The sequence below is a fragment of the Epinephelus lanceolatus genome, chromosome 1, assembly GCF_041903045.1.
Source record: "Epinephelus lanceolatus isolate andai-2023 chromosome 1, ASM4190304v1, whole genome shotgun sequence".
Lineage (NCBI taxonomy): Eukaryota > Metazoa > Chordata > Actinopteri > Perciformes > Serranidae > Epinephelus > Epinephelus lanceolatus.
The window spans coordinates 29,729,722-30,195,634 of record NC_135734.1 but is presented as its reverse complement, the minus strand read 5'-3'; the positions used below and the strand labels follow the sequence as shown (position 1 = coordinate 30,195,634).

At 40.6% G+C, this 465,913-nt stretch overlaps 20 protein-coding genes across 33 annotated transcripts; 12 read left to right on the top strand and 8 right to left on the bottom strand.

Moving 5' to 3' along the window:
- Positions 1–24,842: 24,842 nt before the first annotated feature.
- On the top strand, positions 24,843–229,858 carry cacna2d2a (calcium channel, voltage-dependent, alpha 2/delta subunit 2a). Of its 3 annotated transcripts, XM_033627000.2 has the most exons (39): positions 24,843–25,243; positions 30,760–30,841; positions 79,480–79,596; positions 128,900–128,959; positions 150,236–150,280; positions 157,766–157,904; positions 174,259–174,390; positions 174,619–174,676; positions 188,155–188,205; positions 188,530–188,629; positions 190,536–190,697; positions 195,306–195,416; positions 196,313–196,391; positions 205,208–205,257; positions 207,586–207,675; positions 210,079–210,147; positions 210,772–210,846; positions 210,930–211,004; positions 211,129–211,200; positions 211,349–211,420; positions 211,595–211,656; positions 214,608–214,684; positions 215,819–215,833; positions 217,785–217,845; positions 219,030–219,127; positions 219,628–219,718; positions 219,816–219,878; positions 220,025–220,128; positions 220,250–220,348; positions 221,903–221,994; positions 222,088–222,135; positions 222,251–222,322; positions 222,413–222,565; positions 222,714–222,766; positions 222,944–222,999; positions 224,609–224,732; positions 225,058–225,167; positions 225,439–225,521; positions 227,758–229,858. In XM_033627000.2, exons 1-39 carry the CDS (start codon positions 25,128–25,130, stop codon positions 227,878–227,880), a joined length of 3,339 nt encoding a protein of 1,112 aa, XP_033482891.1. In that variant the 5' UTR covers positions 24,843–25,127; the 3' UTR covers positions 227,881–229,858. The 3 variants fall into 3 exon arrangements, with proteins under 3 accessions (XP_033482891.1, XP_033482892.1, XP_033482893.1); XM_033627001.2 differs by lacking the exon at positions 215,819–215,833; XM_033627002.2 differs by lacking the exon at positions 150,236–150,280 and having other exon boundaries at positions 24,863–25,243.
- Positions 229,859–233,378: 3,520 nt separating this feature from the next.
- abhd14b (abhydrolase domain containing 14B) lies at positions 233,379–243,157 on the bottom strand. 2 transcript variants are annotated; one of them, XM_033626967.2, is made up of 4 exons: positions 243,020–243,157; positions 237,320–237,534; positions 236,655–236,896; positions 233,379–234,060 (listed from the first exon to the last, which is right to left on the bottom strand). In XM_033626967.2, exons 2-4 carry the CDS (start codon positions 237,531–237,533, stop codon positions 233,881–233,883), a joined length of 636 nt encoding a protein of 211 aa, XP_033482858.2. In that variant the 5' UTR covers position 237,534; positions 243,020–243,157; the 3' UTR covers positions 233,379–233,880. The 2 variants fall into 2 exon arrangements, with proteins under 2 accessions (XP_033482858.2, XP_078025335.1); XM_078169209.1 differs by lacking the exon at positions 243,020–243,157 and adding an exon at positions 242,294–242,403.
- A 221-nt stretch (positions 243,158–243,378) lies between these two features.
- Positions 243,379–266,563, top strand: mst1 (macrophage stimulating 1). 2 transcript variants are annotated; one of them, XM_078169203.1, is made up of 19 exons: positions 243,458–243,647; positions 245,499–245,643; positions 247,783–247,898; positions 247,985–248,099; positions 250,094–250,230; positions 250,923–251,043; positions 251,164–251,282; positions 251,718–251,783; positions 255,647–255,821; positions 257,244–257,374; positions 257,816–257,918; positions 258,493–258,629; positions 258,761–258,793; positions 258,899–259,013; positions 259,092–259,169; positions 261,202–261,348; positions 261,452–261,558; positions 261,863–262,002; positions 264,057–266,563. In XM_078169203.1, the coding sequence occupies exons 1-19, from the start codon at positions 243,599–243,601 to the stop codon at positions 264,216–264,218; spliced, it is 2,196 nt and encodes a 731-aa protein (XP_078025329.1). In that variant the 5' UTR covers positions 243,458–243,598; the 3' UTR covers positions 264,219–266,563. The 2 variants fall into 2 exon arrangements, with proteins under 2 accessions (XP_033482856.1, XP_078025329.1); XM_033626965.2 differs by lacking the exon at positions 251,718–251,783 and having other exon boundaries at positions 243,379–243,647.
- Positions 266,564–267,784: 1,221 nt separating this feature from the next.
- On the top strand, positions 267,785–282,475 carry LOC117257085 (uncharacterized). Its single transcript, XM_033626970.2, has 6 exons — positions 267,785–267,924; positions 272,673–272,841; positions 272,966–273,049; positions 279,376–279,426; positions 279,538–279,576; positions 282,275–282,475. Exons 2-6 carry the CDS (start codon positions 272,737–272,739, stop codon positions 282,356–282,358), a joined length of 363 nt encoding a protein of 120 aa, XP_033482861.1. The 5' UTR covers positions 267,785–267,924; positions 272,673–272,736; the 3' UTR covers positions 282,359–282,475.
- Positions 282,476–289,257: 6,782 nt separating this feature from the next.
- c1h3orf18 (chromosome 1 C3orf18 homolog) lies at positions 289,258–298,278 on the bottom strand. Of its 2 annotated transcripts, none has more exons than XM_033626968.2 (5): positions 297,900–298,278; positions 296,571–297,009; positions 296,317–296,342; positions 294,122–294,251; positions 289,258–290,929 (listed from the first exon to the last, which is right to left on the bottom strand). In XM_033626968.2, exons 2-5 carry the CDS (start codon positions 296,829–296,831, stop codon positions 290,849–290,851), a joined length of 498 nt encoding a protein of 165 aa, XP_033482859.1. In that variant the 5' UTR covers positions 296,832–297,009; positions 297,900–298,278; the 3' UTR covers positions 289,258–290,848. The 2 variants fall into 2 exon arrangements, with proteins under 2 accessions (XP_033482859.1, XP_078025341.1); XM_078169215.1 differs by lacking the exon at positions 289,258–290,929 and adding an exon at positions 292,707–292,803.
- Positions 298,279–298,520: 242 nt separating this feature from the next.
- On the bottom strand, positions 298,521–304,268 carry LOC117256979 (calglandulin-like). Its single transcript, XM_033626730.2, has 5 exons — positions 304,137–304,268; positions 303,809–303,983; positions 301,098–301,242; positions 300,729–300,829; positions 298,521–298,730 (listed from the first exon to the last, which is right to left on the bottom strand). The coding sequence occupies exons 1-5, from the start codon at positions 304,137–304,139 to the stop codon at positions 298,687–298,689; spliced, it is 468 nt and encodes a 155-aa protein (XP_033482621.1). The 5' UTR covers positions 304,140–304,268; the 3' UTR covers positions 298,521–298,686.
- A 4,689-nt stretch (positions 304,269–308,957) lies between these two features.
- On the top strand, positions 308,958–323,555 carry gnb1b (guanine nucleotide binding protein (G protein), beta polypeptide 1b). Of its 4 annotated transcripts, none has more exons than XM_033626729.2 (11): positions 308,958–309,109; positions 315,065–315,173; positions 315,315–315,353; positions 315,435–315,541; positions 315,845–315,908; positions 318,044–318,206; positions 318,306–318,372; positions 318,487–318,688; positions 318,825–319,041; positions 319,158–319,273; positions 321,820–323,555. In XM_033626729.2, the coding sequence occupies exons 2-10, from the start codon at positions 315,117–315,119 to the stop codon at positions 319,262–319,264; spliced, it is 1,023 nt and encodes a 340-aa protein (XP_033482620.1). In that variant the 5' UTR covers positions 308,958–309,109; positions 315,065–315,116; the 3' UTR covers positions 319,265–319,273; positions 321,820–323,555. The 4 variants fall into 4 exon arrangements, with proteins under 4 accessions (XP_033482620.1, XP_078025320.1, XP_033482618.1 ...); XM_078169194.1 differs by having other exon boundaries at positions 319,158–319,293; XM_033626727.2 differs by having other exon boundaries at positions 309,001–309,411.
- A 1,745-nt stretch (positions 323,556–325,300) lies between these two features.
- On the top strand, positions 325,301–333,584 carry tardbpb (TAR DNA binding protein b). 3 transcript variants are annotated; one of them, XR_004501670.2, is made up of 6 exons: positions 325,307–326,089; positions 327,491–327,654; positions 327,745–327,894; positions 328,002–328,172; positions 328,256–329,319; positions 329,993–333,584. XR_004501670.2 is itself a non-coding variant. In XM_033626527.2 (5 exons), exons 1-5 carry the CDS (start codon positions 325,849–325,851, stop codon positions 328,745–328,747), a joined length of 1,209 nt encoding a protein of 402 aa, XP_033482418.1. In that variant the 5' UTR covers positions 325,301–325,848; the 3' UTR covers positions 328,748–329,923. The 3 variants fall into 3 exon arrangements, 2 of the variants coding, with proteins under 2 accessions (XP_033482418.1, XP_033482417.1); XM_033626527.2 differs by lacking the exon at positions 329,993–333,584 and having other exon boundaries at positions 325,301–326,089; positions 327,745–327,885; positions 328,256–329,923; XM_033626526.2 differs by lacking the exon at positions 329,993–333,584 and having other exon boundaries at positions 328,256–329,923.
- cenps (centromere protein S) lies at positions 331,344–337,495 on the bottom strand. Its single transcript, XM_033626529.2, has 5 exons — positions 337,354–337,495; positions 334,939–335,062; positions 332,444–332,477; positions 332,196–332,262; positions 331,344–331,996 (listed from the first exon to the last, which is right to left on the bottom strand). The coding sequence occupies exons 1-5, from the start codon at positions 337,381–337,383 to the stop codon at positions 331,883–331,885; spliced, it is 369 nt and encodes a 122-aa protein (XP_033482420.1). The 5' UTR covers positions 337,384–337,495; the 3' UTR covers positions 331,344–331,882.
- Positions 337,496–337,543: 48 nt separating this feature from the next.
- On the bottom strand, positions 337,544–339,336 carry rbp7b (retinol binding protein 7b, cellular). The gene is made up of 4 exons (XM_033626528.2): positions 339,070–339,336; positions 338,483–338,661; positions 338,078–338,179; positions 337,544–337,809 (listed from the first exon to the last, which is right to left on the bottom strand). The coding sequence occupies exons 1-4, from the start codon at positions 339,140–339,142 to the stop codon at positions 337,756–337,758; spliced, it is 408 nt and encodes a 135-aa protein (XP_033482419.1). The 5' UTR covers positions 339,143–339,336; the 3' UTR covers positions 337,544–337,755.
- A 258-nt stretch (positions 339,337–339,594) lies between these two features.
- On the top strand, positions 339,595–342,766 carry LOC117256937 (uncharacterized). Its single transcript, XM_033626681.2, has 6 exons — positions 339,595–339,718; positions 339,821–339,883; positions 340,004–340,083; positions 340,403–340,533; positions 340,621–340,687; positions 341,444–342,766. The coding sequence occupies exons 1-6, from the start codon at positions 339,645–339,647 to the stop codon at positions 341,521–341,523; spliced, it is 495 nt and encodes a 164-aa protein (XP_033482572.1). The 5' UTR covers positions 339,595–339,644; the 3' UTR covers positions 341,524–342,766.
- Positions 342,172–363,537, bottom strand: h6pd (hexose-6-phosphate dehydrogenase (glucose 1-dehydrogenase)). 2 transcript variants are annotated; one of them, XM_033627508.2, is made up of 6 exons: positions 363,440–363,537; positions 354,006–354,188; positions 348,876–349,542; positions 348,651–348,768; positions 346,956–347,225; positions 342,172–346,843 (listed from the first exon to the last, which is right to left on the bottom strand). In XM_033627508.2, the coding sequence occupies exons 3-6, from the start codon at positions 349,515–349,517 to the stop codon at positions 345,498–345,500; spliced, it is 2,376 nt and encodes a 791-aa protein (XP_033483399.1). In that variant the 5' UTR covers positions 349,518–349,542; positions 354,006–354,188; positions 363,440–363,537; the 3' UTR covers positions 342,172–345,497. The 2 variants fall into 2 exon arrangements, with proteins under 2 accessions (XP_033483399.1, XP_033483400.1); XM_033627509.2 differs by lacking the exon at positions 354,006–354,188 and having other exon boundaries at positions 363,440–363,517.
- A 10,769-nt stretch (positions 363,538–374,306) lies between these two features.
- On the top strand, positions 374,307–391,297 carry epha2a (eph receptor A2 a). The gene is made up of 17 exons (XM_033627255.2): positions 374,307–374,483; positions 375,327–375,394; positions 377,284–377,920; positions 383,977–384,132; positions 384,239–384,571; positions 385,542–385,669; positions 385,780–385,957; positions 386,675–386,777; positions 387,050–387,102; positions 387,192–387,317; positions 387,412–387,597; positions 387,706–387,767; positions 387,904–388,113; positions 388,308–388,457; positions 388,718–388,911; positions 389,858–390,013; positions 390,460–391,297. Exons 1-17 carry the CDS (start codon positions 374,408–374,410, stop codon positions 390,566–390,568), a joined length of 2,925 nt encoding a protein of 974 aa, XP_033483146.2. The 5' UTR covers positions 374,307–374,407; the 3' UTR covers positions 390,569–391,297.
- A 2,136-nt stretch (positions 391,298–393,433) lies between these two features.
- On the top strand, positions 393,434–394,861 carry LOC117256231 (heat shock protein beta-7-like). The gene is made up of 3 exons (XM_033625522.2): positions 393,434–393,626; positions 393,791–393,924; positions 394,355–394,861. The coding sequence occupies exons 1-3, from the start codon at positions 393,548–393,550 to the stop codon at positions 394,487–394,489; spliced, it is 348 nt and encodes a 115-aa protein (XP_033481413.1). The 5' UTR covers positions 393,434–393,547; the 3' UTR covers positions 394,490–394,861.
- Positions 394,862–396,397: 1,536 nt separating this feature from the next.
- Positions 396,398–399,090, top strand: cplane2 (ciliogenesis and planar polarity effector 2). The gene is made up of 5 exons (XM_033625909.2): positions 396,398–396,776; positions 397,578–397,730; positions 397,822–397,946; positions 398,073–398,212; positions 398,293–399,090. The coding sequence occupies exons 1-5, from the start codon at positions 396,665–396,667 to the stop codon at positions 398,513–398,515; spliced, it is 753 nt and encodes a 250-aa protein (XP_033481800.1). The 5' UTR covers positions 396,398–396,664; the 3' UTR covers positions 398,516–399,090.
- On the bottom strand, positions 398,931–404,833 carry LOC117256476 (rho guanine nucleotide exchange factor 19). Of its 2 annotated transcripts, XM_078169169.1 has the most exons (13): positions 404,539–404,833; positions 404,390–404,465; positions 404,136–404,303; positions 403,997–404,058; positions 403,611–403,909; positions 401,931–402,091; positions 401,693–401,845; positions 401,489–401,618; positions 401,306–401,380; positions 400,978–401,070; positions 400,718–400,866; positions 400,421–400,585; positions 398,931–399,370 (listed from the first exon to the last, which is right to left on the bottom strand). In XM_078169169.1, exons 3-13 carry the CDS (start codon positions 404,258–404,260, stop codon positions 399,325–399,327), a joined length of 1,458 nt encoding a protein of 485 aa, XP_078025295.1. In that variant the 5' UTR covers positions 404,261–404,303; positions 404,390–404,465; positions 404,539–404,833; the 3' UTR covers positions 398,931–399,324. The 2 variants fall into 2 exon arrangements, with proteins under 2 accessions (XP_078025295.1, XP_033481799.1); XM_033625908.2 differs by having other exon boundaries at positions 404,390–404,833.
- Positions 404,834–406,620: 1,787 nt separating this feature from the next.
- ddi2 (DNA-damage inducible protein 2) lies at positions 406,621–423,073 on the bottom strand. 2 transcript variants are annotated; one of them, XM_033626712.2, is made up of 11 exons: positions 422,940–423,073; positions 422,614–422,785; positions 419,557–419,686; positions 418,703–419,011; positions 418,478–418,604; positions 416,218–416,345; positions 415,621–415,749; positions 413,730–413,833; positions 413,403–413,595; positions 410,770–410,818; positions 409,163–409,252 (listed from the first exon to the last, which is right to left on the bottom strand). In XM_033626712.2, exons 2-10 carry the CDS (start codon positions 422,749–422,751, stop codon positions 410,808–410,810), a joined length of 1,269 nt encoding a protein of 422 aa, XP_033482603.1. In that variant the 5' UTR covers positions 422,752–422,785; positions 422,940–423,073; the 3' UTR covers positions 409,163–409,252; positions 410,770–410,807. The 2 variants fall into 2 exon arrangements, with proteins under 2 accessions (XP_033482602.2, XP_033482603.1); XM_033626711.2 differs by lacking the exon at positions 410,770–410,818 and having other exon boundaries at positions 406,621–409,252.
- Positions 423,074–430,435: 7,362 nt separating this feature from the next.
- On the top strand, positions 430,436–436,473 carry LOC117256939 (uncharacterized). Its single transcript, XM_033626683.2, has 7 exons — positions 430,436–431,253; positions 431,384–431,500; positions 431,708–431,842; positions 431,923–431,989; positions 432,101–432,387; positions 432,472–432,564; positions 434,351–436,473. Exons 1-7 carry the CDS (start codon positions 431,172–431,174, stop codon positions 434,431–434,433), a joined length of 864 nt encoding a protein of 287 aa, XP_033482574.1. The 5' UTR covers positions 430,436–431,171; the 3' UTR covers positions 434,434–436,473.
- An 8,610-nt stretch (positions 436,474–445,083) lies between these two features.
- LOC117256940 (tumor necrosis factor receptor superfamily member 5-like) lies at positions 445,084–449,278 on the top strand. The gene is made up of 6 exons (XM_078169161.1): positions 445,084–445,213; positions 445,371–445,496; positions 445,638–445,769; positions 448,090–448,185; positions 448,275–448,400; positions 448,907–449,278. The coding sequence occupies exons 1-6, from the start codon at positions 445,087–445,089 to the stop codon at positions 449,050–449,052; spliced, it is 753 nt and encodes a 250-aa protein (XP_078025287.1). The 5' UTR covers positions 445,084–445,086; the 3' UTR covers positions 449,053–449,278.
- Positions 449,279–453,327: 4,049 nt separating this feature from the next.
- Positions 453,328–461,904, top strand: arl8ba (ADP-ribosylation factor-like 8Ba). The gene is made up of 7 exons (XM_078169154.1): positions 453,328–453,543; positions 457,511–457,591; positions 457,731–457,804; positions 457,948–458,041; positions 458,182–458,249; positions 458,714–458,784; positions 460,934–461,904. Exons 1-7 carry the CDS (start codon positions 453,421–453,423, stop codon positions 460,981–460,983), a joined length of 561 nt encoding a protein of 186 aa, XP_078025280.1. The 5' UTR covers positions 453,328–453,420; the 3' UTR covers positions 460,984–461,904.
- Positions 461,905–465,913: the final 4,009 nt, after the last annotated feature.

Here is a 465,913-nt window from a genome sequence, read left to right as displayed (position 1 = left end):
TGAAGGGACAACAGCAAGATAAATTGTCTCTGTTTGGTTTGCACATGTAAATGTGTGTGTAGCGTTCACATGCACATAGAAAAGGTGTCAGAATAGCAATATGTTTACTCAAGTACAGAAGATAAGTTTCCTACAATACATGTACTTGAGTATTTCAATGCAATGCTCCTTTATACTAATACAATAATATCCTGTTGACTCCACTACATTCATGTGACACGTATTAAGTGTACTTTTCAGATTAATATTTTTCTGAAAGAAACACTTCATGATCCTATAACACAAAGCTTAAGATGTCAGAGTTATACTCTAAAGGAGTAGAGTGCCCCAGGAATGAGTCCTAAAACCTGGAAATGAGTTAGTATTTTACCACTCACGGTTCCCTTGTCTCAAAGTCAATGGGTTTTTTGAATGGGTTTTGTTTAGATACCTGAATTAAGGTCTGCGGTCAACACAAGCTTAAGAGACTTTCACGTTTTGTTCTACTACATAAAATTTGTCGGTAAAAACCCCACTCGAGAACTTTGAAGCTTCTATGTGTCTTAACAAAGGCAGTTGTAACAAGTGGCTAAATGAGACAGTACGTCATCATGCTAAACCGCACCAAACATGGATTTACAGTCTCATTATGGTGGTGATGTTAGGTCATGCAGCCTAGTTGTAGTTTGTTTATAGCTTAACGTTAGCTTTTTACTTCTGGCGATTGCATTTAGGCTTCAGTAATCATGTAAGTGGTGTTGATTTGTAAAGATTATTTTGCTGAAAAAAAGGTAGCTTAATCCATAGGGACTTGGGTTAGGAACGGGAGGGTTGGCAGTTCAGCTCCAAGTATGAGTGTGGACTGGTAGCTGGAGAGGTGCCAGTCTCTTGGGCACTGTCGGTTGCCCTTGAGCAAGGCACGGAACCCCCCAATGTGGGTGTATTTCAGGCCTGTGTGTTTATGAAAACAGAGTGGGAAAAAAATTGAATTTCCCCTCTGGGATTAAAAAAGTATGTCTTCTTCTTAAACATTTCTTTTCCACAGAGCTTATTTTCGGCAGTAATTCAAAATTCAATGGAAAAATACCAATGGCTTTTTGTCAAGGGAACCACTGCGATGCTAACTTCTGCGTAGGCACACTTAAAAATTTCATCCCTGGAGAACTCTATTGTCAGTTGCTGTTTGTAAGCAGTTTGGCCAGCCAACCCCAGGTTCACTCTTGTCTGCTACTTTTGATTTTTCTGTGCTGTGTCCTTGATTTTTGTAGCTTCCTCTTAAATATGTGCTGCTTAGGGTCTGGCACCTGGTTGCTACCTTTTTATAAAGTTCTGACTCCTGCGTGCTGTGACCATGAACCTCCTGAACACGAGTGGGCAGTCTCTCTGCCGCTTAACACACCACCACAAGCATCTAATGGTCATAAGTGACGACTGAGGGAATTACATTTGTGTGAGTCTGCTGTTTTGTTTGTTTTTTAAAAGGAAAATCACTCACGGTATATCTTTAAAGATTTAACCAGTTGTCCCTAATATTTTGGAGTGTGACCCTTCACAAAAACACATTATCCTCACTAAACTTTTTAGAAAGTTTTATTCAAATAGCCTATGTTCACATTATTTCACAATAAAGCAAAAAATAGTGAAACGTCCCCAAAAATTGGTTGTGTAGCAAAACATTTTTCTCCTTTTTTCCTCTTTCCTGCCCAATTAATCATCTCACAACTGACTAGGTTTATTTTGCGACCATTGGAGGGACCTGACCATAGGCTGGGAACCACTGGACCAAACCAATGTATCCACTGAGTCCATAGTTAAAAGAAGCTCCACCTTGACCAGCTGTAACACAAATATTCTGCCTAAATGCTGACGCGTCAGTATTACCTATCTAATAATGTCATATCAGTCACAGGAGTAGAAAATACTTCTGTACTTTGACTTAAAAGTACAATATGTTGTTTCTGCCAGGACTTTCTCAGTCAAAACACTGACCACATCGTGAAGTAGTGTGCAATCATGTGAGTTGTTGTCTTTAACATTACACATCCATCATTGCTGGTGAAAATCTCTCTGACGTGACTCAGACAGAAATTATGTTGATGGACAAATTAATTTGTATTCATATTAAATTTAATTCCATTTATTCACCCAATGTCACTTAATTCTCATTAAATAGCCACAAGTATCGTTAGCTAGTATAGCGGTAACTTGCTAACGTAATAGATGAGACCACTACTGATAAAGCTACTGTAGCTAACGTTACGTGGCGAATTCAAATGTGGGGTAGCCCCGTACTGCTACCTGTGGTCTGTCACACTAATAATAGCTTTATAAGCTTAAAGATGAATTGACTGATAGCATTTTTGTATTATTATTATTATTTTAAAATTTCTAAAGATATCGCAATAATATCATTATAGTGAACTCAGCCATGATAATTCTTTAGTGAAAATCTGATATCGTGCCAGCCCTAGTAAGTACAACAATATATAGGTTTAGCTTAGGTTTTAATACTTTTAACAGATTGCTTTTACATTGTTTTACTGGTATTTTTAATAAAGTAAAGGATCTGGTTACTTCTCCCCCACTGTAGATCAGATAATGAAAACAGTTTTATATTATTTTAATACAGTATTTTCAAGTACAGTGATTTTGCTCCATTTCAACAATGTGTGTGTGGTTGTGTGTGTGTGTGGCTGTATTTAAGATGGCTGTTATGTCCCCTCCTGGTGTTCTTTGGCCCAGTCATTAACCTGGGATTAGCCTGGCAGAGATGGAAGTCAAGGGTCAGGGAGTAAGTGAGTTGCCCTGCTGCACAGTCTGGTTTCCAAGCCCTGAATTGAAACTTAATGCTTCCCTCTTAAAAAAAATCTCTCCTCACCTCAGGGGTATTTGTGTAAGCGTGTGTTTGTGTGCATCAGATTTGCTTGAGTAGGTATTTCCTGCAGTTGTTGGCTTCCCTTTAATCTTCAACATTTATTCTTGTGATGCTCACATGCGTTTAAAAAGTGCTGAAGAGTTGCACAACTGGCTCAAAGTTTAAACAGAGTTATGGCCATTTGGCCGCCGTGGAGATATGAGAGAGTGGAGGGGCGGTGGTGGGGGGGAGGCACGTTTGGCTGAGGCTTCTGAAGGGGGCAGAATTTGTTTTATGAGGGTAATTGATGCTTTGCTGCAGGAGAAGAGGGCAAAGCAGGCATGAAATTGTGCAGGGGATCAGATCCGTATCGGAGCATACGGGAGAGCTGAGGGAGAACAACGGAGCCTGGCAGCCCGGGGTGGCTGGATTAGGGTGCCGCTCAGCACTGAGGTACAGTTAAGAGCCAATTTTATTCTCTAGCAACCCAATCAGTGGAAAAGCCCTGTATCCTATTAGAGTCAAGTTTAGGGAGGAGAAGCAGAGCTGCTGGGGAACAGCCATTAAGACATTCATATAGCCATCAGAACAGAGAGAGGGGAAGGCACTGGGAGCAGAGAGGAAGGTGGAATGAATTGAGGAAATTCAAAATATTTTTGTGACGAAGCAAAAGGTTCAGTGTGTAAGATTTAAGGGGATAAATTGGCAGAAATGGAATATAAGTATTTTTGCTTTGGTCTATAATCTGAGAGAAAGAATCGTTGTGTGTTTGTTTCCTTAGAATGAGACATTTATATCTACATAGTGAACGAGTCCTCGTCTACAGAGATCGCCATGTTGCACCACCATGTTTCAGTAGCCCAGAACGACCAAACTAAACACTGGCTCTAGATCGGACCATTCACCTTTTTGCGTCAGCTACTGTAGTCCTGCGAAACGAACCAAACAGCATCGAAAAAACTATTTAAAAATAATAATACATTTCATTTAAAAGGCCTTTCAAAACACCCAAGGTCACCTCACAGTGCATAAAATAACATACAGAAGAAGAGACAGGAATTAGGCAGACACATATTGTTGCTGGGATAAAAACAGTACTGTTTAAAGGGGGCGGAGGGTACAGTCAGTGTTAGAGTGCATAATCAGTTTGAATAGGTGGGTTTTGAGATGGGATTTGAATGATGTTATGCTGTCGGACTGTCGAAAGTGTGGGGGGAGGGCGTTTCAGAGCCTGGGAGCAGTGCAACTGAACTCACTGAAAAAAATAACCCCTGATATTTTAATGTGAAACTGCTTTATTCAATGTTTTTACTGGTTTTAATCATAATCACCTGGAATCTCATTTATAGAACCATAATAAAAGGATCCATACTAAAAATAAACATATGAACAAAAGCTAAAAATGGCGTGCGCCAAAAAATGTTCAACAATTTCTACAGTTTCCTGCTTCCAAAATGTTCGTAAACATGGGTCAAAGTTTCTCTCATCAAGTCTGTTTTTATACATCACGACCCACAACCCATGGGAAGTCTCTTTCAGGCTTTGTTTTGTGTGCACCCAATGTTAATAAATGAGACCCCTGGTCCATTTATTTTGACGAGGAGGAGACTTCTGTGGATATTTGGCTCCCAGTATAAACCTCCTGAACCTCCTGGATCTTAAGTTATCGGAGAAAAAGGTGAGCACACGTAGCAGGTGTTGGGCTAGTGGCCCATCTGTACAGAGCCAGACACCGTCAGAGAAGCACTGAGTCGTAACGTGAAACTGCTTTATTCAGTGTTTTTATTGGTTTTAATCACTTAGTCCGTTTGTTTTGAAGAGTACGGGCGACCTCTGTGATTATATCAGCTCCCGGTAAAAACCTCCTGAGCAATGAACACTGAAGGATTCCTATCTGGGACTTCATGCTTGGCATATGAGAGAAGTTTCAGCTGGTTGTAATCTGCAGTCTTCAACCCCTAGATGCCACTCAATCCCACACACTTCTCCTTTAAGCAACTAGTCTTCAAGTACATTCACAATCTTTCTATCTTGAACTAAAAGTGATAACTTCATGCCAACATTCAGGAGGTCATCCAGCACTAAAGGCGAAGAGAATGAAGATCTGAGCAGGGGGTTGGTTGGTCATTTTACACCTGAATAGCCAGCTGATCTCTCATTGTGCTCAGGTTTACACCGTATGAGCGCTGAGCAGGGTCATTGGCCCAATTCCCTCTGTGTATTCTTGTAGCGGTGCGGTGTTATTGTGTTTGCAGGCGGCGTGGAGCTCGGCGTTGACAAATGCATAGAGGGCACAGCTCATCAGGATTCCCGAGCTGTCCGTCTGTGAATAAGAAGAGGGAATTGGCTGTCAATCCCTAATTAATAAACTCTGCTCCTCTCCCCCCACTCTGCTCAGAGTTGTCTGATCAATAACCATTGTGCACGGCCTCAGATGGAAGCCATTCAGATTTATCTGCTAATATCCTGGGTGATAGCCAGAGCTAGACTGGAGATGACAGTAGGCTCAAAGCCCATTACCTCCTTATTTACTGTTTTAAATTCTGCTATAGTCACAGCCAGTTGCTGTCTCTAGAGTAACAAATAGGGGAAAATCTCTTCTCTGTTCCTGGGACGAGTCAAGGACAAAGCAGATGGAAAACATATGAGTGTCTCTTCATTTTAGCTCGTTTCCCTGAGCAGGGATAGATTTGTAAACACACGTGCGCATGCAGATGTAGACATTTCTGTTTCAATTTATTTAACATAGCATTTGCAAGTTTAAACTGCTGACCTTCTTTCCGTATATGGCGAAAGATTTTTATCGCGATCAATTCACTCCCTGTCTCCTGTTTTCCAACCTGAAATCAATACCCCCATCTCCTGTAAAAATGACACAGCATTTCAAAACAAGCTGGTTAATTTCTAAATCCTCATCCTGTTATAAATCCTGCTGTTTTCTTCCCTTTATCTTCAGCACAGTCAGCACCAGTCTCTGTCCACATCCTGCTCATCTGTCTGCCAGATTTGACAGCAGGACAGATATTCCCCGTTATTCACAGTGATCTACAGTCGATGAATAAAATCGGGCGTACTTACTGTAGCAAAAACAGGAGCTCAGAAACACAGATGGAAAGCCTCACATTTAGGACCCTGCCTGACAACAGTGTCTACTCTGGTGTCATGTAGAGAGCTCGAGAGTGGATTAATGAGTCCTCACCTTAGCTCTCAGGTCCGGTGTTTATTTGAACTGAGAGAAGAATTACTTTCCGGCTGCCTGCTGAGCACTGGCCTTACTATTCTCTCTTTATGTTATTTGCCACAGTGAAGGATGTTTAAACCGTAGATTTTAACTATCTGACTACAACTGTGTCATTTTGTTCTGTGGGGGCAAAACTGTAACCAGGGTTCAAATATTTATTCTATTTCTGTTCCACTCAGTTAAAGGAGCACTCCACCAATTTTACACTTGAAGTTTACTTGTCAAGATGAATACTACTCAGCCTGTGAGGACAGTCGTAAAATGCCCTCTGTTGCTCTGGGGAGAGCTTTAAAAAAAAAAATATATATATATCCTGATGACAATATATCATGAAAGATGCTATCAAGATGAATTATGAGAAATGTTGGATACAACCATTTTGGAGCTTGATTTATGTTAGACTCTAAAAGTCAGGATATCTCGGCCTTCATTTTTGACCATTCTTTTTCTTTTTTTTTAAAGATTATTTTTTCGAGCTTTTTGCCTTTAATGTACAGGATAGAGTGAAATGGGGGGGAGAGAGAGAGAGAGTGGGGGGTGACATGCAGTAAATGCTTGCAAGCCGGAGTCGAGCCTGCGACCGCTGTGGCGAGGCATCGCCATTGTACATGGGGCGCCGGCACTATCCACTGTGCTACCGACGCCCCAACCATTCTTTTTCTTATTCTGTCTCTCTTGAGTCACCTGACTTTGTGGAATCATGATACTAAATCACTGGAGGGAAAGGGACATTTCACTTTCTAGTGTTGCATAGCCAGATGTATCTCCACCGCACTGTGTCAGCACTAGGGAAAGGTCTAGAAGCACATACTCATTCTGCTATTGGGAAAAAAAACCCAACTTTGGCTTGTTTGTCTTTCCTTAAACCAATCACAGTCGTCTTGAGCGGTGCTAAACCCAGGATGCTGTGACTCTGGCCTTGCAAAATAATGTGAGCTTGTTTTGGTGGGGCATTTGCACGCAGGCAGATCTGTCATTAAAATGGCTGATTCTCTCATTAACAGTCATATGTCGACGGTGTGATTTAACTTTTACTGATAAAAAGACAAAAATAATTTGATAATCAACCCTAGAAGTGAAGACAGACTATACTTTAGCTTTGGAGGAGCTCACTGGACCCGTTAAAACCACAGATGATTTGCTAACTTTATGTGACTCTTGCAGATCATTATTATGAGTGAAATGGATCGGTACATTCTGCTGCCAGGGTCAAAAGATGTGGCAAATCAATTCCAACTGACTGTGTCAGAAAACATCAATCAGCATCAGGCAGGAGAGTCCTGCGAGACAGAGTCTGGGCTTTTCCGAGGTGTAGGGCTGCCCCAGACTAAGAATTTTCCTAGTCAACCAATAGTTTCGGGCAGGGCAACGCAATGGTTTGAGTTGAAGGTGTGAGAAAGAATAGGATCAGTAACTAACAGTTAACACTGTGCTACATTACAGAGAAATACAAAACCGTACTAATGAAGCTTCATTGATATAGGCCTATATTTTATCTACAAGTGCACGTCACACACTGAGCGAGCCGCCTGTTAATGACGCTGTCGGCAAAGCAGTAATGATTGTGCTAAGTGGCTAATGGGCATATAGCTACTTACATGTTTCAGATGATACGTCATGTTTGTAGTCGACCAATGAAGATAAGTTTACATATCACCTTGGGTTCGTCCTTCACCTTCTCAAAATGATCCCACACTTTGGATTTCCTGCCCGACATGTTATTAACTAGCCTGTGTGATAACCACAGGTATCGGCCCTGTGACTTGACATGACTCCTGTCTGGCTGCTGAGCTTGGCCTCTTATCGAGCCCTCCCGAGGTGCGTTCACGGATTGTTTTATTTTTTGTAGGTTTACAACAATTCACCAAGAGTACAAAATATGCACGCCTACACACGATCCAAATCTTTGTCAAAACTTTTGTCATTGTCAGTTTTCACAGGTTACCCAAAGCTAATTCAGAAGCAATGACAAACAGTGAAATCACTCAAACAGTAATTTATACGTCCACAGACTGACTTCCTGGATCAACTTTAAGCTATATGTGGTAGTTATGTATCTACATAATTTTCTATTGCAATACAGGATTATTACTGCAATTTGGGGTGCACTCACTTCTGCTTTAACCTCCAAATAAAGTGGCATAGATAATCAAGCTTAACTGAGATCTCAGCATTGACTTCAGTAAGTATATTGCCATTATCATTACAATAAACTACATAGAAACTACTTAGAAATAAAAGCTACGGTAAAAAGCACCCTCTTAAAGGACTGACTTAAAAGACAGTCTTATAACACTTCATTTACATGCACAGTCATTTGCAGGGCAGAGGACTCTTGTGAGGCTTGAGTTTCTGCGTTCATTGTAGCCCAGGACATGCTTCAGGTGGCCCAGACACAGGAGTTTTTGATAAGCACTCTTCCACAATCATTATTCATGTTCAATGGACTTGAACTGAATTATCACAACATCCGAGGAGGGATTTGAATTCAAGGTGTGCCTTTGTTTATGCTCTATCACCCAATTTCAGTGGCAAACTTGTTGTTAGCGCCGTCCTGCAGAGCCAGCTTCCCTTGATGTTATCTTTGCTGATCACTTGGGGATGATTACAGAGGCCGGTCTGCGATATGACGGTGACGGCACACAAATTCTGAGTACGCAGGGAGGATCGAGGCACCCAGGAGACATACTACGCCGAAGGATGACATGTCGGTGCCCTCGACAATCACCTTTCACATCACTGTTGCAATGTTTGAAACTATCTGCAGGATCACAGCCTGCCAGGACCTGAGGATTATTCTGCATCTGCTTACAAAGCTTTAAAGTGACATTATGGGAGATTGTGTCATGTGTGTGTGAAGTGGTCGCTTGGAAGTGTATTTAATCACTTACTGAGCTAGCAAAGTGCATGTTATTCAAATAAACATATTTGTTCAATTAGATGGTCTGTGGGGGTTTAGAGCACATGCACATGCACATACAAAAACACATACACCCACCTATCCACCCACCCCTCCACCTACACACACACACACACACACACACACATACAAACAAACACATAGGCCCATTAATCTGCTTTTTGATTCAGGTCTTAATCTCCTGTCTGCTACTCCACTGGCAGGTCCCGCCTCCCAGCTTAGTAGTAACAAAGAGGCTGGAGATTCATGAAGAGGCTCAAACAGGCAGAGCATGCATCATAAAACCTGTTTATCTCTGTTGTAACCTTGGAGCCCATGCATGTGTGCACAGGGACAGGTGCTGAAAACATGTTGGGCTTCAGCTCTGGTGCTAATATAAAAGTAATTAATGGCAGTTTCCACTGATTTAGCATAGCCTTGTAAAATTGTCACACTCATGATGGACAGTTTGAAAAAAAAAGTAGCAAGATTAATGCGGCAGAATTAGAGATATCATCTTTATTTTGATCAGTTTACTCTACATTCTTCTTCCTTGTCAAAACCTGAAGCCTACATTACCCATAATGTAATTCAGCCGCTGACAGTTCGGAGATGGGTATGCTATGACAGCCTGATCTTATTCCCAGAGCGTCAAATACCGTCGCTTTGCCACACCGCTCGGCCATGGGTGGATTGCTGAGTGGGCTCACAGGGCATAGGCCCAGGGGCTCAGAGTGTTAGGGGCCCCTTGTCCTTAACTTGCAAAATTTTACTCAAATTAACACATACTTACCAGGGAGAGATTGCAAAATGACCACAAAGAGATGCAAAAAAAGACCACAAAGAAGTGCAAAGGAACCACAAGAGACACAAAATGACTAGAAAGACAAAAATTACCTCAAGGAGAAACAAAATGACTATGGAGAGATGTGAAACAACTATGAGGAGACACAAAATTACCACAGAGACACAGAAAGATGCACATGGACTACAAAGACACTCAAAACAACTTAAAAAGAGGTTTAACAATTACAAAGTCTGTGTTTTGCTCCCGTGTAGGAGAGGTGGTGGGGCCTTTTGCATATCTGTCTTATAATCCATCCACATCCTCAGCGTGTGATATCGACCCCAAAGGCACATTTTAAAGTTTATGAGACACACCGGGCTTTTAAGTGACTCCAATATAAACCCATCCATGACAATACTTGACAGTGAGAGCAACTGACATATTAAAAAGAGTGAGAAAGTCCACATAGGACGGGAAGGAGGGGAGGTGGATGGGACCAAAAAAAAAAAAAAACCTTTCATCCAGGAGACCACAGTTTGTATTCTGTGTAAAACCAAAAGTCAGTTGTTTTAACCCACAACATTATCTTTTTTTACATTAACCAAATGTTACAATGTGTTTCAGCTGTATGTATGTCGCAATTAGACGCCTAGAAACGTGACAAAGCATCAGTATTTGACGACCTGGGAATGAGAACAGGTTGGTTCCACTTCTCGCCAGTGTTGGGCAAGTTACTCTAATAATGTAACTGATTCCATATTACTAGTTAACTTCATTTGGAAAATATGTTACAATATGACGCTCTGAGTAGAGTAATACGTTACCTATTCCACTACTTTTGCATTACTTTCACTAAAATGACCTCAGAAGAACTAATGTTCATTTGAAATGGATGAGGGTCATGTTGTTTCACAGCAGGTAATCAAAGCACAAAAGCTCCAATTTATTACAGTTCATTTCAAATCCAGTGCTGAGCAGGTCTGACTCATACATACAGTGGTTACCACTTTGTATTGAAAGCCTCTGCTTATATTATTAATAGCGTGATGATATAGAACCATTAAATAGCCTGGACCGTTTAAAATAAATGAATAGCCTTGGACGCATGGAGGGTCAGGCAGAGGATCGAAGTCTGATGATTATGAGATATGGGTCAATATTTGTGAGCCTATGATATGAAACACAATAAACAAAAATATTGAGGTTAACACAACAAACACAATGGCGTGCAAGTCAGTCGCTATGATGAGTGCAAAGTACACAGGAGCTGGAAGACCACCCTCCTGGTTCCCAGTGTCAGCTACAACAGCTCTAGAGAGAGAGTTAATAATAATAATAATAATAATAATACATTTTATTTAAGGGCGCCTTTCATGGCACTCAAGGTCACCTAACAAAAGTACAGAAGTGCATAAAAACAGGGATAAAAACAAACAATAAAATACAATGGACAGTGCAAAGATCAGACGGAGTATGAGAGTTTGAACAGATGGGTTTTCAGTCTGGTTTTAAAGAGGGGTAAGGAGTCCGTGTTGCGGAGGTCAGGGGGGAGGGAGTTCCAAAACTGGGGAGCCGAGCGGCTGAATGCTCGGCCCCCCATGGTGACGAGGCGAGCAGAGGGGACAGAGAGATGGATGGAGGAAGAGGATCGGAGGGTACGGGTAGGTACAGAGATATATAAGTTATGCATAAGTGCGGGACAGTGTGTTGGTGTTGCTCTGCAGCTGTAGGGGATGTGGATGGGAACATATACTAACATCACCCAGATGTGTCGATCACTGGGATGAGGAAAAAACAAACCGGAGGCCCCGCAGCTTTCAGGCAGCCTTAGGATGCAAAAGCAGAATGGGATATGGTGTAGGTATATGAATGGAAACACAGTGGACATAATAACGCACACGATCACCAGCACCCTTCTGTAAGGTAGCGTTTATGAATGACATACAAACACACAGAAACCTTCAGGGGATGTTTTTGTGGTGGCGCACTGGTGGAAGAGGAGCAATGTGGATGAATGAAAAATGAAAACAATAAACAGTTTATTTTGGATGGGAATGCATTATGTGACATTTTAGATGCAATATTATTACCTGAAACCCTGTTGGAAATGTGTTACATTACTTTGTTACTCCTAAAACGTAACATATTACTGTAACCCCCAACACTGCTTCCTGCAATGTAGCCTTTAGCTTCAAGCAGAGATGACGAGTGGGCCACAGAGGTCTCCTAAACTCACTTCTTTCTGTCTCCACGCCAGATTTTTTTTCTTAAGATTCAACAAAGGTTGACTCAAGTGACATCACTGAGGGCAATTTATCAGATTTTGCGCAGCTCTCCCTGGAGTCACAAAAGGCTTTATCCAACTTTTTTTTTTCATATGTGCAGTAATGCTCCTCAAGACCTATAAACACACTTTGTTGTGCAAAATCGGTGAAGTTCCCCTTTTAAAGCAACTATAAAATCTCTCCAGTTGGCTTGATTTCACTTTTCAGTTTACAGGAAATATATTAATAAATGCTTTTTCTCCCCACCCGATATGAAACAACTGATAACTTGTGACTTTTTCCTACTTATGGTGTATAAAAAAAACCCTGCGATTAGTGTTGGCTTACTGCGTGTTGGACTTTGCAGTGCTGAGCAAATGAACCAGACTTTGACGTTGATCCAAACTGTAAAAGCCTGATGATTTGCTACTAATAACCATGGAGGGATTGCCGAGGCCTGTTTACTTGTGTGCAGATGTCTTGATTACTGAGCCATTAGATTAATTGAGATAAGCTTTACCATGCTGCTCATAGACCCTGAATATCCCCTGTACAAATAATCAGCGCTTAGTGGTGCAAGGTTAATACAACATCCCGTGGAGGCCGGCGAAAGCAGACAGCCCAGCAGTCCAGGGGCAACTCCAGAGGTGAAAGCAGACACCCGCCATAAAAACTGCGGTGAATCATGTCTGCAGCCTCATGGGACCAGCGGACCACGTCCTGGCACTGATAGTTTGACGGATGATACATCACCATCAACTACGAGATCTATTGTGATGACAGCAGGAAAGATGGTATCATGCTGCAGCAATATCCACAATCTGACAAACACACAGATATACACACACACAAGCATACTGTAACTGCAAATACACACAAGCTAGTAGAACAAATGATAAATTCACCCCCCCCCCCATAAAAATTATATCTGGCAGATCACTGATTAAATAAACTTTTGTTTTCATTGTTCAAAAATACAATAAGTCACAGTTTCCATTGCTGATTTCTATCATTGTTATTGAAGTGCTGTGTGCTCGCCACTAGATGTCTCACTCCGTGCTTGTTTTTAGGCCACACTCCCGCGCGCACACACACAGTCACATGCAGGGTGCACATGGTGTGTTTAATATGACCAGCCTAGCCACTCTCCACATGTGTTGCCGTCTCCTCTGGGAGGACAGGAAAGCATCTGCCTCCCTCTGTCTGTCTAACACATTTCTGGGAAAATAGCCCAAACCTGCGGCTCAGGAGGAGAGGGAGAAAACACACACACACACACACACACACACAAACAGATATACACTCATATGTCTGAGCAAAAACAGCAATTATTTGTGCAAATATGTGTCTGCACTCTAATTTTCATTGTATATTATGTAGAATTTGATTGAGCAGCATGGATATAATACTGCTTATCTCTACATGCTGGAAGTGATGTAATAATAACACTGATAACAATAACGATTTATGTACGTCTCTAAGGCCAGGATAAAATAACTATGTAAACAAAGCATTAGCTGTAATAAGGGAAGACACTGCTGGCTTCATTAGGTGCTCAGAAGGAGGATCCCCAATAAGAGCCCAGCTCTCCGTCTTACCTGGTTGGTTAGATTTTCTGTGTGTAGTGTTTTGTATTTTCATTGTGCTGTGCTTTGGGGAATAGGTGCCCTTTGGACCATGGAGAGCCGTGAATAAAGGAAATACAACGAGCAAGCAGTACAGTGAAAGTCACACAAGCATGAGCCAGCTCCACGGTGACACTCTTTTCCTTCCAGGAAGCTGACTGGTGATTAATGGGTGCATGAATAAAATATTGTTTGTGGAGTCTCTAAGATGTGGGACTGTACTCCAACAGATGGTGTCAACAATCAGTCGATGAACTGATCGACAGAAAAGTAATCAACAGCAACCTCGATGATGGATAAATCCTCATTTATCAGCCCAAATTAATGAACATTCTCTGGTTGCAGCTTCTGAAATGTGAGACTCTGCTGCTGTCCTCTGTTTTATCTTAGTGTAAAGTTTAATTTTTGAGTGTTGGCCAGATTTATCAAGAAATGTAAAGATGTCACCTTGGACTCATAGACATTTTCTTTCTGAATTTTCAGGCGTTTTATTGACGACACGATACATATTAATGGCAAATTACTGAATCCATAATCAATATACAAGTGGTAGATATTTGCTGATATTTTTTTCCCTTGCACTGTACAATTTGCCGTCCTACTGATCATTATTTTGCACATGGTGACAGTGTAGGCTTTCGTAAATACCCACTGTAACATGATACTGTAAACTGTTATTGATTTGTGACGTTAAATGTACGTCCTCATCTATCTCTACAATTGTATATGATGGTAATTTTAATTCTGGCAGTGTGTGCACTTATAATTAGAAGCCCTAAAGTTCCTGTACCAGATAAACTTCACCTATACTCATAATTTTTTACTGTAAATGTTGGGCACACCTCTGTCTGTGGCTGATCTTTTGAACTTGTATGCCAACGCCATCTGTAAAGCATAAGGTAAAATGGGGGAAGCTGCCTCCCTTTAGAACAAAGTCAATTGACTGTAAAATATTATATATATATATATATTTTTTAAAAAAAAAGTATATATATGTTTGGATATGATTTTAGCATTTGCAGGATGATGGTGCATAAGCCAACGTGCTGTTGGGAAATAAAAAAAGATATTTTTGGCAAATATATAGATGAGGAAAGATTGTGTTAGGGGAATGCATATTTACTTTGTAACACTGGGTGGTACTTGGGCTGTAAATAAACTGGGCTTATTGTTGGGGCTAGTTGTATATTAGTTGTAAATACATTTGGGAATTTGTTGAAGTAATATATGAGTTAAAAGGAGAACTGTAAGAAAAGGCTAGGGACATATAAGTTTTACTTCGACCTACTCCTTTTTGGACACTGTTATCTTTGTCTTGTCTGTTTTTATTATGTTTTTTTTTAAGTTTGAAATACAGCAATTCATTAATTCATAAATTGAAAGAGTAGTCAGTTTTGTTGTTACAGCACAAAAATGAAAATTTTGTAAATGGCAGCTTGCCCCACTATTGGGGCAAGCTGGGCAATGATTGAAACTACAATACTAAAATACTACTATACATATGTAGATATGAACTATATAAAGTCACATATGACTATATACTAGATAATTAAACAAAATAACATTTTGAGGCAGTTTGTCCCTGGGGTTTTTGCCCTCTTTCTAAAAGGGAAGTCTTGCTCAAAGGGTATAACTTTACATTTTTACTTAAAAGCAGAAAAATCTTTATTTTCATTCAAAATAATTGAAACACTTTCCGCACAAGTCCTCCCATCATCATAAATATATATCAAAGCTTTGTATGTACAATATAGGCTAAATACATAAATCACTATTTTCCAGTGACAAAACATTAGATCAGTTTACCCTAAACGGTTCTGGTGGAATAAATCTCCAGAATGCAATAATTCAGATGAAATGTCACGCTTCACTATAGCTTAGGTATTCAATACATGTATTGTGAGTAGATTTAGTGCCATATAGGCTATTGGTAAAGGGAGGAATTAAGGGGGTTGGGGGACATCTTCCCCCATCTGTGTATGCTTGTATGTGTGTTTATGGGTATGTGTGCATGTATGTACATATGTGAAGCCTTTGTGTATGTATGTGTATAGACGTATATGTATGGATGTATGTATGTAAGAGTATGTGCTTGTTTGGATAGGCTAAATGAATTGCGTTTTTCTATGGATGATGTTCTTTTACTTCTTTGTTTTCATATTGTATGGTACTGTAAAGCACTCTGTAACTCTGGTTTAGAAAAGCGTCATTAAAATAATGACTATTATTATTATCTTACCTCATGCTTTACTGGTAACACTTATTTTTCAAATGGGGATTTTATCTAAAGCTAAACGTCTAAAAGCACCTTACTAATAAATAGATAAGCACATCATTAATCAAAATGATTTATGCTATTGTAAGCTGTGGGCCTGTGACCAGCGTCACACAATGCTGTGACCCATCTGACCCGAACTGGAATTTCAGGTAGTTTGCCTTTTATCATTGGCTACTTTATTATGATAGGTGTTACCAAAACTAGAGTTTAATGGACCAAAAAGTTGGTCGACGCTTGTAAGCTAGTGGCAGAATCTGACGGTTAACAGTATTTTTTGTAACACCTACCTGAACGGCGCGTCATCAACGTCCCGCCGACGTGCATCCTGATTGGACAAGCCCTGACAGCCGTTAACCAGTCTCCTCAACGTCGCACCGTAGGTTAACAGAGGTTAGAAGCAGCACTGAGTAATGTTACATCCGTATTTTTTTATGTAAACACTGAACCAAGCGACTTGGTAGTAGTGAAATAACCGAGAATTATTACTCAGCTCAGCAGTGTTAATGGAGACCAAAGTCACATTCCTCAGGCGGCCGGAAACACGGCTGTAACGAGACTGTAGCAGGTGTCTGCTGAATGTGTAAGTAGCTAGCTAATTGTTTGCTAACACATTAGCCGAAACTGTTTTTGTAAGACAGTAATATGTCACGGTTTGATGTCTGTTAGCTTGTTTTAGGCTCTTCTGTCCCTCCATTTGACAAAAATAATTTCAGTCTTCTTCAGGTTAATATACTATTAAATAGAACAGTGGCCAAAAAGGTAAAATAAATGCTAAACACAGACAAAATGCAGTGGTGAAGAACATAAGTCATCACAAGTTAAACCAAATGGACCACTAGAGATAACGTTAACTTTAAACAAGTTTGGGAAACAATGGATTGTTGTCATTGTTGATTTAAAACACTTAGTATTTGATTTGAACATTGATTACTTAAATTAAGAAAATAGTAAAAGATGCCCACCACAGTTTACTCTGCCATAAGACAGAAAAACAGCCTCACAGCTGAAAAGCTGGAACAGGTAATTCTTGAGAAATTACTCAGTAGATTTATTGATTGTCAGAACAGTTGCTGATTATTTTTTTCCATTCAAAGTAATAGATTATTTCTTTAATCATTATACCTCTCTTATTGTGTTGTTGTTTGTGTCATGAATTGTTTCCAATATGTTTTGCTGTTGAGTTGCTTGTATTTGTCCCATCTAGGAGCCTGTGTTGCAGAATAGTTTAGACTGTAATTGCTGTGGTATGTGGCATTGATCCATTTTATGTATAAATTAATTAATTAATTAATTAATGAACCAATAGTAATATGAGTGGTATGCAGTAAATGCTCTACACACAAAAGTTAACCTTCTTTGCCTCATGCAGTGTTTACCTTATTGATAATCATAATAAACTTGATCTATATAGCACTTTTCTTTACAAGGTAACAAAGTGCTTTTCAGAAAAACAGTAGCAGCAAGGTAAAAAAAAAGGGTAAAATCACTAGATAATTGCTATCAGATTAAAACCCCAGCAGCTCAGAGTAATGGCAGTGTATACCATCCCATACAAGTTAAATGCTCCGGCTGCACAGCCTGAGAAGGTTAGCTGTTGTCATGCAGGGCGATGTGATGTATTAGAGGCTTTCACTCTTGGTCCTGCCTCTCGCTGCAGGCCACCTATTTCCCCATGAATTCTTACTCACTCTGTCTGTGGTTGTAAAATCTGCCAGTTTGAGTACAGCTGTGTGTGTTTATGTGTCTGTCAGAGTGTGACTGTGGAGAATAAGCTCCAGAATGTGTGTTATCTATTAATTCCTTCATTAAGCCCTTATCACCAGTTTTAATGCCAATTAAGATGCGCTTTAATGTGATGGCAGGGCGGGCAAGCGACTATGCACTTCTCACTCCACAGTGACAAGAGAAGAGGAGTAGACCACGTTCAGACAGGACCACCCGCTCGCCTTATCAAGCCACTGAAGGCGCCACAGGCCTGTTAGTTTTGCCTCTTTAACACTGGCACTGTTTAATATGCTCTATATGCCGACACCTAATACTTCACTGGCTGCGAACGTATTGAAGGCCAGTTTGATGTCGGCATGCCACTGTGGAGCAGCTTGAAGTTCCTCCTGCTCCTGTTTTTTTTTTTTAACACAAATTCAATCCATTTCAGATCACTTTATTCCATCTCATGTTTGAAGCATTGTGATTGCCACTGTAGAAAAGCATCTGAAAAAGAGGCTCACTGGGTCTTGCTCGGTCTACAAGATGAGTTGAAAATCATTGCGAGGGGCAGAATTCACCCGCTCCGCTGCATGGTGTAGGACATGTAGAGGTCACAGCTTTCTCTGAATGTGTCTGAGCAACGCTCTGCTGTATTTACTCACAGGAGAGAGACCACATATAGATAGATAAATGCACACATGCACACATGCATGCGTATGGACAGGTGCCTGCTGTGTACCTAGCATATGGAGCAAGGCAAAACTTTTGCAAACACAGTCAGGGTCACAATGAACACTTTTGTGTGTGAATTATAATTAGATAGCATTGACAGATCTGCAATGTGCAGACTAAGCAGATGGCTCATGGACAGTGTGGAGAGGCGGGGGTTGTTGTGGGGCGGTAAACTACAGGTCTCCTGTTATAGCAGCTGGCTGACAACTCTGGTATGCTGTATGTCAGCAACGTGAGAGAAAAAAGAAATGAAGAAGAGAGATGAACACAAAGTGAAAGAAAAGAGATAGGCAGAGGAATTGAGAATGGAGATATCTAACTTTATATCATAGGAGAGACGAGAGCTGCAACAAATAATGGAGGAACTGTCACTTAATTAATTGCCAACTTATTTGATAATTGATTAATTGGGTTGAGTTGTTTTCCAGCTTGTTAAATGTGAACATTTTCTGGTTTCTTTATTTGTTCATAACAGCAAGCTAAATATGTTTGGGTCGTGGACAAAACAAGACACTTGAGAACGTCATCTTGGGCTTTGGAAAACACTGATTGACATTTTGACATTTTATAGATCAAACAACTAACCGATTAACTGAGAAAATAATCGACATATTGATTGACATGGAAAAAAAATCTTTAGTTGTATCCCTAGGAAAGACGGCAACTACTTTCTCTTTTTTAAAAAAATATTCTTTTGTCATTTAAATGTCAGAATAATGTAAAACGCCACATTTAAAATACTTGTTTTGTTTGACCAGTCATCCAAAATGCAAGGATATGAAGTCTACTGTCATATGAAAAAGAACTGTAGAAAATCTTCACATTTCAGATGCTAGAAGCAGATTCTGTTGGGAATTTTTCTTGACAACTCATACATAAATAATCAAAGTTATCAAAATTTCACATGGATTTCTTTTTGATTGACTAAATGGTTAATTAACAAAATTAAAGCTTTGATACTGCGGGGATAGACTTGATGAATCGTATTAACACAAACAGGATACTAATAAAAATATACACCATTTTTTTTCTATGTTTCTTTTATTTATTTTAGTAAATATTTCTAATTAAATAATAAATAAACAATGCTACAAATCTGACAAGGCTATGGACACATTCAGTCAGTGTTAAAAATATACTGAGGTTTGATACCCAGCCCCATTTCAACAGTGCAAGTACAGCATTGGCGTGCCATGTTGATGCAAACCTTAAATCTAAAACACGCAGGATTGACCTTGCCGCAAAAATGATAAACAAAAACGCACTACCATAAGAGCTTCCTTTAGTATGTTAGCTTCACCTCCTCTCTCCTCTCCCTGTGTGGCACTGATGTCTCTTTCCTCCCCTCTATTTTCCACTCTCTATCCTTCTCAATCCCAGCTTTGATGTATGCATGAGGGAGGATTTCCTGAAGACCAAAGAGGCCATTACCCAGGGGCCATTAGGCCTCTAGTAGAGCATGTCAATGAGTGCTGAGTCTTGCTCTGTTTTCACATGCAGCCACTTTACTATGTGGTAAGGATGGAGGGGGGTGATAAAATGTAGCCTTAAACATATATATATTTCATCATAAATATCTGTATTTTCTTATCAGAATAGCGCTGTTTGTGTGGCGTGTTGTAACATTTGATACAGCGGTTGTTTTCTTACAGTTGCACGTGAGGAGGTTGGGTCATTAATTGGTGCTGTTGTTCTTTCATGCAGACTAAGAGCGGAGGGGAGTGAGTCATCATCAATCAGGATGAAACACTCTGACATTTGAGCATGAAAGTCCCAGAGTGCCTTGCGGCCCCACATCGCTGGATATGTTTGTATTTTACAGTAACGGAGGTATGTACAGCAATGTGGTCTGAATGGGATATTTCTCTTTGTTGATACTCGCCAAGTGTTGAGGTCATGTAGGTAATAACCACATTACAGGGCAAAGCAAATAATGAGGGATGTGGGATATACAAATATTTATGTAAACAAGGAGGTGTGTGTGTTATTTAGATTGGATCTTTCTGTTCTGGGGAGTGGATGAAACTAAATGGGATGATAAGCTGTGAGGTGAGCAGGGAGTAAGCTGAAAGGGACACAGAGGGAAGATAACCTTGATTGCTGGAATCACTCTGCCGATCTCTTCAATATATCCCCGTAGAGGACAAGAGCACGCCGACTCTTCTCTGCCATGGTAAAAAAGAAAAAAGAAAAAAAAAAAAAGCCCTCAAAGAATGTGCGTGGTAAATGAGTGACAGTATATCATGCTCCTGTTTTTACAGAGAGCACTTGAGAGGATCATTGAAGTTTGCTGAGAGCGTCGGGACTCTTTCTCAAGGGCAGCTGGCTCTATCATCTGCGGTGAATGCGACGCGTAGTCCTTCTCTAATCAGAAATATAAAATCTTAGCATTCAGCATGCTGACTAGACTAGGTTTTACAGAGTGTGAAGCCTCACTTTTCTGTCCAGCGCAGCAAAACATCAGCATACAGGCCACAGAAAGAGACACAGGAGGAGGTTAGGGAGGGAGAGAAAGATGGATAAGGTAGAGGAAAAGGAAGATAAGCGGCCAGTGTGTGTGTGTGTGTGTCTGGATGTGTGGGGTGCGCCTTTACTAGTGACTTCCTCGGGGCCTGGAGACAGGGGAAACAAGGAGTGATTAATTTTACTCCAACCTACTTGGCCTCTGTCTGGGGGAGCAGTCCCCAGAAAGTCCAATACAGAACAGTGAAGCCCGTCTTCTTCCTCTCAACTCCCTGGATCAATACCAGATTGGCAGGTCAATCTCTCCAGGAGAGAGTGCGCGGCCAATGAGAGAGACCCTGAGCGGCTGAGACCCGCCTCTTGTCTGCCTTTTCTCACTGTTTGGAGGATGTGCGGAGCTTGAGGTCATTGATCTGTGTGTTTTCACTGAGCAGATCCCTATTGATCAGCTCTAATAAAGAGTGGATTCTCTATAAGCATCGCAGTGTGTTCAATGAGATCCGAGGCCCCAGGGTGGCAATCACCTCTTTTATCTGCCACTATCGGCCCACAACCATCACCATATACATTCAGGCAGATGAAAATAAATTTGCATTTAAAGGTCCGGTGTGTAGGATTTAGGGGGATATATTGGCAGAAATAAATTATAAAATAACAAGTATGTTTTCCTTAGTGTATTATCACCTGAAAATAAGATCAGCTGTGTTTTCGTTACCTTAGAATGAGCCATTTATATCTACATAGGGAGCAGGTCCTCTTATACAGAGATTGCCTTGTTGCATTGCCATGTTTCCACAGCAGTGCAGAGCAGACAAACCAAACACTGGCTCTAGAAAGGGCCATTCCCATTTTTTTGCATTAGTCACCTCAGTGGAGAGCATTGGAAAAACACTGATTTTTTTTTTAATGTGAAACTGCTTTATTCAGTATTTTTACTGGTTTAAATCACCAGGTTCATTTATTTTGGAGAGGAAGACACCTCTATCTACCTCTGCAGATAATTCGGCCTCTGGTAAAAAACCTCCTGAGTGTCTGGATCTTAAGTTATCAGAGAAAAAAGGTGAGCACACATTAGCAAGTGCTGGGCTTAGCAGCCTGTCTGTGGCATCCCGAACAGTGTTGGCAAAACACTGACTTGTAATGGGACACTGCTTTATTCAGTGTTTTTACTGGTGTATATCACCTGGTTGGTTTGTTTTGGAGAGATAGAGACCTCTGCGGATAATTTGGGTCTTGGTAAAAAACTTCCTGAATGTCTGGATCAGGTTAGCACACATTAAGTTGTCAGTGAAAAAGATGAGCACACATTAGCAGTTGCTGGGTAAGTGGCCTGTAAGCAACATGCCACTGCTTTATTGAGTGTTTTTACCAGTTTAATACTGTTGTTTTTTTTTTTAAATCACTGTTTGTTTTTGAGAGGCAGAGACCATTGCAGATAAACTGGCTCGCAGTAAAAACCTCCTGAACAATGTACACTGAAGGAAATCTAACCGAGAGAAGTTTCAGCTGGTTGAAATGAGTTCTCACTGCTAAATCCACCTAAATCTTCCACAGTTCTTTCAAACATTCTGTATGTGACTCTGGAGAAAGATGATTGTTGAGTCTTACTCCCAGGTCATCAGATACTGATGCTTTAGGTTGGCGGCCAGACTGAACGACCATCCTCGTGTTATATCCACCACCTTTTAAGATATTAGTGTGACAAAGTCAAGTGTGACAAGGCTGTACGTCAGAAATTATTGCTTAACTTAGTTGCCGATCGTCTCTTGGTCCCAGCAATTGCAGAGCACCTTGAGGCATCCTATCCATCCAGAGAAACATCTCCACCCCCTGATGTTTTGTTTGCACAGATAAAACCTCCTCTCTGCTCTCTCCATTCGAGAAAAGTACATATTTGTGCATTAACTCAAAATTAAATTTACATCTATTTTTCTTTCTGCGGGCCCCGTGAGCCAGGTAAAGTGAGACAAGTTTGCCTAATGTATGTTTGAAAGGAAGGAGAAAAAAAGGGGTGGCTGTGAGTCAGCAGAAATGTTTAGTGTGAATCAGCCAGGCTACATCACTCTACCAGGATCTGTTTGTTGTTATCATTTGTGTCATGATGGGAAGTATGGTACAGTAAATTAATGGGCAAGAGTAGCCATCAATTAAGGTTATTTTTCTCCGCATAGGGAATAATAATAAATCAAAGCACGACCGTCTCCTGCTTCTCTGCCACAGATTTGTTTAGAGGGGGTGGATGAGGGGGAGTCACTTGCTCAATATGTCTCAAAAACTAGTAGCTCTGGGGAATAAAGGCAAAGTTTTTTTTCCTCCGCTTCCCTAGGAACAAGCCTAGATATTTGTTCTGACTGAATGATCCGTGACATCTATGTACATAAGCAGGGGACCGCTGCTGTGGCTCTTCATCCTCGCCATCAGGTGGTTTTTCCTCTTCTGCTGAGGTCTGTGCCCCGCAGTGTGTCCTTTCTACCAAAACAGCCCCGTCTTCCCTGTCAGCGAAGAGACAGAAATGCTGCGCAGCAACCCTGCCGACTGCTGTGTGGCTCTCTGTAGCAGAGCACCTGCGTGTCCCCTGCTGACCGACAGAGCCAAGGACAACACAGCCACAAGACCGGCTGTCTCTACCCGTGTCCAGCAAATGAGCTAAGAGACATAAGACTCCCCCTAGGAGTGTCCTTAAACTGGGCTTTAACTGGGATACAAGTGGAAAAAACCCAAAGCCTTGAACACCTTCACCCCATTTGGTGCCAAGAAACGGAAACACACCTGGAACACATCACATATAAAGCTATGAATCTTTATTGTGTGTTCTCTGTGGCAAGGACACACCTCAAAAAATGTTTTGTTTAGGTGCAAATGTGTCACACCTACTGTGCCCTCCAGTTGAAATGGTAAGATCAGAGAACAAACAGCAGTGCGGGAAAGGTAAAAATACAGGTACAGGTGCACACGCGTGCACACACACACACCGAGCTGATAGAGGGAGATATTGACTTCTCCGGGGGGTAACTTCATGCTGAATTAGATTTACTCTGAGGTTTCAGTGCATCTCTCCTCCTTGTTTACCATTACAATGAGCAGTATCTGACTCACGTCCAGAGGAAAAAACTTGCTCCACTAAAATATACCATATTAACAAGCTTATGATTATTCAGAGGCTTCTGGTTACGACAAAACAAGGAGACGTGCCCTGCCCCGAAACAATAGCTAGGTGTCTCCAAAATGAGTTTATTAATTCTCCTTGCATTCATTTAAATGTTCATCCACTGGACCAGATGCGCTAATAAGTAGAACAAATGTAGTTGGAGAGGAGCCCCAAGGTGATCTGCTGAATGTTTACACTCCACTTAATACAATCCGCCCCTCTAGAGTCATGCCTCTAATTATCAAAATAAAGGCTTGATTCCTGCCCATGATGCCGAGTTTTGAGGAGGACACAGCGCGCCGAGAGTGGACATGAGGAGGAAGAGGAGGTGGCCTGATGCGCGCCCCCGTCTGTCGCACAAAAATAGGCTGTTTGAACGGAGGAAGGACCGCTTGTGCCAACAGCTGAGTCAAGTGTCACAGATAGGCTGGATGGATGCAGGAAGCGGGGCGATTGGACCTTCAAAATAAAATCTCACCTGGAGAAAAGTCCTTGAAGTGTTGTGCCAAGCCTGTGCGTCAAAATGGACAGTTCACAACTGGCAGCTGTTTCCCCAAATTGTCCTGGTGTTATGTGTTTGTAAAGCAAGTGTAGTACCCCTGGGTAGTTTAAGGTCATTTCCATGTAGTAGCTATGTGCTCTCATTGAGGCCTTTTGCTGAGAATACAGTCATCAAAGAAGATTTCAAACCCATTTTTGTTTGCGCTCTTCTGTCACTTTAAAGCCAAATATCACCCTGAAAATGAGAAATGGTTTTATTTTGAAAACCGACATGGGAACACTGTAATAGTGTGGTGTCTGGCTTTACTGTGTATGGTTGTTACATTGGAGAGAGTGGGAGAGAAAAGGAGCAAATGTGCGGCGGCGGAGAGGGAGGGAGGACAGCGAGTGCGCAAATAGGCAGGCAGGCACATCAGCAGCAGCGGCAGACCATCTTCCTGATCCTGATCTCCCGTGTCTTCAGCTGCCAATCCTCTGCGCGTCCCTGATTGAGATTTCACTGCCGGCTGAAGTGTCCAGAAGCCTCCGCCAACCATCACCTCCCACAACACACTTTCTCCGGAGCTCGGTTATTCTTAGCTCAGCTGCGAGAGACTGTCCTTCCGGTCCTTCTCTTATTTATCCCAGTTTCTTGAATATTTAATGGAAAATGGCGATCTGCGCGCAGTCGTACGGTATTTTCTGCCTCTTCACAATCCAAACTGTACTTATCATATGCGTCTCCACGCCGACAGACGGGACCCACCTCTTCCCCCAGCACTACACGTAAGTACCTTGCACCGTTTGGGGGATAAACCGGGGGGTGCGGAGCGCGGAACTAGGACAGGTGGCCCCGCCAAGCCTGACACATGCGGCGCCGTGTACCTTGGTGCGAGAGCAGCTGATGTCCCTGATGTTGAAACACAAGAAGACGCAGTTTCCGTCTCTGGTGATGATGATGATGCCGCGTTATGAATCTCGCCCTCATAATGTTGTTGTTTTCGTTGTTGTGGGCAGTGACATTTAATACCCAAAGCCTTATTCAATTTGTCACAGTCAACATGGAAACAGGCTACAGGGAGCGTGCACAGGTGCCACTGGCGAACAAACCAAGCGAGCAGGAATTTATTAGAACATCCACAGGGATAAAAATAAAAATGATAGTGATAATAGTCGATGTGTTGTTTTGCTGTCACCGCATGTGGGGGGAGACTATCCCATTTACGCATGATGGATAGGCTGAGGCTACAACAAGGCTAGTCTGAAAAAGTCCTCCACTGGATAGTAGTGCACACGCACCGTGGAAATAATCACCTCTATCCCACAGCAGGATACGCTGGTGTTTTTAACAGGATGATTTTGATTCAGAGACTAAACCAATTAGTTAATGGCGCAGGAGCGTCAGGTCTTTCTCATCCACACTCCAAACTACTTGCTTTGGCTCTTGTTTTAAGACAAATGGAGCAATATGTCTTTAAGATTGATATCTGGTCATGTTTTTGCAGTGAAGTTTCTTGTAGAAATATTTATAATTGAAATTTAAACGCATTTTAAAGCCAGTATAAGAGTGTTGCTTTATGCAAGCAGTTGGAAAGTAGCAAGTGACCGCAGGCTCAGAAAGTAGCTGAGCACCCAGCTGTGTGTAAACTATAGTTGGACTTTCTCAGCGTGCACCTGTTGGGAGATGCAGTGACAAGTCTGTAGTAATATTTGAACTTAAAGCGCATTTTCATCCAAAATGCGCACAGTGTCACACTTTCACCTTGAATGACACACGGATCCAGACTGAAACATCACGTCTGCACACGCAGCGGTTCTTCTACTTCTGCGTCGTCGGACTATCCAAGCAATGATTAATTAGGTTTTTTTAAGTGATCGGTGCTTCGTTTGAAATGCAGATCAAATGCAAATGGTCCAGTAATAAACCCGGTGAAGCCAAGGGTGCAACAGTTCCTCACTTGGAGTCTACGTGATGACGTGATGCTCTGATGTGAACATGATGTGTAGCCTGTAGTGATGATTAATCAGTCAGGTTCACACAAATGAAGAATCGCATAATGATTCCTCTGGGATGCGTCCAGCGGGTGATCTCTTTGTTGTTCCTGATGGCCAAGGTGACTTTCAAAGGAGAATCACTTGTATCACAGCTGACTGATTTAAAGGACAATTAGCTGCATCATTGATCACTTGAGCACCATGAAGAAAAGTGATGTGCATGGTTTTGCAAAGGAATTCACGTGGATTTTAAAATTATATTTACCCTATTTTAATATATTTTATAATCTAAACCTGTCCTTAATGATCTCAGTTAATTTTTTATATTGCTGCCGCCTCTTCTTTCCCCTCCAAATACACCTCATGTTATCCAGAAGTGCTACTATTTGTTGTAACTATACTGGATTACAGTTACTACTGTAATTAACCATGTTAATCTAATTAGATAAGATAAATAGACTAGCCCTGGAAATACTATAGTCAGGCATCTCTTGGGTTTTAAAAACTGGGTTTTGTGTCACCCACATTGCTGTGCTATTTGCCAGAATTTGACAGTTAGCTAATTGAAGTCTATGGGGAGCTGCTGTGGCCGTCCGTCGGGTGTATAGGCCTGACACACACCGGTTGGAGCGTGTGTGTGTGTGTGTTGGAGGTCTAGCTGGGAAAATGTGTCCATAAGAAAGGTCAGAATGTCCTCTAGTTCATTTTTATAGCAGTGCCAAGCCTATATTTTTTACACCTTCCTACCTAAAAGCCGGGTCTAATTTTTATGTAGTTATTGGATTGCAGTGTGTGTGTGTGTGTGTGTGTGTGTGTAGAGGAAGAAGGTGTTTGCTTGGGGGAAATTATTTCTACATTTCTAAATTACATGTAGGAAACCTGTTTCGATAACTCATATCTAAATGTACAATCTTTTCCAGGAATGTAAAATATCACTTAACTGAGAGCCGAGAAACTCAGAGCAATTTCCCCCAAATTTTGTTATTTTCACACACACGAAAATAGTCCACCTTTTGCCCTTACAGATATTCCAGCGTCGCACTTTGTAATGATGAGATCCATTGCAGCAGAGCGAACGTGGCGACAGCGTGGGACTGACACACGGGTCGTCCATCCAGACTCATTTCATCACATTTACCCATAATGTCTCGCTTACATAAATGATAATACATCAAAAACGCAGGTGCCAAATAGCAAAGTTTTAATACTGCACCAGACTACAAAGAGCCAGAGAGCATAATTCGGCTTTCATGTAGAGCGCAATGACAACTTCTGTGCTTCTTAAGAGAGATCACAGCTTTCACAACACAGAAGGTCTCCAAGAATTCATTGATCATCAGGCCTCAGCAGTGCATCTAATTTACCAAACAAGCATCTCCTCATATCTCTGTGGCTGTTAGTGAATGGAGAGTTCTGCTCATTTGGGATTGTGGAGTAGTTTTCTCCTTTGATTCACAATTAGTCCAATGTAAATCTTGAGTCATCATACAACATTGTACAGCAGAGCCTCTAAATTTTGGGCTAACTGTATGTGATCTCCCCTGATGCAGGTCAGTTGTTTTAAAGGAACAGTACCCTCCAAAATCTAATCTGTGGTGCTGTTTGATGTGAGTTGCAGAGTGTTGGAGATATCGACCATAGAGATGTCTGCCTTCTCTCAAATATAATGGAACAGACTTGTTGTGAGCAGTTTCATGTAGGAGCTATTTTCTTTTACAAAACTAAACCTGTCAGCCGTATCACTGCACAGACAGAAGCGTGCAGCTACTGCTAGCTCACCTAGCACCACTGAGCTAGCTAACATTACAACTCATGCCACTAATGTTTACATCTTGTGATGTCATGAGCACGAGCCTCTCGTCCATGAGTAGATGCACACTTCCTTCTGCACTCTACAAGCTCTGTGGATTATCTTGAGTAGCCTGGTCATGATTTCTGGAAAGAGACATTGCTGTTGAGTTTGTCAAATATATTTTTTGGCACTTTGAGCACCACAAGCTGAGTGCCATCTAGTTCCATTATATTTGAGAGAGAGAGGGCAGACATCTGTATGGTCGATATCTCCAACACTCTGCAGCTCAGACCAAAACAATCTGTACTGTTAAATAGCACTACAGGTAAGAGGAAAAATATGAAGTTTTGATTTTGGGGTGAATTGTCCCTTTAAGGCTCCATATTCGAATCCTTGCTACTTGTCACTGGGTCATGGATATCAGTCTGTCTGCATAATTAAGTATGTCATTGATTAGATTTGACGTATTCAATGTAATGAAACAGATTTAGAAAATGGAAACACCAGGAAGGAGGAGTGACAAGGCTAATGTGTGCAGGTGTATCTGTACAGATCATACATGTCTGGATTTACTACCTCTATCGCGATACAAAACAGAGTATCTGTTTTTGTTTTTGTAAGTATTTTGCTTTTGCGATACAGTTGAAAGGAAGATGTTACTGGACTCAGCTGTCCGTCTTTTCCCTTCCAAGGTATTTCAGGGTTGCACTCGGATCCATTGCGGCAGGATGAACAGTGTGAGGCTGACACACAGGTTGTCCACCCAGACTCATTTAATTTTCTTAATTGTATTTGACCGGGGAGGGCAAGATGGGCAAAATGAATATAGCAGTAACTATCACTTTTTTTATTATCTTTAACTGTATCTTTTGATTTATTTTTTTTTTTTACGCAAGTATTTAATATGACATGATGAAATGTTTAATTTATATTCATCTTATTAAGACAAATACATTTTATAAGTTAATAAAGAAAATCATTTATTACTAATTTACACATCTGTGAAAAAAAAGATCTATCCATATGAGAATTATGTCACTATTTTTGAATTATTGCCTGGCTTTAGTTATAGCTGAGGGAACTGAACAGGGATTACCTTTGATACCTGCTCGGCCTTCAAGTCATGATTATGGACAATACAATACAGTTAATATCAAATCTAAAATAATAACAACATTGTGCTGCTTGACTTCACTAAAATTCCACAGCTCTAAGATATATGTGTATTTACATATATGTACAATACAAGTCATTATGTTGGACCCTCTTATTGCATGTCACTCTGTCAAAGCTGTATATATATATATATATACATATGTGTGTGTGTGTGTGTAGACTAAATTAAGTTGCGTAAGAAGTCTGCCTGGCTTGGGGCAGAGGTATTGTCCCTCACTGTTAGTATCACTGCGTCCTGCTCGGCTCTGCTCTCACTGTAAGCTTGTTTTCATTTCATATCGAGGTGACCTTTTCATAGTCGGCGGCCTCTCCCCAGCGGTCCCGCTCTGCACCGTCCTTTCGGAGGACCTCTTGCTTGCTCTTAATCTCGTCCCTTATAAACACAGCCAGTGCGCACACTTGCTTGGCGTGTTTGCTCTGCTGTTCCTCTCCTGATGAGGCCCACTCCGGCTTTGTGATTATGGCGAGCGCTGTCACTACTTGGCAGATTTGTGCAATTTAATAAATCTGTCTTCCCTCTTGTCTTCTGAGCAAATCTGACATTTAAAGATGACATTTGTTTCAGTCATCATATTAAAAGACAAACGACTTTGTTGTGTTGTTGATGCTAGTGATTAGCTATCTGCAGGCTGCTGAAAGGAAAAGGTTGGCACGGAGTCAGTGGTTGGCTCGCAAACACATGACAGAATTTATTCATCTGATTGCTGAAAGATGGGCTTTCATAATGTTTTTTCCTTTTTTTCTGTCTGAGAGAAAATTTCTTGTTGGCCACGCACATAGATTGTTCATCGTGTATCCAGGTTGGCAGGTTCGCCCCTGCTACTGCTTTAAAATGATCTAGTGAAAATCTTGATCCATTAAGTCATTTGTTGCTTGCTGGGAGATATACAGTGATGAGCTTGAGCCGTTTGATCTCTTAATTCCAAACTTGGCTCCGTCTAACGGAGATCAGCTCCTGCTTAGGGTGCATTTCTGTCAGACCTGAGCAGTTTTATTGCAGAGCCGCTGATCCCAGCCGAGCCAAGACAGGCACGTTCACCGCCAGTCCTGCCAGGGCCGACCAGATATATGCAAGATGTGATGGGGTGGGAAGCTGCTGATGACTAACCCAGACATTAGGAGAGGTAGGACAGAGACGCGTCCAGATAGGAATCCGGGAAAGGAGGGAGAGTATGGCAGCATGACAACAGAAAGAGAGATACACAAAGATGGGCTGAGAGTCTTTCTGACAGTCTCACAAACACACTCTCATCCAGTGACAGAGAAATGAATGATGATGACATGTTCAGGTGATAATGTTGAGTGATGCACATTGAAAGTGTCTAATTTTATTTTCCAGAATGATTCATTGGGCTGGACGCATCGAGAAGGAGCTGGAAAAGGTTCTGCAGCACGTCACCGGTACCCAGCAGATGAGATCGGTAAGTTGACGTCACGCTCACATGTGACGCAGCGCTTTTTTCTGCATTATTAATAAGTAAAATTTCACGGGGCAAGGTTTTACAACGTAAGCTCCCAAGTGTGCGTCTGTGAGGCAATGTGTTTGTATGAGCACTGCAAAAAATGTTGATCTTTTAAAGATAATTAGGTTTAGTTTTTACTGTATTTTTTGGGATAATTATGCTCTTAGATTTTTTTTTTTCATGTGTAAATGTTTTTTTTTTTTCAAGAATTTCCTTGAGTCAAATCTCCTGTGAAATCAATCTTATGAAGAAATACACTGCGCATAGAAAGGGAAATGATTTTAACACATTAACAAAATGTTTTGACTTGCTGTAAAGAGCACAAGATTTTAAAGTCCTAACACTAAATTTAGCAGAGCATGGTGTTGGTTGTTTGTGTCTGCATCATCATCATCACATGAGGCTGTGTGTAACACGTGTCTGTCTTGTGGTAGAGCAGATGGTTGAGCAGAGTGTGATTGACACTGTTTCATCATATTTCTGCCATGTGCGCATGTTCGCCGTGCTTCCAGGGTTTGTAATGCACCCTGAGATAAATGCTTCATTATTGCTGTATGGGTGAGTGTGATTCATCCAGCCGGTGCGGTGCCTGTGGCAGCTTCAATGCTAGCAGTAACAGTGGTTAGTGTGATGGCTGTTAGTGTGGTGGCGACATTGATGGATCCCAGAGAGGAGGAAGTGAGTTGACAGTGATCGCGCGGGTGGAAAGGTTAGTGACCAGTAGTGGATCATATCAGACAAACTGCATGATAGAGGGAGGTTGATTTTTTTAGCACTCATCCAGTGTAAACAACATATAACAGAGTGTTTACCCATCAAAATGTTTGTCTTTCGCAGTTTGTGCCAGTAACGTTCCAGTATTCCCATTGAGCAGTGTGGGCAGTAGGCTTCTGTAATGCATTGTTTCAATGTGAAAACATATTGTTGCTGTCATCATATCACAAACAATGAAAAACAATCTTGATCTTTGCTTGGTGACAGTTCCTTTTTTAGGGTTTCTGAATAGGTTTTAAGAGCAGAAGAGGAAGTGGAATTTACTCTACTCATAAGGGAGCATGTCACGGAGGGCCTTTTCACATCTGACAGTCTCAACTATGTTTTGTCTCTCTCGTCATTTCGCAAAATAATTGAAGTGTTATAATTTTTCTTTTTTTTTCAGCTATTTTTTGACAACACCTGTCTTCTCTGAGAGCATCCGCTGTTACGCACTCTTGCTCACTCAACCACACACCTACACACACACTACGCTTGCGTTATCCTCAAAGAAACTACGATAGCCCTGCCAGAACTTCCTCTTGTTAGTCTGAAACTCTGAACCATCCAAAAATATTTTCACACTAGAAACAAACCAGATGATGATCAAATTTGATCCAGACTAAAGATGTGTGTAATTAGTCGGCTAGTCGATTAACATCGCAAGTCGCCACCAGAAATATTCATCGTTAAACTTATTAATAAAAGTATTATTTTATGTGGTTGCGTTCGCCCAGTGAAAAAGCGATTGTACTGTAATAATCCAGCATGTTTCCTAAAGATTGATTTTTCCTAGAAATGTTTGAGTTGTGAGTGAGTGAGTGAGCTGTTGTGTGTTGCAGGGTAATGCATGGTGTAAAGTGCCACATATTTCAGTGGCATTTAAAACATGACTTGGTTATAAAAAATGTGATGAATGATTTCAAATGGTTCTTATAATATTCGTATTAATTTTTTGGCATGGTGTTTACCCTCATAGATTAATTTGTGCTCAATTTTGACAGTTTTCTGAGTGTTTTCTGACTTTTAGATTAATTACCTAGTCTAACTTTAAACTTCAGTTAAACAGTGCTCCCTCTACTTTTTTTTTTTTTACTTAATACATGATACAACTCATCGCACATGCAGACTGTAGTAGTGATAATGTTGATACTCACAGACTGCAACTTATTTTTATTTCCTTTTTTCCTCCTGCTGATTTTTTTCCTGATAAACGGATTCATTATCTTGTCTATAAAATGTTAGAAAATAGTGAAAAATGTCCATCCCAATTTCCTAAAGCCCAGAGTGCTGCCAACAAATTGCTTGTTTTGTCTGACCAACCGTCCAAATCCAAAAGATATTGACTTTACTATGACGTGAGACAAAGAAAAGTCGAAAATCCTCACAAATGAGAAGCTGGAGCTGGGGAATGTTTGGTATTTCTGCTTGGAAAAAAACACTGATTGCTGATTCATTCCTGTCAGTCGCCTAATCGATTAGTTGAGTAATTGTTTCACGCTGTAGTTTTCAGAGGGATGCACTGTATGCATGGATTAAATATGTTATGATGTCTCTTGATTGCTTGTTGCAAAACTTAGTTGTATGTAGTTGAATAACTCTGAGCTTAATGAGACCTTGAGTTGAGATGTGACACTGACATGATGTTAACTGCTCAGTGGGCTTTCAGTTCTGTGAATCTAAACTAATTGAGGCTACATGTTGCTGAGGTTTTCTCTGTGGGCCAAACCCAGCGAAGCCAGTCGCTCTGAAAATATTACGTCCATCGCAGTTATGTCTTGTGTAGGATGCCCATATGGTTGTGTGTGCATGTGTGTGCTGGCCTGACAGTGTGTGCAGGGCGGGTGCGAAAGAACATTTATCATGGCCCCAAACAGGAGTCGTCACAGGGTGTGCTAAATGGCCCAGCATGCCTAGAAAAGCCATTTTCTAAATGGATGCCTCTCTCTATACGTGTGTCTGATAGAAATCTTCCCAGGGCTATGCCGGCTGGTAACAAGATTGCCTCCCTCTGCGCCCCCTTCCTCTTCATGCGCAGTTTATTCTCACAGACAAAAAAAAATGTAAAGTGTGTGCAAATTATTTTTGAGTTTGTCTTACATGAAAAGAGACAAGGAAGTAAGTTGAATATAATGTGGTCTCTCCAGTTTCTCTCGGTTGAGATTTTATTTTTTCTGACAAGCGAGGTAGCGGGTGAAAGAGACAGAAAGGGCCGAGACAGGGCGGCACAGAAATAGCTGAATATGTTTAGATTTGGTCAACTTAAGGAACAACACAGAGACATACATTGTTTTGATTTGTTTTGTGCATACTGCGAGTTTCAGGCATCTCCGAAAATACATAAAACTCAGGTTATTTAAATGTTTAAATCACATTCTAATATATTCTGCCCAGGTCTGGTCAAGTTGTTTTTCTTCCTCGGGGGAGTGAAAGGGAGATAGAGGGTGAGTGATGTATCGGAGGAGTTGGAAGTTTTTCGAATGGAAGAGTGTGGAGCGCGGATAGACAAGTAGAGTGGGCGGCCTTTGGAGCGGAGGAGGGGGGCTTCTTTAGAGAGAGAAAGGATGAAGAATGGCTTGACAATTGAGATGGATGTTCAGGCGGTTTTGTGTGTATATTTAGAGGCAAACTACTTAAGATGGATGAAATGATAGAGGGGAAGGACGAGAATTGGTAAATTTAAATGTGAGCAGACGGATGCTGTTTATAGTCCTTATCCTCCTCATTATCCTGTGTGCTGCTGTGTTTGATGTGTTACAGTATGTGGCGATGAGAGGCGGCGGTGGACACTGGCATTGTTTCCATATCCCCGGGCTTATTCAGAACAGTTTTAATAGGCACACATGAGCAGTGCGCCTTACACCCACGTACTGTCATTACAGCGATTTGATGGTTTATCAGAGATACTGGCAGATAATATTATTATGTGCATATTTAGACACCAGGTGGACAGACATGTTCACTCAACTCACTGTAGCTGTAGGATAACTGTACTCAGAGAGCTGCTCATACACTCATGGTGGAGGATGTATTCAGATAATCAAAGTAGCAGATCTTAAATGTTTTACCATGCAGGATTGTGGGTTTCTGTTTGTTAACACACTCCCCAGGGAGAGTGGAAGTAAAAGCCAACCCCAGATTCACTTGTCTGGTGCTTCGCCTCACTATGTGTGTGGTTTTTCAGTGCTGTGTCTCTTGGATATCTGTTGTTTACAGTTTGGCGCCTGGTCGCTACCCTTTCATAAAGCTCCGACCTCACCTGAGCTATGTGGGGGTGCACGCCCATAAATGTCTCAAACACAGAAAATAAGTAGAAAATAAGAAAATACAGGCAGAGGACAGAGTCTCTGCAGACAAATACACCGCCACACACTTCTAGTGGGTAGTACGTGATGATTGAGACAGTTATCTTCTGTGCGAGTCTATACATAGTTTTTAAGGAAGAAACAGTGTAGTTTATCTTTACTTAAGTTAAGTATTATCATCTAAGTGTACTTACAGTATCAAAAGTAAAACTTCTCATGCTAAAGCAGACCAGCCCCTATAACTGATAAAGAATTTTAATGACATTATTAGTTACTGTTTTAAATGGTCTAGATGGAGCTAGTTCTAACTATAGTTGCGTATAGATTCCCGACCTGAGGGTCAGGCCCCCTGCTGTGAGTCACTAGATAAATCTGTGTTCGTGTGATGATTAATAGGTTAGAGAAGAAGATTAAAAAAGGCTATCCTGCAGAAATTGTGTATTCACTTTCTGGACTTTTTCTAATCTTTGCTCTCTGGACGATATCGGATGAGTTGACCTCTTTGGGCCATGAACAGTTATTTAAATGAAACCATCCGAGACAGTTTAAATGGGAAATCTCTTTTTTGGTGGAACCATGACGAACTGTAAGACATCTGAAACATGAAAAGGATCCCCAATTAGATGCTGCTTTTTTCTGTAAGGACTCATAAGCCAAAAAGGTTGGGATCCACTGAATATTTAACACTACATTGTATTTTAGGGTGCAGTATTTCCCTCTGAAAAATTGTGGAGTAGTGGTATACAGTATCAGTTAATGGACCTATTCAGTGAACTTAAAATTACCCCTCACCCATCTGTTGGCGGGCTCCTGTGTTAAAGCCTCAAGTTTGGCATTTTGGCTGTCGCCATCTTAGATTTTTGGAGCCAGAAATGACAATATTTGGACAAGAGGGTGGAGCTGTGAAGGAGCAGATCTGACTCATTGACTGTGGTGATGCCTGGTCACTCAAAGTAGCCACACTATTAATCATGCATAATTTTAAGCCTTAATAACATGTAAATGGGTGAGTTATATAAAGATTTGTCCCTGTACAGTTTTCATGAATTTTGAAATTAGCTATAGAGACCAAAACTGTTTTATGTACCAGGCTTTAAACATGTTTATGGCAGCTGTGAAGTTGGGCATTTTAACATGGTGGTTTCACTTTTGGAGCCAGCCTCAAGTGGCCATTAGAGGAACTGCGGTTTTTGGCACTTCCACGTGGGCTTTATTTTTCAGCCACAGAGGTTGCTGCTTGTCTTGTTTACTTTCCGCCACCACACTTACATATTTGCAAAAAGCACACACACACACACACACACACACACACACACACATAGTCACAGTGTCGATTTAGCAAGCCTGTTAAGTAGCCATGCCATGCAACATATGTTGAACTCTCTCAAATTCATTTCAGTAAGAAGATTCTAATCAGCATGAATAATTTAGCCTGGTGCACATGACTGCTCCTGAACCCCTCAGTTCAGCCTGGCACTTTACAACTCTGCACTCCGAGGATCTGTCTGCCGCGCCTCCACGCCCTCTCCTCCTGCTGTTAGCTTCTCTTGATTACTGGAAACCTGAGAACGACGCACATCCAGATCAATATACCCACACGTGGAGGAGGGGGAAAAAAACAGAGCACCAATTAATGGGTGTGAGATTCATCCGGTTTTCATATGAGCTGGAATTTTTTACTTGACCAAGTATGCTCTTTGCTCTCTTTCCCTCACTTCTGCCCTTCACTGCCTTCACTCTGTGTGTCTCCTTGTGTTGTGTGGCCAACACTACATCAGTCGGCCTGCTGACCTCATGCTGGCTGCAGGTTTATCTCAGTTCAGCACAGGCCTTCTTGCCTCTGGTGCTCTCAGTGTGTGTGTGCATGCTCATGACTGTGTGTGTGTGCACAGAAAGTCTTCTTTTTCTGACATTACTGAAGCCTCTGGTTCAATTTGATCTACACAGGTATGTTTTTATGACTTGAGGGAGATATTGTATGCAGGTTGAACACAAGTCCAAATGTCTCTCGTGCTTCTGCAAACCTGCCTCCCGCTTCCTAGAAAAAGAAGGTTACTCACGGCCGAGACAGCCGGCCCCAACAAACAGATATCTCTATAAAGTGCACTAGTGGATTTACTCACTATCGCTGACTACAGAAATTTCCAATAATCTGTCTCAAATGCCCAGCACTATACCAGACATCACCCCTGCTCTCACTCCACAACCCCCCTCCTCACTTTCTAAAGCTGATGTCAGCTCCACCCCCCCTCCTCTCTCACAGTGTGCTGATCCATCAGTGGATGATGATGTGAGGACTGATCACTGCCATTTGTTTCTTGATTTAATAGCTCCTTCCGCCTGTAGACAGTTTACAGGAAGAGTTGAAGGTCCCTCCTCCCACCAATGAGAAGTTACCTTTAAAGGAGAGAGCGAGAGAGCGCCTCTCTCCGCTCCCCCCAGTTCCCCTCCCCTCCATTTCCTGGCCTGGACCTTACACAACAGCAGCTTGTTATCTGGCTGTGTGAAACATCACAGGCTATTTCTGTAGGATAGATAGTTTTCTCTCCCACCGACTCGTCTTAAGTATCCCTCAGTCATTGTGTGGCACGCATCAATACACAACTCGGTTTACTCTTGGTAAGGTCTTTATGTTAACATTAATGAATAAATCATTACTGCTATTTTAGCACATCTACAACAGCAGCAAACCCTACACAGTCTAGTCAACTGGTGTTAAAACTAAAGTTTCTCCAGAGCAGACACAGTGCCTTTTAGGAACTCTAACATTTTCATGTTCTGACTCCAGGGGGATATTCTGCCCCAACATTTGAGCTGTTCATTTCCCACTTTACTTACAGCTATAGTTGTTCCGTCTCTTTTTTCATCAAGATCCATTGGTTGTCATTGATCATGTGCACTGGAAGCAATCCTGAAGCTGAATTTAAACTAAAAATACTCCAGTTATTACAGATTAAATTTGTCAAATTGTGTGATTTTTGACCCTGGAAATATAAAATCATTGTTAGGGCTTGGTATCCTTTGTGAGAGTTTTGATACCAATCCAAAAATATAGTATTTTATCATTCCCCACTTTCAAAAAAGCTCTTTGTCATTTAACAAAAGAAGTCATAGTTCTAAAATGTTTTTATTGTTTAAGCACAAACAGCCATACAAAAACTTTGCTTAAATAAAAATCATGCAAAACTAGCATAATTCTGTCAATTCTTCTTGTCAGTGAATAAACAAACAAGATCATGAATCTGACCAGACATTCGCTGCCAGCTTTCAGTTCTCGACAGTCTTCAATACTCAGTGCTGAGTGGGCGGCCTGACCGAAAACAGTCCTGTGTTAAAACGCTAGGAGCTGCGTTAGTGGGGGCGTGTTGCTTCAGGTGCAGCAGTGGTGAGACGATGAAATACCATCCAGGAAGTTCAGTTTGAGCAATAGCTGAATGCATCTGAAAGCTTCATGGATGCTAAAACACCGACTAACTGAATAATATTAGAAAGGATTTTACAGTCATGTCTACTAGACAGTAGAAACATATCATTCATGTTACAAAGTAATCTACCAGGAAAGCGGTTGCATGTATTGGATTGGCCCAAAAATCTCCTTCCCGAATTACCTTGCTTTTTGTTCTGGCAAAAGTTGAGCCAGGTTCAATTTATTTGACCAACCAAATTGCCAGAAGAAATGTTCATTTGCAAACCACAAATGTGTTACATTTGTACATTTTTAGTAGTGGATACTTTGAAACTGTGCGGCACAATGGCAGTGGTTAGCATTGTCACCTCACAGCAAGAGGTTTCCTGGTTTGAACCCAGGGTGGGGGGTTCGAACTTGGGCTTGGGGAGCCCCTTTGTGCGTTTTTTTCATGTTCCCCCCAGTGTCCATGTGGGTTTTCTCTGGTTACTCCAGCTTCCTCCCACAGTCCAAAGACATGCAGGTTAGGTTAAATGGTGACTCTAAATTGCCCGTAGGTGTGTATGTGAGTGTGAATGGCTGTCTGTCTCTATGTGTCAGCCCTGTGATAGTCCAGCAACCTATCCAGGGTGTACACCACCTTTCACCCAATGTCAGATGGGATAGGCGCTTACGTAAAATGAATGAATGAATGAATACTTTGAGACTTTATGTTGGTGTTGAAAGTGTGGTTAGGTTTGGCAAGGAAATCACTTAGATCATGTTTTGGCTTAACACACCCATGTTTGGTGGCAGAAAAGATTCTGGAAAAGCAGGGACGGGTCAGTGAAAAACACCCAGGTTCGGTGACTTCAATGCTGCTGGGAAACACTGCAACATGCCACTAAAAACACCCAGGATTGATGCCTTAGACAGAGGTGGAAACATAACAGAAGGTCACCAAAAAACAGCAGGTGTTGGCTTTGAACAGTAGTCTGCAGTGGTCTGCACCTTAGCAGGCATCTCGCCCAAGGTGACACGCGATCAGCCATCTCCTCCACCTCCCAGTGTCGAAAGTCAGCATTACATACTACGCCACTGTAGAAACATTGATATGATATGATGCTGATATGATTTGCCAAATTACCCTGTGTAGTTTGCCGTCTGTGTGGGCACCGTACCGTGTGGCCCCCCGTTCAAATGAACGAGGGGGCTACGTTTTGTAACACAGTGCTGAAGTTGGTCTGAACACACCCAAAAGGGCACGCTTTGGTAGCCACCAAAAAACATTGTGAAGTTCAGTAACTAGCTCTAATTGTGACACATTATAATCAGAAATAAATTATGCATCCTTGTTTATCTAGTTTTCCATCCATTTATGTGTCCCGTGAGTGCGCTGTCAAATTTCAAAACTTGGCTACACTCCCATTCAGACATCCAATGTGCCATTCCTAGGAAAGGGGGTCATCAGGGTTACACGTCAGGCTCATGAAAGCTTATCCATGGTCGGCTAGCGAGCTGCTTTTTATTTGGTTTGAAACCCTTGTGTAACGCACATTTCCCTGTTTGTGTGCCAACTCTAGCATTTACTGTGTATTTACCCCAAACAAAAACAAACATAAAACACACAACAAAATAACTGTGGACATTAGAGGCACATAAAACCAGTGGCAAGCCGAACGTTAAGCAGTGTGAGGGCTGGTCAGCACCATTACTCCCAGGCTCAGACTCCCATGGGCTGACAGGAGAACAGAAGGGCACACAAGCGCACGGCATTTATTTTTCTGCCTTTTTATTGGTTTTCTGACACCAGGGAAGGTTACAAGGATTCCTCAGCTCCCCGGCTTGATGGCCTGGCACTGGTTGGTGGTGTTTATATAAATGAAAATACATATATCTGCAGAGTGCAGCCCTGCATGCAGATATCCCCGGGTTGGTGTTAGAAGGAATTACTTGAAATAGCTTTGCAGTGGAAATGTGACAGTTTAGAATAACTAGAACCAGATTATATAGTGTCAGTGCCCTGTCTCCAGTCTCATATTGTTTATTTTTTTATATTTATTATTTATTTTAGTCCCTTCTATTTTACCCAACATGTAGAGAAAAATGTTAGAGGTGCTAAACCATCACAAAACCTTTAGAAATTTAACATATTTAATTTGAATTTGAACTGAAAATGAGCTGCAAATCTTATAATGACAGGTGTATTTTAAATCAATCTTCCACAAATGATTTATGTTGGTATGACTCTGTAAATTAGGTTATATGTCATGTTTTATTTTGTCACTTTCTAGACATCTCTGCCGTTTGTTTCTGACCTCCTTAATGTTTTAAACGCTCAGAGTCTCAGAGTAAAGCCAGCTGACTAAAATCAATAACAAAGGCTTTGAAGACACAGCGCTACATGGCGCATGCTGTGTGTGCACAGTTTTACATCTTCCCTGGACACATTTTAAAACATCTTACAGTATATCGCTGTGCATGTGCTGGTTGATTCCAGTGCAGTGAATTACCAGGATGGAGCTGTAAAGGCCCACCGGGGGGAAACAACCCCTTTAGTGTCGGCACAGAATAAACAGAGAGGGTCGAAGTGCCTGAATCTCGCTGACATTCACTGAGGTACATTTGGGGACTGTATTTGTGTAACTAATTGTTGCTTGATGAATTCAAGGAAAACAAAAAAAACCCCGGATGCATTCATGCTGCTACTAGTGGCTTTTTGGGGGGAGAAAGGAAGGCCTTGCACTTGTTTAAAGGAAGACAATATAGCATTATGTGTCAAAATAGGATTAGAGGTCTGCTAAAGCTCCAGCCCTGTCAGAGGAAGATGCTTTATTTTGCCTACGCTGCAAATCTTTTCTCCTTGTCTCCGTCTCCCTACACTATTATTTGCAGAGTGTGTGTGCGCATGCTTGTGTAATTTTCTGTTTGATGTTTCAGAGAGCGCATGACATGTCTTTGGTACTATCTGTGCTTGACAGAGAGAAAAAACTGGGTACAGTTCCCTGAGTGGGTTGCAGTGGTAATGTAGAGTGGCGTGATGCCCTAGAAAATTCCAGGTGTGAAGTGCTTTATTCATTCCACTGCAGAGGGAGTGCTTCTCTATGTGTGAAGTGGTAGGTGCGATGTTTATTTTCCATTGTGAACAAAATGTATTTGTTTCTTTCTTTCTTTCTCTCTCTCTCTCTCTCTCTCCCTTTTTTTTTTTAAACGGCTGTTTGTGTGTGTGTGTTTATGTGAGAGTGTTTGGGTTGCGCTGAAGTCTCAGAGGTTTTGTCCTCCTCTTCTTCTCTACCTCCTCCACCTGCACTAGTCTGTGATTGATTGGTCACAGTTCTGAATAACTTTAATTGGCTTGCCTCAGCAGTGGGTGGTTCTCAAACGCCAAGGTACTGTGGAAGTCCTATAAAAGCTTTTTAATTTTTGATCATGTAGGCAGCGAGGACTCTCTGCTGCCATCTGAGAGGGGTCTTCAGAAGTGCTACTTACATCTCTTTAATTCTGCAGATCCCAGTGTTGTCTGCCTTGTTCTCCCCTCTCTCTTTCTCTGTAAAACCTGGAAGAGAAGCCACCCCTCCCTCCACAGTCTATCCACCCTCTTCTTTGGCTTCGAGCTGGACTCACTCTCATCTCTGCCTCTGGCCCTTTTCCCAGGGCTTCGTTGTTTGATGGGATTTGTGCTTTACCACTACAATTGCAGCGTTACACATATACTCGTGCATCTGCATTCATGCAAGCATGTATTTGCAGGCACATACAGTTCATCCATTCAGTAATATGATGCTCTAGAAGTGACATTTGTATGCCACTAAATTTCAACAGCAAATATGTTGTGGTAAAAAATGTATTGCCAACTGAATTATGATTTTATAAACATAATGAGGAAATTAAAGTATCAGCCCTGTTGTGAAAACCTCATATTTAAAGTATCTGTAAAACATATTGTTGCGACTAAAGTATGATTATTGTCAGTGTTGCTGTAGTGTTGTCATGGTTATGTTTCAGCATGCAAACCACTTGGTCAAAGGAGACCTTTTGTGCTCATTTTCAGGTTCATACTTGTATTTTGGGTTTCTACTAGAACATATTTACATGCTTTCATGTTCAAAAAAACACTTTGTTTATCTCATACTGTGCTGTCACAACTGTATGCAGACAGAGGGTAACTCTGTCTGAAACGCTCAGTTTGCCTTGATTGGTCAGCATATCCAGGTCTCCCTTATGAGTGCTCTTGGCATCTATATTGGCATTGCTTTCAGGGGAAGGACTATATGAAATAGTATAGCAGCACTTTCTACCAAGAAATCACTAATAAAAGCCTCTAAGCCAAAACCTTCACAACTGGACATGTTCCAGCAGAGATATGACCTGAAACCGGGGAGAAATGAACAACATCAGCTACAAAGCATACATGTTTCCCTGGTGTTAGCATTGTGGCTACATGTAGCTATATGTTTATGTAATATAAACACTTGCAGTAATGTGCCGGGCGCAGATGACCATGTAAAGATATCCGTCATGAACTTATGTCAGCTTGTCTCAAAAGTAGAAAAAATGATTGGAAACCGAATATTCAGAAAAGTCTAAAACCTGAGGTTTTTGCTCACAGGGCTTACTTTTACGTAAATTTACTTCATTATTTGAAACTTTGGCTGCGTACAATATAAACATCCCATGCTGTAATGTGGTCGTGAAAAGGCCCAGAAAGGCTTGACCCTTAAAGGTCAAGTATGAAGCAAACCTTGAGTGGTTTCACCTTGAGGAGAGGTCATGGAACAGGGTGACATGTCAAATATTGTGGTAAAAAATATGTTGATTGGAAAAAGGATGTCGTGGACCGAAAAACAGGATGGTAGAACTGCCAAAAGAGGCAAAAATAGGAGTGAGTTCTGGAAACAACAGGAAATCACACACACTTGCAACGCACATGAAAAGTTAGGTATGATGCTTATCTGAGGAAGGGTATAAGAGTGTTTGGTAAATTGTTTTCATGGGCTGTTTCATTGTGCGTTGTGAAGTTGTACGTTTTGTCTACCATAAAATTCAAGGTTGAGGAAGACCATGGTCTTGGTTAAACTTTATAAATGGCAAAAGTGAGTCGAAGCACAAGACAGGATGTGTTCACTTCACCTTATTAACATTCAACAGAAACCACGATCTTCGCCTCCCTTATCAGAGTGCTCTTGTTTCCTAAACCTAGCCGCAGGCAGCTCAGGATGTGAACTTTAACATCACCACCAACTATCCACCCCAACTACCTCCCTACAGCACAAACTGCGTGTGGTAAAACATGCTTACTTTACCGAAAAAAAAACATTGTGGCAAATAGATTGTCCAAAAATTGCTGTATTACTCAGACTGATACAATCCCAACTCTGCTCCGTCAGTCATCACCAGTTTTACAAAAGCAGACATGTTGGTCTACTGTTGCCATTTTTTGACCATCAAAACTTATAGACCTGAAAGACTCTCATAAACGCAGGTGAGTATAAAATATTGATGGAGCTCAAAGCAGGATGTTGTAAAAGGCCTGAAACTCACCATCACACGTTTGACTGATTAGAGACAGAAAGAATATCACGGCCTACCTGTGTGCGTTATTTCACAGTCAAATTGAAAGATAATGAAAAACATTTCCATTCCCCCCAAACCAATATTACAGTTTACTTTTTCAAGCTAAAACTGTTTATCACTTTCATACTTATCAAACTGTTGAGCAGCTTTCCCCCCAATCTGGCATATTGTTAATGCTGCTGCTGTTATTTTAATAATAGCTTCACTTTCAAACAGGTTTGAAAATATGCAACCACAAAAAAACAAATCAATGATTAATGCTTACATAAGCTCATTGTTGATATTCATGGAAACAGTGGTTGGCTCTGAGTAATTGGCCAGACTTCTAACTTAGCAGCTTGTCCAGTAAACTGAAATCCAAGTGCAGAGTTGGTTTATTAATAAATCTGGCACTCAGACTGACTTCCTGTCTACTTTTTGCAATCTCCAGTTTAGAAGTGGTGGTTCAGTGTTGAAGTTATATATAATATTGCTGTTTAAATTTGCATCAGCAGTGTAATAACTATCGCTGAGCATGTACTTGTAAATGATACAGAGAGATTAGAGTTGAATTCAAGCTACATGCATTTGTTTAATGTGATTTAAGTGATTAATAATCACATGAATCACTGCATATGTGTGATTTTTGAAGGCTGCAAAACATTGGCGGATGTGGAAGTCAATCATACAACAGAATTTTGCTGGCCACCGACTACTGACACCTAATAATCAGATATGTTCAAATTTCATTCTGACTTTTAATGCTGTAAAGCTGCAGTATCTGCTTTACATAGGTATTGTGTGTGTAAGCCAGCAGTCTGTTTTTGCCTACAGGCAGCTTAGCCTCCATTGTCATGTGGATGTGGATGGCATGTGAGTGAATGGTTGGGGATGCTCAGGAGTTAAATCCTGAAGAGTGCAATGGATTTAAGACTCACTGACACAGTAAAGTTGCGCTTTCACCGGTGTTTTGGTGCCATACAGTATGTGATATGAGCTGAGGTATTTCCTGCGCGTTCGGATTCATGTGGCTACACGAGTGGTCCCTCGAGTTTTTCGGCGCGGTGATTACAACACGTGTATCTGCGTGCACGGCCGTGTATGTGTGTGCCGGCGTGTGTTTGTGTGAACTCTGGACCACCAGCTCATTTCACACACAGACAGACATCAAAGGCGGTTTGAATTAACCCTGCGTGTCGGGGCCGCTCTGCATGCCATCCTCAATTTCACATCTCTGCCGCTCCAGCAGCACCAAACTTACATGCCCATTCATATTGAAATGAACAGATGGAGTTTTGCCATGCACCGAATCGCCATCCTTCACTGAGAAAAGATAAAACTTCAAAAGAGCAGAGATACATTCGGATCTGTTTTGCAGGTGGCGAAGCTGTGTGGCGTCGCAGGTAGAGTGGAGGTGTTCTGTGTCTCTGTGAAAGTGTGGGCAAAGTGCAGGTATCATGTTTTTCTTATTAAAGCAGGTCAATTGTGTTTCCATTACAGCCCTCTTGCAAAAGCCGGCTCCCTTTCTCCTTGATTAGACACTGCAGAAATGATGTCATGGTCTCTCTCACACACACACACACACACACACACACACACACACACACAGAGGTACACACATCAAAGCATATGCGACTCACCTCTTTTAACTCACTTTGAAATCCATAGCAGGAAAGTGGTGGCCTCACCATATTGTTTGCTTGTGTGTCCAAAATGTGTTTTTTGATTGTTTTGACTGGATGGCGTTACCTCATTTTCACATTTTCACCTCATCTTGGCAGCTAATTTAATTTTATATTGTATTTATTGATCTGGCCAACTTCAATTTCCTGCAGCGGCGTGATTCTGTTGCACGATGAAAGCGATAATGTAGATGAACAGGCGGCGATGGCGAGGATGGAAATGGTGATGAAGAGCGTGGTGATGATAATTTCTGCGGGTGATTGTGATTGCGATGAGTTTGTATGCTGATTAGAGCGGTGTCTGAAGATGGCTGGGGTCGCCGCAGTGTAGGTGAAGCCATCAGCTGCACTGTGTATTTTTAGTATCTGCCAGCCATCAGTAGGCTGCCATGACAGCTATTCAGTAAACACATTCATATTTCATTATACTGGCCTCTCCCCTCTCCTCCCCCTGACGGCCTCTTATTGTCTTCTCTAGAGGTTGTTCAGTAATCCACTGAGACCTTACCTCATCCTACTGTGTTACCTGCACCCACACACATACGCACTCTGCTGTAAGTACTATAGTAGGAAGTCTTTTCTCATGGTTACTTAGCATGCACTTACTGAGTCTATGGCAGTTAAATTTAACAGTGTATAGGACCACTGTCAATACAAATACACCCACGTACTGTACGCATGCACCCTTGCACTTGTATTTACCGTATTGTGTGTGAAGCACACTCACACAGCGTGCCCATACCACGGACAGACACATACACACACATAGCTGCTGCTGGATGCTCCTTAAACAAAATATTACCTCATTTTTGATAAGTACTTTTTTATTATAGGGTGCATGTGTGGAGATGTTATGTGTTTGTCATGTCTGGAACTCATGTGGGTGTATTTCTTCACATGCTCACCCACGTACTGTTTCACCAGTGCTTTTCAAGACAGAGCCTCGCAAAAGAAAACACAATGGATGAAATGGCATTACATAACTCGCGCTACAAGCGCAGACTGAATTAGGGAGGCTGAGAGTTCATTCTTGACCCTGGAAACAGCAGTTGACAAAGCAGTTCAACTCAAGGTCCACTTACTTGCTTGTTTCAGAGCTTTCAACTCCATCAGACACTTCTTCAAAGACTTTGCCTAAAGGGAAGCTTCGGTATATTTCAACGTGGACTCTATTTTACCATGTTTGTTGCAGAGTCCGAAATTAACACCTGCCAAGCGCCAGATGTGGGTTAATTTTCCGTTTGGTGAGTAATTATCCGAGGCCCACTTGCCACACTGGCGGGTAAATGTTTGTACTAAAATAGTCATGTAATATAAAACTATGCTGGGTCTCTACTGGTTTTGGTATCATTTCAGGGCACACTGCACTGCTGCTCCTCTGCTGTCAGTGTCAGAGTTTCACAGACACACACGCACTACAAATGTGCTAGTTTTGCGGCACTATTTACGGTACAGGGCATCAGCTGATCTGCTGAAATACCACTTGCTGTCAGTCTGCTGCTAGCTTCCGTTAGCCTAATGTGTAGCTGAGGGTTATGAGTTATGGAGGCTCGGTCGTCTAAAGCAAGACGGTAAACTTGTTATTGCCTCCACATTGTCAACGGCAGCGACACTCAAACTGCATCGCTGCTTACCAGAGGGAACTTATTCACACACACTGAGGCTGTAGTGATGAGTTGGTAAATGTATTAAAATCATTTTGCTTGAAATTTTGCTCTGGCCTCTACTGTAAGTTTGTATTCAACATAATACCTTATTATTACAATGAAATGTACTGAAACAAATGTACATGTGACACAAAAAGCCAATTCATTATTTTGCCCGGTGGATTTTCTTTTTGATCTACCAGTCCTCGTGGCCGGCGAGTCAAAATGTTTATTTTGGACACTGTTTTACTGTCTAAGGGCCGAATGGGAATTACATTTTTTAAAAAAAATTGGTCCAGTATTGAGGGAAAGTGCTGCAGCTGGCAGCCAAAAAACAGGCTGCAGTGTAACCACTCGGGACAGTAACGCACTGTCCATGTTTGTTCACTAAAAGTGCTTGTTTTTGCTGCTGAAAGGCTCAGATGGTTATGCGGACAACATAATGGAAAGGACCCTAAAGAGAAATAAAATTGTATATTCACCTTTTGCTCGATCAGGTGCTCTGACAAATAGAGCTTCCAGTCAGAATGACCTTTCAACACAAAGTGCTCATTCGCCGTGCGTTTAAGAGGCAAATAAAATGACAGAGAGCAGAGGACATGCCCATACCACATTTATAGAGGTAGTAGTACATTCCCATGGATATTTCCTACCTCACATAATGACCTGCTCTACTTTTAACTACAGTTATAGAGCAAGTTGTCCATTCTGATAGATTCTTTCTTTTATTCTGAGCAGGTAGCTGTATTTGTCAGAACACCTGTCTGTTTGTTCCTTCTTCCCTCAACAACTCAACTAGCAAGACTTCAGAACGAGACTCAGATTTGATCAGACACAATAACAAACAGACTGGATCATTTGAATAGGTTAGAAAATATGTGTAAGTTATTTTTCAGACACTTGATATTATTGTGAGACTGTCAGTGGGAAAAATTAGCATTTTTAGTAGATGTACATTGACGGTGCGCTGTTGCCCCAAGTGATTACTTTGTAGCCTGTTTTGCTGCTGCTGGCTTCAACTCTCTCTCAGTACTGGAAGGATTTCAAAGAACGTTGTCCTTATTAGTAACTTGGACACAAAAACATGGGAAAATAGTTTCAAAGTTGAAAAATACTAAAGTTTCTTTTTAAAATGGCAAAAGATCCATCCAGTACATGCTGATGGTTGCACTGACAAATGTATAGAGTGTGTCTGATTTCATATGTGTATGAAGTTTTGCTATCACTGGTCATATCCACAGAAAGCAATTCTGTACTTTGAAATTACCAATGTCAGTTGAAAAATAAATCTCAACTCAAGGTCCACTTACTTGCCTCAGATTTCAACCCTCATCAGCTTGACTTTTCTCAAGCGTAACTGAACTGCCCTTTTTCACAGCAGACATTTTACCTTGTCATGACAGGTAAGGCAAAGGTTTTACTCAACCATTAAGAATGGCTCAGTTTTATTAAAATTTTCCAGTAAGTCATGACAGTGTGCACAACACAGAGACCCTGAAACTTGCAACTAAATGGAATTCAGCCATCATGCATCTTATTGTTTACACCTATGCTTTTCCTTCTGTGACTGTCGAAATGTCTTTTCATGAAGAAGACCTGTAATGAAATCTTTCAACATCTACAGTTCTTCAGTCCTGTCAGTTATGCTGATGAAGACTGTTTATCTTCCTAGGAAAAGAAACAAGCTGATAAAACTGTGTGATGTGCTGGATAGCTCTGGAAAATGCTAGTATTGTAAGTGGGCCTTGAGGTGAGATTACTGTATCTGAATTAGTGAAATTTAAAGGACAACAATTCTAAAATCTGTACACAAATGAAACCAGACCTTCCTCATAAACTGTCAGAAGGACTGTCAGTTAATGTTAGATGGATCCTCAGCCATTTTCAGTCTATAAATGTATTTTATTCTATATGTCAGCCCATCCACACAACACTTATTTCACACAACTGAAGTGACAACATTTATAATTATATCTGTTACTACCCGCTAAAGAGTCTCACTGCCAATAACCAATAAGTGTAAGGAAGCAGCACAGCTTAATGGTCCATTACCAACCATCATTCATAATTTAAAGATCATTGTGATATCTGAAGGAATGAAGGAAGCATGACCTACCACATAGAGACTTTAAGTTTGGACCTTTACTGTATATGTCAAATGGCATTTATCAGTTCATCACGTGTTGTACCATTTCTAGAGTCCTGCAAAAAGCAATTATAGCCTCGCAGAGTTAATTTCAGACTGATTCCTTGTGTCATTTATTTCTGCATGTCAATAAAACGGTAATGGGTCATTGCTTATACGGTGGCATTTTAGTTAAGATCTGTCCCGTAGTTCCTGTACCCTACTGAAAAGAACATTTGTCTCTGCCTGTAATGAAGGCTTGTTGTAAATTTTCCTCATATGAATTATTCAGCTGCACTCAGCTGAACTGATCTTGGGTGCATTTTGTACATTGTAAGCGTATGTGTGTTTGTAACTGCTCCAGATAAAGATGACGTTACAGGTCTGCAGAGCACGAAAAAAGGGATAAAGCTGTTTGTATTGGATGGGATTTAGCATCAAATGAAGAGGATAAATAGTCCATCCAGGACTGATTGAGCCTCATAATGTAATACGGACTCAAGGATACAAGAGCGTAGCGAGGTGTGTGTGTGTGTGTGTGTGTGTGTGTGTGTGTGTGTGTGCGTGTGCGTGTGCGTGTGCGTGTGTGTGTGCGTGCGTGCGTGCGTGCGTGCGTGCGTGCCCATATGCGCCCGCGTGGAGCTCAGGTGTATGTTTGTGTACATGAGGAAAAAGATTCAGTTACAGCTAAATCATAAAGAAAGAGATACTGCATGTGTTGTGACAGTGAAATCCCTTTTTTGCCTGCCAGTGTGGTGTATTTGTGAAGATATTTTGGCATTAAATGTGGCTCAGGGGTTTGTTTGTGTGTATTTGGGGTTGAGAACAGTCTCATCTGCCAGTGATGTTAACCCTGCATGGCCTCCAGGGTCTGCAGTGTTAAATTCACTGTTAAATGTGTGGAGTTGTGAAGTGTTCTGCTGGGATTCTTCTCAGCACCTTAGCTCCACCGACAAGACCAGTCGACATGAGCTCATGGCAAACAGACTCTGACTCTGTGGGATAGACTCACTCCAAGGTTTATCCAGTCTCATTTCAGCTGACCTTTTTACCATAACCATGTCTACACATGTCTATTTTCAAACCGGCTGTGAGTCACTTGCTTTTCTATGGCTCTTATGCCATTAAGATACGGTCGACTATTGTCTCAAAAGGCATGTGTCTAATACAGCTTGAGTCTCTCTCTGTATCCAGTGGACTGCTGCACTCAAATTAGCAGCTTTTAGTCACAGCTCTCTGTGTGACTCAACTCTACAGACTCTGTGTGAGTTGATAGCCAAGGCTGAGGTCAACTGCGCACTTCTCTCCCCGTGTATACGACATACTTTAATAGAACTCTCACTAAAGAGGTGCCAAAAAATGCAGCATTATTTTCAGCAGTTTTTTACTTGTTTAAAATGATTAAGGGACCTGTGTTTTTCCCCAACCCATTAGGAAACCAATTTAGATCCAATTTGAATTACTTAGTTTTTTGCACGATTGTCACTCATAATGTCTCCGCTGTTCTTTTGCTTTTAACTGCAGGTTGAATCAAACTGTACAGTAAAACCAAGGCCAAATACTATACAATAAAGAAGCATATGGACTTGTTGATTTGAATTTCAGAATAATAACACATGTACCAAACATTCAAATCATAAAGCCTAGATATGTAAAGTCTCAGTGGTGTATCTGTTAACAGACCAGTAGACAGCCTTAAATGTATGATAAAAAAAATCTAGGAAAACAGGGCAGTTGGCAGTTGTGTCAGCTCCTGCCCTCCACATGACTGGGAGGGTAAAACACACCCATAAATGGCTGCTGTTACAGTGAATGAGCACTAATCTAAAAAAGAGTTCAGTTCTGCATGATTACGTTCTCTGAGATTTAGAGCAGTGAAACCACAAACTCCAACACTAAGAAATACCACACTTACCACAACTGTATTTAACATAATGATTTGCAGTAGAGCCAAACTACAGCAGAGAGAAATTAATAGTGACCACATACCATGAAGCCAGTAGAACATAAAGCATGAAAACTAATAATGGCTTTGGAAGAAGTAATTAAACTGTAGGTATGAAACACTGGGCTTCTTTGTCTTTGTATAGGCACTAGTTTTACTGTTTCAGACTAGTCATAGTTGTGGCCAGTGAATAGTGTCAGTTACTGATTTCTGTGTAACCCAGATACGTTCAGTTAAAGGTCCAGTCACTGAATATTAAATTCTGTGTATCTTCAGAGGCCATTGTATCAGTTCTTGAAGGTGTTAAACAAACAATATTATTGCAGTACGTTAAATTGGGAACAATGTATGGCCTTGTTTCCACCAAGCAGTACGATTCAGTTCAGTTCATATGATTTTAGAATGATTATTTTTGTGTTTCCATTTTCAAAAGTTGTGGATGGTACCAGTAGAACTGTTCCATAACGTCCTGTTGTTTTTCTTGTTACCCCTCAGTTGAGCACACTGAACTGATAGTAAAAGGTGCAGTCTGTCGATTGGTCAAGAGGGAATTGTCTAGGGCAGCCCCCGACTAAGAATTTTCCGAATCGACCAGTAGTCATTATTTAGGGCCATAAGTCGACTGGTTGCCTGCATGTTTACGATATTATTCATTTATTAAATTATATATTTTGGGCAGGGCAACACAATGGTTTGAGCTCAAAGTCAGAGTACGAATAGTGTAAGTAGTATAGTATCGTGTATAAGCTACATTACAGAGAAAGACAAAACTGTACCAATGAACCTTCATTAATATAGGCCTATATTTTATCTACAAGTGCACGTCACACACTGAGCGAGCTGCCTGTTAATGACGCTGTCGGCAAAGCAGTAATGATTGTGCTAAGTGGCTAATGGGCATGTAGCTACTTCCATGTTTTAGATGATACGTCATGTTTGTAGCCGACCAATGAAGATGAGTTTACATATCACCTTGGGTTTGTCCTTCACCTTCTCAAAATGATCCCTCACTTTGGATTTCCTGATTTCCTGTGTGATAACTGCAGGTACCAGCCCTGTAAATGAATGTGACTCCTGTCTGACTGTTGAGCGTGGCCACTTCCGGTGTCTGTCCTTTCAAATTAAATTCTCATATGGTCCAGTCATATAGGTTTTGATTTATTTCGAAAAGGTGCTGCTCCAAATAGAGTTTCACGTTTAATGACCTTTCTGATCAACTAACGTTTGGTTGACTATTAGGGGGCAGCCGTAGAATTGTCTCTCTTGCTTGACAAGGTCACAGTGCACAAACCTGTTATATTTGAATATCCTATCGGTTGCCACAGAGACTGTAAACACTTCAGTCTGTTCTTTTTTGTTCTGAAAATGTCAGCGCACAGTCCCATTCCAGTGCTGATCAAAGTGGTGTAGATTTTCCTCGAAATACTGCCAGTTCTGGATGTAGCAGTGACGTGGCTATTACCATGTGGTAACAAGCCTGCCTACATTTAAGAGTACACTCTGCGATGGAAATGCATAACAGGTTCAGGGTTTACAGGTAACACACAGGTTCTAAGGGTGCTATCCTGAAAGTGTTGGGTGGAAACACAGCTTATGTTATTTGTGCAGCGTTAATAATCCTTTTCAAAGTAAAAGAAAGGGTGAAGGGATTTCTGCACAGCTGCATTAACTGCATTAGAGTGAGTGCAGTGATAAATAACTCCAATTAAGATAAGTAACAATTAATCCACAGAGCAGATATGTGCAAACAAAAACATGCTAAAAGATATAAAGCTGCTTTTCAGTTATTTGTTTTAATTGTCTGAATGAACTAGCTGAGATGCAGTTACAATCTTTTTAAGTGCAAATTACCCTGGAACTGGAGACCAGTTCAAATCTATAACTGGTGATATTACCTCTGTCCTCATTGTGTCTAAATGACCACTTTCTGCTTCCCATTATCCTGCAGCATGGGAGAAATTATCTAATATACCAAGAGAAAATATGCAACTCAGGTAAAAAAAAAAAAAAAAAGCCACGGTCTTTTTTTTTCTCACAGACATAAAGGAACCAGTGACAGACTCAGTAAAGTGGAAATTGAAACTTACAGCTTGAAGAATAAGAATTTTATTAAACATTTTCCTTTGTACTGTCGCTTTGCAAATTTATGCACCAAAGCGTAAACTTTCTGGCTCTAAAGAGGATCATTCTTTTCAACCATCAGTCAGACTGGTTCACAGTCCCTCTGCCTCAAATATTTCTGACACACACAAACACTTGAGCATATATATGAGACATTAATGATGAAGCAGGGACATCTTTCATCAGTACGTCTCTGCAGCTCTGTAGCATGCTGCGGAGGTTACATCTAACATTTAGCACCCAATAAATTGGTTGCTTCTATCACAGTGGCCAATTCGTGCTTTTGAATCATGCTCAATATGTTTGTTGATGTTTTTCTTATATGGAATGCTTGTGTGATCCCAAACTGATTTAACAGGCCACAGTGTAGGTTTATGTAAGTTAATGTAGCACCGTTATTTCATGTAAATTACCTTGATTATCTTCCACTGGGGACTAGGGGGAGCTTTGGCAACCTGTGGATTAACATAACATTGAGATTTCTGTAGAACAATTTAGAGAACCTTTTCATCCTCCCTAGATGTCACCCTTGGTTTTGTAAAAAAAAATGTTTTGATAATGTGAATATTACAGCAGTGCTTTATTGTGAAATAAAAGGCTCTTAAGGCGTGCTATAGATACAGAACCGCATGCTCATTACTCAGGGTCTTAGCCTTGATTCTGAGAGGGTTTGTCAAATGTGTTTTTGCTCGGTTTTTACAAGTAGTAATCAGTCGTTAGGACCCAGTGTGTGTGTTGTATGATAACATAGTAGGCATGGCCCTGCATTGATCTCTATTTTAATGGTGTGTTTGTAGAGCTTTTCAAAGAGCAGGCAGCATGTTCAAGGCATTGATTGTTGCATAGTCGCACACTTTGTGCAAATGCTGATTGACAGCTCTTTCTTGAATGTTGTCTTCGTTTATGCCACACAACTTTGGGGGACTGCAGCCGTCTCTGTCGCTGAGAATTTGTTGTTCTAAACTGCCTCTCATCAAAAATTGAGTTGCTGTTGAAAAGAATATGGCAAGCAATATTGGCTCATAAGATGAGAGGTTTTTGGTGTAGCGTCAGAATTGTCAGGCTAACAAAGGAGACTAAAAGCATGTGATGTTACCTCTCATGTCTGTTCTCCGAGCAAGGACTTGAAGTGCCGTATTTGTCCTGCTTGCCCCACTTGAATTTCCTCGTGTTTTCTCAGAGTCACTGGAGAATACGCAGAATGTTAAAATATAAATAAATGATCAATTCTACACTCTTGTTTTTATAAGCAATGAAAATGTGGATGTACAACCTACAAGGTCCACTAAGTAAAGCTAAAGTTAGATCTCATTAAAGTTAAGAGTGGCACGAGTTTTGAGAAGGCAGCGAAGCAGGAAGACAGCTTTATGCTATTGGAAGAGACTGTGGGGTAGAGACTGCAAGGAGGAGACCGTCATTACCCATTTAACGTTAGGGCACGGAAAGCTCAATTACACACTTCATAAAACAGGTAAACACCCAACATTAGTACTTACACACTGTAATCAGTTACAATCAGTTGAACCTGTCGCACTGGAAAGTAGTGGAGGAACCGGTATCATCTCTAAAGAAGCAAAATCATGTTATTGTTGAAAATTTCTTGAAAAGGCTTAATTTGAAGTATACTGTCATTACATTAACTTCTTGAAAGAAACAGATTCAGGAGATAGGATTTTATGAAGAAAAATTTAAATGCCAAAAATGCAAAGATTCCAAAACAACAGATGGGAGTATGTTTTTAAGCCTGTATTATAATTGATGTTATATGATGTAAGACTTTAAATACTTAGTTTTATTAGGTTTGGAAACTGATGTGTATAAGCTAACAAGACTGCCACAGTATATTATTATATAAGCTCCCTATATTAGTTCATTATTATGGGCAAATATAATTTCTTTGGTTAACATGGTTCTGCCAGTTTGAGGCACTGGTCCACTGAAAATGTGTATTGAGTAAATAATGCCAAGGATGTTAAAACTAATCACATTAGAGCTGCATTTCAGGAACATTAACTACTATTGTGACGTCTAAATGCTGCTTTTTGTCCAAACAATTATAAATAAAAGAAAGATTTTGTAGGTTCTTATGAATGTTTGCACACCACTGTGGAACATTTGTGCGGGGGCAAAAATATTTGGAAAAATATTCCTTGATTTCTTTCAGCCAGTCTTCCTCTGCAGAAATATGTATTTGACCAATCTTATCCTTTGCTTTAACTGATGTCATATCTCCAGGTCATCGCTAACTTGCTGCCAAAATAGGGAAATGTCCTATCAACTTGGTTTCTGCTTTAGCTGGGATATGATAAAGATGATAATGCCACCGATATGCACTTGCTAACAGCGTATGTTAGTTCTGGAATGGGGCTAGCCACAATAGCTAGCGTTAACATTAAATCTGGGGTCCAGTTAGTTTATGTATTGTGTATAAGACATTCTATGTCTGGATAGGTTTTCATTTTGTGGCGTGGACAAGGACACTTTCGAGGAGGAAATTCTTTTTTTTTTTATCGGCAACGCAATCATGCGGAAAATTTGTTTTTGTATTTTATATGTTCCTGCATTGCATTTTCGCCTTCTACCTGTAGTTGAAAACCTGATAACTGCATGACTTCAAAAGACCTAAAACTCTAATTAGAGATTGTCAGTTTTCAGTTTGTTGAGTTTAAAACTGTTGGACAAATATTATATGTTAAAGTGTTAAAGTCTACGGTGTATTTAATAGTCTGTAAGGAAATCAAAAAATTGTCATGTAGCCTATTTTGTGTGTGTATTGATTAATTTCCATCTCTAGCTATTGCAGTGTTTTAATTGGAGGTAGGCCTATGTATTTTGAAGCTGTTGCAAACCTTTAGAGGTCACCTTATGTTTCTGGCCACCATTTTGTCTTCAGGTGTTGAGGACCCAAAATGTTGTTGGGTTTTAATTGGTTGTCAGTCAACCATAATTTTTGAATGTGTTTTGTCTCACAGAGGTTGTGGATGTTTTCACTAATGAACCTGATCCATGTGACATTTTGTTGATCGTGGTTTTTGTATTTGCAGGTTTAATGGATGTATAATTGCTTGCTTTATGAATAATCAGATCAGCATGCAAAGAGGAGTTAAATTGCGGGCTTTCAGCAGCCAAACAGCAGGCTGGTTCTGACGAGAGGGATCAGACCCAGTTATGTGGAAACCAGCGACTGAGCTCCACAGGGAGACATCAAAGCACACATTGGCCGTGTGTTTGCTCTCACCTGATTTGTGATCACACAGGTCCATTTTACCTCTGACCTGGAGTCTGTGGAGTGAGGGTTTGCATGTGTTGCACACAGCTGTCCTTTTGAGTCAAATATTGAAATGTTAAAGTCTCACTCAGAGGCACCCGGAGCCTGGGCTTTCAAGGCTAAAGCCATGACAAGCCAGCCTCAAATATTTTGTCCAACCAAAAAATGTAGTTGCTTTAAAGTCAAGAGACTTGAATATATTTTAATAGATAAAAATAGGGATCTGCAATTTAAGTAATTTACATATTAGAGTGCTCAGATTAAATTATTAATTTTTTCAGTGAACCTTCATAAAATGTTAACAGGTACACTGTACAGTTGTCATGAATGTTGAAATCAACTGCAGAGACCAAAGCTGTTTTTTGTACCAGGTTGTAAACATAATGTATTTATTTCTGCTGTAAAGTTAGGCATTTTATCATGAGGAGATTCTGTGGAGATTGACTGATGTCTAGAGCCAGCCTCAAGTGGCCATTCAAGGAACTGCAGTTTCTTGCACTTCCCCTGTTGGCTTCATTTGTCAGCCCCAGAGGTTGCTGCTTGATTAAAATGTATACAAAATAAGGCCTATGTGAAAAATGGTTTGCTTACCACACTGTTTTTTCCCCTCTGGTCATCAGTTTAGTGTGGGAGTCCTCATTTCTGTTGCCTGTATACTTAACATGTCCTCCTTGCTGGTTAAGATGGATTGGCATTATGGAAATGAAAGGGATGTATTCTTGAGCTGTTGAATTGAAACAACAGAAGATTTTAGAAATGGTCAACACAAAAATAAATTTGTAATCATTACATTCTGAAAAGATGTGAGATGTTCTGTTGTTCCTGAACAGGAAGCAAAATAAGTTATTTTTATATTAGACCTCCAGAAGCCTGCAGACAGATCAAACCTGATAAAGCATTGCACATATACACTGGATATTTTCTTTTAAATCATCTGTTATTTCCTGTGGTTGTAGTCGTGGTGCTGTTGTGTTGGGCTATTTTGTGTGGTCAATTGTATCCTGGCAATAGATGTCAAACCTGGGTGTAACTATTTAATGTATATTGCCAGATCAGTGCTAAAGTGTTGAAATAAATGACCACAGGTGGTTCATGAAGCCTGAAGGTACAGCGGATGAGATTTTTGACCAAACTGGATGCTCATTTTATTTTATTCTATTCATGTTTGACTTATTAGTTCTGTTACATAAGTTGAATTATAATATATATTGTACTGCTGAAAAAAAAACCCATTTTTTGCTATCTTTGTATGGGTGTTGGTGTGGTCCAAACTCTGTATTTTATTAAGGCCATGGTTGCAGTTGCGGGGGTGCCCAGTGAAGTGGTTAAGCCCTGGCTCTCTTGCTACAGTGCAGAATGGGTAGGCATTAATCTGGCCCAGCTGGACAGAAGGAAATTAATGATCATTTACACTGACGACATAATCAGGCTTCACGCTGTCCTCCGATACTAAATTGCTTCTTTTGTTCCACAAGATCTCCGTCTTTCTCTCACCATCTCTCTCTGTCAGAGTCTTTTTCTTTCTCTCTCGCTTTCAACTCTCTCTTTTTTTTTTTTTTCCCAGGTCGTTCTCTGTTATTGGTCATTAAGTGCTACGTTTCCATGGAAACAGCCAGTTTGGCAGGAATTGGCATGCTGTAAAAGCGTCCCTGTGATGTTCAATATGGAGAACTACCCCTCTTCCACTGAGAGCTTGTCCAGTTAAGTGTGTCAATGGAAACCCGTTAGGGCTGCAAGTCGTGCTACAGAGACCGGACATTTTTGGAGGAAAAAAAAAAAAACAAGGATGGAGCCGACACCGGCGTCTTTCAGCAGGGGGAAGATATGGGAGGTTGTTGAGGGCAAAGGCATACACATGGCACGCTGAAGACGTCCCTTCCGTCCCTTATCTCTCAACCAGGGTTTGTGTAGCTGTTCCCTTAATGCCGTCACTTCTAAGAGCAGTGACCCTGTTGGCAGGTGACATGGGGGGCTGTCTGTGTGTAATTAGGCTGTGGTCTGTGTGTAATGACTTAGCATGGAGCCCCTCTCTATCAGGCCCAGCAGACAGCCACTGTTAGTGTCAGAGAGTGGGGAAGAGGGAGGAAGGGGTTCGACCATCACCAAGGGCGAGCCTATAGGACGTTTCGGCAGCCTCATCTCTCAGAGGGGAGGTTAAATTGAGTTCCTGAGTCAGTGAAAATCCCCCTATCGCTTATCGAGAGGCAAGAGGGTTAAATATTCAGTCTGGGAGGTTTGAAATGTAATCTGCACTGTGAGTTTAAATTGTCTTTGGATTCCTCCCTCTCTGCTCTGTTCTGCCTGTGGTAAGACAGAGATAAGTGGGCCAGAACAAAATGGCTGTCATAGCGACTGTCACTCAGGTATGTGCTGGGCCTGCAGAGTCGGACATAAAACTCAACTCGCTGAGTGATATGTTACACTTGAATCCTGTGTTAAAAAATATTATCTGATATAAATTTGGGAGCTACTTCAAAGCCAACATCCAGAGACTGTGAGATTCTGCTTTATAAATGTGTCCGCTGGAAGAAACGTTCGTCTTTACAAGTTGTCAGATGTCAGATTTAACTATCCACGACTTTTTATTAATATATGAAATTGCTTCAACAGATGGGATAATTACATTTGTTCTGAGCAAAGTTGTCTTTGTTTCAGAAATGTCCAAAAAACAAATATTGATCTTTTGAAACAAGAGAAATGCTACATTTAGGCAGTTGTCATTAGGGTGGTCGAATGGGTCGACCGTTAGAAGGGAACTATACCCACTTTGAAAATTCATCCATCTTAGTCCAAAAATAATAGTCAGCACGATCAGCTCTCTCCGAAATCAAAAAACTAGAGTGCCAAAACTCAAATTTGTGATATCAAAGAGTATAAAGTCTGGAGCTGCTCCATAGACAGTGAATTGGGAAAGATGTTTTTGATGACAATGAGACCACCCAGGGGAATGATCTGAGTATATGGGTACATTTTCTGTTTCAGAACTGAGAACACTACAATAAAATAAAGCTCATGTGGGTATTAAAAAAACACAAAAAAACGTCATAACACTGTTTTCTTATTTTCCAGTGTTTTGTTTTTGTTAAACAATACACTGGAAAGTCTTGTATGTTTGGATAATGAGCACTGTATTCCACTGCTGTGCATCCCAGGCACGCTGTTTCCCCTCGTTTGAATTATATAATAACACGTCATTGACCTCTGCTGCTCTAATACCTCTATGAAGTTGTTTCTCCAAATTATAGCTGATCCACACTCGGCTGTCTCTGGCTCTGCACGTTACTTACTCTCAGCTCATTATCCATTTCATACTTAGTGATGTTTTACAAGGGGGAACTTATTGAGGGAAATTTAAGATGACTTGTCTTATTTACAGAGTTTACAGGAGCAGTACAGCTGCAAGAGAAGCAGTATTTTCTTAATATATAATACTCAACACAGTGAAAAGAGAAAGGCGTGAGTAGTTTAGGGTTTGAATGTGGCTGCTAAAGCTTGGCAGAGATGGTGAGATGCGTGGAGCAGCAGTATGCAGTGTGGGACAGATTTAGCATCTGTGTAAAAGATGATGAGAGGATATGAGCTGCAGAAGAGGACAGACAGATGGCGTGAAAGAGCAGTGGTGCCTTTACTTCCTGGCACGCTTGACCTAGGACCAACATTATGAGCGTGAGCAGCGAGCTGCAAACCAAAAATAATGCAATTGGACATTGATTATTTAAAAACATAATGAACTGAAAACACTGTCTTAGCGTTAATATTATCAAGAGGCTGCACTGTAAAAAATGCTTCTCAAAGAGTCGTCTAGTTCTTCTTAGAATATTTTTATTTGGCGTTAAATTTGAAAAATGAGAGGAGAGCACAGGGTGAGACGGTGTTTAGCTAGCCATTTGTATCAATAGACCGAAACAAGCCAAGCTCACAGTTAGGCTGATGGACAGGTGCCAAGCTTCATCAGTAGCGTGGAAGTGGCGCAGTAATTAGTCAAATGAGGAGGAAGTGGAGGAGACGCTACAGAGAGAGAAACCCCCTGGGGCTCTGTCTCCTCAGCAGGAGGACCTCCACGGCCCACTCAGATACACACACACAGACACAGAACAACACAACCATGCAAACACAAATTCACGCACATACCAAAACATAATGTGCACAGTTTCACACATTAGAAGTCTTTTAGATACAGCAACAAGGAGCACACATGCCCTGAGATATAATATACACGCCCACAAACACTCACACACACATAGGCGCGCGCTCATCACGTGTTATTTTGCTACTGCTGTGACTTAATGCGATGGGATGGGAGATGAAATTCGGATGATTGTATGTTTGATAAACAGCAGCCCCTGCCTGAGACATTACTGTGACAATATGCAGACAGTTTTAGAGCTACATAAAGTATTGAAAAGAGGGGTGGGAATGGGGATGGGGAAGGGGGGCTGGGGAAGTCAAGAAAATAAGAGAAATAGTGGAGGGAAGAATTATAGGGAGGATATTTTTGCGGCTGTCTATTTGAGAAAACCTAGTGGAAGGGAAAAACAATTCCCTACCATCAGCAAGTTAATAAAAAGGCTGCAGTTTATCTCTGTCTAAAAGACAAATACCCTGACTGAGGATGGAAGGGAGGAGAGGAGCAGGGGAGAGGCTGCCCCACATTTCCTGCCGTCCTTCCTCGCTCCAACAAGTCACTTACTATGAATCCTTCTGTCTGATAGTTGCCAACTGGCTGGCTGGTTTTCACTGAGCAAGTCCTGCCGAATCCTGCGATCACAGGCCACTTCTGCATGACCCTTTGGTTGTGCTGACAGGGCTAATTAATGAATATATACAAAACTGGGCAGTTAAAAGATCGCTGTGGGCTCCATCTGTCCAGCTGGTCTTGTTTGCCTATTGGTTTGCACCGTCTGTGGCTTGGCATAGAGAATATCCCCTTTCACACTGTCATATTGGCATGCATTATCTGTTTGGAGAGTCAGATTTTTTTATCTCCTCGTTTAGGAGCAGAAATGGATCAATTATAATGAAAGACACAGTGTTTAAGGTCAGTTTTTATTGAGGATCTTTATTGTCTCTTGGTCAGTTAAACTGGACTACGATGATGAATCAGTTATGGCTGTTCGATTCGAATCTCCCAAACTGTGGCAATCACTAAAACCTGAATTACAAGCACTTTCAATAGCCTCTAGATCTTGTAAAATGTGACACAAGGGAGCTCTGGATGAAGATGATAATCGCATCACTCAGGATGTTGGTAAGATGCAATGAAGCAGTGAAGACAGCAAGTTTAAATACACTGATTACATTTGAATGAGACTATACAGCACCTGCAGGTGAAAATGCTATTTCAGCGAGGAGATTAGACAAGGCTGAGTGTATGCAAAGTCCTGTCTCTGTGGGGTGTTTGTTCACGTGTGTGTGTGTGTGTGTGTGTGTGGTTGCAGTTGTGTGCGTGTCAATGATGTTTTTCTTTGTTCAGACCTGTTTGTATCACCAGTTGACAATCCCTCTGATAATGTTACAGAAGCCAACCCACTGTTACCCCCCTCCATGTCATCTTTCTGTTTCTTTCTCGCTCTAATCTCAAACTCTCCCCAAGGGGTGCATGTAAATATTTAGCCCAGCCTTTGTTTCCCATGATGAGTACCCGCATATGCAGCTAGCTCTGAGTTACTTGTGGTGGCACTGGCATGCTGTGTTGCCTCTTAGACTACGTTGAAGCAATTTCTGTTTCTTTTACATGTACTGTTACTGGCTTTCTATATGAGTAAGGCCTAGTCCCAACACACCCCTTGCCCTTACCACTTGCGCCTTACACCCTTACACCCTTACACCCTTACACCCTTACACTTTAACCCTCCCAGTGCAGACTGGCAGGGTAGAAGCATGGGTTGGTAATGTTAGCCCACGGAGCACTTTTGAGTGGCCTGGTAATGATGCAGTGTTCTTTTCTAATTGATGACTTGTTTGATTGATTTATGGTGTGAAACCTAAGTCGTGACCAAATCGCGAGTGTCCTAAGAAACTGCAAAAGGATGCCTGTAGCCCATGCAAGAGAAATCACCAGAGCAGAGAACAGAATATTCACAATGTTCAGCAACATTTGTGTCTGTATTATGTTCTGTTTAAGTATAGCATAGACATCTACTGATGCAGTATCAGGGTCTTGCAGGGCTCTTCCAAGGGACAAGATGGCAGTCAACAACAAGTACAAGGGGTAAATAAAAAGGAATAGGATGGGCCTTAGATTATTTACACATCTTTTATCAACTCTCAATAAATGCAAACTGAACCCGCAAGGCATTCAATATTTTTCAGCCTATAAACAGCCCATTTAACAGGATGTTCTAGCTGGTCTAGCTGGCATGGTTGCATGGGAGTTTCAATTAAGTGTTCATTAAGCTCCACACCCCATAGTTACTGCTTCTTGTCAAGCTTTCCTTTCTTGCCCTGCACACAGTCTACATAATACTGCAGTAAAAGACAGAGGCCAAAGCCACATGTACCACAGAAAAGCTAGCATCCTCACCAGTTATTGATCCACTTAGAAGACAAAAAATAGAAAACAACATTGTTCTTGTATTAAAGTGTAGACCTAGTTCAAAAGCAAAAAAAAGCTTTTAGGATGAGGGATGAGGTCATACTATCTCTGGTAACATTGGCTGTGGTTGCTGGAGTATAAATTTCCTCAAATCCAGTAAAGAGCAGGACAGAGCTGCTAACATTAGCCTAACTCTGATAGCATCCAAGATTCAGAGTTGTGCTACCACACAGTCAGGAAATACTACACAGTGGAGTCCAGTTGTGAACAGTACTTTTTAACTCACAAACTAATGTCACCTAATTTGTTTGTGATGTGCTTCTTAGCTTTGGAAATAATGCTAGGTTACTGCTGAAGGAAGTAAATGGGAACGTATCTGTGTTTCCCGGGCTCTATGTTCCCCACTTAACCCTGCAAAAAAGGTTCTGTGTTCCCCGCTTACACAAAAAAGGTTCTATGACCCCACTCAACCAAGCGGGAAACATAGAACCCGTTTTGGTTTAGCAGGGAACATAGAACCCGGGAAACATAGAACCTTTTTGGGTGGTAAGCAGGGAACATAGAACCCAGGAAACATAGGGATGACCCCAAGTAAACTAGTTTGCTGAAGAAGATAATGTTTGCAGCTCATGTTAGAGAACATAAACACACTGTTTAATCCATTCCTCGCACTTCAAAAGAAAAACAAAAGACACCATCCACCAAAAACATGTTTAATGCAGAGCCCCGCGCTTCAGGCGTGTGCAGAAATCCAAAGCTTGACAGACTTGCCTAGTTACGGTTGCTCGCTATGGTTGGACATCTGAGCGGCCGATGTGCTGTTGCATTCACTGAGTAGAAATCCAGTAATTCAAAGGAAATCTTGTAAAAGCAAAATGCAAATCAGGCTTTAAAATTCTTGTTTTTGGCTGCTATAGAATTACACATCACATAGATATCACATGGTGGACTTTTTTTTTTTTTTTCTGTTGGCATGATGTAGTGCCAAGCCCTGGTAGACAGTCAGAGGAAGTCTATGCCATCAAAGCAGGTGGCAGATTAGCTGTATACATGTTGTTCATTGCTGACACACTCGATCTGTCTTTTTTTTCTCCTCTGTCTCACTGGGACAGAAAACCTCTCTGAGACACTAGCTTCACAATAGCAGTCAGTGTTTCTGGATTTTCTGCGTCTGACTGGACTCCTCTGGAGGCTTCCAGTCCTATTGAACTATGAGAGGCTGCTGGTGTGTTGTTTCTTATCGAGCTCCTCTAAGGGGCTGCTGCTCCCTATGTGTTCTCTCTTATTGAACTCTTCCTGGGGCCCGCTGAAGCTGGGTCTGCTCGGCAGAGCCCACTAATATTCCTTAATGATGTGGCATCTGTCTCTGTCAACCTCCGCGCTGCAGCAGCCAGACGCGGCCTATTGTGGCTGACTTCACAGAGAGATAAGCAGTCCTCTCTTAGACACAGACGAAGGGACAATAACATCAACACTACCAAAGAACATCAGTACTACCAGCCAACATAGTGAAAAAGTCAACAAATAAGTCTTTATACAAAGTGGCAGGAGCAGACAGAAATCTTTTTCATTTGTTATCATTTTTACTGTTTTGACTTTCCTCTGCTGCGTTAATGACAAGAGGAACATTTGAAAAATTGAAGGTTTGGAAGATAACGTGAGTTGGGTTTGAAATTTTATGCAGCATCAACAAGTTTTTTTTTTTTTTTTTTTTTGCATTGCCACTGAAGTTGAGGAGTGTGGCGATTGACTTACAAAACAGTGGACTCATTTGATGAGTCTTGTGAGCCAGCTGAATCTGCATACCACTTTTTAACAGTAATTTTCTGGAGTCTCGCCACCCTCTGTCTCCCCATCTGTGTGTTTACAGTGACACTCAGAGCTTGGCACACTAGAAGCAGTCATCATGGCTAATGATGAGGATCTGAGTATGTGTGACATGTATGAGCTGCACAGAGGGCGTGAATGTGAGTTTGCGCATGTGTGCATTTGCATGTGTCACTTTGTGTGTGCGTGTGAATTTTCGGCGTGTGCTTGACGGTCCTGACTGCCAGATAAAGCATATTGGTGGCGATTGGCATAGTTACTTCTGTTGTATCCTGTGTGAGCGTTAGCAGCAGAAGGTTCGATTGGCCGTCAGTGGCATTCTGCGGAGCCACCTCTCCTCTTTTCCTGTGAGAATGACAGGCCTACACAGAAAGCTGTCCAGGCGTCACAGCCTCGAGCCAACAGCATAACTGATTAACACTGCTAATTTGCTCCGCAGCCTTTCCAATCCAGGAATTATCATTCCTCTTTACAAAAAGGATGGGCACCACAAAACAGTCACGTCCATTTATTCTTTGTTTTCCTGTTTTGAGAATGTTTTTTTTTTCATATCGTAAAATGCTGCTTAGAACTGACATGTCTGTATACTGTAAATAGGACTTAACCATGCCCATAATCTTTTAGTTGGAAAAAATCAATCATCAACATGCCTTCAAGTAAATAAATGAACACATTGGTGGGTATTTGTTCCTTTTAGAATAGCTATTGTTTGCTCTATTGTGGGGATGTACACTGTGAAGGCAGTGCTATATGTAGAGATGGAGAGCAACATTTACTTAAAGGGTGGGTCCATCTACATTCTTTTTTGTGTTTTTCAGCAACCCCGCCCCAACACATGCTATTTGCTGACGGTGTAAGCATGGAGAGTGAGCACCTGAATACACACTGAGATTCAATATAATAGTTTATAGTTAATATTTGTTATCTACATCACAATAGCATTAGAAATGAACATTTATGCACAAGAACCAGATTCCCTGTGTTTAGTGTGTGTAGCGAAACACTAATTTGCAACACCTGTCCATAGGAGGCAAAAAAAAGAAAATTAGAGTATTTAAAAGAAAAGAGAATGCATCCACAAGCACATACACAGAATTAAAAACATCAGTAAATCCGTTCTCAAAATACATCCACAGATACCACAAATACTTCAACAAAGATTTGTCCACAAGTCATGGTAGAATTCATCCCCATATTTGTACAAAGAAATACATCCACACAAAGTACAAAACAATGTTGTTTCTCCTTTAGCCAAGATTCTATACCTCTATTAAAAATATTGAAATTAATACTGCGTTCATGCCGTATAAACCTATCAACAGATACACAGTCAGTGTATCACCTACAGGTAGATGGCAATCGGTACACTCCCAATGTGGAGAAGCAGACAAGAGTACCGGGGCACAGAAGCTAAATAATGTAGCCCACTGCCGTTGATACCACATTAGTTCAAGGTGCACAATAGTCTTGCTCACCAGACCTTTCTCAAGAAAAGAAAGGTCTGGCTGGGCCGACTCTCACTTTGAGATTGGAGAAAAAAACGCCCCGGCTGCTTGTACTTCTTTCAACCAATCACAATCGTTCTGGGCGGTGCCACAGCAACGGTGCGCTTGCAAAAATATTGCCGGTTTTGGTGTAACACGCCCACAAAAATATCGCCTACAGGACGCAAACCATGGCAGAAAAATGGCTACATCCCCGCAAGATCAAACACCGCAAAAGTTAGTAAAGGACGTGTTGAAAACGGTTGAAAACTGCTACACAACCGGAGGTGGTAGGGCGGGACTTCAGTGGGTGGCTCGTTCCGCCCAATGAGAGGCTGATCTCTGCAGCGAACTTCCGCCCACTCAGACTAGGCGCACAATAACCCAACTAGCTAACAGATCAGCAGCAGTGGTAAGTAGCAACTTGTTGTGTTCTGTGAAGTGAAATTCTGTCATTTCTGTCAAAAGAGTTTGTTGCCTTGGGACGGGAGCAGCAGCAAAAGGTATTTTAACCATTTAAAAAAAACAACAACATTGGTTTGTGTGTGCTGTATAAGGACTATTTTATGGCTTTACCTTGACACCAGACCATCAGCCTTTTCCAGCAGGGAACTGAAGCAGTTATCTATGGTCTCTTTAAAGCCCCCAGACTCCATAAACTGAAACAGTAATTTTATCTCACATGCTACACTGGCAGTTACTGGTGTACCAACTCAATCATACAGTTCAGGGATCGTCAACGTTTTTCAGGCAGGGACCCCTTAGCTTTAACAGAGATCAACCTGATTTGGGCCAGCACCAAAATGTAATGTTGATTATTATTCTGTATTATATCATTAAAAAAAGCACGTCATTAAATGCCAAACAACAGATTTGATTTAACTGGACATTTGGAATATGATTATGATTAGTGTCCCAGAGAGCCAGATTTATGAGTAATAAAAAATGCAATGGTTGGAAATTTTACATTCAAATTTAAATTAGGTCTCGTTATTGATCACAAACAGCATCCAATCAGAAAGTAGTAATTTGATGTTAGTGCGAAATAGGAAGTTAAAAAGCAGAAAGATACATAGACTATCTGAAAGGGTCAGTGGGCTTCAAACACTTCATGTCCTACGTTTTAGTACACAGATCCCAGAGCCCAGAGCCCTGTTTGGGACTCTGGATGAGACAAAGTTTGGGGAAGCCTCTGTGCACTGCTCTTTGTTGGAGGTGGAAAATCAAAACTAGATCTTATCTTACTGGAGGCGCAGTGAAGTGCTCAGATTTTTTGTAGAGCGCTGCCCGCATCCTTTCAGCATCCATGTTGAGCAACAGGGCTGTCACACTGGACGCACTGCGACCCCATGTTCCACAGTCAGCTCACGATCTGCAGTAAGAGTTTCAGCGTCTGGACTTCTTTTTCCGCGAGCCACGAGTGAATCTGGCAGGAAGACACACTGATAATCTGTTATGAAGGATATTAAAGATATGTTAGATATGAGATTAATGATCTTTTTATGAGAAATGATAAAATATGCATTCCATGCTTCAACATATCTGTCAGCTGTGTCTAAACAGAAAGCAAGAGACACGAGCAAACACACACAGACACACACAAGCAGACAGAGCTCCACATGAGATTAGATAAGAGCAGAGGAGCAGATCGTTGGCTGATGGGCACAGAGGAGTGTGTTCCTGGTGTGAACAGGTGGCTGCATGACATATTAGGGTGTAAGCTTTTTAATGGTGATAAACAAAGGTCTAATAATGAAGTTGTGAAAATGCGCATGTAGGACTAAACTGCTATTAAAGAACAGACACCCACAAACATCTCAACGCCCCCGCTCAAAAATACTGCTTCCAGCGCCCCCCTGCCGTACCCTGAACACGGTACTGCCCACGTTGAGAAATGCTACCTTACTATGTAATTGTAAAAAACTGAGTTGCAAATGAAACTGGGTCTACAATAACGTGTAGGGCGGCCAAAGGCACTATGTGTTAACATAGCTTCTATTGGTGCATATAATACGAAGATATTAAAATAAGCATTATTGGCCGATTCATATAAACGTCATGTTTGTTTCTGAGGTGGACGGTATTTTTTGAATCTCTTGCTCAAAAAGTTACAAGATTATCCATTGTGACTCACAAGAATGTTGAAAACTTGAAATAATAATACAGCTAACTGGCCAACATGTTTCAACATTACGTAACATACGAACCGATCGCCTCGCTGTAATGGACAGGTGCGGCATTTTGATTAGCGTTAGCTAGCTAACATGATTGTGCAAGGATTCATGGGTAACAGCTTATCCTCAATGTTGTGAACTGTAAATTAAGAATTAACCAATTTGTCTTTTCTAATAATATTTTGGATTCATGTTAATGCATAGAATTTTCAGACATATTTTAAATCTTGGTTAAAAATAACTAACTCTGAGGGCCCCCTGTAGGTCCAGGACCCCGTCTTGAAAACCAAGGATTTAGTCTATTTGTTAATATGCAACTTTCCGAACTAAACTAACGTGGCGTCTACAGCAATGACATTGTGCAGAAGCCTTTGTCATGTCACATGGGAGTTTTCAGAAGGGCTTTGGAACTAGCATTATGAGGCTGAAACACACATACTCTGACCAACATTTGAATTTTTGGAATTAAATACTCAGGAACACAAAGCTGCAGAATTATATAAAAACCTCGAAACAAAAATAATGGAGCTGCCCCTGAAGTACTGACATAAGTACAGTTTTGATGTACAGTACTTACCTACAGTGTTACATAGATGCTATTGAGTAGTAGGTTTGCTGTAGGCTACTGTTGTAGTGCTGTACCAAACAACTTATATTGATTATATAAACAATCATACCAAATATGCTTCTACACAGATGAATATGTATTTATTTGTTTCTCTTGTTTTTTTTTTTACTGCTGCTTGTTTTTCATACAAGCACCTACAAGTGGTTTTCCTCAGCTCAAACACTGCATATGATTATAAACAAAGTTTCCTGCTACAGTGCTTGGTTTTTCTCCCGTGGCGGCCCCATTACCTGTGAGTGAGTCAAGCTCTAAAGCCCTCAAATATAATTTCAGGCAGGCTGATGTGCTTATGGCCCCTCAGCGATGATGGTCACTCATCTCCAACCTCTAGCTAAAGGGGATTTAAAGCTCCTCAGGCCTATCGTGGCCAGCATTACCATGTGCTGTTGGTCTGCACCCAGTGCTCCTCCAACCTTAATGCTCATTGGCCGCCTGCTACTTTCTGGACTGGAGCTCTGTCCGGTTGACAGCACAGCTCAATCTTCTCCCAGAATGGACAGGGACCTCATCTGCCCGTTACAGGAGCTTGTAATGGCCAACCTGTCAGAGAGATGAGCGCCCTACAGTGCTATCCATCTTTATTTGTCTCTCTTAGTATTTTTATTAGTCCATGTAGAGTGATAAAAAAAATCAAACAGGCTTCCCTTAGACAGAATACATAGTGCATCACACACAAAGTGGCAGAGAAACTGATACCAGGGCTGTTTATGTGGCAGTACAGGATATACAATAGACATAGGTCACTGGAGATGGGGACAGACTGTGTGGGTGGATACAGTACATTGCTGTCGTGCCCATTTACACTTAGGGAGCATGTGCCAGCTCAGGTACATGATACGGACCTGTCATCTGTTCGACCAATGTAAATTTAGTGGTGGGCGAAATTATCGCAATAACTATCAAAGCTTGAAATCTTAATCAGTGTGTCATAATATTTTGTAAACTATTTAAAAACATGTTTGAGTGAAGTTATTTGTTTGTGCAACAAAATCTGAACTTTTTCAAATATTCAAGATAATATGCTGTGACAGATTTTGAACTTGTCATTCATCATCATGACACACAGTTATACGGAGAGATAATACATGGTAATATTGAGTTATTATCCAGCCCTGTCTTGTTTTGTTTTATGTCCTCTGGCAAACAACAGTGAAGATTATGTGTAACAGAATCCATTAGGAACGGCACAATATCTGATGTTGTTGCAAATTGCGATTAAAAAAACACTCACAATAACTTAATCATGGTAAATTTCCATTATTGGGATAATTGTGAATATCATGTCCAGCAGCATTCACACTAACCTCTAAACATGCAAAACATACTCATCAAGAATTAGCTTTTTTTTTTTTTTTAAATTGAAAGCTATGATGCCATTTTAAATTGTAGAAAAGCCTGTTTTTTCTAAGATTGTTTGGATGTTTTTCACCAAGAAATACGGTCAGCACAAAAAGATGTGTGTCATATCTGTAATACAAGGAAAATATTTGTTTCTTTACAAATGTAAGGTACATTGATTCTGTTATATTTCAGTACCATTTTAAGAGTCTTAAGCATATTCTCATGACTTTACTGCAAATTTAAAACACATAAAGTCTTATTTCAGCCCCTTCCCCTACCCACTCTCTCTCTGTTTATCTTGAGGCTACTGCTGCGCCTGGGACAGAGTCACACACAGTGACAGGGCTAACTGTTAGCATCACACGGCTAAGATTACCAAATGTTTATTAACGGGTTCAATGAGTGAGTCGAGCCATTTCGGTGTCGGTGTGAGCAGCACCGTAACACAAACACGTGAGCCCCTTTTTTTGTAGCACAGAGCAGGTGAATTTTAACATCTTTCATAGTGAGAACACTTATCATTTCAAACACACAACAAAATTTCACAGACCTCCTTATAACAATGTACACATATTATTGTACTGAGTAACTGTTGGAGCTTTTTTACTTCACAAACTATAAAGTGTCACAACCATTGTCAAGCTGTTGGAGGCACACAGGGCTCCTCCTTACCTGACAGTGAAGCTGCAAGGCGCATGATGGTCTTTCTCTCATCTGATAATAACATTACTGAGATGTCTGTCTCATCTGTAATGTAGCCTGTTCTTTCTGTCAGTCACTGTCTTTACAATCAGGTAGGCCTGTTCCATCCTCATAGACTTCACTGTTGCCTTCTAAATCTTCCTGGCTGACTGTGACATATATAAAAAGGAAACATTTGGACCAGCAAAGATTAAAAGAATATATATGTATATTTGTATTATTTTAAGTCAGTATTAGCTCTGAAAATGCATCATATCATAATACGCCTTCTAAGTAGGCCAATTGTCATTGTTTTTAAAAAATAAAACCTTTTTTTTAATTCTTAATCATGATAGAAAAAAACCCTCCTAAAATATGCATCACTACTTTTTTAGAAAAGCTGCAGTGAAATCACACATTTCAAAGCGCAACAATCACAAAAACAGCCCGTAGTATCATGGAGGGACCGACTTTTTTAGGCAGGATCATCATGACATGAAATTTTCATGTCATCCCATGCCTGGAATCCATACATGTCAGTGGGGAATAAGCTTTAATGAAGAAGAATATAGATATACTTTATTAATGCCCTAGGGGAAATTCAGTTTTGTTTCACTCTGTTGTCAAATACACAAAGGCCTGGAATACACACACATGCACAAACAGGACCTATACATGCATTAAATGAAGAGATTTTCAGAGCGAGGGGGCTGCCCAGAGATAAGTGACCTGAGCAGTTGGGAGTTCAGTGCTTTGCTCAAGAGCACCTCAGCAGTGCAGAGGAGTTGAACTGGCATCCCTCTCGCTACCAGTCCATACTCCATATTTGCCTGGACGGGGACTTGAACCAATGACCCTCTGGTTTCAAGTCCCTATGGACTGAGCTACTGCCGTCCCTTCTGCTGTGTAGTATTTGTATTTCTGGACCCACTGTTAATATTGTATTAATCAGTTTAATAGTGGCTCTGCTTTTATTTGAGTTCTAGTGTGCATTTACCAAGCGAGTGTGTGTGTTGCAGCAGCTTATTTCCATGCATTTTGGACCACAGTGACAGTGGTTGACTTAATTTGTCAATGGTTTGCTGGCTCTGTGCTTTGAGGAGGTAATTAAGCAGTGCATTTTCCAATGAGGCTGTTTGATGATTGTAGTGGCAGAGGCTGCACAATTATACAGTACATTAGAATCATTCTAAATCCCTAAATATAGAGGGAGAATGCAGGACAAGTAATGGAAGTTGCATTAGAAAGTTTTTTCTCTTTAGAAAATTCCCTGAGCTCCATTTTTTTTTCTTGAAAAGGATTCACAGAAATAAAACACGGACCTTACTTTGTGTTATAACAAATGAAAAATATTTTGGAATCCCTGCATGAAGCAATATGAGTCTTATTGATCTCTGTCTTTGTGTTTTGTTTCTAAGCTCAGAGTAGTGAATGCTCTGCCTGTAATGTCCTGGAGACAGCCATGAATCTTCCGGAGAGAGGCAGACCCAGAGAGCACTACCACACATTAAGGGAATGAATATTGATTTAAAAACAAATTTGACATGGTTTTTTAAATCGACTTGAAAAATGCATTGCTTAAAAAAGTCAGGGGTTTGTAGTCTGTCAATGGAGCGGAGAAAACTTCGCTCTTGTTTTATGGTTTAATAAGATTCCATTAATGGCTTCTTCCAAAAGCCCTCTGAAATGGTGTGTGTATGTGTGTGTGCGTGTGCAAATGTGTGGGTATGTTCATGTGTGTAAATACTCTTGTGATTATTGGTCTCAGGTCTGAGGGCTGCCTCATTCAGAACAGAGGGGTAATAACTGATTCCTTTGTGTGTGTGTGTGTGTGTGTGTGTGTGTGTGTGTGTGCATGTGTGTGTGCTTCTGTGCGTGTTTGGACTGTTGAATTGCAGACTAATGACTTTTTCAGGATGAGTAACCGAAATAAACAAAACTAAAAGAATTGAACCACCTGTTTTACTCATCAAAACATATTTTTTTGCCGCATCATGATGGAGGATGCAGATTTCACCTTCACAATTCACTTTGAGAAGTAGTTTAAAGTGTTGTTTGAAACTAAGCAGGATCCCTTATCCCTCAGAGGGCGGCCAAAATAAGACACCAGGCAATCTTGTCAGAGTGCTTGGTTGGCATGGTCTGAGAGCTTCTGGGGCCAGGTTTGCCTGCTCAGTGGGCCAGTGGAGGGAAACTGCCTCTGGCTGCCTGCCCAGCCTTCAGCTCGACAGAGATAGATCATATGGACGCCAGTGTTTTCTTTTCCTAATTGCTGCACATCAACACATCAATCCCACAGACATAATATTTCATACCAGAAAGAGCAAGAGATCCTCACTTTGGCAGCTACGTTTGGTTTATAAACATTTAGCCATTTTAGTCGTGTTTGATCTAGTTGATGTAGTCGCTGAAGAGTGTGGGGATCGACTCCAGAACGTCTTGGATAGTCACTGACAAACCACAGTAGCCTTGTTTAATTGATTCATCACATGATAAATACAACAGGGTTTACACAGTCATGAGAAACCTGGAAAAAATCATGGAATTTCTTGTTTTCCAGGCCTGGAAAAATCACTGAATTAGTAAAAAGCTGTTAAAGTTTTTGAAAGGCAAGGAATTTGTTTGTGTCTAATGAAACCTTGTTGTTAGGGGTGTAAATCACCAGATTCATCATGCTACGATATTATATCGATTCTTTAGACAACATTACGATATTTGCTGATACTACAAAGTCTGCCACGATACGATTTCAGTTTGATGCGATTGAGGGGCTTGCAATCATTATGAAACTATATTATCTGCCTATTTAACCCAGTTGGTTTCAGAAGAAGCTGCCACAACTTTCTTTCATGCTTTTGGCCATAAAAGTCAAAAACAACACATAAATAGTGTAAATAATTGTAACCGCTTAGGTGCACTAAAATTCACTTTAAACTGACTGCTGTAGTTAGTTAGCAGAGTGAGATGGCCGTCCAGGCAAGTAATGTAACATGGTATTTTACCTCGTAACAGCATTGTTTAGGTACAGCATGTACTCTGTCTGTCGACCTGTATTTTCTCCGAAATCCAAAATATTTCCACACTGTTGGTTTATTGCTGAGTAAATAACGTTATCCTCATCGTCTTTCTCTTAGCTGCTTGCCATCTGCCTGCTGCTGTTTGATGGTGGCACAGACTTTCAAAACTGAAGTGTATCCTAAAATGATGATATGGATCTATGTTTTTTTACACTTTGCATCAATGATTTTGGATCGTTGATCATTTAATAGATATATCGATGGATCGTTACACCCCTACTTACTGTTACAGTTATCTTCACTGGATAGCCTTCCATGTAATGTAACGTATCAGTTAATTTATTTTTTCAAGGCTAGATGTTGACATAAAGTAGCTTTTATATCTGACTTAGTGTATGTTTTTAAACCATCATATGCACGTCTTTATTTTCTCCCCACGTTCCATCTCTCCCTCCATATATGCCAGCTGGCTGTAATTATGTTTAAATGTGACATTTGGAGCTTGAAACGTCACTTGCGGATGTGCTAATAAATTGCTTTTAAATGGAGCTACATGCTATGAACCTTTCTCCATATTACATTGTGAGAAGTGTTGAAATTTAGACCATGAAAATGTGTGGGAACCCTGATACAACCTGTGACTGATCAGTTGGGTCTGTTCAAAAATAACACAGGTCCTGCAGGCTGCAGGGCAGCAAATACTCACCTCCAGTTTGTTTTGCAAGATGCACAGGCCACACTCAGCCTTTTTTTCAGATATTTTTTTTTTTTTGTTTATTTTTACCTCTACCATTTTCTTTTTTCCAGTGCATAATAATTACTTGCACTTTGTTGTCAAAATGTGTAGCCTGTGTCTCATTCAGTGACTGAAAATCAAAGATAAGTATAGGGTGTCCCCAGCTTAACTGGTTGTTTAATGGCACATAAGAAATCATTGTGTCACAGATAGAATTTGTCTTTTCTGGTAATTACGCTCATGCAAGACCAATAAAAACAACAATTAATAGCTGAGCTTTGTTTAATCTCACTTCAAACTCTGTCCTCATATGCCAGTAGTGATCTTTTTAACTGGAATAAAAGTCACAGATGCGCTTCAGGAGAAATGGTTATCTAGTTGAGCAAATGAAAACAAACTAGCAACATTAGACAATTTGGCACAAACAAAATTATCATCTGCCTCTTAAGCAAAAACAGCATATTTCAGAAGTTTCCAATCTAGTTGACATGTCATGCACGCTGAAAAGATTAAAGGAACAGGTCACCCCCAAATTTTCATTTTACCTGTTTGTCAGTCTAGATTCTTTTGGTGTGAGTTGGAGATATAATTTGATAAACTCAACAGACATCATGACCCGGTTCTTAAGATAATCCACAAACCTTGTAGCGCACAGCTTCGTGTAGGAACTATTTTCTTTCTATCCAACAACACCTCAACCTTATTACTGCACACAAGGGAGTGTGCATGTACTCATGGATGAGAGGCTTGTGCATGTGACAATGTGAGTTGAAAACATTAATGGTGTCCTCAGTGGTGCTAGGTCAGCTAGCAATAAAGCTGGCAATGCACAATTCCTTCTGTGCAGTGATACAGTTGTACAGGTGTACTTTGCTATCAAGAAAATAGTTCCAACATGAAACTGCTCCCAACAAGGTCTGTGGATTATCTTGAGTAACCGGGTCATTTCTGGGAAGAGACATTGCTGTTGAGTTTTTCAAATGTATTTTTTGGTTCTTTGATCACCACAAGCTGAGTGCCATCTACTCTATCCATCCATCCATCCATCCATCCATCCATCCATTTTCAACTGCTTATCCAAAGCCGGGTCGCGGCAGACGTCCCTTTCCCCAGCAACGCTTTCCAGCTCCTCCTGGAGGACACCAAGGCGTTCCCAGGCCAGATGAGATATGTAATCCCGCGTGTTCTGGGTCTGCCTGGAACACCTCCAGTGGGAGGTTCCCAGGAGGCATCCTGATTTGATGCCCTTACCACCTCAACTGACCCCTTTCGATGCGAAGGAGCAGCAGCTCTACTCCGAGCTCCCTCCAGATGTATGAGCTCCTCACCCTATGGGGGAGATCACACAGAAATGAGACGCTAGAGACGGGGACGCTTCAAAGACGCTTGAAATGCTGGAAGCGCTTATTCAATGCGCGCTACACAAAAAAACCCAGCAAGGAGCACCTGTGGAGCGGGGGTGCGTGTTCAACACACACACACCTCCTGTCATCTCCCTATGTCTCCCCTTGAATATAGTGTTTCCCTCAAAGACAGTAGAGTCAGTACTAGCTTACATGAAACTATCACGAGCTATCAAATCAAATCCAACTTTGTTTATATAGTACTTTTCATACATAAAAATGCAGCACAAAAACTGTGAACTACGAAATAAGGTCAGCAGCCCTCTCACATATCCCACTGTCTGAAAGTTAACTAGCTGCTACGACGATATCGTTGTCGTAAATTACATTGTACTCACCAGACAAATTCGTTGCGCTGCTCGCACAGCTCCATGCGTGTCTCCTCCTGTGTTTGTTTGAGTACTGAGGTGTGCGTGTGTTGTATAATTCTTAAAAATCAAATATTGTCAGGATAAATTTCTCATCTTCGTATTGCGTTGTGTTGTCTGTCGCTCATAACTGCCGTAAAACTGCTGGAACTGACCAAACTGCCATAACTGCCACAACAAAACAGGAAGGAGGATTTAACTGGCTGCCTGGGCCAATGACGACAATGACAAATGGTGCTACTGGCGTCTGATGCTCAAAAAGTTGAAAATATTTTAACTTTTCAGTGTCTACACGCATCTAAAAAGAAGCGTCTAAAAATAAGCATCCACAAAAATGCGCATCTAAAAAGACGCTGGAAAAAATGCCCGTCTAAAAAGACAATCTCAGTCTTTCGGTCATAACCCATAGCTCATGACCATAGGTAAGGGTTGGGCCAGCTTTCGATTTACTGGTCATCTACTGTAGTTCCATTATATTAGAGAGAAGGCAGACATCTCTACGGCCAATATCTCCAACACTCAGCAACTCACACCAAAACAATCTAGAATGATTAAAAGCACTACAGGTGAACGGTAAAATATGTATTTTGATTTTGGTTGTTAAATTTTACATTTAAGAATAAAGAACTGTTTATACATTGCGTGGTTGACCATTTCACCTTTTCCCTGTGGATGTGTTACAGTCTTGCTCATGCATTGTGATTGTATCAGTTCTCTCTGTGTGATTTCTCATTACAAAGTTATTTTCTGTGTGGCGTGCTGTAAGGCTCAGTTAGCCTCATCAGTAAGCATAATATTAGTATTTATTGCCGTGCAGATGATACACAGCTTTACATCTGTGTTTTGCCAGATAATGTTTGACAGGACTGCTTCATTAACTAAGTCTCTGACTATAATCTACTGTATGTTTTGCATACAATATTACTCAGGCCTGAAAAGAGCTTTGGTGATTTAATTAAGGGTAAATAAATAGATTTTAATACAAGTTTTGAGCCTTACATAAGGAATGTAGCAAAAACCATTTGGCCACCTGAGAAGCATAATAAAGGTCATTATGTTTGATTGTCAGATATACACAAAAAAAAACAACATGCATATTAACAGACTGCTGTTGATGGAAGCGACAGTCTCAGGTCTTGCTGAGAAAACACCAATGTGAACCCTGAAGTTCGGAATGAGCTATATCAACTATATTAACTGTATAGTTTGCAGATTTACCACCAGCGCCTGTACCTGCAGCACCAGTGTCGGCTCACTCACTTTTTCTTGCAAAGCTCCTCCCCTCTCACTGTTTAAACATGAAAATACATTTTGCAGTATAGATAAGTAGAAAAATTCAATGATAACATCTTCGTCCAAGATCCACCCAAACCCTAGCTACACCCTTAACAAGTACTGTATAAGGTCTTTAGTTGCTTTCTTTAGCTGCTGACGTTTCACGTTCCCTTTTGCTCCTCAGACTTAAACTGAAGGTTAACATGCACCTTTTTATTCAATTGTAATTATTCTATGTGAAGTGCATTGCGTCATATCATCATGCACAAAGGGCCTAAAGTGTGTAATTACTTGAGTGAATGATTGAGGAAGTGAGTTTATAGTACCTCAAACTAAGGGCAATTAACCAGACACACACAACCTGAGTACATGCAGCATTTAAGCCTCATATTTAAGATTTAAAAAAGACCCTAATTGCTTTAAAAAATATTCAGCAATAACAGGCTTTTCCTGGGTTTTCCTCAGAAGAACTATACAAAATGGTTTTATGGTGTGAAAGTGGGTCTTGCGGTGTCTTAGGGCAGCAGGATAAGTGGTAATCCCTTGGGTGGTGCTCTGTTGTAGACTACAGATCCTATAGAGCTCGGGCCGCTGAGTCAGCCTTCACAATTCTTCCAGGGGGAGCAGACTAATCTCCCAAGTACCTTCCTCTGTCAGCGGTCCAAGCATCTGTCGTTCTGCCTCTGGATGCCCCTACTTTCCATTTCTAACATCCCAGTCCCTTGTGGCATCTGAGAACCATTTCTCGTACTTGTTTTTTGCAAAGTCTGTGTCTGTTTAATAGGTCTCACCTGATTTCATCCTGGTAACGCCCCAGTAAGAGCGCTTGATATATTGCTGTTTCTGAGTGAAAATGTTGTAATTCCCCCTTGCACTTTAACTAAAGGGATTATGGTCCTTCACAGGCTGCAAATATTCTCCGGCCTGTTTGGTGTAGGATAGCCCTCAGTAATCTGTTGGATTAAATCACAAATGTGTTGTCACCAAGCTGTAAATAAGGCTGCTTGTGTACGTTCCAAAGGAGTTAAGATTGTGGAGATACAAGGTGTTCACCCAGCAGTGAGGATCTGCTGGAGTTTGCGTTTATTTAATTTGATCCTGACTGCCAGACTGCAGCTGGCTAGCTAAGTGCTTTGCCATTAGGGCTCTGTTCTGTGTTTAATTCTGCTACAGTGCTGAGGCTTATGGGTATAACGCCAGGCTGCATACTGCCTGCTCTACAGTAAATGTTTACCATCTTGTGTGCTACCTTGAGAATAATCAAACAGCTCCTCGGTGGTCTTCTTAATTAAACTGATGGCTCCGGTTATCTGACCTTTAATTCCCTGTGTTCTCCATCTGCAGATTTATAATGAGAAGAAGAGCCAGTTTGAAATCAAGAGAAACAACCCCAAGGACTTGGTGGAGAGGGTGGCACGGGACATCTCCAAGCTGCTCAACAGTAAGAGGAAAGCCCTGGAGGTAAGAGGATGATGCACCTGTGTACAAACATGCACTATAAGATATAAGCACACAAAGCAATGTGTCATTAAAGCAGCTACAAGACGTGTTTAACTGGTTATGAAACAGTCTCAATTTAATACTGATGCCTCTGTATGACCTGCGTAAGCAAACAAGTCCATCAGATGACTGATTCTATAGTTATTAATGCCTGTCCCCGGGTGCGACTCCATGCAAAATCAGATGAAATGATTCACAGCATGCAGACTAGACGAGCCTTTGTTCACATTTTCCAAGGCAAAGTTTGGCAGTGACTAATATGACAGACAGTTGTAAGAAAGCAGGAGGAGAATTTTTTTTTAAATGTTTTATTTTATTATGTATATTTTGGGACCAAATTTAGACGAGTGGGTAGGGCTGTGGATAAGCAAGGGGTGGATCTGACTCATAGACTGTAGTGATGTTTCGCAGACAGCATGTCATTCAAGCGGCCCTGCCCTCACGCATAAGTTATATAAAAATGAACCCCCTGTACAGTTGTTGAAATTAGCTATAGAGACCAAAACCATTTTTGTACCAGGTTGTCAAAATGCTTATGTCTGCTGTGAAGTTGGGCTTTTTTAAACACTGGGGTCTACATGTATAAGGACTGCCTCTGGAGCCAGCCTCAAGTGGCCAATCAAGAAACTGCAGCTTTTAGCTCGTCCACGTTGGCTTCATTTTTCAGCCATGGAGGTTGCCTCTTGGTTTTACATCATTATATAAATTCACGTTGGTGGCTAAAACAAAGGCTGTGTCCAAAATCATACACCCATTCACTACTCACAGCCTTGAATAAATGCATTACCTCATCACTATGGATCCTGGCTAAAACAAAGGCTGTGTCCAAAATCATACACCCATTCACTACTCACAGCCTTGAATAAATGCATTACCTCATCACTATGGATCCTTCAGACAGCTTCTTTTTTAAGCAGCTGTCTGAAGGATCCATCACTATGGATCCTTCAGACAGCTGCTTAAAAAAGAAAAATAGTTTTAAAAATAAATTTCATCTTTCTTTGACTTGCTTACAAAACAAGTGTATGCGCCAGCCAGATCAATATCTTTACAGCAAGAGGCTGTGGTGCTCATGGAAACACTACTACTATGAAAATCACAAAATGAAAGTTACTTGTAGTTACTCTAAATTCTCTGAGCTCTGGTTTTATCAGTGCAATCTCAAAACTTGTTTGCTAGGACAGTTCTGCATTCAATAGACATTTGTCTGTTTTGGGTAAGACCATAAATCATCAAAATAGCACCAAAAAAACTGCAGAAACATTTTTTGTCAACAGTATCATCATCTATAATTGAGCTTGTCTGATTATCTGCACGCTCTGAATCGGCTATCATAGTTTTTATTTTTGAGTCCTCCAGTCTTCCTCTGCATTCTATCTTAGTTTACACTGGAACATAGTGAAATTCTTTTCCATGTGCACGCACATTTTGGGGATGGAAGGAAATCCTTTATATTTGAAACCAATTTCAGGCCGACTGTATTTTGTCACTGACAAAAGTGGAGATTAACATTTGCGCAGCACGAGATTTGAGCTTTTTTTTTCTCTTTGTTCAATATTGGAGGCATATATTCTGAAGGATAGTTGTGTGTGGCATAAGAAGAAGGGTTATTTCATAGGTTATCACTTCAATGTCCTGCATTTTGGGGTATAATTATTACTACCGTTCTGCTCAGACAGCCCTGTGATTAGTTAAAAATTTGTTTCGCTCTCACAGTGGGGAACCTCTAACCCCTCAGAGGAGAAGAGAGGGGGGATACAGAGGCAGGAAGGCTGAGTGACAAGGAGGGAAATGAGAAAAGTATACACAATCAATTTTTAATTTTTAATGGCGAGATAAAGAAACGGAGCATTTGTGCTCATCCTGAACATTCAGATTCTAAAATCAAAATGTTGTCCCCTGTTTAATAGTCTGTGCCACAGTTTTGTTCAAATTATCTTCACACTTAAAATAACAGGAAATGTTGACAGCATATAATTCTCAAATTACCTGATTAGAATTTGTATTTATTGCTATTTAAAGCTGAATTTGTTCGTTTTTTCCCCACAATGGCAGCAAGGCACTCCTTTTAATCAGTTTGGTGATTCTCATCATCTCCACCCACATATACACACGCAGCTGCACACAAATCCACACACACTGATTCCTTTTAATCACTGTGATCATCCTTATCATAGCCTGCATGAGCTACATGCACACACATACACTGAAATTGTTGAGGCTGTCGTGCTTTTAAGACCTATCATTCAAACGTTAACCTGCATTTAGGTATGCATATTTTCCCTTTCACAAACAGTACATAATCTTTGGCGTACACAACTGATCACTGCTTTGTAGAGTTCTGTTGATCAGGTTTTGCTGGTCTAGTCCGGTGTACGAGCTTAAACCAATTTGACTTCATGCAAACCGGCTGAAATGGCATTTGCTATTATGAATCCTTCTGGCAAATTACAAAGTCTACATCAGCAACCTGTGCCAACGGAACAGTGCCAACCTTTATTATATTAATAATAAGCAATATGACAAGGTGATTAACATAATATTATGTTTATAAATGGACAAAGGGAGCCAGTAGTGTCTGACAGGCTGTAAGCTGAGCACTGCCAACATGAAGGAGATAAAATTTCAGTAGAGGTGGAAGCGAGGGCAAGTGGCGCAAATTGTGTTTGTTTACTAGAAAGTTTAAGTGTTTTCTGGGGTGATGAAACAAGACATGGCAGAGTTAGTCTCTCAAGGGAGCTAACACTGCTCCAATATGGCACATTTTTGGATTTGAAGCTGTTGAAAGAGATGTCTTAACTGGCCATGAGCAATGTCAAGCTGCTGTTTTGAGCTGAACTTTTGACTGACGCCCTGATTCTATTTATTTCTGTGACTTGCTTTGAAAGTGCAGCAATGGACGAGAAACGGCGGAATCATGAGGTTGAAATGAGGAATTATCTACACCAGTGGTTCCCAACTGGTGGGTCATGGTCTGAAAGTGGGTTGCGGGTCCATTCTGAATGGACCGCAAGTGACTTGCAAGTGTGTCACAAAATATTGTAAAAAACACACTTCATTTTGAAGTACATGGAATTTCCAGCACAAAGCTTTTATTTTGAAGTTCCATTTCCTGCTGTAGAGTGAGTAATGGACAGCTACTTAACAGAGACGTAAACTAGCTCAACAACAACAACAACCTCTCCTAAAAAAGCCCACCCTGGATCCAGAGGTGTTAGCCAACTATAGACCAATATCTAATCTTCCCTTTATGTCAAAGATCCTTGAGAAAGTAGTCGCAGACCAGCTGTGTGATTTTCTCCAGGATAATAATTTATTTGAGGAATTTCAGTCAGGATTTAGAGTGCATCATAGCACTGAGACAGCTCTAGTTAAAATTACAAATGACCTTCTGATTGCTTCAGACAAAGGACTCGTCTCTGTTCTTGTTTTATTAGATCTTAGTGCGGCGTTTGACACAATTGACCATCAAATTCTACTGCAGAGACTGGATCACTTAATTGGCCTAAAAGGTTCAGCACTAAGCTGGTTTAAATCTTATTTATCTGATCGTTTTCAATTTGTTGACGTTCGTAATGAATCATCCTTACGTACCAAAGTTTGTTTTGGAGTTCCGCAAGGTTCTGTGCTCGGACCAATCCTATTTACTCTATATATGCTTCCTTTAGGTAACATCATTAGAAATCACTCTATAAATTTCCATTGTTATGCGGATGATACACAGTTGTATTTATCGATGAAGCCAGAAGAAAGTAATCAATTAACTAAACTCCATAACTGCCTTAAAGACATAAAAAATTGGATGAGCACCAATTTCCTGATGTTAAATTCAGACAAAACTGAAGTTATTGTTCTTGGCCCCAAACAACTCAGAGACTCTTTATCTGATGACATAGTTTCTCTAGATGGCATTGCTCTGGCCTCTAGCACTACCGTAAGAAACCTCAGAGTAATATTTGATCAAGATTTGTCTTTTAATTCTCATTTAAAGCAAACCTCACGGACTGCATTTTTTCATCTGCGTAATATTGCGAAAATTAGGCCTATCCTGACCCGAAAAGATGCAGAAAAATTGTTCCACGCTTTTGTTACCTCAAGGCTGGATTACTGTAACTCTCTATTATCAGGTAGCTCTAGTAAGTCCTTAAAAACTCTCCAGCTAATTCAGAATGCAGCAGCACGTGTACTAACAGGAACTAAGAAACGAGATCATATTTCTCCTGTTTTAGCTTCTCTGCACTGGCTCCCTGTAAAATCCAGAATTGAATTTAAAATCCTACTGTTAACTTATAAAGCTCTAAATGGTCAAGCTCCGTCATATCTTAGAGAGCTCATAGTGCCATATTATCCCACCAGAACACTGCGCTCTGAGAACGCAGGGTTACTCGTGGTCCCTAAAGTCTCCAAAAGCAGATCAGGAGCCAGAGCCTTCAGCTATCAGGCTCCTCTCCTGTGGAATCATCTTCCTGTTACGGTCCGGGAGGCAGACACCGTCTCCACATTTAAGACTAGACTTAAGACTTTCCTCTTTGATAAAGCTTATAGTTAGGGCTGGCTCAGGCTTGCCCTGTACCAGCCCCTAGTTAGGCTGACTTAGGCCTAGTCTGCCGGAGGACCCCCTATAATACACCGGGCTCCCTCTCTCTCCCTCTCTCTCTCTCTCTCTCTCTCTCTCTCTCTCTCTCTCTCTCATCCTATTACTGCATCTTGCTAACTCGGCCATTCTGGATGTCACTAACTCGGCTTCTTCTCCGGAGCCTTTGTGCTCCACTGTCTCTCAGAATAACTCATACCGCAGCGGTGCCTGGACAGTGTGACGTGTGTGGTTGTGCTGCTGCCGTGGTCCTGCCAGATGCCTCCTGCTGCTGCTGCCATCATTAGTCATTAGTCATACTTCTACTGTTATTATACACATATGACTATTGTCACACAAGTATACTGTCTGATACTAATACATACTTTCAACATATTGTACCACAGTAGCCAGAACTATAACTATAATATTATTACTTTCATTAATGTTGTTGTAAGCTACTGTCATTACCTGCATCTCTCTCTCTCTCTCTCTCTCTCTCTCTCTCTGTCTCATTGTGTCATATGGATTACTGTTAATTTATTATGCTGATCTGTTCTGTACGACATCTATTGCACGTCTGTCCGTCCTGGAAGAGGGATCCCTCCTCAGTTGCTCTTCCTGAGGTTTCTACCGTTTTTTTTTTCCCCGTTAAAGGGGTTTTTTTTGGGGAGTTTTTCCTTATCCGCTGTGAGGGTCTTAAGGACAGAGGGATGTCGTATGCTGTAAAGCCCTGTGAGGCAAATTGTGATTTGTGATATTGGGCTTTATAAATAAAATTGAATTGAATTGAATTGAATTGAACATGGCCAAACGCAGTTATGACACTTAATATATTAAACTGTGTGGACCTTGAACTAATGACTAAGGAAAAAATCGAGCAGCTAGCTGGAAAGATGTTACCAGGCGACTGAAAGTCTCTGCTAAGGTAATCGACCATCTCTAATAACAAGCTAGGCTACTTGCTACTGGCTAATTTGTATGTCATTTCTAGTAAATGTGATAATATAAATTGTGTGTTTTCTGTTTGAAAAGATGAAATGTTGGAATATAGCAAGTACTCACCCATCTTTTCGGTGGTAACGTCTCCATTATCATCTCAAGCGCACAGCTGATATTGACGTGGTTTGTTTACATGTTGTTACACAAGTGCAGACGTAATGGATTTGGTGTTTGCGAAGAGCCCTGATGTCATGCAATGCAACGAGATAGTTGGACGTTCAGGAGCAGCTGCTGAGTGAAGAGCGACACCTAGTGGTATAATTTGATAGACAGGTGTGGTGCAGTGTTTGGCTTAATATTAAACTGGTTTAAATTTTTTTACACCAGCCCACTCTACTGGTTTTATCAGTGTATGCTCAGTACGTGCAAGGTATGATTCAAATTTCATCCACATGGCACCTAATTTGTGGCCGAAAAACTGTCCACTTTCTCTCCCTCTGTTTCTGCCCAGATATGGTCACTCAAGGTGAAAACATTGACCATTTTTAACACAGTTGAAGCCTTATAAAGGGGCAGAAGTGTATATCTTTTAAGAGCATGAGGTCATGCGGGATGGGGCACATTCGTGCAAAGTAGTAGAAGCCTCTCAAAGGCACGGTTAATTCTACAGCTTGGATCCTAAAAGGAAAGAAGGCGTTATTGTACGTCTCCTGTGGTCATGTGTAGGATTGGATTTAGACAGGCTCTGACCCTCTACCCCTGTTTTTTGAAAGACGGAGAGGCAGTACATACCCCTGCCTTCACCCTCTCCACCTCCCTCAACACACACACACACCACCCTAACCTCCACGGGCCACACTGTCACCTCACATCCTGTCTGGGAGATTCACTCAGGAGGGAGGAAATGAGGTGAAAAAAGGGAAGGGCTGGAATGAGAATGTCTCCCTGGGGCGTGGAAAAATCAAGAAAATGATGTTCAGAAATTCATAGATTTAAAAATGAGCAGCAAGCGGGAGGGTAGGAGAGAGGGAGCGGATGGGTAGTTGGAGGGAGAGAAAGAGTTCGGGGGGAAAAAATCAAAAGAAGAAAGCAGAGAGGAGAGGAAAAGAGAGTCGGATGATAAAATTGCAAAAGGGAGCGAGCAATGCAACAGAATCTGGTGTCATTATGTCATTACAGAATACAAACCTTAAGAAAAAATAAGCAACAAGTTAATATGTTTCATTTAGGCAGGGTAGGATTAATTTTTCCCCCCACTAAAACTAAAAATTCAGGACTGTAGGTGAATAAATTCATGTGGACTTATTATTCATACTGGGAGAAAAGTGAAAGCCATGTCTTAATGCAGTCTGTAGATAAGAAGGTCTCAAACTCCGCTCAGCATAGTATTGACAGTGTTTTATATTCCAGCCTGTTTCTACCCCCTGTAATGGTTATTTAGTCCCAAATATTCCCCGCCACACATTATTTAAAAAAAGAGTGTGTGTGTGTGTGCACGCAGTTGTGTGTACGCATGCAAGAAGAAATTATTCTTCTGCAACCTATTTAAATACTGCTTGGGGTGATTTTGTTGTAATTCATGTTTATATTACTAATGAGAAAATACACATTGACTCTAAATACTCAGTTACTGATATAAAGTGGGGAGGGAAGCATTTCTTAGCGCCCTGGATTTAGTTGCTTTAGCCTTAATTCCTAAATTAGCAGCACATTTTAATCATTTAAATGCTCTGCTTCTTTGGAGAGAAGTGAGGAAAAAAATCCAGAAGGTTTATTTGTTTACCTGCCTGGGCTGACACTATGGCAGGGGTTATTACTGCAATGAACAAGATACAGTTTATGCCGTGCAAAAGTCAGCTTAATTAACACACAGTCTTTTTGTGTCCTACATTTCAGCTAGAATATCCACATTTGGCAGAACTAACACAGAGATGGATACTCACTTTCATCTAACCATTATCAAAATAGGTATCTAAATGTCTTTAAAGTATAATTCAAAGTGCGGTGTACTAAATGTTTTCCCCAAACAAAAAATAGAATCCGCATAAGCTGACTTACTTTTTTGTCAAAAGCCTCCATGTTTATTCGTTTCCTTCCCTTGTCTTAATCTCCTCCACTCCATGTCCCTGTCTGCTCTCTCTTTCTTGCCTCTGGCTCCAGCCGTCTTCTCAAACAATGATCTGATTCTCAGGTTGGTGCCAAAATTAAAATGTAACACAAACCCCGGTAGGCTGACAGGCTTCCATGTTGCTGCTGGACGCTTTATATAAATCTCTTTGTTTGCCGAGGCAGGTTGAAATATGATTCAGGGGAGTTTCCTCTGATGTTTAAAATTTTAGCTTATTTCAGTGGCCCTGTGAGTCGCAGCTGACACCTGGACCCATTTTGTTATTTGAGGATAGATGAGCTGACTTTGCAGCCAAGCAGTTTTTGAATTTAGTGAGTTACTGTACGTTCCCAAGTTTTCTGTGTTGATGTTTGCTATGCTGTGCAGGTTCCATTATACACAGCTTTTGTTTGAGACACGTTTGAGCAGGAAATTAAATGATTGTCAAGTCATATCCTTGAGAAACTTTTCTTTGAGAGGACTTTTTTTTACTGAGCCATCATTTTCAGATAATATCCTGATGGTATCCAAGAAGTTTCCTGAAGTTAGCCTACGCTGTGAATTACTTAAAACAGGGAAATTACATTCTATAAAAACTATTCCAATTTATAGCTAGCATAATCTACGTAGTCTTTTAGTCAGTCTGTAACAGGTCAGCTGAACATGTGAACTTGGCAAGGTGAAATTTATCTATAAGCAAGGATACAATTCAACATGTTTTAAAATTCTATATGGGCCCCATTCCTGTTGGAATCTTTTGCAGTGTATTGCTGTGTCAAAAATTCCACACCAACATGCTCTTTTTTTTAGGCTAAAACAGTATGTAGAGTTTTTAGTATGTCCGAAACCTTAGTATAGAGAAGAATAGTACGTGAATTGCATATTATTTCCGGTGAAATATTACAATATGCAAATACTGGATACTATACCAGCATGAAATGCAAGACTTCACTTTGCTAGGAATAACATAGTTTCAAAATTATTTTTAAATTATCAGTAGCGCTGGGGCGTTGGTGGCTTAGTGGATAGTGCCGGCGCCCCATGTAGAGGTGATGCCTCACTGCAGTGGTCGCGAGTTCGACTCTGGCTTGCAACCTTTTGCTGTATGTCGTCCCCCCACTCTCTCTCTCTCCCCACTTCACAATCTTCACTCTGTCCTGTCCATTAAAGGCAAAAAAGCCCAAAAAATAATCTTTGAAAAATAAAAAATTATCAGTAGCGTTGATGTTGGAACAGGTTACGATAGGTAAGTGTTTCCAACCAGGAAGTGACGTGGTTATTACAGCTCAGTGCGTTGGAAAAGGTACACACTACTATTAATTTACACAGTTGAAGTACAGTACAGGCCAAAAGTTTGGACACACCTTCTCATTCAATGCGTTTTCTTTATTTTCATGACTATTTACATTGTAGATTCTCACTGAAGGCATCAAAACTATGAATGAACACATGTGGAGTTATGTACTTAACAAAAAAAGGTGAAATAACTGAAAACATGTTTTATATTCTAGTTTCTTCAAAATAGCCACCCTTTGCTCTGATTACTGCTTTGCACACTCTTGGCATTCTCTCCATGAGCTTCAAGAGGTAGTCACCTGAAATGGTTTTCCAACAGTCTTGAAGGAGTTCCCAGAGGTGTTTAGCACTTGCTGGCCCCTTTGCCTTCACTCTGCGGTCCAGCTCACCCCAAACCATCTCGATTTGGTTCAGGTCCGGTGACTGTGGAGGCCAGGTCATCTGCCGCAGCACTCCATCACTCTCCTTCTTGGTCAAATAGCCCTTACACAGCCTGGAGGTGTGTTTGGGGTCACTGTCCTGTTGAAAAATAAATGATCGTCCAACTAAACGCAAACCGGATGGGATGGCATGTCGCTGCAGGATGCTGTGGTAGCCATGCTGGTTCAGTGTGCCTTCAATTTTGAATAAATCCCCAACAGTGTCACCAGCAAAACACCCCCACACCATCACACCTCCTCCTCCATGCTTCACAGTGGGAACCAGGCATGTGGAATCCATCCGTTCACCTTTTCTGCGTCTCACAAAGACACGGCGGTTGGAACCAAAGATCTCAAATTTGGACTCATCAGACCAAAGCACAGATTTCCACTGGTCTAATGTCCATTCCTTGTGTTTCTTGGCCTAAACAAATCTCTTCTGCTTGTTGCCTCTCCTTAGCAGTGGTTTCCTAGCAGCTATTTGACCATGAAGGCCTGATTGGCGCAGTCTCCTCTTAACAGTTGTTCTAGAGATGGGTCTGCTGCTAGAACTCTGTGTGGCATTCATATGGTCTCTGATCTGAGCTGCTGTTAACTTGCGATTTCTGAGGCTGGTGACTCGGATGAACTTATCCTCAGAAGCAGAGGTGACTCTTGGTCTTCCTTTCCTGGGTCGGTCCTCATGTGTGCCAGTTTCGTTGTAGCGCTTGATGGTTTTTGCGACTCCACTTGGGGACACATTTAAAGTTTTTGCAATTTTCCAGACTGACTGACCTTCATTTCTTAAAGTAATGATGGCCACTCGTTTTTCTTTAGTTAGCTGATTGGTTCTTGCCATAATATGAATTTTAACAGTTGTCCAATAGGGCTGTCGGCTGTGTATTAACCTGACTTCTGCACAACACAACTGATGGTCCCAACCCCATTGATAAAGCAAGAAATTCCACTAATTAACCCTGATAAGGCACACCTGTGAAGTGGAAACCATTTCAGGTGACTACCTCTTGAAGCTCATGGAGAGAATGCCAAGAGTGTGCAAAGCAGTAATCAGAGCAAAGGGTGGCTATTTTGAAGAAACTAGAATATAAAACATGTTTTCAGTTATTTCACCTTTTTTTGTTAAGTACATAACTCCACATGTGTTCATTCATAGTTTTGATGCCTTCAGTGAGAATCTACAATGTAAATAGTCATGAAAATAAAGAAAACGCATTGAATGAGAAGGTGTGTCCAAACTTTTGGCCTGTACTGTATGTTGAATGATAGTAGACATATTGCGTACAGTATGTAGTGCATAGTATGGGATTTCAGACGTAGAATATGTGATTGACATCAGCTGACAGGAAGTAAACATGGAGCTGTTGCCTAGCAATGCAATTCCAGTGAAACGATCTATATTGAGATTAAAGTTTAATTGATATTTACTAATTATGAAATGCAATTTTTTTCAAGTAAACTACTTAGGAAATTGCTCACCTGTAAAATAAAGCATTTTAAACTTAATACAGGGGTGGCACGGAGGTGCAGTGGTTAGCATTGTGGTTAGTATCGTCTCCTCACAGCAACAGGGCAACTGGTTTCGAACTCAGGTTGGGAGGCTCAAACTCTGGGGTTGGGGAAGTTTGCATGTGTCAGTGTGGGTTTTCTCTGGGTACTCCAGCTTCCTCCCACAGTCCAAAGACATGCAGGTTAACTGGTGACTAGATTGTCCGTAGGTGTGAATGTGAGTGTGAATGGTTGTCTGTCTCTATGTGTCAGCCCTGTGATAGTCTGGCAACCTGTCCAGGGTGTACCCCGCCTCTCGCCTAATGTCAGCTGGGATAGGCTCCAGCCCCCCCGCGTCCCCTAATAGGATAAGCAGCTATGGAAAATGAATGATACAATATCCATCTATGAATAACTGTCTACTGTACAAGACCCTGACTAATCCTTGCAAACATAGTCAGGTATCATACCGTCTAACCACTGTATGAAATAATGTAATGATTCACACACTGAGATATACTGTATATGTGTCCTAGCTTGATTATCTAAGATCATTAGTTGATAGGTTACATATACTGAACAGGTAGCATTAGTTCTGTACGTGTTTGTGTACGTGTGCACATCACATGCACCAGCCTGTATGTGCCTCTTTGTACTGTCACTGTGTCTTCCTTTGTGTATGTGTTATCAGAGGAACAGGCTCACACCTGAGCGATGATACAAGAGTGTCTGTCTGACAGGCCTTTTAACCCAGAGCAGCCAGAGAGAACACAGCCCTCCATGTAACCTGTCATGTGTATAAAGCCAAACAGGTGCGATAGACCTCCCAGACTGATCTGAGCCCTCATCCCTTCCTGTGCTCCTCTTTGTGATGCTCCATATGATCGCCACAGAGGCCTGAGATCAGTTGGGCACCGCAGAACCATCTGAGGCGGCACAGCATCCTGTACACTGTCAGTCAAAACCAGGCAGACTCGAGCTGTCAGTCAGGCCGCTGCTGGGATTTTCCCGACTCGGGGAGGGAAGATGAGGCCAGGAGCTGCAGACAGAGATCATGTTACATTCCCATCAGCAGCCGCACAGCAAAACTACCATTGTCAGAGCTCTTAAGTTATAATTTCACAGAGGGAACTGGTGGAATAGAGAGGGGACTAAGGTTGGTCTAATCCAATTACACAGATCTCAATACTGTTCCAATACCACTTAAAGGCTGAAGGATGGCTGCCTCTGGGCTGCTCGCTGCTTGATGGATACACACCCAGCGCACTCATGGGTTGCTTATTGAGATGGTTTCAGGGTCAAACCATGGAGATGAGGAAGGAAGGTGAAGGGATGAGGCCTGGTTAAATATTCTCACAGCATTACAGCCAAGGAAATGTACTGACAAGCACCACAAGTATGAGAGGAAAACCTTAGCAGCAGGTGTACAATACTGTTAGGACTGAGGCCTTTTAGTCAAACAAGTGTGCATGTTGAGATCTGTGGTTCACTCCAGCATTATGGAAATGAAAGATTGAGCCATATAAATAGATATGATTCACTCTGAGGTTTGTGTGCAGCTCAGCGACAGCACACGTGCAGCAAATACCTTTGGACTGGTGGTGAAACTGATGTGTTGTGTAGCTGCACCTGGGGTGTTCACACCTGAGGAGTATTTGTACCGAGTCCAGCAGCTTCCCTGATGTTTTAAGATAAGTCATAGCATCCAAACGCTTATGAAACAATATCGACAATATAGCAAATACATGTATATAACTTAATATCAGTCTATTTTTATTTATCTGCATGTATGTATGTCTGTCTGTCTGTCTGTCTGTCTGTCCCGTTGTCTGTTGGTCCATTGCTTTATTAACAATACAGCAAAGACATACAGTAAGCAGTGAGATCCTTTACATTATGTCTCCTTACTTCAACCTACGGCAGGGTGATATGGAGAAAAAAATTAAATATATCAATATTTTTGACCAAATACCTTGATATCACCACGATATTATAGGGTTGAGTATTGCTTTCACAAATTATTTTCACCAGCATGAGTCAAACTGTGTGGTGCGCCCACAGGGACATGACAGGTGGGCGCCCTGAGGGGAAATGTGATGTGAACTAATGTTTTGATGTTGGAATCTTTTTCATGGCAGAAAAGGAAATATATATTAGACAGATAGTCTGTAGGTACAGAAAGGACTGATGGAACTTTCACTTCAGGTATTTGCAAATACAGTAAAATGAACAAACGTTGCAGAACACACACAGAGAGACTCTCGTCATCTCTCAGTCAGAGCAGGGGAGAAATTATTGGTACAGTTGTAGTAGCAGCAGCATTGGTCAATGTACAATGTAATTGTCAGTTTGTCCACGAATACTTGCTGCAAGACCCAAGTAGTGAGCATTTTTATAGAAATAACTCAATCGTAAGTTAATACAATATCATCTTATAATCCTATAGACCAGAATTAGTTGAAAACAAAAACAGATGTGCAGCAAGTCCAGATACATTGCAATGGGAACATAACATTTTTTGATAAATAATCATAGTAATGTGGACAAAATGACAATCACAAAAGTGTGTAAAGATAAATAGAACAGCTAAAACAGTCTGGAACTTTCAGAAAATCATTTCACTTTACTTTAATGTAGCCTTTAAAACCAGGCGAAGACAACACTTACAATATTACAGTATCCAAAATCTAAGATGTCTACTAACACCTCTAAAGACAGAGCCAGGCTAGCTGTTTCCCCGTTTCCGGTCTTTATGCTAAGATAAGCTGCTGGCTGTAGCTTCATATTAAATATTAAATACAGATGAGAGTGTCATTGATCATCTCATCTTACTCTGGTAGAGAAAGTGAAAAAACACATTCCTCAAAATGCTGATCTATTCCTAATCTCAAGGTCAAGGTCAAGATCTCCATTGTTTTAGGAGCTTTCAACCACTTCTCACTTCCTTCCTCAGCAGCTGGAGTTTGCTTGGTTGTCATGGAGATGCCTAACTAACTTGACTAGTAAGTGGATCTTTAGTTAAGTTTGGTCAGATTTGTAAAATTAAAAAATATTTTTGGGATTTTCACTGATTCAGAACTTCAAGTAAAAATAGTATGTTATGTGAAAATAGTTCACTTTCCAAAGTAAAATGAGCTTTGTCTGTAGTTACAGTAAACCAACATGGGTTAAAGCAGTAAGAGATTTTGAAAACTCACAAGTAGGACATGAACTCACAGGCCAGTTTTATTGCAGAGGAACATAAAGCAAATCAGATAAAATGGTGGACAGTGGGCAGGTTCTCTTTCAGCAATGACGGAGATGTTCTGTGACTTTTGCAGTCACGCTGATAGTGATTGTGAGAGATTGCAGGAGAGCTCGGACCGGACACTGTGCAGGGACAGCAAAAGTATGCTTGACAGAATTAATCAATCAGACTGCGTGGGCCCTCCGTCTCCTCCTGACCGTGGAAACCAAGACGACGCAGCCGGGTCAGGGATGGGGAGGGACGGGCCACTCCGAGTCATCTGTCATCACATTACATCCATTAATAATTCACCGAGACACAGACTGTCGCGCGTGGCACGCACAGCCAACATACATGCTGAGTGGAGTGTGAGCATGCACATGTCGGCCAAGGTGTGAACATTTGGATCTACTCACTTGTGAATTTAGCAACTTGTTCACACTAAGCTCACCTGCGGCATAGTGACATTTGTGCAGTGCTCAGAGACGACATCTGAAATACCTGTCTTGTTTCTCCTAAAGAATCGGAGGGAATTAAAGGTGACATTGAACACTTATCAAACTGCAAAATGCTAGCAGCAGGCTGTCGGTCGTGCGCTTTCTTTGCTTCCTTATAACCTTGTTTTCAAGTCAGTTGTTTTTGAAACTCAGCAGCCATCAATTTATACTTCTTTTGATACTTTTGATTTCTGAAAGACAACTCCAGAGCTGAACCACATTTATGAGTTGTCAAAAACCTCCTCATAACTCACAAAAGTCACTGAATACTCAACCCTGGTGAACACTGGAAAATTGACTGTGTAGTGTGAAGCAACTTCCTTTTTGATTTCACTTATTGTTTCCACCAGGGAAAAGAGACTTTGAAGAAGTCGGGTGAAAACACACACTCAGTTGAAGAGGTGCTAGCTTGCAAATAATCTATCAAGACAAAAAGGAGGTGAAGCTGCCCACACTCTTCTTGCTCCGTTGCATACTTATTAGGATAAAGACTAATGTTTCGACAAAACTGTCTCCGTCACAGAACTGTAGTTTTGATCATTTAGCAGTTTGAGAATTAATGAAAAGGCAGCACCTGTGTTCGTTTTAATCACAAGTCATATTTTGTACAGTTGTTTGTTTGTTTTGGCAGGCCAAAAAAAACCCAACAAGAAATCAACCTTTTTAATTATAGTTACTGCAGTAACTGGCAGTGTAACCACCTCCTTGAAGTGTGTGGTTGATGACTTGAGTCGTCATCCCAGCGAGATCTTAGACGCCTCAGTGACTGGCTTTAATTGAACAGGCATCCGGCACAAATAACCAATTTATAACAGCTAAAATTAGCCCTCAGTCTTTTAAAGGGCCACCAGCCCTAAAAATGAGGCTCCCACTATCACGCCAGTGTGAAGCTGTTGTGAGTAGTGAGAGCTGTCACTCGGATCTGGATTGGTCCTCAGTGGTAGAGTGTACTACAGCTGGAGGATTAGTAAAGTGAAGCCCTCATTTGTCTAACGTGGGTCTGGTTACTGATTTTAATACGGCCACTAGTGATTCTTTTCAGACAGTTAGCCAGTGCTGTGCTGTGTTACATGTTGCCTGCTGTGCTGTGTAAATTGCTAAATACTGTATACAATCCCTTAAAGGAGATCTTTAAAAACACTGCCAGGCTTTCTAAATCACTTGAAACACTTGGATTCGAAGTTTCTGTCATTCCCAACAGCAGCAGCACGACAGCAGCTGGTGTGCCCACAATGAATTACACCACCGGCAGCAAGTGATTATATCCCTCCTGTTGGCGTGACGCGATGACAAATGGAGGAGTTGTCTCTCACTTTCAGAGGGAGCGAGATCTCCCTGCAGCCTCGCTCCCCTCACACCTCATTCTGAGGTGACGTTTAAGGCAGTTTTTTATTCGAGAATATATGGAAGTGTGTGTGCTATGATCATAATTACCATCACTGTAAAAAGTAGACTCCATAGAAGTTGATTTTATACAAGGTATGTGTGTATCCTTCCTGTCTGTATTATTTACTGCCATGATAATTAGCACTTAAAGGGGAACACCACCTAAATTAATAATTCCAGTATGTTATTTCAGTAGTCTAGGAAAGTATTTGTGAACATGAGTTACTCTCTCTCAAAGTAAGAAACCATAGAGGAAAGTCTCAAACTTGTGATGTCATCAAGTATAAAGTCTGGAGCAGCTCTTTAGACAATTAGCAGAGGCCTGGTTTTGGGGACCCACAGAATGTTTGTTTTCTTTTCTTTTTTTATATCCACATAAACTTTATTCCATTGTAGTGTTCTCAGTGTTAAAACAGAAAATGTACCCATTAGAGGTTGACCAGTATTGGACTTTTGAAGTGTAATGTAATAACGATAGTTTAGAACAGGAAAAAAAAAAAAAAGATGGCCGATTAGCCGCCACACCTACACCCCCATCCTCCTCTTGCAAAAAAAAAATTTAAAAAATTTGACAGTGTCGGAAATGACTTAAACATCTAAGTCAAAGTAATAATTAAATAAAAATATAAATAAAGGACAAGGACATTACCTTGACTTTGTGTATGGAGCCTCAATGCAAAATGATGTGAAATGGACAGTACTTGTGTTACTTGTATTTGAAATACACATACACATATTTCAATTATTTTTGAGTAATTATTATTGATCAAATATAATTTGAAACTACTTCAACATCAATTATGTGTTATCAAAATACTCAAAATACTTTGTCATTAAATCATAAAACATAAAAAAATGGCAAAGTCAAAACCGAGTATATAACTGGACTGTGTATGAAACACTAGAGGGCTTTTATTTTGAAATTAGGGCTTTTAGTTTGTATGTGTTTTGATGAATGTCCCCATGTGACAGGTGGGCTATTTGCGGCAAGTTCCACTGATAAGGATAGTTTATAAAATGTCCTATCGACACCAATAAATTGGCCAAACCAGTAAATCAGTCGACCTCTTATCTATAACATCTTTTCCGACTCATTGTCTAAGGAGCAGTACATAACTTTTTACTTACTGACGTCACAAATTTGAGTTTTAGCACTCTAACCTTTGGATTTTGGAGATAATTGCCCATGTTTATTAATGTTGTTTGACTGTGTTAGACCGTAGGAATAACATGTATGAATTTTGAAAATCGGCGTAATTCCCCTTTAATTTTCAGTGAAGTCTGCATTGACACAAACATATCTTTGTCTAATATCTTTACACCCTCACTATTTATTTTCCTCCTTTAGCCCACCATCCCTCTGATGTCAGTCAGTTAAAGTCCAACCCTGGCCTCATCATAGCATTAAAACTTGATCCACACACTTACTATTAACCTCCCTGAGGCACTGCAAGCCACTCAGTAACAGCGAGCACCCCTCGATATGGCTTGTGTTCATTTAGGGAGCTTAATGAATTACAAGGGCTTCATAATGAGTGTGTCTGAGCACTGTTGTGGGGAGGTCAGATGGTTTGAATAACTAATGAACCCAATCAGCAGTCAGAACTTTGACATGCGTGGAACATTTTGTATATGCTGTTGTAGAAGACATAGCTACATATTACAAGCCCAGCCCTCCCACCACTGCTGCCACCACCACCACCACCACCGTGAGACTCTAACAAAGTAATTTGGTTTTCCATTTCCTGTAGGCCTTTGGAGAGGCAGTTATAACTCTCAGGTCCCATCAGGGAAGTACAGGGGAAGTAGGCCGAGCTCTACTTGGGTAAAAATAGCAGAGAAAACTTTACAACTTGCAGCATGCACTGATTGGCAAAAGCATATCAAATTTCTGTCGGTATAGTTCAGAGAGATTCCATCAGGTTCCTGAGGACATACACCATTTGTGGTATCTTTTACATATGCCTTTGGGGTCCCGTTCTTTTCCTTCAAACTGATGTTTTGAGGGATGTTGTGGCATTTCTTCCACAACTGCAAAAACCATTTAAACATTCATTCAGATGCAATATTGTATTGGAGGAAAATGTTTGATGTGTGAAATGTCTCTGCTGTGTTTTCAGTACACCTCATGATCATTGAAATGTAACAAACGTGACGTAAGGATCGTATTTACAATCAGAATTTAATATTATCGGTCTTAATCTGATGTTTTATTGTCTCCTTGAACAATAAAGCAATGTCTAAATCAGACTTCACCCACAGTGAGCTGAGACTACGTGAAAATGTCAGCATGAATTACAGTTCCAGTTTGACTTCCCACTGCCATCCAGTTCAACGAGGTATACTCATATAAGACAGTAGACTTAGCATCACAAGAGTCCATAGCTACATTAGGTGTTCTGTTGGGCTGTATTAGGCACAGTAATGTTTTGAGCTAACATGCTCACATTGACAATGCTGCTGTTTTAGCAGGTCTAATGTTCATTATGTTTACCACCTTAGTTTAGCACCTTAGTTTAGTTGACAGGCTGCTAACATTTGCTATGTGGCACCTATGTTGCAATCCATTGTAGCTGTAACTCAGAAAAAAACTACCTTCAACGCGGTCATTCAAGTCAAAAATTTGGACAACATCCATCTAGCTCGAGTTTGTGAAGATAAACACACCTGTCACGGCAACATGGCAGCGCACACAGTGAACCGAGCACAATGACCTTTTCATAATTTATTTTCATTTATTTAGGGGTTAGGGATGTCAGTTTTGGTTAATCTTGCTTGTTATAACCTGACACCCATTAACGATAACTGACAGGTTAATTTTTAAGAAAAAAAATATGTGAAATACAAGAGGCCTTTCTTTGTAGTCCGGCACTCCATTGACTCTCTGAGCTTTTGCACTGCATTTTAAAGCACTATCCAATCAGAGTTGGGGAAATTTTAATGTTTGTCTTGTAAATGTCGTGCCTTTTATTTTTAATTTCTGTTGGCTTTGCTGACAGACAGTCGGCTGGCTTCGTTAAAATGCGAAAATATAGCATCCACACTCGTCTCTGCTGGTTTTCTAATGTTAACCTTGGCCACTTTGCGCTGCACATCACTCGGGTCAAATGGAAGTTAGCTAGCAGTGCCAACAATAGTTAACAAAGCTAAAGGGGGTTTGCTGCTCAAAGTTGAGTCGCTAACTCTCCAAGGTAACCTGGGAGGCCAAATGTTTCCACAGCAGCACTGTTGGGCCAGCATTACAAGCAGTAATCGCCAATGAGCGGTGTCGCTAGCTATTATTAGCTCCCACCAGACTCTGGCCATGCATAGTGCAGTAAACTGAAGAGTAGAGAAATTAACCTATGGACTGCATGCATTACCGCATATTCTCTGTGGTTAACCAATTAACGGTTCATTGTTAACGTCTCTAATAGGGGTTTATGTTTGTGTTGTGAAACATTCTGTAACAACATTGTAGCTGCTAGTTGACAAGTGCTTGATAGACATCTTTATGAGCATGCAGCTCTCCATGTCCATCCACACAAAAGAAATGCACACAACAGTTTTATGCTATTGACTGTGGTGGTTCACACTATTTAACTCAGTAACCATTCGCACCATTTGAGCTGTTGTACGCTGTTTGAATGAGTGAAGATAAGGTCATCTGTAGATGCGAATGAAGGCAATGCACTGAGACGCATTCAGAGCGGAAGTCGGGAATACCAACTCGGAGCTATCGACTTCCGAATTGCAATACATATCAGCATAAACGCAACTTACAGCTGAGGCTCATGGGAGGGTAATTAGTTATGGTCAGCATTTGGTCATAAAACCATGCATTGGACAAATCAGTGTTGACAGTTGACCTGATGATGGTGCTAGATCACACTTTTAAGAGATCACCAAAGTGATTACAATTCATCCTGAGAGGAACATTAATGTCTGTACAATATGTCATAGTTATCCATCCAATAGTTGTCAAGACACTTGACATATTTCACGGGATAAATGAGCGTTGACCTGCTGGGGTCGCCAAAGTCAGCACGTTTCATCTTCTGGAGACCATGAATGACTGAATGTACCATGAATGTACAAAATTTCATGACAGTGTATCCAATAGTTGTTGAGATATTTTCAGCTTGATCTCACAGAAATATGTGATACGGCCACAGCCTTTTAACACTGCATTACATCGTAGTAACATGGAAGGTTTGGGTACCAGGTTAGATATTTCAGTCTAGCGGAAAGTGTTGCACTGACCAACCAATGGGCCTTCAAATAAATATTATCCCGAGGCTACGCAAACTTCTGTTTAACATTTATCTTCCTTTACCCAAGGACTAGAAGCATTAGTTGGTCTACTTTCTTACTGATATACACACTAATTGTGCATATGTACGCAGAGGTAGACACACTCCAACACATGGCTCCGTACATGCACACACACACGCGCTGAATCACGCGTCCCCTCCCATAATCTCTTCCCCAGTCCCCTGGTCCCTGTCATTCAGATCTATGAACTTCCATTAGCAACCATCTGTTACAACCTGCAGCAAAGCTATTACACTTCACACACACACACACACACTTGAATGGACGCACTCACCTCACTCAACGTATGGCCGACTAACTTCTTCAAAGCCTTAAGAGAATTTGCTGAAGCATCGCCTGTTTAACCTTCAGAGGTGAAGCCACCTGTAAACTCACAAACACCTGCGGATAGCGTCACTATGCTGCTGCCCACTACAGATGCGTCAGAAGGTCAGCAACCTTCATGCTCGCTCTCTCACACACACACACACACACACACACAACACATACACACTGACACAGACCGAGTGGAGGTCATTACAGACACACGCAGGAATAGGTCGCAGCATTGCGTTGTAAAAACAGATTGTCTCTAGATTATTCTATCTATAGTATTGGGTCATTCTATCACTCCCACTGATAAAAGGTCACAACATCCCACCCACTGTTTCTTGGCAGCATTTCACATTAGACAAAATGTCAGAACCTGATCTGCTTCGTGGCAGTAAGCTGCCTCCAGCACTTTTCTTCACATCGTCAATGCACACATTTATTTTAGCTCCGAGTGTACCATTTTCAGCTCCATTTGAATGCTCTGCTTTCCCTTTTTTCCTTCTCCTAAACAAATGTCAGTGTACAGCAGAAGATTTATATATATATTTTTTGCCGTGTTCCTGCCTCACACAAAGTCATTCATTTGAGTGACAATATGGGTTCCAGGCAGGAAGTGTGGGGGGGGGTTGATTCAGCATCTAATTATCCAACTTCTTCTTGAAAGGAAAAAATGCTTTCTGTGTTTAAGCAACTTGTTCACGTAGCAATAGCATCTGCTTCACTCCTTCATTTCCCCGTCAGCGAGAGACAAATGAATAGAAATGACTGCTTTGTGCTTTTATGCAGCCGTCTCTCCAAGCTGCATAAAACATATATTTCTAGTCTCCCATGTGCGATTTTGTATCTGCAGAGAGGGAAGAGAAACAGAGAGATGGAGACACTTGAATCAGGAATCGCTGTGCTAAAACGCAGACGCTTTTTTCTTTTCTTTTCTTTTTTTTCAATTGCTAGGCAGTGCTCTTGTCTGTTCGTTGTTTTCTTTCCTAGAGGGCACAATTGAAAAAGATCATTTTGATGAAAGGGGCTTTTCAAAAAACGCCTCAACAATCAAACAGAAAATATATGTTATACCGCTGTGTGGTGACAAAAATGAAATAAGCACTGCGCAAAAATAGAGCCTTGTTCGGATAACAAAGCAGCACGCCGCGGTCATCTGCTTTTCCTGGTGAGATCCTTTTTGTAGAATGGCACAATCATTTTTAAAAATAAAATAAAATATGTCATTATGGTTCACTGTTCTAAGCAGGTCAAATCCAGCCCACCTCCAATCCCCTAGCTCTCCACCCTATTAGATCCCTCCTCCTCCGCTGCCTCCTTTTCATCCTGGCGATTATCCGCTAGCTCTCTCTTATCAGCTGAGAGGCCATATAGCAAAATGATTCCCATGGCAGGAAGTCGATGTGCAAACTTTAGTGGCTACAGACCACAGAGATAGAGAGACCTCCCATTTTTAATTAATCCAGTATTAAACACTGCTGAATTGCCTTAGTGGTTCTTTGCATATTTTTTTTTTTTGTGGCATTGAAATTGCACAGTACTCGTGCACATTTTTTAAAGTTAATTTGGGTTCAACAATGGAAGCATTTATGACGTTTGTAGATGATAACACATTTCTTTGTAACATGATTGCGACTGGGAGGCCAGATGTTGCTTGTGGGCGAAGTCGCTGTTGGTGGTGAAGTAAATAATCCTTATCTGAATGTTGGCCTGATATCCATAGCCTGCCTCTGACCCTGGGAGGCTGTGCCTTAATTCCAGTATGATGGAGAGTCGGGTTCTGCTTGAGTGAGCCCCTTCTTCTCTTCCTTGTGAAATGGACAAGAGTAGAGAGGCAAATAAGGGGCTTGTGTCATGGAAAGGAGCTGTTAGTTGCTGACAGACCATTGATCAGAACAACAGGGGCTGTTTTCACAGTATGGTGCTCTTACATAACCACAAACACACTTGCATACACACACATCAAGTGATAAAATACATGTTAATCAAAAAACGAATGTCTCCTGTGCAGTATTTTGTGTTTTGGGCACAGAGGTTACATTTGTCAGGGTATTCTGTCTTTCCTGCAGAGCAAACAGAGATACAGACAAATCAGTTTAAGTGAGACTCAAGGCTTTTGAACACAACAGAGTCTCCTGCATCCTGAATGAAAGAACTTCATGCATTACATTTACATGCACATTAGGGCTGCAAATAACTGTTGTTTTCCTTATCGATAACCTGCCTGTTATTTTCTTGATTAATCGTCTTCTCAATAAAATGTCAGAAAAGAGGATAAAACACCCCGTATAATTTCCCAGAGGCCAAGGTAACATCTTCAAATTATATATTCTATCCAACCAACAATCTAACAATCCATCCAAGCATCAAATTCTCACATTTAATTGTTTGCTATGTATGTTATTTTATGCTCTGTGTGGTGACCTTGGATGTTTTGAAAGGCGCCTTTTTAAATGAAATGTATTATTATTATTATTATTAAAAGGGTATTTCGCCAATTTTCAACCAGCTTTGTGTCATAACAATGTGGGTAGTATGTGTAAGTGAACTGTGGTAATCTTCCCTCCATCTAACCAGTGCCTTGATCTCCTTGCCCCCCTCAAACTCCGCTGGATGACACAAAACATGTCATCTGGTGAAGTTTTGTTGGCTCTCAGGCTGTTGCTCAACCTCCAGGCTGTACCTCTACATTTTCATATTGCCTGCCACCCGTGCTGCCACCATGGACAGAAAGCATGGCCTAAAATCAGTATCACGGTATTATTTTGGGGGGATGTGGTGACAGTATGATATCGCGGTATCGTCTTTTCTCTTTTTTTTTTTTACACCTTAAATAAAACAATTTAAAAAGCCATACAAGTCTAGGATGGAAACTACGTATTGTCAGAAGTAAAATGGTTGCTAATCCATCTATTACTGTGTATAAAGCGTTATATAGTATGTATAAACGTTAGACGGAAGAGGGAGGGCGGCTCCAGGACTCCCTTCTCCTGCGGGCCTGGGTTTGGTGCGGTTGGCCAGGCCACCTCCATCACGTAGCGAGGGAGGTGTGTGAGGCCGGCCGGCTGCCGGGCCCTGTTCTGCCGCCGTAGGTGGAGTACTGCGGTATGAAGGTAACGTTAATCACAAAAGCAGCGGCTCATGTTTACTGCGTTAAGTTACCGTCACCGCGAATACCGCCCAGCCCTAACTTGAGCCCATGCTTGGTCTTGAGATGATAAGATAAATTGCTCGTGTTATCTTTGTTTGCTGTCACTGTCACTCGACACATCTTGCAAATTATATTTTTCTGCTCACTATCTGACCGTTTAAAGCCGAACAAGTCCAAATCACGGACGTAGCACCGTTTTTTTTTCTAATTGATTAATGGACTAATCGGTGTAGCTCTAATTCACATAAGAAACCAGGTTACTGGGACGAATCAAGTTATGCCAAGAAATTAAGGAATGTATTAACAGTTACTACAGTAAATATAAAACCACCCTCTACTGGCAGCTGATAAGTTTATACATATTTTATATATATATGATACTTTTTTTTTTTTTTTGGTAAATGAAGCATTTAGATAGTGACACAGTGAGAAGGCAATCTCTGTTGTGAGAGAAGGCACTGGCCTTTCTTACAGTGCAAATGTGTGTGATGCAGTTCTTTTGGATATCAAAATGCACCGCCACACGCTGCTCTCTCACAGGATACATTCACTGTCTGAGGTCTCTGTCATCCACTAACACTCACCTAGACCCTTTGGAAACCCAGTTAAATATACGCACACACTACATGACCAAAACAGTCAGGTGTTATCAGTAGAAATCTAGATGTGTTGATCGAGATTCTCTGATCCCATACCCTAATTACAGAGAGAAGGATGTTTGAGAAGAATACTGCAGAAACATGTACAGGAGTAACTCTGTAACCTAAGTTTATGTAAAAACACTCATGCTTTTAGTTAGAGAAGATACTTTTCTATGTATTTCATCCTACAAAACACAAAAGGCATTACTTTGATGACTGCACAAATCTAGTTTATTAATTTAGTGATGTAGAGTGGAGATTGTCTTGTAACTATTGTATTTTGGGCCCTCTCTAAAAGATTGAAAGTAAAAAGCAGTCTTGTTCTGTATACAGCTGACAAATCTGCCACATAAAGGGAAAAAGAGCACTAAAAGCTTGAGTCCCCGATGTTGGTTTTGTTCTGATCACTGACTTTTCTGGAAAACTGAAGCAGTGATGAAAAAAGTGCCTGGGGTGAAAGAAAAGATCTATTCTTTGCAGAGCTAACAGAGCTTTAGCACTGAGCTCAACTGCAGTAGAAAGATCCAAGAAATCAGCTTCCCTGGGCCACTACAGCTCTCACAGAGCAGCTCCGTTTCACCAGGAAAGCTCTGTCTTATTATAACATCTGTGCTTCAGCAATTAGACGTGATCTTCAGAGAAGCTCTGCATGTGCGCCCACCAAGGCTATTGTGTAAGTCTGCAGTGGAGGACTGCGGGAAATCAAAAGTTTGTCTGTGTGTGAAAGACAAAAAGAGATGAGTTTGAAAGGATATGAGAGGTCATGCAGCTCATGTTGCTCACAGGAGGAATGACATTAGTTTATTTTCTTCCTGGGCTGCTGTTGACTCTGTTTAAACATTCTCATCGTGGTTAATGTACACAATCCCCACCACTTGTCCCCACGGAGTAAGGACGCTCACGCAGAGAGGCCAAGGGAAGCAGAGGTCGGCTCGCCTTTATTTTGCTCTTCCATCAGACCAAGCAGTTAATCTTTGCTTGGCCCCAGCTTATCTGGGCGCCTGCCACCCTAGCCCCCTGCCCAGGGAGAAAAGGCATCACACGCCTCAGCCCTCTCTCCTCCTCCGTCTCCTCCTCCCTCCCCTCGCATTCCCCTCAGCTCAGTTCTCCTTGGCTGACTGGAGGAGGTGGCTGCAGATTGAATTATTCTCCCTGTTCCATTTCTCCCAAGTTTGCATTCATTTGCAGAGCGCTGTCACTTCTCTTCTGTTGTGTTTGTGTCTTAAGTGGAAGCCGTTCAGAGTCTGTCTCAACTTGTTGCAGCATCTCATATCAGTTATGGCACTGGCCTGCAATAGTGGTTATGCAAAAATGAAACAGGGCTCTTATTGGCGTTAGAGCACATTTGCAGAGGCAAATGCCCAGAGCCACCCTAGTGGCACTCTTTCACACATGCAGTGTGTGCATGCACACGACAGAGTTCCCACAGGCCTCCCACACATTAGGTTTGAGACTTTGTGGTCACTTTCAAAGCCTTGCTTGTTGATATTTACCAGACTGAAAGTAAAAGCCAACCCCAGATTCACTCTCTGTGGCGTCTTGCTTTGCTATATTTGCGTTTTTTGGCGCTGTGTCTCTTGGATACTTGCTGCTTACAGTCTGGCACCTGTTTGCTACCGTTTTCAGGAAACTCCGACCTCACCTGAGCTGTGTGGCGATACACGCCCATAAATGTCCCAAGCACAAAATATGAGGAGAAAATAAGAAATTAGATTCAGATGGCAGAGTCTCTGCAGAGAAATAGATTACCACACATTTCTAGTGAGTTTTAAGTGATGCTTGAGAAGGATTAATTACCTCTGTATGAGTCTATGCATTGTTTTTTAGGAAAATTCTGCTCAGGATTTTTGCTCACAAACTTTCCAAAACTCCGAAAACCTGTTGGAACCTCACTGCATGTGTTCATTGTCATTTGTTTTTATGAAGTGAAAAACTCCTGTGCTAAAATTATCTCAGTTTCTTGTGTACGCTCAAGTCTTAGGGAGGAGTTGTGAGTTCACGCTGTCAAACTCTGCCTCTCCTTCGCAGCCCATTGCCTTCCTCCTCCTCTTCCTCCTCCTCATCGTTGTTTTCTGCCCCACTGTCTTGAACTTTGACAGCCTGTCATAACATAATGACCCAACACTTTTCATGATTGGCAGGTGTTTTTCCTCACAGGCCAATGAAGTATAGGGGCTCGGAGATGTGTTTTGATGCACGGCTACCTTGTTTTTTTTTTGTTTTTTTTTCTGTGACTGACAGGTGGCTCCCCAAACTACACACACAGGAGGCCCGTTTGTTTGTTTATCGCCCATTTAATTCTTCCTGTGTTTGAAAAGCTATACGGCAGCTGTCGGCTATAGCTTTGGCTCGTTTGAGGCAGTGACCAGGGGGATGGGACACTGCCTGCCAAATGAGTGACAGGGAAAGGCATTGCGGCGGGAGAAGAAGGGAAGGGAAGATAGGAGTTTGCCTGGAGGCAGCGGTGGAGAGAGGAGGTACTGAAGGGAGGGTTGGGGTGCGGGGGAGCCGGGGGGACGGTTGGGGGGAGGGGGGTATGCTTCAGAGAGACAGTCGAGGAGAATCTCAAATATTGACCTTGGAAAACCACCTCTATGATAATCATTATCTCAGTCTGTCCCCCTCTCCTTTTCACCCCCCTCTCTCCCCTCCTGCCTCCGTTACTGTCTCTCTCCCTCCCCTCATGTCTCCCTCTCTCTTTTTCATGTGTGTCCTTTGCTCCTGTAATCTTTGCGACCTCAGATAAAAGCAACCTGGCTCTTTTTCTTCTCTTTGATACTCATTAATCCCTATCATTGATTACAAATTTACACGCTCAGGTTCAGCTTATCACTATAAGCCTCTACCATTTGACCCCCCCCCTCTTCCCATACTGTATGGTTTATAACACTCAACACCGTACACTACACGTATACACACCCAGGGCGTACTGTAGGTTTTGGTTTCACAGCGAATCTGAAATACTGTGTTCATGGCTGTATTATTATTACTGTTGGTTTTCATCAATACTTAATGATACATTTTGTATTTTTCCAACAAAGAGCACTATCCTACACAGCCCTGTCTCTGAATGATGTGTAATTCTAGCATCCTTTCAGAATATTGACTGTAAACAAAAATAGAGCTTCAGTTACAGTGGAAACCGCTGATAACGATCACGTCCTTCTGGGTCAGATTGATCACTATGTGCAGATGATTATTAAAACCAATTTTATTTGATTTTCCTTCATTATTCATGCACATTATCAATCTGACATGTGTATTTTTATTATTTGAATATAAAGTAATGAAATGGACAGCTTCACTATTTGATAAAAACTGTCATTTCTGTCTCCATCATTAGCAGCCATAAGCTTCAAGGAAACTACATTTTTCATAGAGAAAAGATGACTTTTGTTTTCCTGTCATGATCTCAGTGTGCAAGTAGCACTAGCCTCAGGTAGCCAGCTGGAAGCACATGTATTGCTGTGAGGCAAAGTGTCATGGGAGTAAACTGAAATAAATGAATAAAAAAATGAAGAATAACCATACTTTTAATTTTCTTTTCCATATGTTCCCATTTTTGTAAAATATATATCCAAAATGAACACTGTAAGCGGACTGCTTGATTACTATAAGCAAATTATTTTTAGCATTTGTATAGGAATATTTCTGTCCGAAGCTTTTTAATCCATGTAAGTGGTTGATCACTGTAACTGTGACCACTATAAGCAGTTTCCACTGTATTCATTTATTTCTATTTAAAAAAAAAAAAAAAAAAGCAGAGGAGTCAAATGATTTATTTCCAGCCATGACTCTGGCCTTCAGTCCTGGTCTCAGGCATTGATGTATAAAGAGAGCTGGATACAGCGTTGGAGGCAGGGCCCTGTTCATTCCTATAAACATTGCTCAGTGGTGCATGAAACCAAGAGTTTGACTTCCTGGGTATAAAATTACTCGGCTCTTTCTCATCTTTGGGTCCATAAAGCAAGTGCAGCAGTCTCCTATCGGCTAAGCGGCTAACTTCAGGTTTAGACCTCTGCTAACTTAAATAAGGATGAATTTAAAAAATGTAATCTAGACTCGAAATGTTATTGGACTAAATAAGTCAAATTCAGAGTGTGAAATGAGTCATTTCACTGAGGTTTTGGTGCTCAAAAAAATGTATTCAGTGATTTATAGACGACACTCTCATAATGTCAGTCTATGGGAAAAGGTCGTTTTGGGCCTCGTGGCATTGCGTGGCGGACCCAGAAATTATTATCCCACAGTTTGGCCACTATATTAAATTCGCTTCAATGCCCGGCGCTGTTCCTGGGTTCTTGTTCTCAGGCTACAGCTATAAACATCCACCAATCAGAGGGTAAAATAGAAACATCTTTTTAACCTGAGAGGCGAAACACTGGGCATAGAAGTCCAAATAGTAAGAAAAAAAACACTCACTGCTCGTAAAATGTGCAGGAATTAAGTGAAAGCAACCTAGATGAGCATATCAACATTTGTACCATCTCCTCTCTTCTCTCAACTAAAAATAAACAGTAACAAGACTGTTTAGAAAGATTTTAAGGAGGGAATCAAGCCGCAATTGTAAAAGTGGTGTACACTCACCTAAGTGTAGTTCCCTGCATCTCCCTTACAATTCATGCTGTTACATTACATCAGGCGGAACATTGAAGGCTTAGGTTATACCTCACACACTCTGTAGGCAGGTGTTCCAGTTTAAAGGTCTAATCTGATACTGTAATCTTGCTTTATATGCATGATAATGACATTTCGGGGGCGTGCTTCGTTTTGTCCTCACTCTTGTTTTGAGACCTCGCTTGTTGCACTACCATTTCAGATGACACAGTGGAGCTGCTTCTTAAGGGCAGCCACGGCAAACTATGCTAAGTGAAGGCGGAGGAGTACATCTATTCATTTAAATTGGTGCTAATGGCAGACTATTTAAAAGTCAATTAATTGCTAGGGGCCAAATGCACAGTGGCAGTTAATGCTGTCACAACGCGGAGTAGTAATTGGATGTGTTGATAGGATGTGCCTGTGTGCGCTGGTGTGTATTCCTCGCATCTGAAACTGGATGGCCACCTACTACACCTCCAAAAACTCTCAACAAAAGGACAGTCTGTTGCCCGGTGAATGATATTTGCCATAAAGCAGAGCATCACGGGAAAGCAGCACAATAGCCTAGATTCAGTCTGTGGCGATGCATCCATTGCTTTGTTATAAAACGTTTGTTTTCAGTTTTCAATAGCTCTCATCGTTTGCTTTTTACTTTGCGCTATTATTCCTGAATTCTGCTTTTGAATCCCTCTTCTGTATCCCTTTTTGTTTTTCTCAGTTTGACATCACTACCCCCATCTCTAGTCTCACCTTTTCATCCTCTTCTTCACTTTATCATCCTACTCTGTACGGAGAGAGAAGGGGGAGAGGGAGGGCCCGAGATCGATGTTGGGCCTGCGCACACAGAGACCGGCAGCTGGCTGAATCGGAGTGATCGATCAGGCACAGAGCATTTGCTCTGCCAGACTGCTGGGCCTTTGTGGATGGAGATTATTTCTAAATTATTACAGGAGGCAGATGCTTGTCAGAAGATGCTCTCTGTCAAGGTTAGACTGCTTCAGAGCTGCCTAGCTCCCTCCTTCTCCCTCTCCCCCCGTCACACTTTAGCTTTCTTCATCTTCTTAAATTCCTCTACTTTCCCTCCTTTTATCTTTCACAATTTCTTTCTCCCCTCCAAGGTTTTTTTCTGTAATTTTACATATTCCACATTGCTCTTTTATATTATGTAGCTGTCTTTCTGTCAGCGTGTTGTTTCCCTAACAGCAGATATGTTTAGCACGTTATAGGTTAGATAAAAGGCACACAGTGTATACCACTCAGGTAATGAGAAACTGAAAATGCCATCTAGTAAATTGACTTCATACACGCAGACAGAATGGGCCGCAAAGTATAATCTTTGACCAATGTTGGTCTATAATGATACTGAATACAACAGCAGGCAGCTGTGCGTTTGAAGCTTCCTCGAAAATTAGTTTGTTCTTTGTGGAACGATTTAAATAAGGTATTTTCATTCCCTGCCCTTCAACAATGCTGAGTGCCTGAGTTCTTAAAAAATATATGCATGTGGATGGCTTTTGTGCATCTTAGTGCTGGGTGAGAGCCGTGTGTGTGCACTTCTGAGTCTGTACATGTGCGGCTAAGTTTTAAGTTGATAATGTGAGTTTAAGACGTCTCGAATGTGTGTTTTTTCACCCTTGTTAGGCTGATTGGACTTGAACGGCCTTGTATGCCCTGGGCTCTACCTCTTGTCGTCTTGTTCATTTGTGATGAGCACTGCTTTATTCTTATGGTCAGCATAAATTAGCCCAGTTCTTCTATCTCACATGACATATCACAGCCACTTTGGAGTGAATTTACCATCTTCAGCTCTCTGTACAAAGTCTTATTCCCAGGTTTCGAATACCAATGCTCTGGATTGCTGGTTTGGTCTGACTGCCAACTCAAAGTATCTGTACTAATGACTTTAGAATGAGATTCATCAATCAACTATATTTCTCCACAATAGCACCTTTACGTTTTCTAAAAGATCATTTCATGTAGTGTTGGCGAATTTATGTATGATGATGCAGTTACCCTTGACACTGGGGGTTTCTGGTGATTGCAACTGATCCCAGGGATTGTATGGTTACATTGTAACCTTGGTTCTTTGAGTCATGGGTGGATGAAGAACCTGAAAGCCATGCTTTAATAAAAGTAAAGATATCTTACCAGAAAGCTACTTTGGTAGAAGTTAAAGTCACCTAAAATTTTACTTGAGTAAAAGTCTTTAAATATCTGATATTTGCTATACTTAAGTATCAAAAGTGATTTTATTAAATTAAATGTAATTAAACATTGAAAGTAAAAGTACAAGTAAATGCTTATAATAACAAAGCAGACAGTCAGAATTCTGGTGATAATGAAGTTTATTTCTTCTTCACATGTACACCACCTTAAAAATGGAGTGTATATTACACTTGAAAAAATACGAGGTCTTCTTCACAACTTAAAGGATTTAAAGAAAACCTTTGACTTCCATGGCTGACACACTGCAGTAGAGCGGTCACAAATTTTTATCTCATGGAATCATTACTCGCCCTCTCTGCTGTGGGACGCCATTTTCTGCCTCCATCATGAAGTCAGTCTCATCGTAGAATGGAATGTAGTTGCTAGAGAGAGAGACTATCTCTCCAGGTTTTAGGCCGCTTGGAGACGGTTCCAATCAAACTATCAGCGAATACACGCCGGCACAGGTGCTTTATACATAAGGTGTGGCCGGGCAAGCCTTAAAGAAGTATCCATGTGCCCTGACTGCGTGGGGATCATTTCTCCATACTTAAGGACTATGTTGTGAAATGGAGAGAGAGTCTGTTTCCGGTAGAAACGAGGAGAGGAGCTTGCTTACAACCATCATTATCCATAATGTCTTAATTCTATAAAATAGACAAATAAACTGAGATAAAAGAAACTTTAGGGTAGTTCTCATCACAGGAGCAGCCTGACCCTAATTTGTGTTATCCACAGTCAGGTGAACACATGAATTGCATGTGTTCAATACAGGGATGTGTTTAGCCTTTAGTAGGTGAGCAGTAATTATGTGTCCACTGTCCATTGAAATGTTGCACATTCATTCATTCAATCATTATCCGTAACATCTTATCCTATTCAGGGTCGCAGAGGGGGTTGAGCCCATCCCAGCTGACACAGCTTCAAATATGTGATATGTGACTATTCTCAAGAGGAAGGAGGAAGATTACATAGGGTAGTTAAACAAGCGTGAAGTGGCATTTTATCTGTTTCTCACCTTAGCATGCATGAATGTCAATTTATTGAATGGATTTGTCTCCTCTGTCTTCACGCATCATTTATCGTTTTTCTAAGCTAACACTGGGAACAGAGAGGGGGAGGACATGTTAGAAAAGGTTCCTGGATTATTAAGACAAGGGTCATTGTGGTTACTCCATATGTATCTTAGACCCAATGGCTAGCTTGACACTTTACTGTTTTTGTCAATATTCAGTGCACTCGTGGATGAAGTCAAGATGCGATTTAGTGTATCTTTTCACTTTGGTTCGACGAATGTATACAAGCAAAACTTAGCAATTAATATCATAACCGAAACCATTTATGAAGCAATGGCTGAGCAAGTGCTGGAGAACGAAAGGGCTGATGTTAGGTTGTTTAGATCTCAGTTGCATCTCAGTGTGGACACATGTGATCAGGTTAAGTCATATCTATATACAACCAGCATGTGAGAAACATTTAAAGCCAGGTGTACTACATTTTGTATTTCAAGAAAAATCCAGCACCTTTTAAGGCAGTTTCTTTTTAGCAAGCAATTTTTGTACACATCTTAATGTGTGCATTGAAAGGTGGAATCATGCAGCACTTTATGCAACTGGAAGCAGAGGGAACGCTTCTCAATGTGAAAAAATACGCTCATGAACAGTCCACAGCCACTGTATATTAATTTTTCTTTGTGTTTTAACTGAATTGATTTTCACATTTGACTCTGGATGAGACAGAAACAGCACATTTTTCAAACTTTTCCTCAACATGTAGTCGGGCTGTACTGAATAGTTCAAAGCCTCAAAGGTTTGTCCATAAGGTTGACATTCACATTCTAAATTTACAATCGAATGATGCACAGGTTTTGTTTTTTTAGATTAAGCTACAATAGTATTCGTAGTCTTCTCCTATTAATAGAATTAGATTCCAGTGGTGACTGCGAAGACATCTTCATAAGTCATGTGATTCAAACATTTCCACTAATTCTACAGCAAAAGTCAAAATTTATTTGAAAAGAATCATTTCCAAAATTCACAGTATGTTTTTATCTAACAATATATTCTGCTTCAATCCGTATTTGTTGACGTTTCGCCTTTCAAAAACAACATTTTTACTGCAGACAAAAAACTGTTTGCTCTCACACACACACTGGGAGGCACACACCTGTATTAATGGGGCGGTCGAGCAGCAATCTAACAGCACCATGCATTACAACCATACATCTCATTTAATCCAATGAATTACTGTATTCAAATTGAGTTTTTTTTAAGGGTGATGTCATCATAAAATATGACAATCAAAAACGTCAATAGAAACTGAATGTAAAAAAAAAAAAAGACCTTTGGTACAGCCTTAATGTGGAGCATTCATGTTGAACAATCTGTAGTCGTAACAAACGTATAACAAAGTGCAGGTGGTTCGTGGATGGTGCTTTGAACTCCAGATGATATTTCACTGATGAAATACATCGCACACAGTAGTAATGTCACTCTGGAGAATTATCAGCTCAGAAAATAGAGCATGCTCAATCCACATCTGACAGACATGAAAGAAAGCTGTGGGATTATTTTCTTAGACAGGACTGAGTGAGCAAATCAGTATCAAGAGAGTTAAAAATGAAACAGAGGGATTGAGCAATGATAATTTATTAGTTATTGAACAAACCTTTACATTGTTTGTCGTATTTACATAACAATCCCTGTATGTATTCAGGTGTGGTTAGTTATATAAACTGGAGATCTTACATTGTGGTTCCACTGCTCACAGCACTTATGAATGCTGAGCATCATCCCCTTGTTGAATATTCAGAGAACGTCCTCATACAGTATAGACTGTACGAGGACGAGCCACAGCAGAGAGATCAAACATTTACATTGTTAGCCAGATGTTGTTTGCATTAACATATGAAACCTGATAGCGAGCTAGGTGTGCTGCACACAGTGAAAACAGGCCGTTTCATTTGTTAGTCAGAAGACATATTGACATAAAAGGTGGCAGATTATTAGATGAAATATCATCATCATACTCTTCCTGCAATTATAGATCCATCTAATATTGTTTTTGCTAATGGAAAACGTATATTCAGATTGGATTTACAAACACACAAGATCTAAACGTGAACACCTCTGGATGTGGAGGAGGAACATACACAGTCAATTTAAAAGCAGCTAAAGTGCGCGCACATACTGTAAGACCAGTGACTTGTGATTACAGAAACCCCATCACTGTGTGCTTTCATATAGCTCCACAGCACACTGTAGGTATTTAAATGCCAGGGCACTTAGCTCCATTTCTCTCTAGTAAAAAAGATCTCCTCTGGGAGAGATAGACTGTGGCAGGGGGGAGAGAAGAAGAAGACGAGAGGAATGGAGAAATAGAGGCGAGATGAAGCCTGGATGGGGAGAGAGAGAGAGAGAGAGAGAGAGCGAGAGGGTGATGAGAACAAGGGAAGTGAGAGGGATTAATTGTTCACCCAGGAGAGGGAGATAACATCAGATGTTTAAAAGCCGCCACAACTAATCCTGTCATTTCTTGGACTAGAATAATGAAAATGGAGAAATGATATCTCTTGGAGAACCGGAAACCGAGCTAATCTGTATGCCTGGAACGAGCACGTTTGTGATTGTTTAATGGTCGACAGCTTATGGTATATTTTGCCTCACGTGGTATCATTTTCCACTTTGATGGGAAAAAAAAAAAACACCTCAATTTTATTAGATGTAGTGTTGCTGTTTTTTTTTAGACTTTATTACTCCCTCCGTGATTAGTTATATTTGTGTAATTCTTCATGATATACTATATTTAACACAGTTTGCATAGATGAAGCATTAAATCATGCATCTGTGCACTCGCCAGTCATTGTAAACCTAGTCCTGTTTTCAGAAAGGAACATATCAGTGCATTTTTTGGTCCATTAGCCGCAAATCGCATTTTTTTTTTTTTACATTACTCACGACAATTTCCCAAAGCATACCATATGGTTTAAATTGCTTTTCAGCCATGGATTTGTATTCATTTTATTACAGTATGAAAACCGACTTAATTGTTCATATTGCACAATTTGTGCTTTAATTATTATTTTTCTTGCTTCCTTATCACTGCTGCAACAAAAAGCATGGCATTCAGGAGCCACAACACAAACAAACATGGATATCAAGGAGAGAGATAGTGTGAATTTGCTCATTTGTTGCATTTAAAAGGTTGCCGCTCTGCAGTCGCACATGTCAGAACATCATGATAAAGGTGACAAAACATTCACCGTGATGGATTACCTGTATCAAGCCAGTTTAAAGGCTCTCTGAGTTACCCTGGTGAAATAAATGTAAACCAGTGGCTGCCCTGAAGGCAGGAAATCAGTTGAAGAACATATGGCGCACTTTTGAAATCAGTCAGCAGTAACATATAGAGTACACGGTTTACAGTTAATGAGCTAAAACATGCAAAATCATCTGCATGGTCCTTGAAATCCAGGCAGAGACCCCTCCTGGTGTTCTCTGTGTGGGACCAGCTCTCTGCCCTACTTCTGTCTGCTCTTGCCCTCCCATCCAAGTATCTCTCTCTTCCTCCTCTGACCCACACCTGCCGTTCTCTCCAACATCCCCTCCACCCTTTGGGCCCGCAGCACTCCCCTTCCTCCCCTGTCATATCTGTCATAGACGTTCAGTCGCTGGTGTTGCTCTAGGCTTCAAATTTAATTTGGTTTCAATCTGCTGTAATTGCTTTGAGAGACGACCGTGTCTGCATGTTTTTCCTCTCTTATGTCTGCTGGAATACTTTATAAGTTGTGTGTGTGTGCAAATGTAAGTGTGTGTGTGTGTGTGCGTGTGTGCGTGCGTGTGTGCATGGATGAATATGACTGAAGGTGTGTACTCATGCGTGCACATGTGTGTAAATCCCGAACAATTGCCTGGCCACACACTGTCAATGATACACTTTGTCAAACACCAGCTGCTGTCACTGGACTCTCTGGCACTTTGACAAGGCTTTTGTCAGATACCATACACTTTCTCTTTGTAGCTGAAAAGCAAGGAGGGGAGGGAGCGACGTAAATCTGCAAGACTTCACAAAATGCCTTTTTGGTAACACCTCATGACCTTTTAGTTGAATAATAACCTCCCTATAAGCCCTGAATGTGTAACCGCTTTCATTATTCTATCAGCAATCTAAAGTAAGAGGGAGGATGATTGAAGTAAAGGGCAAAAAATGGACAGCAAAAATAAACTGTTTAAACTGTTTGCCCTTGAATTGCAGACGGTGCTGTGGTGAGGTGAGGTGAAAGGAAGGTTGCTAAGCTGATGGACTGAGATAATATTGGTTTGTGGGGAAAAAAAATCGCCAGCCTCCCTCCTTTGGTGGGATTTCTCTCTTTCTCCATTCACCTCTTTTGTGTCCTGTCCATCCAGCCTGCTCTCATCCCCAGGTCGGCAAATATTGATGCTTTATCATGTGTGTGATATCGACGCCGAAGGCACAGCATCTTAATGAGACACACAGGGCTTTCAACTTACTATAATACAAACTCATCTGGGGCTATACTTGAGGCTAAGAGCAACTACTGTATTATGAAGAGCGAGAAAGTTTGCATGGGTTGGGAAGGAGGGGTTGGATGGTTCAAACAAAACTTTACTCTCACCCTGGAGACCGCTGTTTGTGTTCTGTGTGAAACCAAAAATTAATGTTGTGTAAATGTAACGTCATATATGTATGGTCGTATCACATGTCATTTTAACATCGCGTGACGAGTTTTGTTGCCTAAAACTAACTATGACTAGCTGTTTCACAACATTAATCAAGTGTTACAATGCGTTTCAGCTGTGTGTCATACAGTATATAGCCGTTCAAGGGTGCCCTATGCGTTGCTGTTAGATGCCACGGGGCATGTCACAGCATCAGTATTTAATGACCGGGGAATAATATAGGGTTGTGTCATCTTGAAATTAGTCATTTCCAATTGCCATTGTAGATATATATACATATACATATACAACATATAACAAGACAACTAATCGCACATTATTTAAAGCACTGTTTTTGTATTTTGGATACAATAATACCCAGTGAAATTCCAAAAAGGGATTCCCAGACTCTGCCCCCCAAAATTCTTTCAGTTTCTCCTTTGTCTTAAAAACATGTCTGACCCTCACCAACTGTATTTGTATCCAAGCTCAGCAGCCAGTTTGAACCTGTCAAAGAAAAGGGCACAGAAAATACAAACCAGTGTGTAATTGATTGCACGTTGATTAGTGAGGGCTCTTTGAGCTGATTGCAAGAGTACAGTGTGTACAGTGGAGTTTGTGTGGGTGTAATACGTGACCAGGGATGATTGAGAGCGTCCTAATGTGTATATGTGTGTGCTTATGCATTTAAGGAGCTGTGTGCAACATTCAGAGCATGGCTGTGGAACAGAGTCTGAGCTGGAATTGCTTGCATACGGCTCTCAATGTGGAGGTTGCTGAGCTCGAGGCTAGGAGCTAACAGTGCTACTGACAATGGCAACAGTGATGTGGTTGGGGAGGTCTAGAGGGTGGGTGGCTCCAAACTGTAATGTTGGTTGGGAGACCTGTAGTTTCTTAACTTAATTAGTTTTAGCCTGATTGCTAGCTGGTTACTAGCTTTTACAGCCTTGCGACTGTGGTGAAGAATGGTCGGTAGATGATGTGCATTAAAACATAACATGAAACCTGAGATTATCTTGACACTTTCTGCTAACTACTGTAGCTTTGTCTGCAGTGCTGTCAAAGAACGACTCGAGGTCTTACAGCGCTCACTGACCCGGTTACAGTGCTATCCTACACACACATGTAGTCTCACCTCCCATGACAAACACTGCTAGGCTACATCACATTTATCTTCAAGGGGAAGGCTTGGCCAGTCACATTTGTCATGGAAAATGAGAACCATGAAGTTTGCCCTTTGGTATTAAGCTTCAAAAAAAAAAAAAAAAAAAAAAAATTAGCATGACATGTTTGAGTTGATTTGCCTCACTTGATTTGCACTTTATGGGATTGCGATTGTTGCGCATGCGCACATTGTATAGTTTATACTGACACAAATATGTCATGCAGCCCTACTGTTCAGTCACCGTGGGTCGGGATGGTGATAACACCAGGCATTGACCTTACACTATCCCGTGGGTGACCTACAGGGATGCCGTATGAGTCCAGTGTGGAGCTGTAGCAATTAGCTAGCCAGTGGGATACACAGGGATTCGCATGCATGTAAATGCACACTCAGCCAGACCGTCAGCCACAACAGACCACCGAGAAGCTCGCATTAAGACACACAGAGGTAGCATGATTTCATTCTTCTCAGGGCGCGATTACTCCAGCATATCTTTACAAATATTTGTTTGCTGTTATTCAGATAAATGACTTCTGCTCTGAATGTTTGATACCACTCCTTTAAATGCACTCACATATGCCATGACAATTATGCTTGGCTGCCAAACAAGATGCTGAGGAGTTTCAGCCGCTGCCATTGTTTTCCTGCTCATACCGTATGTTCGTGTGTGTGCTTTCATGTAATGTGTGTGCTTTGTCATAACTAGAGTTTTTGTCAAGATGTGACACAAATAACAGATTGTTGAAATATGGAGTGGCTGAGTGCATGCATCAGCTCTCGGTCTCATTCTGTTGTGTTTGTGTCGCAGAGTGTGCTTGTATATATCACTCTCACCTCTGATCAAGGAGACATTTGCCCTGCATCTTGATGCTGTTTCACTCTGCTCCTCCCTACTCAGCTCTGCTGAGGAGGCGGACGAAACAAGCAGGTCATCCAGGCAATCGCACACACCTGTTAACAGATGTACCAACTAAAAGAGCAGTCATGTGCTCTGTTTCTTTCTAGTGGAATGTCACTTGGCTTCTTTAGACTTATTTATTTTTAGCTATCGCTTGTTCCAGACAATGGGTATGCAATTTTCTCCTTCTCAGTCACCTGCAAGGTCAATGTCTTATGGGCTGCTAGAAAAACAAGACATCTAAATCTTGTTTTGGTCTTTTTTTTGTAAGTGGTGCCTTTAGGTTCCCTTCCTCTGTCTCTGTTGCCTGACTGAAGCCAGTAACAGCAGGAAACGCCAGGCAGCAGTTTGGGCATGTCTGTGACTATCTGTCAAACAATGGACGGTGAGCCCAACCAGCCAGACATCCACATGTCACTGAGCTGATCCTGGCCCCACCGACACACACTGCTCCGCCTGCACGCTCACCCTGAGCCCCCTGCTGGCCCCTCCATGTAGGACACGTGGCTACCTGCGAGCAGTCAGGGCTGCAGATCTGTGCGGTGTTGACTCACTGCGATGCTCCCGCAGTGACCTTGTTTGACCTTTACGTCTTTTAGATTTGTGCTGTATATGTGCATCGTGACCTGTGTGTGTACATGTGTGCCTGTGAGTAAATGAAGCTGTTTGTAGCATTCATCCCATAGGAGGTTTAATTAAATCTACAATGGTAGTTGCTCCAGTGAATGATAATGTGCAGTACAATGGTCTTTGGCCCCGTTCTGTGCTATGATGAGTCTGCCACTTAGCTTCAAAGGCTCTGTGGTTTAATGAGCGAAATGCATATTATTTTGAATGGAGTATCTCAAATGAAACAAAAAGTGCCCCAATTAGAAGAGAATTAATATTGTTTTTATGAAGCTACTTCAGCAGTCAGTGATATATTAGATTAGCTCATTTGCCCCGTGACATTGCTTCTAACATAATTGTATTTTGATTATATCCATTTTATAAAGTTAGAAGTAGACTGATTAGTACACAAGAGCTTATGATCAAGGTCGATTATTTTCAGTGTAGCTCTAAAGAACCATAATGAGGGAGTTTAGCTGCCGTGGAGAGCTACTGTATTGTTCCAAAGTAAAGACAGCTGCCTTTCTTGTCCCATTGAACTACACACAGAAGCTTCAGCACAATGCTGGCAATCTACTGTGGAAACATGGTGCTTCTGTGGGCCTGTGTGGAGTGTAGAAAGCTGGTGTTTGATTTTTGAAAAGCTGTGGAGTTGCTGCGGGTAGGTGACAGCTCGCGTCTTCCAGATCCGGTCTCCGTGGAAACAGCACAGTGGAGACGGGAATGCGCCGCGATGAGTGGGGAAAGGCAAAAAAGAAAGTGTTAACATTTCCGTTGTGGAGGGGGAAGATTATCGGGGGGGAAACAAAGGCAGGGATTATCTCAGCACATGCTACAATAGCACTACATGCACAGCCTCTGCAAACGGGCCTGCCACGGGGTGCTTTGGATCACAGAACAAAGACAGGGTCTCCCACCCATCCATGCAGATCCTCTGTCAGAGTTAGCTAATAAGGACTACAGTACCCAGCTGCCGGTCGCAAACCAACCAGGGACCTGGAATTAAGGGTCATTATTTCTCCTCATTATGGACTTTAACATTGTTTGGCCACTCTGAAAAGGAGCGCCTATTCTTATTATCACAGAAGTTTGTTTGCCGGAACTTGAAATGGGAAGTTCTGCCATTAACGCCACTGAGGAGAAAGTGTAATAATGCAAGCAATAAAAACATGTCATATGTTCTCAAGCTTCTTCCCATTTCATCCTGCGTCAAGTTCTGTGCTATGTGAAGCCAATTAAACAGTTTTGAAGTTGGTTTGTGACTGTGTTGTTGGAATTAATATGGCGTTAGAGGAGGGAGAAAGTTTGAGGGCAGTAAACTGAGACAGATGGAGAGAAATGGAGTACAGCATATGATGGCAGGATAAAACAGCCGAGCGAAGAGGAGAGATAAAGGGATGGTGAGAGAATGAAAGGTGGTGGGGGACGGCGGCTGCAGCGCCGGCGAGGGTGCGGGGCGAAGTGAAAGTGAGTTTGTCTGTGGTGTTTTAAAATTCTGGAGTGGAAAGTCCCTCCATCTGTTATTGTGGGACGGTTCTGACTCAGTGATTTCTATGATTGGCCTTAATCCCGGCCGAGTGGAGAAGACAGAATGAAGAGCTTAAAGCAGACTGCTCTCACTCTGACAGGCTCCACTGGCTGCCGCTGCTGCTGCTGCTGGGGCTCACTGGCATGCTCAGTCTGCTGCCCCCTAATGGACTAACTGCTGCATGACACTGCACCTCTCTGCACTACTACAGCACAAGACCATGACACAGAGGGGACATTTTGATGTAGCAAGAATTTGTCAGCAGCCATGAAACAGCAGTTTTCACTCAGTATTAAATGTTCATTGCAATGTCTGTGATTATGACCTCATGTGTCTTCACACACCGTGGACATACTGCCAATAGATCTATAATGTCCTTGTAGGCCTGGCACAGTATGGGTTTTTCACTGAATTATTATCGCAACCAAAAGGGTGAACAATGACAATATTTTAGAAATATGAATAGAAAATTTGATAATTGTGTGTTTTGTCTCTTTTTTGTCAAATAAATGACACTCCAACTAAGAGTATAGATGTAATGGTGAATTATACAGCAGTAATATGTGTAACAAATGTACATTTATAATATTAAGTATTATAATTACGCAAAATTTGTTTCAGTTATTACCTGACAGACTTAGGCTTCTATAGTCAATATGTGGAACGTTTGATACTCAGGGTCTGTACCCCTACGTCACCTTTGGGGGTACCTCGCCTATACAGTTGCGTCTCCCGCCTTACCTCTCCCCTTTTGCTGTTGTGCTCAATGGGAGAGGTAAGCGACATTGCTCTCATAGTAATTTCTGTGTTCTAGCACTGTTAAGACACGTTTGTAAGGGGGTTTTTTTCAGCCTAAACTTATTCTATAATATGTGAACATATTCCTATGTCACTTAATTTGTGAAGGGGCTTGAGTTACATGGTCGTAATTGACGGAGGATTTTGTTTTTACCTCTTGCTGTCAGAGTTGTCAGGAACGGCTTGCCTCCAGAAGATATCTATGGTCTTGGCCTCTTTATATTAGCACTACGCAGACAACACCAGAATCTGCCAGCTACATATGGGGGTGGAGAGAAAGTCTGTAACCATAACTGTACAAAATTGTAAATAAAGAGCAATTACACTTAATGGATAGTAAAAAAAGGCAACCAGATTGCATTGGGAGAGGGAGACCAAGCAAAAATGGCAAGAAACAGAAATCGATAAGAGGGGCTGGATTATTTACACAATATTATCATAAGTGTATTATTAAAATAACATCAATATTTCATTTTTAAATATCATGGTTTTCGTCAGTACACACAATACAGTATATCCCAACACCCCACCACACTGTCAGCTGTAATGACCAAAATAAATATACTGCTTGCCCTCAGCTATCACTGCCTGCCATTATGAATCTAAATGTAATCTATTCACGGTAGGGCTGCCTCCGACTAAGAATTTTTCTAGTCGACCAGTAGTCATCATTTAGGGCCATTAGTCGACTAGTTGCCCACATGTTAATAATATTAATTAAATTATTAAATAACATATTTGGGGCAGGGCAACACAATGGTTTGAGTTGAAGGTGTGAGAAAGAATAGTATCAGTAACATTGTTAACACTGTGCTACATTACAGAGAAATACAAAACCGTACTAATGAACCTTCATTAATATAGGTCTATATTTTATCTACAAGTGCACGTCACACACTGAGCGAGCCGCCTGTTAATGACGCTGTCGGCTAATGGGCATGTAGTTACTTCCATGTTTCAGATGATACGTCATGTTTGTAGTTGACATTTACATATGATCTTGGGTTCATCCTTCACCTTCTCAAAATGATCCCACATTTTGGTTTTCCTGCCCAACATGTTATTAACTAGCCTGTGTAATAACCGCAGGTACAGCCCTCTAAATTAATGTGACTCCTGTCTGACTGCTGAGTGTGGCCACTTCCTGTGACTGTCCTTTCAAATTAAATTCCCACATGGTCCAGTTATGTAGGTTTTGATTTATTTTGACAAGGGGACTAAGTGACCAATGAAATCTTGCCAACTAATGACCTCTCTGGTTGACTATTAGGGGGCAGCCCTAGTATTCAGGGTAGGGCTGGGGGCTATCAAAGAAATTAAATATCACAATATTTCTTAGTAAATACCACAATATCGATATTGCGAGGATATTGTAGAGTTGACTATTGGTGCTTTTGCAAAATATTTACACAATGATATTTTTGATAAACAGTCATCAGTAGTGTGGATATAATGACTAAGTAGGTCAAGATAAAACATAGAACAGCTACAACAGTCTGGGAAGTTATATCATTATTATATCATATCATATTATAAATTATATCACTTTACTGTAATGCAGCCTTTAAAAGCAGGAAAAGACAACAGTTAACCACATTACACCATCTAAACTGTAAGACGATATCTAGTCTCATATCATGATATCAGTATAATATCTATGCATTGCCCAGCCTTAACTCAGAGTCATATTTCCTCAACACAGTTTGGAGTTTGTACTGGCACGGAGTTGTCTTCCACATCACTTCTCCATTTTAAAATATACTCCATTTGTGTCACTGCATCTGTTGCAACGTTAGCTAGCTAACAGTAGCAAAACATGCTTGACTCTACCTGATGACGTTTAAACATAACTCGTCATTGAAATGATGTATTCTTATTTGATTTTTGATTTTTTTGTTTATATGATTTTGTGAGCACATTGAAAAAATGATAAGCTTAGTAAATTACCAAAAAATTACGTGTTTAATTTCATCTAACCAATTGGCAGTACCTCTGTAGCCCACTAGATTGCACTCTTCGGCTCATCAGTGCACCACAGCGTTCTGGTTGAGAATATCTGCTTTACACTGTCTTTAGGTAAACATATTGATTCTTCCCAGTCACTTGTGTTTCACTGGATGTAACAGAGATGTAATTTCTAGTGATGCTGTGTCTGGATATTTAATTCAGCAATGTGGGAAGGACCCTTAAGCAAGCTGTTCTATATTTAGACATTGTTTTCAAAGAGCTAAGTGGCTCATCATTTTGATTGTCACCATCCACAGCAGCCAATCATTGTAAAATTTACTAAGGGTCTTCCCTCGCTGTGTTAGTCTCTCTTAGAAGGTTAAGTGACCTCACCACAGTCATTTCACAGTCTTTTGGTCCCCAAAGTGACTTAAGCGTTCCCAGAAACCAAGCTGAGAGGTCATTTAGAACATGTTGAGTACCTCGATTCAAGGCTGCAATCACATGTACAGGCCGTGTCGTGTTTTCTCAAGTGCCCTCTCACTCAAACACACACATTGTAGGGCTGTTTTGGAGTGTCCCTCCAGATCACACAGACGACAGTGTGGTGTGTCGAGTGCCCTTTAAGTTAATGCTCAGTGGAAGGGCCTAACAGGCTGCAGCAATCATACAGGCGGCCCGGTGTCGAGTTGGCGCTCACCACAGCATGACGCTGTCCGTCCCTGGTGCGCTGTCATTCCCCTAGAAATAACATGACTTCGAGTGATTAAACTGCTCCCCTCTGGAACAGAGCAAACTGAACTGTTATGAATATTAAAGATCCTAATCGCCTCATGCTGAGCTTTTGGTTATATTTTTTTTATCCTCCTGCTGTCTTCTTGCTCCGCGAGTTCACAGTCAGGGAGCACGGCTTTTCACCGTCAAGGTTCTTGGACAGCGGAGACGTCACCAAGCTGCATATCCTGCTGTTGGGCCGTTTGTACAATTACATCATCATCTGCACCATTATGTACAGTGTTTGCATACACGACAGACTCCATTGTGTGTTGTTTAAGGCTGTAGACCTTGCCGAGGTACTTCACATGCCACTATCCATTACCGAGTTGTGTTTATGGTTCTCGACCTTGCCTGAAGGCTCTGTGACAAATGGCCCAACATGTGATGCATTTTGTGTCAAGGTTACAATGGCAATAACATTATAGGACCGCGCTCACGTTGTCAACTCTTCTGGTGTCTTTGTGCCTGCATGCTGTAGTGTTATTTGCTGTGTTGTGTGGGCCTGTACCGAGCTTATCTGTGCTGTACTGTGCTGATCTCACTATGCTCATCCAGTGCTCTAAGCTGCTTGGGCTCCAGCCACCAGCATAGATGATATATCCCTGCCCCCCTCCTTCCCACATCTCTCACTCTGATTCATTGGCTGTTTGTGTTGCCCATCCATCTGGGCCAACACAGAGGAAGGAAAGACACATGAAGACACATGGCTGTTTTGGAGCAGGGGGACTGCATTAAGCTGCTGGGGAAGAGATAGGGTCCCAGAGAAATGGTGGCCTACCAGGGGGAGAGGGAGGAAAAATACCAAGGGAGAGGCAGCTGGAGAAACAGAGGACTGAAAAAAAAAGATGTGTGGGCTACTCAGGGGGAGAGAAATGGATTTTCTAAAGGGACAAAGTAGAGATTCTTACTGACAGATTAAATGCTGAGAAAAAGACTGAGCCAAGGGGATGAAAGGCGAGCTAGATCAAAGATCATGACAGAGGGTTGAGGGGGGGAGAAAGTGTGGAAATAGTTCAAACAAATCAAATGTTTTTATGTCTTCAAAAAGAACATTGCATATTAATATATATATATATATGTATTTTTTTTTACATATTCCAGCTGTTGTGGCAGAGAGTGAAAGCATATGGCTTTTCATATTTTCAGGCTAATCTCAGGGCTGGAAATGCTCCTCAGTGTTGATCCCTAATTGAAAAATGTAGTGTTGATAGTTTCACCAAGAGATTACCACTGTGGCGCTGCCCTTTAGGAAGACTGACCCTCTCTTAAGGAAAAGCCACACAATTACTGTCTTTTCTAATGGACTCTTTGGTAATCATTTCAATGGGCTAATTAGATCCTCACTTCATTGTTTTAGTCGCCTATTGTCTCATTAGGAAATGAATGAAATCTTATCATTGTTATTTAAGGCTTGTTCAGGTGATTAAAAGCACAATGCAAAAGCATAGAGACACAGAGGACTCCGAATTATCCAGATTCTCTGCTATTATGTGTCACAAATTAGGTTAGTGATATCATATTATGTGCATACTTTAAACTATTATGCTCCATCAACGTCCCTATACGATATCCACAAGAGTGTGGGCTGGTATTCTGGGGCCTTGTGTGTGTGTGTGATGAGAGGAGGCGGAGCGGCATTGTGTCTTTGTGCCTGTGAGTGGGAGGAGCAGCTGAGATGAGGTGGGCGGAGCTCTTAATAGAAATAGGACAGCTTTTACTATAATGAGAGTTGATGTCTTGTGTGTTTTCAGTAGATAAAAATCCTCCCGTGGTAGCGGACTGGTTCCTTCAGTGTGGCTCCACAAATGAATGAGCTTGTACTGTAGCAGGGGTCTAAATAGGGTTAGTCATTTCAGGGCTCTGGGACTTAATGGCTGATCACGTTATTCTGGGACAGGAACAAGATCGCCCCCTAGAGGCCTGGGGAAACCTAGATACTGAGGCATGGGAGGGAAGGAAGGGAGTAGAGAGGGAGAGAGACTGAAAGGCTTCACCATATTTGCCACTTGGATGACTTCCTATATGAGAAGCCTACATACTTTAAGCTTCTTCAGAGATAAGCCTAAGCTACATCATGGTAAATCATGTTAGACTGTTAAAGCATATTTTTCAAGACAACATCAATGAGTAAGTGGTGGTTGACACTAGTCTGAGATGAAAATAATATTAAGGCAGGCTATATCTTGAAAGTTTTTAAAATCCAACTTTAAGAAAACTGTCAGTTTTAACAGTGTGCCCTTTATGCCTGTTTTATCTTCGGCTATGGCTGAAGAGAAATGATCCCGTCTGGGCCCCAAGGTGACCACAGAGGAGCCAACCTTCTGATACACACCCAGGCCTGATTAGCCTGTGGTGGGCCTGCCTTAGCGGAGGGTGTCTTGTGATAAAAGGCTGAAACCCCGGATGATGTTGAGGTGCACAACTGATGATGTGTCAGGGGATGGCTCTGCCGGGCGGTCACAGCCGAAACACCTATGCTCTGGCACGAAGCTGAAACTCCAGGGATTGTCACACCAAGTCCTAGCCGATTAGTCTGTAGGCCTGTTCTTTGTGTTTACCCTTGTGATATGTTGTTACATTGGAGTGAAGAGTCAAATGACTAAAGACAAACTACAACACTGAAGGATCTAGTGGTCAAAGGTTTAAACTTAACACAAAATAAACCACTGCCACATATCTTTGCATGTAAACTATAAATTAAAAATCTATACAGCATTTTGACAATCAATATACTGTCACATAAAATGATATAGACATACTCAAGTGTGTCGATGTCTTCCTACACTGGGGTATATCAGGGTATTTTGAAATCCTGAACGTATGAGTTTCAATACCATCAGTAATACAGATACTCCTCTTTCTATTAAACTGGTACGGAGATGTAGTACACAGCATGTGCCACCAGGGGTCAGTGTCTACTGGTGGATCAGGCAGCTGAGTTGAGAAAGATGGCAACTGAAAGTGGTGGGGATAACGTTATAGGAGTAGTGAAAAAAAAGAATACCTCTGCCCGGAGTATTATTAAATGTAACTTTATAAAGCAATTTATTAGATACATGATTTTATTAAACACGTCATTTCCGTTCAGCTCATTGATGTGTCGCTAGCCACCTCAGCAACAAGTGTCATCAGGTCCTCCAGCAAGAGGGGTGCCTATTTCCTATCTGGTCATTATTCCAGGGGCCATAAGAATATAAACCCAGCGAGACTTGTCTAAGTGGGTTAATTGCGTATCAGAAACACAGCATTGTGGGACAGACCAGTGGTTCCCAACCTTTTTCCTTATTGGACCCCTCTTCTACTACTGAGTAAACTGACAACTGAGTGGAATATTTCATAGGTATTTCATATTATCTCTAATGCATAAGAACAACAGCAGTGAACATCTGATGAACTGTATAATTAGCCCCAATTGTGAATGCAGTAACTTCAGAAAGTTGGAGGAACTGCAGGAAACAAACAATTTGGATGGATTTTGAGCATTATTTATTAGCATTTGCATTGAGCATTATTTCTATTTTGCATCAGTTAAGTTAATATCTTGAATCATAATCTAATCTAAATGATTCCATTTAGTTTTCTTCAGTGAAATGAATGAACTGGTGAGATATAGGCTTCCTGTATATATAATTTTTTTAAGCTTCCTTATACCCCCGAAAATAAAGATGCCCTTGCGACCCGCGTGAAGCTTTGACGACTCCTAATGGGGGTCTGGACACCCGGGTTTGGAACCAGTGGGTTAGACAGTGACATAAAAACTTAGCTTTTACATTTTTTTTTTCTTTTTAATACACAAATACCGTTATCTACTGTATAGCAGAGTGAAATGCCAGAAAAGTATCAAGTAATAGATACCACCCAAGCCTACCATGTACAAGTATCTTGAACTGTATTTGAATGCGTTCTATGACACTCGCTCAGAACTTGACAGCAGCCAAAGTCATGAATTTTGAGTCACAGCAGACATTACCTCCCTAGCTATTGTTTGCCACTTATCTAAAAGCATGGACAAATATCTTGCATGCTTGTTGACAAACAAACATCCCCTCGGGAAAAGTACACAACTAACCTGCAAATGTCAAGATCGGTCAGTACGGGTTTGGAGTGGTGTGGATCTACCTCAGATAATAGCAGCCCATGCCTTGACTTGTTACTGCCATATCCCTGCTGTTATTCAGACAGACACACACACATATTATCACCTCAGTTTGTAACCACACTTTCACTATATGGCACTCAAATTTCCCCAATTTAATTTTGTATTTCTGATGATAAAACTTATCTTCTTGTTGATTCTCAAGTGTGGGATTTTTTTTAGAGTTTATTCATCAATATGTTCAATGTTTTTTAAAAGATATAGACGTTGTGAAACAAAGACAGTTTTTTAGGTACAATCTACAGCTTATAGAGGGGTTTAAAATCTGTATTTAGCTGGCTCACCTAGTGTCTGTGAACAAGCAGTTTTTGATGAAGGCTTGTGGTGCCATACTGTAATTTGGACCAGCACTTTAAGGAGTGTTGTTGGGTTTGGCACTCCCTAATCCTGTGAATTATCCAGTTAATTTACAGCTGTACTTGCTTTTGTAGGGAACAAGGTCACCATCGCCATCGTCCCATCTGTTTGTCTGTTTCACACACACAAACACACACACGCACAAATCAATGTCCTATTGACTTCTGACACTCACACTGCTGTTTTTGTGTTCCCTTGTAGAAACTGGCCAGGGAGGCGGAACAGCTTCAGAACCTGCATGTATGGCAAGACGGTGTGACGGTAAAGTAGGACACCCGCTCCTCTCCCTCCTTCTCCGAGACCTCTTCCTTCTTTTTTTCTTTTCTTTTCCAGGCAAAACTGGTTTCTCTTCCCATCACCTGTTTTAACGTTTCCTCTCAATGTAGCAGTTCTCCCCTATTTTACTTGAAACTCTTTAATGACAATGTGATCAGCATCACAGAGACAATGTGGTAATAAAAAAAAACACACTAACAGTCTTAACATGTACGCACACACACTATAATTACTAACTTTTGGGGTTGTTATTTTTCTGGTCTTCAGTTTTATCTAAGAGTCTTCTGTCCGTTTTGTTTCACAGGCCACAGCAAGTTGAACATTACATTCTCTTACAGCTGACCTTTAAAACATAAGAGATCCGCTCTCGAAATATATATATAAAAAAAAAAATGGCATTACTGTGGTTTGTGTGTTTGACTGTGTGTGTTTGTGAGCCTCCGTGCTCCACTGACTCTCAAATTTGCAAACACATAAATGCCCCATGAACATGCTTGCATACTGATGCACGCACACACACATATAACCTTACCCGACAGATACACATGCACATTCCCTACTGTCATATCCTCTGTCTCCAGGGAGACGAGCTCGCTGTCATGGTACACTTCCCACAAATGGATTTTTAACCCAGCGCCTCCTGGGGGATATTTGAGAAAAGGCTTTAACTGATTTAAAACGAATAATTATGAGCCCTACTTCCCTGCAAAGTCCATTTTTATTCATGGTTGCTTACACTCTGAAGCTGTAGTCTTGGGGTGGCGGGGCTACACCGCTCCCACCCTCCCTGCTGGTCCGAGGGAGGGAGCTGCAGTGCAGCTGTCCCTTCATCTTAGGCCTGAGGGGGGTTGATGTCTGCCTCCCCCTGCCCGGCTCTGATGCACCTCGATCGGATGTGTAGCCATGCAGGAAGTGGAGCCCGGGTCACAGTGACCACACACAGCACACCTGTTCATAAGTAGCTGCATCCAATATGGCATCAATACCTCCTCAAGTGGAAAAGCCAGCATTCTCTTTAATCCAACCCACCCCCGCCAAAACCCCTCTCTCCCTCTGTTCCTCCTTTCTGTCTTTCTCTTCTCGTTTCCATCTCTCTTTCCATCCAGCACCCACCGTCACGTTCATATACCTTTTCTGTTATCTGTACGTGTCTTTAATCAGGCATGAAAACAGTTGGAATATATCATATTGTTGCAAATACTGCAAAAGAATCCTAATGGCACTCCGCTATTAATAATGTATTGGAGCTGATTTCATTTGCCTTTATAATTAGGCCAGGTAATGAATCTCAGCAGGGGCGACTGTGAAACCATTAAAAAAGAGGTGGAGTGGGGGAGGAGGAGAGGAGTGGGAGAGGTAGATATGCCACATCCTTGCAAGGAGATTTTTCCTGTTTATAGATTTTGTGCTTTCCTAATTTCTCTTTAGGTGAACACTCTGCTGACTGACACTCTAATTAGATTAGGGCTGCATGCTCTTTGGGCATATTAGGAGAAATGCGTCGCATCTTAAACTAGCGGGTGGAGCAGTCTGTCAGATGAAGAGAAAAGGGGTTTATGCATGAGTGACGGTGCGTTTTGATAGAATTTATGAGTACGTGTGTGTGTGAGTCTGTGTGTGTGTGTGTGTTGGAAAAGCGTAATGTGGTTGTTTGTGTTTGTCGGCAAGCAGGTATTTATTTGCATGTGTTTATTAACGGCAGGTTCTGTACCTGGCCCAGCCCATCTGCTCGCCTCGCCAAACCGGTGACATCATAGAAACTCAATGATACGCCTGTTCCTCATAGCGGCTGCCATCGCAGCTGTTACCGTAGCAATTGGAAGACCTCACTCTTCCCCTTCCCTCTCACGCACACACACATTCAAGCTTTTTCCCAGTCTAACCGCAGAGCGAGTTTTTGACCATCCCGACTGCTGGACATTATGGATGTCAAAATGTTGATCGTAACAACTGTTGTGATGGTCGTTCAGGGTTTTAAATCCATTGGAATGAAATGGTGTGTGAAATAGACATTAAAGTGTTGGATTGCCGCTGATTTCTCAAGGTCAGGTGCCCATCCCTCTGTGACACGCCACTATTGTGTTGGCAACAGAGTCATCCCAAGGCGACACAGTCATTTCAGGGCTGCTTTGCAATTCTCCCAAGGAGGGAGGAGAACCAGCAGCTCCAGGGCCAAATATCAAAACTTTGCTTTGTTTGGTAAACTGAGAGTTGGCAGCCATAAAGAAGAGCACTATTAAACCTCTCAGGGAAGCATCAGCATATCCCTAATTTCAAAAATGCTCTATTTCAGAATGAGGTTGTGAAACAGTCCTACAGCTCTGAGCCAGCAGCTAGATGTGGATAATGTATAGGTTGAATTGAAATGTTGCTTTTCTATAGTAAAAGCCATGATATGATTATCTGCGTGTTTGACAGTTCAAAAATGCTTTACTATTTTTTCTCCCGTAACGCAACCAAACACCAAAACCACACATTAAACATGCAGACATTTTAAAAACAATGATAAAATTGTGGGGCGTCGGTGGCTTAGTGGATAGAGCCCCATGTACAAGGCTGTTGCCGCAGCAGCCTGGGTTCGACTCCAGCCTGTGGTCCTTTCCTGCATGTCACTCCCTCTCTCAATGACAAAACTGCATTAACACAGTTGGCCAGCCAATGGAATTAACAACAAAAAACAAAAAAACAGCTGGAAAAAAAATCAATTAAATGCTTACGTTAGTGTCCATCTAAAGATTGAATGCACTCGTGCAGAATGATCTCTTAAAATCCAGGGCTTATTGGTGCCAGAAATGTAGCAGTCATTTTCAGGTAATAAATATTGACATACATGTTATTCTCTTTAAAGTGTAGGGATGCACCAATCTGACTGATAGTAATAGCGATACCTGGTGTAATACTGTATATAAGCTATATGCCTCACTGTGTGAAGGTGAATGGTGTCATCCTTACATGCATAAGGCAGCATCAGACTTGACTAAAACATTGCTTTTCTAACTTTGTAAAACAAAATGTAACGCATAAGTATGTAAATATAAATGTACTGAATTGTTATTTGTTATTAAAATAATAAATTGTGCCCAGCAACTTGGTAAAAAAAAATTTAAATGCAGCAACAAATTGGTCAATACTTAAACAGGAAATAAAATTCCAGTTTAAAACAACTGAACAAATATGCCAGCCCAATTGTTATTAATAATCCAGCTACCTGAGTCAGCGTCGACCCGATGTTTGGTACAGTATCAGTTGCAGATCAGCGCTTCATATTTGAAAAAAAAAGAGACTAAAAGTCAACAAAAAATATTATTCAGCCTTAGGGACTGATGACTTCTTAACTTGGAGTGTGGGCGGACATATTCATGGTGAGGCTTACTGAATATGCTGGGTTTGCTGGTAGAGACAATGTGGGACAAAATAGCACCAGATTAGGCTTCTGTGCACCATATCTGCCACCAGTAACATTCTGGCAGCTGTTCTAACATTTATTACGACAATTTCATATATTATGACATATTAGGATTTTTGACCAGCTAAAATATGATCTGATCAATCTGATTTAAATGTTTTCAGTAGTCATGTATGAATTATGGATATCCCCAGTCCAGTCAAGCTATTACATGATTAAATGGTGTCTTTACATCTGTAATGTCATTATAGATCCAGTATCTTAAAATGACTTCTGACCAGTAAAGATAATCTAGTCCTGACTGATCACGGTGTAATTATGACTCTGTAATACATGTGTAGATAAAGTATCTTATAGATTCTCTGTGTTACAGTGGGTTGCTGTGTGTTTTTTAAAGTGAGCTTGACCATTTTCAACTCTTCTTTTATGTCTCACCATGCGGTTTGAATGTATGATAAATGGTGAGCTTGGCCTAGTTTTGCTCAGGTCATGCATGTGTGTGTGGGTTCAGTGACAGTGACTAATGCTGAGGGTTTAATACTTGGTAATGGTTAGCCTGCGGTTAACAAATCTTTTCACAAGGACAGTACAAACAATATCCCAACGATTACATAATCATACTCCTGCCTCTGTGGGAGCATGCACAGCATTCAACAGTCCTATTACTCTTTTATTTTATTCAAAATACTTTGATTAGTGAGATTAGTGAGTTATTAAGTCTTGTTTAGTTTGAAGAAGCATCCATTTTTTAAAACTTTAAAGCACCTATTATCACCATTGTTTATAAAAACACTGAAGCACTTGACTACTTGTGTGTGAGAGGGGTCGCCGGTAGTGATGATCATACAGAGAACTATCTCTGCTGTCTCTCTCATGTCTGTTGCTTTAAAGCTTCTTTTGGCTAATTGTTTTCATCTTCCACCCTGCAACTTGACTGTTTTTGTTCACTCTCAGGCTCTCATGGTGTCGTTCTCAGCCACAGCATGCAGGCTTTATGAGTGAAAAAGCTCTTAAAACTGACTGTACACTACCTGCTCAGCACCAGATGGCACACGGAGTAAGTGACTAGCTGTTGAACATGGTGGAGCATTTAGCAGCTAAAGAGACATTTCTCAAAGGCAGTGTGCATTTTGGGCTTTAATTCATTAGGGGGCCGGAAATACAACTCTGAATGAATGGTGCTTTGCATCTGCTGGTTGTATAAGTAGATAACTGTTTGCCAGTGTTAGCCATATAAACTTGATAATGTGTCAATGTTGTCTTTACAACCTCTTCCCTCAAGTGGCCAAAAAAATCAATCAGTGCAGGTTTAAAGATGCATTTCTTTATCTTTACGCAGAGCTGCCATTGATCCTATAAACCTACAGTGATTAAGCTGAAGTTGGATAATCTCACCCTTTAACATACTTTTTCTAAGAACTGCACAGAGATATTGTGGCCAACACAGTGCAAATTCAAAAACACATGCAAAGATTTACAGCAGATACAACAAAAGAAATCAAATTGGAAAAAGGTGCTGCAGGAAGCCAAAATAAAATATCTAAACAGCAAATATGTTACAAATACAGAAATGATGTCAAAAATACACACAAACCCCAAAAATGAACAGGAAAACTCTTCACATCTAGGCAAAACATCAGAGATTCTTAAGGCCTCTACGGGGGCACTAAGTTTGTAACTAACTAAGGCCCTTTTAATATCACCTCTTTAATCCACTTTTCTTTTTCTTTCAAAAACAAACAAGCATTGGAGTCGGGATCACATTTACATGAAGCCAAAAAAGCTCTATGTCTGCGGTATGAAATTACCTGGATGATCAGCACTGCTTCCACATCACTGAGCCCATGGAGCAGGCACACTAGAGACTTCTGCTGGCCAAGCCGATGACATCCAGTTTAGCTCTGCTAACTTGAATCAGGATAAAAATATTTAATTTTGCGGCTCTTCTAGCCTTTACAAACGTCATCGGACCGAACGGATCAAATCCCAATAGTGAAATGAGTCATTTTGCTGGGGTTGTTACACACATATTCACTGATTAATAGATGTCTCTTTCCTAACTTAAGTCTATGGTAAAAAGTCTTTTTGGGCTCAATCACGTGATGGCCTCAGTAGTTGTAATTGCACTGTTTGGCCACTATGAAAATAGGCCTCAGAGCCTGGCCCACTTCCTGGGGGCATGCTCTTTCTCAGGTCGTAAACCAAGCTGTTCCACTTAGTGCTCCCCCTAGAGGACAGGAGAACTTCTGTTGTGCTGACTGGATATGATGCATTACTTTTGGGGCATTTGTGCATTGTATATTTGCATCGTTTCTGTTTTCACAGCATTTTTGCTGTTGATGTGTTTGTTTTGGCTTCTTTCTTTACATTTGCAGCACATTTCCGTTGTTGTTTATGTTTTGTATCTTTGTGTTTTTGAATTGGCATCATTTTTTAATCTGCAGCACATTTCTCCTTGTGGAAATATTGTAGCTCGTTGTTTTGGGGCGTTGTAGCACATTTGCCCTCTTAGGTCACCGCAAATAGGAATTGGAAATTAGAAAATGGCATCAACTAGTTTGTTTCTTTAATTTCGGTAAATTGGCATCTATTCTGCTAATTTTCCAAAATGGAAAATTGCCTGCGGTCAACATCAATGATATGCCCAGCCATATATTATCAGCTGCATTAACATCAATCAGTTGTTCAGCCCCCCCCCCCATCGTATACTGTCTACAGATGATGACGATTGTTGCTTAGCTGAAGGAGGGTTGACACGAAGTGCAACACGTTGGAACAGAGACATGAGATTGGATGAAAGAAAGGATGGAGATTGTGGAGATTGGAGGAAGACATGTACTTTCCATCAGATTGTGATGTGGCAGCTGCTGTACGTTTGAAATGCATTAGTGCTAATAGCGGTGCCATTAGGGGAGAGAGAGGCACTCTGTTGATGGGTTGCCATGATGAAACCAGGGAGAGGGGGTGACAAAGAGAGGCACGGAGGGAGAGAGAGGTGTAAGTGAGAAAGCAAGTGAGTGAGGGAAGAAGGTATAAGAGACGGAGAAAACGGGAAACAGAGATGGAGCCATCTTCCAGGCCATTTACTGCAATCATCACTCTCTAATCAATCAAGCCTTTCATCATAGGACAACACAATCTCTCCTTTTCTTTCTCTTCTCTCACTGCCTCTTTCTTTCTTCATCTCCATTCAGCCACCCACTCTCATACATAACACAGCCATGTTCATGTGACCTCTTTCTTGCTCTTCACACACATATGTTCATCAGTAACTTTGTAATACCTGCAAATAATATTCATCCATTCACACCAATTCTGATAGCTTTTGCTTTCCCAAATCATCTTTTACCAGTTCTTTGAATAAAATATATTATTATTATTATTGCTGAGATCAATGGTGGCTACATTTAGCCAGTATTTTTAGCCACATTTACTGCCCTAAAGACACAATAGGTCCCCAGTAGGTCCCCTCCAGCTAGTGCTAGGTGCACTAGCTGGAGTTGCAGGGGTTTGTTCACTTGACCAAGTTCGGCTCCTTTCATAATGCCTCTATTTGAGATAATTGGCCCTTCAGAGGAAATGAGTGAGAATCATTGTGGCGACTCTCAGCCCAGCCCTCGAAGCTACCAGCTCCATTAGCCACAGAATACATTAGTCTTATGAAGGCTGCCTTTGACAGATTCAAATTCTGGTAAAATAGACAGAAATGAAGGGACGCCTCACTCTGCCTTTGTTTCATCTCGCTCTGCTCTTAACATGTTCATTTTTTTAATGTCATTTCACCTCTTTTTTTTTCCTCCTTTGAAATTATGTCAATAATGCCCTGTTTTCATCCTTCACTGGATTAACTAAAACAGGCAGCAATTGGCCATTTGTCAAAGCACATGCATTTTAGTGTTTGTTAGCAAATCTGTTCCTGCTGAACTGCGACATTTTTCCTTCCCCCGTGCTGTCATTAGCTGAGCTGGACCAATAGGAGATAATGGATACAGCAATACTTAGCAAGGTAGTGGTGTTTTATCTGCAAGTGATTTATATCGGTTTAGTTTTTTTATACACTGACTGTTTTGTATTTCCCCAACTGCATATCTGTCCCTTGCTTTTAAAGTCAGATGCAGACCTTCTAAAGCAGAAGTAAAAATAAAATTGATTTTGCCAACCATCTAGTGTCAGCACCATAACAACCAAAACTCAAAGGGATCTTCACAGTGGAGGCCCGAGAGGGATAGGTTGGAATATAGCTATGTGTAAACCCTTTTTTTAAATGCACAGTGCTTATTTCAAACACTGATAAGCATAGCCACACTGTATAATCACAAATAAACTGCATCTATTTTCATTGTGAGCATTTTTTTTTAAACTTCCTTATGGCTGCGCTGAGACAGAGTGCTTGCAGCCTGCCGAGCACGTAATGGAACTCATAAACAGTGTTATCGCTGAATCCTGAGCCATGGAACGGACTTCCATCTGCTCGCCACTAGAAGGGAGAGAAATGAGGAGGGGCTATGTGGAGAGAAATTCTCACACAGTATACAATTTAGCAGATTCTCCTCACTATCAAATGTATCTGATGGTGTGGGCGCCTCAGTAGAAAGTGGACCGAGCCGAGATGCATCAGTAATGGAAGCGAACACAAATAGAGAGAGAGCTCGGAGCGTGTCTATGTGGATCACGCCACATTTGATCAGTTGATCAGTTAGTATTATATCTAGACTTCACCTTAAACTCCAATTTTGTCTCCCTCTTCCTGAGCTGTCCCTCTGTTGTCTCCTCTCCTGGTGCCTCCCCGCACTTTCCATCAACCGCTGCTCGGCTCACAGCTTTGATCAGGCTTTTGGTTGCTGTGGTGACCCAGCAGTTTGGTATTTTCAGCTTCTTGATTGCAGACCACTGTAATTTGCTTAAGTGGTGCTCTCCAAGGTATAAATGTCCTTTTCTCAGTTTTTTTCCTTCTCCCCTTCTCCAACTCCTTTCTCTCTACCTCCCTTCCACATCTCACCCCTAATGTTCCTCTGCTGCTTCAAGAGAGACCTCTTGAAAACTCATGCTGTTCCACTCTCGAGTAGAGGGACACTGGCAAAGTCTAAAATGACTCAGAATGGAAGAAGCACTGAAGTACCTGAGCAGGTAATGAGAAACGCTAAGATAAAAAAGAAAACAGAGAAGGAGAAAAGTTCAGGTGTGTCAGTAAGCCTTCAGTCGGCAGCAGTTTGGCCAACTGTGATGCAGCGTGCTAGCCAGAAGAGAGGGTTGAGAGAGTGTCCCTCATGTCTAAATCCTACTGATCGATCCCTCTGCCTCACAGGAGATGGGAATCAATAGTTAGAGAAATCCAGAGAGCCGTGCTACGGACCTCGATTTTCCCATTTCAACACATGGCCAAGACCCATGAAATGTTATTTTTAAGGCCCCTTCTGGTCAGAGCAGGGTCATGAAAAGACTTTTATTTTTATTTTTATATCACAGTTTTCTCTTTTTATAATGTAGACACATTGTCTTAGAATTTATCGATTAAATCATTAAGTAATACATCAATTTCTTTATTGAAAGAAAATGAATCGTTAGAAGAGAGTTGGAAAATAGAAACAGCAAATGCAGTGGTAGGGGGGGACGGGGGACATGGGATTTTATGGGTACCAAAAATATTAAGTATTGAACTGTTACCACCATCACCATAGGTTTGATTCTCAAGAAAGACTAATAATACAGATATAAGAATAAACACAGGGGCCCAGTTGTTCAGAAGTAATGTGACTGGATTTCGCATCATTGGATCAAATCTTGAAAATGGGTTGATCACGTAATCCAGTCTTAGTTTTGATCTGGATTAAAATTTCAGTATGTGTTGTTCAGACTTTTTATTAGGATTGGGATACCATTGATGCCAATATCAATGCTATCCTGACGTCTGCTGATGGGTGGATTTCAGGACTAGATTGTAATAAAGCTTTTAAAATGGTAAAATAGATTTACATTTTATATGTTGCACTTGATTTGTGTAACGGTTACAGTGATAAAGTGGATAAAGTAGACATAGCGCCTGGGCCACGCTGTCTGCATGAGCAGCATATTTGTATCACAGAACCACCCATATTAACAGGTACAGCTATACTACCCGCGTGAGCAGCATGGGTCAGGCGTGGTACGGCTGTAGCTCAGCTGCGGAACATCTATAGATTTGGAGTCTCACCTATTTTTCCATGTAATGCACGTTTTTCAGCAAAATAGACAGTGAAAATGGTCTTTTGTTATGAATGATATCACACCACCTTTCACTACAGTTTCATTTTCTATATCTGCCTCAGACATTAAAAAAATATGAATATTACTTTTTGACTTCCTGTTTCCGTTTCAAAATTAAAGCCCTCTGATGTTTCTTTGGACAGAATCCCTTCACCTGTTAACCCAAGGCTCTTTATTGTGAGATAATTGCAGGGCTGTATTGTTGACAATGCAGGCACTTGCCATAAATTAATGGATTCTCTGCTTTCAGTTGTGGAAATACAGTAGTTCTACCAGCAGGCAGCTCTGCAGCAGTGCCGCAGCAGCAACAATATCTTTGTGAACACTGCTCACATGTGAGCTCCAGCAGTTTACTGAGGTAGCTGTCATGTACTGCCCCCGCAGGCACCGTAGCCCGGGTGTTAGGGTACCTATTCAGCTTTTTTTTTAAGGGCTGAATGAAATAATCCCCGAAATAGCTGTAAACATCCAACAGAAATTACTCAATTTTAACTTCCATTTATCACTGTAAAATAATTACAATGACACAGTCAAAAGAAGTTTCTTACCCCCATGCTGTTTTCCATCTCTTTAAATATTAACACTTGAAGTGGCCCCACACTGGCTATTCTACCTGTTGTCTTTAGATGGCTAGGAGCCTACAATGTGATATGTAGTCCCATTTAGAGCGCTGGCTATCTGGATTTGATCATCTTGTTTTTTTAAAAATGTAACTGGATCACGGTGATCAAATCCCATGCTGCTTTGAAATACCAGCACAAAAGTGAGATGGATAAACTGATCCTGGATAGATCCAAATTAAATCTTTTAAACAACTGGGCCAAGAATACTCTTTTATTGTTAAAGTACAAATGCATTTATCACTGACAATGAATATTTACTATTTCTAGTCTCTGAGAATAAATGTAGAGTGAGTAAAGGAACAAAATTATTTGTTACAGTTGGGGAGGGGTCAGGCTTAATATTATGTGGGGAACTGGTCCCCCCTTAACCCTCCCTCCCGTTGAGCTGCCATTGCCAGCATGAGTGAGGATGCTGTGGTTCATAGCCTGTGCCTTAAATCCCTTCGCTACCATGTCAACCCGATAACAATTTTAATTTTGGACTGAAATTTTGAAAAAAGACAGAAAAAGCAGATTCCGGCTCCTAAAATATGACAATTTGTTGCTTTTCTATTATTGCGAGATGAATATCTTTGGGTTTTAGACTGCTTGTTGGACAAAAGAAACAATTTGAAGACATTGTGATGGGCACTTTTCACTATTGTCAGAAATTTTAAAGACTAAATGATTGATCGTCTTATCTTGTCTCCATTAAAAGAGATGTCTGCAGAAAAAAAAAAAAAAAAAATTGATGTCCGAGCCCTCCTTGTGTTCCAGTTTACCATAGTGCTCCAGGAAAGTGGTGAGTCTGAGTGGGCAGGTTGTCATTTTGTGAGTGGCGACAGGTTGGTTGTGCTGTAGCAGAGGGGAGAAACCTGCTCTGGTTTTAGTGTTTGCTCAATGTATTCTGTCCCCGCTGTCCTTGGTGCCTGTCTGCAGATATCTTAAAACAGGCTTCCCTTTGTCATTTGAATGTTGAAATCATTGTGAGGGACAGCAAGGCATCTGATGGAAATGATTACGGGGTCGAAAATAACAGGTTTCCTTTGGCCGGTGCTGATTGTTGATTGGCCACTCTCAGTCAGCCTGCAAAGAGGAGGTGGCAACTTCTGAGGACTCTATGGACTAGCAGTGGTAAAATGGCTGAAAAACATCAGTGAAATGAAAAAGCTGTATTCAACCCTCTAGGAAAAATGGAACCTGGAAACATTTCACAGAGATAAGTGGAGCTACGGTGTCACACCAAGCTGTAGTGTGATTGGACGGGGACAACCTGACTGAGTAGCGGTTTGTTTGTGATTGGTCACCCCGGCTACAGATGCCGTAAAAATGTTAGACGTGGATAATTGCATTTGCTTTATCAAATCCCTCTGGAATCCAATGATAGCGTTAATATTGCCATGGCCTGTTTATCTTATTTGTCTTCATTTGGTCTTACAGCACCTCTTTCCTGCTTCCCCTCTGATCATCAGATTGGGGGCTTGTTTGGGAGGTGTTGGCATGCATGTGTCATGTTGGATAGGCTTTTTATCTGGCACTGTGTCCATGCAGTGTGGTGATGCTATCAGCGTTAAAACCTGCTCCTCAATGGAGCCCTGTCAGCCAACAATGGAGAGCAGCATTACCCAGAGTGCAGCAGGACAAAGCCTTCTTTCGTTATCGCAGGATTGGAATATTCACAGACTGATTTAACTGCTTTTACCAAGGGGGAAGTGTCAGGCTCTGAAAGAAAGAGACAGCACAGCAGAGAAGGGGAAGAGAGAGGAGAAGAAGAAGAGAGGGAGAGAGGAAAAGAGGAGAAAAATAAGATTCTGTGACCTGCAGGATGTTTACAAAGAGAGATTTATAGAGCAGAAATTGCAGATTCATGGGTGAAATTGGGGGCATGAAATATAACCGTGGCGTATGTACCCTTGATATATTTTAAATTATGTATTCCTAATTTCGCAATAATCAAAACTTCTCTTTTCCTCAATTGTTCTCCCTCGTTCTGTCCTCCCTCCCTCACGCCTTCTTCTATCTGTTGGATTGCTGCCCATCTTTCTGAGACTCTTTGAAGTGAGCATGCGTTTAGAGGAGGCATGGCGCTCTGTCTGAAGAAGAGCAAGACATTGATGAGATGTGCATGGAGAATGTCATTCACTTTGCTGAATTTGCACTGTGTATTGGAGCTTTAATCTGGGGGCACATTTGTTTATTGGCATACAAATGAACATCTGCATGGAGCTATGCTTGGACGCCATGGTCTCAGCAGCTCCCTAATCGCTTAAAAGCCTGGAGATGCAGAGCATGCCAATGAGCGAGAGAGAGAGAAAGGGAGAGAGAGGGAGGCAGCCGCGCCCAAGGCCTCCGTCATGCACTCCTTTATCTGAGTTTCGCTCTAGCTCGATAGCTCTCTCTCTCTCTCCCTCCCTCCCTCTCTGTCTTCCAGGCCAATAGTTTAATTTCCAGTTTGCTGGTTGACTCTTTATTGACTTGACATTATAAAGAGGCATTTTGGTAACCTTCAGTGGTTAAGACAACAGCCATATTTTTCAGACCAGACACCTCAAACAACATGTCTGCATTTATTTGTAAAGTGATGAGACAGGGTACCAAGTGGCTCCCTCTAGGACAGAGGTGCAAATAAACTTTTAAATAAAGAGGAAAAAACATTCTGAGGGGAAAAGCAGTGACTTCCAAGAATCAACTGCAACAAGTAACACTCAAAGACACTTTCGTAGCATAGAAAAAAATTATAGTATTTTATTTATATTATCCAAAAAAAAAACAGTTTTAACAGTTACTCTGGAGAGTTTATTTCCCCCTTTCTATTTAACCTTTCTATATGTGCATTTAAAATGCATTGTGATATCACCAGAGAACAATTTATATGTTGTTTTAATGCTTCTGAGTTCTGCTCTTTTTAACTATTGTTGGCTCTTACTGTTGTTCTTATTCTAGACTTACTTCATCAACAGATTTACATGCACACTATTCTGAACATGACAGTATTTTGAATTAAATTGCAGATCATGTAAGCAGCACATTATGTTTGGATATTCCAAATTAGGCCTTTTTCAGAGTTTAGCATTTTTCAATTAAAACGTGGGATATGTTGGTATTATCCATCCATCCATTTTCATCCGCTTTTCCGGGGCCGGGTCGGGGCCAAGCAAAGCACCCCAGACGTCATGTGTACAGCACATTTGGAATTTAAGTCTCAATTTGGGTTTTTCCCGCAGTTTGCGACACACGGCCTCTTGCCGGTTTTCAGTCGGCTCTGTGTCATCTAGGGATGCATGATAATATCGCCACATCATCAGTATCGGCTAATATCGGCTTTAAAATGAAATATCAGAATTGGCCAACATGCTTTTTTTTTTTTTTTTTTTTATTTTGCACAATGAGTAAAATATTACATACATTGAAAAGCATTCTATTTCATGTCTCCATCTGCTGGTGGGCCATCATGATAAGAGTGTGCATGCATAATATGATGTTAACTCTGATACAGAAGAGACTTGATGATCATTAAAGTTAGCTGGGGGAAAAAAATGGATATAATGATATAGGTTTCAGTTTTCAGTCAGATGAGTTGTTACATATCAGCATATCGGATATCGGCAAAAAATCCAATATCGTGCATCCCTCATGTCATGGATAAGTTGTACACTAATCAATAGTTTGCACTGCTGGGGTAGAGATGCATGCCCAAAATAAAAGCTGACATTTCTAGTCAGAAGGAGAAACATACCTACTTTTAAACATTATGATAAACTTGGATACCAACAGCTTTTTGGATATGCGTAAATATCGCAGCACCAACCTTTTCAAGAAGGAGGTTGAAGGAATGAAAGAGGGAGGCTGTGTTTGCACGACCCAACAAGTCTGCCACCAGTGGAAAATTCCTATATTGATGCAAAGAAGCAAAATGACAAGCCACTCTAGTGTTCCACTTTACTTTATTTTGACATGATAAACGTCATGTTAGGGTACGTTAATCAGAGTTCGCAAGGCTGTATGTCCACAGCTTGGTAGGAATGTTGTCTTTTTTTGGACAAGGAAAAAAACAACAGAATATTTTGTGCATGTACAAGTAGTTATTTACCTAAACAATGATGATGAAGTTCATGATGACAAAATAGCAGATACAGCAGTTTTATAGCCAAAATTAGGTCTTTAGTCAGTCATGTGTTTGCTTTACACACAGTTGCCTTTGTGAAGTATGTAGTGTTAGCTGAACCTGTTTGAGTGGTGTTAATTCAACTTCATGTTAGAGGCTGTAGTTTGTGTTGATGTTGAATCGTATCACATTACAGGTTTAATTTGTCTTCACCATTATGTTAATTAGGATAGACCCTCGTGTCTCAGTATAACGCTGACCATAATGACCATAACGTTGAATGAATCAATCCATTTATAAAAATAACCCTGTATGGAAGTAACTTGCTGTCTTTACTTTAAGCAGCCACAGTACAGTTAGCTTGAATTTGTCCTGTATTGTGCAGAGACAAATGACATGTTTTGTCACTGCACTGGAAACACAGGGTTGATTACACAGTCTTTAGTTTTGATGTCATTACTCAAGAATGTCTTAAACTATTTGAATTCATTTTTAAGTAGGTAACTTTTATCTGTGTTCTACTCAGTAGGCTAACAGTCATCAATTTTTTTGACAGGCAATGTTAGAGTCACATTACTGATTAAAACATTTGATGTCAAATGTAACATCTTCCTCGTGCAGGAGCGATTATAACAGCATGTATTATATAGGAAGCATTTTATTTAACATAATTCAAGCCCTTCCTGTGTCAGCGGATGTGCTAAATATCTTCCAGTGGCGCAGAATAAAACTCACACACTTCAGCACCGCTGCTGGAAAAAAATCCCTTGAGAAACAGTGCAATCAATAACACCTCTGTTAAACAGTTGAAACTAAACTGAACATTATTACCGTCATAAGGAGAGGATTTATGACAGGGCTGTTTTAGCTAGGTGTATCTAATAAGTTGGTAGCTGAGTATATATTGAACTGCTGTGAGTCTTTTATACAATAAAAGGTTGTATTTAAACTCAATTTTGGACCTGCTAGCTGCTGGATCTCCCATTTAAGTACAATTGAGGTACAAGTGAGTATCATTTTTGTCCGCATGCTGTATTTTTTTTCTCTCACATTTCTGTGAATAAGAAATATGCCCGCACCCAGTAAAGGATAGGATTTAACATCCCGTGAATCAAAAAGGCTCCACCAAAGAACAAGAATTCATATTTTATTCACAGGCAACCCCTGCAATTCAAGATCAAAGTGGTTAAAGGGCTTTCAGATCTCTGACAAATGTCTACATGTCTATGATTAATTTACCTCTGTTTGAAAATCATATTTCATGAGCTCACATTTTAACACTAGTGCAAACCTGTGGGCCATAACAACCAAAGGAAATGAGCTGAACTAATTCGTTTCTGATGGTGTATTGTGATTTCATTTTGATGTGTCTCCTTTTAGCATGAACGCCCTTGTGTGTATTTTTCCTTTACTTTTCAATCTCGAGATGAAATTGCATGTCACTCATTTCTTACTTAACATACATAGATTGTAATGCACCCGTGTGTCGCATGTGCGGCGGAGTCAAAGTGTCAGAGTAGCCTATGTGCTTAGTCTGGAGGATTGCATTCCCCCTGTCACTGGAGAGTTCTCACCAGCTTATATGGCCGAGTGTTTATCTAGTTCAAATGTCTTTGAGTTTCATACCGTTTGACACGTAGAGACGGGATATAAGGACGCTGTGGAAATAGAAAGACAGAGGGAGAGATAGGGAGAGACATGAGGAGAGATTGGAGTGGGGGAGATAAGGAAAGGAGTTGGAACGTATAGCTCCATAACAGGTTTGATTCTAACTTTACGTAAGTAGTTCTTCACTGCAGCCAAATCACATTGTTTAGTTTTTCCTCCTTTATTCTGGTTGCATTTTCCAACTAAATGAGCAGCGTGTGTGTATGTGCGGGCTTGTGTGTCGTGTGTACCTTATGGGCTGATGTGCGTGGGTTAATGAAGAGCAGTAAATGAAATCCTTTATTGTGTTTGATATAATGTCAGCTTCCATTAGGGAAACTGGTGCTACGAATGATTGCTAGACTATCGAGGCCAAGAGAGAGGTGCACTGTGTGTGTGTACGTGAAAGACGTTGTGTGTGCGTGCGTGTGTATGTGTGTGCACATTTCTACGTGTGTGTGTGTGCACACCTCAGGGCACGGCGGAGGCACAGAGTGTGTTCTGTAATTATAAAATCATTAGCAGGTGTCCAGAGGAGATATGAATATGACTGTAATCTGTCCCCACCCATGATGGAGCGCTTGTCTCACACTCAAATGTCAACCTGTCTCAGCCAGCCCATTGAGAGAGCTCACAGTTTCAAAATTCAAAAGATTTAGCCCCAGCGACCACACTCTGTCATTACATGTGCCCCTACATATGACAGCCTTTATGTAGCAGCCATTTTTCAATCACACATTGTTACCCTGGCCCATGCTTTACCAGATAAATCATCTGTCAAGGCCCTCCTCGCATATGATGAAATTTTGGGGCTCTAAAGGCTCCGACCTTCACTTGACAGGAGATTTTTGAAGTTTAAATGTGTAACTACAAGCAGTGGGTGACATTAAAATAACAGCGTGTAGCGATGACAAGAAAACATGCTGGCAGATGAACAACCTCATAGTCTGAAAGACTGACAGGCGTACAGACAAACAAAAGATAGGCAGGCATGTATCTGGTCAGACATAAAAACGAGCAGACATTGTAGCCCTGGCGAGGAGACAAAGTCACATTGTAATCTAGAGCAGAGGGGCGGTTTCTATAGCAACAGTAGGCATCTAACCTACGCGCCGCTGCTTTTGCTGAAATCTGAAATTGGCGAGAGGAGGCTGGTATTGAGGATAGAGAGATTGGGAGAGATGAAGATAAGACAGGGCAGGGTGGAGGAGGAGGAGGAGGAGGAGGAGAGATGTGGCAAAGGGAGGAGAGAGGAAGCAGATCGAGATAAGGATGAGGAGAGGGAAGAAGATGAGCGGAGGAAGATTGATGTAAGGGAGGGGCTGGAGATCATCACCTGACCTCAGTGTTTGTCTCCTGTTTGGAATTTGTTGGTCCACTCAGCATGATAGATTTAATTTACTGATAGCACTTTGTGTCAGTGGAAAATTCTCAGATTTTGTGTGTTTCTTTTGCGTGCATGTGGTGAGTGAGCGCATACACTCAAGCCTTGTGTATAGACTTGCTCTGTATGTATATCCACAAGTGCGGACATACTGCATTCGAGTGTCTGTGAGAATGCGATCATGTGTTAAATACTGTGTGTGTGTGTGTATTAGCAGGGTGCACAGGCCTCAGAGAGACATGCATGTGGGATAATTGTTGGCTTGGTGTTGTATCAGATGTGTGTTTAACCCAGACCCCAAGCCCATAGAGACCTGTGACCAGCCGCAGCAGATGGCCGTGCTGCCCCTAGGGGCTGCTCAGAGGGTCATGGTGGCCTCGGACTCGTCCACACGGAGCCACCTCTTCTGTGCATGTCTGTGTGGTGTGTGTCAGAGTGTGTGGTTGGAGGCAGAGGTTGCTCATGAGTAGGATCAGTGTATCTCTAACTGCCCGTGTAATTACATTCAGAGGTTTCACTTTCATCATATCGCAAAAGGCAACAAATAAGTAGAATTTATATAACATCTGACTTGAAGCTAACAGTTACAGCGCAATTGCTATTATTCATCTTGGTACTGCTGTAGGTTTTGTTATGAATTACCATTTGTAATCCAATAGATATCATTGCTGTGCCCAATCATGTCCTACCTGCTCTGAATTTTAGATTGTAGCTTGACTTAAAAACAAAAAATCCCATCTCTGAGTTCTCTGCATCTTTTCGCTTCCATTCAATTTAATATTCAAACCCATTATTAGCATTTATATGCATAATATAAACATTTAATGAATGTATTAAAAGCAGATATAAGTGTTCATTACTGTATTTGTCAACATCAGTGTTCCTTCTATTGAAAATATACAAAAGCACAAGCAATAATTAATGTATTCAGTTACTAAGTTATGATTGCTTTACATTAATAAACATATAAATGTCCAATTATCTACCATATGTTATAACCAATTTAAAAACAGAACCACCTTTATTGGCTAAGCATGTGTACACATACAGGAAACCTGACTGATTTATTTGTCCATCGCTCCCAGTGTACTTGCACAGAAATAGACATGGCAGCAGGGAACAAGGTCAACAAAGCTGGACAAATAATAGTAAAGAATAGGCATGACTATTGTGTACATGTTAAAGAATAGGTGTTTATATATAAAGCACCAAAAATAAAATGAAAAATAAAACATCTACATAACACTCAAGTGTATATAGATGCGGTTAGTGCAAAGAAAGAAATACTGAATGGATTTCCATGGACTGGATGATTATGTGCTTGTGTACATGTTTATATACTGTAAACACAGCATGCAGGATTTATATTGACAGTGACAGATGACGTGTATTTTGCCTTAAGGTAAATGCTAAATAGGGGGAATTAGCTTAAATAGTGATGATGCAATTGAAAACAAGAAAGCATTATGTGCTGCCAACACCATACTAATGCTACACATACTGAGACATGACTGTAAGCAGTGACTATTGTCTGTACATGGTGCATGATGGGAGCGAGTAAGTTATTATGTACAGGCTAAGGGTGCAGCAAGGTAAATACAGCTGTCCAGCTGTGCAAACAGACATGATACCAGTGATAGATGGATGATAAATAAAAGGAAAACCAATATAAATATCTAAGACAGGTTCCACCAGAACAGCTTCAATGTATCTTTGCATAAAATCTACTAGTCTGTGGAACTCTGGAGGGATAGCATAGCATATGATTCACATAATTTTCATGCTGATCAAATCATCCAGTGACCCTGTGTGCCCTGTATGGAATCATCTGCATTTGTTATGTATGTTTCTCCACTGTTTTTTCTTTGATTTATCATATATAACGCTGTGTATTATATATATATATATTTTGAGATAGGCACAGAATACTGTGTAATGAAGTGTTAGCCAGCGAGCTACAGTGTTGGACCTCTCACTAACTCTCCTCAGCAATGTGTGGTATGTTTTTTTGAGTGTATTATTTGTTTCAGTAAAGCTGCTGGACGGTGTCCCTCGGGTGCAAGGAACCAAGCGTTTATTTACAGGAAGCAGTCCTGAATAATGAGTTGTAATGCCGCAGTAGTGAGAGTAAACTCTTTAGAAGCGAGGGACCAGTCTAAGCAGGACTGGGCTCCAGATCAATCCTGCTGGCAGACACAACAACACTGTTGCTCTGCCACAGTCTCGCTCGCTCTCTTTCTCTTCTCTCTCTGCAGAGGCACGGGCTATTTTTAGCCCTGGCAGCTCTTTCCCCACTGCACCCACCACCACTACCACCACCACCCATCTCTCTCCTCTCAGTCCATCCCTTCGTATCACCCCGACCTCAGCCTCCATACTAACCCTCCACCTTAACCAAGTGTACTCCCTGAACGATCTGCTCTGATCCCTCCACTCAGCTCCTCTCCTTGCGTCCTCACTCCTGATCTCTCTGACAGAGCTGGGGAGGAGTGCTGGTAAGTTAAGGAGATGTGTCAGGGGGGCAGATTCTGCTTCTTCTCTATCTTGTCCATGCTTATTACCCAAAGACACAAGCTGTGTCAGGGCCGGTCAGCCCCATGCTCAGTGTCAGTGCGAGTTTTGATCATACTGTGTGTCTTTGGTGGGTTGTTAGGGACTGAGCTGAGCTGATGACTGACTCTCTGATTAGCACTGGAGGCCAGCCAAGACCCGGGTCGTGGTGTATGGAGAGGCTCTCACGCAGGAGGGAGCTGAGAGAGAAGGATGGAGGCTGACAGACACAGAGAAAAGTTCTGCATTTAGGTGGTGTGTGTATGTCTCTGTACCAGTTAAACAAACACAGAGAGCAGCATGTGTGTGAGACAGCAGGAGGGAGATGAAAACAGTGAAGAGCAAAACGGTGAAAGCAAGCAAGAGACAAACAGAAATTGAGAGAAAATAAGTCAGGCTGAGTAAGTCGTGTGTAAGACTCGCTGTACCTGTACAGTAGACTCTCTCTGTCTCCGTCAGCCGCCCTCCCGCATCAGACCATGACCGCGGCTCCTCCAGTGAGGGCGAGTCAGTCACTGTGGTGCCCTTGAGAGTGCATCCTCAGCCAGCCTCCTCATGATAATGAGGCAGGCCCCACGGATGCTGCTCGCTGCATGCAACCCCTGCCCGCCCTCACGCCTGCCTCTACGGGAGATAAGGACGCCAGTTCAGAGGAGAAGGGGACGGCGGGGAGGCTAACAGTCTGAGTATGGGGTCTCTGCTCTGGGTAAAGGCCGGCAGCTTGGTGGCAAGAGGCTGAATGTTTGGCTTCAGCTGGTGACTGGTAACTTCAGTCTGTAATTAGAGCAAAATAGTGTAACAAAATAGCATACATTTGCATTCTTTTCCTTATTCCTTTTTCTGTTTCTTTTCTTTTGTGAGAGCTGTTTTCCTAGACTGAAAACACAGCCAGCGGAGGTCGATAAGACTCCCAGAGAGACTAATATTTTGAGTTTATTCTTTTCTCTGCAAACTGAGCTCGTACAACAGCAGATTCTTTTTTTGTTAAAGTTTTCCACAACACATAAAGATGTTCCTACGGTGTTTTCAACACAAGTTCGAACATGTGCCACATACATTGCATCTTATTGACACAAACATTGCCCAGATGCATTACATCCTTTGATATCTCTCTACAGCTGTCCGCTCGCCCTCTCATGACTGCCATTCCACATCACACTACTCCTCCTGTGTTCTGTGATGCTGATTATATTCTCATGCTGAACAGTGTGATTGAATATAACCACGGCTCTCTCTAGCTTACCACCGCCAGGAGTCGGGGCTGATATAGACACTGCTATATCTTCTCTCATCACCTGTCTTTTCACTCTTCTTTTCTGCACAGGAGAATGCCATTTCATACTACGATTCCAAAGCGGATTCAGACTATGTGAGTACAGTACGGACTGCTCCCCCCCTCCCCCGTCTGCCTGCCTTTAAACCCCCAAATCCTACCCACCCCTGCCACCCTTTCCCTGCAACCCCACCCCACCTCTCCCCCGGCCTCCTCGGTGTTGATGCCCCACCCCCCACCCCCTCCAGTCACAGGCCCCTGGGATGTCTGTGTGTGTTAGTGAGGTGACACTGCTTTATGGTGAGTTGGTGTGACAGAGAAGGGGCAGGCCGACGTGCATGTGACAGTGACTTCAGCTGTCCTCCCCCAGCCTTATTTCCAGAGTCTTCTCCCTCCCCGCTCTGACTGTGTTGACTGCGGACGTGAACTACAGGGTTGTTAGATCTCCCATCAAGACACCTCGCACCAAAAACATGCCGCACTTTCATACACCCAGACACCATTTCCATCACGCGTGTCATTCATATTGAAGAATATGAATGACATTCAAGGAAAGATCTGCAGGCTAGGTTACGCCGTTTCCTCCAGAAAAGCCCTGCGAGTCACCGCTGTCACCACTCCGCCTGCAGTTCCTCTGTAGGATAGGTCACACTCGGAGTCCGTGTCCGCTGATTGATTAAGTTTCAAGGAGGAGTGCAAGAATCCCCCCTAGATCACCAAAGCACAAAAAGATGGGAAGAGAGTGAGATAGAGAGGGGAAGAGAGTGAGATAGAGAGGGGAAGAGAGTGAGGCGGAGGAGCCATAAATCATGGTGTGATTTTCTCTTTGTGCACGCCACTCCTGTGATTAATGACACAGCGCTTTAGGGCCTGTCAGCACATCTAATTGGAGAACATCAGTCATCATTAACATGGCACACTGAGGCCGAGGCCGTGACACACCCCTGACCCCCACTTCACCAACCCCACAACCACCCAAACACAGTGGCAGAGGTCAGTCAGAGGTCATCACTCTTCCCTGCAACCACAACAGTCGCACACCAGTATGCCCATATCTGAATTACGATTCCTTCCACGACGACCCTGTTCAATTACGGTTTTACGACTGGAGTCACAATGAGCTGTATGTGTCGTAATGATCTGTACTGTGAGGGAGATATGATAAGAATTCAGTGGTAAAAAAGGTAAGTGATTGGCAGGCTCTCTTATCCAGGCCTTGTCTCCTCTGTTCCCTATCCTGTACTCTGTACCCTGTTAATTCCTCCTCTTGTCACTTTACCCTTGATACAAAAGTGCGATGTGATTTGATTTTTTAAATGTGCCAAAGCATGTCAAAAGTGCATTTTATTTATTTCACTTATTCGACTATGGACCAGCCTCCTGGGTTCTTTGTATTAGTGACACACACAGATTTTAACAGCTGCCTTTCTGGACTGTCTTGTTTTCTACAGTTTGAACAATATTATGACTTTAAAGTGCAATGATATACCGGTTTCAAAGTATCGTGCTGTTATTATATGGTTATCATACAGTGTACATTTCCTTATATGGTGTTGGAAAAAAAGCAACCAGCTGGAGACCTTTTCATTATTTTCAAATGGGAAACTTCCAGTTAAAAAATGGTTTCCAGTTTCAGTTACAGTAATATAGCGTTTGTTTAACCAGAAAGGCCCCTGTGTTTTCATTCTTTAAAATACAAAGGTTGTTTGGTCTGAACGATCCTACCCTCACTGCAATACTGTCTGGTAAAAAAAAAAAATAAATAAAAAAATACTGTCATTCATGTCCCAAGGTAGTAATTTACTTTGAAGAGAAACATCAAATATATGAATTATTGCAAGTCCATGAATTGCAATGTTTAATCAAATTTAAATTTTTTTTAAAGTTGTGGCATACTCCATTTGTAATATGTTAAAGAAACTATTCACCAGCTGTAATGTTATTTTTTGCCTGAAGGAATCCTTGTTTGTTTAAAGGACTGTTTTTTTTCTCTATCTCCCTCGTTCCTGCAGGCTTTTATATCATCACACACCCACATACTCACACAAACACATACACACACACACATGTGCAAGGTCTTAAGTGACATGTTTGAGGTTAGCCCTGGTTGGCTGAAGGCGGGAATGAAAGAATCTTCAAAATGTCATCTCTGGCCTCTTCAGCCTTTAATTAAACCTTGAGAACGGGGAGATAAAATTAACAAATTGGGTAATGAATCGAGCAAAACAGGTGGTGGATGGTTGAAGAAAATGAACCAATCAGTCTTTCCTGCGTGGATTTATTCAGCTCCTAATTAGACGCTGCCTTGGTTAATTATGATTGGGCTCTTCTGAAGAAGAGAAAAAAAAAACTCCCTGCCCGACACTGACAGAATTAGTGTCAGACTGAGTGATAAACAAACACCTCAACCTCACAGTTAGTGATGCTGATAATTCAGCTTCCCTAACCTAATCTGGTTTACTATTAATGCAGAGACAACCTGTGAAAACCCAACCTGTGCCAACAAATCTGCACTAAACCAACATTAATCTAAAGTATCAGGTTTAATAATTTCATCATTTAGTCTTAGCTTAATGTTTTTGGCCCAAGCTCTGTAGATCTGCCCCAGGCACCACTGTTAGTTTTAATCGCTAGCATTTGTAGTCAGCAGTACATTTTATTCTTTCATATCATTACATTGCTTTCAGAGTGGTGTGATTTTATTATGAAGATAAAAGCCAATATGACCTGGAAACAGTTATCAATTTTTATATTTTCCCTTGTTTATAAATCTGCAACCCTGTTTAGTTCTCCCTCAGTCCTTTCTTATTTTCTCCAGCCTGTATATAATAATAATAAAATATGTGTATTGGGTTGGAACCACAGGTAAAGACTATATTGTCATTGCTTTAACAGTGGTAATATAACACTTGTTAACTGCTAGTTACTGAATGTATTTTTAAAGAGTATTAAAGGAGGAAAAACCTGAAACTCTTTAGTCTTGTGGTTGCCAGATTGCAGCCTCAGCTCAGGTCCCAGAGGTGTCGAATAAAAACAACAGGCGAACAGTCTTTTCTCAGCAGCGCCCTAGACTAGGACTGATTAAAAGAAATTATGTCTACCGTGCATTATATGAGGAGCTTTTACAATAAAACTAAAACATTAGCAAGTTCTTGTCTCACAACCTCTCACTCATCCAGATGAGCAGTCTAGTGATTAACAATGAAGCATCTCCAGCTTGTGACACAGAAAATATAGAATATGTTTACAGTGCGACTGTATCACTCTGAGCCTTTTTGATTCTTTGAAAGGTAATGCAAGCGTTAAAAATGTCTAAATTATATATAAATTCTCTCAGATTTCACATTAAAAAAAGTCATATCTGCTTTTACTAAATGCTTTCTTTGATGAGACCAAAGCTGGTGTAGTAGTTTTCAATCAACCGTTTATAATGCTATTTAAGTGCTAACTAAGGGTGCTTTCACACCTGCCCTGTTTGGTTCAGTTCAAATGAACTCAAGTTCATTTGCCCCCTAAGTGCAGTTCGTTTGGGCAGGTGTGAACACAGCAATCGCACTCAGGTGCACACCAAAAAGAAGCAGACGGAGACCTTCTTGAAGAGGTGGTGGGTTTGTTTGTGGTGAGAACGTGTTCCCACCTCGATCCGCACCAACTGCAGTCACATGACACATTGTTTGGGTTAAACATGAGCATGTTACAGTCCTGGAGGATTATTAATGTGCACCTCCTCCTGTACTGCCCTAATATGCACATTCAGCACATCCAATGCATGAAAACATTGTTTTCTAGTTGGAGCCACGCCTCATTTTCAAACTGTATGGTTTGACTAAAATGAACAATGACAGCAATATAGTCCACAATGAGCAGCACTAAAATCAACCTGCGTAGTTGTCCCTCCATTGTGACATTAGAAAGTGTCACATTTATCTTACAGGTGTACTCTTCTTCAACGTTTTGTTTAATTCCTGGATTTGTCCCACATGGAAGTTCTGACCAATCAAGAGCAGCTTTCTTGCACAAGGCATTTGATCTGGTCCGCTTGTAAATGCTGCCGTGAGAACACGAACCAACTCTAGGCACTTATGCACCTTTGTAAAGAAAAAGTTGTCCCTGATTCAGACCAAAGCAAGACAACTATAGGTCTGAAAGCACCCTTATTTGCTGAATACCAGCAGGGTGTATGCAGGTCCTTAAAAAATCTTAAAATGTCTTATTTAATTTTATAAATACCATGCTTAAAAGTCATTAAATAGTCCTAAATTTGAATTTGTGAGATCTTAATTGCGACCAACATTTTAATCTAATTTAACTTGTCCATCTTTTGATTTCTTTTTTAAAAATGAGTCAAGCTCTTCTGCATGAAAATCCACATTTCTGATGTTACACAAATTTAAACCTACCACTGAACCTAAAACTGTCTTTTTACTTCATACTTACCTGTAGGCGAAATGTAGATTAACTCAATCTAATAACCATATTCCTACATAAAACCAATCTCTAAGGGACCATATATATACTACTTACCTTTATATTTCATATCAGTTTTTATACATCAGTCTTAAATTTGGTTTAAAGTGACCTTGAAAAGGTCTTGAAAAGCATTAAATTAAAGTGCCTGATAGCCGTAGACACCCTGACCAGGTGTGTGTGCTCAGTGACCATTTACCTGTCCCCAAGATATTTTTTTGTGGTCATATCCCTCCTGAGCTGGTCTCTGTCAGAACACTGCATCGTTCCTTATGTTGACTTTCAGTGGCACTTCAACACAGCTATCCCCCTGCTCGTCCCAACAACAACAGCTTGTAATTGCATTTTAATAGTCAATTAAAGTTGGCCCATCAATCAATTTCTGCTGTGGACATGGAGTTTTGATTTAATTTCTCCAAAAAACAAACAGTTTTTATCATGTCAGATCCAATTAACCCACGCTGCTTTATCAACATGAAACGTGCACATTGCAGTCACATATTTTCCACACTCAGAGATTTACAGTACAGGCCAAAAGTTTGGACACACCTTCTCATTCAATGCGTTTTCTTTATTTTCATGACTATTTACATTGTAGATTCTCACTGAAGGCATCAAAACTATGAATGAACACATGTGGAGTTATGTACTTAACAAAAAAAGGTGAAATAACTGAAAACATGTTTTATATTCTAGTTTCTTCAAAAGAGCCACCCTTTGCTCTGATTACTGCTTTGCACACTCTTGGCATTCTCTCAATGAGCTTCAAGAGGTAGTCACCTGAAATGGTTTCCACTTCACAGGTGTGCCTTATCAGGGTTAATTAGTGGAATTTCTTGCTTTATCAATGGGGTTGGGACCATCAGTTGTGTTGTGCAGAAGTCAGGTTAATACACAGCCGACAGCCCTATTGGACAACTGTTAAAATTCATATTATGGCAAGAACCAATCAGCTAACTAAAGAAAAACGAGTGGCCATCATTACTTTAAGAAATGAAGGTCAGTCAGTCCGGAAAATTGCAAAAACTTTAAATGTGTCCCCAAGTGGAGTCGCAAAAACCATCAAGTGCTACAACGAAACTGGCACACATGAGGACCGACCCAGGAAAGGAAGACCAAGAGTCACCTCTGCTTCTGAGGATAAGTTCATCCGAGTCACCAGCCTCAGAAATCGCAAGTTAACAGCAGCTCAGATCAGAGACCAGATGAATGCCACACAGAGTTCTAGCAGCAGACCCATCTCTAGAACAACTGTTAAGAGGAGACTGCACGAATCAGGCCTTCATGGTCAAATAGCTGCTAGGAAACCACTGCTAAGGAGAGGCAACAAGCAGAAGAGATTTGTTTGGGCCAAGAAACACAAGGAATGGACATTAGACCAGTGGAAATCTGTGCTTTGGTCTGATGAGTCCAAATTTGAGATCTTTGGTTCCAACCGCCGTGTCTTTGTGAGACGCAGAAAAGGTGAACGGATGGATTCCACATGCCTGGTTCCCACTGTGAAGCATGGAGGAGGAGGTGTGATGGTGTGGGGGTGTTTTGCTGGTGACACTGTTGGGGATTTATTCAAAATTGAAGGCACACTGAACCAGCATGGCTACCACAGCATCCTGCAGCGACATGCCATCCCATCCGGTTTGCGTTTAGTTGGACGATCATTTATTTTTCAACAGGACAGTGACCCCAAACACACCTCCAGGCTGTGTAAGGGCTATTTGACCAAGAAGGAGAGTGATGGAGTGCTGCGGCAGATGACCTGGCCTCCACAGTCACCGGACCTGAACCCAATCGAGATGGTTTGGGGTGAGCTGGACCGCAGAGTGAAGGCAAAGGGACCAACAAGTGCTAAACACCTCTGGGAACTCCTTCAAGACTGTTGGAAAACCATTTCAGGTGACTACCTCTTGAAGCTCATGGAGAGAATGCCAAGAGTGTGCAAAGCAGTAATCAGAGCAAAGGGTGGCTATTTTGAAGAAACTAGAATATAAAACATGTTTTCAGTTATTTCACCTTTTTTGTTAAGTACATAACTCCACGTGTTCATTCATAGTTTTGATGCCTTCAGTGAGAATCTACAATGTAAATAGTCATGAAAATAAAGAAAATGCATTGAATGAGAAGGTGTGTCCAAACTTTTGGCCTGTACTGTATGTTGAAGTAAAATTTTTTGCTCTTCAGCAATTAGAATACGTAAGAATGATCAGAGATATGGCTTTTGTTTTTGGTTTGTGCGGTTTTCTAAGGAGGCATCTAACAGAGTTTTACTCACACTGAAATCTGATCAAGAATAAGCCAATAAACCGAGCCACAGAGTGAGGTTGTATCTTGCTGACATTTTTGTTTTCACATCCCACAATCACTTCCTCCTGTGGGAACAGGCACAGATTGGACTCCATTGATAACTTATCAAGATAAAAAGCTTAAATGTCAGTTTTTCTCTTTTATCTTCTGGCTTTCTTTGATATTTGACACTTTCCTAATGCAATATGTGTGTCAGGCTTTCTCACCAAGCACAATGCCCTCACCGAGAAGCTGTAAAAGTGACAAAATATGCAGCATTAGTCCCGTTTTTTTCGCTTAAACAATCACAGGCGAGAGAGAGGAGATAGTCTGTTATGAAATATGCTTTCATTCGAATGGATGGGAGTTGAAACCGTGATTAAGTGGTGCTGGTTGGTAGTTATTGTTGGGGTTAATTTGTCTGGCACCTCATATGTCTGTGATAGATATCTTGGTTACTAATGAGTCTCGCTGTTTGGTGTCTGCGCTGATACCTGCTGTTGTTCTCTGATGAGAGGGCGAGTAAAGAACCACCTAAATCTGAAGGCAGACAAAAGGGGAAATAATTACTATTTTTGTGTTCAACATTGTCCAAATGCTGTGAGACTCCATGTGTGAGTCAGAACAAGAGACAATATACTGTACGCACCAGAGCCACAGATGGGCGCTGCAAAGCCACAATATGGGAGGTGACAGAATGCGGCACTATATTTGCATGTTTCTCCCGTTTCCTAGTGATTTTATTTGTATGCTCACGCGGATTTGTGTGTGTGTGTGTGTGTGTGTGTGTGTGTGTGTGTGTGTGTGCATGCATGTGTGTGTGTGTGTCTGCAGGCGGAAGATGGAGAAGAGGAGAATCCGCTGGAGAGCTCGACGTCTTTGGAGCTGGAGTTTGTGGATGATCCCAATTTCAAAAACAAGGTCAACTTCTCTTCCAGTGCGGTCCAGATTCCTACAGACATATACAAAGGCTGTAAGTGAACAACAATACTTTTACTTTATGAGTGTTCTGGTGGAACGGCAAGTGAATGAGTGGCACTGCGTATGCTTCATAAAATCTGTACCTGTTGTGATATAAAAGAGCTGCTAATCAAAAGAGTATTGTCTTAAAAACAACACCTGCTGCAGCGGGACTGTTTTGTGAGTCCACACTGCATTTCCTTTATGCTACCAAAAATGTGCATTGTGTAGCCCCTCTGAAAAACTGTTACACACAAGCAAAATCAATAACCACAAAGAGGGCACAGCACAACAAGTACAAGTTTCTGGAGAGCCACACAGATATGAAGCTGTAGTAGAAGACTGTTTACCTTCACCTGCACACTTCTCCCACCTGCGTTGTTGAGATCATACAGTGGAGGACGAGGGAAAAATAAATACAGTCGATTCTTACCCAGACTCTCTTGGAAGTGTTTTTGCCAACTGATATTTTAAAACACACCTCAGAAGCCACAAACTTCACAAGTTACTATGAACCACAAGCTGACAGTCAAGTACACTTATATATGATGGCAGGGGTCAGCCAGTAATTCACAATCGACTGAATGAATTTATGTGCACACAGACGATTCCAGAATTCCAGAAAAGAAGAAGTCTTGAAGTATCTATGTGCATTACAAGAAGATTAAAGTGAGGGATTTAGAAGTATAAATACTTAAAGCTGATTTTTATCTGTATTTGACATGTAATGTATGAATGGATTACACAACGATTCATACGAGGACATAGGATAAGACCTTGGAAAATGTATTTTATATTTCATTGAGTCTTTAACCAGCAGGTCTGTTATTTTTTTATTTATTTAACATTTCTATGTCATTCTGTGTTTAAATCAAATACAAGTATGTATGTTTAAGAGCAGTGGCTCCCAGCTGGTGGGTCACAGTCCAAAAGTCATAATGAAGATAATAATGCATTTTACTTAGGTGTCTTTCAGAACATTCAAGGACACCTTACAAGACATAGTAAAAAAACAAGAAGCGATGTATCCATAGATCATAAAATCAAACAATTCAGTAATATACAATAAAAGTTAATAAAATGACTAGACAGAAATCATAATTACAAGTATTAGGTATAAAATCGTCATCATCAATATGTGTGTCACCATTAATTCAGATTAAGGTATGCCAGCTTGAAAAGGTGTGTTTTCAGACGGGATTTGAAAGAGTAAAGGGAGTAGTTATTGCGAATGTCATGGGGGAGAGAGAGCTCCGGAGGTGGGGGGCAGAATGACTGATGGCTCTGGAACTCATGGTAGTGGGCAAGCAGGCAAAGCGGGTCGCAGGTCCACTCTTAAATTTTGAAGTACAGTGCACAGAGCTTTTATTCGAAGTGCTGTTTCCTGTTGACCAGATAGTGACTAATGGACTAAGGAGACAAAGGAGAAATCTGGACCCAGTGGCTGGACCAGGTGGGAACCACTGTTTTCAAGTCAAAATATTTTCCCTGGCCCCTTCTAAAATCATTTTCCATTGTGACCTGACGTAGGTTCCTGCATGATGACGTTGCTACATATAAACCCCCAAGCCTGTTTAATGTGTGTCTTCATGACTAAGCCAAGCCTTCTTTGTGAATTGTGTGTTATTGACCTTCTAAATTAGTTACATTCTTCTTACCCCTGGCTGGCACAGAAGCTAGGCAATGTGCTGCTATGGACGCCATGTTAGTTCGGATCTGAAAGTCACACAGTGAAACAAAAGCTTTTTTCCACCGCGCAGCACGGTACAGTAAAGTTCAGTTGAAGAGAGTGATATAATGGCTTCAGCCCCGCTTTAAACAAGGTTAAACTATGAATATATAACACTGACTATGGACAACTACTTAACAAAATCCCATTTCAAAATAAAGTAAATGATCCCTTTCAGGCATTATCATTATTTTTATTGTTAGTGATTGCTGTTGTAACCTACGTGACAGTTTTTGCTAACGGCTGAGTCTGCGTTTCTATTTGAAAACCCTGTAAAAGATCACAAACTATGAGGTTTACCTGTGTCATGCTTGTGTCTTCCCCTGGTTTCATACACACCACTGGACTGTGGATCGATGACAGTCTCCTGTTTTGACTTGACCTCTCCCCTCTCTCTCAGTATGTTAGCTTGAACTCTCCATCCTTTCACATCAGCCAGCACTTTAGCACACTAACATTATTTTAGATGACAGACGGTCTCTCACACTAGATCTCTACTGTATTTTTTTTATTTTTTTATTTTTTTTGTGCGTGGGCATGGTCTCCCCCTCTCTTGGACCCTGCCCTTCCTGCTTGGCACCGTGCTGCCCTGCGGACATAACACCATCCTTAGTCTGCAGCTGCCAAATGGACAAAAGGGAACACATGTACCTTCCGGGACTCTGATTTCGCTTGGCATGTTCCCTCTGTTATCCACCTCTAACCTTTTGGACACTCTCTGCCTGCCTCTTTAAAGACTCAAAAACCAGAGCATGTGCAGACAGACAGCCATTTTCACAGTGGCAATTTTTTTTCTCTCCCTCTGTTATTGTCTAGCTCTTCGCTCTCTTTGTTGAACAGGCAGTGTATGGCACCTGTCTGTGACAATGCCCTCCAGCTGTGTCTCCAGACAAATCTTGTCAGAATTAGACACTTTTGGTTCGGGAGGAGATGTCAAAGGCCACAGCTAACTCACAATAGAGCAATCAGGCCTGCACATTGTTCCCGGAGCCATTTTGTGCCAGCTCTGGCTCCCCCCGTCTGAAGATATGAGTCAGAGAATAAAGGCCTCTCGATTGAGCCTGGTGGAGACTAGAAGAGTGGATTGGTACGGTGCACGGAATTAGCTTTTTCACTTCTCTTCTGTAGAAAATGTTTACTATTGATGTTGTTTAGTTAGCTCCCATTGCGGGGTCTGCTGTGCTGAGATTGCCAACTGCAGATTTTGTGCCAACTCCATTATGAACATGTGTGCCATGTTTTAGTCATTGCTGATAAATAAACAGTGTTGAACAACATGTCGCTGCCCAAACGTACAGTCATTTTTAAAGATGCTTTGCCATCAAACCAAATGTGCCAGGCACAAATGTTGATATTAGAAACATCAACTTTAAGATGTCAAATGTGCAGTGCTATGGAGATGAAGCTGAAGGGGAGCCGCAGTGATTTTACACATCAAAGTCTGTTTGCAGGTCTCGGGGAGTGCTACTGCATATGTGGAGAAAAAAAAAAGCTGTATAAAGCCTTTTGTGGTTTTTGTGGAGCTGCGCAAAGTCTAGTAAATTCCTTGGTTGGGGCTGAAGAATACAAGTTTGGAAATGAAAGAAAAAAATCTGTTGGTGTGGAGTTAGAAAGAAGTGAGCTCACCACACCTCTGTAGAGGCTCAAGGCTACATTAGCCATTACGGGCATAACACACCTTAACTTCTAACTGAACTGTGAGCTAATGTAGCCATAAAATATTGATTTATTGATGGACATCAATACTTAATATGTAAAATAATTTCCGTACTCATTGTATGCAGTGTCGATACACCTGTACTAGCTGGGCTTTCTTGCTCTGTTAGTGTTCACTACAGTCATTCTGCTGTTCTCTGCAACAAACTGAGAAAAGTCACAACTGCAGTGTTATAGCCTTGTTATATTTATCTTTTGATACAAATGTAAAATTGTATGCCCTCAGTGTCAGTTCTTTCCAAAAATTGTATCAAATGTCAATTTTTTTTTTAGATATTTTATCAAAGTTAGAAATTTCAATATTGTTACAACACACGTGCCTGCAGTTCCAAGTTGCATTTTGAGTAATGTGGGCTCCAGCTTTTGACAAGGAAGGTGAATGTGTAAAAAACAACATCATCACTGACTCTGTTTCATCGATTTTGATCCTTTTTTTTAAAAACTGTCCATCATGAGTTTGGCAGTCTTATAGGAGTGCACTGGAATGTAACAAAAATTGGGACTGTCCCACGGTATTAACTCTTTGGAAGGTGGTACCAAAACATCTCAGGGTGGCTCAAACAACCTCTACCAGAATCCCCACAACTATGTCTGTAAAGCCTCGTTTCCACCAAGCAGTACAGTATGGTACAGTTCAGTTCAGTGCCCATCTTTTCCACTTCCACTGTGAAAAGTTTGGATGGTACCAATGGAACCGTTCCGTACCGTCCCCATTTTTGGTCCCCCCTCTGTTGGGGTACCTAGCACACAGATCTGGTACTAAAAGGTGGAGCTGTGAACACTGCAGTCTGTTGATTGGTCAATAGCGGGCGGTCACTCTGCTCAGGGCTGAGTTGTGGCTGGTTTTGAGGCTCATTTAACCACTGTTCATACTGTGGAGAGTTTTATTAGTAGACTGTAATTATAAAATGAAAGGATGTTGTGCTGCCTCTCGCAGCAGCTGGAGTCTGAGAAAGAATATTTTAATTCACTGGGCCGACTGTCGGTGACTAAGGTGGAATGTTAACTTGTAATGCCAGGGCCACACTGCCAACGAAGTGCTGCGAAGTGCTGCGAAGCGCAGCGCACTGAAATTCTCGCGCGAGCCCGTTCACATCAGACGCGCATTTCTCCATGCCGGTCGACAAGCGCTTATGCTCCCAGCTGTTGTCTCCGTCACATTTGGGGCTGTTTTTCCATCATGGGTATCTCTCTGTTTGCGTGTGTGTGCCCCAACCCCCACCCCCTATAGCTGGCCCACTCTCTCTCTCTCTCTCTCTCTTTCTTGTGTGTGTGTGTGTGTGTGTGTGTGTGTGTGTGTGTGTGTGTGTGTATTAGTGGGTGTGAGTGTGTGTGTTCATCTCTCCCGCGCTCTGCTTAGATACCACTGACTAATATGTATATAAACACACACACATATATACATCGCATTTGTCAAACGGGGTGTTTTATTTTGAAATTTGTTTTATTCTGAAAATTGACCGGATGCTGTTGTTCCTTTGTTTGACTTCCTGCCCGGCTTGACACATCCATTCATGGCTCGCACAGAAAATAGACCAGACGTCGAAACGATCGCTGCAGCGCCGGCCGCGGCTGGATGACACAATCGGTTAACATGGGCGCCGAAAGGAAACTGGCTTCGCTTCTTGGCGCTTTGAGGCTATTCGCATCACTTCTGCGTCCGGTGTGACCCTGGCATATTGTTACTCAATGTTTGAGTTGACAACATGACTCCATCAGCACTGCTTAAATTTCACTGACAACTTTGACCATCACTTTAGTTTTTAAATGACATACACTTTTAGTAATGAGTGGATCTTCAAGCATTTATAAATATTAATTTCGGCTGGGTTATTTGAACTGCAAATATTCTAATCTTCATTCAGAGAGAAAAAAGCGCCGTGGAGCGTCATTTCTGTGTATTCTGGCAACACTAAACCCCTGAGCTTGCCTGAGATGGACTAAATGCACAAACCTGCTATTTTTAAATATCCCATGGAGAGAGACTCTCACTGCAGCCTGTTTTATTTTATTCTGAAAAATGTTGGCGTGCAGCCTCGTTCTGTGGACGATAAACAAGACGCAGACTTCCATCTGTGTCACTGATAATGAGGAAATACAGTGAGTGCTGGACGGAGCAGTGAGTGACAACAACCCCAACCACATTTAAGAGAACTTTTTGTGGTGGAAACACTAGGGTGTAGGTACCATGTCTGAAGGGTTACTTTTGGCTCCAAAGGTACCATACTTAAAGTGGTGGAAACGGGACTTTAGGAGACAAATTTCTTTTGCCAGGCCTTACTAAAGCAGAATTTAGACTGACAGTTACAGGTTTATTGTAGCAGCAGGACTTACTCTACGCACCTGGTGGAGCCCACACAGACCGGAGTTTACAGAGTGGCATAAAGTCATGACAGCTGCCTTTGAGAATATAAGCAGAACTAGCCGAATATGGCAATTTTTTTCTGGTTCACATTACTGTAGGTGCAACAGGTACAGGTTACAATGTATGCATATGCACTTTTATGTAACTTAGCTTACAGAAATTTACATCAACCTCATGTCACAGGAGCTGCGTTTGCCTCAGCGAGATGGTGGGAAGAGGATTATTATCTGTATGTCGTTTTCTGCTGCCGTCCCACCAGCAGGAGCCTGCAGGGTGCCTTGGAGAGGATGTCTGAGGAAACTAATGTGGGCGGATTGTTGTCCTCTGGGTCTTGAGAGGTCTGGATCTACAGTATAGTATCTGTGGGTTTAGGATTAGCAGAAGAGAAGCAGTGTGAGTGGGCAGACTCAGCGCTCGCTCCTCAGGGGGAGGCCAGAGGAAAGGCAGAGAGAAAAGAAAAGTGTAGGAAGAATGGAGCACAGTCCACAGTACAGCACAATGTTCAACAGTTGTTGTGAAATCCTCAAGTGTTGTTTATTAGCACTTGCTTGCTCTGTGTCGTTGGAGTGGCTTGCTTTGATTTGTACACATTGTTAATGCGCTGAATAAATTGACTGTTTTCCAGAAAATGGCAGCATGAATTGAGAGTCACAGCAAAATGGGCGTCCTTGGGGATGGACTAGGAGAGAGGCACAGATAGAAGGAAAGATAGGAAGAAAAAAAGGGGGTGAGAGGAGAGAGACGCTTTAATAATAGAAACCATTTAGAGCAAAAAAAAAAAAAAAAAAAGCATTTTCTTTTTTTTATTTTTTTTATTGTGATCCTTTCAGCAGCTAAATGAGGCGGTGCATGCGTCCTGGTTTGATTTGTCTGCTAGGCCCCATGTCCGTTTATTGAGATTGAGAGTGTTCCCTGAGCGCCGTAATGAACCATTTTATGATTCATTATCCCACTGCTGATTCCTGCTGCCAAGTCTGCAAACTTTCTAATTAGCTTAGGTCAAACATTCATACAGTTTTCCTCTAATTATCGTTGCTTATTACAGAATGGACATCGCAACACAGCCACAGAGGAATAAATTGATGTGGGTGGTGTCGTCAGTGGAGAAACAGGTTTTATTCTCCAAGCGACTGTTACAGAAATGGTGAGGAAGAGGCAGGGATTTGCTGAATAATTGCAGAGGAAGAGCTCTGGGAATATAATCTTTAAAATAATCACTGAAAAATAAGCATGAAAACAGCGAGGGAATACGTAAATTATTCTTCGGCGACTATTTTGTAGATTTAGTGGAATTTTGCTGGTAATTGGACGGAGTTCATATGGTAGATAGAGCATACTAATCCAGATTGGGTCATTCCACAGTCGCATGTCGATTATAACATGTTGAAAATATAGAAGGTTGTAAATCAGCCTTTTTGAAAAGGTAGCAATTATGTGTGTATAACGCACACATTGGTGTGTGACTACATTAGTGTTTGTCTAAGAATAAGCAGCCACTGTTCCCAGCAGGGAATAAAGAAAACCACCAGTGAATGTGGGAAGCCCTTTCATTGAATTTGAAGTTTAAATCCGCTGCATGCGGCGCCTTTTCCGGCGGCCTAACGTCATGTTGTCAGTTTGCTATTGTAGTCAGGCACAGTGAGAAACTTGGTTATCAGAAATGAATAGCGAGGACTGGCTAACTGTGTGTGCAGATGAAAGAGCAAAGCTTAAATGTTTTGCAGGGAGCGATTAAACCACCCACCCCACACACACACTCATAACACAACCATGATTACCACCCCTCCCTGTACTTGACTGTCCCATTGCTCCTTTCTTAGTTTTTGGATCGCACTGCTGGATTCACATGTTTAAAGGAATGCCTCAACCCCCAGATGACCATTTGTTTATTAATTGCTCCCCTGTGTTTCGTCGAATTCCTGACGAGAACTTTGTTTTTCTCGCATGCAAATAGTTGATCACAGGAATCTGTGCTTAATAACAGCAAAACTGTATCAAAATATCTGTAAACAAAATCTCACACAGTGCAGTATAATCCAGGTCTTATTTATCCAGTTGTATGCTCATTACTTCCCAAACAGACAGCCCTCTTAGTTCCTTGGGGAACAGAACTGAAAGTGGATCTATGCTCTCTTTGATGCCACACTCCATTAACAAAAACTGTAATTCTACCTTGCTGAACACAGGAGCTGCTGGTCTATTACTGGCTTGATTAGTTTGTTTGTTTTTGTTATTGTGTGACTTTGGTGTTTTAAAGGGTTAGTTCGGTTTCAGCAAAGCCACACAATAACACAAACAAACTACCAATCGAGGCAGAGGTCGACCAGCAGCTCCTGTGTTCAGCAAGGCAAAATTACTGTTTTTTTCAATGGGCTCTGGCTTTGAAGAGAGCATAGATAAATTTCACTTCTAGTTCAGTTCCCTGTTGGAAAGTGGTGTCTGTTTTGGGAGGTACTGAGCATACGACTGAATAAATGAGACTTCCAATCTCAATTTCAGTTTCATTTATAAAGCACAATATCACAAATTACAATTTTCCTCAGAGGGCTTTACGGCATACAAAATCCCTCTGCTCTTGGACTCTCTCAGTCGATAAGTGAAATTCCCCCCCCCCCCCCCCAAAAAAAAACCTTTGATGCAAAAAAAAAAAAAAAAAAGTCTGTTATTTTGTTTGGATTTGTTTGGATTCTTCGTTCACCAGAGGCATGTGAGAAATGTTTTCCTCATGAATTCAGTGTGACACAGGGTTTGTAACAGATGAACAAATGGTTATTTGGGAGGTGAAGTTTTCCTTTTAGGTTACTAATTACAAAACTAGCTTTACTCTACATATTGCCAACATTTTCCAGAGTATATAATAATTTTTCATATTGCTGTTATGCATCATTGTTTTCCATAACTCTTCCTTGTTGGTGAATTCAGGGATGCTCCAAGACTTTGAACCTGCAATAACTGATTTCTTTAGCCTCTTGGGAACAGCACAAAAAGCCTGTTAGAACAACACTGATTAAGCATCTTTTTTTTAATTCTATATGGCGAATTTGTTGCAGACAGTTTCTTATTTACACACCTAGCAGTAAATTATCATGGAGTTGGGTTTTTGTTGACCTGGTAGATATAAGTACAGTGTTCAGTTTCCTTGTAATTTCTGCTTTTACAACCTCCTGGGGAAATATCTGGCTCTGTACATGCTAAATGCTGCGCTGTGTTAGTTGTGAACTTTGTCTTTCTGCCATTTGCAGGCTAAAATGTTATACTTCAAAGAGTGGTCAGCAGTAATATGTATGCTAGGCAGTGGGCTAAAACGTTCAATTATTTATGAGACTTTAATTACCACCAAAGAAAAAAATCAGAATCTAAATCTGTCTGAACCAACAGCAAGCTTCTAGCAAAAAAAATCATCCAATTCACCTTTGTAAAGAGCAAATTGCACAGAGTGTATGTAATGTGCGGTGGAAAATTGAGTGCAACAGATACAGCAGATAGAAAGTCAACTCAGTGTCGTATGAGATTTGAAAAGAAGAGAAAGATTTGCATCTGCGGCTTTTTGTGAGTAAAACTACTTCTGATGTCGCTCAGCTTGTTTCAAATGGATGTGGAGAGAAGTCAGCTCACCTGGTGCTGGAGGGACAAATGCAACTTTTGATAGACAGACTGAGGTTTGTTCACAAGGGAAAGGCAAAGTGAGAGTGAGTAAAGCTTTATTGCTTAGTTGAAATATATGCTGTGGCTCCAATTAGTGAATGCTCCCTCTTTACTCTGTGCCATTGCCATATATTTCCATCATAACACGCTACATTTGTCATCTTAAAGTCATAAGCTGTGAATCTTGAGATTTGCCTCGGCTAAATGTAAAATGTCATCTCTGCGAGTGTGTGTGCGTTCGTGCACGTAGAGTACATGCAGCCTGTATTCGTTTCACACGCCCCAGGTTCCTTCCAGTGGAGGAAGCTTCCCTGTCAACCAACTCACGCCACGCTGGAGATCAACTCAGCCCGTCTCAACATCAAACCAGATTTAAATGTGTGGAAAAAAAGCAAAAGTGATTTGTGGAAGAAGAAGAAAAAAAAGAAAAAGAGTGAAAGTCCAAAAAAAAGAAAGCGATAGAGAGAGAGGGGGATAAGGGAAATGGGATTTAAAGTTAAACCAAAAGAGAAGAAAGAGAGTCTAAACACTGCGGGCTGTATTTCTGTCGTTCTTGACTTTACAGACTCACATCTTTCTCTCTGCGCCCATCACCCATCCACCCCTATAGTGTGTGCCCAGTGAAGGGGCACTATCATTTACCAGCACACTAATTAGAACAGTCAGCACAGCACAACTCCACTTCACTCACCACCAGGCTCACAAATTACATTTCATGTGTTTGTTATTTACTGCTCTTCTTTAATTAGAAAGGATATTTGGGGGAGTTCTCTGGAGGTGTGGTGAAATCTCTCCCTTCTTTCTTATTCTCTATATTGAATAATCATCCCTCCTCAGAGAAATTTCCGTTCGCCCCCCCTCCTTTCACAGTCTGAGATTACCATTTAGCAAAACCGAGGTCCTCGCTGACAAATACACTCATACTAAATGCTATTCCTGAGTGAAACTGCTCGAATCCTTCACATGAATTTTAATTATAATGAGTTAGTGCTGCTGTTTTAGTTGCAGAGAAATTCCGTTTAGTAAAGCACACTGCAAAAGAATACAAATGAGGTTATACAGTATCTCCTGGACGTTATTTCTCCTCAACCAAGGCTACAAAAAGACACATTTTTTCTCTGGGACGGCTTAGACTTTGTGGATGTGTGAGCTGCTGCCAGTTCCTGTTGCTGCCGTTTTCCTCTGCAGGATGAAAGGTTTAATGTTCAGGCTCTTTAACACTCAGCCAGGCCACAAAAACAGCCCTGAAAGAGGAGAAAAGAAGGAGAGACAGAGAGGAAGAGGGGAGATGGAGGGGGAACTGGGTTGAAAACAGAGGGAAAGACAGAAAGGTGGTACATGCAGACACAGAGATGCTGCTGGTCTGTAAAGGCATCAGAATGTGAAGGAAGGTGTCGGTTTATCACCCAAATTACAGGAACACATCATCTCACTTACCTTGGAAAGTGCTCACAGCGAGGTCTTGAAATTATAAAGTGTAACTGGAACACTGTTGCTGGAAATCTCACTTTTTGAGCACCACAAACAAAATCTTATTCATCTTCAATGTTAAGCAAAAAAAAACTTTAAAGGCAGACATCGCACCAACTTCGAATATTATCAGGCCATTAAAAGGTCGTTATCAGTTGCTATGAGAAGACTAGATCTGAGGTAGTGTGACCCTACTCTGCCTCCTGGATGACGACCTCTAGTGACTGTAGTGATTATGACTGGAGCGAAGACGACGTATAAAGAGCAACAAAGTCCACGCAGTGAGAAGGTCAGGGTGGTTGGATGGGTCAAACAAACACAGGACTTTAACCCAGGAAACTGTTGCTGTTCATGTGCTATGTGAAACTGAAAGTCAAGGTTGACGTATCGTTATTGACTTGCATCATGTTACGTTGAGTCGACCAAATGTTAGTTCACTAGAAAGGTCATTGGTCGACCAAGATTTCATTGGTTGCTTAAAACAAAAAAAGTGAAACTCTATTAGGAGCTGCTCCTTGTCAAAATAAATCAAAACCTATATGACTGGACCATGTGGCAATTTAATTTGAAAGGACTGACACAGGAAGAGGCCACGCTCAGCAGTCAGACAGGAATCACATTACAAACCAATCACAGTCAACAGATATCTTTCACTTCTTCTGTAAATATTCAGTCTGATAAACACAGAAAAGTTGATCATGTTAGTTTAGGACTACACCTGCATCTGTCTACACACTTATAAACAGCACCTGGAAGAAGATCAGCTCTGCACTCAGGATTTCAAGTAAATAGGCTATATGATGCTTGTTAAGGTTGCTTAGCAACCTCAGACGCAACCCATACTCTTGAAAGCTGGCACAGAAAAGGCACAAGAGTAGTGCCCAGCGCCTGACCTTCTAGGCGGTTAAAGACACGGCATGTGTACGGCCCCTAATTTACAGGGCTGGTACCTGCGGTTATTACACAGGCTAGTTGATATGCCGGGCAGGAAATCCAAAGTGCCCCGTCTGAAGCATTATCATGGCTTTGATAATAACAGATAAAGACACCTTAATAGGCTGAAAACATTTAAAATGGGTTCACCTCTCAAAATCTGGAAAATTTTAAACAGAACTGTTTCACAATGTGCATGTGTTGTTGTAGTTAGGGTGAACTGACCAGTGTAATCAGTTTAATCTGAGTCTCTCCTCGCTAAATTTTACTGCCGAACATCGACTGGCAAGCTGTAAATAGTCTTTGAATTATAAGAAATGTTAACTCTCATTTTTATGCATTACCTGTATGAAAAATAGCATTCCCTTTAAGATTTGACTTTGGGAAAATATGCTGTCTGGATATAAACTCACTTAGATTCAAAACAACCTGTATTTGTCTCAGTGTTGCGCTACTTGTCTGTTTGACTAATGTCGCCTATATGTCAAAGTAAAGTAGAATTGTACTGCACCACTACCACTTAGTCACTCTGTTTAAAAAGCAGAATATGTAAACGCTTTATGGAGTTGACAGTAATAATGGTTATGACTCTTCAAACGGACTTAGCTAATAGCTTTAGCTCCATTATTGCTGTCTTATGAGGGACCACTTGTGTTCAGCTCTGATATATCACAGGCCAGTGTGCCTTTTTTTCTGCTCTGTGTGTGTACAGTAAACGCATGCACCTATTTCTATAATGTCGGATTAATACGGGGCATAAGGCACAGATCAGTTTGGATGGCTCTTTATCTCAGGTATATGAGTGTGAATAATGTGTGTGTGGGGGGTTGGGGGGTGGGGTCATTGGATAGAGGTGGTGGTGGGGGGGTTGAGAAATGATCTCACGCAGAGATGCTCCATAAATCCCACTCATAATTGTTTCCCTACTTGGTGTGCAGTCTTGCTCCATAAAGGGGCAAAGCCAAGGGTGCTCTAAATGTCAGGGGAGCGGCGCACTGATGAATTACCTTTTAAAGATATCAGAGAGAGGCGCGTTTCACGTGAAAGATGAGCCCAACACAGAGCCCAGAGGCCCTGTCTGCCTGTGTGAGCATATTTCCCCCCCCAGGGGAAATTTGTCTTTTTATCCACTGTCCAGAGAAGTCACAGCATATCCTAAATGAATAAATCAAAGAGAATTAGTTTGCTCTGTTCTCTTATCTCTGATGTGCCCGTTTTTCTGTAGAGATCACCTGCAGATGTGTTTCTGTGTGTGTGTGTGTGTGTGTGTGTGTGTGTGTTTGCAGAGTTGGCCTGACAGTAGAGGTGGCTCACATCTGAAACTGTCTGGATTATTTTCAGCTGGCAACATTAACACACATACACTTTGGTCTGTCTTTTTAACCCCTGACAAGACAAAGTGTGAGTAAAAATACGCAAACACCATTTCACCACTCCATCATGACGATTCAGAAGCCGCACTGTGGTTTGTGTGTGTGTGTGTGTGTGTGTGTGTGTGTGCAGCCCTGGGCAGCAATGCAGCCGATAATCCTTGCATAGCCGGAGTTTGGTTGATGCCTTGATGTTAGTCAAGGTAGCTGAGATGGTGCTAGTTTTAAACTGAGGTCGCAGGATGTCTCTTTGCCCTTGGCCTGTCTGGGACAGCTATCATTACAGACCCAGTGCCTCTCCAGATAAGAGCACCCAGGACTTCACAGCACACAGGCTGCCGCCGCAGCAACCTGCTGTGGTAGCTCATGCTTAAAGGATAATACTTTTTACACATTAATCAGATGGCTCTTTGACCACAGAGCATTGCACACCCCAGATGAAATTGAAATGCATGGTTTGGTTCCCTGATAATCTCCACACAAACATCAGTAAAATGTAGCCCCTGCTGAAATGAAGCAGAGTCCTGGGAGTGACTGCGGCAAGTTTGAAAATTCATAGTCAAAAATTGCAGAGATACTGAGAGTCTCACTAATTTCTCTCTCCAGTTCACTCTTTCTAGTTCCTCAGACCATCTGGGCTGCTGGCAAATGTAAACTCTGTGTTATGAGAGATAGAACATAAAGCTGTTTCACTTTCTAATTTGGGAAGAACGCAGTTAAGTCTGTAGCAGAAATGTCACTGGTACATGCTCCTTAGGGATTATTCCTCGTATGACCTCAAAACAAAAAGCTGACAAAGCATTAGTTTGATAAGATGGAAAATATTGGACTTCTAATAAATCAGAAGTACTGCTTTACAATGATGGTGGAGCCTCAAAAGTGCTATAAAACAGTGATTAACAAGTTGTCACCAGCAAGTTGTTCACCTACAAAGCAAAGGACAAATGTGATCTGTCATTTGTTACGTAATATGAAAACGCTTCAAATAATCAATTCCTTGACCTCTAAGTCTTTGATTCTGCCATTTTCAATTTAGCAGTTTAAAGTGAAGTTTATTTTGTCTGGGGTTTTTTCTCCCTCCTTCCCTCATGAGCGAGAAATTGCCTTTTCGGGCTGTGAAAGCAGCCACTCATTCGTGTTAATTTCTGTGTTGCTTTCCATCAATCGTCCTCCCCCTCTCTCTGGGTTTTTATGTTTATCCCCATCTGTAGGGCTGCCTCTATCCTCCTCTATTCTTCCTTTGTGTTTACGTCTATGAATTTTGAGAAAAACATGTCGAGGAGCTCCCCTTGGTGATGGCAGCAATTTGGCTTTCATATATTCCTATCCTCCAGACACTGCTTAGTGCCGCTGTAGTGAGTGTACGTGCCTGTGTGTGTGTGTGTGTGTGTGTTTGTTTTACAGGATGCTAAAGAGTAATGAAACTTAGCTTTTATTTTGAGCTACAATTTAAGAGAGAGTTCAACAACCTGGAAGTGAACATTCAGCTAAAAATATAAAAACAATATGATTTTTAAGTGATGTCTCATGACTGTGATTATCCGCAGGCCCTCAGCTTACAGTAAAAGAGGTGAGCGGTGGAGGGTGGGGGAGGTCGTGGCGTGTTTCATACCTCTAAACTGACAGCTCGTCAAACAGCAAGCAGTAATTGAAAAGCAAAAGTGGATAATGATCGTTTATATGTGTGAAATTCAAACCAGGGGTTGAGAAAAAGCCGGACTTGTCGGTTCAAGGGTTTGTCTAGCTTTGGTTGGCTGAGTAATTAAATCAGAGAAGCGAGTTCTCCTCAGCTCAGTGCCTCGTCTTGTTTCCTCTTTAATCAGGTGGCTATTAAACCTCTGATTGCACTCCTCATCTTCTGACTTCAGCTTAGCTATTAAACACAGACTGAAAGCATTTTTGGTTTGCGTGCGTGTATATGTGTGAGGATGCCTATTGTTTCTTGTTGTTAGGATAGAAGAAGCTTGAAAAGCGAAGGAAAAAAAGGAGAGTGTAAATACAATATGAGTGTCTGAGGTTGTGAAGAAACAAGACGCGGTGACATGGTCGTGGTGTTATTCCACCAGCACCACAAGCAGCAAAGTGTTATTCCACTTCTTGTTGACTACAAGATGAATACTTCTCCCCACAACCATAAATCCATTTCACAGAGAACCGCTGACCTGTGAGATATATCTGTGACCTCACGTTTTAACTCAAAACACACACGTTGATGCGCTAAGCCACACATGCACAAGCAGACCAGCACTATTTCTCCCTCTCTTCTCTCCCAGTCATCACGCAGCCGCAAATCCTCTTAACACAGACGCACATTTCGTGGACATTTGCAGAGATAGTTTGTATTTCTCTGCTATTGAAAATTCCAAAGTGGCTTCTGCCTCCACACACTGTGAGTGACACATGACCTCCTCCAAGGTCATCGCAGATTCCTCCTGCACTCCTCAGAGATCACCCAGATTAGACTGATGCCCGGGCCACCGCCGGCCGAGCTGCCTGCATACATCCATTCTTATGTACTCAGCTTACTGCTGCTGGCACGGGCAAGGTTGTTCAGCAAGGAGAGTTGACCTTTGGGTTACTAACAGAGAAAACCTGGTGTTTTGCACTTTGCTTACGCTACTTTAAGGACTTATTGTTTTAGTTTTTTTACTGAAAAATCAGGAAATTTGTCTGTGTTTATTTTGAATATTGAAAAACAGCTGCAAAATACAAAACTGTGTTTAAATCGGATTATAAAAAAGTATTTTCAGAGCCTGTAGTTTAAGCATTTATTGCTTTTTTATATTTACTTCGAGGGACTATGGCACAAAATCAGCAACTCATTTACATTTTCTCTCCTTTTTTTCATTTTTCTCATAACCAGAAGCACATCCTGAGTCGTGCTCGTTGCAACAGCACCTTATTTTTTTCTGAAAACTGGGGTTTATAGTGCCCTCTTCCAGGAGAAATCACAAAAAGTTAGGATGCATAGGGACATTAAAATCTACCTGAAAGACTGTTAAAACTTTATCGTCTCCTTTTAAAAAACAGCATCCTTCTGCGATAATGATCAACCGGGAAATAATGGTCTTAACTATATTTGCCAGTTCACGATTGTGAGTCTGATTGTGTGTGTTTATTTGTGTGTGTGTTCTTACAGCCCCGGTCATCCTAAACGAGCTAAACTGGACCCAGGCGCTGGAGAGGGTCTTCATTGAAAACCGTAAGGAGGACAGCTCACTGCGCTGGCAGGTGTTTGGCAGTGCCACAGGAGTGACTCGGTACTACCCAGGTAGGCCGCAGGAGACTGAGTCAACAGCCCAACTTATAACTCACAGCCAGATAAAGTCTAAATTGACCCGAGTGCTCCTCGGCGGCAGAACATTGGCAATCTCTTATCAGATGGCTGTTCTAGTAACTCGATAGACAGAATGAAATTATGATTACTTTGATATAATCTGATATGAAATATCCTACAGTGCACCATGCGGCTTATAACTTATTTTCTGGCTCTCTCCAGCCACTCCATGGAGGGCACCCAACAAGATTGACCTGTACGACGTCCGCAGAAGACCTTGGTAAGTGCCATCTTTATCAGGACCTCGATCAGTATCAGTGTGATTTTATTTCATTTCTTTCACTGTTAATGCCTACTGGCCATTTTGAGAAAAATACCCCCAAAAACATCCATTATCCTCAACATTTTTCAAGTTTTCAGAGGTTTTTAGTTCCTAAATCGGCACATTTGGACTTTCAGGGGCATTAATGGTAATAGAAAGAACACAGATACTGGTGTTGGTGCACCTCTGAATAATTATCATCCAAAATCCAAGCTCTGGCTTTTAGTATAACAGTGGAAGAGTTGTTTGCTACTCATTTTGGATTTGCACATTCAAGTTTGACTTAAATAAAGTAGCATCAACGGATATAAAGTAGACATTATAAACTGTTTTTACTGATGATGACTAAACCAGCTCCAGACATGGTAAATTCTCATATAAATCTGGCGTATTTCAAAGAATATACATCTCAATTTGCTCTCAATTATCCCGGTCCAGATGAGTGTTGGAAGGTGTTTGTTCTGGGCACCAGGTGAGTCCAGCTGAGCGTTGAGAGTGAAGGAGATTGTCTCGCTTGAAGCGGACAGCCTCTAACCAAAACAAACAGCAGCAGCAGAGTAAAAGTGCAGAAAATTGCAGAAATTTAACTTGTCATCGCAACACCTGTGCTGTCAGCAGCGGCACTGTCATGCTGTCTTAATATTGTGACAAACTGTTGGGATCTGATCGGAGTCCTCCTCGTACACGCTGTTAACACGTTTGATTTTTAGTGCGTGTGTTGTAATGGAGGCGTCTGCTCACTTTGCCACTGCATGTGGTATTTGTTGTTATACTTAAGATTATTTTAGGTCTTCTCATCCTCATAATCTTATTAGTTCTTCACTCAGTCCTGGAGTGAAAAGGAATAACCTACTTACATGCAGCTATTTTTCAATTATTACATGCACTTCACTAAATTAGAACACTCTCTACCAGACGTGGGAGTAACTCACACATGTGCAAGTCACAAGTTTTAACCTTCAATTCCCAAGTTACCGTGATGAGAATCAAGCAAGTCAAGTCCCTGCTATGAGTTAGCTTAAAAAACACGTTCCTGTAACTTTCATTATGGGTGATGTCAGGGGTGTCAAACGTACAGTCTGCAGGCTGGAACCGGCCCGCCAATGGATCTCATCCAGCTTTTCAGATGACTGTACAAAAGGCACGATCATAAATACAATATTCTTGTCCCCCAGTTTCATCAGCCGTTTATATTCTATCATAATAATGCCTTCAAACAGCTCAGATCGAGCTGACATGGGGAGCTAGTGACAGACTTAGCAAAGTGAGCGGAAGGATGTGTGACTACCTTGGGTTTTCAAAATAAGGTGTTCTAAAATACATACAACAGTATGGAAATACGATTAATTTGATTATTTTCAGTGGAAGTGTAGTATTAATTACCAGTGTCTCTTATAAATTAAAAACTAAATACCTGTAACTTGTAAAGGAAATGTCTTTAGTTTCTGATTTTTGGGTCGCTGGAAATTTTGATTTTGAGGACATACCTGACAACATACAGACACATAATTCAAGTATTTTTACTGTATCAGTATTTAGAGATATTCCAAAGTAAAAGTCCCACATTTCCAACTTGAAAAACCTGAAACTTGAAGAGCCATAAAAAAAAAAAAAACAACCAAAATGCTCCATAATTCCTGACAATAACTGAAATATTTGAGTTCAGGATTTCACACTACACTCATCCGAAAAATCAAGTATCTTTACTGCATCAAGGTTTATATATATATATGTATATATATATATACATATATATGAGTGGCAGACCTTGCATACCACTGTTCCCTTCTTACTATCTTCATCGACATCATAACCTTTGAACATAAATTTTATCATTCTGCATGATCTACCTACCTCGCTGGTTTGTTGCATCCCTGTGGGTTGCCAGGTTTGCGCACATTGCACTCAAAATCACCCAATTGTGTTAAAAAAAACAAAAAGTAACCTCTCAATATCTAGAAATATTTAAATGTTTAAATAAAAAGTCAAGTCTCACATCATGAATATCAATTAAAAGTAGAGGTTTTTTTTATCGGTGTTAGTCAAGCAAGTCTCAAGTCCTCAAATTTGCAACTTAAGTCTGACTCAATTTTCCCACTTCTCTCTACAGTTGTAACATAACCTATGCACCAGTACAGTAATTTAAAAAATGCTTCTGAGGATGCCCTTACAGAAAACAAGTTAAAAATGACATTTTTCTATAATTTTTTTCCCTTAACTAACTGCTTGAGGTATATCCGCACAGTAGAGGGATACATGAATGTAAACACTCGCACAAAAAAGGTTTAAATCCTTAAACACAGCCTTACATTAGGATTCCTGTACAGTGCTTTGTCTCTGGCTCCTGTAGACCTCCCGCGCTCCTTACAGCAGGCAGCTAAATAAAGGATATTGTTTAGTGGAATGAGATCAAAATGTTTCCCTGACCCGTATTTATCTCAGTAAGTGATAATGTTGATGCATTGTCTTTTGCTACAAGGACAAAGCAAGATAGAGCCTAATGTCTTTGTTTAAAGTGTCCACCTTTGCCTGTGGTTCTCTGTGCAACAGCTGATCCCTACACAGAGTGCTGGGGCAGGCGAGTGTGACGGGCTGGACAGAACTAGGCTGCGTTCGGCCAAACAGCCCCCTTCACCCAGCCGCCCAAGCTTCCTGTCCGCCCTTCCACTTTCAATCTACCTGCCACTGTCACATCGGCTTTGTGGCAGCCCTGCCTGTTGCCTGGTTACAGGTTGGAGTGAACTGGACATAATCATGACAGCAATGTTGATTAGACCTGACCCCGTTTTCCATCTCTGTCTGGATCCAGCTCAGCCTGAGTGGCTGTTTGAGGTCAGCCCAGCCTGTCAGATAGAGTCAATGAGCTCAGGCCAAACAAACAAAAGACAAGCAAAAGAAGCTTTTTGCATTCTGATGAAGTTCACATGAAATCTCAAAATGCACAATCTTTAAACATCTATAAATGCAGCCACATCTGAAAGAGAATGAATGCGTTCATCTTTAGAAGTAAATTAAATGTAACTTCAGTCGCTCATTTGATGTGGGGTTTAAAGGCTCAGTCAAGGTTCAATTTATTCATCCATAATAACATGGAAATTACAGTGCTCCCATCCTAATCAGCCAGCACTGGGTACCAAAACATAGCAACATAAATACCCATAAAATAAAATAATAGATAAAAACAACATAAAACTACATTCTATAATAATACTGTTTAAAAGAACTGTCCAAACAACAACATCAAAACAAAGATAAAAATAAATTAAAATCACAGTTTGAAACCTCCCTACTGTGCAAAGTTATGGTTGCACTGTTGTATCTTCTGTTGGATAAAAGAGAATAATAATCAGCCAGTTAGTTGAGACAGTAATTTTTTAACCATGTATAGTAAATTGCAGGTGTATTTATTTATAACTGATGAATTTAATCTGTCAGTTTAGGTGTGATAGCAGGTTCTTATTCGGGTGACACTTTTGTTTTTGCCTTTTTTAACAAAAAAAAAGTTAACGCCTAACACCTTGATGTGCAGTATCTGCAATTATCAGACTAACGAGGTGTTCCCTGACAGTTTAATAAACACCACAAGTCTCCCCAGTGCTCCTCTGTCACGGTAGCCAACACTGTAAACATAAAAAAAATGCTGAAAAACACAAAGCACTGTGTAGCAGGATAAGTTAAAACAGCGATTCTGTCTCTGATCTGTCAGCGCGACAACCCAAGTACACCCGAGTTTAATTCTCTTACACATGTTGTGACTTGGGGACTCCTCCCGGAGACAGGAAGGAACAAGGAAAGAGAAAGATGAGGGGGACTGTTGAGTGGCAGCAGCACGTGTGACACGGTTAGACAAAGGAAGAGGTGTATTTTTGCAGAACACCTTGTCACCCCCCCCCGGTCTTCCATGTTTGTCACTCCCGTCGAGCTTTCCTCATGCCAGAGCCTTAGACATTCCTTTGGCCCGTTGCTTAGCAACATGTGCCCAGCCGCACTGAGTGGCGGGGCCGTGGCAGGGAGTGTCATGATATGTCAGGTCAGACTTGTGTGATTATAGTCTAACATGCTGTCTCCCCAACTGACATTCAGCTCAGAGGTCGGCCAATCACACACACGTTAAAAAAAAACAGTTGGGGGGGGGGCTTACAGTAGGTAAGCCCGTCATGTGTGCTTATGTGACAGCGATAGATAGCAGCATCCGTCACAGGGATGGTAACACAAACAACAACATGAGCACTTCAGCAAGTCATACGGATGCTGAACATGCACATCACCTGGTGTTAAATTCAAACTGATGTTTGAATTCTTCTCACTTTTTGTGCAAGGAAATATAAACTATAATTAAACTACAGCTAATGTGTAAGCCTAACACCCCACCACCTCCCCCACTCTACTGCCCCAGGATACAACTGTTTTTGAAAACAGCACTAAGCTTCTGGCATCTGGATGGGTGTTTCCCATGGCAACAGTTGAGTGACATCTGAGAGCCGACATTGCTAGGAGACACGCTGTCAATTTGTCATGTGCATGACTAAGACATGTCATTATTAAATAGCGTGTGAACGTATGTTGCAACACACAAGGCCACTGTGGCCACAGGTGATGATTACAGCATCAGGGAAAATACTAAAAAATAGTGTAACAGTAGAACAAGTAGAGTCATAATCTGCACAATATCACTTACACAGCAAAATTGCTAACAATAGCCACCATAAGCTAAAACAACTGAGAAAGTTGAATTAAGCCAGGGTGAGTATTTTTGCATTATTATTATTACAGCCTTGCAAATCTCTGTTTCCTTCTCTTTGGCACCTATGGAGATAAGTGGTGTTTGCAAGTGTGTTTTTGGATCTCACTTCCCAGAGACTTTCTGCTTGTGATATTTCTTAGGACTGTTGCCACAGACACCCAGTCCGTAATACTGCAAATGCAAGGGCCTCAATAGTGTGCCATAGACTTGTGTTACCTCAATAAATAGTGGCTCGGTGACAGTTATTTGAATGAAAATCTTCAAAGTTATTACGTTAATGTATAAAAATATAGATTTTCCTTTGTAAGAAAAAAGTGTTAATTTCTTCTTTAAAAAAGTTATGAAGTCTTGCTATAGTATAAGCCGTTTGTCCCTTTATAATTGTTGAACATTTGGAAGGTCACATTCATCACACTGTCAAGTTTGTACTCCACTCGTAAAGTGGAAGCTAGCTCGCCAACATTAGCACTGGTTTCCATTAAATGGCACTTTTTGTTCATGTGATTTCAACACCTAATAAGTCATCAAGAGCTCTCAAACACACGCAGTGTTGTGCTCGTCCAGTGTTAAGCATGTAAACCTCGTCACCGTCTCACACATCCTCCCACACACACCCACCAGCACTCCTCCCCGCACAAACCCAGATACATCAGATCACATGGACTGATATGCCAGATAGAAACTGGAGATTCACAAACACCACTGTAGTAACTGGAATACACAGATGCAATCGCAGGGACATGCTTCAGTGACGTTTGCACTGACACTGTCGCCGGGAAGACTCATCCCCCACTCAGTGATGTGATTTACCATAGACAGTGAAAGTGAGGGGCCAGAATTCACGGCCAGTTTGTGGCGTAATAGACCTGTAGCTTCCCTGGGACGGACGGGTGGCGGTGCAGCCGACCTGGCCAAAGCTGTCCAGGTGCATCTCTGAGGGGAAAAAGATCGGAGGGCCGCCTGCCTCCACAGATGGGCTGTCTCCTCATCTGCTCCCCCACCAACAGCCCCAGGAAAATTAATGGTCCAGTCAACACAGTTAATTGTCTCCAATTGCTCTGACATTAATTATTAACATTTGTCCATTATAATGTCTGTTCATGTTATCAAGGGAAGCGAAGCAGAGGGTGAAGTGAGGCAGAGGGAGAGGGAGAAGCAAAGGGGCGAGGAGAGAAATAACTAGAGACAGGCATGGAGTCCTGTTAGCCAAGCGTTGCAAAGATCCCATTACCTCCCAGGTTCACAACAGCATGTAGGCTATATCACATATTGATTTCTTCAAAAAGTCAATCTAACCTCTTTGTAAATATTATGACTGCTGTTCAAACCTCGAAGCAGAGGCTCCCCCAAAATACCATGCCCAGTATCTCTGTCTTTTCAGTCTCTTCACCCAACTTCAGGGAGAAGCAGAGTCAACAGGAAGACCAGTGCATTACTGGTGAGACTGAAGGCTGACACGGGGCTTTGGCAGTCCCAATAAATATATTTGACATTTCAGTGTAAGCCAATACACAGCTGGAGACTTTTTATTCCATCTCAAAGAGCAACAGTAACAGACTAGTACTTGTCTGCTCATAATTGATGCTGATGTATTCCAATATGCATGACTAATTTAATATTCTGTACTTTTTTTCCAGAAGGGAAAGTGGTGGAAAAATCGAGCATAACATTTTTGTATGTTCTTCTTGGGCATAACCGAAAATATGGAAATGTGAATCTCGGTACCAACACTTCCAATAATCAACAGAAAGTGGAATAAATAAACGGCAGACAACATCTCTTTCTCCTGCGGGCTCTCTGGGCGCTGTCCTCCTATATTTTTTTTATCTTAATTCAATCTTTATTCGCCTGCCACATCCACAGGAGCACTAAGAGAGCAGCAGTCCATAAAATAATAAGCCCATCAGCACAACACAAATCCACACACACATGGGAGCGTGCACACCAACACACCTACGCGCACACACCAACACTAGCTGTCTGTCTGCGTTATATACAGTTCTCCCATTATTGCCATTACCCCGCTTATATCTACTGTACATGATGCATGCGTATCAGAGCTCACACTGTGAGGAAAATTTACACTTTAGAGTGGACTAACACACATGCAATACAGATGGTGCATTATATACATTTCACTCATTATACTCTGGACAAACATACAGCGAGCTCTTCCACACTCGCCATAGCAAAATGAGCCCGAGCCACTCCATGTATCATGCTACATGTATCTATTGCATGTTTCTGAAATGTATGTAGTAGATAATTCCTCCAATTTAACTGTAATACACAGCACTTTGTGGAACGGGTCAGGGTGCATAAACACAATCTCCTGAGAGAGTTAGCCCCCCGGCACTGTTAATGTATTGATTTTACAGCGCTGCGCCATGATAAAACTATTTCATGAATTCCAATGAGACTCCTTTACTAGACGGCTGCAAAAAGGAGCAAAAATACAATCACCACAACACAGAATATGTCATTGTGTTCATTGCTTGTATAATGCATTTTTATTTATTTTTTAGATTGATGGTGGGTGGTGGCATGTTGTAAGGGTACGGTGGCTGTGAATGTTGCTGCTTTAATCTCCTCTCATTTAGAGCGATACCTTGCAACACCTCAGTGTGAAGAGGATACGTCTGCCACACACGACACGGCTCAGGCTTTATCTTGATTGCACATATTATGATGGTATGAGCGTGCTTATAACGTGACATACATGATGTGCATTATGGCATACAAGTCGCTGCAGCTGCTGTTGTGGCCAGATGTGTTATTCAATTTATTGGTTTAATAATATATCATAGAGTGAAAAAAAAAAAAGTCAGGCAATTACATGTTATATGCAGTCAGCTATTAGCAGGTATGCCTTTTATTAGAGTCTGTGATATATTGCAAACCTCTACACTTTACCCAATGGTGAATCCCTTCAATCTGTTAAATTCTGTTTTTTATTAATCAGTCCATAAGGTTTTTTTTTAAATGTCAAAAATACTCATTGCAAGCTCTCAGAGCTCAGGGTGAGGTCTTCGTATGGATTGTTTTATCTGACCAAATGTCCAAAACCCCAAAATATTAAATTACAGCAAACAGAAAAAAGCAGTAAATCTTCAAATGTTTCCCTTTTATTTTTATTCTATTCTATTTTTTTTTTTTTTTTTTTGGCTCCATAACCAAGCGGCAACCTCCCAGGCTGAAAAATTAAACTAGTGCAGGAGTGCCAGAAACTGTAGTTTCTCTAACTGCCCTTTGAGGCTGCCTTCAAGAGTGAGTCAATCCCCATAGACCCCCATGTTAAAATGCCCAACTTCACAGCAGAAATAAACATGCTTACAGCCTGGTACAGAAAACGGTTTTGTTCTCTATAGCTTACATTCATGACAACTGTACGAGGGGGGGATTTTTATGTAATTCACCCATTTAAATTTTATTAAGGCTTAATTTAGGGCGTAGCTGCTTCGAGTGACTAAGGCTGTCTGCTAGGCATCATCTTGGGCTCTCAATTAGATCCACAATATGGTGGATTCTGGCTTAAAAAATCCAAGATGGCAACAGCCAAAATGCCAAATACTCGAGGCTTCAAAACAAGAATCCACAAACCAATGGGTGGCATCACAGTGGCTACGGCCATTATTTTTATACAGTCTGTGTTGATAACTGACATTTGCCAAGTGCTTGATGGGGGTGCAAAAAAAAAACCCCTGATCATCTGTACAAGATATAAGGTCACTCTGTGAATTATTCATTTTAATGTATATTGTACAGCAAAAAAAACAGTGTGTAAGATATGAATTTGTTACTCCCACATTGCAACATGTTCCAGTCTTTAATTTTCAGAAAAATTGGCACTTAACTGTTCTTAGGGGCTTTCAGGTTGTACTGTACTGTACTGTATGTACTACGGACTTTGCACTTATAAGGATTAAGTTACCTATTTTTTGATTGTAAGTGTGTTTTATTTTTGTGCCTGTAGCTGGACATTGTCTTAATCTGGATAATTAATCGCAGAGTAGTGGCAGTCACATGGCCAACAAAAGGCTACTCCAAACAGTTGTGTTGTGAAGTGCACTTGTTTAGAGGTACCTGCAAAGTGGCAGTAGACAACATATTTCAGCATCTGTCCGCATTCTCCATGTTTTCTTCTATAGCATTATGCTAGCAAAGAGTAGCAGCATGGATTCTGCTCAGCACTTCTGTCACTCTGGATCTGATGTAAATGATGCGAAACACACTTTGAAATCCAATTTGAGCAACTGCACTAAGATGTATGTTCAGAAATCAGATTGGAATCGCATTTCAGACCACCTCCAAATGTGGTTTGGGTCCAATTGGAAAGAAATGTATTTCATGTGTATTTTTTGTTTTGCTTTGTTTTGTTTTTTTGGTTTGTTTTTCTTTGTGTCCAGAGTCCAGACTGATTTTACAAAGTCTGGCCAAAAATCAGATTTAGGCAGGTGTTCTGAATAAAGCCAAAATAGCCACCACTGTACTTGACAATGTTTCACTTGAATACCTGAGCATGATGGACAGGTATTAACAGAATTAAATCACATACAGTTGGACTGAAGCTTCCACATCAGTTAATCTTCTGTAACGAGCTGCCCACAGAGCAAAACACTGACTGACACAGTCCCATGTGTAAATATGATAGTGATGTCTGAAATAAAATGCTCCTGCTGCTAGTTATGAGTCAGCACCAGAGGTTAGATACCGTCCATAAGTGAGAGTGAACGGACAGAGAGGCCATAGGCTGATATGTGGTGTCTGCCAGCTGATGGCTGATGGTTGTGTCGCGGTGGAACAGAATGGGCGACAGGGCTCAGTTCAGCACCAGCCAGGCCCATCTGCTTGTCACCTGGCCTTGGCACGCAGGAGACTGGGTAATGACAGGGAAAGAATGGCATCAGTGGGCAGAAGCTGAGAGGTAATTACTGACTGGAATCCATGCAGAAACAACACATCTGGATCCATGAGTCAAAATGTGGAGAATTATACACTGATACCGGCCTCAATTCATGATTTTTATCTGTCAGAACTGCATATCAGCCTGGAGACCGAAAATCCTTGACTCCATCCCGCTCCCTCTGATCCTGATGTTCCTCGCTCAGAGGCACTGAGAAAATTCAATTGTACTTTAGGCAATGGAAAGGGAGAAAAAGAGAGCGGTGCTGATACACCAAGACAATCTGTGGGGAAAATCAGCCATGGCAGCACTATAGCTTCAGTGTTGAGTGACGCTATCCTGGCTCATGTGTTACTCCTCTCTACTCCATCACTGCTCACACATTCCTCCTAAACCCCATTACTGCTGATCAATGCCGCCTCTTTCACAGTTAGAGAGAAACGATCTGCTTGAAAGTCATATTTTCTCAGCAGATTTTAGGGCCAAAGCTAGCACCGTTCTCCATTGTGAGATTTTACATTGGGGCTGTGGAAGATGACCTATAAGGACTACTAGTAATAGAAGTCTGCAATGCCTTATAATTAACACTTAGCCCCTTCAAAATAACTTGGAAGTCCCATTAAAGGACTATTCTCCACTATGAGAAGTTAACTGACTGAAGTTAATGAAATCCTGCAGTTGGTCTGCAGGCATCAGCCGTCACCAAATGACCCTCCTTCAATCTCTAGGAGGGGTGTCTCCGTCCACGAGCCCGAGGGAGTGGAAACGCGGGCCACATTTTGACCGAGTTTCCGTCCTGCATCGGTGATCGCTTTCACGAACCCCATCCGCTCGAAAGAAAGAAGCCACCACTGTGTGGAGTCTCAGCCCTTACCCCCCCCTCCCTCTCAACTCCCTTAAATTAAGATTTCAGTAATTAAATTGATAAAAGTCATGCATGCCAATATGCCTCATGGTTCCAGACCTGATTTCGTACGCCACACAGTTGTGGAGAGCTGCGGAAGTTCTACCTTTGATGTGGCATTCTTTATTATTGAAAATAATTGGATTCTCCCTCCCCCCTCTCTCGCTCTTACTCACACTCACACACACACACATTTTGCCCATGTTCACTCTGGGCATGCTCAGTTAATCGACCTCTTGCGGGGCAACACTGGTGCCGAGTCTCCGTTACATCTGGGGGGTTTCAGGCAGCTTTTCAGCCAAGCGGAGCCCAGGTTGTGTCTGAAAAACGGATTTGAGCAGCCCAGGCGGTGTGCTAAGGGACGTCACTTCAGCACGGGTCAGGGGTCATGCTGCAGGTTGGAGTGGCTCCTGCCAGTGAGTGGGAGCCGGGAAGACTTGTGGGAGCAGCGGCGAAGCCTACCGGGGCTCTGTTGCTCTACCTCCATATCAGCTTGGCCGAGCATAAGAAAAGAGCCTCTCTGGCCCACAGGCAGCTGGCTTCTCTCCACACTCAGCGGAACGGCTGATAATCAGCAGAAAGAGACCCCTGATGATTACTCTGCCTCTGCCTAAGACGGCTGCTAACTGCTTGCCTGCTCACTCCTCAGAATGTCAAACTAGTCCTCACATTTAAACCCCCCCTCCCCCTCCCCCTCCCCCTCCACAGTGTGCCATAGAAAAGCCTACAACGTCCATCAATCTCTGCTCTCTTTGTATCAGGGCTAAATGTGAATTTAATTGCCACTGGAACCGAATAAGGGAATTTTTGATTTCCCTCTGTATGTCATCCTCTATCAACCATGGACAGATGTTATGTGTGCGCCTCTTCCAGGACACAAGTTGTTTGGCCTTGCTGGTTCAGTGCCGTGTCTGCCTTGTGGGCCTACGCCGTGCCGCGGCTGACACACACCCAGAACAGCCCTATTTTAGGAGTTGCTTTGCAGCAGAAGCATAATGGTCTTAAACAGCTTGTGCTCCCCCCAACAAAGGGACCGCCAGAGTAAATAATGCGTTTGACGCCCAACTGATGAGTCATCAAAGAAGCAGAACATCAGCTATCTTATTTTACTGACAGCACTTAGCTCAGCACAGGGTCTCCACAGCACAGGTCAGCACCACTCAGGCTGCTCCTTGACAAGTTTATATAAATTTCAAGTGACTAAATATAAAGCATATTACACTGTATGAGTCACCATAGCGTGACTGTAAAAGAAAATCCATTTCCATCCAAGTCATTATGCTCATTTCCTGAAATGATTTTTTGTTGTCTTAAAATAATACCACGAGTGGGTACTATTGTGTTTGAACTAATTATCTGTATCCTTAACAATCAAGGAAGGCAGCGTGAGGTAGATTACAGTACTTCACCACAACAAAGTAAAATTTGATTTGGGTAGACCTACTAGATTATGTTTGGGCTGGGTACTGTTCACATGTAAACTGATTCTGGTACCAGTACCTCGAATGTGGTACCAATACCCAGCAGTTACTTTTTCTGGTATTTCTCTCCAGGCTGAAAACAAAAATGTAGGTGGAGCCAACAAGCGATTCTGCTCCTCTGTGCTTTTCTTATCACACATAGAACATCTCAGTCTGTTATTTGTCTGTTTGTGTGTGTCTTGCTCTTTGTTTCGACACAACTGACAAATACGTGAATTAAGAACGTAATTTCAACAACACAATCGCAAAAAGTTGTGATACAAGGCTAGTTCTGAAGTGAAATAGAAAAGAAAACAGACCAGACAAATCGAAGCTATCACTGGGAAGCCGACAGAGCTCAGATTCTGGCTTCCTGGCTTTGGGGCATTTCGCAACGCTTCTGCCTTCTCTCTGAACCCTAGCGGCTCCGCTGAGCTCCATTGTCTTCTCCGCAAAGCGCCCTGAAGCCCCAACTCTGTGGCCGGCTTCCCACCTGCATTACAGAGTGCTTTGTGATGAACTCGCTTCCTGTCTTACTCAGCGTTCTTATCCATATGGCGCTTAGGTACCAAAATTTGGCACCAATGGATTTACAGAGTTTGATACCCAACTGTAATCATGTTGATTGGTATTGAAATTAGAATTTGCCAATCTGTTGTTAGTTTTTAAAGAAAACTCAACTTTTACAGGGTTAAGCAATGATGTTAAATTAATGTCACCTGAATGAAGAAATTCCAGTAACATCAACAGGTCTCTATTGCAGCTTATTGTGACCAGTGATATATATATATGGTCACATTTTTTAAAAAGGGAAAGAAACTAGCTAATTTAAGCAGGATCTAAAATAAGTATGTAGCAAAATTGTAACATCAGAATATCAAAAACGTGTTTAAACACATTACACAAAAAACTCAGCCCAAATAAATGACTTGATGAACAATTAATGATGATGAAATGAACAATTGTATGAAGCCTCTGTTTAGACACAAGATATTAAATTTTGTACCATTTTGACTCATTATTGGTCTTTTCTTTACAGTGATGTCTGGTGTGCTTTGGAGGTTGTGCAGTTCAGTGCAGGCCACTTTTAGTGAATGTGTTATTATATACTTAGTCCATAAACTAGCAATTACTTTGGCTTATGCAGTAATTATTTAGAGTAGGCATTGTTATTCAGTGAAGAGGAGAATCTCTGTTGAAGTCAGCTGACAGAAGCTGTAGCCAACACTGAAGTATACATAACACAACTTATTAACTCTTCTAAGCACATAAGCCTTTTCAGTATTCTGTAGCTTAAGTGGGCTCAGCCATGGCCGCTCCACATTATCACGGCTCAGCTCATTGTGGCTTTGGCTCCTTTCTTTAGTGCAATTCTCAAAGATTACGGGAACAAATTAAAGTCCAGTCTTTGTGTCTTTTGTGCAGGTATATCCAAGGTGCATCGTCTCCAAAGGACATGGTCATCATTGTGGATGTGTGAGTATTTTACCCCTCAGTCTCTCTCGCTGCCTCCTCTTTCAACATTTCCCCCTGTTGGGAGTGCATGTCTCCTTCAAAGGGCGCTAGTGCCACCTGTTGGTCTGTGGAAAGTTAAAGGGAGATGAACGCTGCTCATTTTCTCACCTTAATTGAAGTTTGCTTGCCATTGTACCACCATTTAATACATGCAGACATGAGTTTGAATACTAAACATGGAAGGTTTAGTGAGAAGATCACAGGTTAAGAAAATGGACATGAGCAGGATTAGGACCTGTCAAGTATAACTGAGCTTCTAAGTGCTTCATTGTGTCTTTTCTGCAGGAGTGGAAGCGTTAGTGGACTCACTCTAAAGCTGATGAAAACTTCAGTGGTGGAGATGCTGGACACCCTATCAGACGACGACTATGTGAATGTGGCCAGGGTGAGTAGCAGCTTGCATCATGACTTGCAATTAATGATACAAATCACTCCTGAAAGCACAGATAACACAAACATTTGCTATATTCATTAATCAGGTGGTAATCAAGCAGGGAGTTTGGTGAACAGCACAGTGTGCTCACGTTGCTCCCACTTGTTTGCTTGCAGTGGAAACACTGCACTTCCCTCATTATAGTGTATTTACTTTTCCTGCTCTGCCGCTGTCCGTGCGGGATTGTGTCTGCCTCTCTCTTTCCCTCTCTGCTGATTACCAAGCTTTCTATTAGGACTAATGTTTAGGGGAATATTAACTTTATCCTATATTACAGGACAGATAACACACACACTCTCACACACACACAAACACATCCATATGCTCAGTGTGGTGGCTCTGTTTGGAGACTTCCTTGGGTAATCCTTCATAATCCATTGCTCTTAGCCACTGTATGCCTCTAAATCCCAGCTCTAAGAGCAAGAAATGAGCATGGTAATCTGGGTGGGAAACGCATCTGATTTTCACCCCTGTAAAGAAAGTGAGGGCTTACAAAAGCTCGCTGTGAATTATTTGCACACACAAAAGACATTAATAATCAAAAATTAACTGAAAATAAGAGTAATCAAACACTGTCTCTGGTGTCTACACTCTTCAGCACTTTTCTTTATGTCAAACTGTGGCCTCACTTCTGTAATAGCAGCAGAATTAGTCATAATAATATAGACTTTATTTCAAAGATTAACCGCGTGTTTCTTCTGAATCTTGTTTCACAGCTACTGTATTTCCTGAGATTTAAACAGGGTGTCTACAATTTTTAAGATGTCTTAAAATGTCTTAAATTCAATTTTATAAATGTTAGGCCTTAAAAGTCATTCAGAAGTCTTAAATTTGAGTTTGTGAGGTCTGAATTGCAACAAACATTTTACCCAATTTTATATTAAATTGTGTTATAAGATAGCAATTTTTTGATTTCTGATGTTGCAAATCTTTAAACCTACCTCTGAACCTTATACTTCACTTTACGTTTGCCCTTACCTGTTGGCAAAATGTAGATTAACCTAACTCACCCTAATAACTGTGTTCCTACATAAAATCTGCCTCTGCACAGGACTAGATAAAAAGTTACCTTTATGCTTACTTGCAGTGCTTGAGTAAGAAAAAGATAATTTGTCCATAAATGTGTCTTAAATCTGGTTAAACCTGATCTTGAAAAGGTCTTAAAAAGCATTTAAGTGTCTGATACATGTAGACATCCTGTTTTAAGATGCAAGAGATGTGATACTAAGAAGTGACACAGTGATGAATATTGGATATGTGCCTCTGAATACTTTTGTGTTAGATTTCTTTGTCTGACAATTTAAATCTGACACCAACCCGTGTGAAATGTCAGCTTCTCTCGCTCATAATGTTTTACATCAATCTGTCCTGAAAATGTCAGTAGATTTTGAAGTTGACCTTCAAGAAGAAACAGCATTTGAAACCTGCTATCATAGACATTGCTGCTAATATTGTAATCATGCATAGACACTGCATGCAGGTAGAAAAAAAATATGCGCCTCGAGCACACCCATACACACACACACACACACACACACACACACACACACACACACACAGTTTTAGGCTAATTTGGTGGATGAGATGAGACAGATGATATTACCTTGGCTCGGTTTCTGTTCAGTGGTTTGCACTGGCGTTTCAGGTGCACCTGTTCTTTGTGTGGAAAGTTGTAATTACCAGTGTTTACTGCCAGCCAGAGAGTAGCAGGGCAGCGTACATCTGCACACACCCACGTCTGCATCCTGCTGCCATGAACTACACACACATAAACACACAGAGATGCACAGTCTTACAAATGTTGGAAACATACTATATGCAATTTGCTCATGAGCGTGTTTGCATTTCCCCCTTCTAGTTCAATGAGAAGGCCGATGCTGTCGTTCCATGCTTCAGGACTTTGGTCCAAGCCAATGTTCGGAACAAGAAGATCTTCAAGGAGGCCGTCATGCATATGCAAGCCAAAGGAACCACAGATTACAAGTCTGGCTTCACATTTGCCTTTGAACAGCTCCTCAATGTAAGCGCCAACAAGCCTTTCAGGGAAGGGCAATGCAAGGGTGGATGTTTGTCTGTAGTGGAGTAATTGTGTGCCTCCAGAAAGTCTTCAATAACGTGCTGGAACTATGTGCTTTAGCTCCAGCATGTTATTATACATCCTGTCAGATCCAGTTAATAAAACTGAATGAACAGGGATGAAACAGTGCCGACAGTGAGTGGTCCAGGTCTGTAAAAGACATTTCCAGACTTCTGTCATCGTCAAAGGTAGGTCTGATAATAGCTGCTGCTGTTGCGGTGGAGTGACGCTAACGTTTGCAGCAGCCAGCACCGCGGTGAGGTCTGTCAGCAGCAGGCATCCACGTGCTCTCGACACAGGTGCTGCCTCAGCTCCGTATGCTGCTGTGTATTTTAAGAGGCTGCCATCCTAATGGGCTCTGATGGGATGATTGATGAGCGCAGCCCAGAGGAGATCAGCCACAGACACTTTATATTCCTCTGGTGGGCTTGGAGGCATAGAGCCAAGTGCCAGCTGCCCCCCCTCCCTCCACCACCTTCTTTTGCCAGCAGAATGAGAAATAAAAAGGCCCGTTTAATCGCTGTCTGTGGCAGACTCGCTCCCGTGATTGGTGGCAGAAGCACAATAAAAATATGTAATTGTAGCAATATTATTTATCTTTATTAGAATCTTGTCAGATTGACATGCCACTGGCCTGCATATCAATGGCAGCTGCCGTGCAGGCTGGCGGGGGCGGTGGGGGGGGGGGGGGGTGTATCAAAGCTGAATGCTAAAAACTGCTGGTTGGCTATGAGCATGTAGTGCTGAAATTAAATTTAACGCTAGAATAATGTTGTATACAGTACAGGCCAAAAGTTTGGACACGCCTTCTCATTCAATGCGTTTTCTTTATTTTCATGACTATTTACATTGTAGATTCTCACTGAAGGCATCAAAACTATGAATGAACATATGTGGAGTTATGTACTTAACAAAAAAAGGTGAAATAACTGAAAACATGTTTTATATTCTAGTTTCTTCAAAATAGCCACCCTTTGCTCTGATTACTGCTTTGCACACTCTTGGCATTCTCTCCATGAGCTTCAAGAGGTAGTCACCTGAAATGGTTTCCACTTCACAGGTGTGCCTTATCAGGGTTAATTAGTGGAATTTCTTGCTTTATCAATGGGGTTGGGACCATCAGTTGTGTTGTGCAGAAGTCAGGTTAATACACAGCCGACAGCCCTATTGGACAACTGTTAAAATTCATATTATGGCAAGAACCAATCAGCTAACTAAAGAAAAACGAGTGGCCATCATTACTTTAAGAAATGAAGGTCAGTCAGTCCGGAAAATTGCAAAAACTTTAAATGTGTCCCCAAGTGGAGTCGCAAAAACCATCAAGCGCTACAACCAAACTGGCACACATGAGGACCGACCCAGGAAAGGAAGACCAAGAGTCACCTCTGCTTCTGAGGATAAGTTCATCCGAGTCACCAGCCTCAGAAATCGCAAGTTAACAGCAGCTCAGATCAGAGACCAGATGACTGCCACACAGAGTTCTAGCAGCAGACCCATCTCTAGAACAACTGTTAAGAGGAGACTGCGCCAATCAGGCCTTCATGGTCAAATAGCTGCTAGGAAACCACTGCTAAGGAGAGGCAACAAGCAGAGGAGATTTGTTTGGGCCAAGAAACACAAGGAATGGACATTAGACCAGTGGAAATCTGTGCTTTGGTCTGATGAGTCCAAATCTGAGATCTTTGGTTCCAACCGCCGTGTCTTTGTGAGACACAGAAAAGGTGAACGGATGGATTCCACATGCCTGGTTCCCACTGTGAAGCATGGAGGAGGAGGTGTGATGGTGTGGGGGTGTTTTGCTGGTGACACTGTTGGGGATTTATTCAAAATTGAAGGCACACTGAACCAGCATGGCTACCACAGCATCCTGCAGCGACATGCCATCCCATCCGGTTTGCGTTTAGTTGGACGATCATTTATTTTTCAACAGGACAGTGACCCCAAACACACCTCCAGGCTGCGTAAGGGCTATTTGACCAAGAAGGCGAGTGATGGAGTGCTGCGGCAGATGACCTGGCCTCCACAGTCACCGGACCTGAACCCAATCGAGATAGTTTGGGGTGAGCTGGACCGCAGAGTGAAGGCAAAGGGGCCAACAAGTGCTAAACACCTCTGGGAACTCCTTCAAGACTGTTGGAAAACCATTTCAGGTGACTACCTCTTGAAGCTCATGGAGAGAATGCCAAGAGTGTGCAAAGCAGTAATCAGAGCAAAGGGTGGCTATTTTGAAGAAACTAGAATATAAAACATGTTTTCAGTTATTTCACCTTTTTTTGTTAAGTACATAACTCCACATGTGTTCATTCATAGTTTTGATGCCTTCAGTGAGAATCTACAATGTAAATAGTCATGAAAATAAAGAAAACGCATTGAATGAGAAGGTGTGTCCAAACTTTTGGCCTGTACTGTACTTCAAATGAAATCCCTAAATTATGATAATATGAGGAAGGAACCAACTAAGAAATTTGTGAATGTATAATGAAAAGATAAGAATAAAAGCTTAGAGGGTTTTATTGCAACACAATATAGTAAGTGAATATGAGGATGTGGACAGTGGATAATATTTGTACCTCAGTATGGAGGGATTGTATTTTGTCTGCTCATTATATACACTAAAAATGTTAATTAATGCTGGAGTGGCTAAAATTTCCAGGGATTTCAGGGATGACATTGTGGCCATCGAACATTGGAAATTGTCCAGATTTACCATCAGTATAATGACAGACACAAACACAACCACATCAGTGCCCACACACTCATGTAAACATAAGAGACACTATATTACTGTCCATGTTTGAGCATTTTAAAGAAAGAAAACAAGTAAAGCTTTACATCATCAGGAGGGGACATTAATACATGACAGTAGAAAGTAGAGAAAAGAAAGAATAGAAAATGCACAAAAATAAATAGCTCAAACAAAAGTGTGTGATCCAGTCCACGAAGAAATAAAATAAAAAGAACAATCCTGTGCCATAAATGAAATCTTAAGAGACACTTTGTCGATTTTTTTTAGAGATCCAATCTTCTACACTACCTTTTGATCTACTGAGATGAGATATATGGAGTAGACCCATTAAGATCTGATAGATACCACTGTATCTGTCCAATCTTTAAAATCTTGAGCTTCAATTGAGCTGTAATCATATCCCACAAAAATTCCTAAAAATACACAGTTTGATGTATTTGATATTTAGGATCTGTCCCGCACTAAGCTTCAATCAGGATTCAAAGTGTCTGCTGATTGATCAATAGGGCTGAGTATCCATACTTTATACCTTCAAGGTATCGACTGAAATAACCCAGTATCAAGTAGTATCAAAATGTCTCCAGTCAAACACTACCTGCATTTGATCTTTTTGCTACCCTCGTCTAGAAAAAGATTACTATTTGTATGATTTTGCTCGCAGCCAATCATCAGAAGCATTTTTCAATATAATGCAACATGTAACAGGTCCAGCTACAGCACATACAGTCTGTGGTGATGTTGAGCACTGTGGGTTTGACGGAGTTGGCAGTTCAGCGTGTCAAGATGGCAACAAAACAATCAAAAGTATAGCTCTACATGCCTGTGGCGTCTGGTGGCATTGTATGCAACTAAGTGCTTCCATTTACATGTTGGGCATCAAATGAGGTACTATAAAGCAGTGGTTCCCAACTGGTCCAGCCACAGGGTCCAGATTTCTCCTTAGTCATTAGTTCAAGGTCCACACAGTTGAATACATTCAGTGTCATAATTATATCTGGCCATGTCATTGCTGTCTTTGTTAAGTAGTTTTCTGTTTGTCACTCACTCTATAACAAAGGGCACTTTGAAATAAGAGCTCTGTTGCAGAAATTCACTGCACTTACAAACTTTACGCGTCTGCGAGTCACTTGCGGTCCATTCAAAATGGACCCGCGACCCACTTTTGGACCACAGCCCACCAGTTGAGAACCTCTGCTCTAATGGTATCAGTTTTACTTCAAGGGTACTTGTACTGGTATTGTATTTTTTTAACCAATAACCAGCTGTATTGATCAAGAATGGTCTGATCAATTCCCATTACCAATGCAGGAAAGTTCCTACTTTATCAGTTTGGTCCTACAGAGTCTTGATGGAATATCATAGTATCACTAACACTTGACTTTAATCTCCCTTAAATTGTTTAGTATTTAAAACACTTTAATGTGGTCATAAGCAGCTCTAATGACATTTTTAACTGTTAAATAATGCACAGTATTTGTCAACAATTATTATATTATTGTAGCTGTGTTTTACTATATTGTCATTCCTTATCTGTTGATATACATGTAGGTGCACTGATAAATGCTTATATCTCTGATAAACTACAAATATAGTGTGATATAAACTATGTATAACATGTTTTATACTGCTTATAAATAATATTTGTATACTAACTTCCCCTTTGACATATTTATCACAGCACCATGCTGTTTTGAATGATGTTAGCATGATCACCTTCCCCTTTTATTCCTGTATATTCCCTAACCTGTCTCCCTGCCTCTTTCTTCGCTCTCCTCTCCTCCCTCTTCCCTCTTCGTGTGCCACAGGAGAGCAGTGCCCCGAGGGCCAACTGCAATAAGATGATAATGATGTTTACAGATGGCGGGGAGGATCGTGCACAGGAAATCTTTGAGAAGTACAACTGGCCCAACAAAACGGTGAGTCTGTCCCCATAAGGCTGTTATCTATTCATCTACATCGCTCTGCCAGCCAAAGAGATCATGCATGTCCAGAAACTGCCTTAGCAGGCCTCTTTTTTCCCCTCGCCATCTCCCACCGTATTCTGCTGACATTGTCTCATTTTTGCACAGGCAGTTGTGTTGGTTCGGCTGTCAGACATGCCAAGCACTCCAATCTGTGCACACAACATCCTCTCCAAGCTTTCTTCACGTCCATTTTGGCTGTTTTTGATTCTGGATTTTTCCTCCTGTGATTCATCTCTTTGGCCTTTCTGCAGCTCTCTCCATTTTATCTCTCTTTCTGTCTGTTTCTCTTTCTTTCTCCCCCTCTTCTGTCTCTCTTGTTGTTGTGCTGCTGGTGTTAACAGCTCTGACCTGCTGACTAATTAGCCACTTTATCATCAGAGCCTATAAAATTACAGCCAACAGATACTCAGTTTGCGCCTTTGTTCCAGTCTTTGCTTTCACTCCCACCCTTCCTTTCCTCACTTCACAGCCCCACCAATATTTATTCTGTATATCCATTACTATCCGGTTCCCTCGTGACGGCTGCTGTCATACAGGAATAATCTGCAGTTTGACAACTCTCTCACTGCAGTCTTGTGTTGGAGACACTTGTGTGAGTTGACTGGGAGGCTAATCTAATCATGCTCGAGATTTGTACGTTGTAGTTGTCACATGACAGTGACCTTATTGCCATCCAGACGGAGGTTTGTGTGGTACGATTTTGCTCTGTTAGTTGTCTCTGGAGGAAGGTTGGTTTTTTTGTTTGGCTGTTTTTGTTCTGTCTGTTTTTATTCAGGCATTGACGTCATATGATTTGTTCCCTTTTTTGTCCCCTCTATCTCTCTCCATTTGTCTTTTTCTCCGTCCAGGTCCGCGTGTTCACCTTCTCTGTTGGCCAGCATAATTACGATGTCACCCCTTTGCAGTGGATAGCTTGTGCCAATAAAGGTAAGTGGATAAGGCGTTTCTATTAAAGCATATGTTTATATGTAGACTATAAAAGACAAATACAGGTTGGTGCCCCTGCGTCCTTGTGTCCACGTTGCTGCTCATAGTGATTTATAGATGGACACATTTTTCCATCACATTCAACGCCCTTTGGATGCCCCTGAAAAATATGATGTTAAAGGAAGCACTAGACAAAATGCTATTGTGGAGCACTCTGGTGAATGATATCATATCAAGTCATTCTCAAGTGGGAAATACAAAGCCCAGTCAGTCTTTTTTTTTATTTTGTTTTTTTAATTTCAAGACAACAAAACACTGACAGAACAACAAAAAGAAGATAATAACAGTGAATACAAGCCAATTAACAAAACAGCATGAGGGAGTAGAGAACAAGGTGATTACATGTTGGTGTATGCATGAGTGTGTGTTGTGTGTGTCTGATGAGTCAGCATGTGTCTGAAATTCCATACTAACATGATGTTTAGTACGCTAAAACAGTATGTGAGATTTTTTCTCATGTCCGAATTCTTAGTATGAAACCAGCAATAAGTGAATAGTACTATTTCCGGTTAAATATTGCAGTATGCAAACACTGGACTCTAATCCAGCATAAATATCCCACATTGTAATGCAGTCAAGGACAACAATCATGTAAGATTTCACTTTGCTCAGCGTGATGTAGTTTTAAAAAGATTTTTAAATTGCCGGTAGAGATTATGTTGGCACAGGTTACCATGGTAGCGTGTCTCCTGCCAGTAAGGAGGCTCTCAGGAAGTGACTCGGTAATTATATATCAGTGCACCTGACAATATACTTACTACTGTTTATCTACAAAATAAGCCTGTTGAATGATAGTACGCATATCAGGTATGTAGTGCAAAGCGCGATTTCAGACAGGCTCTGGGATGACGGCTACAGGGGGATGTATAAAAAAATAAAACGGGGGGTGGTGAACTGAGGGAAAGCATAGGAAAGAAAATAAAAGAAGAACAAAGGACAAAACAAACCAAAAAAAGAAATAAAACTTTAAAAACAAGTACACTAATACTAACCCTGCTAAATACAATAATGATAAGCAAATCAAGGGGAGTGCCACCCTGTTCACTGGCAGTGAAGCAGGATCAATACATCGTCTGGGGACTCCAGAACAGGTCAGTCCCACAACCTGGATATCGTTTCATTTTGCACTTTCATTATTGGTATGAAATTTTAACTTCTTTTTTTAACCATTATTTTAGGAATTTCAGTATAAAACAAACGCTCAGTACATCGTTTTAACAACCCAGACACAAATATCTTTACCGGTAGACAAACAAAAAAACAAGTCCTCAGACTTCAACATTACTAGTAAAATAAAATACATACACACAGCGATAGAGGGTATATGGCTACTCAGTTAGACCAATTCAGTTCACTACCTTCAGATACTCGAGTACAGAGCTCCAAATTCTTACAAATATTTGAATTTTATTCTTATTAGATAACCTAAACCTCTCTAGGTACAATACATTCATCAGCTCTCTCATCCACATATCATATGTTGGTGCACAGTCTGACTTCCAACTTATTCAAGTAGAATAAGTTTCCTTGCCACAACCATACCAAATTAAATGGTGGAAATGAGTTTCATACTTGTCTGCCAAAGGTAACACACTCGTGGCCCCATAGAACAGCTGAAATTTTAACTGTCGTTCTGGTATAACCATGTTGCCTGTATGGTTTTGTGTATAAATGAGTCATTAAAAAGCCCAGTCTATTCTAACAGATAACTATAAATCAATGTGTTGCATTTGTTCCTGACGACACCCAGTCAATACACAACAAGCAGATGTGGTCTGCTCGCTGGTTTGAAGAACATTGTATTGACCCTAAAGTCTTCTTTGCATAACCACATATAAGCTGAGCAAAGATCGTAGATCAAAAGAGTCACAAAGTCACAACTGCTACTGATACAAATAGATTAATAAGACCATCCATTTTCTGTACTCCCATTTCCTGTCTAGGGTCATTGAGTTGAAGATCACAACCCAGCATAAACTGGGAAGAAGCTGCTCCTTTCGAAGGAATAACTCATACAGAAAGACAGGCAATTTGAATATCAGTGCTTACCTCTGAACCTCTACTGTTATTATGTACTGTATAACTAACAGTGTGACTTAGCACCCCCTAAAAACCTAGTTTTTGCTGATCTCCAGTTGACTAACGTCTCACAGGTTTTTTTCACGAGACATTACTGTTGGGTGTGATTACAGGTGCATCAAAGCACAGCTCTGACCGCACCGCGCAGTGATGCTCGTTGTGGTCAGAAGTGAAACACACTCAAAACTTTCACCCACAACAGGGCAGCGTAACACTACTTTTCAGCCAGGTGTTACGTTATTCTTTAACTATTCTGAGGTAAATATTAATAGAATGAAATGAAATATTAAACCCAGCCTGTCCCATTACAAAGCCATCATCACTAGGATTTATCCAGGTGTCTGTCTTACTGCACGTGATGCTCAAATTAATATTTTATTAAGCTAAAGCAGCCGCAGTCCCTAAAATACCCCAGCAAACAGGCAGCCCTGCCTCTGATAGACCGTCTGACAACCCATATGATTCAGCTGCTCTTCCTGTTAGCGACTGTGTCCGCATGAATCTCATCCTGACTCACTTAATCCGGACTCAGACTGCTGTTGCTGCACTCAGTTTTGAACACTGTTATTTTTTTAATCCATAACCCACTTCTCTTGCTCTCTTTGTGGCATGATTTAATATTGTTTCTCAGTGTTGCAGTTTATCTGAAGCTGCTCCTTTATGAGGCCTTTAGCTGTCTGTATGAAGCCTCGGCTAGCGGCTGCTGCTGATTAGCTTATTGCCAGTGGAGCCAAGTGCTTCAGAAGTATCTCCACAGAAGTTGTTATTAATTAGCAGGAGGAGTCTGGTAGCAGGATGATTACCGTGCCATCTCCCTGTCAGGCTCGGGGAAAGTCCAGGATTACGCCTCTGTGCCAACATGCTCTCTGCTGTTCGCGACTGTAGTGATTACCATGGTACTAAAGTCTATGCCAACATAAGACAATGGTGTTGACACGCCAGCCTCAATGGAGCTGTCCTCTCATATCTTCAGTACTTATTACTCTTTGGTATCTCACTCCACCAGAGCCAGCTCCCTGACACTTCCGCAGGCCCTAACCCTTCACCCGTGACATACACACATTTCGCCAAACAGCAGCAACACGCACACACAAGCGCAAACACGCACAACTAGGCCACTTGGAGATGCTAGCTGTTGTCTCACTTGAGCTTCAATCCCATTTTAAGAAGAAAGTAACCTCTCTGTGACTCTGAGGACAATGAAACCATTTCTCCATGCTCTCACACAGTGTAGCAAAATCCAAAACAGAAAGGAGAGTTATCTTCCAAAAAAAATAATAATAATAAAAGGTGAAGCCGAGGATGAAAGCAGCAAATACGATATACTGCAGTGGTGATCCTAATACCTCCACAATATGCATTTATAATCCTAAATAGGACTAAAATATCACATAAATTCACGATGGCCATCCACAATGGAAGAATAGTTCAAAGTTTATTAAGTAAACTTATACCAGTTTATATAGTGTCAACAGAAATCTTGACAAGAACACTCAATATGCTTAGAAAGGAGGGCACAGCAGTCTACACAGAAGGAAAATTCATACTAACATTTGACTCAGCATTTACTTTATGTACAGTACAGGCCAAAAGTTTGGACACACCTTCTCATTCAATGCGTTTTCTTTATTTTCATGACTATTTACATTGTAGATTCTCACTGAAGGCATCAAAACTATGAATGAACACATGTGGAGTTATGTACTTAACAAAAAAAGGTGAAATAACTGAAAACATGTTTTATATTCTAGTTTCTTCAAAATAGCCACCCTTTGCTCTGATTACTGCTTTGCACACTCTTGGCATTCTCTCCATGAGCTTCAAGAGGTAGTCACCTGAAATGGTTTTCCAACAGTCTTGAAGGAGTTCCCAGAGGTGTTTAGCACTTGTTGGCCCCTTTGCCTTCACTCTGCAGTCCAGCTCACCCCAAACCATCTCGATTTGGTTCAGGTCCGGTGACTGTGGAGGCCAGGTCATCTGCCGCAGCACTCCATCACTCTCCTTCTTGGTCAAATAGCCCTTACACAGCCTGGAGGTGTGTTTGGGGTCATTGTCCTGTTGAAAAATAAATGATCGTCCAACTAAACGCAAACCGGATGGGATGGCATGTCGCTGCAGGATGCTGTGGTAGCCATGCTGGTTCAGTGTGCCTTCAATTTTGAATAAATCCCCAACAGTGTCACCAGCAAAACACCCCCACACCATCACACCTCCTCCTCCATGCTTCACAGTGGGAACCAGGCATGTGGAATCCATCCGTTCACCTTTTCTGCGTCTCACAAAGACACGGCGGTTGGAACCAAAGATCTCAAATTTGGACTCATCAGACCAAAGCACAGATTTCCACTGGTCTAATGTCCATTCCTTGTGTTTCTTGGCCCAAACAAATCTCTTCTGCTTGTTGCCTCTCCTTAGCAGTGGTTTCCTAGCAGCTATTTGACCATGAAGGCCTGGTTCGCGCAGTCTCCTCTTAACAGTTGTTCTAGAGATGGGTCTGCTGCTAGAACTCTGTGTGGCATTCATCTGGTCTCTGATCTGAGCTGCTGTTAACTTGCGATTTCTGAGGCTGGTGACTCGGATGAACTTATCCTCAGAAGCAGAGGTGACTCTTGGTCTTCCTTTCCTGGGTTGGTCCTCATGTGTGCCAGTTTGGTTGTAGCGCTTGATGGTTTTTGCGACTCCACTTGGGGACACATTTAAAGTTTTTGCAATTTTCCGGACTGACTGACCTTCATTTCTTAAAGTAATGATGGCCACTCGTTTTTCTTTAGTTGGCTGATTGGTTCTTGCCATAATATGAATTTTAACAGTTGTCCAATAGGGCTGTCGGCTGTGTATTAACCTGACTTCTGCACAACACAACTGATGGTCCCAACCCCATTGATAAAGCAAGAAATTCCACTAATTAACCCTGATAAGGCACACCTGTGAAGTGGAAACCATTTCAGGTGACTACCTCTTGAAGCTCATGGAGAGAATGCCAAGAGTGTGCAAAGCAGTAATCAGAGCAAAGGGTGGCTATTTTGAAGAAACTAGAATATAAAACATGTTTTCAGTTATTTCACCTTTTTTTGTTAAGTACATAACTCCACATGTGTTCATTCATAGTTTTGATGCCTTCAGTGAGAATCTACAATGTAAATAGTCATGAAAATAAAGAAAACGCATTGAATGAGAAGGTGTGTCCAAACTTTTGGCCTGTACTGTATATTTTACTTAAAGCTGCTACAAGGAACTTTTAACTGGATATGCAAAAGTCTCTCGTTTCTGCTGATGTCTGTGTGTGACCTACAACAGCAAATGAGACCATCAGTGTGAAGATAAGCTATTTCTACATAGTGTATATCCATACCTTTAGGAAACTGTCTCCGGGTCCGTCCCAGGTCACTTCCAGGACGAAATGATTTACGGCACTCAGACGGCACACGTCATCTTACCTAGCTGCTTACATTTATAGTGACTCTTATAAATAGTCGCTATTCCTCCTCCTCGACCCAACGTCCGCGGGGAGTTAAAATAGCAGCAATCATCAGGTAAAAGTTCTGTGAAAGCCTTGGACTCACCAACAGTCAGCCACGTCTCAGTCACACAGAGAAAATCCAATCCTCGGGAAGTCAGGAATCCTTCAGGATAAACGTTTTGTTCGCTAGCGATCTAGCATTTACCAGCCCAATCCTGGCAGGAGCCGGCGGGTCCACGGCGTTAGCTGTCCGGGGAGCCACACACAGAGGCTGCAGGTTGTGCAGATTCACCCTGCGCCAGCGGGGAACAAGGAGAGCAGGGGCCGCGGGGCTGGAACACCTCATCCGGGCCGACGACAGGTACCAGCCAGGCGTCGACAGGGTTCATTGAGTGCCGAGAAATAAAGAGGCGAGGCACCGCTCCATACTCAGTCCAAGAAGCCGTGGAAATGCTCGCCAAACAGGCCTTCAGCCTCACCAGCCGACCGCTGCGTTTACCGCGGTGGCGCTTACACCGGAGAGGTGGAGCTGGGGCGCGGCAGAGGTGAGCTGGGATCCCTGATAGGAGCGGGGGCAAAGTTTTCCCGTCTTGTTCTTTCATTCATCCCCAAAACAAACACATGCGCGAGCCAGGTAAGCATCTTTACGACAATACGCGCTAGAGCTCATGGGAAAAGTAGGCTTCATTCCGGCAAAACACTACCGCTTTTGTCCACAGGGTCGCCAAAATCAACTCAAAATGAAAGTTCCTTGTAGGGGCTTTAACCTACAACACACAGTTACCTTTATGTAGAATGCATCATTCAGTCAAAAAAGACATGGTATAAAGGGACAGTTCACCCCAAAATTAAAAATACACATTTTCCATCTTACCTGTAGTATCTATCTATATTGTTTTGGTGTGAGAAGCGGAGTCTTGGAGATATCAGCCATAGAGATGTCTGCCTTCTCTTGAATATAATGGAACTAGATGGCACTCGGCTTGTGGTGCTACCAAAAAAAAAAAAAACTTTTGAAAAACTCAACAGCAATGTTTCTTTGCAGAAATCATGACCTGGTTACCCAAGATAATCCACAGACCTTGTTGTGAGCAGTTTCATGTAGGAACTATTTTCTCTCCACCAAACTACACCCACCAACAGTATCACTGCACAGAGGGAAGTGTGCATCTTCTGCTAGCTCACCTAGCACCACCGAGCTAGCTAACATTACAGCTCAGCCGAGGAGGACAGCGTTAGTGTTTACATCTTGCACTGTCATGAGCACAAGCCTCTTGACCATGAGTAGATGCACACTTCCCTCTGTGTGGTGATGTTGATAGCGGGTGTAGTTCTGTGGAAAGAAAATAGTTCCTACATGAAACTGCTCACAACAAGGTCTGTGGATTAACTCGATTTCTAAAAAGCGACAAGGGTTGGGTACCATTCACATTTGAACCAATACTGACACCAGTTCTGGTACCTTAAATTGGACACTGGTACACAACGGTACCTTATTTCGGGTCTGTACTTTCTCTGTAATAATAAAAATGTGATTTTTGAAAAAGCTGCAGTGATGTAATCGACAAAAATGCCATTCTGCTCCTCTGCTCTTTTCTAATCACACATAGAGCTAATCTTCTGTCTTCATCTGTCTGCCTGCTTGTGTGTATGTGTGTGTGCATGTGTGTATGTGTGTCTGCTCGTCTAGCAGTGACACTAGACTATTAGTGAAATAATATGAAAAAAGAAAAAAAGACCAGACGCCAAAACTATCGTGGCAGATCACTGGGAAGCAGACAGAGCAGCTCTGGAGCTTCTTAGGTGGATTCAGGGGTGCTTCCACCTCCTGTCTGAGGTTGAACCTGGCAGCTCTGCAGAGCTCCATTGCCAGCCTCGCTTCCAGGTTTCAGCACGCTTTGTGGCTCTTCCACCTCTTGTCTAAACCTGGCGTTCTCCCCCAGATGCACTCTCAGGTACATATGGAAAAGATGGATTTAATGTGAATCGGTACTCGTTGGTACAGATGTTATTCTGTCGGTAATCTTAAAAGTACCACTTTGAGCACCACGAGCAGAGTGCCATCTAGTTCTCTTATATTCGAGAGAAGGCAGACGTCTCTACAGCCAATATCTAGATTGATAAATATCTCAACAGGTAACAGGAAAAATATATGCTTTTGATTTTGGGGTGGACCGTACCTTTAAACACAGTGGTTGTGATGTATTTCATACCACAGTCAAACAGACCCCGAATTTTCTGTTGTATTTGTCTCAAAACAAACAGACTTCATAAATCTGAGAATGACATTAGCGGGAAACTGACTCCTAATAGTGCAGAGGCATTATGTAAATGAGTTTTCAGAAAGAAAATAGGTTATTGATTAAATTCATAATTGCCCCTCACGCAGCAGACCTCCGTTGTTAACCTGTGCAGCACAGCGGAGATCCACATTACAGTCTCACTTTTTAGTTACCGCCTATGTTTTCTACTCTTCACCTCTTGCTGAGCTTTGCCCCACACCCACAGATGCCATCTCTCTGGCACACAGCCAGAAACACTGTGACAAACTACTGCTCTGAGCAAAACTATAACAAATAGCTGTGCCCTGTGTGTGTATGTGTGTGTGAACCACAGATTGTGCGTGCAGAGATGTGTACGTATGTGCACGATGTCAGCTCGTTCAAATGTGCAAATGAATGAAACGGAGAAGGCAAATCTCGACACAAACCTCTGTGGCACAGTGCATATAATGTATCAAAATAATGAGAGTCATCTCAGCCTTTTAACATTCTGGGGATGCTGTCTCCATTTCGCCGCTCTTTGTATAAACACTCATGGCTTTAATAACTTGGGGAGCGGCGTGGTTATTGACCCAGTCGGTCACTCTCCTCCATTCCTAATCAGCAGCAGCAGTGCCTGGGGCTCAGCATTCCCAATGAGCCTCCACATTTACATCCTACAGCACAGCCACGAGTGCAAGGAGGTCAATGGCCACAAGCTCTACCATGCCTGTTCGGCCCAACACCATCAGCCACAGATGATGGCGTTACGTGTACCTAATAACATGGAAGAGATTAGACGTCAATCTACAAATGGATCAATTTCATACACACACTGTGACTGTTTAACTTCTGAAAATGTAGACAGAATATGATGCAGGTGGGCACCATGACGCAGGGTGGATGCAAAACTCTTTGTTGGAATAGTGTATTGATTCTCTCCTCTTAATCTGCAGGTTACTACTTTGAAATTCCATCGATTGGAGCCATCAGAATCAACACCCAGGTAAAGTATACGGAGTGTGTACAAGCTCCTGAATGCACCTTTATGAAAACACCAAAAAAAGGCAATTTGAAGCACGGAGCCAGTCCATTCTTCCTTCACGGTTGCTTTGATGATAATTATACTGATTGTAGATATGCTTTTAAGTGTTCCCTAACAAAAGGGACAGAAGATGACGCAGCGGGATGGTTACAGAGAGGAAGTGACAGAGTTGAAGATGGAGTGATAACAAATAGGGTTGTGGTCTTTCGATGAGGATGTTTGTGAAAGCTCTGAAGTAGAGACTTTCAGATCTCTTTCTGTCTTTCTTTTGCACACACACGCACAGGCACAGGCACATGCATAGGACCCTGCCGCTCCCCACTCTTCCTTGAGGCACTACGAGCTTCTAGGGCCCCTTGGGATAACCATTCCAGCTGTAGAAATTGACTCAGTTGCTGGGAGGTGGGGGAGCTACAGCAAACCCCTCCTCCCCCTGCTCCTACCACCCACCACCACCACCGCCCCCCCACCCCACCCACCCCACCCCCCCAGCCCACCCCCCAGTGAGCGATCAGACCCCAGAATATACTGTCAGCTGTTCCATTAACTCCGGCATATTTATATTCTGAGAACTGCCACTTACTCTAATAGGTTTTCTGAAGGTGGGTGACTACAGCTCTCTGTAGAGGCCCAGAAGACACATTATTTAATCGTACTCTGCCCTTCAACATCACACACTCATCACATAGTCTCTTAGATGGCAACATTCAAATAACAGATGGACCATAGATGGCAAAAATATTGTTATTCATACCGTCCTGAGTCATGCAATTATGTAGGAAGACTTGAAAATAAATGGCAGAATATTTTGTGTTTCTGCGCGGATACATGACGCTGGAGTTTCTAGTGACTTATGTCGTCCATTCTTTGTATAGGATCTCAGTGGAGCAACAATAACAGCCTAGGCTTTAGTTGGGATGTTTGTCTTTAGAGGCAGCGTGCTGATGAGTTTGCTCTCTGGGATTGCTGTTGTTCCGGTACCCATGGAGACAATAGCATTTAATCAACATGCAGGGACACTGCTGGAGTCTATATGGCTTCAGTTCCTTTGGACCACATATCTCCAGTTGCTGACTTTTTATGTTTCCTAGATTGTTCTAGCCAGGCGGAAAATTTCCCCCATATCCCGTGAAAAGGTCTGGCTGTCATTGTCCTGATGGAATATCTCCCTGTGGCGCGTTAAACCGGACTTTTATTGAGCTAATAATAGAATAGGTTACGCCTGTCAGCACCTCACTGTTCAGGCGATGGAAAAAACAAACGGTCAAAAGCATAATACTGAAATGGCTGTGTGCTTATACAGGGCCCCCCTTTTGTGTATTGAGGGGAGATACAAGGGTCAGAGAGCTGCGGTAATGTTTCCCTTTTCGCTGCAAAATGGGTAGAAATTTGTCATCATGTTAAAAAGGCTAATGTTTTTAAAATTAACATTTGACCCTGCGAGAGCCGCTGCATTCACACTGATCCTGTTTTTACATTTGAATACGTTGTGTTTATACATAAAGATAGACATTTGGCATTATAGCTCGCCGACTGCTGCTGAATAGGATACTAAGGATGATTTCAGAGCTTTTGTAAATGTTGGCAGATGTACGCACAGTCAGTATAATTAGAGATTTATGTTGCTGTCTCTGGTCCTTATAATAACAAGACCCTGAAGGCTCTCAGTGTGATCGTCCCGTCCCTGGTAGGCTTTTTTTCCCCTCCACACTGTGCTGCTGCTGAACATGTCATGAGGTCACTCACTCAATAATTTTACCAATGACACATCATCTCCAAAATGACAAGAATCAATACATTGTTTACAAAAAAAGAGCATCTCAGCCATTGTGCGAGGTGGCTCCTGAGAACAGAAGAATATAGTGAATATGATGTATTACTAGTGGACGTAACCCCTCACCTCTATTCACAATAGCTGTGGGACATTTTCACAGTGCCGGCGATGACAGTAGAGCCTGTGGGAGAATGGCCTGTTTGCACGTCGTGCCACTGACACCCCTAATGTGTTTTTAATAGCTCCTTCATAATGATGAGAAACGGCCTTGAGTGGCTCAGGACTGGAGGCTTTATGGCTCGGCAGGACTGGGATGCTGCTGCTGGTGGCCCACTGGTTTATGTGGTGACAGAGAGGAGGCCGGTCAGGGTCTCGTAGTTTTATGACAGATGAACGTTGGCTCTTCCAGCTCTTCGCTTTTAATGCCTCTACATGACAAGCACTATAAACGTTTGTTTGATTGTGTGTGTTTATTGTGCGTGGTCACACGAGCATGTGTGTTTTTGCTGCTGCAGGAGTACCTGGATGTCCTTGGTCGTCCCATGGTGCTGGCCGGGACTAGAGCAAAGCAGGTGCAGTGGACAAACGTCTACCAGGATGCTCTGGTAAGAGGGAACTTCTTTTCATTACACTTGAAGTAACCATTAGAGTAGAGATGCTCCCACACAATTTCTTCTTCCAGATACTGATTCTGATACCTGAACTTGCGTATCGGCTGATACCAAGTACCAATCCAAAACCATTGCGTTAACAGCTGTATTCTAACCCTGTGTGGATGTTCGATCATTGATATTGTTGTATGCAGGCCGGCCATCAGGGGGCTCACAGGGTACAGATGACCCCGGCCCAGGGCCTCGGGGGGGGTCAATGAAATGTCTATGGTTGACCCTTAAATGGAATCAAGTACAACAATTTACTTACTGACTAATTTCACTGACAATACAAGTTATATGTTTTGACATGATAAATGTATTTTTATCATTGAAACACATTTTAACGTGCCATCTGATACTCAAAACCCCGTGGGTATTGTGAATACATGCAAATGCCATGGGTCAGATGCTCAATGCGCAGGACTCACAAGCGCGGCCAGTGTAAACATCTGAGGCAGACTGCAGCCTGACTGGCTAAGTCAGGGTGCCTCACCCAAAGTCAGAGGCTCTGACAGGAAAAGCCAGGGTACAGAGAGAACAAGAAAATGAAAGGAGCAGAGAGGCAGTGGGCAAATGTCTGGCAAGAAATGTGAAGAAGCACCAGACATGACAGGCGAAGCTCATGCTGAGAATTTAGGCAGAATATTTTTTAGCAAATAAAACCTGCTGTAGCAGGCTCACTTCTAAAGCTACATCATATTAAACTAGAGAAGCTTAGGCATCTATTGGTACCAACCATGTTATGCTATCTTGTCGGAAAGGGGCACAAAAAATGCTTCAAAGTTATGTTACATTTTGGCAGGGGAAAATTATTTATTTAAATATTTCTGCATACTGGGGTTCAGTGGTGTAGTGGTTGTTGATGAGGTGGGTGTGCTACAAGGTAGATGGGTAGATTACTGAGGAGGAAGTAGGTATACTCTCCTATATATTCCAGTGGCTTTATGGCTGATAGGTGGGTATATGCTAAACAGCCAGAAAAGAGGTGGATATACCCCGTATTCCTGTGTATACCCTCCACTACACCGCTGCTGTGGTCCCTATATAGTCTTGAAATTACATAAGTGGGTATGACTCGAAAACTGGGTGTTCATAGCCATATACTCTTTACACTATTTCAGTTCTGCAGATAATTTGACCAAAATTTGATTGAAAGAGCCCTCAAGATTCAATGAGGAAATGAAGAGAAAAGTTATGTTTGCTCATGATTTGATCTTATGATTTAATACCATGCAGTAATTTCCTCCCCCCCTGATGGGTAGGGATGAGGGGCCCATTTTGGAAAATGTTGTCCCCCTGCCCATATTACTTAGTGGCTGGCCTGGTTGTATGGCATGGCTCTGGTTAAACCCTTAAACCACGAACAAATACACACAGAGAATGAATGCTTGTCATGTTGCCTTGTTACTGGTGGGACTTTTCCAGTGTAAACTATTGCCGCTCTAAAACCATAGTCGCCTGTGGCTGCACAGCTCAACTTGCTGTGTAGGCTACTGTTTCATCGCGCTGAAGAAGAATTGATTTTTGAAAAAACTGTTTTATCATGGCGTGAAACTACTTTAAAGTTTATAAATAAATTACGTGGTATGGCATCAGTACATAGACTTGCATACTTGCTGGTACCCAATCCAGCATCTTAGGCAGCATTGGAGGCATTTCAGATATTGTTATCAGTATCGGAACAACTCTACTTAAATTATTGAGTCCATTAGCTACTTTTGATGTGTGAATCATCAGCACATGTTAAAGACATTCAACTAATGACATCTTACAGTTGTCTACATATAAGCACAGTTTCTGTTCCACTGTCTTACAAGAATAATATAAGATTATGTCATCACTGTTTATTGTTCTTAAAGGTCAACTATGAAGGATTTTCTGACAAACAATATATAGACTCAAACAAAAGTAATCCCCCTCCATCATCACGTATAATCCACTAGAAGTGTGTGGCAGTGTATTTATCTGCAGAGATTCTGCCCTCTGCCTGTATTTTCTTATTTTCCTCTTATTTTGCTATGTTCAGAACATTCCTGGAAAAGCGCACAGGTGAGGTTGAGAATTTATAAAAAGGTAGCAACTGGGTGCCAGACTGTAAGCAGCAGGCATCCAAGAGGAAGCTACAAAAATTGCAGAAACAGTGCTGAAAAAAAATTCAAATTCAGGGAAGGAGAGTGAATCTGGGGTTGACTTTCATTTTCACCGACGATAGTGTTACAAACGGTAACCGAGAATTCCTGCAAAGTATAATGTTAAACACAAAGTCCTACTTGCAGTCACAACCTCTTAGTTTATTCAGTTTGTATAATGAAACAAAGCAATATTTTAACTTGGATTTCTAACATGTGTCCTCAGGGTTTGGGTCTCGTCATCACCGGGACGATGCCGGTCTTCAACCTCACTGTTGATACCGTAAGCTCCCAGGTAAAAACAACACAGCAATACAAGACATGGAGCTTAAAATAGCTCACTTACACTGCACACATTATGACTCATAGCCCAGCTCATCATTCATATTAATGAGCCTTTACCTTCATCATTATGTAAGAACAATGTTTTAATTGTCATTCATGTGGTTAAGGCTTCATAAGGTTATTCAAGCAGAAACAGGAGTTGGAGTAGCAGGTGGGCTCCAGGTTTTATTTTGCGCCTCTTTGCTGTCGTTGACCATCATCAGTCATTTGTAATGGCGACCACACAGCTGCTGCTCTTCTAGGCAACACCTCCCCCCTGAGGTGACAACAGACATCACAGCCACCCATCTGTAGACTCTATTATCATCCAGAGAGAGCACAGATGCATCCAGCTTTCAGTGTCCATGACCAGAGTATTCACTCTGAGCTCATAACAGTGCTGCTGCAAACTGACTCAATTTAAGGTAGACTGTAAAAAATATCTACTAATCAGATTGCACTCAAAGTGATAAGTCAATGATGGCATGGAGATGTTGTCAGTACTCTCATGGCGCAGCTACTGGCTCTCTGTGATTCTCTCTGATGCCGGTGCGGTTGTGGATAAAATGCTAATGATTATGTATTCCTTCTACAGAACCAGCTCATCCTCGGAGTCATGGGAGTAGATATCGCAGTCAGCGAAATCAAAAAGAAGACACCTACATACAGAGTGAGCATGTCACACAATCAATTTCACTCTCGTATCACTTTCATATTGATGATTATTGAATCATATCCACTTTTCATGTGCAGCTTGGGGCCAACGGCTACACCTTTGCTATCGACCCAAATGGCTACGTGCTGCTGCATCCCAACCTGCGACCCAAAGTAGGTCCAGCTAGAAACGCTGCATCTAATGAGTTAACATGCTTCTGATTCTGAAGGTAAATTTGGCCGTTTTTCCGGCTGACTTACCTCCTCCGTCTTCCCCTGCTTTCTCTCTCTTGTTCAGATCATTAACTTCAGGGAGCCCGTCACTCTGGACTTTCTGGATGCAGAGCTGGAGGACAACAACAAGGAGGAGGTAAAAACATCTTCTCTGAAAACATCATTACTATCAACTTGTGTGTCTAATATATGTTTAATTTAATCATTTTATTTGTCAGTTGTTTTTTCCTTTTGTGTACCAGTGTGCCTTCTCACGCTGCATCATCTCCCTCCCCTTCTTTTAGATCCGTCGACAGATGATTGATGGGAAATCGGGGCAAAGGAAAATCAAGACGCTCATTAAGTCAGTTGATGAGGCAAGTCATCAATATATGAGACTCAATCATGATCCAAAGTAGCACCTTCCTGGATGGTGTAGTAATGAACCTGAATGACTCAGTATGTTTAGGATCTGTTGTTTCTCTCCAATTATGGAGGGGTGTTCTGAGGGTGTGACGGCGTTACATATTTCTCTTTGTGCTTGTCAACAGAGGTACATTGACGAGGCCATGCGCACATACACATGGACGCCTGTGGACGGTACAGATTACAGGTAGGTTTGAAATCAAACACTCATCACCTGACCTCAGAACCAAAAAGATTGTGCAACTTGAACCTGTGAGTGAAGTCCAACTTTGATACTTTTGATTCACCCAGTTTGAGTCCCAAGTCTCAGATTTACAGTTGACAGCTGTTACTCATCAACCAGCCGTGTTTGTTAACTGGAGCTGCCACAATCATGCACTGTGAAGAGACTATCACTGTATAAAGGCAACTTGCTCATCTGCCGTCTGTATTTGCATAAAATAATTCATCTGAATCACCCAAATTAAAGAACACATTTTTTTCTCTCTCTCATAAAAACCTTCGACAGTACTCTAAGCACAAATTAATTGCGTAGTTTATTCATCTCAAAACTTGGTTGAACATTTGAGGTTGCATCGTAATGACATTTCCTCCAGGCAGCACTTTGCAAATTACAGTTTATGATATTCAATAGTCCTACAAATGCCTGGTGTGTGTTTTTACATCTGCTGGCAGCGTGCCTGGGCCTGGCCGAGTCTGTATGAGGCTTTCTCTGCACAACTCTATTAATATTCAACTCAAAGGGAAATTCCAGTGTATTTAACAATCCTCATGTGTTACTGTTGAGGCCTAGAGTCTAATGCTAAGCAGACATTCAAAGCTCTACTGTGTCATACATCCCACCCTTTAGAGTTTAGGGACTTTTTTGCACATAAAACTGGTGACGTTGGGTGTTTCTGTAAATCTTAATTATTCGGCTGTAGCTGTAGCTCAGTCTGAACCTGATACAGTCACAGCCTGATTTTCTATCTGTTCCAATTAATCCTCTTACTGGGTAATGTTTTAGCTTTGTATGGCACCACAGATTAAGAGATGGGACATGTATTTCTATTTCTTTCTCTTTTTAATTTCTGGCTTTGGAAGAACAGTTTATATTTGTAACATAAAGCAAATGTAGGTCAGACAACGATGCTGTAGGGATAACAGGTTACAAACTGAAACTAATATTTCTCTTTTGTTTGAACCCTGGTGATGTTTCATTTGACTCAAACAGTGACAGTAATGTGTTGCAGATATTAGGCATGTATCAAGCTTCACAGGGCGTCCTGGCTCCAAATGCACAAAATTAGATTGTTCGCTAAATATATTTATAGAAGAGTGTAGTAAAAATGCTAAAATGGAGTGGGATTTTAAATGAGATTGACTTTCTCTCCATAAGTAATAGCCCACTGGTTTATTATAGTGCTCAAAGGTACCTTACATCATTTTTAGTGTGTAGTGCAGCTTGTTAACACATTTATTTTTACATTCATTGTTTCTTTGGACATTGAACAAAGGCTCTTAATGGTTAGCTACTTTCCTTTCACACAAAACAGCAGTCTTCCTCACCTGCAGCCTTTTGTTGGCACATTCCTGCCATCTGACAGTCAGCGGAGGATCATAAAGCCATTGGCAAGAATGTGCCAACCCCCCTTACGTTTGCATGTTTGCATCCTTGTGCAAGTGTGTGCACATACAAACACAACAAGAATAAAAAAAACATTGCTCAGTTGCACTACTGGTGGTCGAAATATCCACAAGCTACCTTTAAGATTGATCCTTTGCTGTTTTATGATGTCAAACTAAATAAGCCATGAAACCTTTTCATGGGACCTCTAAATTAGCTGCGTAATACCCTTTTCCCACCAAATTTAGCAGGTGTATGAAGTAACACAGGAAAACATGCTAAAAATAGGTGATACTTCGTTCCCATTGCCAGTAGACGGGTGCCCCTTTCTGTTTTTTGTTCTGGTGTGTCATGTTCAAGGTCACAAAATCACTGAAAAACAGGTTAGTAAACAGTAAAAAGCAGTGTGGAGGACAGTTAAGATCTTTTTTTTTATATCTGTTACTTATTCAGTCTCTCTTTCAAACTCGGTACAGACTAATTTGGAACGATGTTGGAGCAGTGGTTGGACAGAAACGAACGATATTTGCAGCTGGGACAGCAAAGAATTGCAGAAGTTAATAACAGTTGTGTCAGTTCATTCATTTATTTTCCATAACCGCTTACCCTGTGAGGGGTCGTGGGTGTGCTGACATTGGCCGAGACACCCTGGTCAGGCTGCCAGACTATCACAGGGCTGACACATAGAGACAACCGTTCACACTCCCATTCACACCTACGGTCAATTGTCAGTTGCATCTCCACAACCAGTTAACCTGCATGTCTTTGGACTGTGGGAGGAGGGCAGAGTACACAGAGAAAACCTATGTTGACATGGGGAGAACATGCAAAGTCCACACAGTAGGGCTCCCCCACCTCAGGGTTCGGTCATGTCAGCGTTACACCAATTTCTGTGACCCGTTAGAGAGCACATGACCCATCCCTTAAACCCTGAACCCTCAAATACTCACAACACTAAACAATTTTTAAAGGGAGTCTAGTATTTGGTCACAGAATTTCAAGGGTCATAGATTTCATAATATCACTTGAAAAGGGGCAAAATTAGTGTGTCCACTCCGGTGTCGTGTTTTTATCACTTATCGCTCAAGTGCCAAAAGCTGCAATACCTTGAACAGCCATTTGAGGCTGGCTGCGAAAGTAATTGAATCCCCATAAACCCCCATGATAAAATGTCCAACTTTACACCAGAAATAAACATGTTTACAGACTGGTACAAAAAACGACTTTGGTCTCTATAGCTAATTTCAACATTCATGACAACTGTTCCGACTGTTTGATATATAACCCACCTGTTTACATTTTATTAAGGCTTTAAGTTGTGCATAATTAAGAGCATGCCTGGCTTCGAAAAACAAAGATGAGTCCACAGACCAATGGGTGACATCACAGTGGCTATTATTTTATACAGTCTCTGGGTTTTTTGTCCAGTGGGAAATCTGTTTAAGTGAGCGTCCCCGACTGTGTGTGTTTTTATGTTAATGTGTTTACATGTGCTTGTTAATGATTCTCTGCGTCTGCCTCGTCACCTGCAGTCTAGGGTTGGTACTGCCCACATATAGTGAGAACCACATCAAGGCCAACCTGAGTGACCAGATCCTTCAGGTGCAGTGTAAGTACCCGGGAATACCCAGCATCCTTCGCTCTCTGTCTCTCTCACTCCTTCTCTTTCTCTCTGTCCACTCCTTCCTCGTCTCTCTCTCCCAAAATATGACCTTATGCTCTTATTCAGTCCTTTGTCCTGGGTCTCCAACATCATCATAGGGAGTGTACGAGCGGAGTGGCCTGCCCTGCTCCCGCCCTCTTCCCCCCTTCTCCCCCGCCCTCTCTACGCTCTCCGATAGGCAGGATCATACCTGAGTCCCCCGACTCCTCTACTGCCCCCTGTTCCCTCCTGTCTTCATGCTGTGCTGTAAAATGGTGATGTTTTTTCTTCACACTGGCTGAAGAAAAAAATAACTGAACTGACAGAAAGGTGAAAGCTGTGGTTTTACTGTGTTACTCAGGTGAAAATAATGGTGACTTCTGTGCTATTATTTTTTTTGCCAAATGCTCTCGCCTCTTCTCCACCAAAGTAATGATTCTGAAGCATCTGTGTTCAAAGTATTTGATGTTCTGACAAACTGTGAAAACACGCATGCTTTTCACTCCTTATGATGAGTTTTATGATTTGGGGAATTTTCCTTCTGTTATGTGTGTGATTTCTTTTTTCTTTATTATTATTTTTGTTAGATTGTGTGAAATGTTTCTCAGCTTTGGAATCATTCAGTATATAAACTCCCACACGGCCCGGGATCAGGGCTCGTCTAATGTGGGAGTTTGGGTATTTGTGGGTCTGAATGGGGACACGTGTTGTCTCTCTCATTCTTTCTTTGTCCAGACCCTGTTACTCCCTCTTTTCCTGTTTCATTTGATTTTTCTTTTCTTTTCTGTTCGACCATGGTTATCTCTCACAATTACTGGTTTCGTCTTTACTGTTTTCCTTTCCTGAATTTCCCAGTTTTCCTTTTTTTTCCTTTCTTCCGTTGGTTTTTCCGTTTCCTCGTTTGCTCTTTGCAAATAAGATGTTTGCTCTTCATTTGTTTTTCTCTTTTGTCTTGTTTGACTTAAATTGGTTTTTTTCTTTCAAGAAAACAATATTTTTATTCAAACAGTAATTGAATAAAATATTGTCTGTGATCCCCCCCTTCCCACCCGACCCCCTGTTTCTTTTCTTGCTCACTCCTTCTCTGATGGATCCACACAGTGCCATACACCAAGGGCAAGTATACTCCATATTGGTCCACGTTCCCTTCCTTTACTTCCTACTCCCTACCGCTGCCTCCTTCCCACACCTCTCGTCCTTAACCTCTTCCTGCTGCCCCCTCCCCTCCCCTCCCCTCCTCACCTCCTCCTACCCTCACCTGTCCCAGCCTGCTTGCCTCTGTTCCTGCCCGTCTTGCCTTCAGGACTTCCTCCCTTTTTTCCCCTCTTTTTCCTCCTCCTCCTCCCCCTCCTTTTATCCCTCCTTCTCCTCTTCACCCTCTTGCTGCAGCTCAAATCCCACATATCTCACGATGGCTCCTCTGGCCCCCAACCTCACCCTCCTCCCCATGTATCTGCTGCCCCAGAAGCAAAAAAAGAACAAAAAAGAAAAACACCTACTGCACCCAAGGAAGACAGATATACATGTTCTCTGTTAAAACTTGTCTTTTGTCCTCCCTCCTAATCCTTTTCCTTCTGTGGATAGCTCCAAATGGGTGGTGTCTGCCTCCTTCCTCTCTCTGTCTGTCTCTCCTTCTTACACTTCTTTCATTTTCTTTCACCATATTTCTCTCTCTTCCTCATCTTCTTTTTTACATTTCTCTTTCACCATCTTTTCTGTCTTTCTCTCTCTTTGTCTTTTTCTTACAGTGTCATTAGCTAATAAATGTCTTAACTAATTCTCACACTAGGGCTCAGGTTTTGGCAGATCTTTAATTAGATTTTTAAAAACTCCCTCTTATTAGCACAATAGCTACATCAGTTGAGTTTATAGAGCTCTACGTTCTGTAAAATATTTCTAGTTGTTTGCTGTAACATTTTCATAATCAAGTAGGTAAACACACTAATCTGAAATGTTAATTTTATAGCACTACATCTTAGCTATAATAACGCATCAGCACATAGACCTCATGTAAGTACTGCTTTTTATCTATAGTAGCGTAAATAGGGAGCTCTTTTATAACTACATATATAAAATAAAAGATATTCAATGTTTGTTAGCTGCCGTAGTATCTCGTCCATAGCTGGAGACGTCGCAGCAGCCTGCAGACTGACCCTTCAGGGCTGAGCTGCCTGCCCAGGTCCTCCCATGTTGTCAGGTGTCAGGGTGCCGCTCGGCGCAGCGCCTGACTCCTGTGTCGTCCCTCTGTACTCCCTGTCTCCATCGGCTTGTCTCCCTCCCTCCTCACCCCTCAGACTGCCAAGGGCATGGCCCAGCCATTCCTCAGTAAACCCGACCCCGGATGTGCACGGCATTGTGGGCGGAAAACTACCTGGGCACTCTATTTTACCTCTAAAATTTCCCTCCTCTGCTGTACACCGTTACAGGTCTTGACATAATGAGAAAATAACACGTTGGATTTGTCGCGCCTGTTGAGGCTTTAATGCTGGTGGATATTTTGTGCTCTGTTTTGTCTGTGATAGATGAAGTTGCCCTTTGACATGCCCTTCACAATGCAATGCATCTCCTCTGATTATGTGTCTCTCTGAGCCCTCTCCCCTGCCAGTCTGAGGGGTGACCACTTCCATCAGGACCTTCACTCACCTCCCCCCTGCAATAGTTGGCCATGTTGATGCCTGCCTGATCTAAAAAGCACTCATTATGGATAATCTGTGTGAGAACTTGCTTCCTGACTCATCACGTCTCGCAAGTCAGTTCTCGGACATCCAAAATATGTTAGATCAAAACCGGATGAATCAGAAAATGTTTGTTGACAAAGTGATGAAAAGAAAAAAAAAGAAGAAGAAGGTGTGAGTGCTTGTGAAACTAAAGCAGTTATCCATTGAGAGTCAGGTTCTATTTTGGGCACCATATTGGCTAACGCTAGTGTTCCCATGATACCTCACTGTTGCTATGGTAAACTCCCTTCTGCGTCCCTGCACCTCTGAAGAACAGCTGCTGTTTACCCACAACTCCCCACTGCCCTGCCCACTGCTCTTCCCGGATAATCTTCCCCTTTCTGTTGCAGATTTTGAATCACTGCTGCCAAACAGTTTTGAGTCTGAAGGACATGTATTCATTGCTCCCAGGTAGCCCTGCGTGTGAATGCTTGGTGTTGTTCATGGTCATCAGTGTTTGGTCTTGTCTTTCAGTACACTATATACTTCTCTTTTGTTGTTGTTGTTGTTGTGTTGGCTCCACCTTTAGCATTGTTTATCTATCATCTTCTTTCTTAAATAATTTCTACTGTGATTTTGAGTTGCACTGTGTGTAAGTGGTTGGTTACATTTATTTATTTTTCAGTCCAAGTGGTGTGTTGATTTGCTGTCACAAATTTAAGGAAAATACAAGATTCATCATAACCTCCAAAGATGATTTTTTATTTATTTACCCATTCTCCTCCCTGAGTTGACCTTGTTACAATAAGATATTGAAGCAACATCAAATCTTTGCATGCTGCTACCGTTACATTGTATGTTTGTATTACACATTCATATTTAGGAGTTATTGGTTTGGTTGTACAACATCATGTTAAAGATATACTATGCAGGATTGTTGGTTACTACTTATATAAAAGCTCGCCAGCGAAAGTGAGAGTAAAAGCCAACACCACATTCACTCTGGTTTGCTGTTTCACCTTGCAATACGCCTCCTGCTTACAGTCTGGCACGTGGCCGCTACCTTTTTCTAAAGCCCCGACCTGAGAGCCGTCGGAGTACACACCCATAAACATCCCAAACACAGAAAATAAGAAGACAATACAGGCAGAGTCTTTGCAGGAAAATACATGCCACACACTTCTAGTAGGTCATAAGTGATGATTGAGAGCGATTACTTCTGTCTGAGTCTATACATTGGTTTTTCGGAAAATCCTGCCTAGTATATCTTTAAGGATAAAACGGATATTGGACAACAAAAGCAGTGTATGTGAAAAAAAATCCTCTTTGTATGTTCTGTTCTGTTATCAAACCCTCACGGCCTCCAGCTGCAGCCTGAATTCCGAAACACACTGATACAAATCACTCTTTCATTGTGATGCCTGTGCTCCACATTCACATTTTGTCCTGATCGACGGCCATCTTAGCATATTGGAATTTGAGCTTTAAGACGTGCATGCTGCACATGATAGCATCACGTAACACGTATATGGCTTCACGCATCCCTGCTCTGTGTGCCCTCTATAAAGGACAAGTAAGGCAGAGTGTAAATATTGCATAGAAGTGTTTGTTTTTAGCTTCTGTCTCTGAGTTAAAATGCTGCGTTTGTTCCTCAGGGAGTACTGCAATGATCTGGAGCTGTCCAACAACAACACTGAGTTCCTGCTCAACTTCATTGCTCTCATGGAGAAGGTGACACCAGACTCCAAACAATGTGAGGTTCTTTCTTTTCCCTCACACGCAATCGCAATGCATTTTATTGATTTTATATTCAAGATTGACTTTAATGGTTAAGGCTAGTGATGTTATATATATATATATATATATATATATATATATTTTCAACAAATCCCATTAAAAAAACACTGAAAAGGCCAATAATTTTTTCCCAATGGTAATTATTGTATTTGTAGCCATAGCTATGAGCAAAAAATTACGTTTTTAATTTTGCCACTGAGCTTGCACAGAGACAAGGTGAGATTTATGAATTTATTTTGGCTGGAAATTGGTGACACCGTCAAATTTTGGGGGAGGAAATCTTGTGTGTTCATATTAACTATAATTATTATTATTTTACGTTTGATTAGATTTGACTCTGTTTTAGAAATCCTCTCATTTGGTGCAGTTTTTTTCTGTTCCAGAAAAGAGGAATGTGGATAAAACTGACATTCTGTTTGTTTCCACCCTCTCTGGTCATCTCTATTTAATGTTTAGGTGACAATTTGCTCCTTCATAACCTGATTCTGGACACTGGCATCATCAGGCAGCTGGTGGAGAAAGTGTGGAAGAATAAAGACTTGAATACGTGAGTGTGATTTGCCAACACTGAGGGTCTTGTGGGATTTGACTCTGAGTGAAGTTTAGATTTGATACCAGTCTCTTTTCTCTACCCTGATGTTTAGATACGGCTTTCTGGCTGTGTTTGCTGCATCAGACGGAGGTGTAACAAGAGTGTTTCCAAACAAGTAAGTGCTCTACCCGTCAGCTGTGTGTCTGTTAGGTTTGTCACTTTATTCTCTTTTAAGGCAGTAAGATGTGAAGACTTAAAATGTTTGAGTAGGCTTGTACATCAGAGATTTACAGCCCCGGTGTCGGTGCTCTTAAATCTCAGGGCTGCAGAAACCTGGGAGGAAGACCCTGAGCCGTTTAATGCCAGCTATTACCGCCGCAGTCTCGACAACAAGGGCTACATCTTCCGTGCGCCTTATCGAACAGGTGAATGATGCTCTCTTGTTGTTGGGTTATATATCTCACACTGAGCCTCGTAATGTGTTCGTGGCTCTTTGTTTCTAACCCCCCTCCCGGCTTGTTTGTCTGTTTTGTTTCCCTCTTGAAGCCCGGGACGAGCTGCTGAACCCAGAGAATGACACCATAGGGATCCTGGTCAGCACAGCTGTGGAGATCACAGTAGGAGGGAAGACCATCAAACCTGCAGGTGGGTTCAGCCCTGAAAGAGGAAACAAAATCCTTATACTGATTCAGTGCAGGATTTTCCACCCAAAAAACATGTATAAACTCATACAAAAGTAATTCCTCTCTGCCCTCGGCCTGTATTTTCTTACTTTCCTCTTATTTTCTGTGCTCAGGACATGAATGAGCTTGTACCTCCACAGCACTTTGAAAGCTAGAGTGAGAGACTTTTACAAGAAATTAACATCTGTTACATTCAATACTTTGCTAAACGAGTTCATACAATGCTGATTGAGCCTATCACAGCCAGGGAAAATTTCGGTGTTGGGTGTCTGTGCGACATTCCTTTGCAGATGCATCAGAGTGATGCATTTCACATCAACCAGCCAGAGCTGAAGGGGACAGGAAGATGGGAGAGATGAATTTACTTACTTTACATTTGATTTGTTTCTATTTTGTTGTGTTAAGGTCTTTGCACACTGAGTCCGTTTTTACGGATGCATTTTTTTAATCCATGATCCAAAAAATTGTTAGGCACAGAAACCTTGCACACTGATTCAGGTGGGTTTTATTGTTCTATTCATTGTGAAAATTCGCAATACTGACAAATTGAAAAAACACATTTCCTCCTTTGCCTCTCTCCACTGGAGTTAAATATCTGGCTGTCATCACTCCCTCCCTGTGTCTTGCATTTGGCACCGCAGCTGCATGAAGGTCCTGTTGTCTCCAGCTGTCCTCCCTGTCCATCTCCACATTATGTGTGCGGTGTGCTCCTTCTCGTCATCATCATTATCCACCTGAATATTATTATCTGACCTGTTGAACATGAGCTATCTGAGTTAAGAAATGATTCTGTGCGCCCCATGTTCCTCTGTCTTGTTATGGCTGTGTCCCACCGTCACATTTTCTTCACTGATTCTACGTCAAACAGCTCTCTAAAGGCTTCTGACAGATGCAAATAATGCAGGACATTGAACCTTTTCTGAATTTTAATGATGGACAAAGGTCTCAGACTCAGTGTGCAAATGTGATTGACGCAACGTGAGGTCGTATTTATTTTCAGACTTGCAACAATTTCTGACGAAAAAACAGACTCGGTGTGCAAAGGCCTTTCTTCTGTTAGGCACTGCTTTTCATTTTGTTTTCTCAGTGCTTCATCTGCGTGTGCCTTATTCTGATACTTCTTCTGATTCTATATATTTTGGAAGCTATGTCGGAAAATCCAAAGATGCGTCCAAGAAAAGTTTCTGCAGTGGATGCTCCAGATAAAAAAAGAAAATCTGCATTCAGAGGAAGGATTTAAGTAAAGGAAAAAAAGCCCACTTGTAGGCATACGTCATAAGCACGTGTTGACAGTGTTTATGTAATTACTCTCATTGCCAGAAGGGGGAGACAAAAATTCTGCACTCCAGCTTTAAAGAAAATGTTTTAAATCCAGGCAGAGATAGTTACACATTTGTGTTTGTGCTTCTTGTCACTTTGTGTGGACATGTCCATGTTCTGCATCTATTTTTGGGGCCTTTTTTGTCCTTTTGTATTTTACATTTTCATCTCATTTCCAAACTTCTCTTTCTCTCAGTGGTCGGAGTGAAACTGGACCTCGAAGCCTGGACGGATAAGTTCAAGATTCTTGCCAGCAATCACACAGACGGCCACCAAGGCTCAAATACGGTGAAATATACTTTAAGAAATATATTCACATGTTTAAGTCTTCAGCCGCAGTTTTAAGATGCTCAGCTGCTAACTTTATTTTCTCTGTGACAGTGTGGACCAAACAGGGGCTGTGAAATGGACTGTGAAGCCAACAGTGAGGTAAGTACTTCTGCAGATATCTGAAGAGCTTCCTGTATTCAGCTCCATCTACTCCATCATAGCACTGTACATTTTGTGCTTGTAACTAACACCCTATCTTTGCCTCTGTGTGCAGGATCTCCTGTGTTATTTGATAGATGACGGTGGATTCCTCATCATGTCTAATCAGAAGGATGACTGGAACAAGGTGGAGTTGATAAATTAATTTGACCACACTGACCATGTTTGCTTGTGTATCTTTACACTCAGCTTAACTACTGTTTCTTATTCCCCACAGGTGGGCATGTTCTTCAGTGATGTTGATCCCTACCTGATGTACGCGCTCTACAACAATTCCTTCTACAACCGCAAGCAGTCATTCGACTACCAGTCTGTGTGTGAACGCATGCCCAACAGTGAAGCTGGAGCTGCACCCAGAGGAGTGTTTGTGGTAAGAACAACAAGATTTCAAAAACTAAGATAGATGATAATGAGTTAAATAATTGGCAGATAGAGAGACTGATATTAAATTGAAATATGCATGTAATCCAGTTGATAGGACGATCTTATTGTTCCATTTTTCTCTTCTGTATCTGCAGCCCACAATTGCAGATTTTCTAAACGTGGCTTGGTGGACGTCAGCAGCTGCATGGTGAGTCATCAAGCTCGAATAAAATTAAAAAACACAATTATAACACACAGTACACACATAATGTACCTGAAGAAAATGATTTGATGGACATTTCTAGTATACAGTACCATTTTCACTGCAAATACATTGCTGTAACTCATCAGTTACAGTACTAAGCCCCATCTTGTGTCTCCACAGGTCCTTGTTCCAACAGTTTATATACGGACTGGCTTATAACAGCTGGTTTGTCACAGGTGGGTTCAAACAAGACAGTCATTGAATGTTATCTTAAAGGGAGTAGGAACAATTGAAGAGATACACTGTTTATGTTAGATGAGAAGATCGATACCATTCTCATGATGTTTGTGTTTTAAGTACGACACTTAAAGAAGGGAGGCGTGTAGCCTAGCTCAGCACGGGAAAACAGCTCTTGGGGTCTCTTCTAAATTAAAAACACCCCCACACGCACCTCTAAAGCTCACTAATCAACTCTTTCTACCTTGTTTGTTCAATATGTAGACAGCCAGGAATGTAAAAACAACAATTTGTGGGGAAGTTACTGTGTCAGTCTTTTCATCTCGCTCTCAGAAAGAAGAAAAACTGTAATATAAAAAAATGTAAACTATTTCCGACCACTTAAAACAGGGGTGTCCAAACTTTTTTAAATGGGAGCCAGATAAGATAATGTGAAAATACCTGGGGGCCAGCTGGTTCTTGAATCATATGAGTCATGGTCATTTGGGGGGTGAAGTATTCCTTTAAGCCTTAAAGAAATACTTCACCCCCAGATGACCATTTGTATATAAATTATTCAATCTGTACTGCACTGAAATCACGAGGAAATCTTTCTTTTTCTTGTGTGCCTCCATGGTGAACAAATAATCCAAAAAATGTAGGAAATTCTTGATGAATTAAGGTAAAAGATGTCTGTGTTTCACAGTAGCAAAGGTATATCAAAACATCTGTTTACAAGCTCCCACAATTCCAAGTCTCATTTATCCAGCCGTATGCTCAGTGCTTCCCAAACACATGCATTTTGACTAAAACTCAATATTTGAATCTGAACTGAAAGTGAAAGGAATATATGGTCTCTTTAAAGCCAGACTCCATTGACAAAAACAGTAATTTTACCTCACTGAACACAGGAGCTGTTGATTTAAGCAGCCTCGATCGGTTAGTTTGTTTGTGTTATTTTGTGATTTTGATGTTTTAACGGGTTAGTTTAGATTCAGCAAAGTCACATGATAACATAAACTACTGATCAAGGCAGCAGTAGACCAGCAGCTCCTGTGTGCGGCAAGGTAAAATTACTGTTTTTGTCAGTGGAGTCTGGCTTTTAAGAGAACATAGATTAGTTCCTCTTTCAGTTCAGTTTTAAATATGGCGGTTTAGTGAAATATGCATGTGTGTGGGAAGTACTGAGCATACGAGTAGATAAATGAGACTTGGATTATACTGCATGGGTTGTGTGAGAGTTTGTAAGTGGATGTTTTTATATAGATTTGCTTTTTTGATTTTTCATTTACCGTGGAGGTATCCATGGGGGATGAAGCATTCTTTTAAAGTAAAATTGGAGTTATGAGCGATAACTTTAAAGTGCACTGACTATGTTTAATTGAAATACAGGATATCGTAGTACTTAGTGCGCAGTGTTCTCATGACATCACTTTGTTTCCAGCCTGGAGTCCACACACTGTAAATACAAGCTGTGTAAAGAAATGGTGAAGGAGAGAGATTTTACTGGCTTTTCCAGGCCAAGTGCAGACATTCATCTCTGTAATCCCATTTTTAGCATCACATCTAATAAATCAGCCGAACTGACAAGTGTAACTCTTATGTCTTTGTGCTCTGGTGATGCTGCAGATGAGGTGGATGCAGAAGGAATCGACTCCAAAGAGCGGAGTTGTGTAATGATCCAGACCCAGTACTATTTAAGTAATCTCAGCAGCTCCTACAACATTCTGCAAGACTGTGGCAACTGCTCCAGGTCTGTACACACACACACAGAGCAACGCACAAACACATGTAAACACACATGCACACACCACAAAGAATCGCGCTGTGACAGAAGCACAGTTAGCAAGACGGATTCATCCTTCTGTCGGAGCTAATAAACTCTGCTGATGATTAAACCGCATCAGCTTTAATGAAACGGTCATATCATCGGCTAAATGAGCCTTATAAGACTGTCTCATGAATCTCACTGATCCATTAGCAAATGAGGCTGTGATGTAAGTGAGCAGAGGGGGGTTGTTGACAGAGTTGTCTCTCTCCCTCTCTCTCTCTCTCTCTCTCTCTCTCTTTCTCTGCAGGCTGATTCATGCCAAGAGGATAAACAACACCAACTTGCTGTTTGTGGTGGCAGAGAAGATGCCGTGCAACACCTGCGAGATCGAGAAGCTGTCCCAGGAGGAGGAGGAGTGTATCCTTTTTTCACATTGTGCACCAGCTGGCAGAGGAGAAGACACACTAGATTTTATCTCTTATTTCCATACCTGTGGAAACACAGATGTGTCACATTCAATTCAAGGTTATTTTTATCATGATAGTGGGAATTATGACCAGTCATTTTACATCTGTAGGACTGCATCAGGAGCTGGTGTGTGGGCAGATAATGAAACATTGCGAAAGAGAGAAAGAAGAAAGACGAAATTCAAAGGATTTTAATTTTCCTTAATCGAGTCAATTTTCAGACAAGGAGGAAAATCCATGTGAAGAAATGACTGTGGCGCGCTATCGAAAAGGACCCTCCACCTGCTTTGACAGTAACATCTCTGTAAGATTTTCAGACATGATATCAATAAGCACATTTATTCACATTAAACCGTCTTTCAGCTGAATCATATTGCAATGATGTAATCTCATAATGCTGTCGTTTTATTCCTCCTGCACAAATAAGTGGTTCTGAGAAAGTTGTAATCAAAAACTGAAATTGAAGACCAAAACAGCAAAACACAGTTGATTAGTTTGAAAATCAGGCCGACTATTTGATGTGGTTTTGCAAACATTATTTATATTGTGTCCTAAATATCCTTACTTACATCATTATGAATGATTTCAGCATCATCACTCAGCCCTACATACTGCACAGGCACACAGCGTGACAGAGCACATACAGTTGTTGGCTACATTTAAGTTTTTGACAACTGTAATCCTTTGTCATTCAAGGAATAGTTCAACATTTTGGGAAATAAGCTTCTTTGGTTTCCCCTCAAGAGTTAGATGCAAAAACTGATACCGCTCAGGAGTCGTGTCATCACAGTGAGGTTGTCAAGCAATCAGCAGGGACTCTAGAAAGTCACCGCTCCCTGCCAAGATACAGGCTGTGCACTACATTTACAGTCCACCATTTTATTTGAGTATCCACAATAAAACATGACGTGCGCACTACCTTCTGCATTCCCACAATGCAATGCTCTGGATTTTATAGATGCTAAAATCACAGTTGCACAACTCTCAAGCTGTCAGTGACGATACAAAATGAAGATAAGAAGTAAGTGTCCGACATCTCAGTTTACTGCTCACTGTTAGGTGTGTGTTATAAAGAGAGCAGAGAGTGAGTGAACGAGTGATTTTGGACTCGGCTGTGGTCCGCCATACTGCAACTTGTTTTTACTTTAGTTTTTGTACAGATTAAACGTGTGAAGCAACATGTTGATTAGTGTGCTCTAAGTTTGCTGGTAGGCAGATTTTGTTTGGACAGTGATGAGTAGAGTAAACAAAAATGGTACTCAAGTAAAAGTATTGTACATTTATGATTATTTTTGACTCAGGTAGATGTAAAAGTCAGAAAAATAACTAATTGATAAAGAGTAAAAAAGTATCTCGTAAAAAACTACATAAGTAGGGAGTGACCTTATCAGATACAGTTTATTACATCACTGTATTACATTCACACAGGTCCTTAACAGGTAATAAATTAAATGTAAAGTGCACAATAATTATCATAAGTGCCATATCCACTACCAGACAAATAACTAAATACATACATGCTGTTAAGCATTGTCTAAAACGGTGGTTCCCAACTGGTGGGTCATGGTCCATCAGTGGGTCACAGGTCCATTTTGAATGGACCGCAAGTGACTCACAAACATGTAAATTTGTAAAAAAAAAAAAAAAAAACACTTTATTTTGAAGTACAGTGAACTGAATATGAATATTTTGAAGTGCCGTTTCTTGCCATAGAGTGAGTGAATAATGGACAGCTACTTGATAGAAACAGCAAACTAGCTCAACGACATGACCAAACACAAGTATGACGCTGAATGTTTTAAACTGTGTGGACCTTGAACTAATGAATAAGAAGAACTGGTCTAAAAAACTCTCTTAAAACAAACAAACAAAAAAAAACCTTTGTGTCACTAGCAGAGCAGAGTGGAGAGTCACTTCTATGAAGCTTCTGAAACATCTGGTGGATTCACAAGCATTGTCTGTCAGCGATACGGACATACGGCTGGAACACGGCACAGCTGCTGGAATCTAAAAGTTACTGAATCCTTAACGTCTGTATCGTGTGTGTGTGTGTGTGATCGTCCAAAACATAAACTCAAAGTCTATACACGCTACTACCCACCGTCTTTGGACAGAGCCGGGCTAGCTATTGCCCCTCTTTTCCAGTCTTCATGCTAGGCTAAGCTAACCTGCTGATGACTGTAGCTACAGAATTAACAGACAGATGTGAGAGTGGTATCAGTCTTCTCATCTAGCTCTTGTCAAGAAAGCAAATAAATGTTCCTCACAAAATGTTAAACTGTTCCTTTAAACAATCCCAAACTAGTAAATTGTGTGAAAGAAAAAATGTCCACCATCCTCATAGCAGTTTGTTTCTGAACAAAGGTTTAGCATGAGGTTGGATACGGGGAGCAGGTGCTTCCTGACTCACTGGACAAATAGTTGACACAGTTGATTAGTAATAAAGCATAGGGAACAATTATCTGTTGTCCATTAGCGTGCAGTATTAAAACATGCAGTGCACTAGATGTGTTTTTACAGCTGCAGTTTTCTCTTTGCAGGAGAACACATCAGACTGTGGACGGGGCCACTCCTTCCGCCCGTCCCTCTACACCTTACTGCTCATCCAGCTGCTGCTGCTGTACCCAGCCGTCAGCCCCCACGTTCACTCTCTACTACATTAATTCCATTTTCCTCCACTAATCCTCCTTTTAGCCCTCCCGAGCTTCTTTCCTGACCTAAAACACTCCGACCCCACCTTCGTGCCCCTACGCCCTCCCCCCCGATATAGTCATAGGTAATAATGGGACTTCCCTTCACGGCAAGTTGGAAGCCCTGAGTGCCGCGCTACCCAGCTCGCTTCAGTTCGTGTCGCTTAGTGACAACTGCCGGACGTTTGTGTCCTCAGCCAGTTAACCTTCATCTGCAGGAGGAGTGGGTGGTGCTGGACCACCTGGATCATCAGAGGCAACGTCAGAAAAGAGAAAACAACCCCGTCCCACCTCCATGATCACTCCACCACTTCCACCATCCAGAGAAGGGAGGGGAAAGAGGACAGGCCGATGTCCTTGTCACAGACCTCCCGCCACATACAGACTGGAGAGTTGAGGTTGTCTGTCCGCCTTCGCCTCTGTCCGTCAGACAGACGGCAGGACTCCTCCTTCTTCGTCTCTCCTCCATCTCAAGAGTCTCACTGCTCTGTCATTCGCCTCTCCTAAGAGGCTGTGGACCATTCAGCCAGTTATAGCCACCATTAAAGAAAGTAACAGAAAAAAAAAGAACTGTCGAGTATACAAAATGTCGAGTATAAACCTCTGAAGTGATGAGTATTCCAAACATACAGTATATCTAGGTTTCAATTTGAAAAAGGAAGTCGTTAGGTGTTAATTTTAAAAAAGACATGAGTTCATTTATGCACTATATCTACTTGCCAAAATGAGATAGACTTTCATGCGGTCTTATTTTTTATAGCCAAAACAGGAGGAGGAAATGGCTTCTGATTTAGATTTAGGATAAACCACAAGAGGAAGAGGAGTCACTCTGAGAAACTGAATGCTGATTCATTTTGTGCAGCACCTAATTACAGATTAATGCTTTTAAAAGACGTCCACTGGGATTATCATAATTAACATGATGGTAATCGCATTTCTTGAAGTATTTCCCCCTCATATTTACTATTAAAAGCTATCTGGCGTACACACACTAGTGACAGCTGCAAAATATGAATCAGTGTTTGGTCGCTGCAGATTCGGAGCGTCGTTGATGTCGTGTTTCATTCTCCTTTACGATCAATCGACCATTCTGACCTCTGGTTTTGGACTGATGTTTAAAAAAGAAAAAAAATCCCTGTGCTCTCTGATGCGAAAGCTCACCTCTGCCAATCCTCATGAGGCTTCTCCAGTAACCTCTACTAACGCTCCTAATCACAATTTGTATATGTGCTTTACAGACACACCAAGATCTCTGCCTCATGACCGTCTCATAGTAATTCCTGGTGGGTTTTTTTTTTCCTCTCTCTTTTTTGGGCTTGTATTACCTTTGATTGATGCTGTTCGAACTTCAAAAACCATTCGCTGCTGGGGGATAGGGGCTTATCAACATTTCCAACAAAAGTGCAGAAGAGGCAACTAAATATGGTGATCACGTACAGTAGTAGTCTGGTTGTAATCCGTCACAGTTCATCATTTGATCATTACGATGTGTGAAAAGTCATTTAGACTCCCATGTTTAGGAGCCGCTGTTTCATAGTGCCTTGATGCACTTTGTTTTGGACCACATCGGCTGTATAAGAGTAGAGCTACTGTATAGTACCTTTATAGAGCAGCCATCTTGGTTAACACAGGAGCCTGTGAGACTGAATCTGTCGGCTATAGAAATAGCTTTACACAGAGCCATCGCACTGACCTGGCTCTAGCTTAATGTATTTGCCCTCTCGGCTGTGGAGCCACCTGACTGCCATCATATGGAGTTACTATACCGTTCCTTTACAAAGCCATGTATAGAGCTATGATACACTATCCGTATACAGCGATTTAACTGGCCATAGAGAGTTTTTAGGGCCACCTGACTGCTATAGTTCTGCCTGAATCGTATGTGTCTGTGCGTGGATGTGCGTGTGTGTTAGTTTGCGTTAAAAACCCTCAAAGGGAATGTCTTTAAAAATGAGTTGTGGAGTGTATGAGGGATGACAGTTGTGGTTTCATAGCTGTCCTTTCCTGATTCCTATGTTGCAACGGAGAAAAAAAAATCCAGTGTTGTTGTGGAGGAGATTAAAAAAAGGGATTTTACTGAAACAAAAAGAATCCATCTTTAACCATCAGTCTGCCTAAATGTTAATCTGAGGGAGCGGAGGTGTTTCCGAAAGAATGTGTAGTTCATCAGTGTTTTTTCTGCTTCAAATGCAACATAGTTAACAAAGCCTCTCTAAATGCCTTAGTGTTACACAGTACGGAGCTCTGATACGTTTCCCTCCCTCATGTGAACTCAACGCACACACTAACAGATCCTCCAAAATACACACTCCCCTGGGTTTCCTCGGTGTTCTGCAGTAAGTATAGTGAGCTCTGATTTTGTATTTTTTGCGTCTTGGAATGATCCGTTATTGATTGATGCCTGTTTTGATTAAACGCTTGAAAGCCAGGTGGGAGTTTTAAATTTCAAAAAAGCCTCCGACCTTCGATGTTCACACCCACCCAAACCTCACTGTATTGCTCAGGTGGGACAAATTTGAACCTTAACTACACACTGTACAGTTGTTGGTACTATTTGATGTGACAGACATGCTGGCACAGTAACTGCAGCGCGGCTCCGAACAAATCAGAAAACCAAAAGACTGTTAAAAAATTTAGATTTAAAAGATTTCCAATTCGGCTCCTTTGCGGTGTTGAGTACCTCGCAGGTCATCTGATGCTGGATGCAGTTTTACTTTTCCGGCATTTGTTTGTCTCTGTCTTGTGCCATTTAAATCTGTCTGTATTTCCCTAATTTCCACTGTCTGTAAATGAGCGCTACACGTGCCTGTGGAAATGTACCCCCTGCAACTTCCTCTCTTTTCCTGGCCCTGTACGCTTATAGCCGTCACACATAAACTAAATACGTAGGCCTACGTCTTTTTTTTTGCACCTGCACCGAGACATTATGCACATCACACCTATAAGCAAAACATGTAATGACACTTATTCATGGGAGATGTCAAGCACCAGGCAGAAATAAGCCAAGGACGTCACTTCCCAGGTGTGCTTATTTTTTATTTTTTATTATTTTTTTGGTGAGCGGGTCAGAGGCAAGCTCAGGGAGTGGGTCTCCACAGAGCAGCACGGGCCTGTCAAACAGAAGGTCATGGAGGAAACATGTAGTGACGTCTGTGTTTGCATCCCGACGGAAATCCTCTGAAGGGAAACACACGTCTGATTTCTGTGGTTTGACAAGTTTACTTTTGCCAAAAAAAACAAGAAAAAGAAAAAAAAAGAGACAAAAATAGAAAATTGGACCAGCTTGGGGATGATGAGAGGGAGGGGGTCAGCTTTAGGACAGGACCCTAAAACGAGTAGGGGATGGTTTAAATAAAGCCTCATGCCTCCTCCCGACCCTCGCTGCATCTGTGTTGGTGCGTCTCTGTGGGAAAGACACGTGTGTATGTGATTCTGTAGTCTGTAGTCTGGTGCTATGTGACCATGTTTGACAAGTGTGTTAAAAAAATAACAGCAACATTTAGAGAAAAAAAAAAGAGTAAAATCAGTCGAGTTTAAGTGAAGTTATAAAAAAATATAGGAATACAGCACTGTTGATAAGTTTGAGATCTGAAGTCAAAATGTTTTGAATTATTTTTTGTTTTTATTTCTTGTACGTGTGTGTGCGAGTGCGTGAATGTCCGTGTGCGTGGAAGATTTAGCTCCTTCTTTTCTGGGCACTGGTCCATGTCGCTCCATTCTTTTGTACAGATGAAGCTAAAAAAAAGAACAAAAAAAAAGAAGAGGGCAAAATTTGTAAAATATTGTGTCTGTGACTCCTTGTAAAATATTTTCAAATTGTTTATTACAGAGAATCAGTTATTAAATAATGTTCATATTTTTCACTTCATTTCAGCGTGTGGTGTTTTGTTTTTTCAGTCGAGACACAGGTGGAGGTTCATTCATTTTCTGGTTACATTGAAAATATAAAATCAGTTTTCAACAATAGACTTAACACATGAATAGCTTTACTTGTGATTACAATATAAAGTAGTTTTTGTGATATAAAAGGAAAGTTTTGACATCTTGGAAATATGCTCATTCACTTTGTTATCAAGAGGAGACGGTTAACACAACTCATGTCTGTACGGTTAGCCAGCTAAATTAGCTTAGCACAAAGACTGGAAATGGGGGAAATGGCTAGCCTGGCTGTCGTTACACTTCAGGGTTTTTTTTTACAGATTAAATAAACAAGATAAAACATGCATAATAGTGGGCTGATTTTGTCAGGTCAGCTGTTCCACCTGTTTCAAGGGTAGACAGTAAAAAATAATGGACGTAACCACCATTATTTTACCCACTTGTTTATTGACTCCTGTTTTGAAGCCTCGGGTTTGGCATTTCTGCCATCGCCATCTTGGTTGGAGCCAGTTGTGACCATATTTGGACAAGGGGGTGAAGCTGTGGGGGAGTGAGGGGTGGGTCTGACTAATAAGCTGTTTTCTAATATAAACTTGGGGGAAACCGGTTTGGTTATTTGTCCAGAGTTTCCCTTTCAGAACATGTAGCACACAACAAGAGAGTCTGTGTCAGAAGCATTCTCAACTACTGGAAGAGCCTGGTCTCACTCTGAAGTTGTCGAAATCCAGTGCTCTGGCATCCTTTAACGTCAGCATGATACGCGGCCGGTTGCTGTGATAGCTTAACGGTGCCCAGCGGCATCAGGGGGAAACGCAACAAGACAAGGACGAAAGTTAAGGCGACGAAAGTCTGACTGGGGTGGGCGGGACGGGTGATGGATGAACAAACACAGACTTTCACCCCAGAGAGCTGTGTTCGGTCCTGTAAGATTCTAAACCCAAACCCTATTCTTTTTTCCTAAACCTAACCATGTGTTTGTTGTTGAAGGAAAAAAAAGCATAAATTTGCGGTGTTGTACTGATGTAGTGCGTTTATTTTGCAAGAGACTGTATGTAAACGTTAAATTTCCTGTGAAAACGGAAGACAATGCATGTGACAGGCAGAACTTGACACAGTGTCCCAGAACGTCAACAACCAACACACCCAGGGTACCTTGCACAACGTATGTGGACGTGGAAAGTCCATGACCAAACGTCAATACGTGACAAGGTCGGAGTGAGAATGTGTTAACTGGAAATATTCCGATAACGCAGATTACACAGTGCTCACGTAGCCGTTTCATATTTTAGACATAGCCAACAGAGTCCCTTGCCGTTCCGTTTAGCTTTGGCCCTTTCTGACAGAAGCTCCTTTTAATCTCTCCAGTTAGCCACTGTTGTTGCCGTCTGCGTGTATATTACCGTTCTTCATCCTTGAAAAAAATCTGTTTAAATCAACTGATTCCCACATTTTTGTTCTCACATACAGCTCCTCCGGGTAATGTCTAGATAATTTCAGGTTTCCAACGTACTATATGTGTGAAAGGCACTTTAGACCGTGGTGAACCTTGGACGTTTTTTTTTTTTTTCTTTCCATATAAGGCTGTAAACATGTTTATTTCTACTGTTAAGTTGGGCATTTTTACATCGTAGTCGGAGGGGACTGACTCACTTTTGGAGCCAGTCTCATGTGGCCATTCAAGGAACTGCAGTTTTTAGCACTTCCACATTGACTTCATTTTTCAGCCTCGGAGGTTGCCACTTGGTTTCACGTCATTATGCTAAGCTACGTTAGCCAGCTGTTAGTGGTAGCTTCATATATAACATATACCAATATCAATCTTCTCATCTAACTTTTGGCAGCAAAGTGAATAAGCATTTTCCTCACATGATCATTGAAAGTTTGAGCCTCGTTTCCTCTTAGCATTAGAAAAGTCTTGATTTCCAGTTTTATTACTGACACTGTTTAAAAAGTGAGAATCACTTCGTGCAGGAGGACGTCTGTGACCTAAATTTCTCATGAATGAATAATGTGCTTATTTGTGTGGCTCCTGTGAGTCATTTATGTGTGACTGTTGCTGCTGAGAATCTCCCCACTGACACACAGCGAGGAGCTTCACAGCGTATTAAGGAAGTCAATGAGAGCTTTGTGCCAAGTGTCTGGGTCGTCCAGGTAACAGGGGTGACCGGCTCCTTTCATCACCACCACCCTGTGATTGGCCAGATTGCTCAGGTTGTTCAGTGACACTTCTCCGAGCTGAGTGTCCTGGTCGCCGTACACAATCAGCGATGGGACCTGAGGGAGAGATGGGACACAAACACACACATCATGGTGAAGAGATTTCTGTGATGAATCATCTCCAGAGTCCTTTCCCTCTCTCTGAGTTATTTTTTTTTGTTTGTTTTTAAAGCCCATAGCTAAAGGGATTTTGCAGATGTCCTCTATTTTACCTCAAGTTTAAAAAAATTCAAACAGGTCTTATAAAAAGATAAGAGGCAAGCTTTTTATTTTTATTAGGTGTGACTAATTTATGTGTCAAGAATAAAAATAAAGGAAATAAAAGAGTAAGAACAGACTAGTCATATATTGATATTAGTTTGTATCAGCTGTGGAAAAGGATTCAGATCCTTCACTTAAATAAAAGTCACAAAACATTTTTTAAATCTGTATCTAACCAGGAGAGTCCCACTGAAACTAAGGAGACCTCGCCGAGCAGCATAAATGAAAACAAATAGTTACAAGTGGAAAATACAAATGAAACATAAACAGAATAAATAAAAAGGATGTCACCACTCAGAGGAGAAATTTGAGAGTTTCGTAACCAGGTAATTTTAGATTTGTATTTACATAAATTTGGGGGACTTGCACGACACAGATTAAACAAAGACTGAAGCAACAGAGGCCGAGTTATCCTGGCATTTAAAGTGCCGGTATACTTCATCAGAAATGTTTGTCAGATGGTTGAACAGCTTTGAAAACTTTCCCCCACACACCTTTCTGATGGTGAATTAGGAGGGACAGTGTTCCATGGTTTCTGTAACATTCACACCCACTTCACATCGTGATTGGTCAGGGTCCAAACTTCTCGTGAAAATCTGAGTGAACGTCTTTTAAGAGAAAATATCTGAAGATGTGTGTCATCCTTGTTTTTGACTCAATATTGTGTCTCCCCTCTCTCTAGGGCAACCTGCTTTTCACACCGCCATCAGGTGTAGCCATTTTAGATGATGTGTTCACACCGAACGTAATGTGAATTTTGCATCACATTACTCGAGCAAATACGGCTGCTGGAGAGTTTCTTTGAGAATTAAGTGACTGGCGAATATTTGCCTTTAACAATTGTGCTAACTAAGTGGGAAAGCAGCTAACAGCTAGCGTTGTGTGCAGTAAAGTACAGCCGACAGCTGCAATCAAGTGATGTGAACACAACACAGTTCATACTGTCATGGCAGCCCATTACTGCTTGCCCCTCTCGTCGTTCACCTTTCACAATAAAAGACCAACTTAAAGTACTCAAAGCATCTTGCTAAGAGGCGGCACGGTGGTGCAGTGTTCAGTATCGTTGCCTTACAGCAAGAGGGTTCATGGTTCGAACCTGAGGTGGGGGGTTAAAACCCTATGTAGCCCCTCTGTGTGGAGTTAAGTTTTTCTGCACGTACTCCAGCTTCCTCCCATGCTGCAAAAACACCCTGGTTAGGTTAATTGGTGACTCTAAATTGTCTGTAGGTGTGAATGTGAGTGTGAATGGCAAATGTGTCAGCCGTGTGATAGTCTGGCGACCTGTCCAGTCCACATCTCGCCCGAAGTCAGCTGGAATAGGCTCCAACACCCCCACGACTCCTAACAGGATTAGCGGTTACAGTTCAATGAATGAATGAATAAATGAATTTTGCTAAGACGCAACTCAACAAAACAGCTTACGCAAGTCCATCCATCTTCTAACCGTTTCATCCTCTTGAGGGTCGTGGGGGGGCTGGAGCCTATCCCAGCTGTCATTGGGTGAGAGGCAGGGTACACCCTGGACAGGTCGCCAGACTATCACAGGGCTGACACATAGAGACAGATGCCTAAATGGTTGAGCAACTTTAATGTTGTTTTATGTCAAGAGGAGGCAAATTTGAGCTACTTATGACCTCATATATTTTTAGTGCAAAATCTCAAACTGCAAAGTAATTAATTATTGCAGTTGCCTTTCAACAGTGCGCCCACAAAGGAGGTTATGTTTTTTGTTCTGTTTTTTTTTTTTTTTTTTTTGCTTCAAAGCAGGATTATGGAAAAACTACCCGCCCAATTTTCATGAAACTTGATGGAAAGGTGTGGCATGGACCAAGGAAGACCCCTCTAAATTTCAGTAACAGGCCACATATACAAATTATTTTTCACTTTTGTAAACACTGCAAGATAGTGCATTTGGCGGAGGGCTGTGTTCACAGAGCAGCCTTCTAGTTACTGTATGTATGTAGTTGTTTTCAAATCATCACCTCACTTCCGTTTTATGTTGCTGCTTTTCTGCCTCGATATTTTCCCCAAATCACTGAACATCAAGCAGCCGTAATGCTCTCACTCTTTTTTTCATTTGTGTGCTTGTTTATGGAGGAGAACAACTTTTAAGTAATAAACGCGTCTCCTTCATGGATAATGCACCTTCACTTGGTCCGCCATCTAAGAAATTGAATTTTGAAATGCTTGGGAGCTGGATGAAAGCCAGTGTGAAAGTCACATGGTATCTGCTGCTGTCATGGTGGCATGTAAAAGGGAGAGAAGGTTGTGGGGTTGACATTCACGGCTGCTCAAGTTCTCCTTTAAAGAGGAAATGAGGAAGGGCCCAGATACTGTGCACAGGAAGGGAAAAGGAATATAAAGTGTTAGCTGACACACTCAGGCTGTACCTTTACACTCTGGTACTGCTCCGCTGTAAATTTGTCGGTGCAGATGGGAGCTACAGGGATGTAGGCTCGTACCAGAGCCTGGTGCTGGTGGAGGAAGGGGAGGGAGTACATCCCGCTGAGGGAGGGGCTGATCAGCACCACCGGGCTCAGGCTCAGCTGCTCACACACCTCTTTCAGGAAACCTGCAGGGGCCAGTTCTCCAACCGCTGCCGGGGCCACGGCTGACTTAGACTGACCGAGTCCTGTGGACAGACACCAGAGAGGAGGGACAGCGGACTGAGAGAAGAAGACGAGGGCTGCAAGTTATCACATTTAGCGGATAGCAAACCTTTAGATCAGAGGATTCAAATTGTGAGACACGGAGGGAGGGACATGAGGAGAAGAACCATATAGATTTCTCCATATGGTCATCTGCTCCATGCATGCTACTGAAACTGTTTACATTACGTAGCCATAAAGAGACAGGTGCTAAAACAGAGGGTGAATACATGTGATCCAGTGCAGACAGTGTTTTTTGACTATTAAAGCATGTAAAATCTTCTAGTAGAAACCTACAATACAAGCACAAACCTGAAAATGACCATAATATGTCCCCTATGAGGACTCCATTGCACGCCATCATCAATATCCCTCCTATCAGATGGCTTTAGGGCCGTCAGACTCACCTGGCAGGTCGATGGCGACAGCACGGCAGCCTGCTTTGGCCAGAGTCTCCAGAGTGCCGATGTTGAGCCAGTTTTCTGATGAGAAACGGATGCCGTGAAGGAGTAAAACTGACATCCTCACTTCCCCTGAGGCAGGTTCACTCTGTCTGTAGAACAACGAGGCTTTGCAGCTCTCCACCTGCACACTCCCCTCTGTCATCTTAACAGCTGACATCCTGAACAGAGGAACAGCAGAAAACTCTTTGCACTGTCACTGTTATACACTACTGTTATGCTCTGGTGAAGTACCAAAGTATTAACATCAGAATATACTCAAAATGGCCAAGAGCAATATCCAGGAGCTGCACTTCTTTGTTACAGGTAAGATGTGTCACAACAGCTACAGAGGTGCCCTGGCCTACAAGACATATCCCAGACAGAAGTCTGTTTGGTACAGACCCCAGCAAAAATCACATCGTCATCATTTTTAAATTTTTTAGTGAAAATAAAATGCAAAAATGACCATTACCACTAAAATCCTGACTCATATCCCAATCAGCTCATTTCAGAATATCGTATTTCTAACCATGTTGTTATACCTCTGGATGCACTGAAGTGTGAACATCACTTTAATGTTGCAGCTGGTTCAGGTGCGACTAATTTTAATCACTTTACATATATTTTGTATTAATCTGAATCTGGAAAGCAGCTAGTAGCTGAAGCTGACAGATAAATGTAGTGGAGTAGAAGTATAAAGTAACATAAAATGGAATTACTTTGGTAAAGTACAAGTACCACAGACTTGTTCTTAAGTACTTGAGCAAATGCACTTAGTCACTTTCCACCAGTGGTTGTGACAATATAAAATATGTTACATAGGAAATTTATCATCGCTAACAAATACTGTACATCAGAGGCGTAAATAGAGACACTGCAGGCAGTGCGGTTGCACAGGAGCCTGTGAGAGTCCATAGAGAGAGCGGGCCCTCCAACAATGTGATCGCTACTTTAGAAATATGCCTGTGTTCAAAGAAGAACTGCCATTGTAGGAGCCATGAATTAATTTAGAGAGGGATAAATCTTGTAAGATTAATAACTTTTGGAATGGTTTGTATTGTTATACAGTACAGGCCAAAAGTTTGGACACACCTTCTCATTCAATGCGTTTTCTTTATTTTCATGACTATTTACATTGTAGATTCTCACTGAAGGCATCAAAACTATGAATGAACACATGTGGAGTTATGTACTTAACAAAAAAAGGTGAAATAACTGAAAACATGTTTTATATTCTAGTTTCTTCAAAATAGCCACCCTTTGCTCTGATTACTGCTTTGCACACTCTTGGCATTCTCTCCATGAGCTTCAAGAGGTAGTCACCTGAAATGGTTTCCACTTCACAGGTGTGCCTTATCAGGGTTAATTAGTGGAATTTCTTGCTTTATCAATGGGGTTGGGACCATCAGTTGTGTTGTGCAGAAGTCAGGTTAATACACAGCCGACAGCCCTAGTGGACAACTGTTAAAATTCATATTATGGCAAGAACCAATCAGCTAACTAAAGAAAAACGAGTGGCCATCATTACTTTAAGAAATGAAGGTCAGTCAGTCCGGAAAATTGCAAAAACAAGTTAACAGCAGCTCAGATCAGAGACCAGATGAATGCCACACAGAGTTCTAGCAGCAGACCCATCTCTAGAACAACTGTTAAGAGGAGACTGCGCCAATCAGGCCTTCATGGTCAAATAGCTGCTAGGAAACCACTGCTAAGGAGAGGCAACAAGCAGAAGAGATTTGTTTGGGCCAAGAAACACAAGGAATGGACATTAGACCAGTGGAAATCTGTGCTTTGGTCTGATGAGTCCAAATTTGAGATCTTTGGTTCCAACCGCCGTGTCTTTGTGAGACGCAGAAAAGGTGAACGGATGGATTCCACATGCCTGGTTCCCACTGTGAAGCATGGAGGAGGAGGTGTGATGGTGTGGGGGTGTTTTGCTGGTGACACTGTTGGGGATTTATTCAAAACTGAAGGCACACTGAACCAGCATGGCTACCACAGCATCCTGCAGCGACATGCCATCCCATCCGGTTTGCGTTTAGTTGGACGATCATTTATTTTTCAACAGGACAATGACCCCAAACACACCTCCAGGCTGTGTAAGGGCTATTTGACCAAGAAGGAGAGTGATGGAGTGCTGCGGCAGATGACCTGGCCTCCACAGTCACCGGACCTGAACCCAATCGAGATGGTTTGGGGTGAGCTGGACCGCAGAGTGAAGGCAAAGGGGCCAACAAGTGCTAAACACCTCTGGGAACTCCTTCAAGACTGTTGGAAAACCATTTCAGGTGACTACCTCTTGAAGCTCATGGAGAGAATGCCAAGAGTGTGCAAAGCAGTAATCAGAGCAAAGGGTGGCTATTTTGAAGAAACTAGAATATAAAACATGTTTTCAGTTATTTCACCTTTTTTTGTGAAGTACATAACTCCACATGTGTTCATTCATAGTTTTGATGCCTTCAGTGAGAATCTACAATGTAAATAGTCATGAAAATAAAGAAATCGCATTGAATGAGAAGGTGTGTCCAAACTTTTGGCCTGTACTGTATGTTTCTGGTTAGTGTTTGAGACATTATTTTTTTTGTGATTGCGGTTGTTGGGAGAGTCGGATCACATGGATATGGACAGTGACACTCATTATCTATATCAGCATCTCGTCTTCACCTGTGTGGTTTTTTTTGGTTGGAGCGAGAGGGTGAGTGGGTTGCTGTATTTTTTTATTGACCGCACTTTTCTTTGTTCGCTGTGGTCATTTTGATTAGAAGTTTGTGCATGTTATTATAAGTTGATTCCTTCTCATTAATAAATTTATTTGATATATTTTTGGATCTCAGCTAATCTTCTGTTGGCGTGTCAGACAAGTTATCAGGCCCAGCCTCAGCTTCTCAGTGAATTTTTTTGTTTCCTGCAGTCGCTACACTCATTAAATTCAAAAAGGTGCCATTTGCTATGTGTGTATTTGAAAAAGGCAAACCCATCTGTATCATGTTTTTTTTTTGTAAACTATGAAAGGATTAAATTAAATGAATAATTTCTCCTTTTTTTTGTATTTTTGCCACATACAGATGCAATGATGATTGCTGGGTGATATGTATGTTGATGCTGTCCAGTGTTGAGTCTCTGATCATATGATGAGACGATATGTGCACAGTAATGTGCACTTGGGCCTGTTGTAACTAGCTTACGCCACTGCTGTGCATTAATGAAGAAATATCCAGCATTGGGAAAGCTACTCTGACAGCTATCAATTATTTTAACCTAGAAAATGTTGAACTAAAGCAAAGCTGCCCAAAGAAGAAATCTGATAAGCTCAAGGAAAAGTAGTTCAAACTACTTCGTAAAAAATGCTTAAACTGACAATGACCATGTCATAAAAATGATAACAAAATATAAAACAAACAAGTCACATGCCAGAAAAAAAATGCCACATAGCCATAGAAAAGTGCAAGAAATATCATCTTTGTTTCGTATACAGTGTCCATCAGTGAGACGCCTGTCCTCAGAAACTATTGCACCAAGCAGGATTTAGTTAGTCAGGTACGATAACATGCAACAACTTGTCTTTGTTAATAATTATACAAGGCTTTAATTAACACTTCTGACTAATTGTGGTCACAAGGGATTCAATTACAGTAGAGCAGCAATGATAAAATGAAAATTAAAAAAATAATTCCTTTCCTTTTATGGCCCAAAATTGTTTATAGTTTCAGCAGTTAACACGCAAACAGTAATGAAACTACTGGAATCACTATGTAAATAATAATGTAAATGAACTACCAGCAGGCTAATGCAAAATATAGTTTAACTGCAAGTAAGTGCATGCAGTTCACAACTCCCTGCAAACACTGCAAAAACACCAGTAGGGGAGAGTGAGGTGAGATGTGCCAGTTTTTACTTGAGGTGACTTTAAAGAGAGGGCATCGCAGTAATGCGTCCAATTAAAATATGTACATATATTTCAGGATGTGGGGCATCCCTGGGAACAGCCACTTTGGATCTTAAATAAACTGTTTAAAAATATGGCTTTCCAAAAAAAAGTGGTCTCGTGGCACAATTTGCCCCCGATGCGGGGTGAGTTGTGCCTTTGGAGAGAATAAGTTGGGGTAAATTGTGCCATTGATTATTGAAGTAAAACAGAACATTTTCATGTCATATACTGTAATGCTGTATCAAAGCAAGACAAATTCAATACCACATTACTTATTAAAGCTTTTTTTAATAACATCAAAGGCCAGATTTAGCAGTAGATAACATGTCGAATACATGAAAGATTGGCTAGAAGTAGGCCTACATAATATTTATTATTTTCAGAATAAAATGTAGTTAAACCTGAACAAAATCAACTGCAATTCTCAGAACCAGGCTACAACACAACATGCCACTTGTCAATGCTCAATTCTTCAACAAGGCCTATTTAAAATGTTAAGAACAAAATAAATGTCAACTCCTGGCCATTAGAGTGTGTGTGTGTGTGTGTGTGTGTGTGTGTGTGTGTGTGAGATGGCTCCATAGCTGCAATCTTCTTCAACAAGGCCTATTTACAGACCTCCCCCTGTTGCACCTCTCTCACTACTCTGTCCAGCTCCATAAGAGGGGTTGAACCCCTGTCTGTCTTCCTTTTGTAAAGGCGCGGCATTATGGCTTTTGGTCTAAAATCAAAAATGTCACACAATTTGCCACTGGCACAACTTAACCCAGGCCTTTTGGCACAAATCACCCCATCCCCACCATTTTAGCAAACTTGTATCATCCAGCAGTTTAGAGCTAACATCATGCTAACAGTATAGCCTCATATTGTAGCTTACTAAAGCACTAACTCATGTATGAAATGTTTTCAAACTTATCTATAATTGTTCAGACACAACAATCAATAAACCATGATCATAAAAAAATTACTTTGAAAGGCAAAAACAGTTTTTTGGACTTAAATCTGCTTACCTCTTGTGCCATGTGCCTCTTTTCTCCACAGGCTGAGTAAAATAGATGCCTCTTTAAAAATATGAGGTCACATGACGAATTTCTTCTATGGTTTTCTAGAAACAAGGGGTGGCACAACTCTCCCACTGGCACAAATCACCCCACTCTCCCCTACAGCTAGATTACAGTGGGTTGTAACCATTTATTAGACGATGATGTGGGACTTTAAGTGTTACTGTGTGGGATATATGAACAAATACATCCCTCTTAGATCAAATGCACCAAAAGCATGAAGTCAGCAGGCATAAAATGTTGAGTACAAGGACCTCAAGACTGTACTTGACAGCTCACTACAATGCAACACAGCCAAAGCATTCACACAGAAGTACCAGGTGGGAGCTGCAGACGTCAACACACCCGCAGGTTTATTGAGTGCAACAGCAGCCTCTCTGGCAGCTGCAGCAAGTTAAACAATGTATGTAACTCCAAACTTAAATCGCGTTGGACTGGGCTGCAGCGTTTTGTACGATGCTGCAGTTAATTTGTCCAAACACTTGAAACACTGTGCTTTTATTTTGTAGCCCACTGCAGCTCACTCTTGTGTCAGTGTTAAATAAGTCCGACAGAGGAGTTTGTTAAACAGGCTGATGATCAAAGTCCAGATTAGATCATTTGATTTGTAACATCGAGCTCACTCTCACAAACTTCATCACAAATACCATGAGAGAATAATCCTCCACTTCTTACCTCACAGGCTGCAGAGAGGGCCCAGTGTCTAACCTGCAGAATAAAACAGGACAGCTGTAGCTTGGTGTTAAATCAGCTACAGTTTCACTTTATGTCCCGGAAAACAGGAAAAAAAAATCCTCTGGAAATATTTCTACTGACGTCTAGCGTCTGCGAGGAGAACTGCTTTTATTCTGGCAGCTACATAAAAACCAAACCTGTGTTATTCACTAAATATTTGGTTTAATCGTTAGGTGCACTGTTGCAGACTATATATCTGAGTATCGTGAATAAAGTGCATGCACCAGGGCTGATGTGCCACTCGTCATTAATGATTAATACGCAGTATTGATTGGCTGTGTTTTGGGGATTAGGGCCTCTGTTTGAGTAAGAGCTCAGTGTTCGGCTGTGGGTGGTTTTGGTGAAGTTTTCTGCGTTTTCTAACATCTGACTGCACTTATAGGGGGATTTTTCTCTCAGTATCAGGTCGAGCTGTGATCGGATGTTTAATCCCCCAAAAAGAAACTTCAGAGCAGAGATCTCAGTCTGACTTCAGCCCAGTGTTGTAAAACTGTCTTCATCGTCCTCAGAGCACAAACAATGAAACTGCTGCTGCCATTTATTCTCCTGACAGTCCGACTGACCACCGGTAAGAAAGTTCTAACATCATAATTGTCTTTAATTATGAATGTCAGTCACTTATACATCATATTGTTGTTATGAAGATCCTAAATGTTTGAATTTATTATGTATTTTAAATCAGACTCAGAGTAAAGGCCTGTTCAGTAACTGTTTGTGTGTGTGGGTTCATACAGAAGTGTGTAAACAGCAAAAATTGATTAAAAAAATAAGTAATATCCAGCTGAGTATTTTTTAAAAATATTGGGAGTATTATGTAATAAAATAAAAGTGCATGAATGTCAGTGGTGTAGGAAGTATTCATTTTTATTTTTATTTTTTACTTAAGATAAAGTATCAGTATCTCACTGTGACAGTACGACTCCACTACAAGTAAAAGTCCTGCATTCAAAACTTTACTTTACGAAAAGAATCTAAGTATTAAATGCAGCACAATGCACTGTAACACTTTATTTACTCTGCCTACAGGTAGTTTATAGAGTATCTGTAACCTTTCAACAGCTTATTAGTTGAAATCCAACAGTTTATCTTTATTCTGTAAAACTTTAACAGATTATCTAAAGAGTTCATGTCACCATTTATTGACATATTCTCAGAATAGTTGCGTTGAACTTGAACTTTCCCCTCAAGCTATGCAGCATAAGTATAAGCAAGTAAGCATTAGTTTCAGCTAAATTATTATGAAGTTAATCGTTACATATACTCTGGACAAACATCTACAGAATAAAGTAAAACAGTTGAATTTCGACTAACAGGCTGTTTAAATGTTAAAAATACTCTATAAACTATCTGTAGGCAGACTAAATAAAGTGATACCAAATGTACTTAAAGTATCAAAAGTAAAAGTATCTGTTCCCTGTCAGTGTTTTATTATTATTATTATTATATATGGATATTTGGATTAATATTACTGCTGCATGAATCTGTATGTTGCATTTTACCACTGTAGATGTTTAGGTTGTGTTAATTTTTAACTCCTTTATATATTGTTGGAGAGTTTCATTTACAACACTGTGTCATATTGTGAGAACTACACATCCCTAAAAAGTTTTCATGGTGCCAGAAAAACAGGCCTGTTTTCAACTGTGTGACGATGCAGTTTCCACCTGATCCACTAGGGATTTTATTTAGTTTATGTACCTTAAGAAGTAGGGGAATTTTTTCAACACGTAAAGCAACACAAGAATGTTGAAACTATTGTTATTATTATTATTGTTTCACTGGACAGGAAATGGATGAAAACTTGTAAACTGTGAAGTAACTAAAGCTGTCAGAAAATGTAGTAAAGTAAATAATCAAGTACAGTACAAGTACCTTCAATTTGTACTTAATAACATTACTTGAGTGAATGTACAAAATTAAATTCCTTCACTGTAAAGGATTCATAGTTATTTAATTGTCTGTGTTGTTATGAGGAGTCTAACTTTTTGGTTTTATTGTGTATTTAAGAATCAGATTAGGAGTAAATGTTTGTTTAGTAACTGTGTGTTTATGAAGAAATATGTAAACTACAAAATGAAATAAAATAAAATAAATCCTTGACACAACCAGTTATTTTCATTTTATATTTTTAGATTAGGATTATTATGTTAAAAAAAAATTGGTATTGCTTGACGTAAACCAATAGCAGTAATGATAGCTGTAATAGTAATTGTGGTCTGTTGCTGTTTAAAAGTTTCTCTGGTCTCACAAACCAGCAGCAGCGTCTTGGTCCAAAGGTTATATGTGAGCAGGCTCGTGCCCAAATGTTGCAGATGGTGCCAGTGAGCACCTGCACTCCAGTTCAAACCCCGGACTAAACACATAGAGATACAGTCCTGACAGTCAGCCTGAGTTTTATTGTTTTGTTCTGCGTAAACAGGCTACCGCAGCCCTCTGAATGACTTCCAGCGCTCAGAGGGCAGAGAGCTGGTTCCTACCTCCTGGAACTCGGCTCGAGTGTCGTCGTTACCGGGCCTGAACCTGGAGGACTGTGCCACACGTTGCTCACAGTCTCTGGACTGCAGGTATCCAACCTTCACTTTAACACAGTGGCTTGAAAGCATCACTAGGCATCCTTTTTATTCAGCAAGGACATTAGTTATTACTCATGACTTTATTTAACTGCATGAATTAAAGAAGATCACTTTGTGTTAGACCTGTAAACTTGATGGCTCAGGAAGTGATTTAAAGGACACACCTGGTGATAATCTATACTTTTTTGGTTTAGCAACATTAAAGGTTACAGACAAACAAAAATAACCACAAGGAAACATGGAAGATAAACATTAACCTATCAAAACATTAAAATATCTTTGCACAATAGGGTTGCAACTAATGATTATTTTCACTGTCAATTTCTTTGTCAGACATTTTCTTGCTTAATTGATTGGTTGTTTGGTCTATAAAATGAACACACCACATGAAGAGTAGTGGACAAATGATGACCATTTCCTAAAGCCCAAAATGACGTCCTCAAATGTCCGGTTTTGTCCAGAACCCAAAGATATTCAGTTTACTGTCACAGAGGAGTAAAGAAACTAGAAAATATTCACATTTAAGAAGCTGAAATCTGTCAATTTTTGATTCTTTTTCTTGACACAAGTACTGAATTATCAATTACTAAATTAGTTGGCAATTAATTAAAAAGTTGACAACTAATCGATTAATCGTTGCAGCTCTAACGTACAGTGACAAGCACCAACTGAGTCATTCATCACTGTACTTATGAGAACTTTAAAATCAGGCAGAGCGACCAGTTCTCTTAGTTTTAAATCTTTGTGAAGGCCGTCCCAAGTGAAGGCAGCAGAGCACATAAAATCTTTCTTACCCAGCTCAGTCTGTGCACTTGGAACAAACAATAACACCACATCTTGTGATCTCAGATTTTTACCACAGTCAGATCAAAACCAACAATGAAGCGATCATACTAACAAATATTATCTGTGTAGCCAAAGCCTGATTGATTTTACTGTTCTGTGCCATAGATCTCAGTTCTTCTAATCTATTACAGCTGCACTGATGCACTACGTGAGATGTTCCTTTATTACCATGAACACGCTGTAGTTTATTTTGAGTCAGTCCCACATACACCGTCCTGCTGCTGGAAATACTCAGTAAAGCTCTCCTGAGTCCAGATCTTTGATAAACCCACTTCACCAAGTTGACTAACTCATCTGGCACTGTGAAATAAAAGTTTCCCAGTTAAAAAAGTAACCAATCCAATTCTGCAAAGGGACAAACAGTTAGCCAATCTGCCATGGGTGGGACTGACGTCAAAGTCAAGCTGTGATACCAACAATGGCGAATGCCATAGACAAGATAGATACTGCTATCGAGGCTGTCCTAAATTTGAAAAAAAAAACAACAAAAAACAATTCAAATTCAAAGTCTTGAATTTGATATGACACCCTTGATTAACAAATTACTTTACATAGATGGCGTGTTATCTCAATATTTCCTGACATCGTAGTTTGTTTTTACTTGAGTCAGTTCCACTCTTACAGTTTGCAGGCATGGCTACACATCAGTTTAGACTTGAGATGACATTAGGTTCGACCGTTGGTCTCTAGTGATCGCTTAGAGAAAATCAAATCCCCCTCTCCCACAGAAATCAGTTAGAGTGATCCAATGTCAGACTGCAGATGGAGATGACAGGTCTGTCTGATATCAGGCAACCAGATGTGTATTAATCCATTTACTACTGTTTAAGTAATAGTAGTAGTAGTTTGTTTCCTGCTGTTGAAGGAAAGGGGTGGCAGTAGCTCAGTCCGTATAGGGACTGAGCGACTGCCAAAGCGTTGCCGGTCCACGTCCCCAGCCAGTTTGGTGCCAGTTTGAATCCTTGGCACTTTCGAGATGCACCTAAGCAGGGGGGTTTGGAGGTGTGACTACTCGTGTCTCTCGCCATCATGTCTTAAGATCAGAGCAAGTGATGTTTTTATTGCTGACAGAAATGATGGCCAACACTGTGAAAATTAGACTTTAGCAGCCCCAGAGATCTTTTTATGTCTGCATTACAAAGTTCTATTAATGATCTTAGAAGCTCACTGATTCATATCTCAACATTAAGAAATAAAGGCTAAATCCTTTCATCAGAATACTTTCTCTAAGTTTGTATGCATCAGTGTTCAAAGCTTTGACATGAAAATATCCCTCAACACCAGAGCGTTCAACTACGAGACCCGTCCAACTGTCTCCTGTAAACACCTGCCCTGGGTGGGTGACGGGAGCAACGCAGAGGTGAAGAGGAACGTGAACTGTGACCTGTATGAGAAGAAGGGTAAGACTCATTGTGTGATGTTACACAGATCAAGGTGACTGATCAGTACTGGAGTTGTTTTGACTGGTTTGTTTTTTGTTGTGAAGTCTATGTCAGGAAGTGCATCGTAAGTAAAGGAGAAGACTACAGAGGGAAAGTCTTCACCACAAGAAGTGGACTCACCTGCCAACAGTGGTGGTCCAAGTTTCCTCACGATCACAGGTGACACAGATTCATCATTGATCTTTCATACAGTGAAATCAGGCACATTGGAGTTAAAGTGAAAAAGGACTATGAGGTTAAACAGATGGTATTCAACTTAAATGGAATTTGAAGGGGCAACACATTTTTACTTTCAACTTGTCCATTATGGCAGCTTGGTCATTGGCCCTACACTTCAAATTGACGCTCCAGGACCTTAAGTGTCAGTTTTAGACGTGTCAGTTTCCACTTGTTACATGCAAACAGTGTCTTCAAAATAACCTTCAGAAACACAGTTTATGCCACCAAAACTATTTGGTTAGTTTTAGGAAGAGATCATGGTTTGGATTAAAATGGCTTTGGTTTTACATGAGACACTAGCGGTCTCTTTGGTGAAAGTCCTGCATTTGTTTGACACATCCATCCACCCTGACCTCCTATGTACTTACACAGGCTTCAGACGTCAGTTGCTCTGAGTGTCTAATGCAGCAGATGGGTTTACACTGGAATTATGCTGCATTTACATGGAATCAGGGAGATGGTAGACAGCAAATCAGATATCATTTTAGTGGCAAGAACAGGACGGCAACATTAGGTGAGGCTGGCAGACACCACTAACAGTCCACATTAAGCTCCTTCACACAAGGAGAAAACATGACTAATCTTGACCTAATTACAAATAATAATAAACATAAAATAAATGTATTTAATATATTCTATTTTATTCTTTGTAAATAATACAGCTCCACCATCGCAACATTATGGTCATGCATGTTTCATTTTTCTGTCCTACTATTCTGTCTGTCTGTTTGTTTTTCCCGTGCTATCTGGAAGGTGTCGTCAATCTGTGGTCTACCATTTAGTGTCTGCCTGAATCCATGTGAGCACAGCTTTTCAATCAGGACAGACAAGAATAGGTAATACGGGAAATATGAGTGTCCAGATTAACAGATGGTTTGTGCCAATTAGGAAGTCTTTGGCGCTTGGGCACCAGAGGGAAATATTTTGTGATTTAGGGACATCTGAGTGGCAGCAAGATAAATCCCTCCATGGAGTCCAGACAATGGTGGTGGTGGTGGCTGATGGGTCTGAGGCTGCTGACTGCTGAGGCATATGAGGCTGATGAATCTGTAAAGACTAGGTGGTGATGGCGAGGTGGAAGGTGTGCACGACTGCAGCAAGAAAGAACCATATTTAAAATGAGGAGCAGTAACATGATAGGCTGACAGAGAACGTGTGTTGCTGTGCTATTGGCTGATTGTAAATCAGGTGATGAATCAATTGACCTACTCAGACAATGATGCCAAGAGATAGAGAGTGAGCATGCCTGCAGGGAGTGAATGGAAGTGAGAAAAAAACTTATTAAAAAAAATATATTGTCTTACTGACTGAACTTTTGCCTGAGCTTCATTAGTAGAAAGCACAGTGCATCTCATACAGATGCTACAGTGTGCCTTGTGTGTTGGTATCAGATGCAGAGATACTTGAAAAACAGTAAATATGACTTAATTAAAGCTCCACTAATCAATACAATACAAAACCAATGGCTGTGTGTAATGTGACAGGAGTTACTCACATTAAACCAACTGACTCTGTGGTTCCTCTCACCTCATCAGAGCTTTTAGCACTTTGTATTGGTTTTCTTGACTCTCATTGACCTTGTTTCCAACAGCAGATGGCAGCTGTTGTCAATATGTGTCAGTTTTTTATTCATAGTGGATTTCTGTTGCTGCCAAGTGGCTGAAAAAATGATACAGCTTTAAGTTAATTTCTCCAATTACTTCCTGTTCTCTAAAATTGTGAGGCTGTGTATAGAAAGGGCTCCAGCTCACACACTGTCGCTCTGACGTGGATGCAAACACCCTCAAATTAAAGCTGAGAGTCGACACTTTAACATGTTACATTTCCAATCCAAAGCTGGGAGTACAGAGCTTGTAAAATAAACAAACGTGACACTGCTCTAAAACATTTTGACTGCTCTGTATAATAAGTGAAAAACTCTCTGTTGGTCTCAGGTGGACTCCCACAGCCACCAACGGTCTGGAGTTGAACTACTGCAGGAATCCAGATGGGGATCGGATTGGCCCGTGGTGCTACACCACCGACAATGAGCGACGTTATGAAAGCTGCAACATCCCCCAATGCAAAGATGGTACATCTCATACGTTTCCATAAATCAGGGTGTACAAGTGTGATGGGAAAAGATTTATTTGCAGGTCCTGAACTTTCTCAGTTATTTTCTAGGCTTCTTGGAACAAACTATATAATTTGGTCATGATTATAGGAAAATTGTGATAAACACAGTGATTAGTCACTCATTAATTTGAGTTTTTAAAGAGAGATTTGGGAAAATAAGATAGTTTCACAGTTGGGTGCAGCTTATAAGGAGATGTTGACTTCTCATCCTTTAAAGAACCCTTAAAAACTGATCAAAATACATTTAAACCAGAGGAAGTATTCACCTATTTCGCTGGAAACTTTGCTCCCCATGCTGAGGTGTATGTTCTCCTTTACTTTTAAATTGCACAGAAAACCAAATTTCACACTGTTTGCATGTTCAGCTAACTTCCTGCCTGCTGTGAACTGACTCAAAGATGATTACTTTGGTAAAAGAAGGTTGTAATTACCAAGTGTACCAATTGAACACCATCTCCCCCATCATTAGCATCAAATTACAGGGTCTTCTCCAGGAACCTTACTAAGACGTTACAATTTTATCAGCTCATTTCAGGGGAATTATTTGGATATTATGAGACCTGTAAAATCAAATGTTTCTGTATCAGTGACATTTTTTCTTCTTCTCATACTTCTGACTTAAAGCTGTGCTTGTGGTTTTGTTTGCAGACGTGTGTATCACGTGTAACGGAGAGGACTACAGAGGGCAGGTCGACCACACTGTGAATGGCAGAGAGTGTCAGAGATGGGACCAGCAGTACCCGCACCAACACATCTACCAGCCTGAAAAGTACTCGATGAGTCATCACTACATTATCCGTCATGTGCCTGATCAGCCAGATTATTCAAACATGTTAATGTCCTGTGTTTTTTTAACTGTGGACATAAAAAATCTTCATGTATATTTCAGATATCCTGATAAGAGTTTAGACGACAACTACTGCCGTAACCCTGACGCCTCTCCGGTGCCCTGGTGTTACACCACAGACCCTGATGTGGAGAGGGAGAACTGTGAGATCAGCAAGTGCAGTAAGATGTTGCTTTTGTTACAGTAACACTGTTAGAAGAAAAAGATTACAGATGGAACGAGTAGTTGATTGAAAGAAAACTGATCTACAGGGTGCCCAGTAGCTTGCCTAGTAGAGCAGGCGTCCCATGTACCAAGGCTATGTCCTTGCCACAGCGGCCCGGGTTCAATTCTGAACTGTGGCCTTTTGCTGTGTGTTGTACCCTCTTTCTCCCTGTTTCACACTCATCCTGTCCTGTTTAATAAAGGCAAAACCCCATAAAAATAATTTTTAAAGAAGGACAACTAATCTACTATTATGAAAATGGATGATTTGCTTTTTTCTGGGGGTGAAATTGGCAAAACCTACTCTGTTTCCATTTTCTCAAATGTGAAGATTTGCTGCTTTTCTTTGTCCTCATTTATAGCTAACTGAATATATCTGGGTTTCTGACTAGTGGCTGGACAAAACAAGACATTTTCACTACAGACCAGGGGCCACATACAGCCTAATTTGACCTCAGGTGACCAGTTAAACTATTGCATAATACCCTATAAATAACATAACCTCTGCATGTTTCCTTCTCTTTTAGTGTAAAAAAGTAAAAGTACATTCTGAAAATGCATTTAAACAAATGATTAACAGTCTAATGCAGCTGAGCGCCACTTGTCCCTCTAAGAAGTTGAATGCTAACTGTCTTAAGAAAAATAATTTTAACAGTATGTCTCGGTTTTCCCACATTCAGTCAGTTTAGTACTCACTGTCATTACATGTTCATTTGTCTATATATTTCCAGTCCTTTATAGTTACCCTGGCATCAACACACCAAACTAAAGTGGAACTTCAGGAAAGCAATCCAGGTAATATTAAAAAGCCTTTATTGTAGTAGCTAAAATCATCAAAAGAGCCAACATGTTTCCACCACTGCAGGTCTGTGTCAGGGCTTTCAAAACATGCAACACAGGTATGGCCACACCCACTCTTACCAAGGGTTTAATGTGTTCTATGCCCTCTATGCATTATTGTCTATTTGTTCCACCTGTCATGCCATTATATGGGTCATGTGATGGCCTCCGATGGTTCCTGCCACTACAAAGGTAGGGCCATACCTGTGTTGTATGTTTTAAAGACCTGCTTTGGTCGAAACATGTTGGCTCTTTTAATGATTTAGTCACTACAATAAAGGCTTTTTAATATTTCCTTCCTCGTTTTTCTATATTTTTCGGAGTGCCTGGATTGCCTTGCTGCCAGTCCTGTTGTTTCCCGTTCTCCATGAGCACCCGACACAAGGTTTTGACCTATGTTTGTATATACAGAGCAACCAGTCATCTCTCTCCTTTTTAAAGTGGAAGCTGTTGAGGAAGCAAGTTCCTGCCTTACAAACCATTTACAAGTCTGACGTTTAGGCGGTGCCTTGGCAGTATGGTTCCACCCATATTGTTTTAAGATATATATTTGATACAGATTATTTTGTACTGGAGCTGCTGATTGACAATATTTACACAATGTTCAGCTTCTTTGAATATGATCAAGATAAGTATTCATTGTTTTTTTAAGAGCTGTATTCAGGTCAGAGTGAAAAGCCTCTGAAGCAGCATTTTAAATGATGTATGTACTCACAAGTGCATCAGTATTAGGTGTATTAAGTCATCCAGTGGGCTGGAATGGACCCTTTGGTGGGCCGGTTCTGGCCCACAGGTCTTATGTTTGACACCCCTGGTACAGACCACAGGATTAATTGATTAATCAAGACAATAATTGGAGGATTAATCAATGAAAATAAAAGCATACGCTGCAGCTCTAAATAATATGTTACTGTACTGTTTAGTCTCCTAAGTTTTCTTCAGACCTTGTTGCTTGTTTCTTGTTGTTTTGTTTTTGCCATTACTTCCCTCTGGCACAATTGAGGGGACATGAGCTAAATTGAGTTGATTCCTGCGGCGTTAGGAGACACAGCAGAATTAGAGAGTCTCATTAAGTCGCTGTAATTAAATTTAGAAAAATCACCTTTTTGGTGTTTCTGCAAATTACTTCCCAAATTGTGAGACATTTCAAAATTGCCCCAATGATTCTCTTTGATTTAGGAGTAAATGCGAGCTGATTGGAGCCCTGCATTGTCTCACGGGGTTTCAGGTTAATTACAGGTTAATTACAATGTTTTTCATTATTTTATTTGGCTTAACATGACTTGTTTACATTTACATTTAGTTTCTGTGAGTTTTACTGTGGTATAGCTTTCATTAGGAGTAGGTAGGCATTGTAGTGGTATACAATTATTTTACAAATATACATATAAACAAAGTTTAAAGATTTGATAGAATGCAATACATATTTAATACTTTTCAGCATTTTTATTTGATTATCTAACATTTATTTACCCCCCCCCACCCCCCCAACCCCAAAAAAAAACCTCATTGAAGTTAAAAAAAATCTCCTTTACAAGAGTGTCTTGGACTTGGTTTGTTTAATATACAATTATTCATGCAGTCTCATTAGTTTTCAGGCTTCTTCTTCTTCTTTTTCTCTGATTCTGTTTTGAAAGGGGGATTTTATTTAATATAATACATGACACACTAAGGGGGACTCAAATGCTGAACTTTTAGCTTCAGAAGACAATTAAATAAATAAACCCAAACAGGGCATCAGTGTTTTCTCCAGTATTTCGACACAGGTTGTGCAAGACGACACCGGCAACATTGGCATTTCCACTGAGGACAGAGATCACTGAGGCCAAACAACTATAAGACAGCACCATCTTGTGGTGCAGCCAGTGTTGAGTGTTGGGGGGTTCACTTTAAAATTAAACAATTCAGATCCTGGTTTTAAAAACAGTTTTAAAAACTAAACTATGCATATACAAGGAAGTTGGTCTCCTTACAAAAAATATGAAATACCCGCCCTAATCTTTGCAATGTCATGAAAAAACAAAAGTATATTTTAATCTACACTTCGTGGAAGTGAGTAGGAATCTTTCTTACACAATCATGGACTTTTAAAAAGAAGTAACATTAATTATAGAGCCCCTCCAGACATGTGTCTGAGACACAGAAATACTCTTCTTGGAATTATAATGTGTCATTGTTATAATTTTACCTTGATGAATAATATCCAGTCTTTCTCCCTCACTGAAAACCCGGAATGTATGAATATGCAGATGAACAGTTCATTTGCAAAAACAGATAAGAGCCAATCTTAAAATGAATAAATCACCAGTCTGATTGATATTCCTTTCAGTGCACAATGGCAAAAACATGATTTATGAAAATGTAGATATCTTATCAAAACAACTGACTTCTGCACATGCAAAAAAAACATGATTTAGGAAAATAAATGAAAACAGAGATATCTATTTTGTTTCAAAGATGTCGCCTACGCCACTACGAAGTAAATTATCAGTCTGTGTGCAGGAGCATTTAAGTCTCCACATCACACCTCTGTAAGTTACATGTTGAACCATGATTGAGTTTTAAAGATTGGCTTATTGTAACGTCACAAAATCATGCCTGTGTGTAGGCTACATAGCTTAAATTTTAAAGGGACAGTTCACCTTAAAATCAAAAGTACATATATTTCCTCTTACCTGTAGCACTATTTATCAGTCTAGATTGTTTTGGTGTGAGTTGCTGAGTGTTGGAGATATCGACTGTAGATGTCTGCCTTCTCTCCAGTATAATGGAACTAGATGGCACTGAGCTTGTGGTGCTCAAAGTGCTAAAAAAAACAAAAAAACATTTGAAATTTAGCAGCAATGTCTCTTTCCAAAAATCATGACCTGCTTACTCAAGATAATCCACAGACCTTGTTGTGAGCAGTTTCATGGAGGAACTATTTTCTTTCCGCTGACTGTATCACCACACAGAAGGAGGTGTGCATCTACTCATCGACAGGAGGCTTGTGCTCATGACAGTGCGAGATCTAAACATTAATGGCGTCCTCCTCAGCTGAGCTGTAATGTTAGCTAGCTCAGTGGTGCTAAGTGAGCTAGCAGTAGATGCACACTTTCTTCTGTGTGGTGATGCGGTCTATGGGTACAGTTCAGTAGAGAGAAAATAGTTCCTACATGAAACTGCTCACAACAAAGTCTGTGGATTCTCTTGAGTAACTGGGTGGACTATGTGGAAAATGACCTGTATGTAGATATACATGGCTCAATGAAAACACAACAATTCTTAGTTTCAGGTGATTATACACTAATAAAAACATAGTTATGAATATCATATACCATTTCTGCCAATATGTCCACCTAAACCCAAAACACTTGACCTTTAATTTCACTTCAGTAACACAACAGAAATCACAGAATCCTCTCATTATTCAGCAGCCCGATGTCCTGCTCAGACGGACCATATAAACTGACCTCACCTCTGTAACTTGCTCTTTGTTCAGCTGAGGTGCGGGTGGAGAAACGCCAGCGCTCCAGCTTCACCACCAACTGTTTCCGTGGCCGTGGGGAGGATTACCGTGGTAAAGTCAATGAGACAACATCAGGTATCCCCTGTCAGCGATGGGATGCCCAACAACCTCATGAGCATCCCTTCTACCCAAACACATATGAATGCAAGTAAGTAACACACAGCATGATGGAGGAGAGAAGAAGTTGAGTGTGTTTGAAAGATAAAAGTACTTTGGGTTATTTTCTGCACTCATTAGTTTGACATTGCTCTATCTGCTTCACATATGAATATTAATGTCAAGATGTCATTGCAGTGAAAGTTCTTGCGATCTTATTTCTGCTCTGACAGTTGACAGTAGATGATAAATCAGGCAACTCCAGATTAACAAGCGGGTCGCACTCTGAGTGGCATCGTGGATGTGAAATGAATATTAAGCTTATTTGTGACTTGGTAATCATTCATCACGCCCAAATCGATTACGAGCGTTTCAATCAGCCATTTTTTGTAGATGTTACAAGAAGTGTTGGATGTTAATAGTATGTTATTTTGGTATTATCTTTATATCTCTAAATTAAACATTAAACAGGCCGAGCAGATACAGTAAAATATGTCTTCACTTTATGCATTAGTGATAAGATTATTACTGTAATGCCTGTATATTTTTAAATTTATTAAAAAGTTTCTTAATATTAGCTGCAAAAAATATTATGTGTTGCCTCGGTACAATCACAAATTAACTATGCATTTAACTTTGTTTTTAAACAACGACAAGCCTGATAAATACTGGACAAAATGTTTTTGATTATAATAAAAGAACCAGTTTTAGTACAGGATATTTTAAAGGAACAGTGTGTAAGATTTAGGGGGAATTAGTGGCATCTAGTGGTGAGGATTGCAGATTGCAACCAGCTGAAACATCTCATAGTGAGAATTCCTTCAGCATACTTTGGTAAGCAAACACAAAAATGTGAATGGCCATATCTAGAGCTAATGTTTGGTTTGTCCATTTTGGGCTACTGTAGAAACATGGTAGTGCAATATGGTGGACTCTGTGGACAAGGACCCCTATATTGATTTTAATGGCTCATTCGAAGGTAACAAAAGCACAACAAATCTTAGTTTCAGGTTATTATACACTAAAGAAAACGTACTTATTATATTCCATTTCAGCCAATATATCCCCTAAATCTTACACACTGGATCCTTTAATAACTACAATAGTTAAACATTGTTAACAGCTTTCAGCATTTTGCAGTGATTTCTGTTTATAAATGTTTAAATGGCCGAGTACCAAACTATTTACAGGTGTGACGAGCATGGGTATAGTACAAGGCATAGTTGAAAGATTCAGTCAAAATTCAAAGACTCAGGACTATGGTGGAAAAAGGTTAATATAACTTTTTTTATATATTGTGTGATGCTTAAGTTTTATTTCTTGTTTTAAATGCTGCTTGTGTTTGTTTTATTTTTCTTGCTGTTTTTTATTTGATTCTACTGAAAAATGTGTTATTGTATAAGTTGTTGACAGGTTATGACCGAATAAATCTAAATCAATTCTGACTGACTTTGTGCTGCTACATCTCATCCAGGGGTTTGGAGGAGAACTACTGTCGTAACCCAGATGGGTCGGAGGCTCCCTGGTGCTTCACATCTGTGCCAGAGATGAGGACCGCTCTCTGCTTACAGATCAAACGATGTGCAGATGACATAGAGGCTGAAGGTATGACCTCCTGATTTAAATTTTAACAAAAAGAGGAAATATCAGTGTGTAGCTAACTGTCAGAAAACAGTAAGCTGACCTCAGTAACACCAGCAGGACGGAAAGAAAAAATCTGTCTCTGTCTGTCTCAAGTCTGTTGGTTCATAAGCGCAAGTGCTTCATCAGTTAAAGACGCATCTTTAAGTAGGTAGTCCTGTGGTACAGAGATGTAAATCCCTGCCATGCTGAGCTGGCATGCCGAGTCAAACCGAGTCAAGCCAAGCCAGCACATGTGTATGGAAAAGAGCTAAATGGTAGCTATGGCCCTGCATGAGAGCAGGGAGTTTCAGTGTTGTATCCAATTTTTTACATTTTATTTTACCACTTTTGCTGCGTGCTGTAATTAATCAAGATCACTGTCATAATAATAATTTTGTTCTTTTTCTTTCTTTCTTTTTACAGATTGCTACCATGAAAATGGAAAAAACTACAGAGGCATGGTCCGCAAAACTCGTAAGGGGATCACCTGCCAGAAATGGAACGTCAACACACCTCACCTGACCAAGTATGATGATCATTTAAGTGTTGCAAAGACACATGAGAAAACAGTTGCAATGTGCAAATTTGTAGACATCTGTGACACAGGCAAAACCAAGAATGGAAAAAAAAAGCTGATTGTTGTCTTTATATTTAAGCAGCTGTATCCAAAATGCATCATGATTCTAAGCAGGTTTTTGGTATGCTGTTGTGTATTCACACTCGAAACAGTCAGTATGTAAACAAACAAACAAAAAAAACTTTGATTAATACATTTTTGAAGGACACAGTTCTCCCACAATTTGATGAACGGAAATGGAGGAGCTCCTCACAGCTGGAAAAATTCAAACTTATTTTTTATAGTCGTGAAACAGCTCCAGGAAACACCTAAAAACATTATTGTTACAGTTTGAGTTGAGTATTACAGCAGTTATACCTATTAAATATGTTGATTTCTTTCATACTGATCACAAAAACATTTCTATAAAGATCTGTATACAGTGCATACGGTACACAGTTAGTGTGTAGCATAAAACTGGGAAACAGTCTCTTGAGTTGCTTTGATACCAGCCAGAAGAAAATAAGTCTGTGTGATTTTCCAGGATAAACCCAAGGACGCATCCTGAGGCGAACCTGACAGAGAACTATTGTCGTAACCCAGATGGGGACCAGCACGGACCCTGGTGCTACACCACTGACCCCAAAACTGAGTTTGACTACTGTGCCATCAAACAGTGTGGTACATAACTCTGCTGTCTTTCTATATTTGAACATCTTCAGAGGAGTTTAATGCTCTGCGTGATGACAATTCATCCAGAGCTTCTGTTTCCTGAATTTAACGATTCATCTGTTTCTTGTTGTGTCACACAGCTGGAGAGAAAGTGTCCATGACTGAACCAGTAGGTCAGTTTCTGAATGAATATGAAGCAACATTTCAGTGTTGACAACAAGCCTTTCTGTATTTTGTTTGTTTGTTTTTAATAATATGTCACCTCTTTGTGAACACAGAGAAGGTAGAGTTCAGTGAGTGCGGGAAGAGAGACGACCGCCTCCCGAGGACGAGGTTGCGTATCGTGAATGGGGTTCCTGGGAACTCACCATGGACAGTGAGCCTCAGAGACAGGTGAGTCTGAGAACTGTTTGAGCTGGACAAGAATGTGTATAGTAAAATACACTCTGACCTCTGACCTCTTGTGTGCAGGAAAGGAAACCATTTCTGTGGAGGATCCTTGGTTAACCCCAGATGGGTGATCAGCACCAAGCAGTGTTTCTCCTCCTGGTAAACTTTATTTATTTTAAAGTTTTTGGAGTGCAGCCCGTCAGCAGGGTGTTCGCACTGTCATTGTGAACAATTAGCTCTTAGCTCAAAGCACTGCTGTGCCTAAGTAACCTACAGCCTCAGAGCTGCTGCTAGCATGACTGCAAACTCTTAAAGCCTCTTCACAGCAGCGATGTTAATTTGCAACAGCTGCAACAATGGTTCAATAAAAGGTTTAAACAGATTCGCACCAGCTCACTCAGCAGAAAAAAATATGGATTCATCATGCAGTGATGATGACCTAGTCCTCCACCTCCTCAGTTGACAAAAGTAGAGGATATTTTGGGTACTTCCACTTTTACAGGGAAAGAGAAGAGTCCCACTGCCTCATACAGGACCTGAAGCTCTACCACAGCTGGTTCCAGACATAATTTTGGGTGCTTTCACACATGCCCTGTTTGGTTGGCTTTAATTGAAGTAAGGTTTGTTTGCTTCCTCAGTGCGGTTCGTTTGGGCAGGTGTGAACACAGCAATCGCACTCAGGTGTGCACCAAAACAACCGGGCCGAGACCTTCTTGAAGTGGTGGTCCCTGTCCGGGTACAAACAAACTCCGGTGCGGTTTGTTTGTGGTGAGAACGTGTTCCGACCTCGATCTGAACCAACTGCAGTCACATGACACATTGTTTGGGTTAAACATGAGCATGTTACAGTCCTGGAGGATTATTAATGTGCACCTCCTCCTGTACTGCCTTAATATGCACATCCAGCACATCCAATGCATCAAAACATTGTTTTCTAGTTGGAGCCGCGCCTCATTTTCAAACTGTATGGTTTGACTAAAATGAACAATGACAGTAATATAGACCATGATGACCAGCGCTAAAATCAACCTGCGTAGTTGTCCTCTACTTGTACTTACACTCTTCTTCAACGTTTTGTTAACCTCCTGGATTTTTCCCGCATGGAAATTCTGACCAATCAAGAGCAGCTTTCCTGCACAAGGCATTTTATCTGGTCCACTTATAAATACTGCTGTGAGAACACGAACCAACTCTACACAATTATACAACTTTGTAACAAAATTAGTCCCTGATTCAGACCAAAGCAAGACAACTCTAGGTCTGAAGGCACCCTTATGATTTAAGATTCACCCCCCTGTACAGTACAATCAGGAGAGACATGTTTTGGTTAGGAAAGAAAATATTTAATTACAAATGCACATGAGAATGGAATGTGAAAATGTGAAAAGTCTTTGGCGATTAGACCCCTTTGAGATGGTGAGCTATAAGGAGGGTGATGGATCCGTAGCCAATTAGGGAACCCCCCCGGGGTCTAGACGCTGGCGGTGGTAGAGGAAGTGGAGAAGAGATGAGGATCAGATGGATGGGTGCTGATGATCCAGATGAGAAGAGGAATGAGTCTTCGGGTTTATCTTTGACCTTGGATGTGATGGCAGGAGGTGAACGGGGTGGAGGAGGGGCGGGGATTCTGTCTAGAATGACAGCTGAAAGCGGCAGAGGAGAGAACAGATTTAAAATCTTGTAGTGACAACCTGATTGGCTGATGGAGGCCGTGGCTAATTACGATAGGACAGCAAGAAGAGTGATTGAACTTACGCTGAGCTTCATTTGGCCTGGCTGATTTTGTTGTAAATATGTTTATTTCTGTGGTAGAGTCAGGCATTTTAACCTGGGGGTCTGTGGGGATTGACTCACTCTTGGAGCCAGTCTCAAGTGGCCATTCGAGGAACTGCAGCTTTTAGCAATTCTGCATTAGCTTCCTTTTCCAGTCCCGGAAATTGCTGCTTGTGCGTTCATAAAAATCGACTTTGTTCCAAGGCTTTATTGTTGCATAATATCCACATTCTTTGTAAAAGTACTCTTGATAAAAAAATAAATATTAACATGTGAATTAAACACACAAAAACAATGGCCATAGTGTGTGAAGACCTTTGGTATTGTCAATGGAAAAGCAGTATTTAATTACTTGAGTTCCCCTTAAAGACTTAAGGATATTTCAAGTTGTACTTTGCTTGTCTGCATGTGTGCACAGCTACGTGGACCTGCCCGGGTACTCGGCCATGATGGGAACTCTGTATCGTGATCCACAAGAAGGAGAGCCTGGTGTGCAAACCATCCCCCTGACCAAGATCGTCTGTGGACCCTCAGAGTCTCAGCTGGTCATGCTACAACTGGAATCGTGTGTACTGTCAAGTGCCCCCAGCACCCACACACACACAAACACACACACACCCACCCAGACGTACCAATAATCTGGTTCTGCCTCTCTCTTCTGTCTGTAGCCCGGCCCAGTTTAATGAGCGTGTCTCTCAGATCTGCCTCCCTCCTGAGCGCTACATTGTAGCTGAGGGGACGAACTGTGAGATCGCAGGATGGGGTGAGACGAGAGGCAAGTATAATCCTTTGGCAATGATAACTTGACACTGAATTAACGACATGCTGTGCTTCATGCGACTACAATATGCTTCAATTGTAGTAATTGATAATAGATGACTTACTTAGAACAAGCATCTTGTTTCTGCCCTTGAAGTAATGTCGCATCTAAATGAACGAGCTATTCAGACCGTTGAGCAACAGATGGCGTTGCTATTTCCAGACCCATTCCACATCTGTCCACCTTCCTTTTTTTCTTTTCTCCATCTCTCTAAACACATTGGCTGCTAACTCATTCCTCTTTCTTGCTGCTTTTCAAGGGACTGGAGATGAGACTGTCCTCAACGTGGCCCACATACCAGTTCTCAGTAACAAGGAATGCAACAAATACTTCAGAGGTCGTGTTCGTGAGAATGAGATGTGCACAAGCTCTTTCCAGGGAGGGGTGGGTGCCTGTGAGGTAGGTGAAAAGAGTTCACAGTATTAAAGCTTTCATGTGACTGTTTTAACTTTCTTTTTTGTTTACCCTGGAGCTGCAGCAGTTCCTCCATTCACAAATTTTAAGATTAATATTTATGTTTGTATTTTGCCTTTATTAGATAGGTTAAAGTAGAGATGCATTGTGGTTAATATGGCATGCGTCTAGGTCACCATGACAAAACGGACAGTTTTCTTTGACATTTACGGCAGAGGTATTAAAGGAATAGTTTGACATTTTGAGGAATACGCCTATTCACTTTCTTATCAATAGCTAGATGAGACTGATACCACTCTCGTAACTGTTAGCTAAATAGAACCAGCTAGCTTAGCACAGCTATCATGGCTCTGTCTCACAGAAACAAAACCCACCTGCTAGCACCTTTAAAGCTCACTAAATAACACTTAAATTCTTGTTTGTTTAATTTATCCAAAACCAACAATTTGTGGTTTTGGGGGCAACTGTAAGATTTTTATTGCTTCAAAAAGAGACTGGCTGTTTTGCTGTCTCCAGTTTTTATGCTAAGCTAAGCTAAGCTAAGCTAACAGACTGCTGGCTACATGAGAGTGGTATCAATCTTCTCCATCAGCAGGACACGAATAAGTGTTTCCCCAAAATGTTGAACAACTACTTTTAAAAAGTAATAGCACAATTAAAGGAGCTGTATGCGACATTCAGAGCATTAATATAGCAGCAAACAACTATTTGTCGCGTACGGATAGAGCAGAATCCTGAGTAGAGAATGAAGTCGTACTCCCTCTGTGTGTGTTGTTTGGTGTGTCACATGATGCAAATTTTTGTGTTGCCCTTCATATGCGCGAATAACTCACGTCAGGTGTGAAATCGCAGATTCCATTAATGAACTTACATTGGTACAGTCTCAGCGTTATACGTCCCTAGAGGATGCTGATTGAACACATTGAACATATTGAACACAATATAACGCTAGCTTTTCAGTTCTTGGTTGTGGTAGATGGTCCGGCTGTGTGTGCATGTTAGCACATGTGACTCCCTGTGTGTGTGTGGCACACTGGCTAGCTAATCACCACCGCTCTGCTCTGTGCTTTATGGCGGACACTGTTGATGTTGTTCCAACCCACGGTAGTGGAGCAATGTTGTTGCAGAGGCATAGCACTCATCCTCCTGTTCCCCCCAGTTAACGCTATTAGCTCTGTTAGCACATGGATGTATAAAGAGAACTGGATAGAGTGGAAGCGGATCTTGGTTTATTCTTATGAAAGTTGTTCAGTGGCACATGAGGCTAAGAAGTTTGATTTGGACGTTATGAAATTACTTCGATCTTCTGCATTGTGAGGCCCATAGAGCAAGTGCAGTAGAGATTTACAGCGGCAGAGCGGCTAACCTCCGGCTTACCTCGGGTTTAGCCTCTCAGTAACTTGAATCGGGACAAAGTGATTTATTTGTGCGGCTCCTCCAATCTTCCTAAATGTTATCAGACCAAATAGACCAAATCTGGATAGTGAAATCAGTCATTTTGCAAGGTTTGTGACACTCAAAGAAATGTATGATTTACAGATGCCTTTTTCACAGCGTAAGTCTATGGGAAAAAGTATTTTGAGTCTCATGGCATCACGTGCAGGGCGTAACCGCAGGGCGTGTCTTTAAAACCCGGGGTTGTTCCTGGGAGCTTGTGTCAGTGTTGCTGCTGTTGTCAGCGCTGTTTATGGCTTTAAGCTGCTAGCTGCTGGCTCAGCCACCTCCATGTTCAGAACTGTGTGCAGACAGTCCTGCTTCAGAATCATAGATATGCTCTAAATGTCACGTATAGCTCCTTTAAATGCTGAGAATTAACACTTCAAACACTGACAGTGAAGAAAATCTTTTGATGAAAATCTCTTGAAGTAAAGAGCATACAGCTATTTATATGCTCCTATAAATCAGACACATCTACCATTTGGGTAATGGAGGCGGACAGGACAAGATGTGACTGCAAGATGTTTCCAACCTCAGCAGTGACAGTCAGTCATAACAGAGACAAATAATGACTCCAGAGTGTTGTTCCTGCGTGTCTGCAGAGAGACTACGGCGGCCCTCTGGCCTGTCAGAACAGGGACTGCTGGGTACTCGAGGGTGTCATCATCCCCATGAGGCGCTGCGGACACCCGGGGCAGCCCAACATCTTCATCCGAGTCTCTGTCTACGTGGACTGGATCAAGAAGGTCATGGAGATGGCTTAGAGACAGAAACTGCCATCCAACAGGGACTCATCAAATCTGCTGTCAAAGCCCTTAAGACCAGTTATTCACTTATTAACCATAGACATGTTCCTTCTCGGATGTCTATTTTGTATTAAAAATGTTAATAATACATTAAAATGTATGGTCAGATTTCACTACGTAAGTTACAACAAGACTATATTAAAAAGACACATACATTCATGGAGAAAATGCAAAGACAGCACAGTAATTTGTTACAGTATATCTGCTTTAACCCTCTGACACCTGGATTGACATCATGTTTCTTGTGCTGCGTTCAAATGCCTTTCACAAGTATTTAAACCTTTGAACCAAGAGCAAATTAGTTTGATTTCTTTTGAAAACATGTAAAAAAAAAGGCAATGAACACGTTCACAAGAAATGTCCCGCATATTGCAAGAAATTAGTAGATTTAGAAAATTATCTTTAATAAAGAGGTAGGGAAAATGTTCAGTAGACTATATTTATAATTAACATAATTATATATTTAATTAATAATTTATTTTTCCATAATTATTATTATTATTATTTTTAAGCACTTTTTCCCAGTTAATTTCCTTTTTTTCTGTCTAATTTTCTTGTACTTTTTACTAAATTCTTGCTCATTTTTATCTCATTTCTTCAGCAGTTGTTCATTGCCTTCTTCTCGCATTTTTTTAGATCCAATTTGCTCAGGATTTGAAAGAGTTAAATACTTTTTTGTATGCATTTATATCTAGTGAATTTTTCCAGCCAGAGTCACTAACCAGTGGGGACATTTAAAGTCATGATGTCCTCGATGCAAGAGGCCAAAATCAGACAGAATAAGTACAAAACAAAATATTATCAGATGCAAATAATGCAGAGATTTAACATAAAATGTAAGTAAAGTAAACTTTTCATGAAGTCCCCCCATTTAGTGTTTTTATAAACATTTAATAATGGTTTTAAATAAACTATAATGCAGTTGAAAGCAGATTTAAGGAGATTCTGAGTGTTTATTAATGCACAGGATTAAAACTTGTCTTATAAAGACATTTTTTATTATTACCACCAAAGGTTTTTTCAGTTTGTTAATCAGCAGGATTACAGAAAAATGACTGGCCCTGCTTTGATGAAATTTGGTGTAAGGGTGTAGCACGGGTCAAGCAACAACTCAATTTGGGAGTGGATCAGAATATTTTTTACTTTCGTTAACATTAAAGTTGGGGCATTTGGTCTGCGTTCTCCAAGTGCCTTTCTAGTTACAACTGTGTTTTATTCATTATCTGTTCATACAGCAGCCTCCACTAATGGCTGACCACAAGAGGAGTTGTAGTTGTTCACAAATACATTGATAAACACTGCTTACAACTGTTTTATGGTGCATTATAAAGTGTTTATTCAATGTTTATGCACTGCTTATAAAGGCTAAATATGGGGACTTCAGGGAAAGTGGTGGGGATTTGTTATTTATTCACCAAAAATGGATGCAGGAATAAAATGTTTCCCCTCAGGTTCAGAGGAAAATAAGTGAGAATAAGTAACTCTCACTAACAGAGGAGGTGTTGGGGGGTTTACAGCACACATTTTAAGTTCCTAACATCCCCTGGAAATGCACCCTTTTACCACAAAACTGTACGTAAACTGTACCTCCCCTCCTCTCCCTGGTACTGAATGGAGCTCCGAAATACCTTCTTTGCCCCCAGCCTCTAAAGAAATCCCTCCTCTGCCTGTCTTTTGATGCCTGCCCCCACCTCTAAAGACATGCCTTTGTGCCTTATGCAGAACTGTATGCGCTGCACATTCTTTCTAGTTCTATAGGAGGATTTTTGTAACCCGGTCCTGATGAGCCCACGGAATTCAGCTTAAATAAACCTCAAGATCAGAGTCCGACCGAATCTCAGACACACCAGCCTGCAGAGGGCCACTGAACTCACACATAAACTCTCACACAGACAGACACACACACACACACACACACAATTTCTCTCTCTCATGCAAACCCTCCCTCCCCCCTCCCTGCTCCCTGCCTCATTTCCCATTCTTTCTGATTTCTGTCTCTTAAATTTTCACGCCAACATTTTTTCCCTTTGTCTCGACAATCAGAGGATCCTGACATTTTATCTTTTGCTGAACTAAGAAGAACTTAAGTGTCGAAAATGTTCCCCTTTAACTAACACACAGAGCGTTCAGAAATGGCAGGTTGACAGTTATGATTTCAGCGTCATTCTGCTCTCTTTCATTTAGTAATATTTATAGTGAATGACTAATCAAATTCATATATGACTACCACTTCTCACCAACTGTTAAAGCTTCTAGGAAACCTGAATACATTTTTAATAAATGCTGCCACACAAACACGCAAACAGCTTCTTTGTTATTTTGTATCACGCATCTGATGGTAACTCTGTGTGTGTGTGTGTGTGTGTGTGTGTGTGGGCTGAACAAGATCTTTGAATTCAACATTTGAAGATTAATTTTTTTAAATCTTCAAGTTTGACAGGATATCAAGTTTAACAGATATATCTATCTTTAATCTGTGCATTTATATATTGCACAACAAAACTGACACTGTGAAGAGTTTAAATGGGGTCCTGTGCTCTGTCTCCATAACTTAAAGCTTTATATTTTGGTCTCATGCCAGCACGCTCACCTGACATGACTCCATGAGCTGTCCAGTATTAGCCGCCCCTGGAATGTGTATTCACTGTGGTTCAAACAAATCCATCTGTATTTATCAGTCTGTGCAAACTTACAAAGTTTTGAAAATCACAAACACAAGAAAGAAGGGATTCAAAACATGCATGGAAAAATGCAATAAAAACTACAATGGGAGGATTAAATTCCAAAAATACTATGTACACTAGGAGGAAGTGATGTTACAATTTTTTGTTGGACTATTATCTGAAAATAAAAAGAGAATAACTGATTGGAGAATAACAGGAGAGTAGAACACTAGATCTGGTGTCTAATAAAAACTTTTTACATGATCTACATAGGAAAATTAAAAGGGAAACACAGCTCATATCTGCTTACTGCTCACTCTCAGTGTGTTTGCATGTGGTGCATGATTCAGTGAACTAAACTGGGGTCAGTTTCCCCCCAAACAAATGCACATCAGATGGCTGCCCCTGCAGACTTTGTTCTCAGAAACCCCATTTGATCTTTCTGTCCTTTGTTATGACTTACACACACACACACAGTGAAACCTCTGCTCGAAAACAGTCTAGACAGTCTGATCTCAGCCGAATTTCTACTGAACCTTTCCCTCCCGTCTGTGGGGAACTTCCCAGTCCCCGGACCCCACTTTGGGAACCCCGGAACCAGACTCTACCCTCCTGGCTGATGCCCGTCTCTCTCTCTCTCTTTCCTTCTCTCAAGTGGGTGGTCCGGTGAGGTTTTTCGGGGCGGGGTCCTCTGTTTCAACCCTCCTACCCTGGTTCCCTCCTGAAACATGCTTTAATAGAGAAAGTATGCAATGCATACTGCTCAGCTACAACCCCCAATTATACTGCAACTGGGGTATTCGTGACTGGACGTCTGGGGGGGATCACACACATTTCCGATTAGAGGAGGAGAGACAGAGAGGAGGAGGGAGGGAGAGAGAGTTTACCCTTTCAATCCAGCCAATGAGACGGTCGATACACTAAGATTTTCATAGTTGTGCAGAAGCACAAAGTGAGCTGACTGTGTGAACTTCCAGGTGAAACTGCAAAACCGTCTCAAGGTAAGTTCAACTCTCTCTGCGCTCTCATTGTGCTGCGTTTGGCGCTGGCTGCATGAGCCGGAGCACTCAGCCTGAACATGGAGCCTATAGCCTCAATGTATGCATGTGTGTGTAGCCTATGTTCATGGCTGGTTTGAAAGGAGAGCTTTTGCACCTGTGTTCTTCCTCGCCTTTGTCCTTCTTGGTAAAGTTTTTGCAGCTCCTCGGCTTCACCCACTTCGGCGGACCTGCTATCTCTGCAGAAAACCCAACATATTTAGGATCGATTGCGCAAGTGATGGGAGCAGGGGGATGTTGTGTAGTTAGCGCCGACTTTACGCTTTAAAACACTGATGGCCTCGGCGGTTGTTGTGGCGATTTACATACGACAGTTGCTCGAGCCGAAGTCGGGAAGGTTTGAAGTCACGGGCTGGCTGCAGGAGCGCTTTACGCACCTTCTCTAAAGCCTCTCAAAGAATGTGTTTTTAAGGTTTGCAATTGCCGCCCATATGCAAAAAGTACATTCAGTCCCTGTAGGCCTGCTTGACTGCCAAACAGACTCGTTTAAGCGGACGGTGTGCGGCTGCAGAAGAAGTGCAGGACGCTTGTTGTGTTGCTCCGAAATCAGTTTATAAGCGTCGAGACGACGTCGTGCGTCTCGTTTGGCTTTAAATCGTTTCAGCGAGGACGTAGATTTCTCAAATGACTCCGACTTCCTGCTTCAGTGCGGCCGTTTTGATAGGCTGTGTTGGCAATTAGTGTTTGGCACATTCCTTACAGAGCCAGACCTTATGGTAAACGACCACCCTGGGACATTACCAACAGCCTGGTTAAAGCAGACACTGTGGCTTTACTCTCTGCGAAACAAGGAGATCACACTGTTTTTGGAAGTTACTAGAAGTATGAGGGTTTTCCTGGAAAGCAGGGGGGACGTCCCCCAATACTTAGAACATGCACATTTGTCCACCACCCCCAATAAAATCATGCAAGTTGCAGAGGACTTTTATTGTGACAAAATGAAATTTGTTTACACTATAGATCGGTGCAAAAATGCACAAATTGCGGCACAAAATTCACAATGCAGGTAATAAAGTGTCTGATGCTCAAAATCTTCTGGCAGACAACCCCCGTAACTCCCCATTCATATGTGTGTGTGTGTGTGTGTGTGTGTCCCAATATTTAGAGCATGCACATTTGTCCACCACCCCTAATAAAATCATTAAAGTTGCAGAGGACTTTTATTTTACTGGCACAAATTAATGCACACAATTCACCATAATGCAGGAAATAAAGTGTCTCATGTTAAGAAATTTCTGGCAGAGGACCCCAAAACCCCCATGTCATATGTGTGTCCCCCAGTATTTAGAACATGCACATTTGTCCACCATCCCCAATAAAATCATACAAGTAGCAGAGGACTTTTATTTTGAGAAAATTAAACAAGTTTGCACCATAAATTGATGCACAAAATTCACCACAATGCGGGAAATAAAGTATCTGTTGCTCAAAATTTTCCCTGTCATATGTGTGTCCTCCAATATTTAGAACATGCACATTCGTCCAACCCCCAATAAAATCATGCAAGTTGCAGAGGACTTTAATTGTGAGAAAATCAAAGATGTTTACACTATAGATTGATGCAAAAATGCATAAATTGCAGCACAAAATTCACCACAATGCAGGTAATAAAGTGTCTGATGCTCAAAATCTTCTGGCGGACAACCCCGAAAACTCCTCTGTTATATGTGTGTGTGTCCCAATATTTAGAACATGCACATTTGTTCAACATCCCCAATAAAATAATGCAAGTTGCAGAGGACTTTTATGTTGAGAAAATTAAACACCATAAATTGATGCAAAAATGCACAAAATATGCACAAAATGCACCATAATGCAGGAAATAAAGTGTCTGATGCTTGGAATTTTCTGGCAGAGGACCCCCAAAACTCCCCTGTCATATGTGTGTCCCCCAATATTTAGAGCATGCACATTAGTCCCCCCAACACCAATAAAATCATTAAAGTAGTAGAGGTCTTTTGTTTTTAGAAAATTGAATATACTGTACACTATAAATTGATGCAAAATGGCACAATGAATGCACACAATTCACCATAATGCAGGAAATAAAGTGTCTGATGCTCAAAATATTCTGGTGGAGGAACCCCATAACTCCCATGTCATATGTGTGTCCCCCAATATTTAGAGCATGCACATTTGTCCCCCCACACCGATAAAATAATTCAAGTTCACACCGTAACCAGAGGACTTTTATTGTGAGAAAATAAAAGCCCTTTACACCATAGATTGATGCAAAAATGCACAAATTGTAGCACAAAAATTCACCATAATGCAGGAAATAAAGTGTCTGATGCTCAGAGTTTTCTTGTGAAGGACCCCAAACCTGTGTGTGTGTCCCAACATTTAGAACCTGCACATTTGTCCCCCCACACCAATAAAATCATAAAAGTAGTAGAGGTCTTTTACTTTTAGAAAGTTAAAGACATTTGTCCCATAAATTGATGCACAAAAAATTACCATAATGCAGGAAATAAAATGTCTGATGCGCAAAATTTTCCTTTGAGGACCCCAAAACTCCCCTGTCATATGTGCCCCCCCCCCAGTATTTAGAACATGCACATTTGTCCCCCCACACCAATAAAATCATTAAAGTTAACACCATAAATTGATGCAAAATGGCACGAATTGATGCACAAATTCACCATAATGCAGGAAATAAAGTGTCTGGTACTCAAAATTTCCCTGTCATATGTGTCCCCCCCAATATTTAGAACATGCACATTTGTCCACCACCCCCAATAAAATCATGCAAGTAGCAGAGGACCTTTATTAAAAAAACAACAACACACCACTACTACACCACAAATTAATGCAAAAATGAATGCACATAATGCACCATAATGCAGGAAATAAAGTGTCTCATGTTAAAAAAATTCTGGCGAAGGACCCCAAAACCCCCATGTCATAAATGTGTCCCCCAGTATTTAAACATACACATTTGTTCCCCCTCAAAAAAAATCATGCAAGTAGCAGAGGACTTCTATTTTGAGAAAATTAAAGACATTTACACCATAAACGGATGCAAAACAATCACAAACCAGGGCACAAAAAATTTCAATTATGCAGGAAATAAAATGTTTGATGCTCAAATTTTTTCTTTGAGGACCTCAAAACTCTCCTGTCATATGTGTGTCCTCCAATATTTAAAGCATGCACATTTGACCACCACCCTCAATAAAATCATGCAAGTTGCAGAGGACTTTTATTTTGAGAAAATTAAACAAGTTTGCACCATAAATTGATGCAAAAAGGCACAGATTGATGCGCAAAATTCACCATAATGCAGGAAATAAAATGTCTGATGCTCAAAATGTTTCCTGTCATATGTGTCCCCCTCCAATATTTAGAACATGCACATTCGTCCAACCCCCTCAATAAAATCATGCAACTTGCAGAGGACTTTTATGTTGAGAAAATTAAACACACTTACACCATAACTTGATGCAAAAATGAACAAATGGATGCACAAAATAATGCAGAAAATAAAGTGTCCATTGCTCAAACATTTCTGCAGAGGACCCCCCAAAACTCCCCTGTCATATGAGTGTCCCCCAGTATTAAAACAAAACATACACTTTTGCCTGTTATTTGATAACTGGTTAATAATTTGTCATTTTTCAAGCAAAAAAAGTAAACTATTCCTTAGTCTCAGGCTCTTAAATGTGAGGATTTGCTGCCTCTTTTGTCTCATGTAAAAGTAAACCGAATATATTTTGGTCCACGTTCAAACTGCTTGACAAAACAAGCAGTTTGAACGTGACATTTTTTTACTAGAGGATTAATCAGTTAAGAAATTGGTGTGAGACATTTTCGTGATAAATCTTTTATTTAATTGGTCTGTAAAATGTCAGGAAATATTCAAGCCCAAAAAACCCAAGGTGATGTTTTCATATGTCTTGTTTTTTGTGGCTTACAGCCAAGAAACTAAAGATAATCAGTTTTCTATCACATAAAACGTATACAAGCAGCAAATTATCAACATTGTGAAGCTGAGAAAGTTTTGCATTTTTGTTTGAAAATGTGTGTAAATGATTAATAATTTATCAAAGTAGTTGCAGATTCATTTTCCATTGATTTACCAGTTGCTTCATTAACTATTTGTTGCAGCTCCAAAGTTCCATCTGACCTGCATGCTCAGATTTGTCATGATTTTTTTTCCCCATGAAGGTTTTGCATGTTTTTTTGTGTGCTTTAACTGCACAAGTTTTAGTGTAAAAGCTATCACAGCATCAGCACAACAGGCACCACCCCATTGAGAAATCCTTCACAGAGGGCAGATGGAAAGGCAGCGTACAGTAGAGCAGATGCAGAGTTTGGATGGCAGATTGAGTTGTGAATATCTGTGCTACTTTTAGTCGCTGGACACCACTCTCATGTTTCCCTGCGTCTGCCAGACCCCTGTCTGTGTTCCGATGAACCTGGTGCCAAGGCTTATGTATAAGCAGTTCCCACGCTCGCTCTTGGAAAAGGATCCTGTGTGATTCTGAGTTATCCTTTCAATGATTTTCAGCACTGATTGAGACTCACTGTGGTAGTGGTGCAAAAAGAACAACAAGATTTGAAGTAGTAGAACATAGCTGATTAATCTTAAGTCCCTAGAGATGATGGCTGCATTCAAAAGTAGCACTTTTTTCCCATGTGTCTTTGCCCATATCTCCAGCTCCTGACGCTCCTGTCTTCTCCTCTTTAAGCCCTCAAGGCCACTCCTCCAGGCTTTGATGCCCACACTCCCTGAATTGGTGGACAGACGCAGGCATGAGTAACAGTGGGACCAAAGAGCCGTCTCCCCAGCCGAGCACTGCCCAGTCACCTCCTGAGCCTCAGCGCAGGGGCAGGGGTCGGCCAAAGAAACAGCAGCAGGTAGGATGTCAGTCTCTTAAGGATCAATTTGATCAGCCTTGACCTTAAATTGTTTTAAGTCTGGAAAACAAAGCAAAGAAATGTTTCCCACTGATTAGTCATGGTTCCACATCTCTCTCTTCAGGAGCCTGTCGGACCACCGACTCCAAAGCGTCCAAGAGGACGACCGAAAGGCAGCAAGAACAAAGGCCCCAGATCTACACTTAAGGTTTAACTGATCACAGTATCTAAGATCTTAATGAAAAATGTACAGTACAGGCCAAAAGTTTGGACACACCTTCTCATTCAATGCGTTTTCTTTATTTTCATGACTATTTACATTGTAGATTCTCACTGAAGGCATCAAAACTATGAATGAACACATGTGGAGTTATGTACTTAACAAAAAAAGGTGAAATAACTGAAAACATGTTTTATATTCTAGTTTCTTCAAAATAGCCACCCTTTGCTCTGATTACTGCTTTGCACACTCTTGGCATTCTCTCCATGAGCTTCAAGAGGTAGTCACCTGAAATGGTTTCCACTTCACAGGTGTGCCTTATCAGGGTTAATTAGTGGAATTTCTTGCTTTATCAATGGGGTTGGGACCATCAGTTGTGTTGTGCAGAAGTCAGGTTAATACACAGCCGACAGCCCTATTGGACAACTGTTAAAATTCATATTATGGCAAGAACCAATCAGCTAACCAAAGAAAAACGAGTGGCCATCATTACTTAAAGAAATGAAGGTCAGTCAGTCCGGAAAATTGCAAAAACTTTAAATGTGTCCCCAAGTGGAGTCGCAAAAACCATCAAGCGCTACAACCAAACTGGCACACATGAGGACCGACCCAGGAAAGGAAGACCAAGAGTCACCTCTGCTTCTGAGGATAAGTTCATCCGAGTCACCAGCCTCAGAAATCGCAAGTTAACAGCAGCTCAGATCAGAGACCAGATGAATGCCACACAGAGTTCTAGCAGCAGACCCATCTCTAGAACAACTGTTAAGAGGAGACTGCGCCAATCAGGCCTTCATGGTCAAATAGCTGCTAGGAAACCACTGCTAAGGAGAGGCAACAAGCAGAAGAGATTTGTTTGGGCCAAGAAACACAAGGAATGGACATTAGACCAGTGGAAATCTGTGCTTTGGTCTGATGAGTCCAAATTTGAGATCTTTGGTTCCAACCGCCGTGTCTTTGTGAGACGCAGAAAAGGTGAACGGATGGATTCCACATGCCTGGTTCCCACTGTGAAGCATGGAGGAGGAGGTGTGATGGTGTGGGGGTGTTTTGCTGGTGACACTGTTGGGGATTTATTCAAAATTGAAGGCACACTGAACCAGCATGGCTACCACAGCATCCTGCAGCGACATGCCATCCCATCCGGTTTGCGTTTAGTTGGACCATCATTTATTTTTCAACAGGACAATGACCCCAAACACACCTCCAGGCTGTGTAAGGGCTATTTGACCAAGAAGGAGAGTGATGGAGTGCTGCGGCAGATGACCTGGCCTCCACAGTCACCGGACCTGAACCCAATCGAGATGGTTTGGGGTGAGCTGGACCGCAGAGTGAAGGCAAAGGGGCCAACAAGTGCTAAACACCTCTGGGAACTCCTTCAAGACTGTTGGAAAACCATTTCAGGTGACTACCTCTTGAAGCTCATTGAGAGAATGCCAAGAGTGTGCAAAGCAGTAATCAGAGCAAAGGGTGGCTATTTTGAAGAAACTAGAATATAAAACATGTTTTCAGTTATTTCACCTTTTTTTGTTAAGTACATAACTCCACATGTGTTCATTCATAGTTTTGATGCCTTCAGTGAGAATCTACAATGTAAATAGTCATGAAAATAAAGAAAACGCATTGAATGAGAAGGTGTGTCCAAACTTTTGGCCTGTACTGTATATTTGAAGTTCTGTGTTGTCAGACAGAACTTTTTGGACACCCTAAATTTATACATTTTTGTTTAATCACCAAATACATAACCAGTTAAATGGTTCGAGTATTTTTTTATTGATTGATTGATTCCAGCTTCTTAAATGTGAATATTTTCTGCTTCCTTTACTCCTGTTTGACAGTAAACTGAATATCTTTGGGTTGTGGACAAAACAAGACATTTGAGGAAGTCGTCTTAGGCTCTCATCAACAATAACTAATTGATTAATCGAAAGAACAATCGACTGATTAATTGACAATGAAAATAATTGTTAGTTTCATCCCTAATTAGAAAATAGTATGAGAAATTGTGACTTTGGACGTATCAAACTTTAGTCAAAACAACCTTGGTCTCCATCACTGCTGAAGAGAAAGAAGTCGGTAACACACAACATATTTGTTTTACAACTGATGGCAGCACTTTCTAAATGTTTGTTTCCATGTAACACGTTCTTCTGATATGTAAAGATCTGGGTCTTTCGTAGGATGCTATAACACAGTCAGAATTCATCATGAGGGCAAATGTCAGCTGAAAAAAGAGCAAAGATGAGCTGTTATTAAATCAGTGCAGTGTTTATCTCTTCTTCTTGTGGGTCAGTGCAGAGGCAGCTATCATTGTCCACAGAGAAATATCAGTGTTAGTGGAAGATACCAAAGTACATCTGCTCATATACTGAACTTAAGTACAACTTTAAGGTACATGTACTTTACATTAATATTTCCATTATATGTTTTTAATGCACTCCATTTCTTTACTTACGCCACTCTACAGTTATTTGACTAATGAAGTTACTACTTACTTTGCAGTTTGCTATTTTACATATCAAGTAGGGACTTAAGCTAGCAGATGGTGAGTTAAGGTGCCTAACTATTGGGCCCCAAATACTCCCAAATGTATCATACAAACTCTGTTTAGCATTTCAAAGTCTCTCAAGGTGAGTCCCCGAGACTAGTTCCCTAAGCCATCTAGAGAAACAAGGAGCACTGATAGCTTTCCGTTCCTTAAAAATAATCCTCTTTGCTACTTACATGCCAACCATCAGGGACTTCTGAACAGTATGTGGCAGAACAAGAGAAGCTTCAGAATAACCAAACAGAGCAATTAACAGGTCAAGTTCAATCTGAATGTCAAGAGAAGATACCCTGCCAAAAGAGACAGTCTTAGGACAAAACCAGAAAGTATTACCCAGAGTACCTTTTGCAAAGTTACATCTGTCAAAGATAGCAGATACGTTAGGATACATTGTGTTTATCTTTTCTTTTGAATATCTATGTATGAATTTGAACTGAATCAACTGCAGTCCAGCATTAGTTGAGCTTAGATGAACCCTCTTCATCCCCTCATTGCACATCTCCTCAGTCAACTCCACACCAAGATCTGCCTCCCATGCAGATTTGATATGGTTTGATGATACGTTACGATACATTTCAGAGGGAAATTTATTTACTTACGCCACACTACAACTATTTGACTGATGAAGTCAGTGTTTACTTTGCAATTTACAATTTTCCAGCTACAATAAACATTATTGATTTGTTAGTATACAAATAATAATGTAGTGTTGCTAAGTTTATTTATCAGCCTGCAGGAGAAAAAGTTCCTGTACTGCCCCTGCTGGCAGCTCTCCAGTTTGCCTGCACACTTGTTTGTGCATTCATAGTGTGTGGTAGTAACTCTGTAAATCCGTCAGTCTTTTAATACAAATGTAGAAAAATAATTTCTCTAGTTTATTTTGTTTTGTTGGGTGTGACACAGAAGAAATGTTTTTTCTATTTCTGGATAAGCATTATGAGGCAACTGAACTTGTGTAACTTGTTTAATCAAAGCAAAGCAACTCAAATAATGCACAAGGCTGCAATTAGACATGTCTATCACACAAATCATTTGTTTTCACATTTGGGAAAGTTAAACACTACTCGTATCATAAATGAATTAGTTGAAATGAGCTCTGGATCAGTCCAGCTACGATATTCAAATTTAAGCTTACATATAAATTCAGTGATCAGTGATAATATTTCAATAATGTCCAATATATAATAATCAAATACTCTGAAAGGCGATATTCTGCATAATCTTTGATACCTAAGTACATTTTCAATGCAGGACTTTTAATTGTACTGGAATATCTTTGTGTTGCTGTATGGCTACTTTTACAAAGGTTAAAGATTGAACACTTTATAAGCCACTCTGGTCACAGTGCCATGTGACAGTGATCAAGATCATTCTTCCAGTTGGATCCATGCTGCTCAAAAAAATCAAGAGAACACTCAAATCACGCATCAGATCTTAATGAAGGAATTATTCAAGTTGAAAATCTTTACTAATGTACATCATATCATTAATTGGGATCAAAATAACGTAACAATGGTCAATGGAAACCAAAATCATCAACCCACTGAGGGCTGGGTTCAAAATCACACGGAAAATCGAAGTAAAAAATTGAAATCACAGGCTGATCCAATTTTATCACAGCAACTCATAATTTGACTCAGTAGTGTGTATGACCCCCATGTGCCTGTATGCACTTCCGACAACGTCTGAGCATGCTCCTGATGAGTTGGTGGATGGTGACTTGGATCAGACCTTGATCATGGCATCAGTGAGCTCCAATGTCGCGTCGGATGCACAGATACAAAACATCCCAGAGGTGCTCAATTGGATTTAGGTCAGAGGAATGAGAAGGTCAGTCAATGGCATCAATGCCATCATCATCCAGGAACTACCTACACATTCTGGCAACATGAGGCTGGGCATTGTCCTGCACCAGGAGGAACCCAGGGCTCACTGAACCAGCATAAGGTCTGACAGTCGCTCTGAGGATTTCATCAGTCAGGGTACCATTGGTTATGATATGTAGGTCTGTGCGACCCTCCAAGGATATGCCTCCCCAGCCCATCACTGACCCACCGCCAAACCGGTCATGCTGGATGATGTTACAGGCAGCATAACATTTACCACAGTGTCTCCAGACTCTTTCACGCCTGTCACATGTGCTCAGTGTGAACTTGCTCTCATCTGTGAAGAGAACGGGGCACCCATGGCGGACCTGCCAATTCTGGTGTTCTCTGCATGGTGCTGGACTGTGAGCACAGGTCCAACTAGAGGATGTCAGGCCCTCATGCCACCCTCATGGAGTCTGTTTCTGACAGTTTGGTCAAAAACATGCACACCAGTAGCCTGCTGGAGGTCATTCTGTAGGGCTCTGGCAGTGCTCCTCCTGTTCCTCCTCACTCAAAGGAGCAGATATCGGTCCTGCTGCTGGGTTGATGCCCTTCTACGGCCCTGTCCAGCTCTCCTTGTGTCACAACTGGTTTCCTGGTATCTCCTCCATGCTCTTGAGACTGTGCTGGGAGACACAGCAAACCTTCTTGCGACTGCGTGCAACCTGATTGGGCTGCAGGTACCACCTCTTGCTACCTGTAGTGACAAGGACACTAGCTGAACACAAAACGAGAGAGGACTCAGTCAGGAAGGATAAGGAGAGAGCAACTGTCAATGTAAAACCATTCCCATTTGGGGGTTGTCTTGCTTTTGCACCTGCTGTCACTTTCATTTGCACCAAAGCAGGTGAAATTGATTCACAATCACTTGTGATTCCTGAATGGACAGATTGATATCCCTGAAGTTTAACTGACTTGGTGTTACACTGTGACAATGTTCCCCTAATTTTTTTGAGCAGTGTAGTTTCCAATCAAATAGAAAGTGTTTTCAATTCACTAAAACTGAAAGCACACTGTCTTTATTGGTGTGTTTAAGTGATTTTAAAAGAAAAAAAATTGTTAGTGTGTTTAAAATGTGTTGGCATTTTTTATGACAGTATGAATTCAGTGTATACTTGTGAGAACATGCACTCAGATATTTCATGATCCGAAACTTTGCTGTTTGGATTTCTTAGTATACAAAAAATAATATAGTGTTGCTAAATCTTCTCTTCCAGTTAAATTTATTTATCAGCCTGCAGGAGAAAAAGATCCTGTACTGCCCCTGCTGGCAGCTTTCCAGTTTGCCTGTGCACTTTTTTGTGCATTTATAGTATGTAGTAGTAACTCTGTAATACAAATGTAGAAAATAACATGTCAACAAGAAGTGTTTTTTTTTATTTTTGGATATGCATTGTGAGGCAACTGAACTTGTGTAACCTGTTTCATCAAAGCAAAGCAACACAATTAATGTATGAACCTGTAATTAGACACACAAATTAATTGTTTTCACATCTGGGAAAATTAAACATTTCTCATAACAGTTGGTTATAAACAGAAAATGTGCCATAAATATATCCACTTAGTTGCTGATATTTTACTACTTGATTCTTTAAAATCATTTCATTTTTGTCTGAGACACAGTCACACTGTAGAAGCTGATGCATGTGCAGCATTTAATTGAATACACAGCTCTGCAGAAACTGCACATGTTGACATTTCAAGTGATGATTTGACTGAGAGAAAACACATCTTTCTGTTTATCTCTAAAGAGAGTAGTGTTGTTGCAGTTCTGTTTCAAAAAGTACAACACTCAGACTAAAAACTTAAAGGTATACACCCTTAATCTTAGTTAGTGATCAGTGTGACAGGATTGTGAAAACCTGAAACCTCCTTTTAATCATCCATCTGCTCGTTCTCAGAAAGCAGAGCCGGTGGGGGAGAGACGACCACGTGGGCGACCAAGGAAATGGGTATGGAGCAATCGTTGACAGTTACATTGTGGCGTCCAAAGCCTCCAAGGTGTCTCCTGGAGCTGCACCATCCTTCATGTGTCATTAATTCTGTTCCCTCTCTGTCCGCAGCCCCAGAAAGTAGTTCAAGAAGTAACTGAGGAGCAGCAGGTGAGGAAGATAACATCTTAGAAGAGCACGTTTGTTTCTTAAGCACTTCAAATAACAGGTTTACTCGACTGAAAAATGAATGTGATTTCATTGGTTAAAGTTATTGATAGAAGTGTCTTATAATTTAACAAACTGAGCAGAAGGTTTGTTGCAGCATCAGCCAATAAAATGTCAGTGTTAGTTATTAGTTATAACATCAAACTGAAGCTGAAGTCACTTCACAGAGTTCGTTACAGTGTAGAAATGCAACCTCTGCTTCAGTTGAACAGAAATCTCAGTTTGTGTCACGTTTTACCTTTTGACTAATATCAGTCACATTTGCGATCAGGGACTTTTAAAAGCAGAGCTGGCCTCATTTAACTGTTCATGAATATCTAATGCATGTGTTAGGTACAGAGCATCAAACCCAAACTACATTTACAAGCCCTCTGAACTTATTATTTTTTTTTTTTTTAAATTTTTTAAATTTTATATACTTTATTAATCCCCGAGGGGAAATTCAATTTTTCACTCTGTTGTCAATTACACACAGGTCCGAACACACACATGCACAAACTGGACCTATACATGCACTAAGTGTAGAGATGTCAGAGTGGGCTGCCCATGACAGGCGCTCTGAGCGGTTGGGGGGTTCGGTGCCTTGCTCAGGAGGTGAACTGGCACCTCTCCAGCTACCACTCCACGCTCCATATTTTTGGTCCGGACGGGGACTTGAACAGGCGACCCTCCGGTTCCCAACCCAAGTCCCTATGGACTGAGCTACTGCCGCCCCCAAATTATAATGGTGCTGCAGCCAACAAATATGGCCATCACACTACTCCATACCTTTATATACACTCAGCCACCAGTTTATTAGATGTCTAACACTGATGCAGTGTGTGATACTGAGAGGTGTTTCTGACACATTAAATATGAAGGTAGAGACATACAACAAAGGTCCTCGTCTTAGCCACAAAGCTACCAGATGTACCACGTGATCTGGCAACTGAGTTCATACGCTTCAGTATTACATCCATATAAGTTGTCCTGTTGTAGACTCACACAGATTCATACTGGTGGAAACTTTTCCAGCTTGTGCCTCCATAACCACAAATCCAATACAATCTAAGAAAAAGCTTCTCACCAGCTGGAACCAGACTTCACTATGATGTCAGAAAGACGCTGAATTCTTACATCAGACATACGTTAATTTTAGTTGGAATGAAAATCTGGTCGACGTTTTTTTAAATGTCTGACGACGTTAAAATTAAAGTTGTGTGGACGTTAACATTATGACATTTTGCAGAGGTTTTGTTCTCCATACCTGACGACTAAATGTCGTTATTTTACGTCAAGATGACATTAGCATGAGACGGATGGAAGCAATGTCATTTGTTGTCAGTAGTAATGATAATAATAATAATAGTACATTTTATTTAAAGGCGCCTTTCCAAGACACTCAGTGTCACCTTACAGGCAAAAATAGAGAAAATAACAACAGATTAATGAATGAATAAAGTAACATTAAAGGATACATAATAAAAAGAACAGTAACATAACAACAAATAAATAATCAGCCAAACAATTTTACAGTGAATAGAATTAATGTGTGGCTAGACAGACGGGACTCAAACTGAATTGGCTATTTGAAAGAGATGAGTTGAAATTTTGGTCACCTGGCATCACAACCTAACTTCAGCCAAATATCAACATCTAACAGTGTGGGTGGGCAGCTGGGTTTCCTCCGACCTCTGTGTGTCCTCCAGCTTGTGCGGCACATGGTTTACAGTGAATCATTTGCACATGTGGCATATAGACAATAGACATTGTGGGGTTTTTTTGCATGTATATTTTATTATCTTACATTTTTGTCCTTTGTATTTTTGCTCTAGTCCTTATTTTTCACAATAGTCACAATTAGCACAGCCCTAGGAGCACGCCATGATGCATCTCACGTGTTTACTCAAGTATGTGAGAAATTTACCTGCGTATCTAAGTACAGTGTTTTATGAGACTTGTATAAAGCTACTAAAATTGCTGTTGCTTTGACGTTACATTTGACGTAAACAGCAAAACAACCAATGCACATGCTTCTCATGCTTTACGTAAACTGACTTGACGAGGATATGACGAGTTCTTGGAAATGCACAGCTGGCGGTGCTGAATTCCCCAGATACACCACCGAACATCCTTTCGTGACATCCAGTTTTGGTGAAGTTACGCCCTGTGTTTCTGAGAAACTTTGGTTCTTTTAGTCACCTTGTTCATCTTTCAAACGAACAACATTGCACAACAGTCGCTGCCAAGGCGGGCAGTCCTCTTGATGCCCCTCGTCTTGTTTATCGCATCCTCCCCACCGAGCAGTTTGTCAAAGATGCTTCAAGAACTGAAACCGTTGAGACAGACTCCGTTTCTCAGACGCACGCACACGAAGGGGAAGAATGAGTCAATGCAGAGAGGGGAAACCTGATCTAACTGTTCTCTTCCTCTGTCTTCTTGGTTTCCTGACATAACCGTCGTCTTCCTCACATTTCTAGGTCTGACAGCTGGACCTACTTCCCCGCACGTTGTCATGCAATGAAGTTTTAACACTCATTCTCGTATTCTCGCGCTCTTTCTAGTGTTGATTCATTAACCTGCGCACAATGACTCATTAGACTGAAAGTGATCAGACAAAGTGACAGCAGGTTTTTTTTTCTTGGGTCTCCTGTTGTTCCAGGGCTCTTCAGAAGAGGCTGAGGAGGGTCCCTCGCAGCTCGAGCCCTCGACATCTCAGGTTCCAGCGCAGGAGGAAGGGGAGTAGATAAGATGCCTCTCTACCTACCTCAAGGTTTGGCCTCAAACAACCAGGGGGACTGTCTCACTCCTATCTGTGATGGGGATTCAGGAACACACACACACAAACACACACACACACACACACTCACAAAAAAAAAAAAATATTGCAGACAGTGGTTTCTTCTCCCGATCTGATACTGTATCTTGGTTTTATTGGTTCGCTGTAAGAGTTCAGTGATCAGACTCTGTTTTAACATGAAAGAATTTGATCTTTGGATGTGACTTTTTTAAAAGGGAATAGTTTGACATTTTGGGAAATAGACTTACACACTTAACAGCCAAGCGCTAGATGAGAAAATTGATACCACTCTCAAATCTGTACGGTAAATATTAAACTACTGTTAGCAACCGGCTAGCTTAGCTTAGCACAAAGACTGGAAACAGCTAGCCAAGGGTAACAAAATCCACCTTTAAAGCTCACTTATTAATATCTTATATCGTATTTGTTTGATCTGTATACAAACCAAAGTGTGAAAACAACAGTATTTCTAGAGGTATTGTGCCTTTTGAGTTTTAAAAGTGCTGGTAGGTGGGTTTGCAGTCTTATGCTAAGCTAAGCTAAGCATCCCTCTTTGTATCAGTCTTCTCATGTAACCCTGCAAGAATGCCAAGAATTGTTTTTCCCAAAGTGTCCAACTATTGATTAAAGGTTTCCTGCTTTCCTGAACCTCACTACATCCCCACTAATACATTTTCATTTTAAAATGCATGAGTATTGTTACTTTTACGCCTAGCGTCCACACTACTCCAGCCTTTTGGAACCTTTAAAACGGAGACCTTTGAAAATGCAGCTGATTCCATTTTAGTTTAAAACCCCGGGGTTGCATTTTCATCTGGATGGTTGTAAAGGGATACTTTGAAAATAATGACGCAGACACCCACGCTCACTTCCCACTTGGGTCTTCTCACTCAAGATGTGTCAAGCCAAAAAATTATAGGTGGGTTTACATACCTTTCCCATCGCCATGGCTTCCTCCAGCGATGGATAATGCTGCCACCACCTTGACTGCCTTATACTCATGTGTTATTTTGAGTAGCAGTTCCACCTCGTCATCAGTCCAGGCAAAGAAATCTCTTGTCTTAATTTTTGCCATCTCTGCACTATTTTCTGTAGCTAAGCAACCAACTGCAAAGTAGACAATCTGCTTCCTGTTTATGTCGACATGTGTATGCCCAGTGTACGTGAATGGTCATGTGATATGCGTTTTTTAGGCATGTTGTGCTGAAAACACACCAAGCAGCCGTGAAGTGCGGCCAGAGAATACCTGTAGCCAATCAGTAAACAGAGTCCTCTGACTCCTGTGCCTGAAGCACATGAACATGCCTCCTGGCCGCAGAGAAATGGATTTATTGCTGCTGCTTGATGTGTTTTCAGTGTTAGTTAGGAGGGTGATTATTTCTTAAACGGTGCTAAAACAGTTGTTGCTTATGAGATTGTTTTTTAAAACACCATTTTAAAATGAAAACGTATTGATGTGGATGTAGCCTCAGTGTGTGTGTGTGGTGTGTGTCGAGAGGGGACGGGCTTGCGGGTTAAAGTGGGAGGGGGGTTAAAGAAAAAAAGGAACCAACCTGAACCGTTTTATTGAAACATGTTTCTAAATCAAGTGTCATGAATCCTCATATGAAATGGGAGCAAGATGGTGACATTGATAGCGACATTACAATATAGACATGGTGCGTTGAAGTCATTACTTTGAAAGTAGACGTGAAAGGTTTTATTCCAAAATGAAATATCCAGCTCTACCTACAGAAACATCTCTAAAAGTAAAAGAAAATGCAGAGAATTACATTAGCAATTGCCAATGTAAGCTAGAGTTCATTATTCAGATTAATAACTCTAGTGTTTTTTTCCTTTCAACCAGCGGTGAGAAAAAACATCCAAAGGTTTAAATGGATATCTGATATTTGGAAAGAAACCCTTCACATTTACTTTGGTCAACAGCAGTGTTGACGTGTCATTTTACCACACTCAGGATTTTGCTATTAACAGTGCTTTTACACCATATTGAAACCTCAGGTACAAAACTATTCAGGAACATGTCGTCAGTCTACTCAGTAATAATTATTGTGCTGTGTTTGTTGTGCATTTCTGATCTGTATTTGACATTACCAGTATGCCTTGACACAAAGACCTCATTTAAACCTCAGTTGCCCTCAGTTTCTTAATCTCTCATTCTACCTCAGTAACACAAACGATCTCCATCAAAGTAACGCTCCACTCTCTCAGCAGCAGCATACGCACACACAGATTCATGTGCAGATGTACAGCACAGACAGGCAAAGGGTTTTCGGGCCTTCATACCAACACAGAAGCAGAGGATTTTACTATGAGTGTACAAATAAAACCATCAGTGTCATTTCTTTTTTTTTTAAAAAAAACAAAAAAAACAACTGTATTTGTTAAACTCTGAAGTGAGACTTGGTTTGTTGTCCTGGGAAATAAAATGCAACCAATAGTTTACAACAAAACTTGATAAAGTACTTGCTTATTAGGGTGTAGTTCCTTTTGAAATACTTTTTTTGGGGGGGTCTGTTACTCCTTTCTCATTTTTACTACATCATTTAATTTCTGATTCTTACACTGTAAATTGTTTGTGTGACAATACGTATGATTTAAAAGCAAAGGGCAGCAAATCACCACACAGTGCTGAAATACATGGCAGTTATGGGAAACAGAGACAGCACCATGGTTACCTTGCATTGACATTGCATTGAAATTGCTAAATAAATAGTCTTTGTTTTACTAGTTTAAGACAGAAAAAAGACAGAAGTTGTTTCTTCCTTTGTTTGTTTTACTTTTAGTGAGCACTGTGGCCACACTGTGACAGTAATGGGTGAATGGTAAATGCAAAAATATAATGTAATAGAAGCATGAATAGAAATGAGTAATACAGTGGACAAACTTACTCAGTAACATAATTAGTAACATCTACCCAGTGAAACTGTTGCAAGAAAACCCCTGATTGTGTTGATGGTATTGCTTATTACACCATGGTTTGAGTGAAAACTCAATTCTGACTGGCTGCAGAGTGTCCATTAAAGGTACAGTATGTAAGATTTAGGGGGATTTAGTGGCATCTAGTGGTGAGGATTGCAGATTGCAGCCAGCTGAAGCTTCTCCAAATTAGGATTTCTTCAGTGTTCATTGTTCAGGAAGTTTTTATCGGGAGTCGAAATATCTGCAGAGGTGTCTTCCTCTACAAAACAAACAGACCAGGTGATTAAAACTAGTAAAAACAATGAATAAAGCAGTTTCATGTTAAAAATCTGTGTTTCTCCTACGCTGTTCGGCTCATTGCAGACAATTCAAAGTGTGCTCACCTTTTTTCTGATCCAGACGTTCAGGAGGTTTTTACCAGAATCTGCATTATCTGCTCAGGTCTCCTCTCCAAAAAAAAGGGACCTGCTGATTTATTTCGGTAAAATCTATAAATGTAGCAGTTTTACGTTAAAAAAAAAAAAATCTGTGTTTTTCCAACACTGCCCATCGTGGAGGGGCTGCTAACTATCGTGGCTGAGGCAAAAACAGGAATGGCCTTATGCCAGTGTTTGGTTTGTCTTTTCAGGGCTACTGTAGAAACATGGTGATCTCTGTGGACATTGGACAAGTACCCAGTCCCTATGTAGATATAAACACTCATTCTAATTGAACAAAAACACAGTTCTGATTTTCAGGTGATTATACTCTAAAGAAAACATACTAATTGTTTTAGGTTTATTTTCTGCCAATATGTCACCCCAAATCCTACACAGCGGACCTTTAATTCCTGACAGTGGACACCAACTAAGTGTTTCCAGTGATGTCTGCTCACCCGTTCTAAATTAATGTACTGGCTATATGTTATCAGCCTGTCTACGATGAGTAACTATAGCAACAGGGACACCGTCAGAGCCTCTGTTTACAATTTATTGCAACACATTAACAAGCTAACATCTAATTACAACAGTGACACGGCTGGATAGGTAGCTAGTTTTGTTGTCAAACATATTGTCAAATTATATTTACTGTTTGTCAGCCGTACAGAATGTTACTGACTTTGAATCTTGCTGGTGTAATGTTACCTTTCTGGCTCATAGCTGAGCTAAAGGGTTCTACGAGCTGAGATAAAATATCTCCCTTATTTGAGGTTTGTCCTATTTACTGGAGTAGTGAATGTTTCCGTTGCATACGAACCTTATGAAATGGTAATAATTGTTCTAGATATTAGTAAAACCCTCAGGTGTTACAGTAAAATTGAGTTATGGCTTGTAAAAAACTGATTGCAAAATTCTTGAAAATATAAATTAATGCCCTTCGAGGTGTCCATAATCATCAATAAATTTACTCGTAGGAAGCAATTGTCCGATGTCATCCATTAATTCCTGATAATGGACACCTCATCTGGGATTATACCTTACCTAATTCAGTGCTTTTCATCTGTGATTATTCTTTTAAAAGTTACATCGTCGTGCTTTAAAGGGTCAGTTCACCCAAATTACCAAAAAGGAAAAAAAAAAACAACCTACCAAACAAAAGACTCTCTCTTACCTCTTGTGGTGTCCAGCAGTGCAGATGGGTTTGGTTTTAAGATATCTGTTTCTGAGACACTCGAATAACATGGAAATTATTGGATTTTTTTGTTGTCACACTATTGTGCTCATGGTGTTGAATAGATGAACAAAATGATCTACATGATTCAGATACCAGAGGATTAGTAGAAGAAAAAAAAAACACGCCAAAAGTTTAACTCATAGAAAATAGTACATTTGATCTGTAATGAATCAGTAAAAGCTTTGGTACTTTGGAAGGATTTTTTTGTATAGATTACCAAATTCTTTTGTTTTATAAATCAAAAGTAAAGAGGTTTTCAGCCTGTTTTTCTAAAAATGTTTTGAGACCTTGTCAGTCAGTATTTCAATCACCAGGATAAATGTTGCAATTGTACTTTTCTGCAAGCCACGGATATGAAACATTTGTAAGTTGTTATGTCATGGATATGTTGAAACTGTTTATGTTTCAACAGTGCTGTGGTTACCTAGTGATTATGTTTCGGCACAAAAACAATTGGTTGGGAAAAGATCACGTTTGGCGGAAAATACCTTTTGGTGGCTCAAAATTTTGGTAGGAAATGCAGCCAATTTCTCCATAAAAAACACCCGGATTTGTTGTGTCTTAAACAATTGTCTGCAGCTTGGCAGCCGTGTCGCCTAGGTGTTACGCCACCCCCTCCACCTTCTGATGACTAAGTCGGCTCATATCTGTGTAATCAGAACTGCATTACCTTAGTGTGAAACGCACAAGTGAAACGTGTCCGTGGTTTGCAGAATTGCACAATGCCAACATTTCCTACTGGCAACTTTGGTGGGATTTCTGCGCCTAAACTGACAGTCAATCTATTGCAACTACTTCAACTTCCTCAGTCCCTGTGTCATCCTGTATGGCAGACAATTATCCAACAGTAACTGCATATCACATACTAGTTACATGACTTTAAGATCACCCATCAGTTACTGTTTATTTAGAAAACTTGCTTAGTTTCATCACCAATCTTTTGTATCCCAATTATTTCCTGTATTTCAGCATTGTTGACTGAATTGCTGCCAGAGCAACTTAATTCATTTACAGGTATGTTTCCTTGTTCAGCTGCATTGACTTTACTTATTTTGCCCTCTGGACTACCTCTGAAAACTAAGAAGCCTGGGATGTCTGTGAGGAAATGTTTGGTTAAGTTGTATCTGACTGTTTCCATCAGACCTGCAGGCGATGTGTATCATGAAAATCTTGAAATAAGTGTCAAACTAGTACTGTTGTAGTCCATTCATCTCATCTCACTACATTCATGTCGCCATAATGAATGGAAGTCAGCCTGAAGGGTGCCTCATAAGGCCCTGACACACCAAGCCGACGGTTGGCTGTCGGTTAGCGCCTGTTGCCCTGGTCCTTGCCGTGTTTCAGGCTTTTTTCAGCTGATTCAGTATGGTAAATCGACATCAGAGACAGTGGGGCCCATCGGTGAACAAAATCACTCTGATTGGCAGTTCAGGTCAGCACACGAGAAGAGAAATGGAAGTGAGGAAAGTAAACAAATAGCTAAACTCGTGAGGGAGTTAGCTCAAAATAAACCTGTTATATAAGGTAAGATCATTTTATATGCCATTGAGCTCTTTAGCAAAAGTTTCATGATGGATTGTGTTACTGTTTACTTGCACATGGTAAATATGCTCTGTTCTTTCAACATTGGATTGTATTGTTGAGGTGCTAACTGGCTAACTAGAGTCATGACGGTCTTCCAAATTCCCTTTTTGAATCATTAATACAGACTACTTCCCTCTGCTAGAATGGAGTTATTTCCTCTCACACAGGCACAGAACTTACATGCTGGTTGGCTAACAGCTGTAGTCTTTGCAGTGTGTTCATGTGCAGCTTTTTGGCCAAGACACAGGGGACGTGAGGCAACGCAACAGTCGGCTTCCATCGCCGCCCTCTGTTTAATGTTGGTTTGGTGTGTCTGGGCCTTTAATTTAACTACAGCTGGGTCAATATTTGTTTTCTGGATATTTACTCTCTCTATGGGGACAACGTTGTTCTGTGATCTTACTAGTAGTGATAGAGTTACATACAGTACTTGATCCATTTTCAACTATTGAAAAGTTGAAGTGTAACTTGAGAAATCATCTTGTATGCCTTGTTTGTTTTTAACACCATTTTGTAGTTATGTTATTGATGTGCCCTCATCCACTTCATTAATACAACTCACAAACCTGTGATATATATTTTGTTACGATTCTTTACCATGTGATTTGTGTTATTCTGCTTCTTTATCGCTTACCAATAAAATATCACACCTGTCCACTCTCTTTGTGATGGATCTGAACAACTCCTTTTTTTTCAAATTGGTTTAAATAGTTTTAATGTATACAGATGGAAACAATCCTTCATTGCTCAGTGAAGAAGAAACAAAATGGAGAGGAACAGTTCACTTAAGGATGGTAACACATCCAGAGTTCAAGCTTGTCAGAGACAAAAGACCACAAAATCAGTATAATAACACAAATGTACACTTCTCTCTCATCAAACATGGACAAAGATACTGAAGCTCAGATGAACTTCACTGACAAGCTACCAAACATTTTAACAGCAATGACACAACATGATTCAAGAAAAGTGCATCACACTGCATTTGTGCGCCAAATGGTAACAGTGCAAGATCATACGTGATGCCTCCCATTATGCTCCCTTATCATACATGCACCCTACGTTTTTGTTTTTTTTGCCAGACTCTGTGTCGTAGAGATTAAAACGTTCACCAAAGCTCCAGTTGTTCCCAAAAACAGTCCAGTTTTCCCTTTGTGTTCCTTCCTGAGAGACAGTGGGCTTTTCTCATTTCACGGTTTTCATGTCCTCGATTCCTTTCCTCACCTCCTCTCCTCGTGTCTTAGTCCCACCTGAGATACGAGCAGAGGAGGCTAAGGAAGAGATGGAGGAGAGAGCAGTTGAGGCAACATGCATTTAACAAAATGAGACATACATGCTACGGAGCCCTCATTTTAAAGTGATGTCAATTATGGCCACACATATACAGATATTTTTGGAATCTGATATTTTCTCCTAAGTCTTTTACCAACACCTTCAACGGTGCAGATTTAAAAAAAAAAAAACAAAGCAAAAAAAAAGGTCATTTTGTATTTGCGTTGACATTTCAAATGCTTTGGGGAAATGATTTTTTACGTTTTGTTGGCACTGTTTGCTCTAATGACTCACTCTACCTAAAACTTCCTGAACCATCTCCCATCTGCTGCGGCCAGTGTCATTTGCTCCACCTCACTGTCCGCCATTTAAAGGCCACCAGAATCAATGGCTTGGGTCAAGTCCAGTTAAACGAGAAGATAGTGGTACAATTTCGAGAGTGGGATTGTAGTCGATGAGTGGAAGGAAAACTTTAGCACGTCCAGAGCATCACTCTTTTTCTTGAGTGAGCTCCATCTTCCTTATATTGAAGGGGAATCAACAGTGATGAGACCTCTGTTGGGTGTTTTCGAAAGGGAAGCCTATACATCTTATTAGCTTTGTCACAAAGGGAGATTTTCATGAAGGGGGGGGAATATCAGTTTTCAAAAATATTTGTATTCATGTAGACAGGGCCTAAATATGATGGATGGCACAGCCGCATCATCGGCTGTTTGTCATGCCGGTCCTGCCTCTTTTAGATGTCAGGGGTGCTGAAAAGACTTTTGCGCAGGATGCACCTGTGCATCCTCGCTCATAGCTCCTCAGGGAAGCCTCCTCTCTCCTCAGGATGCATCTTAGGAATTGAGACATTCTTCAAGAAGATCAATTGCTGAGTTATAGGCTGGAGGATGGAGGAGTCAGGACACAAGGAGGCACGAAACAGACAAATGAGAAAAGCCCAGTCTGTATCTCGATGAGGCCAGCAGCCCCCAAAAACTGCAGTCAACTAATGGAAGAGATCTGTTAAGCGTTGAGAGCTTTGGCTACATCTGTGAAGACCAGACGACTGGGCCTCTGCGTGGTCCCCTGGGAGGTTGTGAGAGTCTGCGGAGGAGATGGGCAGCAGGACAGATGGGAGATAAAACTGTTAGTGACATTAAGATCACATCGGGACACCAGCGTTGAATAGTTAGAAAAAGTGATGACAGCAGTTGACCCAGTGCAACGTTCTGTTTTGTTCGTTTCAGGAAAAATCCATACAGGTACACCAACTTTAAGGTCCAGTGTGTAGGATTTAGTAGGATCTAGTGGTGAGGTTGCAAAGCTGAAACTTCTGAGTGCCAAAGAAGATATGTAGGAGAACTATGGTGGCCGACGCAAAAACATGAATGGCCTTTTCTATAGCCAACCCCATCTCACTCCCAGTTTGTCAAATACAATGCTTAATCAGTGGCCATCGGCGTCAGACCCCAAGGCACCAAGGCACCTTTTAGCAGCAGTATAAAATCCAATGGTTGGCGCCGTTTTTTGTTTTACATTCCGGGCAACTACCGTAGTCTAAAGAGCAAGAAAGTCTGCATAAGGTGGGCAGGAGGGGAGGTGGACTTTCACTCAGGAGCCGGCTGTTTGTGTCCTGTGTGAAACCAAAAGTCAGTCAAGTTATATTAATAACAATGTAGTTAGCTAGCATGTGCAACATGATAGGCTAGTGACATATGTCACGTATGTGTTATGTATGTGACGTATGTGATGTGACATGTGACCTACATCATGTGACATACTGTATATCACGTGACATTGAATTATGTAAGAATAATATTACATGAGTTGGGAGTGAGAATGTGTTGCTAGAGTCAATGTTTGTCTGTTGTGGGCTACTGTAGCAACAACATGGCAGACCTTGTGGAAGAGGACCTGCTCTGTGTGTAGATGTAAATGGTTCATTCTAAGGTAATGAAAAAACAAGGGTTTTTATTTTCAGGTGATTATAAACTAATGGCAATATAGTCATGAATATTCTGTGTCATCTCTGCCAATAAATGCTCCTAAATCCTTCACACTGGACCTTTAATACTTAAAGATTTAGAGTGTGACTGATTACTGAAACCAGAGAAGATTTGTCAGGATCAGAGGCCACATGTAAAACTACAGAGTATGCAAACTGTTTGGAAGAGTGTGTACTTAATTCACTAATATTTTAGAAATGTCAACCTGCATCCTAAAAAATAGTTGATAATTAATTGCAGTGCTGATGGACACACACTGTTCTGCAATGCAATGCTCCTAAGAAATGTGTTTGATATAAATAATCTAAAGGTTCTCTTTCTGGCTATTTTAAGGCTTTCAACTGCAGCTCATGTACTTCATCAATGAATGGAGTTTGCTCAGTTATTATGGGATCCAATTGCCCCATGTAAGATGCAATTTAAAGCTATGGAAAAGCTAGTGAGTGGGCTGTGGGCTTAGGCTCATGGTATGAAACTATTTCTACTGAAGAAAAAAAATAATGATAATAAAAATAATAATAATAATAATATAAACAATAAATAAAACTACACTTATTTATCATTTTTCTTAATCAGTAGTTCTCCAAACATCACTCTGACTGTACTCTACCACTGGAAGTCTTCACTGTGTGATGGTGTGTGCATACTTTTTGTGTGCATGTGGCCCCGGGAATATTTGATGATTAAAGTATTAAGTTGAGGGAGCACAAAGGAAAGGATGAAAGATATTATGGATGATGGTTTTAAGTTCAAACTGAGTGTGTTGGTATGTGTCCTCTGTTAGTATATACTGTAATATAGATTAGTAAATATGAAATGACGAATACTACACAACATCTAACCAACTAGTTTTTGTTTGAGATACTGAAATAATGATAGAATGAGGATTGTGGGGAAAAAAGAGGTTTAGAGAGACAACACTCAGGTGATACTTTACCATGTTTGCCTTTTACCATTATGCCATTGTCAAAACTTAAAAGAAATTAAAGAAAATAAAGATAAATTATGACCAAAAACAAACAAAAAATGGTCAGTTACAGATTTACAGATATGAATGGAACAAAAAACCCTGATGATCAGTTAAAGCACAGATGTCCTGTGATACTTTACTCCACTTTATCAAAATAACAACATCTTCAAAATATATAGATAGACCTAATTAAGGCTACAGCTAACACAAGCCACACGAGCTGCTTCAATGCACCACACTGGGGCATTTTGCTTGTGTTTGATTATTGGCGATGGGAAACATTGGCCCTGTTTACACCTCATATTAATGTGCGTTCAGGGTGATCGGACCACAAGTGAACAGCTCTAAGCACACCAAATTTGTCCCCATAGCATTTTGAAATCTGATCGCTCCGACCACACTCACAGCGGGCAAAGCAAATCAATATGCAGCGAGCAGCCCTACAATTAAATAACTTTAAAAATAGTAAAGGCTGTATGTGTGTGTATAGCACGATAAATCTCCTACTAGTAAAAACAACAAAGATGCGTTTGGTCTTTGCAAATAGAAATGACTGACTTGTTTATTTCAGGGTGTCTACAGGTATCAGACAGTTAAATTTAATGCTTTTGAAGACCTGTTCAAGACAACTTTTTACCATATTTCAGACAGAGTTTTACTGATTTAAGCATCACAGGTAAATATTGCAGGCAAGTAGTATATATGTGGTCTTGTGCAAAGGTAAGTGTTATGTAGAAATATGGTTATTAGAGTGAGTTAAATCAATCTACAATTTGCCAACAGCTAAGTGCAAGTGTGAAGTAAAATGACAGTATTATAGTTTTTTTAAGGATTTGTAACATTAGAAATCTGGATTTTTACATAGAAAGGCTTTACTCATTTTCACAAAAAGAAATTAAAAGAGGAATAAACAAAATTAGATCAAATGTTTATAATAGTTAAGACCTCACAAATTCAAAATTAACACTATTTAATGACTTTTAAGGCCTTATTGTTAACACTGAATTTAAGACTTTTTAAGGACATGAAGACACCCTAAGATGCATGTGGACACGCATTCTAATGCCAGAACAGACTGACTTAGAACTGTCCACTAGTGATCAGTTCACCTGAGACACGTTAACCTCAGGTGTAAACAGGCTCACTGTCTGAGCCACTGCTCAAAGCTTTCTATTAATGTCTGTCTAGGAATATAAAAGATGGTGGTCATGGCTTTTGTGTTCATCTAACCGTGCACCACTTGTGGTCTGAATGGGAGCACTCTCGTTCTATAAAAGAAAGTTGCCAGAGACACACAGTGGGTTCCTGTGAGGCCCTTACCTTGGCATTGGGACCTGTGAGGCTGCCTTCCCGGCCGTGATCCAGTAGTTCCTGTTCCAGCAGGTCATCTTGTTCTTCAGCCGGGTCAAAGTTGTACATGGGCATAAGCTGGTGCCTCAGCTTCTCCAACCTGTGTGACAAGAGTTAAGAGATGAAACCTGTCTGCATTTAAGGAAGAGGAAATTATGCTTTGTTGCAACAGTAGCAGCAAACAACTATTTGCTATGTAAAGATAAAGTGGAGTAATGGCGTCCTGACTAGAGAACAGTCATTGTGTGTGTTTTAAAGGTATATGTCCACAAGATCCATCATTTCCACTCTTCTGTTCATTGTCTATGTAAGCAGCGGTGCAATGCATTCTGGTAGCGCCATACTGCATTAAAGAGACGAGGCATGAAGTTGAGGTCTTATGCAAATCATGTCCAGAGGGACTTGCCACCTCTGGAAACTACCAGAAAACTTTGAAACTAACTGCTGCCGATCTAAAATGTAGAAGATTCAGTAACTGCATGGCTTATTTTTCACCTCAAATGTTGTCAAGCACATTTCGGTGATTATTTTCATATTATAAAAGAAACTTTCCAAACAAGCCGCCACGTTGCCGCCACAAGCCGCCAAACTGGTCCAGTTTAATATCTGGAAGCAGACAGCCCATGAGTAAAAGCTAAAATGCCAAAAATGCCCCTGTGACCTTATTACATAATTCACATTTTTTCTCTATTGATGTGGTCGAGGGTCCGGCTGACGTGCATGCTAATGCATGTGAGTCTCTATTTGAGTATCCCACTGGCTAGCAAATGGCGATTGCTCTGCACTGTGCTCATACGGCAGTCACTGCTGGTAGCACCATCTTATAATAATAATAATAATAATAATAATAACTTTATTTATATAGCACCTTTAAAAACAAGAGTTTACAAAGTGCTTTGACAAACAAAGCAAACGCAGGAATATCTATAGCAAGAGAGTCAAAACAGTGTGGGCAAGCAAAAGCAGGACAAAATTAAGCTCAAATTGAAGTAAACTAAGCAAAACACAGACAGAATGAAAAGAGAATGTTAAAAGAGATAAGAACAATAAAGGCAATAAAACTATTATTTGTAAATACTAGAAACAAACGAATAGAAGGATAAAAAGACAACAATGCATAATGACAATAGCATAACAAAGAATAAACAATTAAAAGGAATAGAATAAAATAAATAAAAAGAGTAAACAAAAAGAATAAATAAAAAGATAAAAAGACGACATCACATGAAGGCAAGTCTATAAAAATGGGTTTTAAGAAGAGATTTAAAAGATGTTACCGATTCTGCAAGCTTTATCTCCTCAGGCAGGCCGTTCCAAAGTCGAGGGGCCCTGGTGGAAAAAGCGCGGTCGCCTCTAGTTTTAAGTCTCGACTTTGGAACGGCCAGGAGGGCCCCGCCTGAGGATCTTAGGCTGCGTACTGGCTCATATGGGGTCAACATTTCTGATATGTAACTTGGGGCCAGACCCAGACGGGCTTTAAAAGTGATCAGTAAAATCTTAAAATCAATTCTAAAACGCACAGGGAGCCAATGGAGGGAAGCCAGGATTGGGGTGATGTGATGTCGTCTGTTAAAACCAGTAAGAAGCCTAGCTGCTGCGTTCTGAACCAGTTGGAGGCGGGAGAGTGATTTATGGTTTATGCCAGAGAGGAGTGAGTTACAGTAATCGAGTCTGGAGAAGATGAATGCGTGGATTATTTTTTCTAAGTCAGAATGTGGGCATCTTGGCACCTTCGTCGGAAGCATTGCACCCACTCCCCAGCTCCCCCTGGTTAACTAGCTCTTTCAGCACTGTTGGCGTTGTTTAGACCTGTTCATGGTGTTAGCACCATTAGCTGCTAGCTGCAAGCTCAGCCACCTCCTTGTTGAGAACAGACAACCTGAATCAGATCGTATACAGCTCCAATTTCACCTTTAGAGGGTTAAAAATGGGTGACCTGTCCTCTACACAATGTGTACGTACCCTGTTGTCTCAAGTTCCCACTAACTCCAGTGCAAACAACACTCCTATGATGGAGCACTTATTTTGTGTTAGTTTGTGTAGAAATATATATAATGTGGACACACTATCAACTAAAATAATAAAGATTTTAAACTACGTTTTGACACAGGGCCCCTCTACAAGACAGCCAGAAACCAGATCTGCGGGAAAAATCTTCAACTTACCGCTTCCGTTTCCGAATATACAGCATCTAGAATATAGAAAGACAGACATATTGAGAAAGATACACAAGCAGTTTAACTGGTGGAGGTAATCTGTCCAAACTAAATGGAGTGTCTGTTACGTCCAAGGTCTGTTAGAACAAATATACAAATTAAACATGAATCTAATAGGTCAAGACATTACAATTCATTCAGAGGGAATTCACTTCTAGTGAATCAAGTGCTAATTTAGAGACAATATTTAAATGATATCTTACAATGGCCACTGCCAAGCCAATGACAGTGATGATGCCAAAGGGCACGAGCACCATTCCCATCCCCGAGCCCTCGATCACCGCCTCCGGAAACGTTGTGGCATTGAAGCTGGTCTCGTTTGTTGTTATAGTAACAGTCATTAATGTCGTCCGGGAGGTGACATTGTCTCTGACACTCTTGCTCGTGGAGAGGAAGGGGATTGCGGTGGCTGTGGCAGTTGTGGAGAGAAAACTTGTAGTTGTCTGAGCTGCAGTTACAGCCATGGTCAGGTGTTGCAGTTTCAACTGAAGGATGTATTTTCGGTCTGTGCGTGGATGCTGCCGCGTCGCTCTCAGCCTCTAGTGCGTGCCATGGTCGACACAGGTGTCTTCCTTCTGGTGTGAGGTCTGCGGGGGCATTGGTGATGCTTCGGCCATGTGATCAGGGAAATAAAACCTAAAACTGAAAGGCAGAACAGCATGTGATTAATAAAGGGGGTTTTATTTTTAGCCTAAGAAATGCTTTGTAGGTCGTATGAATTTAACTCCAGCCAAAATGCTAAAATATATCACTAAAATTGCTTCTCTGCACTCAATGTTTACCTAAATCTTTGTATTAACATTTCCGTTTTGGTAGGCTTCACCCTTGTTTTCAGTCAAGCCGCAGCTGATTGTGCCAGTGGGGTTGTGGTAGGTGTTTTTGGGCAGGATGTGGGTAGCAAAGGCATAGGAGGAAAGTGGCATAACAAACTTGATAAAATACCGAGGAATACTAACCACTCAAACTGTAACGTGCAGGGTGAGGAAATGTGCTGGCAGCGTGTTCAAAACGTCAAAGTCAAACTAAACACCCACACACGCCACCACACACACAGCTTCCACAAATATCCACTGCATCCAAAACCCGGTGCATGTACCTCCCACCCACACACACTCACACTCAGTGTACACATCCCATGAGAGAGATAAAAGCAATTTACATATGTGAGGAGTTTTCAAACATCTCCTCTTGAAGCAGTGTTACATGGTGACACAGGAGGGCAAAGCAGACACATGATCCATTCCTCCCTCCTGAGTGCATCCTGTCTGCTTGTGCCCTTAATGAGGAACATGTGCAGCTGAAGCAACAACCAATGAAACGCCAAGGCTGGATTCAGTCATTGCTGTTGTCCCTGCACTGCAACAGGACAGACATCTTTGTTTGAATCATGTTATGGCCTTATTAACGTGTTACTGACATGTTATTTTTAGTCAGGATGCTGCCCTGCACCAACAGCTGATCTACTAATCCGGCCAACGTGACCAGGTCCTCCTCCATGTGTCCTCGCAGATTAGAGAGACATGCATACGTACCTTAACATACAACATGCATGACTTGAGAGGTGATCTGCAGCAGGCCGGGGTTAGCTAGAGAGGGGAAAATTTCATTGGAAGAGGCAGCATTTCCTCCAGCGGCTGCCCCTCCTCCTCCTCCTTCTCCTCCTTCTCCTCCTCCTCTTCTGCTGCTTCCCCCTTTAGCAATGCAGGTATTGCACAGGCTGTTTACATTGACTAAACAGCCATGTTCTGCAAAGATGGACTCCACACACCAGTGTAACCCTATCCCGGCAGCCTCCACGAGATCCCCTTCCCGTTCTCCGGTTGCCTCCACGGATCTGCTCCCCCCGTCTTGCCCTTTCTTGTGTTTCACACAACAGAGGCTGCTCCGGGGATGCTGCAAACAGAGAGGAGTGCGGCGAGCTCCCTCCCCGCCGCCCTGCAATTGGTCTAATGGCTTCAAGATGATAGATGCGGTTGGCTCCCTCTGCTGTCCATTTGGCTTTGCAGGGATGAGAATGGGATTTAATGGCTCTGCTGCACACCAGATGCTGTCAGACCCATGTGAATGACTGCATCCGGGTGGCAGCTCTGAGGAAGTTAACCCTATCATGTCTTTTCTGCAACTTGAGGAAAACAGAAAAAGAAGCCCACAAATAAAGCATGGATTTCTTTTATTTCACTGTGAGGGATTTGTACAGTTATTCACAAATCACACAGATATATTTGCACACATTTCCATTTGTACAACTAGACAGTACTTGTCTTGTTTTATTATTGTGTAACACATGTTCACAACAGTTGCAGAATATCCACATGTCCTTCAGCTCATTTTGAAAGAGTCCCCAGTCATCATGGCCACAAATTCTGGAAGAGTTAAAATCAGCAGTTAATATTTTTGTCATTACATATTACCCCCTCATTTGTTATCCCAATCAGTTCAGTCTAAGGACACATTTTTAAATTTGGATATTTTTTAAATTAAAAAAAGTAAATAAATGCAATCCTTGTCGCAGGAAACAACAACATGGTAAGAATCATAACTTTTTTGTAATTTAATATCGTCATAGACAAAAGTAGCTGACAGGTTAAAGAGTTCTGGAGTGAAAATCTGAAAATAAGAATGAAACTTTTCACATGAATTTTCACAGTTTTAAAGGTCCAGTGTGCAGGATTTAGGGGGATATATTGGCAGAAATATAAAACAAAATAATGTTTTCTTTAGTGAAAAATCACCTGAAAATCATGTTTTACCATCGAATGAGTCGTTTATATCTACTCCCTTGGAGTCTGCCATGTTGTTCTACAGTAGTCCAGAACAGACAAACAAAACACTGGCTCCAGAGAGGGCGATTTGCATTTTTGCATTTTCGTGGTGGCCACTGTAGCTCTCCTACACGCTTGGCACACTGCAGAGGTTTCAGTTAGTTGAAATCTGTAACCTCAGCTGCCACTAAATCCCACACGCTAGACCAGGGCTATTCAATTACAAATTCAACTGGGCCGGATTTTAAAACCAGAAAATGTCGATGGGCCACATGTTCAGCATGTGTATATATATTTATATAAATATTTATACACATGGCCCTCCTCAACATAATGCAGAAACAGAATAAAAAAGAGCTATCAGTGCACAGAAGCAAACTCTTATTTAAAGACATATCATACTATGACTTTTTTCAACATACTGTACTAAAACATTTTATTAGTATTTTTTTTTTTTTTTTTACATACAATACTCAGGTTAACAATCAAACCTACATTGTGAAAGTCCCATGCATTGACCATCCACCATGTCTGCAGTTCTCCAGGGACTCCCCATTTATACCATGTCACCTGACTTTGGTCTGAATCTGCACTTTTTGTCTTGTAAAATGACAACACTGAGGTGTTTTCAACACACTATACTGAGTTATTTAGGTTTTTTTGACTTATACTATGAATATTTTTAAGTTAGTTACACATGGATGTCCTTTGTTTATTTTTTTTAATGCTTTCTCTAAGGACACAAGACAAAATCTTCAAGGAGGCACATTTGTGTGTCGCCAGTTCGTTAGCTCAGGGAGATAGAGGACCGATTTGAAGGTCAGAGGATTGGGGTTCAATTCCCAGGTGAACAGTCAGTCTGTATTGCAAGCTGATGTCTGATGGAGAAAGTTAAAATGTCTAAGAAACACAGACAAAGTGTCTCTGGCCTGGTAGCTTGGGCTGTTAGAGGACAGGTTGGAAGTCCTTAGGTTGAATGTTCAATCCTAGTCCAAGGCATCTGAATTTTAAATGCCGCTGTCCAGAGTAGAGAGTGAAAGTCTCCGTGAAACACAACGGAAGTGTGAGGTGGAATAGCTCAGTAGCTCAAAGTAACGATAATAGCCAATTACGGCAGAGCTTATTATTATTACTATTATTATCATTATTATTATTATTATTATTATTACGGTTTTGATTAAATTTCTTGGTACCAGTCCCTGCCCGGGCCACTCAGAGGTTGCTTCTGGGCCGTATGTAGGCAGCAGGCAGCTAATTGAATAGGCCTGCACTAGACCTTTAATGAAGGTTGTAGTGTTCATAACATTTAATTTTCACTCCTCCGTTAAAATATTTATGCATTCAATTTGTAAACACATAATGGATATATCTTGTTGAATAGTAATGACTTTTGACCTGAACATTTCTGACTGAATCTGGTAGAAATAAATTAATCATACAAACTGAGAAGACAAAATGTCCAAAAACAGAGCAGTAATGTAGTGCTGTCAAAATGAACACTATGATAACAAATTGCCCTTAACATTAAATATGTTTTTGACCAAATTACAGTTTTCTAGAGTGGTTATAATGGCCGGTAATTTAATTATACATCCAAACCTTCATAATCAATGGTTCCATCTCCATCTTTATCTGCCTCCTTCATCATCTGCTCTGCCTCGATCTCATTAAGTGGTTCCCCGGCATTCATCAGGACATATCTGGAAATGAATATTAAACATGAAGGAAGCAATGAAGGAGCATGATGATGACAAAATAATGTTAACACTGAGTGAACACAGAGTGGTTGGCATGAGGTTTTTTGTTTCATGAATTTTAATTTGAGATCAAAATAAATAATTATTCATCACTTGGACAGTCGACAGTGCAGTGTAATCCAGTATGCAATTGGTCAATTTAAAAGGATGTACTTATTCCGTGTATAGGAAATGTTTATGCTTTTCTTTTCTATCATTGTGTTATTCTTACTTGAGTGTGTTCCAGTCGATATATCCTTTAGCCTCTTTGTCAAATACTTTAAAAGCAGCTCTGAGTTCAGTGTCCTGGTTCTTGGTTCTTTCGTGGTACAGTGCCATCAGACCCAGGAAGCTGTCACAGTTAAATATCCCTTTACCTGGAGAGTCATAGAAAAAATTCAGTTAAAACAAAACATGGTCATCTGAGTGCAGCAGAGTGACTTCTGTTTGCAAGTTTGGTGCACAGAAACAGAGTACACAGAGACTTTTTCATGCACATAAAGACATACAAACTGAACATATAAGAGAAAAACAATGCATTAAAAATCATGTTATTTTATGCGCAGTAAAATTATCTGACCACAACAATCTGCATCCCAACACACTGTATCTATGAAAAACTCCAGTGGTCACAATGTCCATGAACAAGCCATGATTCACAGCTAGAATTGAGTTAGAATTAATCATAATTTATTGCAAAGCAAACCACTTCTGCAGTACATCTATGACATCAAAATGCCAAAGTAAAATTAACAAAAATTGCAGCATTATATTTGTTCTTTCAGAGATAAAGGGGAGGTAGTAAGAGAGAAAGAGTAGAGAAAATAGGAAACAGGAAAATGACAAATTATATAATGTATTAGTTACGGCTAAGGTAAACAGGACTTAATTTGACATAGTATATTAGCAAAAGTCCATTTAAAAGATGTCCTCCTTAAATTAGCAGAAGGCGGAAAATCATGATGTAGTTTGATAGTATTCAAGACTTTGCTGGACACATAATGAAGCCCCTGACAGAGTCTGGAGATTTTAGATTCGTGTTCTTTCATGATTTGCAGTGTGATTAAATTTTGTGGTGATGGCAGTAAACTATTTATTATTATTAGGGGACTAATTGTTTGGAGAAGGCTGCAGGGAGGAAAGTGTGAAATTTAATTGGAAAAGAAACGACATCAATACATTTTAATTAAACAAACCTTTTCCAACTTCAGGATGTTAGCTTAACTCCAATACAGTTCTGTGTGTGTGTGTGTGTGTGTGTGTGTGTGTGTGTGTGTGTGGCACAACAATGGGAGCACCAAGTCTTTTTTATGGACTGAAACCATGACTGAAACCCACACATAATCACACAAAGTGAAACACTGACACCTAGTGATTGATGTGGTAACCTGCAGTATAAACAGAATACTGCAGTGTTAGATAATGGTGTGTGTGTGTGTTTTTTTTTAAATAATGCATTCTGGAAAAGGTTTCTCTCTTCAAAAGGTGCATGAGTTCGCTTTATAAATCTTAACTCTATCTAGATTTGCAATTAAAGTACAGATTTGATCAGCTGCAAAGAGTAATATGTTTTAGGATTAATTTATCTTAACCTTATCAGAGCAAGTGGCAAACATCCTTTTTATTTACCTTCCTACACTTTAGCTAATGGTAATGGCAAACTTTAGCCGATGTGAATGGCCAGGCTATCATTACCCAGCCTAATTTAGCACTTTAATTACGTACATGGTTTGGGCTGAACTTTAGTCAGATAAAGCTTCTACTTCCATCCTCACCTCCGGGTACAGCTCAGAATACATGCAAGTCATTGCTTATAAAGGCATTGCTCAAATGCATTTACAGGTGTTGCTCATGCATGGAAATAGAACCATTTCATGATATAATACAGTCAAATACACCACCAACACTATGGTCTCAAAAATAGATGAATCAGTGGCTTTCTGACACAGTGTAACCAAAATAATTAACGTTGCTTTAAAAGATATGTGATTTATGGCATGGCTGTTGTACTGGATTATATTTTATTATACATATACCTTATAAAGTGGAAGTTCAAGAGATATACAGTCACAGGTGTGTGTAATACCCTAACTACCTAATCTATATTATCTTAAACGTAGTCAGTGGCCATGAGAGCTCAGAAAGCCAAGTTAAAGGTCCAGTGTGTAAGATTTGGAGGGAATTAGTGGCATCTAGCGGAGATGATTGCAGATTGCAAACAGCCAAAACTTCTCCTGGTTATAATTCCTTCAGCACTCATTGTTAAAGAGGTTTTTCCCGGGGCCCAAATTATCCGCAGAGGTCTCCCTCTCTCCAAAAACAAACAGACCCAATGATTAAAACTGGTTAAAACACAGAATAAATCAGTTTCATGTTACAAATAAATGTTTCTCCTACACTGTTCAGCTCATTGCAGGTCTGCTAGCCCAGCACCTGCTAATGTGTGCTCACCTTTTTTCTCTGATACCTTAAGATCCAGATGTTAAGGTCTTTTTTTACCAGGAGCCAAATTATCTGCAGAGGTCACTTCCTCTCCAAACAAACTGACGTGATGATTTAAATTGGTAAAACACTGAATAAAGTTGTTTCACGATAGCAAATTGGTGCTTTTCCGACACTGTTTGTTGCAGAGGGGCTACTAACTACAGAGGCCGAAGCAAGAACGCGAATGGCACTATTGAGAGTCATTGTTTGGTTTGTCCATTGTAGAATACTGTAGAAACATGTTGATCTCTGTCAGCAAAGACTTGCTCCCTATGTAGATATAAGCGACTCATTCTAAGGTCACAAAAACATGACAATTCTTATTTTACTTACTTTTACTTATCATATTTTATTTCATTTCTGCCAATATATACCCCTAAATCCTACACACTGGACCTTTAAAGATATTTTAGAGACTGATACTCTTCCATAGTATGGGCTTTACAAGTTTATATTCACCATCTTTGTCCACATCTTTGGCCATCTGGCTGAGCTCCCTCTTTGTAGGATTGATCCCCATTAAACTCATCAGCCTCTCCAGCTCCTGTGTCTTCACATCTCCATTTCCCTCTTCATCAAACATCTCGAAAACTCCTTTGTATTCTGTGATCTGCTCCTGTGTTAACTTGCTGGCCTGGAAGAAAATAAGGGCATTGTTTAGGGAGTTGCAGTATTTAATATTAGCCGTTATCAAGATTTATCACAGCAAAGCTTCTGAAATTGCTTCCATATTTGTTACATATAGTAGAATAAACCATTTTGTTTGCAAGCTTAGTTTCTTTCTCACCATTTTTTCTGGTAGTCCAAACACGGCTGAGGACAAGCACTGCGACAAGACTTACTGTAGAATGAGAAGATGTCTTGTCCTCATCATTACACTTCTAATGCTCGTTCCCTTGAGTTTAGAGGAGCATGCTTCGTGGCCTTTTATAGCACTTAAAGGATGGACTTATTAATCACCCATGAGGAATATTTAGTTAGTGATCTCAGCTAACAAATGGTAAACAGCATACTGGGATATAACATTTAAAAATAACTGGCTTGGTAAACTTTTAATTCATTAAAATATGATGTTGTTCTCAAAGTAACCAGGACGGAACAAGAGACAGACAAGATAACAAAATATGTAAACTATCAGATGCATTTTCTGACCTCAACATCACATGGTCCATTTATGGGAACAGCAATTAGCTTGCTGTTAGCCATTAGCAGGTGTTAGTGCAGCCCCCAGTGACTCTCGTGAAAGCAGACAACCAAATAAGGAGGCACTTAACTACAAGAAGTTATTTCCAACATTGCAATGGGAACATTAAGATTTCACATTTGTTAGTCAAGGGGCGAGGCTCTCTCTGTATGCCACAGTGTACAGTAAGATACAGCACCAAGTAAAGCAAGATGAAAGCTGTAACAGATTTTAGGGTATTGAAACTCAATATTTACGTTATGGATAGTCAGCAAGTTAATCAGTAAAACAAACCAAAATTAAATTTATATTGTTCTATCCTATATTCTTTTTCTCTACATTTGTGATGAACATGTTGGACCATAGTTTGAACCACAAATGAAGTCATGGAAGACCAAAGTAACTGTAACAGATGATTGATTCTTTAAGAAATGGTAAAGTTTTGATCAGTTTCATGAATGAATATATCACCAGATTATATTCATTAGGCTCTTTCTGACCTACACAGCTCAGTGGAAAAAGCTGTTTCTCCCACATTTGCCTGATTGTTGCTGATTTGCAGGCAGTAGCTCAGTACGTAGGGACATGGCTTAGGATCTGGAGGGTAAATGGTTAAAGGGGGAGCCTTACTATGGCCAACACTGTGCTACTCCCTTTAATAGCATGTGTTTGATGTGTTAAAGGAGGGATACGTGGAAGCTACATTTCAACTGCCAAATTGTGTGAGAACTGTGTGGATTTGAAATTATATAAATATATGAAAAAAAGCTGTGTATCTGCAAAGCAAAATTGTTTATGATCAGGCAAAGCCATGCAGAAATACTGTCTTCTTCCTGCTTCTTTATCTGTGCAATCCAATTAATTTGCACGTGATGATCAATGTCTCAAACACTGTGTTACCCAGCCCATCCCAAGCCCAAGACAATATGTACAGAAAAACATCAGAGGGAGATGTGTACATGACTGAACAAAATACAGTATGAAGGATGGAAGATAATGTATGGAGGAATGAGACTGTGAATGGGTGTAGAGAAGGATAGGTGGAAGGTGAATGGATGATGGAAGGGGAAGGTGGGTCAAGAAAACTGAGACAAAACAGGAGAGGATTGGTTGAGCAGGTATAAAGAAAGTGGGCTTGAGATGATTGTGCAGGTGTGTACTTTTTTTTTTTTTTTTTTTTACTATTTTTGAGATACAAAACAAATAGAAGTAAGAGAAAATAATTTATCTCAACTACTTTAAAATTCTTACTGATATTTTTAATAATAGACTACCTTTTCCCCATGTGTGACAACTGCTCTGTGTGACTGAATTGTCTTGTTTTAATGTTTTGTAAGTTGTTCTTTGGTCTCTCTTGTAAAAAAAAAGATGTTGATCTCAGTGAGACTTCCTGTACAAATACAAATTAACTAACTACTATTTGTTCGAAATTCAGTTTAGTTTATTACATTTATTTGTAAAATGCATGTAGGAGAACTATGGCCGCTGATGGGGAAAATGTGAAAACGCCACTGCAGAAACAACAATGGAAGGGGAACCGATCCATATGTACATATAAACGGCTGATTCTATGGTACCAAAAAAAAAACAAGGATTCTTATTTTTAGGTGATTATGAACTAATGAAAACATAGTTTTATATACTGTGTATATATATATATATATATATATATATCACCTTTATTTAACTAGGAAGTCACATTGAGATTAAAACCTCTTTTGCTAGTGAGACCTAACCAAGACAGGGTCATAAAGCAGCATAAAAACAAAGAGGACAACAAATCACAACAACAACAGTTGGTATGTCAAAATACATAATAAAGTGCAGTAAAAAAGGGCAGCATTACATAGTCTAGAGTTTGTTAGTTATTTGAAGCAGCTGCAGCTAGACAAGACCACATCCCTTATTCTAAGTTTTAAATTATTTAAAGAGATAAGAGTTTCAAGTAAGAGCTTGGCCTGCAGATCATGGACCAGGGACTGTAGTAGAACAGACTTGTTTTGCCAGCCTCTGTGCTGGTAAAAGGCACTTTAAACTGAAGACATTTGTGTGACCTAAGATTATGACTGCTTTACAAAGGTAAGAACTTCTGGCCTAAATAAGTTGGAAATTTACCTGAGATGATCGATAAACCTACACAAAGTAAACGATGGCCATCCTACCATGCTGTATAATGTACAATGATGTGTCCTGAAGCTAGATTTAGTACCTCAGGGCTGAGTGATATGTGAATGGTGAGGCAAACCTATAAATAGTATTGCCAAAATCAGTCTGAGACAGAAATAGGCTAGCAACTAAGCATTTCGCTGATACTGCGGATAAACATCACTTTAGCCTGTACAGAAAGCCCAGTGTGAATTTTAATTTCTTTGCGTACCTAACCTTTGCAATAGTCAATATGATATTTAAAAGTGAGACTTTTGTCTAACCAAATTCACAATACTTATAATTATCAAAAGATTGAATAGAGACACCATCAACGGTGTTGGTGGAGAGGGTTTGAACCAGGGGGGAAAGTAATAATTTTAGTTTTGGTTGAGTTTAAAAGCAGTTTCATCTGTAAGGGTGTGTTGCAGGGTGTTTAAATCAGTCTGCAGATTTGAAAAAGCACACGAGTATACGACTGTTTCATCTGCATACAAATGGTACTTGCAGAATTTGAATTTATCACAGATATTATCAATATAAACTAAAAAAAAAGCAAGGGCCCCAAAACCGATCCTTGTGGGACACCCGTCTTCACAATGACTTAGTTGGACATGACATTGCCATGTTTAACAATCTGTGAATGATCAGTCAGATAACTGTGGAACCACTTTGACACTTTCCATCCAATGCCAGCACTCAGCAAACTGTTATCGGGCAGTGGGTGGTCCACAGTATGGAAAGCTTTTGTAAAGTCTATAAACAGAGACCCACATGTGAGTTTGTTGTTCATAGCCTCTTTGATATCATCAATGGCTTTTAAAGTGGCGGTTACACTGCTATGCTCTGATCTGAAGCTTGATTGCATGCTGTCTACTAACACTCAACTATAGTTTAACGTATCCATACATATCATACTGTGACATCGTTTGGACCAGTACATATCTTTCCTCCCTGCAAAAAATACTTTTAATTCAAAACAAATGTGTCCAATTGGCTACAGCAGCATATCTCTCCTCTGTTCGAGACATTAAATCAGCTGTTCATTTTTAATATTTACAATTATCAAACAAATATTTTTACGTATAAATGTATGATTCAAAAGCACAGCTTACCAGATGTATTTCACAACTTTCTCTTCATGAATTCTGATGTCCATTCATGTTCAACAAGACAAACAGAGGATATTTATCTTTCCTATTACCACACAACACTTGGACAATATGCTTTGAAATACAGTGGTACAACAGTCCTCACTTCATTAAAACCTGTCCATCATTACTTTAATTTAAATCTAGTATGAAAAAACACCTGTGTCATTGTTGATGTATTAGTTATGTTTATGTGTTATGTGTATGGGTCTGTCTCATTTATGATTATTATATTTCATTGTTTTGTCTGTTATATTTTCATGTTTAAGAGAGAAATAGTATATGAAATAGAGTAGATTTGAAATTCTACAGGGGAGATTTTCACCATAAGCTCCTTCGGGTTTCTTCCGTCTCCTGCACAATCTCTGTCATGTTCATTTTTATATACTTGTTTTTAATCACAACTTGTATGCTAATAAAATTCAAATGTAAAACTCATAACATTTAAAATAATATAATAGTCCATATAGGATTTCAGTTGGGTGGCAACTAATGATTGGTTGCCAGCTTTAAATAAGTTAAGAGTATTACACTATTTCTTCCAATAGATGCCCCTAAATCCTACACACTGGACCTTTAAATGACTATTTTCTTTCTATCCAGCAAACTAATAAATAAAAGTTAGTGTTGCACATAGATCACTTACGATCATTTTGTAGGCTAATAGACTATTTCAGGGAAATGGATGTAGCCTATATTTAACTGACAGCTTTCTAGAATTGCACCATAAAGGGACCAATATCTAGCTAAGTGCTTTTTATTCATATTCTAAATCTATCTACCATGCACCTGAAACGCATAGTAAAACTCAAAATACACATTAACATGACAACACACTATTTCCTGATTAACTATGGGCAGATAATGCTGTTGAGAGTGCTGTTATAGAGAGAGCACTGCTGAAATCAGACTACCACTTCCGACTTCAAGACCCAAGTTGGGGCTGACTGACTCAGCCTTTCACAGGGTTTCAGGGGAGAAAAAAACATTCAAACGAACACCGTGTTCTTTTGGCCTTCAGTCCACTCTAATCAAACGCACATATACCAAATGAGACGTGCTAAGCACTGTTCAAAGTAGTGATTGATAATCTCCAGCTGTAGATAAAACACCCATCGAAGGTTCTCTGCCCATCGCTGCTGCAGCGTGGGGTTTCCCAGCGCTGACTGCAGGGTTACCGCGCCCATCTCGTCGTTCGATGGCCGGACGAGAGTGTTACTACGGAAAGGGCAGATGTTAAGCTTGGCAAAAGGGAGACAGTAGGCCGTCTGTTTGAATGAGGTATAGTGACTTTAAAGATTAGCCTTTTTGTCTGCCTGGGCAGTGTCTTCAGTGCGAGGCAAGTGGGTGTGATTCCCCCCCCCCTCCTTCTCCTCCCCTCTCCTGTTGGTTGACTGGGGTTGTCAAGCTTCCTAGCCGTAGCCTGCGTTCGGGAAGGGCTGCTCCTCGGAAAACTAACGCTAGCTGGCTAGCTAGTTAGTAAGCTAGCGCTGTGGTTGTCCGTTGATGCGTGGATCGGAGGTATACGCCGTCTTGCTTTCCAGTCAATGCCCAAACGCAAAAACAAACGCAAATTGAATCAGGTAAGGTGATATTAGAGCGACAGCCATGCTGCTTCCACATGTTTCACAGTAACTGTTAATATCATTAGCTGGTGAATTGTGGCGGAATTGAACTGTCCGGGGGTGGGGTAGCGATAGCTAGCTTCCTAGCCGTTTAGTTAGCTGCGGTTAGCTAGCGTTAAGTTGGCTGTTTTATCGTGAGCAAATACAAGTAGCTACGGTGCGAGAGTGTATGCAGCGGTGGATCCTGTGGCTCAGTGTTTGCGGTGGATTGAACAGATTGCTATAAAGCTTATTTCCGTCTAACTACCTTAATGCATCCAGGCAATTGACTTCGGCCAACAACCGTTAATGTTAGCGAAAGCTCAGGCAGGCGTTGAAGTAACGTTAATGTTGGCCAGTGAGGCTTGGTGTCAGTGATGGCCCTGCGGAGGTGCTTCTTGGCCTATAATACTGTACTTAAAAGTACTGGGTAGTCAATGCCCAAAAGGCACTGAAGGCAACTGTACTTACAATGTTAGCACCCTGAGCTTTATAGTTGGCAGTGGGTGGCTTTGTGGTGGAAATGTTACATTTAAAGATGTTGCTGTCAGTTGATGATGACACACTGGGTTGGGCTGGAACAATAAACGTCCCGTAAACAAATTAACAATTATTTGTTATTGGCAATAGCAGAGCAGCCAGCATCAGTAATTAATTTTAAGATAGCACTTTATATAAACATCAGCACTGCTTTATTAACGTGAGTTACTGTAGCCGCGTTACACCCTTTTTTTTTTAACAAGCCGAAGTAATAAGTTAGCATATCGCTGCCTTCCTGCAACGAAACGGCCACGCCGGTGCAACGCCTTTAACTTAGGTTAGTAGCTTTAGTTAATCACCACCAATTAGCTTATTGGCAGCTATGCAGCGGTGGGAGATAGATGGTCATCTACTTTATGAAAAATCACCCGCATCTCTTTCTGCATTTGTTGCTTACTGAAGTCAAACAGGCCATCGCCGCCCGACCTTGCAGTTTCCACAGGCTCAAATCCACCTCAGGATTGGAGAGCCAAATAAATATACTGATACGTGGTAATCAAATCAACCGTGTACTGTCGGGTTTAACGAGATTGTTAGTGTGCAAGTAAGTGGATTTCTGGAGGGCCAAGCAACCACCGAGTTTCCAGGTTTACCCACTGTGTTGGCTTAAAAGCTAAGTACATAGCACTCCGTGTAATTGCGGAAGAGCAGCCGAGTCTACCCTTAAGTGGCTGTGGTTACGTTTCTTTTTTGCATTACCTGATACGAGCTATCTAATTTCGTCTGTCGTGAAATTCAGCCAGCGTTACTTTGCTTGTCTGCTGAGCACTGTTATATCACCGGCGAAATCGTTGCTGATACAGTGACAGTATATTGCTTTCTTGGATACTAGCTCTGCCCTGCCTGCAGGCCTACACTGTCAAGCCCTGCTAGCAAGCTAACTAGCGGACAGCAGTCTGCAAGATGGCGTTTAGCTGCATCTTCTCAGATTTCCATCAGTGCAAGTCATATTATCATTACACTGTGCAGCGATCAGTAAATGTAGAAATTCTATTAGACGTAGTCAGATAATAATAGTCTAATGCTCAGTATATTGCTGCATTATGATGCTGAATTGCAACTGATTTTCTTCCTGAAATATGTGTGAAGACTTAGTAGCCCAGCCCTCTCAACACATTAGTGTAACAAACTGACTAAAACAGCTACCGAGCAGCCATTCAAATGCAATGCAAACTATTCTACTGTTGTAGGCAAATCACAGAACTGCACACAGTGACCAAGTCAACAATCAGCACAGCACATACAGTGCTGTGTAAACCTATGCACAGACAGCATTTAGAAAATATGCATGTTAGGTATCTTAATAAATTCTCTTTACATGTTGCAGTTGTGTATGTAATTTGCAAATTGATTTTGTACATGCATAGATTCCTTGAAAATACAACTTAATCCTAGTTTATTAATTGTATATTATGTGGTCACACTGTACAGCTGGAAGAGAGGGACTGTATTAGGCGTGTGATTTAACTGGCAGTGTAAAAATCCAGGCACTTGCTCTAAGCATGTTGTGTGTAAAAGAATTAAGATTAAACTTATCCTTTTATGATTGAGAAAACATATTTCTAATGCCTGGGCTGGCATTGCCAGCTGTTTATGTTAGTGGACATGGATAGGATTAGAGACTCATTGACGGAGGATTTTAGCTTTTAGGATTATGTCGTTGCTCAGTGATATTGCTGGTTATGGCTCTTTCCGTGATCCAGCTTTAGACCTGTGAAACATTGCATTATCTTCGTTTAACAGTACAGATAAGCCGACTTGTCCTTTGAGGACAGAAGTGAACTACTGCCGAGAGGTACATTTTTTTTAACATTTCAGTTGGAAATGTAGGAGACACCTTTTTGAAAGTAGCAGGCACAGACTGCCCTTAAGGGACCTGAGAACAGCTAGTGAGCTACAACTGCAGGCTGTTTGCCACTGCTCATTGTTTATCATGCAGTCAGCTGACCCTGATCAGGCGCTTGGAAAGGAGAAGTGATGAGGGAGAGGAACTCCTTAACTGTAAGCATCCACAGAGGTCAATAGGAAATAATAATTCTGAATGTGGATTATTTAAAGTTCTGGCCTGTAGCATCACCCTGGGCTATCCCACTTTTGGATTTACCATGGCACTTTTACGGTTTGGCATAAAAACAGTCAAGACTGATAATGAGCTGCATCTTGGAATTATTTTATTGAGAACAAAATGTGAATTTCTATCACTACAAAGCATTTTTGAATTAATAACTCTGTGTTAGAAACCTGCCAGGTTTAATTTGATTAATCAGAACTGCATTTGATAGCCGAATGATGACTTTATAGGTTGCATTATTTTGCTATTAAATCATTATTTGAACATACAGAATATATACTTATGCAATTGTACATGACTACTTAAACCCAAATTAAATTAAAATTAAATTATACTGTATGTAGAAGCAGAATACACAACACACTACTGTGGGCATTATAAACTTAGTCATCTGAAAATACAAATTGGCATAAATGATTGAACTTTAGTTTTCTCACAGTAAAAAAAAAAAAAACCTTTGTATCCATTTGAGTTAAGTTCAGTGTTGTTTTTGAATAATATTTTCAGAGGTTTTCAAGGTGAGAATGGTATTCTGCTGTCGCTGGATGATACTGTGTAATAATTACATTCTATGACACGTTTACTTATAGATTAATGAGTGTAAGAGGATAACCTGTGTTTAAAAAGGTCAACCAATCAGAGGACCTAAAGGATAACATAGTCAGGTAGACAGGATTTTCAGTCTTGTCCTGAAACCTCCAGTGACATAGGCCTACTGACTGAAATACACCAGGTAAGGTAACTAGGAAGAGATGGTCTTGGTGCATTTGACTTGGATTTAATTTTATTGTGGTCTGAGCTAATTTGGTGTTCTAGTGACTTTTTTAACATTGTAATATTGCAATTTTAGCTGCTACACACATTATGCAAACATCTGTTATATTGGGCAATATGTCCCATAAAAGGCAGCTTGCACAGACTAGTTTTTTTATATATACAAGTTATGAGACTCACTGTGTACTTAAATTATGTGATTTCTGTTTTGTAATCTCCCCAATGTCACATAGAATATCTATCTATCTAATAGTTGACTTTTGGAATTAATTTTTTTAATCTGTAGAAAATCCTGGTCAGAATTATATTAGCATACGCAATTTTTGTCTGTTAGCTAGTTTTCTGGGTGTGTTTTTGGGTGTATTTTAAAATGTTATGGCTGCACCAAGTAACTCAAAGCTTCATTCATAACGTTGACGTTCAAATCCTCTTCTTTTTTTTTTTTTTTGGTTCATGTCTATTTATTGTATTTGAATGCGGTATTTCTGCACAGTTGCAGATACAAATTAGGTCACACTAGTATTTTTAGTATTCTACCATTTGTAGAATTAATGGATTCTAGCGGTGGCTGTGTGGGACTGTTTTCGACTTGTGTGATCCACACATTGCCAATAACTCAGAACGTTGTGAAGTCCAAAAGTCACAATTTATTTAAAAAAGATTGATGTTATCAGTTATAAAACTGACAACATGTTTGAAATCTTACAAAATGTTGTCCTTCTGTTAACATTTTATGGTGTTTAGCCTTTTAAAAACATTTTCACTTGGGTCAAAACTGTTTGCTCTCAGTCAGAAACGGAGGCACACACTTGTATTAAGGACGTGGTCAAGTGGCATTTTAACAGCACCATAAAATTATATTTATTAATTTAAAAAAAGTAAATTTTATTAAAAAGATTAATGCTTGTAATCTAATGCATTGCTTTATTAGAAATTGAAAATTTTGTTCGAGGATTGTTAAGTTTTTTTTTTAGGGGAAATGACATCGTAAAATATGATAAACATTCAAACATTTTATTGGTACAACCCTACTAAACATATACAAACTCACACATTAAGAGTACAGTTACAAATGTGTTTTGTAATGCATGTCTGTTTGACACACTAGAATAATTGATCAGATGGATCTGAGCATAAGGTTATCCATTTTTATAGAAAAACTTGAGTCAGCAATTGAAAAACTTGGTTGGCAATCTATTTCACAAACTAATATTGCAACCACTGACTTGCAGGAAATACTTAGACAGTACTGTATGACAGTACTAAGACAGTATGTTTATTAAGGCGCTGACAACTGTTGCTTGACGGTTATGTTGTTGCATTGTACTTCCTTTGCAAAAACTGCTTTTTACTGCTTTGAATAAGTAGACTTGGGCTGAGCATGTGTCATCAAACAGATGGATTGCCATATGTGTCACAATATGCTGCAAAAATTGACAGATATAAAATGCTGATCAGTAATGTAACTAAAATTAGAGCACTTGATTAATTTGCATATTGATGCGTAAAATTTTACTTTTTGTATTGGTTAAGGTGATGTGAAGATGCAGTTTCCATGAAGTGTTATTTTGTCCAGTAGTTGTCTTAATAAATTTGTATTCTGATGTCACAGTCCTTGTAAATACGTCTTGTACAGGACGGGTCATTATAGCTGGAGTATTTTAATTTTTCCGGCTTTCCTAAAATAACTGCCTTGAAATAATGTGTTACTTTGCTTTGACAAGTGAGACTTAATGTTGTTCAAGACATAGTTATTATATTAAGAACATGCTATTTGGATGGTGACGCACATCTTTAATGTATTTTATTAGATGAACTTTGAGAGTGCCTTGAGGTGCTGTATTACTATAAGTGGCTTATTGATCACTTGGTTAAAATTCTGAGTATCCCACGGATTGAGGTCAACAGGATAATGACTGCTTTTCGGATCACTGGAAAGTCATGCCTTAACAGGATTTGTCTGGCAATCTAAATTGTGTGTCAGGATTACGTTAATGACATTGAAGTGGGGAAAGTAAGGTTGAACCGCCACCTGAACGTTATTGCAGGTAAACCATTTAGTCAATTGAAAAGTCAGTGAAAGTGCCAGCATGCTGGCGGAAAAATCCCTCTCTACCATTCCCTTCTGCCATTACGAGATTTGGTTTTGTTGGGCCCACTTTGCTCATGGTTGAAAATACAACCTTGAATTTAAAATGATGAAGATTTATGTGAATGATTAAAGTGCGTCTCTTTATTCTTTCTCAGATCAACAAGTGCCCCGGTAGCTGGAGTAAGGTAATTGAAAAAGCAGAATAAAATGAGTGAACTGGACCAGTTACGCCAAGAGGCAGAGCAGCTCAAAAATCAGATCAGAGTGAGTAAAACTGACTTGCAGGAAATGACACTTTTTTTATATGCAAACATACAATTCACAAGTTCAGTCAAAGTTAAGACTATAAAATAAAAGAAAAACAAGAAAAACATGCCCTAAAGATTTAAGTTTTTCTGTTTTCAGGATGCCAGGAAAGCATGCGCAGATGCCACACTATCACAGGTAACATTCAACATTACAATCTGTGTCTCAGGTTGAAAAGCATTTTTTCTGGAACTAACCAGAGCACTTAATGTTTTGCAGATCACAGCTAATATTGACCCCGTTGGTCGAATCCAGATGCGTACAAGACGAACGCTGCGGGGTCATTTGGCTAAAATCTATGCCATGCATTGGGGAACAGATTCCAGGTAAACCAGCTGCCAAAATTTATGGCTTACGGTGTATAGGGAGATTTTGTTCATGATGTTGCACTCTGTTGCCTCATGTCAAATGTTGAGGAAGGTCAGATGATGCCTAAAATGTAAAAGTTGTGACACTGATGCAGTTCATATCATATTTATGCAATATGTTTTCAAGCAGTGTGCCAGGCATCTTTTTCTTGCAGTGCTATTTCCCTCAGTTTTTGGCTTGTGATTCTAGATAAAAATAGATTTCGTGTGACGATTGTTGTTGTTGTGGTGGTGTTAATATCGCTGTTCTCATTCTTCTAGGCTCTTGGTCAGTGCCTCTCAAGATGGCAAACTCATCATTTGGGACAGCTATACCACAAATAAGGTAGGTCATGTATTTTTTTTTCTTTGACAGGGATTAATGAAGTTGAAGCTACAATTGCCAATCTGTGTCATCTAATTGGAAAGCAAAGTAATAACAGCGGCAGTTTAGACTTGCAGATGAAGGCACGTCTGTGTTGCCATCTACATGTAAATAAAGTAATAGCGTCTATGTTTTTAAAACTCAAGGCACTTGCAGGGAAAGCAGATACAGATGAATGATAGTGGCCTCATTTCTAGTGCTTTGCATCAATGGCTCAATGTATCTTAAGCTTTGACATATTGTTCCTGCTTCACTATATTTTTGCAGCGTGCACCTATTTTTGTGGAACTCACAAGGTTATGCTAGAAGGAGAAGGAGGGAAACTAACTCTGCCCATGCTGCGTTCATTTGAAATAAATTGAAGAGGGTTGCAGATCAGCTGAGAGAGAGGCATTTGTGGCCTCTGCCTTGGGGCTGGTGTATCTGGTGTGCAGTTAGTGGGATGGGCGGAAGTGGTGTGCAGTTTGTGATCCTAATAGGCAATACTTCGCCCTCCCCACCACCACAGACAGAAAATTTTAAGATAGAGAGTTATGCTCTGTCAATGTCCAGTATACTGAAGAAGCTTTTGTGGTGACACTGAGGAAACATTGACACTGAGCTTGATAAAGGGAAGAATAAATCCAGCTGGGAATTAAAAGATTAAAGGGTCATTCTTCCAATGTATCTCTAGACCTACTGAGAAGATTGCAGGCCAGATTGAGGTCAGGGTTGTTTATGAGATACCTTAAAGCTACAGTTGCTAACTCGTAGCATTTGTCATATTTGTTGAAAGTGTCACTCTACTTACACAGCACTAAATGAGACAGATAATCTTGCTTCTCTATTGCCATGTAGTGCTTGTAGTCGCCTTACTGTATGCAAACAGTCTCTAACGCAGCTGTCAACCATGTCAATGAGAGAGTTTGTTGGAGCAGTCAAGCCAAAAACTCAGCACTGCCCACCGACAGCAGCAAACGTTCTAATTTTACAGCTAAACAGTACACTAAAATATTTTTCCGAAAACATTTTAGGTGAGAAATAGGCAGTACAGTAACAGCATTTTGATTCATATTTGATCAGCGCTGCCTAGTTTGACAGTTTGACCGCAGTTCACAAGCAGTGATTGACATGATTGACAGCTGCGTTACAGACTCCACAGCTCTGATTGGTTCTTTTTAGTGTACCACGGTAGATTCTAGCAAATGGCAGTACAAGCACTACGAGGAAGAGGAGGGACGGGATTATTTTCACACACTATCTGTCTCATGTACCTTTTTCAAAATATAATTATAGTTTCAGCAAATATGCCAAAGTTATTTTCATAAAAGTTAGCAACTCTTGCTTTAATGTGTATAGGAGCTCACAAAGACACTGCTAGTTTCAGCCTTTTTAAAATTAGGCTGCCACAGTCACTGAGTAGCAGCTTATTGATTTGATATACACTGTCATGTTTCCATCAAAATGAAAATAATATGATTATGATTGTACAGGATGCTGTCTACTGGCTGAATGGTTAATTCTGTGCTCAATCCACTCACTCTTATTACTTGCGTCGTGAGTGCTTTACTTGGTGACCTAGCCTGGACGTTACTCTGATTTTTGGCCGGGTGCACAACAGCAGTGGTCATCAAAATGATAGCATTACGCTGAAAACACACCAAGCTGTGGCAAAGAGTAGGACTCTGTTTGCTGATTGGCTGCAGGTATTGTCCAGCCATAATTCGCCCTTAAAGGTTGAGCTATCTCCAACTTTTAGTTTGGGTGCACTGCACTTCACCTCAGAATCAAAAGGCTGCAACTCGGAGCAGCCGCCACAAACCACAATTCACCGCCGCTTGATGTATTTTTGCCGTTAGAATTAGTTAGACCTTGAAATGTATATATTGGATGAGTGCCCACAGATGATGACACCGTTTAGGGATATTTTGCACTAACAGCATACTGGAATTTCCATAGTGCGAAAATAGGATATCAGAAGTAATCTTACCTATTTATTAATGAAAGCTTTCTCAAAAAAGATTGTTTACTAGCTACTACAAAGATGCTGCCTATGCTGTATAAAGGGCTTTTAAGTAAATTTAATGTATTTGTGTGTTTTGTCACTTCTGTTGTAGGTTCATGCCATCCCACTTCGATCTTCCTGGGTCATGACTTGTGCATATGCACCTTCAGGAAATTATGTGGCCTGTGGTGGCTTAGACAACATCTGCTCCATTTACAACCTGAAAACACGTGAGGGGAATGTACGTGTGAGCCGTGAGCTCGCTGGACATACAGGTATATCATCTACTCGGCTAGTTATTTTTCTACTGCTAGTTAATGATCAGATGTGAAATTTCATTTTAATAACTCCTCTTTTGATTCTTTGAATATCAGGATACCTGTCCTGTTGTCGCTTTCTTGATGACAACCAGATTGTTACAAGCTCTGGAGATACCACTTGGTACGTAAAAGGATCATTTTGTTGCTATGTTGTGTTGTTATCATGCTAACATTTTTGTGCAAAAGCTAGGACGTTGATGGAAGTGGTGTCTCACTTGTGTATTTTATTTTATAGTGCACTTTGGGACATTGAGACTGGCCAGCAGACAACCACATTTGCTGGACACACAGGTGATGTCATGAGCCTGTCATTGGCCCCTGACTCACGGTTATTCGTCTCTGGTGCTTGTGATGCCTCTGCTAAACTCTGGGATGTTCGAGAGGGCATGTGCAGACAGACATTCACTGGCCATGAGTCTGATATCAATGCCATCTGTGTAAGTTATTTTTTTCTGCTAGTTAAAATTACACCTTGGGATGTGTTTAGTGTTTTTTTTAATTCAACATTTTATATAAAAGTAGTTTTTGTTTTCATGCACAACTCATGAATGATGTATCTTTTGTCATTTTTAGTTCTTCCCTAATGGCAATGCCTTTGCCACGGGCTCCGATGATGCCACCTGCAGGCTGTTTGATCTGCGTGCTGATCAGGAATTAATGATCTACTCTCATGACAATATCATATGTGGCATCACCTCCGTTGCATTCTCAAAGAGTGGCCGTCTCCTTCTGGCGGGTTATGATGACTTCAACTGTAACGTGTGGGACACACTAAAAGCTGACCGTGCTGGTAAGAAGATGAAGCACGATCTCAAATAACAACCCAACACGTTGGGTTAATAATTAGACATAGTGATGAAATGTACTTGCTGTCTTGTAGACTAAATTACGATTATGCTTGTTTAGGTGTGTTGGCTGGACATGACAACCGCGTTAGCTGCCTGGGAGTTACTGATGATGGCATGGCAGTTGCAACGGGATCCTGGGACAGTTTTCTGAAGATCTGGAATTGAAGATTGAAGGTTCTTTTTTTATTATTACGGTATTATTACTGTTTCACATTTTATTACATTTGTACCTAAGGCTGTTCTATTTTTTAGTAAAGAATGTGTCCTGACCCAGTGGTTAGTTGCATGTTTGTTCAAGCCTCATCTTTGCTTGCTTGGTGGGAGTTGCACTACTTTTGTCCTCTTCCAGGTTTAACAGCATTGTGGGTTCAGTGAATTATTTCTGTTTCTTTGTCTGTATATTTGAGACACCTGTTAGCTTGAATGGATCGTGGCAGTCTCTTTGATTTGATCACCATAACATTCTTGCCCCTACATTTTCAGTGCGGTCTAGATAAACGTCAAGGACAGCGGCAACTGCCTGTAACATGTTTTTAAAGCTGATTTTGTTTTTCATACAAAAGATGCTGCATAGAGAAACAGAGTCAACTGGTGGAGGTGCATCTGTTACAGTGGCCAATTAGTGCACCTCAAATAGACATTTCAGCCATTGCAGTAATATCAAATGTACTCCGATAAAATAATTTTAAAAAGGAAAAACGTTTTTGTTGCTGTTGTGACATTTTTGCTGTAATAACTGTAGAAAGAAATATTCCACAGTAAAAACTCTGTGTTGTGGTGTTAACGCTGCCTTCAGGTCTTGTATTTTTACATTTTTCATTACACCAAATTATATAAAAAAAATCAATAAATAAATGATGTCTTAAGTCTGTGTCTGCATTCACACGGGATAAACAAAGTCTGTATTTTACTCAAAGTATACTGACATTATCCCCTGAATGTGACGTCAAGGGGGCTGACGTCACAATTAATGGGCTGCCACATAACTGTTGAGCCTGTTGAAAGATTTTTCTTACTGTTCGAGCTGCAACGATTAATTGATTAGTTGTCAACTATTATATTAATCACCACCTAATTTCATTGTTGAGCAATAGTTTGGATTTTTTTCAAAGAAAACATCAAAATACTCTGATTCTAGCTTCTTAAATGTGAATATGTTCTTGTTTCTTCACTCCTCTCTGACAGTTCTTTGAGTTGTTGATTAAACAAAAATATTTGAGGATGTCATTTGGGGCATTGGGAAACACTGATCAACATTAATTAAACGATCAAATAATCTAAAGATGAATCGACAATGAAAATGATCGTTAGTGGCAGCTGTTCTTACAGGATGCTGCCGTGCATGTCATTTCAGACTTCAGCTTGCTCTTTCTATGCAAGGGTCTCCATGCTGTGTAGCTCGATGAACCTCCTGCACTCAAAATGCCGTCAAATCTTTCATATATAACTGCCAGAGCAGCCTCCATAATTCTCAACATGGAAAAGGGTAGAAAAAAAGGTGCGGAGAAAACAAAAAAACTTGCAAAAAAAACAAAACAAAAAAAAAAACAACCCCAAATGACTAGGATGCCAGTTCACTGGATCACATACTTTGTTTGGCAAAATATGGTAGGTAATTTGCAGTGAAATTTTTACCTGACAAATTACAGACATGGCAGATTCGCACAGGATTAAGATCATGCACAACCTCCGCAAGTATTTCAAACTACTAGAAGTTCCCAGGTAATAATTGTCCTGTGCAAATAATGCTTTAGATTTGGCAGGCTCGACTAAAGGCGAAATAACTAGGGATATCATGATCAAGTTTTTTTGCCCTCTATCCCAGTACGAGTCATTTAAAACTGAGTATCTGCCGATACCAAATCCTGATCCAATAATTATATTTTCCTAGATAATACAACTGCACTGTGAACACTTCAAGTACTTTAAGTTATTAAACTCAATCCAATGTATAGCCAATGCACAACAACACAAATAAATGTACAGCTTTGTTACGCATTAACAAAACAATTCCCTGCATCCAAGATGTTCTTTTATTATTTATTAGCTTTTTATTAGCTTATTATTATCATTATTATTATTATTATACAAAATAACAAACTCTCTTTTTAGCCTTGTCGCCATCTTGAGGAAATCTCTGTCCCTTTTAAGAGAGTATCCAGTGTATATTCATTTGGTGCAGCCTGCGTCTGAGTTACCTGAGCAGACTTTATTCCATTGAGTGTTTTTTTTATTTTGTCTTCTGTACATCTTTTGCGCAAATTAGGCTACATTTATAAATTACTCACATTGGATTTTGCTCACGAGGCTTTTGTTGCACTTGAAATGACGTGGCGAGTGTGGTTGTTGTAAGATTGCACGGCTGTCTGTATCTCTTCCAAGCACCAGGATGCAACACACTGCGTTGAAAATTAAACATGTACATGTAACTTGTGTAAAGAGAGTAAATAAACATTCTCATACTGCATTTTTGTTTATGGTGCGTCGATACCAATCTTTGAGATCAGATCAGGACATCCCTATAAATAACTGTAAGCTGATTGCAGATGTACCTACAATGACCACAGGCAGCCTCCTGTCAGTCTGTGTGATTAGATAGCTTTTTGTTAGATCTTTGTCCATAGTTAGGTCTTAAACTACACTTAACAGGTTAAATTGGTGAAAAAGCAGATGAAATTAGAAAAACTAAATTCTAAATTTCATTTGTCTTTGTTTCCCAGATGTTCTTTTAACTCCAAAGTTGACTGGAAGACCATTACAACTTCAGAATGTTCACAGCATCTTCTTCAACACTGTTTAAACTGACTTGGACACCACAAAAACGAAGGGAAACCAATGCCTTTCCTACACAAAGAAGAGCACAATTGTTTATCACCTAGTTAAGAAAGGATCTCCTGTGGTATCAAATCAGAAACTTGTGCATTCCTTCTTGGACCATTTTATGTTACCTTGAAAGAGAAAAACAACACTATCATCCCATGCAAATGTGTGCGTCTTGAAAGCAAATGTTGGAGTGTAATTGTACAAATTATTTAACTTTTTTTTTTTTTTTTTTTTAAGAATTCTATTCTGATGGTTTGTTATTCTTGATGGCTTTCTTTTTTTTTGTCATATTTCTTTAGTGGTTTTAGATATGTTTGAATTACAGCTTGTCTTTCTAATCCAGTTAAAATCATATAAGACAGATGAGAGAAAACATGCAGCAAGTAATGCAAGTAAAAGCTTGGATCATATTACACGAGCAGCTTTCAAAATGTCCATGATGTATTTATATACTAGCTGTTTTTGTTTCATCACAGCCTTTTGCACATGAAGAAGCTTTGCCTCTCAACTAATACTATGTTAACTAACCAAGCACATGCTATAAGTTATGAATGCTCATTCCAGTACAAAAGGAGTTATTACGAGTAACTTATCCAGTTAACCCCCTTAATTCTTGTACATGCCTTTGACTTTGGGTGGGACGGGGTGGGGTAGCAAAGTAGGTGGTGAGATAATCGGGGCATGGCTGGATTTTATTATATGGACGGGGGATTGTGTTTAGTATCCACTTTGAGTGAAACACCTCACCTGACTAAATAGACACTTCCTTTGCTTGGGACTGCAGTTGCAACTCTGTGAATGAAATGTACAAATCAATGTCTGAAAATAATGGTCTGATGTTTTAAGTTAAGACATTTAATTTTGTCTGCCATGAGTTAATTTAGATGTGCATGCTGTAGACTTGCTTTCAATGGTGCAAAATCCTTAGATTTTTTTTTGTTTGTTTGTTTCTGAAAAGGAGAGTAACCTATTGATTGAACTTAATAGAAGCCAAATTTTTTTTGGCTCAAATTCTGCATACATCATGTACTAATACTGGTAACGCTATGCACCAGAGTGAGCAAGAATGGAGACAGACTTAATATTGACTGCATACTTAGTGTAAATTATGCTTACCAGTTCTATTGATGCCAATTTTTTGTAATAATTATAACAATCATTGTGAGAATTCTATCCTTGACAAGTCCTTTTTCTCTCCTTCAAATCTTCACACTCAATGGAACAAATACGTCCTCACATACTGTCCATACTAAAAACTTTTGTACATTTTTATTTCTTGGGTCTTAAATTGAAAATCAGAGCATCTGAATGACAACATTTCACTGTATACAGAAGCACTTTTGTTAAAGTTGTGACATATTTTCACTTTTCTTTTTTTCTTTTTTTTTCTGCGATGATGTACAATAAATGTGATGTATTCGTGTGTGGCCACAAGTGAAAATGCAATTCAACTGAGATGGATTCCCTTTTCTCTTTCCATTAATATTATAGAGCTCTGCACCCTTATGTACCTTTTCACTTTTTGTATTTCATTTCAGTCTGTTGGTGTTACACGGTGAGCTGGATGCAAGATAGATACTGTACTAAATTGTACTGTTATTGATTGGAAAATGTAATAAAAAGCTGTTTGAGATCTCTTTTTGTCGAGCTGAGTCTAAAAGATGCATTGGATGTTTATGTATATTGATGTGTCGCACAGATTTAACATTTCTCTGCTCTCTGGTAAAAAGTAAAGCTATCCTTTTTCAACATTGATCAGGCGGGTCAGGGATTAAAGTTAGGCAAGCAACACAAGACCAAATTTAAAAATAAAAAACAACTAGTTCATTCTAAGAATGCAGTTTGGCATTACGTATTTCGGAGTCTGAGGTCTGTGGGCTGGCTGACTTACTTTTTAAAACCATGAAACATTTTTGGTCTGCTCATTAGATTTGTACCTCATCTATCCAGAACTAAATCTACTAAACACTGATACCACTGGACTACCATAACAACAGTTTTGTAAGTGAATGAATTAGTTTTCTGGATGTTACTCTCTACTTTTGCCTTGTGGCAGCTCTCAAATTTTTTTCCTCATAATTTTACTACTAAATACTCAGTGCTGGGAAGGCTCTTTTTGTAGATGTAATAAGAAATGTAACCACTTTAATTACTTCATTAAGGTAACTAATTCCATTGATTACTTTTTGATTAATTTTCTAACAAATGTGTTAAACTGGGCTAAAGCTAAAAATATAAAAATTAAAAAAAAAAAAAAGATTAAAAATGTATAGAAATTAAGCTCTGCCAAAAGACGGTTTGAAAAGATGCAAAGCAACAGAATAAGTATTCTGCATATTAACTTTTTACCAATGAATAAATAAATTCAATTTAATTAAAATATTTGGATGAAACCCCTTTGGACTCACAAACAATTTGATTACTAACTGTAATTAAGTTCCATATTTTTTTTTTTTGTCAGTGACTGTAACTGATAACAAGTACATTCATTTTGTGATTATCAGTTACTCTCCAACACTGCATTTAATTTTTACAAATAGGTGTCTGTCACAAACTAGCACAATAAAATACTTTAGTTTTACATTAAATAAAACTGTCTAAATCAAACCTCACATTTTTGTCAGACTTACAGGATTTTACTTATTTCTAGGTTTAAAAAAGTGATAAAGTAGAAGTAGTCTAAGAAAGTAGATGATGAAAAATTAATCTTGTTGGACGACAAGATTTTTAGACATTTTTGCTAAACTGATTGATATCAACCGGATTTTCTTGCAATTTACTTTATAATAGAAAGAGAAAATGTCAGTCTCCTCTGCATATCACAAAAATCCAGTTGTTACAACAAAGCGTTGACACTGATTTTTATTTTATTTTATGACACTGAATGCCAGTGGTTTGAGATGTACCAATGTTACATCAGTGTTTACATGTACCTGAACGTTGCACAGAAATTAAAACCTTTTAAATCGGAAGTTAATCATTCTGATCAAAACTTGTAAAAGAAACATTTCGTGTCAATGTCGAATTTAGGCTCAAAGTTGTAGATTTTTATTTAAAGGTTTATACTAGTCGTAGGACCCGCCATCTTCCCGTCTCTGCCAACCAACATCACTAGCTAACGGTAACGGAAGCTGCTGAAGTGGACGTTCTGAACCTGGACTACCACACTCAGTTACGGGGGGGAGCGAAATTATTTATATAATCAACAATGCAGTGTTCTTGAGTTGTATTACTATTTCTGTACATTTAAACATATACTAATGCAGCATTGTTGGCTTTACAACTTTATACTGACGAATGATTCAACTATATGCCGATATTAACAACACACTCTCGGTACAGTAACCACCATGAAATGAAACGGCCCAATCTAATGACGTAGTTCCCTTTTCGCCTGGATAAAGCCATTTTGGTAGGCCGTACATAGTGGCTTCATATTTCACCTCGTGGAAAAAATATTTCGCGTTGTATTTCCTATTGTGCATCAGAGACTAGACGATCGTTTCGTTGAAGTTGCATAACTTCACCAGCCTGTGCAGGATACCTGCGGAACTCGGTGTGTCGGATTAGTTAACACGGGGACAGTACGCAGTTTTCATTACGCGGCACAGTTGAATGGTCGTCGTCCGGTGTTGACGTCCCAACGAACAAAGGAACCGTGAGGCCGACGCACGCTCGTTAGCGCATTCATAGCGAGATATTATTTATGAAATCATTTAAAATTAAACCCACCCCGACGCCTTTTTTGTTATAGAATTTTATTTTGAGAGTCTTATCCTAAAACACAACTAACCAGTTAGCCTGAGTCATTCAGACGTGTTAGCAACATCGGCTAAGGTTAGCCGCAGTCGTGGACTACTAGCGAGCTAACTGCTATAACTTTAGCATTGTTTTGATTCAAGAAAGAAGTTTTCTTTTTGGGCAAAATGGCTGAAGTTTATATCCGAGTGGCAGAGGAGGAGAACGAGGAACCCATGGAGATCCCGTCAGAGGACGACGGCACGGTTCTGCTTTCAACGGTGGCAGCTCAGTTTCCAGGGGCGTGTGGCCTACGGTTCAGGAGCCCCGTGTCTCAGTGCATGCGAGGAGTGCGTCTTGTGGAAGGAGTCCTACACGCGCCAGAAAACGGATGGGGCAATGTCGTGTACGTGGTGAACTACCCAAAAGGTAGATATGAGCACTTTGCATTTTTTTTAATCTTTACATAACACACTTCTGTAGAACAGGTGGGCATATGTAACGGGATTTATAATTCATGATGCAGCTTCAGCGCACTAAAATAGATGACAATGACGTGACCTGTAGTTTGTCCACGCCCATTAAAGTGCGCTTTGATACACTAAACCCATTCATAAACTGAGCAAACAAGCTCACAGCTTTGTACATGCAAAGTTGTCAACTTATTGAGGTAAATTTTGTCAAAGCAACCCTTAAAGAAATGCTGTCTTTTGGAAGTTAGGTCACATGTTTAACTGATTTAACTTTATGGTCATGTTAGAGGCTGTAGCTCCAGGTCTCAAGTAACTGTGTTCAATTATACAGACATGCTGTATTATTAAGCCTAATATTGTCATATATTACAATGTGTTGGTCAAAATATTAACCAAAACACCTCATCATAATGCTACTCAATTTATTAGGACCTAAAACTGCAGCTTATAAAATGACCATAAAGTTGAATTTACACATTTTTAAATGATTTCTACAAAAACCTAGGATGTATTTAAAAGTTGGGGTTATTTTAGTAGTGTTGTTATAAGGTAAGCTAGTTATGCAACTGTACTTCAAGCAATTGCATAATGATTAAAAATCAATAATGTGAAAGACATACATTAACACCCATCCATCTGCTACTAACTGATTTTAAATCACTCTGTTTGTAGAGATGTAAGTAAGTTAAATTTATTTATATAGCACTCTTTGTAAACAAAGGTTACAAAGTGCTTTACAATGGCTATATACATCAAGAAAGAATTCATAAGGGCAAAGTGACTACGAGAGCCACTTTGGTAATAGTGCTCAACTAGCAAAGAATTTGCACACAAAAAAATTTAAAAATGTTAAATAAAATAATGGTCTTGTGTAACACTTTAGGCTGATTTGTTATGGAGGAAATCTATTATCACAATATTGTCAACCAAATAATTTGAAAACAATATTGTGACAGTATTGTAGAATCTGTGATGTCACAAAATATTTACACAATGACATTTTGGATAAATACCCATCATTAAGGTAGATACAATGATTTGGTGGGTCAAGACAAATAATAAAACAGCTAGAACTATCTTGCAAGTTCAGAAAATCACATTACTGTAGTGCAGGAAAAGACAATACTATGTTGTTTTGATATGTTGCCCAGTCCTGGTAAGATATAGTAAAGTCCATGGACAAATATTTACATCAAAATCTTTGTGAAAAGATAATAAGCAGAACAGTGGAAAATATTGATTATTTTGCTGAGTGAGTTTTGCTCTTTGCAATCATTTCCAAAGTCAGGAAAAATCATATCTGATGGCTGTCAGGTTGAAATACAATAATTTCCTCTGTGTGTTGATCATATTTTAGACAACAAAAGAAAAATGGAGGAAATTGACGCCTCCTCTGCTGTAAAGATGAAGAGAGGAGACATGAAGACATCCGACCTGATCGTACTGGGTCTTCCTTGGAAAACAACTGAGCAGGACCTGAAGGACTACTTTAGCACATTTGGAGAAGTCATCATGGTTCAGGTATCACATTAACAGCTGTCAGAAAGCACGCACTGCTTTGGTTTGTATGTGGTGACAGTTGATCTCCATTGCCGAATGTTTGTTTCTCAGGTAAAACGAGATGCCAAGACTGGAAACTCCAAAGGATTCGGTTTTGTGAGGTTCACAGAGTATGAGGCTCAGGAGAAGGTGATCTCACAGCGCCATATGATTGATGGGAGATGGTGCGACTGCAAGCTCCCAAACTCGAAGGTGAATCTGGTAATGTCCATGCGTATACCCACACCCTCTGGGAATGATAACCATGCTAATATTGTCGTTAATACTCTATAACCTGTGGTATCTAATTGTTTACCTTTTGTTTACAGCAAGGTCCTGATGAGCCACTGAGGAGCCGGAAAGTGTTTGTAGGTCGTTGCACAGAAGACATGACCACTGATGACCTCCGGCAGTTCTTTATGCAGTATGGGGAGGTCACAGATGTCTTCATCCCCAAGCCATTTCGTGCTTTTGCCTTTGTCACATTTGCAGATGATCAGGTAAGCTGTTAAATCTTTAGAAAGCACTTCTTGTTGTTGTCATCCAGATGACCTGACTCATGTTTTTTTTTTTGTCCTCACAGGTTGCCCAGTCTCTCTGTGGAGAGGACCTAATAATCAAAGGCGTCAGTGTTCACATCTCAAATGCTGAGCCCAAACATGGCAATAGGCAGTTTGATCGCACAGCACGGTTTGGGAATGGTTTTGGAGCTCAAGCATTTGGTAGCAGCCGTAGTGGGTTAGGGAGCAGCACTAACAGTAGTCTGGCTAATTTTGGGTCCTTCAGTCTGAACCCTGCCATGATGGCTGCCGCTCAGGCTGCTCTGCAGAGTAGTTGGGGGATGATGGGCATGCTGGCTAGCCAGCAGCAGACATCCACCTCAGGCAGCACCTCCAGTGGAACAAGCTCTAGTAGGGACCAGAGTCAGTCTTTCAGTACAGGCAACAGCAACTACGGCACCAGCTCAGCCAGTCTCGGCTGGGGAACAGGGTCAAACTCTACAACCACTGGTACAGGGTTTAGCTCAGGTTTTGGGACCAGTATGGAGTCAAAGTCATCTGGGTGGGGTATGTAAGTTAAATGTTTGTATGGTAAGTATTGTGACAGAGATGAGTCTTTTCAAAATTTATTTCTGGTGTTGATGCGTATCTGAGAACTTAACACTTTTGTGGAAGATGTTTTGTACATTTGGAAAAAATGCTAAAGATTTAATTTAGGAAGTGTTGAAGTGAATTGTTTACCAGGATGTCTGACTAAAGTGCTATTTTTGATGTCTCATTTGTTTGTATCCATTTCAACTGGATTCTCTAATGCATGTATTGTGAAATGTGATATAACCATTTTGAAAATGCATGAATGTTTGTGGTTCACCATTATCCGGCTTTGTCATCGACCTAAAAGGCAATCTTGCATTGGGAAGAATCTGGTTGAAACCTAAATGTTTTAAGTGCAACTTTATTTGCAGTCAAGTTCTGTGGAAAAGCCTTCATTGAAATCTCTTCTGCAGTTCACCTCTCTTCCATTTTCCTGTGAGGAAGCTCCTCTTTGGCAGCATTCTTGGGGTGATATCGGTATCATTCTCCCTCTTCCCACCTGTAAATGCTATGCCATCAAAGAACGGCTTCACTCCGCATGTTCTAAGAGACGGTGGGTGTTTTCACTTTTATCCACTTTTAAATGGAAAGAACTGCGCAACTGACATTTTAAGAACTGATGAGTGCGATTGAGGATGGCTTGTGGCGAAGAGTGAAGCGATGAGTGAGCGAACGGAGAGACGCGTGAAACGGACTGGTTGTGCAGTGAAAGAGCCCAATTTGACTGCTTTTTGAATGTGTGAGAGTGGAAGCTGCAGATGCTACGAGCACCTCCCCTAACATGGACATTCTTTAAGTAGTACTTCAAGATATTTTTCTTTTTTTTTTTTTTATCTTTGCAAGTTTTTCCTTACTCTTAAGTATGTCGATCAAGTGCAGAAATATCAAATGTAGTGGAATGTTGTGATGAATATTTGTATTGCTTATATTATCTGATTTGAATGCTGTATGGTGTGTGCTTTCATGTTATTGAACTGATCTGTAAGTGTGTACTTGATGTGGATGACAACCTGCTGAAGACTCTGGGGGACGCGAGTGATAGTGTGAGAACGTGGAGTGGTGTGTCCAATGGTTCCCAGTAGCTCTTGTGTTGTTTGTGGGGTGTTTAAAAACATGTCAAATGAAGGGAGTTCTCTAATAAAGTTCATTTGAATAGATGCTTAGTTGATATTTACTTGGGTCAGTTTGTCAAATAAAAAAACATCTAATTCGATTCACATATCTAGGGACCTTGGGCTCTGCTGGTCGAGGTCTCCGTTTGAACCCTGACTGAAGTCTGTTCTGAAGGACGAAGACGGAAGTTCCAACACTTTCAGTGTGTGGCCTTCTCAGACATGACATGGGGTAGTACCTGTCTTTTTGCTGCTTTTGATGGCTTGTCAGAGTGAATCATCCCTTTTTGATTATTCACAGCTACTCTTAAGGTTAGACGGAAGGTCTAGAGGGGATCACTGTCTATAGAAATCCTTCAATACATGAGCTCAGCAGTGTGGCATTACCTCTCCAAACTGTATTTTTTAAGCCTTTAATTTGGCTTAAACAATCAGACAACTAATAATATATTAGGTAATTTTATGGCATTTGTTCGGTAAGTTTTAGATGACCATACACACTTAGTGGCCACTTCAGAAGTACACCTGTACATTCTATTGTAAAGTTATACAGAAGTTATGTCATAAATGTCACTTTCAGGAAGTTGAAAATGTTAAATTTTAAGGGTTTCCTCAGATCCTCAGAAAGTTTTAAAAGGCACTGACTTTTTCTTTTTTAAGGTCTTAATTGGTATTAAAATACCTTAAATTGGTCTTTCAAAAGTCTTAAAATTGTGAAGACATGGAAAGTAGTATTTTATAAATATTTTTCTTCCAATGAATCGTACAATCTCAAAAGGCACCAGATTCATTTTTAAAAATATGGCCTTAATTGGCGTTAAAATGTCTTAAATCAGTATTTCAAAAGTCTTAAAATTGTTAAGATACGGGAAGTGTGATTTTATAAATATTTTTTTTTCCTGATGAATCGTAAAATCACAAAAACGTACTGTTTTTTGTTTTTGGAAAATTAGGCCTTAACTGGTATTAAAATGGCTTAAATCAATCTTTGAAAAAGTCTTAAAATTGTCAAGACATGGGACATAGGTTTATATATTTTTTCTTGTGATGAATCGTAAAATCTCAAAATAATTAGTAACATTTATCTTTTTCCAATAAATGTCTCTCACATTAGCAGCACCAAACGTTATGTTTTATGTTGTTATAAATATTTGGGCACAACTGTCACTATCTTTAAGTAACTGATGGCGATTTATGTTTTTTTCTTCAATATTTATAACTGTAAATTTTGTCTTAAATCTCGTTCTGCATTAAAGTCTTAAATCTAACTTGCCTTAAATTAAAGGACCACTTATTTTTGTAGGCAGCCGGAAATTTTTAATGCAAGCATGTTTAACACTGAGGTTGTAGTTTGCGTTATACTGGACTGGATTATATTAACGTGTTTCTAATTTTTTTCCCTTCCTATCTACATATGAGTGGGGCAGACTATTAAACTCCTCTGAACATAATGCAGACTCATCACTACCTGTAGAGGTCAGTTTATTAAGTATTAACAAAAACAAAAATTACAGGCATCGTAAAAGTAGGCTTCATGGCAGGTGTGTTGGATTGCATCAGATTATACAGGTGTACCTAATAAAGTGGTCACTGAGTACACATTATGGACAGTTTGCCTGGCAGTCTTAACAATACAAGTGAGGTTCCCCCCCCCAAAAAAAACATTTAGATTACTCAGTTTAATGAAACAAGGTAGGTATATAATTTAGCAGAGATCTTGTAGTCAGTACTTTGGAGTCAGTTCATGCAGGTTGTTGTTTGTCGAACCAGTGCCAAATGCACTGTAATTTGACATTACATCAGCAAGTCCCAGGACAGATACCAGTCAGAGAAAGTACATTAAACTTATGTGATACATCAAATGACATCTGCTGTTGTAGGATTGGTAGCTGAATGTCTTTGGCACCTTTGACACTTAACTTCTTGTCATGTGTTAGTCAGCCGTCATGTTTATTTGAATGTTGGGCACAAGTGAGACACTGCGGGCCTGCCTGTGTCCTGTCCTTACTCTCTGCTCTCCTCCTCAGTGTCTCTACTCTTCCTCTTCCCAGTGCTCTTCTTTTTCAAATCCCTCTGCTCCTGGTTCAGTTCTTCACTTTTATTTTGTATGTAGATGGACTGAAATAAATAAAGGCAAATTAAACATTGAGTTTGCTGTCTGCTGTAGAATATATACCCCTACATAGCTCCAGTATACTGCATTACTAGGATGAAATGAGTGGTCTATGGTGACTGGTGAAACTACATGTATTTGATTTTGACTTTTCGACAATATCCTGTTTAAGTCCTTTCTGACAATCCAATGGAAGTAACTCACCAGTGCAGTACTGCGACGAGCAACAAGCTTTACATCTTCTGAAGACACTGTGCTTCTTTTAGCATGTCTGAAATCAGAGTTGAGATTGTAAATCAGATGTTTTATGAAAATTATAACAGATTATTACATTTGTTCTGCTAGGTTGGTGTAAGACACATGAGCAAAAGACCTCACCAGGTATTTAATATATTGAAAGACAAAACAAGGTGAATTCATCTGTTAATATGCCAAAAAAAAAAGATCCTCACCTTGCAAAGGCCTCCAGGTCTTTAGCAAATGTGTCTGAAAAAAGGTGAGGGGATGTAAAGTTAAGATTGACCTGTTGGTAACATTTTGTACACCACTATTTACATACATGAGTAGTGTACATGCCTGTATATACATGAGTTGGAACATCATAAATGTTCTTTATGGTTAGTTGCACATATTTCTCATTACACTCCACACCATCAACACAGCAGCAGTCTGTGTGGACTGAGCTGGATAATGTTTCATCGTGAAAAACGACCACATTGTTTCCAAATTTATCTTCCATACTAAAACTCAACCAGCAGCTAAACCCTGAAAGTCTGAAGCTATGTATACATGTACCTTTTTTTTTTTTTTTTTTTTAACAAAATTGCAACATTTAAGTTGACACCAATTTTCTACGTTTTACATCTACAATTTTAAAAATATTTATAAAAAGACCAGAGCGTATTCCCATTTTAGCTGAAGGCCTATCCAGGGGTTTCTGACTTATGTCATGTCATACATATGTAAAAGAGTGTGCTATTTGTGGTGACAATACAATGAACACTGGTTGCCTGAACAAATCTGCAGAAGATTGCCAGAGATGAATCGGGCAAGCAACCCTGATGGGACCTAAAGTGTGAAGTGGATAGTGTTGTCAAAAATACTGATTTATCACTACATATCGATTCTGAATATTTGAAATCTCTCAATACCAGCTGCACTTTCTCACCCACTCTCATTTTTAATGTCATTCTGCTGTTGTCTGCTGCTAACCAAAGACGGAAAAGTCATCGTTGTCATGATATAGCCTTGTCATATTTATCTTTTAATAAAAATTTTAAATCTTATGCCCTCAATGTCATTTGCCCCCCATTGTATTGAAAATATTATCAAATATGGATATTTTTCAAGGTAATGTATCAAAGTTATAAATTACAGTATCCTGACTGCACTACTGAATAGTAAGCTGTGGCCAGATGCAGAGGACAGGGTTATTTAACACTGCTCAGTATACTAAATCTGCATAAATTACAGCAGCAGCTATCCCATACATGTGCATACGGTGCATGTATATACATATTTTTTGTACTACATTACTGGAATTACTTTAGTTTGTGCATTTCACTCTGCAATAAAGGAAAAAAGTAAATGAAACAGTGAAGCCTACTGCATTATTTCTGATTAATTTCTGTGACATATTTTGAAAGATAACTGATATAAAACGTAAGGCCGCCCTGTTAATATATTAATGTAATTATTCTTTGAGTAACTAAGTAATTTTTGTTTGGTTGTTTTGATTATTTTGGGGAGATTTTTTTGGCTTTATTAGACAGACAATCAGACATTAGAGAGGTGCAACAAATCATGCTGGCTGGGTTCAAACTTGGGCTGTTGTGATAATTAAATGGTCAGTGTCTTGAACCCTTTGAGCACCAAGATGTCTCCGTTTTCTTCTTGGTGGATAAAATTTGTGATGGTAGAATGAGTTGATGCTGAAACATCTATGACGTGTTTTGCATTAGGGTATTCCGGATGTGAGGTTTAATTGTTGTACTGAGCTGCATGTTGGTGGAGAACTGTATATTGATAAATAAATATCGATAAATGCATGTACAATGTAACTGTATAAGCCAATTCAATGCATCAATAAAGCTATGTATTGTAAGTATTACATATATCCAGAGGTGGAATGTAGAAAAGTACATTTACTCCGGTATTATAACTAAGTACAATTTCGAGGTACTTGTACTCCCATTTCATGCTGCTTTATACTTTTAACTCTACTTCATGTCAGAGGGAAATATTGTGCTATTTACTCCACCACAGTTGATGCGATTTAGTCACTAGTTACTTTAGATTAGTATTAGTACAAAATATAATCAGCTAATAAATGAGGATGAATTATTACTGAATACTACAAATATAATAAACTATAATGCGTCACTTGTTATAATCCAAAGACATAACATACATTATTCTGAAAAGGGTCTGTCGACACAGTGAGCACTTTTACTTTTGGTACTAGGCACATTTGACGCTAACACTTGTGTTCTTTTACTTGAATAGCGTATTGAATGCAGGACTATTATTTATTGTGCTGCTATTTTTACTAACGTGAAAGATCTGAGTACTTCTTCCACCACTGCATGTTTCAGAGCTATTACTGGATTGTACAAAGTGTACAAATGCACCCAATGAACTCGTACGTATGTTGATTTAAATAACTAGATAGGTTGTACAAGAAGTATTACACTTTGTAATGATGTGAGTCATTTTTTATATTTTAGTACATGTACTAATGGAGATTTTTAATTCCCAAGGCTCTGCTGGACAGATAACACTAAAGAAACAAATCTAAACATATATGATCTTTATGCAAACAGCAAGCTAGCTGCTATTCACAAGTTAAAGCTGTGCATTTGACAAGAAGATGCCTGTGAGTTTTAATTTATATTTTATGTACTGTACGTTTCTGATGGTGCATGACAGTATCCTTGTTGACACCCACCACATTGTCTGTAAGCTGTCTCAGCTATTGCTGCTATGACTTGTCGACTGAACTCTCTCCGGTGATCCTGTCCCATCTCCTGACACAGGCGACCCACAGTATAATGGACTGCTGCCTTTAACCTCTGAAAGTCAAAACATTCAATGAGATTACATGACATTAACATGACGCTATGCACTTTCAACTTTAACGCAGTTTTTTTTTCTAAACTGGGGATGCACAATAATATGGACTTTAAAATTAACTATTAGAATCAGCCAACATGCTTTTCCTTATATTGCACAATGAATGAATATTACATACATTGAAAAGCATTGTATTTCATGTCTCCATCTGCTGGTGGGCCATCATGATAAGAGTATGCATGTATAATATGATGTCAATTCCACTACAGAACAGACTTGAAGATCAATAAAATAAGGTGGAGAAAAAAGGACATATCAATATCTGTATTGGTTATTGGTCATACAAGTTGTTATATATCGGCATTAAGTCCAATATCCTGCATCCCTATTTTTTACCTGTCTGCTGCCAGCAGTGAAAAGTAACTAAGTACATTTACTCAAGTACTGTACTTAAGTGCAATTTTGAGCAGGGGCAGAGCCAGATGTTGTAAATATTTGGGGGCTCAGCTCAAAGCCAGGGGAGTCCAAGGACATGTTTCTCCAAGGGAGATTTAATGGCAACTGTATATACACTATTTTTCAAACCACTGGTGATGCTGCTTACAGTCTGGCACCTGGTCGCTAAGTTTTAGTAACATCCCAACCTCACCTGTGCGCTGTGCCAAGGAACCTCCAGAACACAGGAAAATAATAAGACAATAAGAAGATACAGGCAGAGGGCAGAGTCTCTGCAGATAAATACACTGCCACACACTTCCTGTAGGTCATAAGTGACACTTGAGAGGGATTACTTCTGTATGAGTCTGTATATTGTTCCCAGGAAAATCTGACTTTTGAGAGAATATTCAAGGCTGGAGCACCAAAAGCTACCACCCCAGTTCTGCCACTGATTTTGAGGTACAGTAATTTCTTTATTAAATGTTTCATATTTCTGCTACTTTAGACTTCTATTCTACTAAATTATAGAGGGAAATGTTTTACATTTTACCCGATGACACTTACCCAATACCTTTAGTTAACCTTACTTTGCACAGAAACCTGAAGCGACATCACTTTTCTTGTGCTGCTTCTGGACGCCTTTCACAAGTATATAATACTCTAAACCCTGAGCAAATTGGCTTGATTTCTTTCAAAAACATGGGAAGAGACATGTCCCACAAATTCCAAAAAATTTATAGATTTTCAAAATTATTATTATAAAAAAGAAAAAAAAATAGGGAAAAAAGAAAAGAGCTTGGGAAAAACAACATCCAATTATTATTATTATTATTATTACATATTTAAAATCACGATACAGAATAGTTATACTTTTAAGCACTCTTACCAGGTCATTTCCTTGTTTGTTTTTAACTGTCTTTCTTCCTTTTTCCCCCCATTAATTTTCTTGTTTTTAATATTCTCTTTTTACTAATTTCTTGCAATTTTTGGGGGGTCGTTTCTTCTTTCATGGTTCATTTCCTTCTTCCCATGTGTTTGAAAGAAATCAAACCAAATTGCTCAGTTTTCAAACGGTTAATATAAAATATAATCAGCAAATAAGTTATGATGTAACATTAATATTAGGGCTAAAGATAGGTCTTTATTGATCCTTTCTTACATGTCAATATATATAGTAAAATAACGGCAACATTTAAGCAATGTATATATGAAGCATCAATAATTATAGTTCAGTAATATATGTGTACTTTTACTTTTTGTGCTTTAGTTATATTTTGATGCTAGTGCTTTTCGACTTTTACTTTCCAAGAGCATAGTCTATTTTAAATTAAATAACATTTTAAATAACATTGCAAGAGATTGGTAAGGTCTAAGTTCGCAGTTAAAACTGAAAAATAAAGGAGACTTTGGTTACAAATGCAGTTTGAATAGGAAAAATGTGTTGAGCCATTGTGGAGATACCAGTGTCTAAAGTTAAGGAAACTGTCTTGCCCACAAATATGAGGACTTAACTTTTATGTTAGATTTTAAAGAGTATAACATCATTAGGGTTTGGGTTGTAGGTTGTTAATGTCATTATACTGACCCAGCGAAACATACAAGGAATATTAACCATGGGTAAAATGACTGCTGAGAACGGAGATGTCTTTTGACAGGTCTCCTTGTTGTGTCATACTGAGCTGACAGGACCCTGGGACCAGATACACTCACCTGACCGATTATTTCTACACTGTGTTAACGCTACTTTTACTTAAATAAAAGATATGTATCCCACCAGCCTGCTGCTGTAACGTTAAACAACAGCATACAGATGTGAAACGTTAGCTAGCTAACGTTAGCCAAACGGTCTTACCTGCTGCGTTTCTTCTTTATCAACGGACATTTTCAGGCAGGGAAACTTTCGACTGCTGCGGCTTCAATTATATAACAAAGTCCTCACAAAACCAAGGTGTAACAGACAAAACAAGACGCAGTTTGTACACACATATTTCAACTTGTTCGCTAAAGGTAACAGTTGGCAGGAAAAACAAAAACTCGCGGCACACATTCACCAACAAAACAACGACTCCTGAGTTTAATTCAGTGTTTAATGTACAGCACCACCGTGTGGCCAGGAGGAGGTACTGCAGCGCTGCAGCGTTTAATGACACACATTACAATCAGATTACATGCTCTTCATGTGGTTTATTAAAGCAGGCTCCTCTCATGGAAATACTGAGGATGAAGTTCCCTGGTTCTGACACGGTTTCAAAGATCACAGAGTTCTTTTGTAAACTTGCTTGCAGACTTGATCCTGGCAAGTAAGTTCCTGAAAGGAGAAAACATGAAATTAATACATTTTCCAACATTTATTGTTAGAAAATGACAACAGTGTGCTCATAATTAAAGGAATGTCATAAGTTTTCTCATGGAGAAGTGATTTTTTTCTTGTGTTTAACTCATTAATTATATAATTCTATATGTGAATGCGTCCACAAAATACTTCATATAAATCAGCATAACTTATGACACAGTGTTGATCACACACATTAACTGGATTGTAAAAGGCTATCAGAATTAAAAATGCAGAGTCATACCAGATGGAGCTCGTCTCCATTAATCCAGTGAGTCCACCCTCGGTTCTTCTTCTCTCCTTTCTGAACACACACCAGCTTATCATTGTCCCAATTGACCACAGTCTGATAGGGAACAAAAATAAAATGTATATATAATATAAATGTAAATAAAACTCTTTATTTTTATGCTTCATGCTGCTGCAACTTTTTAAAAATATTGTATTTTACTTGATTTTATGACTTATGGTTTTACAATTGTATGATTTTTGCTGCATTTCTTGTTTGAAAGGTGCTAGATAAATAAAGTTTATTATCATTTGTTCTTATTATTACAGAAAAATACATATAAATATGGTTTGTGATCACCACAGAGTCACAGACAACAGTGTTTACTACAGTATTACACTTTATTAAATCCTTTATTACCTGGCACGTCCTGTTGTCCATCCCTTTGGTCACCTCTTTAAACTCCTCTCCAATTTTAAATGAAAGGTCATAATTTCTGAAAGTACTGAATGTCTTGATTGAGAAACTGTCTCCGTCTTGCTTAATCACTTTCTGGGGCTTCAACACCGAGGCAATCCTACGTGTTGCAAAATCAATGCCTGTGTGTCAAATTGAGAGGAGCTGGTTAGAACAAGGTACTGTTTGCGTTAACTGCAAACACGTCCATCCTGCTCTGATCAGGACATAAATTAACATTAACCTTCACTGTATGTGTAACGCCCTCAAGGTCACTGACAAAAAGAAATGCACACTCAATTCTCGATCTATCCAAATTACATAAATCATGAACAGATATACCGTTACTTTCCTTAATGTATATTCCACATTGATTCAGTTGTCAGCTGTGAGCATGAATGTTCGAAAACTCAAACCCAAATGATGCTGAGAACAATTCAACATTCACAAAAGAAACATTACTCAGTCAGCTACACATAAGGGTTTCCTCTCATATCATAATTAAACATTCATTTAAATTTCAGTGTGTTTAAAGAAGCTGTGACACTCACCAAGTGCAGCCATGTAGCCCTCGAAATTGGTTGTGCTGACCATGTCCCACGTCCCACTGTAGTCGACAGGCATCTTGGATGTTGGTCTGACTCTCTGGAAGACTATCAGGAGTGATCGGATTTAAAGTGCATGGGTGGGATGTTTCATTGTGTGTCAATTTGGGGCAGAGATGATGAGTTGTCGCCAGCAGCAGCTATTTAAGACACATACTGTACAAAGGAGACACACTGTACGGCGGAACAGGACTTTTTACACATAATATGAGGAAACTATTCTGTTCCTGTTCAAACAAAAGCCTCCACACGGGGTGGTATTTTAAAATCTTACAAGTGGGCTGCATCTTTAACATTTACGTACTGCCAGCTGTGACCAAAAACATAATCTTAAAGTTTAAATGTACGTGCAGATGTTGGGCTTTCAGGGTAAATAACACACAGCACAGGTCTCTGTGCATGTGCAGTGTGAAATACAATCCTTCCTCCTGCTGTTGGAGCTGTTGGCTGTTCTTCAGCTGAACACATCCAGCCATCAGGAGCAGTGTTACAGTATCTGTCTGCCTGAGTGTGCAACATCCATGTTTCTCTACATGCTAATCCTCATGGCGTATCATAGCAGCAGATGGCTACCGAGGAGTCAGAGGTTAAAATTGTAAGTGACAGTCATGTTTTTTGTTTTTGACAGAAAAATACTCTTAATTCAAACACACTCATTGCAACAGCTTTTAAAACGGATACTTTGTTCTATTTGTAGTCAGATAGTGAATGCAGTGTTTGCGGCACTTGTCCTGGTTCCTCAGTTCTACATCCTGGGAAGGTAACTGGGACAGAGGTGCTGGCATTGAGCCGTAGAGCCCATGGGTTACTTGTACAAAAGGGAATGCAGCATTAACAAAAGGGAACGCAGCTTTAATCATGGTTTCTGTTCTCTTTAAAGGCCCAAATCCTCACGATACTGCAGACAGCCTCTTCTGAACAACCTGTCAGCCTCCATCGCCTTGTCCTTCATAGCTACAGGTAAATCAGACACATTTCAAAAACACAAGCCGAGCGTACTACAAGCTAAGAATGATTTATATAGAGCAGGCACAGTCAACTTGCTTTGCCAAAGGGCCACATTTGGCAGTCAAAGGGCAAGCATTGACATTTATCAGTATGTATATCAAGTGAATTGCCTGTTTTCAACTGTTCAACATTTGCTGTCCTCACTCATCTGTCCCTTTTATGTACTCTAGCGCCTTCAAAGTACAGAAAATTGACCAGTGTGAATAAGGTTTGACCCACAGGCTGTGAGTTGAGCATCACTGATGTGGACTAACTTCAAGTCTTTCAACAGGTTTTGCAGTGATATTCACATTAATAGACCCGGTTCCTCAGAGCTTGTGGGCTGCCTATCATCTGTTTGGGCTGCTGACGTGTGGACAAGGACTATGCACCGTCATCCTGACGCTGACAGCAGCAGCATGTGTAAGAAAGAGACCACAGTGTTATTACATTCTGTAGAGAAACTGCAGCATCAAAATGATTTCTATTTATATATTTGTATGTTCACAGGCCAAAACCACCCCTGAGCTGTACTACATGTCCCTTATTCTAACGGTCGCAGCTATTGTCAGCACAGGTGAAGTACTTTTCTTATGAATTATGTGGAGGATGAAAAATGACTTAAGTATCAATAAATAAATAAATTTGTAAGCAAATAAATGTATGAATAAATAAATGTAAGTATGAATTAATTTTGAAATACATATGGAAATAAATCATTAAATGTAGGAATAAATACAGGAATAAATAATTAAATAAATAAATGCAAGAATAAATTAATTTTGAAATATATATGGAAACAATTACATGTAGAAATAAACACAGGAAGAAATAAATGAATAAATGCACAAATAAATCATTTTTAAAATACATATGGAAATAAATAATTACATGTATGAATAAATACAGGAATAAGTAAATAGATATATAAATGCTGAAGTAAATAAAAAATTATAAATAAAGAGGTAAATATGGAAATAAATAAATACAATAGATATATGCAAAAATAAATAAATAATAAAAACTTGATTATTAAACAGGACATGAATAAATAAATATCTTAAATTTATTTCTCTACTTTTGTACATTTTTTGTATCCTTGTGTCTGTGTGTAAATGAAGTAAGAGGTCCTAACCTTTGCATTTATATTTTTATTTCAGCATTTATTTATTTCAGCATTTATTCATTCTTTTATTCATTAATTTTCATATTTATTTATTCCCGTATCTATTTCTACATCTACGTATTGATACTACTCATTTTTTATCCTCCATACATTCACACACTGCATTCTTTCAGTTCAAAGGAGTAACACCTGCTTGTGTCTGTTCAGGTTATTTCATGGTGAGAGGAGGACTCTGGCTGGCTAAGAGGAAGCCCGTGACCAACCCGAGCAGAAACAATGAGCAGTAAAGCGGTCCAGCTGTCCCACGCTGACATGCGATACTTTACATATTAAGATTTCATGTGGTTTCCATGCCAACAGCAGCTGGTAACTTTAAACCATGGGAAACAGAAAAAAAAGAGAAAGCGACTTAATCCCTCTCACGTTTTAAAGCTCACTTCAGAGAAACATCACACAGCAGGTGTTTGTCTCGGTTCAGAATGGTGTTTGCTTTTTATTTGTTGATGGAAATCTGTTTCATGTAACAATCAATCATGGGACGTTAATAAATTCAGTGTTTAATTATTATAACAGTGCTGAATTTGATAGTTATCTCACTAGAAAAGTAAAGCTACATAAGATATGTTGTGGTAGGAAAGCTAAAAAGGAAATTCAGTTTTTAATATTCCCACCTAATGACCCAAACTTTCAATGAAACTGGAAAGAAAATCAAATAAATAATAACCTAAATTATATCACATGGTGCCAGTGTGATCTAGTGCATCTAAGTGCTCCCCCTTTAAGTGCATGGAAATATCTTGTAGATTTAGTGACTGCTCATCACACACACTTCTTCAGACTCTTTTCAAAAAGTTCTTCACAGACCCATATGGTTGTTTGTCTTATAAGACCAAGACACAGGACAAACAAAGGCACAATAACATGACTGCTGAAACTCAGTAGCACTTCACTTTAATTCAAAGACTGTGTATAAATCAACCTTGAAATAAAGCTGCTCTTGTTTGGACATATACAAAAAGCACCTCAAGACCACAGGCACCGAATATTCTAAAGGAATATTTCACCCCAAAATGACCATTTGTATAACAAATACCTTGAATTCGTGAAAAAATCATTTTTTCTGCACACCTATAGGCTGAATAGAGAATCTAAAAAAAGAAAAAACATTCTTCGTGAATTCAAGTAAACGGGGACAGCGTTTAACACAGCACATTCTCACTCCGACCTCATCATACATTGACGTTTGGTCATGGACTTTCCACGTCCACATACAGTATGATGTGCAAGGTACCCTGGGTGTGTTGGCTGTTGTAGTTCTGGGACACTGTGTCAAGTTCTGCCTGTTACATACATTATCTTCTTTCAAGATACACTTCCGTTTTCACAGGAAATTTTACGCTTACATACAGTCTCTTTCAAAACAAACGCACTTTAGGAAAAAAGAGTTTGGCTTTAGAATCCATACGGGACACAAACACTGTTCTCTGGGGTGAAAGTCAGTGCTTGTTTGACCCATCTACCACCCCTCCCGCCTGCCCCAGTCTGACTTTTGCTGCCTTAACTTTCGTCCTTGTCCCACCCTGTTTCCTCCTGATGCTGCCAAGCGCCGTTAAACTATAGCGGCAACCAGCAGTGTAATATGCCAGCCTTGAAGGACACCATTTTTTGTTGGTTTCTGACGCCGCAAGTCACTGCCCAAGCACCAGATTTTGACGACTGTGGAGTAAGACGGGGCTCTTTAACAACAGCAAAGCTAGAACAAAACATAATGTTTTAGCTAAATTACGTGTTTGAGCATATGACTGGATAAATGACACTAGGATAATAATGGCATAAAGTGTTTGAGCATTTGTAAAATTATGTTTTGATATGGTTTTACTGTTGTTGAACATGGCCCCCATTTACTTCAGATTATGAAGAATGTTCTTTTTCAATTCTCTGTTCACCCTGGTTGCATGTGAGAAAAACAAAAGTCTTCTTCACGAAGGTAAAGGTAACACACGGTGAGTAACTGATATAGAAACTGTCAATCTGTGGATGAAGTACTCTTTAAGTGGAATGTGAATGGGTCAGGAATGTGCTTTTTTTTTTTTGAAGCACCAAATATCTTGAATTATCTGAAACATTTCAATAACACACGTTTGTATTTCCATTATTAACATACAAAAAATGTATAATGAATGGGACCAGTAACATTTCAGTCTTTTTAAACTCACTGAGGACATTTTAAGTGGGTCACCGCCACTCAACAATAGAAAACATACAATCGAGAAGTGTAGATTACAGTAAGCTGCATACCTGCAAATTCACACCTGAGATCATACAAGATATGCACACAGTGCTACATACCCTGCACTTAGTAAACTGCAGACAGATACTTCACATGTTTGTCTAGATTTTCATTCATCTCACACATTATTAGGTTTAGATAAACTATAAAAAGTCTGTATATGCATTTCACACACACAAACACACCCAGAAAAAAAGATTTGAACGAGGCTTCAGTATAAAAGGACCATATCATAGTTTTTAACCCATTAAAGCTGGAGTGAGGAACTTTTGTCTCCCCCCTGTGGCAATGAGAGTAATTACACAAATGCTGTCAACAAGTGCTCATGTCATATGTCTGTAGGTGAGCTCTCTACATCTCCCCCACCTCCTAGAAACGCCATTTTGATAGTGTTATCAACTCTTTCCTAATGGGAGTAGCTAGCACTATCTCAAAAAGTTGCTAAAAGTCACCAGATGACGTCATATGTTCCTTTGCATATTAGTGACGTCATTGTACATTATCAGAAGCATTAAAACTTCAACAAAATATTTGAAAGGCAAGAGAGCTTTCAGCACCATTTTCTCACACTTCCAATCCAGAGAACAAAGACTGAAACTCACAACTGAACTCCTGCTGCAAGCAGCTTCTCCTCTCTTCCTGCGATCTCTCCCCTACTGCATAGTGCAAGAGGAAGGACGGGGAGAGACCTTGTGCTGTTGGCAGAGGGGTCGTGGACTGTGATTACTCTGAGCAGCACGCATGGGAATGAATTACAATACATTTCTCTCTTCTACTCTGATGAATTTGCCAAGTAGGTAACACTGTCTCTTCAAATCTTTTTCTGTTACTTTAATTAAAAATTCCTTTTCACTTTCTGGGTGGTTGACATAAAATGCATTACTTTGGCGCACCAGCACAAGAAAGTTGCCACAGTCCCCAAACACCACAACTCCAATATTCTGCATAATACAGAGAGCTTTATCTTATATGAAAAAGTCCCACACTTCAGCTTTAACTATAAATTGCAAATACTCAACATTTCTGCAATAAAACTGATGACATGCTGTGATTTCAAAAAAATATATGTATGGTTATGTATATGTGGTTCTATCTTGTGTTTACAGCCCTGTGTTGTAGTCTTTTATTTTTAATTTATTGCTGCTGCAGCAAAACCAATTGCCCCTCACGGACAAATAACGGTCTTAAATCCTGCTGTGTTCATATATATAGTTTGTGCTAAATAAGCTTCAATATGTAGAACTAAGGGTCCTTTAAGAGTTGGCTCATACTTTCTTTTGCACCAACCAGCTGTCTAATTCAAGCTGTTGTTGGTAACTTCTGAAATAAGCAACTTTAAGTCATATTTACTGAAACCGTCACTAAATTTAAACAGCAGTATAAGACAGATAATCTGCCTCCCTTGAATTACTTCTAATGGCATTAATACATGTGAAGGAAAACAACCAATCAGAGCTGAGGAGTCTCTAATGCAGCTGTCAATCATGTCAGTCACAGCTTGTGATTTCTCTCCATTTCTCTCCACAAATGTTCTCAGAAACATATTTTAGTGTACTGTTTAGCTGTAAAATGAGACACTTGGTCCAGGCAGTGGGTGGTGCTTCACTCAACCGTTTCCAACATGGTAGCCAAGGCACAAGCGTTCTCATTTTACAGCTAAACAGTACACTAAAATATGTTTCTGAAAATGTTTGAGAGAAACAGCCAATGCAGCGATAGAATCTTGATTCATATTTGATCAGTCCTAGTTTGACAGTTTGACCGAAGTTAAGGAGCAGTGATTGTGAGCTGTGATAGGCTCTCGCAAATGCCATCAGAAGAGGTAGGAAGAGAAGGAGGATCATGATTTTATTATGTAATACTGTGTGGATGTAGTGACAGTTTCAGGAAGTTATTCTCATAAAAGTTACCAACTATAGTTTTAAAGCAGCTTCAAAAACATTTGTCTGATTGAAAGTTGGAATGTGATTACTATCCTAAAAGTGCATCATAGTCTATATACCAAACAAGTCTGCCATCAGCAGGCTTCACCCCGGTGACGGGCCACTTGTCTGGGTTGTCCTTCACTCGGCTCAGCTGGGTGATCAGTTCATGCTTGCCTTTGCCCATCACTAAAACAGCGACCGTGCGAGCTCGGTTAATGGCACTGAAAGTGAGGCTCATGCGCTGGTGAGGCTTGACAGGACTCTCAGTGAGGGCCACCAGACCTTCCCCAAGTTCGTCCACTTTATTGCCAGGGAACAGAGAGGCAGTGTGGCTGTCATAGCCGACTCCCAGCAGTACAAAATGGAAGCTGGAGCCATTTACCAAATTGCTGACCTCTTGCTCATACAGCCGTGCTCCTCCGTCCTCCTCCACACACAGACGCTGGTTGAGCTGCACTGGCATGGGGTGGATGTTGTAATAGGGTATCCTCACGTGTTGCAGTAGATGGTTGTGCAGGCTGTGGAAGTTGGACTCCATTTCAGTCAGAGGCACGCATCGTTCGTCTACCATCCACACATGGGTATCCCTCCAGGGGAAGGAGAAGTGGTGCAGGGCTAACCTGTGGAACAAAGCGAGGGGAGTGGACCCACCAGAGAGGGCAAGATGGAAAACACCCCCCTCACGCACTGCTGCCTCTGCTGCTTCCTCTATGTCTGCAGCTAGCCTCTCCACCAGTTCCTCAGCCCAGGCGGACACCATGTCAGCACTACGAAATTTGCCTTGCATTACTTGGAAACCGTCTGCTGATGTTCCAGACATCTGATCAGGGCTGATTATCACCACCTCACTGTTGTAGCTAATGTCTTTCCCTTTTATACGGACATCCAGCAGGTCTCCATTGTCAGCACCCCCGGGGTAGATGCGGGGAAAAGAACTGGCTAAGCTTCTCAGCAGTGGTGTCCAAAAACCCCAGGAAGCCAGCAGGTTTTCAGCACTGATAAAACTGTTCTTACATCCAGCGAAAATGTGAGAAATAAGTTCTGAATATGCTTCCTTCTGCTCTCTTGGAGTTTGCACATAATAGTCTGAAATAGGCAAACCTAGAACATTGACATCTTTATGCTCCGTCACTTCCTTCCACTCATCGTCTATTAAAACTGGCTTGAATAAATTCTTACTTACAAGAATTGCTGGATATTGAAGGTTGCCATGCCCAAAGAAGAAAACTATCTGTTTGGGCTTGCAGTGAACGCTGTTGTGGTTCTGAAGACAAAATATGTCATTCTTGAAAAGTATACGCGCATACCCCACCCGTTCATCTAACATCTTCCCTGAGATCAAAAGAATTGGCACACCTTCATACTGGGTCTCATCGATGTGTGCCAACACAGCTGAAAGACACAAACAGGATCACTTATTAGCAGAAGTGTATTTGTTGTATACCAAGTGTTTAACGGCAGTAAAGAATACTTAAATCACAGTGATTAAAAGAAAAGCGGTCACCTGCAAATGTTGGTGTGAGACTGATGTGATCTTTTGTCTTATTCAACTCTTGCTGAACTGCTGTCTTGTACGCTTGGTACTGGCCAATCACGGCTTGATTCTTTCCTACAGGCAGCAGGGAACTGAAAATCTGCAGCTTATTTTGAAGAACTTCCTCACTGCTGCTCAGATTCACTGGAAGCCTCATGGTCAGCAGGGTCATAACCTCAGTCAGGTGGTTCTGCAGCACATCTCTGATCACCCCATATTGGTCATAGAAGGGCATACGACCTTAAGGAGAAAGAGAGGATGTGAACACATGATTAGGAGTTCTTGCTCCTTTTTCATATCTCAAAAGAGCATTTCTATATTAATTACTCAGCCATTGTTAGGTTGAATTCATGAAGACTTTGTTTTTCCGGCATGCCTTCACTGTGAACAGAGAATCCAAAAACTGAGAAAATTCTTAATTAAGTTTTAGGACAACATAACAGCAAAACTTTATCAAAACATCAGTTTACAAACTCTCACACAGTTTGTGCAGAATAATCCAGGTCTTATTTATCCAGTCATATGCTCAGTACTTCCCAAACAAGCAGACTTGGATTATACTGCATGAATTGTGTGAGTGGATGGAAACTTTAATTGACCTTTCGCTAAGCCCCGCCCTTTTGTGATGGTCCAACAAGCTGTCGAAGTAAGCATGGAGCCCACACTGTAACTAACTGCACTTCCTGAAGAAATATGATGATATTTTTGGAAAAATGAAAGAGTGATTCCAGAGAGAAGCAGACAGAGGGGTCTACAGTCTGTGTTTGAAGGATATATCCAGGATGTCAAACTGACTCAGCAGCAACAACAGGTTATAAAGACAAAGATAGTTAGAAGCTAAAGCCGAACTATAGGCTACAGATCACAGTGTAAAAGTGAACCACCACATCACTGCTGATCGCCACACAAGACAATGAATATAAAGTGAAACTTCGCTGATATTGAACCAGCTGTGTGGCATCGCAGTGTGTGCAGATGAACAGTGTTTGGCTTCCCCCCCGTGCCGCTGCCAGCACCTGGACCTCAGACACCGGACAGGCAGGGATCTCCAAGGGAAGTCAAACATCCTTCATCTGCACACACTGCGATGACACACAGCTGGTTGAATATCAGAAAAAGTTTCCCTGCTTCCCTTCACTGATTCCTGCACAGCAGGTGTGTATACATTCAGCAGGCTATATCTTCAGTAGCTAGCTAGCTAACCCTACACTTTTCAGGGTTTGATTTTGGTTTTGGAACAGGGAAGAAATGTACATCTTTTTCCAACCTCTCCAGGTAACGAGTATCATTAATACACGACGTGCCACAGGCACAACATTTACAAAACCATCCACAAAACCAGCCTGAAAAAGAAGGAAATCTGAAACCATTGCATTAGATCCAAAAGAGCACAGCTGAGTTGTTGTTGGACCCTGGTCTGAAAGATCTGGTCCAGCCCGATGCTACATTATGACATTCCAGCCTGCGTTTGGGGGCAGGACTTAGCGAAAGGTCAACTCATCAAGGATTTTCTCAGTTTTTGGATTCTTCATTCACCGAATGATGCAAGAAAATTATTTTAGTCACAATTTAAGACAACATAAATGAGTAACTGATATACAAATGCTCATTTAAGAGGCTGAAGCATTCCTTTAATTACATCATTATCAATGCATTTTTATTCACCTTTGACATCGAGGGTCTCTTTCATTACAATCTCCACCCTCTCGATGTGGTGCTTGTTCCAAATGGGATCCAGAAAGTTTTTGTTCTCTACTCTGAATGGAAGTATCTTTGCAACCACCTTTTCACAAAAGCAAAAAAAAAAAAACCCAAAACCATTACATGAAATCAAACATGTCATTTACGGAGTTACAGGTAAAAGGAACACATTGTGTAGAATATTTTTACCTGCTTCCCCAGATAATGGTCGATTCTGTACATTTCTTCATCCTTCAAGGAACTACCAAGTTGAGATGCAAGTACCTGGGCACTCCTGAAGTCATGTCCAAAAGGCTTCTCTAGCACCACCCTCAGCCACGCCCCACTGGTTGGTCTGCAACTATTATTTATCTTATCAGCAATATCTGCGTATGCAAAGGCTGGTACTGAGAGGTAGAACAGCCTCCCTGCCTCTGTTATTCCCTCTTGTTGGAGCTCTTGTTTAATATGTTTGGCCAGTTCCTGGTAGTCCTCTATGGACTTCAGCTGCCGATACTGTGAGAGCCGCAGGTACTGCTCTTTCAACAGAGCACAGCGCTCCGCTGATACATCTTTTGAGCAGGACACCGCCTTCAGGATCTCAAACAGGACAGGCGTGGCCACGTCAGCAGGTGACAGTCCTCCAGCATAGAAGGAAAAGGTGTATCCACTACTGACCTGGTTAGTGTACAGGTCGAAGAAGCCCTGCCACAGGTACTTCTTTGCCAGATCACCTGTGCCTCCCACTATTACCACTGAAACATGGCCAGGTCTCTGTGCCTCTGCTTTCTCCTCACCATTTCCTCCCTGGGCACATATAGTGACCAGTAGCAGGAGCACAGTCACAAACATGCTCTGGTTTCAACTGTCCAAACTCCTGTATAAACACAGCAATGAGAGACATTAGGGAAGGCAATCCTCTAACACCACTGAGCAATTCAGACATTATAACAAAGCTAAAAATGTGATTGAAACTAGACATGAAAAAAAAAAATCATTCAAAGTTTATAGGGTTACAACCAATTACTAATTTTATGTTTCCACGACAGCTGTGGCCAGAGGCATTATGTTTTCAGATTATACATCTGACTCATTGACATGAACATGATATCTCAACATTTGGCACAAACGACCACTCCGACTCAAGGATGAACCAATTAGAATTTGGTGGTCAAAGGACAAGGTCACTGTGACCTCACAAAACACATTCAACTCACAAAGCGTTCTGCAGATTGCAAAATGCGAGGCACACTGCACTGCCTTTTTCTTTTTTAATTGAATGCCACCTTCCCTTATAATCTACCTTTTTTTTTTTTAATTTCACAGTCATTAGTAGCTAGTTACTAAAATGGACAGACAGAGGGTACTTGTTGTAGCTCTCTGGTGAGAGGCTGTCAGCAAATAGTGTGTTGGGCACAGGGAAACAGAGACCTGTGTGGGTACATGAGACCCTGAAATAGAGGGTGGATCAAGGGGAGTACCACCAGTTGGTCCAGGAGCTTCCCCTTGATGATGGCCGTTTCAAGTACTGCACTTAAATGCTTCAACGCCTGCTGTTTTCTGTTGAGATCATGGTAACTGAGGTTTGCAAAGTTGTAACTTTCTGGGTATCCAGCAACTGAGTTTCTCCTCCATTGTTTACCAACTGTAAACTTGTTGTCGTGACCACCACAGAAGGCCTGCATCTCAAATCATCCCATTGGACAATGGGAAAAAAGCGAGATGATGCAGGGCGCTTTGCCGCTCTGTGTTGAAGTTTTGTCAATTCAAGGAACTCAAAACTCAAAAAGGCCAGGTGCCTAGAGTGCAGAGACGCGAAGCACATAGCAATGCACAAACAGCAAGCGAAAAACTTAATTCTCATTAAAACAATTGCAAAAAGCTGCCTCCAGCTGCTGTAATGCTTTCTGTGTGATCAGGGCCAAATTCAGTACAGTGCAGATCTCTGCCAGAAGGGTATGTTCTGGCTGTCACGTGCCTGCTGGAGCTGATCATGACCACTCTAGGCAATGCACGGTTCAGCTGTGGCCACGGCGAAGACAACAAAAATGGGAATTTATTCATCTGGTATTATGCCTAACTTTATAGGATCATAGGATATGGGTATGAAATTAGTCTGCAGAGTCATGATAAAGGCCAAAATGTAGCCCGCAACAGCCCGAAAGGCTTGCTGTTTCTAGCTGAGACATTTGCCGGGAATACTATTTGCTCTATGCTGCAATGCAATTTTGTTGATCACTTGTGACCCCTTCCAATTGGTTAAGAAAAGCAAGGGCTTAACAGTCAGTGACAGAACGAAACAGTCAATACAACAGGTTTTTCAACAATAATGAAACACTGCAACCATGGCATATGCCTGGCAGAGATAACTCTGACAAAATTTTATGCATGTCTAACAGGATTAAATGATGAAATTATGACATTTTATATCTATAAGGTCACTTTTATGGGGGCATCATAATGTTCTGATAAAACACTTTTCAGGCCATATTCAAGGTCATAAATCGGGAACAGAAGAGGAGACATTTGGTCGGATATCTAATAGGTCACACTCATCTTAGGTGCCCACAAATAGTCTCCAAGTGAAGACAGCTTGTTGCTCACTGGAAATAATTCACTGGAATCATACAACAATAAAATCACGTAATACATTTTATTAAATTCCCTAAAAGTCTTCACTACATATATGGCTGCAACAGTCCACCATTTTCAAGGTATACCGTGGTATTAAAATTGATGTGTACATTTGCTTATCTATGAAACTGATAAAAATAAAATGCAACTGGACAGAAAATCTCAACATTATTGTAGTCATTTTAAAAAGGGAGACTTTATACTTTTATTTAAAAAATGGTTTCAAGTTTCAAATAATAAGACGTTTGTTCAACCAAAAAAAAAAAAAAAACCCTTCATTTGAACTCCTTTAAGGGTCATTCTGACTTATAATAAGTCTGTAATACCATGAAACCAATGAAATGATGTTTTCTGAGACGGTTATTGTACCGTGAAAATTTCATACCATTGCAAATCTACATCATATGGGTGAAGACAGAGGACTGCAACTTGACTGAAAGGCATACAAACATTAGGCAGTAATTCTAGTTCATTATCAAATTATCGTCTATTTTCTTGATTGTTCTGTCAAAAATAGTGAAAAATACTTAGCATAATTTCACAGAGCCCAAGGTGATGCATGCTTGTTTTGCCTGACCAACAGCCCAAAACCCAAAGATGTTCAGTTTTAGGGTGACCATATTTTGATTTCCAAAAAAGAGGACACTCGGCTGGCCACGACATAGCCTAGCTACTTAAATGATAGGCCTACTCGCAGTTTACTCAAAGATGCCTTATAATTTTAATATATTTAAAATTTATATGTATGGATAGAAAATTTAGTTATATTACAAAATAATATCTCTCAAAGACAGAAATTCAGATAGGCCCCAATAGGGGCCACATACACACACTAGAGTGTGGCAATCCGAGCCCGACGGTACCCGACGGGTCGGGCCGCGTTTGGTCAAAAATGTAGCTATAAATTGTATTCGGGCTCGGGTCGGATTCAGTCAGCTTTCAGTGAAAATGTAGTGTAAAAATAAATAAAATCCTATTGTCTGTCCTGTTTATTGCTTGGGCACTGTTATTTACGTGACAACACCTGAACAGAACACACACAGACACACATTGGGTGTTTCTTTCTACCTCTCCCCTCTCTGGAAGTCTCAGACCTCCAGCCGCCCGCCTCCGCCTTGATTAAACGCTGAAAATAAAATAAAAGAGGGAGACAGGTTTTTCCTATTTTATCTTATATTGTTTTATTTCTCCCTCTCCTCCCGCTAGAAGCGTCGGACCTCCCGCCTCCCGCTCCCGTCTCAAACACAGAGGTCTCCCTCTCCGCAGCTGAGCACACGGCGCACGCCCGGCCTGTTAAATAGCCTGTAACCACTGTGTGACACAAACTCAGTGCTTTGGTCATTAAATAATGTCGGGCTCGGTTCGGGTTCGGACAGAAATATGCTGTCCGTGCCGCACTCTAACACACACACACACAAACACACGGAAAACCGGACATTATCATCAGTTTATAAACCCCCCCCCCCCCCCCCCCCCCCCGGCGTAGGGCTGCACGGTTTATGCGGTAGACGGTAGAAATGATATAAATTTGGCCCACGGTAGAGATTTGCGCTCTACCGTCCTATCGTCCATCGCACCTGCCTCAGTGTGAAAATGGCTGCGAGCACAGAGACAGCGGAGCAAGAGGAGCTGGTTCACGTCCGTGATTTAGCGTAGCACGTGCAACATGTGTTGCTGGATAACGTGTGAGTGAGTGAGTGAGTTAATGTTTTATGAACAGCCCCGGACTTCTCAGACTCTTTTAGCGACTTACCACTCAGAGGGAACTCATTCAGTGTCTCCTCTGGCAGCAGCACAACGTCTCTCCCTCTCCTCTCTTGCCGTGCGCACATGGGAGTTGGTTTTCGGCAAGAGAGTTTGTCATAAACCTTTGGTAATGTAAACCTATGTGACGCTAGGGGCTCTACAAAAAAACTCCATATGTGAATGTGTGATAGTTGTGGTATCATAGCAGCCTGTCACAGGTTACAGCCTGATGATTAGAGGAGAAATGGCAGTGCATAAAGGTCCAGGTGGAAAAAACACAACTCAGTCATTTAGGATTTTGTTAAAAGAAGGAAATTACCTTTTGATATGGATCCCAGGGGACATTTTGCACCATAGAGTACTGGGTTTTAATTTTGAGTTTTGAGGTCTGCATTCTGCACAATAAATGCTCTAAAAAATACATTATATCTTTGCTTTTGTTGTTTTTTTTTTTTTTTTTTTATCAATTTAGCTTTGCTAAGGGACTACAAAACCCATTCAGAAACACTTCTATTATAACTTTTACACTTAAATTTATACCGCGATATATACCGTTACCGTGAAGGGATTCGATTTATACCGTGATATAAATTTTAGGTCATACCGCCCAGCCCTACCCAGACGCCCCGGACGGGACGTGAAAAGTGGACATGTCCGGGCAAAAGAGGACGTTTGGTCAGCCTATTCAGTTTACTATCACAAACAACAAAGAAAAGCAGCAATCCATCACAATTAAGAGGCTAGAACCAGCAAATATTTGGGAACTGTGCTTAAAAAATACAACTGAGAAATAGAATCAAAACAATGTACACATGCAAAAGACACTGCTGTATTCTTTTGTAACACCCAAAACCCATCAACATACAACTAAACAACCAAAATTAGCCAATACAGATCAATAATTTGAAGACTGAATGTAAAGCAATAGTAAATACAACCTTCAAATATGCTGAAACTTACACAGATCTCCAAAGGCTGATGGTCCAAATGAAATGACTCAGCAAAGTCTCCTTCAGCAGCTGTTTTGTAGTCTCCTGAGAGCCACTGATGTGGTGTTGTGGTATTGTCATGAGCGTAATGATCAGTTACTACTGGTGAAGCAGTGGTGTAGACTTTGTACTTTGCTCAGGGGCACTGGGCTTCCTGTAAAACAACAGTTCTGTTGATAGTGTGCCGGGAATGTCAGACCAACTGATTGACGATTTTGCAAGAACTTTAAAATCATTGATTTAGCAAGAAAGGAAAAGGCTGTAGCAAAGGCATACTCCTTAGTCAGATACTGGGAATGGACCAACTGGGTTGGGGAAAGGGATATGTTGGAAACTAGAATTACTGCCTCGCGGTTGTATTTCTCCGCCAATCAGTTCATTTAAGTTGCAGTTTACATCCATGTCTGTCCAGACTCATAACATATGTAGAGATGACTTCGAAGGACTTTAATAAAAAAGTATTACATGTATTCTTTGGTGAAATGGAAGTATCATTCCAGTGAATAATTTCCAGTGAGAAACATGCCGCATTCACTTCACAGGCTATTTTTACAGAGGAGTACAGAGGACTGATAGAGAGCTTCATCACATGTTGCAACACCAATCACTTGGAGCTCAATATCAGCAAGACTACCAGATGAACAGGAGGCCCCATCTTCAGGTCTTCATCCATGACAGAGCAGACGGGATTTTTGAGGACACTCAGATCCTTAAATTTGTGCAACAGGCTCCTGCAAATCTTTTATCAGTCTGTAGTAGCTTGTGCATAAAGGCTTGGAGGCTGTTGAGGTAGGCCAGCTAGGTGATCAGGTTTGAACAGGACAGTGTGGAGGCAGTGGTGGCAGAGGAGGACGAAGGTCAAAATCAGAGCCCTTGGATATAAAATGTCCGTAATCTCTTGTATTATACATTTGTGTAAAATTCTGTCATGATTACTGTATGAATTATTAAGTAATGGCCAAAAATATGTTTTGTAAGGTCACAATGAGTCCAAGTGGATGTTGAAATTTGAGGAAATTCCCCCCAGGGCTTTCCTGAGATTATAACCTGGTCAATTCACAGCAACACCAGTGTTTCCTCTATAACTGTACAGGCCTGCTGGGCCACCGGGTCAACAGGAACCCCCGCCAGGCCAAAAAATTTATTTTTTTAATGCCAAAAATAACATGATGACCGATGGACAGACAGACATACCAAAAACACGGTGCCTCTGACCACAGCTGACTCCAGCACAGAGGCATACAATGGGTGTTCAGTGAAACACAGAACACACAATGCGTGCTGCGGTGCAAAGAACTGCCACCCGTAAGCATGTGTGTTTTGACTATCAACACAATGATAACCTGGCCAGTTCACAGCAACACCAGTGTTTCCTTTATGATTGTACAGGCCTGCCAGGCCACAGGAACCCATGTCAGGGCAACTTTTTTTTTTTTTTTTTTTTTTTAAATTTAAGGCCAATAATAACGTAAAGAATGATATAAGTAAGGTTCAAATGTAAATATGTAAAAAAAAAAAAAAAAAAATGTTGTTGTTAAGCCATGTTTTGTATGTGTGGCATCCACTACTTCAAAGCAGTCAACTTTTGCCTGTGTGGTAAGTGTAACTTCAACACTGCATGGCGTGCAGAGGACACAAATGGCCAAAACCCTACACTTCTGCCCAGGCTGAGGACACTGATGCAGTAAAATACCTCATTCATGTATTTATTCATTCATTTTCTGTAACAACTTATCCTGTTGAATAAAGTATTTCTGATCACGGGGGGGCTGGAGCCTATCCCCGCTGACATTGGGCGAGGGGCAGGTAAACCCTGGACAGGTTGTCAGACTATCACAGGGCTGACACAAAGACACAGACAACCGTTCACACTCACATTTACACCTATGGGCAAATGAGAGTCACCAATTAAGATAAGATAAGAAGCTTTATTGTCATTGCACAAAAATATACAACGAAATTTTGTTTGGCAGCAATCTCTTGTAGAAGCTACAATATCAAAAAAGTGCATCACAGTCAAATAAACCTAGTCTGCAAGTTTTTGGACAGTGGGAGGAAGCTGGAGTACCCAGAAAAAACCCACGCTGACACAGGGAGAACATGCAAACTCCACACAGAACGGCTCCCCGACTCCAGGTTTGAGCTGGGAACCGTCTTACTGTGAGATGACAATGCTGCACCACCATGCCGCCAATGAAATACCTAAAAACATTTAACACCTAGTAGGACATTTGAACAGGCAAACACTCTGCACACTGTTTCATATCCAAAAGACTGATAGGAGTCAGAGGGAAAACCTCTTCTACTCATCATAATGTGCACAGCAAAGTGCAAAGGGGACACTGACACGCATTTAAAATCCTCAGTATCTCAATGCAACTGTCACTGACATTTGTCATAAGAAAAAAAGACTCTAAATGTATTTTTGCAGCTGCGTAGCATAAGGAGCTACAGTAATAGCCAAGGCCTAGGTGTTATAAACCTGATTAATGACAGAGCACATTTTATTTTCCTCTCTCCCTCTCTAGGGAGACTGAAAATTGTACACGTTGAGCAGAACACCCACAGAATGAAGCTCATTTTATGACTGAGTGCAACATCTGGAATCCCTGCATTCCACAATCATGTTTACACAGTGGCAACGCAAACAGCAAAGGCCACCTCATGAGTGCTAACTGTTTCAAAAACAGCTGAATTTTATGTTCGATTTACTTCGTCAGTGATTACTGCAGTGAAAATATTTATTTTTTTCTTAACAGTAACACTTTCCACATGTCTGTTTGCACTAAAGGCTGTAGATTGATCCGTGTGCTCCAGTCCTTTCTTTTCCTTTGCAGCTTGCCACATCTTGTGTAAAGACTGATAACATCATAACACAAGGCAACTGGAAAAATCCTACTTGACAATAAATTGTGTCTTTTCATTCCTAATTGCGTTGCTCCTTTTAAACTACATAGCCAACCACTTGTGCTCTTATCATCTTTCTCTCTACTGACCCCCAGGCTACTACTTTTTCCACTTATTTTGCTGGAATCGATAATGTGGCATATCATCTGGGAACATACTATCTATATTCAGCCTCTGACTTCATTCCTTTTCTCCAGAATTTATCCAGTTAACACCAAGACACAATTCAGTCACAAGCTGCTTTCATTTCTTACCACCACAGAAAATCTTCCCTCACACCAGTGCACCACATACACACTCCAAAGTACCCATTTAATCTGATCTGATCTTTATTAACTAACCTAGGAGGACCTCAAAGTTCATGTCATGGATTTTCTTTCTTCTTGTTGTGCTTTCCCCTATTTCCCCCATGGGAATCAATGAAATGGCATATCAATTGAAAGCACACTATCCTCATTCAAGCTATCTTCATTTAGTTATTGACTTCATTCTTCCTCCCCAGAATTTACCCAGTTATTTCCAACACATGATTCCTCCTCAGTCACAAGCTGCTTTCATTTTTTATCAGCATAAAAATTTTCCCCTTACAACAGAGCACCACAAACACGCACCACACTGATTAATTTATGGCTCATTCTACACCAGCTCACCCAGGACAATCTACCAGCTCATGTCATGGACGTTCTTGGAAAAATTATGTGAAAACTTCTATTAAACTGATGAGACCTTGCAACATCCTATAGCTCCGAGCCTCACTGCTGATTTTTCACTGAAATTGGGTTGACATTTGTACTGTACATCCAAGAACCTCTAAGTAGGGCTGGGTGATAAAATACTCTCAAAACGGGGTCGCAATGTATGTCGATGACGATGACAAGGATAGACCTAGATAGATCCAAAGAGCGTGTCATGCAGCAGAAGTTAACAGACAGCTGTCAGTCAGTCTGCAGTGTTGGGGATGCCCGTCATTGTACATGCCCTTTTTTCACTGCAAAGTTTGTGCCAAGGTAAGGAGGAATTGAAAGTAGCGTGGACATAACGAAAAGAGGGGAAAAGGAGTGAGGAGCAAAGTGGTGGTGAAGCTAAAGAAGGGCTCTTATCCTCAAAAATGGACGAAATTGAGAATAAAAAAGGTTGAACAATGTCTATAATTTGGAAGTGGTTTGGCTACTTGAAAGGTGACGGTGCACGGACAAAGATGGTCTTCAAAATATGTCGCTGGTTGGTGCCATGTGGACGGGAAAGGTAACAAAACTTTTCGATCACCCGAAAAGGTGGCATCCCAGCGACTACACTGAAAGCATGAAAATTCGGGCCAGAACTGCAGTAAGTCCTCCAACAAAATGTTGCTCAACCAACGGCCTGGCACCTCTGCTGCTGTGGGCAGCGCTAGCGGGGCTGCTCAAAAATAGTGATCAATAGCGTCCTCTTTTGCCGGCGTAACCCCGTATGAGAAGCGATTGAAAAGGAGCAGAGATATAACAGACACTGTGCCATACTTTCTAGCCAAGGACATAATGCTCATGAACACCGTGGAGAAAGACAGGTTCAAGAAACTAATTAAAATGCTAGACTGCAGGTATGAGCTCCAAGGGAGGAAGTATTTTTCCCAAACTGCTCCACCCCAGCTTTACAGCGAGTGTCGTGGGAAGCTGGAAAATCATTTTGTTTCTTCAGTTGTCAGACATTATCAGGATACTTTTCAAACCTGCAGCATTATCAAATTATATATCGTGATAAATATCGATCAGCCCTACCTCTATGTAGAATATAATTTTAAAAATGTATTCATATAAATAACTGGTGCTGGAGGTTTTACAGTAGTCAAATTGTTGTTTTTCACCCAACAAAGAATCTTTAATTTTGTGAGTTTGCAACTTGCCGCAAGTCGGTTTGCTTATATATATGAAAGTTAGCTTGCTACAATAGTCGCAATGGCAACAGTTCACACAAAAACGGCTGCCTCTCACATGATCCTAATTAGCTGATTTGAATGGGAATGTCCATTTTCCTCTCATTCTACTTCTGTGGTGCTGGGCAGCCATAGACTGTGTGTGCTACTTAGCTGCTGAATAAGAGTCTGTCGCTCTAAAGTAGCTTGTTCTTCAGCTTGTGGGACGTGTGCTTTGTGCTACTAAATTAGCTGCTGATGAGAGTCTGTCACTTCACAGCAGCTCAATCTTCTCATCTCATTTCAGCTCCCTCAGTGGACACGCTCCAACGCTTCAGAGCAGAAAATACTGCTCATTTTTCATAATTCTGAAACCTTATCTTATGTACTTGGTGATTTTTTAAAAAAAAAACTACGACAAACTCATTATTACACATTTTTATTTTTGCTTTACCTTGATTTTAAAAATGAGCGTGACCAAACGTCTGTTTTTCAGGATGCTACAGCTGCACTCTAGGATAAAAAAAGTTAAAGTTTTGGAATGCAGCAAAGTGCACCACATGTCATGGGGCTAGGGTTGCAATGGTATGAGATTTTCACGGTATGATAACTGTCTCAGAAGATATATAATTTAATTAATTTTTAAAACGCCTGGAGTATCTGCTCCAAACTTGGGATTTATTGTGGGCTATGATTCAGTGCTGGTTCATGGATGTATTAAGAGACCTGGATACAGCACAGGAGATGGGACTTGGTTCATACCTATAAAAGTAAGTCAGTGGCAAATGATGCCATAAAAGCTCAATTTCAATGGAATGAAATTACTCGGATGATCAGTGCTGCTTCTGCATCGCTGGGCCCACAGAGCAAGCGCATGAGAGACTTCGACCAGTCAAGCCGGCAACTTCCAGTTTAGCACTCCACTAACATGAATGGTGATAACACGATTTAATCTTGCTGCTCTTCTAGAGTTTCTAAATGTTATTGGACCTAATGAATCAAATCCTGATAGTGAAACAAGTCATTTTGGAAGGGACTGTGGCGTTAAAAAAAAAGAATCGACTGACTTGTAGATGTCTCTTGGTCGATTACAGCACTCTATGGTCTGTTATTCCTGAAGAGTAGACCGTTGTAATGGATGCAGTTCTGATCAAAGATACTTAGCCAGAGCAATTAATCACTTTTGAATCAATAAAATTATTTTTAAATATTTTGTAGGGCTTCGTGATACGCAAAAAACACAATATTGAGATTATTTTGACAAATATTATGATATGAGTGGTGAATTTAGTGGAAATGGTAATTTCTGCGTTTCCATTTCACTGAAAAAATAAAATCTCAAAAATGATAAGGTGATTTTTGCTGGGGTCTGTACCAAAAAAGCATGTTCCCTTACATCTGGAATATAATCTGTAGGCCAGGGCATCTGTCTAGCATCACAGCGCTTCATTTATAAAGGTATGTTGTGACACATTTTATCTTTATCAAAGAAGTTTGATTTGGATATTGCACTTGGCCACATTGTGATTTCAATAATAAGTTTCTTTAGTAAACAGTCCGTATAGTAAGCTAACCCTTACCTTACTTAGCAATGTCAAGCACAAACTGCCTCTCCACCCTCAGAACCTGGCACAAGAGTAGGCACAAGAGTAGCTCCCAGCACTGACCTCACATTCTCCAGGCAGTAAAAGATGCGGCACATGTCCTGGTCCTGCCAAGTCATTAGCCTTCAGCTCCAACTTATGACTGTAAACTTGTGACCCTGGGAAAAAGAGCCTATCTGATATCATCAAGCTCCATGCAAAATTTCAGCGGACCAACCAACCAACCCACTAACCAACTGACAGAGTGCACTACAAAGGAAACAGATGTGCAGTATTATCGTTGTGAATAGCCTGTGAATGATAGAGGCATCCTAAAGATACTTTCTTTCATACAGTGAAGATTGGAATAATTTAATTTGGTAGTCAATTTATCTGTCATCAGCACCTTGTCCAATTTTGCGTTTCTATGCAAAGTTCAACCTCTTGGTTCACTATCAACTGGCCATTAAACTCAACCCATGAATGAGAAGGTGAAGACATGCAAATGCAGCCAACGGTCAAACTGGTAACACTGGATGAGAGCGCATATGGCTTCCTTTTGTCTCAATTTATTATTTATGTTGCACAATGATTACATTGAGGTCACGTACATAAACCACTGATTTATAATTAACAAAATACAAACAAACTAGGCGGACATTTTGCAACTCATCTACTGTATCCAGGTGGCATAAAAATGACTCCCTCTGGTGTTTAAGTACATTTTTAACTTCGTTCACAAGGTGTGACTGTATTCCATCCACCAAACAAAAATGGCGACTTTCTGTGGTGACCTTTATTTGATTTTTATACCATGGTCTTCATGTAAACTTGGTCCTGACTGGCTGCAGGGTGTCCATTAAAACCTGATAATGGACATCTACCAAGTAGTTCCAATGACACTGTCGGGTCACCGTTCTAAATTAATGTGCTGGCTAAATAACAGTATCAGCCTGTAACCATAACCATAGCAACATGGTTGCAGTCAAAGCCTCTGTTTACAATTTATTTCCCACACTGAGTGTAGTCTTCAGTGCCTCATCGTGTGACCACCACAGGATGGAGACTGTTACACACAAGCTGAGAGAAGTACACTGGCCCTCTGAACTTACTCTGTATCACATCAGTGATCATGTCACATCCCATTCCCTATTCAGTTCACTACTTGTGAATAATGTTTCTATTGCATAAGAACCTTATGGGGCGATTATGATTGTTCCAGGTATGACGTAAACCCTCAGGTGTTACCAGAGTTATAGCTAGTGAAAAACTTCAGAATTTGATTATCTCTTACACATACCGTATTCATTTTATTTTTTTTATTGTACATTCAGACTTTTCCCAATTCAGCAAATGGAGGTTAGAGAGTTACTGACTCAAGCGAGGGAGTTCAAGCATCTCAGGATCTTGCTCACGAGTGAGAGTAGAATGGAGCGTGAAATGGATTAGCGTTTTGGTGCAGCTTCTGTGGCGGACCGTCGTGGTGAAGAGGGAGCTGAGCCAGAAGGCGAAGCTATCGATTTACTGGTCCATTAACGTCCCAAACCTCACCTATGGTCATGAGTTCTGGGTAGTGACCAAAAGAATGAGGTTGCAGATACAAGTGTGCGAACTGAGTTCTCTCTGTGGCGTGTCTGGGCCCAGCCTTAGAGAAAGGGTGAGGAGCTCGGACATCCGGAAGGAGCTCGGAGGAGAGCTGCTGCTCATTTGTGTCTAAAGGCCAAGGGGTCAGTTGAGGTGGTTCAGGCATCTGATCAGGATGCCTCCTGGGCACCTCCAGTTAGAGGTGTTCTGGGCATGTCCCACTGGAAGGAGGTCCCGGGGCAGACCCAGAACACGCTTAATCAATCAATCAATTAATCAATTTTATTTATAAAGCCCAATATCACAAATCACAATTTGCCTCACAGGGCTTTACAGCATACGACATCCCTCTGTCCTTATGACCCTCGCAGCGGATAAGGAAAAAGGGATTTAAGGGATTACATATCTCGTCTGGCCTGGGAACGCCCTGGGGTCCCCCAGGAGGAGCTGGAAATCGTTGCTGGGGAGAGGGATGTCTGGGGTGCTTTGCTTGACCTACTGCCCCCGTGACCTGGCCTCCGATAAGCAGATAAAAATGGATGGATGGATGGAAATATATAAACATATTTTGTTGTGCCTCGCTGGTCCAGTTTAGAATACTGATTACTTTCACAGATGTGATTCTTTCCATGTTTGTGTTGACTTTCAGTGCCATACAAGGTTTGTTTCTTTTACAGCGATTGTTTCTTTAAGGGATTATGTCATCTTGAATCTGGGACTCTCATTTAATAATAACAACACAAACTTCTGCCAGGTTTGTTGGTGTCTCAGACCCTCAAAGTGTCTGTGTGCGCCACTGCTGCAGGTCAGGCTGAGACATTGAACACCGCACACACACACACACTTATGTCCGGTTCAAAAGGTTCCTTGAACGCATCCTGTTTACACGTGTTGCGCTGAATCCTGTAGCTCCCTGCAAAATATGTTTTCCTGTCACTGTAGTCTCACCAAACAAGACTCAAAACAGCACAGAAACACATTTGGTGTGATTATTTCTCCTGTCGGGGTTTTCAAACGGTTGTAAAGGACGACATTAGCTATAGTAATGATGGTTGTAGGAACTTGACCAACGGTTATTGGCTCGAGACTGTACGTTAGCGTAGGTAACCGTTAACGTTAACCTCAAACACGGGAGTCAGTGGAGTCTATAAGCTGTCAGGTGATATATTGAGCATCTTTAGAGAAGCTAGTTCGTTGTTATTAACGAGTCATTCATTACTTGTGTGGTGAAAACACAGCACACACACCGACAGATGACCAGCGGAGGAAACGTGAACGATTCCACCTGCTAGCTGTCAAATTTCACTTCCGCTAACGCTACAAACACACAATCCTTTTACCAATACCTGCAATACAGCTAAAACTGTTCATGAGACTAAACTACAGAGTAACACATGTAAAGGCAGCTGACAGACTGTAGAAAGTTAATTGGATACGAACCTGTCCCGTGGTGCCATGAAGGACTGCACACCATCAATAAACGTTTCCTGCAGCGGTCACGTGACACGGTCCTGCCGCTGATCTCACCAAGAGGAAAATTTTATTGCAAATATGTGACAGTGAACGGCAGAAGGCTTTGCATCTTCAAATTCTGTATTTCTAACAAAATAAAGAGATATGTTTTTAAATTTTGCACACCTTCTGCCCTTCTAATGGTGTCAGGATTTGCTGACTCAGATAAACAGTGTACATTTTGCAACAATGAACCTGAAACACTGGTACATTTGTTTTGTAGTTGTTCACTTTCTGCTCAGTTTTGGACAAATTTAGGAACAGACATTCTGCATAATATGTACTTTTACTGTTGGACCCCTAGGAGTGATTTTGTACTATATTATACTACTAAGTTACTTTGCAGATTTAGATTGGGCCTATTACAAAATATAAATTAGCTAAGCCTGATTAACTATGATATATTATCAAAGGTAAGACTCCCAGCACTATTTAAAGGAGCCTATTGCCCTTCCTTTACCAGCTGCAACATTAAAGGGGAACAACACCTAAATTAAGAATTCCAATATTTTATTTTCATGGGTTAAGAGAGTTTCATCAATATTTGTGTACATAATCTACTCACAGAGAAGTAAATATCAAACTTTTGATGTCTTCAAGTATAAAGTCTGGAGCTGCTCCATATACAATTCATTGTCTATTAAGCAGCTCCAGCCTCTATAGCAAGTTGTGAGATAGTTGCTCATATTTATTAATATTTTGGACTGTCCTTAACATAGGAATAACATGTATGAATTTTGAAAATGGGTGTATTAATGCATCAATATTATAAACCAGTAATAAAATATATGATTTCGAAACGGCCCATTCTGCATAGTAAGTACTTTTACCAGAGTCCCTTAAGGGAGTTCCAGGGGTCCCTATAACAGTGAGGAATTGTTTGTTTTTACTATGTAATTCAGCAGAGGTGTGCCCAATGTCAGTAAAAGTCATATGATTGACTATTCTGATCACTGGTTTCACTTCCTCCACGTCTGTTGCCTTAGCTGTAGCTGACAACTACAATATTCTGGTCTTAATCATATCTAATGACCAAAATCTTTTCAAATGGAGGTTCCTCAAGTGAAGTCTTATCAAATGGGGTTGGTGACCACTATCAATGTAGGGGTCTGTGGCACAAAAAAGTTTGAGAACCACTAGCTCTGGGAAAAAAGGGGGTTTCCCATCGACTTCAGCTGCGGAAAATCAAGTGCAAGACCCTCATTGACAAGATTGAGTTACCATGGGGGTCTCAGTTCTCACTGGACCTAAGTGCAAGTTTATCGGAGGAGGGAATTTCACAAATTTAAATGATGTAATTGCCTGTTACAAGGTGAAATGTGTAAGTAATTATAGTTTATACCATTGCCCCATTATTGATATTTTATATGTACACTCTTTATATTTGAACTCTGCTCTACTTTATAGTGCAACTGCAACAATTTCCCTAAGGATAAATAAAGTTCAGTCTTATCTTTATGGCCAGTGGACACTGTGGAGAGCAGGCTGATTTGACTGAGGAGTATATGACAGGTCAAAGCCCAGTCTGAAGTAAAAGTGAAAATTAAACTATTAAGCTAACATTTTAAATTATATGAATTTTATTTGTCTGGGTTAAAGACATTTACACCTTAAACTGATGCAGAAAGGCACAAGTTGGTGTAGAAATCACCACAATGCAGGAAATGTAGTTTTTTATTCTCACATTTTTGGGGTGGAGGACCTCAAACCAACATATTTGGTATGTTATACACAGTAGATATTAGACTGATTACTGGTTGATATTTAGATTGGACATTGTATGGATTTAAAGTAATGAGTTGAGGTAGTAGAAGGGTATAGTCTCCTTTCATCCATCTTTCTCTGCAAAGTATTAAAGTCTACACTTGCAGAGAAAATCAGAATAATTTCAGTCAAAGCAATGTCACAGAATTTTTCTGGAAAAGACAAATATTTCTTTTATTGATAGAAGCCACTCTTTCACATCTTGATTTATAAGGGTCAGAGTTTTAGAGTATTAAACATACCTCTAATTGTTTGTTGTTACCTAAGCACAATACTTTAACAGACCAGATTCCTGTAGCACATCTAAATGAGTTTGATCAAAGTTCACACATGAATGATGTGAATGAATAAATCCCCACCCTCTGCACGTCTTTTATCAGCTGCAGTTAGTGTCCCTAGCTGTTGCCTGTCACATGGGGGCAGCTGTAGACTGTAGAGAACTGTCCATGTAAGAGGGACCTCTGTTGGTGTCTGTGTGGTATCGCTCATCAACCAAATGCCATCAGCTCTGAATGCTCCATCTCAAACTGAAAAATAAAAGCTGCCCTCCACAATGTCAACAAGTGGCAAAAAGTGTGCTGAATGTCTCCAATTTTAACTTAAAAAAAAAACCCAGAATAACACAAAGTGCTGGCCTGGAGCGGATAAACATTAGCTCATGTTTGCTCTTCATTGTCCAGCTGTCTCGTGTCATCGCCCTCTGACTCCAGACCTACCTCAAACAAAGCAGGTGCCCTTTTGGTCAGATAATGATTCGATTGTTGTTGACCACACCGCCAGTCGCCCTCTCTGGTCCTCCCTTTTCCTCCTCTGAACAGTTGTGGTCGTTACAGCACAGACCTTTACTCAGCACCTCCACAGTGCCATCTAAAACACATAATGAAAGCTAGCAGCTGAAAAAGACACCCTAACCTTTTAAAAACGTCCATATCCTTAAAAGTGTGCGATTATAAAATGCAAGTTACTGGAAGGTTTTGTATTGTTTAGGTTGGATGTTCACACTTTTTAACCATTATGTTTTAGGGTTTTTGTTGCCTTAAGTGTAGATCAGCTAGAGAGTGACAAGAAGGGGGGAGTCAGAGATGAGATGACACACAGCAAAGGGCTGCAGGTTATAAACAAACCTGTGTTTCTGCCTTGAAGGAGCCTAGATGGCGAACTAGAGGACACCCCTGGATGTTTACATTTTATGAGTATTTGAGTATTTAGTGACACAGTTTGCTCTAAAACAACACCACCAGGTCCATTCAGCAGCTATTCTGGAGTTTTTGGTATTGCAAAATCTTCCTCAGCTGCTGTTTCCAATGAATGAACTTTCAGTTTCAACTTTTAAGCCAAGAAGTCCGTGCAGGGCTCTGGAAAAATGGAAATTTAAATATCTACAGTGCCATGACAACCGGGCAAACATCTCTTAAACTATTAAAGCTGTAGCGGACCTGACAGAGAGATTGTTTTGTTGGCTGCTGTTTAAGGGTAGGAATGAAAGAAATTTTCATCTCAACGATGTGTTGTAGTTTAATCCTAAATTCTAACATAGGCTATACACACACACACACACACACACACACTCACCATCCACACCGCTACCTTACAAACAGCTGTAATGCCTGTAATCATCGCACTGTAGAGCCCTCCCAAGTTGGCCGGCCACTGTGAAATGTAAACAGTAAACAGGATGGAGCATCCTGTGTCTGTGTGTGTGTGTGTGTGCACTTGTTTGTGTGGGTGAGTCACAGACAGTAAGTGTGTGTGTGGAAGAGAGGAGGAGGGGGCGCCGCTTAAGGGAGAATGAGCCCATGCAGAGCGTGCTAGCCCAGCTGTCACTGCTATAACTTCAGACTTGAGAGACCACAGGATGCAAGCTGGAGGGCCACTGTGTGTGTTTAAGTGTGTGTGTGTATGTGTGTGTATTGTCGCCCCCCCCCAGCCACCCCCAGGCATTCCCCACAGCCCCTGGCTTCCTTCCTCCCCTTTGTTAAGCCTGCGGGCAGACTTCGTCAAGCTGAGCACACAAACGAATGCATATGAATGTGTGCTGTCATCTTTATTAGGCCCCCTTTGCCAACAGCCATTACATTTAACACGGGTCTTTACTGAAGGAGATTTCACTTTCTGTAATGCCCCCCACTCTTTACTTGCCAGACGAGGGGGATTATAGTGACCTCAGTCTGGTATACATTTGAATACACAACCTGTTGCACTCTAATAAGAGAACATAACACCCAGCAATGAACAAAGGCTGATTTTTCAGGGTTGTTTCTGGCAGGTTATTCAATATGTGGCTTAAAAGGAAAAAGTAATTAGTGGTGGTTTTGGATTTCAAAGGTGAGCCAATCTTTCTTTGGATTCTTACTAAATTATCTGTCTATACCTGCAGTTTTCACGGCTCTTTGATGAGGTCAGTGCCAATGCAGGCTGTGATGACTGCTCAGGGCGAAGCCTCAAATAGATTTATCCCATGCATGTATGACTAATGCTCCATGTTTTTTACCACATCCTCAGATTTCTCCTCCTCATAAGACAAAAACTTGTCGGAGCATGTTCTTTCTTTTGTTCCTGAACGCTACGCCACACACAACAGACACCCACCCCAAATTCCAGCGAGGAGAGGTAGTGTTTTTTCAGAGGTGGCATGTGGAGCTTTTAAAATGAGATGGCCGAGGACAAGGGGAGAACAAAAAACAATGCACAAGCTTTTCTTTTCAGATAACAGAGACAGAGAAGCTGCTGTAACTTCCATCCTGTTTGTGAGGAACATAAAAGGATGGTGGTTTGGGTTTTATGGTGTAATTATTGGAGCACACTTCTGTTGGCAGAGACGTTACAACATGTGGTCTAGTGGTTTTTATTCAGTTTTGCACCTATATTGACCTTGCAGAGATCTCTTGACTTGACTTCAAATGCTACTCTCTGTTGTAGTTTATTTGTCTAAAGCATATCAGTACATGATTTCACATGGTGTCAATGCCAGTACAGTAGTGAGTTGAACAATGTCGCAGTTGTTGGGCTCAGATATCCAGTGTTTTTGTCGTCACATATGATTGTTTTTGCCTTGTGTGATTTCACGTTATCAGTAGGATTACACACTCCTTTGTGGGTTGAATACGCCTCCCTCATAGGCTTATAAAAAAAAACACGGTATTATCTCAGCAATGCACAATGTCTTCTTACGTCTTGCTTCAGACCTCTGAATTAAGGCCCACATGTCTGCTTCTTTTACTCACTCATATCCGACCTGATTATCAGGAAGAAGTCACCATACATGGTTATCACTTAGAAGAAGTGCTTTCACACAAAGTTCTGCATTGTTTTACTGCAAGAACACTTCTACACACTGTGATTTCTATAATAGTAAATGTTAACTGAAATTTGATTTTTTTTTAATTAGAAATGGATCAAATTATGATTCACACATCATACTGAGACAAATGGCAGCACATACTTTTAACAATAAAAACAAATATGTAGCAGGAAGTTAATTAGCACCAAGAAAAAATAAATGTACACAGGCAGTGTTAGCAGTGGTTAAACATAGGCTAACTGTGTACATTTGTTTAAGTGCTGTTTTCAGCATACATTTGAGGTACTAGTAAATGTGTTCTTTCTATTACACTAAATTTATTTAACAGCTACAGATACTTTTAGATTATTATTGTTCATAGAAAACATAGGATCATTTTACAAAATTTAAACCATTGTTATGGATTAAACTACGCAGCCAACAGTGTATGCAGGAGCTAAAATTAGCTTCACTTTGACATCTACAGCATTAAAGTACTCCTTACATATTAATTAATCAATAATAGTGATTTCATTATATAATGATGAAACACTGACAGTCTATTTTATATCATTCATTTTTGTAGTTTTAATTCTGTAAAGGGACAAGTTGCCCCTAAATAAAAATACATATTTTTCCCCTTACTTGTGGTGCTATTTATCAATCTAGATTATTTTGGTGTGAGTTCAATTTGAGTGTCCAAGATACTGGCCGTATAGGGATGTCTGCCAAATGCAATGGAACTAGATGGCATTCTGCTTGTGGTGCTCAAAATGCCAAAAAAAGACATTTTGGAAAAACTCAGTTCTTTCATGAAGGAACTATTTACTTTTTACCATTCACTTCAGCAAACCACATCACTATGCAGAAGGAAGTGTGCATCTGCTGCTAGGTCACCTGTAGCACCACTGAGCTAGCTAATGTGACAGCTCAGCCGAGGAGGACGCCATTAATGTTTGCATTTTTTTGCTGTCACGAGCACAAGCCTGAAGCCTCTCCTCCATGAGTAGATGCATGCTTCCTTCTGCATGGTGATTCGGTTGCTGGGTGTAGCTCAGTAGAAAGTAAATAGTTCCAACATGAAACTGCTCACAACAAGGTCTGTGGATTATCTTGAGTAACCGGGTCATGATTTCTGGAAAGAGACACTGATGTTGAGTTTTTCAAATTGATTTTTTGGCACTTTGAGCACCACAAGCAGAATGCCGTCTAGTTCCATTATATTCAAGTGAGTAAGGACATCTCTATGGCTGATATCCTCAACACTCGGTAACTCGCACCAAAACAATCTTGATTGATAAATAGGGGTGAACTGTCCATTTAAGTTTACTTTGTTGCAGTTCTACTTGAGTGAAATTTTAAATGTAGGACTTGTAATGGAGTGTTTGCTGTTCGTTATTGTGTGGCGTTGCTGTTTAACTTAAGTAAATAAGCTGAGTGCTTCTTCTGCCACTGATGCCTATAGTCATCAGAACGTATTAACAGAGGCGTGAATCCATCATTTCTTAACAAGGGCTTTGGGACCCTCGCTGAGACTGTGGAATGGTGGAAAACAGTTGGTGCATTTTATATTGGCAGTACACAAAAACTCCCTGGTGCTTTCAATAGTGTTCCACCTCTCTGTTTGCTGATACCACGAGAAGTGTAAGGAAAGCAGGGGGTGTGAGGGGAGCAGGCTCTGAATGACATGGCGTTGCTGCCTCGGCCTGCTATTCACTGACCCACAAAATGCAGGCCCAGCCCCCAGTGTGAAGTACTTTTGTGTTGTCATCGCCCTTCAGAAGCCCGAGACAAGAGGGAGGTGGGGGTGTTTGGGCTGATGTGAGGCCGCGGTCTGCTCTCCAGCAGCACGCATGCACTGTTGGCTGAAAGAAAAGAAGCCTGTATTGAAATGAAAGCATTTGCATACTTGTGTGCTAGAGAGGGTGTTAACCTCTGACACCTTGGAGAACAGGATGACAACAGAAACCACTTCTCAGAGTCCAAGCATTAACACACTCGAAAATAACACCTTGGCGTACCTCAGCGTGTATCAAAACCAGCAAAGAGAGGAGATAAAGGGCTGCTCGAGAGTGCTTAAGATGGAAGTTTCCTTCGAGTGGCAGTTCACACTCAAAGCAAAGTGTGGCGGATCATTTGAAAGTGAGGGATATGTGGATCTTAAAGTGTGGTGTCAGGTCTTTGGGACTGAAAGGAAGATCACATTTTGTTTCCTCAGCAGAGACGTAAAACTGAAATTTGGTTACTAAAAAGAGCTAATATTTGAACAGCTATCTTTCTTTTTCTTGAGGAATTGTGTTTAAATGTAGTGTCTGTCATCATTTAGAGAAAAAGTTTAAGCTGAAGTTCATCATTTGGTATTTAAAGGTTAAGTGTGTAAGGCTCTAGGGAGATAACAACAGAAATGAAATATGATAGGCATGTTTTCTTCAGTGTACAATCACTTTAAAATAAGAATTGTTGTTGAATGGGCCGTTTATATCTACATAAGGAGTGGGTCCTTGTCCAGGTAGTCGGCCTTGTTGCACCATGTTTCTACAGTAGCCCAGAATGGACAAACCAAACACTTGCTCTAGACAGGGCCATTCAGCTGCTCCCCAACAAGTACAAGAGTGTCGGAAAAAAAACAGACTTTAATCCTGAAACTGCTTTATTCTGTGTTTTAACTGCTTTAAATCATAGGCTCCATTTCTTTTGTAGAGGAAGAGACCTCTGTGTATGATTTGGCTAATGGTAAAAACCTCCTGAACGTCTTGATCTTAAGCTATCAGGAGAAAAAGGCCCATCTGTGACAAGCTGAATAGCGTCAGAAAAACACAGATCTTTATGAGGAAATTGCTTAATTCTGTGTTTAATCGCCTAGTCTGTTTATGTTGGAGAGGAAGAGACCTCTTTGGATGATTCAGATACCAATATAAATCTCCTTGACAATGGACACTGAAGCAGTCCAAACCAGGAGTTTACAATCTGCACGTTTCTGCAAGTTTCAGCTGTATACAGTCAGCAATCCTCACCGCTAGATTACACTATATCCTACACACTGTTCCTTTAAAAATAAAATCTTGTCTTTAATTGCAGTGCACTATTAATAAGAAGGGGTCAATTTTCTTCTTCTCCTCTACAGGGTCAAAATGTCCTGTTTTATGCTGAAATTATGCTGATCGTGTTAAACTACAATTTGTGTTTGTAAGCGATTGATGTGATTGTCATTTGAAGGTCAGAGAGCCATAACTCAGCCCACACTTAACTTGTTAATTTATTATTTCACCAACATCTTTCACTCTGTCTGTTGTATGATTAATGTCCGTGTATGGTAACGTAGGACAAGACAATGTCCACCTCTTCAGTTGATTTTTTTTCAAGGGGGGTAGTCTTTGTCAGGGTGGCCGGCTGTGTTTAGCTCTCAAATGGAGGGGCTCTTCTTTCCAAGTACACGGCGCTTCACAGAGAAGACTTGACTCTGAAATTCCTCCAGATAAGAGTTGCTAGGTGATGCTATTGTCATATCCTCTTTGTGGTCACATATTCATACCCAAATTGTAAGGTTCTTTATGAGGAGCGTCTCATTAGTAGTCATATATTCATACCAGACCACCCCCTCCCACTTGACCCCTCCTTTACCAGTCGTGGGAAAGGCAAGTCCTGGACAAGATGTGGAGGATTCAGGCAATTACTTGGAAGACGGTCAAAAAAGATTGTCCAGCTTAAACACGCTTTCACTTTGAAAGGAGAGTAAAGCCCAAACATATTTGTACTGTATTATTGTTGCTTATAAACATTTACAAGCTGAACTTAAAATTCAGCACAGATAAAACATCTGAGACGGTTCCTAAATGTATATATTTAAACACCATGTGCACATGTACACGAGCAGAACTTGAATGGATCGTTAACATTCATGCTATAGTACAGCTTGGTGCCCCGTCTTTAATTAATTTCCATGCCATGTTCACGACACCAGAGCTACAGAACAGACAGACAAAAAGAAACAAAAGGAAAGACTTAAATGAAAACTGAATCACCTCATTAAAAAGAATAAATATTGTTTGTATAGCTTTGTTTAAAAATGTTTAAAGCTCTGTTCAGTTTGCAATTAAGTCCACAAGGACATGCATATGCAAACACAAAAAGCTCTAACACAAAATATGTGTTACACAAAAGCACAAGACACAAGACATAAAAGATAACTACCTTTATTTACCTTAAGAAAATACATTTTAAATGCTTAATGTTTATTTTAGTATCTTAATTACTGCCAGGTTTTGAACTAGTGGTGACTAGTAGTGGAAAATATCAAGTACTGTACTTTAAACACAATTTTGTGGTTTGCATTTCATTTGAATATTTCCATTTTAGTACTGTAGCCTTATTAATTTGAATTTGAGGTTCTACTTGGTTGAATATTTCCATATTTAGGTACTTTATGCTTATACTCCACTACAGTTCAGATGGATACACTGCATGTTTTACTCCACCATGCATTTGTTGTACATTTGTTGTAGTTGTAGTAACTAGTTACTTTGCAGAATAATATTTTATATAAAAAAACTGATGAGCTCCACTTCACCAGCTATAGCATAAATGCTTGATACAATACATCTGTAGGCCTAATAAAAATCTGTATACAGACTATAATAATACAACACTCTCACATAGGTGATTCTGCGTAATGAGTACCCTAACGTTGGACATTTTGCTGTCAGTGTGTGTAATGCGCTTTTAGTCAAGTAAATTTTTGATTTAAGTATTTACACTGTAGGAGTACAACTTTTACTTAAGAAAGGGGTCTAAGAACTTCTTTCAACACATATTAAATACAGTAATATACTCTAGAGGGCTTTATTTGCATAATAAAAACTTGAACTTTTGATACTTCAAGTACATTTTGGTGAAACTACTGTACATTTACTTTAATTGCTTACTTAAATGCTGCTTAACATTGGCACTTTTCTAATTTTATTTACAGGGAAAAAAACACCTTAATTAAGAATTCTAATGTTCAGTCAATATTTGTGAACATGAGCTACTCTCTCTTAAAGCCAGAAACCAGAGAAGTGAGTCTCAACTTGTGATGTCATGAGGTATAAAGTCTGGAGCTGCTCCTTAGACAATGAATGGGAGACTGCTTTTATGGACCCACAGAATGTTTGTTTTCCTTTTTATACCCAAATGAGCTTTATTCTTTAGTATTCACAGCTCTGAAACAGAAAGTGTACCCACACACTCAGATCATTCCCCTGGGTGCTGTCAGTGTCATCTATCACATCTTTCCTAATTCACTGTCTATGGAGCAGTGCTACTTATAGACATCACAAATTTGACTTTTAGCACTGTTGTTTTTGGATTTGGGAGAAAGTTGTTCATGTTAAGTAATATTTTTGGAGTATCTGAAAACGGGCGTAGTTCCCCTTAAGTAGTAGATCTTTGTAGCCTCCTTCCTTTGTCACAGCTTGACATATCTTCCAAAATGTTTAAACAATAAATAGGCCTTTTTGTTAAGTTTGCTTGTAGTTATGTTAAATGTGTAGTACAGTCATTTATTTAACATGGTAAAATCAACAGGCTACAATGACAGAGCAGTTTTATATGGGCCTACATCCTTCTCAATGAAACAGGTGCGGTTCAACAGTCATGGCCCCGCCCCTTTCATTACCATATATGGAGAACTCCAACATTCCACAGCGCGCGGGGCGGGGCGGGGCGATGACGCCACCTGTTTCTCAATGGGCTGCGGGCTCGTGCTCACTCAGCCGGTAGAGTGAAGTATTTGGGGAGTCAGTGGGACAGACGGAGGAGAGCACCGAGACTTTGGGACTTAAAACCACGACTTTTTCTAAAAGTTGTGTGGAATAATGGAGCTCCGTCGGGTCAACTTGTTCCTGTGTTTGTTCGTCAGTCAAGTATTTATCAGCCTCCAGTCGAAAGAGCGTAAGTAAGCCTACTTTTTACTGGCGTTAAAGATATAAAAGTGGAGCCTAGCTTTACCGTACATTGTGAGTCAGGAGGTTGGAATTTAAAAGCCTGCTTTATGTTTTACTTGTGTTTTCAAATTTTTCCCAGCTCAAAATTTCCTCATATAATAGACTTTTTCTTCTGTTTAGTTTTTTGAGTAAGTACAGGCTTTGAAATACCTCTTTTGAAAATATCCATTTGCTATTTAAACATCATCTAAACCAGTCTATTTTAGTCTATTAAATTTAAATGCTCAAAAATATCAGTTAATTTAAACATGTACTCTACCACTAGTCTTACTTTTTTTCCTTTACTGGCCCTTTTCAGTAGGGTTAAAGGGCACCTGTGAAATGCCTCAACATGTCAGCCTTTTTCTTTCACTTGTGGTGCAGATTCATGTACTTCTCTGGTCATGGCAATTTAAGTGCCCACGCCTTTCTCAGACACTATTAGTCCTGTATCCTGGACCTGGAGGACACGGTCATTGAAGTCCTGAATCACACCGACATGCTTGATTAGTCTGTCAAAGCCTGGCATGTGCCCCCCCATAAAGCTGTTGGCCCTGGAGATCAAGGCAGAAAATCTAATTGTACAGTCATATCAGAGTAATTCCCCAATTATTTCCCAATTATACAGCCTATAAACACATAAAAATATAAACACAGTCTGTGCCAAAGGGGTGTTAGGCCTGTTAAACATTTAGCAGCCTTTAATTAATAGCTAAATGTTATTTTAATTTTCTTTTTTGGTGCACCAGCTGTTATTAGTTGCTTCTGTGCTTGCTGTAACCATGTCATGTTTTCCTGTTTGTCTCTGTAGAAGTATTGCTGGATATGAAAGCTTCAGGATCAGAGCTGGGGTGGTTGACGTTGCCATTTGAGAACGGAGTGAGTATTTATACCTCAACAGGCATTTTTAAGACTCCAGGTTCAGGAGTTGACACTGTCTTTCTCTGAGCAAGACAACAAGGCAGCTGCAGATTAGCTGATGTGAGTATTTGAATACTATTTAGCAACAATAACAGAGGCCTCTGTCTGCACATTCAGCCCACTAAAAAAGCTCTCTGGCAGAGATGGAATGAGTGGCAGCTCGATGAGGTTTGGCAGAGCTCGGCTGGTCTTGTGTTAATGCTACCCTTTCATAAAGAACTTATGAATGCCATTAAAATGTCAGGGTTCAACCTACATTTAAATTTACAGTACCAGCATGCATTTTAAACAATCGCAAGACATTATTTTCATTTCCACACTGAACTTCCTGTCTGGATTTAGAGATAACAGTGACGAGATGATCTGTACAGTTGTGGGGAGACATAAGTTAAAGAGAAAGAAAGTGGTCCATGTGTGGAGAACCATCCCTCTATGTATAGTTCAGTGGCTTTCCATCTAAAAAAAGCAACAGGACATGGCCGCTTCCACTGTGTGGGCCTCGGTTCTTCTTTCATTCTCTAAGATCTAAGGGTTCTAGTTTTATCGGATAGGATTTCCGCTTGTCTGTCAAACTTGGCTTTGTTCTAATCCAGCTTTCTCACACTTTAAATCTGTACCAAGGACGACTATTTGCAATGTGCGATATTGGCTTCAGCAGATATATTTAAACAGTTTATATTCTAAATGTAGTGCAACCTGTGTATGTAGACAAAAGAAGCTGGATAGTAATAACAAGTTATTGCCTGAAATCCAGTATTTAATTTGGCCTAAATTAGGACTGGGCAATATATTGATATCAATATATTTATATCCTGATATGAGACTAGATATTGTCTCAGATTTTGGATATTGTAGTACAGTAAAATGTGTCTTTTCCTGGTTTTAAAGGCTGCATTACAGTAAAATGATGTAATTTCCTGAACTTACCAGACTGTTCTACCTGTTTTAATATTTGCATTTCCCTACTTAGTCATTACATCCACATTACTGATGATTGTTTAACAAAAACCTTGTAAAATTTTTGTGAACTGCCAATAATTAACCCCACAATATCTTAGCAATATCTATATCAAAATATTCAGTAAAAAGCATTGTAATAGTTGATTTTCTCTACCGTCCAGCCCTAGCAAAAATGTAGAGGTGCTAATGCTAATTTAACAATAAAAAAAATCACGGATTTAAATGATTTATGATGCCTCATAAAGTGCTGCTCTAATCTAATAGCACCAATTTTACTGATTTTTTATTTTAAATAGTGGAAATATATCTTTTTCTTGCCTCTCTTTTCCAACAGGTAAAGAAAGCATTGCTTTATTCCTTGATACACTCGTGTGCTGCCAACATATGAGGTGTTAAATTTAAATGTCAAATGGAGGCTTTTAATCTTTCTGCTCGTCATCGCTTCCCTCTTGTAAAAACTCTTAATTGCTGCCAATTTTGCTGCCACTGTGCTTATAAAGCTCATTTAACTGCCATAAATGTTAGTTGGTAGTCTACAGTAGTATTTGTTGGATTTGTGTGTGTGGGTGTCTCACACACATGCACCCCTGTGTGTTAGTGGAAAACCACACACGTTGCGAGCACGGCACATGTCCAGGCCAATCATGTTAATGTGTGGAAAAAAAGCTCCAGCTCACTTCTGTACTTTATGAGCTTCTCAGTCAGCATGAAAGAAGAGGTGTCTCATCAATAAAACTGGTTCTCAGTGAGAACAAAGCCTCTGAACCCTGTACTTATTCCCTGAAGAAAGTTTTTTCCTCTCCTTTCATTATTGTAGCTTTGTAACCACGACTTTTGCCCCTCAAACTAATCCCCCTTGTCTCTCTTTATCTTTTTCTGTTCTACAGTGGGAGATAGTCCAGACGGTGGTGAACGGCTCACTTTTCTATACCTATAGTGTTTGTAGTATAGATTCTACTGAACAGGACAACTGGTTACGCACAACATTCATCCAGCGGCGCCCGGGGACTACACGAGTCTCTGTGGAGCTCCGCTTTGTTGTGCGAGACTGCAACACTTTTGATGGCGCTTCTGTCGCCTGCAAAGAAACCTTCAACCTTTATATCTCAGAGGCTGATGCCGATGTGGGAACCAACTTCCGCAAAGGCCAGTTCCGTAAAGTGGCCACCATCGCCCCTGATGAGGTCACCCGGGGTCGAGTGCTGAAGGTCAACACAGAGACGAAGACGGTGGGGCCTCTGTCCAGAAAGGGCTTCTACCTGGCTTTTCAGGACATGGGCGCCTGTGTGGCGCTGCTGTCTGTGAGAGTGTACTACAAGACATGCCCGTCCACAGTGCAGAGCTTGGCAGCCTTCCCGGAAACGGTGGCGGGTGCCCTCAGGGAGGTGGAGGGAGCCTGTGTGGAGAATGCCGTCAGTCAGGCCACCCCACGCATCTACTGCACAGCTGAGGGTGAATGGGTGGTTCCTGTAGGTCAGTGCCAGTGTCTTGCTGGTTATGAAACCACTGGGGACTCCTGCCAAGGTAAGCACTGCCAGGAATATGCCACGCACTCAACTGAGACGTGTTTGCGTTGCCATGTGAGTTGTAGTAAATCAAGCACCTCCAACCACTGCCTTGGCAAGGTGTGAGGAATGAGAGCAGAGGAATGTTAATTGTGTCGGGTTTGTTTGGAAATCATAAAAACACTCCATCACTGTCATATGTGTGTTGAAGTGGATCAGGAACAGCAGGACTGAGCACTGGAAAGGAAGGAAACAGGGACGATGTCTAAACCTGTTTGTTTTGTTTCGTTTTTAAGACAACCTCAGATTACCCCGTGTGATATAGATAAAAAACCACTGGGGAAATTCTGACAGAGTGTCATTTTACCTGTTGGCCAAGAGCACATTCTTTTCACAGCCTTTTTCCTCAGGACTCAGGAATGGGGATAGGCTGAGGTGCTGTTTTATGGATAGGTCGATAGCTGGAGGTGATAGTGTACAGTACAAGAAGCAGTGTCCCAATTCCATACTACATACTAATTCTAGGTGAACTTTGAGTTTATTTACAATGGAAAATTGTAGTCAAAGATGCTAGTGTGTGTTCTGAATGTGACTGGCTTTTGACAGACAGTATTGTCCCACGATTCACTGCTCTGTAGAAACTGAAGAGCTGTTTGGAGCTGGAAATGAGGTGAAAGTTAAAAGGAAGGTATTAAATGTTCAGAAAAAATTTTAGCTTTCTCTTTGGGAGAGATTTCAAGTTTACAGCACCTTTCCAAAATCGTGAAGTAGCCTACATTATTTCCACAGATAGCAGAGATGTGGACTTTGGTCAAATGACTTTGACTGGAGTCAGACATGAGTCACAAATTTGATTACTTCCGACTTGAAAAAAAACAAACAAAAAAGATTTGCAACTCTGGAACACCAAGGACTTGTGACTTCATTTGGACTTGAACCTTTTGACTTAAAAATGTTACCTTTCCTCAAGGCCAAAGATTCACAAACAATTATTTAGGAAATGTGCTGCAAATCATTTAATTTCCCTTTCCCGTTTCCTGAATCAGCCAGTGTTAAAACCATTCACTCCCAACAAGCTGACACTTAATTCCCCAGATCCACTTTGTTTGACATCCAGCCAAGTTGCAGGTCAGAACCATGGAGAACTAAGCTAACGGTGTATTACTGAGCACTAATTGGAGAAAATGATACCAAACTATGTACCAAAACTACATGTTTGTCAACAAAAAACAAATTGCAGTGTGTAAAATGTGCGGTTTTAAAATTACAGATGAAGATGCAACAACTTCCAGCTTTGTTTGACATTTGAATTTGCCCAAACAACAGAGAGTTGACGCTAATTGTTAACATATTTAGCAAGCTAATGTTTAGCTAACGATAGCTTAACAGCTTTTCTTTTAACAAATTTGTTTTAAACAAATGAATGCACATTTTAAAAAGCATTCATCATTTTTGTAAATTTAATACTGTTACATTTGGTGAATAGCGCATTATGACTTGCTAAAGACTTGGAACTCAGAGTTTAGGACTTGGGACTTGAGTGCAAACACTTGAGACTCACTTGTGACATGCAAAATAGTGACTTGGTCCCACCGCTGTTGAATAGTTGAAGAGAGGGCAAACTTTTTCCACTATTCAGATATTTATAGGCAGGTAGTTTTTTTTAAAGAAAGACCAAAACAGAAACACATATAATTTTAAAACCATTAGGCATTTGGGAACATTCTGTTAAAAGGTTTGGTCTTTTGTACGAGTGACACTCAGAGTAAGGTTAAGTATGCAAAGACTTCACAGTATGTACTGCCCTCGGGAAAGACCTGAGCACATACAAAACAAAAACAAAAAGATGTGTACAGTAAAAGGCAAAATTGCAGCGTTCATACTGTATGTGCTCCTACTGTCTGTGTGGAATTTGTCTTTGGCTTTCTCGGGCGTGGTGTGTTGAGCTGTCTGGAGGAAACGTGGGAGGAGAGAGGGTACAGAGAGAGGAGGAAGGAGGGGAGGAAGGGCACTGTAGGCTGCAGGGATTTCTGAAAGGAATTCTTTCACCCTCGCGTCACCTACAGCACCGATTGACTAAAGGAAGGGGCCGTGTGAATGTGTCAGAATAACTACCTGAGTGGTGCGTCTTCAGCTCACAAGTATTTGTTTTGTGCCTGTTGCCAAGGCGACAGGAACCACAGATTACAGGGATGAGGCCGACACGCCTATCAGAGGTTAGACTGAGTCAGGCTGTGGTTTATGACTCCTGATGGTCCGAGTCACCTTGACTGGCAGAGTTTGGTCTCTTCTGGGAGTCATTTCCTTTGAGACGGCAAATTAAGGATTTAAAGAATTAAGGGATAAGTTGACTGAAAATTAATCCACAACTTTTTGGATAAATGGTTCATTGCTTAAGTTGTTCTTTTTACCAAAAATGCAAAGGATAGATTGAATCTAGCTTATCAACTGTAAGGATCGTCTTCTTCTCTGGCTTTTATATCACTATAAACTTCATATCTTTGTCTTTTGGACTCTTGTTCAACGCATTTGATGACATCATTTTGGGCTTTAGGAAATTGCGACAAGCATTTTTCACTTTTTTGTGACATGATATAGACTAGGGATACTCAGCTTACTTTGCCAAGGGGCACCTCTGCAAAATTACAGGAGGCCAGGGGCCAGTTAAGAAACAAACATTAATAATATTTATCAGTACATATAACAAATGACCTCACTGTTGTCAACCTTTTGACGTTTGCTCTCCTCACTCATCTTCACCAAGGGATAAATCCACTTGCAGCAATCCGGAACAAGGCCAGGTGTAGGCAAGGGTGTTTTTAGGGCTTAGCCCAGACCTAAGGATTTTTCTTTTCGTTAAACAAACACTATTTTGATGACTTTTAATGCACTCTGGCAATTGATTTACATTCAAAGGACGAAAAAAAATGTATATATGTGTATGTATTTTCATTGTCAATTAGACAGTGGTTGGTGGGCCACCCAGCACCCTTTTGGAGGCCAGATTTGTTCCACAAGCACAAAGTTGAATATCACTTACATCAAATGAAGAATCCATTAGTTGCCAAAATTAATAGTTAAAGGAGCTCTATACGATATGCAGTGTATATCAGTTACTCAGAGATTATCTCTATATGGCTCTCAACATGGAGGTGGCCCACGACTACCTGCTAACGGTGCAAACAACAACAACAATGCTGAAGACGCTAACAGTGTTAACCCTTGGGGGCACAAAGGGTAGGCAACGTGCTTCCATGCTGCTGACCCAATATCTGCTGTAAGAGTGCACTGCAAAGTGGTGGTGATTAGTGGTTTGTTGCAATATTAATGCTCTGAAATTCTTGTAGAGCTCCTTTTAATGAAAATAATTGTTAGTTGCAGTCCTATATACCACTGATGGACAAGTACAGTAGTTCAAAGGCTGATTCTTCTACTGAGGTTGAAAAGATGAAAACAGAATAAAGAGAGGAAGGCAGGGAGGAAGTCACAACAGTGGAATGTCTCAGTCTTTCTGACCACACATGGACTCCGAGTCGAGCACCTGAAACGGAAGCTGGCAGAGGAAGACAGGAAATATTCATGATGGGGAAAAAACTGATATTCCAAAATCTGGAGGATGACCTGAGTATTAGGATGCAGGAAACACGCTTTATTACATAAGTTGAAATGCAGTTTTATTGAAGTTTGTTCCAGACATCTCCCTATTTTCAATTTTACTAGAGAAAGTGATATCCTCAGAGGCTCATGTGCATTCCTCTGAAGAGCATAACTGTTGTGGGAAAAGGAAGTAAAGCGCAACGAGGAGGAATGCTGACTGACACAAATAAGAAGGTTGTCCTTGGTCGGGAGCTGGAGGGTGGGGAGTCAGTCGACAGTTGGTGCATGAGGGTGGTTAGTTTCGTGGCTGCTTAGTTAGGTGTGGAGTGTAATTTAGTCAAGAGGATTAGTAGAGCAACAGGACAGCTGTTAGCCAATGACATGCCCCGCTTTGCCTCCCTTTGCTCTTTCATCCGGTTGTTAACACACGCAACGAGCTCCCTAATCCATGTTCCCACTCATTAGAACAATGGGCCGACACAAAGAGCAAAAAACAGATTCAATTAACAGATGCATCGGTGCGGAAGATAAGTCCTTTTCACATGTTTGTCGTAGTCAAAAAGGAGAGTGGGACACTTAGAGAAGCAATTTGCATCAAGAAGGGGAAATAAACGTTAGCTGAAAGAAAGTTTTTGATTTAAAAAAAAACAATATTTCAACAGTTTTTATTGCAAAAATATGCAAAAAACTTCAATTCAAACTAATTTTGGGAAGCTAAAGTTTGCATTAATAGTGTTTGTATTCATACACTGCACACATGCCGCCATTTGCAAGCTGTATAATGAGTGATGCAACATATTTATGGCACCACTCTGTCCAATCTCAGAGACAATAGATGAATGGGGCTGGAGTTTCTTTGGTACGTGACAGAGGTCCTGCTGCTGCGGCTCAAGATGAAATGGGTTGGCCCCCTTTTCTTATGCGAAAAGACCTCAGCTACACCCCCACTGCCGCCAAGTGACTCCCCAGAGAGAACTTCTGTTGGTGCTCCAGACCTTTACCCCCATCCCCCATCCATCCATCCATCTATTCATCCTTATCCCTCCTACTCAAACTCAACCTGCTCCTTCTCCTCGACTGCGGCGGTACTTAGGGTGCAAAGGTCTTTCTGCCTGAATGCTGAAGTAACGCGACTACGTCTTATGTCCAGGATTCACCCGACCTCTTCTCACGGCCACCAGCGCAGGGGCCAGATGAAAGGCTTGTCCCTGGGGAGACAGCAGAATGAGAGCAGAGAGACGAGATCTTTCATACTATCCATTTTTTTAAAGGTCCGGCGTGTAGGATTAAAGGTGATATATTGGCAGAAATGGAATTTAATATAAGACGTATGTTTTCTTTAGTGTAAAACCACCTGAAAATAATAATCGTTGTGTTGATTATTTTTTAACTTAGAACGAGTCGTTTATATCTGCACAGGGAGTGGGTCCTCGTCTACGGAGATGGCCATGTTGCACGCTCCAGATAGGGCCAGTCGTGATTTTGTGTCAATCACTGTAGTTTTCAGCCCCTTTGCCACAAGAATGTTGGAAAAACACCATTTTTTTAATGTGACATTTGTTCATTTGTTCTTGTTCATTTTGTGTGTTTACTGGTTTAAATCACTGGGTCTGTTTGTTCTGTATAGATAGACACCTTTGTGGATAATTTGGCTAAAAACCTCCTGAACAATGAACACTGAAGGAACTCTAACCAGAAGTTTCAGCTGGTGGCAAAGTGCAATCCCCCTATAGACCTTATAAACTGGAGCTTAAAAGCTTTTTTATGACTGTGCGGGAGCCCCAGGAAGTATGTGCGACGTCTGTTTCCATAAACACGCTGAAAATCATCCTCATCCCCAGCAGCTTTTCCGCTTTCCTGATTCTCTCGCCCTCCAATTGTCCAACCCTGGATGCTGTAATTTGCGCCGGGTGTCTGGGGTTAGAGGAAGGAAGAAAGAAAGGGAGGAAACATCAGCCTTAGACTGAATTGCAGTTCTTTTCTGTCCACTCTGCATGTTCATTAACCTCCCCTGCCCTGGAAGGCTGTTTATCTGTGTGCTGAAATGTCCATCACAACCCTCCACCAGTGTCCAAGGTGCCATTTCCTTTGGCAAAAACAGAAATATTATCTGCCAGAGTATATGAGCTGAGGGGTTCACAGGGGAAAGGCAGATCAGATCAGATCACCTGTTGGATTTAATGCTCTGGTGTCATCCGGTTGACGCTGGCAGTGTGACCTGAGATTAGGCCCTCAGGCAAAAAAGGGCGAGTGGAGGCAGATCGCCTGGGAAATCCCTTTTCATTCCTCCAGATACAAAGCCTCAGTGATTACAGGTTACTCACAACAAATGCTTCCTGTCGGGTGGAACGGTCTGGTATTACAAAGACAGCTTCATTGTTTGCATTTAGATCAGTCATCCCTTCCTGTGTTTGTCTGTTTCACAGTTATTCCTAATGTCGAGCTTAAACTAACACACGCCTTCTTTCTTTCATACAGCATGCAAGCCAGGCTACTTCAAGCCGTCTGTGTCGAGCGAGTTATGTCAGGTTTGTCCTGATAACACCAAGCCCTCCTCATCCGGCGCCACCGAGTGTCAGTGTGAGGAAGGTTTCTTCCGCTCCCCGTCAGACCCTCCTACGTCACCCTGCTCTGGTAACTACCCCACTCACTGTCGAATTACTCAAGTCAACTTTGAGCTCATTACAGGCAGTTCAGAAGATCACGCTAACTGTTCTGTGTCATGTACTTCCTCTTCAAGCTTCCCCCAGTGCCCCTCGTGACCTGACCTCCATCACCCTGTCAGCAGAGGGCAGGCTGCAGCTGTCCTGGAGCCCACCGCTGGTGACCGGAGGCCGCAGTGATCTCACCTACAGCGTGGCTTGTGAGCACTGCGACGGGGCCTCATGCATCCCTTGTGGTGAGAAGGTCCGTTTTGAGCCAGGTCCTACAGATCTGCAGGACACCATGGTCATCGTGAGTGACCTGGATTCTCATCTGAACTACACGTTCACTGTGGAGGCTCACAGCGGCGTGTCCCAGTTTGGTACTGAGAAGCCCAGTGCGAGCATCACCACTGCTCTAGACTATACAGGTGAGCTTGATCACACGACAAGCTTTTTGCTTTGATTTAAGTTTGTGTTCTGCTCAAAGAGGTTTCACTTCCTCATTGTTTGGGGTCCCACAGTACAGAAGCATAATGCTTTCACTTGAGAAAAAAATATTTGCCCTGTTTATCTGAATTAACAAGATTATTATGTAAGACTTATGAGAAAAGTGGTCACACAAAAAAATCTGGTCTTGTTTTTCTGAATTAACGAGTTAATTCAGAAATAAGGTAAATAAGTAACCATCAAACTTCATTATTACACCAATTAATTAAATATTTTATTCAGATTTTATATTTTTCTGTCCCAGACTTCGGTTCAAAATTTTGCTTATAAGTAATTCTCATAAAATCTGGAAAAATCTGAAGTATCTAGGTGATGAAACCTTTTTTTATTATGTTTTTCTTTTTAATTTTATTTTAAAGTTTTTAAATTTAACCTTTATTCTACCATAAATATTCCCAATTAGATCCAATGTATCTTTTGCATAGGAGTCCCAGCCAAGACAGCAGCATGAAAAGATTAATATAAGAGAACAAACTGACTTAAAACACAACAGCACAAAGTTAAAACACACGGCATAAACAACAACGGACTTTAAACAAACAACTTATTTACATCTAACAACTGAATTAGCAGCGTTCAGTAACTGGACATGTGCAGTCAGTGGTCAAATTGTCCTTAATCCTTTTTTTAAATTCCTGTTGTTTCTAAGCTGTTAAAGAGTCTCTGTTGTCTCCAGAACCCCAAACAGACATTTTCAGATATTTAAACATTATTTCATGCGATATTTTATTTGTCAGTAAAACCATTGTACCAAAGGAAGGGCTTACTACACAAGGAGGAATTCAGTCTGACCCACTGAATCCCAAAGGCTTTCATTTCCAACCGTCCTTTCCAAAGACTATGATTAGTCACTAACCATTATTTTGCTTTCTGTCTCTCACCGACCGTTAGATCCCCCCAAGGTGACGTTGATCCATCTGGATGATCGCGGCCCCACCAGTCTGTCTCTGTCCTGGACTCTGTCTCGCAGGCCTCCCGCCCACATCAATCACCGCTATGAGCTTATGTACCGCAGAAAAGTAAGAAAGAAAGACTGCTTTGTGCTCTTTTGTCTCTCCTTCCCTCAGTCAAAGCCGAGGCTGTAAATTGCTCCAAAATGATTTTAACCCACTCATTTTCCTCTTCGCAGGATGATGACGGGGAGCGTGATGTGACCACCTACACAGTCCTGATTTTGGAGAAAAGTTCAGTCCAGATTAACGACCTCACCCCAGACACTACCTACGTGTTCAGGGTCCAGGCGCTGAGTGCTGAAGGAAACCCTGGCAGCTACGGCATGGAGCACGAGTTCCATACGTCACCATTAGGTACCAGAAACTTTAAAATCTACAGATGATGATGAAATAATTCCTCAAACAGGCATGTCATGAAAATTCCTGGAAAAGTCATGGAATTGGAAAAGCTGTTTTCAAGGGCTGGAAATGTTTTTTTTTATGTTCATAAAAACCATAAAAATCCATTCCTTGTATTACTAAGTTAAATTTTAGTGCTTTGCTTTGTGATCGTTGAAACATCACCAGTACAACAAGATGATGGCGTATGCGGCTAGTTGCGCTTTTGCTGAATAAAAATGAACAGCGAAGACACATTGCCGTTCACACCTGTGTCTATCATGCATCTCCAGCTGATTAGATTCAGAATTTGTTGCTGCCTACATCACTCATGCTAGAGGGTCGAAGGGCTGCACTCAGTTATTATGTCAACATAACCTCCAGCTACTCGTTAGCATATTCCCTAGTCACATTAGCAGTTGTGTTGTCCCAGAACATCTTGTCAAGTGCTTCATTTTTGCCACAATATCTGTCCCAGCACATTGGAGTAAGAGCCTCATTATTGTGCTCTCTGATAACTACACAGGCCTAATGTTACCGATTTTGAATTCATACTACTACTTTCAAACTTAAAGTTATGGAAAAGTTATGGAGGAGTTTATAAAAATGTGTGGGAACCCTGCTCAAATGTCTCTCTGTATTAACTGTCATCTCACATCTTAATAAATGTTTCCCTTTCTGTGATTCCCACAGCCGAGTCTCAGATCCAGAGCAACTCCACCATGGTGATGGGCGCTGTCGTTGGAGTAGCAGTCATTCTGTTCGTTGTGGTGGCCGTCCTGCTGCTGCGTAAACGGTTGGTAACAACATGCTTCATATCCACATCCAACGTGTGTGTCATGCAGATAAATGTTATCTACAAACCTGCGAAGTGTGTGATTATGTGCCACAAGCTCAAGTAAATTAAAGATATTCTGGTACAACAGCTCAGGGAGGTTTATCAGTAATAGTCGGTGCTGGTATTGAATACAGCCTTGGTCTCTTTCAGTTGAGACTGACCTGCAATTACTAAAAAGCCAGTCTGTATTCTGTTTGGTGCTGAAGTGATTATTCATGTTTTCCTCTCAGGAGACTGAACTCTCGTGGCAGGGGAAGACCTGAAGATCCCTACTTCTCAACAGGTTAGAAAAACATTCAGTACAAAATCATAAAAACAATTCTTTAAGTTATTATTTAGCGTAATAAATTTGATTTTATTTCCTCTTCTTAGATCAGCTCAAGCCTCTGAAGACTTACGTTGACCCACACATGTACGAGGACCCTAACATCGCCATCCAGAAGTTTGTCACGGAAATCGACCCCAGTGCCATCAGCAAACAAAAAGTCATCGGTGTTGGTAAGTCTTATTTTTAAAATCACCTTCCTTCCATTCAATTAAATCTTACAGTACAGTTTCTAACATTTCCTCATGCCTTCTGTCCGCCAATCAGGAGAGTTTGGGGAAGTCTTTAAGGGTGTGATGACGACTCCCAGGCGAGGGGAGGTGACCGTTGCGATCAAGACCCTGAAACCGGGCTACTCGGAGAAACAGAGGCAGGACTTCTTGAGCGAGGCCAGCATCATGGGTCAGTTCTCGCACCCGAATATCATCCGCCTGGAGGGAGTTGTCACCAAATGTGAGTTGATAACCTCGGACAGAAGTCTAACAACTGTTCACTTTGCATTTGTATCAACTGCTTGGGTGCTTTACATTCACTAAACGTAACTTTTTGTTTTAATTTCAGTCAAGCATGCCATGATAGTGACGGAATACATGGAGAACGGAGCTCTCGACACATATCTGAAGGTAGGTTCTGCATTTTGTTGTGAACAGAAAGGGCACGTGAATTAAGCTTCAGATGACAGATTAAAAATCTTTAAACAATTAAGTATTAAAATGTTTTAAAAAGTACCGTCTAACAACTGTATTTTCTTCCCTTCAGGATCGTGATGGAGAGATCCCATCCTATCAGCTCGTGGGGATGATGCGTGGAATTGCTGCAGGCATGAAATACCTCGCTGACATGAGCTACGTCCACCGTGACCTGGCAGCAAGAAACGTTCTGGTTAACAGCAACCTGGAGTGTAAAGTGTCAGATTTTGGCCTGTCACGTGTGCTGGAGGATGACGCAGAGGGCACCTACACAACAAGAGTGAGACTAACAGCTTCATTTCACAGCTCCATATGCATAGAGAGAGCAGGCCTCTTTTTGTAGTCACAAATGTCAGACTGTTAATGGTATTTTCACTCTCAAGTGTCCAATCTAAAGTGTTGGTCTTTCAGCGCCTCATGTTTCCACTCCCTTCACCCATTAAATATGATTTGTTAATGTTTCTCTTCTGTCAGGGAGGTAAAATCCCCATCCGCTGGACGGCCCCCGAGGCCATCGCTTACAGGAAATTCACTTCAGCCAGCGACGTGTGGAGCTTCGGCATCGTCATGTGGGAAGTCATGGCATTTGGCGAACGGCCCTACTGGGATATGAGCAACCATGAGGTATGTCTCATCTGTCACATCGTCTTCCCAGCCCTCACGGTTAACATGAAGGATTGTTTTGGCCTGCGTAGGTCAAACTTTAATGTGTATGACCGCTGACAGTGTGTGCTGAAAGTTGCCTGACAGCCAGAGTAGTTTCCCAACGTCCCCTTCAAATGCTCTATTCATGTCAACATATGAACGCAGCACTTTTTCAGACCGTCTGTCACCACGCTCATAAATAAACTTTAGATCTAAGCGCTGCCTTCACTCTTCCTCAGGTCATGAAGGCTATCAACGAGGCCTTCAGGCTTCCTGCTCCGATGGACTGCCCATCCGCTATCTACCAGCTCATGCTCCAGTGTTGGCAGCACGACCGCTCCAAACGACCTCGCTTCTCGGACATCGTCAACATCTTGGACAAACTGCTGCGAAGCCCAGAGTCTTTGAAAACCATCGCTGACTTTGATCCACGGTATGAGCAATTATGTTTTATTGAAGTTTATGATTTGGTGACAAAGTGAGAGACAAATTATTTTTTTCTCAAACATCCTGCAACATTACATAACAAAACACATTTTGACGTGGTAATCTGCAGGTAACAAAGTACGCAAACACAGACAGACAACAAAAACGAGACTAAAGGCAAACACAACAGCACAGCAGGATAGGTGACATCATCTCCTCCTCACCACAGCACACAGCACCTTACATGACACACATGAGCGCTGTCTTTTACATATTGCTCTCCAATGATCCCCACATTAATAAATCTGAGGAAGCTCCCCCACATTTTGGTGAATTTCGACTCTGAATCTTTCAGTTTGGCTAGTATTAACTCATGTGAGGCTGCAACAGTCACGATCCAGTCTTTATAGTGAGGTGTGGTTGTTTTTTTTTACTCTACTTTGTATGATCTTGGCTGCACTAAGGAAGCCTGCAAGAGCTATCCCAAACTGTGCCTTTCCAAGTCCAACTGGAGCCGCAAGTAAAAGATTTTTAGAAGAAACAAACACATGGCACGGACAGTCTGATGCCCACTGGATAAAAAAATTATGTAAGCAAAGATGCACAATTATGTGTATTTAAGGAATAGTTTGACCTTTTAGGAAACAGGTTTAGTAAAAGGGATCATGTGCCTGTGACTGTATGTGAAAAGTTGAACTATTCTTTTCGCTAAACTTAGACACACTTGTGTGGGTTTGACTCAAAGAAAACTGCTAAATTAAGTTATTAGAATTAATATATGAAAAAGGTTTTTGCCGTAAGAAGACGATCAGTAATCGAAACATCCCTTGAAACTGTCTGCAGTATATTGAGAGTAAAACTGGTTCCTCCTTGCTCAAACACCATCACATGCACTCAGTGTACACACTGTCGCAGTAAACGATTAGTAATCCAAATATACGTTGTCCCTGCAGCGTGTCCATCCGCCTGCCTAGCACCAGCGGCTGTGACGGCACCATGTTCCGGTCTGTGCCTGAGTGGCTGGAGTCCATCAAAATGAGCCAGTACAACGAAAGCTTTGCCCGCGCCGGGGTCACGACCATGGAGCAGGTGCTCGCCTTGAGGCATGAGTAAGTGCACACATGGCACAGGTGCAGATCTGCTGATTTATCTGGCACCGGGCCACGTTCTGTAGGAACACAGAGAAAGTATTGAGCTCTCGGCTCTTGAACATTTGTTATCCAACTTGTGGGTGCAGAAATACTCCACTGCGCCTCTGCCCATGTCATTCCTCTCATACTGCCATAACTTCTACAGCAGTGTAGCTGTTTTTTTTAATCAGATGTACCCCCACAGCCCTGTCAGATATTTCAACAATTTATCCATTACTTTTAGGTCTCTATTTAAATTGTTAATTCATTACTTTAAGCTATTTATGCATTGCTTTTATCTGCAGTATATGGATATTGTTGTTAAGTGTGTAGTTCCTTCTTTATGCTGTGGTCACTCTATGCAAAATGGTGTCCATATTGTTTTCAGCACACTCAAAACTTTATCATTTATCTTGTCCTTTCAGAGACATCAGGAATATTGGCGTGCGATTGCCCGGTCACATGAAGAGGATAGCATACAGCATCCTGGGTCTGAAAGACGAGACCAGCTCCCTCAGCGTGTTTGCAGTGTGATCTAAGCATTCCTACAAATCAAAGTGCACTGACCGACCATGCCATTTCACTCACGGACAAGGAGGACTCAAGGGTGGGGGGGGTGAAACTGAGCTACGCTGCAGTTTTGTTTTTTTCTTTTCGTGGTGTGACTGAAGAGGACCCTCCAAGCCACTCAGAAAGGACTGAGATCAAAAACACTTATGTACTTTATGATAACAGAAGACAAATAATTTATCTTTATGTAAAAATGTTTTATATGTTGAACATAAAAATATGTAATGTAGTTAAAAAAAGATAAAAGTAAGTGCAAAATGTGAGACAATGTGAGAGTGCCTGGTTTGTATTCACTGTATGACTGAAATATTTAATGCTCTTTATGATTAAGGGCATGTTTTCTTCCAAGCACTCGCTTTATCCTGCCAGAGTTTCTGGATCCTTAAATCTGTTTGTTATTTTTATGATCAATGAGTTTTAAATCTGGAATGATTATTCCACTCAGGGCAAAGAATCACACATTCTTATGTTTTGTGGTTAATCTTTGTATCACATGACGCATCTTCCTCAAGTCTTTTGTGTGTTTACATCATGTCCTAATACAACTGTTCAGTTTTATTTAATATTTATTTTATTTTGTATTTATGTCATTTGTTACATGAGAAAAAAAGCAACAACTCTGATCTGGCACATATTTGCCAGGCGGATATAAATAAAATCAGTGTTTCCTTGTGACTGGATCACTTTCTTGTACTCAGTAGTCAACGTGTATTTGTTTCTCAGTTGCTCCAGACTGAGATCTCTTACTACTGTACAACTGAATTGCAGTGAACTTTGGGACAGTCAGTTTGGTTCCCCAGAGGATAAACCCTTTGGTGATCCCCTGACTTTTCCTCTAGCACCACCAGCAGTTTGACATTTCTGCTTGGTGAACTGGTCGGTCACGGTCCAAAAGTGGGTTGCAGGTTCACTCTGAGTGGACCACAAGTGACTCAAACTCGACAAGTTTGTAAAAAACACACTTTATCTTGAAGTACAGTGAATTTCCGGCACAGAGCTTTTATTTTGAAGTGCCATTTTCTGTTGTAGAGTGAGTGACTAAAGGAGAGATCCCTGACAGACACAGCAAACAAGTTGACAACATGGCCAAACAAAAGTATGACACTGAAAATATTGAACTGTGTGGACCTGAAACTAATGACTAAGAAGAAATCTGGACCCCGTGGCTGGACTAGTTGGTAACCACTGCTATAGACTGTTTTACACTTGACAACATAAACACTCTAAATGGGTCCTTTTGTATTTCCTGTTGGAATGTTTTGCTTGAATGGCGTCAGCTGACAGGAAGTAAACACTGACCCAAGCTGTTGCCTAGCAATGCAATACCATTGAAATGGGTGTATACTAGTTTGGTTTATGACTAGATACTTTGAAAACTGCTGACATTCCCATCAGCCTCAGCTGTACTTTGTGCTTATGAGCAACTATTGGCATATAGTGTTGTGTCTCAGGAGATTGCTTCATTCAATAGAACAAATCTTTTGAATGAATAAACTCAACTGAATCACTTCCTGAAGTGATCCACTCAATTCTGAGTCCAGTTGAGCTGTGAGGGATTCAGTGACTCACTCTTTTCACTGTGAGAAAACAGTGCATGTTCAGTGATTCGTTCACTGACTGTACCACACAGTAAATGTGAGCCCTGAGTGACAGTTGCTGACTCACTAACCCCCCCCATCATTCAAAAATATACTGATTATTTGTATCAAAATCCAAAATGACAGCGTATGTTGTCAAAGACAGGAGGTATGTGTTGTTTTTTCATGTTTATCATGCTTTGGAGTGATTTTGTTTGAGAAATTTTTTTAAGGATAATTTTATATGTTCTTGTTGAAAAATAATGAATTGACAAAAAAAGTGTTATTTTAGCCTAAATACATTAGAAAATAGCAGTTCATCAATTTCCCAAATTATTTATATGTGCTTGCCCTTTACAGAAAAAACTATTCCTTATATCTTTCTAGCTCACTTTTCACATCTTTACTCACCCGACACTAGATGTGATAAAATGAAATCTCACAAGTGAACTAATATGATGATCTCTGTGCTCACACCATCCTAAAACAAACTATGTAATACTGCCACACATAGCTCTGAACACTTCCCTGTTTAAAACATGACGAACTCTTCTTCCATGCTGCTAAAGGCCTTTCTTCTGACACCACCTCTGGCCAGTTAGTACGTTTACTTCATCGTCATCATCAAAGATTTCAGACCTCATCTTTTATCTTTTATCAGTTTGGTTTTCTTTTCATGAGGCACTCCTCCAGCCTTGCAGAGCTTGTTTTGGTGACGCATGTCATCCAGATGGAGTTGACCAACCTCGGTGACTTTGCCACGGCGAAGCAGAATGTCACACCTACACACAACTGTGCTCCATCATATCACCGTCACTCAGACATGTTGAGACACCCCTCTGGAAGGTTTTCACTGGAAACTCACTGGCACATTGTCATTTCTGTGACAAATCCCAAGGCTATACCCAGCCTTAAAAATCTCATTTACTTTACAAACTGAATTTAAAAGCTACTTTTTTCATCTTTTGTCACTTCTATTGTCTCAAAGTTGTGAATGACAGTCCATTTAATATCACACCTGATAATTATAGCTTATTACTTTACACAGAAACAGCTCCACACCCTTTCTCACACAAACACAAAGACTCATGTGGTCCCAGGCCAGGGTGCGGCTAAAAATTTTGGAGCGTTTGACAACAGTTCAACAACCGTTCTGACATACTGAATATCTGCAATGCGTGTCATGTTCCAGTGCAGCTGAATCACTGAGACACACACACACACACACACACACTGGTGACACACAGTAGACTATAAAGGTCTCATATATAGGCTATAAGGACACTTTCATCAGACCCAGAGAAGATTAGAATGACCTCTCTTGGATCCATGCAGTAGATACAGTCGGTCCTCTTCCTCAGCCTGCATGGAGAAAGGTCGAGGTATTTTCTCTGAAGATTCAGCATCACGACCTCAGCAGACCTGTAGAGAAAGCAAATTCACAGGTCAGATAAACAAAGACTGATAGATACATGCTGTTTTTTCTATTTTGTGCAGCATGTTTCACCTGATTTTTAGTCAAATCAGTGAATGTTAGTGAGCCGATGACTGGTCTTTCAGTGTGTGTCATGCAGTCATCCAGATTTACGAGCTGTGGTTTCTGTTTCAGGCCACTCATATCCTACGGGGAAGATCCAAATCATCGGAGACATATTCCAGTTCACAGTGGATGTGAGTGAATTTCCTCCGGAGGATGTTATCATTACATCTTCCAACAACCTGATAGAGGTGCATGCTGAGAAGGTGAGCCATGAAGGAAAGCTGTAATAGTAACCCCCAAAACAGTGAAGAGGTCTGCTGGTTGATTACTGGACTTCAGATAAATCATATATTAAGTCATTTGATAGAAGTATTTTTAAATTTTGGCAGTAGATTATTCTTTGCAGCCTACATGAATACAGAGAGCAACACAGAAATGAATTAACTTGAGTATTCAATGTATAGTAATGGCTTGAATCTGACAGATAACTGAAGCTAGATTACAGAACATGTCAAAGTTAAAGCCGTAAATTCGAGTTATTAAGGATCAGAAACAGTTTTATTGCCCAGTAGGTTTGCACATACATTGAATTTTTCTTGGTGTTTTGGTGCATAAGGATAAATATGGTGCAAAATTCAAGAGACATAATGTAAAATTTACAATCATATCATATCTTCTGCTTTTGTCATGCAGCTGGGAGAAGACGGCACAGTCACAAACACATTTTCCCACCAGTGCAAACTGCCATCCAGTGTGGACCCCACATCTGTGAGCATGAGCATAGACAGCAATGGCACCCTGACTGTCAGAGCTCTCAGGGTACCTTAATGCCCAGTATCTCTGCTCGTCATTTATCGTTTTAACACTGGAGTATAGCGACCTCTGGCGGTGGACGCAGGGAACCAAAGGACCCTTCATGTACTACTGGAAATATGAAGAAAACCCTTTAACGCTTTGTGAGATGTTTGGTATTATCTTGGAGAATCCTGTTAACGTGATGAGATGATTGAGGTTAAACAGCAGGGGGTGTCGCAGAAACATGAAAATGGTTGTTTACAGTTTTTCTCAGTTGCTGAGATTTTTCTGCTCAGAAGTTATATTGTCGAAACAGTTCTTGCACAGGCCTAAAGTGAAAGTCTGGAAATGACACATTTTGTTTGCAAAATGCTTTTACACTCACAAAACATTAAAAACATGCAACAGAATCAAATATTTGCATCAATCAACACTTTCTGAGATGTCCTGTTTGAATACTGGCTTTATTCTATTCTTGTATGCAGGTTTGTCGATGCCCATCAATTGTCATTGACATGTCAAACCTACGGTAACCAACCAGACTAGACAAATTCTGACATTCATTGTCATTTATCTTTGGTACTGCCTCCTGTCTTCACTGAGGAACCAGTAAAGACTGGCATTTACAACAGAGGCATAAAGTAGTTACAACGGGCCCCAGTGCATGCTGTTATGATGGGCCCTAATGTAAGCTAGTTACTATTTATGTGCCTAAACTAGTTGCTGTGTAATCTTATCGTCTCGTCATATGATTATATGGAGACTTGACATTGTATAACACCAACATACATACTACCCAGAAACAATCATACAAAACATACCAAAGAAAATAAGGAATTATTCATTTAATTGAAAAGTTTTTTAAAGCTTATTTATAGTTAATGTAGAATTAGCATTTATCTAATGACATATTTTGTTATAGATTGCTACTGACTGTTTTAGAAAAAAACAAAAGCAAACCATGATGGTGATGGCTTTGCCTTTTCAATATAGTCAAGCAAATGACACAATTTTTTTAATTTAATGTGAGTTGTTATTTTGTTTTTTAAACAGCCATATATCTAAGGTGGCAATCTGAATTACCTACAAGGCCCCGTTTTCTGCACTGCGTATTGTAAGAGGGCCCGCTCTCTCTGTGGGCACCCTCACCTCATTGTATTTGATCAGATTTTTCCATGTCCTTATTTTACACTGCAGCAGCCATACCATTTTTGGTTTTTAGGTTTTGACCTTGTCTTGATTCCATATTTATCAAACTCAGAAATGTTGAATGCTCGGGCTCCTGTGCCGTGGCATCTTCCTCTACTCTGATCATGCTTACAAATAGCAACACAGAGGTGGCATCTTTATATAGGTGGAAAAGGACTGACTGTTTGTTTGTTTTTTAAAGTTCTGCAAAAGAGTTTCACACAGGTGTATTAGAGATTCACAATTATGCAAGTAGTTTTCATAAGTCTGGAATAGATATTTTCTTTTTTTTTTAGTTAATCCAATAGAGTGTTGGGTTTTACTATGAGATCAGTGTTGAGTGATTTGAAAAGGGTGTGAAAAATGTGTGAACCCAAACAAAGTGTCATCACATTTGCAAGAGAAGACTTTTGCTGTATTAAGAAGGTGGTGATGATGATGAAGGTCAAATGGATCCCACTTTCTTTAAGCGTGTCTTAACAGTCAAGAAAAGCTGTAAATGTAGGCTTTTTGTTTTCCGTTCATTTGGTTACCGATAAAGCCGCATTTTTTTAAAAAAAAAAACTTTATTGTACAATTTATAAATACAACGACAAGACTCGTCCATCATATCATCAAAGTAAATGCTCATGGAACTGAGTAGAAAAAAACGAGAGGAGAAAAACAAAAGGTTTTTGAAGCACCTGAAGGCAACATCACAATTAACAGTGACTGGTGGAAGTTACGTCAGCATTCCTGCCCATGGAGACGTGACGTCAGGTAGCGGTTGTCAAGGGATGTTTTAGTTTACGGAAGTTCTTACCAAGCGGCTGCTCTGTGAGACTTAAAACTAGTATTAACCGACCACAGGTGTTATTATTAAATATATTTATGGTTAAATGAAGCTGTGTGTAGTATTTTGATATTATGAGCTGTGCTCTGACGCTACTGTTGGTTTCACAGGCTGCGTTTTATAATGTAAAACTGACGTTAGCAGTGTGATGCTAACTTTAGCTGAGGAGCAGGACTAGCGACAACAACATGGCCCAAATTTCTCCTCCCGGGTCAGTCGTTGTAGATGACTGGCACCGAAGTAAAGACAGCAAAGAGTATTTCAGCAAAATACTACACAAGAAGAGGCGCAAACACTTCGGTAAGACAGACTGTTTGATTGTACAACACAAGTATTTTAGTAAGTGTGTTCTACAGTTCATTTTTGAGACTTCACATGCTGCCACTGTACAGACTTCAACCAGATACGTTTTTCTCATTTCATCGTGATTTGAGCTTTGAGGTGGAAGCAGTCACATAAAGTGGCTGGTAGAAAAATGTGCATTTCCCAGGGGTGGAAATAAAGACAGCGCAAGCAGAGCTGTTGCACTGGGGCCCATGGGGCAGGGGGGCCAGTAGAGAGAGAGAGAGGTTGGAGAACAGAGAACGGGCCATTATGAGTGACTCAACTTGCCACCCCAGAAATAGTCGCAATCCATAACAACATTAAATGTGTTTATTTTTACATAAACTATCTAAACCATAAATAAACAAAATCTGGCACAAGGGCCTCACATAATAGTGTGCACTGGAGCCCATCCTAACTACCATACGCCACTGGCATTTCCTATTATACATCCTCACTATCAGTACCATAAAAGTTGTCCATAAAGTAAAGCACCCTGGCTTTTGTTGTGAAGCAGTGACACATTAAATATGTTAAAGACATGATGTTGGTTTTGCCAGTCTGGCTTCTAGATCGAGGGGAGTGATTGTAGCATTTGTGAACACTCAAATTGTCTTAGGAAACCATACAAATATTGTGTCAGAAAATTACCTACAACAACACAACTGTAGCTCCATGTAGAAAGACTGTTGCTGTTAAAAGAATAGGATTGTGGAAAATATGAAGGAGTTCATGACAGTAAATATTTAGATGACCTTTCTAAAACTTGTTTCACAGGCTTGTTGGAGTCTCCAGTGATGCCCCCACATGTAGCCGTGGACACAGTTCACTACAAGATCTTCCTCTCTGGCAAGAGTGGAGTCGGTAAAACTGCTCTTGCTGCACGTCTCGCAGGCCTGAATGTTCCTAACATGCACTATGAAACCACAGGTAGGGCCAACATCAACGTGAGTCAGTTACTTTTAGAGTTATCTGTACAGTTAAGGGTTAATCAGGTCACAATTTATTTATCCAACTTAAGGTATTGAGACGACGGTAGTGTATTGGCCAGTGAAGCTGAGAGAAAGTGGCAGAGTGCTGTTTTTCCGTCTGCAGCTGTGGGACTGTGGAGAAAATGCCTTACGCAGATTTGACCATTTGCTACCAGTATGTATGAAATATAAAGTGTTTTTACACGAACAATTTGATTTATACCAGAAACAGAAAAATTAAAACACTCACATTATTCTAGATCAAACATTTTATTGAATCTCTGCTCTGTGTGTCTTCCAGGCCTGTAAGGAGCAGGTGGACGCTGTCCTTTTCCTGTTCTCCTTCACTGACAGGACGTCCTTCGATGATCTGTCGAATCAAATTACCAAATGGACTGAGACGTCTGCGGGTCATGTTGTGAAACTGGTGGTCGGCACCAAGTATCCTTTTGTGTTCTTTAATAAAAACTTAAATCTATATCAATACACAGACGGACATTTGTCCTTAATGTTTCCTTCAGATTTGACCTTTTCATGCACTGTGATGTGGCACAGAGAGACGTGAGGGACTTCCAGGAGAGGTGGAGCTTACCGCTGCTGTGTGTGGGCGGGGAGGTCAGTGACGGGCTGGGTGACGTAGCCCCCCTCCTCAACTGCCTGGCGGAGAACCTGTGGCATCAGGATTGTGTTACAGCTGCATCAGCCAGCCACCATTCACAGCAGGAGACAGTGACTATACTTTAATACTGAACAGAATTTTAAGAGTAAGTTGAGGTGAAGTGGAGGTCCAGGTAGGGTCACCCCTGGGTGCCTTTGAGAGATCGCACTTGTTGATTTGGGGGAGATTCAGATCCCTCAGGAGGAGATGGAGGAAGCTGCTGTTTTTTTTTTTCAATGTTCTACATGTATTTGAGTGCCTGTATTTAAGCACATACTGAATTTTTTTCACTCATGTATTAGACAGCACTGCTCCTCTTGATTGTATTATCCCTGGCATATTTGGGACAGATTTTCACCGATTTCTGTCAACATTGTTTGCTCAGAGGTATTGTGCTAAATATTTTGTCAGTATTTCACAGTGAGATCAGCAGCTGTTCAGTCAAGTTCTCTTGTTACCTTCATTTCTCAGCTGAGGCATTTCCGTGTCATCAGGCAGATCTGAAAAGGTCTGAATTATTTTTATTAATAAAAAACATAGCATTACTTAAAAAAGGACAAAATTTTAATACAGGTGAAAAAAGCTATTTCCAATAATAATAATAATAATAATAATAATAATAATAATAATAATAATAATAAAGAAAAGTATCCCATTACATGCCATATGTCTGCAAATCGTGACAAATTGAGTGCATGTTTAACCCTTCATTTTGTGTTTTATGGTGCTCCAGTGTGCCTTTATCAAGATTATTATGTGCATTCAAGTTAAGGTAAATCTTAAGAACAAACAAGTTATCAAATTCTTTCAGTTTTCAAAATGTATACATTGGTAATGTGCAAGTAAAACAACCTAAATTTGATAATAAAATCAAAATTGCAGAATCATGTTTCCATCACTTTTTAGAAGACAGCGCCTCCATCCACGCCTCTTTATCTGACCTGCAAAAAAAAAAAAAAAAAAACACAACACAAGGGAATCACAGATGGAAGATGTGATGCTAAAGGAAATGTATTACTCATTAAAAATGCATAAAAGATGCAGCTCAGCCACCAAAATAAAATGTTGGCATTGTACGTTTCTGCAAACCACGGACATGTTACATTTAATACGAATCATATCAACGTTTCTAAAGTGACGTATTTCAGATGACATGCATGAGCCGAGTTTCAGATCAGGAGGTTGGTGGATGGCGTGGCTTATCCAGGCTGACATTGGGTGAGAGGCAGGGTACACCCCGGACAGGTCACCAGACTATCACAGGGCTGACACATAGAGACAGACAACCATTCACACTCACATTCACACCTACAGACAATTTAGAGTCACCAATTAACCTGCATGTCTTTGGACTGTGGGAGGAAGCTGGAGTACCCATAGTGACCCATGCTGACATGGGAATAACATGCAAACTCTGCACAGAAGGACTCTCGCACCCTGGGTTTGAACTAGAAATCCTCTTGCTGTGAGGTGGCAATGCTAACCACTGCATCACCGTCTTATTTTAAACTATTATTTTTATTTTTCATCTTATTATTAGAGGCTTTTTGAAGAGGGCTGAAGGTTGGAGTCAAGCCTGGGGCCGCTGCAGCAAGGACACTGTCCTTGTGAATAGGGTACCTGCTCCACCCACTAAACCACCGGGTGTCCCCTTAGATAAATTCATATCTTCCCTTTTTGCTTGGTCTCCTTCACCGAACATCATCTGGTTACCTTTTCACTATCTCATGAGTGTAATTGCTCTTTTTGGGTGGTTTTCAGTCATAGCTGGGACCTTTCCTGTTGTGTTTGTGGCAACCAAAGCAAGTATATAAAGTCAAAACATGATATTTTCCTAACCCTAACAAGATGTTTTATGTGCCTAAACTTACAGCACTGTCAAACCATGAAATTGAAACGTAGAGAACCAAAGTTTCAGCACATCAGGTTTGCAGAAATGTACAATGCCAACGTTCATTCTGGAGGTTGGGTTGGAAGGTGTCCACTCGTACCTTGTGCGTGCAGCAAGTATCATGGCGGTGGGCTGTCCGGTTTGACTTTGAGAGATGTGCAACAGGAAGGAGTCTGGGGGTAGACCCAGGACCTCAGTCTTCAGATTCTGAACATGCACATGTGTGGGGAAGTCAGCATGATCCAGAACTGTGAACCTCCGGTCCCTGAGACGATGCAGAGAGAGAAAGAGAGAGAACACATTCTGGTTTCAAAACAAAGTGTGACAACAGTTCAGTGTATTACCAAATAAGAAACCAGGATGTGTGGTGTTAAATAATGGGTGTCTGGTCAAATACTTTTTCGTGGAGATGATCAAAAGGTCATTGAAGAGGTGGAGGTAGACGCTGGTGTATGACACTCTCGAGTTGTGACCTGCCTCCACAGTCAGCTGTCTCATGGGACCCTGGTGCACCAGAAACCGCCCGCTTACGACCAGAGGGACTGACTGGATGGAGGAAGAGTCAGACAGAATTTAAAACAGACTTCTGTTACATGAACATGCAGATGGCAACAAATTCTGTTTGAAATCTCAGTGAAAATAAAAGAAAGTTGTCACCTTAACTTTGCCAAAATGCAGTAGCATTTCCAGACAGACCAGCTCCTCGATTTGTTTCATTTTTTGGACCCCGTCGTCACACTCGGCCACGATCTGGTTAGAGCAGATAGTGATGTCATTTTTTATTTTAATTTCAGAGTTGAATTTTAAGGCCAGATCTGTGTGCTAGGTACCCCAACAGAGAGGGTACCAAGAATGGGGATGGTATGGAACGGTGCCATTGGTACCATCCACACCTTTTCACAGTGGAAACCCTCCAATAACATACATTAGTATACTACATTCATGCTGAGACAGATCTGATCACTTGAATGTACCACAGTATTACCTCATGAATGGCTTCTATTGCTTTTTTGAGATTTGAAATGGAGTCGGAGCCTGGATCAGTCAGCTTCAGGATGCTCTGAAGTAAAAGAAAACCCAGCAGAAGCCTTGGTTGACTTCTCACACGTGTCATAAATTGAAAATATATATTTGGAAGCATATAATTCAGTAGCCATGAGACGCCTACCTCTAGGAGGAGTTTAATACGCGTAATCCTCTGGAAGGGGAGGACAAGGAACGACTTGAGGCTCCGTCTTTGACACACTGGGTCACTCTCAAGCTTCTTGATTGAATACAGGAAGTCTCTGTTCTGCTGCCTTGAAAAGGAAAAGATGGAAAGTCAGTGTTGTAGAGTACCAGCATTGGTATCAAGTGCAGAACGGAGACTTACAGCAGCTGGTTGACAAGAGTCTCTTGGTACATCATGTTAGTCACATATGGCACGTAGAGGCTGCGAAACTCTGGGCAGTGTTTCAGCACGATGTCTCCAACCTCAGATATCAACACACTCTCTCCCAGTCGAGTTTCCAGATCCATCAGAAACCTAGAAGAGACAGGAAGCTGGCTTAGCATGAACAATGAAACTAGTTCAAATAACATAAGGAGGAACTGGTGTGTGGAGCTCTCACTTTTCACTGGCTGCCATCACGCGACGAATGTTGGAAAACAAAATGTGATGCTCCATTTGATTCAGGGTCTTCCTCAGTGCCTTGGATGCACAGAAATGATTGACAGCAACTCCGAGGCTCCTTAGGTAAGACGCTTCAGAGCCGATCAACTCAAACGTTGACTTCAGAAGGAGCAGATAAGAATTAACAGACTTTTCACAGTCACTGTAAACCTCAAAGACCATTCATTACAGTTGAGACCAGGGTAATGATTCTCCCACTGTGAGCAAAGTCCATGAAAAATCAAAACTGAACTGATTCTACCAACAAGCATTGTCTGTATTCAAAGTTCACTCCATTTTCCCATAATTCTCCATTGTTTTCCAGTGAGTGAGTCGATGAGTAGTGGAGATAACGGTCACACATACTGCTCACAACTGTTGTTTATCTTGAGTTACTGATGATGACATTACTTCTTGAAAGACACATTGATTTTGAGTTTTTTAAATGTATTTTTTGTCTCTTTAAGCACCACAACCTGAGTGTCATCTAGTTCCATTATATTCAAGAGAAGGCAGACATCTCTACGGCCGATATCTCAAACACTCGGCATGTCACACCAAAACAATCTAGACTGATAAACAGCACTACAGGTAAGAGATGAAATATGTATGTTTGATTCTGGGGTGAACTGTCCCTTTAAAATGCATGTAGGACATTATTGCATTACACACTATATTAATGCTACACCCTACAAGTTATACTTTTTAGTATTGCTGTAAATTGCAACGTACAAGCCAAATTGCTAGCTTGATAAAGGTTACATATAAAATAAGACATTAACATGCCAGCATGCTTGATGCAAACATACAGTATTTAGCACAAGTTTAGCACATTAATGCAATAATGCTAAATCCTGTATGCTAAATCAGTATGGTTTTCAGTAGTAGCTAAGAAACACGTCAACATGCTGAAATGTGCACAGGTTCAGCCAGGTAAGGGACTGTTCCTTAATTTTTGAGAGGGGAGGAGGCAGTGCGAAACAAGGGAAGACTTATGTTTTCTATTTTGGCTTAGGGGCTCAGAAACTGTAAAAACAGACATTATCATCAGATAATCAGATTCTCAATGGTCCTTAACACATCAGGTGTGATTAGTTACTGTTTCTGTCAGGAATCAGAACCCAATATAAGCTTAAAATTGTGATGTCATCAAAATCAGATGCAAAAATTAACCTCGCACTAACCAGATCATGGGGAAAAACAACAACAAAAAACACTGTATTCTGAACTCATGCATGCAAGACAGTAGCGACAAACCAAAGATTCTTTCCAACTCCAGGGTTTCATCTTCAACCTCTAACTTTTCCCGTTTGTCAATCAGTGCGTTAGTCACACCCCAGCCACCCTTCTCTTCTGACAAACAGACAGCATAAGCCTGAGAATGACACACTGAGTCTTTTAGATAATAGGGTTCATTCTCTTGCCAAATTTCCCAGTCATAATGACACTAGTGGTAAATGGATAGTTGTTTTTCTGGTATGTAACAGGCATTACACTGACACAGGGTCTTAATCCATCATCTTAATAATGTTGCTACACTCCTGTCTTCCTCTGATTTTACTGTAATTTGGTTTGAAATTAGACTGCAGTGCGCTGATTATAATGTACTGTAAAGCATGAAACATAAAGCTTTCCACACCTCCTGAAGGCGAATCTCCCTGTTGGTCAGGCTGCTGAGCAGGCCGGACGCCTTCACTTCCTCTAGATCTTGCCAAAGGGTACACGGAGTCACCCTGACAGGCTGAGGTGGAGATGAGGATTCAGTCGCTTTAGGATGCTTTAACTTAAGGGGAGCAGGCACATCGCCGCACTGAGCGACCAGACGGGACTGCAGACCCTGCAGATACTGAGGTGCTATCAGCTCAGACACATAACTCTTGCTCAGCCTGTGCAGATTGTCTTTCACCTCCTGCAGACAGTAGTCCTGATACAGTGGAACTGCAGAGCAAAGGAAGAGATGAAGACTTAACATAGCTGTAAATGTTAAACTCCTTATCAACAGTGCAAAGAGAGAGGGAAACTCACAAAAATTAATGTACTTTGACTGGAATGTTATGCTCATTTCCTCCTCAGCTGGATCTGCGGCCCTGGGTTTACAAAGCAGGCCACATAAGTTAAAAGTATAGAGATTGTAAGGAGAATAAAGATTTACAGCCTCACTTACCCTTCTGTACTTTCATCCTGATCCTCCTCTGGAGACAAAGTTGGACTGTCCACCTCATCTAGAGGCACTGAGAACAACTCGGGCACATGTGCACAGTGTACGTTTTTCAAATCCAATGTTTGCATTAAAGCCACAGACCTGAGAGCTGAAGATATGTCGGTGGGTGGACTATAAAAAGACAAAGATAATTCATGGTCATAATCCTACATATAAAGGTAACTGAAGTGTCTTTACATACACCATGTGGTCCTGACCTGCACTCCTCAAGCTGGTTCAGGAGGAAGTCACTGCTCTCCTCTGGGTCTCCAGTGTCCTGCGCACTGTCGGTTTCTGGAGGAGAAAACCCTAAAGAAAGCTGCTCCTTTGTCTCCATGTTTCGTATCTGTGATATCAAATTACTCACTGGATCTCCAACGTAGGACTTTAGAGTGTTGAGTATGCTGCTGCTCCAACTGTTTTCATCTGTGCAGTCAAGTTGAGCCATAACGCTTCAGTCTGGAAATGTTGTCTTACGCAAGTCTGCCAACAAGACTCCTTTTTTTGAAAGTCTGACCAAAGTGCAGTGATGGATCTGTTTATCTACTGGAGCATCCTTTGTTTGCACCAGAGACACTCAGTTTAATGATCTCAGGCAGATGCAGTCTGAGCTCTGCAGCAATCACAAAACTGGAACCAGGTGTGACTCTTTTTTCAGGGCACTGGCAAACTCTGAATGGGGGCTTGGGTTTTAAACTATTGGTTTACCACAACAAGCAGATTGTCAGCTTCACAATGGGCTCTGGGAAAATGAAGATTTTTCACTATTTTAGGAATGGATATTTACAACTGATGTATCAAAACAATTAGTAAGTTGCAGCCCTGATTATAAGCAGGTTTTGAGACTATGTCCACATTAAGAAGTGGCAAACAAAGTAGGTCTATGGCTACAATAACACCATAGGACTTAGTGCTTTGATTTTTTTTGTTTGGCTGTTCAAGCAATAAGTTTCATTTTCAGTGGAAGCCAGCAAATTTGTGAGCAGATGATGACAAAGATAAGGCAGAAGAGCCAAATTTTTGGGGCCAATGGCTGCTACTTCTGTATGGACGTGTGTGTGTGGATGCAAGGTTGGAGCCAGGAGTGGTGAAACGGTGATGTGAATGGCTTCACAGTTGATAGTTTCTGGATGTTAAGGGCTACTTTTAACTACATCTGTGTTATGGGCTTACATTCACAGATCGATTCCCACCAGGGTTGCCAGGTCTGCTTATTAGCCACGAATTTGGGCTTGTTTCTAAAGTGGAGTTGCTTATTTGGGCTTGCTGTCTAAACGCCACCTTCCTCTCTATATATCCGTCTAATAAGTTATTTAAACACATGATAGTTGCTTTTTTTGGGCTTGTTTCCATAGTCCTGGTTGCTTGTTTCTCTCCAAAGATCTGGCAACACTGATTCCCACCAGTGCAACATTGTGATGAATGTTGATCTAGAGCAGGGGAAGGCAACCTGCAGCTCAGGAGCCACCCACAGCTCTGTGACCCTTCCCCGCTGGCTTTCATTTATCATTGCTGTAGCAGTAGAGTCATTCCTACATTTTCCAATTGTAGAAATGTGCAGCCTATACACTGAATAAAAATATCTAACATCTCGTCAGCTATGCAGGTCATACATCTACGGCCTTTCCTAGAATCTTTCCTAAAATTTTGCAGAATCTCAACAACAATGCTTAGTCTTCCTTAGTGAGGCTAGCTATTGATTCCAAAAATGAAAACATCTCAAAGGAAAATAGAGAATTTAATAGTGAGTGGACAGATTTGTTTGCTTTCACCACTGACGCTGCAAAATTTAAGTACCAAACAATCAGAAATAGCCCACTGCAGAGTAGCTATTTTGTTGTAAAACATATGCATGAATGCTCATTTAGACCTTTAATAAATGTTTACAGGCTAATTTAAGTTACATAGGTTGTGTTACCGTCACTTCATGGCACAAATATGTATTGTGGTTCAAGACAGATTAAGAAAGCTTATTTTTTTTGGCCAAAAATGGCTCTTTTGGTAGTATAGGTTGCTAACCCCTGATCTAGAGTCATGAAGAAGTTGCATGAATTCCAATACAACTGTTCAGTCTGATGTTGCATAACAAAAAATAAAATAAAGTAAATAAATACATGCACAAGTCCTAACTGAAAAGATCAGATTCTATGTGATTTGTGCTGTTTACACTGTTATGGGAAAAAAGCCCCCAAAAAACAAACAAACGCAGCAAACTAACAAATTGGATTTTGGCTACTTTTGCCTGCAGGCTGAACACAGCCTAAGAAACAGTGTCTGAAATGCATTGGTGCACATATTGAAGCAACATATATAAGCACTGATTTTTGTTGATACTGCCACTTTATGTATAAAAAGAACATTATCATTTCAGAATGGCTTAATTTTAAAAATGCAGCTCTAATCACAATTGAAGTAAAGGGAGTAAAAAAATAAATAAATTCACACCGTGTACAAATACTAGTTTCATTTTATTTGCAATTTAAAATTTCATACAAGATAAAAGTAGATAATTCAATCTGCCTGAACATTGTTGGTATATGACTCAAATAAAGCCATTAAAATCCTTGATATATGATGTACTGACATGGCAATATTCTAACAGATTACAAAATGAAAATGGGTGTTTGTTTTTTTTTAAAGGTATGAACACACACTATGATGATTTGACACAAAATAAAACGACTGAACAGGAGCTACAAACAGTTGTGTAATCTACACATGGCAAAGCTTTCAAACTGTGGAGAATAATACGTACAGTACAAGATACCTTCTGTAATACACATACTGAACTGAAAAATACCATCAATGATCATACGTCACAAACACACTTGTGGCTCACTTGATATTTTAGTGTGATAATGGCCATGGATATTCGGGGCTTTTACTTTTTTCACTATTTGTAAACGCGATCAGTAAAGATCAACCCTTCTGAACTGCAGCAGTGCTCACGATGTAGCTTTTTCATCACTGGGTTCTGATATATAAACTGAAGGGGCTACAAACATAAAAATCAACATGGTGCTTTATTCATCAACAAATTGCTTCAAATATTCATATTTGTGCTGAATGATATAAAGCTCACCAGACAGTTATTCTGGAACAAGAAACAGGAGTAACGTTACTCCCTTTTGAGATTTTTTTGATGCTCCACAACTTAAACAACAATAGTTTTATAACATATCAAAGGGGAAATTTATAATGTTTAATGGTCAAAAAAAAAAAAAAAAAAAAAAAAAAAAAAATCATACATTGGGCATTTAATGTGTCAACTTTGGACGACAAAACCAGAAGAAAAATCAATCTACCATACCAAATCTCTAAAAACCAATGAAATGGGTGGCCACCCAAAACATCTGCATGCAAACACACCTCACAGATCTGCAACATCCGGAAAAGTTTTACCAGTTGTCCTGTTTGTTCTTGGATATTCTGTACGACAAACCAAGAGACAGCATTTCCCTGTGTTTATACGTGCTCCCTGCTAAGAAGGGACTGAGACATCTGGATCAGTAACAAGATATAAATAAGACAGATGCTGAGTCGGGAGGCTGGGGACTCGTATGACTAGTTAGGAGTCTAGGTGGGCACAGTGATACTGCGAGCTAATAGAGCCAGCAGAGCCAGCTCCACAACCCCATGGGCTTGTTCCAGTGCCTCTGCAGCCTCCCTGGCAGAAAAGCCCGCTGCCTGGATTCTCTGGATGTGCTCAGCTGGAAATTGTTCTATAAAGGGATGCGGAGAAGGGAGGGGAGAGGCTGGAGACGTGAGCTGTGGAGCCTGAGCCAGAGGAGGGGTTGAAGGGGAGGAGGTGCTCGTGACTTCCTCAGGTGAGCCCACTGCCATAGACAGAGGGCTGAGGAAAGTGTGCTCAGTCTGGAGGCCAAGAGTGTCTGGGGTGTTGGTGCCAGAGGCTCGTCCATCTGCAACCCCTCTCCCCTGCTGCCCTTCAGGAGGTTCCCTGACCTCCAGGTCCCCTGCCGGATCCGGAGGAGCCTCTGGCTCAGGCTGAAAACTGCTGATGTTATTTGCTTCATCTTGCCCGCATCTATCCACCATCCTCTCCCCGGAGCCGTCTGGACACTGCGGTGGTCCTTGTTCCTCCACAGTCTCTGCTGTATCCCCGCCCAGATGCTCATCCTGGCCAGAGAGGTCAGGCACAAGACACTTAGATGGTCCCTCATCAGACACAGCAGCAGCATAGTTGGCTTTGGCATCGCTTGGTTCTGCACCGGCTGTGATGGCAGTAGAGGGGTGGGTGTTTTCGGGTGTCGGGGTGCATGGCTCGGGGGCCACTTCGTCTGTTTCCTGTCTGAACGGATGTGAAGGGGAGCAGGAGGCGCTGCGGTTTTGCGAATGAGCACGATTGTTTGACACCAGCAGCTCGTGTAGCTCCCTCAGTGCGGCCGCCAGCGACGGGGTGCTGTCAGAGCTGGAGCAGTGCTCTCCTTCGGGCTGGTCCCTCTCAGAGGACACTACTTCCTGGGAGGCAGCGGGAGAGTCCATTTCAACCGAGTCAGGTTGGCTAGGAGCACTCGGACAGGCTTCTGTGGCATTTGCGACGTCAGACTCAGTTGCCTCCTGCTCCATGGGTTGAATGGGGGAGAGTTCCTCTGGTTGGGGAAGCATAGGGCTGGTCATCATCTCATCTGCTTCAGCATCCCCCTCTGCATGGCCAGGCTGTACCTCCCCCTCTCTCTCATCCGGACACTGGGATTCTGTCGTTGTGTCCGCAGAAGGGGTAAATGTAGGGAGGGCGTCTGTTGAGGGACTGGGGATAGGGGGCACTTTGGAATTGCTATGGACAGGCAGAGGCTGAGGGTGGACCTGGTGAGGGATAGAAACAGCATCCTCTGCTGAGGACGAGGGTAGAGGAAGCTCCTGGAGGCCAGGTTGGTCCTGGCACAGCTCTGGTGCTAAGGTCTGCTCCATGGCGGCCGGGGCAGACTGAGAGCGATCCAGAGTTTGGGGCTGGCCAGAGGAAGGACTCTGGGAAGGGGAGGTGGATGAGGACATTTGGTCTAAGGTTCTGGGTAATGTAAATGGTGGGGGCTGCGGTGAGGTAGTTTGTCCATCTGCAGTGTCTATTGTAAAGGAAAATATAAATGAGAATAAAACAGAGTGTGGATCCATCTGGAAGCATTAAGGAATACTGCACCCCCTAAATGACCATTTGTATATCAATTACTCACCACGTGTTAGCTTGGAATTGTGAGGACAAAGTTTTTTCTCATATGCTTCTGGTGAACAAAGACTCCAAAAATGAAAATTCTAGATGGATTGAACTCATAGGGGTGGGGGTTTAATTACAGCAAAATTATAACAAAATATCAGTCTACAAACTCGAACACGACATGTGCAGTATAATCCAAGTCTGATTTATCCAGTTGTATGCCAGGGAACTGAAATGAAAGTGAAACTATCTATGTCCTCCTCAAAGCCAGACTCTACTGACAAAAACAGAATTTTACCTTCATGAACAGATTCTGTTAACAGCCACTTGAGGCTGGCTCCAGATGCTGGTCAATACCTATAGACCCCCATGTTAAAAATTCCAGCTTTATGGCAGAAATAAACACATTTACAGCCTGGTACAAAAAGCAGTTTTTGATCTCCAAAGCTAATTTCCCCGTTCATGACAACTGTCTGTGCAACTGTAAAACTCACCTGTTTACATTTTATTAAAGCTTAAAGATATACATAATTAAGGGCGGGCTGCTTTGAGTGACAGGCTGTCTGCCGATATCATCCTTGGCTTCTCAGTTAGATCCATCTGTCACTCCTTCACAGTGCCAGCCTCTTGCAAATATGGTCACTTGTGGCTCCACAAAAAAAAACAAAAACAAGATGGCGAGGACTGAAATGCTGAACTTGAGGCTTCAAAATGGGAGTCCGCAAACCAATGGGTGATGTCATGGTAGCTATGTCAATTTTTATTACAGTCTATGTTGTTGCCTTGATCAGTTTACTTGTTTTATTGCGTGACTTTGGTGTTTTAAAGGGTTAGTTCGGATTCACCAAATAAACTAACCAATTAAGGCAGCGGAGCACCAGCAGCTCCTGTGTTCAGGGAGGTAAAATTACGGTTTTTGTCAATGGAGTCTGGCTCGTCAGAAAGGGCTGTCTGTTTGGGATGTACGGAGCATACGTCTGGACAAATCAGACTTTGATGATACTGCACAAACTGTGTGAGAGTCTGTTAACAGATGTTTTGATGAAGAATTTTCTGTTTTTGGATTCTTTGTTCAACAGCCATGCACGGAAAACAAATTCAACATAACACAGTAAAACTAACTGATATAAAAATGGCCATTTAACGTATTCCTTTACTTTGGATTATATGCATTTAAGGAAACAACCAATAACTCAAATGTCCTTACTGAAACTCTTCAAATTCTTGAATACCCGCTGCACATATAGTTTGTAACCTGTGCTGCATTTTCCTGTTTTTAACAGTTATATGTATTCAGAATAAATACATGATGTGTGGAAACAAAAGTACAACATCCATTAACCAATCCAGCAGCAAAATAACAGCAAAATAAAAGACATAAATAGCAATGGACTTAGCACTGGCAATGGACTTGTGAATTTGCAGTACCTGGTTGGTAGGGCCCTCTCCAGCTGTCTCCAAATGCATCAGTGCTGTCCTGCTCAGGGGGTTAGGGCGCACACCACACACATCATGCAAAGGGACGGAGAAAGTTAGCAGTCACACACAGAGCATGCGCCAACCTATCAGCCTTTTCACACACACACACACACACACGTGAAAAGTGTCATCCAAAAACAACTTGAGCCTATGTCCTAACAGAGAGGTCACAGTGTAGTCACATAACCTGTCACTGAACCTCAGAAAGCTCAATCGAGGTCACGCAAGTCGGACACTTGGATCAAAATTAACCATGATAATCAAAACCAAAACTGATTCAACAGCTGATTGATGCCTCTTCTCTAGTGGAGGAATGCCTGATTACACAAGAGTCCACACAAATTCTTTACGACTCAACTACTGCTGCTTTTGTTTACATTCCATTCATCAATGTGCAGCCATTACCCGACATGACTGGCTGATGGAAACAACAACAACAAAGACTAAGTGCATCTATGGCAATAGCACAAATGTTAATGCAAGCCTTGAAAAGCATTTAAAGGGAAACACTTCAGTGATTATGCTGTGATTATCTCAAATGTTACAACAGATTCAGCTGGTAGAGAAAGTACTATTTCTTCTTACAGTCAACAGTTACTTTTATACCCAAGTAGGAGTTGGAGCTATGGATAGACTCATCTATCACAGACAATGTCACTTTGTATCGCAATATTGTCACATATCATGATGTTAATGGACAAAGTAACTGCACAAGAATGTCTGTATTAATCCAGTGAATTAAAGGGATACTTTTCCAATTTCCAACCAGGTCTGTGTCACCCCAGTGTGGGGAGTGTGTGCACATTAACGGTGTAAAGGTGCCCTTCCACTCCCAGGCCATGAGCAACTGGAGTTCCCTGCCTGTCTGCCAGTCAAAATCTGCCAGATGACGCATGTCGTGTCATCCAGTGGATTCTTGGTGCTGCTGGCATGGGGGGAAGCCAGACATTTTTCATCTGAACATACACCCCAAACCACAGTGACACAGACCTGGTTGAAAATCTGCAACACATCCCTTTAAATACCTGAGAGACCACAAAACTTCATCACATGGATGTTGAAATCATCTAAATGGCCAATATTGCCTAAAACAGTCCTGCTCATTTATTTCCAACATTGTCAAAAATGTCCTCATACATTCAGAGACATGTATATGTATAGAATAGCTACAGAGACATAAACTGAATTAAATGACTAGTCAGCACTTGGTATATCTCATCAGATTGCCCAGACACTGAGATAAAGTGACACCAGCCAGCTACAGTCAAATATTATTAGCATGTCATCATGCTAACGGTTATGTCAGAGCAAGCATTTTGACTGACAACTGTACAAACACACTTTCATGTAATACTACACAATATTTCATCATAATACATCACTATGAGATTGTCATCTCATAATCATTAGAAAGCTATCTCACAAACCTTAACCGACCATTTAACCAACACGACTATGCCACCGCTACCTAATTTTAAATGCATAGTGTAAGTCTTTTGTTTAAAACATTGGGATTATCCTTACTGTGCCAACACTGTGCAGGCATTTTTAGTGACTGTTCAACCTCATGGCAGATGATTTGATACAGAAATCATAATTACGAGAAGAATTAATCACAATAAAAATGCAATACGTATGCGTATTTATTCTGCATTGATGTTCTATGTTTAAACTGTGTTTTAACTTGTGTTTTTATTCTATGTACATTTGTGAGCACGTCAAAGACGAATTTCCATTGCTTCTTGCAAGGGACAATAAAGGTTTTCTGATTCTGATTCTAATACATTTCTGTAATGCTGCTGCCATATCTCACTGACTTACTATGTAGCATAATCCTGCTCGCACAAATCACCACCAATGGCTCTACTGGCACTAGATGTCCCTTTCAGTTTGTCTGTAGGTGGCTTCAAGTGCTGTTTTCACACTCCTTCAGGATCCATCTGCACTGTTGGCTAACAAAGAATCTGACAAAATGTTAACAGTCTACACTGAACTCGCTGCAAGAAGACACACTCAGTACTGGTGATTAGGCTCCATGAAGTGTGAATGGAGCCATCAGTGGTTAGGTGTTTTCTCCAAAGTATATCTTGTTATACAGTGGGTGTTTAAAAACCACAGCAAATGATGACAATAGCACATCCACAAAGGGCAGCTAAAAACTAGACAAAGGCATACAGAAGCCTGCTCTGTGGTTTCATCATGATGATAAATTCAGTTTTAACTGCCTTTCATTCAACCCAAGGACACTCTAAATACAAAAAAAAAAACAAACCCAAACAAATCATGAGTGTTTCCCTTTAAGCCTAAAGAGCTTGATCTCATCCAAAACCTAATTTATCTTCTATGATCATATTTTCCTGACAGGCATCTCTCAATGTCCTGACCTCATCTTATTCTAAAGCATATTTAATTTGCTGAGGTGATGACATGAAGTGATCATGTGACTGAAATTCAGATGACCGCATAAATGGGGTTGAGAGTAAGAAGCTGTAAAGTGGCACATGCAAATGTGGTTCTAACTGAGCTCAAACAAGCCCAATGAAAAACAGGCTGAGGAGCAGGGATGGCAGCCTGTTTCTTACCGCTTTCCTGTATGGACCTCTGAAGTGCCTCTGCCAGTTCTCTGTCGGCTATCTCATCTGGACGGGCGTCTTCGCGCCCCTCTGTTCCGTATGCCAGGCGGGCACACTCTGGCAGCTCTGCTTCAGACAGGAAGCGAGTCTCGGTGCCTGTAGTGCCTATAAGAAGGACGCTTTTCTTCAGGTCAATCGAACACTGCAAGAAAAACAGGACAAGTAATGCTCCCAGATATTCTTCAACTTTCCTCTTCATTCCGTGTACAGAGAACATAAAACTAATTAATTCCAATACTGTACAGCATACTGTGATCAGATAAAAGGGGCTCACACCTGATGTCTCTTCAGCATATCCAGGCCAAGCAGCATGTCCATTGGCTGGTCCTCCAAGATGGAGAAAGAACAAGGGAGGAAGTCCCCCTCTATCTGGACCTGAGCTACATGAGAGCAACGAGACAGCACAATTTTAACTACACTGAAATGTCCAGCAGAGAATTGAGTATGGACGCAGCTGAGAGAATTAGGGATGGAAACTGAGAACCGATTCCAAATTTTCCAGTCCATCAGAATTATATGCCTCTGAGCCTATCAATTCTTTTATTAATGCCAGCATGTTTTTCGAACAGTTGTGCATTGCAAACAATACAGTTAAACTTGCAACGAGAAGGAGTAACAGTGGAGGGGAAAACCGTCCAAAGTGTGGCTTCATTCCATGGAGAAAGATGACAGTACTGCATGTAATATTTGCAAAATGAGAATTTCAAGCAAAGCCTGGTATACACTGTGCAATTTTGGGCTGTACCAGACAAAAGATGACCAACAAAAGAAATGTGGCAATATTTTTGGTTGTGGCTCTAAACGATGGTCGTCCTTCACACAGTGAGAGAGATTCAAGGTTGGCCGTTGTCACAATCTTGTCGTCAAAGACAAGGGAATTCTGATGGTGTCACAAGTTTAGGATGACCATCTCACTGTGTGACTGCTCTTATCACCTACGTCTACTAACCAACCAATAGAAATGCAGCATGAAATGATGCACTTGCGCTAAACCCAGCATGCCATGGAGGCAAAACTGTTAGAAAAAATATGTGGGGTTCCAGCAAAGAGGAAAACCTTGCTGAGTTTTGGCAGCAGGTGCCTTGCTTGTTTGATGTGTCATCCAGCTCTTACAATCAATGCCTAAAGAAGGACTAAGCACATAAGGAAATAGTGGCGGAGTTGCAGCTGCCAGGTGAGCAACCTAGCAGCTAGCAAACACAATCAATCACACAGACATACCTCACTATATTGTGCCCACAAAACTTAAGGTTACTAATGTGACCCTCTACGTTGTGCTTCACAGTTGAAGTTAAAACCAGTGCAGCATCCTTGCACACTCAGTATGGGGAGCTATTATATCGTGCGTCATAGCCTGCGATTCAGTAGGCACTGTCATTGTACAGTCTGCTTGCATCAACATCAAACCTAGGTTTATTAGATCCATGTCGCACAGTATAAATAAACTTAACAGATTGCTAAAATCTTATAGCCTGTAGGAGATGAGGACATGCATTAGTTTTTTCAATTTTTTCTACAGTGTGTTTAGACTAATTGATAATAAAACAGTTGCACTGATGCTGAAAACCTCTGTAGGCCTACTTTTTTCCACACAGAAAATTGATCAGGAATCAATAAAGAATCAGACAGATAAAATGAATCAATGATGGCATTAGCATCACTAAAATCTATCAGTTCTCATCCCTAGATTGAAGGAAAATGATTCCACCTTCCCTAGTGTTAGACAATCTCTGACGCCATTTTATATCTCTGTTTGCAGTTTTAAAAGACATGCTGAGTAGTAAGCTTTGCTAGTGTGTGGATATGCAGGAAGTTACTTTGTGTTTGTTGAACTGCGCTGACGGCTTTCCTTACACAGCAATTCACAGCATAACCACAAGTTACATTAAATCACCACAGTTAAATCATCACTTGGAATTACTCATTTCAAACCGTAATTATGGTTGAACGTCAATAGGAAGTGGACTCAAAAACACCCAGTCATTGTGCTATGACAGGCTATCTAACCATTCAGCATGCTTGCAAACTGCACACAGCTTTTGTGCAACTGTAAGTAGGAACAAGTCAGCAAAATCTGTATATAACTTTTTTTTTTGGAAGGAACTAGTCTGACGCTTTTATAGAGTGTTTCTCAAGTAAAAAACAACAACAAAAAAACGACACTCACCCAAGTGAACTCTGCCAATGATCTTCTGGGTGCCCACTCCCTTGGCAATCCCCGCCCAACGACGGTCCACCAGCCGCATGATGTTACAGCGCTCAGCACACGCTTGGCTCATGATGGTCATCTGGGCTCCTAAAAACAAGGAACGTCAAGATAAAATGTTTAAACCTAATCAAAAACCTAAACTGGCCTGTGCAATGAAAAGGGGAATATAATGCTGTGTAAGCCCACATGGTGCAATAAATGTATCATATTTCTGTGCTCCAGGATGAGGTTAGTCTTCCAGATCTTGGCTGAGTCATACTGGTCTTGTAACAATCACAAGGGGAATGAGATCACAGACACAAGCGGCTGAAATCGATTATAATTTACAGACATGCAGACCTGTGTGCATCAGCGTATTCTCCAAGTACAGTGAATTCAGATACTGATACATTTTCAAATCACTGAGCTACAAAGACTTTTCTTTTATTTATCTGTTAAGATACAAACAAAAACTAAAGCACAATCTAGCAGCACACCAACATTTCAGTACCATTCCCATTTACGGCCAGAATTTTGTTACGTATACAAATGGGATCAGGATTTAATGCTCATTACCTGAGTCAACAAAAGCTTTCACAGGGTGCCCATTGACTTTGCAGTTAATGTAGAGCATAACCACCTGTCCAAAGCTTTCTGGGGCCTCCTCCATTGCAATGGTCATGTTTTCTTCCACATTGTGCTGCCTGGAATATTCACAAAGAAGAAGAGGCTTGAGTTTTTTAAAACAAATGAAAACATGCTGCCTTACTTTGGTGAACAACCTCGTCAAATTCAGGAAAATTGCAAATTTCATTACATTACAAAATAATTTAGGGCTGGGTATGATACTATCATACTATCGAATGATACCAACATTCGATCCTTTTTGCGCAAGGGGTCTGATGTAGGACCGTCCAAATCAGCAAACTTTCTGTTGCTGCCATTTCCAGAGCCCCTCCCCTTCCGACAAACGATCAGTTCAATGTCTGCCCAGTTAGCATGAGCTAATACAGCAGCAGCGGCTAACATTTGACCCCCAGCCGTTAAAGGTTCCTAACAAACTCAGTCAGTAACCCCTTAATAGCTGTTGATGACATTAGCTGTGTGATGCTAACAGTTAGTCCCGTCATTGTGCATGCAGCTGAGCAGACTCTCACAACTGTCAGCAGGGAAAAGCTCACACTCCTGCAGCAGCAGCTACAACCCATACAGTATGTGCAGGGCTCGACAGTGCGAGGGTTTCACTCGCATTTGCGACTAAAAATAGATGTGTGCGAACTGTAAAAAATATTTAGGGGCACATGTGTGCATAAAAAAATCAGCCGAAGCAGCCTATATTTTTGTCAATAAAAAATACGATACTCTAACCGCAAATGTTGGAGGAACTCCAGCCGCCTTCCCTCTTCCCTCTACCCCATGTGACACGGTTATGGGCGGTTTTCCAAGCCACTGTCGGCACAATGCGCTCTTGCGCCACGGTAGCACATACACAATGAATGGGTTCGTTGGCAGAGGTCTGCGCTTTCCGCGCTCTGTGTGAAAAGGGCTAAAGTCCCACTGTCGGCAGCGTGGAAATAAGTCAAAGTGTGGAGGAGATGGACCAGGTTAAGCGGCGGATCTCCGGGGAAGCCTGCTCCGTTCTCCCCGTAGTTCAAATAATTTCAACTCTGAGCGCAGCGCTCGGGCGGAAAATCAGAGCGGTGCGCGACGCCAAGGGTAGCGGTGCCGCTTTGTCAGGCATTGCTGCCCTCTCCATAGACAAACAATGGGACAGCCAGCGCAAAGTGGTTTTACAGCTGATCATGTGTAGAGGCCTTTAGGGACCGTTTGCCACGGTACTGCTGCTGGGCAGGGTGGAAATAAAGCCCTTTTCACACAGAGCGTGCAAAGCGCAGACCTCCGCTGACGAACCCATTCATTGTGTATGTGCTACCGCGGCGCAAGTGCGCACCGCTCTGCCGCCGAGCTGAGCAGCGTGCGAGAGGGCGCATGTTGCGGCGTCTGCACGCTGTGACGACACCTCGGCGCCGCGCGTCCAATAGCAGAGAAGAGCCTGAAGTAGACCCGGAAGCGGTCACCATGGAGCTGTAGCTCCTGAACGAGCCTGTACTCCCCCAAATCCTGTCCTCTGCGCCCTACCCCGCGGTGGGCACCACGAAAGCTCTGTGTGAAAGAGGCTTAAGTCCTGCAGAGTTTCAGAGGACCTGGAGAATGTTTTAGGATAGTAATAACATTATATAAGATAATCATATTGCAAAGATAATATATATAAGATAATAATATTAAAGACAAAATTAAATTGCAATAGGCCTACTTTTTCAAAACTTGACGATTTTACCTTTCTGTACATTTTGTATACAAATTCATTACATAATTTTGCTTGTAAATGTCTATTTGCATCACGTTTATTACGGAAAACACATTATTTGATCAATTTACATTGTGCCCCTAAAGTTCTTTGTGTGCTCCTTACTTTCTCAACTTAGGAGCACATGTGCTCCTTGGGAAAAAAGTTAGGGTCAAGCCCTGATGTGGTTTGTTGAAGAAGTTGACAGTTCAGCATGCTGAGATGCCATGAAAACATTTGAAAGTATGGCTAGGTTACACGCCACTTCATTCACATGATGGGAACTGCATGAAGTAATGTACTGATATCGGTATCACTTTAAGCTTGTGTCGTAATGTTTTTAAATGATACCCAGCCCTTTAATTATTACACCACAATATCTCATTATGAAAGTAAAACTGAGGCTGTACCATGCTAAAGACGAGAGGTATAATGTGTTGCATAATGAATATTCAACAAAAAAAAAAAAGTATGGTCTCTGCACTATACCTGATGTCCTCCTCAATCTTCGCTTGGGCATCCAAATCAAAAGGATCAGCAGTCAGAAGTCTGATCCTCTCCTGCTCTCTCTTGGCTCGATCCTGCTGTTGCTCCAGCAGCACTTTGGTGAAACGCTCTGAGACAGTTACAGTAACAAGACCAGTTCAAATCTGATTACAGGTGAACATAAATCGTGGCAGGTGACAATCAACAGCTCTTTTTTTTTTTGTTTACCTAAGTCTCCGCTCAGCAGGGCCTCAGCAAGCGGTGGGTTTCGCTCCTTGAGGAGTGAAAGCTCGTGTGGATTAGATAATAGCATCTGCTGGAGTAAGGCAGGGTCATCCAGCCCCTGAGGAGAGGAACCACGAAAGGCCATTGGCGTGGAAGATTGTGAGGCGCGCTGCGGCTGCTGAGGCTGTGGCTGCGACGAGGGCGCCGGTGGAGCCCGTTGCTGCTGCTGCTGTGGCCTTATGGCACCGCGTTGACTAGTTGAAGAAGAGGTGCCGGGGATTGTGATCGAACGAAAGTCAATATGGGGCAGACCTAAGGAGTGTGGAGGATAAATGGTGATAGGTTAGCATTTTGCATGTGCAAGAACTCTGCTCACTAAATAGATGATGCATTCATCTTCATGTCTTTTCAATAGTGTTGTCTTGTGCTCCTAGATGTATACCTCTGCTTTTTAAAATCAACACATTTCTCATCCTGTAACCTGCACATACTTTCCCCCTACTTTTGCTATCTTATCTTGATTTTGGAGCAACCGTCCAACCCCTCCCATGATAAAAAAAATACCTGCTTGTCACTAACTAGAACTAGCAGCAGTAACACCGGTTAGATGAATGTTCCACTGTCAAATGCTCAAACTATTAAATAGTGAAATAAGCAGTCGCTGTTATCCATCTGTGTCCTTTTTTTGTTCTTGTCCTGCTTATTTCTGAACTCTCAATTTATGTTGGTCTCAAAGTCAAGTCCCAACCCATCAGTCGTCATCTTGTGGAAAAACAACAAACCACCATCTTAAGGGGAATATGGCAACAGATCTAAATCAATAGCATTTATATTATTTCAACAAACACGTGGGTTACCTGGAAAGGCTGGCTGAGTTGGTGGTGGCCTTCTGTCAGCTTGCCTGAGAACCACCACATCTCCATCCTTAACGCCATAGGTCCCCAAGGCACGAGTAGGGTCTTTTAGGGGCTGTTCTACATATGTGATCTGTTTACGGAAATATACAGAACTGAATTTTATATCATGTCTTCATCATTTTGCAAGCTCTATTTTCCTGTAAGTAAAACAGACTAAAATATGTTATATAGCTTTACTGGCTGGTCAACTGAGAGGTCTACCTGACAGCAGCAACTACCTTACAATCCAGATCTACAAGGTTATATTACTGCTAGCCACTTGACTGGTGTCGTGGTGTCAATGTATTTGTTTTAGGTTAATTTATCATCCTCACTTTCTGTTTCCTGCCAACCCACACATGTTTTATAACAGACTGACCAAGCTGTATTATTTATGAAGGGGAATGAGGCGATCTTGGAACCCTGATTTTTAAGACAGTAGTAATAGGGGGGTAACATATCCAGTTTATGATCAATGATCCAGAGTGAAAACATCACTGCACATTGTCATCTTTGAGATACGCCTTTGTTTTTAAATTCCCATGGCGTGTCTGTGACACTTCTGTCCAAGCACACCTCCTTCCTAAATATTTAAACAGTACTAGCTGCCTAGCACCAGGCAGACAAAGGTAAGCAGCTAAGAAAAAGACAGTGAGGATATTTACTGATACCGTCCCATACTGAATGCAAGCCACTGAAATGAACTGAATTAAAATCGTATCATGGCAGACTTTGTGATATCAGCAAATATTGTATCATTGTTCAAAGAATCGATATAATATCCATGCTTGGAAATTGAATTTAAACTAAACCATTAACCAAATTTCCATAATTGCAATTAACTTTAAGGAGCAGCGTGTAAAATTGAGTGAGATTTAGTGGCATCTAGAGTAGGACTGTACGATGATATTGCCACATCATCGGTATCGCCCAATACTGGCTTTAAAATGAAATATCAGAATTGGCCAACATACTTTTTCTTAATTTACACAATGAATAAATATTACATACAGTGAAAAGTACTGTATTTCATGTCTTCATCTGCTGGTGGGCCATCATAATAAGAGTATGCATGCATAATATGATGTTAATTCCACCACAGAAGAGACTCGACAATCACTTAAATTACGTAGGGAAAGATGTGGATATCTGTTATCGGTCAAATGAGTTGTTACATATCAGAAAGAAATCAAATATCGTCCATCCCTAATCTAGAGGTGAGGATTGCAGATTGCAAAAAGATGAAACCTCTGGTTAGATTTCCTTCAGTGCTCATTGTTCAGGTTTTTACTGGGAGCCAAATTATTTGCAGAGGTCTCTTCATGTCCAATATAAATGGACACAGTGATTAAGCTGGTAAAAACACTGAATAAATTAATTTCAAATTATAAAATCAGTGTTCTTCCAACCCTGCTCATCACTGAGAGGCTGCTAACTATGGTGTGACTGGCCCACTCTAGAGCCAGTGTTTGGTTTGTCCGTTCTGGGCTATTGTAGAAACAACATGGAGGACTCCATGGACAAGGACCGGCTCCTTATGTAGATATATATGGCTCATTCTAAAGTATTGAATAAATGATCTTTTTTTTCCAGGTGATTAAAAAAAAAAAAACATACTTGAAAACATATGTTATATTATATTCCAATTCTGCCAATATATCCCCCTTAATCATATACACTGGACCCTTAAACTTTAATGACTGACCAGTCTATCTCTCGGCTGATTCCTCAGCTATTCAGTTCCATGTTATTTTGTCTCACTCCAACATTACCTATTGCTCTTAAAGCAAAAGTAGAGTTGAATGTAAACTCAGTTCCTTTCACTCAAAACTGTTGCTCTGCAAAAATCAGGAAATACAATTAAAAATGTTTATTTAAACCAGTATGAGTATTGATTGTATAAAAATTAGGCTTCAGATAATATAGCAATTATGAATCAATCATTTGATCTAGCTCTGACAGACAGCAAATCAAGTGAGTTACGGCACTTGCGGATTATGGCACCCTGCATACTGACAAAACACCACTTTATCCTGGTAAAACAATACTTGCAACTTGGATTAATTTTTATGAAAAACCCTTTTGATTCTTTTGATCTGAGGACCTTTATGGACTAAAGGAATATGAATAACTTGCACAGTAATCGAGTAATGGACCCATACTTTGAGGTAACCAGCAGCCCAGTTATATACAAATGAACTGCTTTTTAACCAGACCAGGCCTCTAATTGAGACAGGCCTTTATTTGCCAAAATGTGTAGCCACACCGGTTTAGTAAAAGGGACTGGGCGTTTAATTGGGACCAGGCTTTTAATTGAAGTTTTAGGGTGGTCTCAATACAACCGGAAATAGAGGCTTTTCTGAGTTGGTTTTAATGGCATGGCCACACTGAATATGGTTCAGTTATAGTGTATTTTAAGACTAGAAACCTGATAGCTCCACTTTCACAATAAACGTAAAACTGGCAGTTAAAACTCTCATTGAGGTTTTAATAAAGCTATTCACACACCCTGTAACCTACATCGCTATTCAAACTGGATGCAGTTTATTGGGGTAACGTTAACGTTTGCTTTTGAGACCATATTTTAATCTGTCAAGATAGCGTGTCCCTCTTATCTTAAGTTAACATGACGAAACCGTTAACTAACGTTACTGGGGCACCAGATACACAAAAATTGTCTCGTTAAAGTTATAAGAATATCAGTTATTTTGGCTGACTTCGTGTAAGCGTTACCGTTAGCCTGAACAAGTATCGTTTTCGATTGTAAACTAGTGTGACAACAGTTAGCTTCGTTAATTTGCTTTCGGTTTGACTTTCAGTTAGCTTAAAGTCACCAACTGTTGCTAACAGCCTTTAGCCGTTAATAACCGTTAGGGAAACAAGTCGACAAATTTCTCTGTTGTTCATAAACGAAGTTTCGCAACACCCCGTCCATCAAAAGTCCGATTCATGCTAGCACGTCAGCTAGCTAGCTACTAGCTCCGTTAGCTCCCTGGCTACAGATAGCCCGGGTCCTACCTGAATTTCCCCTGCTGGGATTCCTGATTCCAGTTCACAAAGTGCTACAAAGTCTCTCAGCTCCAGCTCCGGGGACACATCGAGGGCGAATGTGGTTTCTGGGCGATCCCTCGGCGCGCAGAAAACGGTGACCAGCATCGCTTTTTTGGGGCAGGATCACTAGACGAGCCCGCTGCAACAGAATGCGGTTAGTGTAGTTCCTTGTTATACACAGGAAAACCCAACTGTTTCTCGGATTTTTCCCAATTTTAAGACGTGTTTCAGTACAAAAAGCGCCAAAGGGAAACTGATAGTACACCGAAAGATGGTGGCTGCTTTGCACTTACTGGGTAAAATTCCTGGTGTGACAGTTTCTCTTTTAACAACTAAACAACATCAAGTATTGCTCAGTAGTGCCGCATTTCATCCAGTTTGTTTTTCGACATGTCGCATTACGGCAGTTGCAGTCGTGAGTACTACTTCTTCTTCTTCTACTCTTAAAACACTGTAAGCCACAGTCCTACCGCCACCTACTGGAGCCTTATGGAATTACACACACATCAAGACGAGGCATAATGAAACTTTGATTAATGAATATGACGGCAACATTATGTATCTGGCTCACGGCATTTAGTATAAATGAAACCATTCATAGTTATGTTTTGAGTATTATCTCTACTTTATGAAACAGCAGAGTTCATTACATAAAAGCTGCAACAGCTGCCTTTGAGGAGGCAACAGTCAGTGCTGTGACTTGGAGTTTGCATTTAATCTCACTGTGACAGAAAACCAAACCAAAGTTAATTTATGTAACTCGTTTCAGAATGCTTTACATAATGCATTTTAAAGGAAATATGGCATATAACAACTTTCAACATTCAAACATGAATAAAAAGGGCATACATAAATAATATATATATATATAGAAAACTAAGACATAAAAATAAGTAAAGGTGTGAGTGCAGGTTCAGCCTCAAAGTCAGGGCAAGAATTATATCTTCATGCAAAAATTGGTCTTTACTGTGCTGCATGTTTCTTTGGATTTTTTCAGTTTTTTTTCCCTCTGTACTCAACCGCAGTAACTGAGCATTGTGCTAACCACATAGTTCTTTTGTATTCCAAGCAAATGTCGCTGCTACAGGAAACATGAATCAGAGCTCGTCCTGTGTGCAGACTAGGGGTATATTATTTTCATATCTCACAGGTGCTTTATCCTATCCTTCCACTTTGTCATGAGTTTGTCAGTCAGTATGTTCCTAATGACATCATATCGTTGTGTTTTTTGTTTCTGTTTTGCTTTTTAAAAGCACCAATGTATTGGGGTCCTGGGGGCCCCAGTCCAAAGCACCAAATTTCTCTTATGCAGTTTTAAAAGAGGGAACTATTTACTGAGTTCATGTTTGCCATGGGTTCTAATTTAATGTAGGGATGCACGATAATATCAGCACATCTTCGGTATCAGCCAATATCAGCTTTAAAATGAAGTATCAGTCGTCCAACATGCTTTTTCTTATTTTGAATATGATATACAGTGGTGGAAAGAAGTTTTCGGACACCCCATGCATTTGTGAAATATTGCATTAAGAATCACTCTTAGGTCTTCAAGTGCAATTTCTTTTAGTACAGTCACAGCCAAAATACTAAATAAATCCTAAAAAAAGCCATTAAAAACTTAAAATTGATTGGTTCCATAAAAATACATAAGAAATTTTGAGTATTGGGTCATTTTGGTACCAGTGATGAAGGTCGTTCTTTTTATTAAAAGATACAATTTTTGTTGCCAAGCTTCATGTCTACATAAAGCCAGCACATTTGAAAGTTCTTCAGACACAAAAATGGCTAAAACAAGGAACCTAACGCAGGAAACACGCCTGAAGATAAATATTCTCAGCCAGGAAGGATACAGCTGCCGCCAGATAGCCAGGAAGTGCAGATGCAGTCCTTCAGCAGTTGGATACACTCTGCAGAAATACAGATGAACCACAGCTTGGAAGACAAACCAAGATCTGGGCGTCCAAGGGTTTCTTCAGCAAGAAATGACCACATCCTGATCCGCATGTGCAGGCAAAACTGCCGAATGACATCACAGGAGCTTCAGCAGCAGTGCTCAAACCAAACTGGCGTCCAGTGTTCCACCTGCATTGTACGTGGCCGACTTTTAGATCATGGCTTAAGGTCCTACAAGGCTATCAAGAAGCCCCTGATCAATGAGAGGCAGAGGTTAGCCCGGCGTCGTTGGGCCCAGGCACACAAGAACTGGACAGCCAGGAACTGGAAGAAGATTTTGTGGTCAGATGAGTCCAGTTTCCAGCTTTATCTTCCTCCTACTAATGTGAGGGTACGCAGAAGGCCAGGCGAAGCATTATCTCCAGCATGTACAGTACGTACTGTCAAGCATGGTGGAGGCAGTATCATGGTTTGGGGATGCATGAGTGCTGCTGGTGTTGGTCATCTCACTGTCTGTGATGGCACATTGAACTCTACCAAGTATTGTACCATTCTCAAAACCCACATGCTCCCTTCTGCGCATGCACTGTTCCGTCGAGGTAAAAACTGGATGTTTCAACAAGATAATGCCCCTTGCCACACATCCAAGGCCAGTAGAACATGGCTGCAGGAGCACAGTATCCAGGTCTTAGAGTGGCCAGCTCAATCCCCGGACATGAGCCCCATTGAAAATCTGTGGTGGATTATCGAAAGGTCTGTTTCAAAGCATAAACCAAAGAAATAGTGAAGTAGTGAAGTAATTCAAGAAGAATGGGACAAGATTACCCCTCAACAGTGTGAAAGGCTTGTGGGGAACATGCCAGCCAGGATTAGAGCTCTACTACGTACCAATGGCAGGACTACTAAATATTAATTTGATGATGTGATGGTTTATTTATTTTTTGTTCAGTTTTGAACACATACTCTGTTATTTGTTGACTATGACAATGTTGAGAACTGACATATTGAAACTGTCAAGAATTTAGTTTTGTTAGTTTTTCTTGTAAACAATAAACAAAAAAAATACAATTTGTATTTGTTTATATCTGTCTAATGCAGCCACACCTTTTGAAACACAAAAAAGATTTTTCCACAAATATTTCATGATAATATTTGAGATTGTGTAAAATTTTAAGGGTGTCCGAAAACTTTTTTCCACCACTGTACATTGAAAAGTGTTGTATCTGCTGGTGGGCCATCACAATAAGAGTATGCATGCATAATATGATGTTAATTCCACTACAGAAGAGACTCGATGATCGCTAAAATTAGGTGGGGGAAAAAAGATGTTATATCGATATTGGTATCGGTTATCGGCCAAATAAGTTGTTATATATCGATATATTAGATATCTGCAAAAAATCCAATATCGTGCATCACTCACTCGCTCTCTCAGGTGGGGTAGAGGCACTTATCACTCAGTTAAGGTCAGTCACTCTTAAGGAGACAGACAGCTGCAGCACACAGGTTTCCTCATATGCTCTGATGATGACCCTAAATACTGCCCTTCTCTGAGGTAAGATGGCATTAAAATCAGATGTATAAAATGTTTTATGACTATCAAATTTAATCAATCAATTCAAGGAAAACTGCACCTGCTGCTGTAGGCGTCCAAAAATCTGCTCGGAAAAGGAGGGTGAAATGTGTTTAGAGTAGGCTAAAAGCTAGTTTGTATCAAAGAAAATATATATATATTTTCATTTTAGACAATATAAAAATTGACAATACCTTTTCCAAAACAGCAATAATCTGTATGTTTTTTGTTTTGTCAGATGACATTACTTACATATCTAATAGTATTTTGAGAAGAAATAAGTTAGCATTTTCTTATGATGGCTCTACTTTACTGTAGTTTATGCTTAGGGTCCCCAGGGACCCCAGTCTGCAGTCCCTGTCTATTAAATATGTTGGCAGGATGAGGGTGAAGAGATCTTACATGACAACCATCATTTAGACGGTGACCTTAATATAGATTTTAGAAACATGCAGCTAGAAAAATCTGTTAAAAATCCCATTACTTTCTCCTCTAGTAAGCATGAAACATCTGCTCTGTAGAACTTTTAACACTATACAGCTGAAGGGCAACACATTTTGAGTCCATGAGCAAAAAAAAAAGAAAAAGATATTTCATTGAGAGGTCCGCTAGGCACATCGAGGTCATTCAACAAATGATCAGACTTGACCCCCCTCCCTTACAGAAAGTTTATGGTTTTGTCAAATTTATGGTAAAACACTTTGTTGACTCAACAAATCTACAAATGATGGTAGTTTACTACAACTGTACTGGAACTGTCTTCTTTGAAGCATCTTAATTCATCTTAATAATAACTAAGCAAACTGAGATTTAAAGGACTTCTAAACCCTTTGAGGACTTTCGTTAGCTCAGTGTATAAATTAGTTTTGCAGTCACTGTTGTGCAGTTCAAATATATTGATGAGAATTTATGACTCAAAATCAAGTGTCTTGTAGCCATACATATAGTAGACTCATTCATTTGGGTGTATCTAAGCCAAGTCTGAGCACAAAACCTGAATGACTTAGACACTAATTACTGTCTATCTCCTTTCTTTCAGCTGTATATCTGTATTTTACTCATCATGCTGACACACAAAATGTTCAGTTTTCATTTCTGTGTTACCTCAACCTGGGTGCAGTCCCGGTCTCTATAGGTTTAGTTTTCTGTGTATAGGCAATGAAAATGAAAAGATCGCACAATGCTTGCTCATTTATTACCTTATCAGTCTCATGTGTTTGTGTGTTCGCGGAAACAACGTTCATTCCACATGCTTCTTCTTACTGCAAAATGTGGAGAATGCAAAAGTGTATGTTCATGCGAAAGCATATATGGTAGAATGTATTATAAAAACCCTACACACTGACGGTCCACCAACACAGTATGTTACCTGATCAGCCCTCTTCTTATGATTGCTTGTGCGTGTACAGACTGTGCTTGTTTGACATCTCCACTCCCCAGTTAGAGTTGTTGCGCCTGTTTGGGTGGGACAATTTACACTTTTATTATTATTTTTTAACTCTACAGAGTCTGGTGACACAGTGTAATTAACGTCACGTCATATTTGGAGGTTATGATCCAGAATAAAGCCTATGAACTTGAAGACGCCATTAATGTTTCTATCTCGTGCTGCCATGAGCTCGAGCCCCTTGTCCATTACTTCTGCATAGTGATACAGTTGCTGGGTGTAGTTCAGCAGAAAGAAAATAGTTCCTTCATGAATCTGCTCACAACAAGGTCTGTGGATGATCTCCAGTAACCAGGCTATGATTTCTGGAAAGAGACATCGCTGTTGAGTTTTTAAAATGTATTTTTTTTGGCGCTTTGAGCACCACAAGATGAGTGCCATCTAGTTTGACTGTATTTGAAAGAAGGCAGACATCTCTATGGAAAGTATCTCCAGCGCTCGGCAACTTACACCAAAACAATCTAGACTGATAAACAGCACTACAGGTAAGAGGAAAAATATGTTTGTTTTTTTATTTGGAGGTGAACTATCCCTTTAAATTGAATGTCAAGCAACAATGCCAAACTCTGGTTTCTATTTCTCGAATGTAAGGATTTGCTGCATGACTATAAATTGTAATTATTTGGGTTTTAGACTGTTGGTCGGACAAATCAAGAGACTTGAAGACATCCCCCTGGGTTCTGGAAACTTGTAATGGGCATTTTTGGCTATTTTTGGACATATTTGTCCTGTTCCTACTGATAAAGAGCACTACGGGTAAGATGAAAAATATATATTTTTGATTTTTTTTTTTTTTTTTGAAACTGTCCCTAGTAGCAGTAGTAGTGTTTAAAGTTGTGCTTCCTTGAAATGTTATGAAACTTGTCTTGGAGTTTATCTCCTGTGTGGTTAGACATACCAGCCTGATGACAACCTTCTATGATGTCACTTAGACACAAACAATGGGCCTCTCTTCTGATAAACATATTGACAAATATAGAAATTCACTCTGAGCTCTTGCCATCAAATGAACTTCATTTCAGTGATGCCAGCTCAGCATGACTCATCACATCATGTACGTTACTTTTAATCTTTATAGATTAGTTCTTGTTAATATTGAGTCAACATGACAACCAGTCTCTTGATAAAGAACACATTAAGAATTTTGCCACGCTCTATTAAAATGTTTTTCATCATTTCACTAAACGACAGCCAGCTAAAACTTGAGCAGAGGCGGATTTTTCAACATCCGTTTTTTCAGAAGCAAGCTAGCATTTGTGTGGTTGTATCTTGCAGGTTGATCATATGCATGTGGTTATTTCCATTCGCTCTTTGACTTATATGCAAAGGTACTATGTCATGTTCTTACTGTCAAAAAAGCATAAAGCTTCATAGTTTCCGATAGTTTAACCACAGATTTTTTTTCCCTATTAGTCCTGAAAGAATACAAAAAAACCTAGATAAAGGTTAATAAACATGCTAAAATAGCTCTAAGCTGTTATAGATGATAATGTTCTGTTTCCTAAAAACATTTACAATGGAGCAGGCTGCTCCTGCAAAGATGGAAAATGACTGTCACTTTTTAAGTTTTGATGTCTGTTGCCATAATGAATTAGATCCATCACCAAAGTATATATTTTAGTTACAAGTTGAGTCAGACATGTAAAGGCTTTTTGAACAATCAAATTAGCAGATTGTGTAACCACAATTGATTCACTTTACTAAAATGTCATGCATGTATGTTATATAAAACGTTCTTTCTAATTTAAGGATATTGTTATGTAGATAAACACAAGTTTGCAATTTATTGTAATATACATTAACGTATATTGTTTAAAACAGAAAGAACTACTTTAAACAAATCACAACATTGCAAATGAGGACAATTAAAAAATGTTGAGTGTCAAAGTCCATTCCTGACCTTAGAAAAAGTACTCTGACAAAGAAAAGAGAGACTAAAGGCTTTGTAAAAAGTAATGTGAGATTTTCTGCTGATTTAAAAATCCTACTGTCCTAATGCTGCATTCACATGGAATCACGAAGATGGTAAAGTAAATATCATTTCAGTGGACGAGAGCAGGACAGTTAAATTAGGCGGGGCAGGGAGAGAACACTGGCAGTGTTATGCCGAATTTATACTTCTGTGTTGAATCGACGCCGTAGCTATGGCATATGCTCCATGTTGATGCAGAGCCTACACCGTAGCCTACGCCGTAGCCTGACGTGCACCTCCCCAGAAATGTAACGACACATCGCCGCGACGCAGACCTTCTGTCTATTTTTGTAAGCTGAAACCATTTCCCTCAGTGGAAACAAAGCTTTTATTTACTTCAATTTCGCAGATAAAAAAAGACAATAAAGCCTCCACAGAATAGCATTTTAAGTCTTGTGTGTAATTTATACTTTGGGATTTATCCTGGCTTCATATGAGCAGTGGAAATCTCCGCTCGTTACTAGGCTAATTTATACAATGTAAAATGCCATAGGCTTGTGCTATTAACGTTAGCATTTTGTATTTGTTTGGAGAACGTGTTTAGTATAAGACATTTGGTTTGTCTGTGAATGCTGCGAGTTATAGTGAAGCCGATTTGTGTACTTGTGTTTGAAATTGTCTCTATTAAGCCATATTTAATGTGTTTTTTGGGTGTGTTTTGAATCAACTAAACTTTACAGCACTTCACAGAAACGTCCGTCGCCAACTAGTGTTTCGGAGGTGTAACTGCAGAGTGACACAGACACAACACCGCACAAGTATAAATGCTCACAACGGCATAGGCAACATGCGTAGGCTACAGCGTAGGGTCTGCCGCACAGCTATAAATCCTGCTTTAAAGGTAGACAACATTGCTGATAAAGTTAGAATATTTTTTCAAGTTTTTTGTCGTCCTCCGCAATTAGATTTACAACTGGATGTTACGAAGCTCCTCCACAGAAGGCAAAAACACTGGCCATCTGGACAAATTACCAGACATTACAAGAAAAATGACATAAAATAGTAAACATGAAATAATTTTATTCAAAATATTTTAGCCCATTCTTTGTAAGCAATACAGCGTCACTCTTGCAACATACTGTCATGCATGCATCCAGAAAGCGTTGTCTGATTCCATGTGAACACAGCATTAGGCCCAGCTCACACGTGTAAACAGGCTTTTCCCCTCCATTTGCTCTAAAAAAACTCCTGTCCACATACATTGTTAAAAAAAATGTCAAAAACACAATTAAAATAGAAAAAGTGACGTTATCATATGTAACTGTGTACAAGAGAACTGGGACCGAAGCAGCACACATAGACAGAATAATGTAGGCTGTAACTGCCACTCACAAACTGTATCTCATTAGCTTACAAACTATTTTTCTTACATTAATGCTTTTTCTTCTCACTGCAAAGTTTTATTCATAAGTCATTAAAATACATTGTAAGTTTGGGCTAATTAGTGTCCTCATCAAACACCAAACCTTAAAGGATTCCATCTGAAATAGACAAAGATTGAGTGGCTGGCTCGTGAATGAAAATACACGTGGGTGTCAGCTTTATATAAGACAGGAATCCCATATCTGTGGTGTCAGACACTCTGCATTATTTCACAAAGGAAACGCTCAGTAGCACCTGTCGTCTCTGAAGTACTCAGCATGGTTCTGCTCAAACTGCTTATAGTCACTTTAACTTTTTATCAGCTCATTGTTGTTTTGGATGCTCTGAAATGCCCAAAAGGTAAAGTATGACTTTCTTGTACCGCGCTGTAATTTTCCTCTTCATTCAGCATAACGCTGTAGAATATACTGACATTTTTGGCTTTACAACTTTCTCTTAATCTTCGTGTGCCTCTGAACTTGAAATCAAGGTCAAAGACGAACACGTGGTGGAGCTGCACAACCTTGTGAAGACTGCCCCACTGGATATTATAATCCTGAAGATAATGATTCCCACATCTGCGAACCATGTAGAAAGTGTGATAGCAGTAAGTGTTCAGGCTCTGGTATGGTGTACTTTACAATAAATACAATACAATAAAATAGAACAATATACTGTAAGCAGTAGCTGAGCAACTTAGCCAGACTGTGTTATTTCACACATTCTGGCAACAGAATTACAAATGAATCTTTCAACAGAGCCAAAAAGGAAGTGGCCCATTTCATCTGATTTTTTTTTTTGGTTTTGTGTGTAGATTATGGAAGTGCCCTTAAAGAGGCGTGCACGAAAGAGACAAACACAAAATGTCAGTGCCGTGGAGAATTCGTTCCCGCGGAGAGTGATTCTTCCACTTGCAAATGTGAAATTGGATTTGGACTAAAATCCGGAGGTACGGAGAAGGATCACACAACACTGCATTCATCATATTGAAGAGATTGTCTCTGCAATAATTCTTTTTTTTCTTGCCAGAATGTTCAAAATGTGAACACGGATATTTCAGCACACGCATCAACTCGCTCTGTCAAAAATGGAAAGAGTATGTCTCCTGTATTCCAGTGTTTTAAAAACTCTGTACATGCATTATGAAAATGTAACTTCACCAGATTCTAAAGTAGTTCACAGCTGTATCTTTTATGCTTCATTTTAGATGTAAATCAGGAGAGAAAATTGCAGGAAGCAACACCGCAGATGTCATCTGTAATCCAGATTTGGAGAGTAACCCTTCCATCAATACAACCTCCACATCAAACAAAATTGGTTCTCTAATTACACGTTTAACAACCCAGCTTCCAACTCCGAGGATAATTACCACCACCACTACCCCGACTACCACCCCCACCTCCATCACCACAGCTGCTCGGGGACAGAGAGTCCCCTCAACGAGCAAAGGGCAGCCTCCCCACACGCCAGACACAGCCGCCTACATTGGTCCAGGTAGAACATTTGCTGCTATCTTTTTATGACACAACCTCATAATGAGTAATATTAGGTAACGTATTGCTTGCTTTTCTTGTTCAGGTATGACCCTCCTCATATTGGGAATTATTGGACTGCTCGTACTGACCGCTGTGACCTGCAAGCTGAACATTACCTCTCAACCAGCTGTACCACGTATGTTGCAGGATTAAAATTTGGTCTCTTGCTGGGAGTTTTATGAGAAGGTTGCTACTACTAGCATGAGAATATTAATTTTGTGCAACTATTTTTGAAAATGCTTAATGTTTTAGTCACATTTTAGTTATTTTTAGTCTTCATATTTATAGTATTGTTGATGAAATGTCATTACATTTTAGTCAAAATGTTTTGCTCCTTGAACTCATTTAATCAGGCTAATACAGGTATCAGAGGGTATCATTGTGACAGGTCGTATCAAGTGTTGAAATTCCATTTAGACATGTTTTTTATACAACTGCAAATAATTGCTACACATTTATAAACTTGTATTTCTTCTGCAGAGTTTATAGCAGGTTTAAAGGAGGATTTATGAGGACATACTTACTAACCATCATTTGAAAAGCTCAAAATCTCAAACTTTGAGACCTAGTTTGAGACGACTGGACAGCTAGGATTTGTACCCAGGTTCACTGTAAACTGATTTATGACAGTCACTGTTAAGAGGCAGAAAAATAACTTTGAATTCTCTGAATTCTCTCTAAATCTGCAATGTAAGTCTGCAGGGCTTCTCACAGAGTCTATGATTTAAACTGGACTTTGTCTGGTGGCTGGCGGCTGCTCACTCTGTTGCGGTTCAGTAGCTAACAAGTGGAGCTAGCTGCTAACAGCCAGCACTGCAACTAACAGCTCCACAAATCTGTTCAGTAGCTCCACCCGTCACAGTCAGACACACACGGCTGCTTACTGCGGAATTAAAGCTCAAAACTTAAGTGTGAGTGTCTTGCTGGCTCGCAAAGCATCCACGCACCGTTTACTGCCGTTCACCAAACTGTTGGTGCTCCGATCTCGTACCACTCATTATGGCATTAGAAAATAATTGCGGGTGTGGTTCTTTTCAGCTTCCTAGTTTGAAGCATTTTCAGGATACATTTCATAAAATAATTTACCATTGCGTCTCTCGTCTCATTTTGACTGTCAGATAACCATTTATAGTCCCGTCTTATCTTGTCAACAAAAACATACATTTCGTCAAAGTGGTTATTGATGAACATTTTTTGTCATAGTTTTTGTTAACACTGGCTCACAGTTGTAGCCTACTGTATGCTAAATATGAAGCTACAGCCAACAGCCAGTTAGCTTAGCTTAGCTTAGCTTAGCTTAGCTTAGCACAAAGACTGGAAGCAGCAGGAAACAGCCTCGATCTGTTCTATGGTAGCAAACTCAACGTACTGTTCCACCAGCACTTCTAAAGCTTACTAGCTGACATCTTATATCTTGTTTGTATAATTCAAAAATCAAAGTGTACAAATGATACATTGTGTTTGTATGGGGAGTTAGAAGCTATTTCTTGGCTAGCTGCAGCAACCCACCACAGTCACAGTCAACCAGCAGGGTCTGTCTCCTGGACTCCTGGTTCCTGTCTTTCTGCTAAGCTAAGCTAAGCTAAGCTAAGCTACAGGCTGCTAGCTAACGTTTTTATATTTGCTGTACAGATATAAATTAGATATATTAAGCATATTTCCTGCCAGATTATTCCTTTTAACATTAAACTTCATGCACACGCTAAAGTGAAATACATTATTCTTTCGTTTTTCATTGTTGTAGGAAACATTTTGTTCTTTTTTACTGGTTTTTTACTATGGCACTGCCTGCCCACCTGTGTTCCTTTATTCTTGGCTCTGCCCCCTGCTCTGCTCTTTTAAAAGACGGGTAATATAGATATTAATTGTGGATGTGTTGTAAATGATACCTTTTCAATTTATGCTTTAATGTTTGTTTTCAGAAAAGGACTCATTGTGTCGGAGGCCGGTTGAGGAAAGTGGCGATGGCAGCCTGTCCTCTCTCAAACTGAATCCTGTGGAGTGATGAGGTGAAACTCGTGAACTTTTGACTGTGAATTGTGAGATCAGTTAATCATCATATGAATCATTTTAGACTGATCACTTATTTCTTCCATACTCTGTTGATTTTAAATCAGAAAATACATCATACAAAAACATCTACTGAATCTGTATTTTAGCAGGTGTATTCGTAATTTGCAGTATAGTCAATATTTGACTTTTGTTTGTTCTTTTCTAATAGAATATCAGAAGAATCATGTGAAAGATTTGTTTAAATCGTACCTCACTTTTTGTCATTTGAAAATCAATTTAAAGTTAAATAGTACTACTTCAGATCTCAAAAAATGTACTTTCTGTGTAACCTTAATATTTATTGCAAATTTGGATATGCAGATTCTTTTCATAATAACCTCAGAAACTATGCCACTGAATACCTTACAGTATTTAATGTTAACAGTCTTTTTTACTCTTGCTAGAATTCACATATATACATATGTTTTGCTGCTTTTTAAAGCCCTATAGTGTTATATAATGTGAAATAATGGGGCGAGTGACAGGTTTCTGAGAAATATACAGTATGAGCAGGTGGCTATAGGTAGTGACAATAAGTACCACTTATTCAAACAAAAAAACTACTGGAAAAGAAAAACATTTTACTCTCTTCATGCAGACTTTCGGTCTCTATTTTTAGCATGTTTTGTTTATTCATTTCTGTTCCACCGGTAGCCGGGTTGCGGTAGCAGATCTGTAAAGGTAGAGGAGTTTTTAAAAAAAACATGCTTGGTGTGTGGGGTTGGGGGAGTTCCCCATGTGGAGTTAAATGTGCCTCTTTTTCCCACTGAGAGATACTTCCTGTCATGTTTTCGCTTCAGCCGTTGGAAAGATTGATGTTTTAAATGTGAAGACTTTCATGTTGTTTATACCTCACCGGAGAGACTTTCCCCAGTTCACTTCAGTCAGAGGAGTTATGAAAGCATGCCCTCGTTATTTGTACTCACTGATGTTTCACTGAGAAATCAGATACAGAGGCCCTCGAATCTCTGGTATGGTGTCTGGTATCTGTCTGGCACTGTGGGACTGAAACTTGGAAAATGCTTTTAATTGTTCCACCTGATTGAGTCTGTTGACAGCGCCCTCTGCTGGAATACTTCAACTGTTGTTTCCTGTCTAAAAACAGTGGTGGACAAGGTATTGTGACCCTTCAGTCACACACGAGCATCAATACAACAATGTAAAAAATACTCCATGACAAGTTTAAGTCCTGAAAAGTACAGAAGTATAGCAGAAAAATGTCAAACTATGTGAAATGTAAAAGTACTCTGCAAAAAAAAAGGATATTATATGTTTTATCATACATCACATACTTTAATTAGATTGTTAATATATATGTATCAGTGTGTAAGCAGCATTTAACTGTTATTGCTGGCCGAAGCGGAGCTTGTTTAATTTTGTTTGTGCAGTCAGTTAATTTAGTCCTAGAGGGTCACCAGATAAATCATAGGGGTTGTGAGATTATTAAGGGGTCGGAAATATGAATAAAAAAACAAACAAACAGTGACGCAAATCTGTTGTCAGTTTTTGGACTTTTCTCTATAATCTTTGATTTCTTTGTGTGTGAAATACTGGATAATTTGAACATTTATTCAAATGAAATCTGAAAGGTTTAGAGAGGAAGTGTCCCTTTGTTAGAACTAATATCTCCAGGACATCTGAAATGTGACAAGAAGCCCCAGAAAGGATGTAAACCCTTGATTTGATGACAGTGTGTTGCATTTTTGTAAATTCATCATGAATATTTTCATATATATAGTAAAAAGTGTGTTTCCCTCTGAAATGCAGTAAAGTAGAAGTATTAAGTGCCATAAAATGGAAATACTCAAACTGAGAACAAGTGCCTCAAAATTGTACTTAAGTAGAGTATTTAAGTTCCTGGAGTTAGTATGTCACTTTTATTGTACTCGTATTGTTTCTGTCATTTATTTTGTCTCAGGTATTTGTTCTCTGTTTTGTCTACTCTTTGATTTTGCACTATAATACCCTGTATTATTATGAGTGTGTGAATAAAGATTTTCTAAATGAAGTTGGCTCTTGTATAATTAAACTAATAAACTGAGTCTGGGCAGTTGTTGAAGTGCTATGCAGATATTGCACACTGGAAACAGTCCCTGTAGATACTTTCAGTAAATGTCAGTGATCCAGGAAGTCAGTGGGTGGTTTCAAAGAAATATAAACAACACACTAACCAAACCCTCTCTTTTTGTAGAAATACCTTCAGTCAGTGAACAACACGCCACCAACTGATTATAGATAACACATATCCTTTGTGCATAGTACATACAGACCTACATATCTGTTGCATTTGTCTTCACTTTGACATTAAAGTGTCTTTTTTCTGTTGCTATAAAACTGAATATCCTATTTCTGGGTGGTGCCACCGCATGCCATCCTTGTAAATACACCTCTTTGTTTTAATAGAGTACTCAACCAATCTGGCACTGCACTCCTGTAACATTGTCATTTTCACGATGGATAGTCAGTGTCGTTTTTTTAATCGCACACGTTCTTCTTCCTTGTCAAAAACTGGTACCTACATTACTCACAATGTATCTGGGCCACCAACAGTTCAGTGGGTTATGATTGTGTGATGTTACCTTGGCAAATATTCTTCTCCCAATCATTTCCATTCAATGCGAGCAAAGTGGTGAATAAAACATTAGCTTCCGGGTAGCAAAGCAGCGTTTGCACATGGGAATTATAAGTGTGTGCCAGTGTGAGGGATGATAACATTTAAAGGAAGAAAGCCGTGATGGGGACAATGGATCGCTTTAGTGTATGGAGCAAATTACAACAAAGCAACAGCGAAGACGATCTACCGCTGAAAGAAAAGTGTAGACAGTATCATGAAAGCTACCAGTCTTTTTAGGGTCCGGGCAGCTAAGCTGCCAGGACACTATTGTAATCCTAGGTATTCTTCTTCTTTCTTCTTTCTTCTTTCTTCTTCCGAGGAAATCATACTTCCCATGGGTGAAAACTCACCAAACTTTGCACAAAGGTCCAGTCTCATGCCAGATATCCTCAGCTGTAAACTCAAGCCAATAGTGCACAGTGCATCAAAATGTTTGACTGTAAACTGTACTGTAAACATATACATGCAAATTCTTGCTAAATAAATCTTCAATGTTCATGAAAAAAATGACAAAATTCTAGAGTCATGGTAGATGATGTGTGGCAAATTTCAGAATTGTATCTCAAAAACTGAATTTTTGACAGCATTTTGAATTTTGCTCTAATGTGAATGATTAGAGTCAATGTAAAAATGGCAATTTTAAACATCACTTTTTCACTAATGGAGCAAATCAATCATTGTTACAACATCTCCATGCTGTCTAGATGCAATATGTGTATTTTCAGATTTTTGTCTTAATAACTGAATTTTTTACAGTGGTTTCAAATCTGCCATGCACGGATGGCTGCTTTCCTACACAACAGTGAATGGCTTACTCAATTTGTGAAGCCACTGTTGAGTTGCTACTTGCCAATTAGCTCAGAGCAGTAGATGACCGTCTTAGGTTCCAGAGGTTGCTCAGAATTGCTTAAAAATGCCCGGACCCGACTCATCGCTGCGCAGCAGCTATAATTTTCCTTATTTTTACTGTCTTATGTGATGATAAGAGCGATAACACACGTTATAGAAGCTATTGTGCACAGATACAAATACAGGTGTGCATGAGAGTTTGGCTTGCCCTTTGGTGTGCCTTGGGCACAAAAAGTTTGAAAACTACCAGGCTATTGTATGATACTGGCAATGAAAAATACTGTGCGACATAAGAGACTGTGCTTGGCGGCAATGAAGAAGACAGACATGGAACATATGATAATAGAAAATGTACCAATAACATCATATTTTGTGGTATTTATTAGCAAGCTAGCTAACACTAGCCAGCAAGCTATCTCTCCGTGTGAGTCAAAATTCAACATGAATATTGCTTCATGGTCAACAACATTCATTTACTTATGTGTGACTCTGCCCTTGCGCTAATAGCAGTTAATGTAGCTTCGGGCCGCTAGCAGCAAGCAGAGATGAGGAGCGGGCAGGTCTGGTAAACTCAAAGAGCGCAATTGATCATGAGCACATCGACTGGCACACACAGCTGTTAATCATGGCATCAAGCCTCATCTTCAGAGTATCAAATAACTAATTATAACCAAACTTATCAGAAACATGAACACTTGAACATACATCAGTAAATTACCGAAACCATTTTTGGGAATAAGAAGTACTTTGATTGATTAATTTGGCCCATGTCCCATCTGCTAACATAAGGGGGCGGGGTTTATGGCCTATACTGCAGCCAGCCACCAGGGGGCAGTGAAGATGTTTTGGCTTCATGTTTGAGGAGCTGTGTCGTTCATCTTTCTAATACAGAGTATGCTTCAAACATCTTTTCCCCGCATGCAGTCATGCTGCACACAACCTGTAAACAGACCGTGCTGTGGAAAATTTAGTGGAGTTCCCCTCCAGCCAATGAAACATGAACATTTTGGGCGGAGAATACTTTCCTGTATCTTCATATTAAGCCTTGTGGGTTTTATGGTTGTGTGTTTTCATACTAAAAATAACATCTCTAATGTTGGGCAATGCCTACTATACTTCTGTATCCCGTGCCATTAAATGCCACACTGTACGCTAACCTTTTGTGAGTTTTCATATGGTCACGTTGAAGGCTCAAGGAGTGACGGCACGTCTTCCACCCACCCTCACCACAAAGCCTACAGAGTGGGTGGCTCTTGTGTAGTGCATTGTAAAGGGAAATCAAGCTGTTTGCAGTGTCTGTATCAGCCTTTGTGGCTACACGGTGATGATTCAAGCTGCTGAGAACTACGTGGAAGTACGTCTATGGTTGTCTCACATCCTGTAGGAGGTTTCAAACATGCGACCATGTGGTTGTGTGAGTGTAGATGACAGAGAGAGAAGGAGGGGTATTCATAATCTAATGCAGTAGTTCCCAACCTTTTATCTTAAGGGACTCCTTTTCTTTTATTGAGTAGCCTAAACGGAAGACCCCTGACTAAGTGATATATCTGATGGATCTTTCATATCATACTCAATGCATAAAGTAACAGTACAGAACAACTGATAAACTGCACAACAAGCGATTTGGATGAACTCTGAGCAAATTATTTTCTGTGAATATTTAATCAGAGATGAGATTCCCTGATATCTGCAGGAACTTTTTATAAAGTTCTCTCTATTGTGTAAAATTTTGACTTTAAACAATCATGCATACTTAATAGGCTTCTTCTTTTTTTTTTTTTGACAAAGTCAGTGTTTTCCTCTCCCTGACACTTTCTTCTTCAGTTTGTTCTTTGGTTGCTTTAGCTCTGTACTTTTCCGTTTTGTGATAAGTTTATATCTTGAAAAATACCCCTAACTTTAAAAATAACACTTTCATTTAGAATTCCTCACATAAATGAGCAACTACTGAATTTATTTATCAAAGTTTAATGACAGTCCTGAAAATACAGAAGGGCTAGCGACCCCCAGTGAAGCTTCGATGATCCTTAGGGGGATTGGGAACCAGTGATCTAAGGCAATCACAGCCATAATTCTACAGAAAAAAGCCCAACACACAGAATCCTTCCAAATAAATGCCACAGCAAACATCAGGCTCTGCCATTAAAAACGTACAGGACAAGTCATGCGTCACTATTTATCACCTACTTATGTGTGCTTTCAGAATGAGTCAGTGTGGACACATAATCAGAGATATTTTAATCAGTGTTTCTGTGGAGACAATGATTGTTTTTAATCAGTCTTTTGATTATGTTATGATTAATCTATTATGTGGTATATAAAATGTTCCATTAGCCCGAGGTTGCAGGACTGCACAAAACCCAAAAACATTCAGTGTGCAATGAAATTACAGATAAAAACGACCAATTCTCACATCTTACAAGTTGAGAAATAATTTAATCATTTCTTTTATTGTTGATTGTTCATTTTCTGTAATTTTTTACTCATCATCTCAGGACTACCGTGTTGCATTTGCCAGGAAACTCCACCTCTCCTGCACTAAATGTCAACAAACCCAATCACACTGCACCTACAGTAAGGTGACAGCAGTAAAATTCTTTATACATCATAATGCACAGGTCCCTCCTGCATCATGCAAGTGACATAATTAGTATGCACAGTCACATGCTGAGGCTGCCTACTCTACACAGGGGGGCTACACACAACACAGTGTGCTGCAAACAAACAGAAGACCCAGTGCAAGCTCAACCACACTTCACACTTTTCAGGTTTTGGTTGTGACCTCGGGCTTTCAGTGGGCCCAGTGTGAAAATTCACAAACAAACAAACCAAAAAACTAAACGAACAAGAAGAAAAATGGATTCCAGGGTTACCATCTTTGAAATATTCACAGCATTTGACTCTTTGAGTGGACTATAAATATATATACAGTACGTAGTTGTTTGAACCCTTATTCACACTGATAACTGTATATCTGTGGTTTTCTGTGTTGCTGCTGAAACCTTGAGGAAACCCCTCCATGCTGTGGGGTTAGTAGTACAAGGATTTGTTTTTAGATTCAATTATACTAGTCCATACCCATTGGTAGCATTGTCACCTTCTACCTATACCAATCCTCAATGCCTATGTGCAGTTTCACATAGATTGACCACGTCAGTGAGTAGAAAAACGTGGGACAGACAGAATGACTTACTGACAGAATGACACACTGACAGTTTCTGTGATTATATACAGCATACCATACCATGACTTAGTCATACCAAAATTAGGAAAAAAAAAAAAAAAACCCAAACATTGGTCCACAGGAGGAGCCACAGAGATCGGTCGCATTTTAGCCATTTTTATAGCACCAACCAGTTGCCAATTAGAGTTAAATTTCTCCAGTCACCTTGAGACGTCCTGTTCTACATATCTACCAAGTTTAGTAAAAATGGATATGGCGGTTAGGCCTAGATAAGAAATTAGCTCTCTAGCGCCCCCATTTTGTTTGATGGGGTCAATAATGGAGGTGTCCCCTCAGATTATGTGTGGTCATATGCCTACAAAGTTGCGTGGTGATCGGTGAAACCCTTGAGATGTTATACACCTTTATGTGATGAGCCACGCCCTCTGCAATATTCATTGCCTTATAGAAGCTCAGTTTTAGTAAGTTTTCCAACTTTTGCCAAGAGGGAACTTTAGATATTGGTCCCTAGATTATGTTCACCGAGTTTCATGCAGATCGGTCAAACTTCCTAGGAAGAGATCGATTTTAAGTGTTTTTCAAAAAATTCAAAAGGCGTAAAATCTATAAACTGGAAGTTATGGGTTCTTGGGGCAAATTTGTTCCTCATGAGGAGAGGCGTCTCTGTGCAAAGTTTCATGTCTCTACGACATACGGAGCATGAGATATGCCCATTCAAAGTTTGCAATTTCAATCGGTTGCTATAGTGCCCCCCTTTGGCCAATTGATGTAATAGTGCTTCATTCACGACCCTCTACCACTGTGCCAAATTTCACATGGATTGACTGAGTCAGTGAGGAGAAAAACGTGGAACAGACACACAGACACACCCACAGACAGTGTTTTTGTCATTATATAGTAAGATTATATTACACAGCTGCTGCTTTTATTGTGTGCTCACCCTGTAGACCAGTGGTTAGGTGGATTCTGGGGGTCCCCTGAAAAATGGGGAATAGTTACGTTTCACTATTTAGCGTCATAAGAGTGATACCTTGATCACAGGTTTCACTTCCTTCAGAGTTATCACCCCAAACGGAGTTGACGACTAGAATTCTGGGGCCAGATGCATAAAACTGTAGATTCATGACAGTAACAGTGTGTGTGTGCAGAAAGGCAGAAATGTGCATGTCAGATTTATAAAGCCATGCATACACCTGATTCTGTTTTATAAGTTGTCGGACATGAGCGTCATATTCACACCCACTGTTTGCAATAAATGTTTTTGGAAACACCCTTAAACACCTGTTTGTATATTGATACTTGTGCCCCTCAATCACTCATTAGATCTTGTCCGTATCATATCACCCACAGCTGTTTCGAGTAAAACCGTGTGTACGCCTGGTTTGAAGAATTCGTGAGGTGTGCACATGTGTGGGAAAAGGCGTACGCGTGGTTTTTGTGTATACACATCCTGTATGCACCTGGCCCCTGCTCTTAATCATAACTAACCACCAATGTCTTTTCAGATGGAGGTCCCTGGAGCGAAATCTTTATCAAATGGGGTTTTGTGACCTAATGTGTTTTAATGTAGGGGTCCTTAACATGAAACAAATTGAGAGCCACTGCTGCAGGTTACGGGTTTTCCAGGAACCAAACTGAGTCATATTCAGAATATGGTATGTTTCAGTTACTTGGCTTCTTAATGTCACGTTCACTGTATGGCTTAATGATTACTGATGTTCGTTGTCATTTAGCTTAAAAAAAAGGATCAGTTCTGGTTTAGTGTCTTATGTTTAACGCCATTCATTTACATAGGCACACAGCAAAGTGACATATGAGCTGAGCTTGCTTTAATGAATGATTTTTCCCCCAATTTCCAAAACTATAAAACTACTCCATGTTCCAGTATATGCTTTGTAGATTTGATCTTGACCACTACAACCTGGTGCAGATAAAAGAATATAGATCGATGCATGTTACCTACAGAGATATAATCCCACTTATCACACAGTAGTGGATGTCTCAGTGCCTCAGCAAATACATCTTTCTGACTAATACCAAATACTGAATAATAACAGATAAGTAGGAAAATATATTTTTTTCTAAGGGTTTGTGCTGCTACAATTGCAGTCTTGTCTGTTAGGAGTGATCAGGTGCTACTTGTGGACTAGCACAAGTCAGAAAAGGACTGCTGGAAGGCTTTGATGTCATTTAATCAGTGTCCAGTTTCAAACTATGCAAATTACATCTATGGATGTTTCAATGTTATGAATATAGAAGAAACAGAAGAATACATGAATTACTCTTATAAATGTAAGAACTTAAAGTAAAAGATTCAAGTCAAAGAACTAAAAAAAAACACAACTCAAGTTTTGGTAGATCAATCACATGTCATTCAGCTGACAGGTTGTAGATAAAACATTCAACACTCTTTACATTCAGCCCTTAAAAAAACCTGGCATTTGACCAACTTGGAAACAGATCCACATTGAAACCCACAATCAAAACCTTCAGCACAACACTTTAAATGTCTTCCTCCTGTTTTCTTTAACCACATTCAGTAGTTTGCATAACTTACTTTCTCTCTCATATAAACCTTGATGAGCTTTTCAGCAGTAAACAAGTAGACACAAGTGAAACCTTATCTCCACATTCGCAGGAAGGATTTTCACTTTAAAAATTATGTTGTGCCGCTATTTTTGTCGGCTATTTTGGAGAGGATCCTTCAAGGACAAAAAGTAGTCAACACTGTAAATCAAAGATGAGTGGACCCGTACTTCTATGCAGAGTAGTGGACTCGAGTCAGACTAGTGTCACAAATTTGATGACTTTAGACTCAACAAAATCAAAAAGACTTGCAACCTGACTCAGACTTTCACACCAATAACTTGTGACAACACTTGGTTTTGGGCCTTTTGACTTGAAAATATGTGATTCCTTCCCCCAAATATATGTTATTTTAAAACTGTGCTTTAAATCAGTTCGTTTTCTTATATTTCCTGAGTGATCTAATCTTAATGTTGATCTTTTTATTTAATTTAGACATCAAACATAAACCATGCAGACACATAAAATATCCCTTTAAATGAAGAGCCGTCTTACAGAAATTACCGTTGGAAAAAGAAAGTTATGGACATTTTTCCAATATGAGACGAGTTAAATACAATAGGACAACAACAAATGCAAATATTGAGAAGCACTGATTTTGCAAAGTTTATTACTCTGTTGTCAAAATGGCATTACATTTGGAGAGGAGTGCATTATGACTTGTTAACTCAAAGTTAAGGACTTGGGGCTTGGTTTGGGACTTGACTCAGGACTTGATTCCAAAGACTTGAGACTTACTCGTGCTTTGAAAAACAATGACCTGGTCCCATCTCTGCTTCTATGTGACCAAATCTGTCAGTATCACAGTTAAACATACACCACGTGGACAAAGGAACACACTCACATCACACAACATCACACACTCATCATAGTTTCAAGAGTCTGACCATGTTTCTGTAGCACTTATTGAGTCTGGTGGTTTAACCTCCACTGCTCTATCCACAGTTTCTGCAGAAGTGTTCGATGTAACAGAACCTGAAATGACACCTCCAACGACAGCATGTGCTCTATCAAATCCATAATGTTGTTTCGTAATGTTTTGTCCCACCTATACGCATCACCTATACTGTCTGCTCTTAATGAACAAACACATGGCTCCCCTCGTGAAAGCCATAGCCCTAATTTAGATTTATAAAAAATTCAATTTTACAATAAAATAAAATCAGAAGGGGCATCTAGACAATACAAAAACTTAAGTATTTACTGTTGTCATTCACTTTATGCTGCTGTTGAATCATGTGCAAGTGGTCTTTCACTTCCTGAACGTAGCATCTCTCTCACACAATGTGTCGGCGAGTAAACCACACTCGCATCTGACGTCAGCCAAACAGCCAATATAAAACACTGAAGACACAAGCTGAGCACTGGTCATAATGATTCCTCTGAGCTCTCCCCTGGCAGCCCTGTGCCTACTGAGTATTTGGACTATAGGACGCGCCGCAGGCTGTGGTGATGGGCAGAATGAGGTGGATGGTCGATGCTGTGACCTGTGTCCCCCAGGTAGAACACATGATTAATATTTAAAACACTTACATAGAATGTTGTACTGTTGTATGATTTTATATCAATATGTTTATCTGTTTCATCTAATCAGATGTGAGTGAATGTTATGTATAATCTTGAGAGTGACTGATTTGATTTGTTTCTTACTTTGAAGGTAAATATATGACTGAGTTCTGCTCAGAGCACAAGCAGACCGTCTGTAGACCCTGCAAGGAGGGCTACTTCGCCGACCAATCCAACATGTTTGACAGATGTGAGAAATGCAGGACGTGTCAACAAAGTAAGGCTGAAGTTACTGATGAAAGATCTGATTTTGATGCTCTTTGAGGCTCTCTAGTGAAATAGTGGATAAAGAAGACAGAAGAAAAGCACACTGTTGTCATCTGAAAGTCCTGTGGTTTGAATTCTTGACTGTCTTTAGAATATGCTGAGAAATGTACACCGACCACAAATGCGAACTGTTCGTGCCTCCCTGGTTTCCTGTGCTCCAACAATGTCTGTTCAAAGTGTGAGGAAAACAAATGCGTCAGTGGGGAGAAACCGATGAGAACAGGTGAGGTTTTTATACATCAAAGAAATAAACTGTGCTTTGAAAATAAACTGCAGCTGGCACAAATCTGGTTTTAACATGTCGATTAGTATTGTCTGTGGGTGTCGAGGTGCACAATGGAAATTAAATGTGGGTTAGACACAGCTATGTACTAGAACTGTGGGCTGGATTAATGCACCCAACCCATTTTTTCACCTGGTAAATCTAATTCAAAGCCACATCATTAATGCAGACTTTAAAAATGATATTTGAGTATACATGCAATACTTTGAAATCTATTAATATCTCAGTTAACACAAGGTTTTCCCTAATTGTTGTCACATCTGTCACTCAAACACCAATATGGGTTAAAGTGGTCCTGTGTGACTGCTTGGACTTTTAATGAGTAAAATGAGAGGTGTTCATAATGTCAGGGAAGCCCCAAGGTGTCTGCCAAAGTGTTTAGAAGTCTCAGGTAATGCAAGAAGTGTTGACTGTTCCTGCTCCATGATCACACATTAATATCTATGTTGAGTTTTGGGAGCATTCGATAAGGGGAAGACAACACATACTTATCATCACAAGACTTTTCACCAGTTGTGTCAGCTGTGGTTTGACTTGAGCAAGAGTCCGCAGTCATGCTGGTGGCTCTCTGAGGCTGCACTAAAGGTCAAATGTTAAGGTAATAGAGTGCACAAGGAATGATGTTTTTCTATAGGTCGACCAGGAGTTACCATCGCCCTGGTTCCCCTGTCAAAAAGCCTATGTTTTGTCCAGCAAGATAATCTTCACAAATGAACTTATACAGATACTATAGATGTACTTATACTTTAGACTTATAACTTAAGACTAAATGCAATCGCCAGAAGTAAAAAGCTAACGTTGGGCTATAAACTTACTACACCATGGTCGCATGAATAACCATCCCTACCACAACAAAGCTGTAAAGCCATGTTCGGCAACCACCTAAAAGCTGAAAGTCTCTTAAGCTTGTGTTAACCTCAGACCCTATTTTAGGCATTTAACCAAAAACCCATTCGAAAAACCCATTGATTCTGAGACCAGGGAACTGGAGTGCTAAAATACTCACTCATTTCTCGGTTTTAGGACTCATTCCTGGAACACTCTGTGTCAGCATGCTAATGTGTTCACAATGACAATGTTAACATGCTGGAGTGCGAACAGCAGGGGAGTCAGGGAGAGCTGGCTCACCTGTGTCACTGATAATAAGGAAATACAGCAAGTGCTGCACAGAGCAGTGAGTGACAACAACCCCGCCCACATTTAATGGTAGGGCATGCAGTGGAAACACAGATGTCTAGGTACCATGTCTGAAGGGTACTTTTGGTTCCAAAGGTACCATACCGAAAGCGTTTGGTGGAAACAGGCCTGTAGCCTGTAGCCAGACAAACATGACAGACAAAGTGCTCCCACAGATGTAAAAAAAAAGCACACAAAGTCTGCTTATACCATTTACACACACATTTTCTTGCTGCTTTGATTGTCTTGATCTGTCTCATTAAAACAAAGGTGAATATGCTGTGATTGGGTAATCATCAGGGTGATTCTCGTTCTCATAACTCAGGAATAAGACAGGAGCTCCCCTATAAACATGATTTGCTAAGATTTAGGGGGTCTCCAACATATTGACAGTATGTTATTTTTGCCATGCATTTCTATTTTCTTTGTATCTTCATTATCATGGATAATGCATAAAATTAGGCTACTATTGATGTAAAATTGGTTGATGATAATGAGTGGGAAATTATTGCTCTCATCTGTGATGAGTAAGTTTAACCATTTTTGATGAGGACTCGACTTGATTTTGATTTAATGTTCACACAAATGTTTGTTTATTGGCTGATTTCCTATTTGACCCACCCATAGGTTATTTGTGCTGATAAACATATAGTACATCACTCTGCAGACTACACTGTACCCGCCTTTAGTTGGCAATATGCACCACATGCGTGAGCGGGGAGCTGTGATGTTTGGTTTCAATACCCATGTGAAGGTTTTATGTGATCAACTGATTATTATATGCTGACATAAAGCAATAAGGCCACATGCTTGCAGCTAATGTTTCCATGATTAATGCTTCACCCGAAAGCCCTGCTATAGTTCCCACACTGTACTGTTTAACGCATTAGCATGCTAACATTTGCCAACTAAAAACAGGGGATCATTAATTCATGCTCTGGCTACTATATTGCAAATAAACTTTAAGTCTGGAGCAAATTTGGGACAATATTACACTAAAAATGAGAATTAATTGTTGATAGAAAACATGGTGGTGGACTCATCTATCTATCTATCTGTCTGACTGTTTATCTGTCTGTTGCAGCCAGTCTCCAGAGTGACGGGTTGATAGAGTATTCATATCAGTGCGAGCCTTTATGCACTGATAACACACATTTTAATGAGAAAGAGGGAATCTGCGGTAAGTGGGTGCAAAATAAATGCTTTTGCTTGATGACAGTGTATGTAGCTGAGCTGAACTAACTTGACTCTGATTTGATGTTTCACCAGAGACACACAGAGAGGGCAGAGACTCCGTTAACTTGATCCTCGGCATTGGCTTTGTTTTGCTCTCTCTCATCCTCCTTGTGTTTCTGTCTAATGCCTTTATAAAGACCCTGAGGAAGCACAAAACATGTAAGTCTGCCTTAATGGAAACACATATGATGAATATGATAAACAAATTTTCACACATCAATGAAGGTTTTCAAAAGTATCAGATCTGTAAATAAGGATTTGTTCCTGTTTTTACAAGGATCAACTCTTTAATTAACTTTCAACTTTTAATCAGTTAGTATTATGATTAAACACACACCATGAGGACAAAGGAACACACCAAGTAACTCTGTGACAAAGTGACTGAGAAGCACAAGTCAGGACGAATACAAAGAAATGTCAAAGTCACTGAACCACCCTTGGTTTGCAGTTAAATAAGATATTAACAAATTAAAAAAGGGTGGCACAACTGTAAATCTGCCGTAAGTAGGTCACCGAGGAGACAATTTTGACACGTTGAGCATCTGCACATTTTCCTGTTCTTCTTTGCAAAATATTATAAATATTATATATATATATATATATATATATATATATATATATATATATATATATATATTATAATATAAATATTCTGTCTGCTCCAGATAAAACTCCAGTGGAAGTCTCCACCAACACCAGTGACTTTCACCTGTCGAAGGAGGAGAGCGGGGTCGCGTTCATCATGCAGGATGAAACCAAGCAAAGCAACAGTTTGAGCCTCACGGATCTGGAAAAAGTCAGCAGTTGCTAATGTTCAGGTGTCCCTGAGCAAGGCACTTAACTCTTTGTTTGCTCCAGTAGAGCTACTCAGTGTCAACAGATTAGATGTCCAGGTTTGAATGTGTGTATCTGGTAATGCAGAGTGTAAAAATTGGATGTGCCCATTGTACAAAAATGTCTCAAGGAGGGCTGTGGTGTGACTGTACAGATTATTTTGTAAAACTTATTAAGTCTATGAATAAATATATTAATACTTTTCAAAACACTGACATTCCTAATTCTTTTTTTGTGTCTGATATTTACTAATTTATACACTCACAGATGTTTAAAGTTTGCACTATTAATAAGTTTAGTTTCATTGGGCTCATTATGGTGTTATGGTGGTCTAAAAAACATCCTCCCTGTATTAAACATTTCTGTCCATGAGCTAGTGCTATAAACAAAACTGTGCTTTACAACTATGACAGTGACACCAATTCTAAAACCATTATCAAAAAGACAGTTCTTGTTGGGCCTGCATTTTATGTAGGGTAACAGGAAAACTTGCGCCCTACCAAGACCACATGAAAGAATCTGCTGACATTATCTTTAAATCGAGAAAAGTTTATTGTACCAGCTTCTATGAAAAAACCCCCGCCCAAATCATCTTGCCCAATGTCAGCTGTGATAAGCTGCAGCTCCTCTGCCACCCCTAACAAGATAAGTGGCCAGCTTTGCCTGCTTTGATTAAAAAAAAAATACTCACCAGAAGGCTAACTGTTATAGACAAATTTCTTCAAAGGTGATTAACAGTCTTATATTCTAATGTAAACACTGTAAAACACATGCTTTAAAGCAATGCTGTGCACTTAAAGGTCCAGTGTGTAAGATTTAGAGAGATTTAGTGGCATCTAGTGGTGAAGATTGCAGATTGCAACCAGCTGAAACTTAAGTTAGGATTCCTTCAGTGTTCATTGTTCAGGAGTTTTTTGACAGGAGCTGAATTATCCACATAGGTCTCTTCCTCTCCAACACAAACACACCAGAGGTCTCATTATAAACACTGCATATACACATAACGAGGCCTGAAAGAGGTGTACACCACTTCCCATGGAAAAGTTTTTATCTATAAAAACAGACTTGATGAGAGAAACTTTGACCCATGCTTACAACATTTTGGAACATGTGGAAGCCTGACTGTAGAAATTGTCAAATATTTTTTGGCGCACGCCATTTTTGGCTTCTGGATCCTATGCACTGTTTTAAAAATGAGACCCGAGATGAGTGTCAGAGACGGACCCCTAGCCCAGCATCGGGTAATGTATGTTATCTATTCTCTGATAACTTGGTGATGTGTGCTCACATCATGTCTGATCCAGAAGTCCAGGAGGTTTGGACTGTGAGCCGAATTATCAGTAGAGGTCTCCCCTTCTTAAAAAAAAAAACAGAACAGAACTGGTGATTTAAACTGGTAAGAAGATCGAATAAAACAGTTTCACAAATAAAGCAGTTTCACAAATTTTTACAAATCTTTCTTTGACGTTGTTTGGCACAATGAAGATGGGCTGCTAGGTCAGCCCCCGCTAACCTGTGCTCACCTTTTTTCTCTGATAACTTAAAATCCAGATGTTCAGTAGGTTTTTACTGGGAGACACATTATCTGCAGAAGTCTCTTTCTCTTTACAAATGGACCCAGTGATTTAAACCTGTAAAAATAAAATCTTTTCACCGCTCTCATCGTGGAGGGGCTTCTGACTTCAGTGGCTGATGCAAAATGTGACTGGCCCCTCCCTATGTAGATATAAACAGTTCATTCTATGGTAACAAAAACACAACAATATGTCTTATCAGGTGATTATACACCAAAGAAAACATACTTACTATATTACAATATATTTCATTTCTGCCAATATATCCCTTTAAATCCTACACACTGGACCTTTAAATGTCTTAACTAATCCATAATTTTTATAAAATGTTGTATCTACAAACATCTTCCAACCACTCCAAAAACAAATGGATAGCAGTGACGTCTCACTGAGCGCATCCTACCCCCGCTGATCCCCTTCTCCCCATCTAACAAGCTGTGTGAGTTGTGAGAATCTGAAACCTGTCTGCACAAGACCAAAGAGAGAGCCATTTTTAAAGTCTCTGTGTGTTCAGCTCTCAGTACATTTGTAGCTTCTAACTGAATCTCTGGCATTTAGTTTCTCTCCTGCGTCCTGTTTTTACTTTAGAAATCTGCTTTATTTTACTGTTTTAATGTTCGGTATCTGCCGTATTAGAGGTTGTGTGAAGTTGCTGCTAGAAAACTTTTTCTTTAATAAAAGTTTTTTGCATAACAAAATAATGGGGGACTTTAATTGTGAAGAATGTATAGGAAATGAAATGTATTTATCACTGAGTTAGCAGAACTTTGTTAGCGGCTTTTATTCAATAAAGGCAAGTCTAATAACACCACAGGGAGGAACGTAAAAGCAGAAACAGCCACAGTGAGATGTTAGATGAGGAGCTGCAGACAACAGACTCTTACTGCTCCTCTGCAATCAGCTCACCTCCAACAGGTAAACTTGTTTTACCTGTGGAAAGATATCATCACTTAAGCCAAGCTGTCATCAGTTAAAGACACAACTTCAAGCAGGTGGGCCTGCTGTGCTGGGCTGACGGTTCAAACTAAACCACACCAAGCCAAGCCAGCCTATGACTGTCGAAAAGGGGTATAAGTAGCCTATTTACGCTCTTGATATATTGGCTCCTTTTCCTCCAACATTTCCAGGAACTTTTAATTCCAGGAATTTATTCACCTGGGTAAAATAATTCCTGGTAATCTGTGTGGTTTGCGTTTCCACCACACCTTAAAGTTCCAGAAAATTTACTCAAATCAGGATGATGATGATGAAGCCGACAGGCTTGTCGGCTATTCTTCCATGGACTCGGTCGTTTCGAGTCGCCGACATAAAGTCCCGCTGAATTTCTTCCCCAGCAAATACGCTCAAAAGAGCCTAGATCTTGTCATCCATCCACTTCTCGTAGCTTCTCTTCTTTTGCTCCATTTTCCAAATGATCAAAACACAAACGAAGTGAAGCTCAAAGAAATGTATAAAGTTTTCAGCCACACTGGCACGGAAGTGCGGAATGCTGCAAGTGTGTGTTCCAGCAATCAACATTCTTCAGCATGCAACCCCACCCCTCAAGAATTCTGGGGAATCTGAAAAGTCCTACCCTACCAGGTAAGTTTTTTCCCCAGGTAATTTCGGTGGGAATGCGCTGAGGTTTTTCAAAATCCCGGGTAAATGATAAAAGTTCCTGCTTTGGAAAAGGGGCTATTCTTTTATCTTACAATTAAAGATAAACTAATAAAATTGGTCCTGGTGGAGCAGTTTTTTACAACGGAGTATTAGGGCCACATTGAAGAAAAAAAAAATCAGAGATTTTGAGAATAAATTCGAAATATTACGAGAAAAAATTCATAATATTTCGAGAATAAAGTCAGAACTGAGAAGAAGTCATAATATTACGAGAATAAAGTCGTAGTTTTTAAGGAAATAACCAACAACAAACAGAATATCAGATTGTCTTTCATGCCGTTGTAAGTAGCCTACTTAATTAGGTTCGGGAACCGGCACCTTGCCAGTTCTGTGTCAGTCAAAACTCCAGGCCCAGCTCTGCCACTGATTGGCCAGTCTGACATTCTTCATAATACATAAAGAACGTTAGTGAAACACATTCTTCCATGGACACAAGTGCATGGAAGAATAGCCGACAAGCCTGTCAGCTTCATCATCATCATCCTGATTTGAGTAAATTTTCTGGAACTTTAAGGTATGGTGGAAACGCAAACCACACAGATTACCAGGAATTATTTTACCCAGGTGAATAAATTCCTGGAATTAAAAGTTCCTGGAAATGTTGGAGGAAAAGGAGCCAATATATCAAGAGAGTAAACAGGCTACTTATACCCCTTTTCGACAGTCATGGGCTGGCTTGGCTTGGTGTGGTTTAGTTTGAGCCGTCAGCCCAGCACAGCAGGCCCATCTGCTTGAAGGTGTGCGTAATATTATGACTTTAATCTCGTTAAATTACGACTTTAATCTCATAATATTTCGACTTTTTTCTCGTAATTTTTTTTCTTCAATGTGACCCTAATACTCCGTCGTAGTTTTTCTTAATGTAAAGTGTTATATTTCTGTATCTAATAAATGTCATTAACAAAAAGAAATCCAGAAGGTCTTCATGCTGTGTGAAACTGGGTGTAGTTCCCCTATGTGGCCGTGGGGGCGCTGTGGCGCACGTCTCGGCAGACCGGTCATATGACAGCTGCCTTCGTCCCACTTCCCTTCCTCGCTGGAGAGACGCCACATCTGACAGGGAGGGAGAGACAGACACAACCGCAGGGGAGTGTGAACACCGACACCTCAAGATGCTGGCATTAATAAACCGGCTGCTGGACTGGTTCAAGTCTCTGTTTTGGAAGGAGGAGATGGAGCTGACGCTGGTCGGCCTCCAGTACTCGGGGAAAACTACATTTGTAAACGTGATCGCTGTAAGTCTTCAGCTGCTAGCCGCCTTGCTAGGTGTAGTGCTAATACTATTAGCGCTAATAATGGGATAAGAGTCAAGCTAATGCTAAACTGTCTGGTTTTCGGGTCCGGAAACGGTGTAAGGCGACTCTGTTGGGAGCTCAGCATCCATACAAACAAACCTGAGACTGAGTCAGGTTGTTGGACTTGTGTCAACAAGTCAGCTGAGCTAACGAGTATCCTGCTGGTGGATCCTCCTTGCCGGCTAGTCGCATACTGTGGTATATATATGTATGTATGTATATATATATATATATATATATATATATATATATATATATATATATGTAGCATGCTAAACCCAAACACAGCACCACATATTAGCTTTGTTTTGAGTTAGATTATCACTTACAAACCGTGGGGTCATTTTACACTGAGCTCAGAGCTGTCAGCCACCAGGAAGTGAACCTAAAAACATGCTGACCATTTACAACTGGTCACACTCAGGCAATTTCACATTACAACCCAGTGTGTGTTGTGTTCAGGTGTCCTGCAACAGGTGGAAATTCAGATTTTAGGAGGCTGTTTCAGAGAGTTAAAACTGGAGCTGGCTCACTGACAGTAAACACACACAGGGTTAAGTATTTTTAAACCTTCTACATCTAATTTTCTCAGTTATTGCCTTAATGCAGGTGGCCAGTGGCATAAAGAAGTTGAATGTTGCATATAATGTAAACAGTAGTTGATGTCTCCTGTTGCAACCATCTAACATGACTCACACTGCAGAGGCTTTGGATGCAAATTTGTGATAAAGTCACACACACACACAGATTGCATCTTTAGCTGTGACCTCCTGTGACTGAGGCTGCAGAGCTTCTGTTTTTTTGCAAGATGTTTCTCTTGAGCAACTTTGTGCAACTTTGCAGGGATTTCTCAAAACTGGCCATTTCTGGTGGGGCAATTTGTCCTTGGCTAATCACTAGAGAGCAGCTGAGTTTTTAGCAGCAAACATGAGCTTTGTGGTTTTCTTTGAAGTTGCTTATGGGGTTGTGGTTGTCATGATATGTTGGAAACATGCAGCAATCATTCAAATTTCTGTTGAGACTATTGCAGTCTGTTCTGTTGTTATTCTGGCCTGAGTGATTGTTGTTTTTTCACAAGTGTGTTATAAAAAACACTGAAACAATACATTGATTAATTAACTGAATAAAATTAATTGAAAAATAATTATTGCAGCAGTTTTGTAAATCGGTTTATCATCAAAAATGCCCAAAATTCAATTATTCCAGCTTCTCATTTGATACAATCTTCTACTTTTCTGTTTCTTGAATTGAATAATTTTGTCTTATATTGTTAGTTGGACAAAGCAAGTCATCTGTAGATGTATCCATGGGCTTTAGGAAACTGCCAGGCCATTTTTATGCATTCAAAAGAACAACTAATAAAGAAATTTATTAGTAGATTAATTGATAATTGAATTAAAGAAACACAGAATTTCAATAAAAATCTCAGGAGCAATATCTACTTTAGAAACTTGTGTTACTTTTACCAGGCGGGAGTTATTACTACCAGTGTTGATGTAAGAAAGAGCAAACCACCAGTGCATGTTTTATTGTGCATTCAGACAATGATCTCTTTATAGAAAAGTTAGCAGTTTGTCAAACTGGATTTCAGTGCACTCTGAGCATTGGGTAACAGTGCTGGCATCTGAGGAGGAAGTTGGGTTTGGGGTTGGAACATAACCCAGATCTTTCCTTTTTAAAAGATAAAAAAAAATGCACCACCAGGCAGTGACACAAAAGAGTGAGTGAATGGTTGTTGGAGGGATGGTTCCTCCTTCCTCGGTCATAAGACCACTGCACTCATTTCCACTTAGCTTCATCAGGTGACTCCGGCGAGTCATGTGCTGTAAAATGTGTATACAGCAGACAGTGCATGATTTTGGGTTGACAGAGCAGCGCAGGGAGAAGGAAAAGACACAGCTTGAGAGTTTTGTTGTTAAAAGGGGAATGCCACTTCAGTTTGCAAAAATGAGCACTGACAAAAGCCAGAACATGTGGAGACACAGTGTTTTGCTTTCATGTTAAATGATTTATTCTGTTTATTGTTTTAGCTTAAAGAGAACAAGCCACTCTTTCATAGTTAAATTAGACTTTTTTTAGAGTCATGTATTGCAGCATATTGTCTGCAACTTTTATGAACAGATTCTGGGGACCATTAAAATCTGAAATACTGTGTAATGAGCCACTGCACAGCCACTTTATATGCTCATAAAAGTTATTAACACTTTTAAACTAAAAGTAGAGTGTCTGCAGTCCTTAAAAAGCCTTAAAATGTCTTAAATTCAATTTTTAAAAATACTAAAACTTAAAAGTCATTAAAGTCAGTAACATTACCACAAACATTTTATCTGATCTTCTTAATCTATCTTTTAATTGCTGTTTGTCAAAATGAATCAAGCTCTTCTGTGTAAAAGTCCACATTTGTGATGTTAAAAATATTTAAAGTCTTTACTTTATACTTGCACTTAGCTTTTGGCAAAATCTAGATTGACCTAACTCACTCTCTCTCAACCTATTCCTACAAACAAAAAAAACTTTCCAAAAAACAAGGAACCTTCCTCTGCACAGGCTCACAAATACACTTACCTTATTTACCTTTTGATTAAGGAAAAATGATTTGTCCAAAATTCAGTCTTAAATTTGATCAAAATTATCTGGAAAATGTCTTTTAAAAGCATTAAATTTAAGTGTTTGATACCTGTAGATTCTCTGAGTACAAGAGATCCTGTGCAGCATGTCATAATTATATTATTTTTTTCTAATAATTACAAACAGCTGCGCATATGACTCTTATTGTTTCCTTGTTGGAAACTTTCTTTATACTTTAATAGGAATGTATGATACCGTTAAATGATCGGTTACACTGTTAGGTTTTGTTTTCTGTCATCTTACTGGGCTGGAACTGGAATTATTATAGTGTTGTGTTTTTTTTGTGGTTTTTATTTTTGTTTCATTTTTTATTTTTTGTTTTCATTTCATTTGAGTTTCATTTAGTTTTCAGAGTGGCTTTGCTCATTTAGGTTTAGTTTTTATTATTAAGAAATGTTTAGCTGTAGTTTAGTTTTGATTAGTTTCAGTATTGGTTTGTTTTTTATTATAATATGGGGGTGTGTCGGGCAGGATTTCAGAAGTTCAGAATACGTGTTACAATACAAACACAACACTTTGTGAAGGTAATTGACTCACAGTCACTTAGATATCTCTGTCTTAATGAACATATATACTAGTGCCTCCTGATGCTTGTTGTGTTGACACATCTCACCAAATTTTGAAAGACTAAAACTAAGGACATTTCCTGTACATTTTTATTTAACTTAGTTTTGTAAGCAGTTTGCTTTTGTGTTTTTTTCCCCACCTAGTTTTAGTTTAAGTTGGGCAGAACATATGGTATTAATATTTTAGAATGTGAGGAGTGGCTACATGTTGCTTGATTATACTGTGAGACTCATGAATTAATTGTCTATAGGTGCATATTAGAGCTACAACGATTAATCGATTAGTTGTCAGCAAGTAAATTCATTGCCATCTAATTTAATAATCGATTTATCTGTTTGAGTAAAATAAATAAATAAATAAATTCTCAGATTCCAGCATCTTAAATATGAATATTTTCTGGTTTCTTTACTCCTCTATCACAGTTACCTGAATACCTTTTGGGTTTTGGACCAAACACAACATTTGAGGAAGTCACCTGGGCTTTGGGAAACACTGATCAACATTTTTCAACAGTTTCTGGCATTTTATAGCCCAAACAACTATTTGATTAATTGAGAAAACAATCAACAGATTAACTGACAATGAAAATAATCGTTAGTTGCAGCTCTAGTAACCCACAAAGCTCTCTGCAGTGATTTGCTGTGATACTTTCAACAATTGAAAGTCACACCATTTTATGACAAATGACTTATACTTACGTGTTTTCTTTCAGTCTGGGCATTTCAGTGAAGACATGATCCCTACAGTCGGGTTCAATATGAGGAAGGTCACCAAAGGAAACGTCACCATCAAGGTATGTAAATCTTTTTGCTGTTGTCACAGTGTAACTGCAATATAGACAAAATTGAAAAAAGTAGCGTGCTAGTTTTACATGGAGGTGATAATGATTGAAACAAAGATATTGCGTGATAATTTGCCCATTCACTCTGCAGATCTGGGATATAGGGGGGCAGCCGAGGTTCAGGAGCATGTGGGAGCGGTACTGTCGGGGAGTAAATGCAATCGTGTGAGTATCTCGGTTTCAATTTTCATGTTTGTCTGAAAAAACAAATGAGAGGAAATCGAGTAAGCACTTGGCGCTGAACCAGACATAGTGTATATTTCTGTAAAACACCTTTTACTAACTGTTTCGCATTTCTTGTTTTTTAGGTACATGGTTGACGCAGCAGATCGAGAAAAGGTGGAGGCTTCTAGAAACGAGCTTCATAATTTATTAGACAAACCTCAGTTGCAAGGAATTCCTGTAAGTGTTCTGCAAAAACCAGTTTGTAAGATTTGTGCGATACCTGCAGCAGCCATGCAAAAATGCGTGTGGGTACTGATGACGACTTTTTGCTGCAGTTGCAGATTTCAAGATTTCAAGTGTAATGTGTTTTTCTCTAGGTTTTGGTACTCGGTAACAAAAGGGATCTCCCCACTGCTCTAGATGAAAAACAGCTCATTGAGAAAATGTAAGTATGAGAAATGATCCTTAATGTGTTTAATTTGATTTAGTCTTTTTTTTTTTTTTTTTTTTTTTAAGTGTGCAACAGTGCATGACACACTCTCTTTCATGATGATGTTTTATGTTTAATATTCTTGTTTAGACTTTTAGTAGAAGTATAATTTGGGATTTAATTTTAGAATATTATTATTTTTATCTCTGTCTGGTCTGTACATATTAAAACCTTGTATCTATATATTGTGCTGTTTTCTAATCCCACATCAGTTTAACCTCATTTATCCTGATGAGGGGTTTAAAAAATCAGTAATTTCTCTCTTTTTTGTATCAATGAAATGGCTCCCCCTAGTGTCCAGTTGGAAACATATGCTCATAGTCATGTTATACAGTTATAACATGTACAGTTCCCCATGATGATCAGTCTGAGTGCGCTTAACGAATTTATTTGTTCTTGCACCTTTTTTCCCTTCAAAGGAATTTGGCAGCTATTCAGGACAGAGAGATATGCTGCTACTCTATTTCCTGCAAAGAGAAAGACAACATTGGTGAGTTGCCGTCAATGATTGTATTATCATTCTGTGTTAGCGCAGGAGCCTAATTTCCATTGGGGGAGTTTCAGTTCTCCATAATCTCTCTACACAGTCAGTGTCCTCTTCCTCTCCGGCCCCCTGAAAATCCAGATAAGAGAAGAGACTGTTGTTGGGTTTTTTTCTTCCTGTTTAATCTTCCTGAATTTTAAATAAATAAAAAACTAAATACATTTGAATGAACCAAACTCCAAGACACAGGCAAAGAAAACTCACCACTTCATCTATTCTAAGTTGTTTATTCTTGGGGTTTGTATCCAGAATACAAGACAGGCTTTTTTCAAACCTTTCATGCTGCATTCCTCCTAATATCCATGAATATGAAGGTCACTGAGAGTCTAGGATTTGTTATGAATTTATAAAATGAGATCATGTGCCATCACAGTTTCACCCATGTTACACAAGGGAACTTTGAAACAAAACACACTATCTGTAGCCGTCAACAGACTTTTGGTGATTTCACCTCAGGTGATTCCTTATCGTCTTTCATCCTTCCACACCGGCTGCACCTGCCAACTGGAATTCTCAGTTACATATTAATTAATGTGAACAACTCGCTCCCAAATCCCAAAGCTAGGGTGCTAAAACTTAAATTTGTAATGTCATAGGGTGTAAAGTCTGTAGCTGCTCCATAGACAGTGAATTGGGGAAGCTGTTCTAGATGACCCTGAGAGCACACGGGGGAATGTTCTGAGTATATGGGTTTATTTTCTGTTTCAGAACTGAGAACGTTATAATAGAGTAAAGCTCATTTGTGTATGAAAAAGAAAAACATTCTGTGTGTCCACAAAATCAGTCTCCCATTTACTCGTCATCAGGAGTACTGTCCTCTGTAGCTTAGAGGAGCTTTCCAGAGTCTGAAAAATAATAGTAGAATTCAGTGTTTTCAGCCTGTTCTTATTCCCAGGTTGTCAAATACTGATGCATTGTCACCCCCCTTGTGTGTGATGTCGATGCTAAAGGCGCCCTTTAGCGTCTTTCTACAATGCACCAGGCCTTTAACCAGCTCAAGTGTAAACCCAAACGCAGCACTACTTGACACTGAGAGCAACTGATGTAGTATAAAAAGTGAAAAATTCTGAGTAAGGAGGGAAGGACGGGAGGTGAATGGGTCAAACAAGACTTTCACCTGACTTTCACCCACAAGACAGCAGTTTGTGTCCCATATGAAACCAAAAGTCGGTGTCATTTAAAAATGACTTGCATACAGTCATCACGCACTGACACCACTCACTACATAACAAACGTACTTTCTTTAACCCAAAACATGATCTTTTTTTCTGAACAAAACCAAGTAGTTTTGTTTGCCTAAACCTAACTGCGGCCGTTTCACAGCATTAAGCAAGTGTTAGAATGTGTTTCAGCTGTACGTCGCATACATACACATACACCAAATGGTGCCCCCTGCATCACTATTACACACCGAGGGGTGTGACAAAGCGCTGGGATGAGAACAGGTTGGCGTCTTTTGAACTTCAACTCTCTTGTGAGTCCGCCAACTTAATTGACGTGCAGTATTAAATCACTGAAGTGGCCCTTTAACCGACAACAGCAAGTGATTATCTAACCTTTTTTTGCCCTGAGTTTCACCTCTTAGTCTACTGTACATACAGGCTGGGGCAGTATGCAGCCTGCAGGTAGGGCTTGGGGCTAAAGAAACACTTCTAACTCCTTTGCATGTTTTGGAGTTAAAAAAGAAATGTAATCAAATGTTTGATTCTCATAAAAAGACACTGCAATTGAACATCAATCAAGGATGAGGCAGAAAAGGAGAGTTCTCTTTGTCATTAAGTTGCAAAAGCAGTTAAGCTGGTTAGTCCATTATTAATACATCAATTAATACAACATTTATTTGTTTATTACTTTTGTATCTGGGTTTTATTGTGTCACTTCTACGTCTGACACTAAACCTCCCCTCTTTTGTTACTTTGCAGTATAAATGAGGGGAATCATTAAAGCAAGCACTTCATACCATTATACCACAGTTTTAATGGCGTTCTGTGAAGCTTCATCTGTACCAGACTTGTTTGCAATCACATCTAGTGAGTTAGAAATGCCTGAATCATAAACTGATTCTCAAATTGACCGAGTGTTTCTTTGATTCCAGACATCACACTTCAGTGGCTCATCCAACACTCAAAGTCCAGGAGGAGCTGAAAACGCAGGCGCTGTTTTCCAGCCGTGTTTGCCATGTTACTGTCATGCCACACCCTCGTCACTCTGCCATGATGTAAAATTGTATCTTCAGCTCACATGCTGCTCTGTTCTGCTTGTGACACACAAGTTTGTTTTCTTTCCCCCCTTTTCACCTTGTGATTCTTCTCACAGACCCTGAGAATGCACTACTAAAAATGTGATACCAAATTTAAGGATTGTCATTGGCATTAATCGTCCTGTAAAGCTGTACTTTAACTTGGAGTCAGAACCTAATTTTGGATCTACCGTTTATCATTAAGGCATTACCCAGTTGATCATACCCAGTGGTTTATAACACTAATCTTGGGTATGCAACAACAGACCCCCTCAAAGGAGGGTTTATTTTCTCAAACAGGCCTCGCATAACGAGAGAAGCTCTTCACAGTCAGACATGATGCCAGGAGATTGCTGATGTGGACGTGCAGGTGTTCCCATTTCTGTCAAGCTCTACTCTGTGATTCTTTAACGACGGTCTCCCTTCACTCGATCAGGTTTTCTTCTCTCAAGAACATGTCTATTGTTTTAGTAAACTGTGCATTTAAGCAAGTCAATTGATGCAGGTCTGTACAAATATCAAGCTAGTATGATTTTTACTGATGTGAGATGTGCGTGTACGAATATATGATTCTATTTAAAGTCTGAATGTACTAAAAGTAAAGCTGTACGGGGTTGTGTGGTTCATATTGGCCTCTGTTTGTAAGTAGCCTCAGTGGTATGATGTCGTTTGTGCTGCCTCGAAGCTGAGAGAGTGGCAAATTTCAAAGTGCCTAATGCAGTGTCTCTCACCTCTGAAGCAAAGCAGCATGCAAGGTGTGCCTACCTGGGAAGAGTTTAAAAAACACCAATATATTCAAGAAATAAAAAGGCATGCTTTTTAATTTAGACAGTGTCCTTTTATTTGTACACCGACTTTTGAACTCTATCCCTCTGTGTAGGTGTATGGCGACAGGATTGGCATGGTGCTGTGAAGCTACTCCTTTTTCTTGTTGCAGGACTTTTGAGAACAGTAAAGCTGTTTTGATCCATTTATTGTAGGAAGGTTTTGAAGTGATCCATTTGGTCAGTGTTACAGAGATTGTGTTGGAAGAGAAAAATTAAATACTACTAGTAGCTCTATACCACAATATTTTTTTGTCTATAAATGTGTCATTTCTATACAGATCATTAATCACACATATCTTGCTCCCCTGCCAACTATTCCAACTAACTCTTCCCTATCTGTACTTGAGGGTTATTCCATATAGAAGAGTAAACTTGTCTATATTTATACAGCAATATTGAAAATAAGCACCACTGCTCAGTGGAAGGAATGTAGGGCATTACCTTAGGTTACCTCTATGTACTAATAACAGGTGCAGCAAAGCTTACAGGAGAGTCAGTCAAGCACAGGCTGTACACATGGTGCATTCACATGCTCCTCGGATGGTCCAGAGTTGCAAATTAATTTTTCTGACTTCTGACTTGGTATGCGCATGAGCTTTAAGTTGTAAAGTGGGAACAAAATGGACGCTAGAAGGAAGATGTGTATGATTTTATTGCTCAGAGTGCTTAAACAACATGTTAGTAACAGTTCGAAGCTTTATATTACAAAGAATTTTGTCCCAGACTTGTTGCTGCACCAGTACGTCCCCTAAAACTATTAAAATATTGTTTAAGCTGACCAATGCTATTGTATAACTTTTTTTACTAATCCAGGTCACTTTACACAAATGGCAACTAAATTACAAGTGAGCAAAAATTGACATGCAATATGTGAATTTAAAAACAAACAAACCTCAACCAAACGTTTTCATTCACCTGCCATGTTTCTGCATATATGACATCATCTCAGCAACTTGTGTACCAAAATTTTCACTGACTTCCTGAGGCATTCCATCTTAAGGGGGCATTCACGTGAATTTTCCAAGTTGGGAGCTCATTTTCCGATTATTCCAGCACCGCATGAGTGCAGGGACACTTATACATTCCTGACAGGAGGTCTAATCAGGCAAAGTGACAACACCTGTGCAGGTGTAGCATGGGTCTTTCAAAATCCCATTAAAAAATGACATTCAACTGCACTTCTTAAAAGAAATTAATTCTTCATTCTGTGGAAAGGTCCATTTCAGTGTTGTGTATACATGTGGTGATGAGTATGCTATGAGATATATTAACTTTGCATATGGAAATGCAGTATTTCCTACTTGTGTTTTGCCTTTTTAACTCCAGTCTGCAAAGCCATTAGTAGCAATACCATTATATAAAAGTAATGCATTATGAAAGTACAACAGTAAAGTCACTAAAGTGTATGCAGGCTACACACGTGCATTTCATCCAGTATTTTAAAATGAATTTTTAAAGACCCAAGACACATCAACACAGGTGTTTCTCCATCCATCCATTTTCTACCGCTTATCACTGGGGCAGCAGGCTGAGCAAAGTATTCCAGATGTCCCTCTCCACAGCAACACTCTCCGGCTCCTCCTGGGGGACCCCGAGGTGCAGGTGTCTCTGATTGGTCTTATTAGACCTCTTGGCAATACTGTACTTGATTGACTCTTCTGTATGGAGCCTGGTGGCCTCGTGTAATAGACCCTTTTCACAGCAGATATTCTGGCTTGTCATGGCAGGAAAAGCACTAAGAATAGACGACATGGAAAAACAAATGCATTCCATTCAGGTGAGCTCCTGTCTTTATGTTGTGCATGCTGGCTCACTGTCACAGCTTACAGGAACACTTGGCGGAAGTGAGCCGTCTTAAAGGAAATTCAATCCACCTGGTATTTTCCTGCTATGACAAGTCAAAGTATCTGCTGTGAAAAGGATCTAAAATGTTTCTCTGAGGTGGTAAGCCACCTAGTGATATATTTATTCAGTAGATTTGGGTCCTAAACAAGAGTCACACTCATTAAATATATGACATTTACTTACTGTTTTGGCTGTGCTTGTATAAACTGTTGAGTAGATTAATATGTTACAGACCATCATACTTTATAAACGCTTTATGTATGTTTTGTGTGTAAGAATTTGAATTTGTAAAGTACCTAAAGCTGTCAGACAAATTTAGGGGAGTAAAATCACAATATTTCTCTCTGAGATGAAGTGAAGTAGAAGTTTCAAGTGGCATGAGAACAAAAAGTACCTCAAATTTGTAGTTAGATAGCCCAAAGTACTTGAGTAAATCTACTACATTACATTACATTTGACCATACTGGCCTAAACTGATCAATACAGCTTTGATAAATGATTCATTAACTGTCAATATAGCCAGCACTTAAACTCTTAGGGGTCTTATCAGTAAGCCAGTATTTTATTTGCCAATATTTCTAATTATACAGATAAATTAATGACACCTTGAAAACACTAGGAGCGCTGCAAGGGTCATGTTTTTTGCAGTACAGCCAGCACTGCTAAGGGGGAAGCTGGAGAGAGCAGGAGTGGACTGCCGCCTGGCTGTGTGGCCCATCGACTACCTCACCAACAGACCCCAGTATGTAAGGCTTCATAACTGTATGTCTAATGTGATGGTTTACAGCATGTGGACCACAGGGTACTGTACTCTCCTGTTTTTATTCAACCTGCACACATCAAACTTCAGACATAACACGGACATCTGTCACCTCTAGAAAATCTCTGATGATACGGCAGCTGATGGATGTGTATCAGAAGGGAACAAACAGGAATACAGGGAGGTCAGCTAGTGTGAGCTCAACCAACACAGACACCATGTACAAAAATGGCCAAAGTTATCTCTACTTGCTGATGAGACTGACATCCTTAGAGTGGGCAGGACACTGTTGTTGCATGTACAAACATCTACACAGTGGTCTGCTGGGAGCTGGAGGCATGGAGATGAACAGACAAAGACTAAACAAACTGGTTAGGTGGGCTGACTTTGTCTTTGACTGCCCTCTTGATTCCATAGAGGAGGTGGGTGAGAGGAGGATGTAAGCCAAGCTGACATCAATCATGGACTACACCTCTCTCACCCCCTTAACCAGCTCCTTCAGTAACAGACTGTGACACCCACAGTACAAGACAGAGCACTACCACAGGTCCTTCATTCAAACAGCAGACAGATTTATCAACAAGACAGCATATCATAGCATAGCATTTGTTGTCTCTGTCTCCATCACCCACACAACAGCTAATCTGAACTATTTCTACCCTCAGGTTATAAACACATATTCTCATTACTGATAATCATATATTCAGGGGCGCCTAGTGGCTTAGTGGGTGGGGCAGGCATCCCACATACAAAGGCACTGTCCTTGCCGCAGCCTGTAACCCCTTGCTGCATGTCATCCCCTCTCTTCCCCCCTTTACTACTTAATGTGCAACACTATAGGCTATATTTCTATAGCTTTACAGTAAATATACTATGCACCATGTGTGTATTTTAGTTATCCTGTGCAACTTTTTACCATGGACATCCAGTATCTGTATACTGAAAGGTGTAAATAGGGCTTAGAGATTTTATGTTTTTTTCTTCTTAATTTTACTTCAGTTATATTTTTGTAATGTTTTAATCCATTTTTTTGGCATGCTATCACTTTTTCTTTTCCCTTTTCTTGCTACTGACTCTTGCGCTGCTCCCTGTTGTGGGATTTAAAGTCTTCCTTATCTTATCTTGTCTCAATCTGGAAATCCATCGGTAAAAAAAAAGAATTTTTTTTTTCCTCTACAATGTAAATTACAGAATCTGTCTTGAGAGATTGATCTTGTCTAAATATGTGTTATAGATTATGTGTTGTTATGCTATATTTTGTTGTGTGTAGACCCCAGGAAGAGTAGCTGTTACTTTAGTGGGGATCCAAATTAAAAATAAGAATTAACATATCTACTTTATTGCTTTTATTTTCTGTCTGTGTGAGGATTTGAACCTTGCCAAACCATGATTGTGTTTTTAAAA

What these genes read in the sequence shown, in the direction of transcription:
- cacna2d2a (XM_033627000.2), top strand. Translation starts at nt 25,128, where the DNA reads ATGGCGATCTGCGCGCAGTCGTACGGTATTTTCTGCCTCTTCACAATC. An exon ending in AGAAGACACCTACATACAGA is followed by an intron (nt 210,847 to 210,929) that starts GTGAGCATGTCA and finishes TTTCATGTGCAG; the next exon opens with CTTGGGGCCAACGGCTACAC. An exon ending in GTGGACGGTACAGATTACAG is followed by an intron (nt 211,657 to 214,607) that starts GTAGGTTTGAAA and finishes CGTCACCTGCAG; the next exon opens with TCTAGGGTTGGTACTGCCCA.
- abhd14b (XM_033626967.2), bottom strand. Translation starts at nt 237,533, where the DNA reads ATGTCAGCTGTTAAGATGACAGAGGGGAGTGTGCAGGTGGAGAGCTGC. An exon ending in TGTCGCCATCGACCTGCCAG is followed by an intron (nt 236,897 to 237,319) that starts GTGAGTCTGACG and finishes GTCTGTCCACAG; the next exon opens with GACTCGGTCAGTCTAAGTCA. An exon ending in AGCAGTACCAGAGTGTAAAG is followed by an intron (nt 234,061 to 236,654) that starts GTACAGCCTGAG and finishes TCTCTCCCTCAG; the next exon opens with GTCCCATCGCTGATTGTGTA.
- mst1 (XM_078169203.1), top strand. Translation starts at nt 243,599, where the DNA reads ATGAAACTGCTGCTGCCATTTATTCTCCTGACAGTCCGACTGACCACC. An exon ending in CTGTGAGATCAGCAAGTGCA is followed by an intron (nt 251,283 to 251,717) that starts GTAAGATGTTGC and finishes GTTTCTGACTAG; the next exon opens with TGGCTGGACAAAACAAGACA. An exon ending in AGATGACATAGAGGCTGAAG is followed by an intron (nt 257,375 to 257,815) that starts GTATGACCTCCT and finishes TTCTTTTTACAG; the next exon opens with ATTGCTACCATGAAAATGGA.
- LOC117257085 (XM_033626970.2), top strand. Translation starts at nt 272,737, where the DNA reads ATGAGTAACAGTGGGACCAAAGAGCCGTCTCCCCAGCCGAGCACTGCC. An exon ending in GGCCAAAGAAACAGCAGCAG is followed by an intron (nt 272,842 to 272,965) that starts GTAGGATGTCAG and finishes CTCTCTCTTCAG; the next exon opens with GAGCCTGTCGGACCACCGAC. An exon ending in AAGTAACTGAGGAGCAGCAG is followed by an intron (nt 279,577 to 282,274) that starts GTGAGGAAGATA and finishes CTGTTGTTCCAG; the next exon opens with GGCTCTTCAGAAGAGGCTGA.
- c1h3orf18 (XM_033626968.2), bottom strand. Translation starts at nt 296,831, where the DNA reads ATGGCTGTAACTGCAGCTCAGACAACTACAAGTTTTCTCTCCACAACT. An exon ending in TATATTCGGAAACGGAAGCG is followed by an intron (nt 294,252 to 296,316) that starts GTAAGTTGAAGA and finishes CTTGTCACACAG; the next exon opens with GTTGGAGAAGCTGAGGCACC. An exon ending in TCACAGGTCCCAATGCCAAG is followed by an intron (nt 290,930 to 294,121) that starts GTAAGGGCCTCA and finishes TCTCCTCCGCAG; the next exon opens with ACTCTCACAACCTCCCAGGG.
- LOC117256979 (XM_033626730.2), bottom strand. An exon ending in ATCGACTGGAACACACTCAA is followed by an intron (nt 300,830 to 301,097) that starts GTAAGAATAACA and finishes ATTCATTTCCAG; the next exon opens with ATATGTCCTGATGAATGCCG. An exon ending in TGGAACCATTGATTATGAAG is followed by an intron (nt 298,731 to 300,728) that starts GTTTGGATGTAT and finishes TAACTCTTCCAG; the next exon opens with AATTTGTGGCCATGATGACT.
- gnb1b (XM_033626729.2), top strand. Translation starts at nt 315,117, where the DNA reads ATGAGTGAACTGGACCAGTTACGCCAAGAGGCAGAGCAGCTCAAAAAT. An exon ending in CATTGGGGAACAGATTCCAG is followed by an intron (nt 315,542 to 315,844) that starts GTAAACCAGCTG and finishes TCATTCTTCTAG; the next exon opens with GCTCTTGGTCAGTGCCTCTC. An exon ending in CTGATATCAATGCCATCTGT is followed by an intron (nt 318,689 to 318,824) that starts GTAAGTTATTTT and finishes TGTCATTTTTAG; the next exon opens with TTCTTCCCTAATGGCAATGC.
- tardbpb (XM_033626526.2), top strand. Translation starts at nt 325,849, where the DNA reads ATGGCTGAAGTTTATATCCGAGTGGCAGAGGAGGAGAACGAGGAACCC. An exon ending in GAGAAGTCATCATGGTTCAG is followed by an intron (nt 327,655 to 327,744) that starts GTATCACATTAA and finishes TTTGTTTCTCAG; the next exon opens with GTAAAACGAGATGCCAAGAC. An exon ending in TCACATTTGCAGATGATCAG is followed by an intron (nt 328,173 to 328,255) that starts GTAAGCTGTTAA and finishes TTGTCCTCACAG; the next exon opens with GTTGCCCAGTCTCTCTGTGG.
- cenps (XM_033626529.2), bottom strand. Translation starts at nt 337,383, where the DNA reads ATGTCCGTTGATAAAGAAGAAACGCAGCAG. An exon ending in GACAGCTTACAGACAATGTG is followed by an intron (nt 332,478 to 334,938) that starts GTGGGTGTCAAC and finishes ACCTTTTTTCAG; the next exon opens with ACACATTTGCTAAAGACCTG. An exon ending in GACCTGGAGGCCTTTGCAAG is followed by an intron (nt 332,263 to 332,443) that starts GTGAGGATCTTT and finishes CTCTGATTTCAG; the next exon opens with ACATGCTAAAAGAAGCACAG.
- rbp7b (XM_033626528.2), bottom strand. Translation starts at nt 339,142, where the DNA reads ATGCCTGTCGACTACAGTGGGACGTGGGACATGGTCAGCACAACCAAT. An exon ending in GGGCTACATGGCTGCACTTG is followed by an intron (nt 338,662 to 339,069) that starts GTGAGTGTCACA and finishes TTTGACACACAG; the next exon opens with GCATTGATTTTGCAACACGT. An exon ending in TGGACAACAGGACGTGCCAG is followed by an intron (nt 338,180 to 338,482) that starts GTAATAAAGGAT and finishes GTTCCCTATCAG; the next exon opens with ACTGTGGTCAATTGGGACAA.
- LOC117256937 (XM_033626681.2), top strand. Translation starts at nt 339,645, where the DNA reads ATGTTTCTCTACATGCTAATCCTCATGGCGTATCATAGCAGCAGATGG. An exon ending in CAGTTCTACATCCTGGGAAG is followed by an intron (nt 339,884 to 340,003) that starts GTAACTGGGACA and finishes TTCTCTTTAAAG; the next exon opens with GCCCAAATCCTCACGATACT. An exon ending in CTTGTCCTTCATAGCTACAG is followed by an intron (nt 340,084 to 340,402) that starts GTAAATCAGACA and finishes GTCTTTCAACAG; the next exon opens with GTTTTGCAGTGATATTCACA.
- h6pd (XM_033627508.2), bottom strand. Translation starts at nt 349,517, where the DNA reads ATGTTTGTGACTGTGCTCCTGCTACTGGTCACTATATGTGCCCAGGGA. An exon ending in ACCATTATCTGGGGAAGCAG is followed by an intron (nt 348,769 to 348,875) that starts GTAAAAATATTC and finishes TTTTGTGAAAAG; the next exon opens with GTGGTTGCAAAGATACTTCC. An exon ending in AGAGACCCTCGATGTCAAAG is followed by an intron (nt 347,226 to 348,650) that starts GTGAATAAAAAT and finishes TTTCTCCTTAAG; the next exon opens with GTCGTATGCCCTTCTATGAC.
- epha2a (XM_033627255.2), top strand. Translation starts at nt 374,408, where the DNA reads ATGGAGCTCCGTCGGGTCAACTTGTTCCTGTGTTTGTTCGTCAGTCAA. An exon ending in AGCTTATGTACCGCAGAAAA is followed by an intron (nt 385,670 to 385,779) that starts GTAAGAAAGAAA and finishes TCCTCTTCGCAG; the next exon opens with GATGATGACGGGGAGCGTGA. An exon ending in GTCCTGCTGCTGCGTAAACG is followed by an intron (nt 386,778 to 387,049) that starts GTTGGTAACAAC and finishes TTTTCCTCTCAG; the next exon opens with GAGACTGAACTCTCGTGGCA.
- LOC117256231 (XM_033625522.2), top strand. Translation starts at nt 393,548, where the DNA reads ATGGAGAAAGGTCGAGGTATTTTCTCTGAAGATTCAGCATCACGACCT. An exon ending in TAGAGAAAGCAAATTCACAG is followed by an intron (nt 393,627 to 393,790) that starts GTCAGATAAACA and finishes TTTCTGTTTCAG; the next exon opens with GCCACTCATATCCTACGGGG. An exon ending in TAGAGGTGCATGCTGAGAAG is followed by an intron (nt 393,925 to 394,354) that starts GTGAGCCATGAA and finishes TTTGTCATGCAG; the next exon opens with CTGGGAGAAGACGGCACAGT.
- cplane2 (XM_033625909.2), top strand. Translation starts at nt 396,665, where the DNA reads ATGGCCCAAATTTCTCCTCCCGGGTCAGTCGTTGTAGATGACTGGCAC. An exon ending in GAAGAGGCGCAAACACTTCG is followed by an intron (nt 396,777 to 397,577) that starts GTAAGACAGACT and finishes CTTGTTTCACAG; the next exon opens with GCTTGTTGGAGTCTCCAGTG. An exon ending in GATTTGACCATTTGCTACCA is followed by an intron (nt 397,947 to 398,072) that starts GTATGTATGAAA and finishes TGTGTCTTCCAG; the next exon opens with GCCTGTAAGGAGCAGGTGGA.
- LOC117256476 (XM_033625908.2), bottom strand. Translation starts at nt 404,619, where the DNA reads ATGGCTCAACTTGACTGCACAGATGAAAACAGTTGGAGCAGCAGCATA. An exon ending in TTGATCATCTCCACGAAAAA is followed by an intron (nt 400,586 to 400,717) that starts GTATTTGACCAG and finishes GCATCGTCTCAG; the next exon opens with GGACCGGAGGTTCACAGTTC. An exon ending in ATACTTGCTGCACGCACAAG is followed by an intron (nt 399,371 to 400,420) that starts GTACGAGTGGAC and finishes TTTTTTTTGCAG; the next exon opens with GTCAGATAAAGAGGCGTGGA.
- ddi2 (XM_033626711.2), bottom strand. Translation starts at nt 422,751, where the DNA reads ATGCTGGTCACCGTTTTCTGCGCGCCGAGGGATCGCCCAGAAACCACA. An exon ending in CCTGCTGAGCGGAGACTTAG is followed by an intron (nt 418,605 to 418,702) that starts GTAAACAAAAAA and finishes TAACTGTCTCAG; the next exon opens with AGCGTTTCACCAAAGTGCTG. An exon ending in CATTGGCAGAGTTCACTTGG is followed by an intron (nt 413,834 to 415,620) that starts GTGAGTGTCGTT and finishes GCTCTCATGTAG; the next exon opens with CTCAGGTCCAGATAGAGGGG.
- LOC117256939 (XM_033626683.2), top strand. Translation starts at nt 431,172, where the DNA reads ATGGTTCTGCTCAAACTGCTTATAGTCACTTTAACTTTTTATCAGCTC. An exon ending in TGCTCTGAAATGCCCAAAAG is followed by an intron (nt 431,254 to 431,383) that starts GTAAAGTATGAC and finishes CTTGAAATCAAG; the next exon opens with GTCAAAGACGAACACGTGGT. An exon ending in ATTTGGACTAAAATCCGGAG is followed by an intron (nt 431,843 to 431,922) that starts GTACGGAGAAGG and finishes TTTTCTTGCCAG; the next exon opens with AATGTTCAAAATGTGAACAC.
- LOC117256940 (XM_078169161.1), top strand. Translation starts at nt 445,087, where the DNA reads ATGATTCCTCTGAGCTCTCCCCTGGCAGCCCTGTGCCTACTGAGTATT. An exon ending in CTGTGACCTGTGTCCCCCAG is followed by an intron (nt 445,214 to 445,370) that starts GTAGAACACATG and finishes CTTACTTTGAAG; the next exon opens with GTAAATATATGACTGAGTTC. An exon ending in GGAGAAACCGATGAGAACAG is followed by an intron (nt 445,770 to 448,089) that starts GTGAGGTTTTTA and finishes TGTCTGTTGCAG; the next exon opens with CCAGTCTCCAGAGTGACGGG.
- arl8ba (XM_078169154.1), top strand. Translation starts at nt 453,421, where the DNA reads ATGCTGGCATTAATAAACCGGCTGCTGGACTGGTTCAAGTCTCTGTTT. An exon ending in CTCAGTTGCAAGGAATTCCT is followed by an intron (nt 458,042 to 458,181) that starts GTAAGTGTTCTG and finishes GTTTTTCTCTAG; the next exon opens with GTTTTGGTACTCGGTAACAA. An exon ending in CAAAGAGAAAGACAACATTG is followed by an intron (nt 458,785 to 460,933) that starts GTGAGTTGCCGT and finishes CTTTGATTCCAG; the next exon opens with ACATCACACTTCAGTGGCTC.